Source organism: Macaca nemestrina, chromosome 8 (genome assembly GCF_043159975.1).
Source record: "Macaca nemestrina isolate mMacNem1 chromosome 8, mMacNem.hap1, whole genome shotgun sequence".
In the NCBI taxonomy this organism is placed as follows: domain Eukaryota; kingdom Metazoa; phylum Chordata; class Mammalia; order Primates; family Cercopithecidae; genus Macaca; species Macaca nemestrina.
The window spans coordinates 12,761,646-13,249,232 of record NC_092132.1 but is presented as its reverse complement, the minus strand read 5'-3'; the positions used below and the strand labels follow the sequence as shown (position 1 = coordinate 13,249,232).

At 43.3% G+C, this 487,587-nt stretch overlaps 2 protein-coding genes and 2 long non-coding RNA genes across 5 annotated transcripts; 2 read left to right on the top strand and 2 right to left on the bottom strand.

The window, feature by feature from the left end:
• Nucleotides 1-597: 597 nt before the first annotated feature.
• On the bottom strand, nucleotides 598-44,999 carry LOC105492820 (HHLA1 neighbor of OC90). Its single transcript, XM_011760079.2, has 17 exons — nucleotides 44,944-44,999; nucleotides 39,090-39,189; nucleotides 38,011-38,070; nucleotides 33,997-34,056; nucleotides 32,823-32,903; nucleotides 29,651-29,734; nucleotides 29,464-29,547; nucleotides 23,453-23,536; nucleotides 21,774-21,830; nucleotides 21,582-21,668; nucleotides 19,297-19,545; nucleotides 16,561-16,806; nucleotides 15,307-15,375; nucleotides 14,865-14,939; nucleotides 10,167-10,320; nucleotides 4,741-4,823; nucleotides 598-3,132 (listed from the first exon to the last, which is right to left on the bottom strand). The coding sequence occupies exons 2-17, from the start codon at nucleotides 39,166-39,168 to the stop codon at nucleotides 3,089-3,091; spliced, it is 1,596 nt and encodes a 531-aa protein (XP_011758381.2). The 5' UTR covers nucleotides 39,169-39,189; nucleotides 44,944-44,999; the 3' UTR covers nucleotides 598-3,088.
• On the top strand, nucleotides 41,057-52,563 carry LOC105492823 (uncharacterized). 2 transcript variants are annotated; one of them, XR_011606729.1, is made up of 4 exons: nucleotides 41,057-41,096; nucleotides 43,837-43,937; nucleotides 44,437-44,550; nucleotides 52,478-52,563. It is a non-coding gene; the product is annotated as an uncharacterized lncRNA (long non-coding RNA). The 2 variants fall into 2 exon arrangements; XR_003020709.2 differs by having other exon boundaries at nucleotides 52,481-52,551.
• Nucleotides 52,564-55,361: 2,798 nt separating this feature from the next.
• On the bottom strand, nucleotides 55,362-419,169 carry LOC105492824 (potassium voltage-gated channel subfamily Q member 3). Its single transcript, XM_011760082.3, has 15 exons — nucleotides 418,359-419,169; nucleotides 119,599-119,689; nucleotides 117,766-117,892; nucleotides 113,993-114,165; nucleotides 109,256-109,411; nucleotides 108,039-108,149; nucleotides 106,365-106,460; nucleotides 104,137-104,231; nucleotides 97,317-97,343; nucleotides 75,778-75,980; nucleotides 74,700-74,802; nucleotides 72,475-72,606; nucleotides 69,098-69,196; nucleotides 66,664-66,748; nucleotides 55,362-64,448 (listed from the first exon to the last, which is right to left on the bottom strand). The coding sequence occupies exons 1-15, from the start codon at nucleotides 418,742-418,744 to the stop codon at nucleotides 63,714-63,716; spliced, it is 2,619 nt and encodes an 872-aa protein (XP_011758384.2). The 5' UTR covers nucleotides 418,745-419,169; the 3' UTR covers nucleotides 55,362-63,713.
• A 14,095-nt stretch (nucleotides 419,170-433,264) lies between these two features.
• On the top strand, nucleotides 433,265-435,812 carry LOC105492825 (uncharacterized). The gene is made up of 3 exons (XR_011606447.1): nucleotides 433,265-433,730; nucleotides 434,919-435,151; nucleotides 435,518-435,812. It is a non-coding gene; the product is annotated as an uncharacterized lncRNA (long non-coding RNA).
• Nucleotides 435,813-487,587: the final 51,775 nt, after the last annotated feature.

Genomic DNA, 487,587 nt, shown 5'->3' with positions numbered 1-487,587 from the left:
TCTACTCAACAGATACCAGTAGCACTCCCTACCTTGTTGTGACAACCAAAAGTGTCTCCAGACATTGCCAAGTGTACCCTGGGGGCCAAATTACACCTGATTGAAAACCACTGGCCTTCAATATCCCTGGAACCTTGGCTTTTACCATTCTGTTGGTGGAATAAGATGAGAGTGAAGTTTTCACAAGAACCCAGACATAAGAGGAAAAAGTCTGTTCTAAATGAGAGTTTAAAATTTTAGATTTCATTATGATAGCACCTAAATGTCTCCTTCACACAAACCCACAGCACTAGTGCACCTGTGCAGAAATAGGGAGCCACACAAACAAACACACACACACACACACACACACACACACACACACACACACACACACTTAGAGCCATGCACTGGGGCCAAGAAACAAACACAATCTTTCTCCTCTCTCTCCCTCCTCCTCCCCGTTTCCCTCTCCTCTTTCCCTTCCCTTCCTTCCTTTCCCTCTCCCTCATCTTCTCCCTCTCCCTCCCTCCTTCTCTCTGTCCCTCTTTTTCTTTCTCTTGATAACTTAGCTGGTCTTCTGGGCATGAATGAAATAAACAGAAATGCGCCTGCACCTTTGCTACCTGGAAGAATGCAGTTTAATGACGTTACGCATGTAACTGCACAATCTCCTTCATCAGAGCAGATACAGTCACTGTCCCATCTCTTTCACCTCATCTGTTAACCACTGGTGGCCACATATGCACAAATTAGTAGGAGCTCCAGATCAGTAGCACCCCCTGAGGCTTTCTTATTGCCCTAGCTATCCCCTAAATCAGGACACATTCAGCTCAGAAGGGGTCAAACCTCCTATGAACTCCAGGAGACCAGTTGGACTCCAGGCAGTGGTCAGCCACTCCTGGGCCCTGTTTTCCTCCTGCCATTGCTGCTGTTGTGGCTGATGGTGTGACTGTAGAAAACTGGCCCCAGGGAGTCCTCCGAGCCTTTGTTCTTGATGCTAGGTGAGATCCCTGCATAAGCCTCAGAGGTATTCCACATTTGAGCTTCTTAAAGTTTATAGTCATGCTCAGTTATTATTCCCAAAGTATGGGGTAACTGGGTCCACATGGGTTTCCCCACAAGTGAATAGCCCCAGTCTTGGGCCCAAGCCATCCATCCATTCTTCACCTTCCTTGAGGATAAGTTACTTTTTGGGGAACCTTGAGGACCCTTCCCTGTCAAAGTCCTTAATTAATATCCATGCAAGGGTTCAATCAAGTTAACCCATACTCAGTGAGTTTGCTTGGTTTCTATTCAGGTGGAAGTCCCTTTGCCTCTCAGAAAATTTGCTGTATCCTCTTCATCTTTGCAAAAGTCATGACGACATATATTTGTGAGCCTGACATTTGCATAACTTGGAGAGTCTTTCAAGTGTTCTGGAGAATAAAAAGAAATCTTTCTGCGTATGATTAGAAAGAGAAATGTCTAGCTGCTCCTCTCTCCAATGTCCAAGTTCTACCTCCCCAGGTACCCTGTGGTTCACAGGAGTGCCAGGGCACTCAGGGGTCTTCCAATGGGGGAAACTGTTTTCTACTTAGATGAACAGAAAGTGACTTTCCTCACCCAAGGGCAGCCATGGATCACAAAAGGGTAAAAAAACTGATGGCCCAACAGAGTCCTAAGGCAAGAGAGTGGAGAAGGAGCACTAAGCACATCAGGAGAAAAGTTGTCCCTGGTAATGAGGAATAATGAGTCTGTGCGGGGCCACTAGAGAGAGCACACGTGCTTTACATGGAGACTCAGCATAGACAGGGATACCGGAGCAACCGCAAACCTGAACATAGTGAAAAAGGAACCTGATGCAATGAAGGTGCCACCTCAGTATGTGGGGATGCAGAAGAAAGTTGACTCCACAGATAAGCTCAAACCCTGCACCTTTCAAAGGAAGGCCTGGTCCTTGACCAGCTCCTGGGGAATCCCCTTTGGACCCTTGGAATATCATGCCTGATGAGTGTCTCTTGTACCTGAGGCTTTGTGCCATGACAGATAGTTTATGTTAACAATGTGATTTATGGCGGGGCCTTAGGTCATGCAGTACCAGCTTGACCTCTAGAAGGACTGGAGACTGAATAACTAAGTTTAGCCATGCAGGCCAGGAAGGCACTCCATACGTACTCCATACCCCCACATATCCCCTGGACACCAAAACTCGGATGAGCTTTCCTGGCTGACAATACTCCATATGTGTTGTTAAACATTGTTGCTGGGAGGATTAGATGCTGACTGTGCAACCCCACTGAAAGCTTGTGCCTGGGCTCTCTTGGAATCTCTCTAGAGGTGCCTCTCACCTTTGCTGCTTTTCATCTGCATTCTTTTGCTGTAATAAATGCTAAACGTGCATATAACAGTTTTCCCGACCTCTGAGTTCTACTCGTGAATCATTGAACCTGAGGGTGCCCATGGGGACCTCTGAATCCAGTGGGTCACACAGAAGAGGAATCAAGACAAGAGGTCAATGAAAAGAACTCTCTAAACCTCCTCCTAATGATGAAGTTTTCATTATTGCCCACTTAAGGGGGCTTGGAAGATTATATAGTTCCCATACTATGGCAGATCTGATTGGTTGTACATGTTTTAGTTAACTGTATAGAAACAGTATATGTGAATCTCTCTACAGTATGAATTCAATTTTAATTTATGCTTTTGTTGTCTTTCAAAAGTCTCAAGTTTAAGTCACCTCAGGTATTATGTCAGAGTCTCCGTGACTGAACTGGTTCAGGCTAGGGTGCCCACACATCCCCAGTTTTTAAATTGTCAGGGTTGCCTCAAGCATTGTAGGAGTTTCTTGAGCATGAACACTAGATTTCCATGACTTTGAAGCAGGCAGGGAGTCCGGCGTTACTGTATTAATTGTGAGGCCTCTAACAAGAAACCTTCTGCCTTCAATGTTTTGCACATATTCACAGGAGGGGGAAAATGCTACTTCCAAGAATAACCACTTTCAATTAATTGATGATCTAGTGGGAGCCTGGGTGAATTCTTCAAATGTAGCCCACTTGGGAGAAGAGCCAGGGTGATAGTGTATTCCCTGAAGTCATTGTTATGCCCTAGTGTTATTTTCAAGGTCTCACACAGACTTGCAGATATTCTCAAGGCATTTTTGCTTTAAGGCTGAAAAAAAAAGCAGAAGAAGAAGGAACTCAAGGTACTGAGACATAAACACTGTAGAGACATAAATTAAACCCTGTCGGCACCAACAACGGTCTAGGCTCTTCTGGAGAGCAAGTGTGGGGCAGGGCACTGGACAGGGGTCACTAGGGGTGAGCCTCAGAGGGTGGAAAGGACCCGAGCAAGACCCCATTGCTAGTTAGCAGCAAAGTCTAGTGCGGAGCAGCCCCTATTTCTCCATTCACTGCCCAGTGCTCTTTCCCAAAACCCAGCTGTATCTAACGCATCTCTACAGCTTGTTCGAGGCTAATTTAAACTCCTTAATAAGTTGTTCAGTAAATGTAATATGTTGTGTGCACAGAGACTTTAATGTGGCAAGGACAAAAGAACTATTGAATTATGTGTTTGCAAGATGTCCTATTTCCTCTCCTTATACCAGATAAAGGGATTTCTGTCTTTGATTTCTGACCAACCCCCATCTCCATTCCTAATGCCTGTATTTTTTCTTTTTTTTTTTTTTTTTGTCATGTAATGCAGGATGACGGTGATGATAGAAAGAGAAGACAGGAAAGGTGAGATGGTGGACTTGCATAAGAAACAAGGACCCTGTGTTTGAGAAAGAAAAAAATAATGGAGGCAGAAGGAAAGCAAAATAAGCAGAAGAGGTAAATGGAAACACAGAGAAGAGCCAGAAAGCCTAATTTTAGGAGAGCTACTGAGTGATAAGTTGAAAAATGAAATAAAAAGAGAAGTTTTAAGATGATGGCTTGTGAGAAGTGAGAAATAGTGGAGGGCAGAAAGAATAAGAAGGGTTTCTAAGAAGTGTTGACATGGATCCCAGGTATCCCAGCTGGTATTCTTCAGGACACAAATGGAAATATTGGGTTGTTACATACACTGTTTTGTTTGCTTGTTCAAATGTAAAGCATTGCCAAGACTGAGCCCTATGAGCACCCGGCTTATATCTGGGTTATAGTAAGAAGGGATTTTCCACACAGTTTAATGTAATGCCATGATATTTAGAAGACCAGAGTCCCTTGAGGTAGTTCAGGTAGATGGCATGATAAAATGGCCAAACTATTGGTTTTGGGACTTTGTTTGCAGAGGTGAGAGAAAAAAACAAAGCTGATACCTGGAATATCTGGGAATAAATGAAGCCTTGAAGCTACCAGGGACAAGAAGAGAGGTACCATAATGAAACATACATTCTAGTACTTCACAGTGCCTTCTTTTGCATGAATTATTTGTATGCATTTTTCCTTCGGTCAATAATTTCAGAATTTGTATGGGGGCTGTCCTTTGTTTTATTTTTATTTGTCTTTTTAGCTTATGTAGGAGCTCTGTGGCTAAGAGATTTGCCCGAATTTACACAGAGAGCAACAATGCTTGGTCAGGCTGACTCCTGCTGTGTTTTTCCCTTGACCTTATTGCAAACATCACACTGTTAGCTGAGAAAGAATAAGAAAAATCCTAGATGCTCTTTGCCCAAATTAATGAGGTCTAGATGAGCTACAGCATTTCGAGGACATCTGGGAATCACTTGGAGTTACGGGACCCTTTTGTGTAATGCATTCACTGCAAAATTACAACCTAGTCAAGCTGTGTACTTACTGTGCGAGTGGGACACCCTTTTCACCCTCTGACAGATATATGTTGCATTCTTCAGAAACCAGGAATAGTTTTCAAGACAGTATCTAAAGATTTAAATCAGAGCAAGGAGCAATGACTATCCTGTGATGGCTATTAGAAGACAACCAGAGTTTTAAAGGTAAGCACGTAACCATGAACTATATGGCCAATTATTCACAGAAGGAACCTTGCCCATCTTTAAAGGGTGTCAGAGGAGAGATAGGAAAGAAGGCTGGGTAGGAAGAAGGTCAGACTTTGGGGCCAGCAAGACTTATTTTTAGCCCTAGCCCCACTACGTACTAGGATGCATGACTTCAGGGTGATAACTTAATTCTCTGGACTTAATTTTCTCATATATGAATGAAAGGCAATGATAGAACTTATACTCGCAGGTTATATGAGGATAAGATAACATATGTAAAGTTCCTGAACAGTACCCAGCATACAAGAGGTGCTCAATACATGGTGACACTTGTCTGTTTGTTTACTTATTTATTTTAGTGGGAGATGAAGAGAGAGAGAGTGGAGTGCTGCTATCATTACTAGTGCAGTAAACACTTTGCAAAATAACATTCTGTTCTTGGTCAGGGGCGGCAGGAGCTGCATCAAAGGGCTGTGGTGAAAAGATCACTCACCCAATTAATAGCAAGAAGAGTTTTCAGTGCAGGCTGTGCCAACTAGCTCATTGTATGACTCTGGGAATTCACTTCTCTTTCAATCTCTCACCTGATATGTGAGGAGGTTGGGCTAAACATTCTCTAATTTCTCTTCCGTCTCTATCATTCTGTGATTCTAGCACACCCTAGAGACTTGTGCAACTGATTGCTCAAGTCAAGCTTGTGGCAGAGATTTTCCAAGGCCTATCACCCCCAATTTATAGGAAAGTGCAAAGCTGAGGCAACTGAGGCACAGAGATTAAATGACTTCCCCAAGGGCTTTCTGGTGGTAGTGTTGGATTTTAACCCAGGTAACTCACTTTCTGCCAGAACACACTGCCATTCTGGTAGGCAATAAGATCAATATTTGAGTCAGGACCCTGCCAGGAACACAGGACTTAGTGGTTCTATAGAGGGACTTTAATATGGTGAATCAGTGATAAGGGGCTGAAAGAACCAATAGGGGAAGGTGTGGTAACCCCGCATTAGCAGCCACAGGGAGTTGCTAGGCCTGAAGGGACGGACGGAGAAAGTATTGTGGCCAAAGCACAGAGGGCAATGGCCTCTGGTGGCAGCTGGGACCATAGAGCTGAGGCTGTCATGAGGACTCCTTGTGGAAACCGGAACCACAGAGGAGATAGAGCCACTCCTGGAAATATTGCCCAAAGCAGAAAGGCAGGGGGAGAAATTCCCTGGTTTCTCCCTTCTACTGCCCTCCAACCTCCTCTCAGTATCTTCTACGAGATGAATTCACAGGAATTCACAGGCAACGTGTTCTGGGAAAGGTAGTTTGCACAAGTCAGTCCCCTTTCATTAAAGAGCCAACTAGAGAAAGGGCAGGAAATGGAACCAAGTGTGAAGAGGTGAGTGATGAACACATCCAGGATGCTTTTTGTGAGCCTACAACCTGTACTCTTATGGAGACCTTTCAAAAGTTTCAGAGACAGGATGTCAAGGTTGGCCAACTCAACAGCTGACATGGCCACTAGATATCTGGTTAGCACAGTTACAACACGTCAAGTGTGCTAGCAATGGGATTCCCACTTGGCTGTGGGAGTGGACAAGACAGCAAGCGCAACAGTGCCTTAATCAGCAACCACCGAGCTCAGCATTCCAGGTACCGTGCAGGAACAATTTGATACATTATTTCATTTCATTTCATTTTGTTCTCACAACACTGTCAATATAAGTAATAATGCTGCTACTCTTTTATATGAATGGTGCTCCTGGAGTTGTGCAACATGTGGCCTAGAATGTAGGCAGGACTATACCCATTTTGCAGATGAACAAACTGAGGTTCAGAGATTGAATGACTAGCTCAAGACCACATAGCTTGTAAGTGGCAGAGACTAAATTTAAACCCAGGCCTGCCTGGCTTCAAGCCCTGCCCTCTCTATAGCACACTAAGCTACCTACTAGCTTTGGGGGCCCTGGTTCTGTGGTCGAATACTATTCCTTCTTAGCTAGTGTAACAATCTGCGAGTCATACTTTCTAAAAACAGCAACAAAACTTCTTAGAAAGCTTCTGTGATAGAAGATATCAAGCAACTTTGGGACATGATCTGCTTCAGAAGTTCATATTGCTACATGGACAACATCATCCAAACTAAGGTGCTCTGTGAAACTGCCAAGTGTGAGACCAGGATTTAAGTTGCAGCAACCACAGAAACATGACCCACACCTTCATGAGCCAAAAAGCTGCCATTCTGTGCCTGAATTCACTCTGAGAGGGTACACGGCTCTCAGGATGAATGGGACTCTTGCCTGTATGATCAGGAGAGAAACTATTTAAACACAACATGTCCCATCCCCAAGTTTTCTGGCAGAGGCATCACCTACAAGTGGTAAACGAGCAATAGATAAATGCCCATGGTTATTACTTTACAGGGGATGGAGTCAAAGTCCTGTTCATAACAAGAATATATATTCCTCACATGGACTGGAGAAGGCATTTCCTTGTGGAAAAGGCTAGATGGTTAGAAGAAAATCAGTTGTTAAGATGGCCTATTTTGTTCAGCTTCTGTTCTTCAGGGCAGACGTAAGCAGCAACGCCATGGTTAGGATGGGCTGAAACTAGTGCTGAAGCACCCATTATCACACCAGCCCCTTGGAGGTATGTCTATCTAAATTCCTAGCATACCAGAGCTGCTGTGCGCACTGTGGAGTCTGCAGCAGCCTGAATAGAGGAGGAGCCATGGACACCTGAGCGGGGCCCGAGGTAGCAAAGTTTGTAAGTCACCAGGGACTGTGGCTTTGTTATCCTCCAAGGAGTGTGCCCCAAGAATGGTTCTGGGGACCCTAAATAAGAAAGATTTCAAGAGATGACCCTGGGAGGGAGATGATGTGAAGAGAATGGGAGTTTAGAGTATCTCAGTTTAAAAATGGACAGGATTTACAGGGCTGGACTTCAAGAATTCTGTTTTCTTTACTCTGAACAAGAAGAGAGTAGAAAGCTTGGAGAAGGGACAGATGGAGCTCTAGAGTGAAAGTCAAAGAGACCATATAATAGGTGACCCAGGTGCTTAAAAGGCAAGGTAGTCCTGAATAGGGACATGCCAGAGACTTGGTCTCCTATCTTTGCTGCAGCTACATTGAACATCTCAGTGGTCCTTAGATGCTCCAGGCTGCCCGTCACTCCATCTTTGCAGGTGCTATTTCTTTTGCCTGGGAAACTCCTATTCCTCCATAAAACCCTATTAATTATTTCTCCTGGGATCCCATAGCATGTTATTCAAGCCTGCTACAGCACTTGGCAGCTGCTTTGAAATTTGTCTTTTTACATTGCCAACTTTCCCACCAGTGTTTTTTTGTTTTTTAATCACAGAGCCTATGTTCAACAAACATACTAAGTAATGCCACCTCCCCTACTCTAGTATTCTTGGCCTATATTCAGTGTATGAGTTTATGGAAAAATTTACTCTTCAGTGAAAATACACAGAAAAGAAGGGACAAGCCCAAGCAAACAGGTGCTTCATTGCTCTAAATTTAAACTCAAACTTCTCTCTGAAAATGTATGCCTTTTTCATTTATTCATTCAGCCATTATTTGCAATATGAATGTTTTCAAATGTGATATTTTCCAACGGGATATGATTAACAGGTTTTTGCCTGGTTACGTGACTTGGTTCTATTACCTGTAATACTGTATTTTGATTTGTGTTTATGACCATTTCTTCCTTCCAACTATGAAAGCCTCAGTTTCTGAGGCTATTTCTGATTCATCTCTAGATCCCATGGCTTAGCACAGAGCATCACAGATATACAGCAGAGACTCAATACACGTTGTTGGTTAAGTTAGTGAGTAAAAGATATCCTAAAGTGGGCTTATCCTAGACAATACAGAAAGTATTGTTGTGCAAGTTTTTTTAAGAATAAACCTGTGCTTTGGGCCTGTGGGTCTTGCTTATTGCCCTCTGTGAGTGGAGGAAATGTTCGTACTGACTGGGGGATCAAAGATTGCAACTGGAAAGGGGTGATGGAAAATGGCTGCCCACCTGGGCTTGAGACTCAGAGGCAGAAATTTTAAAAGCTAATGGATCTTGAGAGTAGTCTTTGAAAATAACATTAAAGACATGAGAGATTGGTACCCAGACCACTGGAGCAGGAGTATTCATCTAGGTAATTTAGTTCTGGGTTTATAGCCAAGAATAAATCCCAGAAGAAAGAACAGTATGTCAGCATTGTACGACAGAAAATGTCCATGCCTAGACCTTCTTAATATAAAACAGGGTCTGCATTTTAGTTTAACTTTTCCAACTTATTTTGCTGGTGGGTGATTGGTAGGGATTTATGAAAGAACTGGAATTTAGATAGACATATCTTCTAATTATTCTCTCCTAGCAAATCTCACCAGGCTGAGGGCATTTGGATTAAAGAACCACTCAAGATCCTCTGCATAATTCCACTTGACATGACACAAGTCAACTTAACTCAACACAACACAACTCAATATAGCTTAATTAATCTAAACTCAACACAGCTCAACTCATCTTAACTCATTACAACTCAGCTCAACTCATCTCATCACAGCTCAACTCATCACAACTCAAGTCAACTCAACTTAATACAACTCAAGTCATCCCAACTCAACACAACTCAGCTCATCTCAACTCATTACAACTCAACTCAACTCATCTCAACACAATTCGTCTCATCACAACTCAATTCAACTCAACTCATCACAACTGCAATAATCTCAACTCATCACAGCTCAAGTCATCTCAGTTCAACACAGCTCAACTCATCTCAACTCATCACAACTCTAATTCAACTCAACTCATCACAACTGCAGTAATCTCAACTCATCACAGCTCAAGTCATCTCAATTCAACACAGCTCAACTCATCTCAACTCATCACAACTCTAATTCAACTCAACTCATCACAACTGCAGTAATCTCAACTCATCACAGCTCAAGTCATCTCAATTCAACACAGCTCAACTCATCTCAACTCATCACAACTCTAATTCAACTCAACTCAACTCAACTTCAATTCAACTAAACTCAGTTATACTTACTGTGTCAGGCACTGCACTTGGTTCTGGGGACCAGCTATGAATGAGATTCCATCACGAATCTCAAGGATGTGACTGTCTAGTAAAGGACTCCCTGGAGAGTCCCTTTCCTTGAGGTACCCCCTGCCACCTGTCTGTGGATTGCTTATTGCCTGACTGCCTTGTGGCCTGCAGAAAAGCCACACAAAATAAAAACTATAAACATTGGACCTGAAAAGAAGCCACTAGGCCAGGTTACCTTATGTCCTCTGTCCTGGGACTCCTCTGGCCCATGCAGAGGCATTGCTGGAAGAAGTGGCACAGCTCCATCAGGCATGGATTGAGCCTCTGAATAGCCAGGGTGAGAGGAGCGGCAGCCATGGCTCCCACCTTGAAGAGCGGCTGAGGACACCCTAGAAGATGCAATCTCAGACCAATCAAATCAGTAAGAGTTTAGCAAGCATCTTCTCTTTGTTAAGCTCTGCACCAGGTGAGTATAGTCTTGTCCTGATCTCAGGTAGCTCTGAGACAGTCAGGTAAACATAGCATTCCTCACCATTACCCAATAAAGCTACTGTGAGAGTTTTAAGAGACAGGTGGAAAGAAGGTGGTGATCAAGTTCCTGGAGGAAAACAGAGATAGTTTCACTGAAAAGCAAATATTAAACAGAGATCTAAGATGTTGAACAGAAATGCATCAGGTGGAGGACATTTCTGATGTCAGGGACAGAGCATACAATGACTCTGCATGATGTAAGGGGATGACTTGCTGAGGGGGATTGGAGAAAACTTTGAGTATGGGGGTATGAAGTATGTATATGCATGTGTGTGCACAGGGTACATGTGTGTGCATGTGTGTGTATATGTGCATGCATGTGAGAACATATGGATATGTGTTTGCCTGTGTGTGAGCATGTGTGTGCATGTGCATGTGTATATGAGTGTAAGAAGGAAAGAAGGAAGGGCAGGTTGAAAGATGAGACTGGCATGCTGGGTCACTGGAGAGTCAGGCTCTGAGTTTGTGAGTTCTCTGTTTCCATCAAGTGATAGTTAATTATGTTTCCGTGAACCAGATTTTTCAGTGTTGTTTAATTTTTAGTTTTTAGGAGAAGGAAGGCCAAAGATAAAAGAAGGAGAGAAGAAATTAGTTTTAATAAAAATTCCAACTCATTGGGATCTACTGAGGCTCAGAAAGCTATCTATAGGTACACCTACATTTCTTTACTGGAAAATAGGAAGACCCATCCCTATCGCATAGGATGACTGGAAGGATTAAATGAGACAATTTATTTAAAGTATATTGCATATTGCAAAGTTGTTGGCATGAAACAAACAATAAATAATAGCAATTATTATTATTATTATTTATTAAAACAGTATTGAGCTCCACTGCAAGCTAAGCACTAGTGACAGCCACTAGAGCTACCACAATGAATAAGAAGAAAAAGGGCCTTCCTCTCACAGAGCTTACTTTCTAGGGACTAGAAGGTTATATTACAACATTACTAATAACCTTCCAACAAAGGTTCACTAATCACTATCAGGAAAAATTATCTAAAACCTGGAAATAAACAAAAAGGATTACTGACTATTCTTTTAATGCAGTTTTGGTTATTGTCTAGCAGACTCTCTGGGGACTGTCTGGGTAAAAAGAATTGTGCACCATTAATTGACTTTCTATTGAATGGGTGATTTTACAACTATCAAGAGGTAGATGTTAACTGATAGCAATATAAATAATTCTTGTCTAAGAGCAATGCTAATTATTTCTGTCCATAGCAATGTAAATGAATTTTGTCTGGTAGAGGTGCAATTGATTTTTGTCCAGTAAAAAAAAAAAGAGTTTATTGCTGTGGGATATCAATTCATTTGAGAATTCCTTTGACTGACTACATAAATCTTTTTCCCTCAAATTTCGCATTGAACCAATATTCACATCTTTCTGGATTCCTCATTATTTAATGAGTTCGATAATATCTTTCACATGTTGACATGTGCTCATTTAATATTATTCTGTCGTGTTTGAACATTTTTCAAAATTATAATTTATCAGTAATTACTTATTTTTATTTTTTGTTTCTTGTAGAGATTTCTTGCTACGTTGCCCAGGCTGGTCTGAAACTCCTGGGCTCAAGTAATTTTCCCACCTCAGCCTCCCAAAGTGCTGGTATTACAGGTGTGAGCCACCACATCTGGCCAGTAATATATTTATTTAAGTGAAGAAGGGGCTCATAATGTTAGCAGACGACTTTTTAAAAAGGTAGAAAGAAAATACTTTATTCTGAGTTAACTAGAACATAAACCCTCCAGAACATTGATCAATTTGATCAATGTGCCCCGACTTTTTCTCTATCAGTTATTGAGCAGTTGCTACGTATCAGACACTCTCCTAAGATCTTTGCATACATTATTTTATCTAATTCTCATAAATCTTGTAAAGTAGACATCAGAAGTATACAGAAGAGGACACAGAGGGTCTGAATAATTCTGCAGTTGTATCAGTTATGCAACAGAGAGTAACTCCAGCAAGGTCTGACTCTGAAGCCTGTGCTCATAACCATCACACTTCACTGCTTGAACATAATTAACATTCCCAAGGCTTGATTTCCATGCCCCTTGCCCCGTCCCATCCCATCCGTCCTTCTCTAACTCAGGAAATGATACTTGGGATATCCACTTAGTTGCTCAAACTTGGGCATGATTTTTGGTTCCCTCCTGTGCTCACTCCACCATCCTCTTGGGTTCTATCTCCTAAATATCATCCAAGTCTCCCTATCCACACAGTCACCTCCACTTTCCAGTCACCATCATCACTGGCCATCATTAGCACAACAGTCACCTCACAAGTTTCCCTGCTCCTAACCTCTCCCGTTCCTCCCCATTCTGCAGTCAGAGAAACCTTTCTGCAACACAAATCTGATCACATTACTCTACTTGCCTCAGAATTCTACACTCCCTGACTTGGTGACAAAGCCCTGTTAATCTTACTCTTTGATACCTCTCTAGCCTCATTCCACACTACCCTCACCTTCAGCACCTTCAGCATCAGTCCTTTTAAGGTATAGTGCCTTTGCTTGAGCTATGCCTTTGCTTAGAAGGCACCTTGTTCAGATGCCACATTCCCAATCAATAAACTCTTGAACCATCCCCTCACCTGAAGGTAATCTCTTCCTCTCTGGATATACATAGTTTCTACTTCTCTTAAGAATCTAGCCACTTTTTTTCTCAATTGCAACTTTTTTCTTTTCTTCACATGTGGTATATCTTGGGAAAGGTGACACAGAGGTGTGGAATAAGCACAAGCTTTGAAATTAGATCTGGGGTCACGTGTAGTCTCCTTTTATATGTAGAACTCACCATAATTCCTTAATGAGATATTGCCTCTCCTGCAGAATTATTGTGAAGAGAAAGTAAAAATAGGCCTCGCATAGTGCCTAGCAGTACAGTAGGAGCTCAATAAATATTTATTAAATGGATGAATGAGTGGATGCCAAATATTCTGTGGCATGATTTTTTTTTTGGATGAACAGAATAAGTTACTGAGAAATGCCAGAATCCCTTTAATTTACAATTGTATTTTTCACTACATAGGTAGATAGATAGATGACAGATGGATAGGCAAATATCTCTGATATAGAAGTTAAGAAATAATGATAACTAGATAGAAAGATAAATAGGTATGGATGGATAGGCGGGTTGATGAAAGGATGGATGGATAGATAGCTTGGATAAATATCTATTAGATAGATGACAGAGGAGTGGGTAGATTAATAGATAGATAGATATGGTAAATAACTATTAGGTAAGTAGATAGAGCTAACAAGAGAGACAGATAGATATACCTATACAGATAGCTATAGACACATGGATATAGATACAGATATAGATATAGATATGGAAACAGACACCAATATAGATATAGATATATATATAGTCATCCTGTTTTCTAAAACTCGGTCTCACAACTGCCTCCATCTGCACCACTGTGTTTCTTTAGAACTCCTGGGAGAAAAGGGATATAATTTCCTTAGTAGCACAATCACATCTTTGTGTCTGAAAGGTTCATTCACTATTCATTGCAGGCTGAGAGTAAGGCTGGGGCAGATCTAAGGTGACATGAAAAAGGAGAGGGGGCAGGGTCCAGCAGTTTAATAATGCCCTGTTGACATATGACTGGATGGTCCAGGAGCTGGTGTACAAAGGTATTCAGGAGTGGGAGGAGCCTGAGGACTCAAGCAGCTTTGAAGCACTCACTTTGTATCCATTTCTTTCTTATGGAAACTGGCTCAACAGAAAAGAGGAGAGTGAGATGTCCAAAAGCTGGAAAAATGCATCAAAAACCACAGTAACTCAAGTCCTCAGCCTCTGTCAGGAGTTCTGGAAGCAGAGCTACAGACCCAGGAAATGGTCTTTCTCTAGATCCATGAGAATTAACTGTGCAGGGATGGAAAGGGTAGGGTATCCCTTAACACAGAACAACAGGACATCCCACCCAGCAAATGAAGTTGCATTTTGGAGTCATCTTTTTTATTCCTTCCTCCTTCACTGCTGTCAACCCTGCTCATTCCAAGAGCAGCTTCTGTTTGCAAAGTGCCCAGCATGCTGCCCAATAAACAGTCACTCGATAAAAGTTGATTGAATTAAGTTCTACAGAGCTCTTTACTTCCAAACCACTTCCACAAACATTATCTTACTTAATACAAAACCCTGTGGGAAGGAAAAAAGAAACAGGCATTTTTAGTGCCCACAAAAATTGCAATTATTCTTGCTTTACAGTTGAGGGAACTGAATCCTGGAAGTTGAGTACTGGAGGCCACCTCACCAGTAAATGGCTGAGCTAAGATTTGAATCCCAGGAGTCTGATTCTAAATTTACCAAACAAACCTCTCTTTATTCTACTACAAGACCTTGTTCAAAATAAACACAAGCAATAGTAATAACTGGGCACTGGTACTCACTTGAAACTTGATGGGGTCTTGGGACCAGGACTGGCTCTTCCCCAGGGGTGAATGGCCACTCTGCAGAAAGATCACCTGCAAAGGGCAAGAATGGCCTTCCAGAAGTCAGAATGGAATTACCATGGGTGATACACACAGCAAGAAATTTATAACATCTTAAAGATAAATCATTCTTGAAATTTATAGGGAAATGATAGCCAAAAAAGGGGAAGTGATTTATGCAAGACCACACACGGCAATTTAGCAGCATGGCAAGGCTTATAAACTAGTTCTCCTGACTCTTTTCCTGCAGGAAACAACAAAGCACAATAACTTGCTTAGATTGCTTACTGGTACTCCATCCCACCACGCCCTTGTCACCAAGCTTCCCGCCCCTCCCATCCCCTGCCCCCCGAACCCCCACTTCTGTATAGAGTTTCTCTTTCCCGCTGTGCATTCTCACCTGTTTGTGGATCTCTGGGGGCTGTTGCCTTGGTTGGACTCGGAGTCTGTGTACCATGGGTGAATGCTCCTGGAAGGAGATGAGAGAGAGGTAAGCCTGCATCTCTTCTAGGGGGCCCTGAGGGAGAAGAGGACCAGGGCCACCAATCCTGCCCTATCCAACCAATGTCGGTTAAGCCAGGTACCAGGTAGGGCTTTAAGAAGCAGAGAGGAGTAAGAAATAGAACCCACAATGGAGTGTGAAAAAGGAAATGGAAAATTTCATCATGGCTGTGATACAGCATGATGGGTACCATTGGAAACCAGCTAACATTGGTAAGGTATGGTGACACGGAACGGGAGAGCGATGGTGTTGTACAGGAAGTGTCCAATGTGGGTGCTCCTGGGCAAAGAAAAAATGAGTTGCTTCTCATTCATTTGAGTCTTAGTGTACACCTTGCTCCATCCCACTCCAGATAAATTGCCTGTCATTTTCATGAGAGAGTATGGGCTCAGTTCAACAATTTTCATATCATGTTCATGAAGCCTTAGTTTAAGGGTCACTTCAGGACTTGATCCTTGCTGTTAAGATTCTGGCCTCTGGCAAAACCAGCAATACAGTCTCCTTGTAGGAGACGAGTGAGAGAGAAGCTCCAGCAGGCAAGTTCCCTCATATGGCTAAGTGGAAGGAAAGAGGTGAGGCTGAGAAACAGCCGAGGCACAGGTGATGGACACCCAGTTCAGCTGGGGCAGGTGACATCTACTCTGAGTCAAGCAGCACAGCAGGTCTGGAGGAGAGTGGGCTTTGCAGGCACAACAAAGAGGATATATAAAGACCAGGAGACGTGGGCAGTTAGCAGTGCGCTGTGGCTGGAGTCCAGAGCAGGAAGGTGGAGGGGTAAGGGGAGGCTGAGCAGCAGGCAGGGCACATGCCTGGAATTTCAGGCCCGGGTCCATGCATTGTAGTTGTCATACTGCTTGTTAATGGACAATGAAACAGGGAAAAAGAGAAGAAATCGGGGAGTGGGATTACATAACAGAGAGAGGAACTGGGGAATGAAAGAAGGAACTTTCACTCATCTACAGATGGGAACAAAGAGGTAGGGCAAAGGAAAGGAGAAGGAAGAGTTTGCTTCATGATCATTAATTATATTGCTTATGTTTTCTTAGTTTTCTGTATGTGTGTTATATTCCAAAAATTGAGAAAGGTTATCAAAACAGACAATGCTAACTTTAATTTAAAACAGGAGAGGTAGAAGTGGGCACCCTGTCTTACCTGAGGTAGGGCTGTCCTGGGGTGGGCTGCCAGTTGTGGCCATTATCCCAGCAGGAGGCGCCAAAAGGCTCGTAGTGTCCATGGCTTCCTCGGCCCCTGCAGTAGTCGGTGGGGGAGCACGAGTTTCCCAGGGAGACCCTCCAGGTTTTTTCTCACCGATGATCTGAGCCCAGGGCACGGACGATATGGAAGCCCATGTCTGTCTGTCAATGGTCACCCACTGAGTTCTGGCCACCCTCCTGGTAGCTGCACATTCAAAGTGATAGTAACAGGGTACTGACATGCTTGACCACTTTGATTCAGATATGAAATTGTCGAGACATTGAAACCTTATCAAAGGGCAAATGCAATGTGCACCTGTAATATAGATAATCCAGGGGCTTAAACTTTACTCTGAACTGAAATAAATGGACCTAAATAAGCATTGTTTTCCTAAGCACCAATGAACACACACACACACACACACACACACACACACACCCCTCTGAATCTCTAGGAACTCCAGCCATGTGTGTTTGGGGGTCAGTTAGCTGTCTCTCAAATTGATTTAATACATTTCTAATCATGTGACATAGTGAAAAGATTGCGGGGTCTGAGGTGAGGAGATCCAAACAGATTAGTCATGCCTCTGTCTCCTCCATAGTGTGAACTTTGGGGCAAATTGCTTAACTCCTTTTAGCCTCCTCATGAAAATGAGAATACCAGTATTAATAATAATACCTGCCCTCCAACATCACAGGATTGTTATTAGTTAAGACAAATCCTTGGCTCGTGCCTGGAATTTCAGCACTTTGGGAGGCAGAAGCAGGCAGATCACTTGAGGTCAGGAGTCTGAGACCAATCTGGCAAACATGGTGAAACCCCAGCTCTAGTAAAAATACAAAAAAGTAACTGTGCATCGTAGCAGGTGCCTGTAATCCCAGCTACTTGGAGGCTAAGGCTGGAGAATCGCTTGAACCTGGAAAGCGGAGGTTGCAGTGAGCAGAGATTGAGCCCCTGCACTCCAACCTGGGCAACAGAGCAAGAGTCTATCTCAAAAGAAGGAAAGACGGAAAGAAGGAAAGGAGAAAGAAAGAAAGAAAGAAAGAAAGAAAGAAAGAAAGAAAGAAAGAAAGAAAGAAAGAAAGAAAGAAAGAAAGAAAGAAAGAAAGAAAGAAAGAAAGAGAAGAAAAGAGAGAGAGAGAAAGAAAGAAAAGGAAGAAAAGAAGGAAGGAAGGAAGGAAGGAAGGAAGGAAGGAAGGAAGGAAGGAAGGAAGGAAGGAAGGAAGGATCTTCCCTCATTGGCCTTTTAAAAAATTGTTGGATGTTCTTACCTGTTTATTAACATAGTAGAAATTAAAGTCAGTTTTTTCAAGTTTTACAAAACTGAATTCTATTGAAGGATTTTACGTTTATAACTTAAGTTGAGGACAGTTGCTTTCTTTAAAATACTCAGATTTCTCAACCAGAACATGGTGTATTTCTTCATTTATTTAAATACTCCTTTATTACTCTCATTAAAATCTCGTAGTTTTCTTTGTATAAAACCAGCACCTCTCCTTGTAGGATTATAGGTAGGCATTTTATGATTTTTTTTGTGATTAGAAATCACAAGTTTTTGTCATATTATCCTGGAAACTTTTCTGATTTTGTATAATTGTCATGATGCCAGCTATTGTGCTAATTTTCTGCAGTAAATGTGTTTTTCTATTTAATGGAGTTGATTTCTTTTCCTCTACACCACCCAGTCATCCTTGTTTCCTAGCCTGCTGACACCTATCAATTCTTGTCTCTTGGGGAAGCCTGTGTCTCCTCTAGGCCGGGGTAGGAGCCCTCTCTGTGCTCTCTGTGTACAATAGTTCTTTGTAGGCTGGATCATGACTATTGGTTCACTTGCCTGGGCTCTCTCCTAGGTCTGAGAGCTCAGGAAAGAGAGAGAACATTTGTAGAGCTGTGTTTTTAACAGCTAGCCTAGTGTCTGGACGGAAATGTGTTTTGATGAGTAAATAAATGAATGAATTCTGATAACTGAATGAATGAATTCTGATGACAATATTGTCTCAGTGGGTCCATTGTTGGATCCCACTGAGAAAATATTGACTCTTAATGAGCTACCTCCATTTTATATTATTTCCAAATAGGAAAAATAAGATAACCACGCCTTTTGTGTCTTTAGTGATGACACTGCTGATCATGTACTCAAGATGCTGGGGAGGCAGGAGCCTCCTGCAGGCCATTGGCGGCAGCTTTCCCACTGGTGTCAAGTCATTAACGTATTTTTGGCATCATTATCGAACCAGTTACAGACTGAACTAACCATGCCATAAAATATTGACTTCACTTCACCATTTCATGTGAATTTCGTGAGCGATATTGCTAAATGCTTTGCTGAAATATGAATACTTTTACCACAATGCACTGTGATAATATAAGACAATAGCATTGAAGGAGGCTGGGTGAAGGGTACCGGGGAACTCTGTATATTATTTTTGCAACTCTTTGTGAGTCTTAAACTATTTCAGAATAAAAAGTCATCAAAATACATATTAGAAGTACATTATGGCAATGGCATTTTCTGCCTTTGCTTGATCTTGTAGAACCCATACTGGCTCATATAGATCTGTTACTTAAGTAAGCTGAAGTGTAACTTCATTGATGGAGAAGGGATTGAGGTAAGGATTTTGCCTATATATGCGAGCCTAAAGGGAACAGGAGCCAGACACAGCAAGGGGAGGAAAGGGTGAGAATGTGTCTTACCCAAGGCTGGGAGAGTATGGGAGGCACTGACCCATGTGGCCGTGGCCCTGGCAGGAAGCTCAGGAGGCCTGTCTGTGCTCAGGGTCTCCCCTCTTTCTGAAGGAGCAGCTGTCTTTATCCAGGGAGAGGTTCTCAGAGCAGATGCCCAGGGTGTGCTCTGGGCCCAGCGTCGGGGGCTTGTACTTGGCAGTGTTTTCTGGCTTTTGGTTGTGGGCTTTGAAGTCCTGGCAGTTCCCCTGGTAGCTGCACCTTCAGGGAGGCAGTCAATGGTAACTTTAACATGCTTGACACTTTGGACATAAAAAAATGGAAAGGTCATTGGACAGCAAATATACTGAATGTGGAGATTCAAACCTTTCTCTGAACAGCATCAAATAAAACCAAAAGAAGTATTTCTCCTTGAATTCAAATTAAGATAAACTATCAATTTGTAAAAAAATCTGTGATGAATCACACTGAACAGAATGCAAAGCTCTCAAGCTTAAAAGTATCAGGCATTTGCTATGTTTCCTAAACAGATCCTGATCCCTGTCAGAGCCTTTCTTCCACCTCCAGCCCTCAGCCACTCCAGCATTCTGGTACATGTCCCTGGAAGAGGAATTAGTCTCCTTTGTATGCCTTATGGACACAACTAAAAGCCAAAAGTGAAATTTGGGGGAATCAGAAGCTTCCAGACAGAAACAGCTTGAAAAATAGGCTCCCACAGCGTTAGCAGGAGAGCTTAATTCAGAGCGAAATCTACCCAGCATCCTTGGTTGCTCCATGAAGGAAAGAAGGAAGTGGGATCAGGTATTAGTTTCACCTTATATCTTCCCTAGGGAAGGCTCAAGTGGTGGCAGCAGTGGATATGAGGATGACAGGCTCCTATTAGCCCATAGGGTCCCTTCCTCTGGGAAGACAAAGACTGGCCTATAGTCTGGTGGGCAGAGCCTGTGTTGGATTTTGGCCTCCACCTCCCCTGAATGCATGTAGAATGAGAATTGTCTAATTACAGGAGTGGCCTTGCAGTCTCATTTCCTCTCTCTGCCCTACTTCTGGGCCCATTAACACCCTGCGTGCAACACCAGCCTGAGCCTTGCTCCCAGATCAACCAGACATGGGGCTAAGTACATCCAGCCAAACTATCACCCAGCCAGGGTACTTGCTTTCAGGCACGTCAGCTTTAGCATCAGCTTGTAAATATGTTCTCTCTTCCTAGGCATTTGTTCTTGTTGAAGGAGCACAAAGTGGGAGAATTAATTGAGACTGGTGTGTGTGTGGGAGAGAGGGGTGGGGGTTGGGAATGTCACAGAAAGACTCTCCAAATAAAGGAGATGGACTCAACTCTAAGATCTGTACTGAGAATGGGGCAGGTGAAGTCATTCTACCAACTGCCCATTTCATCTTCTTATCAAGTAGTATTGTCCCACACAAATTGAGATTCCTTCTACACCATAATCAAAAGAAGCCCTACAATAAATATAAAGCAAAGTGTCCCCTGAAGTGGAGCTGCAGATTTACTGTATCCTTCATTGCACTTCAAGAGAAAGTGATGAAGAGCCTACTATGTGCGAGGCACCAAGGGGAAGGCAGGCTGTGAGGCTGAAGGAAACTACTTCTTCTACCTTCCAGTTCCATTAATTGAGACACACATAGAAACGTCAACTGTGTCGCAACCCGGAATAACATAGAGTCCAAATGACATGCAAGTGCTGTGTTATGGGACGGTAGAAGATAAAGACTGACTTTGATTGGGGGATATTTTAAAAAGAGGAGGTAGTATCTAAGCTGCAATTAACAGGCAAATAGGGTTCTGAAATATGGAAAAGTAGGGAAGAAGTTTCAGAAGGAGACAACAGCATGACCATTTTGGCACAGAGGGGCATGAAGGTGGGTCATGGTTGGGTAGGGACTGGATATTACAGAGTGACCAGGTCCCCAGCACAGAGTCACAAATTCAAATGTCTACAAAAACCAAGTAGTTAATATGCGAAAAAACGTGCAAGGCAATAGGGGGCAGAGAGGACTATGGAAAAGAGGGAAAAGGTGCCCTTCCTAGTGTGGGAATGAGGGTGGCAGCTACTCAGTTCCAGTTCCTTATTGCCATGTGTTGGGGGGAGGATCTAGAATTGCCAGACCTGTTGCAAGAGAATCCAGAAATTCATTTTTTTTTAAATGGCGAAGTTCTCTGATTTTTAACAGTGTAGCTAAACACAACACCTGAGGGCAGCTTTCAGTTGCTAGTGTGCCAGGTGGGACCCTGGTCTGGAGAGTCTATGGGAGGAGTTTGGGAGGTTGGTACTCACCCAGCACACCAGACATGACGCTGGTAAATGTGTAATTGATAATGGGGTATTTTTCCTCCATCTCCCAGAAGTCAGAAAGATTCCTTCCTGCAAAAATTACACCAACAGCATCAGATCTTGGGTTTCATCTGTTGGACAGTTTTGTCTATTTCTCAGCCCAGAGAGCTTGTCAAAGAATGTCTAGTGGTTTACCTGACTTTCCTGTCATCACACAGATGAAGATGCAATCTGATGCATTGCTTTGACTCACTGTAAGACAAACCAGTACACAATAAGACTTAGCAATGGGTTTGAAGCTGTAAATCTTTGATTGAAATGAAAATTAAGCTAAAAGTACCTAACTTAGGATAATACAGGAAAATAAGGCTGACTCTTTACTCTTAAGGCAGTCCTGATTTTCCGATTTCTTTATTTTATTTGGCTGGGTTTGGGGGATGTTGTAGTGGCTAAGGGCAGAGCCTCTGAGGTCAGCTTCCACAGTTACAACATCAGCTCTGCCACTTACTAGCTATGCAAACAAGAATGAACTGCTTGACCTCTTCAGGACTCAGTTTACCCCTTTATAAAATGGTGAAAATTCAAATCCCACAATCCCTTATTTGTAATTCCCAAATCCCCAAATCTCTGTAAGGCAGCATGTTTTGTGTGAGTTTGGTATCAAAACTTGAAAAATACGAGGCTATGATAGTCTTTATCGATCCTACTTAGTGTGAAGGGCTGAACATTTTGCCAAATTACCATTAACGTGTTTGATTATACTGGGCTTCTCTGGATGCTGTTGGAGAGGTTACATCAGGTATGGTGTGGTCACACCATTAGATCTTCAAAAGCCTGAAAACTTCTGAATTCCTAAATATACTTTTCTCTGACGATGCTGCCTAAAGAACTGTGGACATGGGGTTGCATGTCTCTCATAGGATTACAGGAAAATCCAAGGAGATAATGGGAGTGAAGCACTAGGTATGGTGCCCAGCAGATAGAAGAGCATGGTAGCTAGAGTAATCATTATTGTTATTATTAATGTATTACTATTATTATATACATTAGCATAGTAACGTAAGAGCACAGGCTAAGAGCCAGACCTCTTGGTTTAGAATTCTGCTTCTGCAGAGTGACTTTGAGCAATCTACTTAACCCCTCTGTGACAGTTTCCTCACCTGTCAAATAGGGATAAATATAGTAGCTGCCCCAAAAGGTTGTAGTGAGGATCCAATGCAAGAATACATGGAAAGCCCTTAGAATATTATCTGACACCTAATGGTAGCTGTTACTATTTCTCTTTCTCCCTTCCTCCTGCTTTTAAAACAGTAGCTGCTCCACAGTGCATCACACCATCTTTCTGCTGAGACCAATTGTTGGACTGTTGAATGATCCTTGCTTTTCAAAGTGGGTCCCTAAGGAAATGTGATTTTCCTGGGGGGTTACATGAAACCACCTTATAAATGAGGCGTATGTTTCTTAACTGTACTCTAAACATGGGCTTAGGCTCCATGTAGATTTAAATCTGAATTCTGGCACCAAATTTGAGTAAAATATTCAACCTCTCTGGATCTCAGTTTTGTCCTCCTTAAAATGGGGGTATATTGACCCATCAGAAGATGTTTTCTTGAGTCTGCCTACATTCCTTTAACTTTTGAGCTTTGGATTCTTCCTCCAATTTTATGGATCCCAAAAATATGAAGACTTAAATATTGGTGTATTTATTGGTGTGGAAACTGGACCACACTGATTATCTAAATAAAGATTACATGAAGGTTTCTGCCAGCCTAACCTATGGCAGGGGTTGGAGTGAGGAACATACTATGCTTGATTATCTACCACAACAGATGCTAAACCTCAGAATTACCAAAGTGTTTGCAAGACGAACACACCTGAGAGGATGGAGGTTGACTTAAAAATCTCTGTGAGGTAGCTGGTGGAATTTCCAATGATATCTACCAGTAGAGCTGTAAAATCTGCAAGACAAATTTAGGAGGTTTAAATTTCTGCTTCAGAGACAAAAGGAGAAAAGTATACTGTATGTGGATTTTTCAGAGTAGATTTTACAAGTTTGATTTAGTTTAGTGTATTGAGGAATATCAACAATGGTATAGAGAAATACTACTAATTCTAAAACAGGAAAAGTCTTGATTTCAGGCCAGAGGTAAACTTTGGATCCACTGTTAAAATCCTCTTTCTTCTTTTATCATTCTCTCTCCCAACCCCTTCTCTACTAACATCTAAGAGCTAAGAAGGACCACATTGTTGAATAATGGTCTTTCTGGGGGGGTTTCCCCATTGTTTTACCTAATCATTTTTAGAATACCAACTCCATCTGATAGGAAGAGCCCCTCAGACAAGTAAGGTAAATTTACAGACTTGGGAGTTGGAAAATGAAAGTGCAATGTGAAATTTACTGGTGGATTATAAAGTATGAACAATAGAGACAAGACACTTTATAAAATTATCACCAGGAATCTTTCCTTCTGCCCCCTTTTAAAGGGGACTCATGGTGGTGGTGGTGGTGGGGAGTGGTGTCTGAGATAATTATTTCAGCATTTCAGGTTATGGAATCGTTGTGAACTTTCTTTCTCAGCTGAGTTTGAACAGGGCCGTTGCCTGACATGGTGGGCACCATTGACTGTGAAAATTCCTAATATTCTTCTAGTCAAACAGTTGCCATCTCCTTCTTTGTTCATTTATGGCTTTCCACGATCCAACACATTCTTGACTTCTAAACAAGGCGAATGTGTTTGAGGAGCCCCAGTCATTTTCTAGAGAGGAAGCTTCTTGGGTCCAATGGATGATTTCCCATCATACTGTGTAAATGCTCCTTTCACTTATTGATGGGATCATGTGTTTGGGCAGGAGCAAGCTAACTTGAAAATACAGAACCACGAGAGGTAGGAAACTGTTATGTGACAATTAGTGGAATGTGTAGCCAAGACCAACAGATGATGGGCACTACTATGTAAGAACCAAAGCCATGAGGTGCTCTTACTACATCTGTACAGGCACATTTTAACCTCCTGGAGGGAGAACACCTATGCAGTATGTAGTATACCTATGCACGTATAGACACCTATATATGCAGAAGGTAAGCAAACATGGGCACCCTCTTTCTCTGTCTTTTTTTTTTTTTTTTTTTTTTGAAACTGAGTCTCGCTGTGTCGCCCAGGCTGCAGTGCAGTGGTACAATCTTGGCTTACTGCAAGCTCCACCTCCCAGGTTCACGCCATTCTCCTACCTCAGCCTCCCAAGTAGCTGGGACTACAGGGGTCCCCCACCACACCCGGCTAATTTTTAAATATTTTTAGTAGAGACAGGGTTTCACCGTGTTAGCCAGGATGGTCTTGATCTCCTGACCTTGTGATCCACCTGCCTTGGACTCCTTCTCTGGCTCTTTAGACCAGTCTGTTCTTAGTCAATTGTGGAAACTGAGGAAGGGTATTATCTCTTAGTCATTCCATATATTTTCTTCCTGCTTCTAAAAATTCTCCTTTGTTTATTACTCCATTTATGTAATAAATATTCACTGGGCATTAGCAGTGTGTCATACACTTACTAGGTACTGGAGAGTTGTGTAAGACATACAGAAGAAGCTGAGGTTAGTGGGGAAGAAAGATTCATAAACAGACCAATAAAATGCAACTTGGAAGTCATTATTAATCTTGCATAGAAGCTATGAGCAGGGCTTTGAAGCCACACACAAAACATGGAGTCCAGGTTTTGCCCAAGGCTCAGAGACATGATGTAACTTGTCCAAAGTTTCAGAGTACGTGGCAGAGCTTGGATTTCAGCTGAGGTCTGCCTTGGGCTGAAGCTTCCATTATTCCCAGTATTCTTACCACCACTCATGAAACCTCTTGCTCAATGCATTTTGTCAATTCTCCCTTTATAACTGTTTTCACAATCTGTTTTTTAGGCTTGGGAGAAAGCCAGTTATTATTAACTCAAAGATATTCTTTGCATTTATGAAAGTTTGAATTATCTAATTTACTAGCAATGATCAAAATGAATGATTCATGACTACCTTCATACATAAATAGAAGGTAGAATTAAGAAAACCTTTTTACCTATCCTTTTGGTAATGATTTAAGACTGTCTCTTAATACTCACTGTAGGCAAATGTGAGTGGAAAAACATAGGCATTCAAACATTATTGGTAAGACTGTAAACGTATGCAAGACTTTTAGAAGACATTTTAGCAATTCAGATCATTATAATATTGTTTCCCTGTCAGCCAACAATTCTATTTTGAGGGCTTTATTCTGCAGAGGTAATTGGGCAAGTATTCTAAGTGATTTTACACAGGTGTTCATCACAGCCTTGTTTATAATTGCAAAAATATGAGGAATTAGCCAAGTTTCCAACAAGAGGAGACAAATTAAATAAATCATGGTACATTCTGTCAATGAATACTAAGAATTCATGTGAAGGATGAGGCATACTTGCATTCACTGGAATGAAATGGATTTTTTAAGACATATGGGTTAGTTTGAGAGTGGATTATAAAATTGCATGAAAAAAATGAAAGATACTGATGGTTGTCTTTCAATATCGATTCTCCCACCTTCCTTTAGTAAGAGAGTATCAAATTTTAGTTGGGAACATGGTGGTTTAACACAATGACTATAATTTCAAGCTTGCTTTGTGGGTGAGTGTAGTCATGAGATTAAATTCTGGGCAATAGGATGTAAGAGAAATGTGAATGGTTTCCAGGCTGTGAATTCATAGTACCTGTGCATGCCTTGTGGGATGGTTTGGATCTGTGTCCTTGCCCAAATCTCATGTCAAATTGTAATCCACAATGTTGGAGGTGAGGTGTGGTGGGAGGTGATTGGATCGTGGGGGCAGACTTCTCATGAATGGGTTAGCACCATGCCCTTGGTGCTGTTCTCATGATAGTGAGTTAGTTATTGCGAGATCTGGTTGTTTAAAACTCCTTTTCCCGCTTTCTCCCTTGCTCCTGCTCTAGTCATGTAAGATCTGCCTGCTTCTCCTTCCCTTCTGCCATGATTGTAAGTTTCCTGAGGCCTCCCCAGAAGCTGAGCAGAAGCAGTCATGCTTCCTGTACAGCCTGCAGAACCATGAGCCGATTAGACCTCTTCTCTTTATAAATTACTCAGTCTCCAGTATTTCTTTGTAGCAATGGAAGAATGGACTAATACACCTTCCAAATCCTTTTTCCCCTTCCTTGTAGTTGGACTGTGGATGTGCAGGCAGCCTACCTTAGGCTATGAGAACACAGATCCATATGTAAGGCAAAGCAACAAGCTAGAAGGAGCCTGGGTCCCAAAACCATCAAACCATTAGAGCAGCCCTGGCATGTCTACATGCCCAGATTATCACACATGAAAGCAATTAACTTCTACCTTCTTTAAACTGGACTATTTTGGAGTCATTTGTTATAGTAGCCCACCCTGTATTCTAAATAATACAGAGAATGGGTTCCTATATGTAGAGCAGGATGTCTCCACAAATGAGTAGATATTAGTTGGGGTACATAGGTAGGTAGGTAGGTTAGATAAGTAGCTTAGATGACAGGTTGGATAGATAAGTGGGTTATATAGGTAGTATAGACAGCCTTATATAACATTCATCAGCATGTTAATAGTGACTACCAGTGGATGGTGGGATATCAGTTATTTCTGGTTTCTTAGTTTACCTGTCCATGTTGCATAGCATCTTGATATCACAATGCATTATTTTTAAAATCAAGAAAATTTAAGCAAGTTTCATTTAGGAAGAAAAAAAGGAAAATATGCAAATATACCCTCAAAGGAGGGCTATAGGTCAGAGTTGAAAACATTAAAAAGAAAATGATCCAGATCTAAAGATCATCCAAAAAGACATCATCCCCAAAGGCGCTGAGCAACAGCAAGTTGTTGGCCTAAGTGTACAGCCTCTCATGGTAGCGCTGTGACTTCTTGTCAAACCTTGCGAAAGTTGCTGTGACCTACCAGAGGAACAGCATGCAATTTTATCAGTAGATACTGATCCATGGATTATTCTTTTCATATAATTATTACAAGTGTGTGGAAATATGATTTGACTCATGAAATAAAATTATAAACTTTCTCCAGGCAGATGTAACTTTTAAAATCTTATTTGTATCTTTCACACAATCAGGGTAGGGACACACTCAGCACAGACTTCTACCCTCAGCAGGGGTTAATGAAATGGTGAGAAAGGTGTGATTATGAAGAATTTTTTTCCTCGCAAATGTATTTGTTGATGAGATTCACAGGGTAAATTACGTAAGATAATAGACATTAAGTACTCAGTGTAGGGTCTGGCATATAGTACTCATTAAATATTAGTAATTCTTTCCTTTAATATTTTCACAATATTTGTTTTAGAAATTCTACTCTGTGGGGGAAATAATCTGAAACAGGGAAGAGTTTATGCACAAAGCTGTCCAATGCAAAATTATTTATATTAAGAAAAACCTAGATCTACTCAAAAGTCTAAGAACAGCGTAGTGGCTAAGAGAATGCTTGCATTCACTGGTTACATAGCCATTACAAATGTTTATGAAGAGCTTGTAATATGGTGGAAAATATTAATATTAGACCAAGTGGGGAAAAATACAAGAGGCTTTGGTTACCTTTAGTGCGTGCTTCCCTTACAATCTAGTCTTCAACAAGCAGCCAGAAGGAGCCTTTCAAAATGTCACATCATGTCTCTTCCCTGTGCAGACAATCACAATGGCTTCCTTCTTATTCCGAGTAAAAACTAGAATCCTCACAGTAGACCTTAAACTTTTATATGATCTGCAACACCCTCCCCATTTTGCCCTCACCAATCGGAGCTAATTTCCTACAACTCTGTCCTGGCTAACCGGCTCCACCTATGCTGGCTTCTCTGGTCCTCCTCATGCTGCTGCTTAGGCATTTGTCTGGAACACTGTACCCAGGAATAACCACAGGGCTGGCCCCTCACATCCTGAAGATCACCCCTCAACCCTCACCTCATTTGGAGGAGACTTTCCTGACCACCCTACACACAGTAATATCCCCCACCGTGACTTTTCCCTCCAGCTTTCCCCTGCTTCATGGTCCCCATGGTCAGGCTGTCAGCCCACATACCATGTACTTGCAGTGCATTTATTTACTCTCTGCTCCCCGCTAGGAATCTATGTGCCATGGGAGCAGGAGGTGTGTTCACTTTGCTCTGTGTGCTTTACCCACACCTAGAAGGGTGCATGGCTCATAGTGCACGCTCAGACAGAATTACTGAATGGGTGAATTAGTGGTGCAAAAATTGTCACTTTTATTTTTCAGTGTTCTCTAAAATAAGGAACTTGTAATACTTTAAAGTTTTATTTATAAAACTAGCACATGAATATACTCTCCTTGGGAAAAAAAGTTCAGATAATCTAAGGCTCTTTTAACCAACATTCTTCCACTCTAAAACACACTCCAATCTTCTTTTCAGAGGGAATCACCTATCTGGTGCCCCCATATGTGTTCTTATCAATAACACTGTGCTCTTCATATTTTTGGGTAACTTTCTTTTTCTAATTAAAAATCTCTTGGAAGTTTTTCCATGCACAGGCCAAATTTGAGCACTCTCTCTCATTTGTGTATTATCTGTGGCTGTTTTCCAAAGTTTAATTAGACTTTGGAGACTTAATGGAGACGATTTAAGCATTTTCCCTCATGATGGATATTTAGGTTGTTCCTCAATTTTGCAATTAAAACAGTGCTTCATGAACATTTTCCTCCTGTCCCTTTTGTGCACACAACTGTTTTTCACTGGGATAATGAATGTGCACATGGTTAAAGGTAGTGGATAGGAACATATTTTCCTATCTTACATTGAGGAAAAATAGAAACTTATCTAAAAGGACACAAGCAAAATTGGAAAAGCTGCAAACCTCATGGTTAGCTGTACCCACCTGATAAGTCATTGGTCCGATTGTTTAAACAGTAGCAATACCTTGTGGGGAATTTGGCGGGGTCCACCGTCTTCAGGTTAGAAACTGTGAAGAGAAAGGATTCAACAGAGATCCTGACACACAGACCGGCCCTGCAACACATCTCCACCACTACCACCACCATCAAGAAGAGCTAGGCAGCACTCACTGTTGTAAACAGCTACAGAAAACTTGTGGAAGGCGAAGGAACTGTAGGAAGTGACACTCAGCAAGGAGAAGAACTTCTTGCTATCTGCCAAAACATACCAGATAAAGAGACAGACAGATGGCTACTAAGGTAACAATGAGTAAATGATACAAATAGGTAAACAGTCCCTAGAAATTAACAATACAAATAAAGAAAGCAATGATGAAAATAAATAAACAAAAAAGTAACAGAAATAAAAAATAATAAAGTAAAACTAAACCAAAAAACTGAAGAGTATGTATCATTTGTCTATATTTCCTGATCCATCCCAAGCTGTGGCAACTCTCTAAGTAAGATTCCAAGGTGTATTAGGCTCCTGAGGCTGCTGTAACAAATTATGACAAACTCAGTGGCCTAAAACAGCAGAAATTTGTTCTCTCACAGTTCTGGGGGCTAGAAGTCTGAAACTCAGTAGGGCACACTCCCTTCAAGGGCTCTAAAGGAGAATCTGTTCTTGCCTCTCTCAGCTCTGGCGGCTGCCTGTGTCCCTTGGCTTGTGGCCACATCTCTCTCTGTTCTATCGTCACATGATCTTTTCTTCTGTGTGTGTCTCCTTTGCCTCTTTCTCGTAAGGGCCCTTGTGGTGGCATCTGGCACAACACAGATAATCCTGCACAATGGCCTCATCTCAAAATCTGTAACTCAATCAATCAATATGTTATCATATCAGGTGATATTCACTCTTTTGACATATAAGGAAGTATTCACAGATTCTGGTAATTACAAAGTGGATATCTTTGGCCATTTTCAGTCTACTACACAGAGAAAGGGAATTTTTTTTAAACCAGGAATACTAACATAAACAATCAGGTTTAGGAATACATGCATGAGCATCTTGTCTACTCTCCATCAGTGCCTGTTTTTGGTTTGTATCTGGAAGACAGTGCAGCAGAGGGAGATCTTTCCAGACCATGGTCTGAGAATCACCCACCTGCATCAATTTACAAGGTGCACCTATTAAAAGGGCACATTCCTGGCTGTGACTCAGGTCTACTAAATCAGATGGTGAAGAAAGGGGAAAGATGGGTATTCCCAGGGTTCTGAATTTTAACAAAGTTGTCAGGTGAATTTTTTTTTTTTTTTTTTTTTTTTTGAGAGCAGGCTGGAATGCAATCATGCAGTCACAGCTCACTGCAGCCTCGACCTCTCAGGCTCCAGTGATCCTCCCACCTCAGCCTCCCAAACTGCTGGGCTTATAGGCATGACCCACTGTGCCCGGCCTCAGGTGATTTCCACCACCCACTGTGATGGTGGATGGAATGGCAGAATCATTAAACTTTGGTGCACGCAAATCACCAGCGGTGCCCATTCTCCCCCTCGGCTCTCTGGCTATTGCCGTCTGGAGACCCTAATGTGGTACACTGGGTGAGAACCAGACTCTGTGTTTAATCAGCTCCTTAGAAGAATGGGGTATACACCAAAATGTGAATACTCCAGTACTCAGTTTTTTTAAGAATCACAAATAGCACTTGGTAAAAATGTATGTTTTGGGTCCCATCCAAGATCAGCTGGATCAGAATCTCTAGAGCAGGAACCTGGGGAGATGAATATTTAATAAGTATGTCAGGTCCTTCTTATTGTGCAACAAGTTTCGAGAACTTTGGCCTACATCACAAACCTGGATTAAACATGTCTGAATTCCAATTCTATATGGCAATGGGCTTGCTTCAATGTCTGCATCTAGAAAATGGGAGTGAGAGTACCACCCCATGGAGGTTATACAAGGATTAAATTAGTCACTGGAAGAGTTTTGAGCTCCTGGAGGGTACCAGTTACGGCATTCGAGTCTCTGCAAAATTTCGCAGAGCCCAGGGCAGGGCCTTGCAGAGGAAAGGACAGGATTAACAGTTCAGGGCTGGAAGGGCTAAATATTTTGCAGCCCATCCCTCCATCTGATGATTCAGTCTCTCCACAGCACCCTCTGCACGTAGACTACTGCCTTCTTATCGTGCACCTCCCAAGGCAGCCCTATCCACGGCAACTCTCATGAGAGCAAATTGGAGGCAGGAGCTATATCCCTGTGATTTACAGTAACAGGCATTGGGACAGGGAAGGATAATAATGTTTATGGGTAAATGTGTAAGTGAACAAGTGTAGAGCCAGCTGGCACAGTTGTGCAGTGTGTGTATTGCACAATCCTAGGGAATGCCATTTACATAGACCTCAATGCTGAATTGGCATTCTCCATCCCCCTTATTCTAAATTACATGTATCGTTACTTATTTGTTATGTTTATTGTTTGTTTTTGGTTACCCCTTCACCCAACAGAATGGAAGCTCCCCCAGGCCAGAGATTTTTGTTTTTTGTTTACTGCCTTATCCGCCAATACTTAGAATAGTGCCTGACATGTGATAGGTGTTCTATGAACATTGACTGAAGAATGTGAGAATAAATAGTGAAGGCAGTGAGGAGCGTACACTAGGGATCGTTCAGGCTTTGCTGTCATTCACTAAGTATGTGTTACATACAAATCATTTTGCTAGACGCTAAAGAACACAGAAAAAAGATTACAATAATATCGTAATCATAATATGATCTTAAAAAAAGAAATCCAGAATCATATTAACTTAATCAATGAGTAATTATTATTAGTTTATGGCAACAGAGTTACAATTACAAACATACGATGTCTGGAATGCAATTTACTCTCAAAATTCTCGTAAACCTTCTACGTCATTCTGAGTTAGGTGGGACAATGAATTCTGCATTCTGTTTCCGTTTTTGTTTTTTGAGACAAAGTCTCACTCTTTCTCTCAGGGTGGAATGCAGTGTCATGATCACAGCTCACTGCAGCCTCAACCTTCTGGGCTCCAGCAATCCTCCCACCTCAGCCTCCTGAGTAGCTGGGACCACAGGCATGCACTGATGCACGCAGCTAATTTTTGTATTTTTTTGTGGAGACGGGGTTTTGCCATGTTGCCTAGGCTGGTCTTAAACTCCTGAGCTCAAGCAGCTTCCCAAAGTGCTAGGATTACAGGCCTGGGCCACTGAGTTCAGCCTATTCTCCACTCTGAACACCGAGAAACTTGAGACACAGAAGTGAAGTGTCTTGTCGAGGCAACAGAAAGGTTCAGAAAAGACACTGGTACAATAAAAAACATAGACCTGGATTGTGTTTTAAAAAAATGATTACCTTTTAATGCTCTACTCAACATCCCATTCACAAGCTCCGTCAGGTTAAGTGCGGACAGATCGATTGACCTTGCAGGCAGCTCTGAAAGAGATTCAGAGATAACGTCACTGGCAGGCTTTTCTCGGCAAGAGAAAAAGTTCCTCATTTCCAAACTTCAGGTAGATATTCAACTTCTTTGCACATGTGCTGAACACAAACCAAGTGTCAGGCACAAGGGGTTCCAAGTCAAGAGGAGGGTCCCGACCTTAGGAGGTGACAGTCAACAGAGTGACAAATATAGATAAGAGAAATCCCAATGAAGCACAGGAAACATTAACTTTTAGTGACGATTGCATCTCTGCATTTGGAGAGACTCAGGACTCATATAAAACGTATCTCAAGTGTAATGGGAAGCCCAAGGGCATCGCAGGAGTTCTCAGCAGCTCTTTGAAAATAAGTACCCCGTGTAAAAGTGGGGTCCACACAACCTGGCTGAGCATTGACATCACCTGGAAATATATATATTTTAAATTACACAATTCCAGTACCTGGGCTCCATCCTCAGAAATTCAGAATTAATAGGTCCAGGATATGACCCAGGATGGAGGGAGAAATCTCCCAGGTGTGGCAGGAGTGGCAGCGTGCAGGGAGTGGAGTTAAAATTCCCGCTTCCTCTCGCTATTCCTTAATGATTTGGAAACTGGCCAGGCTCACGCCTGTAATCCCAGCACTTTGAGAGGCCAAGGTGGGTGGATCACGTGAGATCAGGAATTTGAGACCAGCCTGGCCAATATGGTGAAACCCCGTATCTACTAAAAATATAAAAATTAGCTGGGTGTGGTGGCGGGTGCCTGTAATCCCAGCTGCTTGGGAGGCTGAGGCAGGAGAATTGCTTGAGCCTGGGAGGTGGAGGTTGCAGTGAGCCAAGATTGTGCCATTGCACTCCAGCCTGGGCAACAAGGGTGAAACTCCATCTAAAAGAAAAAAGATTTGGAAATAACAGCTGACAAGATGGAAACAGTTGTTGATGCTCCTATTTATTCAAACGTTGCCTTCTTCAACTTTTACTTAATGATCAGATAATGATTAGAGAGATGACGTTCTCTCCACTGTGGGAAACAACAGAGGTCCAGAGAAGTGGAGGAATTGCTCTGCAGCCCAGACAACCCAAGGGATTTTGGGGAGCGGCACTCACCTGTTGTAGCAAGAAACGCCACCCCTTTCTCCTTCCTCTCTTCTCCTCTAAGGCCAGACACTGGGAAGGAAACAGTCTTCATGAGAAAAATGCGAGTGGTCCAGTTCCTACCCCCAGGAACGGAAGAAGTCTTGGAAGCTTCTTTGGCATCTGCTCTCCGTGCGAGAGTCACTGGCAGACACTGAGGAAAGGCAGATCCCAGACTCCTCTGTATGGCCCTGATACAGATTCTAACCTCTCTGGGATGGGTGTGGCCTAGAAATCCACGTTTTAATAAATAAGCTTGGTGATTCTGATACAGGGGTCTTATTTACCCCACTCCTTAACCGAGTAGGGAAACTGAGGCCCAGAGAGGAGAAAAACCTTGAGCAGTGGTAATAAAGGGTTCAGAACCTACTTCCTAGAACTGTGGAGCAATGGCCAAAATATTAGGCCTCTTGACTACTTAGCAAATTTCATGCGGCCAAAGGAGAAAATGTCAAAGAAAAATATGAAATTTCAAAGGCATTCATTCATTCAATCTTCATTGGTTCATTCAACAAATATTCACTGAGGGCCAAGCAATATGCTAGGCAATATGAAATGGTAAAGGGGAATGAACCCAGTCTCCAGCTCCATGGGGCTTCCTGTGTGTGATTTGGTCAGGGAGGAGGAAACTCACATGTTGTGACAAGAGAGGAATGTCAACACAGTGTGGGAGCACCAGGGCACTAGCCTTGTGTCGAGGATGGAGAAGGCCTTGAAGTGACATTAAGCAGAGACCAGAAGGATCAGTAGTTTTGGACCACATGCTATAGAATTACACTGCACTTGTGACTATGACTGTTGCAGTGGTCATTTTTCATGTTATATCTGGATGGAGAAGGTGCCCTACTTTACAATTTATTTTATTAAATTAAATGCAACACTGAAGCGACACGTCTTGTCAGGGTCACGGAGAGGTTCAGAAAAGAAGCTGACACACAAAAAGCTAGTATCACATGTAACATGAAAAATGACCACTGCAACAGTAGGTACCAACAGGATGGAGAAGGTGCTTTATTTTACATTTTCATTTTACAGATGGAAAGCAACAAGCCACAGAGTCTGAAAAGTGTGCTCTGTGTTACAAGATTCAGGGCTGATGTAGTTACCCATTACACCGAGGAATGTCCCATCTTTTTCCTTCTTAACATCTTTATTTCCAGACACCAAAATAAAAGTTTTCATGAATCAAATAGGAACCTGAAAGTACAGCCTCAAACACTTCATAACATCCTCAGAATTCATCTTGTCCAACACTTTGAAGAATGGATAAACTGAAATCCCCAAACTTGATTTCATATACTTAAATCCCATATTGGGCTAGTGGCTAAGATAAAATCAGAAAAGAGCAATCTCAACTCTTTGTCCACGTTCTTCTCGCTCGCTTTTCTTTTACTTTTTAATTTAATTTAAATTAATTTTAATTTTATTGAAAAACACAACATGAAATCTACTCTATTAAATTTTTCTTTTTTTTTTTTTGAGTTGGAGTCTTACTCTGTCGCACAGGCTGGAGTGCAGTGGTGTGATCTCACTGCAACCTCCGCCTCCTGGGGTCAAGCAATTCTCCTGCCTCAGCCTCCTGAGTAGCTGGGATTACAGGCCCATGCCACCATGCCCGGCTAATATTTGTATTTTTAGTAGAGATGGGGTTTCACCATGTTGGTCAGGCTGGTCTCAAACTCCTGACCTCATGATCCACCCGCCTCGGCCTCCCAAAGTGCTGGGATTACAGGCGTGAGCCACCACGCCCAGCCCAATTAACAGATTTTTAACTGCACAATATGGTATTGTTACCGATCGTCACTATGCTGTACAGCAGATCTTTAGAACTTACTCATCTTGCGTAACTGAAATTTCATACTCTTTGGACAGTAAACTTCCCATTTCCCTCTCCTAATCCCCTGGTGACCCACTTTCTACTCTCTGCTTCTGTGAGTTTGACTATTTTAGATACCTCATGAAAGTGGTATCACGCAGTGTTTGTCCTTCTGTGACTGGTTCATTTCACTTAGCATACTATCCTCCAGGTTCACTCATGTTATTGCATATGGCAGTGTTTTCTTATTTAAGACCAAATAATATTGCATTGTATGTATATACCGCATTTCCTTTTTTTGTTTATCCGTCAGTGGCCATTTAAGTTGCTGTCTTCTGCTTTTCGGATACCATGTTGAAACTGAGTCAAGTCAACTGTTGCCTGCTTAAGCCAATTTGTCCTTTTACCAATTGTCAAGCTTTCTGGTTAAATAACAGAGCTTCTGGGGTTAGAGGTAGGTGGGGACTCTGACCCCCCTTCCCCATAATAGGGCTACTGGAGGCAAGGGGCGTATGTCACAATGAAAGGAAGTCTGAGACAGATATAATTAAGCAGGGCAAATGCTGCCAACTAGTCAGCTCTCTAGCTTGGGTGAGGCCACTTCAACCCCTCAGGCACCTGCGTGGCACTTTACCTAAGCAGTCTACTCTTCACCAGCTGCTGTAAGATCTGCGGGAGGCACCAATCAACCTTGCTTGTGACCTGCCAAGGCAACAGAGTCCTCCATGCAAGTGAGGGGCCAGGATTATGTCAGTTCTGGGTCTCCAGGCAGCAGAGATGCCCCAGGCTACGAGGCTGGCAGGATTCCTATACCTTTCCAGCCAGAATGGGGGGCCCTGTGTCATCTTCCTCACTGAGCACCATTTTTTTTTTTTTTTTTAGCACCATTGCTTTCACCAAGGAAAGAGTATTTCTACCACTCCTTTTTTAAATTACAAATCCTCGAGTGGATTTTGATAACAATATTTGAAGTCTGAACTAAACACCAGTGGAGCACAGATTTTTGAATAGGATGTAATACAGAGCATTTTTCAAATAAGTACCCTGACAGATTACAAAGAGGTATTTTTCTATTTTTGGATAAAAAGACCACCATAATAGTATCTTTAAAATAGAAGTTTCCTAGCACTTTTTGTACTTCTTCATGCTTAGTATTTTATCACCTTTTATCCTTCGTGATTACCTGTGGGGCAAGAATTGTAGTTCCCATTTAAGGAGGAGAAAATTAGAGGCTCAAATAGGAAAAATATTTATGGAAAGTTATCCTACTTATACACAATAAATTGGTACAATTGGTGCTATCAGGAAAGGGAAGCTGTCAGCTGGGGGAGCATTTAACTTTATACACTTTTGTACCTTTTGCTGTTTGAACTGCGTGAATGTACTAATTAAAAATAAATGAGAATATAAAAATAGTGCAGGCCTGGTGGCTCACACCTGTAATCCCAGCACTTTGGAAGTCTAAGGTGAGTGGATCCCTTGAGCTCAGGCGTTAGAGACCTGCCTGGGTAATATGGTGAAACCCTGTCTCCACCAAAAGTACAAAATACTATCCAGATGTGGTGGTACATGCCTGAGGTCCTAGCTATCAGGAGGCTGAGGTGGGAGAATCTCTTGAGTCTGGCGGGTGGAAGTTGCAGTCAGTTGAGATTGTGCCACCTCACTCCCATCTGGGTGATAGTAAGACCCCATCTCAAAAAAATAAATGAATAAAAATAAAAAGTAACATAATTTCCACCAAAACCATACCAAAAATTGTCCTGCTTGTTTACTAAAATTTAGAAACAGAAACCTGTTTTCCCTGACTCCTCTTGTCCTTCCTGTTGCAATGTATTCACCATTGTACTGCAAAGTCAATTTCATAGCATCAAAAAGGAAAGCCAAAGAAAGATGAAATTATTACAAAGGCAATTATGGCAAGTAAAAATACCTTCCATTATAAAATCTTCTATCACCAATGTAATGCCACAGTCTTTGTGGATTTATTAAGATCACAAGGATTCAATGAACCATAAAGAAATGAGCAGCTCAAAGGAACCATTGTTGTGACTATTAGAGTGTTAGATGTGGATACAATCGCTTTCTTATCAGTAGAGAAAGTAAGGCTTGGGGAAGTCAAGGAATTTGTCCAAGAACAGTGAGCTGAAAAGGAGCCCTTATTACCCACTTACCTGTTGTAGGTAAAAAGGTCATTCCCTTCTCTTTCTTGGCTTCTCCTTTGATACCAGACACTAAAGTAAAAAAGGTTTAATCAGAGTAATTATAACCAAGACATAATACCAGAGATAATTTGATTCAACATACCCATTTTACAGATGAGAGAATTATGATCTGGGATTGTGAAGTGACATTTAGTCCCACATCTAGTTTATTCATTCATTTAACCATTTAGTCATCAAATATTTGTTGACCAACTACTGATGATGGATCATGCTATTGAGTGCCGAGTATTTGCTAGGCATTGTGTGTGCTGGAAAGGCAGACACATAGGAAAACAACATTGAATACCTTGAAGAGAATGGTAAGGGTATGTAACAGGGGGCTGATCTAGTCCCAGGAATCTGGAAGCCTTCCCTGAGAGGGGACATTGAGCTGAGCTCTGAAGAATGAATTGCATTTGAGTAGGATTTAACTGGGGAAATATTTGATGTATAGAGAACAGCACAAGCCCAGTGTCTGAGGTAGGCATGAGTATTACTTTAAAGAATTGAAAGAAGGCCAACAGTGATGGGGGCATAAAGAATGAAACAGGTGAAGGTGGTAGGAAGCAGGGATGGTGAGGGAGGCAGGGTCGTGCAGAACCTGAAAAGGACCTGGTACACTACACAGAGAGAAGTAGGAAGCCCGTGAATAATTTGGGGCAGGGGGAGAGAAAAGAGGGAGGAACTTGGAAGATGACATCACAAGATTTATGAAAAGATCACTCAGGCTGATTGGTGGTGAATGGGTCATGGAGAGACAAGAGGAGAAGCTGGTTTGGAAAGCTGTCTCATGGTCCAGGTAAAGGAAAATAATGCTTTGGACAAAGGTCGCAACAGTGGAGGTGAAGAGAATTCTGTTGCATAGATGGGAATCAAATGCAAAAAGTCAAGGGAAAAACAGAAATGGGGAAGTTATTCTTGCCATTTTGAACAAATAATGCATTTAGGATTCTGGGCAGAAATGTTGGCTACTGAGGTTCTCTAAAGCACAGTGGATACTCAAACTTATTATACAACACAGACACTTCCAGAACTCCAGCCAGACCCACCTGTGTTCCAAAGGGACAAGACACACGCCAGGCCCACGCACAGCCTCACTGGAGGACCACGTGACAGGAAGCCCAGCATGCCTGTGATACTCTGACCCACCTGGAATGAAGCAAGCAAGCACTTGGAGGAAACTGGCTAGATTACTAAGCACATTGATGCAGACCTTCCCTTGAGAACAGTGCCTGAGGAATCATTAAAATCACAATCTGAAAAAGGCTTTGTACTAGGTTAGGAGAGGTTAGGAAGCTAAGGTAACAAATTAACTCAACAATTTAATGGGCTTAACAACAAAAGTTGATTTCTTGTTTGCAGTATGTATTCACTGCATTTTGGTGGGGAACTCTGCTCCACACAGTCTCTCAGGGACTCCAGTTAATGGTGCTTCACTATCCTGTAGTTCTCCATGTGGCAACTGTAGCCTCCTTAGACTTTGATTCACTGTGGCACTGGAAGGGAGAGAGCTGTGGGATTATGCACCAACTCTTAAGTGCTTTGGCGGGAAGCAACACATTTGCTTTTGCTTGCAGCCCATACCAAAATTACTTACATGACCCTGTATGACTGCAGGAAATCTGGGAATATAGAGGGAGATGCATACATATGCAGGGAGCATTAATGTTTCTTCCATGGGTTTTTTGGCTGTTGAGATGGGAAATATCCTTCAAATACAGCATCACTTCCTCTCATAAATAGGAAAATATATCATCATAGGAGTATATGAGTGTTCACAATCTCTTTCCTTCTCTGCAGCACTCTGTGCCAGCCATTCTCATTTTGCATTTGCCATGCAAAATCATCATGATAGTTACAGCTGCAAAGCTGAGACTAAATTGAATAACGGCTAACATTTATTGAGCACTTCCTGCGTGCCAGATGCCACACAAAACACTGTCTGATTCATACTTGATAACGGCACAGTCTTTCTGTGTAGGTATTAATGTAATGACAACTTAAATACAGGCTGCACAGATATGATTTGAAAAGAGGAGAAATTTACCATTGATAGAGGGATGGATTTTTCTGGAAGGTGAATTGCGAGGGAAGAAAAGTCAAGAGAATCTGTGCTTGGGTTGGAGAAAAATGTTGCCGGAAGGGAGCATCCTCAGGGCAAATTGCATGTTGAGAAGTTCTGCTGTCCATTAGGAATGGGAAGCCCCTGTGGAATTTTCTTAAAAGATCCCAGAAACAGTTAAATAGTTTTTAAATTATTGAAAGATATGTGACTGGCATTTGTTCTAGGTGCCACCCCACACAGAGACAGGTCTTACAAGGAAGCAAGAAGGTGGGGCTTTCTTGGAGTTCGCCTATTCTCATAAGTCTGTTTACTCTCTGAATATCAAGTTTCCTTATCTGCAAAACAGTTAAGAGAACTCTCACAGGGTCTTTGTGAGGATTTAAGATAACGAATCCAGAGCATTTTGCCCAGTGCCTGGCACATTGTTATGCTCACAACACATACCAGGCATCAAGCTCAGGCTGGAGACACAGGGACAGAGTAGACACTGCTACTTCCCTTGGGCTGTTTAGTAACTTAGAAGATGTAGACATGTGCTCAGCTAATTCACACTCAAGGCTGGCTGTGCTAAATTCTCCACTGAGAGAGAGAGAGAGAGAGAGAGAGACAAGGAGAGAGACAGCGAGCACCTGGTGAAGCCAGGACTTAGTGTTCTCTCTAGCAAAGGGTGACGGGGGTGGAGGTGGGCAGGCAATTCCTGCTAAAGGAAGATTCCTTCCTCTGGCACCTCAACGACTGTGCAAACATTATCTTCCCTTTTGAGTTTCATGTGTAGAATGGACAGAGTCATAGCTACGTTGAAGGTATTTTTGTGAAGATTAAATGAGGCAATGAAATATGCTTACTACAATCTCTGGAATATGGTAGATATTAGGAATCTTAATTTCTTTCTCATTATCTTATCATTCTCTTTTTTCTCCTCTTTCTCCCCTTCTTCTTCTGTATCTATTTCAGGACTCAGCATCATACCAGAGGAATATGGAATTAAAAGGTAAAACCTTATAGTAGAAAAACCATTATCTACATTTATATAATAGCTACACATTTCCCTCTTTTTGACTCCTGCTTCATTATGTTAACCACCCTCTTCCATCTACTAAGAGTAAACATTCTAAGAGTTATTTATTTTTATTTCTTTGAGACAGAGTTTTGCTCTTGTTGCCCAGGCTAGAGTGCAATGGTACAATCTTGGCTCACTGCAACCTCAGCCTCCCGGGTTCAAGCGGTTCTTGTGCCTTAACCTCCCGAGTAGCTGGGATTACAGGCATGCGCCACCTTGCCTGGCTAATTTTTGTATTATTAGTAGAGACAGGGTTTCTCCATGTTGGTCAGGCTGGTCTCAAACTCCTGACCTCAGATGACCCGCCCGCCTCAGCCTCCCAAAATGCTGGGTTTACAGGCATGAGCCACCGCGCCCAGCCAACATGCTAAGATTTATTACTCAAAGACTACAATTCCTACTGATATTGTTCTTGGAGAAAAACGCATTTTTACTTCTCCCTGGTTTTTTAATTCTTTGTCATTGGCCAAGTCAACTATATGTTTGGATTAAGGTTGTCAGATTTAACAAGTACAAAACATAGGACACCCAGTTAAATTTGAATTTCTGATAGCAATGAATAATATCTTAGTGTATCTCATGCAATATTTGGAACATCCATAGTTTGGATAATTGGAGAGTTTTATAAAGGAACACTTCAGACTGGCTAGGCTTCAACTGACAGTAAAACTGAGACTATCTGGCCTTATGCTCCCCTTTGCAAGTCGGGGCCACTCTGGGACTGTCTAGGACAGGGAGGCAGCCTGGGTTTAAGGTCAGACAGACTTTACTTAAATCTCGAGTTGGCCATTGTGATCTGGGCTAACTTACTTAACCTTCACTCAGTCAAAAAGCATTTGTGGAGCTCATGGCATAGTTGTTAGAAGCACAGACCCTGGCGTTGGAGGACTGCTTAGGTTTACTTCCTGGCTCTGCTGTGCAACTTACTAAACCCCTCTGTGCCTCACCCAAGACTGTCCTGAGGATTAAAATATGGTACATTGATAGACTGCAGTGGACAGCGTCTGGCATGGAGCAAGTGCTATATAAATGTTTAATAAATAAAGTGATAGAATTAAAGTATGGCAAAAACCTCAATTACTTCTGCACCAACATAATATAGTGATAATAATAAAAATAAGAAAAGATGTTGGTACTCCAATAGTAAGCAAGACAGACGATATTCTTCATATGATAGAGTGAGTCCTCAAAGTTATATCTTTAAAAGACTGAATTAGATATCCAAAACTTTACCATAAAATTAAGTTGTCATTATTTCACTACATTTCTCATGATTATTATTGGATAATTATTTATAAATCTCTGTTTCTTCCATGACCCTTAAAGAAGAGCAAGTCACGTGATGACAGGACCACAATAATTATATATTGAAGGGGATCAAAATATGCCAGTCAAAATATACTATCCCCTGATAAGTGGCTTTGGTCACGTGGATTATTTTGAGTGGAAGGCCACTGAGAATCAACAGAGGCAGAAAGAAGCCTTCTTGGAGCGTCTCCTACCTGACTATGTACAGACACTTCTGAGAAATTCTCTCTCCCGGGGAGAGTTTTATGGCCATGAAGAAGATGGAAAGTGGGTGCTGAGTGGGCACACAAACCTCACAAAAATAAGCCTTAGCTTCCATTGGTTTCCCCATATATTTCCTTCCCACATTATACTGCCTCTAGAAGCTCAAAACTCTTTTCCTTTGTCTTGTCACTTCTCCACAAATTTCTCACCTTTTTGTTAAAGTGATGTATAAGTCCCCAAGTCTGATGGCCCTTTTAGGATTTGTTTGTTTGTTTGTTTGTTTTTGAGATGAAGTCTCACTCTGTCGCCCAGGCTGCAGTACAGTGGCGTGATCTCGGCTCACTGCAACCTCCGCCTCCTGGGTTCAAGCAATTTTCTGTCTCAGCCTCCTGAGTAGCTGGGATTACAGGTGCCCATCACCACGCCAGGCTAATTTTTGTATTTTTAGTAGAGGCGGGGTTTCACCATCTTGGCCAGGCTGGTCTTGAACTCCTGACCTCATGATCTACCCTCCTCAGCCTCCCAAAGTGCTGGGATTGCAGGTGTGAGCCACCGTGCCCGGCTCCCTTTAGGGTTTTCATTTCATTTTGTAAGGACTCCTATAAGCATATGAAAAAACCATTTTTCTCCTGTAGTCTATCTTTTGTTAGTTTAATTTGCAGGACCTCAGAAACTGAACCTAAGAGAGTAGAGGAAACAGGAGTTTCCTCCCCTAGAGTACAATGTATTGATCCTCCCATTTTGAGCACAATCTGTTATTTCAACTTCTCAAGCATCCCATGAGACAGGCGTTGATCTTTGAGTTACAGAAGATAAAGGCCCAGGGTTCTGAGGTGTAGCCCCGGCTCCCAGTCACATGATTTCTAAGCAGGAGAACTGGGATTTGAACCATGGTCTCTCAGATACTAAAGTATCTTTTCCACAGTGTTCTGTTTTACTCTCCTGCTTTCAAAATACCAACTTGGAGTGCCAGTAAAAAGTCTGATATTGAACACAAACAGAATGGCCATTTCAAAGCATTTTGGGAAGTGGAAGGGTTAGAAATCCAGTCACACTCCCGGGAGAAGGGCTGAGAAGTGTTGCTGTGACTGATGGGCCAAGAATCCACCCAAGAGTCTTGTGAAATTAATTTGCAATATGTCTGTGTGTTTTATCACAGCAGCCCTGAAGCCGGGAGTGTGGATGGTGAAGGCAAATGCTCTAGAGTCTTAATTAAACATTGTGTTACCTCCAATCAACAAGAGTCCCAAATCAACCAAGGTTAGTTCAGCTTGATGAGTAAAGCTGCCTTTCTCACTGATCTCTGCAGTCAAAAGGTGCCGGATCAGATATAGCGTCATTACGGTGTGCTGTGGAGAGGTGGAAATACACACTGGAGTGTCAGCGGGTGTGGGCTAGCCACAGTGAGTGACACATGTTCTGAGGTATTACGACGGTCCATTCAGCCAGTAACCTTCCATGTAGATATCAGCTCCCCCTTCTTGAAGAGAAACCAGGAGCCTAGGGATTCTAGACAGTTCGCCCAAGGTCATAAAGCTGGCAGGGGCAGCCCTGGACTTCAAACTTAGGTAGTTTGGCTCCATGAGCTGTGAGAGAAGACCAAAAAGTGCGGTGCTGGCTTTTAAAAAACATCTAATGACAGAAAAGTGAAGATCCTAATATTTGTTGACCATCTGATGTGCTAGGAGTTTTACATATGGTAACCCATTGGTCCTTCCAGCAACCCTACTAATGACTTGTTGTAATTCTTATTTTATAGTTTCAGGAAACCAAGGCTCAGACAAACATAAGGCCCAAAGGAATGCATCTGGGAGAGCCAGGATTGGAAGTCCAGTCTGTTTGCTGCCAAAATCCATTGCTGGTTGAACACTGAGTAAGAAAGTATAACTGTTTAGCTGTTGCCTCACTGCCAGTCATTTTTTAGCGTACTCTTTCATCCTCATTCCAATGCTTTGGATTAAAGATTATGTTTCTTTTATCATAGATGTGAGGAGAAACCATCCTTCCAGCTGGTGACTGCCTTAAGATTCTAATCAATAGCTTAAAATGAACAACGGCAAGAAATAGACTGTGATCAAGTGATCAAGGGATGGAGTCTTAGCTAAATGCAATGTAGATATTGGATGATAGAAACTGCTCTCATATCTTTCAGTATCCAGGAACCCGGAGTTCAGGATTATAGCAGATGAATTCTTTAGCTGGCTTCTTGCTTTGAAGAGGAGGAGGAACCAAAAGAGTTTTAAAATACCTACCGTATACTACTTACCTATCTTCTGAGAAGGATAAATTGACTTCAAAGAACTTAAATAACTAGAAAGATTAACAGCTAGGTCAGAGCCATGGGGTTTATATGAGTTCTTAGTGAAAGATACAGTGGGTGGGGGTGGAGAAAGGCTTGATAACATTGCTTTAAATCCCCTTGGGAAAAAAATGGAATAATAATCCTACCAAAAACTCGGGGTGGTGAAAGAAGATCAACTCCAAGGGAGAAAAATGCCCATGCAATGAACTGAATAGCATCCGTGAGCAGAATGACAATGCACTGATTCAGCATGGGATGGGAAAACCTTTCTGACAGTAATTACGTGTATTGAAGGAGAGAACAGGAGTCCCTAGGTGATGAGTTCTCTCTTCCTGTTGCAAAGGTTTGTGGGCCAAGCATCACCTGGCCTGCAGGCCCGCCGGAGTCTTCTGAAGAAAGGGCTGGGGGCTGTAGTTGATTTTAGCAGGTGCCTACAGCGGGGTACTTGTTTTTATACAGCCTGCAACCTCAGGATGGTTTTATATTTTTTAAATGATTGAAAAAATCAAAGAAGAATGGTATTTCATGACATGCAAAAATTGTATGAAATTCAAATTTCAGTGTCCACAAATAAAATGTTATTGGAGCATTGCCACACTCATTTATTTATGTATTGTCTGTGGCTGCATTTGGGCTACAATGGCAGAACTGAGTAGTTGTGACAGAGACCATATGGCCCACAAAGCTAGAATATTTACTACTATCTGGCCCTTTCCAGAAAAAGTGCCAACTCCTGGCCTAGAAGAACTTGACCCCTTCTATTCCTAGGGCCAGAGTTCAAGACTGATGATTTTTATCTAGACGACTGGAGTTGCCATTCGCTTGTCACCTTGTTACCACTCTTGCTTCCCTAAATAAGTCTCCATTATATCAGGCATAGTAATCTTTGAAAAACCTTATTAAGGTATAATTCACCCATTTTAAGTGTAAAATTCAACATAAATTTAGTGCAACCATCACTGCATTCTAATTTGAGACCATTTCTGTTACCCCAGAAAGATTCTTCTTGCCCATTTATGGTTAATCCCCATTCCCTCCACCCCCACCAGGCCCAGGAAACCACTAATCTACTTTCAATCTCTATATGCTTTTATTTTCTGAACACTTCATTTCACTGAAATCATGCAATACATAGTCAGAGAAATATTTTTAAAACATGAATCAAGATCATGTCACTACGTTGCCTAAAATCCTTCTACAGCTTTCATCAGCACCTAGAATAAAATCTCAATTCTTTACCCTGGCCACAAAGACTCTTGCAATTGCCCCCTCCCTAAGTCTCTACCCATATCACATGCGGCCTTTTCCCTTGTTTACAGCCACAGCGACTTTGCACTGGCCGCTCCTTCTCATTGGAAGGCTTTTCCCCAGGCTTCTTAACGACTCGCTCCTTCCTATTCTTCAGTTATTCTTTCTACTTAAACAAAATCAAAGTCCTCTTGACTTTACATCCCCTACAGCTCCTCCTTCATTTCTCTCTTTCCCTTCACGGCAAAACTCCTCAACGAGTTGTCTCTACTTGATGTCCCAGAGCACCTCCATCTCCTCTCTCTCAAGCCCATTCCCATCAGGCATGACACCAGCATCCCCTCCAGTGCAGCTCTTGTCAAGGCCATGCTGATTCCTACATGGCTAACTCCACTTCTCACTGGGCACAGCAGCACTTGATGCCATTAGCCAATCACTCCCTCCTTGAACCCCTCTCAGCACGTGGCTTCCCCACACCACAGTCTCCTGTTTTCCCTCCTGTTTCATTGGCTGCTCCTGCTCAGCCTCCTTTGCTCATTCCTTGTCTCCTTGGCCTCTCGATGTTGTAGGGCTCACTCCTTGATTATCTTCTCTTTTCTCTCTATACTAGTTCACTTGGGGATCTCATTCTGTCTCATGGTTTTAAATGTTTCCTACAAGTTGTTGAATAGATAGATAGATAAAGTCAGTCATTACTTAATGGTGGAGATACGTTCTGAGAAATGTGTCATTAGGCAATTTCGTCATGCAAACAGCAATAGAGTGTGCTCACACAAACCTAGATGGTATAGCCTACTACACACCTAGGCTATACAGTGTAGCCTATTGATCCTAGGCTACAAACCTGTATAGGACATTACTATACTGAATATTGTACACAATTGTAATGCAGTGGTAAGCATTTGTGTATCTAAACATAGAACAGGCACATGAAAATACAGTATAAAAGATGAAAAATGGAACACCTGTGTAGAAGAACACTTCGTCATGAAAGGAACTTACAGGACTAGAAGTTGCTCTGGGTGTCAGTGAGTGAGCAGTGAGTGAATGTGAAGGCCTAGGAAAGCACTGCATAGTACTGAAGACTTTATAAACACTGTACATTTAGGCTACGCTGAATTTATTGAGAATATTAACCTTACTGTAAATAGTAACCTTAGCTGACAGTAGTTTTTTTCCTTTATAAACAAAAGATTTTTAAACCTTTCGACTCTTTTGTAATACCTTAGCTTAAAACACAAACATTGTACGACAAAAACTTTCTTTATATCCTTATTTTATAATCTTTTTCCTGTTTTTAATTTTTCTTTTTTACTTTTCTTTTCTACTTTTTAAACTTTTCTGTTAAAAACTAGGACACAAACACACACATTAGCCTAGGTTGATGCAAGTTCAGGATCGTCCCTATCACTGTCTTTCACCTCCCCACCTTGTCTTGCTGGAAGGTCTTCAGGGACAATCACATACATGGAGCTGTCACCTCCTATGAAAACAATGCCTTTGTCTAGAATACCTCCTGAAAGACTGATCTGAGACTTTATAGTATTTTTTTTTTTTTTTTGAGATGGAGTCTCGCTCCGTCACCCAGGCTGGAGTGCAGTGGCGTGATCTCGGCTCACTGCAACTGCTGCCTCCCAGGTTCAAGCAATTCTCCTGTCTCAGCCTCCCAAGTAGCTGAGTGGCACCTGCCACCACGCCTGGCTAATTTTTTGTATTTTTAGTAGAGACAGGGTTTCACCTTGTTGGTTAGGCTGGTCTCGAACTCCCGACCCCAGGTGATCCACATGCCTCGGCTTCCCAAATTGCTGGGATTACAGGCATGAGCCACAGTGCCCGGTCAGTAAATTTTTTTTTCATAAGTAGAAGGAGTACACTGTAAAGTAAGTATTGTATAATAAATACGTAAACCAGTATTTATTATCATCAATTATTATGTATTGTACATAATTGCATGTGCTATATTTGTATCCAACTGGTAGTGCAGTAGGCTTGTTTATGCCAGAATCACCATAAATAGATGAGTAATGCATTGTACTGTGACACTGGGATGGCTACAATATCACTAGGTGATAGGAATTTTTCAGCTCCAGTATAATCTTAGGGGGCCGTCGTCCATTGTTGACTGATCCATCATCATGCAGTGCATGACTGCATAAATATGAGTATGGATATAGATATAGACAGAGATATCTTCAGCGCTGAACAGTCTCCTTAACTCCATACTGAAATACCTGCTGGATATTTCCATCAAATATTTCATATGCATTTGAAATTTAACACATAAAAAACAAACTCATGTTCTGCTTGCAAAACCTGACTCTTCCCCAGTCTACCCTATCTCCATGATACCTTCCCTCATTAAGGTACTCAAAAAACTTTGCAATAATCCTATTCTTGTTCTCCTTTCATATCTCACATTCACTCCATCAGTAAATTCTGTCATCTCTGCTCTTAAAAATGTATCCAGATTTCAAACATTTCTCACTTCCTCCGCTACTCTCACTTGGGTCCAATCCTCTCTTGACTCTCATTGAACCGATTATTGCAAATGCAGTGTTGCTCCTAACTAATCTCTTGGCCTCTGCTCTTGCCCCTTCCAGTGTATTCTCAATACAGCAGCCAGAGAAACTCTTTTTAACATAAATCAGATCTTGCTATCTCTCTACTCGAAGCCTTGCAATGACTTCCCTCTTGATTCAGAGTAAAAACAAATAACCTCATATGGCCCATGAGGGCCTTCATGACCTGACCCCTGATACTTCTCAAATCACCTCTCTCATTGTTCTTCCTTCTGCTAACTCCCTTGCCCTGCACTGGCCTGAGGCAGACCTGCCCAGAACCAGAAGATAAACTGCTGGGAATATTTTCATATCTGATGTGGGGATAGGACATGGGACAATTGGATTTTTCCCAAGGGAGACACCTTAAATGTCTTCAGTGAGGAGAAGTCACTGGGTCCTGGGTCAACGGGATGCCCACTCTCATTGTTGGAAGCTGAAATTATTAGAAACAAGAACAAGTTCCCAGAGTATCTGGGATGTAAGGCTATGAATGGGTTTTTGCTGAATTTGTGCAGATGGAAAGAAATTTTTGGGCTTTTTCTCTGTTATACAGTCACCTGAGGCTTGAAGTGGGTAAGTTTTATTGGACAGAAATATGCAGTTGCAGAGTGGATTTACTTACCATAACTGCAAAGTTGTCCATAGGCCTTTGTGATGCTAGACATGGACTTTGCAGCCAGATGGTGGTGTTCTAGAAGAGCAGTGGTTGTCTACCCTGATTCTCAGAGGCTACAGGCAATGTTTCCACAATGAATTGTGTCTGTGAATGTCATTTCCAGCTTGCCCAGGGTAAGCCATCTTTGTCCTTTGATTTACAGAGTAAATTGTGGCAACCTGGATGGGTTTTTGTTTATTTTTGTGTATGTCTGGTTTTCAAGTAGGCTTATGTGCCAGATGCTGATGGTATCCTGCCCTGTGTCCTTCCTCCCTACTTCGGAGTTCGCCTGCAGTTCACAGATAATTCTCAGCATGCTGGCAGCTCTCCACCTTCACTGGCAATGCTTCTGTTTCTCTATCTGAGACTTTTCTCCCCCTGTTTCATCTCTCCACTCTCTGAGTTGTGTTTTCTGGGAATGCTTTCTGAATAAACCACCTACACTCAACACCTCATCTCTATTTTTGTAGACGCCCAAATTAGGGCAGCTTGGTGTGTGGGCATGGGATGGAGTCAAAAGCTGTCACTCACTGAACATTTTCTGTGGGTTAGATCCTTTGCTAAGTACTCTACCGACATCATTCCATATAATGACCTTTCAAGATAGGTATAATTCTCCCCATTTTACAATTGCTTACCATAAAAGGGTTAAGTAACCCTCTCAAGGTTCTTTTTCTCTCATGAAAAAACATTCCTTCCCACTGTACTGACAGTAGAGAGAGGCAAACTTAAATAAGCTTTACTAATTTCCTCTCCCATCAACTCACAGTGTTTTTGATTCACCTATTCTTTCTTCAGCCCACATGGTCTGGGAAGTGGTTTCTCCAAAGGAAGTAACCTGAGACTCAGGGGTAGGTGGTCCTGGTTAAGTTCAAATTGTGACTCTTTCCCTTCTTAGTGTCTGACCTTGAGCAGATTTCTTTATGTTTCTGAGCCTCAATTTCCCCGTGTATAAAATGGGAATTACGATGACTTAAAATTGTAGTGATTGAATAACACTTTAATTAGGTTGGGCATGGTGGCTCACGCCTGTAATCCCAACACTTTGGAATGCCAAGGCAGGCGGATCACTTTGAGACCAGCCTGGCCAACACGGTGAGACCCTGTCTCTACTAAAAATACAAAAATTAGCCTGGAGTGGTGGTGTGCACCTGTAATCCCAGCTACTTGGGAGGCTGAGGCAGGAAAATTGTTTGAACCCAGGAGGTGGAGGTTGTAGTGAGCCAAGATTGCACCACTGCACCACAGCCTGGGTAACAGTATGAGACTCTGTCTCAAAAAGTAAATTAAAATAACACTTTAAAAGACTTTGATTAAACCTGTGTAGTGGCTGGTACCAAGGAGGTGTTCAATTCCCATCGTGTTGTCTTTGCAGCTATGGGTTTTAGTTTGTATTTGATTATTTTCTTCCTCTTGGTCTTTATGCCATCAATTATCTATTTTCTTTCTTTTGTCTTTATTCTTTCCCTCTCAACACTTCTTTTCTCACATTTTATAAATATACTGAAGCCTCCCCTATCATTTCCTCCTGCAACCGATAACAAACTCTCCTTACTTGTCATTGTTTTCATCAACACTTGGACCCTCATTTTTCCTGCAGCTCTTTGCCTTTCTTTTAAAAGAGCTCCTCAACTTTACCTATATTACATAAATTCAGCGGCCTCTTTCCCATCCATATCCTGCCTTACCTCAACATCTTGGTATTACTCTATATGATGGCCACCCCCTCTCATTTCTCCCCTTTTAATTCCATGACCCTCTTCTCGTCATTTCTATCTACATTGATCATGGTTTCTGGGCCGCTCTTTACATTTTCCGCTTCCTCTGCATAGCTTTCAAGGTAGATCTTTCCCAAAGTTCATGCTTTTTCAAGCTTTGCTTTTTTATCACAGAGCTCCTTGGGTGGTGAGCTCACTCGTGCCATGATTTCATCCTAGTTACTTTTCTGTTTTCTAAAGCTATGCAGCAGGCTTCCTTCCTCCCTGGCTTTCTGTTGGGTTCAGACAACAGTAGGTACCAGTAGAGGATCAGAAGAGGGAAAGAGAGTGAGGTTGCAGTCTTTATTCCCTTAGCTCCCTCCCTGCTGGTTCACTACCAGATTGCCCAAGGTCATAGTCCCTATCACATGGCTCCATCTGGGTTCTGGCCTTTGCAGGGCAGTTGCTAGCTTTGCAGGACTGTACCATGCCAATCTGATTTAACTAAACTATCACCAAATCTTTGTAAGCAAACCCTTTATTAAAATCTCCTCCACTTGCCTGTGTATGACTTTCTTATTTTTCCACTTGGATCTTAAATGAGACAACCACACATTATATAACCCCTGGAGAAGCATGCAGGAAAGGAACTTGAGTGAGAAAACTTAGGTAAATTAAATGAATATAAACATATTTATTCCCTGCTTAGCAAGCAAGGACTTTTATTCAAAATAAAAGATTCTAATGGATTAGTAGCTAAGAATAAAGGCTCTGGAGTCAGACTTCCTGGTCTGAATCCTGGCTGTGCTATTTACTAGCTATGTGACCCTGGACAAGTGACTAAATTCTCTATACTTCAGTGTCCCTATCTATAAAGTGGGGATGATAATAGTTCTGAGTGCCAAGATTTATTGTGAAGACTAAATGAGATGATTCATAGGGAATACTAAATAAAATGTCTGGCACATGTACGTGCTCAGTAAATCTTAGCTATTATTCTTATGTCTAACAGAATTGAGTTTGGGAGAGGCTGATAAAGGCTAGGTCCAGAGATTAAGCAATCACCCTTATTAGCTGGAGGGAGGTTTCTGAGTTCTAATATATGCTTCATTAGTCCCTAAAGACAATACCAAGTTCATGCTAACTTTGAGAATGCCCTAGTTACCTAGTGTGACAGACAGGTTTTAAGATGGTCTCAATTATATCTTGTGTAGTAACACCCTCCCCTTGAGCACAGGCAAATCTGTGAATTGCTGCTAATCAATAAAATATGGCAAAGGTAATGGGTTGTTAGTTTTATGATATGTTACATAAGATTGCAACTTTCATCTTGCCAGCAGGCTCTCCCTTGCTCATTTTGATGAAGCAAGCGCTATATTGTGAACTGACCTATGGAGAAGGCTATGTGACAAGGAACTGAGAGCAATCTTTGCCCAACAGCCAGCAAAAAAACTGATGTCCTCAGTCTAACAGCCCTCAAAGAGCTGAATTGTTCCTATTGTGAGACAAGAAGTGGATTCTTCCCCAGTTGAGCCTCAGGTAAGACCACAGCTCCAGCTAACACCTTGATTGAATTTGTAAGACCCTAAAGCAGAGGACCCAGTTAAGTTGTTCTTAGATTCCTGGTCAGCAGAGACTATGAGATAATAAATTTGTATTGTTTTTAGTCACTAAGTTTGTGGCAATATTTGTGTAGCAATAGATAACACACCTAAAATGTAGCTGCATTTACTCATTGTTTCATTCTTTAGCACTTACAGTCACCATGATAGTTTCTGAGGACAAAGATTAGTAAGACTCAGTGTCTATCCTCAGACAACTCACAGAATAGTGGTGGTAGTCATGGAAGTAATGAAGATAGACACTGAAATCACTGAGAAAATCATGAAAATACAAATACTATAGTGGATGTCTGTACAGGATACAGTCAAGGCAAAGGGAAGAATGGTTTGTTCTACCTGGAGGATGAAAGACTCAGGAAGGACTTTCGTGAGGAAATGATGTCTTAGCAAGTCTTGTGAGTGAGTGTTTCATTGGCAAAAGAAACAATGTGACCGAGATATAGCAAGCATTATAAAACTGGGTGTGTCTGGGGAGTTGCAGGCCTTCCTTTATGGAGTAGAACACAGAGCATATGTATCGTGGAGGGTGCACTGGTGAATAGGTAAGGAACATGACACTTAGCTGGACAGGTAAGAGTGAGCATGAAAGTGGCTGATCGTTGAGGACTGTGTGTGCTAAAGAAAAAAATTTTAAAAGTTAAATGTTAGGTGATGTCGAAGAGCCCTGAAATGTATAAACAGTAAAAGGACATGATTGGATTTCTGTTTCTTCAAGATGACTGTGTCACAAACACTGTAGAGGATGAAGTGGAAGGAAAGAGACCAGAGTCAAACAGACCATTATAGACCAGGAAGGGAGAAAGTGTGGCAAAAAGAGGACCCTCCTTGGAAAGAGTCACAAGGTAGAAATCATGGGCTGTGCAGGTGAAGAAGGTGGGTAATCGAGGTTGATGCTGAAGCCCGTGGATTGGGTGGCTATGTTGACTGGTGCTGCAAGTCCCCGAAATGGGACCATGGGAGGCAGTGGGATTGTAGGGAGTGGAAGCAGGAGGGTAGGGCATGAGACTTTGTGGTGATGGCATTAGTTACCAATAAAAAAGACAGTATGATTCTTTCTTCTAATGAGAGGAACTGAGACTAGGCAGCTGGGAGAATCTTGTCAGTCTCTAGATATAAGAGAAGTAGTTTCTTTGAAAGGAAAACTTCAAAATTGAATTCTGAGACCCATGATCAGGATGGGAGGCAGAAGTCAGAAGAGAGGGTGCAGTTTCAGACCGTGGATCTGGGAAGAGATTTCCTCACTGCAGCGTGATCTGCTTAAGGACAGAAAGTTCCAAAGAGCCCTAATATACCTTCAAGGCCTCATCTGCCTGGATAAGTCTCGTTCTTGCTTTCTGCATTCCAAGTACACTGCCTTCTTACTATACCTGGAATGCTCCCTGTTTACCCAGGTCATAAAGCCCACTGAGTTGCTTGCCAGAGGCATTGGAGACCATAAGAACAAGAATGTAAAAATGCAACTTTGCTTTGAACAGAACTTCTAAACTAAGCCTGTCTCATGCCTCTTTGCACATCCTCTTCCCAGTGTCTGGCAGGCCTGTCTTCTCCACTTCCTTCTTCATTTTTGGCTTTGTGAAGTCATCCTTAAATATTCCATTCATACCTCATGCCCTGCACGAAGAATTTTCTACACCTCTAATATGAGCCAGTATCATGCTTTGTTTCCACAGAATGCTTGATTATCTCATTCATCATGCTTCTCACAGAACTGAAACGATCTTAAGGCCAATACCACATTAAATTGTGAAATACTGCATCTCCGATGCTTGGTATATGGTAGATATCCAATTAATATTACTGAAATACATGTTTCTTGAAGTGAACTGAATAGAATAAAGAAAACAACAATTGTAATCAATATCCAAATGTTTAAGGAGAGAGAGTTGGCAAACTGGCCTATGAAGGGATTATACCCACCAATGGTCCAATTGATAATAGAGAAAAGGACATGTTCTTGTTTGCTGCATTTGAAATGTGTACCACTAGTAGATAACTCTTGCCAACACTTTATGCTATTAAACTGCTGCCACATATATATTTGTAACTCCAGTGACTCCCAGGGGGATTTCTGGTTCCCTTATTTTATTCCCTGGGCAACAACTACACTTGGGTTAGACGTAGTCATCACTCAGTACTAACAAGGAAATCTATAGGATTAATCATTGTATTCTTGTAGTGAGCAAAGCTATATATTCAACACATTTCCTCATGCTGGGCATTCATGAAGACTACATTTCCCAGCCTCCCTTGCAGATTGTCCCATACCATGTGACTGAGTTTAAGCAATGAGTTTGTGAGTGGGAATGATGAGTCACTTTGAGTCCAAGGCAGGAAGATGTAGGTATGGTTTTTCTAGATCCTCTCCTCCTGGCACTGTGGCTGGAAGTGAAGGACTCCAGCTCTTCAGCAGCCCAAATCCTTGCGTCACTCTTTGAAATTCAGACAATGTACACTGGACTGTGATTTGAGCAAGAAATAAATATTTGTTGCGTTAGGCCACTGATATTTAGAGCTTTTCTGTTAGCAACAGTCAGTGTTATTTATGATAAATAATACAACCTCATAAAAGTTGTTTTGAAGCAAATAACATTCCTCCACATAATCACTGAAATGTCTATTTATTAATAAGTGGTGCAGTATTTATTTAAGATAGAACATAAAAAATCAGGTAAGAATTATTTGCATAATATATATGGAAATCAACCTATTAAAGTTGTTCAAATATTGGACAGAGCCAGAATATAAATTACACATACAGTTTAAAAATTACAGGAAATCATATTATAAAGAGCACTAAAGGCCACTTGTGGAATAGTTGTGTTCCCCTGTAAGCCAGAATGTGAAGAAAGCCTACTCGTAGCACAGAGACAAACCCAGGGAGCAAGGCACCAGAATTCTATGCCATAAAAAGGGGTTAAAAAATACAATCCAAAATCAAATACAATGGATTCATGTCACTGGGAACCACAATTTGTTCTTCAAAGACTGGTGTTTTCCATCACTGCTACATTAGAAAAAGGAGGAAAAAAAATAGCCATATCCTATCTGAAGCAAGGCAGAGATCATTTTTCTCTTTAAAACAAGGAAGGACTAACAAATCTGATGAAGTCCACCTGTCTTTCTAAGATGATTTTTCAGGATGGGACAGAGCTGACCTCCCCTCTCTGACAGCGAATCTCTGATCCTTGGCAAAATGGCTGCCCCAAATCTTGCAGCGCGGCCACCACCTGGACTCTTAACCCTCAGGGGAACTGTGGGAGTGGGAACTGCCGCCTCCTTGGAAAAGGATTCAGAGGGGTATAGAAGGGCCCAATTACCAGATCAGGCTGGCTTCCATGGGAAACCTTGATCTTTTAATACTGAGAAAGAGAGACACAACTGTTCTGAGCTTTTGGCCTCCCAGAGAATGCTCTTAAAGACTCACCTGTTTCTGCAGAATTTCAGAGCTCAGAAATAAAGGTACAGTCTAGAGACAAAAGACCAGAGTCAGGAGAGATGTGGAGATATTTGAACTTGTTTGGTTAAAAACAATGACAGGAGCTCCTTGGGGGCAGAGAACAAGGGGCGCTTGTGGATGATCTGCAGCCACACCAAGCCCCGAGAGCCAATGGATGCCAATGTGAACCAGGTGAATAATTTATGCGGTATTATTTTCTGCCACTGACAGCTGGATTGTGAAGCCACTCAAAGGACCTGCTGAACAGCCAAGAGGAACAGCTGACCCAGGCATCACTCTACTCTCCAGGGAACTCATGGGTCTGTGATCATTTTACTGTAAAGCTGAGTGGACGTAGAAGGCCGAAGCATTGTGGAGGAGCTAGGGCCTGATTTGAGAGGAAGCAGCGGGAAGGAGAAGGAGCTTTCCAGGTACACGGGCTTTGGTTAAATATGCAGCTCTACTTCTTACCATGTGTGACCTTTGATAAGGTCTTTTCTTCAGTTTCCTCATCTATAAGATGGAGACAGTAACATCTCCCTCATGGGGTTCCGATGAGGATTGCATGAACTTGAGAGAGAGCTATCATGTCACAGGCAACTCATAAGGAGCGCTTAGGATAGGTTTCTCTCCCTTTCCCTGACCTCACTTTTGTGGGCAGAGGAAGAGAAGGGAACATTAAAATAAAATATGCTCTCTTTTTTTTTTATTACTCTTAGGTATCAAATTGCAGTCCATTTGATAAGTCTAAGAGGAATTACAAATACATTCCTGAGCACTGAGCTGGGCTTCTGACTACCTAATTGTAAGCCATTCTCAGGTTATTTGTATATACAGCCCATTATTGGCTGTGTCAGAAAATATCATTATTTCCCTTGAAGCTTATTTTAAGCCCATAACAGTGCTATCTGGAGGATGAAGGCTTAGGTAGAATGACAAACTTTAAAATTACTGGGCAAACTATGGTTGTCCTAGAACTTGACCATCCTTCTTTCTGAATATTTCTTAGGAGCTTTCACTTCAGCCTGACTCAGGAGAACTGAAACATCTTACCACAGGGATTCACAAGGACTGCTGGGGAGCCCTGCCAAATTCTGGCAGATTTATCCCGAGAACAATGTAAGTGGAAAGTAACAATGAAGATGCTCATTTGAGTCAACAGAGGCCTGTTTACTTCCTAAAATAATCTCCTAGTTACATAACCATGTCCTAAGTTGAGTCCTGTTTGTTTCTTTGTAGCTTTTGGTGAAGGCCCTAGAGTATCTGCTTGTGGCCTGACAACATGGGGATTCCCTGGGACAAGGTAAGAGGACCCAAGCTGTGTTCAAATGAGACCCAGAGATCGCAGTGCAAAGGGACACCTTTGGTAAAACTGGCCACTTTGGGTCATATAGATCCCAAAAGAAATCATGCCCGACCTCCTAACATCAAAACCATAGGGATTTATCAAGGAGAAACCCTGTTTAATTGGTCTATAAATGAGGATACAACCTAAGGCATGACTGGAGCTGAATGAGTCCAAGTGATGGGCTAAAAAGGTAAACCAGTCCAAACATGGCAGGACCAAGAAGGAACAAGGTAGGAGAGGGCAGAGGGGTGGAGGGCAGAGAGGTGGAGGGTAGGAATGCCTGCATGGCAGTGGGATTGTTCTTCTTCATTCCCTATCTCAACCGCACCCTGCATCAGTGGTTTTTGCTAGGCCTTTTGAAGACAGCAGGAATCTGGGAGAAGGAACATCATCATCTTTCACAGCATGGAAACATCAATCTTATTCCAGAGAAGGGAAGAAGTCCCCAAAGGCATGTCTGGTTTAACAGTTTCTCAAGTGGGCCAGGAAGTTCTTATTCATGTTCTGGGCTCAATAGTGATGCTTTGATTTCACTTGCTATTTTACTTTTAGTTTTGTCTCTAACATCTGGAGTGAGGATCAGAAGACCGGAGTTCCAGATTTATTCTGTGACTCAATCACTTCTTCAATCACTGAGGGATGTGGTGTGATGTTCTTTGCTCTGAGCTTCTGCTTCTTGATCTAAAAAGACAGGTGGTTGTTCTGGGTGATCAAAAGCTCTTCTTGCTCTGTGTATCTTCGAATCCATGAAATTACATCTCCTTGCATCTATGATAACACATCAAAATACGAATCACAATTTTCTTACAGGGTTGCTGAGGTTAAAGCTGTGAAAGCCTGGGAACAAATCTCCCCAGGGAGGGTTTAAGCAAGCATTAACTCTTTATTCTGCAAGCTCCCCCATTCATTGCTAGGGTGTTGCCTGATAGCCACCATGCACAGTTGACTTTCCTTGGGAAATCATGAGTCTTTTATTCTTGCTATTTGACTTTATCTCCTACACATCATCCAGATGGCGCAACCTCTGGTACTATACATCCAATGGAATTGCCACAACTCAGCCACTGAGATCCAACATTCCTGCCTCTCTTCATTCCAATATTCCTTCTCTTCCTTATTGTGGTAGACAAGAGTAAGCATTTTTATTTGCAGAGATGTACTTACTTAAAAAGCAATCGGAAAAGCATTTGATTTAATAATTAGGATTGTATCTCCACCATTCATTTTTCTGAAAAAAAAATTTTTTGGTGTAAATTTAAAGTTCATAAGTAACACCAAAGACTGAGACAATGAAGTCCATGCATACTGTAAAAAAATAACATAAATAACAGTCCCTAGTATGCATCAGTCATTGTACTAGGGGCTTTGTGTGTACATTGATTGTCTCATTTGAAAATCAAAACATGGCAGAAGAGTCAAATGCTTTTGAATGTGCTGAAACTCAAATTTTCTTCAAGGTCATCTCTGTATGCTTCCTGTCTCTTCTACACTGCCATTATTGGCTTCTAAAACCACTAAAGCTAGGCAGATAGCCTGGTCCTAACACGTTCTAAACTGGGCATTGGTGAGGGGCTGCCTGCCGACTTGTTTAGGGGTCAGTTGGCACAGTTTGGGATGGTATAATATCAGCAACAATAGCATTGGGTTAATTTGAATATAAACAACTTAGACTTAAAAAGTTCATCCTGAAAAACAAGCCTTCAAGGACAAGTGAGGACATGAAGCAAATTCCTAAGGATGCCTGGGGTTCAGGAAGCAAAGAAGAATCTTTGGTTATTCATGAAAACCAAATACCAGCTATGTGGCATTTTCTGGGGAAGCACAGGGGTTGGGGAATCCTGGGGTGTGTTTGGCAGCACTGTCCAAAGTACAGTTGACTTCTTAGGCTGCTGAACAAACTTCTTCTCTTGCCCCAGGAGAATTTGATCTGCAGGTTCCCACAAGTAGAGTAACATCTTTCTCTTGAAATAGGTGCTGTGTCATAGTCTGTATCATAAACTTCTCTTGGTCAACATGATGAAATGAAAGTAGCTCAGCTCCTTGCCTGATCTCAATCTTAGTAGGGCTTAGGAGAGAAGAAGAAAGCTGGTTTCTCCAACAATCTTCCTCAGATTCCCTAGAATCCCCCTTTTTTGCACAGCGTCTCTGGAGCTACGAAATTCAAAGCATTGAATCCGAACTCGAAGTCCCCATTCAACCCACTCAGTCTTGATTGGGCCGATTGGATCATTGCCATTTTGATGTAGAATCTTTGCTCTCATTTTCATGTTCAATTTCCTATGGTTTCCAAGCTAGGAAGCTTTTCTGTCTGTATAGAGTTGTTTGCAGGGATGAAATCAGGTATTTTATTTTCCTGGTAGACGTAGTTTGAAGGGACCTCTGATACTTGAGACCTCTAGATTACTAGCATTTTGATGGCAGAAACTGTGGTTTTCTTATCTCTGAATTTCCAGTGCACTGCACAGTTCTGGGCATATATTGGTGCTTAATAAATCTTGTTAAATGAATAAACAAATGACTTTTTCTTTATTATACTCCCATTACAGTAGCATGGAATTATGAGACCGATTTTGTCAAATTATGAGTAGGTCGGGTTATATTAGGTTTTTCTACAGGAAATTATTCTTTCAAATTAGTGTCTAGGAATTACCTTGCACAAAATAGACACAGGATGCATAATTGTTGATTAATTAGTTCATCTTAACCTATACACCTTGGGGTTATCTAGTTATGTTTTCGTGAAAACTAGGGCTTTGTAATATCAGTGTCATGTCTAATAAGCTTAAACTCCCAGTTCTAAAAACAAAGTTATTCAATAGCACTTTCTCAATTTGATGTGTTTTTCTTTTCCTGTAATAATTTTTTTCCTTAAACTTTTGATATTTGCTTTTGTGCTGATATTTGATAGTCAAAACTCACTTGATCTCCAGTACTTTTCTCAGCCCAATAGGATCATGTTTCACCTAACATTTGTGAAGCTGATTTATCTCATTCATTTTGATCTTGCTAAAACGTGACATTTACAATTTTTCATGTCCCACTGTGACCCAAAAAGACCAAATACATACATAAGATCATAATTTTACCTGATCATATCATTCCTAGTTTTGATGATGGAATTATTTTGTTAACATTTCATGGAGTTCTGCTGAAATGACTGCAATTTCTTGGGCAAGTTTCAGAACGACTAGCATATCTGTGGTCATGTAATCCTGGGTCATGTTATTAACCAGTTCCATTGGATCATCATGCTGTTCCTTTGTCTGACAAAAGGATCTTTGTGAAAGCACACACAGTTTCTTCCCATCACTCACATTCAATTCCAGACCCTGAATTTCTGCTTGCTCACTGTGAGCCATGTTGCTGAGATTGTCGATGCATAGGCAACTTGAGCAGGTTTGGTTTGCCTTTCTGGAATGTATTTTTTGGGGAACAAAAGGAGAATATCAAAGCAGAGTTATTCCAGAAGATCATTTTTCTCTTTTCCTTTTCGTTTTCTTAAATGGGGAAAAAACAGTTCTTAAGGTTCTTATTATTTATTCATTCATAAAACACGTATTTTGTCTATGTCTATATTGATAAAGACAACTTACTAGATGTTAGACTATCAATACTTCCCTACTACTGATCAGTACAAACCCAATCTCTGCTCTCCTGGTCTTATGTTTAGGAAATAATACAAGCTCCAATTCTTTCTAGGTTATTAAAAGAACCTAAGGTAGTTCCTCCAATTTTGGATCAATGGTAAATACTTTAAGCTAGAACTCCATTGAGTTGCTGGAAAGTGCATCTATTCGTAAAATACTTAAGATAGCAAGTTCTTCAAGAATATTAGTAAGTTAAAAATTAATTGGTGCATATGTGGAGTGTGACTCACTCTCCTTTTTTGTTGGTTTCCAGTAACTCGGGTACATAAAGAAGAACTTTATGTACATAGTAACATGTTGGACGTTAGGCAGGTGATCATCTCAAGTGAAAGATTCCAGGAAGATCAGGATTCAACAATCACGCCCTCAGGAAGGGGCATAGGGTTTCTTAGGCTGTAATCCCCAGTGGCACTTTCAGGCATATTGAAGGAGTGGGGGAAAGGCCCAAATCACCCATGCCCTTTGTCCTTCAGATTGCCAGCACGTCAAATGGAAACCCATAGGGGACAGGCTTCATGTCTGATGCATTGAGAATTCTGGTGTATTTTCTATCTCAGACTTCAAGGTCTACACCCATCGATGTGTGGGGTTCTCAATGAAAAACAGCCTTCTGCCACTCACAATGTCTGCCCTTGTCCTGGGACTTAGGGCTTTGGCTGTAAGTTCCTAAAGTCAGGGGTCAAGCTCTAATCACTACTGTATTCTGAGCTTTTTGTACAGTACCTGTTGACATGTGAGTTGAAAGGAACCTATCTCTGAGGAAGGGACTCCTCTCTCCAACATAGTGCCGGACTCTTGTATTAGGAAGTGATGAAACCATCAACCAAATGTCTGCCATAGCTACTGTGGCTCTTGACAAGACTGTGAGGGAGAATAGCAGTGTCAGCTGAATACAGACATTTGTTTAGGTCATCTGAATTATCTTGATTGTCACCATGGCAACTATCCACAACCAGTGTCTAGGTGTGTGAGAAGACTGATACAATAATACTGTGGTGTGGTCATTTAGCTAATTCATTCTAAGCCTAACAGAAACCTTTTCCATCAAAGTTTTTCAGAGCATAACAACATCTCATAAGAGGCCAGAGGATGGCTTGTGCTTAATATCACACCTGTAGAGTAGGGCAGTGCTTCCCAGGCTGTCTGCTTACATTTTAGCTTGTCTTGTGATTACATGTGGTTTTAGTACTTTCATTTTAAAAATCTGGGTTGGTTCCATACATTTGGAAAAGTAAAATTGGATGGTTCTGGAAATGTTGCCTGGTTGCACATCAGTAAATGTAGCTTGCTTGTATTATTTTTTTTCTAGATCTAAAATGCAATGCATCAAGCAAGCATGTTTAGCAATAAAAGTGGGAATCCCCCTCCTGCTGGATAAACTGAGTGCTTTCCACACGACACAAAGTCATATATCTTGACACAATCTCTAGGATGCATTATATAAATGGAAGAGTGGTGTGGTGAGGGGAAATAAGGGCAGGGAGAGAGTGAGCAGACCTGACTTCTGAGTCCTGGTTCTCTATGGGACAACTGAGTGAATCTGGGTGTGTCACTTTACCTCAGCCTAAGAGTCTTCATTTATAAAATGGACTAGATAATTTCTGTGTGCCTTCTAGACTTTAATTTCTATTTTAGATGGATATTTTGTACTTCAGTATCATAGGAAGAAATGGGAGTTGAAACTTCATTTTAAAGGCACTGAACTTAGCTCCTGTCCAGAAGGGCACTTCACTTCTGATAAATTCCATTGTCCTCGGCTACCTAAATTGGAAACTGTTTTAACTGTGTGTGTGTGTGTTTCTCCCTGCTAATTCGTAACTCATCAGAAATGCTACTCTTGGGATTACCACCACTTTTTACAGATAAGGAAACTGATGCATGATACTAAATAACATCAGACCAAGTGAGGTCTTTTTGAGAGCTTTAAAAAGGTTTTGCCACTTTTCTCTTCAATATTTGTTTAAATTCTTTGTTTTAGAGACACAATGACTATCTCATTCCTTTCCTAATGTTAGCTCAGTAGGCAGCCCCACTGATACGCCACGCGGTTTTGTTGAGAAAATTATTTTCTGCTTTCAAAAACAGCTGATTGCTGGAGTGTTTTACACAAGAGGGCAGTGATCCTAGAAATAACTTAAACTACTTTCTCTGCTTACCAAACCAAAACCCAAACCAGCCAACCAAACAGACAAATAGCATGGCTCATCAGTAATTTCTCCCTGTACCGGTTCAATCGTGATTAAAAGTTAAGAACAGCAGATAAATGTGTATCCTAGAAGAGATTAGCGGAACCATTTATATAGTGTAAGGTCATGCAAACCATGCTGAAAAGGAAGCACTTTGTTGTGGTGACATGGGGAGGAAGAGGCTGTGGGAAGCCCCTGCCTGGGTGGGGCCACCACACACACGCATGCATTTGATGCAGCCATTGGTGTCCCCGTCGGTAAGCGCTGGGTGTGAGAGTAAGTGAACTATACAAAGTCTGTCTACATTACAAGTGGGGTCAGCCAGTGACCTCTTTCAAATGGGCTTGTTGGAAGGGGTCCATACTGAATCAGAAATCCCATCCCCTGTGGATGACAGAGGCATGGATCCGCTGGGCGTGAAGGGGTCCGTGTCTGTGTCCGTCTCACCCTCGGCGAGATACCGCTTCTCCCTCATCCAGCTCGACCCCCCATTGGGCCCAAACACATAATCATCTCTGTCCTGGGAGATGCTGAAGCCACTTGGAGACCTCTCCAGCTCCTCGTGGTTGACCGACATCAGGGACAGAGGTGTGTCGCTGTCCCGCGTGATGCTACGTCTCTGCTGGGGGGAGATTCGGTCAGAATAGGGGCCCTGCAGGTCAGCCTGGGAGTGGCAGCTCACTCGGGAGTCGAGAAGAGTCAGGATAGGAAGAACCGTGGGCCTCTCTGCATACGTTGTTGCCGAGGAAGGAGGAGCTGCCTGAACCTTTCCAGTACTGGGTCCCCCTCGGGGCAGGTTCACAGGGTCATGTGCAAAAAACCCATAGGGGCTGACTTTGTCAATGGGCACCTGGTGGAAGCTGTAGGGCGGTTCCGGGGGGCCTGTCTCAGAATAGTTGCAGATGATGGTTTTCAAATCAGAATACCTGTTGTCCTCTTTCTTCTCTGCCTCAGCTGGCGAGGAAGTGCCCTTGGTTGGGTAATACTCCGTGACCTGCACCTGCAACCGTTCCATATGTTGCATGTGCATATCCACGAGGAAGTCCAGCTTCTTCCCCATGTCCTGAACCTGGAAAATCAAAGGATCTGTGAGTTACCACTTTCTCTGAGGGTGGGGATCATTGCTGTTGGTTGGGAGGAAATATTCTTTTTTTTTTTTTTTTTTTAAGGTGGAGTCTCAGTCTGTTGCCCAGGCTGGAGTGCAGCGGCGCAATCTTGGCTCACTGCAACCTCCATATCCTGGGTTCACGCAATTTTCTGCCTCAGCCTCCCAAGAAGCTGGGATTACAGGCGCCCGCCACCATGCCAGGCTAATTATTGTATTATTGGTAGAGATGGGGTTTCACCATCTTGGCTAGGCTGGTCTTGAACTGACCTTGTGATCCACCCGCCTCGGGCTCCCAAAGTGCTGGGATTACAGGCATGAGCCACTGTGCCTGGCCGGGAGGAAATATTCTAATACTGTATTTACTTTTCAGAAGGGAACAGAATTCTTGCAACTCTTAATAAGAAGAGCAGCTAATAATTTATTTTGTGCCTCCTACTTGCAAGCCTTGCATACCATGTATTAGTGCTAATCTAGAGAAAACCTAGGCAAGGGCTTTCTAGGAAGCAAAGGCGGAAAGCAGAGAGATGCTTCGAAGTGTTACAGGCCTGCTGTGTCCCTTAGAGGAGGAAGTGGCCTTCCTAACGTTGCCTGGGTCAAGGAGCGAGAGTTCTCAATTTATGAACATTTCCTTAGACAGAAGCATGTGGATTGTTAGTCTATGTTTCTCCTACATGGTGATTTAAGCTGTAAAAATACAAGGGCAGTGGTTAGTAAGAACTGAGCGTCTCAGAACTGAAGACCCTACCCAGCGGCTTGCTCTTGCCTGCCTAAATTGTGAATGACTATACATGAGTGTATGTGCATAGATGTGTGATGTTCTTGCTTTGACAATTCACGACTCACCAGGAAACGCTGTCGTCAGGTGTGTCATCCCATTTTACAGGTAAGGATACGAGCACCGTGATCGGCAGATGCTAGGATGGCATCTGAGTCTCAAGAATAACTGACCCTTTTAGAAAAGTTACGATTTGACTCTGTCTTATGCGCTTTATTGACTCACGTGAATTTTACGACAGTCCTCCAAGATGGATACTATTATTATCTCTATTTCACAGGCAAGAGAACAGAGACACAGAGAAATCATGTACAGCGGAAATTATAAATTTTTAAATGAAAACAAAATTATTGACTTAACAAAAAGGAATAATTCAGATTTGCTCCTACCTCTCCTGCACGGGTCCCATTTAGGATTTTGAATAAAACAAAAGGATTAATCTCATCCTTGAAAACCTGGCAGTACCATTTATCTAATGTAGAGTTAGGCAGATGATGCTAGATTATGAGTTCTTTGCTATGAAAGCAAGAGTGAGCTGCATGGTGCTGTGAGTGAGCGGGTTTCTCGTTCCACCTTGAACGGATCTCACCTGTAGCCTGCCCTCCTCCTGGCCTCTTCAAACAGACCACCACTGGCCCGGACATTGAGAAAAGGGGGACACACAACATGCAGGGGCAGGTCACTAACATTTCCTAAGGGGTCACCATGAAATGCATGATAACTGTAGCTATCATCAAGTGTTCACTGTGTGCCCGCTAATATTATGGGTAATTTTCATGTATCAACTCAATCCTCACAGCAACCTAATAGGGTATTATAATCCCCATACTACAGATGAGGAAAACTGAAGCTCAGAACAATTAATTAACTTGCATGCGATCACTCAGTAAATGCTGAATCAATGATTTAATTTCCACATCTTTTTTGAATGGTAGGTAGTACTACTCAAGTGTCTTATTTCCCTTTGGAAAACAATGGTGGAGACCGGGCACAGTGGCTCATACCTGTAATCCCAGCACTTTGGGAGGCCGAGGCGGGCAGATTACCTGAGGTCAGGAGTTTAAGACCAGCCTGGCCAACATGGCGAAACCCCATCTCTACTAAAAATAACAAAAATTAGCGGGGCATGGTGGCGGGCACCTGTAATCTCAACTCCTCAGCAGGCTGAGGCAGGAGAATCGCTTGAACCCGGGAGACAAAGGTTGCAGTGAGTCAAGATCATGCCATTGCACTCCAGCCTGGGCAACAGAGTGAAACTTCATTAAAAAAAAAAAGAGAGAGAAAGAAAGAAAAAGAAAGAAAGAAAGAAGGAAGGAGGGAAGGAAGGAAGGAAGGAAAGAAAGGGTATTTGAAAATAAATTTTACAGATCTGGTTTTTGGTGAGATGAAGAAAACACTCACCTGTCTTTCAACTTTTACAAACTTCCCCATCATGCTTTGGTCTTCAATTTCTGATGTGGATGGTCTGGCTACATATGGTTCATTCCTAAGAAGAAGCGAACACTTCTGTAAGATCATTATACCTATTTTTGCTATGCAACGTCATTTTGGCTAGGCAGCCCATGGCCAACAGAGCCATTGCTCCCACCCTCACACTTGTGTGGCATAAGAGCACCATTCAACTCTGGAGGCATATGTGAGTCGGAAAGTCAGAGTTTTTCTGCATTCAACACTGGTATCTCATGTTTACCTCTGCTGTAGGAAAATTTGAAGCTAAATATCAAGCTGCTATTAAGGAGGCTTTGCTTTGTGTTAAAGATGATAAAGCACCTAACAGTACCTAGAGTATCTAGTTCCTTTAAATTAAATTCCTTAGCCTTTCAGTCTTAGATTTGAGATCTGAGACTTTCACTCTGACTGTGTGTGTGCAGGTGGAGATGGAGTCATCTAATGCCTGAAATTACTTACAGTGAGTATAAATATTTCATCTGGCCAATTTTAATAAGAATGAAAAATCTCAAATCTTGAACATGATGCAAAAGATGACACTGGCGAGGAATGGAATTGAAATATGTGCTGAATTTGATTTTTGGTTATCCACAGTATCTGACTAAATTCTGGTTAGTTTCTACATTTTTATGTTTTTTACAGATCAGAACTTTCAGAGAGTCTAGCTATTTGCCAGAAACCATTTATGCTAGGCACTTTCTCAATAGTTGATTTATCTCTCTCATAGGTTACTAAATCCTGCTTAGTAGGATAGTCTTTGGCTGAGCAGCCTTAAATTTTAAAAAGATGTCAAAAACTGGTGGCCCCTGTGCTAAATCCAGCTGGCTAGTGTTTTCTTTGGCCTGCACGGGGTTCTAAAACATGTAAGCTGGCTGGGCGCGGTGGCTCATGCCTGTAATCCCAGCACTTTGGGAGGCCGAGGTGGGCGGATCACGAGGTCAAGAGATCGAGACCATCCTGGTTAACACAGTGAAATCCTGTCTCTACTAAAAAATACAAAAAATTAGCCGGGTGTGGTGGCAGGCACCTGTAGTCCCAACTACTCGGGAGGCTGAGGCAGGAGAATGGCATGAACCTGGGAGGCGGAGCTTGCAATGAGCAGAGATCCCGCCATTGCACTCCAGCCTGGGCGACAGAGTCTCACAAAAACAAACCAAACAAACAAAACACACACACACACACGTAAACCATCTCAAAAATTGAGAATTTCACGTAAAAGCTGGATATTCTGTTTTCTGGAAACAGAGGACCCGCATTCCTAAAAGAAGGTAGGGCCCTCATTCCTAAAAGGAGGTAGGACCCTCATTCCGTTAAGAATGGAGGGCCTTCATTCCTACCTCCTTTAGATGGGGCATGTGTCCTCCAGGTGCCCACAGTCCCATCACTCCCTATTCTATCCCCAGGGCTGAGGTTAAATATTAAATGCTTTCTATCATCATGTTGATGCTCTTGATTCTTTTTTTTTTTTTTTTTAGAGACAGAGTCTCACTGTGTCACCAGTCTGGAGTGCAGTGGTGTGATCTCAGCTCACTGCAACCTCCGACTCCCTGGTTCAAGCGATTCTCCTCCCTCAGCTTCCTGAGTAGCTGAGATTACAGGCACGTGCCACCACACCCAGCTAATTTTTGTAGTTTTAGTAGAGACGGGTTTCACTATGTTGGCCAGGCTGGTCTCGATCTCCTGGCCTCGAGATTCACCTGCCTTGGCCTCCCAAAGTTCTGGGATTACAGGTGCAAGCCACCACGCCCGGCCTCTTGGTTCTTTCATAAGTGGAAGGTTCATAATATTTCTTAAGCCTAACTCCCTCACTCATTGTGTTACCTGCCTTGAAGACGTTTGGGAATAAAGAGAAATAAATTTAGGCAGTGGATTTTCTAAAGAAAATCTTATTCAAAATTTTAAAGCTTTGGAAGGAGGAGAGCTGCTCTGTTAAGGGACAAGGCTCTCTGTGTTACAATGTTGTCAGGGGGCTGATATCTGAGTGACTTCTCTGGCTTTGTCCTGGGAGGGGTATCGATCAACTCAAAGATAATTATGCAGGATGGAGAATGCTGTGGGTTCTGCTAATGCGAAGTTTTCTTCCTGTTTCAATAAAGTTCATAAGTCTCCTCTTGTTTTGTAACAGGGAAACTGGTGGGGCTATTTTCATTTTCAAAAGTCGTAGGAAGAAATATCACCCACATGGTCTGGGAAGAGGAGTGAGAAGATTTTTGTACAGAAACCTTTCAAATGGCCACCAACTGAAACAAGCTTCAAACTCTTTCTTCATTTTACTTAGCAGAGTGACAACTGCACCTACAGAAAGGACCCCAGCTGAGGTTTGGGGGTGGGGATGCTCTACAAACTTTGCACCCCTGGCCCATCAGTCCATGTCCACTGGCCCCACCTGGGAGACTGCTGGGATGGGAAGGTGAACGCTGACCCTTTCTGCGACTTCTTGTGTTTTGGCGTGGAGGGAGGTCCAGGAGTGAAAATCATATCTATTCTGAAAGAAACAAACAGAGCGGGGATTAAATTACACAGAGCTTTGTTTTGACAGTAAACCAAATCATTCTATTCTCTCTGGAATGAGATATGGGTTTGGAATACATAAGAGAAGAGAAGAGGAGAGGAAGAGAGAGTGCATACTAGCCACAGAGAGAAAGAAAGAGTCAGAGAGAACCTATAACTTTGGTATATTCTTCTTCTTGTTTTTGATCTGGTGATACTGAAAGGATCTTTCTATCCCAGGGGAGAGGGAGGCAGACAAACCGCTGAGAGAGGTGAGGGCTGCATCTTGTTATATTTTTTTTTATAAGAAATGTCATAGGTGGGCTGCAAACCTGTCTTGTCTTCCAGTTCTTTTATCCCTTCCAAAAACATCTAGTTATGGAGTTTTACAGACAAAGCCTAGGCTACATATTCAGCTGCACACATCACTGCTGCTCTGTGGGCATCTCTGGCCAGTAGAAAGATAGATCCAACACCAGCTTCCACTTCTGCTTTTATTTCTGCATGAGGCACCAGCTCCTTTTTAAAAACCTTCTATTTTAGGTTTGGGGGTACAGGTAAAGGTTTGTTACATAGGTAAACATGTGTCATGGGGATTGTCTTTTCTGCTCCTCTCCCTCCTACCACCCTACCCCCTCGAGAAGACCCCAGCATCTGTTGTTTCCTTCTTTGTGTTCATAAGTTCTTATCATTTAGCTACCACCTATCAGTGAGAACATGCAGTATATGGTTTTCTGTTCCTGCGTTAGTTTGCTAAGGATAATAGCCTCCAGCTCCAACCATGTTCCTGCAAAAGATAGGATTTTGTTCTTTTTTAATGGCTGCATAGTATTCTGAGAGTCATCGGTTCCTTCTCTATGCCTGGACCAACAGGAAAGAAATGTTGCCTATCACGCTGTCGGTTGGGACAAGGGCTGGAAGGAAAGCAGGCTTGAAGGCTTATCACAGGTCCAGGACCATTAAGACCGTGAACCCTGAAATAGCCATGGCTCCTTCTGTCTCCTCCCTGGAAACCCAGCTGCTTCTCCACTGATGGCACTTCCTTTCTCTCTTGCCCCGTAAGGTCAGCACGACTGGAGATATGCAATCAGAGATCCAGATGTTCACCCTCCAGCCACAAACACTAGAAACACATTTGCTTAATAAGTAGCAAAAACTATGACACTGTCATAGTCCACTCTATGCTTATTTAAATTGACTGGTAGTTTTGGAGTGTGGCATGCCTTAGACATCATGCTTCATCCTTGTCTCTCAGAGAGCCATAGTTGCATAAATAACAGCATGTTAGGCTCAGAATTTGTTCACACATCTATTCATTCAGCAGGTAGTGAGGACTGACTCTGTGCCTGCCACTATGCTAGGAAGCCCAGCCTGGCCAGCACGGTGAAACCCCCTATCTACTAAAAATAAAAAATCAGGGGGTGTGGTGCCATGTGCCTCTAGTCCCAGCTACTCAGGAAGCTGAGTCAGGAGAATCTCTTGAACCCGGGAGACAGAGGTTGGAGTGAGCTGAGATCGTGCCACTGCACTCCAGCCTGGGTGACAGAGTGAGACTCCGTCTCAAAAAAAAAAAAAAAAAAAAAAAAAAAGGCCATGGAGAAGCACACCTCCAACGTGACAGCATCATTAACTTCCAACCCAGTCGGTGTGACGTTCCTGTTCTCTAGCAGGACACTCCAGTGGGACAACATCACTTGGACAGGGAAGCTGAGGCCCAGAGAGGATATGTGTCCGTTGGAAATATCACACAGTCAGAGTGAACTGCAATAGGAGTTTGGTTTCCTGACTGTTACTCCATGACTCTTGACATCACAACTGCCCGTTTTTAAAAAATGTGCAGTTTTACAACTTATTAAAGATTTGATACATTTTAAAAGTAAAAAAAAAAAAGTCACATATGGAGTCATCATCTCAGTACAGCTACTGCAATCTCTCAGGGGAAGTCCTACTCCTTTTCTCCAGGCCGCAATATGGGAAAGTGTGTGCATGTCCTGTGTATTTCTGAATAAGCATATGTGTGCATGTGTTTAGAATCATACCTATATATTAGTAAACATCATCACAAGGTCTAGGCAGAGTCTATTTATTCTGTGACATATTATATATGATATATAAACATACATATGCAGCTATAAATATATACATATGCATATGTATGTGTACACACATGTCTGCATGTATTACTGGTAATTATATCATGCATATATATCCACAAATCAAATAATTAAAAAATCTCATTATATACTTTTTCTAAATATTATTTTATGGTTGCATAACTTTTTTTTTTTTTGAGATGCAGTCTCACTCTGTCGCCCAGGCTGGAGTGCAGTGGCGCAATCTTGGCTCACTGCAACCTCCGCCTCCCAGGTTCAAGCGATTCTTCTGCCTCAGCCTCCCGAGTAGCTGAGATTACAGGCATGCTCCACCACGCCTGGATTCTTTTTGTATTTTTAGTAGAGAGGGGGTTTCCCCATGTTGGTCAGAATGGTCTGGAACTCTTGACTTCAACGGATTCACCTGCCTCGGCCTCCCAAAGTGCTGGGATTATAGGCATGAGCCACTGCACCCAACCAATGGCTGCATAACATTTTAATGAGAGCAGGTACCATTCTCTCCTTACCCATTGTTTTATAATTAAGGAAATATGGTGCGTTAGAATAGAGACTTTCTAATCAGTTGGAGCTAGTTTGATTCCCAGCTCTGCTCCCTGCTACCTGGATAGGTCCTCTGTCCTATCAGCTTCAGTTTCCACATTGGAAAAATGGCACTCTAATGCAATGCCTTGTGTTTTCATAAGGGAGTATAAACATGCAGGTGGAATACTGAGGAGTTCCATAAAAATGATGGCAATTATTAGTTGGGCATTGATGCTGTTTCCTTAGTTTTCACTATTATAAGTAATACCCGATGAACATTTTTTAACATGGTAAAGAATTATATTTAGAATTAGGCAGCCGAATTCGGTTTAGATGATCCCGTTTTGTTGGCAACACCGAAAACATCACAGTCAGAAGCCATTTAAACGTGTGTCTTCTCCTCTCTGACAGGCCTGATCAGGGTGCTGACCTTGGCCATGGCAATGTCATACAGCTTTTTCACAGTCTGTCCAATCTGGTGCTTTGTTGGCCTGGACATCCACAAGGCTTCGTGGATATTTTTCTTCTTAAAATATCTCCCTGCATTTCGAATTATTTCTGAATACCTTTCACCTTAAATTCTAAGGGTCATATGGCTTTGAGGGGAGCGCAGTCCCTCCAGATGTGACTGTCTCACCTCGTCTGAAGGTACTTTATCCTGGAAAGCATGTCGAGATGCCCGGCAGAATACTGCTCAATCACATCCTTCACGTCGTAAGGCCTCAAAGTCTCCTTGAATTTTTTTTTATAGAGACGGAATTGTAGAATTCTGCAAGGCAAAGTAGAGGCATTTGTGCGTCACGGGTGGAGAGTGCAGGGAGCTATACCACAAGGCTAGCAAAATCCAAGGCAGGGGGAGAAAAGAACCAAAGAGAAAACAGCTTGCTGGAAGAACTTCCAATGTTTGGTTCTGATTCTACCCCTTGGAACACACAGAGTTAGTACATCTCCATCAGGATTATTCCCTTCAATTATTTGAAGAATAAGCAAATCATGGTATTAATAAGAGCTAACATTTATTGAGCATTCATTGTATGCCAGACCATGAGCTTAATGCTTTATGAACAATCCTGATAACAGATCCATTTATAGGAGATGTGATTGTGATTCAGAGCTTCAGCATCATCCCAGGGCCATACAGCTGATGAGGGCTGAGCTGGTCCTCAAACCCAGATGGGGTGCTGACGAGGCTGGTGCTCTGAATCACTGTCACACTGCTTTCTATTTGAGCACAGCTGATGTATCTCATCCTCAAGAGCCTCTTGAATTATTTTGCTTGGGAGCTCCTAGAAAAGAAAAGCTGGTTTCTGTTCCCTGAGTTTTTTCAGGTTCCTTATAAAGTGGGGCGCCCAGAACTGGTAGATGAAATCAAAGCCTCACGTCCATCCTTTATTGGTTCCTCCCTGGAAAGCAATCAAGTCACCCCTGATGGGTAGTGTTCCTTGGGAGCCACATCGTGAAGTTAACTCCTGCTGATCACAGAGTTTATTCAAACCCCTAATCACAGGTCAGTGTCAGGAGGTCACAGCCCTTCCCAGGCCCTTCTATCTGGTGCTTGCGCAAGTCATTTTAACGGTGCATTCAAAGTTCATTTTGTTTGCCATAGCTCATGGCTTTAGCCTCTAAACATTATTTATGGTATATTGATTATGGTACTACCTAATTTGCTTGCCATCCTTCCCATCTTTGTGCCATTTTATAAGCCTTCTCTTTACATCGTTCCATACAGGTGAGAATCTATAAACTAAGGCTCACAGGTCAACTCTGGCTCACTGCCTGATTTTGATAGTAAGGTTTGACTGGAACTCAGCCACACCCACTCCTTTATGCACTGTCTTTGGCTGCTTTTGTGCTACAATGACAGAGCTGAACACTCGTAGCAGAGACCTATGGACCATGAAGCCTAAAACATTTACTATCTGACCCTTTCCAGAAAAGTCTGATGACCTCTGAATGAAGGCATCAGTGAAAATGCTAAAAGAAGAGCAGAAGAGGGCACAGACCAGACTATGCAGTGTCCCAGCAGAGATCGCCCTCCAGGTCAACACAGGTTCATTAACTGGCTTTCTCTGAATAAAGGCTTTCAGCCAGTGAGGAATCTAGATAGCTGTGTTTTCATACAACCGCATTTCTGTCATATCCTACATAAAGGTGTCAGGAAAATCCACGTCCAAGGCTTTGCTGAGGTCTACACATTGTAACACGACTGTGATTCCCTAGCTATTGGAATGAGAATCTTGCTGAAAAGACCATGATGAGTTGGAGAAGTCACCTTAGTTTCTAGAATTCACTGCTACCTTTATGAGGTGCTTACATGCTGATAAAGTTTAAGTAGTAGCATGCTTTTTTCATTTTCTTGCAGAATTTTAAAGCAAAACAGAAATAGCTAGAATGGATCATGGTCTCTGCTGATACAGACAAAAAAACTATAATTTATTATCTTGTTAAAAATGCGAACTAATTAAAAAGAACTATATGGATGAAGTTAAGCAGAAGAAAAAACATTTTGAGCAAGAAGCCTCTACAGGAAGAAAACCCTCCACCCTGACGCCCTTTAAAATACATGGTGGTTACCGCCAGAGCAGAACAGAGGAGGTGGAAATACTGTCGGGAGGGCTGTGGGGCGTGTGTATAACAAGGCAGGCACCCAAGAGTCACCCAACATGATTCGCTCATGTCCGGATCGTTTTTCCTGGGGCAGCATACAGTACTTACTTACTTCTAGGACCTGAGTCAGGGTTAGTGGAGGGGCTTATTTTCCCCCTTCCCAAAGTGCAAGAGAATTTTATAAGCCCCATCCTGTAGGAGTTGAGCTGGAGCTGGGGAGGCACACGGGCACCGGTGGGGCCGAGGGGGCATTACCTGACGGCTCGGATGGCGGCCTTCAGGGTAGGGATCATGTCTTCAATGGGGAAGTCATTCCCATAGCCCCTGTCTTCTGCTGTGGGGTCGCCTGTCCCGGCATCTGGGAGGAAGACACGCATTTCAACGGCAGGCCACAGCCCTGGAAAAGGCTTGGGGACCCCATTGTTTGGTCAAAGCCTTCCACGCCTCTGGATGTGTCCATCCCCAGAGTCTTTGTTTCCACGTTGTGAGACCCCACAGTACTCTCAAGCTGTGATGCTGCTCAGCCTTTCTTGGCACCCTCATTCTATTATCCAGAAGTCCAAGCCAGAAGTGTGTGCAGCTCATGACTGGTGGTGGAGGACAAGGCTAGCAGGGAGGAGAAGTGAGCTCTGCAGTGCCAGAGTGGCCCCCAGAGCCAGAAGCCAGCGAGGGACACAGAAGCCAGCAAAGGACACACACTGTGCAGGCCTTGGAGCCAGACAGGCCTCAGCTGGGGCTTTTGCTCTGTCAGTCTCTATCCTGGTGACCTTGGGGAGGTCACTGTCTGAGCCACACACACCTCAGAGGTCTTGGAGAGAACTGAATGATGCAATGAGGACTGAGGGCCTGGGTGGGCTCAGACACTGAGGACACAGGCTTTTCTGCCTGTCCTCCCTTTGCATAAGTAAAAGAGGCACATGAGGCCATGGCTCCTACAGCCTCCAGAGGGCGCTCTTCTGCCACCTCTTCCTATGCCCTGGTCTCTAGATCGCTTGGCACATGGCACCACCCCATCCTTCAAGTTGACTTCCATAACAATTCAATCACGGGGCGGGATGGGTGGGGGACACCCTTAGAAACTAAGGAGACAGGCTTCCAGGCTCCTAACTTGGGAGCCTCCAGCCCTAGACTCCTGGGAATACATCACAATGCCTCCGCCCAAGGGACAGGAGGAGTAAGGGAAGCAAGAAGATGGCTTGGCGAGGGAAGGGAGAGAGTTACCTTGTGGACTCGAAGGTTCTTAAGTGGGGAGAGGGAGAGGTGAGGAAGGAAGTGGGCTTGGGGGAGGGAGAAGTGGAGGAGACAGGGAGGGACATAAAAAGGCATTCATTACCTTCAGAACTCTGCCAGAAAGCGTAGGCTTTCATGCGGAAGGCCGTGCGGAAACGCTCTTTATTGTTTAAGCCAACAGGCTTTGGTTCTTTAGAAGGACTTTCTTCTATGGCATCTACATTCAGAGGGGTAAATAGCTTTCCTTTAGTATTGCTACCACGAGGATTAGAAAGGCGAACCCGATCCAAGAGACCCAGCTTTTGGCTACAAAATAAGCAAAAGTGAACAATTTTCCTCCTTCAGTGCAGGCTCTTACAATTTCCCATCCCTCCATAAAGACTCATACATGCTCCTCCAAGGAGGAATGGGGACCGTGCATTTCACAGTGCTGAATCTGACTCAGCAGCTTGGAATCGGACAGGGCGTGGTTCAGATCCTAGCTCCACAGCTTGCTAGCCTTATACCCTGGGCGAGTTTTGTTTTAACTTCTCTGCATGTCAATTTTCTCATATGCTTAAATGCTGCTTACATGAGATGCAGGCTATAAATTGCCAACTCATCCTAGTATGCTGCAGAGATTCGTCTTTCCCCATGCCCATTTCCTGTATCAATAACTTCCGGCCTCTCCTGTGTATCATCCCATGGTGCCCGGATAGTGATTTACACAGACAAATCCTTATCAAAGTGTTCCTCCTTGAAAAGAACCTGACAACACAAATGACATAAAGCAGCACTCTTAATTTGGTGTCCACAAACAGACTCTTATGGATAGAATCTGGCAGTCCATGAGTTTGGATGGGGAAAAATACATTTTTAGTTTATAACTTCTAACTAAAATTTAGCATCTCTTTCCATTATGAATGTGGGCAACAAACTCCAGTAATATCCTAAATGCCTGTGACTGTCCACAACAAAAATCACAGATAATTTTATATCCTGTTATTTCAAGGTATTGTTTATGCTCATGATGGCTTCAAGATTATGGTGGTATTCAATCTGCCACCAGGTTCATCACAAAAATGCACATATATGACTACATCTCAAAATTTTAAAGATTTTGGTAATGCTTTATCCATATAATCAGCTTCTTTTGTAAGTGTATATTGTATTTTGTTTATAGATTCAAAATTATTCTGAGAAGGGGTCCATGGCCTTCACGATACTGCTAGAAGAGTTCCTGGTACAAAGAAAATGGTTAATAATGCCAATATAAAATTGCCCTGGTGCAAAAATCCAGCTGCACCTTGACTTAAGCCCAAGTCCACCCTTCCCATTGGGCTGACCTGGGGTAGATCTATGACCTTTTTGAGCCTCAGTTACCTCATCTGTAAAGTAGGGATAAGCATTCTCTGCTTTATCTGGTTGCTATGAGATGATGTTTGTCCAGGATTTGGCATAGAGTATGACACACAGCGGGTGCTCTATACATGTTAATTTCTTCCATTTCTCGGTTTTTGCCCCCTTACCCTAGTGAGCACAAAGGATAAAGCCTTTTTTGTGGTACCTTCCAAAGAGCGCCACATTGTGTGTTTTCGCCCAGTGGTATACTCAATGCAACAGCTTCTGCTCCCTTACCCCACACAGAGCTTGGCACACAGGAGGCACTCACTTGTGTACTTGTGAAATAAATGAGACAGTGAATGAATATGGGTGATCCAATCAGTTCTGCATGGGTTTGTGATAATTTTGTGTTTTCTAAAGAGCATGTCTGGTTAGGATAGTCATGTGCCCCTGCCAGAAGCTGCTGCTACCTTTGAAGCTGGGTACAGTGTGGAGGTCATGGTGTTGTGGCTGCTGGAAGAGGAGTGAACACTCCTCCTGCCACACAGTCACCCTGTGCTTTCTGAACACCAGGTCCTCGTCTGTCATGGGGGCCTAACAACAGCTGCTTCATAGAGGGTTAGGGAGTATTACACGTGATAATTTATGTAACATTTCTTGCCTACAGTCCGGCATACAGAAGGCATTAAGAAATCTCTGAAAAAACAAACCAGTGAATGAATGAATGAGTATATGAATGAGCAGTGAGCAGTTGTTATTCCTGACTTCCTCTGGATCTGTTCTCTCTCACCCAGCACTGTTCCAGAAGTTTGATTGAGGAACTCCATTAATAACCAGCCCAGGATAAATTTAGAAAAACGCCAATGCTCAGCCAGCTCCATCTTCCTTGAACTGAAGTCAACATTTTTTGGAATTGCTTTCCTGGCTGCTACTAGATAAATGACTAATAGGACAGAGAATATATCAGAACTCGTGGGCTAAAAATAGTGAACGAAGCAGGAACTGAGCTGAACACACATTGAAGTCTTTCTGGCACTGCACTGTATGGAGACAGTACATTTCCATGCCTGCCTGCTCCACTGAACTATGTAGTGCTAGCTAGGCAAAGACTCTGCCTGGCTATCTTTGAACACGGTACATTTCCCTGCTCAGAACATCCGAATATTCAGTACAGCAACTAAGATCATGGGCAAAACCAGCCTGGTGGAAGCATTCTGACAAACCGTGTGACCTAGGACACATCACTTATGCTTTCTGGTCTCCAACTTCCTCATGGGCAAAATGATGACCATAAGCCCATGCTTTTCATAGATGTTTAAAGGTTAAATGAGGTAATGCATGTCCAGTGCTCAGCCAACTGAGATTCAGGAAGCGCTCAATAGATATTAGCTGTCATTATTAACTCGGTAAGTAATCCTTTTCCCACAGAGGCAGTAGAAGGCTGACGATGTGTGTGAAAAGGATGGATACAATTCCCTGGGCCATAAATAAAGGTTTTGTTGTTGTTGTTGTTTAAATGAACTGCAATGAGTTTGAGAGATTTATATATTATTTTACAGTACTTCTTAATGCTAGTCTAAAAAGTTCAACATTGTCATTGCACTCTACTTCCGTAGGAGACAAATATATGGGGAGCTTAATTCCAGATAAACTAAGCAAGACAAAATTAATAGCAGCCACTTTTTCCTGAATTGAAGTTTCAGTATAATTGTTGAATATAAGGAAGATAATCAGAGGATTTTCTTGGTTCTCCCTGTGCTGGGATTTAGGATTTGCTTGTTAGGCATTTAAATGCTTCACTGCAACCTCAAACAGTCTGGATTGCTTTGGCCATGTTCACTTAAAACCCCATTGGTCACAGATGACAGTTCAGACGGTGTTAGGAATCCAGATGCATGGAACAAAGTCAGAAGTCTTGGCTCAGAATCACTCACAGCCATTGCACCTAAGAGGCTTATGGAATTCTTCCTCCAGCAAAGTGGATGATCAGCTTACTTCTTAATTGTGTTGCCTGAAATCCAAGACCCCAAAGGATAATCAAATGCAAGGCAAAGTTCACCGCTGAAACTCAAAACCCATCTCTGTTCTACATTGTATGGATTTCCAGTGCATAATTAAGGTGTTGTTCTAGGAGGGCACTGAAGATCTTGCAAGAAAAGCCTTCCCCAGAGCTGACATCAGATTTTCTTCAAAAGCTAGGGCTCTTGACATGATAAGTGCAGGCAAACAACTTCCAAATACAAATTGTAAAAACTGCAAATAGATGGACTGGGCATGGCAAAGTAAAATCAAGGTTGTTCTACCCTGGACAATGCGGCTCTTGTCCTGGGCTCCTCCTTCAGGTATCAGCACAGGGAACTCCAGCCATGTTCAACTCCGTGTAGTTTCTTCACATTCTGTGTTTTGCATGTGCTGTGAACTCGACCTGGGAAAACCTTCATCCCCTTTTTTCATCTAAATGACTCTTATTTTTATCTAAAACATGGTCCAAGCCTCAGCCCCACATCTGGACTTTCAGTGCAGTGGCTACTGGGATCCATTAGACATCCATTCTCCGTGCCCCTAGTCCACTTCAGGCTTTTCTCATCCATGGCACTCGGCCACTGCAGGGAAACATTTGACTCAATAGGGACTCCCCTACTACATCAGTGGTTCTCAACTGGGGGTGATTTTGATCCCCCTGCCAGGGCACATTTGGCCATGCCTGGAGATACTTGGTGATACAATAATGAGAAGTACTATTGCCATCTAGTGGTGAGAAGCCAGAGATGCTGTTAAACATCCTGCAATGCACGGGAAATTCCCAAAAAAGAATTATCTGTAGCAAATATCAATAGTGCTGAGGTTGAAAAACTGAAAGGTAAGCTTTTGGACCAGAAACTACCATGTTCAACTTGTATATACAGGATCTAGCACAGTGTCTGGCATGTTGCCAGCACTAAAAGTATTATTACAATGTTGAATGAATGAAGGAAGTAATAAAACATTCAATCTTCTGATTAACAAAATGCATCTAACCTCAGCTGAGAGAGGGACTGCTGTATAGTGGAAAGAGAGTGGACTTTAGAGTAAGAGAACTGAGTTCAAATCTCTACTTGTGGTTTATATTTCACTTAGGAAAGTCATTAACTCAGATTCAATTTCATCTATGAAACGAAGCTAATATTTATTCATTCAACAAAAATGTGTTCCACACTTTGTAAATCCCAGGCTCAAGGTAACTTGTTGAACATACATTGGTGATTAAAACCAACGTGGTTTTCAGTCTCTAGTGAGCTTATGATAAAGTCAAGAAGTCATATAATAAGTAAACAGACACATTCATTGCTAGAAATCTGACAAGGAGACCAAGAGAATGCAGTAATGAAGAGCAACGGGAGGTTGACAGGTAGGGTGGCTCGGGAAGGCATCTTGAGTGGATAGGAAGATGAATTAGGAAACCAATTTCAGGATTATTAATCAAGGATTAAGATGATGATGGTCCAGACACAGAAGCTGAGATCTGAAGGGTCAGAAGCTGGATTTCAAAGAAAGGAGGCAAGAACTCTCTAGGCAGAAGAACTGCATGTGGGTGCAAGGGGCATGAGGACTGGACTGCGGCACCAAAGGGAGGGCATGTGGCCAAAATATTCTAAGTGAGAGGCAGAGTGGCACCAGATGAGATCAGAGTTCAGATAAGTCAGAGACTTAAGAAACAAAATAAAATTTAAACAGAAATAGAAAATAGGAGTTTCCTTTGTGTTCTAAATGTACCCGGGTCCTACAAAGATGTTTGAGGATAAAGTATATGAAGTTTGCATTTTAAAAAACACATACCTGTCCATTGCGGCATTATTAACAACAGTCAAAAGGTGGAAGTAACCCAAATGTTGTCCATCAGTGGATAAGTAGATACAAAAAATTAATGGACATACAACGGGATACCATTTGGTATTAAAATGGAAAGAAATCCTGACACATGTTGCAACATGAATAAACTTTGAGGACATTATGCTAAGTGAAATAAGCCCTTCATGAAAAGACAAATACTATGTGATTCCACTTATATGGGATATCAAGTGTGGTCAAGCTCATACAAACAGAAAGTAGAATGGTGGTTTCCAGGGCCTGGGGGCATGCAAAAGGGGAGCATTGTTTAATAGGAACAAAGTTTTAGTTCTGCAAAGTAAAATGTTCTGGAGATTGGTTTCATAACAATGTGAATATACCAAATACTATAGACCTGTACTTTTTTTTTTTTTAAACAAGGTCTCACTCTGTCATCCAGACTGGAATGCAGTGGTGCCATCTTGCTGACTACAACCTCTGCCTCCCGGGTTCAAGCGATTCTCCTGCCTCAGCCTCCTGAGTTGCTGGGATTACAGGTGCCCGCCACCATGCCCGGCTAATTTTTGTATTTTTAGTAGAAACAGGGTTTTGTCATGTTGGCCAGACTGAGTGCCCAGCACAGAACAGCCAATCCCACTTATAGAAGTCAAGGCCTTCTCTCCTTCATTCTTTCATCCTCTCATCTTTTCATGTGGAAAGGATGAGGACTAACAAAAGATCTGCAGTCCCCTTTAAGAGTACTTTTAGAATGCTTCCTAGCATCATGGTGTGCCCTGAGAGAGACAGAGAAAGCAGACAGGTAATAAACACCTGTCACCTACCACATGCCAAACTTTTGAGGCTTTGGTGTCCTATTTTTCTCTCCAAGAAAAGATTATAAATGAAAGTTTCTGTCTGTACTTATTTCTTAAGATATTTTATTCGTTAAAATAAAATGGGAAATGCTAATTGGAGATGAGATGATAATGAACATGAAGTGGCCAAAAGGGGTCTGGAACTTGACGGACCTTCCTTAAATGGCATAAACATTGAAGAAGATGATGGTAATTTCCCTTTCTTTCTTTCTTCCTCTTTCTTTCTTCTTTCTCCCTTTCCTTCCCTTCCCTTCCCTTCCCTTTCCTTCCCTTCCCTTCCCTCACCTCCTCTCACCTCCCCTCACCTCCCCTCCCCTTCCCTTCCCCTCCCCTCCATTCTCTTCTCCTCCTTCTCCTTCTTCTTCCTCCTTCTTCTCTCTCTCTCTCTCTCTCTCTCTCTCTCTCTCTCTCTCTCTCTCCTCTCTCTCTCTCCTTTCTTTCTTTCTTTCTACAGAGCCTTGCTCTGTCACCCAGACTGGAGTGCGGTGGCACAATCTTGGCTCACTGCAACCTCTGCCTCCCAGGTTCAAGCGATTCTACTGCCTCAGCCTCCCGAGTAGCTGGGATTACAGGCACCCACCACTACCCCCGGCTACTTTTTCATATTTTAGTACAGACGGGGTTTCACCGTGTTGCCAAGGCTGGCAATTTCTTTACAGCTTTCACACTGTTCATGGTAGAGCTGGGAGAACCAAATAACTCCTATCCTTTGTGTGATGGTTAATTTTATGTGTCAACTTTACTGAACCAAGGGATCCTCAGATAGCTGATAAAACATTATTTCTGTATGTATCTGTGAGGGTGGAAGAGATTAGCAGTTGAATCAGTAGACTGAGAAAAGATCAGCCTTCACCAATGTGGATGGACATCATCGAATCCTTTGAGGGCCCAAATAGATCAAAAGGAGGGAAAGGGTGAATTCACTCTCTTTGTTTGAGCTGAGACATTCATATTCTCTTGCCCTTAGAGATTGGAGGTCCTGGTTCTCAGGTCTTTGAACTCCAAGACTTATACCATTGGAGCTCATGGTTCTCAGACCTTTGGACTTGGACCGAATTACAACTGCTGGCTTTCCTGGTTCTCCAGCTTACAGACAGCAGATTGTGAGATTTCTCAACCTCTATAATTATGTGAGCCAATTCCCATAATAAATCTTCTGTTATACACCTCGATATATTCCATTGGTTCTGTTTACTGGAGAATTCTGACCATACACTTTATTTCTCTACAGAGGAATTTATTATTTTGTGGCTAGAAATAAAGATTCGCTGTTCATTTAGGTTTTCTGTGCATTTTTCTTGGGGGACAGGTGTGTTTCTTAGCTGATCTAATCAATTGACATTTCTAGAGATTTCTCATATAGAATTGATAGATGCAGGAGGCAGATAAGGAGGAAGGTCCCAGGGAATCTTCAACTGGCCTGTGCACTGGGAGGACGGGGTGGGGCCACAAGAAGTTCCTGCCGCTTGCAGTGGGGAGGAGCCTGACCTCTCCTGTTCCTGAGTGGTGACTTGGGATTCTATCTGTGAGATGGGGGCCTGTTAACAGGAACCCTTCTCACTTTGCTGTGTGGTTTTTCCTTTTGCCCAATAAGTTCCATAACCCCTCACCCTTCAAAGTGTCTGCATGCCTAATCTTTCCTGGCCATGTGACAAGAACCCGGTTTCTTCCTACAACATTTTTTTGGTACCCAGAACATGGAATCTGAGGAAGGGAGGGTGAAATGGGGACCCAAAACCTTTAACTTTTGCTTCTGAGCCTTTTGGTCCTATGGCCTTCATCTTCTTTGTTTCAGGACAGTAATGACACCTATTTTTCCTTTTACAATACAGTACTGGAGATGGTCCACACTTACCCCAAGGGCCACAGACACACGCGCACAGGACAGTTGGACCAGGCAGCTGCCTACCCCTACTTCCCTACCAGCCGGAGTGCATGGCTGTGGTGTGTGCCTCATGCGTGTGCAGTGTCCAATGACCATGCAGGGTAAGGATGAGTCATAGCTGCTGCCTGGGCCCCAAGCAACTGGCTGGCATTCCCCACCACGTGTCCACAGAGTCCCCACCTACCCCAGCTAGAGACTCCAGCTCTCTCCCACAATAGTTAAGCTTATCTCCCTGGTGCAGACACCATTTGCCATAAGAATAAGAGGTTCTTCCCGCAGTCATCCTTTTCTCTTCTCCACCCTGTCAGCAGTTAACACAGCCCTGCATTTAACCTCCTTTTCTCTACCCTGTCAGCAGATGACTTTAAAACAAGGGTTTGTTTTTTGTTTTTTGTTTTTTTTTCCTTTTGGAAGACATTTTGTTGGGCTGGAAATGATTGGGATCACTGTATTTTTGGCAGAGTTTTAATTGTGAGAAAGGATTTGTGAGGTTAGTCTTAAGCTGTAGCCAATCTGGTGTGCTTTGCACATCTTTCTGTATGGCTGGTAGCAAACTTTGCTGCAGGCCTCAACCTTGATTTACATCCTTAAGGGCGTGGCCTGTAACCTTGTGGCAAGGCTTTGTTCAGCCTTTGGGCGGCCTGGATTCAATCCTGGCCTAGGGAATGAGTCCTTTCTGGTATGATATGTGAACGTTTGCTGTTCGTTGATTCCCTTACCCTCTATGAACCACCTTGGATTTTCCTTTCTCTGAGCCTTTAGTAAAGTTTGAAAGTCAGAAATATTGGCTGTTTGGCATGGCTAAAGTTGGCTAATAAGGGAGTTAAAATGATTTTCTTAAGGAGTGCTCACCTTAATTAAAAGTGGATTATCCAAGTTATAGTTACATTTACAAGGACTTTGTTTTCCTTTTTTTTGACCTTGTTTTGCTGCAAAAAGGGTTTTTTTTCGGTTGACTAAAATATTTTTCTCCATTTTGCCTTGCCACTTTTAATGCACACATGAGAGGGGAGAGACCTCTGTTTTCCTCATAATTAAAAGTAATTAAAAGTACCTGGAGGCCAATAATCCAAATAGGAGATTGGCAAACAAAAGATCTTATGGGGACTGGGTTTTCTTCTGTCTGTCTGTACAGTTATATATATGTTGTGTGTGTGAGATGTCTATAAAAAGAGCTTTAATTAATTGGCCTAAAGGAAGATAAGTGCTTGGATCAAATATTTTTTAAAGGGAAGATAAAAACTGTGGTACCTTTCATTTCATGTGACTTTAATCTTTGAAAAATAAAAACAGCCCTAATAATTATTGGTAAAAAGCAGATGTTATCAAAATATAACTAGGTGGACTAAATTATGCAGGTCAGATACTAGGTTGGCTAAATATTTTAAGGTTATCGGCTGCATTTTTGGCATTTGAGAATTTTTTAATTTGCTGGCTTCACAACTGGTAAGGGCTGGGGACATATGGAACTAACCACACCCTTAATTATGCTGGGAGGCATCAAACCTTGGCTGCACCTAGCACATAATCAAAACAACTTACTAGGTTTTACATTAAAAATTGTTAAAAGTTACCATTATGACATGTAATTGAGACTACTGGAAATAGATTTATGTGCAAGGTGTGTAAGAACAGTAAAATGTGTTTTTAAGAAAAGGTTATAAAAAGGTATAAAAACATACATTCTCACTTAAGGTTAAAGAATTGTTTTAAATTAGATATGACAAAGCTAAAAGTTTAAACACGTGGTGGAGGGATTGTAAAAATTAATCTTGCAAAAATTCCGTGTGTGAATATATTGATTAAATACAAAAGGGTATTATATGGTTTTTCTGTAAATTGAGCATTAAAATAAAAGCACAACGAGGTATTCTTAAGGCAGTAATCTTCTCTTTAGCAAAATTTGTAAAGGGTTATAAAAGGATTTTGCTTTTTTAAAATTTCTGAGTCATCATTTTGGCAAAATAAATAATTTGTGGTAGTATGTAATTCTATTTCATAATGTAAACTGTTTTAAGCCTCTAACATATTTAACAGGTTTGCCCAAATCAAACTTCAGTTTCAAAACTGTGTTTCCTGATATCTGGATTTTCGGATGCTTCAGAGGTCCTCTGGAGTATCCAGAAAAGAGAAGTAAACAGGATTATTTGACATGTTTATGTACATGGGATTGCTACAATGGTATTCAATCTTCTTTAGGCTATATTTTGGCGAATAATACCAATATATGTTCCAAAATTGTATGGGATTTCTAAAATCTTAATGTCTAAGTACATGCTATCATAATTAAGATTATGTTAAGTTACTGGATACCATGAAATAACCAAACTTCTTTGTCAATTGTGTTTCTAACTCTAACTACCCTGGACATTTTGACAATTGTTGCCTTGTTTTAACCTCTTTCAAAAGACGGTTTATAATAAGCTACAGAACTTTGACAGTTGCTCTCAAATACAGGTTTCTGATAACTTTGGAGATTGTGCCATTGGAATAAAGAAAAAACGTACAGGACTCATGAAGAGCTAAAAATGTTCACGAATATCAAGCAAAACAAGAGCTAACTGAATGAACTCACAGAAAACCAAAGCAATCTTTTTTACTTTTGCTTGGAATATTGCTGGTTCTTGTTTTCTTTTTCAGAGTCAAGGAAACTTATTTTGAACTATTTACAGCCTTTACCTATTGAGTAAGGTATACTCTGTGAATGAAATTTGGAGCATGTTTCTTTCTCTCTGTCTGCTTGTCCTAGAATTTGGAAACTAGTTGTGACTATTCTTTACTCATGGCAATACAGTTGTTTGCATCAGTGCAATAAGAATCCATTTTCTTTTGCAACAGGACACAATTGTAGAAACTGGTTGTTTTACCAAGGCTTTGACTGGAAAAGCATTCTTCCTTTTAAGGAGTCAAGCTTGACTTGCAGAGCCAATAAAAACCCCTTCGAAAAACCTGGCCTTATACCCTTGTCTACACAGTCCCTGTACAGGGTTCCTGACCTGTGGTCAGTAAAAAATGTCACTTTCTAACAGGCCCAGGATCTCCAAGTTTATCTTGGGACCTTAAGAGGAGAGGATCACCCAACTCACAGGTATTTGAGGATACAAACCCATGACTGGGCTCTGCTTTAAAAGGTCTTATCTGAGATTCCTTGTGGGACAGAGTTCCATCAAAGCCAGTCTAAAAGGCCTATGTAGAGATAATTATTCTTGCTGCACTTTATGCAAATAATCAGGCCAAGTATAAGACTAAAATCTATTTTGCAAACAACGTCATCCTATCATGATTTTTTTTTTTTAACAAAAATGAGTATTGGAGAGAGAGGAATTATGTTTCAAAACCTATCATAAGTTTGTCATTAAATTCTAAACTCATTCGTTGTTTTTTAAGTTTTTGCCTACATTTTAGACTAACCCTGATTGTTGCTGTGAACTAACCAGAAATCTCTGGGTGCAGCTCAGAAGAAACAAGAGGGATGGGTAATGTGAAAATCTGGATCAATATTCTAGTTCTGAGCCATTATCTTGCAAATCCTGCCAGACGATGGGAATAAATAGAGTGCCCCTAACCCAGAGGTTTTCTTTTTGGGAAAGTAAGACCAAGAGAGATAACCAAAGCCAAGCACCATGCATCCAAAGATATCCTTTTCTCTCCCTGGGTGTGTCATAAGACATCCTTTTCTCTCCCTTGTTAGAGAAGGACTTAATTCCACAGCTTCACTTTAGTATTCAGCTCATGATAAGGAGTCCATGCAGTCCCCCCAAGACACATTTTTGTTCCAAACTCAATTCCAAGCTTTGGGTCAAAGCCCTAGGAAAGAAAACTGGATCTGAGGGATCCAGAGGGAGATAATAATAGCAGTTAAAAGACACAGCACAGTTAAGCGTGACTGATTCCTGCTGAGTAAGCCAAGCTTCCCGTTTCATGGATAAAAACACCCTCTTACATCACACTAGTATTCATGGCATAAATGATGTCTAGGTAATTCAAGGCTATTGACAGCAGGGGAGAGAGGACATATGTGGGTAAGAGTAGATACTCCTACCCTGCAGACCCCCCCATTAACATGGGTGAAAGCCTCTTTAACACCCATGGGTGGCACCTGCCATAGTCACCAGGACTCAGGGATAGAAGGAGGAAGGAGAGAAAGAGGAATGCCTCATTTTTCCTCCCTCATGTACCCTAGGTATTTGCTAGAAAGAGAAAGGAGCCAGGGACACCTGTTCCCCTCTTTGTAGTTGAGTAGCCATTCATCTCTGTACCCCTTTCAAATGCATCCTGAACCTCTGGGATGCCTTTGAAAAAAAAAGCCTTTTTTTTCCTCCCTTTTTCCTCCTCTGTGCTCTCTTCAATGATAGGTCATTGTGTCTCTATGTTATGGGAGACTCCTTTCAGGTGGAGCCTCCAAACTGGGAAAAGTTAATTTCCCAAACCTTAAACTGGTTGGGTTAGGACTGGGCTCAGGGGAAGGGAACCCAGAAGCCATCAAAAAGGTAAAAGTTTGTTTGTTTTTTTTATCCAATCGGGCTTTTTGCCCCCTTCTCCCCATGCAAACTGGTAAAAGTCCTTGGGATTTTTGAGCTGTCCTTACCACACCCTCTTATTTCATATTTCTACATGTTTTCTAATAACTCAGTTTGTCCCTTCTTCAGGCCATCAAACTCCAGTCATGCAACTGGAGCTTTGGGCAATGGCCCCTTCTGGTGGGAACCCTTGGATAGGCCTCTGAGGGTGATTTGACGGCCATTTTCCCAAAACAGCACCCCTGTTAACAGGAAGCAGTTAAGATCTGTCTTCATCCTTATCCTCATCCTTATTCTAATGGCAGTTAGATGTACTTCTTTAGAGTAGCGAATGATAGATGCAGGAGGTGATAAGGTCCCTGGAGAATTCCCAACCAGCCTGTGCACTGGGATGATGGGGTGGGGCTGCAGGAAGTTTGTGCAACTTGCAGGGAGGAGGAGCCTGGCCTCTCCTGTTCCTGGGTGGTGACTTGGGATTCCAACTGAGAGATGGAAACCTGTGAACAGGAACCCCGCTCACTTTGCTGTGTTGCTTTTTCTTTTTTCCTTTTCACTCAATAAATTTTGTAACCTCTCACTCTTCAAAGTGCCTGCATGCCTAATCTTTCCTGGTCATGTGACAAGAACTCGTTTTTTTCCTACAACAGAATCAGGTGACTGGAGAGAAGATCACAGGCCTAGGCCCCCAAAGCTTGAAGGATGAAAGAATAAAAGATGGAAGGAATAAAATTAGGACCTTAATTCTTTCTTCAGCTCAGTGTAAATCTACTTAGCGCTTGAGAGGCCAGAAGAAAGGTCTTCAGTGGATTCTTCCCTGTTCTCTTCTTTCTGGTAGAGCTTAGAGTTTCCTGTCTTTGTGCCTGTTTCTCCTGCCCCTGTGTCTCTAACATCTCCCTACCAGCACTCCCGACACTACATTGTTCTTTTCGGCTGACACATCTGCTCCCCCCATCAGATTGTGAGGGCCTTTCCCATTAGAATAGGAGTTACAATTCCCCGAGAATCTTCAGGGCTGACAAAAAGCAGAGCTCTTAATACTCAGTGTTTAGGTTAGGGAAGGCAGAGGATAGAATGAAGGAAGGATGGATGGAAGCAAGGAGAAAAGTGTTGCAAAGCCAGGATTCAAATCTAGGTTGATCTGACTCCTAAACTAGCTCTACAGCATATGGAAATAACCCCAGGCCAAGAAAACCTGGAAATATGGGTGCAAATCAGGATAACAATGATAATAAAAGCAAATCTTTAAATAATACTTACCATGGGCCAGGATCTATTCTAAGCACACAATCCTTACCACAGCCCTAGGAGATAGGTACCCTTATTATAACCATCATATAGATGAAGAAACTGAAGCACAGTGAGGTTTGTAATGTGCCCAGAATCACATAGCCAACATTATTAAAAGTAATCTGTAACTTGCAGTGTCTAACGTGGCAAAACAGCATGGTTCCAATTCTACTACTATGGCTGGAAACTCATAGAACAAAGGACCAGAGGTAGCTTGGAAATCACCTAGCTCAATCTCTGACTTCTAGAGATAAGGGACCTTGGGCCCAGGTGGCAGGTGATTCCCAAAAGGCTGGCTATCCTGGGGAAGGGGAAGGACAGATAAGGCAAGGGGGAAGCAGGATTGTGATTAGACTGACCACTCGATTGGAAGGAACAGCATCATGATTTTGAAATAACTCTGATGTGTTAATTGGGTTATCTCAGTTAAACAGGAATGCAAAATTAGTTCTGCTGAACTCAAGGGCCTGTTTGGTTCCTTCTAACCCAGTGAGTCTGCGGATCTATGAGGATGATTCCAGGACATTTGCAACTGGTACTCCAATGATACTGATGTGAATGTGGAGAGCGACATATTATTTTCTTCTGGTCTCGTAAGAAATGTTTTCTCAATTTACCTAAATCTCTTGTCTGAATAACACACCGGTTGATCAGCACTGATCTCTAGTGAGCATTTACTACAGGCTGAGCTGTCTTCAAGGTATGATAGGTGTGATTGAGCCAGCCCATGTGGTCAGCATTATTATGATCTCCACTTCACAGATAAGAACATGGAGACACAGAGAGGTTGCATAAGTTGCCAAGAGCACACAGCTAATTACAAGGGAAGCCAGGTTTTGAAGTCTAGTAGTCTAACTCTGGACTGTGTCCTCAGTCCCTACGGCTATGACTACCTCCTAATTCTACTGCCTGGTTATTTTTAGTCCCTAGTTAAAAAGAAGAAATGACCATAGATCTGGAGGGATCCAGGCAGACACAGGTTCAAATCCCAGCCCCTGTGTGAACTGTTTCACCTTGCTAATCCCTAGTATCTCCATTGGTGTAGGGGGATAATAAAATCCAAATCTCTCATAAATATCTATCTCAAAGTCATGTATCCTGGATCTGCTAAGACAGGTTCCCACCATGTGCAACCTACCACACTTGTTTTTGGCAAACATAGAGGGTTAAAGTGTGCCGCCCCGCACAAACACGCTCTGTTGCTAACCCAATACTTGGGAACGTGACCTTATTTGGAAATAGGGTCTTTGCTGATGTAATCAAGTAAAGATGAGGGCATGCTGAATTAGGGTGGGCCTTTAATCCAATGACTGTTGCCTTTATAAGATAAATGAGAGGGAGATTTGGGACACAGACACACTCAGAGGGAAGAAAGCCATGTAAAGTGGGAGGCAGAGATTGGAGGAATGGGTCTAAAAGCCCAAGGATCACCATGAAGTACCTGAAACTAGGAAGAAGCAAGAAAGGACCCTGGTCTAGAGCCTTTGGAGGGAGCATGGGCAGGCCTCTAGCTTCCAGAACTGTGAAAGAATACATTTCTGTTGTTCTAAGTTAACCCATTTTGTGGCAATTTGTTATGGCTGCTGTAGAAATCTAATAGCAAATGACGGCTTGGTGAATGTACTAAGTGAAAAGTTCTGCTTTTAGACTGATGAAGCCAAGTCAGGGAGCTGAGGCATATTCTTGGGTGCTAAGGGATACCATGCTCATAGGTAGAGAGAAGGCCACATGAACCATATGGGGGACCATCTTTTCCCTGTTTTTGAAGTCATAAAAATGGAATGTCTATACTCTCAAAAGAATTGGGAAGAAGCTGATAGCTCTACTAGCTTCTCTCCATGGAAGGAGGTGAAGTATCCAACTGGGTTATGGTGTGTGCAATAGCCATTCGCCCATGTTCTTTGATTGGGAGAGTTCTGTATTAAATGTCAGTGTTCAGATATGATCTTTCTCTCTATAGCTCTCAGTGCCCAGTGGCTGACTGGGAGAGTATCTGCTCTGTCCCTGTGCTGTTTCCAAGGACACACTTGGTGAGAAATGTTGCCCCTAGAGCCAATCTTGCTTTATCCAGAAAATGTAACCTGTGTTTTATTTTATTTTATTTTATTTTATTTGTTTCACTTTAAGTTCTGGGATACATGTGCAGAACATGCAGGTTTGTTCCATAGGTATACATGTGCCATGGTGGTTTGCTGCACCTATCAACCCACCATCTACGTTTTAAGCCCCACATGCATTAGGTATTTGTCCTAATGCTCTTCTGCCCCTTGCCCCCCATCCACCAACAGGCCCCAGTGTGTGACGTTCCCCTCCCTGTGTCCATGTGTTTTCATTGTTCACCTCCCACTTATGAGTGAGAACATGTGGTCTTTGATAACCTATGTTTTAATACTTTGACTTCTAGGTATATTTCTTAATTGATTCACAATTCAGAGGGGAAGGGGTATTATGCATGGCCCCCCACACCCCACTATCCCAAGAGGAAAATTGAGACTAAGCCTTCAGGACCTATCTGGGATCCCTCTGAGGTTAAAAAAAATTGGTCCAAATCTTACCTCTGCATTTCAGTTACTCTGCATTCTGGGATAATGTTGCAGGGTCTGGATAGCAGGAGAAAATACTAATAGCTATGGCATTGTGTTCAAGCCTTTTGTTTTGCTCTGGTTAACAATTTCCTCATCAGTAAAATTAGGGGATTGGATTGATTGAGCTCTAAATTCATGTTTACCTTCAGTAGTCATTGATTCTGGAGCATGGAAGGTGTTTGATTGCCAACATTGTTCATGACTCTGTGAGATAAATTTCATGTGGCTGATGTCACAGGGAGAAGGCAAAGTGTCAATTATAGCATCTAACTAAATGCTCTTTCACACCACAGATGACCCTGGCTCTGTACCTTTTCTTGCCTCTATAGCCTCCTCCTGTGGCAGGGACCTCAGCTATGTGGGCCAATAAAGGGTAGAAGAGAACAAAACGAGCTAAAGGGACACCTTCTGTGACTGACTAGATAACTGTTCCCAATAACTGGAAGGAGGAGCACAGTGGTAAGAACCATGAACTACAGAGCTAGACCAACTGGAGCCAAGTCTTGCTCTTGCTACTTTCTAGCTTTGTGACCTTCTGCAAGTCACTTATCTATCTGACCTCAGTTTCTCAATTATAAAATGGGGATTAAAAATAGTACCTATCTCTTAGGGTGGTTATGCAGATGAGATGTGCTTACAACTATGCCAGGGAATCAGTCAGCATTCTTTGTAAGTTACTGTTGGATTATTTGATCCAAAGAATGATTCTCTACTAAATTTGACCACTCTGTAATGGGAAAGACATAATCATCACATAGAGAGAAAGATGGTACCTGGGACAGATTTATTTTCCCTCTGCAAATATGAATACAGAGGAGAAGATTCCTGAAGGCTGCTGTTCAGACTGAATTGGTAGAAAATACAGAGTGAACCACTCGGCTCAGGCAAGCAATTGCTGTCAACACAGTTATCTATTTTGAGAATCTAAAAAATGCTAGTTTCTATCAAAAAGATGTCTATAATTATCAGCACTGTTGCATGTCTACTGAATAGTTATTACTGCTGTTCAAAATGATGGACCTAACACAAAATGCCAGTCTTAATATGGTTAACTGTTCATGTTTTTTAATGCAATATTATTATTAGGAACTTGAAAACTTACAGGTAGAATTTATGCCTGTAATGAACAATTATTGTGTTTTGTCTGCTTGATGTTTCATCGCTCATTCTTTGAGAAAAAAGTGCCCTATTCTTTTCGAGAACTAGTATCCCACTTCAGTCATGTGACTCTAATGGGGGCTGCTAAGCATAGTATCTTATACCAGCACCCACCCACTCTAACAGGTGGAAATCTGGTCCAGAGCTTAGACAGTAGCAGCTTTTACTCTTCAAGGGGTAGAGGTTGTCCAGGGTGTGAATATATGACCCAAACTGGGTCAATCTGAGTGCTTCTCTGCGATTTTAATAACTGGTGTTGGGTGAAGGGCAGATGGACAGAGGACAGAGGAAATATATGTGATTTTGGAACTGTTAGTATCCACTGCTTCACTGATATGGAGAAAGTCGGCTGAGAGAGTAAAATTGTCACAAAAAGAGAAACAGAGATAAGAGATGAAGAGAGAAAATCCTGGGGTCCCATTCCTTGTTTCTTAGGGGTTCCCACCCTCTCTGATGGCTGGCTATGTGAACCAATACACCTCCCTCAGTTTAAGTTGGGTGAAACACTATGACACTTGTAGAATAATGAGTCCATCCATCCATCCATCCATTCATCCATCCATCTATCCATTCATCCATTCACTGTCTCACAAAGTTAATATCTACTAAAAGCCAACCATGTGTCAGGCTCTGTTCCAGGCACTGTGTCAGGTGTAGGAGACAATGCAGTGAATAAAACAGACAGAGCTTAGCCCCTGGGAGGCAACTGACTAAATATATATAGCAGGCAATCATCATAGGATCATGGGGATAGAGGCAGGGGCATGGGCAGAGGGTCAGGAAAAATCTCTCTTGGGAGGTGACGTTAGGTAGGCTCCCAAAAAAAGTGAAGGAGAGGGCTATATAAGATGTGAGATAAGACCTTCTGGCCGAGGGAAGACAAGGGTTGAGATCATGCGTCCATTGTATTAGCCGAGCTCAATCTGCACACATGGATAACAAGGGCATGACAGCCACCTGTGCTGCAGGCAGAGTCCAGCTGATGCAGAGGAAGGCTCATGGACTCCCCGTGCATCTGCAAGGCCCATCTTCTACGTTCGACTTAGATGTAAGTTACGTAAATGCTTGAGATCAGTTTCCTTATAAGTAAAATAGAGGTACAATTCATCCTTGAATTAGGTCATCTTTTATAGTCACTCAGCAAATACTTGTGGGGTACATCTTACATTTCAGGCAGAGTATTAGCCTTGTGGAGCTCATGGTCTAGAGAGGAAGAGATGATTTAACAGGTGTATATATATAAATCTGTATCATATTTATGTCATATATAAAGTAAGAACTTGATTATATTTGCGTAGATATATAACTTTTAAATCAGTTTATTTGTATAGATATATAATAACTTTTAAATCAGATATATAATAACTTTTAAATCAAGCCCATAGTTGCTTATAAAGCTGTCACTTATGAGGGCTGTGTTGACTGTTTTGATTTATGAGGACTTGTTTGAGGAATAAAAGCTCAGTTGAATTCTTACAATGAGTGGGAGATTGGCTTTGATAATTTTATGCTTCCTTCTCAGGATCTCTGATTCTGAGGTTAATCAAAAGGAAGACAGCCAACTTCTACTGTGGGCTTACTAGGGACCCAATGTTATAAAGTATATATGCTTTATTAGGGAAGTTCTGAGTCCTACCTCAGGGCATCATGTGTTGGGCATCTAAACTAGGTGAGAAGGGATGGGAGGGTGTCAGCTGCCTTCACTTTCATGAGAATCAAATAAGATGACATATGTAAAATGCTTTGCATAAAATTATCAAAGCCAACCCCCCAGTCATTGTAAGAATTCAGCTGGGCTTATGTTCTACAAACAAGTCCACGTAAATCAAAACATTCAAGGCAGCCCTTATAAAGTCATAGCTTTACAACTAAATATGGACTTGAGCTCTTTCCAATAACCTAACTGGAAAGTCATTTTTCTTATCCCCAGTATAGCACCAGCATGTTAAATTACAGAGAATATAATCCTTTCATCAGGCTGACAAATAAACAAGGGTATGGGCTACCTATGCTAGAAGGAGGCAATAAGGTGAATTCCAAATCTGACTCTATTTAGAAATATCAATAAAGGGGCTGGGCACGGTGGCTCATGCCTGTAATCCCAGCACTATGGAAGGCCAAGATGCGCGGATCACCTGAGGTCAGGAGTTCAAGACTAGCTTGGCCAACATGGTGAAACCCGGTCTCTACTAAAAAAAAAAAAATACAAAAATTAGCCAGGTGTCGTGGTGCTCACCTGTAATCCCAGCTACTTGGGAGGCTGAGACAGGAGAATCACTTGAACCCAAGAGGAAGAGGTTTCAGTGAGCTGAGATTGTGCCACTGTACTCCAGCCTGGGCAACAGAGCGAGACTTTATCTCAAAAAAAAAAATAAAAGAAAATAAAAGAAAAAGAAAAATATGAATAAAGGAAGGCTGGAACACCAGGTAGCTGTCAGCCTGTTGAAGAAGCTATTGTAAGGTGGAAAATGCACACAAGCAAGTGTGACTCTAATGTACACGTACATTCCTGACATTCTGTAGTCACCTGGTTCCCTGCCTCCTGGGTAAAGGAATTGATTCCTCTGTTGACAATTCTTGCATCCCATTTCCAGATCTCATTTCCACCTCTAGGCTGTGCAGCTATAATCACACCTGGCATCTCACCTGCTAACGCATCAGCCAACCTGACTCTGTCCCAACCCTGGATGAAGGAGACTGAGTGACTTACATAATGATTTTGCTCTTCTTCTCTGAGGAGGGTGAGCCACCAAACACCCAGCAACTCTGACTCGGAGAAATCATGGGATAGATTTTCCCTCTGTGCTCCTAGCAGAGTGGGGACTTCTTGAAAGGGACATGAACAAGTTGATGACAAGATATCAGAAGCCCCTCTTCTAGAGAGGCATCCCCAAGAAAGCCTCAAAATGCATCTATCTGAGTCCTAATTAAACCGGAAGTGCTGAATCCAGGGCACTGTGATATTTGCATGCATATTTCAATGAATTTTGTTCATGTCTGTATAGAAAAGGCCCTAAAGGTAGATTTAATAATTCACTTGCAGTGTCAAAATCTGCACGATTTAAAACCCTGTTGGTCATGAAAGAAGGAAAGCAAAGAACACCCTGTTGGGAATCTTGAGACCTTGATCATCTACTCCTGGTGCTTATGGGCTGTGTGATGTGGGATGAGCCTGTCCTCTCCAGGGACCTTGGTTTCCATAGAAATATCTGCAGAGATCTCTGTGGTGTCCTTTCACTCTGTCTCTAGGAGCCATGAGCTGCTGCAGATTCTCTAGTGAATGTCCCAACACCATTACTGTCATTCACCTAACCCTCCTTTACAAACTGCTCAAAGGCCCTTACAGTGCAAAGTGGGTCCAGGCAAGAACCACATAGTCCATTTGAAAACACACGCAAAGGAAACAGAACTGACACCATCAGTAATTGCCTCTTCCAAGTGGGATTTTGTGTGGATGGGGCTTCATGGAAACACTTGGGAGGATTTAACTTGGCCTCCCAAAGGCCATTGTTCTCAAGTGGCTCCCCTATAAGGTAGTCCAGGGTCCTCTCACCTCCTCTGGCCAGATTCTGTCAGCACTAGAAGGAGAGCGTTTGGACTTAGTGTCCAGGAGATTGATTGTGAGGATTCACAAGTGATTTGTCAATAATAATAGTTTAAAAATGGCTTCTACGTGTCATATAGGCATATAGATAGATGTGGTTTACCGAGAAACCTCCACAGTCATGAGGATCATGAATTACAGTCTTGATTCACTTACCATCTGTGAGCCCAGGAAGCAGACGAAGTGATATATCATGCAAATAACATGATCTTAATATTCGGACCTGACTTTGAATTTTGGTCTTGCCACTCAATCTCAATCCAACCTCTCTGAGCCACAGTCTCCTCATCCACAAAGGACGATATTAGGGCCTATCTTACGTTGTGGTTGTGAAGACCAAATGAGATAACATATGCAGAACTCCTGACACAGAACCCAGACCCTCAATAAGAGGCTACGGCCATGATTCCTATTAAGTTGCCCTCAGATCAACCAGAAGGAAACCAGGCAGAGGACTATGGTGGTCAGCAACCATGTGACCCCAAAAACTCCATCTTGGGACCAGCATGACCACCCATGGGGCCCTACACCATATGGAGCAGGATGCTCTGTCTTGACACAAAGATGGGAAGAAGGGAATTCATAATCAGAAACTTACCTGGATGCTGCCTCCAGCTGTTCTTTCCTGGAAAGAGGAGAGGGAGAAAAAATAAAGCATAAATTACGTGAAACAGCTGTATTCTTCCTTGAAAGATTGCTGCAAAGCTTCCCTCTGAAGATGATGGAGCAGAGTTGAGCTCTAGGACAGGATGGTCAGTGTGGAGGGAACCAACGAAGGAGGTAGGTTTACCCAGCCAGACCCCAGCCCATGTTACTCCCATTGGCTCTGAGGTTTTCAGGGCTCTTTTCAGCCACTCATTCATTCATTTATTCATCCAGAAAATGGTTGCTGAGCACTTACTCTGCCCCAGCTCTCATGTTGAGCTCGGAAAATTTGTTTGGTAGTGGGGACAGATCAAGAAACCAGGAATGTCATAATGTAGCAGTCACACACCCAACATAACTCTATCACCACCGGTGTCATCATAGCAAACACTGTCTTAACTCAATTAATCCTCATAACAACCCTATGAAGTACTATTATCATCCCATTTCCCTGAGGAGAAAATTGAGGCACAGAGGGGTTAAATGAATTGCTCAAGGGCTCACAGTTAGGAGACAGCAAAGTCAGGATCCAAACCCATGTGATCTGGCTCTGGAGCCCTCACTCCTAGCTGGGAGGTGCACCAGCCTTGCTTTACACATATTTGTGACTCCAAGCCTTTTCTCAGGCTCTCCTTCTGCCTGGAACTCCCTTCTTCTTTTCCCTGCCTGGAACAGTCCTACTCATCCTTTATGTCCACCCGGAGGGGCCCTCCTGAAGGTTCTTATTCAATTGTCCAAGGTCTAGACAGAGAAAATCCCCTCACAAATGGAATGGTACTCTGTCGTTATCACGTGGATCACATCACACTAGAATTACATGTAGTCTGTTTTTTGTCTTTGTTTTTCTTGTCTAAAATATGAGACCTCTGCAGCCCAGCACATGAGAGTGCTCATTAATGTTGAAAGAGTGACTGGCCTAACATGGGGATCCACAGGTGGGAGGCATGGAGACAGAACAAGAGAATCATGGCAGAGAAGTAAAAGGGCCAGTTGGAGAGTTAAGAATTTCTGCTTTGAGGGTCAGCTCAGCATCTGGTTACAGTGTGGCCTTGGGCTGGTCACACATTCTCTGGGCCCATTTCCCCAAGAGCACAACAAAGTGATGAGTTAGTTGATCACAAAGCAGGTGGATACAGAAAGCTGTGACTTTCTAGGATGTTCTAGGTCTCTGAGGCCAGGAGAAGTAGGAAAGATAGTAAGGGGAAGGAAAGGGCAAGGGGGCAGCTGAAGGGCATATTGGAAGAAAAGGTATGATACGGAGAAAGTTTAAAGGATTACACTGTCCATTCCTCTTTCACTCTCCACGATGAGTATTTCATGCTTCCTGCTCTACCATCAGACTTCTCTCACTTCTACACCTTCCTCCCAGCTGATGACCTTGACTGCCCTCTCACTGAGATCTACCCATGGTCTCACCATCTGGCCACCCACTGGACTTCTGTTTTGTGCCAGTGGATGAAGGGCCCATGCTCTTAAAGAAGGCCCATACTCCACAGACCAGGCCATCTCTGCTTCTCTCACCTCTAGTCTTTCCCCTCCCCCCATACGCACATTTATCCTTCTCTGCTAGACCCTTTCCATCAAAGAAAAAATTTTTGGCCTCACACCCACTCCAGCTGTCACCTACAATCACTGTCTCCACTTGCTCATTTCTTCATCACCCTTTAGTTTGTGTCATCTGGCTTCTGTGTCCAGTGCTCCACTGAGATTGATCCAGCCAAAGCCCCAGCAAACTCCAAGTCACAACATCCCATGAGCACATCCCTATCTTATCTTCACTACTCTTATGATAGGATAGGACCAGAGCAGTTGACCTGTCCAGTTAACCATTAGATCCCCAATACCAAATAGAGTTCACATAAGGGATGATCAATAAATATATGCTAAATGAATGGAATAAATGAATAAAAGGGTTTTAACAACATTCCAGAGTGTTCTAGATCATGGTTGCTAACAGTGGTTTCCCAGGGCAGTAATTCAGGGGCTTCCTTTTCCCTTCAGCATTAATACTCCCTTGCAGCCCAGATTCAATCAGCACAGACTGAACACTTGCTATGGGCTAGGGACTAAGACAACTACTCTCACACATTTTATTCAGTTTGACCATCCAAACAACAATCTTCAAGAATGGGTCTTATTATCAAAATGACCCTTGTATCATTTCATCATCATTTTATCCAGTTTTCTCCCTAAATAATATTTTCTTCCCAGAGATACAAAGCAAAATAAAAACATAGGTTTTGGCACAAGACCTGGGTTCCAATCTTTGTTCCATCATTTATCAGCTGAGTGACATTAAGGAAGCTAATTAATCTCATTGACTCTCTCATTCTTTACCTATAAAAGCGGGGTTATGAAAAATGGTTACCCCTTCTACGTATCTTCCAGGACATCCTAAAGCTTAAATAAGATAGTATGTATGAAAGCAGATCCAATGTTATTTGGCCATAGGAAATGACTAGTGCATATAGTCCCCTTTCTCCATTTCTAAGCACTCCAATAATCTTGACCCTGGTCATAAAAGGAACAAGTCCTGGTTACACAATGAACTACCTGTTCTTGCTCAAGTGTTTTCTACATCGTGGGCAAAGTCTTCTCATCTCCATTTCAGTTCTCATAGCTAACAATTCCAGGGCTGTGCTGTCCAATAGAGTAGTCATTAGTCACAGAGGGTTATTTACAATAAAATTTAAAAATCTCTTCCTCAATTGCACTGGTAATCGTCAAATTCTCACTAGCCAACGAGGCTAGTGGCTACCATATTGAACAGTGCAGCTGTAGAAAATGAAAAATCAGACATAATTCCACTCTCCCTACCAGGAATAAAACAGTGCACGTGTTCTGTTGATAAAAAGCAATGTCTGATTTTTAACAGCTTCCCTCATCCCTGCTTGTATATAAGAATGTATCATCTGCCATCACTCCTACCCCAGCATCTTCCTTAAGTCCGTTCAGTCTCCACTGGTCAGCAGATCAGAAGACGTGGGTTTTCCCTTAGTTATGCCCAATATGATATGTGGCCTGAACTTCTTGGGGGTTCCTGAACTTCTGGGGGCCCTCAGGTTCTTCTCATAGAAAATTGGGTTTGGGCTTGAAACTCTTTGAAGTTCTTTGCAATTCCAAAGCAACGAGTTTATAATTATAATTTGTATAAAAAAATAAGAATGGACCACCACCATCCATCACTGCTAGCCCCCAAAACATAGATACTTGCAAATTAACAAAGAACTACACTAAGCTGAAAATTGTGATATGGCATCATGTTGCAGATGGGCTACGCTACTTCATCCTTCCAAACCTTTGGCAGGAATCTAAAATGGTGCAGCCACTATGGAAGACAGTCTGGCAGTTCCTCAGAAAGTTAAACATAGACTTACCAATCCTACTCCTAGGCATATACCCAAGAGAGTTGAAAACATATGTCCACAGAACGTGTATGTGAATGTTCATAGTAGCATTATTCACAAAAGCCAAAAAGTGGGAACAACCAAAATTTCCAACACCTGATGAATCATTAAACACAATGTGGTATATATAATCAAATATTATTTGGCTATAAAAAGGAGTAAGGTTCTGACAGACACTACAACACAAATGAAACGTGAAAACATTATGCAAAGTGAAAGAAACTATGCATAAAAGAAAGACATTATATGATTTCATTCAACTATGAAAGGTTCAGGATAGGTGAAATAAAGACAGAAAGTAGATAGTGATTGCAGGGTCTGGGGTGAAGAGGGAACCAGGAGTATCTGCTCATTGGGACAGAATTTCTTCCTAGGATAATAAAATTGTTTTAGAACTAGATAGTGGTGATTGATACCCCAATTTGTGAATATACTCAAAACCACCGAACTGTTCACTTTAAAAGGGTACCTTTTATGGTATGTAAAATCCTCTTAAGGGTTGTGAAATGTATCTCAAGAAAGTTGTTATTAAAGCAAGCATAAACAAAAGACAAGAAAACCTTTTGGAGGTAGGTGAGAAAACACCAGTGTGTTGTCAGCTACTTCTTTGCCATTAACATATGGAGTGGGTTGGAATTCAGGGACATTCTTTTCCCAAGGGACTGCCTTGCTTCAGAATGGTTGCTAAATGAATTTCTCTAGGGATATTATACTTTTGTCCTTGGAAAAAGAAAGAAAGAAATGTACTCTCTTAGTTTAAAAACCATTCTCATATCACAGCAGCTGTCTGCAGCACAATGTAGTCCTCCAAGTCTCTGACAGCTAGGACAATGCCTTATTTATAATACATCAACCCAAAAGAATGGGCCCATTGCCAACACTTTGGGATGCATACCAAATGGAAATTGTCTTGGTTCTGCATCCAAAGTGTTCTTGTTTGAGTTCAAGGTCACTGTGGTCTCTTACGGGGAAGTCATCTGCCCATTCTAAGAAGACTCTGCTTTATGCTATCCCAAATCCTCAATGATTATAACAAGGATAGCATTGTAGAATCAAATGGAAACACGTAAGTCACTGTCTGAGCAAGTAAGTCTAGTTACAAGTAAGTATACCCAAACTTTCCCAGTCTTTTATTGAAGACTTGCTTCCTCTGACCTCTCTAACTCTCCCACAAGTCATGGGTCCCTTTTGCCTGTTCTCTTTCAGGTCCTCCTTCTACTCTGCCTTCTAACTGCTTTTACCTTGATCTAGGCCCGCATTTCCTCTTACTCTGAACCCTGCAATATTTGCTAGCTGATCTCCTTGCTTTGACTTGAGTCCATAGATCCATCCTCTACACTCTTTGCTATCATATTCCTGAAAAATGGATCTACTGATGTCATTCTCTGGCTCATCTAGTTTCTCATTGCCTTCAGGATCAAAGTTAGATTCTTCGGCAAGTCACCCGTGACCTTCCATGGTTGTCCCAGTGAATAACACATACAAGGGATCAAAAATATTAGTGGACCGAGTGCCCTGAGTGCCTTGAATAGAAAGTGGCACCTGCCACTAGAACCTTTTCAGGAGTGAAAGCAAGATAGGAGGCGCATGGGGGTGGTGATCAGGGGCCCAATATTTTAGGGTCCTGGAGGTGATGGTCAGGTTTTGGACTTTCTTTACTTTGTCATGGTCACTGACTGGAAGGTTTTATGCAGGAAAATGAGTTGCAATTCTCTTCTATTTCCATAATCTGGAGATGGGAGTAGAAAGATTAATTGAGGATAATGAATGTGTGTGTGTGTGTGTATGTGTGTGTGTATGTGTGCGTCTGCAGATGAGCTGTGGCTGGGCACAGAGGGAGCCCCCTATCTAGTAGTATTGGGTTATATGAGGGTTCACTGAACCTGTAGACACAATGACAGAAACTTGCTTTGAGGCAGGTTCCAGCCCCAACTATGAGGCTAACTGTCCATCTATGTTTCTTTCCAAGTCAAGGGTTCTAGGAGTCCAGCACACTATGCATACACTTAACAATCTGAACTCAGGCCCCCAGTATCAAAAACAAAAAAAAAGCAGTCTGTTCTAGAAGCTCAAGTGGTGAAAAGACCATGGGCTTTGAAGGCCTCCAGATGTAGTTGACACTGGTTCAGTGTCAGAGCCTGACTCTGCTAGCTTCTCTGAAAGTAGCCTGGGAGTACAAACCATTCAGCCTGGCTCCAGGTGTGGACTCTGGGCCACCGGCTCGGCCCCACCCCAGGGGCTCCTGTTTAGGATGTTTTTACCATCACATCTCCATCAGAATTGCTGAAAGTGGAGGCCAGATCTACCTTTGCACAATACCCCCATTGAGTCTGATGCACCTTAAATCTTCTGACTTATCTCATAGGGTAACTGTGAGGATTAAATGAAAATTGAAGTCTAATGCTTAGAGCATAGTGGACATCCAATGCATATTAATTTCCCTCTCCGTTTTCCATAACCATGGAAAAAGGTTATTGTTTTTCTCTGAGATCTTTAGTTCAATCTCCCACCTCTGAGAACACGAAACAGCATCTCTGGGTGACCAGAGGACTCTTCCTGCTGTCCTCTTCCGCATTTCCTTTCCTGGAGTCCAGAGTAGTCTGTGGGTGCAGGCCATGCCCAGGTTGGAGGAGCATCCAATATTTCAGAGTGGCTCATTGTGTGGGCTGCCCACTTCCTCAACCCACTGATTCTGCTCACACATTGATTGGACCTTTCCTTATCAGCCACTCCATGCTGGCTAGCTGGGAAGCCCTGACTGCACAGAGGAATCACCTGGGGAGCACCAAATATACTGATACTGGGGCCCCAGCCCTGGGATTCTGACTTAATTAGCTTGAGAAGTGGCATAGGAATTAGATTATTTTATCTTTCTTTCTTTCTTTCTTTCTTTCTTTCTTTTATTTTATTTTTTTTTGAGAAAGGGTCTCACTCTCACTCTGTCACCAAGGCTGGAGTGCTGTGGCACAATCTCTGGTCACAGAAACCTCCATCACCTGGGTTCAAGCAATTCTCCTGCCTCAGCCTCCTGAGTAGCTGGGATTACAGGCACACACCACCATGCCTAGCTAATTTTTGCATTTTTAGTAGAAACAGGATTTCACCATGTTGGCCAGGCTGGTATCGAACTCCTGACCTCAGGTGATCCACCCTCCTCGGCCTCCCAAAGTGCTGGGATTATGGGCGTGAGCCACCACGCCCAGCCAGAACTGTTTAAGCTCCCAGATAATTCTAGTGTGCAGCCCAAACTGGGGACCACTGCCCTGAAGAGTGTTCTCCAGGGAACCGTGAGGCCACAGACACAAATACAGACCGCAGGAGAGATGGCTGGTCATGCCCTGAGCATTCAGGTGAGTCCCCACTTGCCTGAAGAAAGGAAAAGAGACGACTGATTCATAAAACCTCCATGTCGCCACCAGGTCAATCCTGTTGGGGTTGGTAGCATAATACCTCCAGGCAGCCTGAGGGGCAGAAAAGAGGGGCAACAATGAGTGGGCACCTCCTGAAACTTTCGCACAGAATCCCACACCATCAGAACAACGTTTAAGCCCTGGACTCCTAAGAATTTGAATGTGCATTGAGTCAACATGCAGAAAAACCGAGATTTTTGGCTTTTTGAAGCTACTTTGGGAAGAAAAACTTCCTGACCATCTGGGAGCTATAATTGGTGTTGTGGTGAGTGGGGGAATGGAGAGATGAACTGGAGTAGAGGGAGAGGAGTGGTAGGCACAAAATCCCTGAAAGGAACAAGTAGCAAAGGCCGGTGTGATGGCTCATGCCTGTAATCCCAGCATTTTGGGAGACCAAGGTGGAAGGATCGCTTGAGGCCAAGAGTTGGAGACCAGCCTGGACAACATAATGAAACTTCATCTCTACAAAAAAAAAAAAACAAAAACAAAACAAAGCTGGGCATGGTGGTACGTGCCTGCAGTTCCAGCTACCTGGGAGGCTGAGGTGGGAGGATAAATTGAGCCCAGGAGGTCGAGGCTGCAGTGAGCCATGATCGCACCACTGCACTCCAACCTGAGTTGTAGAGTAAAAGACTCTGTCTCAAAAAAAAGTAAACAATAAAATATTTAAAAATAAAGAGAAACAAGTACCACTCTTTCCAGAAGGTTCTCTGAGACTTCTCAGTCAAACAGATAGGAGAAAAGAGTCTTTTGTACCATTTCTGGGTGCAAGAGAGAGCCTAGGAGATGTTTTGACACAAATATCCTAGAATCTCTAGGATTCTCTGATGGTTTGGGGTGTGGGGAGTTAATGGGACAGGCTCTTGGAAACTGGGACTGGCCTAAGAACCATAATATGCAGGATGACATCACGCACCATCTTGAATCAGGCACACAGAACCACACAGACACTCGCTATGACTGGAGAAAGCTCACGAGTGGGTGGCCATGCCCTCGCAAGCAGACAGCTGTTGATAGGACACTCTGCTTTCCTATTCACTGTGCCCTCATCTCCAATAACCCATTAAAACAAAGCAGGAACTCCCTCTGAAATAAAACAGGGAACACTTCTGCCTCTCTCATCACCTCTCACTGCTCCCTGCAACCCCCAGCCCATGTGAGGCTAGTGATGGAGACAGAAGGCTGGCAGTTGCATGTCCAACATCCTCTGGTCCATGGTTGTCTACTGGGCAGCACAAATGGGAAAAGTGGTTTAATATTTTGCACATGTAATGCATCTCTTTCTCTCTTAGCTTATGGGATCTCTGTTTGGCAGATATGACAGAGACTGTTCTCCTTGTAGCTGATTGCCTAAGCACCTGGACATTAGGCTGACTCTTCCCTGTGGGTCCCTAGGTCAAATCTGAGGGGAAGTAGAAGGAGAAGAAAGCCTAGTACAGCCCCAGGTCCACACCAAATTCTCATCTCCAGCACACCATCAGTAAAAGAGCTGAGGCCAGGTGCCACAACTCATACCTATAATCCCAGAACTCTGGGAGGCCGAAGCAAGAGGATGGCTTGAATGCAGGAGTTTGAGACAAGCCTGGGCAACATAGTAAGACCTCATCTCTACAAAAAATAAATTTAAAAAATTAATCAGGTCTAGTGGTGCACATGGTGGTGCACGTGGTGGTGCATGCCTGTAGTCCCAACTACTCAGGAGGCTGAGGTGGGAGGATTGCTTGAGCCTGGGAGATGGAGACTGCAGTGAGTTATGATCGCACCACTACACGTCCGCCTGGACAAGAGGGTCTCAAAAAAGCTCAAAACACCACCATATCAAAAAAAAGCTGACAGGTTGATCCTTGAGTTCTGTGTCTACTTCTTGCTTGGCTTAGAAACTGAATGAGTGACAGGATTGTCACCTTCAGTACACAGAGGAACAAGTGAAATAGACACCCATGGAAATGCCCATAGCCATCCACAAGTAAGCATGTGCAAGCAGGCCTGCTCCTGCCTGGGCACATTAATACACACACACACAGAGACACATAAGACACACAGACACACATGAAATCCTGGGTCCTGTCCCAGTTCATGAGTATGTCCCCTCCACATGTGCACACATGCACACACACACACACACACATATGTGCAGATGCATGGATCTTAATCCCATTCCAGTTCATTCCCAGGCAGACAGACCTGAATGAGCTCAGCAGCTGGCTTCCTCCTTTTCTCAAAGTGCTTCTGACGGTGTTGCTCCTGCACCTTGAGGGCCAGCCCAGACCCCAGGATGCCCTGGAGGGAGAGGCAGGCAGGAAGTCAGCCCCCAGCTAGACTCTCCCAGCATTCCCGCTCCATTGCCAGGGTAATGGGGACTGTAGGGCTGAACTGTACTCCAAGTCCCTGCGGTGACAACATTGTACAAAGAGGGAAGGGAGAAAGAGCCCTTCCTTCTCTTGAAGAGACTAGGGAGCTTGGTTAAGTGAAATGAGCCTTGAAGTCAGGAAGACCCGGGTTCCAATTCCGACACTGCCACTTTCTGGGTGTGAGGGCCTGGGCAAGCCCCTTAGCCCTGTTGCATCATGGTTTTTTTTTTTTTTTTTTTTTTCCCTACAGGGATGTGGGATAATAATACCTAATGCATGATTTTGTTAAGAAAAAAGTGAGATAATCTGTATAAACTGCCAGTAAGGGGTACTGCACAAAATAGATGCCCAGTAATGTTAACTGAGTTTTAAAAATATTTTAGCTGCTTGAACTCTCACTTCATACTTTGACTATAGCCAGAACTTCCCAGAATTGGGACCTGTTTTGATTTTCAGGTCAGACTTGCTAGTGGATTAAGTGGCCAGAAACACACTCTTTTCAAGCTGAAAGAGAACTTGAAGATCTTGTAACATTCCTATGGTCCTGACTTATCAATGAGAAAACTGAGATTCAGGAAGGTCATTTGCTCAAGGTCAAATAGCTTAGAAAAAAAAAAAAATCAGACAAGGTAGGGCTGTGAATAGAGAAAGAACATTGCCAATGCAAGAATGGAAGATGAAGTGGGTGGCAGGGAGATTGTTACTTAAAAGTTTTTTCAAGCTTCGTGATTAAGAGCCAGGGTTTAGAACCAGTGGACTTGGGATTCCTGGCTCTACAACCCAATAGCCTTGTGACTGTAGAAAATGTACTAACCTAATTAAGTCTCAGGTTTTGTTTTTGAAAAATTGAGATTAAAAACAGCACCCAACCCATAATGTTGCCATGAAGATTAAATGAAATAATGTGAGTAAAGCATTTGGCATGATTCAGGCACATAGTGTGTTCAACAAATGCAATCTGTTTTCATTATTATTACATATCTGGACACCAGGCTTTGGGGAAGTTACTCTATCATATATAGGTCAAGGCTTATTCTTGAGAGAAATGTATTTTTTACATAAGTCAGTAAGTAACAGGACAAGAAAAGGGAGCTCACATAAATGAAGGCCCTGTTCTGTGCAAGGCACTGGGAATGCATGAATGAAAAATATAATCCCAGAACCCAAGGAGTTCACAGTCCTCTGGGGGAGTCAGATCTGGAAATGTGTAATCCTAGCATAAGGCCAGAAACTCCTTTACATAAATATTCCCAGGGTTACGCCCAGAGCGACTAACTCAGCCTAAAGAAGGCAGCATTGAAAGAGGAGTTGATGTTTGAAGAAATTTTTGGCAAAGGAAAGCAGCAGGGCCCATGACAGAAAAGCAGGATCATCATGCTTAAGGGAATGGCTAGGGAGTTAGTAGGGTATGAGAGGATAGAAGATGAGACTGGAAAGCTGAGCTGGGGCCAGGTGGTAAGGGGTCCTGCACGTCACATTGGGGATGTCATATATCAAAGGTACTTACTGCTGGAAGGGCAAAAAAGGAGACGCCAATTAAGGAAAAGGTGGCAGCAATCAGACGGCCTTCCCATGTTTTGGGTGTCTTGTCTCCATAGCCAATGGTGGCCAGTGTGATCTGAAGAGGGAAGAGTTCAGACATGGAGTACCCCATGGAGAGAAATTTCAGGAAAATGTCAACTGAGCTCTACCTGTAAGCCTCTCTATCAGCTTGGGCAATGCTCCCATTTATAACAAGGTTCCCTCAGGAGAAAAGACACCAAGTACCTAGTAACTTATAAGGATGCCTTGAAACTTGTTGATAAGTTAAGGGTTTCCTACCTTAGTCAATCAGTCAACAAATATTTCAATAATTACAAATGCATATGTACACGAGCATTCATGTGTGTGTATATTTGCGAATTTGTGATTTTATTTATAGCCATGTTTGTGAATATATGTGTGCTTGTGAGTATATGTGTATGTATTGTATATACATGTATGCATGTCTAATGTCTGTGTATGTGTCTATTCTGGTGTGTTTAGTATATTCCTGTGTGTGTTTACATGTTTATGTTATCAGTATACGTGTACTTATGCGTGTGTATCTGCATGTGAAAGGCAGGATTATCAGAGCAGTTGACAGTGTGGCCTCCAGATCCTAACTGTCTGACTTCAAATCCCAGGTTAGCCACTTACTGGCTGAAAGACCGTAAAGTTACTTAACTTCTTTATGCCTCAGTTTCCCTATCTTTAAAAAGAGCTAATGATAGAAGTTGTTTGAGTTTATAGTAGGTTAGTGAAAGTAAAGCACCCAGAGACATGCTCTGGAGCAAAGCAAGCCTTCAGTGAATGCCAGCTTAAGTACTGTGTGTCCTTGTGGGTGTACGGTTGTGCACACACAGGTCTGTGTGAGCACACATGTGTATCTGTCACTGGGTTTGTTTGCACAAGCATGGCTTGGCTGAAAATAGCCTATGACTGGTAAGACTAGGTCCCTAAACGACCATGCAACCAGGCTGTTCCAGGCCCCGGCTTCTTATAAATGCTAGAGAAAAGTCAATTCCAAGTGCACGCCCTGAAGGAGGGTCTCCTGTCAGCAGGTTCCAAGCTGAAACAAGTCTAGCTCTTACTTCTGACTGCAGAATGCAGCTGCCTGGCTGAACATGCTCACGTGATGCCCTCCACCTCTCTCTGACTCTGATGGTCAATCCCACAGAGTTGGCCTCCAAGGTAGTGACTCACCAGGCCCCACCACAGGGCATCTGCATAGGTCTCAAACTCCTCTTTCATCTCCTCTCCTTGTGCATCCACTTCTGGGACATCTTTCTCAACCAGGTAGACAAGAAATGAAGAAAGGATGAGTGTCAGGAAACCGATGTACCAGGCGGTGATGAGTTCCTGAAAGAATCAGCAGTGGACATGAAAATTGGTCACTGGGGAGTCATTGAGTGGATGCTGGAGCCAGACACACCAGAGTTAGAGTCCAAGTTCACCAGCTCTGTGACTGTGGCCAAATCACTCACCTTCTCTGATCTTCATCTTCCATCACTGTAAAATGGGATCAGTAACATGGTAGTTATTTCATCACTAATTAACAGAACAAGTGTATGGCTCCAAGAGGAGAGGAAGATTTCTAGCTAAGGGCCACTTCAATATCACACCTCAAGAGGCTTCAGAGGAAGGCAAGACGGCAGGAGGAAGTGGCTGCTGCTTCTGATATAAGGCTCAGGACTCAGGATACTCGGGTCTATGCAGGACTGTGTGGAGCCAGGAGAAAGCTCAGTATAACCAGGAAAGCAGCAGCAAGCCAGAGGCAGCACTGCATAGTGGACAGGGCTGTGGACAGAGACCCAGCCCTGACACCAGTTTATGGTGTGGCCATGGGCAGATTCTCCTCTTCTCCTAAATGTTAGTATCCTCATTTTTTACATGGAGGGACAGAGCCACAGATTTCCTGAAATCGTCATGTGTACCACTGCTGAAATGCAGCTTTACATTAAATATTGATTTAGAGCCTATGCAAAAGAAGCAAAAGAAGGCATACAGCCTGTAATTTCATGGATATTGTCACATGATAGACTAGGACATATGACTAAGTAAACAAGAGTAAGGTGATTTAATGAAAAGTGCTAAGTAATAGTCAGGATGGTATGGACGGAAACTTCAATGAAGTTTCAAAACCCCTAATGGAGACAAGACCTAATGCTCCTTCCAGCTCCAACTTTCTCTCTTTCTCTCATTCTATTCCAGTTTCAAGGTTTATCATAGTAGGTTGGGCAGGAAGAAAGGCAAGGTTATGGGTAAACACAATATGGAGATTTAAGACTGTCTGTCATTCTTGCTGAGTCATCTCAGAGAACAAAGTTGTTCACATTGGTATCTTTCCTATATCTGACCATCTGCAGTCAGTCAACTGGCCCTTCTGGGCCAGTAGAATCTTCCTGACAGGGTTGCTTCCTGCCTCCCTGCAGGACTTGGCTCACATGGGTCCTGCAGTCTGAATAGTCCTCCCACAATGGGACCAACCAAAGAGCATGGAGTCATCTTCAGACTCATGTCACCTCCACTGTGAAATTTTTCTAATGTTTGTTTCCCCAATGAAAGATAGAGTTCAGCTGTGGTTCCTTTATTCCCTCCCCATTTTCTAAACATACTTCTCCAAGCCTCCAACATTTTATTATGCTCACTTGCTATTATGCTCTGGCCTTGCCCACAGCATCACACACATGTTGTACTGGTATGAGTTTGTTCTATAGCAGAGGGGTTTGCTTAGATGATACAGGCAACCCAGCCAGCCATTCCCTTTGGTGAGCGAGGTTCTGTGCTGCAGGGAATTTGAGAACAGAAAGGTGCACGGACTAGTCCTTCCCCAGTGATTGCCTGAGCGTAAGCCTCTTGCTTGTGGAGTGTGGTCCTACTGCTTATATGTTTTTTCATACCCTCTGGCCCCCAAATGCAAGTCAGAAGTTTCATCTGGCACTTAGGCAAAGAAATAGTTGTCTGTTTCTGTGTGCACATAAAAACTGACTGTTCTAGATTAATAAGGGATGGTATAACAGTCACCAAAAAGGAGTGAAAGTGGGTCCTAATTCTGTACTTTATAGTCATTTACTTTGCAGTTATTTCAAATAATTCTGACTTTATACAATTTTTGCCAGCAGCTCTGTGGCAGAACCTGTGACTGTTCCCCAACAGGTAGCTCCTGAACCTGCTGAGGCTCCCCTGCAGTCAAGTTGAGGCTAAGGTACTGGGGTTCAGCCAATATGGGAAAGTGATGAGAGTGAATCCCTCCTTGTCCTTTAAATCCATTCTGCAGGATTCTCCAGGTTCCTCTCCCCTGCTTTGGTGACTCAAGTCCTCATATTCAAGACGGATGGGGCCCACCCAGCACACATCAGATACAGTGAGAGCCAGGAGATGTCTAGGTTTTTGTGCTGGGTGGTGGGAGCTCTAGGGCTCATTTATTTTGGGAGGAGAACCTGACCTATCCTCTAGTGAACGCATTAACTTTGAAAGTTTAACCCTGTGCAACAGAGCCTCCCACACTTCATCTTTGAGTGCCCAGAAGACCCAGCCATTGAACCCGGCCCAGAGTACAATGAAGAGATGAATGAAGAAATGAATTGATAAATGTCCATTTGCCGGTACTATTGGTGATTCCCTTGGGGAAGAGCTTCCTCCCCGCTCTGGTAGCACAGGCTTTCAGGAGGACTCACAACATGTACTTTGGAGTCTAACAAGAGCCTGTAAATCTAAGTTTGCAGAGAACTCTGCTCCAGAGCCTTTCCCCACTCCTGGGAAAGAGTATCTGCCTCACTGGGGTCTGGCTACAGTGCAAGACCATATTTACTGAGGAATTACATCACATACTTCCAATGGTCTCTGGTAATTACATGGCAAAAGCCAGCAGGCACTGGGGATCTGTTATAATCTGGAGGAACACAGCACAAGGGCCTAAACCAGCAATTTTTAGCACCAGTGTTGACCAGAACTGTGAATCAACTCAGCTCCATGGATACGGGTTATGGCTGAACCCATAGGGGTTTTATTAATGTGTCCTTTGATAAAAGATAAAATAGAAGGTCAGGAGGAAGAAAAGGGCCTGTAAAGGATGCTCTGACCTCAATGATTCTGCAGCCAGAAGCAGCACAGACGAAAAATAAAACACAGATGGCAAGAAATTACATTCTAAGCTGAAAGATTCCCAGGTATTTTATACTTTCACTCCATTTTATGTCTATACTTGTATGTATGGTATGTGGGGAACAGCATATTCAGAATAATAAACATTACTATTAATGAGCACCTATGACTTACCAGGCATTTAAATGCACCTTTTCTCGCATGAGCACCCAGGAGGATTCACATTTTTACCACTGAGGAAGCTCATGAAAATAGAATGACATCTTTAAGGCTTTCTGGCTGGAAGGTGGCAGAGCTGAATTTTGAGCCAAGTTGCCGTCTGACTCCCAAGCTCATATTCTACTCTGAGATGCGATCTCATAGGAAACCACTACCCCTTCAACGTTATCTAGGCGCATCCTTGAGACAGAAGAACCAGGAGTTGTGTGGGTATGTTTTGGAGGTGTCCAGCTACAGGTGGCATGGTCATGTTAACATGCATAAGGAAAACTCTAAGCTCCTTAATGTTAAACTGCCCAGGGCTTACTGCCTCAGGTCCAGCTCCCCAGAAACAGAACGCGAGAAAGGGATTTCAGTGTTAGTGACACATTTGCATGTAATCATTGAGGAAATGGTCACAGGGCTCCTATTAAAAGGGACCTAGGTGGGACAACAACAGCATCTATTATGCCTGCCATGGTGGGTGCAAAAAGATACTCTCTTGGGAAGCAAGGTAAACTTGGCTTTGTACCCCCAAAGAACATCCATCCCAGGGATTTCTCCTTCTGATTTCTCCTCTCGGGTTTTTTTTTCTGCCTGAGCTGAGACACAGGGGTTTTTCTTCATTCCTCCAGAATCCAGTTAAAGCAGCTAGATTAAAACAAAGTGCTACCAAAGACCTGGGCTAAGAATAGGAAAGAAACACAGGCAGTACCATGAATCCAAATGAACTGGATTCTGGCTGCTTGGGTTCCACACCTGCTCAACCACATGGGGCTCTGGAAAAGAAATGGACTGAGTTCCACCCCTCCTGGATTCTGATCTACTTGGGAGAGGTGAGCACCACCATAGCCAGCAGGAAACCACTGGACACAGACCCTAGAAGTGGACTGCTATGGTTTGTGTCCCACTGTGTGACCTTGAGCAGGTACTTCCTCTTTCTGTGTTTTCTTCCTTATCAGTGTAATGGGGTGGCAATAGTGCCTGATTCATGAGGTGAGTTAGTCCTTGTCAAGCACTAAGTTGTAGGCACTGTGCTTTGGGCTTTATATAATGCTTGCAACTGGACAATCTCTATGAGCTGGGTACCTTCTCAGTGCTCGTCACGTATCAATTCATTTCATCTTCATCTAACCCTGTGAGGTCAGTGCACTATTATTCTAACTTTATAAATGCAGGAACCGAGGCACAAAAAATTCTCAACGTCACAGAGGCAGAGTTCAGATTCAAACCAGCCTGTGTGATTCCCAAGCCTTTTTCTCCCGCTGCATGTGGCCTTGAATGAGCTCATTCCATCCTCTCAAAACTCTGAAGGAATAGGCATTATCATCCCTATTTTAAAAGTGAGAAAACTGAGGGCCAAAGAGGGCTGAGCAAGTTGGCCAAAGTCATTTGCATATGGTGGAGCCGATACTTAAGCTCAGCTCCACCTGTTCCTGCTCCCTGCACCACACCTGCTCATGCCCCCACCCCAGCCCCGTCGCTTCCTGTTCCTCCTCCTCCTCTTGCTCTTTGTCGTTATCATCAAGGGTGGCAGAATGACTGCCTTCTGGGGACACTGTAAAGGAAGGGATGCCATGGAAGGGCACAGGTGGGTGGGAAGCCCATGTGGTCTTGTAGCTTCTCCACCACACTTACTTTGCTGTGGGCACAGATGGCCGAGCCCAGAAGCTTCCAGGTGCCGCCTCTCCGGTCCATCCGCAGCATGCGCAGGATCTGCAGGAAGCGCAGGCTTCGCAGGGAGGTGGCCAGAACATTGCCTTGGTTTCCCACAGCAACCACTGGCACAGAGGCAATCAGCACAAAGATGTCTGGGAGAGAGGACAGACAGAGTGGGAGGGAAGAGGGAAAGGAAGGTCAAGCGAAAGCACTGGCATCATCATAGGTGTTGTTTGCTGGCAGATCAGCAAGTGCCAAGCAGTGGGACAATCTGAGCATTGCTGTTGAATCTTGCCACCAACCACACATGGTAAGTGAGATTATTCCCTCGTGACTGATGAGGAAGCTGAAGCTCTGAGCCTGAGTGCCTTTCCAAGGCCACCTGGCCAGAAGTAGTTGGGTTGGGATTGGAAATAGGCCTACCGCACTTTAATGCTGGCTGCAGAGCAGCAATTCACCAAGGCCCCCCGCAGTGTGGTCCTTGAGATTCACTCTGGGGCCCCCAGAGGAGATCTGCAACTGCTCAGTCTATGGAGGTGAAGCCTGACACTCAGACACTGTTTCCATTTGTGTTTCTCCTAAAAGCATCACCTGAGGTAGGAACTTGGGTTCAAGTAACTTACTGGAAGATGATCTTAGGAAGTAGAAGTGATGGCAGAAAGAGAGAGAATGTAAAAAAACACAGACACACACACAATGTAAGGGGGTGTTATCAAGGTCACTGTTGAGTCCTTTGAGTTGTAGACAGACTTCCCAAGATTATCCATCTGAAAAACGGAAGGCTGGGACATCTGTTTCTTGCCTCCTGCTGGTTGAGGGTCATCCATAGCATTGTCAACGCCCCCACACATGTGAGCTACACTGGCCCAGTGATTTCCCTAAGCTTGAGAGAAGGCCTTGGGGTAGGTTGTGGAAAGAAGATAGGCTCAGCCATGACGTGGGATGCTGGTAACAGGAGATGGCATGAAAATGTCCACTACAGACATTTCAGAGATGGAACAAGGGGACGAGACACTTGAGATGGTTAAGTAGGCTCTTGACATCAAATCATCTAGTATGGAAGAGGGAGGAACTGATCTCTTTTCTATTTCCTTGTTGTAGTCAATTCCCATATCAATTATCACCCTACTTTCCTGCAGACAGTTACCAAGTAAAAAGGACCACATGGCCAAGTAAATTTGGGGAAAAACTCCATTAAGTTGGTTTAAAAAAATTATTAGTGTTATTTATTTTCAGTGTCATTACTTTTTTTTATTTAAACATAATAATTGTACATATTTATGGGGTTTGCAGGGCTTCACAGAGTCTTTAATCTGCAGATACACACTGTGGTTCTCAATTTTACAAGTGAAGTATAGTCTTTCCCAAAATATTTTGACCACAGAACTACTTTTTTGCAAGGGCTCCAAGGGTTCCAGGAAATACACTTAAAGAAATATTTGTCCACTGGGAAAAGTCCAAGCTCTGCAAAGCCTTCTGTGATCTGGCTCCTGGGAATCTGCCAGAAGCCTTTGTAGTTCATTGAGCACATATCTCCATATCTTCGTGTGTTCTGGTCTCTCAGCTTGGAATAACCTCCTCAACTCATATCAAGTCACATTTGCCAAAAAGCTGGTCTTTCCTACCTTGTTAAAGTGTCCCCCAGGTGTACCTGACCTTTGGAAAAACCTAGGGGTCAAACCTCTGGATACTGATACATCTGCATCATTTGCCAGGCTTCTCAGATTATCTGTGCAAAACTATCCATCTATAATGCTTGTAGAGAAAACAAAAGAACGCCAAGATGTGTAGTAAACACTATGGTCTAAGACGCTCCATGAGGCATTTCTGAACCATTTTTACTCAAAATGGCAGGGTCTGAGACTGCCTTGAGTACGAAGGCCATCATGTTCATGGGTGTGATAACCATACTCTTCTCTAAAACAGAGAAAGACAACATTTCCCATAGGGCCACATTATGGAAGAAGTGGATGTGAGTACACTGGAAAACATGGCAACACTAAGCAAGGACCGTGTGATACTGAGGCCCAGCCTCATCTCCCCAGGGAGGGTGGAGGGAGACCTGGAGCTCTGTGACTGCAACTGATCTTAAAATAGTGGATATTGCCCCATGGGGGATGCACCTGTCCTGCAGGGGTCTGGGCTCCATCTGTTGGGATGTTCTCAAACTGGGAAGGAGTCCTTTTGAATGTGGGCACAGTCCATCATAAAGCTACCACCCACACACTCAGAACTTCTGGTCAGCCTTGGATCGGTCACGCCAAAGAAGAAAAATAAGCCTGCTTAATTGTATTGCACTTGCAAAAAACTTGGAAGGAGGAAAAGGAGAGAGGAAAGAAAGAAAAGTGGGGATTAGATACTGAAAGAGGGCAAAGGAAGAGAGAAGAAATATGAAAAAATCATCAAAAAGTCCTCCAACATTGCACACACACACACACACTCACTCACATACCTCCCATACATTCAAAATGCTGAGAAAAACCCCCAAACCTCATAAGTCCAACCTTAGCAGTAGATGGGAATAGGGCAGAGACTTCAGCTTGGAGTAGGCAAGACAATGCAACTCTAGGCTGCATGGAGAGAAGCCTGGCACCTGGGACAAAGGATATGGTCCAGCTCTTCTCTGAACTGGCTGTCCATCCCCGAATGACTGTGTTCAGTCTTGGGAATGAGTTTTCAAAAGTAAAGTGAAGAATGAGTAGCATGCTCAGAGCAGAGGGAGTACGATGCTGAGAATGCATGATGTAAGGTAAGTGGAAGCCACTGATAACATTGTTTCTTGGTAAAAGAAGACCTTCTGGAGTGGAGAGGAGGAATAAAATGTCTAGACTCAAATACCTGAAGAGTGTCAGAGGAGTTAAAATAAGATAAATGCCTGGGTAAGTGGTGAGCACCTTGTGACTAGGGGCACGCAAGCAGAGCCCAGGTGACCACTTAACTGCTGCTGCTGGGGACTGGAGCATCAGACACAATGGTAAGTTGGACTAAATGCCTTTGGAGGTCCTTTCAGCCCTGACACTATGATCCTGTAATTCTAACCTTCCCATGGATTTGAAGCTCCAAGATTCCTATCCATCACTCAAGGAGATTTTGTCCTGTGAATCCACAGATTTTAGTCCACACTGAACTAGTAGGCTGGGGAGAGCGTCCACCTTCTCTACTATCAAACTGCCTGCACACAAATGGAAGGATTCCAGTGACACCTCTCAAAGCAACCATTGGATTAAGAAGCAAGACCACACCTGGGTGTTAGGACAGAATCCGCTCTTTCCTGCATGACTGAAAAATGACTCAGCTCTGTGATCCTCTGTTTCTATTTCTGTACAATGGACATAACGTGATGCTGTAGAAGTAGATTCTCAGCCAGCCATGGTGTCACGCCTACAGCTTCCATCCCAACCCGTCTGGAAATCTGTGGAGAACTTTGATTGTCACAGCGACTGGGGGTGCTACTAGTCCAGGGACTGTAACCGGCTTGCTGCTCCACAACCCAATTGCCAAGAGTGACACCCTCCACCGCCAATTAAGAATCCCTGCCCTGTGCAGTCCTTATGAGGACCAGTCACAGAAGGAGGAATCTGACGACCCGGAAGGTTGACACTGTCCCTTCTTATCTAGGCAGTGTCAGGGGCTGGGCTGGCCTCCACAGTGCCACGTGATTTCCCAGAATAGCTGCTTAAACTTTTCTCGGAGAAACAATGCCCCAAAAGAAGAGAACTGAGGAGGCTGGGAGGCTCAGGGTCAGGACTTACCCAACATGCACAGGGGCTTCCTGGCAAACTTCAGTCGGCCCCGCCAGCCTTTGTATCGGCAGCAACACCCAGCAGCCCAGATCCTCAAAGCAAACTCAGCTCCAAAGATGAAAATAGCAAATGTCTCCTGCATGAAAGAGCATATGGAGAGGCACTGATTAACCAGGACCCACTTGTCGGAAGCTAGTGATTTCTATTCGGAAGTTCTGAAGAACTCCATTTCTGTGTTGTTGCTGGTTGTCTGGTTGGCATGGATGGCTGGGGATGGGGGCGGGGAAGGTGAATGGGGAGAACAGGTCCATCACCGCCATTCAGTTCAGAGGCCTCCCGTCTTCATTGTTATGTGCTAACTGTCCTTAATGCTGCTAAACCTGGCACAGTGATTGCTTGTTCTTTTTTCTATGTTTTTCTTCCAACAGATCATTTTAAAAGTCCCTTTAATGAATGAAAAGCCCCCAAGAAGTGCAGTCGGGTTGAAAAGAGAGATACCAGCGAACACAATCTATTAATTCCACCCAGCGCCTGTACCCTGGCGTTGCTAATTGTGGCTAATGGTTATTAAGCCTGGCCCCTGGGCCAGACAGCCCCCAAAGTGTTTGACAATATTATTCTCATCTTACATTTTGAGAAACCAGGGCACAGAGTAGTTAAACAAGTTTTTCAAGGCTATGAAGTGGAGAAGAAGGGATCTCAGGCTCAAGTAACTAGGCAGCAGCGCCCAGGAGCTTAAGCACTCTCCAGGACACAGGGTCTCCCTTTCCTTCTGCAACTCCCTTGATAATCAGACACCAACACCTCTGCCTCTCTCTCTTTTGTGACCTCCCTGGGCCCCCTAAGGCACTGCTGCTTGACAACAATCCTCGGAGCCTAGTTCCTGGAGTTGGGTGCTTTCCAAGGAATTCCACACTGAGGTCTCAGCTCTGGGTTATGCCTTTGCAAACCCCTGCTCTCAGAAGGAAGTGCTGACTCTGGTGCCTTGCTGGCTTGCCCAGTGTGAGAAGAAGTCTCCACTATTTTAAAAGCTCTAACTAGGGGCCACACGCCTGCCCTGTGTGCAGGATGGAGCCTCACCCCATGCAGTCGGCATTGCCCTGAAGAGGCAGAGCTGACTCCGAGTCATGCAAGGGTGTGGTCATTCAAGGGGCCAGTTGACCAGTGCTGTCCGGTGGCTACAGAAGCAGCAAACCCTTGCTAGAGCCTGCTCTCAACAAGGCACTGAGGCTGGGCCCAGCCTATGTCTGCATTTGCTGCTCACCTGACCTTATATATTTTGGGCAAGGACTTGAGCAAACAGAGTCAGGGGTACATTAGCTGACTTGCCCAAGAATTCTAACCCTACTCTGTTTCCATCACACCACCTAATGGAGGACAGAGAGTGAAAACAAATGGGGGCCCCAGGAGGGGAGATTTAGAGGTTTTAGGTATAAATGGAATTCTGCACCTGGCCTTGAAGAGAATGAGAGATCCTTGGAGTTTAGATTGTGGGATACCAGGAAAAAAAAGCAGAGACAGGTTTTAGAATGAAACATGCCTTTGTGTTAACTTTTAGAGGATTGGGAGGCTGTATTTTATAATTTAATAACATGCACTGGTTTTTGCTTTGACTTTATTTCCCATTCTCACTAATGTGGAATAGCAAATATTTACCAGGAATGCCATTCTTCACTCCACATGTGCCCATGGTGGAGTGCCCAAAGGGAGGCTTTGCTTTTCCTTGGGCCTGGACTTGACTGGAAGCTGCAACCAGTCAGGGAGGAGTGTACCCAAGGGCAACCTCCTTTTCATCACTGTGGAAGCCCAACCAGAAGCATTTACCCCAGAATGCAATCTTACCAGTAACAGAAGCCAGTCTCCCGAGACAGTCTCATACTCCTTGAACGTGGTCAGGACAGCCAGAATCAAGCACCCAAGGACAATCAGGAACCTAGAGGGAAAGAAAGAAAGAGACTAAGGAACCTTTGAGTCATGCTTGCTTTGAGGCTAAGATGGGGAAAGGTGTCTTCCAGGATGAAGCTGACATGTGCTTTATATGCTATCCCATTCAATCTTCATAACAAACCTGCAAGGCAGGCAGAAACAATCATCCCAGTTAGACAAAACAAGGTGAGGGAAGTTGACCAATGCGCATACTTTTACTTAACCAGCTAGTTAGTAGAATCAGCTAGTTATAATTTAAACCAGATCATCTCGTTCCAAACTGGAGGACATTGCTGAAATTCCAAAAGTCAAGACAACTTTTCAGAAGTCAATAAGAATATGAATTAATTTATAATGTGTTCTACACACATAGGACTGATTTAAAAATATACGAAAATGTTTTCTTAGAATGAAGAAAACACACATTTATTCCAAAGATTGAAAAATTCAGCAAAGGCTTCTGTCACCAAGTATGAATATTGTTCATATTTACAGTCAATTGATACAAAAGGAAAGAATCTCTTTCAATTTGGGATCTTTGGAATTGTTTTTGAAATGCTAGAAAGAAGAGGAACTACTACACTGAAGGATTCAGAATGCTGGTCCTTTAAAATTCACGGAGAGGTCACCTGGTTCATGCCCAGGCTCAGGCAGGAGCGAACTACAATTCTTTAAGAACGTTATCTTTATGAACTCTGTGAGAGGTGTGCGTGTGTGTGTGTGTGTGTGTGTGTGTGTGTGTGTGTGTGTGACAGAGAGAGAGAGAGAGAGAGAGAGAGAGTACATGTTTCATTGTTTCACCAAGGAAAATGGTTCTCCCTCTTGGTGGAGAGTCTTTGGCTTAGTTGTCAGTACCAGGTTCCCTGGATGTCCAATAGGGAATTTACAAGCTAGGGTTTATGGGTGAAGCCTGGTACTACATACTCTAAGCTCTCCTACTCCAGGTACTCTGGTTTTCTGCTCTACTTACGTTCTACCCATGCTTTTTTGACTTTTGTTCATTCATTCATTCAATATTTAAACGGCAGACACTGAGCATACAGAGCCGGAATTCAATGATGAATAAGCTGGATCTGTCCTCATGAGCTCACAGTTCAGATACACAGAAAGTTGTCTCATGGTGTGACCATAAGGACCATGATGTAAGGAGGATGGAAATGTCTCCTTCTGACCTTGGCTGGGACCAAGTTCTGCCTCTGACCCTTAGTGATCCTGATCATATTTTCTGATAAATAAACCTATTGATCTTCAGACCTGAATCTTTGTGTCTCCAATCATGCCCAGGAACCCAAACAAGATCCCCAACTCCTTCCTGTGTTTGGCCATTTTATGTGAAATTCGACTTTGACCCATGTTTGATATCTGCCTCCCCTAAGCCCCAAATCTTCACAGTTGATGATGATGATGGTGGAGGTGGTGGTGGTGGTGGTGGTGGTGGTGGTGATGATGTTGCTAATGGTGGTGCTGATGATGGTAACAACATCAGTAACTGTTACTACAACCTGCAAAGTTAGATATGACCATTCCTGTTTTAGAGATGAAGAAATTCATCACAAAGAATCACTACCATTAGGGTAACTATGCTGTCAGTAAAATGACCACCACAAAGCTTGGAGTCCAAAGACATGGGCTTAAAAGGAAGCTCTGGTGCTTTTTATGTGATTTTGAGCAGCTCATTGACTTGGCAGATCCCAGTCATTGGGGAATGAGAATAATGAATCTGCCTAGAGCTCACCATACCACGATTCTGAGGACTTCAGGAAATAATTGATGTGGGATATTTTTAAGTCAATTGTTGAGGATCATGGTGCTCTCATAGAAACATGCTCATCATTGGCCAGTCAGGGGGCAGGGAACTTAATCACTCTCAGAAGATTCTGCAAGTCTACATTATGATTCACTCAAGACCTTACTTTATTCATTCATAGGCTCTGTAAAGAAGACCTTGCTCACAATAATTTTCTTTCTCTTATGACCTGTGTGTTCTTAGACAAAATACAAAACATTTCTGAATCATGGTTTCCTTCTGTGTAAAATGAATCCAATTAAATGTCCATATCCTCCATTATTCAATGATGTAATCCATGTCAGGTGCCTGGAAAAGTTAGCCTTCAGTAAGACTTAACCATCATTTTATTGCAATTTAATACCAATTTATTTGGTGCTTCTTTTGTCGCAGACATAGTACTGGTTTTAAGGATACAAACATGAATAAAACCTATTCCTCATTATGCAAGCACTCCTTAATTCAATGTGGAAAACAGGACAAATAATTACTGGAGAATGTGGTTGAGGTTATGACCCAAGTGTTCACATGCTTTGGGAGCATCGTGGAGGGGCTGTAACCAAGAGGTCGGAAGGAAATTCAAAGCTATGCTGCAGTTGACCATATGTCCAAGTTTATCCAGGACATTCCCTATTTTATGTGTTGACCTGGAGTCTGGACCCCTAGGCCTCATGAACAACATGTATGTGTGCAGGAGGTACAAAAGTTCATGGACAAAGAACCAGGTTTGATTTTTCTTAACAAGGAATGTGGGTCTTTTGTGATCTAGCCTTGCCCTCCTCACAGACTTGTCATCTCCTGCTGCTTCCCCACACCCAGACTGGTCATAGGAATGAGAGAACTTCCTCAAATTATCTGAGCCCATGTGCCTTCTGTCTTGGTGGTCCTCTTCCCTGCCCACTTTTGCCATATCTCCATCATTAACCTGCTAATGTCTTGGCAGCGCCAGTCATGCCTTGCCTCTAGAGCCTTCCCTGACCCCAGCAGCTCTCCACAGGCTCCCTTGTGTGATCTCATCCCTGGGATCCCAGAGCACCCTGATTCACTTCTACTCCAGCAGGGACCACAAGCCGCTATCATCATGTAACTAACTGTTTGAGTACATCATGTGCTAAATAAAACATACTGTCTCCACACCTGAAAATAGACTCCTTTAAGGGAAGGAACTGCCTTTGCCTGGGGAAATTTATTGATCCAATTGAGGTAAAAGTTGCAACCCTAAAAACATGAGACTGCTAAACCACTTAGCAATAAAAATTAACCAAAAATGGCTGGGCACAGTGGCTCATGCCTGTAATCCCAGCACTTTGGGAGGCTGAAGCAGATGGATTGCCTGAGGTCGGGAGTTTGAGACCAGCCTAACCACCATGGAGAAACCCCATCTCTACTAAAAATACAAAATTAGCCAGGTGTGGTGGTGCATGCCCATATCCCAGCTACTCGGGTGGCTGAGGCAGGAGAATCGCTTGAACCTGGGAGGCAGAGGTTGTGGTGAGCCGAGATCATGCCACTGCACTCCAGCCTGGGCAACGAGAGCAAAAACTCCATCTCGAAAAAAAAATTATCTAAAAATTAGAGATGGGGATTGGTGTTGAGGGCCAAAAATGACAAAAAAAAAAAAAAAAAAAAAAAAAAAAAGAAAAGAAAGAGAGAGAGAGAGAGAGAGAGAGAGAAGAGGATATGGTCTAGTCACATGCTGAAGGATTTTTTAAAATTTTAAGTTCTTGGTCCAACAATGCAAGTCATCAACCACAGCCTCGTAAATGAGTTTGTTTTTAGTTGGCATCAATCCTGGTGCTTGAATCCATGGCTGGATCAGTGCATGGGGAAAGGAGACAGGTGGTGTCCCACAGCTGAATTAATTTGGCAGGAAAAGGAGTCCTTAGCTGGACTCTGAGATTTTACACAGCTCCTTGTACTTCGGAGACATCTATCTGTCTGTCTGTCTGCCTATCTATCTGTCTGCCTATCTATCTATCTATCTATCTATCTATCTATCTATCTATCTATCTATCTATCTATTGTGAAAGATTCAAGTTATGTGTATGGTGGGCATGCCCTAAAGTAATCTCCAATGAGTCAGGCAGTTGCATAATTGTCTTTTCTGAGTGCAAGAAGAACCTGTGACTTGCTTCTAACAATAGAATATGCCAAAAGAGATAGGATGTCACTACTTTGTGTACTTTAAAAAAAAAAAATATGGCAAAGGCAACTGGATAGTCATGCCTGTGATTATGTTACATTATATGAGACTCTGGGGCTAGAGATTCTCCTGCTGCTCTTGATGTGAGCTGCTGTTTTGAAAGGCCAGTGGGAGCTATATGGCAAGGAACTGTGGGGTTCTAGGACTTGAGAGCATCCCCTGGCTGATGACCAGCATGAAAGTGGGACCTGTTCTGGAACTGCAAGGATCAACAATCATGGGATACTGGGGAGTCCCCTCACAAGCTCCAGAGAAGAACACACCCCAGAAAACTCCATGACTGCTACTTCATGAGAAGCTCAGCAGAAGACCCAGTTAAGCCATGCCCAGACTCTTCATGAACCTGAGATTAAAAAATTGTGTGTTGTTGTAAGCCACCAAGTTAGAGGCAATTTTTAATGCAGCAATAGAAAACGAATACCGTGTGGAATGGGAATCTGCACTGAGTGCATCTCACTTTTATACAGCAGGGTAACCCAAAGGAGGTCTGGGCTGCAGGTGTGCATCTGCTCTATTAGACTCTACTCCTGGAGGGCAGAGACTATGTCTTGTTCCTCTCTGTATCTCAGTGAACAGCTCAAACCTGACACTTATTAAGAACCAATATATGTTTAGAGAATGAATACAAACAATTTCAGCAATTAGCAATGGCCTTGGTTGTTGAAATTAAAGGCAAGGGACATAAGGTGAACTTGGAGAGACAGGCTGGGAGCATGATATGAAATATTTTGTAGATCAAATGAATAGTTTGAGCTTTATTCTGCAGAAGATAATCTTTTTAAAAATACATGGTCACACTCTGTCACCCAGGTGGGAAGCCAGTGGCGTGATCATAGCTCACTATAACCTCTAACTCCTGAGCTCAAGTGATCCTCCCATCTCAGCCTCCCAAGTAGCTGGGACAGGTGTGCACCACCACCCATGGTTAATTTTGTTTTTATAGAGATGGGATCTCCTTATGCTTCCCAGGCTGGTCTTGAAAGTCTAGCCTCAAAAGATCCTCCTTCTTTAACTTCTTAAAGCACAGGCACCAGAGACATGAGCTTCTGTGCCCAGTCTAGAAGATCTATCTACCTATCTATCCACACACATACATATATGTGTATCTCTCTCTCTCTCTATATATATATATGGAATATATGGATGGATATATATATACAGATAGATAGATATATGTAGAAAGATGGATATGTGTGTGTGTATATATATACACATATATGTGTGTGTATATGAGCTGACCAGAGAGGAGGAGGGTGCGCTGGAGAGATGACAAGGGTCCCATGAGAGAGCATCCTTCTGTGGTCTTGGCAGGAGTCGTGACTAATGGGATATAAAGATCGAGCAAGAGGAGCACTCGTAAGGTCTTGGGGTGGGAAGAAAGAGGACAATGTGCTGTTCGCAGACATCAAAAAGCTTTGCAGTGGGGCCAGCATCACCGTGAAGATAAGAAGCTACTTGCGGTCCTGCTGCACTTGAGGTCCAAGTGGAAATCTCCATCCGGCTGATGGAAATCTAAACTTAAGGCTTAGGGGAAAGGTCGGGGCTGAATATCTAACTCTCTTTCAGCTCTCGTAGTCTGATTTTAGAGCAAGGAGAAGGGATAATTCCTCCTTCGCCAACCACCAAAATGCAGTTTCAGCCGAGTTCCCATCCGCAGGGAGCCTGCGGAGCCACGCTTTGGCCAGGAGGGGGCAGCAGAGGCCGGGCGTAGCCTCTCGCTTCTCACGCATCACCAGCAACTTCAGGAACCCTCTTTCTAAGACAGGAGGACAATCATTAATCTATACAGCTAAAAGCATCAAGGAAACCCTCCTTAACCTGAGAAGAGGAAGCACTCCTTAGTTTCTTGCATATTTCAATTTACCCTTAACATACGAACTTGATTTCAGACGGAGACCACATTATCAGTCCCACTGATGGACAAGGACGTGGCGCTGAACGTGGGGCTAGAGATGCTCCTGGGGGTCTTGACGTGAGAGCCGCCCCCAGCTGCTTTCTTCCTGGTTTTCTGCTTCTCTTCCTGTTTTGGTTTCCTGTCTCTCCACTCTCACCAATTATTCCTGTTCTTCCTTTTCTTCTGTCCTTTGTCACTTCAGTTTCCTTCTCTATAGTCTGGTGGGTTTTGTTGTTGTTGTTGTTTTGTTTTGTTTTTTGTTTTTGAGACGGAATCTCGCTTTGTCACCCAGGCTGGAGTGCAGTGACGCAATCTCCGCTCACTGCAACCTCTGCCTTCCCGGTTCAAGCGATTCTTCTGCCTCAGTCTATCAAAGAGCTTGGATTACAGGCATGCACCACCACACCCAGCTAATTTTTTTGTATTTTTAGTAAAGTCGAGGTTTCACCATTGTGGTCAGGCTGGTCTCGAACTCCTGACCACGGGTGATCCACCCAACTCGGCCTTGGAAAGTGCTGGGATTACAGGCGTGAGCCACAGCACCTGGTCTTTCTCTATAGTCTTGACTGTTTCCTTTCCTCTGCTCTTCTCTTACCGCCCTGGCATTCCTGAGTTATTTTCCTCTCCTTCTCTTGCATCCTTTCCTCCACTGCTTCTCTCCTCTCTTGTTCCTCCTTCCTCTGTGCCTTGCCCACCACTTCTGTCTCCCTTCTACACCCTGCAGGAGTGAGCAAGGGTTTGTGGCCAGGAGTCTTGGGGAGAGCCAATAGCAGCCTTCTGTCTGAAGCATCCAGGCTGTCTTTGCAAACGATGCCAGTCAAGGTCAACAGTCGTGAATATGCCCTTAAATCAGTTTCCATCGCCTCCATGCTTCCACCCTCAGTATTCTTTCCTCACCCTTGGCCATCTTCCATCCAAGCCCAGGTTGGGAAGGGCAAAAGGGAACTGACACAAGGAAGCCTGCTTTGTAGCTGCAGGTGGCTCTAAAGCGTCAAATGCGGGGGCCTCGGGACAGGAACTAGTGCGTGCTGTCCAAGCCCACTGGACACCTAACCTCTGTCAGGCAGCAGGCCAGGAGGGCTTTTGCAGATGCAGATGTGAGGGATGACCACAGCGGTACCAGGAAATCCCTGCCGCCTCTTCTCAGTCATATCTGGCATCCATTTATAGGCTCCAAAGCTGAGCCTGCTGGAAGTAAGAGGCAAGGTTTCCAGCCAAACATCCCCTCACAGGCTTCATTCACAGTGAGACAAACACGGTGAAAACATTGATGCAGGAATTTTTTCATGCATCATTTTCTCTTTTACTCCTGAGAGCAACACTGTGAGGAAGGGGATTATCATTTTATTTGTATCCCCATTTTACAGATGGGGAACTGAGCCTCCAAGCTCAGGCAGGAGGGACACAAAGGGAGTGAGGAGTCAGATACTGTGCTGAGACCAATGGGGCCTTGGAAGAGAATCTGCAGAGAATGAGGTGTGGTCAGAGCCAGAGGGAGAGCAGGGAAGGCAGCCTGGCCTGCTGCTCTCAGTTCAGCTGGGATAAGTCAATGTCTTCCCTTCTCTTCCTCTGGAGTCTGAGATTTGGCAGAAAAACTATTAGTAACATTCCAGACAGCTCCCAGAAACCCCTGCTGGCTCCTGCTCTAATTACAGCTGTTCATGGACAGCTTTCAGAGCATCTGTAGCCCTCAAAATGTCCTAGAAGGTAGCACTAGACTCCCTTTCTTAGAATCCTTGTCTGTCTGCCATTGAATAGCAATGTGCAGAGACATTTTTCCTAGCTAGATGAAGGCAGAATTGAATTGTCTAAAAGAGAGGCATTACTACATCATAGTTAGCTGCACCTGTCCTAACCCTTGGCAACCATTATTGATCTTTGATCTTAAGCAGGAGACATAATCTTAAAAGGCAGTGACAGACCTCAGACTGCATGAGGATCCCACTGACCCTCAATTGAAAAGCCTCAGGTGTAAAGCACCCACTGTGCGCCAGGGGTTTCTTTATTTTCTATGAGTCAGCCCCAAAAAGGATGTTTGGGTCATCTCCTAATGAGAACTGTTCCACCCACTAAGAACTGGGTTGACAAATCATTTTTATCTTGAAAACCCACTAGGATGGATTGGTTAAGGCTGCCAGGAATGGGTGTTGAAAAGAATCCAGATTGCAGCCAAGTTAACTGGGGGGAAATGCCATTATTGATTCGTGATGTCTGTCACAGGTGTAGGAAAAGACCAACCATTTGCCATTCCCTTGGAACCCAGACATGAGAACATAAGACAGAGCTAAAATTGTTTTCTAAATCTTCCTCTTCCTGATTTGACTCATGCCAAGCTCTTCCAAAAATTTGATTAGCTGGAAATTTCAGGAAACCTTAAGAAGGACCTATTACTCTTTCATCTAACAGAAAGGAAATTTCTACATCAGAGTTCTGAGTGATTTGCTTATGGCTACAAAATAGCTCCCTGCAGAGCTAGAAAGAGAATTCTGGTCTCCCAACTCTCAGCCTGCTGCATCCTCCACTGTGCCACTTTCTACTTTATCTCTGGTAAATCAAAGAGTGAATCTTTATGGACATTTGTGCTATTCTTTTACCTGATTACAACCTGCCCCCTTCTGCCGAACCCCACCAACATCAGGGCAGAAGGCTGAATGACCAGGGTCATTCAGGGAATTAAAACCGATGTGTTCACCTTCTCTTTCGAGAGTTGGCCACTGTTTTTCTTCATTTAACATTGATACTTTTTCTCTCTCCAAATATTTCTTGTGCTTATTTACCTATGAAGTGTTAGGCACTATAAACCGTGCTGTCAAATGTCAGAATTTTATACAACACATAAAAAAGTGCAAGGAATAATTTTGAAGTCATTTAAAACGATTCCATCTCTTAATACTATCTTAAAAGTTGCAAAACTCACAACTACTTAATAGAAGAGCACGGGAGGCAAATAAACACCCGTGTTGTGAGGCTGCGTTTCAGGGTCAACAAATTGACACAGCTGAGCCAGGCAATGGCAGATATTCACATGTCCCCTTAGGGGGCCTTCAGTGCTACTTAGCCCTCTGAGCTGGAAAGAGGCAGCAAGAGCTGTCGGTGAGGAGAAGAGAGCACAGGAGAGGGTACTGGAAGATTGTGCCCTTCACCATGTACTCATCTGTACATGCCTTCCAGTACCATTTTTCTAAGCGAGGATACTAATTATGCCAAATCCCTGTCTAAATACAGCTGTGGACTCCTCATATCCATTAAAGGGTAAAGTTCCAACTCTTTAGAAAGGTAAACCAGGTTCTTCCAAACCAGATCATGTCATGAAAGAGGATAAATAGCATGATTCAACTATATGCTGTCTATGAGAGATTCACTTTAGATCCAAAGACACAAATAGGTTGACAGTGAAAAGATAGAAAATGCTTTTCCTCGCAAACAGGAGCCAAAATAGAGCTGGGGTGGCTATAGTAATATTAGACTTTAAAATGGACTTGAAGACAAAAATTGTTACAAGATACAAAAGAGGACATTATCTATTGATGAAAGGGTCAATCCATTAAGAAGACATTACAATATAAACATGTGCATACCTAATATGCACCTAATAGATCTCCAAAATATATCAGTTTTCTTTCCTAAGCTTACTTCTTCATTCTTTCTCCCTCCAGTCACATCAGACTTAAATTTCATCAAAATGTGGCAGGCCTTTCAAAATTCAGTTCTTCTCCATCATATGTTTCCTCTCCCTCATCCAAATGACTCCTCCTTTCTACTTTTTAAGGCTCAGCTCAAATGTCACCTCCTCTATTAATTCATTTATTCAATGAAATATTTACTGACCATTCATTGTGTTCCAAGAGTTAGGAATAGACAGTCCATTGTCCCCTAGGAGCTAATTGTTCATCCTCTCTTGTTCACCAGTCAACATTAGAAAAATCCTTTTGTGCATTCCCGTAGGATTTTATTCTTATCCCCTCACAGAATCCACCCATTCCTTGACATGCACTTACCATTCTGGACCCTGGGCATTCAATGATGAACAGAGCACATCACATTGTGCTTGCACCCGTGCCACTGTGTTCTCTTGTAGGCCAATCTGGGGAAGCAGAGATGCTACAATTTTCCTCTTGGGATCACAGTGCCCAACCCAAAGGATTGACTGAAGAAACTACACATTTCAGATCTATTTCCAGTTCTGCTGTTTACTCACTAGGAGCCTGGAGAAGTTCTTTCCTCTCCTCAGATTTCAGTGCCTACATCTGTGAAATGAAGGAATTAAAGCAGATGGTCCCCAAGGTCTGTCAGGTCTATTATCATGGGTTCAGCCTTTCAGCCAATAACCCTGGTGGGAGGGTCTGGAAAGGCTTTCGAAGATAAATAGACTTGAGTTCAGACCTCAGCTGTGCCACTTAGCACCTAAGGGATTGTTTCCTCATCTGTAAATAGGGATGAAAATAGCTCCTAATTCAGGGATGTTGTGAAAATAAATGCTCGCAGACTACATAGTGCTGTGCTTGGCACAGCACACAGGGCTAATACGTGTTAGCTACTGCTAGAATGAATTTTAGTTTAGATGGTCAGGCCAATAACTGTGTCCCACCATGGTTCGTGGAATTTTTTTTTTTTTTTTTTTTTTTTTTTTTTTTTTTGCCATTTTATGAGACCTGGGATTCCTTTATGTAGAATGAGGAAATCAACTAAAGATTTGTAGAACCCCTAGCCAGATGATGTCTCAGTTCCCTCACACACTGTTCCTTGCCCCATCGATTCCAGTCTGAGTAACCATTTGTCTATTTCTGAAGATCTCCTTTTTGTCAGTATTCCCAGATTCATCCAACCTGCTCTACGCATGCCATATTTGGGTGGGTGGGGGTTGCAGTGGAGGCTTCTGCCTAGGATAGGGTTCTCAGCCTTCACCAGGCCAAGCAGCTCTGTTCCATGCCTATGTCCTCCTCCACACTAACACTGTCATCAGCTAAAATATACAACAGCCCCATTAACACTGCCTCCAACACCTTCTCTCTATCCCAGTTCTCATTTGACACTTGCATATAAAAGCAATGCTAGTCAAGCTCTGGCAAGTCACATTCCTTTCTCCCTGTAGGCTAGAGACAAGCCATTAGCTAGGAACTTCCAAGTCCACATGATCCTCTGGCCACACTGAGTAGGCAGGCATAGTGGGAATCTGGGCCAAGCAAGAAGAGAGAAACAGTCTATCTCCAGATGTTTTCCCTTTTTTCTCCAGGACAAACCATGTTTCTGATATATCCTGGGATGCTAAGGTCAATCTGGTGACATTTAATTTGTCATTTGTGGCATGCCTTCTATGTATCAGGCATGCTAGGGACTGAAATATTTGCCTTCTCTTGTGGACTGAGGTCTCATCACTAGCAAAGCATTTTATTAAACATCCAAAAGTTTCACGCCAGGGTAATAGGTACTACAAAGTGATGTGAGGTTACACTTTAGGCATCTTCACGTTGCAAGTACCTGTCATGTTTCCCGCAAAAGCTGGTGCCAAAAAGGAAAAGAATAAATATTTCAGAGTCTATTTGTGGCAAGTACACCCTAAAATGGTTCTCAGTGATCTTTGCCTTCTGCTCATCACATTCTTAGGTAATTCCCTCTGCTTAAAGTTGGCTGGGACCTGTGCCTTGTTTCCAGTTAATAGACTACAATAAAGGGTGTCAATTCTGTGATCAGGTTACAAACAATTTCAACTTCTGTCTTGTAAGTCGACTGTCTCTCTTGCTGGCTTTGAAGCTGCTGTGCTAGAGAAGCCCAGGTAGTATAGAGCCAAATGTGGCCCCTGGTCAACAACTGCAAAATAAAGCTTGGAAGAGAATCCTTCCTCAGTTGAGCCTTCGGATGAGCCCCCAGCACTGGCCAACACTAACTGTAGCCTTTGTGAGTGACTCTGAACAGTAGACCCAGGTAAGCTATGATTGGACTCCTGATCCACAGAAAGTGTGAGATAATAATGTGTGTTGTGTTCAGCTAAGTTTTATGGCAGGAATAGATAACTAATACCAGTTTGTCAGGATCTGAACCTTAGCTCAGCACTTAGCAACATTATGATCTTTGGCAGGTTTAATTTTCCAAAGCTCAATTTTCTATCTATAAAACAGGAGTAACAGCCGAGCACAGTGGCTCATGCCTGTAATCCCAGCACTTTGGGAGGCTGAGGTGGGTGGATCAAGAGGTCAAGAGTTCGAGACCACCCTGGCCAATACAGTGAAACCTCATCTCTATTATAAATATAAAAATTAGCTGGGCACGGTGGCGGGTGCCTGTAATCCCAGCTACTAGGGAGGCTGAGGCAGGAGAATAGCTTGGATCCAGGAGGCAGAGATTGCAGTGAGCCGAGATCGTGCCACTGCACTCCAGCTTGAGCGACAAAACTGGACTTCATGTCAAAAACGAAAACAAAAACAAAACCAAAACCAAAACAAAATCAAGGTATCTCTGTTATCTTAATATTCCTGATTTCAGTCTTCTTAGTTAAGAGATTGTACAGGACAGCAAAAACCTTTATAACCAAAGGCACTACCCTAATGGAGTCTCTATGCAAACATCCTTGACAATATCACAGCAACCTATACCCTGGGCACATCATGGCTTTGCAGGTCAGTCTCTGCCTCACCATCAGATACACCATTCAGTAGTACAACATGAACCACTTGCAAAGCAAAAAGGCAAAGTTTACAAAAGATGCAGGCTTTCACAAACTTGATAGAAATGATGATGGAAAGCTGTTTTAAATACAGCAGGGCCATTGACAAGTGATAATCTTGCAAGAAAAAAAAAATCAATTGATACTTTAAAGGATTAAAAACTTTATCCAATCCTACCCCTAAATGTTGCGAAAATAAAATGTAAAGTCACACTGTAATATATAATTTGGCATTAAGAACATATCCCTCAATTAATACCTGATTAAGTCTTTGTTCATTCTAAAAATTAGAGCACAGTTGCAATTATAACCTAAATTTTTGTTAAGTGTGAGACACAATAAAAACATTTTTGTGTTTTAATAGTTTTTTAAAGACAAAGTACTAATATGGCATTTTTGTCTTTCCTCTTGGTATGAAGTATCGGTTCTCATTTTCAATAGGCTCCTCTTAAGTAGGTTTTTATTGATTCCTATTAACTGTGGAATAAAAAGTTTCCTCTAAATCTACCTCGTGGGATAATCAAATGGATTAAAAGAGTATCATTTAAAGTGTAAATGTGGGTGAGGTGTGGTGGCTCATGCTCGTAATCCCAGCACTTTGGGAGGCCTGTGTGAGTGGATGACCTGAGGTCAGGAGTTTGACACCAGCCTGGCCAATATGATGAAACACTGTCTCTACTAAAAATACAAAAATTAGCCAGGTGTGGTGGCAGGCACCTGTAATCTCAGCTACTCGGGAGGCTGAGGTAGGAGAATCACTTGAACCTGGGAAGCTGAGGTTGGAGTAAGCCGAGATCATGCCATTGCACTCCAGCCTGAGTGACAGAGCAAGACTCCATCTCCAAAAAAAAAAAAGTATAAATGTGTAAAAGTGCCTAAAAATTCTAGTACACAGTGGGCACTTATCAAATGCTACTTTTTTTACCTTGTTCCTTCTTATCATATAATCATAGAAAATACTCCAAAATTGACCTAATACATGTAGGAACAAAAATAAACTGTCTTTAAAAACTTCCATATTCTGGAAATGGGGAAAGAAAATCACACGTATAAATAACACAGACAAATCTATATCTATTTCTAGGTCCATATGCATGTTTATATCTATATCATATCCCTATCCATCTATAAATCCACAAATGTATAAGATAGAGGTAGGTTTTGACCACCTAACCCAGGTGTTAGCAAACTATGGCATTCTGCTCACTTTTGTAAATAAATTTTTATTATGCCACTGCATTTGTTTAATTATTGTCTATGGTTGCTTTTGTGATGGAGCAGAAGACCTGAGTAGTCGCAACAGAGATGGTCTGGCCTATAAAGCTTATAATATTTACTGCTTTACTCATTAAGAACGAGTTTGCCAACTCCTGATCTAAACTATGAGACAACGGCAATTTAATTCACAGAGCACCACCTGAGGACATGTTACATGTCTAATATTGTACAGAAAAAAAATTTTAAACTTAAATATAGGGGACCTAATCTTCAAAACTCCCCTGCTGAGTTAGATAATGGAGCATTTAAAATGATTAGAGGAATAAAATTGGGGAATATACAGGTTTTATGGAGGCCTCTGAAATTAATATAAATTATGAATAAAATTAGCTTAGGGCCTGCAGTTTAAGCTTCTTTAGTACTGTGATAAATCTGCCTCTGGAAACATCTATTTAAGTTTCATGATATGTTATCATGCGTTTCTTCCTGACTGCCTCGTCTTCTCCTTAGTGGTTTTTAACTAAGTCAACAACCTTGTTTGAACTCACTGTTGCTGCCCCAGGTCCATGTTTATGGATAGGGTGTCTTAATCCTTTTTCGGTTGCTATAACAGAATATCACAGACTGAGATATTTTATAAACAATAGAATTTTATCTAAGAAGCCCATGAGCATGATGTGAGCATTTGGCGAGAGCCTTCTTGTCAGGTCATAACATGGCAGAAGGCCCCACATGGGTAGAGAGCAGGTGAGCAAGAGAGCAAGAGGGGGCCAAACTCACTTTTATAAGAAACCCACTCTTGCAATAACAAACACACACCCCTAAGATAATGGCATTGACATATTTATGAAGGCAGAGCCCCCCGACCTCATCACCTCGTAAAGGGCCCACATTTCTCAACACTGTTGCATTGGGAATTACATCTCCAAAACAAGAACTTCGGGGGACACATTCACTTCATATTGTGCCACCCTTTACTGGCCAAATTCATGTCCTTTTCACATGCAAATTCCATTCATTCTATTTCAACAGCCCTCAAAGTCTTTAACTCTTTCTAGTATCAACTCAGAAATCCAAAGTCTGGAGTCTCATTTAAATCAGACACGGGCGAGTGAGGCTCACGGCACAGTTCATCCTGAGGCAAATACCTCCCCAGTTGTGAGTCTGTGGAATCAAACTAGTTTTCTGTTTCCAAAATTCAGTGGTGGGACAGGCACAAGATACATACTCCCATTCCGAAAAGAAAAAACAGGTAAGAAGAAAAAAGTTAAAGGCCTCAAAGAAGTCTAAAACTCAACAGCACAGACATTAAACATTAAGATAAGACTCCGGAATAATCTCTCACTCCATATGCCACCTCCCGGACACACTGGAGTAGAGGACGGACCCTCCAGGCCATGGTCCCCGTGTCTTTGCTGTACTCAATCCATCCAGCAGCTCTCACAGGTTACAGCCTCATGCCTGCTAGAGTTGCATGCGGGTGGTCCTATAGTTCTGGGGTCTCAGGGGCTGCCTACTCTCGTGACTTCAGTGGGCACTGCCCTAGCGAGGTCTCTCTGTAACTCTGCGCCTGTGACAAGTCTCTGCCCGGGCCCCCAGGCGATTTGCAATATCCCTTGAAATCTAGGTGGAGGTCCCTATGCCCCCATAGCTCTTGCATTCTTCATGTCTGCAGAATTAGCACCACGTTTAAGTTTCATGGCACGATATCATCTATTTCTTCGTGTTTCATGGTACTGTTATCATGTATTTCTTTGTGAATACTGCCAAAGTTCATGGTTTGCACATTCTGAAGCAGTGCGTTGAGCCACAACTTGTTGACCCAATTGGGTCATGGCTGGGGTGGCTGAGGGGTGCTGTGCTGGAATTTGGGGAGCAGAGACCTAAGGCAGGGAATAGCAAATGCTGAGGCACCTCTCTGGAAGCCTCTCTGGAAAAGAGAGGCACACAGGCACCTCTCTGGAAATCTTGCCCTCAAAGTCCTAGAATTTGAAGATCTGAAATGCCTTTCAGTTCATTTTCCCATGGTTTTGATGAACAGAACTAGGCCTCCTTCTATCTATATTAATATCTTTATCAAACTGTGGCTTGATCACACCTTTGATATTTTCTCCTGAACATGCTTTTTTGTTCTTTACATGGCCATACTGGGAGCTTCCCACATCTTTCAATTCTACTTCTTTTTAAATTATAAATTCCTTTATAATTTAACTCATTTCTTTTTTTCTCTCATTTTATTGCAAGAAGGCCAAAAGAAGCCATGCAGCGCCTTGAGTGCTTTGCTGCTTAACTGTTTCTTCTGCCAGATATCCTAGTTCATGACTCTTAGTTTCTGCCTTCCCTGAAGTCCTAGGGCATGGACACGATTTAGCCAAGTTCTTTGTCACTTTATAACGAGGACTGCCTTTACTCTAGTTGCCAATACTTTGTTCCTCATTTTCACGTGGCTTTTACCACTTATATTACAATCTCAGCTCACTGCAACCTCTGCCTCCCGGGTTCAAGCAATTCTCTGGATACAGGCTTTTTCTAGCCTGCTCTTCCAAATTCTTGCAGCCTTTGCCCATTATCTAGTTGCAAAGCTGCTTCCACATTTTCAGGTATTTGCTATAGCAACAGCCCCACCTCTCAGTACTAATTTTCTGTCTCTGTTTTGTCAGAATACCACAGACTGGGTAATTTATTTTAAAAAAATTGTTTCTCAGAGTTCTGGAGGCTGGGAAGTCCAATACCAAGGTGCTGGCCTCCTGTGAGGGTCTTTTTGCTGGATCATCTCTTCCCAAGGTGAGAGGAAGACAGAGAGAGCAAGAGAGGGGCAAACTCATTTTTATAACAAACCTGCTCTCATGAGAACGAACCCCTCCTGAGATAAGAGCATTAATCCATTCGTGAGGGCTCTGCCTCTCGAAGGTTCCACCACTCAACACTGTTGCACTGGGGAGTAAGTTTCCATCACATGCACTTTAGGAGACACATTTAAACCACAGCATGATACGAACTGTGTGTTACTTTAGGCTTTGAGGCAAACTTCCCTATGACCTGACCAAGCATCATGGGGAGCTCCTGTCAGGGAAGACCCTGGGTCCCTGAACTGGACCCATCAGGGTTTCAAACCCAATCTCAGCACAGGACTTCTGGTTCCTCATCTCTAAAGTGAGAATAAAGTGTCTACCTCATAAGAGGATTCAATAAAATAATGGATATAAAATCTTTACTGGCAGGCAGTAGTGACTCAGTAAATAGTACTTTCTCTCCAATTTGCTGACCGAGGCATGCTCCCTTGCAAATTATTTATCATTTGAAACATAAATTTGGGAGTCAGACAGGGAATGAGTTTGAATTTTGACTGCATTATTTATTGCTGCGTGACTTTGAGTAAGTAACTTAACCTCTCTGGTTCTCCAATCCCTTGTGTTTATTATGGGGAGAATCATTCAAACTCAAAGAGTTGCTGTGAGAACTAAATATGCCTCCATTTCTCCATCTGTAAAATAGGGATAATAAAATGTTTAGTCTAGTGCTTGATAGATTTCAGGGATTATTATTATTAACGATTGTTATTTTTATTATCACATAACATGGTGCCTGGGGAATCTGTAAATTCTTAACAACTGAAAGCAACTGTCACTATTACAATTCATTTGGATTTCGTCCAACATATATCTTTAGGGACCTCTATCAAGAGACACTATATTTCATTGTCTTTCAGATACCATCAATTGTAACACACACAATAATTGTACAAACTACTAAGAAAAGAAAACTGACAATTAACTTATGACAGCCATTGATTGTGTCTCACATCCTCATTTTAGAGATGTCAAAGTGGGAAAAATGTGCATCTTAGAGCAGATGAAACACAAGTAGGAAAATGTTCTTTATAATCAAGTCCTTGAGGACAAACCTTGTAAACAGGACAGTGTTAAGAAGTGAGCCATGCTGGAGGCAGATCCTACATCTTCAACACCAGCATGGCAGGTGCACGAAGGCAGGGTTTATTTGGCCTAAGCCTTTCTATTTTTTCATATTCTTCCCCTTCCCACACCAGAGCTGTGCACTATCCCTGCATAGCCTCTGGCACACCTGATCCACTAGCAAATGGTGTCCATTTTTCCTTTGAAATAACATCTCACATCTGGTCTACCGCTCTCTGCATCTATGACTAAGGCTGGGAAAGACTCATCTTTCCCCAGCCTCATTCTGGTCACCCATCCTCTGCCTAACTTCTAGCCTTGCCTGGGCATCAGGGCAATTGTTCTGCTCCTTGTCTCCTCTCTCTCCTCCTAACCCACCATCTCCTCACCCCCACCCTTTATACACATAGAGCTACTCGGCATTTGGGCAACCTGATTTATTAGAAAGTGAAGGGTCTTCTTAGGAGTCAGGTAGATCTGGGTTTAACTTCTGAATCACATTTCTATCCATGTGCACTTGGTCACATTGCCTCACCTCTGGAAACTGCACTTTGTTTATGAAACGAGGCTAATAAAATGACACTGTAGATATTTACATACCAGAGCACTGCTATTCCAGAGAAAATGAAAAGCCAGCATCAGTAAAAGTTGGTTAATTCAGACCCTCTCATCGTCCTCCATGCCTGAAATGCAAACCACCCCCTCTGTTTTCTTCTTTAATTTTCGCCATGGTGATAAGATTATGTCCTCTTACAGAGCATCCTGACAAGCATAGCACAGCCCTTCTCTAATGCCCATCCGGGAAAGCTGATCCTGGAAGCTTGGACGATATGCAAAAAAGCCTGAGCTTCATTTCCAGGTGGCTCACTCTCATCAGTCTCATCAGACTCACTCTCATTTTATTGACTTTTTCCTAATTTCTTCAAGAGTCTGTCATAGGACACATTGTATCTGAGAGCTGGATAGGGTTGTGTGGTACTTGCTCTCCAACAAGATAAGAAGGTAAACCTTGAACTATCAGAAGAGAGAAGCACCAAGAGAGAAGCTTACTTCTCTTCATTGTAGAAATCTGCATGATCTTCTAAGGTGGGAGAAACAAAGGTGTTATTAAAAATCCATAAACCTCAAATCAAAGTCCAGTCAGCTTTGTAAACAAAACATTATTTGCCTGCACTATGGATGGTATTTGTTGAGGTCTGAATCCTTCCTTCCATGGACACCCACTTTGCCATGAAAATGATGCCAAACATCAGGAGGATGTTTAATTTAACAAACACTTATAGAGCACCTACTATGGGCATTTACAAAGCACTATCTGTGTACAAGGTACTAAACTAAAAGCAGTACAGACTTGGGGAAACAGCGTGAGCTTCAGAACCAGATGCTGTCTTTGATCCCAGCCTCTTATCCTCAAGTTTTTGTGACTCAGGCTAAGGTATTTAACTTAATAAGGTAATTGATCTTAGCCCTAGCCTCCTTATTTGTAACTTGGTGACAGCAGTGTCCACTTTGTGAGACTATAGTAGAAATTGGTGATAAAGGATGCAAAGTCTCTGGAAGACCCTCTGGTAGGCGGAGATATTCAATAGGTGGGTTCAATGACAGTCTTGCTGTGACTGCAGGTATTGGGCACAGCACCCTGCTTCTGGGAAGGCCAGGGCAGGAAATATCTAGAGTGGCTGTATTAATAGATGTGCAAGGCAGAGCATCTCCTCTCTCTCTAGCAGAAGTCCCTCAGCTGCTCTTCCCTGGGCCTGGGGAGAGAAGACTTTGGTATGTGAGGGTGGAAGGTGAGAAGGGGGTATGAGGAATGGAGAACAGGTAGCATGGCTCCCCTCTACCTCTCACACTTTCCAGGAGAAGAGGACATATCTATAATAGGCTTATAGTAGATGCCAGCATTTTCTCATCAGTCCTGCCCCATGTCTTTCCAGCCATAAGGATGTCTCAAAATGGCTTGAGGCTTCTAGTCCAGAGCCTAGGATCTAGAGCACCTACTCTGGGTCATCCCTGTCCTTCCACCCTATATCACCCTATATCAGTTAGACAGCCTCCCAGCTCTCTAATTCTGCCCCGCCAGGCTTTTCTTCTGAATTTCCCACTGCAAGTCCAAACTGTTCTAATTTCTGATTGGTTCCTGGTCACTTGGCATGTCTACTGACAGTCACCTTGGTCCTATGCATTTCTAGTCCTCTGGGTTTAAAAGACTCAATTCACAAAAGACAATCTAAAGCAAACAGTGGAAATCAAAATAAAAGAACCATTATATTGAACTCAAAACCTAATAAATCAACTATTTTCATCCGTCCCCTTTCCAAACCAAGGACACAGTCATATACAATGTTTACAAAGTTGCACTGTCACAATGTGGTAGTCCACATTTTATTATTAAAGCACATCTAGAAGTTTGTCAGTTTCTTCTAGATTTTAAATTTATTGGCATATATTTGCTCATAGTAACCACTAATGATCCTTTGAATTTCTGCAGTACCGGTTGTTATGTCTCTTTTTCATTTCTGATTTTATTTATTTGAATCTTCTCTCTCTTTTTCCTAGTCTGGTTAAGGTTTTTCATTTTGTTTAACTTTTCAAAAAACCAACTTTTTCTTTCATTGATCTTTTGTATTATTTTTTCATTTCGATTTCATTTATTTCTGCTCTGATTCTTATTTCTTTTCTTCTGCTAATTTTGGGCTTGGTTTGCTCTTGCTTTTCTAGTTCTTTAAGATGCATTTTTAGATTGTTTATTATTAAAGCATAAAGTCTTCCACTTAGCTATAAAATATTCAAAACAATCATGTTTAATGAAAGAGCAACATTCTATGACATCAGTGCTCTAAAATATGTACAGCCATTGTCCTACTGCTAGATATTTGGGTTTAGATTCTTCCAATTGTATGTTATTATAAATAATACTATGAGAAATGCCACTGTGCATACAGTTTTTCTTTAAGACCAACTCTTCATAATAAGTCTTTGGTATTTCTGGGCTTTGAACATCTGTAGGGATTTTTGCTCCATTCTGCCACATGGCTTGACTAAAGAGTGACGTGATTTTACGCTATCTCTAGGGTAAGGTATGAGGACCTATTTTCATCCCAATTTCACCAGCATTGGCAATTACTATTTGCTAGTTGTATTGTTACTTTAATAGGTACAAAACGGCACCTGGAATTTGGATTTTAATAGGGAATAAAGCCTTGTGCCAAAGGACTAAGCCACTTCTTATAAAACCCCCAACTGAGGAAGAGAGGTTCTAGGAAAAATGGAAACTAGAATTCTCAGCAGCTCCAAAATTACCTCAAGTAGGCATTTACCTTCTCCACCTACACAGCAGTCAAATCAGACTTCAGCCTTTTCAACCACTTTCAGGCTGAAGGCAGTGGGTAAATTGCCAATGAGTAATTGGCATATTACTTACATTTCTTACCATGCCCTGGAGACTTTTCTCACTCAGATATAAAAATTGGTCCTCTCAGACTCAAACTGAAAGGTGTAAACATCTCAGACTTTTTTTTTTACCCCATTAGCACCTTCCTACAAATGGCCCCACTGTTTCTTTTGAGAGCCAAACACATAGACACAAAGTCAGATCTGAGTCCTGCGATGTTTCCCACCAGCATGACACAAACATGGATTATTCTAGACTTTTTTCTTTTCCTTTTGGAACTCTCATTAGAATGGAAACATTTAGTGGCTTCAAGTTTCCAAAATGAGAAAGATTAAAAAAAAAAAAGAAGAACGTGCATCACACCAGCATTAGCATGGCAGAGACAGCTTCTGTTTGCCCAGCTGTGCTTCTAGAGACAATAGCCATGATGGCTGATTGTTGTAGCAATTTCCTTCCCTCCCTGGGCTCCATGTTCATCTCTAAATGCTCCTGGATTTTATATTTACTTACTCAGTCCTTTGTTCAACACATGTTTACTGAGCAATTACTCTGTACCAAACCCTGTGTCAAGGTACAGAGGTGACCCAAGAATCAGTTCTGCCCTTAAGATATGCATGGCCTTATAAGGAAACCAATTATACCAATTAATTTAATCAGCCTTAAGGTAGGCATGGCACATGCTACTCTGCTGGGACAAAGGGCGGTCAACAGTACCCTACTAAGCTCTTGGTGGTGACCAGCTATTGGCTGAAATTTAAAAAACATGCACAGCATTTTGTGGCTTTGAGACCCCTAAGTTAAGGCTAGTCACTTCACCTTGGGGAAAAAAATGCAAAAAGGGTATTCACTAGCTGCTGGTGTTGTGAGAGCCACACCTGCTTCGGTTCTGTTGGCCCTACCGTTCCCAAGTCCTAGGACCAGTATTAAACTTTGTGAAATGAGACACAATATTAATCTGGGAGAGCCCTGAGAAAGCAAGAACAGGCTGCACATGTTTTGATATGTAGAAAAAGAGGGGTAGTAAGGGAAAGGAATATCAGGGTCAGAAAATATGATTTTAAGTTTTTGCCACCAAATTCCTGGGTGATACTGGACTAGGTTGACTCTGAGCCTCAATTTCCTCACCTGCAAAATGGGTCTCATCAATAGACTTCTAATGGGTCTAATCAATAGACTTCTTAGAGCAATTGTAAGAGGTTGGGTGGGAGAATCAAGTGAGAGCATACACAGAAAATTCTAGTACCATACTTGGCACATAGGAGGCCTTCAGCTCAGGCTCATTCCATACCTCTCCCTCCTAAAACACCTCCTGGATCTAGAGCAGGTTTGTAACTTGTATTTGCATCAGGGTCTAGGAGCGGGTAGCAGGGAGCATTTTGGGCTTCGGGCTATTGCAAAGGAGGCAGACAAGCTAGTATGGCTCAGCACAGGCCCCAGGGGCTCAATTATCTGGGAATAGAGATCAACAGGAAGCAGACAGGCCCTTTCTCACAGACTGTTTATCTGCATGGGAAGAGAGACAGGTCACTTGTGGGTATTTGAGCTTCCAGACACACTGAGAGCAATTCTAACAGGGCACATCTTCTCTGAGGATAATGGGTGGTCAGACTTCCCATTCACTGGCCTCTGCCCTCCCTGAAAGGTGCCCTCCTCATTCTCTAAACCTGTTCTCCTCCTCTGTGCCCTTCCTTTGTTTCTCTTCAGCAGCTTGTCAGGGCACTTGGGGAAGATGGTTGGTGCCAGCCAAACACAGACTGAATGGTGTCTTGCCCTCCTTAGTCAAAAAGAGCTGGGTGTGGAAAAAATGTTTGTGTTTCAACGGAAAATTTTGCCTGCTCTGGGTTATCAGGTTCTAGGCCTGTTCATTGTCACTGAGCCATTTTTTTGTACAATATAGGTAATTCTCACACACACACACACACACACACATATTGATGGTCCCCTACTTACATAGTTTGACTTTGAATTTTTTTACTTTATAATTATGTGAAAGTGATATGCATTCAGTAGAAGCCATACTTCAGTATTCAACAAATTGCATAAAATATTCACCATTTTATTAAAAAGTAGGCTGTGTGTTAGATGATTTTACCCATCTGTAGGCTGATGGAAGTGTTCTGAGCATGCTTAAGATAGGCTAGGCTAAGCTATGATGTTCAGTAGTTTAGGTGTATTAAATGCATTGTCGACTCACAATATTTTCAATTTATGATGGGTTTACTGGGACATCACCCTGTCATAATTCAATCAGCCTCTGTGTATGTGTGTGTGTATGTGTGTATATGTGTGTGTGTGTAAATTGTCTTCTATCTGTATAAGAATCATGACTGTATCTTTTCTAGAAAAATTTATTTTAACAAGGATATTCTTCCAGGATGTAATGATGACCTAGATTCCCTGGGTATCACAGTGTCCCAGAACCCTGGTCTGCAAAGCTAGCTGTGAATTAAAATAACCTGTGCACCTTAAGAAACCAAACACCAATGTCTATCTTTATCCCACAGGTCTTCTAATGTACTAGCTCTGGGTGGGGCCCATGCTGGTCTGGTTTTTAAACTTCCTTATGTGATAGTCATGTGCAGTCAGGGTTAAAAGCCACTCTCCAGAAGGAAGAAATCACCAGCTGTCATCATGGGCTCTGGAGTCTGACTGTGTGGATGTGAGTCCTGTCTCTAGCTGGTCACCTGGTAAAGGAACACATGAGCCTGCAGTGAGTGCCTGCCATGGGCAAGACTGTCTCCCTGCAGTCAGAAAGAATGGGGTTTGAATCATGGTTCTGATACTTTGAGGAGCAGTGGGCAAGTTACTTGATAGCTATATACTTACTATTTTCTTGACATTTTTACACTGTGTAACAAATTACCACAAACATGGCAGTTAAAACAACACACAGTTATCATCTCACAGAATCTATGGGTCAACTGACTGCCACAGCTTATCTAGGTCTTCTATTGAAGGCCACAGAGTGTTGGCCAGGACTGGGTTCTCATCAGAGGTTCGACTGGGGAAGAACCTACTTCAAAGTTCACTCAGGTTGTAGGCAGATTTCATTTTATTTCCTATGACCGTAGAGATGCATGGCAGGTTGCTTCTTCAAAGCCAGAAAAGGAGAGAGAAAAACTCTAGCAAGATGGTGCTGTGCTTTGATGTTATATCAAGAGAGATCATGGAGGCCACCTTAAACTCTGTCCACCACAGTATTGCCATCTGGAAAGTTAATATCTACATCATGGGGTGGTTTTAAAAATTCAACAAGATAGTTCATTAAAATGGGTTGGCACATAATCACTCAATGGATGTTATTAGTAAAGTCCTGCACAGAAGCCACTTTTACATACCTTCCCATAGCAGAGAGCATTGGGTCTTCCTCTGGGCCCCCATAGCACTCCGCACAGGCCTGCTTGTCTTCTATCACAGCATATCTTCCATGTACTCCTTGAGCCTACTGGGCCCTCACTGAAATCTTGCCATTTGGCCAGGTTTGATCAAAGATTTGATCAAAATGCAAGTCATGCATCGTTTTTTGTAATCCTCGCAGTAAACTATTGATATACAATTATTGCCATTTCTAAGACGGACAAAAATAGACTCCAATACATGTGAGAAAAAATTGTGCTTCAGTAGAAAACTGCACATTGGTCAGATGACACCCTTCCAGGTGACCTGACTCAAGTCTTTTATTGTCTTTGAGCTATTTTACAACTCTGTAAATTATAAACAACTGATAGCAATGCAAAAATAATTATCGCCTTTAGATATGGGAATTCTGTCCTGTCTAGTAAAGTTTCAATTGACTTTCCTCCCTCCTCCTGTGAAGAATCACAATTGCCTCCATTTGCCTGTTTAGTTCAATACTCTGATCTATAAATGTGTCACTTTTTCAGATAACCTTTTGAGTCCTTTATAAGATCTGCCTGGTTCCCTCACTGACTGATGAGTTAAAGAAAATCTTTAATGTGCATTCATTTTGTATACATATGAGAGTCATAAGTCTATTTTTTTATTAAAAAAAGTCTTTTGGCTGGGCACAGTGGCTCACGCCTGTAATCCCAGCACTTTGGGAGGCCAAGGCAGGTGGATCACGAGGTTAGGCGTTTGAGACCAGCCTGGTCAACATAGTGACATCCCGTCTCTACTAAAAATACAAAAAATTAGCCGGGTGTGGTGGCTGACACCTGTAATCCCAGCAACTCGGGAGGCTGAGGCAGGAGAATTGCTTGAACCTGAGAGGCAGGGGTTGCAGTGAGCCGAGATCATGCCACTGCACTCCAGCCTGAGCAAGTGCTAGACTCCATCTCAAAAAAACCAAAAACCAAAACAAAAACCTTTTAACAAGGTTACATATATTTCCCAAGCCACGGCTAATAATTGGTAGAGATGGCCTTCACCTCTCACCTCTCAACCCTGACCCCCTGGGCTTAGCTACATCAGGATTCACATTTTTTACTACTTGCTGTAGTGCTAAACACAGAGCAGGTGCCCATTGATGCATTATTTGCATCTTTGCTCAGCTGAGTCTGATTATATTTGATTCATCGCACACAGAACATGGGCTCACACACTCACTTTTTCAGTTCAAGAGTTTACCTAATTCCTGCAATTCCTGTAGCTTCAGACAAAAGGCCCTCACCACTGGCTTCAGCACCAAAAACCTTTACAAATCCTTTCCTTAAAGGAGCGGGCACCTGTCTTCCCATAAATTCCACTCAATTGTCCTTTTCTCTCCTCTGGAAGCATATGCAATACCACCTTTCTTCCATGAAAAGCTCTTCAAGCATTGGGAGGCAGCTCTTCAGTTTTTCTCTTTTCTTTTTCAGAATCACGTTCCTTAAACCTGGTCTTCTAGGACCGACTTTCAAGCATCTTTACCATCCCAATCATTCTCTTCGGGACATGTCCCACTCTCCCTGTGTATTGAATAAGTGATCTTTAACTCTACTCAAAGGCTCATCAGGTCCATGTCAAGCAGAAGGCCTTCCCCATCTGTGTGTTCAGCCAGGTTCATTTAAGAAGGGGAATCCTGGCTGAAGACTAAGGCGTCCTGCCATGTTTCAGTCATTCAGCTGCTATGTGCTTCCTCCCACAGACTACATCCTCCTCACCTCACTCTGCTTCACTTCCACTGCTGTCACCATCCCCCTAGCCTGTGACTTTGGCTTTTCCCCATATAGGACTCCCTTCAGGCCTCAGCCATCCTTGGGATGCCCTTCTGCAAACACAGACCTGTAGGCAGCTGCCACTGCACTTCTTGGCACTACCCACAGAGCAGGAGTGCTTATTTCTGTCACACCAGGAACCTATGTGTGCAGCCTCTGTATTCACTGGAGTTCGGGACACCTGCATGATACTGTTGACTTTTCAAAGTGAACTTATGGAAAACTAAAACCAAGACTTCTTCTTCTTCTTTTTTTTTTTTTTTTTACATTATTTTGAAACCATGGATCATTTATCAATGGTGTCTAATGGACTTCTTCCTGGACCTAAGCACAGGCCTTCACATTGATCTTCATTCAATTTCTTCTTCTTAGACCCAGCCCATAACGCCAGCCACTGTAATTATTTTGGAAACTCAGTTCTGCCACCAGAGCTTAATTGTTCCTTCCAGCTTTGTCATCTGACAGTTTGATAGTCCCACCAGTGGCACCAGGGGCTCCATTTCACTGACCAAGGTGCCACTCTCCTTCTGCAATTTCTAATTGCTTCCCCTTTCTTCACTTCCCAAACTGCCTGGGGGGAAGAAGGATTCTGGTTTAGACTTCCCACTCCCTCTGCCCCAGAGTTGGTCTCCTTCAAGGAGCTTTCCCAGTTTGGCAGGACGGGCCATTTCATTTTTCTGTGTCCAAGAATAGCTGCTGACAACTTCCCAGGGTCAGGACAGAAGACCTGTAGGTGAGGGTAACCCAATCCGTTACCCTCACCTACTGCAGAGTGCACGTCATCCCCTCTCACGCTGAGCTGGTGGCAGAGCTCACCCTTGTTCTGTTCCTCCCTTGCTCAAAGGCCACAGGCTCAGAGGATGCAGAGAGAGAGAGAGCTTTCTGAGAGGGCCCATCTAAAAGCCATCCATCACTTCAGTAAGGTATTGCAAGCTCTGGTTTGAAAACCATCGCAGCCACAGTAACAAAGACCCCAGATCCACTTATCAAGGTCCCCTTGACCTCATGGGGCTCTAATGGGGACTGAGTCAATCAATGCTTCTCAAGACTAAGTTATGAAACTGCATGAGAAATTTGTCATGAGTGCAGCATTTCAAATGGGATTTTTTTTCTCTCTCTCTATAGAGGTGAGGACACTAAGTTTTCTCCTTGAAATGAGGACAAGAAAAAACCATGGAAAATACACAGAATGACTCAGAATGTACCTAGCTAAGGCATCGTAGGTCCCTGTGTTCATCTTCACTATAAAGATAAATAAAGTTCTAGAGTAAGGAGGCAGTAAAAAGACCTAAGACTTGGGTTAGGAGACCTGAGTTCTAGTCCCGGCTGTGCCCCCAAATCACCTCAGTACTGTCGGAAAAGGCACTTCACCTCTCTGAGCTACAGTTCCGTCCTAGTAACCTAATTTCCATAGGTCTTTCCTAGTTCTAATTCTGAGATACAGACCACAATTTATGCAATCGATGGGTTCCTGAAAACAAGCAGGTAAATGTTTCCTCCTGCAACTGAAGATGATTTTAAATGAACCAAGCCAATATTTCTCTCTCTCTCTCTCTCCTTTCTTTCCTTCTTTCCTTCTTCTCAACTTCCTTCCCTTCTTTCCTTCCTTCTGTTAGGAGCAGAATTCTTTATTCAAAATAAATCTTAGGTACAAGTCCAATACTGTCGTATAATAGAAAAGAAGGTTGGTGGCATTATGGGGTGGGGTGGTGAGGGGCAACCCTGCCTGTTTATTTACCCTTGACATCCTGTCCTCCCTCCCCTCCCCTCTCATCTCCCTTCTCCATATGCACACATACAATTGGTACCATTTGCAAAACACAGAATTAGGAGAATTCCTTTTTCAAAGCATCCTCATCTTGATGAGTACACTACCTGAGAAAGCAAAAGTGACACTGCCACATGGCAAAGCACATTTATGTCATTCCTTCATTAACTCTCCTCTACAAATCTGCCAGGCTGGGAAATCACCCCCATGCCACAGGTGAGGAGACTTAGGCGGATTAGAGTGGGATATGTCTGTTTTGATCACTGCTGTGCGTGGCACCCGGGGCATTGTCTGGAGTTCAGTAGGTGCTCCAGGAATTGTTTTTGAATGAATGGTAGGACTTCTGGACCCTCCTCAATCAACTCCCGCCAGGACTGGGGCTCCAAACCCTTTGACTTCTGCCCATCCACAGATGCTGGACTGCTTTCTGGGACATGTGATCACCTCCAAATGTCACTTTGTAAATTTGGATTGTCAGTCGGGCTTCTATGAAGTGGAGTGCACCTGTCCTTCCCCCTGGCTGGAGAAGGCAGATGGAGCCATGCGCTCAGGCAGCTTGTAGCTGTAGCACCATCACCCACACCTGAGTCTCAATTCAGCCAATCCATAGCTGTGGGACCTTAGGCCAGTCACTTAATCTTTCTGAAGCTTAATTCCATCACCTGAAAAATGGGATTAATAACAATATTTATCTCATACAATGTTTATGTGGGTGCCCTGAGATTATGTATGGGAAAGAAATACGGAGTTAATTCTAAGTGTATGGAAGAGAGAAAAATATTTAAAGTCAAAATTAACTATAGCTATTTATGTTGCAGTGAACAACCACAGGGACAACAGCAACATAGTATGTAAGGGCAGTGCCATAATTCACAGTAGAAGATGCATCTCTGTTCTGTTTTCTTCTCTCCATAAAGATGATTAAGGAGAAAAAGAGAAAGAAATGTGTTCTAAAGCCTTGGGCAGTTCTGTTTTGCCCTGAAAGACTGTAGCAGGTGCTGTCCATGCTCTGCCCCATTTCTCTCCTCAAGGATCTTTTACTGCTTCCCAGGCTTCTGCCTCTGAGGAGCCTGTAACAGCTGCTGTTTGTTGAAGGAAGTAGCCCATGAATTACTGGAACTGCTTTCTCTGTGGTCACCAGCAGAGAGCAGATGTGCCTGCCAGGTGGGAGTCGGGCTTAGCCTATGACTGATAGGTGAGGGTGCTGGTAAAGGCCAGGCTTCCCTGCCCTGGGTGGGTAACTCATATTCCAGAGTTCCCCTGTGGGAGGAGGCTGAAGCTACCTTCCATTGGGTGGGACTTTGCTAAAGTTGTCCCTCTGTCTGTGCCTCTCTCCTTCTCTTCTCTGCTCCCTCTTGCTCAGGACACCTCATCTTATAGTCCAGCTTTTGGGAATTCAACGTAAGATAAAGGGGAGACTTGGACCTAAGAGTCTATGATTATCAGTAAATATATTCCCATGTTGTTTGGCCCTTTATTCTCTGTAAAGCCTTTCCATCTTTCCTTTCAACGTGGGAATGTAAAACAGCAATGATGACAACAGCAACAGCAACTATGACAACAACAACAGCAACAAAACACAACTCTGAAGTAGCCCAAACCTCAGTGAAATGTGCTACATGCCCAAGTGTTTTGAGTGCGTGATATTCTGAGGGACATCAGAGAGAAAGTGCTGTGCACCAGGGCTGTGATGCCACAGGCACTAACAAGGACATAATGATGACTCCTTTCCGGGATAGGAAGGCATAACCTGCAGGGTTTCACAGCCAGGAAACAGCAGGCAAACGTGATCCCTCCCCAGCCCTGTCTTTGGGCAGACTGGATGGGAGGGACGCAGCCTCCCACTAGTGGCACAATGCACTGGAACCAATTCCACTTGGATCCCAAAGGCGGAGTACTTCAATTGACACCTGGGTTTCGAAATTTTGATTGCATAGACCCCAGCCTAGGAGACAAGTACACAAATCATTCTTAACACACATAGGAAAAGTGAAAAATGCCACAAAAAGGGGTGCAGAGAGTTGGAGCTGCTTCACAGAGGGAGGGTGCACACACTATCATTTGGTTATTTACATGTTAGGAAGCACTTATTAGCTCATAGTCCTCTCTGACGACACAAAGAGGACAGAGTGGGCACCTGTTAGAGTCATGTTACTCAGAGCTTGCATATGTTCAACGGGCAAGAAGTGGTATGCTGGAGCCAATTCCTAAGAACTCCTGTGAGCCAACTCTTAAGAGTCTCTGGAATTTTGCAAGGCTGGTAAACTGTTATTAAACAACAAATTATATATATTTACAAGAAAATAAATTATTTTGAAAACAAAGGCAATAAATGCTCAAAACTCATCAGCACCTAATGATTTTTCATTTCATTATTATCTGCGACCTTACAATTATATCTTTTGCATCTGTATCTTGGAATTATTATACAATGGCGCACCTCTCTGCCCAGCTCTATGTTAAGTGAGGTCAGATTGGCAAGTTGAAATTTACCATGGTGGCAGTATTTACACCAGATAAATTGGCAAACATGACAGGTGATTGTTAAACATTCATCAGCACACCACGGGAGAAGAGTCCAGACAGATGGCAAAGGAAGAAAATCAAACTACTTCATTCATTCATTCAACATTTTATTGATTACTTACTATGTGCAATTTACATTTAGTCACCACTTCTTCATGGCTAGCCAACAAAGCTGATTCACAGAATCTCTACCTCATTGGGATAAAGGCCCATATAAAACACTGGGAGTTGGCTGGGCACGGTGGCTCACACCTGTAATCCCAGCACTTTGGGAGGCCGAGGCGGGCAGATCACGAGGTCAGGAGATTGAGACCATCCGGCTAATACGGTGAAACCCCGTCTCTACTAAAAATACAAAAAATTAGCCGGGTGTGGTGGCGGGTGCCTGTAGTCCCAGCTACTTGGGAGGCTGAGGCAGGAGAATGGTGTGAACCTGGTAGGCGGAGCTTGTGCCATTGCACTCCAGCCTGGGCGACAGAACGAGACTCCGTCTCAAAAAACAAAACAAAATAAACAAACAAAAAAACCACTGGGAGTCTGCACTATTGAGTATCTTTCAATAAGTGCATTTTGATGACTTTCCAGCTCATGTGCAGCGGCTCCAACTAATAGCTAACAAAGCTGCCAAGGAGGGGTCTGGCCAGCCTACTTCAATAAATAGATAAGGATCATTTAAAAGCAGCCCATTAAGTGTTTGCATGCAAATGGCCCTGCCAGGCTCCTTGAAAAACAGTTTGTTCTCCTAAGGAGGTTAAATATTTTCAGTCTTGTTTATGTTATTAATTTGCTTAGCCAAGTGTGTGGTTGTGGGTGTATTTTTAACAGAGGATGGAAAAACCTTGCAAAATGAGCTTTATCCCTGAAACATAAATGAAGGAGGCTTTGTGAATTCTATACAAATAACCATGGACCTTGCCTGTACCCCACAAAGGAAAAAAAGCTCTGCTTCATTCATGTCAGGTAGCCCTGGCATAGATGCGACCCACAGGGGAGGGCATGAAGTAGAAAAATAATAACCCCGCATGTGCTGCACCCCTAGCACCTAGGGCACTACCTAGCACAGGTGTAGCCCACAGGATCGATGGGGCATAAAACAGAAACATAAATGGACAGAGCCATGCTACATCCCAAGCACCCAGAATGGCATCTGGCACATGTGGGCACACAGTACGTTTTCGTTGAATGAATAAATGAATGAGTGAATGCTCCTATGCTATAATTCTAACCACAGATTTGACCAAAAAGGATCTTCTAATAACAATAGACAGAAAACAGTCATAGAATAAAAGAAGGGAGGGATGGAGATTTATAAAGAGAATAAGGCTTTTTTTAATATCACATCTCATTTAACCCCCACAAATACCTGGAAGGTTTTATTATCACCATTTTACAGGTGAGAAAAACTAGAAGTAAGCAGTCCACTCAGCATTTACACAGATAGGAAGTGCAGAGGGAAGTCAAAATCTGGTATGTTTGGATTCAAAATCCAAGCTCATACTTTGTACTATGCAATGGTAGCCAATATTCCTGGAAATAGTCAATTTAAAAGGAAAAATCTTTTCTCTGCTTCCAAAAAAGCTATGATGAGTTTCCCTTACTGGGGAAGATAGAAAATTGAAAACAAAAAATTCATAGCAGAAACACATGGAGGCCCAGTCTCCCTCACTTCTCTTCTCTCCTTGGCCACAGAGGAATGGAGGGATGACTGTGCATGCTTTGTTATTGTTTTTCACTATTTTCTACAACAATGGCCTTTGGCTAGGCTCAGGGCTAAACTCTACTCACAGCATCTCCGTCCCACAAAACTCTCTGTGAGGTGAACACTATGGCCTCTGTGGTGAGGATGAGAAAGTTCAGAAAAGAGAAGTGATTTGGCTAAGGTCAATAACAGCAAATGGAACATCTCAGAATCTGGTTTATCTGTTTCTCAAGTGCTTTTCCACTAACAGTTTTCTGGAACTCCAGTGTGCATTGGAATCCTTGGGGACTTTGATGAGTGCAGATTTTGATTCAGCAGGTCTCGGGTGGGGCCTGGCAAGCTCCTGGGTGATGCCAAGGCTGAGTCTCAGTCCACCCTTGATGAGCAAGTCCCTGCACACGCTGCCTCATTCATGCCCAGTGAGCTATAAGCAACTCTTAACTCATCTCCTTGTGTGGAGCCAGTTCTCAGTTCTTCTTGCTTTGATGAAGGTCCAGTTAACCAACTACACTGGTGACTTGCTAGACCCAGGTAGGCCCTCGCTATCCCCACCGGACCTTGGCTAGCTACCTTCTTCTCTACCCCCTCTCTGTCCCTGGGACATCATACTGTTTACCCTGGAGCCCCAAACTTCCCTGCTGTTCTCTCTCAGTCTGGCTTAAACAATAATACCTAAAAATGGTCTTTGCACCTGCAATCCTGCCTCCTTGAATCATTTTTTTTCAAAAAATAATCACTTTGAACTATTTAAATATAAACATAATGATGTCACTCTAGTTTTTACACTCTTTCAAGAAAGGACAAGCCACTAACCCTCTTGCCCTGCCTCAAATCCTCTTTAAGCAGAGCTTTTTTGTTGTTGTTTGTTTTTATCTGCTGTGGATATTGTGGTGCAACACAAACTTTAAAAGAAAATATTTTACTACTAAAGAAAAGTAATAATCCATCTGATCAATATACTTCATTTCTTCCATTTTACAGATGAGGAAAATGTGTTCCAGAGAGGTCATATCTCATTCCTGAGGTTGCCCAGAAAGATAACTGTGGAGTGAGCATGAATCCCCAAAACCCTGATCATATATATTTTTTTATTCTGATTCTCTCTCCATTGCACCATGCTTCTCATAAACAACATTCTTTCTATTTGTTCATCTATGTCTTCCCTAAGTTCCATTAGGTGGGTTCATTTATTGGTTGAGAGCAAAGCAGTCATGTCTCCATGCCCCCTCCAAACCTACCCCCTCTAATTCCAAGTATAAAGAAAGGCATGCAGGCTGGGTGAGTTCTTATAAGCAGTCTGCTGCAGACTAGACTGACTACTTGGCCATGAGATCCCAAGCGTCAGGGCAACTAGGGATAAATAAGGAAAACTGACCACAGCCACCTCTGCCCCTCCCAAAATGGAAGGAATACTCTTTAAGGCATCATGGCCAACCTTAAGCTGATTCTTCAGACATGATAAAATGAATGCAGAAGCTGACCAAAATTAGTATATTGAGCCTTGAGCTGATGGACTTTTTCCCAAATAATTATTCTTTTTAAAAATATGGCCAGGAGTGGTAGCTCACATCTGTAATCCCAGCACTTTGGGAGGCCAAGGCAGGCGGATCACCTGAGATCAGGAGTTCGAGGCCAGCCTGGCCAACACGGTGAAATGCTGTCTCTACTAAAAATACAAAAATTAGCTGGGCATGGTGATGGATGCCTGTAATTCCAGCTACTCAGGAGGCTGAGGCAGGAGAATTGTTTGAACCTGGGGGCAGAGGTTGCAGTGAGCCAAGATGGCACCACTGCTTTCCAGCCTGAGTGACAGAGACATAATTATGTATTATGTACATAATACATAAATAAAATAAAAAATTAAAAAATAAATAAAAATAATATCAATGGCATAAAACTTTTTCTTTTTTTTTTACTTTTTAAAAATTATACTTTAAGTTCTAGGGTACATATGCACAATGTTCAGGTTTGTTACATAGGTATACATGTGCCATGTTGATGTGCTGCACCCATTAACTCGTCATTTACATTAGGTATTTCTCCTAATGCTATCCCTCCCCTTGTCCCCCACCCCATGACAGGCCTCAGGGTGTGATGTTCCCCACCCTGTGTCCAAGTGTTCTCATTGTTCAATTCCCACCAATGAGTGAGAACATGTAGTGTTTGGTTTTCTGTCCTTGTGATAGTTTGCTCAGAATGATGGTTTATAGCTGCATCCATGTCCCTGCAAAGGACATGAACTCATCCTTTTTATGGCTGCACAGTATTCCATGGTGTCTGTGTGCCACATTTTCTTAATCCAGTCTATCATTGATGGACATTTGGGTTGGTTCCAAGTCTTTGCTATTGTGAATAGTGCCACAATAAACATATGTGTGCATATGTCTTTATAGTAGCATGATTTATAATCCCTTGAGTATATCCCAGTAATGGGATCACTAGGTCAAATGGTATTTCTAGTTCTAGATCCTTGAGGAATTGCCACACTATCTTCCACAATGGTTGAACTAGTTTACAGTCCCACCAACAGTGTAAAAGTGTTCCTATTTCTCCACATCCTCTCCAGCACCTGTTGTTTCCTGACTTTTTAGTGATCGCCATTCTAACTGGTGTGAGATGGTATCTCATTGTGGTTTTGACTTGCATTTCTCTGCTGACCTGTGATGATGAGCATTTTTTCATGTGTCTGTTGGCTGCATAAATGTCTTCTTTTGAGAAGTGTCTGTTCATATCCTTTGCCCACTTTTTGGTGGGGTTGTTTGTTTTTTTCTTGTAAATTTGTTTAAGTTCTTGTATTGGTACCAAAACAGATATATAGACCAATGAAACAGAACAGAGGCCTCAGAAATAACACCACACATCTACAACCATCTGATCTTTGACAAACCTGACAAAAACAAGAAATGGGGGAAGGATCCCTTATTTAATAAATGGTGCTGGGAAAACTGTCTGCCATATGCAGAAAGCTGAAACTGGATCTCTTCCTTACACTTTATACACAAATTAATTCAAGATAGATTAAAGACGTAAATGTTAGACCTAAAACCATAAAAATCCTAGAAGAAAACCTAGGCAATACCATTCAGGACATAGGCATGGACAGGGACTTCATGACTAAAACACCAAAAGCAATGGCAACAAAAGCCAAAATAGACAAATGGGATCTAATTAAACTAAAGAACTTTTGCACCGCAAAAGAAACTATCATCAGAGTGAACAGGCAACTGATAGAATGGGAGAAAAGTTTGCAATCTATCCATCTGATACAGGACTAATATCCAGAATCTACAAATAACTCATCTTCATTTTATGATGAGGTGAATCCATCCCTAAATCAGAAAATCAACTGAAAAAAAAAAAGCTTCTCTTTATCAAGTTCATGTGAGCAAACAATGATACCTAAAATTGGTATCTAACATCCACCCATTGATCTGAAAACCATTCAGGACAGTGGTTAGAAAACATATTCACAGTAGGTTAATAAATATTCCTTGAGTGAGTGCATATATAGTAAGAAGCCTGCTGTTCTCAGAGAAAATAATGGATACTTGGCATATAATTCGTTGCTAAGTTGAATGGTTTAGTTGGATTCTGAGAAGAGTGAGTTTAGGGTAGGCTTAAGGCAAGGGAAGGTATTCTAAGTGGACTTTGGGTTGGTGGAAAAGATAACATTCCATGAAGATTCTAAGAGAAGCCAATTCAGAGTCAGGGAGACATGTCTATTTGTGCTGGGTACACTAAAAAGGACACCAGGCTGGAAGCGAAAGCCAAGAACCAGAAGTAGATGAGCTTAAAATCAAAACTGCACATTCCAGTGTCTAGTGCAGTCAGTCACAGGAAGATGAAGGACAATGAGTTTCATAGTGTGGGACACACGTGGGTGGGATGCAAGGGCACATTTAGTAGTGCTTACATAGTTATGTGCTTAATGTGAATTTGAAGAAAGCACAACTTCACACATCAGATACATGACTTCACAGATAGTATTACTTACGTAACGAGAAAAATATTAAATCAATGCCAGCTTGGATGTGACAAAATCCAGGGGAGCAAGAATGACTGAAAATTAACAAACAATTTGGCTAAAGCTATAATGTATCCATGATCATTACTGGTTGTCCCAGCAAAGGCTACACTGTGGATGGAAGTGCTTTTTAAAATTCATTTATTCATTTGCAAATGTGTAAGTTCATACATTCCGCAAAACTAATGAAGTGAGATAGTACACAGAATAATGACTAACTTCTCCTCATGAAAGGAAGGAAAGAGGGAAGGAGAGAAGAAAGGATGGGAAAGATAAGGGAGGGTGGAGGGAGGATTTTTAAGGACCTGCTAAGAATATAATAATGTACTAGGTCTGGGGACTCAGACAAGAATGAAGCACACTCCTCCTCCTCAAGGGGCTTGCTGTCCAGCAGGGAGGCAGACAGCTGAGCAAATCACTGCAATCCCACCTGACAGGAGTCACAGGTATAAAAATACGCGCAAAAACTTGTGGGAACCAGTCAGAGCAGGGGTAGCTTGGGAGAGGTGCTGGTATTTGAGTTTAGCACATTTTTCCAGGAGGGGCTATCAATCTGTATTAGTTGTAATTAAGATCTTTAAGGAGCTACAGTGCATGGATCCTAAAATATGGCACTATTGGAAAAGCACGAATGCAAGCTATTACTATTGTTTACTGCAATGAATGGCATTAAACTGCATGAGATGACCAGTAAAATTTATTTAAAAACATATATTTTCGAACTCTCCCTTAAAGGGTCATACAATATGCGTGGAGTATGGTTGGATTAATCTGAAATTTTTATAAACTCTAGGAGATTCTGATGCTGTAGACAGGTACACATAGAGAGATTAAATTAGACATGTCAGGGATCTTACTGAATTTGGATTTCTTAGTAGGGGGCACAATACCTGTCATATGGGAAGTGTTGAAATAAATGTTTGGTAAACATCAACAAATAATAAATTATTAAAAATCCAATAACAAATCTAACCACCAGAATCATATTTTTGAGACAGAATTTCGCTCTTTTGCTCAGGTTATACTGCAGTGATGTGATCATAGCTCACTGCAACCTCAAACTCATGGCCTCAAGCAATCCTCCTGCCTCAGCCTCTCAAGTAATTGAGACTACAGGCACACACCATCATGCCAGGCTTTTTTTTTTTTTTTTTTTTTTTTGCTTTTGGAAAGATGGGGTGTTGCTATGTTGTCAGAGCTGCTCTTGAACTCCTGACCTCAAATTATTCTCCCGCCTCAGCCTCACAAAGTGTTGGGAATTCTAGATGTGAGCCTCTGCACCTGGTCAATATTTTGTTTTCAAATAAATTTAATTTATTGATTTAAAATTTATACTTGCATCCTTCCAGAAAGTGATGGAGCTAGCCTGTAATTAAAAATATAAACAGGATTAATTGCTTTTTAAAATTTAATTTTATTAATTGATTAACAGGCTCATTCCAATGGGTGCCTCCTGGTGGTGGAGGCACTGAGTGTCTATATGTACTTGAAAGTAAGAAACTATCCTTAAGAACATTCTTCCTTGTTACTACCTAATTCTCACTGGTTACTCTACTGATTGGTCTCCACTGGTGAGATCTGACTCATAAGTTTATCCATCAGCAGGAACATAACGTACTCTCAAGAACCAAACCCAAGGCATGCTTTCACATTTTGCAATACTCTCTATTCCTGAAAAGCGTTAAAATTAGATTTATTATGGCTCATTAAGTTAAAGGGAACAGGATAATTCTCTTTCTAAGCAGCTGAAAAATAAGCCAATTTTTCTAGTCCATATTCATCTCAAATACCTTGATTTTGTTACCTTTTTTAGAGCTCTCAGCAATGCCCTAACTTTCCATTCTGCTCATTGGAATCTGTTGTACTAGCATCAGATACATGATGGTTATTCAACTAATTGGAAGAAGGGAAAATGGGAGATGGGGCAGGGAAAGTGTCAGGTCTTGTTACTGAGTGTATACTGTGTTCCAAGCATTACACTAGGCACCAGTAGAATGATTAACAGAGCAGACATGGTCCCTTCCTTCCCTGTGCTTACAATGTACAGAATGATGCTACATTAATCAATCATTTATAGTAAAGAATGAGACAGAATAGACCCACCAGTTTGTCCTCTGTTTGTAAATCAGGAAGAAATTTGGAAGTGATTTCCAGCAGGACTTGCCCCAGTAGGAAAAACTGCACTCTGTTGGCAGAAGCAACAGTAAAGAATATTGTGCCTAAATGAAAAGGGCTTTTAAAAAATATCTTCACAGTTCTAATAGGGATGAGATGAGACCAATACAAAAGTAGCTAGGGTTGAGTTCCTGCTCAAAGGTAGAGGGCACAGAGTTCTTAGCCAGAGTTCAAAGTATTCAAGGAAAAATCAGGTAATTCACCTGGAAAGATCACTGGAATCATTTTTTAGGGAGTGAGAAGGAGATTGTGGCTGGGAGGCAGTATAGAGCTTGAAGTTCTTCTAAAAACTCATAAAAAGCAACTGGGATCAAATGCAAATTCAGATACATCAGAAGACAGGATGGGTGAGTACATGGGATTCTGAACCAAGAACTGGGATGATATTAAAGATCTTTATCCTACTTATATATGCTACCAAGAGGGTGACAATGATGTGCTGCAGCCCGCTAATACCATCTTGCAAAAGCTAACTACGGGCACCTCTTCCAAATCCATTTTCACTCACTTCACATGGGTAGCTTGAAATGGGTTATCTTGGGAGTATTTACACCACAGAAAGTGGCAAATGCTGTGAATCAGGACTTTGCTTTAAGAGAAGTTATACAACATTTACCAGCAGGTCACTACTTATAGAGCCCAGGCTAACAGCCTCCAGGACCTGCACACAACCAGAAATTTAGAGCTGGATCTGTATCCAGGTAGCATTGGTTGCCTTGGAAACAATGCATTTCTCCTCAACTGATATAAGCAAGGAGATTCAAGTGTCAGAGAGGGGCATGGAACAAATGAGCTTGAAGCCTACTCCCTACTTTGAGATTCTGCATTCTTATTCTAAAAATATTTATGGAGGATTTTGGCTGGGTGCAGTGGCTCAAACCTGTAATTCCAGCACTTTGGGAGGCCAAGGCAGGCGGATCATGAGGTCAGGAGATACAGACCATCCTAGCTAACATGGTGAAACCCCATCTCTACTAAAAATACAAAAAAATTAGCCAGGCATGGTGGTGGGTGTCTGTAGTCTCAGCTACTTGGGAGGCTGAGGCAGGAGAATGGTGCGAACCTGGGAGGCAGAGCTTGCGGTGAGCTGAGATCGCACCACCGCAGTCCAGCCTGGGAGACAGAGCAAGACTCCATCTCAAAAAGAAAAAGAAAAAGAAAAAAATCACGGAGAATTTTAAGATCATTTCATGGTGATAACATACACATGAGAATTAAATACCACACTGTATAATGTTTCTATCCCCTGCTGATGGAAAAAGCTGTGTATGTATGTGTATGCATGTGTGTGTGTGTGTGTGTGCTTGCGCATGTAGGGGAGTGGAGGCAGGTAAAGGGATTCAAGGTTTTGTGGTATATCTGAAATAAACTAAGGAATTGACAAGTAGCCAAAGTCCAAATTGTTATAATTTCCAAGAAATACAGAACCAGAATGACATAATATTACACGCCAGGCATGGTGTTCTTAAAAATAAATCTGAGTTGTAGCTACTAAGGACTATGCTATTTTGCAGAAGTATAAAGAAAGGCAGGTTGAGGCTAGCATGTGGTCACCCCAGGAAGACAGCAGGGTATCAAGTGTCAATGAGCTCCTGGAGCTGAAGTCTGTGACTAAGCAGAAGAAATGGGTCTTCTTGTGGATCCTGCCAAAACGAAATCAATGAACATGGCCGGCTGGGGTGGATATCACTGTGTCCACATTTTGGCAATACTCTCTGAGGGATAAAAATAAGAAATGACATTCGTATAAAGGTTTAGAAATTTCACATCCATTATCCTGTTGAATCATCCCAGCATTTTTGGAGAAAAATATCATTGACTTCATTTTTCAGAAGGCAAAACTGGATCTCAGAGAGCTTAAGTCACTTGTCATAGTCACCGAGAAGGAAGTGGCACATATAAGACAATATGTAATTAAGTACTTAAAACATATCTCACTCATTTTTTCTTTTTCTTTTTAGATGGAGTCTCGCTGTGTTGCCAGGCTGGAGTGCTGTGGCACGATCTCCGCTCACTGCAACCTCTGACTCCCTGGTTCAAGTGATTCTCCTGGCTCAGCCTCCTGGGTAGCTGGGACTACTGGCATGCGCCCCCATGCCCAGCTAATTTTTGTATTTTTAGTAGAGATAGGGTTTCACCATGTTGGCCAGGATGGTCTCAATCTCCCAATCTCATGATCTGCCCACCTCAGCCTCCCAAAGTGCCAAGATTACAGGCATGAACCACCATGCCCAGCCCCACTGGTGTCTTTATAAGAGGAAATTTGAAAACACAAAGAGGCAATGGGGTGTGTGTGCAGAGAGGAAAGGGCGTGAAGACACAGTGAAAAACCGGATGTCTGCAAGTCTAAAAGGAAGGCCTCTGGGAACCCAACACCTTGCTGACACACTGATCATGGACTTCCAGCCCCCAGAATTGTGGAAAAATAAATTTCTGCAGTTTAAGCCACTCAGTTTGTGTTATTTTGTGATGACAGCCCTAGCAAGCTAATACAGGGGACCTCTTTGGCCCTTTGTAGAAACCTGATTGAAGGTGATAACACTGGAGGTGCCGGAGGCAAATGACACTCTCCCAGGGCTCCAAGGAGAAATCCATAGTCCATCTCAGTTCCTCATTTGTTCTATTCTTGCACTTCCAGTGATCACACCAGTTATACGAGTTCAGTATGACTGCAGAGGGAACCAAATGGCAATTAGAACCACAAGAGGTAGTCTTTCACACAGAGCACCTATTGTGTGCTAGAATGTCTTCATATCTGAGTTCTGTGAAGTTGGTGCTATTATACCAGTTTTTTTTTTCAGATAATGCTCAGGCTCAAAGGAGTAAAGAAACACACTCAAGTTCAAACAGAAGTTAAAAAAAAAAAAAACACAATAAATCCAACATGATTGTGTTGTTTAGTTCCTTCAACAGTAAATAACTTGCTTTTAATGAAAAGTCCTTCGCTCATGCAAAATGATGTTGATAAAACCAAAGCCACTGCAATTAGTCAGATGGTGCTCATATTAATTTGTCAATAGATTCAAGACCCAAACAGTTTTACATCTGGGTAAACTTTCTTGATTTACAGAAATAAGTCCATATGATTTCCCAAATAGTGGGCCTTTTTTCTCTTCAAGAATCCAAAATATTCAGGCATCAAAGTGACAAATGAATAATTGTATTAAGCAGTATGGACAGAAAGGCACTGTATTACATTGAATAACTCACTGACTTATCCATCCATCTATCCATTCACTGAGTTATTAAGAGAGAGAGAGTGTGTGTGTCCCTTCTATGTGTCTGGTTTAGAATTAGACACTGGCAATACATAATTACAAAGAAACAATCCACAGTCCTGCTTCCAAGGAGCTCAAAATCTGGTACCTACTTCAGAGAACTGTTGAGACTTTTAGATTAATTACTACATGGAAATACTTAGAAAAATGCCCAGAACATAGTGAACACTCAAAAAATATAGTTTTAATTTTTATTGCTATCTGATATATAATCAGACAAGAAAACATGTTTTCAGTCCCCCGTAGTAAAGGTTCAGTATGTTCTCTGGGGAGGGTGCTGGGAAGAAGTTCCTATCCCAGTCTGGGGGTGCCTGAAACTCTTCCTCCAGCAGTAGCCCCTCAGCTGACTCTTGAAAAATGAAAAGAGGCAAGCAAAGGACAAAGGAGTTCTACGAGATAGAGCCAAGAAGATGAAAGCCAGAGCTTAAAGAGCTTTATACATTGTTTTAAGGAGCTGAGCATTTATCTTGCAGATAAGAGGGAACCATTGAAAGGTTTGACATAGGGAGAGAGGGAACAATCAGGATCACATTTGTGTATCATAAAAATCTTTCTGGAGGCCAGGCGCAGCGGCTCACACCTGTAATCCCAGTACTTTGGGAGGCCAAGGTGGGTGGATCACAAGGTCAGGAGATCGAGACCATCCTGGCTAACATGGTGAAACTCCATCTTCTACTAAAAATACAAAAAAAAATTAATAATAACAATAATTAGCCGGGCGTGGTGGCGGGCGCCTGTAGTCCCAGCTACTCAGGAGGCTGAGGCAGGAGAATGGCATGATCCCGGGAGGCGGAGCTTGCAGTGAGCGGAGATGGTGCCACCGCACTCCAGCCTGGGTGACAGAGCGAGACTCTGTCTCAAAAAAAAAAAAAAAAAAAAAAAAGACAAAACCAAAAATCTTTCTGGATATGAGGTAAAGAAAGCCATGAAAGGTGCTACCAGTGCAGTTTTTCCCAGGAGAATGTTGATGACTCAACCAAGCCAGTGGCAACGGACAGCAAGAGGCGGTGGGCAATTCAAAATATACTGAGGACTTCAAGTCAACTTGACTTCACAACTCCAGTAAGGAAAAGGGAGAGTCGGAGGATGGCATGGCTAGCAGGTGCCCTTCTCTGAGTTTTGGCACATAAGAAGGTTTGGAAGAAAGTTGATGAAATTCATTTTGAAGGCTGTGTTCCAGGTGTCTGTGGGGAGGCTTCTAGGTGGTGATGTCTAATCAACAAACACAGGCTGGAACTCCTAAAGGACTATTATCTGGAGCTAGAAATTTGGAGTCATAAGTCAAAAGCAGGGCAATTAAACCACAAGAGTCAAGCAGGGGACTGGAGACAAGCAGAGGGCAGTGATGGGACACCCCAGGGCCTTCCAAGAGGCATGTTCTTGTCAATAAATACACTAAGCAAGGGAGCAACTACAGCATCCCCACCAAGGGTGGAACACAACAGGTGGAGAGAAGCCCTAGGCTGAATGCGTCAGGATTCTAATGACATGCCACAATCTCCTATCAGGAGACTTGGTGGAAGGGAGCTGGCAAATATATCAATTCACACAATTGGCATCTTTTACAGCACACTTCTGGTGCAGAAGAGCTGCTAGCTTTCAGAAGGAAGGGCAGGATGGGGTCTGATCACTCACCTTTTCAAGTCTACTCTTAGGACCTTCTGTCTGGGAAGCCAGCTTTGTCAATAACTGTTTTTCTCTGCCTCAGGGCCATGTTGGATCTACCTCAACAGTTTTCAGATGACAGCACCAAACAACCCTCCCAGCTTCTCCCAAAGGCTGCCTCCAATTTGGATGCTGATTGCATCCAAATTGGCTCCTTTCCATGTCTCCTAGTAGGAAGTGACCCTGGAAGCTGCAAAGTCCTCATTTGCAAACTGACAGTGACTTTTTCAGTTTCCCAGGCCAAGATGAAAAAGGCTCTTTATCTTCCAAGATAAAGCCCCTCCACCCACTAGAGCAAAGAGAAATCACACCCACACCCAGTTGACATTCATTTTCCATTTTCCCAGCCTGTCGCTGCTGAGAAAGAGACAGCTGCTGCCGCCACCACAGGCAGAGAGAGAGAGAGAGAGAGAGAGAGAGAAACTCTTTAACCTCGTGCCATATTAAGTCACAGAAATTTTCTTGCAATGTGTCTCCCTGTCATTTACTCAGGAAGGTCCCTGTGACATAATTTTGAAAGATTTTATAGACAGCACAAAAACAAGAGTGTTATCCCAAACCTCAATCAACTAAGCAATGTAAAGACGTAATTCCTGAAACTCTTGCCCACACTAGTTTTTGGAAAGAAAGCACTACATTTCACTGGTTGTTTCCAAACGAATTTTGCGTGTGTGTATAACACTTTGCTGTGGCCATCTCCAGAACATTAGGTTGTCTCCCATAGTGTCAATCCCTTCTCCCTTCTAGAACTACATCCACTTCTTACCAACAACCCTTACTTAGGCTCAATTGTGTCCCCCTCAAAAAAATAAATGTTGAAGTCCTAATCCACAGTACTTCAGAATGTGACCTTGTTTGGAAACAGGGTCTTACCAGAAGTAATTGAGTTAAAATGAGGTTATGATGGGCCCTAATCTGATATGACTGGTGTCCTTATGAAAAGGGAACATTTGGACACAGAGACAGACATGCACAGAGGGAAGACTGTGTGAAGACACTCAGAGAAGATGGCCATGTGACCAGAATGATGCATCCACAAGCCAAGCAATGCCGAGGATTGCCAGAAAACAGCAGAAGCTGGGAAGGGCCAAGAAAGGATTCTCTCCTAGCACAGTCAGAGAAAGCATGACCCTGCCAATACCTTGATTTCAGACTTCTGTCTTCCAGGGCTGTGATATAATAACTGTCTGCTGTTTTAAGCCACTCAGTTTGTGGTGAGTTGTTATAGCATCCCTGAGAAATGAATACACTCATATAGGTGGGTTTCTTCACCGATGCCTTTCTAGCTTTTCCTTCGATTTGCGATGTTTTCTCTGTTAAGGACTGAATTGTATTTGCCCAAAAATTTACACATTGAAGCCTGAAATCCTCAATGTGACTGTATTTTAATATAGGGATTTGAGGGCAGTTATTAGGGTTAAATAAAGACACAACGGTGATCCTCTAATCTGACAAGATTAGTATTCTCATAGAAAGAGAAACACACACCAGAGATTGCTTTTTCTCTACACACAGAAAAAAGGGCATATGAGAATACAACAAGAAAGTGGCCATTTACAAACCAGGAAGAGAGGCCTCATCAGAAAGCAAATGTGTGCTTTGATTTCCAGACTATGAGAAAATAAATTTATGTTGTTTAAGCCACTCAGCCTATGATATTTTGTTATGGTAACCAAAACTAACTGATACACATGCCAATCCTCTGCCATTTTCCAAGCTACATTCATGCTTCGCATGATGGCTCTAAGTCACAATGCTCATTAGGTCTTTCCTCGAATCCTTAGCAAGAGTGACATCAGACCCTAATAGTTGCACAACAGTTCTAATTTTGAGTATTCTTAGAAATGTGCATTGATTGACCCCCACAACATTCCAGGCATTGTGCTTAACACTTTAGATATTCTGTTCCTTATACCTCCCTACTGGAATAGTGACTATCATCCCAGTAATTTCCAGAAGAGTTAATGGAGCATCAGAAACTAAGTAATTGGTCACCCACCAAGGGAATGGAGACACCTGGATTTAAGTCCTAGACAAATGACTCCTCTGAATATGCTCATTCCCCTGTATCACAGGAGCATCTACTCTTGCTCTTGTCCAAGTTTATAGTTTTGGTTCTGCAAATATGATCAAGGTACTTCAACTTCAAGCATTACTGTAGCACCAGAGCTTCTTAATCTTTAATGCGCACATAGATAACCAAGAGGTCTTGTTAAATGGCAGACTCTGATTAAGTAGGTCTAGAGGGAGGTGCCTGATAAGCTCCCAATGGTGCTGATGCTGTAGGTCGTTGGACCATTCCTTGAGTGGTGAGGATTTACACACAGGACTCAATGGTTGATAATTTTATGCTTTCTTTTCTAATTGTCATGTGACTGAATTCTTTATCACACACATTCAGAATCTACTATGCTCCTAGCTCTGTGCTAAGTAATGTGGACAAAAAGAAGAATTAAGAACTTAATTTTAAATTCCTTAAAAGCATTGGCTGTTTTTCTTTGAACAACTAACACAGTGGGCACATAGTAAGCACCTGGTCAACATGACTGTACATCCTCAATGTCTAAAACAGAGCATTCAAATAACAAAATCAGATTGAGATGTATCCTGTGACAGATATTCTTAGTCAACCACTATGACTCATTCTCCCTTTTCTTCCTTACTAATGAAGACCAATTTCATCAAAAACAGCCCCAAACACTCACTCCCCAGCTTCCCTTGTGGACTGGGATTGGGGTGGTCGTGTGACTTTGTTTTGGTCAATGAAATGTGCTGGGAAGTCTTTTGGCTTTTCCTCATAAAAAAGTCCCTATACCTTTCTTCTTCTTTCTTGTACACGGATGGATTTAATGCATGTAGATGCAGTGTTTTTTGTGATGACGAGGCAACTAAGGTGACAGTAAAGCTAAGATAATCATTTAGATATTGTCTCTGGCATTGCTAAGCTGCTGAACAAATATCAGCAGCTGCCTGCTTCAAATATCTTGCTATTTGAGAAAAATAAAATTCTCTCCTTTAGCCAATCTTGTTGGTGACCTATACATGCAGGTCAAAGTGATTTTAACCATTAGTAACCTTTCCTAATTAGGACATTTCCGTTATGGCACCAACTGAGGTAAGAGTCGTCTAGTCAAAAGTTGGAAGCAAAACTATGTTAGGCATGAAAAACATGTTTTCAAAATTAATTCCAGCCAAACAGCAACCAGAAGCATATTCCATGACTTGATCCAGATTCTGTTAGAGGTAAATCTTCTTTTCTGTTTTTATTTTCCCTTGCTATCTAATCCAAATTCTATAGGTCCATTCCATAAAATTATTTCAACTCAAGTGCTGGTATGAAAAATGCTAAATCTCAAGTTGACCTAATAGTTGCCAGCTTAACCTTGATATTCCGCCACAGTGTGTGGGAAGCCTAGTGCTTTTAGGATGCATTTTGGGTTATCTTTGAGCTGCAACCTCAACATTAGCATTGACTCATGGCTAATACATCACCAGGACAGCCTACTCTAAAAGCATCAATGGAAGTTTGGTTTCCTCCTTAGACTTTCAATGCTGATGAGAAGAAAAAGCAGAGACCTACATCCTGCTTTCTTCCATTCATCTCACACACAAATACATCACTTTTCTTCACTGCGTACAACAGACATCAGCCTAAACGGGTCCGTCATTTCACTTTGTTTCAGTTAGAGGACATAGAAAAAAGTTTGCTTTCATTAATATTTTACAGAAACCTTATATAATGGAATCAATCACATCTTAATGTTAACTTTAAATTCTGAAGGTGGAGAAGTGGGCAAAAAAAAAAAAAAAAAAAAAAAAAATTCAAAGCTCTTTGGGTATTTCAGCTGAAGCAATAAAGGAAAACGTCTAATTTGACCTGTGGGGAAAATGACAAAGTAAATAAATCAAGTGAACACATAATTTATTGTCCAAACCAGACTACTTTGAACAGTGAAAGGAGGAGCTATTAATAATTATGCTGGGGCAGTAGACGTAAACTAGAACATACCAGGACAAGCCGGGACATGTGGCCATCCTATAAATAAAGGTTATGTCTGTAGTTTTTTCCCAACGGAGCCTACATAGCTCAACAGTGCACAGAAGAAATGACTCTACTCTGTATTTGCAGATAGGAAATCACACAAACGCCCCTCTGCCTTTGTACAGCCCCTTGTGTTCCTTATGGAACCTCATATCAGGTCTCACTTAGTCTTTGCTCTGTAAGGTGGGTGTTCAGATCCTCTTTAGGTAAGCAAGAGCAAAAACTGTGCATAATTCTCTCCATGAAAAGTGTTTTTTCTTTGGCAGGTGAAAGGCCAAGCAGTTCTTCCAAAGGATTCTTTCCAAATTTGGGAAATTGTTTCAGGGAAAGCCTGCACAGAGTTCTGGAAAGTCAATCCTATGATGTGGCTACGTTCTGCAGGTGGCTGGAGGCAGGGGGCAGAGAGGAAAGAAGAGTCAACCTGAAAAATCTCAAAACAGAAGAAAAGCAAAGCTTATGAAACACACACTATATACTGGACACTGTGGCAGACATCCATGTATTCTATTTAACTTGATTTTGACAACAAACACACGAGGTAAGTATTCACAGTCCCATTTTTCAGATTGAGAAACTATGGCTTGGACCAATTAAGTGATTTGCCTCTGGTTAGGCAGCTAGTAAGTGGCAGACACAAAGGGATGTTGTCCAGTCCCAGAGCTTGTGCTCTTGTCACCACATCAGGTTGCCTGACTTGGATAACTGGGAGTTTCTGGACTACACACTCCTCTTCATCACCACAGCTGCCCTGGCCCAGCCCCCATCCAGTATTCCCTGGGCCGCTGCAGGTGCTTCATTGCCTTGCTGCATACAATCCAGAATGTAAATCACATTTAGTAGTGATGGCTGCCCAACCTTGTGAATACATTCAAAATCATTGATTTATATACGTTAAAATGGTGAATTTTGTGGTATGTGAATTATAGGTAAAAAATTAAAAAGATGCTTGGCAGCCAACAAAATAACAAATCATAAAAGTTTTTAAAATGTGAGTCAGATCCCAGCATTCTCCTTAACCCTCTCTGGTGGCTTCACATCACAGTGCATCCAGAAAAACACATACCCTTCTGGGTGTCCTAGGAAGCCCTAAGTGATTTAAGAAACTTCCTGGCTGGACACAGTGGCTCACACCTGCAATCCCAGCACTTTGGGAGGCCAAGGCGGGTGGATCACCTGAGGTCAGGAGTTCAAGACTAGCCTGACTAACATGGTGAAACCTCATCTCTATTACAAATACAAAAATTAGCTGGGCATGGTGGCAGGTGCCTGTAATCCCAACTACTTGGGAGGCTGAGGCAAGAGAATCGCTTGAACCTGGGAGAGAGGTTGCAGTGAAATGAGATCACACCACCGCACTCCAGCCTGGGTGACAGAGTGAGACTCCATCTCAAAAAAAAAAAAAAAAAGGAATTTCCTGTCCAGCCATTAGTTGACCACCAAGCTAACTGGAGACAGACTTATGTGGCCACACATGAAAAATAATACAGACATTACAGAATTAATTCAGGAAATTTACTAAAGCCAGTCACTTGCCTCCTTGACTAGCCTTCTCTCCTTTGCTCAGTCTGTGCCAGTCATTCCATGAACACACCATATAACCTCCCAGGTCGGGATCTGCCTTTACTCCACACTGTGTCTGAAATACTCTGCTGACTTCTGGAGGGCTGACTCCTTCGCATCATTTAGATCTCAGCCACAATATCATTTTCTTAGAAAGGCCTTCCCTGACCAATTAGAATAAGTTAGCACCTTTCTAAGCGGCTTTCAGTAACATCAAGTCATTTCTTGCTAGCACTTAGCCCCGTCTGAAATCATCTGACACATGACTTGGCATGTGCTCTTGGTGGGAGTGGGCTTCATGCTGGGCTTCTTCACAGCTCAGTCTCTAAGACCCAGCACATGCCCTAGCAGGAAACAGTTGATGAATGGGCTTCTTCTCTGGATAAATACATCATAAAAACCTGCTTCTCCTCCACACAGCCGCCTATACCAGCATGGCAGTGGGACTGGGCAAAACTAGAAAGAGTGGAGAACTGTCTATTCCACTCTTGTTAATTCCACCACTACTGGAAATAGTTTTCTGAGCCCAGTTACGGGATCCAAATTGCAAAAGGCAAACGTTTTTCTTTTGGAAAATATTTAAATCTTCCAGGGAGTGAACATTTTAAAAACCCTTTCCTAGGGACAACTGTTTTCCAACAACTGCAGCAAGCACAACCTCCATCAGGTTATTCCATCCAAACACACAAATCAAACAACAAATCTTTGAAGCTTGCAGGGATTCAAATGTCTTCTTTTCTAAGTTAAAACAAAAGGCAAAGGAGGTAGTGTTTACAATGAAAAGACAGAGGCCTAATTGAGAATGGCTAAGATTAATGCTAGTAATTAAAACAACTATATATATATACACATATATATATATATATGGACACTGTCAATGAATGTCTGCCATGTGCCAAGTCTCATGCTGGGAAGTTCACCTAAGTTATCTCTTTATAAACCCATGGTGGCAGGCAGAATTCTAAGGTGAACCCCAAGATTCCCTGTCCCTGCATAATTCCAAGGATTATAGTTATGATGGATTTCACTCCAGTGATTGTGTTTCCTTAGATGGCACAGTTGGCTTTGAATAAGAAGATTAACTGGGTGGGTCTGACTTTATCACAAGAGCCCTTTAAATCTGAGTCTAGAGGTCAGAGACAGAGGAGTAAGAAATTTAAAATAAAAGATTTGACACAAGTGAAGCTGTCCATTGCTAGCTCTGAAGATGAAGGGGACCATTGGTCAGGGCATGAGGGTAACCTCTAACAGCTGAGAATGGCCCCTGGCTGACAGCCAGCAAGGAAACAGAGACCTCAGTCCTACAACCACAAGGAACTGAATTCTGCCAACAACCTGAATGAACTTGGAAGAGGATCCCGATATTGAGGTGAGAACGCAGCCTAGCTAACACCTTGATTGCAGGCTTATGGGACTCTGCACAGAGAATCTAGCAATGTTATGCCCAGATTTTTGACCTAGAGAGCATGAGCTAACAATTGGGTCCTTTTTAAGCCACAAGTTTATGGTAATTAGTTATGCTGATGGAAAACTAATTCAACCACAATAACCTTACAAAGTAAATTCAGTCTGATGACACATGGAGACTGGATAAGAGTAATGATGATGATGATGGTAGCTATGATGATGATGATAATCATGATGATGATGATGATGATGATGGTACAACTGACATCTACTCTCTGTGTTCCAGGCATTGTGCTCTGTGCTGTGCATATATTATATCAGTTGATTCTCACACCAACATTTATAAGACAGGAACTAGTATTTTCATCTTTATTTGCAGCTGAAGACATTTAGGAACAGATACCTTAATTATGTCACTGGCCCAAGGTTACAACATAGCCAAGACTCTAACTCAGAGTCCATCTGGCCCTAGTTTTGTGCACTTAGCCAGTGCACAGCACCAACTTGGTGCTGGCTCACGCGTGGCAAAAGGCAAGGGCTTCACAGAAAAGGAAGAAACTCAGGCTGGCAGCACCCACGAGTGCAGTCCAGGATATTGCAGCAGTGTAAACAGAGGCCACGAAGTTTAAGGCTGGATGAAAGGTGTGGGAAATTGAAAGTTGGGTGGTTTGTTGGAATTTGCACTTTAATAGTATTTCTTGATTACAAATTATAGAAACTCAAAGGAAAACCACCTAAAATATAAAAGAAATTTGTCTTTAAAATAAAAACAAGAACAAAACAAAACTACAGCATCTCATGGTATTACTGAGCTGAGTCTAAGGTATTACTAGAACCAAGTTTAAATGGAAAGAGCAGGAGCACCATCATCTCGGACAAAAATCACCACTTTAAGATGCAGCTCCCTCTCTAACCTCATGCATTTCAAGGAAATCACTTCTCTTCTAACAACAAGCAGTGAGAAAGAGCAGACAGTAAAACACAGATAAAACAGCTCTGGTACAGAAGGAGGAGGAAAGTCTCTTGGGTAACCACCAAACGTCACACTTATACAATGGGCCCCAGTAAAACAGTGGGTCCCAATAAGAACATTCCTTTCCCTTTCGGTGCACTAAGATAGGGAAGCTAAGGACAGACTCGGGGTAGGGGGGTATGCCGGCAGCTGCAGGAAGATGTATGGGAACAGACACAAACACTCTCCCTCCCAGATAAGCAAGACAAAGAGACACAGACTAAAAGTTGGCCTATGTGGTCTTGAAATGGGGTGAGAGCTGAGAAAAAACTGCTCTATACAGATAGCACACCTGATTTGAACTGAACCATCAGGCCCTAGGAGGGTAAGGTATCCCCTCCTCATGAGCGCCTGAACCCTTAAATACCCTTAGTCTGTAAGAGAGCAGGTTCCTGACCTAACTTGCCCAGAAGCCTCTCTCTGGTTTATTCTTTAAAATAAACTTGTCTTTGACTGTAGATCCGCTTTTTGTGTTTCTTTCTTCCTTCTTCAACTCTTACACAAACACTATCTCTCTCCTTTTTGCTCCTTTCTGTGCAACATTCTCATTCTTCTATCATTTCTATTTTTCTCTCTCCTTATCCTACTCCTCTCCTCCTTGTTGCCTGGCTTCTTTGGGTAACATTATTGCCAATAACTTCCCAAATATGTCATCCTCTAAGCATGATGAATGATGGGGTCTCTGAGGCTCACGAGTAAATTCTCAGTGAAAGAAACTGTTTTCCTAGCTTGGGTTAGGGGTCCACCCCCAGCCCAATGCTGTGTACACGAAGTCATATGGTCCTAACCTAGACACTCAGACTGCAACCGTATTAATGAGGGAGAGAAGAAAAAAATTGCTAATAGAAGGATAATGGGAAGGCTACCCTGTAAGTGTAAACAACTGTGACACAGAGCAAGAGAAGGCCCTGGAGGTAAAGACAGAGCCAAGGTCATGAAATACTTTATGGGCCAGCTTACTTAATAACTCATTAATTGGTGGACCCAAAGTCTTGGCAGAATCTTATTCAGACATTGACATACTACCAAGAAAGTCCTGGACCCCTTAATTCATACAATTTGTAGGATCAGACACTCCTCCGTAATTAAGCCCAACCCTGAAATGAAGACAGGCTTTGGAAATGCTGGAGGAACCAAAGCTGCAAATTCCAACACATGCCCTACTCCAGTCCTCCCTCCTGTTTAATTGGATTCAATGGGCTGATAGCTCCTGCAAATATATCCTGCTCCTGTATGGCAAATTGCTAAATCCAAGAAGATGTAATCAACCACGTTCTAACACATGAATAAATAAAAGCTGAGTAAGAGATTGAGGAAATTTAACACCTCTGTAAGTACCACTAAGGTTATTGCTTGGAGAATTAAAGTGCATTTCATGAGAGCCACTGATTTAGGAAGGTGGTGGTGTAGAGGAAGACAAAATGAAACTCAAAGTAATTTGAGAAGGGAGGAGACTAGAAGAAGGTTGTTAGTACTCCAGGAAGCCTTGTATATTAATGTTGAAACTAACCAACTGTAAAATCTGGAAGATCACACCCATGCTGCAATTTGCTAATGCCATGTGTAACCCTTGCAATGATTTCCAGTGAAATGGGACATTTCAGACACACTTGCCTGATGGAACCAGACCCCATCTATGACCAATTTTAGAGAGATCGTAGAAAACTCTCAGTTAAAGATAACACAGCAATTCCTGGATTTGACTCTTAGCTCTACCCCATGATAGTCGAGTGATCTTGCACAAGTCATTTCAGCTCTCTGAGCCCCAGTTCCTATGTTGGGAGAAAAATCCCTGAGTAGTTGTGAATATTTAAAGGTCTGATGACAACCTCTGACACAAAGTAGATAATCAAATGTATGTCAGCTTTGCTATCTTCCATTTCACTTTCAATCATGGCCTTGGAGGCACCCGAACAGGATTTAAATCTTGATTCTGCTACCTATTTTATTACCCTGGAAATGCTCTAGGTCTAAAGGAAACTTTGCAGCTTGCATCTAATGCATCATTTCCAGATGGGTTGGGAAACACTGCAGGAACACTGTCTTCACTACCAACTCCTCATGTCACCAAATTTTGACACACAGCTTGGGAGGATGGCATATCCATAGGCCCATGTCATGATTCTTTTTTTTTTTTCTTTTTTTTTTGAGACGGAGTTTTGCTCCTGTTGCCCAGGCTGGAGTGCAATGGCATGATCTCGGCACTGCAATCTCTGCCTCCAGGGTACAAGCGAGTCTCCTGCCTTAGCTTCCCGAGTAGCTGGGATTACAGGCATGCGCCACCATGCCCAGCTAATTTTGTATTTTTAGTAGAGACTGGATTTCTCCATGTTGGTCAGGGTGGTCTGGAACTCCTGACCTCGTGATCCACTTGCCTTGGTCTCCCAAAGTGCTGGGATTACAGGCGTGAGCCACCGCACCCGGCCCATGCCATGATTCTTAATTCCAGCTACCTCTATCATCTGCCATGCTCACCTCCCCTGTGTAATTATCCTAGAAAATAAAGCGGAATTTACTCCTGGAAGGCAACCAATACCTATCTTGATGCCAGAGACATCACAAGAAGCCAACAGGGCATTAGTAAGTCAGAGTGAGCCTGGCACCACCTCCCCATGAGGGCAGAGATATTTGTCACTTTTGTTCACTGTTGTATCCCAAGCACCTAACTTTGTGCCTGGCACCTAGTTGGCTCTCAGTAAATATTTATTGAACAAATGAAAGAATAAGTGAACTAGTCAATGAGTCTATTATGCACCTGGCATTGTATAAGGGATTTTACATATGTTAACTCCTATAATTCTCAGAACAACCCAATGAGTTAGCTACATTTTTTTTTTTCTTTTTGAGACAGAGTCTTGTTCTCTCACCCAGGCTGGAGTGCAGTGACTTGATCTCGGTTCACGGCAGCCTCTGCCTCCCAGGTTCCAGTGATTCTCCTGCCTCAGCCTCCTGGGTAGCTGGGATTACAGGCACATGCCACCATGCCCAGTTAATTTTTGTATTTTTAGTAGAGATGGGGTTTCACTATGTTGCCCAGGCTGGTCTCGAACTCCTGACCCCAGGTGATCTGCCTGCCTATCTCAGCCTCCCAAAGTGCTGGGATTACAGGTGTGAGCCACTGTGCCCAGCCTAGCTAGCTAGCTACAATTCTTATAACCATTTTACAGATGAGAAAACAGCCTTAGAGATGTTAAATAAGTTGCCCAAGGTCACATAGCTGGAAAATTGTCAGAGCTCCTTCCATTGTTTTCATGTTTTTGAGTACAGTGTAAAATTCTTGATACCTTATAAAGGTGTTACGCAATGGAATTATTTAAAATAATTTTGCTATAGTTATTATTTATTTATTTATTATTTTTTGAGACAGAATTTCGCTGTTGTTGCCCCGGCTGGAGTGCAGTGATGCGATCTTAGCTCATTGCAACCTCTGTCTCCCGGGTTCTCCTGTAGTTATTATTATCTATTGCCTCTTTTTGTCCTTAGAAAAACACTGAGTGGGCTAGGCACGGTGGCTCATACCTGTAATCCCAGCACTTTGGGAGGCCGAGGTGGGCAGATCACTTGAGGCCAGGAGTTCAAGAACAGCCTAGTCAACATGGCGAAACCTCGTTTCCGCTAAAAGTACAAAAATTAGCTGGGTGTGCTGGCGGGCATCTGTAATCCAGCTACTCAGGAGGCCGAGGTAGGAGAATCGCTTGAACTGGGGAGGCAGAGGTTGCAGTGAGCTGACATGGCGCCACTGCACTCCAGCCTGGGCGACAAGAGCGAGACTACATCTGAAAAAAAAAAACAAAAAACAAAACAAAACAAAAAAACCCACCACTGAGTGGTAGAAGGGTAAAAGATTATTCTTATTTTTTGCAGAAGTGAAATTGGAAGTGGAATACTTACTGAAGACTGTATCAAGCATTATACCGTCAAGGGCATCTGGGTAGATCAAGGATATTTTAATTTGCTTAGGAACTTATTCCTCTCTGTACAACCACTTAACAGCAACGAAATTTTCTTCTCAGGCAGGAAGTAAATTCAGCTCATTCTTTTGGGTTGCATTAGTGGGAAAGTAATACCTATTTGAGTCATGTCGAATGGCAAGTACCTCGTGTGTGGGTAAGTGAGAGCTACTGACCTGTGAGGTGGTTAATGCATCTGCTTGCTGGTGTCTAATAGCTTTTTACTATTCAATCAACAGACACGTATTGAACACCTACTGTCCACAGGACACTGTGCAGGGAATTATGGAGGTGCGGTGGGTAGAAGGCAACTCTGTGTAGGAATTGGAGGGGTGCTCATCCATGAACCACTTGTGATGTGCTGGCAATCTTCATACCTTGCCTCATCTGATCATTAAAACAGCTTCAAAAGATTGACACTATTTATTCTTAGAGGTGTCAAAGGACCTGCCCAGGGTCACACAACTGGTAAGCAGCAGAGTTGCACTTTGAGCCTAGAGCTCTCTGATTCCAGAGCTGAAGTTCAACATCTATACTATCCCACTTCTATCATTTAGTTTTAAAATATTCTATATCCTCTTCTGGATTATGTAAGTGATAGGAACCTAAATTCATAGATACACTAAAAATATAAATTCCATTACTGTTTCATTCACTGCTGTATATCCAGTACCTAGGACAATGCCGGGCACATAGTAGGTACCAAATGAATATTTATTGAATGAATGAATAATTGAATTACCTTTTAATCTGAATCCCCAGGGCTTATCATGATACCTGACATTGCATTTCTAAGGAACAGAACAATGTTTATGTTCATTTATAGGCACTTTGCCTAAATCATGTGGAGTAAACTTCATTTTGCTAGTTTTTTAGATAAGCACATAAATCTCCAAGAGAATAAGGAGGTAGCTCTGGGTTAAATGAATTTTAGACAGAAAGGCTACCTCTGTTCACTTCTGTTCTACCATGATATTTTACCCAAAGAAACAGTGGCAATCTTCAAATGTTTTTGAGGAGGAATAAGACGATAAAATCAGCATTGCAGAAGGAACCCTAGCAGCAGTGGACAAAAGGCTTCAGAATGGGAAGACAGCAGACAGGAGAAAGAGAACTATCTGATTAATATCCCAGCTCAATTCTGGTAAGTGCCTATGAGATTTAGCTCTAATAATGGTAAGTCCATTCTACAGATGAGCAACTGGAGGCTTATGAAGTTTCAATAATTTGCCCAAACTTACAAAACTAGGAAGTGGCAGAGTTAGGATTTGGACTCCCACATGTGAGATCTGATGAGTCTCTAGTCTCACTACTGAAAACTCTCAAACAAGGAAAGAAAATGTGAGGTGGAATTATGCCCAATGCTTCCTGGAGGAGGCGACGGGTGACTCTGGTTTGGAAAGCAGAGCAGGTGACAAAGAGGGAATTCTAGACAGAGAAACTGCCAAGGTTTGTGGTCAAAAAAGGAAGCATATGTAGGGTCCAAAGGGGCTTCAGTCTGTTGGGAGCAGAGTAAAAAATAGAAAATTATAAGTTAATCCTTTTCTTACACCTGTATGGAGATTATATTGGAATCCTCACCATGTAAGACAAGAGTGCCTCATGGAAATAGCAATGGCTTTGATGTCAGAGACTTGACCTCAGATCCCGATTTCCAACTTAACAGCTGTGTGTCTTTGGATAAATGACTTAATCTCCCCAACCTCAATTTTGTAGCAAGGTTAAGTATGTAATGGCTTGATGTACACAGTAAGTACTCCACAATTGTTCACTTCCCTTTATCCCTTCCTTTCACTGATGGACATGAAGATAGAAATGCCTAGCAATTACCCTTACATTCAGATTCTAAGCTTTTAGAATAATATATTGACTTCATGCTCTAGGTATTATCATTCTTGGACTGTGCATGTGTGCCCATCCGTTACTGAAAATCAGAGGAAGATCAATGGCAACAAGCATTCACTGAGCCTTCAGATGCCAAGTGCTCAGGAAGGCTACTGCGTAGCAGAGAAGGTAGGTGTCCTAGATGTCACTGTGCAGATTCAACCACTGATGAGGGACTGAGGCTCTTGGTCCTCCTACACCCCCTGGAATCTCAGAACTGGTCAGGGTCAGAGATCAGATAGTTCAGAGTTCTGAAACTTTATGATGATTTATCCTCCATATTTATTCACCACCTGAGCCAACAATGACTATCTTTTATGAACTTGAATTATAGTTTGACATATTTTTATATTTACTTTTAAAAGAAAACTTTGTATCACTTGCTATAAATAGAAGGAAATTATAAAAATTAGTACAAAGAAAAAAAGAGAATAAAAAGAGTCTAGGTCTTTCTCTTTTTTTAAGAAAGTAAAAGACAGCCAGAGAGAGAAAGGAAGGGAGGGAGAGAAGGAAAGCGAAAAGAAGGAAGGAGGGAAGGAAAATGGAAAGGAGGAGGGAGTAAAGGCAACTAGTAGACGATAGAGAGGTGTTAAAAAATATTCTGTCCCTAAAATAAGATTTTCTGTTTTTAACCAGAAAGATCAAAAGAATGAAAAGGCAAAAACCTTCGCACTGCGTGATTCAGTGTTATACAGCGTCCTGCTTCTCCACTTACTTTCTAAAAACGTCTCATGAACAAAATCTGTGTTTGGGAAAATGCAGACCCAGAACCACATTTTGCACATGGGAGAGTGAGGTCAGGTCTGAGGATCTCCAATTCAAGTCCAGCTGCACAGAAATGAGCTGACGTCCTCTCTGCTCCCTTTCCAAGTAAGTACAGAAGCCTAAGGGATACTTCTCTCATTTCTGCCTGTGTCATCCTATAATTATTTATTGGTAGCTCTGGAGCCTTGAGGTAAAAGTCTTTTCATTATTTATAGAAGCACAGTTTTTATTATAAAAGTAACATAACCACAGCACCTCACTTACCAATAAAAAAAAAAGATGAAAAAACTGCCCACGATTCCACTGCTCTGGCTGATTGGTATATTTTCAGTCAGCATTTCTTTTCTGCATCTGTTTACATAAATGCAATCACAATATACATACTATTTTTTTTTTAGCATCTTGAATGGTCTTGTCCAATCTCCTGATATAATTTGTACCTGTTCATAGCAAAAGCCTTGGAAAAGAACTGAGTTTCTTCCATGATGACTTTCCTGTCTGTCCCTCAGTTCCATACTTGCTCCCCTGGCAGTTGTAAGGGTTCTCAGAGAGGGTATATGTGAAATATTTGGAAGGATCTGACTTGTACCCACCTTTCGCACATCATCCCCTGCAGTTTCTTGCTATTTGTAGGCCTGTTGTTCAGTGTCATTATTCTGCAAAACTCCTATCTACTTGTCAAAGCCCTATTCAGATTTGCTCTCTTACAGGAAACCTTCCCTTCTTCCTGAAATGCTCTCCTATATTATGCCTGAAGCCTATCCGTGCATCTCATGTGTTTAGTACATGGACTCTAAATACACAAGTGTGTTACAAATATATTTATTGGTTAAAAAATTACAGATGAAGTTAAAACTTCTGAATGTTTTAACCACCCTTCTCCATGCCCACGAAGAAAATAACTTAGCCGCTTCCACTACTCATCTTCCAAGTTAACCACCAAGTTGACATAGATTTATAATGTCTGTCATGCAACTGTGTCATACTCAACATATCATTGTCCCATTCAGTGTATGTCTCAGAAACCTAAGCATATTAGAACATACAGATTAACTAATTTTTTTGAACTACTGCTTGCCACAATTTATTTAGCTACTTCTCAACATATATGCTGCTACATCCTTGTACATGCTTTCCTAGGCAATTTTCATTTGTTTGCTTATCCACTAGTTAGACCGTGAGTTCTTTGGGGATAGGATCTACATCTTATTTATCTCAGCAGTCCTTTAATTTAGCAGAGCGCCTGTTACACACAAAATGCCCAATAAGTAGTTGGTGAATAAATATTCACCAACTTATTAAGTAAATAAATGAATTAGGAGAAAATCAAGGGACTCCTCCAGAATCTAGACACAGAAACGAGAAGGCTTTCCTGATCTTTCTTCCCAAAACATTGACCTTGAAGATTCGGAACATGGTTAGTTTTCCACATGGGGCATGGCCAGGGGCCCTCAGTTATTTGAGAAGAGCACAGCTGCTTACAGTAAACAGACTGCCTGTCCCATTTACCAATTCTTGTGCAAGTGCCCAGAGCCCTTCAGGCACAGGCAAAGGGGATTTAAATAAACCTAGGAAATAAATAAATAATTGCCTCGAAATAGCCAAATGGGATATTTCCAATAAACCATTTCTCTACAGGAGAGAAGGAACATGAGGGGAAAAATGCCCAAAGCAGCAAATTTGTGAAGAAGCTATAAAGTTAACAGAAATAGGAGGTTTGCAGAGAAATATGCTGCTTTAGCATCCCATCTTCAGGGTATTGCTGGAGTTTTCATTTCTTCTATGAGGCAGTCATGAAGTTGGAAATATAAACAACACTTTAAATCATTATTTAGCAAGTGGGGAGCAATTTCTTTGCTTAGGCAAGCCTGATTGCTGCCATGATAATGTCCCTTGTTCATTTGTTCTCTGTCTCCAAGAAGCTGAAGATATTTGATAGATTGTTACAGTCTGTGCCTTTACCATGGCACACCATTACATCAGATTATTTAACGGAGGGTTCCATTTCAGGGTTGAGACAGCACTTCCTGCCTTTATTTGTGCTCTCTCTTCAACTCCATCTTTCCTAACTCACTCTACTGATTTCTCCACTCAGCTCAGCATTATGTCCTCCAGAAAGTCCTCAGCACCATGGAGAAGTATACTGTAGGGGCTACCAGCACCATGCACTGCATGTGTGAGACTGTCAGCTACACAACACTCACTTTTGGAATTCAAAAAATAGTGAGAATAGTGGCAGCTACATGATAAAGTTCATGTAAAGATTAGATGTTTATAAAGTACTTGCCAATAGCCACTGTCCAAGAAATTATAGTTATAGTAATAATAATTATTATACTTTTCATCACCTGATATTCTCTCTATCAAAGACAAGCTGGGGTCTCTCGTCTCTATACCCACAGCATCCTGTGACTGCCTCACTGTGACTTTTTTATATTGCCTTGTTGTCATCTACATACCTGCATCTCTCCCTAGCTATGCTCTTCCAGAGGGCCTACTTTCTCCATGAACTCCAATGAAATTCTGACCTTTATTAATGTCTATGCATTTTCTCTTCTCTATTTTATTTTATCTGCACAATGAAGCTAGAGATTAAACTTGGGTAACTTTTTAACTTTCTTTGGATGTAAGAGAAAATGAAGTTCAAAGAGGCAGAGTGACTTCATCAGGGTCCCCCAGGTTTGATGAAGTCCAAGCCCTGATTGAATCTCTCTATACCATAAAATAACCTTGTTATCATCCCTTAACACACTGGCCATCTTAACTCCTTGTTTGCTAAAAGGGCAAGAGAAACCCTATTAAAGACTGAGAATATCTCCTGGTGCAGTGGCTCACGCCTGTCATCCCAACACTTTGAGAGTTCGTGGTGGGCGGATCATATGAGGCCAGGAGTTTGAGACCAGCCTGGCCAGCTGACCAAGATGATGAAACCCTGTCTTTACTAAAAACATAAAAAAAATTAGCCAGGCTTGGTGGCGGGAGCCTGTAATCCCAGCTACTCGGGAGGCTGAGGCAGGAGAATCGCTTGAACCCGGAAGGTGGAGGATGCAGTGAGCCGAGATTGCGCCACTGCACTCCAGCCTGGGCAACAAGAGCAAAACTCCCTCTCAAAAAAAAAAAAAAAAAAGAAAGAAAAAAAAAGACAGAGAATATTTCATTCAGCCTGATTGGAACAAAAAGGGAGAAATGAGGTTAGCAGTAACAAACACTTACGTATCACTGACCAGGTGCCAAGCACTGTTTTAAGCACTTGACAAATGTTAGCTCACTTAATCCTAATCAAAGTCCCAGGAGTGAGCACTATTATTATCCCTACAGTATAGAGGTGGAAACAGAGACAGTAAACACTTTACCAAAGTTTACACTGCCAGGAAGTGGGAGAGCTGGGATTCAAACCCAGGTGTCTGGCTCCACAGCTTGTTCTATTAACGGCCATTAACATTACAACTCCATGAAAGGTACATATCAAAAATATGTATCTGCATGTAAGAGAAACACTTCCTATCTCTCTCTTGGGTTTCTGAGAATTACAGCTACTATTCTGGGAAAGGGTACTGATGAAATTTTAGTAATTAGATACTTTTCTTCTTTTCATCAGAAAAGAATTCAGAATCCATATTAGTGGCTTCCAAAAGCTGATCCATGGACCTTTTTTAGTCTATAAGTTTCCATATATATCATTAATATATATAGTATTCTCTTTCCAAGTAAGTATAGGAATAAGCATATAAATATCCTATTAAAGTTAGTTCACCACCACCACATGTCCAGTTGAAAATGAAAAGTGACTAGAGCTCTGCTTCCTTTGTATCAGCTTCTAGGGAAAGCTCAAGACCCTCTCTGGCCCACTCTGAGTTTCCCAATTTAACACAATGGGCAAAACAAAGTGAGAGCTCAAATTCTAACAAGATTTGTTAATCTATTTCATTTAATAGCAGCACTCCAACATCCTTTACTTGTCTTTCCACTCCCATATGCTCAGTCCATGTGGTTCACCTGGGGCTGCACCTCTTCCACTCCCAGCAGAACTGGGCACAGGCCCCCGCCCCAGCCTATCAGCAGATTACTTCTACTCCCTGCCGCGGTGATTGGCTGAAGAACAAGACCCAGCCGAATTAGTTTGTTCAGAGGCAATAAAGAGACAGATGTTTGCTGAGACTGTTGGGAAAGAGGTATTTGTCTTCACTGGAATGGCTTATGGCTAGGCCACAATCCCGGGTGTGCTGGTAGCTGTCTTGCCTCCAGGGGAAGAGTCTGACAGAGAATGGAGCCTACATGGAGAAAAACAGAGCCAAAGGACAAGGAGACAAACAGATTCCTGACATCACTGGAGCCTCTGGACTCAACCTGGCTGGAAGGGTATTCAGCAATTCTTTAATGAAGAAAAACAGAAAGGCCGACCCCATGGAATATCTTCTTTAAATGGGACATGTAGTTAGCCCTAAGTTAACGAACTAGGAAATAGTGTGTGGTTATTATTTTATAGTGTGGGGGCATAATGTATTTTAAATATTTCATGAAGTCTTAAGTTTCTGGGTCAGGCTAAAACAAGGCTAAAGCTATCTTAAAATATAGAGTCGAATTTTGCGGGGCTCATGGCCTAGTTGTATAGCACATGAACAGATTATACAAACAATGTCTCAGGAGACTTCTGGCACATCTGTGGACCATTTCTCTATTTCCAAGTGGATTGGGTGGACCTCGGATTGAGACACTCGTGTCTCACAGGATGCATGGGCTCCTCCTCCAGCTCACTGGGCACTCTGGACAGGCTCCAACCGGGCAAAACGTAATGGCTGCCTTGAAGGTACTTAAAGAGGGTGATCTCAAGCTCTCCCCTATCCACTATCTACCAAAATTTTGACAGAAGGAAACTTTATTGAGGAAGGATTTTGTGAAGTGCAGTTCATCAACTCTCCCAGGTAGTCGAAGATGGACCTCCTAGACCAGATAAGATCATTAGAAAGACATGCATTTGTGGCTGGGCACCACGGCTCATGCCTATCATACCAGCACTTTGCGAGGTCGAGGTGGGCAAGCAGATCAATTATTTGAGCTCAGGAGTTTGATACCAGCCTGGGCAACATGGTGAAACCCTGTCTCTACCAAAAATACAAAAAATTAGCCGGTGTGGTGGTGCGCATACGTGGTCCCAGCTACTCAGTAGGTTGAGATCGTTTGAGCCTGGTAGGTGGAGGGGACAGTGAGTCGTGAGTGTACCACTGCACTCCAGCCTGGATGGCAGAGTGACACTCCGTCAAAAAAAAAAAAAAAAAAAAAAAAAAAGCATGCTTTTCTATTGCCTCCAAAAAAGCTGCCTTCATGGAACTCCAAGGAGGGGAGCAGCATACACTGAAGATCCGGATTAGGAAAAGCTGCAAAAAGATCCGTTCGCTGTGAGGATGACCCCTTTGAAGATGCTGTGGAAGATATGACGCGTCCTGATATCATTTTAGAAGAGAACTCCTGGGAAAGCTTCTTAATGGTGATGGATTTCCTGAGCAATGGGATGCTTTGTTTTTGTGGTCTCTTCCAGACATGAAACTTTGTGTTTCTGATGAGTTCCTGTTGTTGTGTTGCCAGCTTAGGCAGAGAGCTTGGCTGAGCAACCTGCAGAGAAAGTGTGTTGGTCGTGGGCGGCTCACTCCTGCTCCATTTAGGTTTCCATTTTAGCTTTCCTTGCGGGCTTGGCTCCCACCATTAATGTTATGTATCACTATAGGCTACTCAAGTCCTTTCTGGAACAAGGCCTCCTATAAAACAGCTCGGTAAGAGAATGCTCAGAAACATAGTTATACAGAGACAGCTGGGCCCTGTGGGCCAGTGACAAGCAAACAGCCCTCTTGCAGAATTTTATTTCTATCTGGACCTTTACATGCCCCACTGTGATCTGTAGGGTTATCATCACAATATCTAACACAAGTGGGAAGGACAGATGAAAGTATTCTTCTGTTAAGAAGTCCATGAGTCCTTTCTCATCTTCTGGATCCTTCTTAGACAATTCTGTAGAATCTTTGTGATGGTGTGGATCTCAGAGTGAGTTTGTCCTTGTTTTTCTCCAGATGGGGAGGATCATGGCCACTATGTATGATTTCAGTTGGCATCATCTGCTGTTTCTATCACGAAGCCTCTGGGGATGCCCTTCAGCACACTCTTATTGGACAGGCCTAGTGGTCCTCTATCCATCGTAGCATATAGACATTCAGAGAGTGACACTACTCTGGGTAAAACACTGCCCTCCTTCTCACTTTTGCCTTCATCCCTAGCTGTTAAGAGGTCAGCCAATCCATTTCAACCACCCTCATCAGTAGAACATTTCCACCATTTCTGGAAAAGCATCATTCCACTTCTTCAGAGAGGGATTTTACAAAAGCACTTCTGCATCCCTTTTCAAAATTTACCAACCTATCCATTCAAACATGGGCATATATTTATGGAAGGCTTTGTGTGTGTCAGGAACTGTGTAAGGTAGATTAAAAACCCCACTTACTCCCCAGGAGTTTGACTTACAGCAGAAAATGAGGTTCATTTCCAAAAGGCAAGGACAGAAAGACTCGGAGATTAGATGTGGGCACTACTCCTGGCTCTACGTCTAACTATCAACTGTAGGCAGGTCACACTTTCTTGGTTTCAGGACCTATATAAAATGAGGGTAATAATGATTCCTTCACTGAGTTAGGATAAACTAACATTACTAATCACCTACTATGTACCAAGTACTGGTATGTAGATACTGATGTTTTCCCCCTATTACAAAAGAAGAAACCGAGACACAGAGGAGATAGGCCCAAAGTCATGACACCAATAAATGTGAGCTCAAGGATTTGCACTTAGGCTATGTGACTCCAGAAACGATCTACTCTCCTGCAGCTCCTGGAACACAGTGTCCCTCAAGTACATGTGTTTGCATTTTCCCTCTGCTTCATTTTTCTCTGCTTTATACGTTTATTCTCTTCCCCTCTCCTCTCCTCAGTGTGCTTAGAGAAAAGGTCTATGAAAGACACACTGCATGTTTCTAACCATTCAGTTTTCTCTTGGATCCCTCTTCACCAGTACTAATAGCATATAGCACTCAGAGAACACAACCATGATTGATTTTACAGTGACCTGGAAATTTCCTCCATCTATTCCTGGTCTTGGGGCAGAACCTCACAAAAATTTACTATAGAAGATAAGCTTCTCCTCTACTCTGAAAGCCCCTGGAAAATCCCATACGCTTCATCTGTGACTCACATTCTAAAGTTCAAGTGCATAAATAGCCCAGGTGGAGAAAGCAGATGGGAACTATTATCTATTAAGAAGATGTAGGAGGTGGGTTTTGGAAGGCCAAAGCACTTGAATCTTTAGGACCCTGCTACTAAGTGTGGCTCAGTGATCAACATCACCTGGGAACTTGTTAAAAATTCAGACTCTCAGGACTTACCCTAGACCAACTGATTGGGAATCTGCATTTAAAACTGACTCATGTGCCCATGGAAGTGTGAGGACTGCTGCTCTAGGAAGAGGTAGAAGGATGTGTGAAATGAGCAGGAAAGTGCATGTTCTCCCTATGAACTGGTGATAGACAGTAGATGTGCTCCACTTTACACAAATGAGTGACTGGTGAGTAAATAGTACAGAAATTACAGGGAACTTTAAGAAACATTAACGGCCGGGCGCGGTGGCTCAAGCCTGTAATCCCAGCACTTTGGGAGGCCGAGACGGGTGGATCACGAGGTCAGGAGATCGAGACCATCCTGGCTAACACCGTGAAACCCCGTCTCTACTAAAAATACAAAAAAAAAAAACTAGCCGGGCGAGGTGGCGGGCGCCTGTAGTCCCAGCTACTCCGGAGGCTGAGGCAGGAGAATGGCATAAACCCGGGAGGCGGAGCTTGCAGTGAGCTGAGATCCGGCCACTGTACTCCAGCCCGGGCTACAGAGCAAGACTCCGTCTCAAAAAAAAAAAAAAAAAAGAAACATTAACAATTTAAAAACACTGCTTGAATAGACAAATTAAAAACATAGGCAATGCATAAAGTGAAGTATATCAACCCGCACCCTGAGGATGCTACTACCATGATCATGAAACTGTTGGATATATTAATAAGCTTGTCATATGATATTTTGATTATATGTGTTTGTCTCTTCAAGATTGTGGATCTCCTTGAGGTAAAAGAATGTATATTATTTCTCTTTGCATTCCTAAAGGCTGATAATAAATGTTTTAATAATGCATGAGGCCATGTGTGGTGGCTCATGCTTGTAATCCCAGCACTTTGAGGGGCCAAGGAAGGATTACTTGAGGTCAGGAGTTTGAGACCAGCCTGGCCAACATAGTGAAACCCCATCTCTACTAAAAATACAAAAATTAGCTGGGTGTGGTGGCATGTACATGTAGTCTCGGCTATTCAGGAGGCTGAGGCAGGAGAATCACTTGAAATGGGGAGGCAGAGGTTGCAATGGGTGGAGATTGCACCATTGCACTCCAGCCTGGGTGACAATGAGACTTTTTCAAAATAATAATAATAATTACTACAAAAGACTGGTTCAGCAGTGAAGTAAGGATCTCCTAAAGTCCTCTCTTCCATAATTGCAACAGAAAGCATAATAAACTTTTTCAGATCTATAAAAGTTAACCACAAGTTGGAACGAGCTGACTGTTTAAAAAAAATTGGCTGAATTGGTAAGAAAAATGAGCTTGGTTGCATTTTAATTTGCTTAATCCTATTCCTCCAATGCCCCCTCTCCCCCCATCTCATGAGAGCCTTAAAAACCAATGGCTCCAAAAATCACAGTGAAAACAAGCAGCCCATAAGTTTCTGGAGGAGACAGAATGGACCTCCTCCAAAGCCCAGTTCCTAGGTAGCTGTCATCAGTTGGTCTGGTCTGTCTGGTGATTCCCTGAAAAAATTCTACTTGCAGGACTTGCATATATTTGACCTGACTCAGAACTTTCCCAAAGAGGGTAGACTTTTCCCCCAGAGAAGTTTGTTGAAAACAAGCAGTGACAATTGTTAAACACTGCAGGAGCCTGAGCTAGCAATATGAGTTGGGGAAAATAAGAAGTTAAGCTTAAAAGGAAAATCTGTGCTACAGGGATATTCCTACATATTCCTGGGAACCTAGAAGACCAAGCGCATATCTTGTCTAGGGCTGGGCACATGCCCAGAGATAAGTGCATACCCAATAAAAACCTGAGAAAGCCCTAAGCTCTCACCTTTAGATGATTTTAAGACTCTAAGTAAGATGTGAAGACAAAGGTGAGTTATAAACTAGCTGCCTGAGCATTAAAGTTATGCTTTGTTATGCAAACAGAGACCCTTATCAATGACTGAAAGACTTATTGGTCCCAAGAATTTAAGACAATTCCTGTCCAATAATTAACTGATCATTAAATTAACTGAACAGAGACTTAAGTGGGCACAAATGAAAGGAATACAGACATTACAGTATTAATTCAGAAAACTCATTTAAAAATTACATCAACAACGAACCCTGGGGGATCTAATTTCTAAAGCTGACACATTTTATTTAATATGTCCAGTTTCAAAAACAATGAGCCATGCAAAGAACAAAATGTATTACCTATACCCAAGAAAAACAAACCAAAAAAACAGTCAATAGAAAATTGTCAAAAAAAGGAAATTTTCTGTGAGAAAGCCCAGATGTAGAACTTTCTAGTCAAAGATTTTATACCTACTATCTTACATACGTACAAAACACTAAAGGAAACCACATACAAGAACTAAAGAAAATATGAAAACAATGTCTTACCAAATAGGTTATACTGACAAAGATAGAATCTATATGTAAAAAAAATAAAAAATAAAGTGAAATGAAAAATTCATGAGAAGTCAACATTATGCTTGAGCTGGAAGAAGAAAAATAAGTCAACTTGAAGACAAGTCAATTGAGATTATTCAAATTGAGGAATAAAAAGAAAAAAGAATAAAAAAAATGAATAGAGCCCTAGAGACCTGAGAGACACCATTGGTGTAGTAACATATGCATATGGAAGTTCCAGAGGGAGAGGAGCGAGAGGAAGGGTCAAAAGTATTTGAAGAAATATGGCTGAAAACTTCCAAAATTTGATGAAAAATATTCATCTAAACACCCAAGAAAGTCAATGAAATCCAAGTAGATAAACTTAGTGAATCAGAGCTAGATACCACATAATAAAACTCTCAATAGGCAGAAACTGAGAATTTTGAAAGCAGCAAGAGAGAAACAACTCATCATACATAAGTGGTCCTCAATAAGATTAACAGTTGATTACTTATCAGAAACCAAGGAGGCCAGAAGAGCATAAGATGACATACTTAAAGTGCTGAAAGAAAAATACTGTAAACCAAGAATTCTACATTTAGGAAAACGATTCTTCAAAAATGAAAGAGAAATTAGGGCACTTCCAGATTTAAAAACAAAACAAACAAATGAACAAAAAATTTGTTGCTTGCAGACCTTCACTACAAGAAATATTGAAAGGAGTCTTTTAGGATGAAAGGAAAGGACATTAGACAGTACATCAAATCCACATAAGGAAATAATGACATCAGTGAAGGTAACTACATAGTTTACATATACAAGACATTAGAAATGTATTGTTTGTTTGTAGCTCTTTTTTTCTATCTGATTTAAAAGATAACCCATGAAGAAATAATTATAAATGTTTGTGAGCATGCAATGTATAAAGATATACTTTTTATGACAATGGTAGCACAAAGAAGAGAAGAGGGAATGGAGCTATATAGCAGTAAAATTTTTTTGTAAACTATTAAAATGAAATTGATATTAATCTGAATTAGATTATGATAAATTAAAAGAATTAATTTTAATCCCCAGAAAATAACTTTAAAAAGTAATTTTTAAAAAGGAGAATTAAAGCAGTACACTAGACAATCTATTTAATACAAAAATAGACAGTAATGAAAGAATAAAGGACCAACAAAGACATTAGACATATAGAAAACAAAAAGCAAAAAGACAGATGTAAGCTTTGTAATATCAGTTATTACATTAAATATAAATTGATTAAATACTCCAATCAAAAAGAAGAATTTAGAAAAATAAGAGACACAGTTTAGGCTGGGCGCAGTGGCTCATGCCTGTAATACCAGCACTTTGGGAGACTGAGGTGGGCAGATCACGAAGTCAGGAGATCGAGATCATCCTGTCCAACATCGTGAAATCCCGTCTCTACTAAAAAAATTACAAAAATTAGCTGGGTGTGGTGGCACACGCCTGTAGTCCCAGCTACTCAGGAGGCTGAGGCAGGAGAATCGCTTAAACCCGAGAGGTGGAGGTTGCAGTGAGCCAAGAGCATGCCACTGCCCTCCAGCCTGACAATAGAGTGAGACTCCGTCAAAAAGAAAAAAAAAAAAAGAGTGAGAGAGAGACACAGTTTAGATTTAAAAACATAAAAAGATTAAATATAAACTGTAGGAAAAGATGTACCATCGAAATAGTAACCAATGGAGAGCTCGAGTGGCCATAATAATATCAAACAAAATAGACTTAAATACACAAATTGTTACACCAAAGGGCATTTTATAATAATAAGAGTCAATCCATTAGAAAGACATAAAAATTATAAACATGTATGCAAGTGATAACAGACCCCAAAATACGTGAAGTAAAAATCAAATTCAAGGGAGAAATACACAATTTAAAAAGAATCAGTGGAGATTTCAATATCCCATATTTAATAATGAATAGAATTACTAGGCAGAGATCAATAATGAAACAAAAGACTTATACAACAGTATAGACTAGACATAACAGACAACTGTAGAATAATCCACCCAACAACAGCAGAATGCACATTCTTCTCAAGTGCACATGAAACATTTCCCATAATATACCACATGTTGGACAATAAAACAGATTTCAAAAAGTTAAAATAATTGAAATAATACAATATATGTTCTCTAATCACAATGTAATAAATTAGTAATCAAAATAAGAAATTTGAGAAATTCATAAATATATGAAAAATAATAATAATACACTCATAAATAATCAAGGGGTCAGAAATAAAAATCACAAGGGAAATTAGAAAATACTCTGACATGAATGAAAACAAAAACACAACATATCAAAATTTATGAGATACAGCAGAACAAGTGCTTAGAGAAAAATTTACAGTTGTAAATGTCTATATTCACAAAAGAAGAAGTATCTCAAATAAGTTACCTAATCTTCCACCTTAAGAATCTGGATAAAGAATAGCAAATGAACTCTAAAGTAGGCAGAAGAAAGAAAAATAATAATGACTAGAGCAGAAATAAATGAAATAGTGAACAGAAAAACAACAGAGAAATCAATAAAACCATAAACCATAAATTTATTCTTTGAAAAGATAAACAAAATTCACAAGCCCTTGGCTAGAGTGACAAAGAAAAACGAGGAGATGACTCAAGTTACTAAAATTTGGAACGAAATAGAGAACGTTACTAGTGATCTTAAAGAAATAAAGAGAATTATAAGAAGATGCTGTGAATAATTGTATGTCAAAACTCAGATGACCTAGACGAAATGGACAAGTTTCTAGGAAGACACAAAGTATTAAAACTGAGTTAAAAAGAAGCAGAAAATTTGAATGACTTTAGCAAATAAAGCTATTGAATTAGTAACAGTAAAACATCCTTGCCCCATGAAAAAGGGTATCATCAAATGTCTTCGCTGGTGATTTTTTTTTTTTGTCTTTTTTTTTTTTTTTTTCCTTTTTGTGGAGAACGGGGTCTCGCTATATTACCCAGGCAGGTCTCGAACTCCTGGGCTCAAGCTATCCTCCCGCCTCTGCCTCCCTGAGAGCTGGGATTACAGGCGTGAGCCACCGCGCCCGGCCTACGCTGGTGATTTCTACCGAACATTAAAAGAAGAATCAATACTAATACTTCAAAAATTATTCTCCACACCAGGAAAAAGAATGTTTCCCAACTCATTTTATGAGGCTAGTATTACTCTAATAACAAAACCAGATAAAAACGTCAAAATACAAAAAACTACAGACCAATATCCATTATGAATATAGATACAAAATGCCTTAATAAAATACTAGCAAACTAAATTCAGTAACAAATAAAAAAGTATATACAACGTGACCAACTGAGATTTATCCTAATTGTTCTCTACAGAACTTATCCCAATACAGCATACTATGTATTTATTATTTGTTTTTTTAATTACCTATATCCTCACTGGAATGTAAGCGCCTCAAGAAGAAAGTTTTTTTCTACTCTGTTCATGACTGTGTTCCCAACTCACAGAACAAAGTTTGACACATAGAACCTTGTTTAGTAAACAATTGTCAGGTGAATGGATAAGGAATATTCATATTCCTCGTGGGTAGGAATGACATAGCCCTTCTAGCCCCAAAGCTTAGATAGAAGAGAAAATGAATAATGAATAGAATTATTAGGCAGAGATTGATAATGAAACAAAAGACTTACACAACAGCATAAGTCTAATTTCCCTTGTGATTTTTATTTCTGACCCCTTGATGATTATACAGGAGTCCTGTAATGCAAAGTCAGTTCTACAAAATTAGTCAATGGAATACATCACGTTAGTATAATAAGAAACATAAAACTCCCTCTTGAGTATTTCAATAAATAGAAAAAGCACTGACAAAACATATCACTTTTCATGAGAAAAATACTCAACAAATTAGAAATAGAAGGAAACTTCTTCAATCTGATAAAAGATATCTATTAAAAACCTACAGCTAACATGGTACTTGGTAGTAAAAGACTGAATGCTTTGCCCCACAAAATCAGGAACAAACAAAGCAAGGATGTCTGCTCTCACATTTCTATTCAACTTTGGACTAGAAGTTCTACTCCAGACAATTAGGCAAGAAAAATACATAAAAGGCATCTGAACTACAAAAGAAGCATTAAACTATTTCTGTTTGCAACTGACATGATCTTTTATACAGATAATCTCAAAGAAGTCACTAAAAAACTACCAGAACTAATAAAACAGTTTAGTAAAGTTACAAGATATAAGGTCAATATTCAAAAATAAACTATACTTCTATATGCTAGCAAGAAACATTCTGAAAAAATTAAATTAAGAATACAATTACATGTACAGAAGCAATAAAAAAATCCCCACAGGAATAAATTTAGTAAAAGAAGTACAAGTACAACTACAAAACATTGTTGACACTAACTTTTAAAAAGTTAAATAAATATTAAGACATCCTGTGTGCATAGACTAGAAGATTTAGTACTGTTAAGATGAAATTACTTCCCAAATTGATCTACAGAGTCAACATAATCAAATTCCTAGCTGTAGAATTTACAAAAATTGAAAACCATGATCAACTGGCTTCAATTTGATCTGTATCCTCAGTTTTCTGCCCAAACTACACAGATGGGTTTCAAATATAATGAGAAGGTTGTAGAAAATTCATGATAATGTTTTCTGTATTTTCTCTTCTATATAAGCTTTGGGGCTAGAAGGGCTATGTCATTCCTACCCACAAGGAATATGAATATACTTTATTCTTTCACCTGATAATTATTTACTAAACAAGGTTCTATGTGTCAAACTTTGTTCTATGAGTTGGGAACACAGTCATGAACAGAGTAGAAAAAAAAATCTTTCTTCTTGAGGAGCTTATATTCCAGTGGGGATATATAAGTAATTAAAAATATAATAAATATATAGTATGCTGTATTGGGATAAGTTCTGTAGAGAACAATTAGGCTAGATAAGAAGAAGAGGAAGAGAGTGTCTGGCAGATGGTGAAGACATTGGGAGTGGGTGGCTGGGGAAGGCATTAGCTGAAAAATTGCAATTCAAGGTGGTATTTTCTTGCTCTCCAATCTACTCCCATCCTTGTCAATACAGCAGCTAAAATTAAGTGTTATCTGCTTGGAACCGCCACAGTTTTCATTTATCAATTTCTGCTTTGATCCATCCAACACTGTCCATCCGTCCAGCCATTATCCATCCATTTAATTATTAGTCCATCTAATCCTCAGTCTATCCAAATATCCATCCAACCATCCATCTAAACATCCATCCATCCATCTATTCATCCAACCATCCATCCATCCAACCGTCATTTGTCCATCCATCCATCCATCCATCCATCCAATCATATTTCATCCTCTTACTCATTCTTTTATTACTGAGATATAATTCATATAAAATAAAATTCCCTCTATTAAAGTGTAAAATACAGTGGCTCACAAAGTTGAGCAACTATCACCACTATGTATTTTCAGAGCATTTTCATCACTCCAGAAAGAAACCCCATACCAATTCACTATGCTCAATAGCCCAATTTAAGTCCCTACAAAGAAGGCCAGAGAAAGCAAAGAAACCGGGACTAGGAATATGCAGGCAGTTCAGCCCTGTATCTGGCATTGAGAAAAGTAGGGCATTGGGTGGGATATCCTGAAACCAGGATCTGTTTGGATGTATTGGTTTCCTCTATGAAGACTGAGTTGCCTTCTTTTTGTTTTTTAATTGTCATGCTTCCTGGTGCAGCTGCCTTTCCATGTGCCTGCCTCTCTACCCCAGTCAAGGCTGCCTGCCTCAGCCAGTGGGGCTCTGCACTGCTAAATGAGCTTGCAGGATTCCACTCAGCTGTCCCATTCTCACTGTGCCAATGTGGCCTGAGTCTCTCATGCATCTTTTGTTCTCTGACTGGCTCACTTCCTCATCCTCAGCTCTGGGGAGCTTCCCAAATGGTGGGGAATGTTTTGAAGCTTGGAATAGAAAGGCAATATGCAGTCTTCCCTCGGCTGGCTGCAGGAAAGAGGCAGGTGGCAGAATGTGTGGGTGGCAAGCTCAGTGGGGACCAAGCTGGCAGGAGCAGACGTGACTGAGAGGACAAGGAAGAGCAATAGCAGAGACAGTCTGTGACAGGGAGCTTTGAATTTTCTGCCCGCACTGTGCATCTCCACGTTTCCAGCCTTCACTTGCACAAACCCTGGATGCTGATGCCAACACCCTGCTTGGGAATGAGGCTTCTCTGTGGGTTTGCATCTAGGCTATAGAATAAAATTATTCTCTGTAGTAACAGGGCTGGAGCTAGAGTGAGGTAAATGAGACACTCACTTTGGGCACAAAGTCTAAGAGGGTACTTGTGCACAAATGGTCATAGCAGCATTAGTCATAATAGTCCCAAAGTGGACAAAACCCAAACATCCATCAATGGATGAATGGATAAACAAAAGTGGTATGTCCATATGATGAATTCTTATTTGGCAATTAAAAAGAATAAAGTACTGATACATGCTACAATGTGGATGAAACTTGACAGCATTATGGTAAGTGAAAGAGGTGGGACACAAATGGACACTATCATCATATTGTACCATATGATATGATAGTGTCTATATAAATGTCTGTAATAGGCAAATCTACGGAGACCAAAAGTAGATTAGCAGTCACTTTTGGATTCCACTAATTCAGGGGATGGAGGAGTGATACACAAAGGGTATGAAGTTTCTTTCTGGGGTCATACAATGTCTAAATTTGACTTTAGTTATGGTTAAACAACTCTGTGAAGATAATTTTTAAAACATTGAATTGTACACTTTAAACGGGTGAACTATGAGGTATGAGAATTATATCTCAATAAAGATGTAAAAAAGAAATTTAAAGGGCTGCCAAAGATCTCAGCAATCATGGTAAATAATATTTTAATGCAATAAAGTCTCGACGAAGGTGACAGGAAGGGCTTTAATAAGCAAGAAACCTCTGAGCTGAGTGGTTCAGGATGACAAGGTTAGGGAAAAGTCATCACAGTTAGTGGAAATAGTGTGTATAAAGGTAAAGAGGCAAGAAGGGGTAGGCCTCAGTGAAGGGGTAGAATTTCTTACAGCAGTTTTTTTGTTTGTTTTTGTTTTTGTTTTTAACATGATATGCTCTTGAGGATGGAGACATGAACTAAGGAGGATGGGATCAAAAATCAGAAAGCACTTTGGGTCCCCTATGACACCATGACACTGTCACACCCATCTTGGACAGACATAAGAGAAAAAGAAACATCTGTCTGTTTTGTTAGTTGGGTTTTCTGTTTTATATGTTGAAAACTAAGTCTAACTGAAACACCAGCACTCACCATTTACTGAGTTCTTACTATGTGACACTGATCTGCTAAATCCTTTAGATGAATTGACTCATCAGTGAGTCTATGAGTGGGTACAGCCATTGTCCTCATTTCAGTCAGGGGACCTGAAGCTCTGAGGAATTCAGCAACGGTCCCAGAATCCATGGTTACTAGGAGGTGGATCTGGAATTTAATCTCCGTCTATCTGACCCCAAAGCCAAAACTCCCACCACTGCTCTGTAACTGTCTCCCACTGAGTGCAATTAAGCTGGCGTCACACACTCTTTCCTGTTGACTGGTGCTGGCCTCACTGTAGTTTAGATGGTAACCTCATGTCTGATTGCAGAAGACCACTCATCCTGGATGCTCCAGCTCTTACAGCTCTGTCCCTGGCATCTGCCTGGTAACCTATCCACTCCTAGGCAGTGATCTCAGACTCTATGTGTGTTCTCTGAGCCCCCTATTAAGGGCTGACTTCCTGGAACCTGAATCCCATCTCTGGGCCTGGGGCCCTGATTCCCCTCGACAGGCTTATCCGATGCTGATGGCTCCACCCTACAGCCCCATTACTGTCCATTTCCCTGAAGTGTGGGCAAGCACTGTCCCAAGGACACTGGTCCATCAGGCTACTGCTAAGGCTGCCTCCTGAGGCTGGTGCTGGATGAGCTGGTCCATTACTCAAAATGGCCAGAAGCAGATGAAGCCAGAGTCCACCTAAGCAGACTCTAAAATTTAAATCCACCATAAGGTTCAAAGAAAAACTTGTGGACCAAAGTCAAAAGAGGTAAGTGACTGCAGAAACAAAGAATGATGTGGGAAGCAAAATCAAAAAGAAGTAAAACAACCCAGAACTTTTGCAGTGGGGATATAGAGGCTCCTTCTTCATGAGTGGCTCAAGTTAGAACAGCAGCCTCAGTGCTTGGCCAGTCTGTGGGAACATCTATGACTTCATCTTGGGCTCCCAGTGTTGATCCTTCACTCTGTCTCACTCCTTGGACACAGCGCATTCTTATTTGACTGAAGATCTCCAGCTCTTCAGGTTACCCTGAGCCACCTCTTGTCTCACCCTGTGACCCCAGCCTCTTTACTTCACCCGGTTCTCCTTATGTAACCTGAGAGCTTACTATGTGTTAAGCACAAAGTCCAGCACCTTCACAGTAGGTAATGTAGCCCTCACTAGGATCCAACAGGGTAAATACAATCATCCCAGCCTTGGACACTGAGATATAGTTCGGTGACTTGCTCAAGTTGACCCAGCTAGCAAATAGTGGAATTGGGATTCACATTCAGGTTTGCCTACCTCTAAAACCTATGCTTTTGATCATTAGGGTGTACGTGCTCTTTCATTTTCGTCTTCAGATCTCCCCCAGGCCAGCCACTGCATGACACATTTAGTTCCTGCCCACAGTTACTTGGCCACAGGTTGTTCAAAGCCTGGGCTGGAATGGTAATTGTTCACTATTGAGCTGTGCAGAATAGAGACAGAGCCCCACTTCACCAGCCCCCAGCTATCAGGAGGGGCCACGTATTGGGGTCATCTCCCCAAACCCTCCTGGCCATTTCTGGTTGTGAAAATACCTAGAGCTCCCCAAGGCTATTGTGCAGTGAGTGCAGTGGGCGGGCATGAGATGGGCCTATTGGGAGAATCAACAGGAAGAAATAAAACTTTCAGACAGAGAGTGGCTTCCAGGCAGGGGTTCCTACTTGAATTCCGTATCAGAATCTTCTGTAGGACTTCACAAAACACTACATGTGCCAGGAGTCCCACCATAGACATTCAGATGCCATGCAGGTCTGGGCAGGAGAGCATTTAAGTGAATGGACAGCAGATCCCATTTGTCTGGCTTTAAATTTGTGCTCTACCTCTGTCTAGCAAAATGGCCTCGGGTAAGTTATCTCACTTCTCTGTGTGCAGGTTCTTCATCTATATTTGAGGATAATAACTTACAGGGTTTTGTGAGGGTTAAAGAAACTTAGAAAATAACCTGACCCTAAGTAAGCATGTAAAGGTGAGTTGTTATAATTACTTATTAGCTCTAGCTGTAAAATTCTTCATAAGTTAGTTGAGAACTATGGCAAAAGGAAAAAGCAGGCATAGTAGAAAAACCCAGGCTTGGGCTTAGACAGACCTGTGAATTGTGTGACCTTGGGCAAGCCACTTAACCTCTCTAAGCCACAACTGTTCCACCTGTAAAATGGGAATAGCTAACATGCAGGGCTGTAAAAATGACTGGTGGTAATAAAGGTATAGGTACTGGCATAGCGCCCAGCACATAATAGGTGTTCAACCATCACAGGTAATATTGTTAAGGCATTCTAGAACAGAAGCTTAGCTAATTTCAACTGGGTCTGGTGGTTTTAAAATTTGAGTAACCATTTATCCTCTTTGCCTAGATGAAATAGGTCCTCTGCATTTCCAAGCAGGGAATTCATATTTACTTGTAATGGCAAGGCCATCCACCACCAACCAGTATGCTTAGAACTTCAGGTAGGAAGTGTTAATGGTGCAACTTTAATTCCTTGGCAAAGAGGCTACCCATCACTTCCAGGTTTTCTCAGCACACTAAATTGCAAGGGAAGGAAAAACCACGGCGTTATTCACAGAACTCACTGCTTCTACAGGGTTTGTTTCCTGATGTTTCTAGCTGTTCCTCCTAAGCCCTAGACAATGTCTGGGACACGGAGACAGTTGCTATGGAGATGGGGGCTTTTCCCACAGGAGCAGCCAATAATAACCAAGAGCTTATGTGTCACACATTCTGCATCAGTATGGCAGATTTTAGCAGTGAAACACGTAAATCGTTCAAATTGACGTCATAGCACATCATGGCTGGTCCCTGCGTCTACCGCTCACATAGAACTTAGCTCATCCAGCTTTAAATGGCCTCATGTGTCAATTTGTCTTAAATGCCCCCTCCCTTTTTTCCTCCCTAGAACAAAGGAACGAATGAAACACCCACATACACACTTTTTGTCAGTGTGTTTTTCTCTCCATCCTCTGTCTTCATTTAAATGGTAAGCTCCTTGAACTTGGGGAATTCATCTTTCACTTTCCTCACTTTCCTACAGTCCCCTGGTGGCAGGCCAGAGAGAGTAGAGAGAGTTAGGCAGCCTTCAGCCATCACATAGCAACTGTGGACTACTGCCAGGCAATTCATCTCCCAGAGCCATGGATTTCTTGTGTAAAAGGGGAGTTAAATGTAGTACCTCCCAAAGTGTAGTTAGGAATGAATGATACCATTTATGTAAAGTGCCTTTCCGTTAGTAAAACGTCATTCAATGCTGTCTCAAAATCATTATTTACAGAGTCAAAGCATTTGTTGATTGACTTGATTGGTGGACAGATTTCTCAGGACGTGTTATTTGCAGAGGCAGAACAGAAAAGTTATCAAACAATGCAAATGATGGAAGACTAATAGTCCCTTGGTCACCTCAGGGGATTGAGGGAGATGTAGGTAGGGGACAAAAACCAGCATCTCTTCCAAGCTAGGAGCCAAGAGCACATCTTTTCAAGTAATATGTCACAAGTCACTTTGTAAATGAGATATTATAGTCTCTGTTTTGCAGATGGGAAAATGGGAAAAGGCTAGACTGTAAGCTCATCACAGCCTGTTTTTTATACTTTTTGGACACTCATACTGCTAATCCCAGCCTGCCTTGCATAGGTGTGGCCAAAAGGATGAGAGGGAATGTGCTCCGTTTGGATCCAGTGCATCAAACCTGCTACACATACCTCCCCACACTCTTTCCCCTTCAGACAGAAATCAGAGGGTCCCAGAGGCCGAGAGTAGGGTTTCTCAAACCAGAGCTGCATCAGAATCTCTGGATGGCATGTGAAAGCCCAGGTTGCTGGAACCCACTCCAGACTTTCTGATTCAGCAGGTCTGGAGTGAAGCTGAAGAATCTTCCTGTCTAGCAAGCTTCCCAGGTGATGCTGTTGGTCCAGGATCACAGTTGGGAAACTTCTGTTCTAGGGCATGGCAGAGTCACAAGATGAAAAGTACCTGGGTCCCTGAATCACCATACAGTATAAAGCCTCCAACTAAGTTTAGTATCTAAAAATTTTTATTACATATCAGAAATTTCAAGATTTATTTGTTATAACTGCTAGCAGGACTCCAGAAAAGGAAGGTCAAAGAAAACATTTTCTCCACGTGAAAATGGGTGGCTTTGTAGAAAAGGCTCTGAAGGGAAGTAAGGTACCCTGGGTTTCATAACCAGACCTCATCACCTTAAATCCTTCAGTAAGCACCAACACGATTTCCATTGACTGCAGTCATAATACCAAGTGCCACCTTCAAATCCCACTAAACATAAAAAAGTGGCTATAATTCATTACTAGAAAAACTGGCAAAAAAAAAAATTGCCCACTTAACCAAGGTCCCTAATTATGCTAAACCTTCAACACTCGAATTCAGGCATAATTCTTCCTCCTGATTCCCACTGCCATTATCTTGACTCTAGAGTAAACATTGTGACTGAAAGGTATTGCCCACTTCCTCTGTGCCAGGCACTATTTAAGGTCTTTGCGTGTATCCTGGCACTTAATCCTAACACGTATTTCCTGGAGGTGTTGCAATGGTTTCTGCTGACAGCTTGCAGATTAATCTTCTCAAACCAACACTTTGAACATGTCACTCTCCTAATCAAAACCTCAGGGCCTCTTTATGGCCTACAGTGCAAAGTCTAAACTACTCAGCATGATCTTAAATTCTCTCCAAAATCTCATACATAACTACTTGTCACTCTTAAACTCTTATTACAATCTGCGTCACTGACTCCCAAATATTAACGGAAGGCTGCTGAAAGGCAGATTCCCAGGCACCACTCAAATCTCCTTAATGAAAATATTTGGTGATAGCCCAGGAATCTGCATTTTTAATAGACTATTCTAGAACATTTAACACACAGCAAAAATAACCAGAAAATACAGAGATCTTCCATATATCCCTGTCCCCAAACATGCATAGCCTCCCCCACTCTCAACATCCTCAACTAGCAAGGCACAATTGTTACAACTGATGAACCTACAGTGACACATCATTATCATTCAGAATCTACAGTTCTGAATCTATAGAATCTATAGTTCAGAATCTAGGGTTCACTCCTGCTGTTATGCATTCCATGGGCTTCGGCAAATGCATAATGACGTGGATCCACCATAACAGTACCATCCAGAGTAAATATATTGATCTAAAAATCCTACGTCTCCTGCCTATTCATCCCTCCCTGCTCCCTCCCCACCAGCTAGCGAAGCTCTTTTTAGTGTCTCCATAGTTCTGTCTCTTCTAGAATGTCATATAGTTGGAGTCGTATACTGTGTAGCTTTTTCAGATTGGCTTCTTTCACTTAGTAATATGTATTTAAATTACCTCCATGTCATTTAATGGTGTGATAGCTCTTTTTTGTTTGTTTGTTTGAGATGAAGTCTCACTCAGTTGGTCACCCAGTGGCATGATCTTGGCTCACTGCAACCTCTGCCTCCCGGGTTCAAGAGATTCTTCTGCCTCAGCCTCCCGAGTAACTGGGATTATAAGCGTGCAGCATCACACTCAGCTAATTTTTGTAATTTTAGTAGAGACGGGGTGTCACTATATTGGCCAGGCTGGTCTCAAGCTCCTGACCTCAAGTAATCTGCTTGCCTCGGCTTCCCAAAGTGCTGGGATTACAGGTATGAGACACTGCGCCGGCCAGCTCATTTCTTTTTAGTGTTAATTAGTAGTACATTGTCTGAGTATGCCAACATTTATTTATCCACTCATCTACTGAAGAACATCTTGGTTGCTTCCAATTTTTAACTATTATAAATAAAGCTGCTATAAACATCCATGTGCAGGTTTTTGTGTGAACATCAGTATTCAGCTTCCTTGGGTAAATACTGAGGAGCACAATTGCTGGATCATATGCTAAGAATATGTTATGTTTTGTAAGAAACTGTCAAACTGTCTTCCACAGTGACTGTACCATTTTGCATTCCCACTAGTGAGAAATGAGAGTTCCTGTTGCTCCATAGCCATGCTATATTTGACGTTGTCAGTGTTCTGGATTATAGCCATTCTAATAAGTGTGTAGTGCCATTTTATTTCTGTTTTAATTTGGATTTCCCTGATGCAATGTATGCATATATTATCATGTGGAACATCTTTTCATATACTTATTTGACATCTGTATATCTTCTTTGGTGAGGTGTCTAATAAGGTGTTTGGTCCATTTTTTGAATGAATTGTTTGTTTTCTTTATATATTTGGACAACAGCTTTTTATCTAATGTGTCTTTTGCAAATCAGTCTGTGCTTGTCTTTTCATTCTCTTGACAGTGTCTTTCTCAGAGAAGAAATTTTTCACTTTAATGAAGTCCAGCTTATCAATTCTTTTTCATGGGTAATGCCTTTGGTGTTACATTAAAAAATCATTACCATACCCAAAGTCATCTAGATTTTCTCCTCTGTTTCCTCCTATAGTTTTGTGTTTCACATTTAGGTCTGTGATCCATTTTTAGGTAATTTTTGTGAAGAGCGTAAAGTCTGTGTCTAGATTTTTTTTTGCATGTGGATCTCTGGTTGTTTCAGCACCATTTGTTGAAAAGACTATCTTTTCTCCCTTGTATTGCCTTTTCTAGAATCTGCATTTTTAACCAGTTGTCTCAGTAATTTTGGTGTATGTAGTCTAAAGACCCACATATTGAAAGACACGGTCTTTTACAAATCAAGTTGTTGTCACTCATGAGCGTTGAAACAACCGAGCCCCCTCTTGCCAATTAGACTTCACATCAGAGAGAAATTACCTTATAGTTTAAACCACTGTGACGACAGCTAGCATTGTCTTAACTAAGGAACAAATCTTGTCTTCCCCTCTAGACTGTGGGCCTCTAAAGACAAAGGCCCAGTCTCAGTAGCCCTTATATATTTCTCACCTCCTCCTGACCTACCCTCTTTCTATGACAACCAGACTTTGTTCAAGAGCTGGTAGACAGCAGGGGCTCATAAGTATTTGTTGAAATAAAATTTCTGTCTTTTTGCATTCAGTCAACAGCCAGATGGTTGGGGGTAGGGCAAAAGGATGCAGATCCAAATCCAGACATATCTATATTACTAGAAAATTTGCAGTTTGATCACCAGCTCCAAAGTGATTAATTGTTGAGTAGTTTTCAAGTGGCCCATTTTCTATGGGAACGGCTTTCTCTAACCTTCCCGCTTTCTTATTAAACACCTGCAGCTTCCCTAGGATTTCTAAGCTTTATGATTTTCCTGAAAAAAAAAAATTAAGCAGACTTTATTATTCAGCTTTGCCAAAGTAATCAAAGAATAGTTTAACTTGATGCTCTGATTAAAGCTTTGGCAATGGGCGTTGACATGACCAGATTGAAAATGGTGGTGGGGAAAAGGCTGTTTTCTAAAAATACCAAATTAAGAATTCTCCAGTTTCCAACTACATGAAAGAGAATCTCCATATTCAGGAAGTCCTAGCCACAGGCATTTTATTACAGAAATGGGTACCTTTTGTTTTCCTAACATGCTCATCGGAGGCTTCAAAGAGCAGTGTGTAACAGAAGGCAAAACCTGCACCATCTCCCTCCTTTTATCTCTTACTCTGGGCAGGACTTTGATGCTCTTTGTGCTTCAGTACCTTCATATGTAAAATAAGCAGTCTGGATTCAGTGACTGCTAACTACAGCCTATGGGCCAAATCTAGTGTGCTTCTGGCTTTTATAAATAAAGTTTTATTGGAAGACATATGCATTCCTTTAAGTATTATCTATGGTTGCTTTTTCTGTTCTCTACCAAGTCAGAGTTGAGTAGTAGCAAGTGAGGTCCACCAAGTCTGAAATATCTACTATACGTATTTTTACAGAAATATTTGCCAGTATGGTTGTGTTACAGAAGAATATTTTTATAGAATATTTCTTTACAGAAATAATTTGCCAGCCCCTGGACCGCACCATTTTGATTGTAAAAATTTAAAAGAAAGTTCACTCGTTCATTTATTCATTCATACTGAATTTGTGTATTTGGGATGGGGCCCAGGGATATTTATTTTAACAAGTTCCACATGAGATTCGTCTGCAGTCTGCACATTAACATTTTAGAAGTGCCAGTCCAGTCAATTGTGTTGCAGTAATTCATGAGTCTCTTAGTGACTAAGAAAAGATAAGGAGGAGTGGTATGATTCCACATTTCAGCAAGCATGTATTGTGCCCTGATGATGTGGAAGGCTAACTCTTCTAGGCACTTCAGATACAGAAAGGACAACCTGAACAACCCCACTGCTGTCATGGAGCTCATGGTATTTCCATGAACCCCTTGGGAGTCTGGGCATCCCAAGGCCTCAAGCAAGAGCCATTGCTCCAGGACTTGGGCCAGTGCCTGACACAGGGTGGGCAAGGGTCACACTTTGTCATTTACATTATCTCTAACCACAGCCTGAAACCCACATCATTGTGAAGTGGCTGACCAGAGGGTTAAATGGCCATGGGCCAAAATGAAAGCTGCCATGTATTACATTGGTCAGTGCCAAGAAAAAGATGGGCTCTTTCTATGAACTGCTTTGTCATGTTTTATTTATTTATTTAATTTTCAAAAACACCTCTTGAACTCTGCAGCCCAGCTTGTTTCCATAGTAGCCTTGGCTGTCAGGCATTTCACTTCTAGTAACTTCCCTTAATCTACACTGTCCACTGAGACCTCCCTGCCCTTCACCTTTCCTTTTATTATTATACTAATTAATGTTGTTGTTTTACCAGTTTGTGGCCTTCTCAAATCTATTTGGGAAAGTAAAACTTGAAAAGGAATATAATAAATGTACTGTAGTGATGACAGTGAAAGTATTCTGTAAATATTAACACCACCACCGTCTCTCCACCCTCCATAGCTCTCCACCCTCAGGAAGCTGATTGCCTTTCCTTTTCTGGATGTGGAAAGAAGACTGAGTGATTCACTGCACCGTAGTGAGTCAAAGATGAAACATGCAACTCCAGCCCTATGACGTCTGCTGTCAGCAGGCTGGAGATTGGAATGGGCATGGTCTTCATTATCATCTTGACCTGGTTGATCCTTTTGTAAACCCTGTTGGATGGTAGTTCTTCTCATTTAGTATCTAAAGAAACTGACCTGACAGAAGGCTCAGTTCCTGGCCTGAATGGAAGCAGAACTGAGACATTTTGACTCTTCTGCCTAGAAAGTGGCTACAGACATGCCTTGTACATGTACACTTTGTTTCCTCTCTCTCACTATGTCTGGGTAACTACTTTGGACATCATGCTTAACCTCTCTGAGCCTCAGTTTTTAAATCTGTAAAATGGAGAGAATAACATGCAAAATGCCCAGTGCAGTATCTGGCATGAAATGGATTCACAGTAATGTGACAGTTCTCAGACCTTCCCTACCCTGCCATTGGCAGTGTTCATTGGGAGCTGCTGGGACTCCAAAGGCATGGCTGTCTATGGAGGTAAGGCTGGAATCTGAGCTGTGATCAAAGAATTCACAATTGGTTCATGGGTCTACATGGCCAAAGCTACCATTTCTGTAGTTGCTCTCTAGCTAGAAGAGTCAGAATGCCTGGGTTTTGCTTCAGTTCAGGCCAGGAACTGAGCCCTCTGGCAGGTTAGTTTCTGTATTAGTCTATTTTCATGCTGCTGATAAAGACATACCTGAGACTGGGAAGCAAAACAGGTTTAATGGACTTACAGTTCCATATGGCTGGAGAGGCTTCACGATCATGGTGGAAGGCAAGGTGGAGCAAATCATATCTTACACGGATGGGGGCAGGCAAAGAAAGAGAGCTTGTGCAGGGGAACTCCTCTTTTGAAAGCCATCAGATCTCATGAGACTTATTCACTATCAAGGGAAGAGCACAGAAATCCCCATCCCCATAATTCAATTACCTTCCACTGGGTCCCTCCCAGGACCTTCCACTGGATCCCTCCCACATGGGAATTGTGGGAGTTAAAATTCAAGATGAGATTTGGGTGGGGACACAGCCAAACCATATATTCCACCCCCGCCCCTTCTAAATCTCAGGTCCTCACATTTCAAAACCAATCATGCCTTCCCAACAGTCCCCCAAAATCTTAATTCATTTTAGCATTAACTCAAAAGTCCACAGTCCAAAGTCTCATCTGAGGCAAGGCAGGTCCCTTCCACCTATAAGCCCGTAAAATCAAAAGCAATTTCCAGGCCCACGGTGCAAGCTGTAGGTGGATCTACCATTCTGGGGTCTGGAGGATGGCAACCTTCTTCTCACAGCTCCACTAGGTAGTGCCCCAGTAGGAACTCTGTGTGGGGAATCTGACCCCATATTTTCCTTCTGGAGTGCCCTAGCAGAGGTTATCCATGAGATCCCCACCCCTGCAGCAAACTTCTGCCTGGACATTCAGGTATTTCCATACATCCTCTGAAATTTAAGTGGAGGTTTACAAACCTCAATTCTTGACATCTGTGCACCCACAGGCTCAATATCATGTGTAAGCTGCCAAGGCATGAGGTTTGCATCCTCTGAAGCCATGGCCTAAGCTGTACCTTGGCCCCTATTAGTCATGGCTGGAGTGGCTGGAACGCAGGGCACCAAGTCCCTAGGCTGTACACAGCACAGGGACCCTGGGTCCCCCTCACAAAACCATTTTTTCTTCCTAGGCCTCTGGGCCTGTGATGGGAGAGGCTGATATGAAGATCTCCGACATGCAATGGAGACATTTTCCCCATTGTCTTGGGGATCAAAATTTGGCTCCTTGTTGCTTATGCAAATTTCTACAGTGGTCTTGAATTTCTCCTCAGAAAATGGGATTTTCTTTTCTAACGTATTGTCAGGGTACAAATTTTCCAAACTTTTATGCTCTGCTTCCCTTATAAAACTGAATGCCTTTAACAGCACCCAGTTCACCTCTTGAATGCTTTGCTGCTTACAAATTCCTTCTGCCAGATACTCTAAATCATCTCTCAAGTTTAAAGTTCCACAAATCTCTAGGGGTAAAATGCTGCAAGTTTCCTTGCTAAAACATAACAAAAATCACCTTTGCTCCAGTTCCCAACAAGTTCCTCAACTCCATCTGAGACCACCTCAACCTGCATTTCATTGTCCATATCATTTTCAGCATTTTGGTCAAAGTCATTCAACAAGTCTCTAGGCAGTTCCTATCTTTCCCACATTTTTCTCCTCTTCTTCTGAGCCCTCCAAACTGTTCCAATCTCTTCCTGTTGCTCAGTTCCAAAGTTGCTTCCAATTTTCAGGTATCTTTTCAGCAGCACCCCACCAGTAAACTGGTATCAATTTACTGTATTAGCCCATTTTCATGTTGCTGATAAAGACATACCCGAGACTGGGAAGAAAAAGAGATTTAATGGACTTACAGTTCCACATGGCTGGGGAGACCTCACAATCACGGTGGAAGGCAAGGAGGAGCAAGTCAGGTCTTACATGGATGGTGGCAGGCAAAGAGAGAGAGCTTGTGCAGGGGAATTCCTCTTTTTTAAACCTTCAGATCTTGTGAGACTCATTCACCATCACAGAGCAGCACAAGAAAGACCTGTCCCCATGATACAATTACCTCCCACTGGGTCCCTCACGTGACACGTGGGAATTGTGGGATTTATAATTCAAGATGAGATTTGGGTGGGGACACAGCCAAACCATATCAGTTTCTTTATATGCTAAATGAGAATATGTACTCTTTAACAGGGTTCACAAAAGCATCAACTAACCTGCCACCCCTTTCTACAGAATATAGTGCTCCCCTCCTTGAGTCTCTTACCCATGTTATATTTATTTCATTCATTAAACAGTGATTGCGTCTGATGTGACACACACCAGGCTAGGCTCTAGACATACCTGTCTTCAAGGAACATGACCTTCAGTGGCAGAGATATGTCAACACATAAATAAGTGCAAATTGTGAAGTTCTCAGTGGGGTGCCAGGAAGTGGGCAGCTATTAATATTTCTCTAAGAGGTGACTTCAAGCTGGGAACTGAAGGATGAGAAGGAGCCAACCTTATGGAGTGTGGGGAGTCTGAGGGGTTTCCTGCACAGGAGCCCTGAGGCCCAGAACAGAGCACAGGACTAGTCAAAGAAAGCAAAGAGGTCCAATCAGCTTGGGCGAAGTGGGAGAGGGAAGAGCAGGAGGTCACCCACCCCATGCAGGAGGTCATCTACCAAAGCAAGGTGGTGGGTTTAATTGGTAGTGAAAAAGTGGGAGGGGGCTGGGGAGATGTCACTAGAGGGTTTTAAGTAAAGTCAGGACATGATTTTCATTTTAATAGGACCCTTTTGGAATGGTATTTGTTGAGGGCAGAGTAAGTATCTAACTTTTGTTTACCTCCCCAGACAATGCACGATGGCCAACGGCTAGTGGTCACTCAATAAATATCTAGGAAATGAGGGAACTAATAAAAAGAAAAAAGGATATATAGAAAAATGTGGAAAAATGTTAAGTTACAACACATTATAAATGTGAATGAATAATTGCTATTATTTAAAGATTATTTACATGCCCTTTCAAATCAAATAGAAGCAAACTCGATGAATTTATTGCATGATCCCTTGAAGAGAAAAAGAAAGCTGTAAAGTGACCTGGAAAGGAGTCCAAGCACAATCCAGTCACCATTAGCAACAGTAAAACCCCAGCCTTTGGAGGCTGGAAGGACTATGAGGGTCATTTACCCCACCCTAGAGGCCCAGCACGCACCTCATGGGATCATGCGATTTTTATGAGCACCAGTGCAACCTTTCTTTTTTTGAGACAGAGTCTCACTCTGTCACCCAGGCTGGAGTGCAGTGGTGTGATCTCAGCTCACTGCAAGCTCCGCCTCCGGGGTTCACACCGTTCTCCTGCCTCAGCCTCCCAAGTAGCTGGGACTACTGGCACCCAACACCACACCCAGCTAATTTTTGTACTTTTAGTACAGATGGAGTTTCACCGTGTTAGCCAGGATGGTCTGGATCTCCTGACCTCGTGATCCACCTACCTCGGCCTCCCAAAGTGCTGAGATTACAGGCATGAGCCACCGCACCAGCCAGTGCAACCTTCTGTATGTGCACTCATTCCCACCGGCCTGGAGCCCTCTGTGGAATCACCTGCTGAACCTAAGCAATTAAACTAAAATACTCCTAGTACAAACTATGATTTATTGACCACTTACTAGGAATCACTATACATCAAGCACTTGCACCCAGGACCTTGGGTCTTTGCACCTCATCTGATTTGCACAATAGCCTCAGTGACTGATGGGGACCACAGAATAGGCCTTTGATTCTAGGACTGCTTTTTTGGCAAAGGAGCCAAACTATACAATAACTCAATTTTTATTTTTATAAAAATGAAAATAATCTTAGCAGCTATATTTATTGTACCCCCAACCCAGGTTAGAAATGGTTCTTGACACTTTACGTGGTTTATCTCAAGGCTCGCGCCCACTCCAGGAGTTGGACACCCTTTGTGGGTTTTACAGAAGAGGAAATGGAGGTGCTGAGGTGTAAGTAATGCAGGAGAATTGCAGAAAGAGGAGTGACAGGGGAGCTGTCAGCAAAACCACAGAAACATCCAGGGCAGCCTCTGTTCTTAACCAGGGAACTTGCTGTCACCTGGCTTCCCCTGCCCAGCCCCTGCAATGGGCTCTGAGGCTTTCTGCTTAGACATTCAGTGGTGGGAGCTCATTACCTGCCCCCACCCCCAACAAGGCAGTCCATTCCAATGCCAGGCAGCGATGGGTATATAAAATTACTTCCTCATGTTGACTCACAATGTGTCTCCTCTCACTTCCCTGATGTATTTTTATCCTACTCTGTTCTGCGGCTGCACCTGCATTGTTTTGAAATATCATAACAATCCTCTATGGTCAGCACCATCCACCCCAAGACTGAATTCCGTGAAGAGTACGTGCCTCAGGAAGAACCAGGCAGAAGCAGACTGCAGTCTCCACCCCACCAATCAGAGCAGGTCGACTGTGGGAAATCACTCGACCCCTTAGAGTCCATGTCCTGATCTGTACAATGGGATAATGCCAGTAACAATAACACCTATTTCAGAGCAATGCTGTGAGGCCAAGATGTCATAACGAATATGGAATGCTGAAACAGATTAATACATGCTCCTTCAACTTTCTCATCTTCTTAGCACAGAATGAGCCCACCATATCAAAGTGACAAAAATTATGATTGAAGAAACTTGCAATAAAACTGGCTTAAAGATGGCAAAAACAGAATAAACAATAATTTTAAAAAAAGGAAAAAGAAACTTGATTAAAACTTATTATGTACTAGACTATATACTTACCACTTTTGTGTTTTCTGTTCTAAGTGTACAACTTACAAGGTAGATGCCATCAGCATCATTTCACAAATTAAAACAAAACAAATAAAACTGGGACTCAGAGATGTCAAACAACCTGCTCAAAGTCACACAGCTTTTAAGCAGCGCATTCAAACTCAGGACTCCTGACCCAAATCCAGTCCTCTTTCCACTTCCAGTCTTCTCTTTCCTCCAACATCTGGCCAAGCCGAGGTTATTATCAGTGTCTGCTCAGCCCTGGGATAGGCACAGATCATGCTGAGCATCACAGTGTGGAGGAGCTACACATTCAAGTTTGCAGAGTAAATCCTAAAAAGCCTTAGAGAAGGAACTGCGAGGATGCCAAATCAATCTGAAGGAGGCCTCAGTAGACAAGGAGGCATGGGAAAGACCGGCTGGGGAGACAGATTTTTGAGCGTCTTTTCACAAAATCTAAAAATTACTAACCTTCTACATGTCAAAAGATATTTTTTTGTCAACACACGCAAGAACACCCTGCTAAGAAGCCCAAATGAGCAGATGGATGAGTTCGCAGACTCGCAGATGCTGGAGTTGGAAAAGTCCCTGCTGGCAGTCCCCAAAGGACGGCCCAGAAACCCCACCCTGCCCTAGCCCTTCACCGGGCTGAGTTCAATACCTTTCAGAGAGCCTTCAGGCTTCTGGCCTTGGACTGAATCTTGCTCTCTAGAAACCAGGTTGTTGGAAGGTTTCTTCTTCTTTTTATAATGACACCCCGGTCTCTGCTTCCTGCTTCTACCCCCCTCTCCTCAGCTTCTCTCTGCGTTCCATTTGGCATTGCACAAGCATCTCACCTTCACCCCCACAGGACAGAAGGGATCATCCTTCTGTGATAGGCAGGAATTCAAGGCTACAGAGCTGGGATTCAAACAAGTCAGGAGGACACAATTACACCAAAATCTGTCTGTCTTCAAAGACCATGAGATTTTCACGGTATCACATTGCCGCTAACTAGAGAATCCCCATTTTGTACTCTGGAAATTTACAACCCAGAGATGTCATGTAAATTGGTTTCACATAGGATGGTAAGACCGAAGACAAAATTAGCATACAAAAGCAGAGGCATAAATCTCAATATCATTCCTAATTTGGGCTGCATTTTGGACTGTGCTTCCTGTGGCCAAAGGAAAAAAAAGGAAGAAAAATGAAAAGAAAGAAACAAGAGTAATCACTCAATCAGTATTGTTCTCAAGGAAACATCTACCAGTGCTGCGTCGACACACGTTTCCTGGTACTCCTGCCTGAAAGAGCAGCTTCCTGTGGGCTAGTGAGTCTTAGGCAGTAAGACCAACTTTCAACATTCCCATGACAGTTTCTTTTAATGTAAGCGGAAAGGGACCCTTGAGTCAGACCTTCTGAACACAGTTCAATGGGACTAAAAGTCCGTAAGTAGAACTCTGGGGTGCTCCCATCTAAGTTAGTGATAAGAGCAGGATCCACCTTCTTGCTACTCCAAGTATGGCCTGAAGAGCAGCAGCATCGGCATCCCTGGAGGTGTGGCTAGACATGCACAACTGCAGACCTCCTGCGCTAGGAATGAGAACTTGCATTTTAGTGAGACCAACAGAAGGTTCCTATGCACATTCAGCTTTAAGAAGCACTGCACTAGGGCAGCTGCTCTAATTAGCCCCTCCTTAAGAATTGGGGTGTTCACTAAAAATATAAATTCCAGCCTCCCCAAAACCTAGATCCCTGGTCCTTAACCTTGACTGCACATTAGTATCAGTAGAGGGGCTTTATAAAAAAAAGTGCTGATCCGTCGGGGGCAGTGACTGACGCTTGTAATCCCAGCTACTCGGGAGGCTGAGGCAGGCAGATCACTTGAGGTCAGGAGTTCAAGACCAGCCTGGCCAACATGGTGAAACCCCGTCTGTACTAGAAATACAAAAAAAAAAAAAATCAGCTGGGCGTGGTGGCCTATGCCTGTAAACCCAACTACTCGGGAGGCTGAGGCAGGAGAATTGCTTGAACCCAGAAGGTGGAGCTTGCAGTGAGCCAAGATTGTGCCACTGCACTCCAGCCTGGGTGACAGAGCCAGACTCCACCTAAAAAAAAAAAAAAAATTGCAGATGCTTAGACTCTAACTGCCAGTGATTCTGATTTATTAAATATTTCGTTTGGGGTGTGAGTTAGGCATCAGGATTCTAAAAGTCTCCTAGGTGATTTCACTGTGCAGCATGGTTGAGAAGCCCTGGACCAGAGAATCATCGTTATGTGTAGCTCTGCTAAACACCACATGGTAAGATGTCAGTGGACACTATTGTGGTGAGATTTAGTTTAGGGTCAGTTAGATCTGGGTTCCTACTCCATACGAATTCAATGAGAATCTGTGGACGTGAAGACCAAGATTTTGAATGTTTCTAAAGCTCGGCAGTGGACTCTATTTGCAGGTTGAGGATCACTCGTCAAAGCATATTGCATAGTACCTGGCACATAGTAGGTGACTTATGAATGGTATATATTTTTTCTTACAAGACATGATCACACATAAAATCAACTCATTCACTCAGCTAGCATGCTCCTCATTCATTCTCTGAAGCCCATAGGAATTAACTACCAAGGTTGGAATTCCATCTGAGAAGGGTTGGTGCAGCTTAGTGGGGCTGGAGGTTCTTTCAGTGGCCCTCACATCACAATCCAACCCTAACCGTCAGCCAGGCCTGTTTTCCACTACAACCATGAGTTTCCAGAGTGTCCACAGGAAGTTCACTAGACCTGTGGAAGTTTATTACAGCCTCTTAGACCAGAACAATTATGGAATAACCATCTACACACCAACAATACAACATACTTTGGGGAAATAAGAAATCCCAAGGGCCAACATTCTTGGACTTCAGACACCTGAATTCTAGTGAATTCTCGGGCATTCAGTGGCTGTGGGCCCTCAGAACAGTCACACTCTTTCTCTAGACTTACGGTCCTTGTGACAGTTAATTTTCTGTATAGATTTGGCTGGGCCATGGTGCCCAGATGTGTGGCCAAATGTTATTATAGGTATTTCAGTGAGGGTGTTTATGGGTGAGATTTATATTTAAATCAATGGACTCTGAGTATAGCAGATTTCCCTCCATAATGTGGGTGGGTTTCATCCAATCAGTTGAAGGTTTGAATAGCACAAAAGACTGACCTCCTCTGAGCAAAATAGAATTTCACAGCAGACGGTGTTCAGGTTTGAACTACTATATCCCCTCTTCTCTGAGTCTCCACTTGCCAATCTCCATAACTGCACAAGCCAATTCCTTAAAACAAATATCTCTCTACATATTCACACAACACACACACACACACACACACACACGCACAGAGTGTTGATTCTGTTTCTGTTTCTCTCGAGAACTCTAATAGTATCCTCAACTACAAAATGTGTGTGTATGTGTGTGTGTGTCTGTGTATTATAGGACATTGACTTAGATGAACATTTCCAAAGTGTGATTCATAGAATGATCATAGGGGATTTTTAAAAGAAAAAAAACTGATCATGCATAAGAGAAAGGACCAGAATAAATAAAGTTAAACGAAATTCAATGTAGGACTTTTCAGAGCCCTTAAACCTTTGTTCATGTAAACTGTGTCTCTGAATAGTATCTACAACATAACCTAAACTTACTTGATTTATACAACCCTTTTGTTGTATGAATATTCAAGACTTCTTAAAGTGGGGTTTATAGATCCTCTTCCCCCAAGGAGTGTGTGGATAAAATTCAGGAGTCAATCAAAAAATTTTAGCAGGAAATTGTGTATTTTTGCTGTCCTCTAATTTAAGTACCAATAAACTCCAGTCTATGGGTCAATCCATCCCCACTACCTGCTTTTATAAATAAAATTGTATTGTTTATTTGGAACACAGTCACACCCTTTCACTTATATTTTGTCTGTGACTGTTTCTTGCTGTGATTGCTGAACTGAGTAGGTGTAACAAAGACTAAGTTCCTCAAACATGAAAAGTCAAAAACAATTTACCAACTCGCTATTTACAGTGTGATACTGTGATTTATATTAAGAAATATATACTTTGTGTTTGTCCCTGGTTATTGGTAGAGTTCCTAACACCCTTGTAATGTTATGAATAATAGGGTTTATAGGAGCATCTTTTGCTCTAATCTTTGGTCTTAGACTCCAGTTCCTGACACAGAGATCTCAATCTCTTAGAAGTTCCTGGGTGGTAGAAGTGTCTTTTGTTTTAATGAGGTGACTCTTGGTGAGTTCCTGGATGGGAGCTGATCGCCAAAAAGGAAAAGCCAAGATTAGAGCTCGGAGCTTTTTTCTCTCCCGCCCCCATCCTCTGGGAAGGGGCAGTGGCTGGAGACTGACTTAGGAATTAATTGTGCCAACATGATGAAGCCTCCATAGTAATCCCTGACCTACTAGATTCAGAGAACTTCTGGGTTGGTGAACACATCGATGTGCCAGGAGGATGGTGTAACCCAACTCCATAGGAACAGAAGCTGCCCTTGAGGGCCCTCCAAACTTCACCCTATATACTATGTATGTCTTCACCTACTTGTTTATTTGTATCTTTAAAAATATCCTTTGTAATAAATTGGCACTAGTAAGTGAACTGTTTTCCTGGGTTCTGTGAGTCACTCTAGCAATTATTGAAACAAGTGGGTTGTGGAAATCTCTGATTTGTAGCCAAGTCAGACAGAAGTTGTAGGTAACCTGGTGTCCAAAGTGGGGTGCTGTCTTGTGGTTCGGAACCTTTAACCTGTGGGGATCTGATGCTCTCTCTAGGTAGATACCATCAGAATTGAGTTACACTGCAGGACGGCCAGCTATTGTCAGAGAATTGGTCAGTGTGGGAAACAAACAAACAAAAAACACATCTGGTCACAGACGTATTGAGTGCTAAGAGTATAATAGGAGGAGGCTGGGCGTGGTGGCTCACATCTGTAATCCCAGCACTTTGGGAGGCCGAGGTGGGCAGATTGCCTGAGGTCAGGAGTTCGAGACCAGTCTGGTCAACATAGTGAAACCCTGTCTCTACTAAAATTACAAAAAATTTAGCTGGGTGTGGTGGCGTGCACCTGTAATCCCAGCTACTCAGGAGGCTGAGGCAGGGGAATTGCTTGAACCAGGGAGATGGAGGTTGCAGTGAGCCAAGATTGTGCCACTGCATTCAAGCCCAGGTGACAGAGTGAGACTCCATCTCAAAAAAAAAAAAAAATAGTAGGAGGAAAATCGTTTTCTCCCTAAACATACACTCCCTAAACATACAGAAATCATTTGTTGACCCCTGCTTTAATTAAACTTCATCGTTTCCTTCAGTTATGAATGTAGGGAAACCATAGTAGTATTAATAGTGTCTTTGACTTTGTCACCAAAAGAAATCACAGATATTTTAATACCACATTATAACTGTGGCAGATATTTTGAAATAACGTTTTATACTCTTCACCATGTTGCAATTATGGTAGTCATTAGGTCTGTTGCTGGATTTTGTTATTTAATGTGTTAATAATGCACATATATTACTTTGCATTAAAAAAATTTAAGCTGTATTTCAGCATAATCAGCTTCCTTTGTAATCCTATGAATTATATTTTATGCATTTAAAAACGTTTTTTCTAAGAATTCATAGACCGACTATCAAAAAGGTTTTATTGCACAGTCAATAGACAAGAATGCTGGTCTAAGAGACTGGTTTCCTGAAATCTCTCTTGGGAAATGGTGACTATTTTGAGTATTTCTCCACTTCCCCAAGGCCTGGAGAGAGAGATGAAAGAAGTACTGAATCTGAAATAGGACCTATAACTGGCAATTTCAATTAGGATGGAAGGCAAGCATTGTTCTCATGAAATCAGATTAGGACCATGACCTCATTGTCCCTCACAGAATTCTGGGCAGTCATTGGGAATGCAATTTCACAGTTGAGGAAATGAGCCACCCAGGGTTCTTGATTCTTGGTCATTTGTGGTCAACATGCACTCTGGCCACACCACAACAGAGGCAGTCTTCAAGTTTGGATTTCTCCGTAAGTAAGAGGTATCAGGACCGTTTGCTAATTTTCTCTCTCTACTTTTCAATAACTAGGAGGAAAAGAAATGCATACAAGTCCGGGCAGACATGAGACTCTTCTATCTGAGCCTGGTTTCCACAACTTCAAAGTGCAGATGCTATTATCTGCTCTATTGATGATACACATCAACATATACACATGCACACGCACACATGTATATATGCATACACATGATTGTATATGTATACATATATGCACATATAACATGCATGTAAACACAAACACACATATGATCATATCTGCATATCTATCTGCAGATTTCAACACATACTTACGCACACATATATGCATATATATGCATACATATATGTGTGTGTATATGTGTGTGTGTGTATATATGTATATCCAAACTCTCTCTCTCTCTCTCTCTATGTGTATATATATATATGGTAGTTTTGAGCTTCTCAAGGGAGATCCTGGGTCTGAGAAGCTTTGACAAATTCCATAAGGAATTAGCAATTAGGATACGAGTATTGATGGATAGTCAATTATTTATTCAGCATAATTTACTGAGAACTCAACTTATGACAGACCCTCTTCCAAGTGCTGGCGATAACAGGAGTGAACAAGAAAAACCAAGTCTTGGGTTAATGGAACTTACAGTTTTTTGGAGCGGAAAGACACGTAATGAACAATAAGCAAATACTCAAGATAATTTCAGAGAGAAAAATTCAATAAAGAAGATGTCCCAGGCTGCCATGATTGAAGGGGGTGGGCTACTTTAACTTGGGTGGTTCTATTTGTCCATTCTTGCACTGCTATAAAAAATATCCAAGGTATGGTAACTTATAAGAAAAGAGATTTAATTAGCTGATGGTTCTGCAAGCTGTACAAGCATGGTGCTGGCATCTGCTCAGCTTCTGGGGGGCCTTAGGGAGCTTTCACTCATGGCAGAAATTGAAGCAGCAGGAGCAGGCATCTCACGTGGCAGGAGCGAGAGAGAGAGAGAGAGAGTGGGTGCGGAGATGTGCCTCATTTCACAACAGCCGGATCTCTTGAGAACTCACTCACTATAGTGGGAACAGCAACAAGCCGTGATGGATCTGCCTCCATGACCCAAATACCACCCATCAGATCCCCCCTCCAACAATGGAGATTACATCTTGGCATGAGATTTAGAGGGGACATCCAAACTCTATCAGTGGTCACAGAAGACCTTCTGGTGGAGATGACATTTAAGCTGAGAGATGAGGGACAAAGGAGCCAGCCATGAGAAGATATGCAGAAAGTGTATTCCAGGCAGAGGGAGCAGCTGGTGCAAAAATCAGAAGGTGGATATGAGTTAATCATGTTCAAGGCGAATGTGATTTCATTCCTCTTTTTGTTTGCGATGTAGTTGCATTTGTCATGTAGTTGGCAGAGAATGTGGTAGGAACTGAGCACAGAGAGCTATGCCGGGGCTTGTTCCAGGGTTAAGTGTCACACAGTTTGGAACACGGGAGAAAGAAGTGATGCAATTCCTTTATTTTCTGAAAAAGCTTGGATTCCAGGAAGACCAGAACAAAGCAATCATCAGGGTTATTGTTCAGCATGGGGTGGGAAGAGAAAGCTGAGGGTGAGGAGTTCTCATTTATTAGGCACCACCTGTCTTCAGTGGCAGGCAGATGTGACTTCATTTAATAGTCCACATCAGCCCTGTGGACAAGATATCATTAACTCTCCTGGACAAATTTGGAAACAGAGATTGAGGCTGAGCACCTTGTTTGGCATTATACGACTAATACTATGTGCCCTTCCTTTAGGAAAGCTCTGTCTCCTGAAAATACAGTTAAGTGGGAACTTACAGGCATGCGGTGGCACTCCCCAAAAGGTGCTCTGGCACCTCAAAAGCACCTGCCCTTCCTCTTTTGCTACCTTATTCCAAGAAGGCAGCACTGAACTCCATAGAAAATTATATATACACACAAATACACACACATATATATTATATATATACTCGGAATATATATATACATACACATGGAGTATGTACATATGGAATACATATATACATGGAATATGCATATATATGGAATACGTGTGTGTGTGTGTGTGTGTGTGTATATGAAATGAATATGGACCTGTTTCATTCCATCTCCATCTCCATCCTAGTACAAGTTTCCACATGGACAACTATAACAACCTCTGACCTAGCCCCTCCACATTCACTCAACTCCTGACTGCATGCCCACTGGCACCCCCACACCCCAGCCGCCACCATGTTTACTGCAGCCTGGGAGAACTTTACAAAGTGAGGTTCACGTAGACCTTCAGATGCTCAAAACCCTGCAGTGGCTTTCCACTGCCTATGGGGTGGAGCCCCAGTTCCTGTCAAAGATCAAGGTGCTCCCTGAGCACTTCTCTTACCTCTCCTCTCACTACTCTCACTGATGGTCTTACAACTCTGGAAACTTCAACACGACCTCTCTTCCTTGGGTCTTCACACACATTCTTCCCTCTGTATCAATCACCTTCCTCATATTCTTCATCTGTCTCACTCCAACTCCTCTTTCATGCGGTGGCTTCAATGTACTTGCACCATGATTTTGCTAACCATACTGGCCCATCACATATGCTCCCAAAGCATCCTATACCCAAAGCACCCTGTAAGACTCAACAGGGATCCCTGCTTTATCTGCACCATGAGATTAAGAACTGGTTTTATCTTCCAGGCTCTAGCAGGGTTTCAAAACACTATCTGCCTGAGTGAATTACACTGTGACTTCCTGAATAGTATGGCATGAGATGATCCTCTGAAAGTTTCTCTTCCAGTCTTGTATCCTATTCTCAAGTAGGTTAAAAAGAGCCATGTCTTTCTCCTGAATTTTAACAGGTGAGAAATTTCAGTCCAACCTTCCTTTGCTTGGCTAACGAATCACAGGGGGAGAGTAGGCCACCACATTGTTCCCAGTCCCATCTGTCCCCCTCGTTACGTTTTGGAGGATTGAACACAATTTTGATTTTCGCATACTCTCCAGCACGTCCCAGGTTCCTTCTTTGTCTCTTCTTCCTTCCCTCAGTGCTTATCCCCCCTTGCTCTGCTCCCACCCTCTGCAAACATCTTTTTCTGTTTGCATTTTCCCTCCTGCTCCTCCATGAGAAGGATCCCATTTCTAAGACTCATGCTTTGCCAGGGCTGCTTGGCATAGGGCTGCCTTCTCCCCAAGATGCCTGCCAGACCAGCTTAGGCACCAAGGCAGGTGCCACCAGCCCTCCCTTTTCCTCGGCATCAGTTGTCAAGAGCTCTGCTTCCATGAAGCTTCCAAAATAGAATTGTGCTCTGACCTCCACTTAGCAGGGTTGCCCTCCTGATGGGGAAACCTGCACGTTACATGCCACAAGCCTGGCCCAATGACCACTAGGGTGCTCAGAGGCCACAGGGTCCCAACAAAGTGTTGTGAGAAAAAAACTGGCAGGAGGGAGCCAGGATACGAGAGAGTGAAGGAAGGAGCTCAGTGAGGGAGCCGAGAGAAGCCTGCGCAGAGAGGAGAAAGGAAGATAGTGGCTGGGAGGGAATCACAGATGGGAAACAAAACATACAGAGGGAATGAGGCAGAAAGGATAAGAGGATCTCTCTCTCTCTCTCTCTCTCTCTCTCTCTCTCGTGTGTGTGTGTGTTTGGTAGAAGATATCCATAGAAATTCTTATTGAGTATCTGCTCCATTGCTCCTAAATATCTCATCAGGACTTTCCTGAGCTGTCATTATTATTAGTTCCCATTTTCCAGAGGAGTATATGGAGGCTCAGAGAGGCAAAAAATAAAATAAAATAAAATAAAAACAAAAACATTTATCTTTGGTTCTCCAGCACACAGTCCAGTATCAGGGCATAAAGTAGACTCTGTTCAGACAGTGCTGCATGAAAAAGGAATACATTAATAAACTCAGCATGTATTATTACAAATCCTCTCCTTTTACCATTATATTTTCCTGCATTTCTCTTAACAGGAAACACATTCAAAGGAAAGACCAGCATACTCAAGTGAACAAATGTGATGTATTTGTTTCCGTATGTTCTGCATTTCACTGGCAGAGATTCCAGTGCTGGGTGGAAGGTCCTCTTCCTGTTCTCATTTGCATCATTAGCAATGGAGGTCAGCATGGCCAGCAGACTGCTGCCTCCATGAACATCTTAGTAGATTCCTGATCTCCCTTGTCATCAGTACCCTATGCCAGGTTAGACAATGGGAAAAGGTATCAGTGACACATCATGTGGGATTTGAACATGCTCTGAAAATACGGAGAAGATACACATGTAGAAGATAATTATTTTTGCTGTTACACACTTAGTTCTATGCTGGGCATTTCTGACATCATCTTTTATAAACTGGTTCCTTGTAGCAGTAGGAAAACATGGTCAGAAGGATTACAAGCCTATTAAGATCAGGATTGGAACCTCAATCTTTTTATTTCTATTCATTCAATTCAAACAAATATTTGTCAGGCTTCTACTTTTGTGTCAGATAGACTCTGTGTTTGGCACTAGGTATATAGATGAAACTCCTATCTTTAGAAGTCTAGAGTCAGGTGAGGAACTGTACATCAAACAAGGGCAAACAAAGAAGTACAAGTTGAGTTACAGGCTATGAAGGAAAGAAATGAGATGCTACAAGGAGATCCATTCTGCTGTTGATAATAGGGCTCCAGAGTGTCTTTCTAAGGAAGTGACCCTGGGGCATGAGGAGGCAGATTCCAGATGAAGAGGAGCAAATGGTCATTCCTGGTCCAGTGGCCAGGGGTAAATATATCTTGTGTTGTAAGTTATACCTCAGAAAGAAGAAACTCAAGAAAACACCAGATTAATTTTGATTCAATAAAGACCATTTGTTAAAACCCACTTTGTGTCAGTATCTCTCTCAGGTAACATAGCTAGGAAGTGCCAAGGTGTTATTTAAATTAAGATCTGTTTGTGAAACTCTATAGATACTTTTTTACCTACTCTTTGGACATGAGTGTCCCATGGAGAGGAGGAAAGGGGAGCAATTGTCAGCCTGCAATTACTTGCATTACCAGTCCAAAACAAGTCTGAAACATAGCAGCCTGCATATGGAGAATTTTCTAGAGAGATTTTATAAATATCTTTCCAAGGAAAAGAAGTTCAGGTCATATTTACTAGCCTTAGGATTAGACACTTAAAATTAGACACCTAGGGTGGTTTAGATTTTTCCTCACCAAAACTCATGTCAAAATTTAATTGCCAATGTGACAATGTCAGGAGCTGGTGCATTTAAGGGATGATTAGGTCATTAACATGGATGAATGTCTTTCTCATAAGACTAAATTAGTTCTGGCAGGAATGAATTAATTCCCATGAGGGTGAGCATGCCTCTCCTATTTTGCTCTCTTTGCATGTACTTGCTTGCTCTTCAACTTTTCTGCCATGCTATTAAGTAGCATGAGTGCTTCACCAGATGCAGCTCCCTCATCTTAGACTTCCCAGCCTCTAGGACTGTGAGTCAAAATAAACCTCATTTCTGTATAAATTATTCAGTCATAGGTATTTTTTTGGTAGCAACATAAAATGTACTGAGGCAGAAAATTGGTACTGATGAATGGGATGACACCTGAAGATATGGAAGTGGCTTTGGAACTGGGTAATGGGTCAGGGCTGAACAAATTTGGAAATAGCAGGCTGGAAAAAAGCCTGTATTGCCATGAATGGAGTATTAAGGGTGATTCTGGTGACAGCTCAGAAGATAAGAAGATTACAGAAAGTCTGGATCTTTTTAGAGGTTGGTTAAGTGGTCATGACTAGAAAGCTGATAGAAATATGGAGAGTAAAGGCCATTTTTATGAGATATCAGATGGAAAATGAGGAATATCTTACTGGGAACTTGTTGTATAGCCACAAAGGACTTGGATGCACTGTGTCCATGCCCTAGGGATTTGTAGAAGCCCAAACTTAGGAGCAATGGAATAGCATATCTGGCAGAAGAACTTTTTAATAGCAAAGTGCTCAGGCTGATTGATGTATGGTTACTTGTAACTGTTTACAGTGAGCTGCTAGAAAACAGAGAAGCAGAGTGAAAAGATTTGAAAAATCCACAGCCTGGCCACGTGGTAGAGAATGAAGAGCATCTTCAGAAGGAAATCCAGGGTGTGGCCCAGAGACTGTTTACCAAGAAGATTAATATGGTTAGAAGGGAGCTAGGTAATACTTGTCAAAACTATGGGAGAAAGACACCAAGGCATTTCAGAGATCAACGTTATTCCTCCCATCATATACCCAGAAGCCTAAGAGGGAAGAATGGTTTTCTGGGATTGACCCAGGGTGTCCCCAGCTGGCTCACTGCCCAGGCTACCTAGGGACTCTGCCCCTCAAATTCCAGCACAGTGCCCCTTGGCCATTCCAGTCATAGTTCCAGTGGCCCCAGGTGTGGCTCTTCCTATCCTGCTGGAATGCAGATTGCAGACCTTGGTGGTGCCCATGTGGTGCTAATTCTGCAGGTGTGCAGAATGTAAGAGTTATGGAAGCATGGCTTTCTCTACCTAGATTTCAAGGGATGTTACAGAAAGCCTGTGAACCCAGGCAAAAATTTGCTTCATGGGTGGAGTCATAAAGAGCCTCCACTGGTTACACTCAATGGAAATGTAAGGTTGGGGCCACTGTCAGAGCCCCAGAATACAGCCACGAGCAGCCTGTAACACCTGCCTAAGAAAGCCACAGACACCAGGATATAACTCTACCCAGAGAGAGCAGCCACATGGACTGCACCCAGCAAAGCTGTAGGGGAGGAGTCACCTGAGGCCTTGGGAGCCCAGTCCCATTCCAGTGTGCTCAGGAGGCAACACATAGAGTGAAAGATTATTTGAGGCCTTTAAGATTTAACGTCCTCCCCTCTGTGTTTCAGACTTGCTTTGGGCTGGTAACTCATTTCTTCCTCCCTATCTGTTCCTTTGGAGGGAGAATGTTTGCCGTATGCCTGTTCTGTCATTGTATTTTAGAAGTAGACAACTTGTTTTTAATTTTACAGGCTCACAGGAAGCTGTGAAGGCACTTGCCTTGAGTCGACGAGACTTTGGACTTTAGACTTTTGAGTTGGTGCTAGAATGAGTTAAGACTTTTGAGGCTGCTGGGATAGATGACTTTTGCATGGGAGAAGGACATGAATTTTAGGGGTCCAAGGGAGGACTGCTATGGTTTAGATGTAATTTGTCACTGTCGAAACTTACACTGAAATTTAATTGCCACTGTGGCAACATTGGGAGGTAGTTCTTTTAAGAGGTGATTAGGTCATTAAGATGGATTAATGTCTTTTTCATAAGACTGGATTAGTTTTCACAGGAATGGATTAGTGAGAGCGGGTTGTTATAAGGAGAGGTTACCTCTCCCATTTTGCTCCCTTTACATTAGCTTGCTCATCCTTCCACTTTTCCACCAACTGATGAAGCAGCACTAGGCCCTTGTCAGATATAGTTGCCCAATCTTGAACTTGCCAGCCTCCAGAATTACAAGCCAAAATAAACCTCTTTTCTTTGTAAATTATCCAGTCTCAGGTACTCTGTTATAGAAGCATAAGACTAACTAAGGCAGATGTTTTGATTAAAAAATACTTTAGATACAGTAACCTGATCTTTCTCCTCTAATTTGGTAATGGAAACATTGCACCATATTATTAAAGATTTTATATAATTGTTTTACATTGCCATGTAGCAGTTCAAAGACTGGCTGAAAGTGATCACATACCCAAATGAGATGACTTCAAGGGGCAGTGTAATTTAAATGTAGGAATATAAAAGGGTTGGGTATAAAACCAGAGAGAGTGATTAAAACTGAAGCCAAGCTGAATATGAGGCCCAACTAAAGACATTCAAGCTCAATTTCTTTTAAATTTGACAATCCAGAAATTTTACTCATAGGTATGGACTCTCCAAATTGAAAACAGGTATTTAAACAAACCTAGTACACAAATATTCACAAAAGCACTATTGGCAATAGCCAAAAGTTGAAAACAACCCAAATATCCGTGAGTGGATGAATTGATATACAAAATGTTGTCTCTCCAGGTAATGGAATATTACTCAGTTATTACAAGGAATGCACTACTGATATTTTATTCCTTGCTACAATGTGGATGAACCTTGAAATCATTATGCTAAGTGACAAGCAAGACATAAAATATGTCTGGTTCATATGTGTGATTTTATCTATATGAAATATCCAGAATAGATAGACAGAAAGTTGATTAGGGATTACCAGGGACTTGGGAAAAATGAGATGGGCAATAACTGCTTAATAGGTACAGGGCTTCTATTTGGGGTGTCAGAAATATTTTGGAACTAGACAGAGGTGATGGTTGCACAACATTATGCATGTAGTGCCACCGAAATGTAAACTTTAAAATGGTTAATTTTATGTTGTTAAAAAAACTCACTTTAAAAAAATTGACAAAGTCATATTTCTGGCTTTGGTCCTGGGCTGCCACCTTGTGAGCTCTAGAAACCATGATTTTGTTCACTATTTCCTTCTTCTTGTACACATAAGTTACTTTTTGCTTTCCACATTATAAACATGGCTGCAATGAACATCTTTATGCATGGCATCTTTCCATATTTTGTGTTATTCCTTTAGGATAGATTCTTGAAGGCAGCATTCTCAGTGTAAAATACACGGATATGTTTATGGTTTTTAATACATATTGTAAAGTCATTCCCTAATAAAATTGGATTAACTTAGCCTCTCACAAACACTACATGAGAGGTCTTAATCACTTCATTCTCATCAGCATTCCTATGTTACTCTTTATAAATTGCTTGTATGGTATAGGACACTATGAGGCATCTCATAATTTTGCCTTTGATGATGCAAAAGTCATTTCTCAATATTGGCTTCCCTTAGGAACTTCTCCCTTATAAACATGAGATGCTCTGCTGCTTTTGGACTACCTGTTCTTCACTACATAAGTCACCCTTATCACATTTGCCCATGCTATGCCAGCTGTTTAAAATGCCCCTCCTTCCCCTCCTCTGAGCTACAAATTCATCAAGGCTGATACTGTCATATTTCCCTATAGCTTTCTGACTCTCTGGTATTGTATTGTTGCCACATCTCTACTCCCAAAGCCCTTTGTCTCTACCTCTTTCATAGGGCAGCGCATCGTATGGGTGTTTTTTTTTTTTTCTTTCTTTCTTACGTGTCTGTTTTGTTCTCTGGATTTTGAGATCCTTCAATACAGAACTAATATTTACAAAACTAAAAGCTGAACTGGCCCTACTAGCATTGTCCCTGACCCACTCTTCCACTGGACTCATCTGTCTACCGATGTGTCCAGGACATCTCAACAGCATGGCAACATGGTCTGAATACTCAAGAGCCATTCATAGTGCGGGAAGAGTGGTATTATTTATACTATCAGATGGCAAGGCCTTGTCAATGCAACATGATTACACTACTTGTGATACAAGTGAAAAGGTAGGAGTTCCAAGTGGCAGAACTATGGTCGGTGTTCAAGAAATTGAAGTGGATTTCAAAGTGATTCTGCAAGCAAAACTGTAAACTGAGCTGCAAAGACATTGAATATAAGAGGCAGGTTAAAAAATGCATCACTAAGATATGTTCTCAATTCAAGGTTATGTGGAAAGTACATAGCTGGGTCCTCATTCAACAAGAATACCCCTCAAAAAGGCTGGAGGGATAGAAAGAAGCTTTGAGCATCATTTTATGGCATGCCAATTTAAAATGCATAGATTTTAATGGTTAGCACTTCTCATATATCATTTATATGATCAATAATTTCAGTATGAAGTTTCCTATGGCTGCTGTAACAAATTACCCAAAGTTGGTGACCTAAAATCAGTATCCTTGTGCTGAAAAGAGTTGCCAGCAGAGTCAGCTCCCTATGGAAGCTCTAGGGGAGAATCCTTCCTTGTCTCTTCCAGCTTCTGGTAGCTGCTGGCATTCTTTGGTTTGTGGTTGTATCATTCCAATCTCTGCATGGTTTTCTCATTGCCTTTTTCTCCTCTGTGTGTCAAATTCCTCAATGTCTCTCACCTACAAGGATACGTATGATTATATTCAGAGCCCACCAGGATAATCTGAGATAATCCTCCCATCTTAAGATCCTTAACTAGGGTAACATTCATAGGTTCCATGGGTAAAGAGATGGATTTTTTGTGGGGGGGAGGGGAAAGGAGGGGATTATTCATTCTATTACAAATATATAAATGAAAATATTCTGTTTGCTGTAAAGCTCCAAGGTAAGTAATGCATTTATGTTGTTTTTCTGTCTCTTTTTTATATTACAGACTTCCCAAAGGCCAGAATGTGACCTTCTGAGTCTCTTATCCAATCTGTGACTGCATCCTTGGCAGCAAGAAGAAAAAAATCCCAACATCCCCAAATAGAGCTAAGTCCCAGCGACACAATTCTACTCGCGGTCTCTTTTGTAGACTCTTCCCTACATTTTCAGAAGGAGCTTCAATCTCCATATCTGTAGAAAAATGGTTTTGGGTACAGCAGACTTTAATTCATTCAGCTGATATCCACTAATGTAGAGGCCAAGACAAAAGCTCATCCATGAAAATTATCTCATGTCCTTTCATATCAAATCTGAAATCCTAATAAAGAGCACAACATTCACAATAAATACTTCTGACATGGAAAGCCTGCCCACTACTTTGATTAGTCACTAAAAGAGTTAAATTAATATCTCATATCTAGCATTCCTTGAGGTCTAGCCAAAGACTAAAATCTAGTAGACAATGGAGGAGATGCAAGAATGGTTGGTGAGGGAGCTGTACTAATCCTGACACAAAATTATGTTGGCTTGAACTAAGGGATGGCATTGGATGTAGAGAAGTAAAGACATCAGGAAATATTTGAAGATAAACACAAGAGGGCTTGGCAGATGTGGAGGGTGAGAAATAGGTTTCGTGGATGTTTTAAGTTTCTGGTAGGAAAGGATGGAAGTGCCACCGCGCTGAGTTAGAAAACACTGGAACAGGATGAGATTTTTGAGGAAAGATGAAGTTACCTAAATAGCAGTAACAATAAGGCAAGTGGATATTCAGGCAGGGAGCAGACACTACTGTGAGAAATCAGTACCTGGAAGAATATTGGAGTCCTGCAGATGGATGAGATTTCCTAGGCACAGTGTTCTGTCTGGAAGGGACAGGCACCTCTCAGATGATAGGGAACCAACAGAGAGGAAGAAAACCAGGAGATACAGTGCCGTGGAAGTTAAAAGAAGAAGAGATTTCAAGAAGTGCTGAATACTGTTGAGGTATCAAATACAATTGCAACTGGAAACTGTCCACTGGATTTAATGCCATGAATTGAGGATCTCAGAAAAAATCATTTTGGTAAAATAAGCCAGACTAGGGTGGGAGGAAAGGGAGATAGCAAATTGAGACAATAGTTTTGGGGATTCACAGAATCCAGTAATGCAGATAAAGCACTCAGCACAGTGTTAACATCTAGTAGCTGAACAATAAATGTTAATTTTCTTGCCTTCCTCATCTTGAACACCAATTGACTTTCTCTTTTGGATACTGACAGAGATGAACGCAAATGTTTCTTTTCATGACTTTGCAAAAGTACCAACAAAAGTGATTTTCTATCACCAAGATATAGCCTGCTGATGTGAAATATACCCAAGGCTGCCTATTATTGTTTTTATTCTCCAGGACATTGTCAATGGCAAATAATGTAAATCTATATTATCATGAAGACAATTTATTAATTGTATATCTAAAAGTGCATTAATTTTTATGCATCTGCTAGAGTTTTTGGACATATTTCTGAACCACATGCAACCACACTTAGCTCAGACAATTATATCCCCAATGTTTATCCATTATTGTACCCAAGATTCATGTTATCTGTTTTACTTATTATAAAATCCGTATGAGATTTCACTTAGGAAAAATCAGGGCTTTTACTATTCACACATAACCAGATGCAGAGAAGCTTTTGAGACCCCAGAGCCAAGGCCCCCAAATTGTTGGGGTGATCCACTCATTTATGCCATCTATAACTGCATATTAGGAACCAGATGAGACCATTATGGGACAAAATAACTTTAAAAACAGCAACATTAAGCCTTAGAATATAAAATGTAAAAAGATTACTTGGCCTCCATAAGTTGCAGACAAAAGAAGAGAAATAACAAAGGAAATATCCTGCAGACTGACAGAGAGCAGGAGCTCTCCATAAACAGATTTTTAATAACTTCCATCTCCTAAACAGCCTACCCCACCCTTGTCCTATCTGAATGCCAGAAATTGTTCATTGCCCACACATTTAAGAGTTTTAATCTCTTTTTCACATATTGAGTTATAATTCCCAAATGACAGGCTTCACTGACCTGTTACTACTTGAAGTGATACATGCTGAAATAATCAAATACATAAAAGGCAGAAAAAGCTTGAGTCTCACTGGCATGAAGAGCTCTTTGCAGATGGCTGGACCTCAAGTGTCTTGATTTCCCCACTCTCTATAGTAGGATATTAATAATTGATAACAGTGGTTGAATGCTTACCTATGCATCAAAAAGTATTACTGAGATTTCTATGCACCATCTATGTAATTCTCATCCAATCTTAGGAGTAAGAGGTAAGTATTATTCATCCCCATTGTGCAAATGAGGAAAAAGAGGTTCAGAGAGACCAAATCACATGGTAATAATTTGAAGAGCTAGAATCCAAACCCATGGAATCTGACCACAGAGATTAAGCTATTGACCACATTACAAATGTTTGTGGGTGGATACACGGAAGGAAGGAGCTAATAAGTAGAGATATGGTTGAATAAATGCATGGATGGAGAGACAGCAGGATGGACTAACAGAGGAATGAATGAGTGGATGGAGAGTTGGACACATGGATATTCATCTGTCTTAGGTGCAGTAAAAAACAAACTGCCAAGGGCACTAGTGTGGTATTATGATATATACTTGATTTTCATCCATGGTTCCTGGCTCCTAACTCCCACAGTCCTTCTTATAATATTGGGGCACTTTAGGCCTCAGGAAACAGAATCTCCCTCTGACCTTCTTCATGTCCTTCTTTCACCTGCCCAGTGCCAGGCTCTAATCTGATTATGGATCAAAATACCCTAATCCAGAGAGAGTCCTGCCCCATACCCTAGAGGAAGGAATGCTACACAGAGAGACCAAGAAAAGTTTGAACAGACAAGTCTTGCTGGTGTAGATTATGTGCTTTTTGTCCAATCACATTTCCACAGGGTTGTCAATCATGCCTATGTAATGAAGCCTCCATAGAAAATGCAAGAGAACTGTGTTCGGGGAGCTTGCAGACATCTGATCATGTGAAGATTTCTGGAGGGTGGTGGTAAATCCAGGGAGGACATGGAAGCTCCACACCCCTTCCCCTAGACCTGACCTTATGCATCTCTTCATCTGCATCCTTTGTAATATCCTTTATAATAAACTGTAAATGTGTTTCCCAGAGTTCTGTGAGCTATTCTACTAAATTAATCAAACTCAAAGAGGGGGTCATGGGAACCCCAACTGGCAACTACTTGTTCAGAAGTTCTAGATGTCTGAACTTGAGACTAGTGTCTGACAGGAGGCAGTTTGAGTACTGAGCCCCCAAACTATGGGACCTGACACTATCTCCAGGTAGATGGTGTCAGAATTGATTTGGGGGACACTCAGATGGTGTCTGCTACCTGGTATACAGGGAAAAATCCCCATACCTTTGGTCTCAGATGTCTTCTTCTGTGTTAGTGATTGTTGTGCTGTCAGAGCAGAGGAAAAACACTGTTTCAGAGAGAGTTTTACCCTACACGACTAGCAATGATGATTGAAAGCTGACTCTTGTTCTTTAATCCAGTTTCACGTGAGAATGAGTCATCTGTCCCTGCATGCTATGCTTCTTATTATGTGGTGCTGTCAGACTGTAGGGGAGGCAGGTCTTCAGACTGAGATGCAGAGGATGAGAGGGAAGGCATTGGGTGGGGAGGCATGTCATATCTCTTCGGGCCTTGATTATTGAAGAGTCAGGCATAACATGTGAGATGGTGTCCAGAAACTGGGTGATAAGTTGTTATCTGGAGGTGGCAGCAAGCAAATCACACAGGCAAGGGTCTTGCTCGTGTATCTTGGGATTGAACCAGGGAGTCCTGAAAAGGACTAGAACTCTCCTCCATCAACCACGTTACTGAAATTAGATTCCTCATAGGCTCTGAGATTACGCCTCTAATGTTCTCTCTCGGGGTTCACTAAGGTTTTCTTTTTGAGATGGAGTCTTGCTCTGTCACTCAGGCTGGAGTGCAGTGGTGCAATCTCGGCTCACTGTGAACTCCGCCTCCCGGGTTCACACCATTCTCCTGCCTCAGCCTCCCAAGTAGCTGGGACTACAGACGCCCGTCAACATGCCCGGCTAATTTTTTTTTTGTATTTTTAGTAGAGACGGGGTTTCACTGTGTTAGCCAGGATGGTCTCAATCTCCTGACCTCGTGATTCACCCGCCTAAGCCTCCCAAAGTGCTGGGATTACAGGCGTGAGTCACCGCACTCAGCCCACTAAGATATTTTTGAAAGACAGTGTTTACCCTAGTGATGTTGGAATGAATCAGAGGCAGGGAACTTGGGGCGCTGCAGACATTGTTATGAGGAGCAGGACTTCCCCTGGGACCACCTTAAGGAGAAAAGGAGAATCAAAGAGAGAAAGAAAATCAAAGAGAGAAAGGCTAGAGTAAGGAAGAACAGAATCAAGCCTTCTTGGTCCTATAGGTCCTCTTCAGTGGGAAATTCTCGTTCTGGGGCTGAACTTGGGAGATTTTGAGATTTACTTTCTTCACCCAGGGACATATCTTTCACAAGTTCTTGTGGAATGTTTGGTGAGATACTCTGTATTTTGTAAGCTGCAGATGTGTAGACTTAAGGCTGACCACATTGCATCAAGCTGGTCACACTGGCAGCTGCTCACCCACAGTGATGCCCATCCCTCAATCTATAGGAGGATAGATCAGATCAACTGCTAGCAAAAAGAATACCTATCATGTTGAGCAACTATTCTGGGCACTTGGCATATGCAGAACATTGAAACTGGATCCTTCCCTTACACCTCACACAAAAATTAACTCAAGATAGATTAAAGACTTAAATGTAAAACCCAAAACTATAAAAACCCTAGAAGAAAATCTAGGAAATGCCATTCAGGACATAGGCACAGGCAAAGATTTCATGATAAAAACATCAAAAGTAATTGCAGCAAAACCAAAAATTGACAAATGGGATCTAACTAAACTAAAGAGCTTCTGCACAGCAAAAGAAACTATCATCAGAGTGAACAGACAACCTACTGAATAGGAGACAATTTTTGCAATCTGTCCATCTGACAAAGGTCTAATATACAGAATCTACAAGGAACTTAAATAAATTTACAAGAAAATAAAACAACCCCATTAAAAAGTGGGCAAAGGACATAAACAGACACTTCTCAAAAAAGGATATTTATGTGGCCAAGAAACATGAAAAAAAGCTCACCATCACTGACCATTAGAGAAATGCAAATCAAACCACAATGAGATACCATATCACACCAGTCAGAATGGTGATGATTAAAAAGTCAAGAAAGCTGGCGAGGTTGTGGAGAAATGGAAATGCTTTTACACTTTTGGTGGGAATGTTAATTAGTTCAATCACTGTGGAAGACAGTGTGGCAATTCCTCAAAGACCTAGAATCAGAAATACCATTTGATCCAATCCCATTACTGGGCATATACCCAAATGAATATAAATAATTCTATTATAAAGATACATGGATGTGCGTGTTCATTGCAGCACTATTCACAGCAGCAAAGATGTGAAATAAACCCAAATGCCCAGCAATGATAGACTGGATAAAGAAAATGTGTATACACCATGGAATACGATGCAGCCATAAAAAGGAACTAGACCATGTCCTTTGCAGGGACATGGATGGAGCTGGAAGCCATTATCCTTAGTAAACTAATGCAGGAATAGAAAACCAATCACTGCACGTTCTCACTTACAAGTGGGAGCTGAACAGTGAGAACACACGGACACAGGGAGGGGAACAACACACACTGGGGCCTATTGTTGGGGGTGGGAAGGGAGAGCATCAGGATAAATAGTTAACGCCATGATGGGTTGATAGATACAGCAAACCACCATGGCACACATGTAGCTATGTAACAAACCTACATGTTGTGCACATGAATCCCAGAACATGAAATTAAATAAAATTTAAAAAAATAAAGTTATTGGGTACTTGGATTGTGGCTAGTCATCTGAGGAAATCAATTTTAAATTTTATTTGCCTACTTTAATTTGTTCCAATTTGAATGCCACATGTGGCTATGGCCACTGGGTACCATATTGGGCGGTGCAGCACAGAATACTTCCATCATCACAGAAAATTCTCTCGGATAGTGCTGCCTTAGGGCGGCTTTTCAAGGAGGTCCTGTAAACCCTGTTTTGACTGAAGAAGAAACTAAAGCTGAGATGTCAAATCATTTGCCCAGCATGACCAAAAAAAAGTGTGGGTGGCAAAGCCAGGATTTGAACTTTGGTCTTTCTGACTCCAAAGTCTCTTTTTATTTCATGACCTATTCCATCTACAACTCTGATTTCACGGACAGTGTGCTAATCAATAATTTGCCTTGTTCAAGAAGGTTTAATGTGGCTTTTCCTAGAGCCTTTCCCACTACAGCACAAATAAAAACCAACCCTATGTCATAAATGTACTCTAAATTATTTTAAATGTATATATAAATATGAGTGAATCAGTAATGATGGTACAGTTTACACTACAATAAGACGTAACGCTCTCTGTGGCTGAATGTGATGAAAGGTCATTTCTGCCTCGCTCACATGACCAGTCCACTGTGAATCTGGGCAGGGCTCTGCTGGAGGAGGCCACATCAACTCTCCTTTTGCAGCTACCCAGATTCCCCAGCTCTTAAAGCTGCTAACCAGAACTCATGTATCAGTTCCATTCCCATTCATTAGCCAAAGGTCACAGTGCACCTTAAAGGGGAGGAAATAAGTGGTGAAAGCACTGATGACTTCTACAAGAAACTCATTGTCTTGGCACGTGTCACTTTCTTTTAAAAGTGTGTTCTAAATTACATGAAATCTTTCTTTGGTTGTTCAGATTCTGAAATCACAAATATTGATGCTTTTGTTCCCTTAAGAGGCTTTGTCGGGCACCCAGACTGCAGAATGTTCTGGCCTTTGTGTTAGAGAAGAGGAGGATGAAACAGTGTGTTTCCTGTCTATAGGGGGTTGCTGGCTAGTAGGGGACACATGAAGAAATCAACCATCCCAGTTTGTCTCAGAAACAAACAAAAAAAATTACTCACTTTTAATTTAATTAAAATTATTTTCAAGTGGAAATACATTCATATGACACAGAGTTTAACAGGGTCTAGAGCAGTCTGTCTCTTATTCTGCTATTTAGATAACTGTTCACATTCCCATAGGCAACCACGATTTGTAGTTTCTTACATATTCTTCCAGACATACTTTAAGCAGATACAAGAAAATATGCACATTTTCCCCCAAAAATTTTCTCACACTAATGCTACTGGATTACACACTCTCCTACATTTGGCTTTCTTCACTTAAAAACCTAATGTGGAGGTGTTTTCAGAGCATTTGTATTCATATGGAAGCTGGATCTTTCAGCAATTCTGACAAACACCCAGGGTTGAGACGCAAGGGGGATGTTTGCTATTTTATCTGTGTATCCCCTGTGCGTGGCAACATTAGTGGCAAATTCTCAAGGACCGGACCAAGGGAACAAATGAATAAATGAATAAAGTGAGAGAAGGGAAAATGAATCTCAAAAGGCGATAAGAATGGAAAAGGGGGAAGGAAGGACCCGATTAATATTTAATCCTTTGGAGGCATCTTGCTCCAAATTAAATGAAATGCCCTGGTTTTGGAAAATATCACACAATTAGGGAGGTGCCAGTCTGCTTCAGCCTGTAGATCCCATTGCCTCTTCCATAATCAGATACACAACTTTTCTGAGGTCTCAACCAAGCGGTATTTTCCTGCTCTTCTGAAAAATGAAGCAATTTAAATTCTGTTTATAAGGTCACAGACTTGCGCTCAATGCCAGGCAAGGATAGAAATGGTTTCCTGCTGGCAGAAAACACGTTGGCTTCTAAAGAGGCCATGTGCTTGTCTTCTCTGCTGTTTTAGAACTCCCTGGACATCCTTCTATTTCAGCACCTCTGGTGGGGGATTGACAGTATCTATTTATGTGTCTGATTCCCTGACTAGAGGAAGTCCCTGACTGAGGACAAGGATTAAGTCTCATTCATCTTTGTCTCCAATAACATGCCTGCAACACAGCTAACACAGTCAATAAACTGAGGCCTACTGCAATGACAGGTAAATTGAAAGAATGTGTCTATTAAGGGAAAGAAAGGACAAGACAAGATAAGAATGGACCATGGATCATTCTGTCATGGGAGGTGACACCATTTTTTTTTGCATTTTCTCTCCTGCCAGGGAAAGCCCTTTGCTGCTATTTCACGTGCAGAATGTTGGACGTGTTGGCTTCCCATATGACAGGAGTGCCCTGCACAGAGACAAGAATACATGAACTTGTTTCACGGTTTCTATTTTTGTTTCTGGTAGGAAGGGCTATTTCTGTTTCAACTCTGAGGGGCTGCTGAAGAAAGGTACATTGCAGTTCTCGTTGGCTGTCAGAATGTAGCACATTTTAAAAACCAGAACCTACTGAGAGGTGCCCCAAAAGCCTTTCAGGGGTTTAAGATGGCAGCGGGAAGTCCAGAACTCTGGGACACATCAGTGTGTGGCACCAGGACTCTGTACAAGTAGCATCAGAGGCAAGGTGGGTCTCATGCCTCAGCAGGTGGGAATAGCTATGTTTTCCAAAACTACCTGAGCAAGTTAGCCCCACCCAACATGCACTAAAATAGAACCTTTGGGTTTTAACTCAATAAACGATGTTTTAAATTGTATCTCAGGTTCTGGCCACATAAAGGGACTCCACCTGCCCAACTCTGGCAGGTTAATTCTTCTCCATGACCCCTTGTGGGCTCATCTGTAGAGGATCAGTACTACCGATCACAGGGCATGATGTGCGAATTAGGGAAGATGATGAATGAGCAGTTTGTCATGCAGAAAGCAATTATGAGGGTTCACTAGCATCAAGATGCTGATAATTATTATTATTAACTTGATGCCATAACAAGGGATTAAGCCAGCCAATGAAGAAAGAGAACATCATCAGTTTAGTCATTTTCCAGGTACCTTCTGCTGGCTAGTTTCCACCGAATCCCAAGCCCATCACCCAATCTTTAAGCATACCCCACCATTCATCATTCTTCGCTTGCCGTAGGCCTTTTATTTTCTGTTCTGTGGCAGGTAAACACAGATTTCCTTCTCAAGAACCAGCGAATGTGCTCTATTTCTGATGCATAACTTCTCCACACTTTCAGATTCTCCACACCTCACTCCGGCTCACCCATTCAACTGTACACCCATCTCATCATATTCCACTCCTATCAGATCAGCACCCGCCTGTTGCTATGAAATGAACCGTGCCCACCGTGCCCACCCTCCCTGCCTGTCATACCTTCTTTGCTATTTACCTAGACATCCACCTGGTCAACAAGGTTCCACTCAATCCCATTTCCTCATGGAGTCTTTCCTGATTGTTGCAGTCCTTACCGTGCACTTTACTCTGAAATCGTAAAAAAATAACAAGTTCATAATTAAACAACTAATTAAAGAAGTATTTACTGACCACCTACTAAGTGACAACAAGGGTGAACTGAGAATGATGGTGACTAAACAGGAATACTGAACCAAGGTCTTGCTGGGTGATCAATGGGATCAGGAAGGTAAGGAAGATGAAGGAACCTAAGATGATCCCCCAGTTTCTCGCCTGAGAACTGGGTGGGGTGCTGCCACTCACTGAGATGGGGATATAGAAATGGGATCAGACTGGTGGGACGGGGATGTGAGGTGGCTGCAAGTGGGACACACTGAGTCTGAGACTGCTGTGATGCACTCAGGGAGAGGTGTCCAACAGAAAGTTGGCTCTGCGAATTTTGTAGTCCTGAAACTCAAGAGCTCTCTGTCTAATGAAGGAAGCCCACAAATAAGCCCAGAAATTATAATTGCAAGTAGTAAATACTACACACAAAGTGGAAACAACCGAAAGAGCCCAAAGGAAGGACAAATCCCTGGGGCTATTGGGAAGCTTCTAAAGGAGGTGGCACTTGAGTGGGGCTGGAAGACTGGTCCAGGTTTAACATGTGAATGGGGTAGAAAGGACGTGCCCAGATGAAGCAGCGGCATGTGCAAATGTACCGAGTGGGGATGAGGATGGGCTAGTCCAGAAGTGGCAAGTGGGTCACAGTGTGAAGAGTAGAGGACGTGAAGGAATTCATGGCAATAAAGCTGGAGCAGATGAAAGATCTGCCAGTAATGACCTCTGGACCACATCTAACCCATAGATATGCTTTACTTGATCTTCAAAGTAGTTTAAGATACTAGATATTTTACACCAAATCCAGATTTCCCTCTTCTATTGAAAGAAAAAGGAGGGCCAGAGCTTTCATTTTCATGGTGACAACGGTCAGGCAGAGCAGTAGCTGCTGCCATTGAACAGTCAGGTCTTTCTTATTGGCCACAACTCTCAAAACAGCACTTTACTCTTGATATTATCCACCTCGCCCCCATTGGCATTAGAAGTTTGAGCCATTACTAGAAGTGGAAGACAATGCCAAGGAGTCTGGACTTATTTCCAAGGGCAACGCAGGCCTGCTGAGGGCAAGGATGGTCAGGGTGGACAACATAATGAAGGCATGTGGACAAGGTCATTTCTTTTGAGTTCCTTCTCCTGAAAGGGTTGACCCCACACTAGGCCTGAATAGATGCCATCAGAATGTTCTCTGCTCTTTAAAGTCAGTTTCCTGGCACTCGATTTTTCTGTTTCTCCTGCCCTGTTAACAATGCTGTATCCTAGGTGTTGAGTCACAATGACTCTACCCAATTTTATTAGGAAATCCACCCACCCCAAGACCTCTCAGCATGGTGGTCCTTTGGCCCACAGGTGCTTTGGATGTCTAGAGATGTATGTGTCTGTCCAGGAGGCAGCTGACTGTTTTATAAGCTGCTCAGGAGAACCTATTGAATTGTATCACAATCGTCAGGCACGTCTGATCCACCGCCCTCCTGGAGAGTGTGCTGGGAAATGCATGACTGCTGAAGGAAGAAAGACTCAAGTCAAAGTGTAGCAGGCTTAAAATACTCCCAACCAGAGCTATTGATCATGCAAGAACAAGAGAGGGAAGGAGCCCAAGAGGGAGGTGGGCTGGCCCAAATTTTCTCTCAGCAGAGATCTTGCTGATCTATAGAATTTAAACCTATAAAGGCAATGAAGGAGATCTGCATCAGCAGGCCCATGCTACAGCATTAGTATTTAGGTGCTTATGGAACCCATTAAAACAATGATAAAGCACTCATTTGCAAACCTTTTTCTTTGTACCTACTATGTGTCTCCCACAGTGACTCAGCTCCTGTCCTCAAAGACCTCATGGTCTATTTAAAACTGAATACAACTAAACGAATCACTACAACACATGTGAAAAGTGCATCCACTACATATTTACCAAATGTTACGACATTCACAACTGTGGTTGGGCATTATGGAGGCTTCACGGAGAAAGGGAGACTTTGGCTGAATTTTGAAGGATGAGTAGGAATTTGGCCAAGAGACTGAGAAGAAGGATGTCTAGGCAGAGAGAGCACTTGTGATCAGATAAAGAAAATGTGATATATATATATATATATATATATATATATAGTGCATGTGTGTGTATATATACTGTGTATATATACACACACTTTTATGGGAGGCTATATATATACACACCTATATATACACACACCTATATATATATACACATACCACACATATATATGTATATATCACATATACATGCCACACATATGTGTATATATGTATATATCAGCCTCCCATAAAATATTGCATATTTTGTATATAGATATACACATATATATACATATATACACACAGAAAATATTTTATGTGTATATATATACACACATACATACATACACACATATAATATTTTACATAATATATGTAACATTCTTTTTATGGCTGAGTAATATGCAGCCATAAACACACACACACCATAAAACATTACTCAGCCATAAAAAGAATGAAATCCTGCTGTTTGCAGCAACATGGATGGAACTGGAGGCCTTTATCTTAAGTGAAATAACTTAAAAACAGAAAGTCAAATACTGCATATTCTCTCTTATGAATGGGAAATAAACAACGTGTACACATGGACACAGAGAATGGAATAATAGACAGTGGAGACTCCAAAAGATGGGAGGGTGGAAGGGAGGTGAAGAATGAGAAATCACCTATTGGGTACAATGTACACTACTGGGGTGATGGTTACATAAAAGTCTAGAATTCACTGCTACATAATACATCCATGTAATGAAACTGTACTTATACACCCTAAATCTACAGAAATGCTTAAAAATGAAATAAAATAAAACGTGGGTATAGCCGAAAAAAAAAAAAAAATGAAGCTGCGCACATTTGAGGCCAGTGAGAACTGGGTCCTTGTTCTGGCTCCACCAACAACGATTGTAATTGGTGTCCATGGGCATCTTAACTTCACCAGGGCTCAGTTTTCTCATGTCTGAAATGCATATAGTAAGAGCAGCCCTATAGAGTTATTTAGAGCAACATTGTCCAATAGAGTAACCCTAACCACTTGTGGCTACTAAAGTATAAATTAATTAAAGTTAAGTAAAATTTTAAGATCCAGTTCCTTATTCACAATATTCACAGTAAAAATGTTCAGTGGCCACATGTCCCAAGTAAGACCATATTGGACAGTGCAGCTTATAAAATATTTGCATCATTGCAGAGAGTTCCATTGCACAGTACTGATTTAGAGGATGAGACTTTTGGATGTAAAAGTCACCTTGCATATTGTTTAGTATATAAACAATGTTTAATAGCATAATTAGACCTATTATTAATTATAATAATTATAATTTGTAAGGGTCTAGAGTCACCATTCTCAAAGTGTGAAATGAATGAAGGAAAGAAGGATACACAAATAAGGAAGAATTAATATCAATTGGGAAATGAGGCAATGAGGGAGTAATGGAAGGAAAGGAGGAAGGAAGGGAGAAAAGCAGGCAGGCCAATAAGTGTGCTGGTTCTTCTGCATTTGTTCCCCAGAGCTATTTCTTTCTTTCCTGCTCTGCTCAGTGCCTGGGAGGCTGATCTCTGCAGACCACTTCATCTAAGCTCCCTGTCTGTCTGGCTTCTGATAGAGTTTGGTTAATGAAAGTGAGAAATAAAACAGTCACCAATTTGCAAAATAAAGTATGACCTGCAAAAGGGATAAACTGATCCAGCCATGACATGTAACACAAATTAGCTCAAAACATTTTTAAATACCAGCTCATGCAGTCCCACATGTTCCCAGCTAATACTACAAATTGATGTAACCATAATTCTGTATGAACGTATATGCTCCACAGATAAGATCACTGATTGTCCCAGAAAATTGTCTCATTCATAAATTCTGACCAGTCCCTGTCCAGACCATGCATATTAAAACCATCTTATGACTAACCTTAGCCCCACAGTCTTACAAATACCTTCCCTAACTCTCCTTTTTCGAGACATTCTTGAGATTTTGTTGCAGGACTACTCTTCCTTGCTTATCCTATTGAATAAATCCAGCTTGGTAAAATCACCAGTGTTCCCTGGTGGTGGTTGCTTCAACAGGAGGCAATCATAGGAGCAAGGAGAGCAGGAAGCAGGGTGAGGCATTGATTTCCACTCCTCACTCTGTTTCAGTACTGACTCTGGCTGCAGCTGTACCTGCCTAACTCCCAACTGCAGTTTCTGCTTTGGGGCCCCTCTTTTACGAGCTCCAACAACATATCTTCCTCTTCTTGTCCCTTCAACTTGGGGGCAGTAATAGAGTTTGAAATTGCTAGCTTCTGGCTGCTTCAATATTCCTCATTTGTTCCCTTATCCTTGCCGATTTTCTACACAACTTCCCTTCATTAAAGAGCTTTTTATGTTTTTTTCTTTGTTTGTTTTGTTTTGTTTTGTTTTATGTGTGGGCAAATTGAGTTTCTGAATGACAGATAGTGCAATTTATTATTTATTGTCAAGCAGTGTGCTAAGCTCCCTTCCCTGGGTATCTTCTTAGACACATGCATGATAGGCACTCAACCCCAATTTACAGATGTAGAAACCTGATTCATTGGGTTAAGCAACTCATCGAAGGCCACATCAATCAATGTTTAGTGTGGGAACATAGACCTCTCAAATTCAGATATCTGTGTGTTTTCTACTACTCTGGACTGAATTCAAATGGTGGGCGTTTGAAAAATGGTTCTCTCCTTCTCTCAAATGAATGTTCTGTTAGCTCCTGGAGGTTGTTCTCAGTGTTTATGTTTTTGTTTTCTTCTCCCTCTCCCAATCCTGGTAACATTCTGACTTTGCATTAAGCTTTTACAACCTCCCCTCAGGAACTAACGTATCTTCTTTACTCCCTTTAAGAAAAAATTGGCCAAAAATATCATCCACTGTCCTTGCAGATCTCTGATCATCTATCTCTGGCTTCAGCCTTGGAAGATATCAATGTCCTGAAACCCAGCGTCACAGAGACCAGATGATGACTTTTAAGGAGGGTGGGGTGCCACCCTGGAAACCTCAAATGGATTTTTCCTATCCAATTCACAAATCCATTTCCCAGCAGTGTGTCAATAGGTGTAGCACAGCTAAATTGCATCAGTATATGCACATCTAAATTTATACAAAAAGGACAACACTACAGGAAGCAGGCAAGCTAGCAAGAGTCAGTAAGAATTGGAAGTTAGTGTTAAGGATAGCAAAATCTTCCTCGATGGATGTAGCCGTAAACTTAGAAAGATCAATATTTAGGGGAGAATCTCTTGAGTAAGAGCCCTTAATTATGCAAACACACAAATCATTTCTGGGGCAAAAGTAATGGAATATTCCCTGGCTTAACAAAGGCAGACTCTTGACAGTATCTTTTTACATATTAAGTTGAGAGGTGCTAGAGGAATCCGCATAAGGAGTTTATGGCGATTCTAGATGGGAACAGACAAAGACAGAATACAAAGTGACTCAGAAGCTGTGGGAGTCTTGGCTAGTGACATTAATTTAATACCTGGGCCACAGAGTTCAGGGGTGAAAGCTGATCCCATCATTACTTATAGCTGAAGCTGATTTGGCCACCTAGCCATGGAATTCTTTACCAATAAATGACTGAGCATATAAAACTGAAATTAAAGAGATGAAATCTTGGAGCCCGAGTTTGTGATACCTTGGAAGCAAGTGTTAGAATTTGAGCCAAAAGTAGCTTCAGTGCAGAGGAAATAAGCAGCCACTGAACTGTGCAGGACCTGTGTTCAACAGTGACACCATGTGGCAGTGAGAAGTTACAGCAAGAGTGGACTTAAGTACACTTTCCAATTTTCTTCACAGGAGCATTAAAAGCAAGGCTGGCTCATGTTTTGCACTACATAAGCCCCTTAAGTTTGTGGCTGATTCAAGAGGGAGCTACTGGTCACCCCAATGATAAGTCATAAACTGGAAAAGTAGAAGTGAAGTAAGCTACAGCAATTACATTGAGAAACGTGGGGCTTAGTTCTTGAGTTATAACTTACTGTGCGTGACTCAGGCTGAATCACTTCATTTCTCTTGGCTTTATCATTTCATCTTTAAAAAGAGCCTTTCTAGATCCAAGATTTCTCAGAGGACCATGAGCTCCATAACAATAGAGACAAAGTTTTGTTCACTGCAGTAACCCCAGAGTCCAGTGGACTGCACAAAGTACTCACTCATAAGTGTTTAATTGAATCAGATTAATGATCTCAGAAATGAACTATTCCCCAACAAGCTTAGCCTTGAGGCAAATGCAAAAGAAAAATCAAATTTGGGCCAGGATATTGGTCACTAAAGGAGTCACAGTAGTGCTGAGTTCATGGAAGACGGATGATAAATGTTCATCCCATTCATATCAGAAGATTAGAAAGGTATATGACTCGGGGAGTCACACAGCTCCCCACACTTCCATAGGGTTCTCTTTATGTTCTCTAGTGACAGAAATGTGTCCACCAGCTTCTTTTCCTTTTGGGCCAGCTGTCTCTTCCTCTGGTCCCCGGAGGACGGCAACCTTGCCTCCTATCCCAGAAACAAGCACTAAAGTTTCCTGTGGCTTCTCTGAGAGTTTTCAGTGTCAGGCCCAGCAGGGAGCTGCAGGCAGGGAGAAAGAACCAAAAGGTAAATTGTATCTCATATCTCACGGGGCTCACAGCAGAAGCCTTTCCAGGTTTGAGGTTGAATAAAAACAGAGTTGGGCTATGAGGTTCCACCTGACTTTGAGTCTAGGTCCTTCTCATCCTCCATGGGCTCCTGGGTCTGTCTGCCAGCTTTCTTTTCTATCAGTAGCTCCAACTGCAACCCTGCCCTCCTGAAGGCTGAACAGGTGAGAAAGAGAGCAGATAAAGAGGCCAGGCAGAATCTACAGTGACAAGTACCATCACAGAGGGATGGATGGAGGGCAGGGGGAGCCCAGATAAGAAGATAATAAACTCAGCCTGTAGGGGAAAGGCTTGACAAGTGACCGGTATCTGGAGGCAAAGAAGCATTAAGGAGCCAAGAAGGCATACCAGTGGGAAGTACAACAGCAAAAAGAAAAGTCATGCTCTCAAAGTTATTTATTATGCTTCACGTGAGGGGCATACGTAAGAGAAACCAGACACTGTGATTCAATGACTGCATATGTTGTTTTTCTAATTGTTATTATCAAGGGGAGCAATAATAACCACAAGGGGTAAGATTTGTCAAGTGCTGACACTGGGGCAGGCGCTGTGATTGACCTGGTTTATTTGCTCATGTAATTCTCACAATAACCCCATGACGGAAGAATGTTATCATCCCCACTTTACAAATGGAGATACTGAGGCTCAGAGGGGTTAAGTAAACTGCCTGAACTCCCACAGCTAGAAGGTGCCAGAACTAGAATTCCAGACCAAGTCTGTCTGACTCCAGAGTCTAAATTGTTGCTATTTGTGATGGTTAATACTGATCGTCAGTTTCACTGGATTGAAGGATGAAAATTATTGTTCCTGGGTGTGTCTGTGAGGGTGTTGCCAAAGGAGATTAACATTTGAGTCAGTGGACTGGGAAAGGCAGACCCACCCGCAGTCTGAGTGGGCACAGTCTAGTCATTTGCCAGCTGGGCTAGAATAAAAGAAAGCAGAAGAGCATGAAAAGACTAGACTGGTTTAGTCTTCTGACCCATATCTTTCTCCCATGCTGGATGCTTCCTGTCCTTGAACATCAGACGCCAAGTTCTTCGGCTTTGGGGCTTGGACTGGCTTTGTGTGAGTCAATACTCCTTAATATATATACTCCTTAATAATGTCCCCTTTATATTTACATCTATCCTATTAGTTCTGTCCCTCTAGAGAACCTTAATACACTATTATTATCTCCTGCTGTGCATTAATTCATTCATTCCACAAATATTTATTAAGCACCTACTGCATGCCAGGTGCTATTCTGTGCCTTATTATGCGATTTATTGACATTTGAGTTAAAGGCAAATTTCCAGGGGCACGGCTACTGTATGGAGCATTATGCACACTGGAAGATATATGTGAGCTAATGAATGGTTCGACTGCCTTTCAGGACCAGCACCCCAAACACACTGAACTACATCCATGAGTGTGCCCCAGAAAGTGAGGCACCTTCCAGCACCACTGACAAGCAAGCTACAATACCAAATAGCAAGGACCACACAGAAGAAATCCCCTCACCACGTGCCAGCTAAAAGAATGAACTAGTAACTGCATGACAAGGATGTTGCAAACACAGAACTGAGTTGAAGAAGCCAACAAAAACTGAACAAATCCACATACCTTTAATCACAAAATCTTACAAACTGGTCCCCTCTGTGAGTTTGAATCCCAGCTGTCCCAGAGAGAACTCTTAGCTGTGAAACACTAAACTTGGAAGGGCCCTAGACACCTTTGAGACTTTCCCAAATATCAGTTGGTCAGATACCCCGTCACCGTCTTTGCTTTGTTTAGGCACGACCTGTACTATTAATTACTCTAGGTATTGTTTTAAATCAACTTTCTTTTCCACTTCAATTCAATTACAGCATAAGAGAAGGAGACTTTATATCATGACCTTTAATAGGAAAGCCAGACCCTCTCATATAAATAGGTTACCATATGAATAGATCTACTGGCCCCAGAATGTGACTTAGTTCAAAGCAATTTAATAAATCTCCGTTTACCCCATATTCAAGGGAGGACACTGACCAGCTGAGTGGGAATGAGCCCTGCTCAGATCCCTGGGTGGATCCTGCTTTACTGGGACTAGCCGTGCAGACCCAGGAGACGCTTTCACTGCTGTTTTACTGCTTGGTAGCTGCCCATTGTATTTATTAGCCACTGGTCTATGTGAATAACTGTGCAACCTCAGGCCCATCTCCATTTAACATAAAGATCCCCCAGCTCCCCTTTCCATTGCAGGTTTCTCTCTCTCTCTCTCTGAGTATGAATCTATTGACCACGGCTTCTTAAGACTCCACTCACTCCAATCTCCATGAGAAGTGCAGGAGGGTGGGGCAAAACACTCCACCGGGAGGACTCCACACGAGGAGAGGTGGGGTGGACAGCAGAGGACGAGCTCCACTGCCTGGGCTGGACTTCCACTTCCGTGACTGACCGAGATGATGCTGCCCTCCCTGTAAAATGAGCCATCAAAGAGCACAGGTGCTTCTCAATGTGGGACTGGGCACCACAGGGGGCACCACAGGTGACTGGAGGCCTTCACAACTGAACATCCTAAATATGTTTAAGTCAAACTCATCACTTCACCCCTAGAACATCTGGAATCCTAAAACTGGTATGTGAGCTGAGTGGTCTCTGTTTTTAAAAAGGTTAAAAGTGAATTTGCCAAACTGTATCTGAACAAATCTTGGAATGGATTCCTTGAAAAATTCTGTGTCGTTTATTAAAGTTTTAGGTTTGAGGGAAAACATAGGTGATCACTGGGAAGCAGCAACTGTTCACTGTGAACAAATGGTATCAGAGTAACCTCATGACTCTTTTTTTTTTTTTTTTTTTTTTTTTTTTAGATGGAGTCTAACTCTGTCACCAGGCTGAAGTTCAGTGGCACGATCTTGGCTCACTGCAACCTCTGCCTCCTGGGTTCAAGTGATTGTCCTGTCACAGCCTCCCCAGTAGCTGGGATTACAGGCAAGCACCGCCACACCCAGCTAATTTTTTTATTAGAGATGGAGTTTCACCATGTTGGCCAGGATGGTCTCAATCTCCTGACCTCATGATCCTCCCACCTCGCCTTATGACTATTTTTAACAAGACAAGCCTGGTTGATTAAAGTGATTTGTTTATTCCGCAAACCTGTATTGAACAGCTACAACAGGTCAGAGAGTTTGTTGGTTGGTCCACATAAGCCATTTCATATCATTTGCTTTGGTAGCGCATGATAGCAAAAATATACCACCAAATCATTTAGAAACTGAGAAAAGAGACTGCCCCCTGGTTACTAATTTACTGTAAAAGTAAGCAAACAGAATTGGAGGACAGATGTGTAAACCGTCCTTAAGGAACAGAAAAGTTAAAATGATTTCTTTCTAGCAGCCCCTGTCCTGTGTCCTTCCACTTCTCATTAAAATGCCACCAAGGACACACACACAGAAAGAAGTCAAAATTTCCTAACTCATAAACACCCTGAAAACCAAAAGCGATAAGCCAATTATTGCCAGAATTAGGAAGAAATTTCCATTGACTATATTTGAAGAATTCACATATGTGAAGTGCTTACAGCAGTGTCTGGCACACAGAAATGCCAATTGTTAATTATTATTAACTTTGACTTTAACATTAACTTAAAGTCAAAGGAACTGAACTGAGGAAAAAGATCGGTGACCTCTGCAGACACTGTCCTGTGAAAGAGAGGCCCTACCAGGCTGAGAGGTGCTGAGCAGATGTAGTTGAGCTGAATAATGTCCCCCAAATTTGTCTACTCAGATCCTCAGAATGTGACCTTATTTGGAAAGAGAGTCTTTTTAGATGTAATTAAAGAGGAATTATACTGGAATTGGGTAGGAACTAAATCCGCTGACTGATACCGTTATAAACAGAAGAGGAGAGGAGACACAGACACCCGGAAGAAGTCCGTGTGAAGATGGGGGCAGAGACGGAGTGATGCATCTACACGTCAGGGAATGCTGAAAACTGCTGGCAGCCACCAGCAGCGAGGAAAAGTCAGGAGAGGACTTTTCCTGAGAGCCTTCAGAAGGAGTGTGACTCTGCTGACACTTTGATCTCAGACTTCTTGTCTCCAGAGCCGTGAGAGAACAAATTTCTATTGTTTTAAGTCACTCAGGTTGTGGTGCTTTGTTATGGCAGGAGAGGTATTTGTTCCTGTACTCCACTGGCAGAGGACCAGCCTTCACTGGTAAAATGTGCCATATTTCTGCTTTTTGGTGCTGCTTTATGAATCAGCAGATACTGTTTTCAGTCATTTCCAATCTTTTCAGCTCCAGGGAAATGTCAAAACAGAGAAGAGCGATGACAGACTATGTCTGGGGAATACGGCCACCACAGGCAGAACCTTGTCTTGGGGGTGAAGACAGAAACAACATGGGGAGCTTCATGTGCAGGGGCTTGAGGTCTTTCATGTGCTCCACCACTGGATCAACAGAAGAATGGTGATCTGGTTTGGCTCTGTGCCCCCACCCAAGTATTATCTAGAATTGTAATCCCCATAATTCCCATGTGTCAAGGGACAGACCTGGTAGGAGGTGATTGGATCACAGGGACGGATTCCCCCGTGTTGTTCTTGTGATAGTGAGTGAGTTCTCATGAGTTCTGATGGTTTTGTAAATGTTTGACAGTTCCTCCTTCGCACTCTCGCTCTCTCTTGCCTGCTGCCATATAAGACGTGCTGGCTTCCCCTTCTGCCATGATTGTATGTTTCCTGAGGTCTCTCCAGCCATGTGGAACTGTGAGTCAATTAAACTCCTTTTCTTTGTAAATTACCTAGTCTCAGGTAGTTCTTTATAGCAGTGTGAGAATGAACTAATACAAATGGACTTCTTAGAAATGGAAGCTCCCACCACCATTCATCAAAATTGCACAAAACAATTGTCTGTGAGGCCCTGGGTCCTGAGCTCAGCATTGTGCACATCAACCTTCCAGCTGTACTTTTGAGAGAAAGCTGTGTCTATTAAGGTGGCAGTGAGCAAGGCCAACAGCAATCCACATAACCCTGCCTGTTGGCAAATGCTGGCCTAGAAAGACACTCCCTGTTCACAGAAAAATTAAGAGGAGAAAATAATGAACACAGAGCCTATGGAAAGAATATTGTGGTATGAGTGGAACAGAACATTATCTTGAAGTCTTAAAGAGAATACCTATGAAAAGATTGTCCTACAGAAGCCTGAAGAATAGCTTAGAAAAACAGAAAAGGCATTTGTTTTGCAACAGGATAGAGAACCTGGTCTCTGTGAAACAGGAATAAAGAGTTACATGAAGACAATTTGCAAGGAAAGGAGAACTGGGTATGATAAAAGGCAAATATCTACATTTAAAAAATGGATGCAAGTTTTTTTTAAAGTTAATATATGGATTGTGGAAGGATATTTTAGAAGACTAACCCACAATGACTTAAATAGAAAATTTTCAGGAATGCTACAAGGGTTTAGAGTCAGCAAACCACTTAATTATTTGTATCAATAAGGCATTTGATCAAAGTCATTATGTATTCTTGAAAAAATCTAGTAAACTGAAAATGGCAGGTTATATTGTTGACATGAGGAAATATCTTACTTGTGAGCTATGAGATGGGATCCAATTAATGTCATTGACAAGATCAGGACCTATATTATCATTACAGTAATTTAGTATTATCCTTTTGAAAAATATAGTCAGAATAATTAGAACCAGAAATAAGAGTTCTGGCTTTTGCAAAAGCAAAGAAAAATATATCATTGTTTTCAATAATATGACTGTCTACCTCCAGTAACAGAGGTAACATTTACTGAATCATCAACAGGCCCAGGCATTGGTTAACACTTAATAAGTTCCCAGCCGAATCTCCACAGTAACCTTATGAGATAGGTGCTATGATTAAACATTTAATGAACAGCTAAGGATAGTTAAGAACAGACAGGATAATTTTGCTCAGGATAATATAATAGTAAGTAGAGAGTCAGGTATGTTGGCTTTAAGATCCATTTCTGAATGGGTGCTTCCAAGCAAATCAATTGAAAATTGAACAAAACAAACAGCAACTCAACCAAGCCAAACTAATCATTATAACTAGTAAGACAAGGTTGTGAAGTGGCTGGGTATAAAAATAAATATTTCCAATGCAAAGCATTTCCTACATATAAACACTTAGGAAAGAGAAAATTTTTAAAAATTCAATTTATATTAACAAACCAACAACAACAATAACTTCAGCAACCATATGATGAGGGAATAAAAGTCCTGACATTAAGTCATGAGGTCTAGAGGAAGACAGACAAAGGAAAACTATGCTTCAAGAAAAAAAGACTAACTGTAAAGATTTTGAGAATGTCCCAGTTAGTTTTAGGCTTCATATAATTCCTAACAAAACCCAAAGATTTTAGTGGAGACATGGGGAAACTGATTCTAAAATACAACTGAATATATCAAAAGTTCAGAAAAACAGAGTAATAAGAGGGGCCTAGACCTAAAATAAAATGGCAGCTATTAAGTATCTTTAATAACAAGAACAGTAAGCTCAAAAATTGTTATCTACGTAACAGGAATTATTGAGTAAAGGCAATAAAGTAGAATACATGGACACAGATCCTACAAATATAAAATTTAGTTTATGGTGAAGGTAGCAGCACTAATGGGTGAAGGAATAAGAATGATCCAATAAATGTTTTCCAATATAATTGGCAAAAGTAGGCATTTTCTCTAATTCAAATACCAAAATAATACTAAGAGTCCTAATAGAGGTTATGACGTTTGAGAGAAGCCTTAAAATATGAGCAGGATTATATCAGATGAACTAGCAAGGTAACATTCACAATAGGCAGAAAAAAATATGCAATGCATGGTGTGACAGAAAAAAACAACAACCATATTCAGACATTTGCAAGAAATTGGTTAGATGGTATGACAAGGAATGGCAAGAAAGACCATAAAGATAAATTGGACTTAGTTATGAAGTTTAGATTCTATCCCACAAAGGATGGAGAACCAACCGCTGAATAATTTTAAGCAGATGAGTAGCATGTTCTGGTTAGTGTTTTAGGAAGATCAGTTAGCTGGCAGTGTGGAAGAGAGGTGGGAGAAATGAGAAATTGAATATATTTAGGAGGCTGATATAATGGAATTATGCAACAGGGCAAGGAGAATGTGGGGAAGATGAGGGCAAGGAATGGAGTTGAGAGCTGCTTAGGTAGTAGAACCAAGAAGACTAATGGCAACCTGGTAAAAGTGGGGTGTGAGAAAAAAGGTGAGGGTGAGGTGTGAGAAGAGGTCAGTGTGATAGTGAAGAGGAGGGGAAAGTCTTGATTTCTAGGCAGTAGGGTCACTGCTGGAGATGAATTCGGGGAGCAGAGGCGATAATGGTTAGGATATGTTTTATGGGTCACGTAGCTGAAGGAGCTGAGCTATGACCTTGGCTTGGGGAAGGGAGGAGTGTAAAAGCTCATACTCCCAGGGTTTGATTTGTCCAATGACTACTTTAAAAGAAAAGTTTAAGTGTTGTTCCCTAACTCATTTTCCTTCAGGTTGAGATACAGGGTCTCTTCTATAAGCAGTTTCTTCCAATTGAAAGATAACTTATTTCCCATGACATCCCAGTTTCTGTTTGTTTTTCCTTCTACAAGGGCAATTCACATTCTTTATTTTCCTTGTCTGAAATGTTTCTAATAAATTAGCTAACTTATCCCTGAAGTCATATCCTTCGCTTTAATAAGAATAAAATGAGGCCACTCTATGTATTATTAAACTTCATTTCAGGCTGAAATTGAATTCTAAACTAGCCATAGTTCCTCTCATGTATCACAAGTTATTGCCCTATGAGTCATGCTTCTGAATGGTTTTCAATCTTTTGGAGGCAGTAGGGAAACTGTCTTAAAATAGCCTGAATGCAGCGCAATGAATATTTTTGAGAAGCCTATAATTTTGGAAACTTTTATAGAAACATTTTTACTAACAACCCTGGAAAAGGGAATCTGTGGTAGGCTTTTAACGTGTGAGTTACTGTTTGTTTCTATGCTTATTTTCTTTTCCTGAATTAGAGGTATTTTAAAAACACCACATTTATCCCCAGATAAGCTATTGTGATTAAATGGGACCCTTTTATCCAAACCCTAAGATCTCAGTGGTGCACTGTGGCATAAGCTCTCTTGGCATCATTCTGTCCTGAAGGATTACATTTAAATGTTCAACTTGCCTCTTCTCCACTGAAGAGTTCCTGTCTTCTCCCCTTCTGAGTCACTCTGTCACAAATTACTCACACCTCACAGAGTGAGGTGTTAGGAAGAATAAAGTCCCTAAAGCCAGATAGACCTGGTTAGAACACTGGCTCTGCCAGTTCCTTAGTTTTGAGACTTGGGGCAAGATGCTGAGGTACCCAGGGTTCTGATTTCTCATTAGTGAAGCAGGAAACACAGGAGTTCCTTCAGCACTGGCTACTGTGAGGCTTGGTGTGTGATCCTGGAGAAGTACTAGTACAGCGTCCAGCCCAGAGTGATTGTGAAATTCTGCACACATGTGCATGGGCTCATTGCGCCCAGGATTAAGTGCTGCTGCAGACCAGCTGTGCAGAAATGGGTGCGTCATTCACCCTCTCTGAAGAGGTCACCAGTTGTTTTCCTCAGTTCAGTTCATTCGACTTCAAATTAATAATAATTAACAATTGGCCGTTCTATGAGCCAGACACTGCTGTAAGCACTTCGCATATGTGAATTCTTCAAATACAGTCAATGAAAATTTCTTCCTAATTCTGGCAATCTTTGGCTTATCACTTTTGGTTTTCAGCATGTTTGTGAGTTAGGAAATTTTGACTTTTTCCCATGTCCTTGGTGGTATTTTAATGAGAAACAGAAGGACACTGGACAGGGGCTGCTAGAAAGAAATTGTGTTAACCTTTCTGTTCCTTAAGGACAATGTACACATCTGTCCTCCAATTCTGTTTGCTTACTTTTACAATAAATTAGTAACCAGAGGGCAATCTTTTTTCAGTTCCCAAATTATTTAGTGGTGTCTTTTTGCTATCATGCCCTACCAAAGCAATTGATATGAAATGGTTTATGCGGAGCACCCAGCAAACTCTCTGACCTATTATAACTGTTTAATAAAGGTTTGTGGAATAAACAAATCACTTTAATCTACCAGGTTTGTCTTGTTAAAAACAGTCGTAAAGTGACTCTATAAACCATTTGTTTATAGTGAACCTCTGCTACTTCCCAGTGGTCACCTATATATTTCTTAAAACATGCCTAAAACCCATCACTTTAATAAAGCATGCAGAATTTTTCAAGGAATCCATTCCAAGATTTATTTGGATATAATTTTGCAAATTTGTTTTTAACTCTTTTTAAAAACAGAGACCACTAGCCTACATACCACTTTTAGGATTCCAGATGTTCTAGGGGGTAGAGTGATGAGTTTGACTTAAACATATTTAAGATGTTCAGCTGTGAAGGCCTCCATTCACCTGTGGTTCCACCTGTGGTGCCCAGTCCCACTTTGAGAAGCATCTGTGCTCTTTGACGGCTCATTTTACAGGGAGGGCAGCATCATCTCGGTCAGTCACGGAAGTGGAAGTCCAGCCCAGGCAATGGGGCTCGTCCTCTGCTGCCCACCCCACCTCTCCTCGTGTAGGTCACCCTTTCCGGGTCCTCCCTCTGGTGACGCTGGTGGCTCACTCTGCCCCACACTCCTGCACTACTCATGGAGATTGGAGTGAGAGGAGTCTTAAGAAGCTGTGGTCAATAGATTCATACTCAGAGAGAGAGAGAGAGAGAAACCTGCAATGGAAAGGGGAGCTGGGGGATATTTATGTTAAATGGAGATGGGCCTGAGGTTGCACAGTTATTCACATAGACCAGTGGCTAATAAATACAATGGGCAGCTACCAAGTAGTAAAACAGCAGTGAAAGCATCTCCTGGGTCTGCACGGCTAGTCCCAGTAAAGCAGGATCCACCCAGGGATCTGAGCAGGGCTCATTCCCACTCAGCTGGTCAGTGTCCTCCCTTGAATATGGGGTACACAGAGATTTATTAAATCTCCTTGAACTAAGTCACATTCTGGGGCCAGTAGATCTATTCATATGGTAACCTATTTATATGAGAGGGTCTGGCTTTCCTATTAAAGGTCATGATATAAAGTCTCCTTCTCTTACACTGTAATTGGATTGAAGTGGAAAAGAAAGTTGATTTAAAACAACACCTAGAGTAATTAATAGTACAGGTCGTGCCTAAACAAAGCAAAGACGGTGACGGGGTATCTGACCAACTGACATTTGGGAAAGTCTCAAAGGTGTCTAGGGTCCTTCCAAGTTTAGCGTTTCAAAGCTCAGAGTTCTCTCTGGGACAGCTGGGATTCAAACTCACAGAGGGGACCAGTTTGTAAGATTTTGTGATTAAAGGGATATGGATTTGTTCTGTCTTTGTTGGCTTCTTCAACTCAGTTCTGTGTTGGCAAAATCCTTGTCATGCAGTTACTAGTTCATTCTTTTAGCTGGCATGTGGTGAGGAGATTTCTTCTGTGTGGTCCTTGCTATTTGGTGTTGTAGCTTGCTTGTCAGTGGTGCTGGAAGGTGCCTCACTTTCTGGGGCACACTCATGGATGTAGTTCAGTGTGTTTGTGGTGCTGGTCCTGAAAAGGAGTTGCCATCATATCAAAATGCTAAAAGGAAGGGAATAGATGTGATGTGTTTACTTACTGAACATTCTGCTGAGTGCCAACTCTATGGGAAACACTGTGTTAGGCTCTATGGGAGCATCAGTTGGCCCCGAATTCATTTTCCTCAGAAATTTTTACCTCTAAAGATGTCTAGATTCCCATGACCTTGGAGAACTACCTTGAATTGGCTAGAGATCAACTGGGATGTCAGTGCAGAAAGCTGCCCAACGTTGGAGACCTGAAAAGTACTGAATACTGAAGACTAAGGAGGAAGATTTCAGGAAGACTGTACTATACAGAGCAGGGTAGAACTATGACCCCAAAAATGTGGGCTCCAGAGAATTTAAAATGTGACATAAAGCTAGGCAATCCAGAACTTGGGAAAAGTAAATGAAAGGGCATGTCTGGGGGAAAGGAGGGCATGTTAAGGGAGTGATAGCATTTCTCCATGGATCCCAGCGTTAGGAATTACACAAACAACAATCACTTCTGTGCATCAAATTGCACAGAAAAAATATTTTGGGGGCAAACTGAGGCTCAGAGAGATTGAGTAGCTTGTTTAAGCTCAGATCACTCATCTGACCCAATGGGAATTTGACCCTAGTTTTGTCTAACTTTTTTTTTTTTTTTTTTTTTTTTTTTTTGAGACGGAGTCTCACGCTGTTGCCCAGGCTGGAGTGCAGTGGCGCGATCTCGGCTCACTGCAAGCTCCGCCTCCTGGGTTCACGCCATTCTCCTGCCTCAGCCTCCCGAGTAGCTAGGACTACAGGCGCCCGCCACCGTGCCCAGCCAATTCTTTGCATTTTTAGTAGAGACAGGGTTTCACTGTGGTCTCGATCTCCTGACCTTGTGATCCGCCCGCCTCGGCCTCCCAAAGTGCTGGGATTACAGGCTTGAGCCACCGCGCCCGGCCTTGTCTAATTTTTTATATTCCCACAGTGATGCCTATTTGTCAACAGGCTCACTTCACCCTCTATAGGACTCTCCGAAGGCAAGGACTGTGGGCTTATTCTTCTTGTCTTCCAGCACTGGCAGGCTCAATACTTATTTGTTAAGTGAAGTGAAATAATAAATCAACACGCAGGCGCCTTTTGAATAAGCCTGGGATCAGAACAGAGACCAAAGGCAGATTTCTCAATTATCTGAGACAGGCTACCCAAGACTCTGCAGACCCCGAGGTTGGGCTGACCCTGCTCTTTTGGCCCCGGGAATAAAAGAGTCATCGAGCTGCCACGACGAAGCAGCAGCACTGCCAGATGATGTGATGGATGACGGCCACAAGTCCCTCTGGACTCTGGCATGCTCCCCCGCCCATCTATAATCCTTGGATCACTGACGCAGCATGATGTAATGGGCTTTCCATCGCTCTAATAGTCTGGCCTGTCAGTGTGGATTTATCTCAACATGTACAGGGACATGGGGCCTGAAGCCTATTCAGGATTATATGATGGAAGAGCTTTAACAAAATGAAGAGTCTACTATGGCAGACCTCAATCTAACCTTCTCAGCTCCCCAGATGAACCCCCTCCCAGTCCCCACAGCACCTATGGTGGCTATCCTTGGACAAACTTAGCTCCCTTCTTGAACTACATGGTGAATGAATGAATGAAATAAAAAATGAATAAACGCTAGATATGAATTCCAATAAACCCACAGATTTTATTTCCAATGAATAGATGGTACACACGTCTGTCAATTTTGAAAGTAGGTCTTTGGAAAACTGACATGTGGTTGGATTTGTACAGTTCCCAGTTTCCAGAGGATTTTCATGTATTTTAACTGGTAATTAAGACTGTGGGCTCTGGAGGCCAAATGTGAAGAGTAGAATATCAGGCTTATAATTTACCAGATATGTGACCTTGCACAAGCTACTAAGCTCTCAGGCCTCAGTTTATCCATCTGTGAAATGGGGTTGATGCAAGAAATAACAGAGATAACACAGATAAACAGCATGAGCTTCACCTCCTTATCTGAATTCTGGCCTTCTATGGTGATGGTCTTTCTTGCCTGTTTTGCCAATGAAGCAGCTGAAGCTCGGGGATTATGTTATTTGCCAAAGGTCACAGTGTCACGAAAACCCAGGACAGCTAGCTCACCACAGTCCATCAGCCAGAGCCACTTCCAACCTGAAATGTTCCCCAATTCTTTGTGATTCAGGTAATTCTCCCTGACCCTATTACCCCATTCAATTCTGAGGGCTATAAACAGCTCCCACTCTACTCAGAGGAGAAGCTGGAACTTGATCTCCTGGAAGGAAATCTAATACATACTGACAGCCCCACTTGCTCAGAGCCAGAGCCCCTGAAATTACGTTTAACACCAAGCAGAAAAGGGAAGGAAGGGCAGGCTTAATGAATCCAAGGCTGCTGTTATTTATAACAGAAGAGAAAACAAATGAATGCTGGTGTCTGATCACATTTGCCACTTATCGGCACCTCCATCCACACCTGCAGAAGCCCTCTATTCACATGCAACAGTGAGAACATCCTTTTCACCCCCAATCCTGAGGGTTTTTCAGCTCTAGCTGCCCACTGGAATCACCTGGGTGCCTTTAAAAAACACATAAGTAAGCAGAGGTGCATGAAAACTATCCATAGAGAGTTCATATTCAAATGGTCTAAGACAGGAGCTGGTCTTCATTGCTTTTTGAAAGCTCCCAGGTGATTTGAATGCACAGCCCAGGCTGGAACCACAGTTGTAGGTTGTGGTTATTGAATAGTTGGTTGGTTTGGGACATAGAGTCATTCCACGTTGTAGAAATTCCATTTCAGATGGAGTTAGTCACAGAAATTCCTGATGTCCAATCACAAGGTGTTGTTTCCCAAACCAATCCCTCACGCCCTCCCAGTTCCTGCCAGGTTCTTAGTACCCACTAAAATCTGGATGAAGCCCTCCATTTTGCCTGCATAAAACCTGGCCTTGGCCCAGCCACCTCACCCTGCTAAAGCGAGGCCATGACACCACCATATTGTAGAAGCCCTTGGTTATCACGAACACTATTTTCTCCTCCAACCTCCAACCTGACACAGAATACATACCTGAAAAACACGCTTCCTCCCTCTGCTTCCCTCCTTGAGGTCCTGGACTCCCTGTGCATGTGCCACCATGGGCCTCCTGCTTCTGTTTGCTCTCCCTTTCCACTCAGACACACAAGGATGCTTCTCAGAAGTAGCCAAGCATACGGGGTCATTTCCTGGTTGGACTCTTAAGTCATACGGGATAAAATGCGAACTTCTCAGCAAAGCACTTCACATTCTCACCTAGTGTCCTAACCATATTTTTCTGGGGTTACTCCGTGAGATTTACACCCTAGCCAAACTCATCTATGTTGCGTTTCCAGACCACACCATTCACTACCATACCCCTGTGCTTTGGCCAGGCTGTTCTTTTCACCAAAGGTGCCACCCACTGGACCAGTGCACCTGGTGAAATCTGACTTGTTCTTTAAGATCTCTGACACCTCAGGGCCCACCTCCCCACCTGTGCCAGCCGGGCCCTGGGCTGAGTCTCTTCCAGCAGTACTGTTCACAGTCCTCCCTACTGCCCAATGGAAGAGGAGGTGCTATTTTTATGTCCACATGAGAAGTGGTTTTTTAAAGTACATTTTCTTGACAATGGCTTGGATGTGGCCTGAGGACAAGGTGTGGCAGGAGAGGGAGAGCTGAGAGAAGAAGTGAAAGAAGAAGGGCGGAGAGAGATGAGATGGTTAAGTCATATGATGAGTACTGGGGGCAAGGGGCTAACAAAGAAACTTTAGCTAGCAATTCTTCGTGGTGTATTCACCGAATAACAGATAGGCCAATTGACCAGTTTGAATTGCTTGCTGTTTAGTGCTTGCTTTGCTTCTCTCATCTCTGCTAATTGCCTAAACTCTCAGCAAAGGTGACTCTACATGCAAATGCCCCAAGAGAGCCATTTGGAAAGAAATCAATGCAAGGGGCTTGGAGGACATCTCTGTTGGCTCAGAGCAGAGTGATGAACAGGAACAGCAGGTGAGGCAGAACTGAGATGCAGAATTTACTGGGGCAGGAAACTCAGAGCCCAGTGACATGGAGAAGCCCATCTCCTCTCCACCCTACACCTCCTGAGCTGTAAGGACATGGGCAGAATTGAAAAATAGCCTGCTGGTATTCCCAGCAAGTGTGCATATGTGGAATAGAGGGAGGTAGGTCCTACCTTTTATTTAAATCTCAAAGATGGAGTGACCCCAACAGGTACTTGGCTGATCTGCCAGAGCATGAGTACCACACAGGCCAGGCTTTCAGACAGGCGAAACTGGGCAGGCAGACAAACGTGCCTCTATATTCACTTGCTCAGCTCAAATATGTTTGCATGGGAATCTTGGGGCAGAAAGCTTTGTCCTCGTCCCTCAGATGTTGGCTCAAGACTACACAGGCTTCTAAGCCTCCAAATAACCAAGCAAAAACAATCAAGTCATGAAGGCCTTTGAACACAGTTGGCGATGACCCATCTGAGAATAGAGAGCTCCAAAATAATTACATTTCCCCATGCAGCCCACAGAAAACTGCCGAGTGCACCACTTCCAAGCTTATTGGGTTGGTGCTGAGTCGAGCACTTTGGACCCTTTGTTTCAGAGAGCAGTGATTATGTTTGCAAGGCACCAAGTACTCCCAGCAGTGCTCCAGCTGGACACGCTTCCCTGCCCATCATAGATCAGGGAGGCTTCCTCCACCCTGAGGAAGCAGGGAAGGCAGTTCACATTTTTAGGAGACCCTATACTAAGCACTGAGGCACACACTCTTTATTAACAGCTCAGTGCCCTCTGTCTTCTTCCTCCAAGGCCAAATCTTGATTATGATCACTTAAAGATGAGCAGAGGATGAGGAAGAGAGCTCCTGACCTCAGGATAGGACACTTTGGCCCCACTGGTCCAATTCAAGGGGCTTGTAGGCCAGATCCAACCAATCCAGCCTGCCACCTGCATTTGTAAAGTTTTACTGGAAGATGGCCATGCCATTCATTTACAGATTTTCTGTGGCTGAATTCATGCCATAATGGCAGCACTGTGTAGCTGTGATACAGGTTGTACATGGCCCACAAAGCCCAAAATATTTACTTATTCTTTGGTCACTTACATAAAAAGTTTACTGACCTTTGACATGATTTGACATGTCCAAAATTGTATTGTTTTCCCCCAAAACCTGCTCCTCGCTTGTTTTAGAAAATGCCAGTAGGGTAACCAAAACAGCATGGTACTGGTACCAAAACAGAGATATAGACCCATGGAACAGAACAGAGTCCTCAGAAATAAAACCACACATCTACAGCCATCTGATCTTTGACAAACCTCAGAAAAACAAGAAATGGGGGAAGAATTCCCTATTTAATAAATGGTGCTGGGAAAATTGGCTAGCCATAAGTAGAAAGCTGAAACTGGATCTTTTCCTTACTCCTTATACGAAAATTAATTCAAGATGGATTAGAGACTTAAATGTTAGACCTAAAGCCATAAAAACCCTAGAAGAAAACCTAGGTAATACCATTCAGGACATAGGCATGGGCAAGGACTTCATGTCTAAAACACCAAAAGCAACGGCAACAAAAGCCAAAATTGACAAATGGGATCTAATTAAACTAAAGAGCTTCTGCACAGCAAAAGAAACTACCATCAGAGTGAATAGACAACCTACAGAATGGGAGAAAATTTTTGCAATCTACTCATCTGACAAAGGGCTAATATCCAGAACCTACAAAGAACTCAAACAAATTTACAAGAAAAAAACAAACAACCCCATCGAAAAGTGGGCAAAGGATATGAACAGACAGTTCTCAAAAGAAGACATTCATACAGCCAACAGACACATGAAAAAATGCTCATCATCACTGGCCAGAGAAATGCAAATCAAAACCACAATGAGATACCATCTCACACCAGTTAGAATGGCAATCATTAAAAAGTCAGGAAACAACAGGTGCTGGAGAGGATATGGAGAAATAGGAACACTTTTACACTGTTGGTGGGACTGTAAACTAGTTCAACCATTATGGAAAACAGTATGGCGATTCCTCAAGGATCTAGAACTAGATGTACCATATGACCCAGCCATCCCATTACTGGGTATATACCCAAAGGATTATAAATCATGCTGCTACAAATATACATGCACACGTATGTTTATTGCGGCACTATTCACAATAGCAAAGACTTGGAATCAACCCAAATGTCCATCAGTGACAGACTGGATTAAGAAAATATGGCACATATACACCATGGAATACTATGCAGCCATAAAAAAGGATGAGTTTGTGTCCTTTGTAGGGACATGGATGCAGCTGGAAACCATCATTCTCAGCAAACTATTGCAAGAACAGAAAACCAAACACCGCATGTTCTCACTCACAGGTGGGAACTGAAAAATGAGATCACTTGGACTCAGGAAGGGGAACATCACACACCGGAGCCTAACATGGGGAGGGGGGAGTGGGGAGGGATTGCATTGGGAGTTATACCTGATGTAAATGACGAGTTGATGGGTGCTGATGAGTTGATGGGTGCAGCACGCCAACATGGCACAGGTATACATATGTAACAAACCTGCACGTTGTGCACATGTACCCTAGAACTTAAAGTAAAATTAAAAAAAAAAAAAAAGAAAAGAAAATGCCTGTAGGTGCTAGCCAAGTTGCTGTTGCACGATTGGGCTTATTGCTGGTTTCCATCATCTCTCTGACTTCCCATTTCTATTAAGTCACCATGTCAACTGATTCTGTACCGAAATCTGTATTTCTACTATCTGCCACCTTTTGTCATTCCCCTGCTGTAGTCGAGTTGAGTTCTGTCCCCATTCTCAGGCAAGTCATCAGGACAACTGTGGGTCTTGGTCCTGTGTACCTCAATTCCACTGCTCCTCTCCTGCAGAAGTAGTCTTTAAAAAAACATATCTGATTTTGTCATTTCCTCCTTATGATACTTAATATGCTTTCATCACCTACAAAAGGAAGCACGCGTTCTGACCTTGGCAATCAAGACCTTCCGGTCTGACCCCTGACAATCTCTTCAGCCTCCTCTCCCATGGTTACTTCTACATCAACAGTGTATGGTTCAGAAATTCCATACTGCTTATGGTTTCTCTGAAGCCATCATACTGTTTCATCCCTCCATATCTTAGTTCTTCATGCTGTTCCCTCAGTCTGTAATTCCCTCTGGATAATTTCAATCTGAAATATCCTTCAAGCCATTCAATACCATGTTCAAACATCAGCTAAATCCCAGGAAGCCTTCCCTGATGTCCTGTCCCATCAGCATGGTCAGTTCACCTATTCTCCTCCTTTAGCTTACACATGCTTTAGTTTTTGTGCCTTTACTTCATTCTAATGTCCTTCCTTGGATCCTCTCTTCTCAGCAAAACTACAGAATTATTGAGACCAGGGACCCTATTTACATGCCTCTGTATCCCTAATCTCTAAGCACAACTTCTAAAAATCAGTAGATATTTGTTAATTTAATTAAGTGAAGAAATGTGTGAATAAACAAATGGGTAAATGCAGAGACAGTCATTATCCCCACGTTGCCATCTAAGAAAACTCTTTCCACTCTCACCCTTTCTTTGCCCCAGTAACTTGTCTCTGAAAAAGAACCTGAAGAAAAGGGGAGTGGACACAGCTTAATATGAAGACTAAGGGTAATGATGAAGCAGAATTTCGCTTTCCATTAATCAACCATTTGTTGAGCACATACTATGTGCCAAACATTGTACCAAATTATTTACATATAATTATCTGAAACCATCGCATAGGGAGGGGTAAGGACAATGAGTAGATCAGCCCCATTTTTACAGGATAAGGCTAGATAGTGACCTCCCAGGGTCTCCCAGTGGGCCAGTGATGGCTCCAAAGGTGGGACCCAGCTCTACTGGCTCCAGAGCCCAGCAGCTGCCATCATAATGTGCTGCCTTCCTGAGCTTTCCTGCCACTCAGTTCCACTGAGTTCCACTTGTTATTTAATTTTGTGTGAAGCAAAGTTAGAGGCTCACCAGCCTGAAAAAAAAAACAGAATAATTTTGTATTCGCTGTCCTAGTTTTTTTTTTTTTTTTTTTTTTTTAAGAAAAAATAAATCAGGGCAGCGTGTTCCCTGGCCTCATTCCCACTGTTTCTAGGATTGCCACACAACACAGCTCGGAAGGAGCCCTGGAGTGGGCAGAGCTGACGCCCACATGGTGACAGGCTGGCTTTCTCGAGCCTTGTCCTGGGGTCCTGGAGGTGCGGATGGGGAAAGACAGTTAGTCAGTCAATAAAAGGAAAGAAAACCACCTAATCATGAGAGCTGAAGATGGATTTCATAAAACATTGGACTCCCAGGATGCAGGAGAGAGAAGTGTGTTGGGGGTCAAGAGAGCTGCGTTCTGTCCAGGGTCCTATATAGGCTTGGGGCATTGGTCAAGATCTTTCCATTTCTGAGCCTCTGATCACACCTGAGAAAAGAGATGACTGGCTGGTGTTGTGGGCTGAACTGTGTCTCCCTCAAATTAATACGTTGAAGTCCTAACCCCCAGGACCTCAGAATGTGGCTGTATCTGGAGATAGGGTTTCTAAAGACCCTATCATTAAGGGTTTCTAAAGACCCAACTCATTAAGTTAAAATGAGTTCATTAGGGTGACCTGCTCCAATATGACTGGTGGCCTTATAAGAATATATTTGAACACAGACATAAACAGAGGAAAGAAAATGTGAAGACACAGGGAGAAGACAGCCATCTACAAGACAAGAACAGAGGCCCCAGAAAAACCACCCTGTTGATACCTTGATCTGGGACTTCCAGCCTTCAGAACTGCGGGAAAATACATTTCCATTGTTGAAATCACCCGGTCTGTAGTACTTTGTTTTGACAGCCCTAGTGAACTAATGCAGCTGGATGCATCAGACATCCACCTTCTGCTCCAAGCTATGGCACCCAAGTGGATGTGTCTAATTCTGGGATCTCAACTGGAGAGAACAGGATCATGAGAGGCCAAAAAAGGTAGTCAAATACAGAACTGAAACTATTTAGGTCTGAGAAGAGAAAACTCTGAAAGGAAAACCTTTCCTTCATATGTCCCATGTAAAAGGGACAACATTTGTTGGGCTTTGTGGGAGGCAAGTGGCCATCCTCAGTGGCAGTAGCAGAGAGACATATTGTCTCAGCATGAGGCTGGGATGTGCATTACTTTGAACTTCCCGTCTTTGGGGGCATTGAAGCCAAAACCCAAAGACAATGTGGTGAAGGTGATGCTGAGAGCTCCAGCTGTGTCATGGTGGAAGGAGGAAGTGGAATGAGTGCAGAAGGTGGCGTGACATACGAAATCACTTCACAAAATCTTCTCAATAAGTAGACAGGCTGCCAAATAAAGGCATAGGATTCCTGTGCCTGGCGGTCATCGGGCAGGGTTCCAAGGCTACCACTAGCAGGTGGAGATTCTGACTCTTGGCCACGGCCTGGAACTTCATCCATCAGACAAATCTTTTGAGTGTCCATTGCGTGTTAGGCACAGTGCAAGAGAAGAAAAGATCCAGTCCCTGCCCCCAGGCAGTTAATACTCACAGCTATGGTTTGAATGTGTCTCCACCAAAGTTCATATTGAAATTTAAGCCCTAATGCAACAGTATTAAGGGGTGATTGAGTCAGGAAGGTTCCACCCTCATGAATGGGATTAATACCGTGATTAAAGAGCTCAAGGCTGAAGGGAACTACCTCGTGATCTCTTCCCTCCCCACTGCAAGGTAAGGACACAGTGCTCCTTCTCTCCAGAGGACTCAACAACAAGGCACCACCTTGAAAGAAGAGCGAAGCCTTCATAAGGCACCAGTCCTACCCATGACTTGTCGTGGGCTTCCAGCCTCTAGAACCGTGAGAAATAAAGTTACGTTCTTTATAAATAACCCAGTCCCAGGTATTTTGTTATAGTAGCACAAAGGAACTGAGATACCCATTCATTTATTCATTTATTTACTCATTTGCCTTATCAAAGAGCCTTCCTCGACCATCTCACCTAAAATAGCAACTCTTAGTCCTCTTTCCCTGTTTTATTTCCCACCCTAACACCTACAGCCTCTGGCCATATTCTATATTTACTGCTCATGTGTTAATCTCCTTCACTGAAATAGAAGTACCAAGACAAAGGAAGCTTGACTGTTTTATTCATTGCTATACCCTAGAGCCTAGAAAGTCAATGAATAGTTGATTCTGTCTATGTGCAAGGCATGGAGGCAGGTGCTGAAAAATCAGAGGTGAATTTGACACATTTGGTCCTTGTTTTACGGCCTTTAACACACGCAGGATCTCATGTGTGAGAAGAAACATGCCAACCAAAGAAAACTGAGAAAACAGAAAGAGGTAATAGGTACTGAGGGAAGCACTCTAAGATCAGGCACTCTAAGACCTTTTTTGCCTTATTTCTTTGAATTCCCATAGTGTCTCTATGAAGTTAGGTGCTATTCTTATCCCTATTATACAGATGAAGAAACCAAGGCTCAGAGAGATCAAGTCACCTGCCTCAAACCACATGGTAACAGGGTTTGATCCCAGATCTGTAGGTATCAAGAGTATGGCCCTTGAGTCTGGGTACCCAGGGACCCTGTCCTGGCTCTGGTTTTTGGGGTTCCACTAGGACCCTCATTCAGCTGTGCCCATCTGCACAGGGGAAGGAATCTGCAAGACCAAGGGGATATGCCTACCTGGAGCCCATGTGCCCCCTGCTGTCCCACAACTGAGCAGCCAGGACCATGCAATTCGCTGCCTGACACCCCAAGCACCTGCTGGACTCCATGGGCCTCATCCTGTTCTCTGCTCCTAGAAAAACCCAGGCCCTGCATGAGCACGAGGAGGCCTAAGGAGAAATTTGGGGGGCTGGTTTATGGGGGATGAAAGGAGCTTACATGTATGGGCTGGGGGTCCACAGCAGGCATAGGCATGAAGCCCCCCATGGTGTGGGAAGGGAAGGGGCAACCTGGGGTACAGAGGGCCCATCTGTACTTGTACTACAGCTCCCCACTCATAGAAATTAGGGGCAGCCTTCTGTGTGGGATTTTATTCTCCAGACTCTATTCCACAACCACCATGTCCCCTCTACCCCAGAGAAAGCGTGGGAGCATGGGCGATGAGTAGGATACCTGTTATCTGCAGTCACGCAGGATGGCTGGGCTGTGCCTTGTTCACCTGAACCAGAGAGGGAAGGTACTGAATCCAGATGGCTTGGAGGAGGAGCCCACAGGATCAAGGCAAACACCCAGGAATGGGAAAGTGACATAAGGCACGGGCTTCCCATCAGCTGGCCCTCAGGACTCATTGCCTGCACACTCTCCTACACACCTCACCCCACTCAGTCTAACCAGGCTCCCTGTTGCAGGGGACAACAAGAGCCCCAGTGTCATAGTCATGCTGCCTAAGAGTGGGGATAGAGAGGCAAATCGACGGATGCTATATAAGGGAGAACCAAATCCTTCACCTTCAGCAGGCCAGGCCAGCCTCATCATTAGAGAGACAAGACAGTGAGGTGGCTACAGGTGTGTGCTCAGGGAATGATCCCGAGTTCCACCTGACACTGACTCTGGACAGCTGGGTGAACATGCCCAAGTTACTTGAACTTGTGCAAGTGATTTAAAGTCTCCTGCACCCCAATTTCCTTATCTGTAGGACAGAGAAAATTATACTCTCCACCTCACGTCTTGCGGTGACAACTAGAGTTAATATATCCAAATCTACAATAAGTATATAGAACAGTGCCTGGTACAGAGTAAATGTTCAATAAATACCTTTTTTTTTTTTGAGACGAAGTCTCGCTCTGTCGCCCAGGCTGGAGGGCAGTGGCCGGATCTCGGCTCACTGCAAGCTCCGCCTCCCGGGTTCACGCCATTCTCCTGCCTCAGCCTCCAGAGTAGCTGGGACTACAGGCGCCCGCCACCTCGCCCGGCTAGTTTTATGTATTTTTTAGTAGAGACGGGGTTTCACCGGGTTAGCCAGGATGGTCTCAATCTCCTGACCTCGTGATCTGCCCGTCTCGGCCTCCCAAAGTGCTGGGATTACAGGCTTGAGCCACCGCGCCCCGGCCAATAAATACCATTTTTTACAATACTCTATCTTTTCTCTTCCCCTCAACTCAAGCACCTCCTTCGTCTTTGGGTATTGTAGTTTCTGGTTCCTAAAAGTATCCACTCTATCACTCTTTCTCATTTTTACCTGCTCCTTCCTAGGCCACATCCTCTCTCCTGAATTACTGCAACACTTCCTAAGGAGTCCCATGCCTCACACTGTATCTCCCCAAAGTATTCTCAGGCCCAAGCCACAAAGACCTCCTGATAATATGAATCTGCTGTCACATCCCTACCCGCCCATTCAGTTCCAGAGCTCTTTATTATCATGTTCAGCAGGTATGTGCTGAGTGCTTACTAAGTGCCAGGCATTCTCTGAACACTGGAGAAAGAGGATTGAGCAGCAGTAAACAAGAACATTGCCTTTACGGAAGGAACTTCTCATCGGGGGAGGCAGACAACACCCAAATAAGAAAGCAGCAGGTAACGCCCGGAGATCTGCATAGCATGAAAATAGGGCAACAGGCAGGACCTTTGCAAGCCCTAAGACGTCTCCATGTAAATGAGAAAACGAGAAAACAGCGTGCCTTCCTCCTGGCTAAGGCACCCCCATGTGCTGTTCAGCCCCCACTCACCTCCTCCACCAGCCCCACCATGTGCTGCAACCCAGGTAACGAGGCGCCGTAACAGAAAACACTGAAATGCCTAGAATCCTCCAGTGCTGAATTTGCAGCTCCAACCGAGTCCTGGACGGATTTCTAATTCCGTATATATAGCAAAACGTCTGCTAGTAGAAAAGAATACTGGATTCTGAGATTCTGTTGAAATAAACTTGTTGCCATCAAGGATGACACATGTCTTTCTGGAATTCAGAGGCCATGCACACCTTCTCAGCTCCCATCACAACATACGACAGTGGCCGGTGTAGTTCTGGTCCTTCCCGCATCCCAAGGCACCCCCAGATAGCTCTAACCATGCCAAGCCTCTGCAAGAAAACCTTCCATGGCATTGTATTACCAACAGGCTGGCACTCGGTCCCTCCCAGATCTGCTCTCGTTATCTCCCTAGAGTTGCCACAGTGTTCCCCAAACTCTAGAGGACAAACAAAGCAGCTTGATTGTCCAGGCCTGAAAAGACAGGGAACCGCTCTCATCCTCAGGACTACCCCACGTGGCTGTGCAACGTGTGCCCTTGCAACTCATGAATTAGGCCCCCTGGAGTTGTTCAGTGCACACTCTGTGCAGCTGTGTATGGTAGACCTGGGTAGTTAGCTGAATGGTGGCCCCCAAAATATAGGTCTACACCCTGGAGCCTGGGAATGAGATCTTATTTGGAAAAGGGTCTTTGCAGATATGTAAAAGTTATGGATCTTCAGATGAAGAGATCATCTGGATTATCCGAGTGCGCCTTAAATCCAATGACAAGCATCCTTACAAGAGACATCCAGAGCATAGGTACACAGAGGCAGAGGCAAGGTGAAGATGGAGTGGAGACTGGAGTGATATGGCCACAAGCCCAGGAATGCTGAGGCAGGCACAAGAACCCGAAAGAGGCAAGGAATGGATTGTCCCATAGAGCTCCCAGAGTGGGCAAGACCCTGCTGGATTTGGGACTTCTGGTCTCCAGAACTGTGAGAAAATAAATTTCTGTTGCTTTCAGACATGAGATTTGTGGTACTTTGTTACGGCCATCTCAGGGAACGAATAATGCCTGCACCAGGTCTCAGTTTAAATGCCATTTGCTCGAGGGATCTAACTCCCTCCTGCAGCTGTGCTGAGTGCTCGCACTGGGGGCTCTCAGGCATAGCACCTTCCTCTCAACATCCAGCCCCTTTTGCCATTTGGGGGACTCTAGTCTGTGACTTTGTCCTCCACTCCTGGGCTTGTCTCAGAAGTGACAGATGGATATGTCAGCAAACACTCACCTGTGTCCTCCAAACACAAGGGATTCTTTTTCAAAATCTTGAGACCCCAAAGGCAAAACATTAGGAGCTGGGAAGTAAGTGAGAGTTCCCTAGTCCCTGATTTTCTGCAGTGTGTGGACACTTTATAAGGCTTATATAAGATGATGGTGATACACACTTGCAGCTGGAGGAAGATGCAGCAGCTGTCAGGCCACCTCAGCCCCGGTGGTTTTCCCAGGCCACACTGGGCAGTCTGACAGTTGCCGTGTCTCAGAATTGACAGCCCCAGGAGTCAGTGGCAGCTGCCGGGTCTGATGGACACATCTTTCCTGCCTTACATCTTGTCCATGATCAGCATGTCATAGTGATAAAGGCAGTGTCCACTGGGGTGGCTTCTGTTAAGCCACAAACCTGAATGTTCCCATTTGTCTGATTTTTCCTGGTTTCCAGTCCCCTTGGGTGGCTGGATGCTGTGTCCACCAGGGGAATAGGAGAAGCACTATTGCTAACACTCATGGAGCACCTTCTAGGAACCGGGCACTTTCCTGTGCCCTTCACCAGGAGAACTGCAACTAACCTCAGGACAACCCGGCGGTAACTGTTATCTCTCTACACTGCAGATGAGGAATTTGAAAGTCTAGTGTTTCCCAAAGTCACAGAGCTCGTAGTAAAGGCCCTGAGATTCAACCTCAGGCTCTCTGCTTGCAAAACTCATGCTCTTAACTTAGAAAGCCAGAGTTAGCCTCAGTCAGGGTCTCAGCCTCCAGGAGGATCACCCTTGACGGCTGACTTAGTCTCACCTGCAGGGGCCCCAGCTGAGACTCAGGGGTGCCCCCCAATAAGGCCACCCTTGGGGCCTCTGGTTTGGAAGAAACATCATCCAGTGGTTAACATCTGGTCTCCTACTCTAGCGAACAGACTCAGGAAAGTCATAGCCTGGGCAGCTGTGGCTGCTGCTTCCTCCCCTCCCTGTCCCCTTCCCCTCTCCTCTTCCAATTTTTCTCCTCTTCCTTCTCCTCCTGCTCCTTCTTCTCTCAAAAAATATCTATTGAGCATGCACCGTACTGAAGGACCTGTGTCCACTGGGAATTTAGCATTGTAAAGGAGACACAGCATAGTATAATGGCATATAAACAAGTAAACAGCAAAAATGAAATAAATATTATACCCATTGCTGCTGCAGGAGAGGAAGAGATTTCCTTGATGGACTACTTTGTTTATGGCACTGAGAATCTGTCTCACAAAGTCTGAAGATGAAGAGTGACTGGAGAACTCTGAAGCAGTCCAGAAGTCTCAAGAGATCTGAGTAATTAGGGCATGCTGGTCAGAAGTTCTGTGGTAGGCAGTGGTTGGCAGTCTCTAAGATGCTCTGATCATGCCTGCTTCCTGATAGTCACACCCCTGTGCAATCCCCTCCCCTTGAATGTGGTCTGGATTTAGTGACTTGCTTCTAATGCATAGAGTAGGACAGGGTGATGGGATGTCACTTCTGATTAGGATATAAAAACACTTTGATGTCCTTCTTGGGAGCCTCCTTGCATGCTTTCTCTCACTCTTGCTTGGATCACTAGCCAGCAGGGAAGACAGCTGCCTTGTCATGAGGCAGCCCATGGAGAGGTGCCTGTGGGGAGGGACCACAGCCTACTAAAAACCATGAGTGAGCCTGGAAGCAGACCATTCCTCCCCACTCTAACTCTCAGATGAGACTACAGCCCCAGCAATGGCTTGGGAGAAACACATAAGAGACTTTGAGCCAGAGGCACCCAGATAAGCCATGATCACATGAGACGCTGGCCAGAAATGCATTAGGCATTCTCCTGCAGAAGGCACCCGCTCCACAGTAGGACAGCTCTGACATGCAAACTCTGCCAGCTCTAACCCTGAGCATTAGTTCTATTTGCCAGGAACACACAGTGATGATTAATCAATTCCTTTGTCATATGATAGTCTTTCAGGTGTGGGAAGTTGGTATCCTAACAGTGGGTTCCCCTATTCTTAGTTTTCTTCACTCCTGGCCACACTTTTCCAACTGGTTCTCAAATGCTTCTCTGTCCTTGTGTTTTTCCCCAACACAATATCCCAATTACGTTCCCAAAATGTGAAGCCAATTGAACTGTCTTGTTTCTGGCTAGCAAAGCTTTGCTCAAGATGTGCCCTCCACCTGGAATTCCCTTCCTCTTTCTTGTCTGGCCCCACTTAACACTACTGTTCCAAGAATCCTTTCTGAAGCCTGCCCCCTCAGCCTAGCTGGACACCTCCCTGGTGCAGACCCTGTCCTTCCTGCTGCACTCACCTCTCTTCATTGCATCACTGTGCCATCATGATGTGTTCGTGGGTTTGCTCCTATAACTGTGAGCACCTTGAGTGCTGGGAAGGACCCATGGTTCATCTTTGAATCCACAACACTTGTTCATAGTGAGAGGATGGGTGGATTGATTGGATTGATGGATGGATGGTGGATGGATGGATGGATGGATGGACGGATGGATGGGTGATGAACAAAGGAACAGAGGGGCATCCTCCTTAGTAGACAGGGTTCCATTGTCATTCATCCTCAGTACTATCTTTCTGGGTGTGTGCACTTTGTAAGGAAGCTTCTGTGACCTTCAAGATAAAGCCTGGACAATTTCTCATGGCCTAAAGCAGAGCAAGCCTTACCAACCCCTCTAAGCCCTGCAGGTACAAGTGTCATGACTTCAGTGGTAAGAAATTTCAGAGAGCGAGCGAGCAAGCAAAGAGAAAACAAGAGAGAAAATGAGCCTAGGTTAAAATATTTAAAACATTTCCATACTTCCTGACCTTATAAATATTTCATTAGTAAGATGCTGTCCCACATAAATGCAAACTCAGAGGAAAGGGTCTTATGAAAGCTAGAAGTCAGCATTTTAAGGAAGCCGATTTCCTTTTATAAACATAATACCCTCTCACTATAATGTGGAAAACAGAAATACAAAGAAGAAAGAAAAATTGATGTATTACTCAAAGTCCCATCACCCAAAACCAACGATTTTTAGTATTTTATAAATTTTTGACCTATGGATTTTGTATATTTGGGGTGGTTGCATGGTACTACATATTCTCTTGTGTGCCTGGATTTTCTTTTTTTCCCCTAAACATAGTAACATAAACTTTGTCCTATATTACTGTGAACTCTTTATGAAACTAGTTTTTTTTTTTTGTTTTATTTTTTTGAGACGGAGTCTTGCTCTGTCACCAAGGCTGGAGTGCAGTGGTATGATTTCGGCTCACTGCAGCCTCCGGTTCCCGGGTTCAAGTGATTCTCTTGCCTCAGGCTTTGGAGTAGCTGGGATTACAAATGCACATCACCATGCCCAGCTAATTTCTGTATTTTAGTAGCGACAGGGTGCACCATTTTGGCCAGGCTGGTCTCAAACCCCTGACCTCAAGTGACCCACCCGACTCAGCCTCCCAAAGCATGTGAGCCATGAAACAAGTTTTAACAAGACTACATATTATTCCATCCAGGGCATGTACCACCTTGGAAGTCATCAAGGCCTCTATGACACAGTGGCAGAAACAGGTGCAGTTGATTTAAATCTTCCCATATTGTTGGGCATTGAGGTTGCTTCCAATTTTCTTACTATCAGAAAAACGTCAAAGTTGTGGCCAGGTGTGGTGACTCACGCCTGTAATCTCAGCACTTTGGGAGGTGGAGTCAGGCAGATCACTTGAGGTCAGGAGTTCGAGACCAGCCTGATTAACATGGTAAAACCTTGTGTCTACTAAAAATACAAAAATTAGCCAGGTGTATTGGCACACACCTGTAAACCCAGCTACGTCGGGGGCTGAGGCAGGAGAATCACCTGGACCCAGGAAGACTCTGTCTCAAAAAATAAAAATAGAAAACAGAAAAATGTCACAGTTAACTCACTTGTCTAACTTCAAATTCTTTCCTTAAGTAAACTCCTCAGAAATACAAACAATTGGCAAAGAAGTCAACCTTTCTATGGCTTTTTATACCTGTTTTCAATTGCTTTCTAAAAGGACTGTACCTAAATGATCTCCCCACAGTGGAATTTGAGTGCTTGTCTCCCATGCCATCCCCACCTGGGGGCCATATCATAACACTTATAGATGGGAATACCTCAGAGATAACTGGTCCTGGCAAGGAAGCAGGTGAAACCCAAAACTCATTGATCCATTCACGAGAGTTTCTTGTAGGGAAATTTCCCTCCTTGATCTTCAGCCCAGACAAGACCCTCTTCCCTGGATATGGAGGCTGTTTAATGGCCCCTCCTCTTGAATCCCACTGCCACCGCCTGACTGCAGACCCCATCCTTTCTGGCTTGGGTCATACAACAGCCCCCACACTTCTGACTTCCATCTGTCCCATTCATTTTATTCCCCATCTTTCAGCCAAAGTGGTCTTTCTAAAATCAAAAATCTAAAACCAAGCCATCGTAGACATTTTTCTCCTTCCTTCTTCCCTCCCTCCCTCCCTCCCTCCCTCCCTTCCTTCCTTCCTTTTCTCTCTCTCTCTCTTTCTTTCTTTCTTTTCCTTCCTTTCTTTGTTTTTTTCTTTTTTCTTTTTTTCTTTTTTGACAGAGTCTCACTGTGTTGCCGGGCTGGAGTGCAGTGGCATGATCTCAGCTCACTGCAGCCTCTGCCTCCCGGGTTCACGTGATTTTCCTGCCTCAGCCTCCCGAGTAGCTGGTACTATAGATGTGTGCCACCATGCCCAGCTAATTTTTGTATTTTTAGTAGAGATGGGGCTTCACCATGGTGGCCAGGCTGGTCTCAATCTCTTGTCCTCGTGATCTGCCCACCTTGGCCTCCCAAAGTGCTGGGATTATAGGTGTGAGCCACCGCGCCCAGCCCATCTTAGACATTTTTCAATGGCTGCCCATTATCTTGCACCCCAGGCTTTCCATGATGGTCCCCAACTTCTCTCCAGTCTCACTGTCTACTCTGCAACTCTCCCCCCTCACTTTGTAATAAGTATTTACTAGGTGCTTGCAACAGGCCAAAGAATATGATAACCAGCCTAGCTACTGGCCCTGGGGGTCCTTGGTCTGACAGAGGAATTAGAGGGCGACGGTACGGGGTGACGGAGCTCAGCAAAGGTTGAGGGGGGGAAGGTTGGGGATGTCAGGTCTCTTTTCTTTTCATTTGAAGCTTTCATTCCTTACAACTGAAAAAAGGCACTTTCAAAAGAGAATCCAAATTCAAAATCAGAGAAACCATCCAAGAGTTTTGTGAAACCATCTAAGAGTTAGTGATTTTCAGAAAAGCCTGTATCAGGCTATGGGGTGTGCTGTCGGGGAAAGGGGTGGAAGAAGCAAGGTTGGGGAAAAGAATCTACTTCCTCCTTGTTCTGTGTCACCTCTTTTTGTAGGTTCCTTTTTCCTCCTCTCCACTAGTGCTTCCATTTATTCACCTGAAGGACTCCTGCACCTGCCTGTGACGTCTAACATGATAAACACCAGGAGGCCCTTGTGCTGGAGCCTTGTCTTCCTTCCCTCTGCAGCTCCAAGAGACTAATTTGTAGAGAAGAGGCTCCTTCTCCAGCAGAACTCGAGTGTAGAAGGGAGCTGAGCTGGCTTCAGCAGCAGTGGGAACGTAAGGCTCTGTGTTCTCACCATCACAGTCCCACACCTGAGCTGCCGTCCTGTTTTCTTGCCTCTCCCACCTGACTGTGCATAGGGCAGGGTCTAGGACTGGGCACTTTGGGACCTACCCCAACCAATGCCAGCAGGGTTTCCAAAGGCAAGTCACAGGGGCCTCCCCTGCACCGTCACCATGGCCCCCAGCTGTGCCTCTACCTCCACATCTGTGGAACCCTCATGGGTCAGTGGGCCACACACCACCTAACACCTTCCAAGTCAGAGCTCCACTTTCAAATGGTGGCTCTATCCCACATCCAAACACAAGGCCCACTGTAGTGACTCACTCTCTTAGGGTTTCTGTGGCCCCTTCTGTAGAAAGTACCCGCATGGTGCAGGAGGCAGGGTTGGAGGATAATATTCATGGAGCTCCAGACAAAGAATAGGTGACCATAAACGGTAAAAGGCACAGCAGTGTTATAAGGCCCATGAGATGAATAACGGATATCTGAAGCCAGGGAGCCTGCCTTTGGGATCCACGTGCCTAAACATTGCACCAACCACCTCCTCTCTGTCTAGCCAAGTTCCCCTGCCCCTTGCAGTGTCATATAATTCTTCCCAGCAGTAGTTTATAGTGCTCACTCCCTCTCCCTCCTCATAATTATTCTCTGTGTTGGGTACCCATCATCTTATAATGCCCCAGTGCCTACTAAATTTTTTTGGATCAGAGACATCCAACACAACACATAGCTCCCTCACTCTAAAATGATCATAGGCACAGGCAATAATTCACAGGCCCTCTTATAGGATTGTTCAGGTTGTGCATTGCATAAGGGTACCTGGCCAATGGGCCTCTACAGGAATCTAGAATCCAGCCCACATTCCATTCAGAAGCCCTGAATCCTAGAGAGGAAAGCCAGGAGGAAGAAGTCCATTTTGGTAACAGGTCTGCCCAGAGAGGAGGTCCTTTGTGCATTTTTTCCTTCTAAACGTGTTGGGTGCCACCTTTGTCTAATTTGTATAAAGGTCCCTAATTGCCTAAAGTTGGCCATGACACTTACATATAGTTCCAGAGGAGTGGATGCCCCAGAAACCTGTCCATGGAACATCCTGGGGTATAATGGTTTCTTAAGTCGAGAACTGTAAGGCTGAGCATGGTGGGTCATTCTTGTAATCCCAGCACTTGGGGAGTCCAAGACAGGAGGATCACATTGCTTGAGCCCAGATATTTGAGACCAGCCTGAGCAATAAAGTGAGCGCAATAAACCCAGTCTCTACAAAAATTTTAAAAGTTAGCCAGGCATGGTAGTGTGTGCCTGTAGTCCCAGTTACTTGGGGACTGAGGCGGGAGAACTGCTTGAGCCCATGAGGTTGAGGTTGCAATAAGCCATGATTGTGATCATATCACTGTACTCCAGCCTGAGCGACAGCAAGACTCCATCAAAAACAAACCAACAAACAAAAACAACAAGAACAACAAAAACAACTTTAGAGTCAGCACCCACCATTTGAATATATGAATGAAGAAGGGCTGGTACCAACAGGTCACATGTTGAGTAACAGTTTGGGACTCAGGACACATTTCTATAGGCATGGCATTCACAGGTATAAAATACTCCTCAGACCCCCCCAAACCTGCTGACCTTGCAGTCTGGAAATCACCATGCAAACACCATTGCTACAGGAAAATGCATTTGCCCTCAATGTGAAGATAAAAATCAATGTGCCTAGGCCCATGCCTGGCATATAATACATACTCAATGCATATTGCCCCAACCTTTTGTGGGTTGATTCTGTGCCATAAGACTGAACTTTGAAGTCTGGCAGTATAGAAATGAGCTTTGCAAACCACTTGCCAAGAGAGGAACATCATAAATGCACATGATATTCTTATCATCTAAATATTTTTCCAAATCAATTCAACATAGCAAAGACAGGAACCATCTTGGGGCTACATAGGGATGGGCTGGGTAAGAGGGAAAATTTAGGGGCAAATCTCAGATGGTCGAAGGTTTAGAGAAACAAATGGTTTCTACAATTTCCTTTCTTTTCGGATTTACTGAGCACCTTCAGTGTGCTGGGCAGAGTATACTGGGGAACACTTTGTAGATATCATCCATTTTAATTCTCACAATGACCCTGGGAGACTATTAGCATGCCTAGGAGGACCCTGGAGGTGAGCAGGTTTAGGCATGGCCCAAGGTCACACATTAATGTATAAAGGCAGAACTGAAATTAAACACCCAGGTCTGACTTCCCAGTGGTCCTCCTGCATACGGGAGTGGCTGGGAGCCCAGACCCAGGAGTCCAGCCATTGGGATTTAAATCTCAGCTTTACCATTTCCTGCCTGTGTGAGCTTGGACAAGCTCCATGTCCTCTTTGAGGGATAATAAAATGGGGGTGATTGTGGTACTGACCTCAGAGGGTCACAGGATAAGTAATTATTAGTATATGATAACACTTAGAAGAGTGCCTGACACATATGTGCTGTTCATTTCAATATCATCGCTGTTGTTTTGATCATGGCTCTTTGGAAGCTGGTGGTTTGACAGTGGTGTTCAGAAGGAAGCGGAGGGTGTGAGAACACTCAGTAGCGTCACCCTCGAATGGTGCCCGCCAGTCCAGAATTCCCATCTGTGCTCTCAGGAACACACCGGTTGTTTGTTAGCAAATGCCCTTTCTTGTTGAGGGGATATTGACACAGAAAAAATTGAACTGCTTCTGGCAGAAAACAGTCAGGCAGGAAACTGGTCTTCCCAGTAAGCAATGGTTCAGAAAGAAGCGATGTTGAGACCTCATGGATATGTGAACTCCACGACCTCCATCACCTCCTCAATGAGCCTTCTCTTAATGGGGCTTGTATAACGTGGGTCAAGGGAGAGGGAGAGCAGCTAGCTTGGTCAAATGAAACCTCAGGAGAAACCAGTGTTGAGAATGAGGAGAGACCACAAGGCAAAATCATTAAAGAAGCTGCATGCATACCTAAAACTTCCTCTTCCCGCATTACAAAAGTTCTTGGTATAAGATGGCATGGGAATTGGAATTGAGGGTCCTGGGCTCCAGTTCCTGTTCTACCATTAATCGGGCAGCTGTGTGGCCTCAGGTCAGTCTATTCCCCTCTCTGGGCCTGAGGCACTTCCTCTGAACAAAGTGAGGGCTGGGACACAGCCAGGAGCAAGGCCCTTCCAAATAAGAAGTACTGAGTTTTGTTAAAAATAAGAATCTACATAGTATATCATTTTTAACTTCTTCTGCTCATTCATCCGTTTACTCATTTATTCATTCATTCCACCAACTCGAACTGGGCAATCTAAAGGACCCCCTCACCCTTCAAAAATCTAAATTATGCAAGTTTGTCCTCTGCAAATTCCAAATGCCTAGGAATGCAATGAGTTCGCTCAGGCACCCCTGCATCCCCAAGACTTCCTGCTGGGTGGAGTCTCTGTATTGCTCTTTACCAGCAGGTACCATGGTCAGCCCAAATCTATGAGGACATTCAGCAACACAAAGGCCTTCTCTGTAAAGAAATTTACTCTTCTGAGTGCGGGCCACAAACATATTTTTAAAAAAAGCTCATCAAAAAGTTAGATAAGGAGTTTCATCCATGCAGCTGAAGTCATCACTGGTCATTAGAGAAATGCAAATCAAAACCACAATGAGATACCATCTCATGCCAGTTAGAATGGTGATTATTAAAAAGTCAGGAAACAACAGATGCTGGCGAGGCTATGGAGACATAGGAATGCTTTTACACAGTTGGTAGGAGTGTAAATTAGTTCAACCATTATGGAAGACAGTGTGGTGATTCCTCAAGGATCTAGAACCAGAAATACTATTTGACCCAGCAATCTCATTACTGGTTATATGCCCAAAGGATTATAAATCATTCTACTATAAGGATGCATGCACATACATGTTTATTACAGGACTATTTACAATAGCAAAGACTTGGAACCAACCTAAATGCCCATCAATAATAGAATGGATAAAGAAAATGTGGCACATATACACCATGGAATACTATGCAGTCATAAAAAAGAATGAGTTCATGTCCTTTGCAGGGACATGGATGAGGTTGGAAATCCATCATTCTCAGCAAACTAACACAAGAACAGAAAACCAAACACCACATGTTCTCACTCATAAGTGGGAGGTGAACAATTAAAACACAAGGACACAGGGAGGGGAACATCACACACCAGGGCCTATTGGGGGGTGCTGGGAGGTGGAGGCAAGGGGAGGATGCATTAGGACAAATAGCGAATGCAAGCGGGGCTTAACACCTAAATGACAGGTTGATAGGTACAGAAAATCACCATGGCACATGTATCCCAGAACTTAAAGTAAAATAAACTAAAATAAAAAGAAATTCACTCTTCTTAAAGAGCAGCCTAGATCTTAAGTAGTAAAAGTTAGTTTCCTTCATTGCACCTATATTGAGCACGTACTGAGAGTTAGGAACTGAGCTGGATCCCTCAAGGAGTTCTCAGATATAGTTGTCACTAGCTACATATGATCATTCATCTAAATTCAAATGAATTGCAGCTAAATCACATTTAAAGTTTGGTTCCTCAGTCACAGTAAAGACATTTCAAGCGCTCAGTAGTCACATGTGGTTAGTGGCTACAGTATTGGATAGTAGAGATACGGAGTATTTCCATCATCAAAGAAACTTCTACTGGACAGTTCTGGTCTAGCAGGAGCAAAGAGAGGAACAGAAAACTATGCCAGCCAGGAGCCAAAGCGTCAAACACTGAGGAGGAGGTCTCCTCTTGAGTTCAGCATCAGTGCGTGACTACCCCCCAGGCAGGAGTCATTCACAAACCTCAGTGGAAGAAGCATCTACTGGAGAACTGTCATGCTGAATGTGTTTCAACCTTAAAGTTAGATAAGGAGTTTCATCCGTGCACCTGAAGGCACGTTCTCCCCGTCTCAAGAGGTTCCAGTCAAATGTCTCCTCTTTCTGGACCTTCTCCTCTTCACTTCTGAGCTCTTCATCTTGCTCACTCCTGCCACCCCCATGGACAGTCTACCTTGCATCACAATCATATACATGTAGGTCTTATGGCCCTTCCATCTGTGAGTGCCTTCTCTTCCCTTAGTTCCTAGCAGTGCACTTTGATAACTGAATGAATGAATGAGTCAGTGAATAATTAGATAAACAAAGAAATAATGAAAATATGCACAACTGTCCATGCCACTGTGGGCTTAATCCAGACCTGGTTTTTCTGTCATAAACCTATCTAATCCCTGTTGAACTTGAAGAGGCTAAGGTTCTATGTCAGCTACCAGCTTACTATCTCTCTAATCTTAGAAACCTGTGGAAAAAGAGACATTCAGAGCATATCCACCTCTAATCAACCTGACAAATGCCTATACAAAACTCTCAGGCAACCATGCAGTTTTTACCAGGCAAAAATAACTCTCATGAGTCATTGTATTTTCTCTAATAAAGGGGATAATTTTGCATGCACAGAAACATCCCCATTTGTCCATACAGCTCTTTCTTCCCATTCCTCCTCTTTTCAGACTTGGAGAAGTGTTCTTTCTGCTTGATAAGCAAAACTCTCTCCATGTGTCCTGGGCAGTAACTGCTTAGTTCCACTGCGTATTGATCCATCAATCATTGCCCCATCCCCTGCCCAATCTCATGTTCACTGTTGCTTATGGTCAGTTTTCTGTAAATTCGGATGGAGGACAATGATCCTTTACCATCTTTCTAACACTCCCTAAACTCACTTGATTGCCTCTAGCTCAAACCCAAACCATGACCCTCTCTCTTTCTTTCACCATCATATCTCCTTTAAAAGGCACCATGCCTTCACCTCCCCCTCCCTCTGAAATCCAACTCTGTCCCCAGCCATGGATTTCTTTCTTTCTCATTACCCAAACCACCATCAAATTTCCCAAATTCTCACCTTCTCAGGTGTGGTGCCAGAGTAGAAAGGGCCATAAGTGAGGTAAAGGTGGCCAACAGGCAGCCCATGGGCAAAATTTGGCCTATGGATGTGTTTTGTTGAGTTGACAAGGTATGATAGAAATGGAAATAGTTAACAGAAAAATCCAGATTCCCCCTCTTGTGAAAAATAAGATCTGATAAATTATCCCTACTCAGCATCAGCTAGCAGAAGCAGTAGCTGCTCTCTTCAGAAAAACTACTTTGTCCTTTGCAAGGACATGGATGAAGCTGAAAGCCATGATTCTCAGCAAACTAACACAAGAACAGAAAACCGAACACCACATGTTCTCACTCATAAGTGGGAGTTGAACAATGAAAACACAAGGACACAGGGAGGGGAACATCACACACCAGGGCCTATTGGGGGGTGCTGGGAGGTGGAGGCAAGGGGAGGATGCATTAGGACAAACAGCTAATGCAAGCGGGGCTTAACACCTAGATGACGGGTTGATAGGTACAGAAAACCACCGTGGCACATGTATACCTATGTAACAAACCTGGACGTTCTGCACATGGCAGACAAGTAGTTTGCCAGTTTCCTGCAAGCCTCACTGCTTCCTATTGTCTTGCCCTAGTCATGCCTTTCTTTTGAAATACTTGTAACTGCTGAACTACAAAGTTTCAAACTTATAATATTTTACAATAAATGTGTTTCAGCAGTTCTGAAGTATGTATAGTCATAAACATCTAAACATCACTGAATAAATTGGGCATAGATTATGTGTAGTTCTTCATCATGAGATATGGCTTGTATTCTCCCCCATCACCTACAGCACCATAAACACATTTTCTTACACATGTGGTCTTTGTTTTTACAGGCGTGTCAAAGAAAGCACAGGGTCACTTCTTCAAGGCTCATGTGCTGGGCACTGTGAACTTTCCTGCAAGCTGATGCCTCTGTCCAAGTGCACTGAGGCCACAGCACACAGCGCTTCAATCCAACCCTGCTCTAACACCGAACATAGCGTAAGGACTGTTGGGACCGCGCACCTCTTCATTCTTGAAGCATCTCCTACCCTCATGGTGAATCACAGTGTTCAATGGATTTGTTTACTCCCTCCATTTCATTCATGCACTCACCACGTCACTTATTCCTTCTTTATTACAATTTTATTAAGAGTACACTGTGTTCCAGACCCCGTGCCAGGCACAGGGAAGACACAACTTCGTTTATACCCTTCCCATGGTGTCTACATGACACTGCCTGTATGATATTTATCTGTGTTCATATCTTGCACAAGAGTTTGAAACTAGTGCCCAAGCCTAATCTTTCTGTGTCCCAAGCATCAAGCTGGGGAAATACCCCAGGAAGGCTCCATAGGTACTTATGAAAATTGAATTTGACCTGTGTACCCAAAGCTGGCAGAGGCTGGAGAAGATGGAATCTTGCTAAACTCACAGGAGTCAAACCCAAGGCTCCAGCTGTCTCATCAAAGGCCATCTGGACTGAGGCATCATGGTCAGTTCAGCAAGGCAGAAGGAGGGCCACTGTCAAGGTGCTGCTGGTGGCTTCTTTAAGGACCTTCCAATGAGAGGTTTGTTTTCCAGGTACTCCTACCACCCAAGACATACTCACTCCCTGATTTCACAAGCTGAAGGTGGCATGCTTGTGGGGACCTCCACCTGGTGTCCTGGGTGGCTTTGCTTGTGGCTCTTCCAGTTTCTACAGTGTGCAGTCTTCAGTTCCATATTTTCTTTACCACCCTGAAATGAAAGGCATATCTGCGCCAAATCTGCTCAATGAAGAAGACAGGAAATGAAATGAGATTTGAAGCCAAGTTACTACTCCTTTTTCCAATTTGAAGACTGTGGCTGAACAGATGAAAGATATTCAGATAAGTGGCACATGTTCTCTGTGTTTAAATAGAGCTTGTTGCTGGGAAATAATTGGCCTCTGCATGCAGGTGCCTTTAGTGAGAAATCCAGGCTTCTTTGGAGGCATGATCTGAGTAAGTGCACAAGCATATTACGGGAGATATCTAAGGAGGAAAAGGGATTCTCCCATAATACACTGTGATCTAATCTGATTATATCCAGGTTGCAAGGAAATCTCCACAACTTACAGAGTATTATAGGGTCAGTACTCTATTCTCTAGTAATATAAATGTATAAACAGCCCTTGCATTTATTACACATTTAACATCTTTCCAGTAATTTTATAAATGCATCATATTCAAAGATACTGCCAAATCTAAATCTGTGCATGTGTCTACTGGGAGGCTATCTACCAGGTGCCATTTGAGGGAACTGCATGCCTTCCTTCCCCTTTGCCTCCACTTATTAGACCTGAATAAGACAGACGTTTAGTGAGTTTGTTCTAAGTGCTGAGCACTGTTCTGAGCACTTGCCATGTATTAACTCTGAGTCCTCAAGAAAAACCTATGAAGTGGTGTAATTATGATCTCCACTGTGCAGATGAGGAAACTGAGGCCTGGAGGAGTAAAGAAACATGGCCACACACTCATCACAGCGGAATCAGAATTTGTATCTTCAGCGCCTAGGCAAAGAAAATATGGCAAGTAGCTTTGTTTATATTCCTGGGAGAGATCACAACACAGGCTACAGGTTCAGGGTATACAAAGCTGGTGGGGACAGTTGGGTGAAGGAAACAGGTAAGGTTGAGGCCAGTGCAGAAGGAGTAACAGAGACAGGAGAGGAACCAGTGAGTGGAGTTACCTGGAGAGGAGGGGGCTGGGCGTTTTGAGTGGGGCAACTTACCAGCAGCAGTTCCCAGAAGCTTGGGAGAAGGGGGAGAGAAGGTGTCAAAAGACAAAGGATGTGAAGCAACTGGAAGGAGAGGACAAAGAGCTGAGATAGAGTGACCAGTCTCTCAAGGTCAGCCTTGCCAGCAACATTCAGCTCCATGTGATCAACGGTACGGTTTCACTAGAGCACGCCCCCATGGGATGGGCTGAATCAGGGGCACAGATGGGTGGCCCTAACTTGCTGAGGGATTTCTAGTGAATCCTTGCTCCTCTGGGGCCCTCAGGACACTAGAATTTATGACTCTGATGAAATTTAGAATAACATTCATTCGCAGGTCAGAAATTAAGATTGGTGGTCTGGTTAAGTCACAGAGTAGCTACATTCATCACTTCCTTCTCTCATTTATCAAATGGAACCACCCACACTCATCCTGCCTTCCTTAGATCTGCCTTAGGATTAAAAAGTGCAAGGAAGGTGAAATACATTTGGAACATTGAAAAGAGTACATAAAACTGAGGCAATGTGATGGTCCAGGAATGTACTTGAGCAACCAGTAGGTAGTGAGAGACAACTCCGTGCAAGGCCGACATGAGGCACTGGCGATGCAGTGAATAAGATGAGCTTCAACCATGATACTAACACCAGATCAGGAACACAGCCACCACACAAATAATTCCTCGAGTACAGTTGTAATAAACACTATGAAAGAACACTCCCATATACAGTGAGAGCACATACTTTGGAAGAAGGCAACATCTGGTTTGAATACTGTCTTGATACTTTCCAACTGGGGAATGTTTTTCTGCCCATTGTTTAAACCACTCTCAGTCTTATTACCCCTATCTCTGAAATGCAAGTCTTGGAGGGTGGTGGGGAATAAGTTGATTATCACAGAGCTGTGCATATAAGAGCTCAGTAAATAGTACTTATATGTCATGTAGAAGACTACGACTACATTGACAATGATGATGAGATAATGATGATGATGACTGATAATGATGATGATAATGATGAAATGGTGATGATGGTGCGAAGGATGGAATGGTGGTGATGATGATGATGACTTAATGGTGATAATGTGATGACGATGATGGTGATGATGATGGAATGGTGATAATGTGATGAGTATGATGATGGGATGGTGATGATGCCAATGATGATGATTGTGATGATGATGAAGAAAAGGTCATGATAGTGATGGTGATGATGGAATGGTCATAATAGTGATGATAAGATGACGACGATGATGATGGTGATACTAATGGTATGGTGACAATGATGGTGATTGAGGATGCTGATGGCAGTGATGCTATGTCAGGGCATGACCATCACTTTTCCCTTTCTTCTCTTCCCAGAGGGCCCATATGGGCTACTCTACAAGTGAGTCTGGAACTTGAAGCCACATGTGGGTACCCTGCTTGGGCTGTCAGGTTCCAAAAAAGGCATATTGGCATTTCCATTTCCACACTGGTTTTCTCTGACTACATTTCTTCTGCCTCTGCTCATGCAAGTGCCACTTCACTCTGAGAAAATACCAGCCTCTTCGAGGTGAGCTGGAGCCTAGAGGCAGAGGCGGGAGCATTTCCAAAGGTCGGGATGACTCAGCAGTCCTCTGAAAAGCCTCTGGTGATAGGGAGGTGATGTTGTCAGAACAAGGAAATACTAGAGCCCTCTGCACCACTCTCCATCACAGCTAAAAGCTTGCCTTGCCATTTCTTCACTCCCTTCTGCAAGTCTAATGAGGGAATCTAGATGCTTACTATATTTGAGCTACAACGAATGTTTCAACTCTGGAGCAAACTCCTTCATGTATACCTGGACAAATCTACCAGGAGGCCCAGGCTGGAAGGTAAACTAGTACCTCAAAAGCCACAGGGTCTCCTACCAGACTTGTTTAACCTGTAGGACAGAGCCTGGGAGGGGAGAACAGGAAGTCTCACCTCACATCTGTTCCCTCCAGTGTGCACTCCTCAGAGGACTTGCTGATGGTAGAGCTGCCCCAAATACAAAACGGTTACTTTGTGAGGAAGGGAAGCTGGCAACGCTTCTGGAGACACTGGGGAGGGGGATCTAGTACAGACTAGGCTGCAGTGAAGGGCAGCAGATCAGGGCCCTGATCTGGTTTTGACTGCGTTGAACGGAACTCCCTCTAGGTGAAGATGCTGGCAGTTTTGCCATCACCCTCTACTGTCTTGTGTGGGCTGATTCATGCAGGTAGGATACCTGCCTGGCCCCTGTAGATGTCTGAGTCTGTACCCCTGGGCTGGACATTTTTAAGGATACCTTCTGCCCCTGGAGTCCGTGGTTCTCAGAAATAAGTTATGGTAAACAAACCATCCAAGAATGAATAGCCATTGATTCTAATCCTGACTTTGCCGATGGAATTCCTGCCAAGTCCCGGGCCCTCTCTTTACTCATCAAGTATTTCAATGGCCTGGAAAGTACCCATTCCTACCTTTCCAGGCATTATGATGCGATGGCAATGATGACAGTGATGATGACGGTGATTTTCCTATAACACTGCATTTGCCCACTTTGCTCTCTGCTAATGCTCCCATTCTTGGAATACAACAGTGAACAACACGGTTGTGTTCTTTTACCTTGTGGAATTATTTGCTAGTGGGAGAGGGAGTAAAAAAGGTATATATAAACACTTAAGCCAATACACAATGGCAAATGGTGACAAATGCTGTGAGGTGAAAGGACAGGTCCCTCAAAGCAAAGTGCGGCAGCAACCTAACTTACACAACTCATCAAAGAAGATCTTGTTTTAAATAACCACTCTTTAAACTGAGATATAAAATATTAGTTAAAAGTTATCCAGGTAAAAAGAGGAAAACCCACTATTCCAGAGAAGGCAAACAGACCTTGAGGATGCTCCAAGGCAGGGAAGAGTTGGACACTTCTCCGAGCCTCTGTTGCATTTCCTACATTGTAATTTATAATTGAAATTCTTCATTATGACGACTGTGATCTGCTCCTACAAGTTAATTCTAAGTCCCACCCTAGGAGAAGTGAATTACTATTTGCAGCTGCTAATGAAAAAAAAAAAAATGCTGCCAGGATTGTAAGCCAGGGTATGAACTGCCCTAATTTGGAATCAGCACTTTCAGAGGTGGTAACTTAGCCCTTAAAATACCTCTGTGTAAATTTGCAACAGACGGTTTGCTGGACTTGGATAAAGGCTGTTAAAGATCATTTTTCATGGGTGAAAGAAATAGTATTTACATTTGAATCTGGCAAGCCCTGTAACTGTTTCCCTGCTGCCTGGGAAATCCAGTGGGGCACTGTCCAACAGAACTTTCTGTGATGGGAGAAGCATCCCACATCTGTGCACCACTATGGTGTCACTGGCCACCTCAGGCTGTAGAACACTTGTAATGTGCATAAACTAGTATTTTAATTGTATTCCATTTAAGTTAGTTCAAATGCAAGCGGCAGCATGTGGCTAGTGGCTACCATATTCCATAGGTGCAGGGGCGGGTGGATCCACCTTCTCTCCTCTTCACAGAGGGCTCTGTCATCTGATTGAACTCGAACCAGGCAGTCCTGCTTCAAAAGACCATTGTGTTCACCTGAAAGTGACTCTTTCTTGCTTTTCTAGGCTAGTAAATAGCTTGTAACACTATTCATTCATTTGCCTTACTTTTCACATGTGTGGTAGTGAACTTCCACATTTTGGCAGAATTTAATCCTAAACTTGCTTTCACTGTAACATACCATATGCCCACAAGAGTCTGGGGAGGAAACAGATAGTCTCCCACCTATACCCTCAGGGCCCACCTATCATGAGCTCTAGAAGCTATTAATATTCATCAAAATAATCTGACTCTTTCAGGAAAGCCAAATTGAACTGAGTCTGTTTCCAACACCCTTGGTTTGCTCACCTGTGAAAGCAAGAGGCTGAGCTAGATGGTCCCCGAGAGCCCTTCCAAACTTCCACCCTGGGAGCTTGTCATAGTAATGCAGATTGTCAGAGCTGGAGGAGACTCATCCAGGTCCCTGATGCTTAGGGAGGTGAAGTGGCCTACCCAAGGTCACACAGCAAGTCACCGACTCAGGCAGCATGTGTGGCTAAGTTGCCTGGTTTCTATTCCACTTTAATGGGGAGATTGTGAAGACGGGTTTACTTTATATCAAACTAGTATCTAACAAGTGACTTCCAAATGGAATGGAACAACCCACAAAATCAGAAGCACAGATGAGAGATGTGCTGTATTTTTCCTTACTTTACAGATGACAGGTGGGAAGAACAGAAAGAGAAGAGAGAAAGAAGTCTGCCGTACTTGGTGACTCATCCCTGACGAAGTGGACTTCCCTGTCCCTTCAATCTGGGCTTGTCATATGACTTGCTTTTGACTAATAAAATATTATAAGATGTTAGCAGATGTGATGCAAGCAGGGGCTTGGGATATGCATACACATTTGGGTTTCCCCTCTTATACTTCTACCAAGCCCTGAAAGAACGTGCCCTAATTACTCCACATATGGAACAGATCCAGCCCAGGCGACGTGCAGAGCAGACCTGCAGGTGGAAGCAAAGCCATCCAGCCAAGCCCAGCCTTGTTTAAGCAGGTATATTCTTCCTGAAAGCATGTGAGCAGGCCCAGCCAGGATCAGTAGAACCACCCAAGCCAAACTGCAGATCTATGAGAATAAAAGGTTGTTTTGAGCCACTGACAATTGGGGACAGCTTGTTACACAGCATTTTTGTGACAACAGTTGACTGATGTACTCAGCGGTGAAATGACATGCTGAAGTAGTAAGAGCGTAGCTGGAATTCTTACTCTGCATGAAGCAAGATCATGCTTCATGGATGGGGAAACATGTAATGAATCATTTAAATGGAGCCTCCTTTGAGAGTGAAAAGGAGCAGTGAACATTACTTTGGACCTGTGACATGATACTGAAGTGTAAGGTGCCTCCCCACTCCCAGATGACACACTCAGTGAGGCGAATACAAACATTGTTGGCAGTCTGGATACGTCTTGCAGATACTGAAGAGCTCGGAACATGTAATATCTGCATAGGCTGACACACAGACCCAATCACCCCATTGTAAGCAAGTTCCCTCCAAGGAAAATGTCAGGGTTTCAGATTCCCAGTGGGGAGGGGCTAGGGGCTTTGACCCTCGTGATGCTGGCTGCACTTTGCTCTACCTCGCCCTGGCTGGTGCCAGTGCCAAATGTTTCAGCCTCCCTTTCTTCTCGTCCTCCTAACATCCCAGGGACAGAAGGGTTTACAGACAAGATTCTGAAGTCCACTGAGGCCAAGCTACCTGTTGTAATCACCTGGCCAATGAGCACCCAGATGGCACTGATTCCAAAGGAGGGGCCACTGCATCTGCTCATCCCAGTGAGGATGGGCACCACAACATCCTACCAAGGATCCTGCCAACCAGCCAGCGGGGCTCTTTCCTGGGAGCACCTCAGAGTGCACCAGAGAGGAAAGAAGGGACTGCATTTTCCATCTCCTTCTCCTTGTTCTTCCCTTCCTGAGAAACAGTCTAGGGCATCTAGGGTGGTCACTCAGCATTCCTCACGCATGTGAGTCTTAGACAAACACTGCCTGGTCTTGGTTTAGGTGGGCGTGGAGGAAATGTTACCAAGCCCTCACCCAAGTGCCCACGCAATTCTACCCGCCTTCTCTTCTGGAATTCTAAGTCCTATTTTTTTTTTATTAGAACTTAAAATTGAAAACTCAAGACAGAGGATTTTTTTTTTTTAAACAAAGCAATTTATTTGTGTGGCTAATGATAGGAAGCTCAGGGGTTGGCCTCAAACTCCAGGTAGGGACATTTCATCCACCTGACCTACTCACACCCCACCACTAATAACTAGGGGCCTGGCCTCCCTCACCACCCCTTCCCTTCCCCACACCTCCACTCTCACACATTTCTGCTTCCCCCACAGTGACAGATCCCATTAATACAACTTGGATATCTGCCAAGCACTGAGCATTCTTTAGGTTACAGTAACATAAATGATCCCATTTATGTCCAATCCTCAATCCCCAAGGCTAGGATAGATTGTTCCCATTGTTCAGATGAGGAAAGTGAGACTCACAGACATAAACTGTCAGAGATCATAGAGCTTACCCAGTGTTAGATCCAGGGCTGAACTGGTTTGTATGTGATCCCAAAGTCCATTCCCCTTCTTCCTTCTTAAATTTACTCAATCAAAAGCTACATCCCTGGGGATACTGTGGTGAACAAATCAAAATGGAAAGCAATCTCCCCCACCCATGCCCCGCCCCAACTCTCTAATTCTACCAAAGCCAGCCTCACTCAGAGACTGATGGGCCCATCCCTTAGTGAGCCCAATGAAGCCCACCACGGAGGGGACTCACCACCAGAGACCCCAGAATCCTTCAAATATAGGCGTTCCCTCCTCCTTGGTGGCTATGGGGCTGGAAGTAGGCCCTCCCAATGGATGACCATGAGGGTCATCTGCTACAGCTCAGGCTGCACAACTCAGCGCACATGTGAGGGAGCTTTGCCCTTCTCACAGGTGGCACTGTGACAACTTGGAAGCAGGTGACTTTCCTTGGGCTGTGACTTGAGAAGCATCCCGTCCACTGAACCAGAGTCAGGCTCCTCAACCCTTGCCTAAGTTTCCCTTCTTGCCCTGAGAGGCACTGGCTATAGGGGTAAGAAAATCACTTTGGGTTCCAACAGATGTGGATTTAAATTCTGGACCTGCCAGCTGGCAGTGGGCAAATCGCTTCTGCTCTCTAAGACTCCATTTCTTCAGTTCCATCTAGGATGACTTCAAATGACTCCCACCCCACCCTTCTCAGCAGGGAAGGAAGTCAGTAGTCTTAAAGTCAGCATTATGGCTCACACATGTGCAGAGCATACCATTTGCAAGCCATGTTTTTGGTTCATTTTATGAATTAACTCAATTAATCCTAATAAAAATCCCATGCATTGTGAGGGTGGCACTGTTTTCAACCCACGTTTAGACAAGGAGGCTCAGAGAGATTATGTAACTTACCCAAAGTTACAGAGAAGAAAGCAACTGATCCAGGCTTTATATCCTAGCAGTGCTATAAGGCAGTGGTTCTCACCAGGGGCAGGGTGTTAGGAGCAGACATGGGGACAAAGAGATGATCTTGACACCCCCGCCAGGAGCACTGAGCAATGCCTGGAAACAGTTTTGGTTGTCACAGGTGGGTGGGGTGCTGCGATCGTCTAGTAGACTAGGATGCTGCTAAACATTCTACAATGCACAGGACCAAGACTCCTACAACAAAGACTCACCTGGCCAGAAATGTCAACAATGCTAATGCTGGAAAACTCTGGTGAGTTCAAGAACACAGGGTAGGACTCGCTTAGGAAAGTCATTGCCCGGGGCTGCTGTGAGGGCTAAGTCAGATGTTGCCTGTGGGCACCCTGGCACCATAATGCTTTCAGGGAAGTGTTCCTTAGCTCTGGGGGTGACAGATCAGACCACAAGGTGGCGCAAGTTAAGTGATAGCAACAGTCATGCCAAAGGGCTCATGCTTTTTCTTTGATTTTATTTTTCATTTTTATGGAGATTACGCTATTTTAACACTGTTATGGCAAAAATACTCAGTGACTCATGTATCATGATTTTCATAGGTGATTTCATGAGTTTTTGACAGCTGATGGTGGTTCCTATAGTTAGGGTTATTTTCTGTCTTTGGGACAGTATGGGGAAAGGGGGTTGGTGCTCATTGCACGCTGCCCTGACCCCAGTTCCACACTGGGCATCACGTCCCAGGAAGGCTGGTTTGGATTCATGGAAGGCATGCCATGAGAGTGAAGCACACAAAGTAGGATTTTAATCCCAGCACTTTGGGAGGTCGAGGCGAGTGGATCACGAACGAGGTCAGTAGTTTGAGACCAGTCTGTCCAACATGGCGAAATCCCGTCTCTATTAAAAATACAAAAAATGAGCCAGGCATGGTGGTGGGCGCCTGTAATCCTAGCTACTTGGGAGGCTGAGGCAGGAGAATCGCTTGAACCCGGGAGGCAGAGGTTGAAGTGAGCTGAGATCACGTCGCTGTATTCCAGCCTTGGCTACAAGAGTGAAACTCCACACGCCCCCGGCCCCAGCTCTCCAGCAAAAAAGTAGGATTTTAATTGGAAGACCTGGGAGGAGGCAGAAGGTGGAAAGAAGAGAAGGGAGAGGAAGGGAAGGAAGGGGAAGGGAGGGGAATTTCAGGCAGAAGGACTATCAAAAAAAAATAAATAAATAACAATTGACAACAAAGGTCAACCATTGGGCACATGGAAAGGGTCAAAAGTGGGAAGGTAAACAAATGTCTGTTCAAACTTTGGCTCTTTCACTGAAGAGGGGCTTTGTGCAAACCTGCTAATCACTTATGGTCTCATTTTCTCATCTGTAATTTGATTTAACGATACTTGCTTTCAAAAACTTTGGGTTTTTCTTTGGAAGGCTGGGGCAGGTGGATCACGAGTTCAGGAGTTTGAAACCAGCCTGACCAACATAGTGAAACCCTGTCTCTGCTAAAAATACAAAAATTAGCTGGATGTGGTGGCATACGGCTGTAATCTCAGCTACTTGAGAGGCCGAGGCAGGAGAATCGCTTGAGCCTGGGAGGTGGAGGTTGCAGTGAGCCGAGATCATGCCACTGCACTCCAGCCTAGGTGACAGAGCGAGACTCTGTCTGAAAACAAACAAACGAACAAACAAAAACTTTGGATTTTTGTAGCAACAAGATGAGGTCATAGGCAAGAGAGAACACTGTAAGCTCTAAAACGGCTGCAGATGGTGGTTACTGGAGCCTTGTTTGTGGTCATGAGTGTGTGTTCCCTATTTGTCTACTAAAAGGGGAAAGAAGCCCTGAGCCAGTTACTGCGGGGAATGCACAGAGCAGGAATATAGCACCTGGCTCAGGGCTTTAACCAAACAGGAGCTTGAATTGTGAACCTTCTGTGAAATGTAGGAGCTTGTCTGATTTCCCTCCTGGTGCCCACCTTGTGCTGACCACTCACAGAACCCTCATATGTTTGAAGAAAAGCTAAGACAGAGATCTGCAGGAGAGGCAGCAGGCTGCTGTGTGCTCTCATGGGATGGAATTCACCATTAGTGAATCATTTGTTATTTTCAGGGTCTCCACCCCCATAGGTAGACTCACATTAACTAAACTGATACATACATACACCAGCATGCTGATTACTATATAGTGAGAACAACTGCCAAGGATACCAGACAATACTTCCATAGTCCAGTTTATCCCTGCAGATCACCTGTAATTAGAAATCGGCTTGCTAAGAAAGGAATCAAAACAGGGGGCATTAGTTACATTATCTGAGTGTTTCATGGCACTGAACTTCTAGCCAGCCTGACATTTCCATCTCCATTTCAAGGATACAGAGCCACTAAAACCAGGCAGGTCATATTCTGGGGTCAGCACACCCTCTCGCCTGAACAATGCACAGAGGATCTTTCCTGCCTGCTTCTCAGACTCCCCATATCCATACTTTCATGGTGGGCCAATGCTACTTCTGATGGGCAAATTATTGCCTCCAAGATGTTCCTACCTTCCATGAGATGACAGCTTGGTCTTGCTCTGGACTGAGAGCCATTCTGCCATACAGATCTTGGATCTCCTCCTATGGAGGCTGAATTCCTGGCCAGTCTCTTATTTCCTGTACTGCTGGGCTTGTAGAGTCAGTGGGGCACCCCCAATACTCCCTGTTAGCCTCTGCTCTTTATAGTCCTCGGTATACAGCCACGGGGCCTGGAGATGGGTTTGAGGGACATGGGTTCAACATCCCAGCAGCCTTCCTAGATCATCACCCTGGCATTGTCTCTGCGACTGCCCCAAGGATATAGCCCCAGAAAGCAGTCAGCAACAGGGCCAGCTCTATAACAGTCCTCATATCAGCAAACAACCTCTAGGAAAAGAAAGAAATGCTCCTTGTTCTTAATGCTAGTTGACTAAGAGCTGATCTATTTATGAAAATGTCACAAAGCACCTCTGGACCAGACTGAGGTCAGGAATTAGGATGCTTTCCTTTACCTTAATGCAGAGCTGTAGGCTCAATGTGCATAAGTTACTGCTATAAAAACACCTCAAGGCTATTTGTTAATCAGTGGTGAGCAAGGATTACACATCTAGTAGGGCCTAAGATGCCCTAAGATGCTGTTCAGGGTCTCTGTGCCTCCTCTCCACCCCACCACCATCACAGCCACCCTGATGGCTAAAGAAGTCCTCCAGTCCAAGAGAAGTTGTCCCTCCAGTTATTTGTCAGGGCCCCTGACCCAGGCTGAGCCAATCAGAATAGTTCACTCTCTGTCACAGTGATTGGTCCAGGGATTGACAAGCAACCCTGAGTCTGCCAATCAGTACCCTTTCCTGGAAATTGATGACAGTTGAAGAGGAAGAGCCCAAAACAATCAGAAGGTGAGATTCAGGCTGGTAGCAATCATGTTTACATGCCCTCAGGGAAGCTGGTCTGAAAAAATAAAGCTGGCAAGCAAAGAGAAACAGGGATGAGAAAGGGAATGCTGGTGGGATCTGAGTGTTCCTCTGGTTTCTCCTGAACCTGCCCATCACATGATTTGCTGACATGAGCCCATATAGTCCCTTTGTGCTTAGTCTTGTGCAAACACAGACTTTATCACTGTTGACCACGGAGTCTAGGCTCACTGGGCCTCTGAGATATATTCACCCACCAGAGTCCCTCAACTACCTGATCCTGAATTTGCCTTCAGAAATTCCAAAGATTGCATGGATTCTCCAATGGTCCTTTTACTCGGGAAGAGTCAAATAACAAAAGGCAAACATCATCTTGATGCCAAGAAGTCAGGTAAACATGGCTTTGAAGGCAGGCTCAGCTGAGTGTGGATGCAGTCCATGAAGGTGATAAGTCAGATAAGCACACTCCTTCCTCAGTTTTCTCATCTATAAAAATGGTGACAATCGCAGGGCCACTGGTGGATCTCCTGAGACTCTCAGCACGGAGCCAGGCACTGAGTGGAGGCTCCATGAATATTAGTTCCTTGTTATTCAGAAAGCAGCAGAAGCCATGCCACTGCTCGCAGGCTGCTCACCTTCAGCCATCACGGAAGAAATGTAAGTGTTCATTCAAAGCCAAGTTTCTACAAGAAAAATGTGCTGGGAAGAGAGCTGGACTGGAGCAGGACGGGAGGGATTGATTGAAAGGATGAGACGGCAGCAGTGTGACAGCTCTGATGCCCACTACTGTACGAAGCAGGAATGATGTTTTTAGGACCACACACTCGAGTATCTTCTTACTTTGGGGCCCTGGGCCCTCCGGATATGAGAGCTGTCAGGTAGACCTCAAGCCTCCATAGAGGGACTGGATGTGTGTCCACTCTGCAGACTCATCTTTCCCCTCAGGAATGACACACACTCTAGTCTTGAAAACAGTATCAGGAAACTCTTGGGCTCAGGAGGAAGCCCCATTTCCTGATGTATAATTATCGGCAACGAAGCTCATATCTACAAGACCCCATCTAACTGTTGTGCTATTTCTTAATTGCTTTACAACCCAGAGGGAAAGGGACTGTGATTAATGCCCTTCTCAAAAACTCCAGCACCTGACACTTAGTGAATGCTAAATAAATATTCATGGAGTTGATTTTGTTGAGTGATGGCCCAGGAATGGGATGGTCTATCTGGAAAGTAGTGAGATCCCCATCAAAGAGATAAAAAACAGAGAGTGATGACTACATGACAGAAATGCTACAGAGGCAATTTCAATATGAGTTGTGAATTGGATTAGATGTCTTTTAAAATATGTGCCAGACTTGAGGTTTTACAGTCGTGTGGCTCAGGAGAGACTGTAGTAAATCTAAAACTATTTTATTAAGAACAACAACAACAACAACAAACTAAAGGCCTTGAAATTCTGGAAGTTGAGTCACTTGCCCAGGGAGGACCAAAAACATCTTGAAGATGACCATCCCTTTCTAAATGAGCCAGAGAATACCACGTTACTCACCCGGTCAGACCGTGTGACATTAGATTCATTTGACATAAGACAAAAATAATGTCCCTATCTTAGCGTGGGCTTTCCCAAAAGCAGAACCTGAGAAAAGGGCTGGGAGTGGTTCCTTTGGAAGGTAAGTCAAGGAAGCAAGAGTGAAGAAGTGAGCCGGTAGAGGAAGACAGGCAGAGAGGTGCGTCAATGTGAGGGTGTGCTGTGGAGAACAGGGGCTCAATTCTCCTGAGACCACATGAGATGCTAAGAAATCTTCCATAATTGTCTGCACGAAAGGCAAAAGACTGGCACATTTATCCATGTCTCCTCTCAGACAATGATTGTGCTGGCACCAGGGTCGCCCACTGCCCTGTGCTTGTGGAATGAGTTTGCCTGCACACAGTCATGTGAGGTCAGTCTGCAAATCTGAGCTGCCCCAGCCAGTCCCAGCCAAAAGGAGATGCGGGATGACTGCAGGAGACATGGGCACCACAGGCAGCTGCATCCCTAAACTCATCACTCCATGCCATCCAGAGCTCCAGTCACAGCCCCGTGTGCCAGTTTCCGAGCTGCTGCTTCTGTGATCTTCCTAAGACTGTCTTCCTTGCTCAAAACCCACAGGACTACAAGACAAGCCTAAAACCCTTCTCCATGGGACCCCCAACTCCATTGGCCCATCACAACCTTTGGCTGCTCCTCCTCCAATCAGAACCCTCCCCTTGCACCCCAGTGAGTCACCTGCCATTCCTTACTCATGTCCTTCCCTAAAGGCCTTTGTGCTCTGGCGCGAAGAGCTCTGTCTGGAACACCATTTAGTTTCATTCCCATCCATCAAACTCCATCCCGTCCTCGACAGCCAAGCTGAAACATTTCTTCCAGGGAATTTGCTCCCTTGTGAGTATACTTACTGAGCTGCATTGTAATTTGTCTAAGCGTTGGTGTCCTTGCAAAAAAGGAGCTTCTTTAAGGTCAGGGATAAAGTTCTCATCTAACTTCAGGGCCATCCATAAAGGAGATATTCAGTGAAAGTTGGCTGAGTAAATGAATGGATGACTCCAGAAAACTCCTCCCTTCAAGGCCTCAGCTTCTTCCACTTTAGAATGAAGAAAGGGGAGGAGCTGAATTACAGTTTCCTGCAGCATTTTCTGAGAAGTCCTAACACTGCCAGATGCCTCTAAAGAACATATTCTGAGGCCTAATTGGTTTGGGAGATGCCTTAGACCCCCTCTGGAAGTCACTGTGGCTCTACAGAGAATTCCTTTAGTCTCTGTTTAAGTCAGCAATGCCCAGATCCATTCAGCCACAGAATATCTAGAGGAAGCAGTCTACCAAAGAAGGCTAATTGGGTAATGTTAGCTGAGACATGACTTTGGCTCCTTCCAACTCAAGAATTCTATAATCATCATCAAACTCTGATGAAGCTGAACACTACAAATATATGTGTTAGATTCAGAAAAAAATAATATCCCAGAGCTCTCCAAAGGCGAGGAGGCAGGAAGCTTGCCACCATGACTGGGGTTGTTCAAAAAGAATGGATGATCCCCACCAAGTGCTGGGGACATCCACGTGAAATTCAAATATGGACAATATCGGGGGTCTTCATTTGGGGTCCACAGACACGCTTGTGAGGGGGGTAGGAACCCCTGGGATTACATATGGATGTGTGTGGATGTACACTGTTGCTGGATAAGGACTCAATACTTTCAATGCATTCTCAAAAGGGACTGTGAGTCTGTAATGGCCAGGGATCCCTGCCCTACATAAGGGTTCAGAAGGGTAGTGCATAAGAAACACAGCCCAACCCCATCAGCTCGAGGATGAGGGATGACAATGAGTCTTGGAACCATCCCTCTCCCTTACTGGAATTCTGCCTCCAATACTCTCACTAAAGAATTATCTGCATTAACACTCATTATGCTTATTGCCTCTTCACCTTGGTCCCATACTTGACCTCTCCCATACCCTCATTTCCTTATCTGTCTATTGGGAACAGCACGGTATAATTAGGAGGGTCAAATACAATGATGAAGCATCACATAACTTGACAGTTTAGCGGTAGCGGGATACCCAACCAAATTACCTGCCATTTTAAGAACAGGAAAATTCTTATTCAGTTTAAATCTAAGAGGGAGAAATGTTTCATGTTTGATTTGGATCAGGGGTGTCTTGCTGTAGTCTACATTTTATATCTAAACATTTTCCAATTTCCCAGCATTGTTGGCGCATGGGTTGGCCTGAGGCTCCTTGCTCCTTCTCTCTCATAGGCTTACCATTCCTGAAACCCTAACAGGGTGCTCACTGTGTCCTGCTGGGTGCTGCAGGGAAGGGGTCTGTTTCCTCTCAGACTCCTCTGCTTGGGTCAAGCCATCAGGGACACCTTTGCTGCACCATGTTACGATGCCCCGTGGATATGGCTAGATTTCTGCATCAGAAAGAGGGCTGGCTACCAACTGAATCTGCTTACACACTCCAGAAAGACAGTCCTTGGGGCAAATCCAGCTGTGGATTGTGCGACAAGGTGAAAGTTCAGTTAGTGCTTCCTAATTGTGTCATTGGTTATTAGAGAAATTAGTAATGATGACATTAGCACAACAAATAATTTGATGGAGTTTACTAAGCACCTTTGTATTCATTCAGTTAATTTTTTCCAGGCATACCCAGGTCAAGGCATTTGCCCGGCAGGTGAATAAGACCCCTTTCCCAGAAAGCTCAGGCCCATGCACTGCCACATCTGCCAGCTTTTCTCCTGGCTCCCACCCACTACTTCCTGCTAGTGTCTCCGCAGCTTCTGACTTCATCTGCATTTCCATGCCTGCACTGGCCCCTTGGATCTGATACAGATTTAGTTTCTCAGGTTTGAACCTGGGCACCCCGCTTCCCCTGATGCCACCTACTCTTGACCTCTGGTTCTCACTTCTCCTGGTTACAACTATCCAATATGGCCTCAGATTTTAGGACTCTACAGCACAGCTAGGTCAATGACCAAGCTCCCTTGCTTTGGGGTATCAACCATAAATGACAACTCTTGCTACAGCCTGCAAGTCTCTAGAGGTCCAACCCCTCAGTGCCTCCCTGTCTCTCCTCCCCATTGTTTATGTTGGTCCCACTGGGCTGGCTTCCCGGCTGTTCCTGAAGTCAGCCAAGCAACTCTGTCTAGATATCTGCAGAGCCCCTTCTTCTATGCCCCCTTTACCCTGTCTCTCATCCCTCTTTATTTTCCTTCCTCGCACTTATCTGCACTCGACCTAAGAGATTTGGCTTGTTTGTTGATGATCCATCTCCTCTCACCAGAATGTGAGCCTCATGGGGGCTGAGGCTTCATTTTCTAATCTGCTATTGCCCAGCACAGAAACAGAGCCAGGCACATAGGAGGGGTTCAGGAACCTCTGGTGGAATGAGGGAACGAATGCACTTTCAACCTCCCAGAGGCTCTTGAAGGAGATGCCAGCTCCAGCCCGCCCTTGATCTGAGCCCCTCCTGGCAGAGACCTCAGACTCACGACAAGAGCTGCTAGCTGTGCTTCCAGGCCCCTCTGACAACTCTGGTCCCTCCTCTTTCCTCCTGTCTCCCTTGGACATCAGCTCATTTACTTCCTCTTCGTAATGTTCACGGTCCATACCTCTCTTGTGTATTCCTCGATTTTCTCCTTTCCTGTCTGTTTTGATCTTCAGAATGTAAGTGTCATGAAGGTATAAACTTGGTCTCTTTTGGATACTTGGGGTCCAGGACAGTGCTTGGCACACAGCAGTTGTTTATAAAAATGGAGGAAAGAAGACAGGGAGGGACCGTGATCTGGCTTCAGCATCACTGCCCAGGCCCTTCAGGGCCATGCTTCCACCGGGCTACTGCTTGGCTCCTCATTATGGCCTCAGTCCAGAATGCCACTTTTTGAGTGCTCTTATCTCTCTGGTTTCCATTCCATCCTCTCATCTAATAACCAAAGCAAGCTTCCCAAATTCCAGCCTGTTTCACAGATAAGGGGGCTGAGGTACATATCAATGAAGTTACTGACCTAAGGCAACAGTGAACAAGCTGGTATGCTAGACTCCAAAGGTCAGACCCCTGACCACACTCCAGTAGCGTCTCTGAAGCCAAGTAGTTTGTTTATAAGTGGAGCTGCACAGAGAACACGGCATGCAAAGAACAATTCTGACTCATCTGATGCTTCTGCGGCATGAACCTCCTCAGCTCCTCTCACTCCAAGGTTCCCTCAGCAAAACTCTCCCCCGATGGCCATACCCGGTAGCTCCAAGACAGAGGTCTTTTATGTCTACCATGCTCTTTTATGTACTGACCTTTGAAGATTAATAGAATATTTCTATCATCTGAATTTCTCAGAGTGAGGACTTGTGGTTCATTGTTGTTTTAATCACGCCTTAGAATAGCAACCTCGTTTATCAGGCTGCGAAATTACCGTTTGTGAGAAACTTTCCTAATAAAGTAAAAGGATCTAAACAGAACACTCAAAAGGAAAAGAAAAATAAAATGAAAAGGTTAACAAAATATATCTGTAAAAGGGTCAACATTAATAGCAACCAAAGAAGGAAAATGAAATAAACTTCCTTTCTTACCAATACATTTAGAAAAATCAAAAGAAAAGGAAAACAAAATTCTTAATTATTGATTAAGAAAGAATACACCAGTAACTATACTTTGGAAATTAACCCAGATATTTTTAGACCCTTAAACTTTCCATTCATATGTGTAAAACCAAGTCAAAGCTACACGCCAAACAAAGGCCTTCAGTATTATTTATAATGAAGTAATAGTGGAAAACAATAATTTCTTTAATCTACATCTAGGGGAAGGAATATTATAAAGCCATTAACATTACATTAACACAATTATGTTAGCAAATATGAAATAATAACATAGTAAAATGCTTATGTTTTGTGTAATTGTGAAATGAGTACTATTTTGAATTACAGGATGTAACTTGAACAAAGAGAAAAACATGTAAGAGAGCTCCTAAAATGTTAATAGTGCTTTATATTCTGCATGTGGCTTGGATGATTTTCTTTAGCAATCTTTTTTCTGTTACTTGTTTTATAATATTTCAAAAGAGACCAGTATTAATTTCACCCTGGCAAACATAATTTTAAAAATCTCAAAATGTAACCTTTTTACATCTTAGTTTAGATCTACCAGAAGATTCCAAACATGGAGTGCTATTTTCTAAGAACATCATATTTTTACCTCTGGAAATTCTTTAATTCTTACTACTTATCCATATTCAAATCGTGCCTTAAGGACCTGCCAAAATGCCACATTGCCAAGTCATTTGCAAACATCTACTGAGCATCAACCTTCCAGTTCTAGCAGAAACTGTGAGGAATAAACAAAAACCGTGCCCTTGAGATGTTCAGGTCAGTTGGGGGCAATTGGTGCTTAAATAAACAAACAAGAAATGAGGACATGCTGGGACAAATGTTCCAGCAGGGGTTTTTGTGCTTGCTCCTCAGTAAGCCTCAGCTGAACAGGAAGTCACCAAGGTACTTTGACACCAGAAAGTGGAACATTTGAGCCAGGCTATGAAGGGGACACGGGATTAACCAGGCAAACAGCGGGGAGCATGAGAAAGCAGAAATCAAATGAGTGCAAAGACAAGTAGGCTTGAAGGGCATGTGGTCTTCAGAGGCAGGGAAAAGTCACAGCTGGTAAGAAAGCAGATGCATTTGGCTGGGAAATGACAAGAGGCCAGAGGATTTGTGACCATGTGAATAAGTCTTGTAACGGGGCTAGGGGCGGGGGTTTGTAAACAGGAAGCAACGCAACGTACATCTGAGTTCTTAAGGCTAGAGGGAAGGAGAGACAAGAGGTAGGAAGTCCCATCAGGTGAAGATTTGAAAAGTGAAGGGGGAGTTACCAAAGCCTGAACCAAGGCGACATCCCAGAGGGATGCCTGGCACCTAGTAGACTCAATAGGTACTACCAACAAGACAGACAAAGTCACAGGAAGGGGGCTAAGACACCAGATTCAGAAGCAAGCGATTCATTCAATCAAACCAGCCACTTGCAGGAGAGCTAACAAGATGTGTAGAGCATCTCTGATTACTAAGTTCTAATTTCTGAAGATGTAACACTAGTTCAGAAGGATATTGGTAGATAAAACGCAAAACCACAAAAGAGAGTCATTTGGAAAATGAGTTTGGAAATGGCTAGATTATGATGCTAGACTTCTCAGAGCCTCTAATAAGTTAAATAAATTATCCAAAAGATGGATAAGTGTTTCCCAAAGGCCATTGAACACTTACTTCCGTAATGTATTAAGGCTCCTTAGAATGCACTTTGGAAAATGCTACCAGGCCAGGTGGTGTGGTAAAGTAGGAAAGGGAGAGGGTGTCAAAAGTGGGTCTTATACAGATACATTAATGTATTCACATAAAGAAGATCCAAGAGCATCTGTAAGGAAACACATCAAGGAAGGTTCATACATGTGGGCAGCCCCTGTGTTCCTCAAGTCCACATCTCCAAAGGCACTGGCCCAAGAGATGATCTGATTCTGCAGCACACTGTCACCATCCACCCTGGATGCCATCTTTTAGCCCACAGACTTAGCCTTGGGCCTGACAGTGGCTCCCGCGTGCTCACCTCATTCAGTCTTATTTTCATGAACCAAGTTCCATCGGAACTTCTGCATCGCACAGCTCCTGCTTCTTCTGCTTGTCTTACTGTCTTTCTCTCATATTTTGGAGTGTCAGCTTTGTGCCAGGAACTGGTGAATTTTAAGCCAGGCTGTTCTACTTTATCCCTAACTGATCCTGTATTTGAAACTACAATCTCTCAACAAATCTAAACTCAGATGCAATTATCTGTCTTTTTTTAAAAAGTTCATGTGTACCATTGAAGTTTGTGATCTGCTCTTGGCTAGCGGCAGCATAATTTACTTCTTCATTTGTGACCCTGATATTTGCAGGAAAATATTGTCCCCAAATGCCATTAGTTTCAACTCCTCAATCTATCTTCCCTGACACTTAGTCAATGATTCCCTGGCTCTAATTCATCACATCGAACATAATGCAAAAATTGCATTAAAATATTTCAGGGCAGGTAGAATACAGATTAGGACACAGGATGTGGTTAGCATTGTGAAAGGCAGCATTGGAGAAGATATAATTTGAAACATTTAAACTGTGAATTACTTTAGGTGGGGGTAGGGAGTGGAGACCACCCCAATCTAGGGCTCCAAGTGTTGGCAATACATCTACATAACAAATAGCTCACTGCTCTGGGCTGATGATCCCACATTATGTAGAACTGCCTTAGCCTTTTCCATTGAATCTGCCTTTCACTGTGAAAATGTTCCCCGTCATGCCAGGGGAGGTCACTTCTCTTTATCATCTTAAGGTTCAGTAAATAAAATGGTGAGAGCCTAGGCTGGAGGGAGTGTTACTGCTGTTTTTTTGTACATTCCAGAAGGCAAGATACAGGTGTGTCTGGCTCACAATTACAGGCTCAGGACCTAGGACAGTTCCTAACATATAGTAAGCAATTTTATGTAGTATTTAACAAATGGGTTTAGTAGATGGATGGATGGATGATGAATGGACGGGAGGCTGGTTGGATGGATGGATGGGTGGATGGATGGGTGGGTCAGTAGGTACTTATGCCAATACTATTACTTCTACTACTAATCATATACTAACAAACATTGACAAATTTCCTAAGTATTTCTGGGGTATATTTAATTTAACCCTTTCAACAACATTGTGAAGGAGGTACTATTATTACCTTTCTCCTTTTACAGACAAACTAAGCAGGCAGTGCTAACTTTGTCAGAATCATAGTGCTAAGAAGTGGCTGTCTCCTATTGTCCACCTTCATCTGGTGACATAGAATAGCAACAGGAAAGCGAAAAAGGCCACTCCAGCAGCCAAGATACCGGTTTTTGTTTTACATTTTGCTTGTGCTGTTGTTTGTTCAATTTCACACCATTTAGTATTCATTCCTTTTTACACCCAGAGTCAAGCATGAAGACTAGCACACGGAGCATAATAAATCATGCTGAACAAATTAATGAGCAAAGGTTAAATCTACTTTACACTGTGCTCTGCGCTAGGTGCAAAGGAACTAACATTATTGGGTGCCAACTTTGTGTTAGATGCCTCCAACTTGTGTTAGAGGCATTGTGTTAGATGTCTTATGCGGGTGAACTAATTTAATTCTTACAATAAACCCAGGCATTTTTCCTACATTTTACCCATAAGGAAAGACGAGTGTGGGTGCCTATGTATGTTTTTTCTATCATACCATCTGCTTCCAGTTGCCTCACAATGTAGCACCTTGGCTGGAGGGGATGAGGACTGAGGATGTGAACTCCCTGGGTTTTCAGCCTGGCTCTGACATTTTGCAGTTGTGTGCAACCTTAGACAAAATAGTTCACCTCTATGTGCCTCCGTTTCCTCAGCTGTAAAATAGAAGTAATGATAATAATTGTACATGCCTCAAAGTTTGTTGTCAAGTTAAAGAAATGAATGCTGATAATAAATGTAAACAGAATCTGGAAGAAAATAAGTATTTGATGTGTGACTCTACTTGTATAGTTTAAAAAGTATGACTATGGCTGGGCGCAGTGGCTCACACCTGTAATCCTAGCATTTTGGGAGGCTGAGACAGGAGCATTGCTTGAGGCTAGGAGTTTGAGACTAGCCTAGGCAACATGGCGAAACCCTGTCTCTACCAAAAATTGAAAAATTTGCTGGGTGTGGTAGCGCATGCCTGTAAGTCCCAGCTACTAGGGAGGCTGAGGAGGGAGGATGGTTTGAGCCCAGGAGGTGGAGGTTGAAATGAGCCAAAATGGCACCACTGCACTCCAGCCTGGTTGACAGAGCCAGACCCTATAAAATACTACTATATTTATATTGAGATAAACTATATAGATGAATATAGACAGAATTGACATCTTTATCTTGTTGAGGCTTCCTAAGAGCCCGTTAGTCTCTCCCATTTGTTTAAGGCTCTTGTTGTTTACCTTCAGAGTATTTTTAAGTTCTCTTCATATAGCTCTTGCACATTTTAAGTTAAGTTTATCCTTAGGTATTTTATATTTTATATTATATGGTAAACAGTTTTACCATCATTATGGTAAATTATATATCGATTTCTATATATGACTTTTTTGCCTTGCCCCTTATTGGGTCTCTCTTAGTACTACATTTTATTTTATTGAAGTTTTAATTTTATTTAGTTTTAATTTATTTTATAAAGTTTAATTATGTTATCTGAAAATAGCAATAATTTTACCTCTTCTTTCCTAATCTTTATGCTTCCAATTCCTTTCTCTTGCATAATAACATTGGCTAGTATCTCCAGTTCAATGTTAAATAATAGTGTTGATGGTAGATGCTCTTACCTTTCAACTTCCTTTCTTACTTGAATTCCCCTCCTTTTTACTCTGAGTTCTTCAATTGTTTTCTCAGTAAGCATGATGCTGGCTTTTGAATTAAGGTAAATATATTTTACCAAGTAAAATTAAGTATCAATTATAATTTAACTAAGAAAATCTTCAAGAAATATATATTGAATTTTGCCAAACACCTTTTCAGTATCTACCAAGATGATCATATGCTTGTTCTCTTTATATCAATTTATTAAGGTGAAAAATGTTATAGATCTAATGTTACATAGCAGAACAAATTCCATTTGATCATGGAATATTCTTTTAATGTATTGCTGGACTCTCTTGCTAATATTTTATTTAGAATGTTTGCTTAATTTAATAACTGAGATTGGACTGTAGTTTTCTATTTTGGGGACCTCTTCATTGAGTTTTGGGATCAATATTATAATTACTTCATTAAACTTTGGAAGTTTTTCTTATTTTTCTATCTGAGCTGCACATCTTAAAAAATGAGCAAGAATTAGCCAGAGGAGGAGGCTGGAGGATAAAAGAAGGAGACATTACATTAAAGGCACAAATGAAAGAAACAGACATCAGTATGTGCAGAGAACTCTGCTGCTGAGGCTGCTTCACACAAGGCCCGAGCCCTTCTCCTTTCCCTCAATCCCTAATGTCTGTTTGGAGGTAGCTGTATACAATTGTTTTCTCTTGCATATTGATCCACAGTGATTTCCCACATCAGTAATTTTTTTTTCTTCTTCAACAAGATTATGAGACCTTCTGTTTATCCCAGAGAAGAAGTTCTTGGATTAAACTCCAGCAGCACATGGGTGTATAAAAGAGCTAGGCCATGGCATCTCACTAATAAATTAAGTCATTCACACTCATTAAGTCATTCAGTCAATTATTCTTCCAACATTATTTAAACCTGAGGGCAAGATCTGGAAAAACAAGAGATGGGCTTTGCTTTCAAGATCTTAGAGTCCAGCATAAAAGAATAATACTAGTACTGTTGTAATCTGCACGACAAATTAAGTTACTAGGGGGACTTTGCTTTTTCAATACAAAACAGTTTTCCCTACAAATTTTTCTTAAACCTCTAGTGCCTGCCACCAAAATCTCAAAGATATAATCAGACAATAACAAGCACTCCTGGGATAAGCTGGAGGCAACAGCACTTGCTGAGTTTCACAAGTCCTTCTGGTAGACCTAGTGCTGTGGGTCAGCTTGTACTTTCTGCTAATACCTTTCTCCCAGATCAATTCTCAGAATTAAATATGCTCATGAGTCACTGTGCCCCATCCAGAATGACATGGCTCCCAGGGATCTCTACTCCTCCCAGACATATTCGAGAATCAGAACTCCCAGAGAATTAGAGAATATGGCTGGGCACAGAGTAGGTGATTATTAAAAACTTACTTACTAATATTTTGACATTTAGCTATTTAAATCCTGCACCATCATGGTGCAGGAATATACTGCACCATCTAGAAAGGGAAACAATACTACTTTCTTCAAGGAGGTATCACAAGGCAACAGCACCTCCTTTCACAGGAGATATGTGAGAACTAAGTACAGTAAGTTCTCAGTTCTTGGAAACCAAGACTTTTTCTGAAATGACATATAACAAAATCATTTTCCTTATAAATATCATAGTAAAACAACATTATTCATTTTTTGAGGGCTGGCTGTCTATTGTTTTTCCAAGAACTTATTGAGGGTGTTAAGCGAGGACTTACTATACTAGGAGTGACAGAATCAACATGAATTGAGGACTTCCTCTGTGTACACACTGTGTGTGCTACATAATGTCTCATGTCTTTTTCACAACAATCTTATTTGGTATCAATAATATAACCAGTCATGCACAGTGGCCCACTCTGTAATCCCAGCACTTTAGGAAGCTGAGGCAGGAGGATCACTTGAGCCCAGGAGTTTGAGACCAGCCTGGGAAACACAGGAAGACCCTGTCTCAACAAAAACAAAAATAAATAGCTGGGTGTGGTGGCACATGCTTGTAGTCTCAGCTACTCAGGAGGCTGAAGTAGGAGGATCACTCGGACCCAGGGGGTCAAGGCTGTGATGTCACTGTGCCACTTCACTCCAGACTGAGTGACTGAGAGAGATCCTGTCTCAAAAAAAAAAAAAAAAAAGAAAAGAAAAGAAAAATATTTTTTAAAGAAATGTTAAAAAATAAAAAATAGCACTACCTACTTTTTACTATAAATGTTTTAGTTTATGCTAGTTTTAGAGTAACTAAACTTGAGAAGATAGTACAGGGAGCTCTCATATATCCACAACCAGTTTCCCTATTGTTGACATCTTACATTACCATGGTACATTTGTACAGCGATATTAACGAGAGTCACATTTTTTCAGATTTCACTGAAGAACATTTTTCCTTTACCGGCCCTTTTTTTCTGATCCAGGATCCCATTCAGGATTCCATAAGATGTTTAGTTATGTTCATTAGGCTTCTCTAGACTATGACAGTTTTTTTAACTTTTCTTGTTTTTGATGACCCTGACAGTTTTGAGAGATACTAGTCAGGTATTTTGTAGAACGTCTCTCAGTTTGGGTTTGTACAGTGTTCTTTCTTCTCATGATTAGACTGGGTTATGGGTTTTGGGGAGGTAAAGTGACATCTCATGACATCGTATCAAGAGTACATACTATTAATGTGACTGGCACTGCTGATGATGACCTTGTTCACCTGGCTGAGGTTGTGTTTGTCAGGTTTCTCTACTATAAAGCTACTTTTATTACTCCTTCTTTACATACTGTACTAATTAGCAGAAAATCACAACATGAAGCTCATACTTAAGGGGTGAGGAGTTACGTTCTACTTCCTTGAGAGGGAGTTTCTCCATAAATTGTTTGAAATTCTTCTGCACTGCAGATTTGTCTAGAAGCAACGATACCCCAACAGCAATGAGCATACCCACCCCATTGTTCAATAAAAGAAACCAGGGTTCCTTAGAATAATGTCTGATTTTAGGGCTGGGTTAGGGACTATAAAAATGAGGCTGGAGTATCTCATGGTACTAGAAAGTAAGGAGGTACTCAAACACCACACACACACACACACACACACACACACAATCACAATGGGGTGTTGTCAAAGAGACACAGGAGCCAACAGAAATAGTTCCCAATGATGAGGAACTGTGGTTCAGCAAGATTCAGTAACTTGTCCATGAGCACACAGCACATGGAGGTAGAGCCAGGACTTCAACCCAGGTTCTGATCCTGGAAACAAGTTCTTAGAAGCATCGTCCACACACCTGGCATTATAAGCTCCTTGAGATAATGTGTTCAGAGTGTTTAGGAAGACATGGAGTATGACAAGGCTTGCAATAAATATCTGCTATTAAATTATAACCAGTACTATCTCTCCCCACTCACAGTGAGGCTCTTTATCCGCGCTTTCCTCACTCCAGGCCTTTCCCATGCTTCTGTGTTCCCTCTACTGACAATGCCCTTTCGCTCGTTCTCTCTTGCTGGGATCCCACTCATCTTTTAAGACTTGGTGGAAACCTCTGCCGTCTCCTAGCCTGGCTGACTCTGCCACTGTGACTCTCAGCACTCTATCTAGGCACCTCCTCTGCCTATTCATGTTTTTCAACGGCTGTTACCTCCAGTTTATCAAGCTCAAAGAGGGCAGGGACAATGATCACACACAGGAAGCACTCAATAAATATCCACTGAATGCTTGCATGAATAAACAAGCGAATTTGTATTTGTGATCCCCTTGGTGCCCAGTACAATGTTTGAGCAACAGCAGGTGCTCAATGCATGCCTGCTAAATGAGTGGATGAATGAATGAATGAATGAGCAATTGAACCTTCTTGCAGAAAGCTGACCCCATAGCAGGAACAGGTGTGATTATGGGTATACTGTAATGTCCTCCCGATGCTTTGATGCTTGCCTGGGGGTGAGTCCTCAGCACCGCTGGCCAACTGATGTGGGGAGACGGGCAGCATCTGTGAGCTGCCAGCCTGCTCCTTCTGGCAGGCTCTCTGTTTGTGCCATTAGAGCCCTGTATCTTCTTCATGGCCTCAAACAGCTCCAATCAACTGGGAAGAGGAGACCAAGACGTTCAAGCCAAATTCATCTGCAGAGCAAAGGGGGAACTCGTTACACAGTTGGTGTGGGTGGGAACTACGCGCTCCAGGCTGAGCAGATCCTGGGGAGCAGAGCCCATGGCCAGGAATGCCCTTCTTACTGGTACTATTGGAAATAATAATTTGTTAATAAAAAATATTAACAATGATTGGTTAATAACCAGAGGCAGTACTCCTCAAATGCTAAACAATGTGCGAGGCTCTGTGCAAAGTGCTTCTCATGCCTGACCTGGCTTACTACTTGCCAGCACCCAGTGAAGTCAGTCATCATCTCCATTTTACAGATCAGGAAACTGAGGCATAGAAAGTTACATTGTCCAAGAGCAAGCAATTTGCAAAGCAGGGGTCAGAACTCCTAAGTCTAAGCCCTTAAACCACTACTCTAGGGTTCTGTGAACTCCCCATTTTGCAAATCCTTGGGAACATCTCCTGTTTCCTGTATACCCTCTCTGATCACTCCCAGATGCATTCATTGTTGACTCCCAGCCACAAAAAGATTGGTGTGGACACAAACCTTCTCACAACTTTGCCTTATCTACCCTCTCCTCCATCTTCAGTCTGACTCTCCTTGAGGTCAGGAACTGAGGTTTCTTATCTCCCTCAGTGGTACGTGGGGCCCTTAGTAAGCACATTTGTTGATTGGTTGTTTCACGGGGCTCTGGTAGTTTGCTGGGCCTATTTGTTCCTCTGGAGTCTTTAGCCACCGTGTGGCAGTACAATATGATCTACTGGAAATGATACTGAATCCCAAAGCAGGTACTTAATAATTGCTCTAATTGGGACTAAGAGTCTGCCTACTGCAGTTGTCAACTTTATACATGGGCAGTCAGGGAAGACTTCTGAAAGGAGGAGATGTCTGACCTGAGTCATCAAGGATGAGATGAAAATGACTGGCAAGTAAATAAATATAACCTATGGCTACCTTCAATATGCTGAGCCCCACAGGACAGCAGGATTTGGGAAAGAAATCCCTCTCTGAGATCTTCCTCTGTTATAAGTAGGGACAAGTATCTTCCTAGAGGCAGGGAAGGTGGTCCTTGTCTTTGTGCCAAGCTAGGACAACCAGGCAAAAACCAACACCCCTCTCCATGAAAAAGATAAAGCTTTATCCCTTTAAGACCCAAGAAGCACATGCTGCCTGCTCCCAAGCACTGGCTCCAGCGTGAACAGTCAGTAATTCCAAAGTAAATAGCACAGGAGGCCTCATGCTTCTTCAATCTCCCTCCGCACACGGCAAACTTATTATGCCACTGCCCTTTGGTGAGCACCTTCCTTAGGCTGTGGCCTATGATTGAATCTTGAGAGCTACTCCACAGGGGATTTGTAGCCATTTCAGATACTGTTTTGCACAGGGTAGGTACAAAGTCTCCGTCAAGCCCTGCAGTAAAGAACAGCCAGTCTTCCAGGACCATTTAGTCCCAGGCTTTGCCCATCGCTGCTAGCTCCTGTCCCAGCCCTGTCCTTCCCCGTGCTGTCTCCTTGCTCCTCTTGCAGCCCCATCTCCAGCAGGGGAACATCCGCAGCCCTTTAAAGGCTTCCTCTGGGCTTCTAACATCACCGTTCTGTTTCTTGGTGGTTCTGTCCCAAAATTCTGAGTTCCCTTTCTTGTTACCCCACCAAGTCAGCTCCATAGGTCTTTTCTTTCCAAAGCTGCAGCTTCATGGATGGCTCCAAAATCAGACTGTCTCTGACACTGCCTTACTTCTGATAATCACCAGCTAAATGTCCTTGGGCAATTTCCTCCACCTCTCCAAACCTCAAGCTTCTCATCTGTAAAATGGAAGCCTTATTAGTACTACTCCTCCGGGGCTGTTCTGAGATGAGAATGAAGACATAAAAGTACTCAGAGGCCGGGCGCAGTGGCTCATGCCTGTAATCCCAGCACTTTGGGAGGCCGAGGCCGGTGGATCACTTGAGGTCAGGAGTTCAAGACCAGCCTGACCAACACGGTGAAACCCCACCTCTACTAAAAATACAAGAAGTTAGCCAGGAGTAGTGGCATGCACCTGTAATCCCAACTACTCAGGAGGCTGAGACAGGAGAATCGCTTGAACCCAGGAGGCGGCAGTTGCAGTGAACCAAGCTCGTGCCATTGCACTTCAACCTGGGCCACAGAGTGAGACTTTGTCTGAAAAAAAGAAAAGAAAAGAAAAAAAAAAAACGCTTAAAGCAGAGCCCAGCAGGGTAGGCCTCAGGGAAGCATCCGTCACTCTCCTGAGCATTAGCTCATGGGCCGGTTGTGAATATTAGAGGCAGAAAGGCATGCAAACTGCAGAGCTCAGCTCCTGGGGGGAAGTGCTCTGGGAACGTTAGCATGATTAGTAAGGAGCAGGTAGAGGAAAGAAAGAACCAAAGAAAGAACAGAAACATGACCAGAGATAATAGAATCTCACAGAATTGCCATTGGCTCAGTCTCTGGTTGAGATTCTGATTCGCTAATGGACCACCAGGCCCATCCCATCTCCCTGTGCTTTCCCGGCTCCATGCAGGCCTTTTTCACCAGGGGGCTCCTCTTAAGGCAAGTCATACTAGCACTCAGGGCCTCCAGCATCAGAAATGGGCGTGGAAAAGTCAGCCACCTGTAGCCTGAACACACAGAGAGGGAGGCCAGAGAGAGTGCCCTGGAGACCTACACCTGGGGTAAGTCACTTAACCTCTCTGGGTCTCCATTTATTTATTAATATCACTGGGCAATAATAAAACACCTAACACGCAGACCCATTGTGAAAATTACGTGAGGAGATGGGCCTTAAAAAGCTACCAGATACTAATATGACATACTAAGAATCATATAATAATAAGATGCCAGGAATGACATTTGTCAAGTGCTTTCTCTCTGCCAGGTCAAGATCTAAGGGCTTGACACGTACTTGTTTGTCTAATTCTCACCTACCTACATTTAGCTACTTCTATATACTATCTCCATTTGACTCAGAGGAAACTGAGGCACAGAGGGATTAAGTCAATGCCCACTGTCACCTAGCTAACCAGTGTCAGAACAAAGTGAAAGTCCAGAGCCCCCAAGACCCAAAGTCAAGTCTGCCTCTGCTTGCTGACTGCATGGAAAGAAATGAACAAGTCTTTGTTCTTCTCTCCCACTGGACAAAGCTTAGAACCTGACAGATATAGGTGCCCAGTCAGCTCTGCTGAATGACTATAAGGAGACAGCTGCCCTGAAGATGAGTCCTCCATGCCCAGCTCCCCAAGTTGGTTCCACCCAAGGATAAGCCCATCACTCCTGCACACTTTTTCCAGAGCCCCTGTAGGCCACAGCAACCTCGTCAGTGGAGAGTCACATTGCCAGATCAGCATCCACCACCCTCCCTGAGGTGGGTAACAGCATCTGAGCCTGCCCCCACCCCGAGGGTGCATGTTCTCCCGGGTGCCATCAGAGACCACCCCACACGGCAGCCAGGGGGAGGACCAAAGCCCAGCGCAGCTCTCATGGACCAGAGCCTCAAACACCCTCCTACCCTCCTGCCACAGAGGCCACTTGTCACAGGAGAAAATTGCAAGGGCCCAGCAGTCAGACAGACCTGGACTGGAACACTGACCACGACCCAACTTGCTCCATGTTGTCAGGGAAGCCACTTGACCTCTCCGACCCTGTTCCCTCCCTTATAAAATGCAAAACCTACCAGCCCCTTTCTCATGGTGATGTTGTAAAGACAAGATAAAGGACAAATGCCAGCTCCAGCACCAGGCACCTCAGGAAATGGTGACTCACTTCTAGAACAGAGAGCAGAGAAACTTTATGGAGGAATGGCTTGCCTGAGGCTTCCCCTTAGGTCACTATCCTCCTCCACTCCCCGACCCACTTCTATCCTACCTCCTGCTGCAAGGGCCTTGGCCCAATACTGCCCCCTGCTGGCACTTGTGGCAAACACCCTTCCTGGAAAGCTAACTTTTTAAAAAAACTTTTATTTCAGGTTCACAGGTACATGCGCAGGTTTGTTACATAAGTAAACTCGTGTCACGGGAGTTTGTTGTACAGATTATTTCATCACCCAGGTACTAAGTTTGGTAGCCAATATTAATTTTGTCTGCTCTTTTCTCTCCTCCCAGCCTCCACCCTCAAGTAGGCCCCAGGGTTTGTTGTTCCCCTCTGTGCAACCATGTTTACTCATCATTTAGCTCCAACTTCTAACTCAGAAAATGTGGTATCTGGTTTTCCATTGCTGGGTTAGTTTGCTGAGGACAATGGCCTCCAGCTCCATCCGTCTTCCTGCGAATGACATGATCTCATTCTTTTTTATGGCTGCATAGTATTCCATCATGTATATGTACCACATTTTCTTTATCCAATCTGTCATTGATGGGCATTTAGGTTGATATCATGTCTTTGCTATTGTGAATAGGGCTGTAGTGAACATTCACACGCACGTGTCTTTGTGGCAGAATGATTTCTATTCCTCTGGGTATATACCCAGTAATGGGATTGCTGGGTCAAATGGTAGTTCCATTTTTAACTCTTTGAGCAGAAAGCTAACCCTCAATCTAGTGTTTTTCAAACTTAAATTTTATAAGAAACCCCAAAGAACTTTCACTTATGTGGATCATATTCACCAACGTTCACTACATTACAAACTAAAACTAAGATATTTTAAACAAGTTTTTATTCATTTAAATATAAAAATATTAAACCCATTTCCTGTTTGCATAAATAACATATATTTATGAAAAAATCACTACATTTTCCAAAACAGGTAATTACTACTGAAAAAAATGGCACCGTTTTGCCTTTTGGGAAATCTCTCAAATGTCTGATTTAATAGGAGACAGCTGAGCTCGCATCTCTGCTTCAGCATTCAGTCTGTCTTGATCTCACTCATCCTCTAGCCGCTGAGAAACTCCACTGTACACCCCTGAGAGAATGCGACTGAAAAGGGCACATGAAATCTTAGTATTAGAAAAATAGGTTTGACTTCTCAGACTTCCTGAAAGGGTCTCAGAGGCCCTGGGGTACGGAGAAAGGGCAAACCACACTTTAAGAATAGCTGCTTTAAGTGGTTCTGTTCCCTGCTGATCTGTTCCCTAGAGCATTGCCTCCCTCTCCTAGGCTCTCCCTGCAAGAATGCACAGAAACAATTCCCACCGCGTGTCTTTGCCGGGTTACCCTCTCTCTCCAATGCCATCTCAGCCTCTTCTCCTGGCCCACTCCTTTTCACCTCTGGAAATTCACAACAGGTATCACTTTCCTTAGAAATTCTCCTCGACTCCTGTCACCCCCATGAGAGGTAAATGCTCACCTATGTTCACCTTACGCTCTCTGCACATGTCATTCGTCATCCTAGCATTCGCCACTCTGGAGTCAATTATTCAGCTTAGAAATCTGGGTCTCATTTACTGACTCTGAGCTTCTTGAGGGCAGGGGGTATTTTATTCACTATGATGAGTCAGCACGGAGCCCAGGTGTATCTCTTGCAGGCCCTCATGGAACATGCATGTGGATATGTTTTTCTCTAACAACTTGCCTAGCATGCCAAATTTATTTTCTCTCTACTTAACTTCATCTGTCCAAATTCCCATTTCCAGTCATTACCCTAATTCTTCAATTCTAAGAGGCATGCTTTTTTCTCCCCACATTATTATATTTCTAAAATCAGAATGTCTTAAATTGATGTGTACGTTTAACATTTCTGATATTTCTTTTCTTGAAAAGTTGTAGTTAAATTGACGGCCTATCTTCCAATCAGCAGCATTTTACATTATAATGAGTATAATTACTCTGTTCCAAATATGGTGCTGGCAATCCACAATTGTGCATTTAACTAAGTGCTTCCGTACAGCCCTCACATTGTTCTCCCAATAACTCACCCAGCCCTGGGCACACAGAGCAATGGTTTCATTAATTGGGAGTTTTTTGGCAGGGAGAAAGGAATGGAAGAATTTCAGGCAACGAAGCCTACATGCTGAGAACTGAGAGAGAGAAAGTGTCATCCAGCCTCAAGCGATTTGAGCTAGAAAATACATTGCTTTTGTGCATATGAGTGTCCAGACACTTAAGAGGTGGATCCCAATCCCTTTGTTTTTTGACACCTGCAATTTGTAACTTACATTTGCATATCTTTTGCCACTTGGCCAGTTGTTTTGCTATCTATTAGTGTATTTGATCTTTCCAGCCATCCTATGTGAAAATCAGAGCAGGAATCGTTCTCTTCATTTCATTGAAATTTCATTGAAATTAGAGGCCCAGAGAGATAAGTGACACTGACTTAAATCAGAACAGGAATGGGATCCCCAAAGAGCAGAGCACTAGTCCTGTGCTAATCCCCTCTACCATGCAACTGCCATCCACTCCAAATAATTGGAAGGATCAGGTAAAAGGAAAGAATGAGGAAGAGACTGAGCTATGAAAATAAGGACAGAGTGAAGGAAAGAGAGGAAAAGGGAATTGTGATGGTTAATTTAATGTGACAGCTTGATTGGGCTAAGGGATGCCCAGACAGTTGGTAAAACATAATTTCTGGGTGTGTCTGTGAGGATGTTTCCAGAAGAGATTACCACTTGAATCAGCAGACTTCCCTCACCAACATGGGTAAGTACCATCCAATTCACTGAGGGCCCAAGTAGAACAAAAAGGCAGAGGAAGGGCAAATTTGCTCTCTCTTCTTTGGCTGGGGCATCCCTCTTCTGCTTTTGGCTCTGGACACTCCTGGTTCTCAGGCTTCCAGAGTTGGGTTGGAGCTAAACCACTGGCTTCCCTGGGTCTCCAGCTTGCAAATAGCAGATCAAGAGACTTCTCAGCCTCTAGGATCACATGAGCCAATCTCTCATAATAAATACCTTTCTAGATAACTCTGTATATCCTCTTGGTCCTGTCCCTCCCTGCCTACTACAGGGACTGAAGGTTAGAGAGCAGGAACAAAGGAACATGAGAGGTAAGGGAGGGGCAGGAGGATGAGACTGGGTGAGGAAATCTGCAGGCTTCCCACCCCATCACAGAACTTGTCGCACTCTACTGAAACTGCTGGTTTGCTTCTTTCTAGCTGTGGCTGAGACTATAAAACCTATAGGGATGGTTTGTGTGTCCTGTTTATGATTCTCAGCCGTCTCCAGGGCTAAGTACAGTGATAGGTAAATAGTAGGTGCTTGATAAATATTAGTGGAATTATCTTCAAATATGGTAGTCCTTGAAGCCAGAGTAGTATTGAGCCAATAACTTTACTCTCTCTGATTCAGTTTTCTCATCCATAAAAAGGGATAACAAGGTCTTTCTTAGAAGATTATGTCAATAATTAACTGAATTCACTCTGTCAAAAGTGTTTGGAACTCAAGAAACACTGGCATTGTTAGACTCCAGCCCATAGGGTACCAATGTCCCTGCCACAAATAGGGCCCATCCTTGGAAACAGAGTAATCAACACATTCGATGGACTTGGAAGAAGGTTCTACAAGGACAGATTATTTTATTTGAAAAATGATACTTTTTTAAAAAAAAAAAAAGTGGAAGACACCAGTTATAAAAGTAATACAAACACATTTTTTAAAAGTCAGACAATATGGCTGGGCATGGTGGCTCACACCTGTAATCCCAGCACTTCTGGAGGCCAAAGTGGGTGCATCATCTGAGGCTTGGAGTTTGAGATGAGCCTGGGCAACATGGTGAAACCTCGTCTCTACTAAAAATACAAAAATTAGCCAAGCAAGGTGGCGCATGCCTGTAATCCCAGTTACTGGGAGGCTGAGGCACGAGAATCACTTGAACTTGGGAAGCAGAGGTTGCAGTGAGGCGAGATCATGCCACTGCACTCCAGCCTGGGTGACAGAGCGAGACTCTGTCTTTAAAAAAGCAAGAAAGACAATACTAAAAACATGAAAAAGGAAGTAAATATAATTTATACCCCAATCCTATGGTAACAATCATATTGCTATAGCAATTATCATGTTGGTATCATTTTTTCCAGGACACTTCCATACATTGCCTTAAATAATAGAACTATACTATATACTAAGATAGATACTCCTGCCTTGCCACTTCCAAACCATTCTCTTCCAGTTTGTTCACTAATAGAATATTTTTGTTTGTTTTCAGGATGGAGGGACCATGTGCTTTAAATGAGGTCCCTTCTATTCCCAAAATATCGATCTTGACTAGGCCAGGGGAAATCTCACTCATTCCACTCTTATTGCCAGTGATTGATTTGTGAGTAGAATAGGCATGTGGTCAATTCTGGGCAATAAGACACAGGGGAGTTGGGTGGAGGCAGTAAAACACTTCTAGGTTTGCAAAAGAGACTTCCAATAAGAAATACTTTTTCCTGTTTCCAAACATAATTGCAGAAGGATGTGATATTCAGAAGAGTAGCAGACATCTTTTAAATATGAGAGGAACTCACAGTTGACTTCAGGAGAATCACTTAGAAGCCAATGGGAACCATAAAGTCATTGAACAGTTGAGTTAACCAAGCCAGGACTTCTTGTTCTGTAGGATGATGAACACCCCTCATACAGAAGTCTCCTGCATTTTGGTTGGCTGTTACTTGCAGCCCAAAGCATTCTAACCATATAGTTACTATTTATAACTGGGTTTATGTGTTCGCTTTTTACCTTCTCTACACATCAATGAACAGAATCATAATAATTAATGTCTATGAAAGACTCCCTATTTGCAAGTACTTTATTAGGCACATTATATGGATTGTCTCATTTTTAATCCTCATGAAAAATTTCTGTAGTCAAAATGATTAGCTCTATTTTTTTTTCAGATGAGGAAGAAATCAAAGATTTACAAAGAGCAAATGATATAGCAACAATATGGAGGGGCAGGAATGTGACTCATGTTGTTCAGTTCAGGGTCTAAGTTTCTTCTCCACAATCACAGCCCTTAGGACTCCCCTCATCATTTACAATAGCTCCAAGCACCCCATTTTCTGTACATAACATGCACAGCTACCTTCCTACTGATGCCCACATCCCACAAGGTGAGGTCTTTTTCCCTCTTCCCTTCCCAAACCCTTGCCAGTTGGTCCGAAGTGTTTGGCATCTTTTAATTATCCTGATTCCTAAATATGCAAAACAATAATATTCCCCAATTGCCTTCTGCTGTAATTTCATGTAACAGGTCCCCTCAAATAGAACGTCCTTAATTTTAATTGCATATTATGTTCCCTTTCTGAGGGCAGACAGCTATTTATTCATCTAGCTAATTGTTCAGGAGACAAAGACATGGAACATATCTTACCAAATTAAGTGTTTGCTAGTCGCTATTACTACTGGGGCTATAATACATACCCCTGATTTACTTTCTAGAAGCTCCTGAGGAAATCTTGGCATCTTTTTATTTTTTTTACATTTATTTTTTGGCTTAGCCTACCTATGATTATATGAAGGCCAACAAATCCTGGGGTTGCATTATTAGTGGTGATGATAATAGTAATTACCACAATGTATATATATACAACCATATGTTTTATTCAGTGAAAGAAGAAACACGGTAAAAATGGTTTTTATTGAATAGCTATTGTATGCCAAGCACTGGCCTGGGTATGAGAAAATATTAGCCCATTCCCTCATTTTTGTTCAAGAACTTCTTAAGAGACTCTCTATAAGCCTCGTGTTTACTGATGAGAATTGAAGGGTACAGAAGTGAAACCACTTGTCTGCACCAGGCACACAGTTGGGCATCAGAAGAGATGGGTTTTGAGCCCAGGCCAGTGTAAGACCAAAGTGTAGGCTCTTGTGGGGCTACCACGGAGCACACAGCCCCTTCCAACCTCACTAATTACACATGAGGAAGTGGCAAGCATCTCAATGGCTACTTTATAGATATGGTCACCTGTATAGATAGGAAGTGATTTTCCCAACCTTATTGGATCAAGCTATTCATCAGAAGCCAGATGAAGAAGGTGCTAATTCTCATACAAAATAGCCCCCAAGACTAAGAAGCCTGCCTTGCCCACTTCCAGAAAGGGTGGGGCTGTGTTGCCACCTGCACGTCTGGATTTCCCTCTCCATCTCCCACCTCCCACCCTTCACACCCACACACCCACACACCCACAGCTGCAGGAATTTCAGCCACATTCACCAGACTTACCTTCTGTTTTTTCCCACCCCACCTCCCTCCCGGGGAGTCAGTCCCACAGCTGAGTGAGAGAAAATGCCCAAAGAAAAACCATCAGTTCATTTAATTAATATTCACGGAACAGCCTGCCTGTATTAGGTGGGTATTGTGCATGCAGAGATGTGATAAACACAGCTCTGCAGACCTCCCAGCCCCAGAGAAAGTCCCAGCTCATCATGACCCTCTGGCCAAGGGAGATTGGGTAGGAACTAATATACCTTATTTCTACAAAAAAAGAAATGAAAGTAAAAAAACAAAAACAAAAACAAACAAAACAAAACCAAAAAAAAAAAAAACCTTTCAAAGAGGAGAAGGGCACGATCTGAATAGAGGCTCCAGGAACAAAGAAGGGAGGATACAGCAAAGGGAAAACGGGCAGTCAGAGCTACCAAGAAACCTATTAACCAGAAAGTAATTACTGAGTGCCACTAGGTACTAAGGACATTGCATACATATGCTCGATCCACCACAAGGTTGGTCCATTATCCATAATTTTAGACTGGGAAATTGAATCTCAGAGAGGTTAAGCCACTGTCTTTAGACTGCACAGCTGAATAGTGGCAGTGTTAACATTCAAGCCCAGATTGGTCTGATACCAAAACTCATTCCCTGTGTGACACAGTCATCAACACCAGCCCAAATTGGCATTCGTGAAAGCTCCACAGCTGAGATGCCACACTCAGACAAATGTGCCAGACACATCCATACACTCACCAAGTTTCGTGGTTTTGGATCCATTAATAGCAGAGATTTCCACTAAGAAATCACAGCCCTTCCCAAAGAAGAACTGTAGGGAATTCTAGGGCTTCTGGGATTCTAGGGAATTCTAGGGCTTCTGTAGGGAACTCTGGAACTGTTATGCTAGAAAGACAAGGAGAAGACTTTCCCAGAGAGAAAAATTCCCCATTAAGGTAACTCTCCTACCAGCCTACAACTAGAGCCGATTTATTCAACAAATACTTATTGAGCACCTACTATTGCCAGGCACTGTTCTAGGTGCTTAAGATAATCAGTGAACAAAACAAGTGTTGACCTTGCGGTGCTGACATTCTAGAGATGGATGCAGAAGGAACAAAACACCCCCAACCCCCAGTTGCAAAGCCCAGCAGCTCAAATGCACCCAGAGAGGCCTTCCCTTTACTTTAGCTTAGCCCCCTCCCACAACCTTGTACACCAGGGGATCAGTAAGGCCTGGGCAGACTTTGTCTCAGGTCAAACTGAGCCTCCTGGCAGGACTAAAGAGGAAACATCTTGAACATGTGGGTAGACCCCTTCTGGGCTGGTGAGCCAAATCCCATCTCACCAGGAGCCTGGAGGCCTGCCTCGTCATGGCATCTGTCCACTGAACTAACCAGGCAGAGAGCTTGGTTAGTTCACATTAAATGGCAAGCAATGCAGGACTGCCTCCCAGGGCAGGCTGGCCAGAAGGCATACTGCAATACAGTTTTAAGTCTTTACAGTTCTTTTTTCTTTAATAACACCTTTATTGAAAAATAATTTGCATGCTGATATGGTCTGAATATTTGTCCCTTCCAAATCTTATGTTGAAATGTGATCCCCAGTGTTGGAAGTGGGGTCTGGTAGAAGGTATTTGGGTCATGCGGGCAGATGCCTCATGAATGGCTTGGCGCTGTCTTCGTAGTAATGAGTGAGTTCTCATTCTATCAGTTCATGTGAGAGCTTGTGTTTAAAATAACTGGTATCCTGCCCCTTCTCTCTTGCTCCATCTCTCACCATGCGACATGCCTGTTCCCCCTCCCACTTCCGCATGAGTAAAAGCTTCCTGAGGCTACACCAGAAGCCAAGCAGATGCTGGAGCCATGCTTGTACAGCCTGCAGAATCATGAGTCAAATGAACTTCTTGTCATTATAAATTACCCAGTCTTAGGTATTCATTTATAGCAATGCAAAACAGAATAAGACATATACTGTAAAATTTTTACAGGATTTTTAACCAACTCACTGGGAGGGTCAGGCATTTTGAAGTGAAGTGTGGAGAGAAGTGGCCAGTCCCAGGAGAAAGAGATGGCTTTAGTCTCAAGAGAGTCAGTGCAAGCTTAGGCACTGAGCTCCTTGTGAATTGGGGAAGGGAATAGCAGAAGGGTGTCGGGGCATTACCATCCTTGGATGGGTAATAATATGGAAGAGCCAGGTAAAGAATCTAAGGAGCCTGCACCCAGATCCTGGTTCTGCCGCTTCTCAGCTCTGTTCATCTGGCTAAGTTATTGACCTTCTGTCAACCTCAGCATTACCATCTGTATAATGGAGCTAAGGCAAGTACCTGCCTCAGGGAGCTGTTGGGAGGATTCAATGAGATAGTCTCTACAGTGTCAGACTTGGCTCCAGGCTCACAGCATCATCATGGGAAGTACCTAATTCTTCCTAAAACTCTCTCATTCTAAATAGAAAAAACTCCAACACCTTGTCTTTCAAGAGTGCACAGCTGAAAATGCCCCACACCCAAACCATCCCTTTGCCTGCTTTCCCCATGAATCCAGCAATTCTGCTTTGAAGACCAAGTGCTCAGCCACCCCAGTGAAGATCCAAGATAAGGGGAATATAAGGCACAGGTTACAGAGGAATGCCTCCGGCTCCTCCCAAGGCCACATAGCATGCAGGGCCTGAGAAATCGTAGATGTTTTCTCATGAAAAATGGCTTGTGCAGTGCGTTTTTCTTGCAGAGTGTAGGATCGTCATGGTGACAGGGCCAGGGCAGGGAGGGAGGTGGAGGCACTGCAAGCCTGCAGGGATCTGGGGCCAGGGTAGGCTGGGTTAGCAGCAGAGGTTAGAGAAAGCCTTAGGCTGCAAAAGGGGCCATAAGGCAAAGAGAAGAAGGCAGTAACTACAGGTTGGCCCATTCACTTGACACTGAGATGGTTTGGAGTCTCCACCTTCATATACTCAACAGACCTAGGCTGAACCGCAGTGCCATATAACATCAGCTGAGTCTAAACACTGGAGGGATGGACGGGACTGTGCTTGTTCATCTCTACAGCCCTCAGCAGCTGAAGCAGTGCCTGGTGCACATACATGCAGAGGATGCAGACCTCGTGGATGAGAATCAGGATAGGGAGGTAGGAAGGTTTTCCTGTTGGCAAAGGAACCTATCTGTAGATGATGTTTTTCCTGTTTCCAAACAAAGATCAGATCAGCCTGTGAGCATCGCCGAGCAAGGAACCAAACTGTGCCTCTAAAACATCCTGGCTGTGTAACTTTGGCAAGGCAGGTAACCTCCCTGGGTCTCAGTTTCTCCTCTGAAAAATCAGGAATAAATGAGTGAATAGAGGAAAAGCACCTAGAGTTTCTGAGTTAAGTCTTAGCTACAATTTGCTGTAACGTACTTTGTCAGGCCTAACTAAGGAGAATGGGAGTCAGTGCTGGAACACCAGTTTGTTTCCTGATGAACTCCTATGCATCCTTCAAACCTCAAATCAGAGTTCACCTTCTACAAGAAGGCTTCTCTGCCCCAAGACCTGCCCTCCGACTCAGTGAGTCTTTGCTAGGTCTGTTTCCCCAGCCTTGCCCACCCCACAACACTGCATCTTGCGTTCTTATCTGTTCCCTTGTCCTTGTAAGCTGCTATAGCTCTTATTTCTGTGTCTGCATCTCCTAGTATTGTGTCTGGTAGGGACTGAGCACCAACATGTTTCAAAAGATGAATAAATGAAAGGACGAATGAGTGATTTTCTCACAAGAAGAACAGATAAGAAGGAAATAAACATCTTGAAGTAATGTCATGGCAATTTTTCAAATTCCAGGACGGAGACAGGCTCCTACAAGCACACAAACAGAAATAAAGAGGTCATGTACAATGGAAGATAAAAGAATCAGAGGGCCCTAAAGACTTCTCGGTACAGTGCATTAAATCTCAGAAGGCAGCTGAACATCCAAGCAAGGACTTAATGGGGAAAGGTTGCAACCCAAGAATTCTACACCCGTCGGCTCGTCATTCATGTGTAACGGCAACTCGGAGACATAAGCATATAGTTATTTGAGAATCACGGGTTCAAGGAGTTTTTTAATATTTAAAAGTAACTGCCAGGAAAAGTAAGAGCAGGACTCATAACTTTCTAATCAATAGAACTAGTATATTAAAGTCAGACAGTCTCGGTTTCAGTGTCAATTCTGCTACTCTACGCCTAGTGCCAAGTTATTTAATCTCTTGCTGCCTCACTTTCCCATCTGTAAAATGGAAACACTGACAGTACCTCTCTCACAGGATTTTGTGAGAATCAAACAGGATAATCCATATGCAATGCTTTTCCCAGTGACCAGGACATAGCAGGTTGCAGTAGACGCTGTGATGCCAACAGATCTTCCCTCTGGAACAAAAGATGACCCTCACCAGGGTGCCAGAGTTCTCTACAAGAAACACCTCAGCAACCAGCTCTTAGAGGACTACGTTGGCTGAAATAAAACTCCTCACCCAAGATCATGCCTCTTTCCAGATGTGGTCCACAGCCAATGACTCACCAACACACAAGTAAATAGGCAGCCTCCTTTCCCCAACTTGAAACAATTCCGAGAGATCTTTCCAGCTTCAGAGATCGCATGAAGTCAGTTGAGGCCTTTGCAGGGACTGCAACACAGCTCAACTCTTCCCTCAGTTCAGTGCTGCTTCCTTTCCTTCCCTTCTACAGGTGCCAATGTCAAAGGCACTTCCTTACCAATAGCATGCATGCCATTGTCCAACTCAGAGTGTGCTTTCTGGGGAGCCTAACATGCCAGCAAAGAGACTGCAGTGGTCCGAATGTGTCCCTCAGAGTTTATGTGATGGAAACTCAATCCCCACTGCAGCAATGTAGAGAGGTGAGGCCCAATCCAAGGCCATTAGGTCATGATGGCTGTGTCCTCAAGAATGGACTAATGTTATCCAGGCAGTGGGTTAGTCATCTTGAGAGTGGGCTTGTTATGAAAGTGAGCTCTACCCCTTCTGCTCTCTCACACTCTCCTTCCCTGCTCTTCCCCTTCCTCGCTTCCTTCTACCACGAGATGATGCAGTAAGAAGATCCTCACCTTGAAGAGCAGAATTCTGGCTGCCAGAGGTTGGTAGGAGAGGTGGAAGGGGCGATGGGGAGAAATTTGTGTATGAGTACAAAGTTACAGTTAGAAGGAGTAAGTTCTGGTGATCTATTGCACAGAGTGACTATGGTTAGCAATATTGTATGGTATATTTCAAAACAGCTAGAAGAGAAGATTTTGAATGTTCTCACCTCAAAGAAATGATAAATGTATGAGGTGATGGATATGCTAAATACCCTGATTTTACTTTTACACAATCCATACATGATGCAAAACATCACACTGTACCCCATAAATATGTACAATTATTAGGTGCCAATAATAAAAGAAGACCTTTAGCAGATGTGGACCCCTCAACCTTGAACTTCTCAGTCTCCACACTGAAAGAAATGAGTTTCTTTTCTGTATTAATTACCCAGTCTCAAGTACTCTGTCATAGCAATACAAAATAAAGACAGAGACCAGCACAGAGTCCTTGACACAGAACTGTCACTTAAAAGCAACAAGCCACTATGAGGCAAAGTGAATACATTATACCTCTTCACCTAGAATGGGCAGCCATTTGTTTTAACAGGAACAGATACACATTTTGAGAGTGGTTCTCCCTGTCTTTGGGACCTCATAGCACCTTTACCTCAGAAAATGCAGAATGCTTAGTTGAGCAGCACTGAATCCCACATAATTTCATGTCAGACCAGGGAATCTGCCTTATGGCACAAGGAGGTGTGGCAGTGAGCCCCTAGCAAAAAAAAAAAAAAATATATATATATATATATGTGTATATATATATATGTGTGTGTGTGTGTATATATATATATATATACACACACACACACACATATATATATACATATATATATGAGAAAGGAAGTATGATGAACAGGAAGCATAAAACAAAACAAGATGGTAATGATGATGGATAATCAAGCATATAAGTTAAAATTTGTTTAAATCTCCTTAAAACACTCTAACAAGGCAAAAAAAAAAAATCAAGTCTAACAATTCTGTATCTAGTAGAAACACATTTAAAACAAAGTACTGAAGAAAAAGTAAAAAATAAATTAAAGGGCCTTGGCATGAGGGGATGGTGCAGGGAAGAGATCAGACTTGCAGGGATTGCTTATGTGGTTTGAAAAATCCTTTAGGAGAGTTTGATACACGTTCCTAAAAAAGCATACTCTTCTGACTGGAGGAAAAATGACATTTCATGTCAGAATTTAAGGGTGATATTCAAAGCTGTCCTTAGAGGAAAATGTATAGCCTTGCATGCTGTCAATATTAAAGGTAGGCTAGATTAAAATAAATAGAGTAAGGTTTCAATGGAATATTTTTTACTCTTAAAAAACAGCTTAATAAAATTAAAAATATAAAAATCCAACTTACAAGGGATGTGAAGGACCTCTTCAAGGAGAACTACAAACCACTGCTCAACGAAATAAAAGAGGACACAAACAAATGGAAGAACATTCCATGCTCACGGATAGGAAGAATCAGTATCGTGAAAATGACCATATTGGCCAAGGTAATTTTATTCCATCCACATCAAGCTACCAATGACTTTCTTCACAGAATTGGAAAAAACTACTTTAAAGTTCATATGGAACCAAAAAAGAACCCGCATTGCCAAGACAATCCTAAGCAAAAAGAACAAAGCTGGAGGCATCACACTACCTGACTTCAAACTATAAAGGCTACAGTAACCAAAACAGCATATACTGGTAACAAAACACAGATATAGACCAATGGAACAGAACAGAGCCCTCAGAAATAATAACACACATCTACAGCCATCTGATCTTTGACAAACCTGACAAAAATAAGAAATGGGGAAAGGATCCCCTATTTAATAAATGGTGCCAGGAAAACTGGCTAGCCATATGTAGAAAGCTGAAACTGGATCACTTCCTTACACCTTACACAAAAATTAATTCAAGATGGATTAAAGACTGAAATGTTAGACCTAAAGCCATAAAAACCCTAGAAGAAAACCTAGGCAATACCATTCAGGACATAGGCATGGGCAAGGACTTCATGTCTAAAACACCAAAAGCAATGGCGACAAAAGCCAAAATTGACAAATGAGATCTAATTAAACTAAAGCATTTCTGCACAGCAAAGGAAACTACCATCAGAGTGAACAGGCAACCTAGAGAATGGGAGAAAATTTTTGCAATCTACTCATCCGACAAACGGCTAATATCCAGAATCTACAAAGAACTCAAGCAAATTTACAAGAAATAAACAACCCCATCAAAAAGTGGGCTAAGGATATGAAGAGACACTTCTCAAAAGAAGACATTTATGCAGCTAACAGACACATGAAAAAATGCTCATCATCACTGGCCATCAGAGAAATGCCAATCAAAACCACAATGAAATAGCATCTCACACCAGTTAGAATGGCGATCATTAAAAAGTCAGGAAACAACACGTGCTAGAGAGGATGTGGAGAAACAGGAACACTTTTACACTGTTGGCGGGATTGTAAACTAGTTCAACCATTGTAGAAGACAGTGTGGCAATTCCTCAAGGATCTAGAACTAGAAGTACCATATGACCCAGCTATCCCATTACTGGGTATACACCCAAAGGATTATAAATCATGCTGCTATAAAGACACATGCACACGTATGTTTACTGCGGCACTATTCACAATAGCAAAGACTTGGCACCAACCCAAATGTTCATCAATGATAGACTGGATTAAGAAAATGTGGCACATATACACCATGGAATACTATGCAGCCATAAAAAAGGATGAGTTCATGTGCTTTGCAGCGACATGGATGAAGCTGGAAACCGTCATTCTCAGCAAACTTTCACAAGGACAGAAAACCAAACATCGCATGTTCTCACTCATAGGTGGGAAATGAACAATGAGAACACTTGGACACAGGAAGTGGAATATGACACACCAGGGATCGGGGGAGGGGGAGGGAAAGCATTAGGAGATATATCTAATGTAAACAACGAGTTAATGGGTGCAGCACACCAACATGGCACATTATACATATGTAACAAACCTGCACGTTGTGCACATGTACCCCAGAACTTAAAGTATAATAAAATAATAATAATAAAAATACATATATATAAAAACATAAATTAAGAGTAAAATTGAAATGTAAATCAGAGCCAGCTAAACATACACAAATAAAATTTTCTTAGGAAGCATATATAATCACAGATATACATCCATTTTTAAATCTCAACAATATTAATTATAACTAGTTATGTGTAGTTATCTTTGAAGCAGTTGGTGAAATAGATGGTTTTAAAGGTAAATATAAATTACCAAAGTGAGTTCAAAAAAAATTCTTGAGGTATATCATACAAAATTAATCATTCTTTTAAACTATCACCATTAAGTAAGATATTTCCTATTGGTTTCAAATAATTCTTACCATATGTTAAAGATGTTTATTTCTATGCTATTGATTTTAAAAATTGGAAACAGGTATCAAACTGGATCAACTGCCAACTGGTCATCTATTAGGTGCTCATATAATTTTTTTCTTTCATTTATTAATGTGATGACTCCTACTAGAAACTCTTCTAATGTTGGACTATCTTTTATTTTCCTGGAATGGTTTATGAATCATTCCTCGGACTCTAAGGAAAAATAGAAATTCTCTAAATCCATTTTGGGTAGCATTACATCATGTCAAAAACTAACAAAAATATGATTTAAAAAACAAAGAATATCCTCACTGCAAAGAAATGACAAATGTTTGCATTGATGGATATGCTAATTACCCCAATTTGATCATTACAGAATGTATATGTGTATTGAAACATCACACTGTACCCCACAAAATATGTACAATTATTATATCTCAATTAAAATTTGAGAAACCAGAAAGGACATTCTCTCAAATACTCACAGAAGCCAAAATCCTAAGTAAAATCTCAGTAGGAGAGTTTAGAGCATATTAAAAGAAAACAATTCATCATGTCCAAATAGGATAGCATAATTCAAGAAGTCTGAAAATAGGGCTCATGCCAGGAACATAACAGATAGCCCATCATTAGAAAAGTTTCCAATGGGAGTCATTACATCAGTAAATCAAAGGAAAAATTTATAAAATCACCTTAATAGATAACCAACTGGTAATTAATCAAGTTTGATGTTTGTTCCCAATTTTTAAAAATCAGTAGCACAGAAAGATACTTTCTTAATATGGTAAGAATTATTTGAAACCAATAGAAAACATCTTAATTAATGGTGAAAACCTAGAGCTAGTTTCACTAAGACAATAAAGGAAAGGCTTTACGAAGCAGAAACTCTAAGACTAAATCACAAAGTAGAAGACTGATAGAGGTGATTTTATACATAAAAATGTGAATTTCTTTGAAGAAAAAAAAACAATGAACTTCAAAGAAAAGTGACAATTTGGGAAACCCACTTGCAATATATCTGATATCAAAAGATTATTGTCCTCAGTAAATAAAGATCTCTTAGAAGATCTTGGCAGTTATAAAAGAAGAAATAGGCTCGGCACAGTGGATCAGGCCTGCAATCCCAGCACTTTGGGAGGCCAAAGCAAGAGGATCTCTTGAGTCCAGGAGTCTGAAACCAGCCTGGGAAGTATAGTGAGACCCCACCTCTACACAAAAAAAATTTTTTAATTAGCCACTTGAACCTGGGAGGTTGAGTTTACAGTGAGCCATGATCGCCTCACTGTACTCCAGCCTGGGTGACAGAGCAAGACCCTGTGTGGTGGTGGAGGAAGAGGAGGAGGAGGAGGAGAAGAAGGAGGAGAAGGAGGAGGAGGGGGAGGAGAAGGAGAAGGAGAAGGAGGAGAAGGAGAAGGAGGAGAAGGAACATAAAGGGTTAAACAAGGAACATTTTCAAATTCACTGAAAATAAATCAATTAAAAATTAAAATCAAAATGTGATATGACCTTTTTTCCATCAAATGAGTCCATATTTTTAAAAATGATCATGCAAAAGATTCTGGAAAAGAAGCATGGTCGTTGTTTGCTCATTGAAATTTAAATGGACTCAAATTTGTTTTAAAGCAATTTGGTAATAAGTTTAACAATATGTATAAATATTCACCCCTTGACCTATTGACTCCACTTCTAGGAATACATTCTGAAGAACTAAACTGAAAAGCACAGGAAAACTTCAGAACACAGAGTGCCATTATTCTAGTTAAAAAGTAAAAATAATGTACAAGTTCAACAATAGAGTACTGATTAAAAACTTTCTACCTTTGATGGAATACCAGATAACTATTAAACATCATCATTTAGAAAAAAAAAATTAGAAAACAGTTGAGGGCTATACCTAAGAGAATAAATCATGTTGCCAATAGCATGTATAGCATAACTTAGATTTGTATATATACAAAAAGAAAAAAAAAGATGGGAGAGGGTAAAGTTTCATTCATTTATTAATTTCTTATTTATTTCAAAAAATACTGATTAAACATCTACTAAATGTCAGGCCTGGTTCCAAGCATTTCCAAATAAAATAGACAAAATGCCTCTCTTCATAAAATGCATTAACGGAGTTATTTCTGGAAGGTAGGATTAATAATGGTTTTCACAGTTTTCATTGAGATTCTATACTTCTACCCAAGTGTCTTACATGAATCGTGATTTTAATCATCATGCAGTAGTTCTGATTCCATTCTATAATTTGGAGTATAGTAGGAAACTTAAATACCAAACACATACATGGATAAAGCAGATTCTTAAAAAATGTTCTGGGAAAATTTGGTATCAACTGGAAAGAAAATCAAACACATTTGGCCTCTACCTCACACCATATACAAAAATTAATTCCAGTTTGATAGTAGACTTCAATATAAAAAAATGAAACTTCAAGAAAAAAATGGAGAAATCTTCATGAATTCTTTCATAAAGGACATAACTAATCAATCTCACTGCATTAAAATTAAGAACCTTTGTTCAGGCCAGGTGTGGTGGTTCACACCTGTAATCCCAGCACTTTGGGAAGCTGAGGTGGGTGGATTATCTGAGGTCAGGAGTTTGAAGCCAGCCTGGCCAACATGGTGAAACCCCGTCTCTACTAAAAATACAAAAATCAGCTGGGCATGGTGGCACATGCCTGTAACCCCAGCTACTTGGGAGGCTGAGGCAGGAGAATTGCTTGAACCCAGGAGACAGAAGTTGCAGCGAGCTGAGATCTGGTCACTGCACTCCAGCCTGGGCGACAGAGTGAGACTCCGTCTCAAAAAAAAAATAAAAAATAAAAAATAAAAAAATAAAATAAACAAAAATAAACAAACCAAAAAAACCTTTGTTCATAAGACAAAACAATAACAACAAAAACATTAATAGAGAGAAACACCACAGAGAGAGAAAAAGTATTTGCTGCACATATAACTAACAAAGGGTTTGTATCCAGAATCTGTAAGGCAAACACAGGCAACCTAATGGAAAAAGTGATGTTGAGACTAGAGTACTCACTTCATGAAAGAGGTTATCCACATGGCTTTTAACCAAATGAAAAGTGAGCAACCCCAGAGGCCACTGGGGAAACGCAAATTAAAGCCACAACAAGACGCTGCCACATACCCATCAGAATGGCTGAAATGAAAACCATTAACAACACGAAAGACGGCTGAGATGTGGAGTAGAGAGAACTCTCACATGCTATTGCTATGAGTATAAAATGCTACAACCTCTCAGGAAAACACCTAGACATTATGTTCTGTATTTGAAGATTAAAGTACCCTTTACCCAGCAATTGTGCACCTAGGTATAAACCTTTCAAGCACATCCGCATGTATGCTCCAAAAAGCACATACAAAAACACTCATAACAGCTTTATTTGTAATAATAAAATGTAAGAAATTACCTAAATATCCATCGACTGTCATTGATAGTATGGTTATACAATGGAATTCTACACAGCAATGAAAAGGAGCTAGAGCGACACGCAACAACATGGATACAACTCACAAACATGACAGTGGAAAAACCTAGACACAAAGAACACCTTCTAGATATGGTTCTAGTTATATAAAACCAAAAAATAGGCAAAGAAAAAGTATAGTATTTAGGAATGAATACTTAGGTAATGAAAGCATAAAATAAGGTAGGAAAGTGATGAGCATAAAAGTCAGAATAGAGATTGCTTTGTGGGGAGAGTCTGGGCTTGAGTAGAAAGGGACAGGGCAGCAGCTCCCAAGTATTGGCAATGGTCTTGCTCCTGGTGGTGACACAGTTGTTCTCTTTACGATAATTCAGCTGTACATTGTGTTATGCTTTCTGAGTTATAATACACCATAAAAATGATATTAAAGCAAACCAGCAAAAACATTAATGCCTGGGCCCCACTCCAGATCAGTGAAATCAGAAGCTTTGAGAGCAGGGCGTGGCGTGGACGTTTTGTAAACATTCCCAAGGAGATTCTCAAGCACCTCCAGGGCTGAGAAGCCTTGGAACCTGCACAAGAGCAAGCTCAGGTTCACCAGTCTCCAGCACTTCTCTCTGAGCCTCCATTTCCTCTTCTGTTAAATGAGTGCAATAACAGTACTGACCTGATGAGGTTCTAAGAATTGTAAGTGCCAACACTATGAAGGGTTTAGAGTATTTACCAGCACATTTTAAGTACCCAATCAGCATTAGACTGGTATCTTTATAATAATAAAGTAGCAATATATCTCATTTCTTAAATAAGACAATGGAAGGGGTCAACACAATTCCAAACATTTAGCAAACACTTTCAAAATATTATTACTATTAAATATTTGGTTTCCACAATCTCAGCATGAACTAGGATGCTCCTCAGCTCTGGAAAGCCTCTTTCCTTTGGGCTTGGGAAAGAAATGCAGTTTCAGAAAACAGTCCAGTGTCATTCAGTCTATCAGAATAAGTGGATATTACCACTTGGAATACCCCCACTAGTTTTCAGTTCTGTAAATTCTCCAGAGACAAGGCCCAGGTCCTTCTTTTCTTGATTCTGCTGATAGTACCTAGAGCATACCTTGTAAGTGCTAATGGGCACAGCGCTATTTTGAGCCAAGACTCATTGGTTTGGTAGGTCAGAAACTGCCCATGAAGATGATGGTATCAGAAGACCAGAGCTTAAAAATTCATTCCACCCTTTACTAGCTGGATGAACTTGGCCAAGGCGTGACCTCTGCAAGCCTCAATTGCCCACATCTGTAAAATGGAGAGGAAGAAGCTCTCGCTTCTTCGAGATGTTTTGGTGAGGCAACGCGGAGAAAACAGATACAAAAACTCCGAACACACAGTATGTGCCCAGCTAACAAATGCTTTACGCCTCCACACCCAGCAGGTGGCCAGGTAATGGCACTGACAAAACAAATTCTGCAGGCTGAACTGGATTTTGGGAGCCTATTGAGCTGAAACAAACATCACCAAACTACTCTGCAAGGCTACACTTGGATACACAGTGCTCAATGAGGGAAAAGAGAGTAGGAAAAATCCTTTCCCATTGGTCTACAGCTATCAGAAGAGAGAAAACATCTTCCTCCTCCCAACAGCAGGACACTCAAAAATAGCTACCCCATTTCTCTTCTTTCTAACCCCCTCAGGACGTAGTCTCAACCAAATGCCAGCCAGCCTTCTGCACCACATTCCACGTGGGGAGCAGCATCTGCTTGCGATACAGATGCCCATGGCGCCTGGGCAGCCGCTGTCTTAGAAACTGCCTCCTGCACTGACAGAGGGTGGGTATGGACATGGTGTGTTTTCCTGAGCCACAGAAGGGAAAATAATAACCCATCCTAAAGCCTCACCGAATATACACTCTGACACTGACAAATGAACAGCAAGGTGTCTGTGTCTGCACACCACACCTGTGGGGGTGTGTGCTCATTTTTATGTGCACGCATCCTGCTGTCATAAACCATCATGGACTTTAATTGCCCAGCAGTACCAAGCCTGAGCCTTTAATGCCTACAGCATCCGGCTTCCCCCCTGGAGAAACATACCTGGTTATGACGTAATTCCTGTGACCTACATTGAGTCACTTTCTTGTCAAAGAGGACAGTGGCTCTTCAGCTCTGGGGTCAATTTTATTCACTTTTCTCCAATAGAAATCCTTTGGAACTCATCTTTTGTTCCTGTCTTGGATTAAAAGTTTCCAGAGGAGAATTTACCATTTGTGTTTTAAAACAGAGGTGCTCTGCTGGCCCCCAAGCCCTGCCCCAGCCCAGTACTCTCTGATTTCAACTATTGTCACACACCCTCTTCCTAACTCTTCCCCGGCCACACCAGCATCCTTGCTGTTCCTCAAAAAGATCAGGCCCATTTCCACCCCAGGGTCTTTGCACCGGTCCTTACCTAGATGTTCTTATTCCCCGTATCTGCATGGCTCACTCCTCTATCTCTCTCAACTCTATATTCAAACATCACCTTTCCATGATGCCTACACTGATTCTCTGTTTAAAACGGCAACACTCTTAACCTGGGCAACACAGCAAGACCCTGCTTCTGAAAATATATATTTTTTTTAATTAGCTGGGCATGGTGGCATGCATCTGTAATCTCAGCTACTCAGGAGGCTGAGGCGGGAGGATCACTTGGGTGGAGGCTGTCGTGAGCCATGATTGTGCCACTGCACTCCAGCCTGGGGGACGAAGCAGACCCTGTCTCAAAAAAAGAAAAAAAAAAACCCAAGAAACAAAAACAAAAGACAAAAAACTGAAACACTCTCCCCCTTATCAGCTCTTATCTTATTGTATTTTACCGCACAGCACTTTTCATCTTACAACCTAAGATAAAGTTTAAACCTCTTTTTTTTTTTTTCATAGTTCTTTATTGTCTGGGTCTGGCGCAGACTCTAGAATAAAAATCAGAGGATGCTAACAATTTTCCAGTTGTGTTCAACTTCTTGGACCCCAGCATGGGGCACACAGTAGGTACTTTAAAAATATTCCTGAATTGTTACTGCTCTCCCACCCTTCCCCGACAGAAGCCTTCTGTTGTGAAGAAGTCAATGGCTTCATAGGCAGAGCTCTGTTCAGATGCCACCTCAAGGGAGAAACCACTCTATCTAAATAGCCATCCACTCTACCTCCCAACTCCCCTGCATCACTTTACTTTCTTCCTAGTCCTTATCACCACCTGACATTATATAATGAAAACAGAGCACAGTGTTGTATTTGTTGGTGTTCATGGCTCTATCCTAATCATCTAGAAAAGGGGTTGGCAAACTTTTCATAGAAAAAGGCTAGAGAGAAAATATTTTTGGCTTCACATGCCCTGATGTCTTTGTTTCAACTACTCAACTCTGCCCTTGGAGCACAAAAGCTGCCATTTGACAACATGTAAACAAAGAGTATGGCTGGGTTCCAAAATAAAACTTTATTTACACAAACAGGTGGTAAGTCAAGGTTGGCCTACAGGACACAGTTCGCCAACTCCTGATCTAGAATAATGCCTGGTGCATAGTAGGTGTTTAATAAATATTAGCTGAATGAATGGGCTGAATGATTTAACAACTGAATTTATCAATTTACTGCATGTCAGGCACTTGATGAAGTGATCTTTCAATCATGTCACTTCATCCTCAGAACACCTATTACGCTAAGGACTGTTATTCCTCATTTAGAGATGAAAGGACAGAGGATAAAGGAGTCTCTGACATTCCTGGACTATCACCATGAGAGAGGATTAAAATTCAGGTCTTTCAGCCCCTGCTCATTCCACTACAGAACATGGACTTCCCAGCCTTGTTGCATGCTCCATGAAAATGCAAAGTCATACTGAAGATGAGAACTAGAATTCCTTACCACCCACTGTGTACAGATTCCTTCACTCACCTGCCAGCCAGGGTTTGCCAGCTACCTACTGTGTGCCCTTGCTGTGCTCAGTGTGATAAAGCTCTAGTCAGACTCAGGCTCTACAAGACAACAGAGCTACGGAAACAGCCAAATATCAACCATGTGCCAGGCACCAGGCTGCCAGCATTAGAAACCTGACTCTGACTCAGGGCCTGTCTTCAGGAGGAAAGGCAAGAAGTGCAAGTATTCTCAGGGCCTTCTATGTGCCAAGCACTGTGCAACATATTTCCTTGCCATGCAAGTCAATGACAGGTGTCCACAGAAATGCAAAGGTCGGGGGAGCTCTGAGGACAGAGCATGGATTTCCTCCTTGGGACTTAGGAAAGGCTGAGTTAAAGGGCATGGTTAAGCCATGTGTTTTTGGGAATCAGAAATGGGACCATTTCCCATTCCAAGAACTTACTAGCTACGCAGAACCTGGGAACATGACTCAGTTTCCCTATGTCATAGAAAACGGTGATAAGAGTGTGACCTCCCACCCCCCCAATTTTTCTTTGAAAAACTAAATGGACTAACATATATGTAATAAGTGATTGCTTGATCCAGTGTAGGGACTAAAAGTGTGGCCATAATTATCACCCTGGTCACCCTTGAAGGATCTGAGAGAACTTCAGAGTGAAACCTTTGATATTTAGAGATCTGTGAGTGAAAGTGGTACCCTACTCTACTTAATACACTGGTTACTATCAGTGATGACAATGGTGCGATGGGGGGGGGCGGTGGTGATGGGAGATGTTCGGGACTTCCCAGATCATGAGGTTCCTGTTTGTTAAATAGCCTGAAGTCAGACAGGACCCCAGATTGGATCGTTTGCTTATTGAACCAGCACCCAGCACTGGAGCAGGCATTCTGTCTGTTGCCAAAAGCCAATGAGTGCACCTTGGCCAGAGCTGCCTGGATATCCTCAGAAGATGAACTGTGCTTCTGCCCAGAGACACAATTTAAGTCAAGACCAATGGTCAACTCCAGCTGCATCGGCTGTGGAAACTGAGCTGGGCCTGCTGGTAATGGGGCCTGCCTCCCTGACAACCAACCCTGCCTCTGTCAGTCAGCGCAAGCCTCACGCATTTAGAGCACACAGATGGGAGTGTAGTGCTAATAGGTGCTTCATTACTATTCCCTCCCAGCCCTGCTGGCTTTTAAAATTTTAATGTAATTTAATTTTTAACTTAATTTTTTAATCGACAAATAATAATTGTATGTATTCGTGAAGTACATAGTGATGTTTCGATAAGTATAATGTATAGTAATCAGATCAGGGTAATGAGAATATCCATCATCTCAAACATTTATGATTTCTTTGTGTTGGGAACATTCAATATCCCCCTTCCTGCAATTTGAAATTACATCACATTGTTAACTGTGGCCATCCTACAGGGGTACAGAACACTAGAACTTATTCCTCCTGTTTTTCCCAGAACTCTCCAATCACGCCATGCTCTAATAGAAGTATCAGGGGTTCTAACACGATAGCAAAGAGATGCCTTAGAATCTGGTTTGACATAATGCAGTTCAAGTGAAAGTGGTACCCTACCCGACTTAATACACCAGTTACTATCAACAATCGCCTTTTCAAAACTCAACCAAACACCTTAGCTCAGGGCAATTCAAAACACAAACCCAGGAAAGTGATGAGACTTTCAGTCACAGAGTAACATGTTGTGTTTATCCAGCATCTCCCGCTAAGGAGATTTCTCATTTACCAAGCATTCTGGAGCTTCTACAGTGACGTGCCTGGAGCTTTCTAAGTTTTTCCTTATTTATTCCTTTTGAAACCTCCTTACAGGCCTTGGGCTCATCCCCATTTGGCTGAAGCCAAAGCTCAGTGAGCTCAAGGGACTTACCCAGTGGCACCTCCTAGGGGAATGTCGCATCTCACCAAAGAGGAGGAGTGGACAGAACCCATGGGGACGCAAACTGGTCCAAAGCATTTAGTAGAGGCTCTTGCTTTCCAGATGCTAGGTCCCGGCTGCGGTCACAGCCAGACCTGATTTCAGTCCCAGCTCTGCCAATCTGATCTGGAAGGATTTTAGTTACTATTACCTATTACTCTAATTCCAATTTCCTCATCCACTAGATGGAGCTAACGCCAGTCTCTGTGCCTAGCACTGTAGTGAGGATTAGAGGAGATGGCGCAGGAGAGGCCCTCAGCACACTGTTGTCAAAACCTTCACTTCCGAACCAGGCAGTGGGCTCGGTGCTCCACGTATGTTTCTCATTTAGTCTCCAAAATGGCCCACTCTTTGCCCTATTGAACAGAGCAGATAACACACACTTGGGTCTCCCATCCAGTTTCCATGGAAATCAATTCTCTAACCACTGCGTACACTGACACTCTGCAACTCAGAACTGATCTTTGCAGAAGCAGAATTTACATGAGAAAAACTTTCACTTATACTGCAAAGAAAAAACAAAACAAAACAAAACCCGACCTCCTCAGAGCCATGAACTTAGTAAAAGAAAAAACAAAAAAAACAAAAAACCCAGAGCCTGACACAGCAGTAACTTCATGTATTATATTATCCAAAGGGAGACACTTCTTCCTTTTACTTCCAAATTTGGTCTCAGATTTGTCTAGTCTTGCCGCCTGTTAGTTCAAAAATCTAGATACCAAAACCCAGGAAAAATATCAGAGTTGAGGACAGTTGTAGTGGGTAAGATTATAAGACAGCCCCCAAGATTTCTGGCTTCTGTATACCCACACCGTTTTCTCCCAGTGAGTTAATCAAACACAAATCCAGGGACTGCTGTGAACGGATTCTGCTATCGTCATTAAGATCCCAAATCAGCTGACAACAGATACAGAGAGTATCTCGGTGGGCCTGAGCTAATCACCTGAGCTCATTAAGAGCAGAGAATGTTCTCTGAAGAGGTCAGAGAGAAATGTGTTCGCTAGTGAAGCGGTCCTAAGTAGTTGGAGGCATCTTGCCAGAGGTGACCAGAATTGAAAGAAAAGCAATTAAAGGGGATGTGATAAAAATTGTGTGTGTGTGAGAGAGAGAGAGAGATTGAAGAGAGTCAGGGAGAGCCTCTCTACGTGGTGCCATTTATTCCCCCAAGTGTTTTTTATTATTACTGCATTTTTCATTAAACAAACACCCATTGCTTAAGACACACATCAAATCCAGTTGGTCTAGTTGGGTGGTGGCTTAATGGGCTAACATCTCATTTTACCAAATCACTACTTGAAACTTCATTTCTCAGTCTGAGTGGCTGAGTCAGGTCCACTGCGCCCAGAGGACTGCTGTCTGACATGACCTACATCCCCATCTGACCCTGCCTCAGTGCCCTCTTTCAAGGTACAGTGAGCTGGGAAACATGGTTATAGTCACCTTTGCAGTCGGGTGGAAAGATGGCAAGGCATGAGAGCAAAGTACTAGATTCCATTTAGGCCTCCTTCTCCCTGCCAGGGTAACCTGGACAAGTTGTTCAGCCTCGCTGGAACCTCTTCTGTGATGAGGGAATCAGAATAAGACTATCTGCGTTGCATAGGGTTGGGATAGGAATCATGTAAAATCTCCTATAGGGAAGTGCTGGGTACAAAGTAGATGCTCATGAAATGCTGTTCTTCTGGTCATGATCCTTAGGGAAGTAGGATATGTTTTACAGAGACCATCAGCTATGAATTTAAACAGGTTTTCAGTACACTGTGCTCAGTAAGGGATTACTGGTGGAGATTTAAGGAACTTCCGTGGCTTACGGACTATCTGGTTTGAAAAGTCCTTTCCCTTCATTAATAATAATAATAAAGACTAAAAAGAATTCCCAGAGAAGCTAAGGATCTTGTTCAAGGGTGCACAGAAAGATTAAAAGTTGTTATCTCACTTCAAGTTCAGGAATTTGTTTTCTCCATCTTCAGCTAAATGCCAACTATCTATCCATCCGTCTGTCTTTCTGTATATCCATCTATATAAAATCCTAGGAAATTTTTAAGGAAAAGTATATCTAATATAAAATATCTAATTTATAAAATATTAACTCCCTGTCTCCCTGTGCAAAAGCATACACGTTTCTTTGTGTCTTCGGGCGGTTACACAAGGGTAGCAAGGGAAACCAGTGGTTTCAGAGGCAAACATTGAGAATTACAACTCTAGAGAAACAGCAAATTCCATCCACAACAATTTTTTTAAATCATCACGTTTTTAGAGAAACCTTTTTTTTTTTGTCAAAAGTAAACACAACTCCCAAAATGTAGTCTATCTTCACTCTCTACAGGCAGTTTCTGCTGAACTAAAAGATTAGCAATAGGCTTCAGATCTCTCCCCCTCTTCAACTAGTTGGTTAATTGTTACTTTCCTTTTTACTGTGTGATATAGTCTCTTCAAATTTTTGAGCCTCTTGATTTTGCTTTTGCATTTTATATATTTTATATATTTTTTGAAAATGCTTTATAGAATCAAATAGAATAGAAAGAAATCAACTTACACTGGCTTTTATTTTTAAGTGGCATTTTCTTAAATGATTTGCTTATTATTCACATTTTGTATAAATTATGTACTTTTATCTGCCACATAAAAATCTCAAATGTCAAAATCTCATTTGGGGTGCCCGAAGAACTCAACATTTCATTAAAGGTTACTTGCATAAGACTTTGCCCCTATTAAAATGCTATTTTAATTTTGCTAGAGATATATAAATAGTATAAATCAGTACAGGTTAAGTGGCTGGAAACAGAAAGACAGGCAGAAATTGGATGATGCTTACAGTGCAAAGGTGGGGGATATAGGAGAGGGGAGCATGAGAGTAAGGAACAGAGGGAATGGGCAGATGAGCCTGAAGCAAAGGGAGAGAAGGAAGCCAGCAAATAAATTAGGCAGCATGTTGATGGATTGAATGGGCTTTCCCAGAACCCCAGGTGATACTGGCATCTGCCCAAAGGGAAGGGAAGCTGAACTTCAGACCGCCTCCCTGAGACAGCCTAAGTTACAGGCTGCAATGGTGAGCCCTGGCATCACATGACCTCTGACCACAGAGTGAAGCCACCACGCCTGCACGTACCTAAGACAAATTCAGTGCAGCCATATGTCAAGTGCCTTTGAGACAGGGCATTGTAAAAGTTCACCAATGAAATAGGAAGGCTTCTCCAGACCTTCATCCAAATCATGGGAGATATCCACAGAGATGCCAGAATGCACATCAGTGACAGAATATGCAGATACGATTTACAAATTTATTCAGAAGATACGTCTCTATAGGCAGTAGAATCAACTTGTTTTGCAGGTTCTTATTAACAATGTTGCAATAAAAAACTATTTTAATGAGTTACAGAAATCGCTCTCACCTCTCTAAGCCCAGAGAGCAGCCTGAGCCTCAGCGTCTGGGGAGTATTTTTCCCTTCCAGTGCATTTGATCATTTTTGCAGCTCTCACAGAAAGCAGTTATATTAGACGACAAGCAACCAGCTGCCTGTCCCTCAGGAAGACACTTCTCCCATGCACCCAGTGTCTCTTGGTTTCCCGTCTTCTACTTCCTCTTATCCCATCCCTGGCCATCCTGATGTTTGGGAGTCATTTTGTATCTCAGGCCCACAGAGATAGAAGGGGGAAAAAGCGCCCTCCATCCCTGGGGGAAAATAAACCCTGTGACTTATATATAACTCCTTACACTGTCCAAAATTCCAAGCACCAAGAACTCACTCCTCCTGGATTGGAAGGACTTAATGGACACCTCCCATTAGAATGAATCATTCTAACAGTTCCATAGAATAAGTATCGCAATACACGCTCACACATATGTCTGTGTTCCTACTTGAAGGTGAGATACTTGAAGAGAACGGAAATTCTACACATCTCAAAGTCCCAGGTGGCCACACCTTTACTACCTGTTTGGCTTCAGATAAACACTCTCTAGGCCTCAGTTTCTCCTTCTGTAAAACAGAAACAGTAGGCACTTGTACCTCGGAGGACTGTTGTGACTGGGCATCGGAGGAGTTCGGAAAGGCTTCTGAGTCTACTCAGCTCTGTGAATAAGATAATTGGATGATCTTTACATCAGGTTTCCTGGCTCCCAACCCTGGACAACAACCTACTGGGTGCCCATGCCATGGAAGGGGTAGGTGCAGGAGAACCTAACCTGGCCACTAGGGAAGGCTTCCTGGAAACTAGGACACCTAAGCAGACCTGAGCAGTGAGTTGGAATTGTCAGGTGAAGAGCTGCATGTTCAGGGCAACAGACAAACACATATGTGCTATTCACTCATTCCATTCATGTGTTAACAAATGTATTCAGCGTCTGTGTGCCTCTTGTCTGGAATCTGCCTCTTTTGTGAAATGAGAAGACTGAGCTAAAAATGAGCACAAATCCCATCCACTTCTAACATTACCTGACACAGAGCTGGGTTCACAGCTCATTTAACCACGATCTGATTTGCAGGCATTGAGTGGAACCCCAGAGCCGGCTTTTCACACACCCTTGTGCTCAAGTATGCGTTTCATACAATAACCTAAATGAAAGTGACATCTGATCAACTTTGAACAACTGACTCTCAACAGCACGGCTGTGAGTGGTTCAAGCTGTGGGACGAAGCTTGTCTATGGTCCATCAGCAAGAGCAAGGAGCCAGCTCCCAGGCGCTGGTGATGCCACCACGGGTTCCTGCACACACAACGGCCCTCACACCAGCTCTGGCCGGGCTTCCAAGGAAGTCCACGCAGGTACAGGAAAGCAGCAGATGTGCTCTCTGAAAGGATCTTCTCTCCTGTGTCATTTCTGTAAGAAAAACAATCGTAGAACCTCATCCCAGTGGGGAGGGAACAGTGGGAAACAGCATATAAAGAATCAGAATGATGAGGCCCTCCAGTGGTCTGGGGCTGTGCGTTTATATCCAGCGCCTTGCTATGCCTGAGCACAATGACATGAACCCTAATCCCTTTCCCTCCCTTCCTGCTTACACTGTCTCACTTGCCCTTTCGCCACAACCTTGAAAGGCAAGTAGCATTGTTGGTCGCACATCTGCCCAGAGGGAGCCTGTCCAGGCCCCTGACACGATCTCAGCATTCTGTTAATTCCCCCAGCCTTTGCAGAGGCCAGAGCCAGCATTCAGGATGATCAAGTTGGGAAACCCAGACTCAGTTTCACAAAACAAGAGCAGGAAGATCCAGGTTAGAGTGAAATCCAGGAGAGTAGCTGGGCAATCCCCACCAGGCGGCAAATCTACATATGAACCCCTGCCTCAGAAACTGCTAGAAGCCAGGGCTGCATCCATGAACAAGGAGCCAGCCACATGGAGACTCCTCCCAGCTGATAGGCTTTCAAGGAGAACACACAGAGAAGGCTTGATTTCACAAGATGGTTGAATCTTATGAAATCCACTCCACTGTGGATTTCACCCACTTCCACTCCACTGTCCCAGGTCCCTTTTATCCCCATGAATATGGATCCTGCAAACGCCAATATTCGGGAAGAATAGAACACTTTTTTCTTTCTCTCTTTTTTTTTTTTTTTTTTTTTTTTGAGATGGAGTCTTGGTCTTGCTGTGTTGCCAGGCTGGAGTGCAGTGGCATGATCTCGGCTCACTGCAGCCTCCAAATCCCTGGTTCAAGCAATTCTCCTGCCTCAGACTCCCAAGTACCTGGAATGACAGGTACGTGCCACCACGTCCAGCTAACTTTTGTATTTTTAGTAGAGATGGGATTTCACCATGTTGGCCAGGATGGTCTCAATCTCCTGACCTCGTGATCCGCCCGCCTCGGCCTCCCAAAGTGCAGGGATTACAGGCGTGAGCCACCACGCTTGGCCAAATAGAACACTTTTAATTGCAACAATATGTCTGCAATTGAAAAGCTATGAAATAATCTCTTTTTGACATACCACCCTCTGCTCTGCCCACCCTCTGCTCTGCCCACCCTCCTCCTAGTCAGTGCTGATGCAAAACGAAATGCTTGAGGCTTACACCAAATGCTGCAGTGCTTCTACCAGCACTGCCCTGACATGGGGAGGGACAGTGGCTAACGAGATTTGGCCAGTAGAACCTGAGAAAGGGGCTGGGAGAACCTAGAGTTTGGAACTACTGGGACACTGAACACTTCTGAGTGAGTGGGCTGGTACAGTCGGCCTGGCAGTTGCTAGAGCCAAAGCAAATCCCTGGGGAAGGAGGCTGTGCCTGGGTTTTCTCCTTGCAGGCCTGGGGGCAACGGTGTGCATGTGCCTTTGGTGTCATAATTAGTCCAGGGCCACGGGCTTTGGAATGTTAATTCTGGAGATATCATGCTACCTAGAGCTGTCCCTTGCCCAGAGAGCATGTCCATGTGTGTGGGGACTGTGAGGGGCCACAGTGCTTCCATCTTGCTCTTATTTCTATCTATGGCCTGTTGAGTGCCAATTTCCTTCTTGGCTTAATGAGAAGGAGCCCAGCTTGAGAACTGGCCCCCACTGACCAGCCCCTTCTCACACTGCATCGTGTCTGGTGGCAAACAACTTGCTTGGCTTCTGGTGAGCAATTAGTCTAAATCATTCTCCCAGTTCTCTTTCTTATACAAGACAAATCACAACTAAATAGAAACCTTCAGCACATGTTAATTCAGAGTAGCACTAAAAACTGTTATTACGGGGTGAGGTCTTTCATGTATCTCCTGACAGAGCCTAAAATGACCAAATAGGTTGTTTATAAATGCCTTCCTTGGCGCATTTAAAGGCCTTGCATGCTGTTTCTAAATGGTTTCTAATAGGTGGAGCACAGGGAACTTGTGAGGCAGTAAGACTATTCTGTAGGATACTATAATGGTGGACACATGACATTATTCATTTGGCAAAACCCAGAGAATTGTACAATGTAAAGACAGAATTATAATAGAAACTATGAACTTTAGTAAATAATAATGTATCGGCCCAGAGTGGTGGTTCACATCTATAATCCCAGCAGTTTGGGAGGCCGAGGTGGGCAGATCACAAGGTCAGGAGATTGAGACCATCCTTGCCAACACGGTGAAACCCCGTCTCTACTAAAATACAAAAAATTAGCTGGGCGTGGCAGTGCATGCCTGTAGTCCCAGCTACTCCAGAGGCTGAGGCGGGGGAATCGCTTGAACCCAGGAGGCAGAGATTGCAGGGAGCCAAGACAGTGCCACTACATTCACTCCAGCCTGGCGACAGGGCGAGGCACTGTCTCAAAAAAAAAAAAAAAAAAAAAAAAAGTATCATTATTGGCGTATCAATTGTAACAAATGCACCATACTAATGCAGAAAGTTAATAATCAGGGAAATTGTCTGTGGAGGGGTTAAGGAGGCATACAGAAACCCTCTGTACTCTCTGCTCAATTCTTCTGGGAAACCTAAAAATGCACCAAAAAAGTCTATTAATAATTTTTTTAAATCCCAAGGCAAGAAAACACCCAAATGAGCACTTGTCTCAAAAGAAAGCCATGACCCTGGGCCCTCCTGTGGATCCCTGGGTGCCCCTAAGACCCGAGCTGGTCCCATGGCTGCTTTGGGCCATTCCCAGCACCTGTGGATGGAGACAATCCCTCAGCAGCCCAAGCCTTCTATGCACAGACCTGCAGCCCATTCCCACTCTCCAGGGAGCAGGCTACTCCAAATGTCACGTCTGGCACACTCGAGGAGCAACAATGGCTTTGGGTTCGTTAATTAGCAATTGGGGTGTTAAGCAGTGTGCAGACCCAGGCTGCAGGTGTGAACTTTGCTTCCTCTCCATGCCTCAAAAATGCCACCCTATAAGGAACACACCAAACTGGGAAGATGGTGAACTGAAAACTTCAAGGAAGAAAAGTATCATAGTTCCATTTCCACCAGCCATCATCTATGAATCCTTCAAATCTTGGTTCAGTGTCATCTCCCCACGAGCTTCCTCTGGCACACACAGCCCTGGGCCTCTGATTTGCTCCTGCTGGGTTCCCAGGGCACCCAGCCTTACCCTGCTGGAGATACCTCTTCCCCTATCTGTCTTCGTCGCTAGTCTGGTGGATCCTGCAGAGAACAGGGACTTTATTTTATTCATCCTTGGGAAACCTCAGGAAACATCCTGTAGCCTGCCTTGTTTTTAGCTACTAAGGCCTCACCAAGGGGCCAGAGCCATGAGGCGGGTACAACACCGCCCTCTCTCCAGGGCTGATCCTGAATCACTTCTCCCTGAATCTCTTCTCCCTGAATCTCTTCTGAGGACCAAACCCCATTCTGTACACCTCCACAGATTAGCCCTTGCCTGAAATAACATGTCTCAGACTTGCCCACTTCCCCTTCTCTTGCATTAAATTCAGAGCAAACGGGAGGAAGAAATGGGGTAGAAATGTTTTGATTACGAAAGAAGGAAGTGGGACAAAGGGATGCTCTGTAGAGTCATGCTTCTAGATAGAAAGAAGTGTCGCCTACCAAAATCTCCAGGGAAGATGCGCTTCTGTCATTTGAGAAAGCTGCCTGATGTCTCAGACGCCCCTCTCCCTTTTCCCCAGGTTAAGAACTTGGTTGGTCCTCTGATGTGTCAGTTAGGCTAGGTACAGCCCCCAGTCACTTAATCAAACATTAAGTATTTCCTGTAAGGCTAATTTATAGAGGTGATTAAAGTCCCATATCAATTGATTTTAGGTATGGGAGAGTATCCTAGATAATCAGGGTGGATCTAATTCAATCAACTGAAAGGCCCTAAAAGCAAAACTAAAGCTTCCCTGATAAAAGTGAAATCCTGACTTTGGACAGTGGCTTCAGTCCCTGAAGACAATTCCAGTCTTCCCTTCCTGAAAGCTTCCCCTAAGGGTTTCAGATTTGCCTAGCCAGCCCCCACAATGACAGAGCAAACTCCTTGCAATACATCCCTTTATAGATCTCCTACTGGGTCTGCTTCTCTGGTGGTACCTCGGCTCATACAAGAGCTACAACTCTTAAGTAGTCACTGTAGTTCCACCAGCAGACACTCAGGAGGACGAGACAAGGAGGGGACTTAATAGTCATCAAACACTTTATATAAAGAGCAGGCAATTCACATATGATAAGCATTTATCTTAATCTTCACAGTAACTCCATTGTCCTGATTTTTCAGATGAGGGAAAGGGAAAACTCTCAAGTGACCCACCTATGACCACAATTCAGAGACAAAGCAAGGGTCTTGCTGTGTTGAGTGCACATCTGCAGGAGCAGGAAGCCTAGATTTCCCAGCACAAAGGGTCCGGGCAAAGTGTCAGGGGGTGCAGGAAGGGGTGAAAGCACAACAGCAACAGATGACGCATGCTCTTGGTTCATTTTCTCCTCCTCAAAAGTTTGCCACTGAGCTGCCACTGGGCAAGATTTCAAGAAGCAGCCAGAGAGGAGAGATTAGCTCCTCTTGATGATGCATGAGAATGCCTGAGAAGGTGACAGGTCCCACTATAAGCCATCAGCCCTCATGTTGCAAGGGCGGGTATGGGGGAAGCAGAGTTTTTCCACAGCATAAAATTGCCGGTTCCACAAAAAACAGCTCCTGGATTTCCCAAGTCAAGGTCCTCAGCTCACTCTTCCTCCAGCACCCAGCCACCCGGTGGCAGTGAACAATACAGACTGCTCCCAAAGACTCCTTCTTGGATTTGGTTTCAGGGTGAGAGAAGTGCTAGGGTTCATTTCCCTAATATCTCCAAGGTAAACGTCAAGACAAGGTTGACAGGTTGACTCCACTCCATCAAAGAACTCTGATAAAGCACCCACTCAGTGTCAGGGGCTGTGCTGGGGAACAAGGTGGGGTGCAAAGGTGAATGGTGGGGGGTACCCGCCTTCCAGGAGTTTATAACTTAGCATGCAGACTAACTCTATGTTCAAAAACTACTCTCGCTGGGTCAAGGCCAGATCAGTTCTCTGGCAGAGTACAATCATTTCTTCATTCCATCAACATTTCTTAATGCAGTAAACACTGCAGATTTGGTGTTGGAGTGCTTTCACCACACAGCAGGGATGTGACATTGCAACAAAGACAGAGGAGAAGACCAGAAAGGCACCCTAGAGGAGGTGGTCCTGAAATGAACAGCTCCTGCCCTGGGCTATAGAAGCTTCTGAAAACTCTACTTCCGAACAGCCTCCAGGTCAGAAAAGGCAACCCTGAACTAAGCAGTCAGCCGCAGAGAACAACAAACCAGGCAGAAATGTCCCAGGTGGGTGGCAGTGTGTGTGTGGGTGACTTAAATTTTCTGTGCAACAGCTTCATTTTTTGCGAACTGGGAGTAATTATGCCAACTTTTCAGATTTCATAAGGCCATGGTGAGGATTAAACCTGATAGAAAGAAGGGTGTCGTTTCAAAATATTTAACCCCAGGTATTGCCTGGATACTGATAAGTCAGAGCAGATGTTGGGCTTGCGTGGGGTGGGGGTGGGGGTGCCAGCTGTTAACACTTTCTTTGCTGGATCGAGTGGGGCTCGGAATGGCAGTATTAGAAGGTGGGAAGGAGGGGACTCGGAAGCATGAGCTGTAGCTACGTCCAGTCTCACATAGGAGAACGACATTTCACAACTGCTGAGCTTGTCCACTGAATATCAGCCTTGCTCCTAATGCTCCCACAAGGAGAAAAGTGCTGATGAGTTTTATATAGACATGAAGATTTTGTTCTGCCTTCTTTGTCAGTCTTATGTCCTCCACAACTCCATTCCTGGGCCCGATTCACTCAACACACATGCACACACACAGACACACACACAGGCGTACACTCACACACAGAAAGACAGGCACACACACAGACACACACACACCCCACAGGCATACACGTGCACACAGACGCACATGCACACACACAGATACACACACAGAAAGACACAGGCATGCACTCTGCACATAGACACATATGCAGAGACAAACATGGACACGAACACACATGTTACCAGCAATACTAAACCACCATGCTTTCTGAATTCTATGACACCATTAAGCATATGAAACACCATCAGTTTAACAATAAGTCAGTGGATGTGGTAGGGAGGTAGCAGAAACTACAATAAATATACAATTTAATCGACTCCAACTATAAGAGTCAACCCTGTTTTAGGAATTAGGCCAAGGGCTCTCAACTTCAGTGGGCCTAAGGTTCTAAAAAGAAAGATATGTACAACGGGAGAAAGGGGACAAGACAATTTCATGTGGTGGGAAGATCACTTAATGACATATTAAGGACAAAGGTAAAGTGAAGAAGTGGAGGGGGGAGTGACATTTCTTTCCCCTTTTATGAACCAAGCCAGGCTCTGTGCTCCAAGGCTGGGCACCTTTGCTTCCTACACTGACTGTCAAAACAAACTGAAAATGCCTCTGTGCCCAGGCCTTTACCAGAAAACATTCCTGCACAGACAGGCAGGTGCTGCCGAGGAAGAGAGAGAAGAGGAGGAAGTGGTGAGTTGGGCAGGAGGGCAGGGACCCTTCCCAGTTTCACCCCAGGAGCAGCCACAGCAAAGAGCCCTCCTTCAGGCCAGCGGAGACAACAGAGGCACCTGCCTCACATGGACCTGCGATCTTATTTATTTGGCCTTCCAGTGGCAGCAGACGGCCTTTCCAAAAACTCAGGCTCTGGGAACATCTCTAGTGGACAGAGAGAGCAGAATCCCAAAACAAAGCAGAGTGATTTTTCTCTCCACCCTGGAAAGTAGGGGCTCACAGCCAGATTAAACTGGATTTAGCCAGGTTACACTGGCCTCTGAACCTACGAACCGGGTGGTACTTCAGACGGGCTTCACTTCAGTCCCAGGATCAAAGCAGCACACTATTTTCAGTCCCAAGCCGTCCCCATTTTCTGTCCTCCTTGACCTTCTCTGCTGCTGTTCCTTCTCCCTGGGACACCCTTCCTCCCTCACAGCGGTCAAGGCACAGTGAAACTGTTGGCTTGTTCCCTTGTCTTTCACCATCACTACAGTATTTGGCTAGAGGTTCTCAAATGTCCACTGTCCTCAACCACCTTAAAAGTTTGTAAAAATACATCTTCCTGGTGCCGCCTCCAGAGAGTCTAGCTGGGCAGGTCTGCAGCAGAGTGCAAAGCCTGTATCTTTCACATGCTCTCCAGGTCGCTGATGCTCAAGCAGCCCCCAGACCACATCCTGGGGAACTCTGAGCTAACAAAGAGGGCAGGGACTCTGTCTGGTTCATCCATCACATGATGGGGTGGAGACTTCAATAAGTAGATGCGGGATGACTGGCGAAGGTAAGTCACTGGGTGGGTAGCTCAGGAAATGAGTGAGCGCATAAATTAATCTAGTTTATTACTAGTTTATTGCTGACTCATTCAGTCAGTCACCCACCCACCTACCACCTAATTAATTATGCTACATATCCAATGACTGTAAAAAGTACTGTGCAGACTATAAATGCTGGGTAACATCACTTTTAAAAAAAAATAGCTGTGGACTATATATACAACATGGAATCGTTTTCCCAAAATTCTCCCTGGAAAGCTTTGGCATATATTCCATGGAGATACTTTCAAGAATCCAGCAATGTCTTCAGTCTGTTTGCCAAGTACTGCTGTGGAGAGTTCGCGGCTTCTGCCTCTACTACGTGGAGTGAGCTTCTGGGTGTACGGGAGTCCCTTCTGTGCCCACTCTGGTCTTCCAGGCATCCCCCTAACCTTCAGTCCAGCTAGTGTTTGACTCTACCTGGCGCTTGGCCCTGGGGATACAGGGATAAATTAAACATGGGCCCTGCTACGCTAGGCAGACTTGTAAGATCTCCTCCCCTGGTGTGCACGCCCTGTACAGTGCGCTCCCATGAGAGTGAGCAAGACTTGTGAATATGATGGGATGGCATTCCAGCAACTATTTTACCTTATGTGGCCAAAAGGATTTTGCAAATGTAGTTAAGTTCCCAGTCAACTTTGAGTTCATCAAGAAGGGGATTATCCTGGGTGGGCCTGACCAGATTTAGTGAGCCATAAAGGAGGTCAGAGAGTCAAAGTGTGGGGGGGCATGTTGCCATGTAACCGAGAGGGCTATGCCTAGCTAGGCAGCTAGGAGCTGGGAGCCAACCCTGGATGACAGCCAGTAAGAGAACAGGGCCTTGGTCTTACAACTACAAGGAACTGAATTCTGCCAACAACCAGTGAGCTGGGAAGAGGACCCTGAGCCTCAGATGATACGCAGCCCTGCCTGACACCTTCATTTCTGCCACATGAGACTCTGAGTGGAGAACACAGCCACACCACGTCAGGACTTCTGACCAACAGAACCTGTAAGATAATAAATGCATGTTTTACTTTGCTAAATTTGTGGTAATTTGCTATATAGCAGTAAAATCTCATAGTCCTTTCCCCAAAGAAGCTCACAGACACCTAGGGGTGACAAATACAAGCTAGTAATTACTATGCTATACTGTTTTCAAGACTACAGCAATTCACAGCTTTAGTCATTTTCAAAATTGAGCCCAATTTGCCTTCAGAAAGTTTTTCCTATTCATCTCTAATTCCATCTATGCATTCATTTAATTTACAAACTTATGTTGAGCTCTTATTTTGTGCCTGACACTGTGCTAGACCCTGAGGACCGAAGGTGACACAGATACAGCTCCTGATCCTCTGACCTTGGACCAAAATGTCACTCCCAAACCTGGCACAACCCCAAGATCCAGCTTAAGTGCCACCTCCCTGACCTAACTTCCTAGATCTCCTGTCAAAACAAATAGCTTGTCCTCAGAATTCCCACAGCAAATTTCATGGTACTCTGCCTAACACGTCTTGGTCCCACTGTACGTTTCAACTGTGTGTGCATCTCACCGGACTGTGACCTCCTTGGGGACAGAGGACATCCCTCATCATCTACCTTCACAACCTAATGTCTGACAGGTAGAAGATGCTCTGAAAATACTGGTTGAATATTGAACACCTCCTCTAACTTATGCCTGGATTTCCTGGCCAGCTAGCCCTGGGCTCTCCCTATTTCCCTATTTTAGAGTCAGTGCATACTGAAATGGAGGAGAAATTCATCAGGGGAGACACTGAGGCAGTTGAATATGTAGCCCCCTTCTAAGACTGGCCTTGCTTGATGCCCAGAATTAACCAAATGTCTTGGAATAATAATCCTTGGTCATGATTATAGGGGTCCTTTGCTTATGCAGAAGGTCAATTTCAGAAGCATTACTCATACATTGAATTTTTGCCCGTCAAATCTTATTTTTTAAATGATAGGTTTAGTCGGGCATGGTGGTGCACACCTGTAGTCCCAGCTACTCAGGAGGATGAGGCGAGAGGATCGCTTGAGCCCAGGAGGTTGAAGCTGCAGTGAGCTGTGATGGTACCACTGCACTGTAGCCTGGGTGACAGAGTGAGAACCTGTCTCAAAAAATATAATAAAACATAAAATAATTAAGTGATGGGATTGCTGTTTACTTAAGAAATGACTATAATGAGCCTTTATTTTAAAGTGAGGACTCAAAATTGTTTTGATAACACCACTAATTTGAAAAGCATATAAGGTAGGCTAAAATAACTAGAGAACATAAGAGTAAAACTGAAGATTTTCCTAAAGGGAGAGGTAAATTAATGGGAAAGAGGAAGAAGATAGGCCAAGACTCTGGAACAAGGTAATCCCTGAGCTTCTTGAAAACCAGGACAAAGAGGGAAAGATGTTGGACATTTTAGCTGTTGCTGCCAGATGGAAAGAAGCAAACCTGTCCACCTGGGGAGAGAACCCTGTCCTTGGAGCTCAATTATGAATGGCTCATGAGTGAGATCCATGAGAAAACGCATTGCATGCAAAGTATTTTTCCCAGTGCCTGGCACACAGTAAGCGCCCAGTGACTGCCAGTTAGCAGCAGCTGTAGCAGCGGCCACCTTTCCCTTTCCCAGAGGTCTTTAAAAGGAGAATTGGATGGCATCCAATGTTATCTTTCACTACAGCTCTGCAGAAACTAACAGTCATATTTTTCTAACAGGAATTTAGGATATGCTGAGTTCCCCCAATGTCAAGGTCATGTTATTACACCATAACTCTGGAGAGAGATTTTTGGAGACCGCTTGGCTAATTTATAGATAGTGTGACAGATGGCAAAGTGGGACTCTGTTGCTTCTGTTTCGGCCAGGGCCTCATACAGCAGCCACCACCTGTCCCCTGAGGCCAGAGCAGCACATCTCCGACCTCGCCGTACACACAAAGCACCTGAGCATCTTGCTCCAGCATTTTCTGACTCATTAAGTCTGGGGTGGGCCTTAAAAGTCCCCTTTCTATAAAGCTGTAGGTGATGCTGTTGCCACAGAGGGATGGCCAGTTCCAGAAGCAGGTGCTGGGACCACTAACCAGGTCTGCACGGAGCAGGCTGCTGAAAACCGGTTGTGAGAACCGAGATGTAAACATGCACAAAGGTTCCACCTGAGGAGGTGAGCACGACAGGGAGTGCTCTTTTAAGAGAAATTGTTTGGCACCTTGTGAATTCAATGTCCCCTGAGGGAGGTGAGAGGGGCTTCAAGCATTGTTGCCTAAGACCTAGTAAGAAGAGCTTTAAGAGACCACCTGGAGAGTGTACTGTCCCCAGACCTTGGGGACGCAACAGTAAGTAGTGCAGTGGGCTTGATTACAGGAGACACCGACGTGGGATTGGGGACATAGGAATGTCAGTCTAGAGATGCAATACGGCCTCTGCCAGCTGGAAAGGCTCTCTCAACAGAAAGAGAAGGAGGTGGCCCTGGGTGTGGCAGCTTAAGCAGCAGCCCTGGAGAGGCACTGCAAGGGTAGAAACACAGAAGCAAGACAGGTGTTGGTGAGGGAGGCTTCCAGGAACCCAGGAAAGACCTATGAGAGGAATCAGCAGCTCTGAATATCTGCTAGGGCTAGAGAAAAACAAACTGGCATATCAGGGACACACACACACACACACACACACACACACACACACACACACACACAAAACACACAAGGCCTCCTCCTGTCCCCAGCTCCCCCATTTTCCATGCTCCCACCCAAAGGAACTAGAAGCTGGTCTGGGCCTGTTGCTGCCTACAATGAGATCATTCCTGGACTCAAACAACTGAGGGACTTTTCATTCTCTAAGCACAAGGACAAGCTGTGGGTTGCCGAGGTTTCTTTGACCGTGGAGGGATGGAGCCCAGCTCCCAAGCTCGGGTTGAAATGGGCAACGTGGAGATGGTATGGAGCTGCTGCTGGTGCCCCAGGCATCCTTCCTGTTCAATGAACCGCTTCCACCACCCTTTTGAGTACCAATTCGGCACCAGCTGGCCTTTTCTGGGGTTAGGCAACTGGGATTTGAACTTTAGCTCCACCCCTTACTTATGGTGCTATGTAGAAGGTTCACTCCATGGTCCCGCAGAGAGGAGTGAGAATGAAGCAAGCCCACGGCCTGGCGCTTGGCACCTCACAGGGCATGCGGCAGGGCTCAGCCAATAGTCCCTTGCTGATTCCGGAAAAACAATTTGATTCGCGCTTTAAAATGGTGCTTCTCCAACATGAAAGAGCTTGAGAATCACCAAGGGCAGTGATTAAAAATGCAAACTTTGTAGCTCCCCCTACCCGCCAGCCCCAAGAAATTCTAATTCATCCGTTTCTATGGGGCTTAGGAACCTGCTTTGCATCTCCCCTTCCAGGTGATTCTGACTCAGGTGATCCACAAAGCACACCTCTTGAGGAAAAGATGTTCAGGATGGCTCTTAGAAGGGGAGGAAGCAGAGTGTGTACTGTTCTACTCCAAAGGAATACTGAGCCACCTCCAATCAGGATTCAGCCCGGACCTCAGGGCTCTGAAAATGTTTTCAACAGGAAACAGAAATTCTTTTGCAAGTGCCACTGGCCACCTGAGCTGTCTGAAGGTAAAAAAAAGTGTGCACATTTGTACATCCCACATATGAGCCCTCAGCCTAAGCAACGATAGTATCACGGGGAAGAAACCCAGCAAGCTCCCAGAGACAGCAGAGAGGCATGATGATGGTCCTGTGGGGATTCTGGCACTGAAGGCAGGACAGCGAGGCCACCTCCCCTGCCCTTGGAGAGCGGGAAGAGGACAGCCCATCATTGTCCATCAGCACTTCTGGGGCCACATACAATGGCTATGAATTGACCCCAACTGTGAAACAGGATCTTGCTGAGGTCCCAAACAAACCTAGCACTTAGTTCTGTTGACCTGGATCACTTTAAAGCAAAGTGATAAAGCAAATGACCGGGGAGGCAGCCTCGATGTCCCATCCACCACCTCCCAGAACATCGGCTTTGTGACCTCCTCCCTCCACTGACACCTCACTGTAGAGTACACACTAGGCTCTCAAGAGGCATTTCCTGCATAAGTCAAAGGATGAATGGATGAATTTGTGAATAAATGAGTGAATGAATGAATGCACAAACTTATCTCCCATTTTCCAAGTTTCCTTTCTTCAACCCAGTCTATATCACGCAACCAAAGTGTTCTTGCCATGCTACAAATGATCTTAAGTTCCCCTTCTACCCATCACCTTCAGTGGCTCCCACTGGATCACGTGCAAACCTCCAGCTATGTCAGGACTTCCACAATCCAGCTCCTACCTATACTTCCTTCATTTATTTGCAGCTTTCTGAAAACACTGTTTCTTTGTGTTACTCAAAATCCTCTTTCACCTACGTTATTTCAAGTCACCCTTCAAACTTCAGTTTAAGCATCACCTCCTCCAGGAAGCCTTCCCTGACTGCCTAAGGCTGGGTTAAGTAGTGTTTCGGTTAGCAGTTAATTATTAATTCAGCAGAAGGTTATTAAATACCTATTCTATGTAGTACACACACCACTTTGAGTTTCCATACCGTTCTATACAGATCTCCATTTATCTCTATTCCCCATGCCTATACAGGCCAGAATCCAGGAGGAATGAAATGATTGTGAAATGAATAAATAAGTGGATCCTATAATTCCCAGGAGACCTGTGTGCTGCAATGGTTAAAAAACGTTGTCAGACGTTGTCAAGGACACGGCAGGATGGAAAATACCCGCTTTCTTCCAGAACAGAGCAAAGCTTTTGTCACATATGGCACAGGCAGCAGATTCACCGCATCCATTTTCAGAAGCCGAGGTTCCTGCCCGTCTCCTCCAAGAAGCAGGGCTTCCTCAGCATGTCTGTGTCACGCTGTCTGCAGGAGCACGTGACTGGGGAATCCCATCTGTTCTCACCCGCACGCCCACCCATGACAAATGAATTCATCTGCAGTGTTTGCCAGGAGCTGCTTCGGGAGCAAAGGAGACTGGTGATGAATTATTCATACTGAGGAGACGCCCGCCCCAGTTTTCCAGAGCGGGTGCAGCCTGGAGAAGCACCCCTCTCAGTTGCAGGGCTCAGGTCCCAGGACACAAAATAATAATTAATAGTAACAGGCACATCTACCACGTATTGACTTCCTACAATACACGCTGTTGTGAGCTTAACCTATATTACTTAATTTCATTTTCACAACAGCCCCTCGAGGTTTCATCATCCCCATTTTCAGCATCACAGAAGGGGAAGGTCACTAGCCCCTGGTCCCATGGGTTCCCCTGATCTCCAGAAGATGTGCTTACCCCAGCAGAAGGGCAGAGCGTCAGGAGGAATCGGGGATGCCCAGGGAAGCCCAGGGAGGGATCCCCTCCGGCAGAGCTGAGAGATGCCTGGCCTCCCCTCACCCCCACTAGATTTAACATTCAGAGCAGCATGTGGATCGGGCAGGATGACTTGCTTGGAGCCCTCGCCAGCCCAAGCCATGTCAAATGCAGCTGCTATTTCCAGCAGCTTCTCTACCAGAGAAGCCCTGTCACATCTGATATGGCTGAATCCATGATTTTGGAGGATGAATGTGCAGTCAGCAATGGCTAAACAACAAATACTAGAAGAGTCGCTGGGAGCTGGGGAGGAAGGGAAAGGGGGAGACCCCTTAGAAGCTTAACCTTTGATACAATTATCCAACTTCAACCCCAAGGACTGACGGTGGGAAAGGTGGAGGGACAGGTGGCATGATCCTTTTAGGAGAAACAAAAGTGGGAGAATAGCAAAAGAACAGACAGAGGGAGCAAACGAACACTGCACGCCTCATTTCACAAGGAATTTGGAGTCACCTACAAGATCAAATACATGGCAGCAAAACTGAAATATGTAACTAAGAAATCAGAGGAGTGATAAATAATGAAAGAGGAACAGTGTGTCCGGCAGAAGTAGGGATGGAAAGTGGGCTGAGTTAGGGCTCCGAGTCCCAAACCACCTCCCGGAGAGGGGCTGCCGTCAGCTGTGTCGGAGGCATTTGGCAGTTATCGTGTTACTCAGGTGTTCTCTGGCCTGATTGCATCAGCTCACCAGAGCAAGGGAAATTAAAGGCCATCAAAGCTAGCACAGGTGCAGAAAACGATGGCTTACTCTCCTGGGCTTACTCTCAGCCTCCCTCTGAACCATCTACTGCCTCAACCTCCACCCCAGGCTACTTCCCTCTTTCATTTCCACTCCCGCAGCCTGCGTTTCCTCGCAGGTCTGCTCCTCAGCCTGATGTCTTTGCCAGCCTGAGTGTAGCAGGCATAAAGATTCAGGAACCTCCACTCCAGTCAGCTCCAGTGCAATGACACCAGAGGAGTGTCACCACCAGGCTGGACAGAGAGGTGTCCCTTGCCCTGGCATTTCCTCTAACATGGTGCTTAGAATATCACCACCACCACCACCCCATGAGTCTGGGAGCTCTGACTGCAGGAGCCAAGGCACCCACCTCTGGATTTCCAGGGCCCAACCCCTAGCTGCTGAACCAAACAGCAGTGACATTCAGCCTTGTGACTCATGTCTCTGCAGTGACAGTGCCCAGGGGCCCGGGCTGCTCTGCAGACCACAGGCTCAGATGGGATTCCATCTCTGTCTGTTCTCTGACGACGAATGTCTCCAGAGCAGCTCCGGGCTCTGGTGCTGTCCATGGTCTGGACAGTTCTTTTATTGGCCATCAAAGGGAGAGAAATCATCAAAACTGTGCATTCTCAATGGGACAAAAAAAAAAAAGCTACTTAGGGAGCAAAAGCTACCTTAGCTATTGTAATGATTTTTGGCCCTTCCACAGGCCACAGCACATATGCAGTCTATCTGAGGCATGAAAATTTCATGGGATTAGGAAGAAAAGGTCTAAAAAGGCTCACCACAGCAGTAATTATGAACAAAATACTAAGAAACACTGGTCCATACAACTCATGTGCATGAGAGCCCAGCTGGTAGGCACCTCCCAGCTATGCCTTCATTTCTCCGAAGAATAACCAGAGGTTCAGGGAGGTCATATGACTCACCCCAGGCCACAGTGGTGGCCCTGAAATCGGCCTCAGACCTGGTGCTAGAGGTTCTACCAGAAGACACCTTCCATGTGTGGGATGTTTGTCTTGAGGCACTCACGTTTGTTGTTTTTATTTCGATGTTTGTAAGCAAAAAATTTTCCTTTTCTAAAAATGAAATTAAGTTCTATAAATATTCATTGCTAAGATGGTATTTCTCTCAACACCATCTCTTTAAAATTCCAAACTGGACTTCCTCTTTGGAGTTCAAAAACTTGTCTTCTCTTTGGATTTCCAAATTTACCAGAGCTTAATAATTCATAAATTCAGCAGGGCATGGTGGCTCATACCTGTAATCCTAGCACTTTGGGAGGCTGAGGCAGGTGGATCACCTGAGGTCGGGAGCTTGAGACCAGCCTGGCCAACATGGTGAAACCTCATCTCTATTAAAAATTAGCTGGGTGTGGTGGCAGGCACCCATAATCCCAGCTACTCTGGAGGTTGAGGCAGGAGAATCATTTGAACCTGGGAGGCAGACGCTGCAGTGAGCTGAGATCATACAACTGCACTCCAGCCTGGGTGATAGAGTGAGACTCCATCTCAAAAAAAAAAAAAAAAAAAATCATACATTTACTCAAGAGGTGCATACATCGAGTAGGTACTAGGCATGAGGCACTGAAGCCACAGAGAGGAATTAGACACAAAACCTGCCTTCAAGGGGTTTCCAGTCTACAGGGAGGTGGTGCCCAGGGCTGGGCCCACTCTGAGAAAAGGTGAGCTCGGAAGGCTGCAGGGTGCAGAGAGGAAGTCTGGGTAAGTGCAGTAGGCTTTGCAAAGGGAATCCCTCTGAACTGAAACTGAAAGGCAGGGCAGGTGTTCCCCGTTGGAGCAGATAGAGAGAGAATCTAAACAGAAGGGCTAATATGTGCAAGGGGACATGTCTGAGGGAGCTTGAAGGGTGGAGGAGCTAACAGTTCTCCAGGGAGAATTTATGTCCAAGTAGCCACCACCATTATTGGGTCCTCCTTCTTCTGACCAAAGAAACTGAGCAGAACAAATCTAATCCTCGTTTAACCTGACAGTCTGTACAAGTGTGATCCCATACACTCATGGAAACATCGAAAGTGGGCAACATCCCATAGATAGACTGTTTATAAAGGTGAGGAAAGGTTCAGGGAAATCAACAAGGGAAGCTGAAGCCCCTGGGATTGACAGTAACAGAGAACTGTTACCATCTCTCCAACTAAGGAGGCCAGGGGAGACACCCGTTGTCAGAAACCAGGAAAACTGCTGGCTCTTGGAGGAGCTGTGGCCCACAGCAGCCCAACAGGGAGGGGACCAAGTCGTCTCCTCCAGACTCTGACCCACCCATCTCCTGCTGGTTCCTCCTATTGTCTGCATCCAATCAGAACTCAGAGGCAAGGAGGCCACTGGTGAAATTTACAAGTTGAGTCTCCCATGGGTGGAGAATAGATTTGGAGGGGCAAACAGAAAATACCCACACATGGACAGCCATGGGAGACATCTCCTTATTTTTGGAAACCTACTCTGCATATGATCTCTGTTCTGGTGACACACACACTCCATGTGCTGGGACTTGACCACTTAGCAACAAGATGGTCGTGTGACTCAGACCAGGGCAAAACCCATCCATCCATCCATTCATTCATTCATTCCAGGCATGGCACTGAATAAGACGGATATGTCCGTGAACAAAACAGACTTCCTTCCTAATGGAGTCCAAGCCACCGGAGTGCTCCCGTAATATATGCCAAGCCAGTCATTCCGAACCTAGCTCTGGAACCTCTGTGGACAACAACAGGAAAGAGATGCTCTCTTTCTGTTGGCCTTGGAGTTGAGAGGATACAGGTCTGGAGACCCATAAGCCAGCCAGAGGGCAGCAGAGTGAGGATGGCTCCACCCAAGGTCCGTGGTGCAAAAGCACTCCTGGCTCTAGTTGAGGGGAATATTTCTCCACCGAGCCACACCCCTCTCATCTTCCAGAGATTTCCTGGGACCACCAGGATCGGATCGGGAACACGACACTTAGCACGCTGGCACTGTGATTGGGAATAAGAAGGCAGTGCTGGGTTTTTTCTGAGTAAGAACACATTACCCACACTGAGTGACCCACAGGAAAACGAGGAGGAAACAATTACTTTGAAGCCTGAGGATAAGACAAATATAAGCTCAGATCATAGGCTTTCTGAAGAGGAGTGGCGCTAACCGGCAGCCAGCAAGAAGGGATCTGTGACAGAGTTGAGGAAACGTCCCTGGCTCTGTGTGGGTTTAATGAGACATGCTCACGGGAGGCTGGCAGGAGAGCAGAAAAAAGCAGGCGAGGCAGGGAGGAGCTCCGGGTCTCAACCCGACTCTGCCTCTAATGGGCTCTGTGACTAGCGGTAAGTCATTTATTCCCCACTCAGGTTTCACCCTCCTCAACTGCTAAATTTAAAAAGCAGATGGCTGGGCACGGTGGTTCACACCTGTAATCCCAGCATTTTGAGAGGCCAAGGCAGACGGATCACTTGAGACCAGGAGTTCAAGACCTGCCTAGACAACATGATGAAACGCCATCTCTACTAAAAATACAAAAATTAGCCACGTGTGGTGGTGTGTGCCTGTAGTCCCAGCTACTTGGGAGGCTGAGGCCAGAGAATCACGTGAACCGGAGAAGCAGAAGTTGCAGTGAGCTGAGACCATGCCACCGGACTCCAGCTTGGGCAACAGAATGAGACTACGTCTCAAAAAATAAAATAAAAGAAATTTAAAAACATAAAAATAAAAAGTAGATAGTTGTAAGTGGTGTTGGGGTATGGGCACAGAGAAAGGTGAGGAAAAGCAGCAGGCAGCATTGTGGTTAGACTTCTGTGCAAGTCCTAATTCAATCTTTTAAAGCCATGTGACATAAGCAAGTCAATTTCTAAGCCTCAGTTTTCTCATCTGTAAAATGGGCATTACAGCACCTACCATAAGATAAACAACGATGTAAGTGATGTCCAGCACATGGGAGAAGCACGAGAAAAGCGAGGCAATATCACTGAGAAGGGGTCCATCTAAAAAGGTCAATACGACGCCTTCCAGTCCAAAAGCCTAATACTTTGGGAGCTAAGGAACGGCAGCACTCTTTGAAGAAGGTGGAAATTCCTTCCACTCCCAGGCTCGCTACTGAACAACAGGGTTCTCTCACCTTGGCCTAAACGCAGCACCTTTCATCCTCTCAATTTTCAGCTGTGAAAACCTTGAAAACTATTAGACCATTTGTCTGGATTTCTGGATTTGCAGGTCACAGGCATCGTTGAACATAGAGCCACATTAGTAAAACGCAATAATGAGTGGATTTTTTTTTCATTTAAATGCTGCTTTTTAAGATCATTATCGGCCGGGTGCGTCAGCTCATGCCTGTGATCCCAGCACTTTGGGAGGCCGAGGCAGGCGGATCACGAAGTCAGGAGATGGAGACCATCCTGGCTAACACGGTGAAACCCCATCTCTACTAAAAAAGAAATACAAAAAATTAGCTGGGTCTGGTGGCGGGCGCCTGTAGTTCCAGCTACTCAGGAGGCTGAGGCAAGAGAATGGCATGAACCCAGGAGGCGGAGCTTGCAGTGCGCAGAGATTGTGCGCCACTGCACTCCAGCCTGGGCGACTGAGCGAGACTCCGTCTCAGAAAAAAGAGCATTATCTCTCTCTGTCTTACCATTGTTTTGTTTGTTTGTTTTTTTGAGACGGAGTCTCGCTCTGTCGCCCGGGCTGGAGTGCAGTGGCCGGATCTCAGCTCACTGCAAGCTCCGCCTCCCGGGTTCACGCCATTCTCCGGCCTCAGCCTCCCGAGTAGCTGGGACTACAGGCGCCCGCCACCACGTCCGGCTAGTTTTTTGTATTTTTCAGTAGAGACGGCGTTTCACCGTGTTAGCCAGGATGCTCTCCATCTTCTGACCTCGTGATCCGCCCGTCTCGGCCTCCCAAAGTGCTGTGATTACAGGCTTTAGCCACCGCACCTGGCCTGTCTTACCATTGTTAATACACTGATGGAAAATTCACAGAAGTCCAGTGCCTGAGTCCTGATTCCTGAGACTGGAGACTTTCTTAGCCTTAAAATACTTTCCAAGAAGACCATCATGGGGGCCAGAGAAAAGGCAATGGACAGCCACACCCATCTCTACCACTGAAGCTGCCTGTGCTCTCAGAGAGCACTCTCTGTAGATCAGAAAGATGAGGACTGTTTTCCCTGTAGCCAGTAGATACAGGGGCTATTCTACGTGTTGCACCTCAAAACAAATCTATGATGGTCAATATTATTAGTCCATTTTAGAGATGAGAAAACTGAGGCTCAAAAATCCTGAAGTGACTTGCCAAGGCAACACAGATATACAGCATCAGTAACAACACCTGATAAGGCCTGTATTTGAGCCCAGTACTAGCTTACCGGAAAACCTGCATTCTTCCAAACATGTCAACATGTCGTCTCTTCAAAGGATAAAACAAGCAGCACTCCACGTTGGAATACATGGGTAATGTCTCAGTCAGTTTGGGGTGCTATAACAAAGTACCATAGAGTGAGTAGCTTATAAACAACAGAAATTTATTTCTCACAGTTCTGGATACTGGAAGTCCAAGATCAGGGTGCCAGCATGGCTGGGTTCTGGTCAGGGCCCTCTTCTGGGGTGCAGACTGACACCTTCTCCTTGTGGTCTCATATGGTGGGCAGAACATGGGAGAGCACTCTGGGGTCTCTTGTACAAGAGGGCACTAATCCCATTCATGAAGATTCTCCCCCATGACCTAATCACCTCCCCAAAGCCCCACCTCCTATTACTATCACACTTGGAGTTAGGACTTCAATATATGAATTTTGGAGGGATGCATTCAGTCCATAACAGGTCGCCCACCCAAGGGAATGACTATTTGGGTGGGTAAGTCCTGATGTGCCTTAGAAAACATCGCTGCAGTGTCATGGACACAGATGATGAGGGTCCCTCCGCCTTCTGGGCTGCCACAGCTAGAAGACCAGCCCAGCGGCATCTGCAGCTTGCCCTTTTCCCTTGAGCCAGAAGCATCCAGCACCAGGACTTGATGTCTCCTCGGCTGACACCCGGAAGTGTGTGGGCTGTGTTCTTTATTCAAAAGACAGAAATGAACCAGATCCCAGGCAGCACGTAAGGGAGGTCACTGTGGTCAGAACAGACTCACGGAGAGAAGAATCCTCTGGAAAAGCATTAAGTGTTTATTTAACTGCTTTATGCCTCAGTGAATAACTAATTTGTTCCAAACCCCAGTGTTCTTGAGATGTGTTGATAAACGATGTTGCAAAAGCATCATGTTTCTCTGCTTTCCATGTGTTTTGCATTCACGGAGTCCGTGAGGAGAGTCTGTGTCTCTAACGGGGGCTGTAGATGCTGGGAAGCACTGCACAGAGGGCCCCTGAGTTTCTCTCATCAACCTCGGTCACTCCAACTCCCAGACTAGCACACAGTAGAGATGCAGAGATGAAAAAAAAAAAAAAAAAAAAGTTGGTGGGTTGACATGAAATACAATTAAATTTTAATCCCCAAAGTAAACATGATTTGAAAGGTAAACAGTAAGGCATGACTGGCATATACCAGGAGGAGTTCGAGCAGCGGATGTCAGGCAAAGGTGAACGTTTAAAAGGTTCATACAGTCAACCTTTAAACATTAGGAGGGCTTTGCTGTGTTTTCTAAATGTTCTGATTAGATATAAGCGTATGTGCAGATATAATACAGTCATGTGTCCCAATTATCTCTACATATGAATAACATATTTTAATATATTTGACAACTAAATATATTCATACATGTGAGGGGCACACAGAAGCTCTCGGGAAAATGGCCGCAGTCAGGGCCCAAGAAAACTTCTAGGAAAATGATATTCCAACAGTTCATCATAAACCGTTCGACAAGAAGTCTCAAGAAGCCAACGCTGGCAAATGGGAAAGGCTCCCTGATAACTACCAGGTGATCAAAGGAACGCGAGACACAAGGTGCAGGCAGGAAACATTTTTACAAGTTCTTCAACTCTACAGGAAGAGCGCAGAGGAGCAGAGGAAAGACAGGTTATGACCAAAATGATGCTGCCTGACCTAGGGTGTGTGGGGAACAAAATGAGGGATTCACTTGGGGCAGATGGTGGGTGGTCACGGATGGCAGGAGAAAGTGGGGTTTTTTGCTGCTGTTGTTGTTTGTTTGTTTGTTTTTACCTCAGCTGGTGGTTCTGTCTTCAGCAAATACAATGTTTTCCAAAGGAAAATGAGGAACAAACCTCCGTAAGCAGGAACAAGTTGGAACATATGAAAGATCCTACCAGGATTCGAGACACTGGCCTAGATGAACCCTCCACCGGGATCTGGCTGCAGAATCACACAGGAAATTTATCTTTTAACACAGATCATGGGAGAGAGGTCTGGATCCTGAAGATGGGTAAAGGCAGACTTCGTTTCCTAAAGGGAGCCAGGATGGGCCAGGTTCAAATCCTCATACTAGTTCCAGCGTTACAGCCTTTCTGTCTCCCTTCCTCTTCCGGTGGGATCATGAGGCCTCTAGTGCTGGGCCTGTACCATCAGTGTTAAAAAGAGAAAAAGGTTATACCCGCCATTCAGAGCTACAGCCTTTCTACCCAGATGCCTGGTCAGTGCCTCCACCATCCCACACCAACAAGGACTGCCTTCCAACAATGGATTTCACCTCCAAACTGGCTCTTTCCAGGATCGCCCTTCTCAGGAAATGACACCACAATCTAATGCAATTGCTCCAGTCAGAGACCCACGAGCCATCCCTGACTCTTCCCTTCTCTTTATCTGCACATTGACTTCCAGAATAAATCCTGAAACCTCTGTCTTCCCTTCACTTCCATGCCTAGAACTCAAGTCTAGCCACCACCACCTTCCACTGCATCACTCCAGTGATCGCTGACCTGGTTCCCCACTAAGACTCAGCAGAGCTGCCAGAGGGACAGCCTCAAAGCATATGTTTTGCATTATATTTAAATCTAAACTCTCTATCCTGCAGGTGTGCCTCTGCAAACCCACCTGCTACTGTTCTCCCCACTGTGCATGACATTCTAGCTCCTCTGGCCTTCCTTTAGTTCCTGGAACACGCAAGCTTTCCCACCTCAGGATCTCAGGACACGTGATCCTCCAAGAACTAAGTTCTCTTCCACCAGCTGCATCCGCCCCCAGCACTGGGCCTGACTGGCTCCCCTTCCGGCAGCTGTATCTCAGGGACGCCTCCTCCCACCACTCTCCGTATCACTAAGCACTTCATTTCCAAATCCTAATGCATAATTATTTGTCCATTTACTTGTCTGTCTGCCTCCGCAACTAGAGAGTCAGCTGCCTGGGAGAGGAAATGATGGATCCGTAAGCTTAGGCCTGAAGAAATCCTCAGGATAGATAGTGGAGGGAGAGAGGGGAGAGAATTTCAGGTACAAGAAATTGCATGAGTGAAAGCACAGCCGTGGAACAGCATCCATAGAGAGGAGCAGGTCCTGGAGGAGGGCGGGAAGGAGATGGGGTTGGAGATATAGGCAGAGGAACCAGGAGACCTCAGATGGCCAGACTGGGAGCTCCTTCTCAAGACCCACACTTGTTAAGATGCCAGTCCAGGGAGAAGCCAGAATTATTTGTTTGATGTGTCTGACAAAAGGGATATTACCGTGTAATTACCATCCTCCCCCGACTACCCCTCTGCCACCTGTTCAGAGGAGAGTAATACAGTGTGTATGTCATCTGGAGGACACAGCAGCTTCCAAGACAGGTCACTATTACCAGTAAGGACCAAAGGGAACCATTTCTGAGAAAGGACAATAAAGTTGCCCACCAAAAAGGCATTGGTGTTCCAGGACTTTAACCCAATCCCATTGAGTTGGGTCCACATTCCAGCAACCTCTCTTCCCTCTGGACCCACAGAGTAGGCAGAGCTGAGCTTCCTCCACAAAATGGCAATACTTACTCCTGAACATCCATCATCTGACAAGGCAGGAAGGGGCAATGGTTAAGAGTCTGGACTCAAGCCAGGCTCCTGGTTTGGTCACTCTATGGCCATAAGAGATGGCCATGAAACAGTTACCTAACCTCCCCATGGGGCCAAGTCTTCGCCTGTAGCATGAGGTCACTAACAGCTTCTATCTCACAGAGCTATTGTGAAGATCCAATGAGCAAATTGCTACCAAAGGAAGGCACATTTATCCCCACTGTGCAGCGGGGTAAACTGGGGTCCAAAGAGGTGAGTAATTCAGCCGAGGTCACACAGCTCTAAGTGGCAGAACCGGTGCAGTCCCATCTCAGAGCTCCAAGCTCCTGACCTCTGAGCCACAGCGACCTGCTCAGCTTTCAGATGGAGCCTCACCCGGACGGCCCCACCATCCAGCATGGAGACCCCAGCACACAAGCAGCTCTGAAGGTGGTTCCAGGACACTGAGTAAAGCGTATTGTACTTCAGCTCAGTTAAGTATAACCACATCCTGAGCACAGCCAAAACTAGGTCAAAAAAAATATTTCTGGGATTTAAAAAAAAAAAAAAAAGCTGCAGGACTATCTTAAACGTTTCTCCCATCATTTGCAGCCGAATGATCTCAAATGAAGGGCTTCATACTCTTCTTCTTCCCCCTCCATGTCACATCACTGTGGCTAACTGGAATGAACTGGTTCTGACTGGCAGCCCACACACCCCCCACATAGCTGGCTTTCTCCAGGCACAGCAAAGTGAGCTAGGGACAGAATCAGCTGCTACCTCTGAGGGGCGCAGACACACTGTTGTTCTGCCTCTGTCATCCATTCCACAGAATGGATGTGCCCCCCACCCCACCCCTTCCTCCCTCTGTCCCGCTGCCCTCCAGCCCCTACCCCTCTCCAAATGTCACAACTGCTTGACAATTCCAGTCTACACAGCCCCAAAAACTCTAACCTCTACCTTTAGTCACTCTGTTTTCCCATTTTGTAATCCCACCCCACAACCCTCTCATTTTACAGATGAGGAAACTGAGGCCCAGACAGCAAAATAGATTGTCTCAAGTCCCACAGTCCATTGGTGGTAGACCAGGGCAACAGCCCAGGGCTCCGAAGACTCAGACTGGTCATCTTCCTGCCTCACCAGGAGGAGGTCCTAGGGATGCTTGGGTGTATTGATTTCCTGGGGTTCTCTTAACAAATTTACACAGACTTGGTGGTTTCAAACCACAGAAATTTATGTGTCGCAGGTCTGGAGGCAGAAGTCTGCCATCAAGAACTCGTCAGGGTAGCACTCCCTCCGAAGGCTCTAGAGGAGAGCCCTTTCTTGCTTCTTCCAGTTTCTGGTGACTTCAGGTGTTCCTGGGCTTGTGGCTACATAATTCTAACTTCCGGCCCAGTCTTCACATCATCTTCTCCTCCTCTCTCTCTGTGTCTCACCAAGGACAAGGACACTGTCACTGTATTTAGAGCCCACCAGGTACATCCAAGATGATCTTATCTTGCAATCCTTAATTATATCTGCAAGGAGCCTTTTACCAAATAAGTTCATATTCACAGGTTCCAGTGTTCAGGACACCAGTATGTTTTGGTTGGTCATCAATCAACCCACTATAATGAGTATCTTATTGGGGATTCCCAGTGCCTTTGGAAATCAGGAATTTATGAGGACCATGGTGGGTAAAGACTTTCAGATCAAAGTTACATCTGCACACACAGTGGAGCTCATGGATCTGCAGCGATGACCTGCCCCCAACTGGACACCAATACATATAGTCACAGGAGAGTCACTGGGATACAGAATGCCTGAATAAAGAGAAGAGCTGCTATTTATAGAAGCCATAGTGGGTAACAGGCATGGTGCTAAATCATTATACACATTGCCTTTCATCCTTACAGACTCTCTGTAATGTAAGTAGTAAGTAAACTCTATCAATTACTAGTTGGGTGCCTTGGGACAAGCAAATTCTCTAAGCCTCAATTTCCTCACCTTAAAAGGGTAACAATACTATCTGCATTGAGAGGATCTTGTGAGATAAAGCAGAAAATGTATGGGAAATGCCTAGCACAGTGGCACACACAGACACATACAGTACAAACTGATATCATCATTACTCCTCTCTTTATTCAGTGTCACTATCTGGTTTTTTAAAATCAATGTTATATCTCCTTTCATAACAGCCATGACCCCAAAACCTTCTTAAGGGGTGTAAACAGTAGTTATATACTTGGAGTGTTACTTTACACGCACGCAGGAAGTTTGTTGTTCAAAGGAACTCCTGGGGGACTCCTGCTGTAAGGCTTAAGATCCTCCGGCAGCATGAATATGAATCTGCCAAGGTATCTACTCTACTCATTTGTATTCCTGGTCATGTTCTAATTATTTAAGTGGGGCACAACTCCTGTCAGCTCAATGAATCTGTGTTTTCCAGCTTTGGCTGTATTCAGTCCCACTGACTGGTTACCTCATTCTCTGATTCTAAGACAAAGCCTGAATTAATTTAGAATATTTTGGCTCTCCCAACCGCTACAACGTGACAGTACAAAGGGAAATTGAGAAGAAAATGAATTCTACTATTAAACAAGGCCCAGGTGCAAAGAAATACAAATGCAGATACACACGGAGAAGAACCATTTGCTCACATTTGATTCCACAAGCTTTCAGCAGAAGCCTGCATGGCAGGTGGGAAAGATCACAGGCTTTGGAGTCCAGAAGCCATGGGTTCGAATTTCAGCTCCCCCTGTCCCAGCTGTGGTGTAAGGCCTAAAGTTAAGGATCAGTATGGCGGGCTGCCTTGGCATCTGGTGAAACTGGCAGGGCCTCAGATGGCCTAACTGAAAGTTCCCCTCCCTCCTCCGCTCCCATGGGTTAAGATCCCTTAGACAAACAACCCTACCAATCATGATACCAGCCATAGTTCCTGCTTATCCCTAAATAGCGTGTTTCAGTTCCCCCTCCAACCCACAAAGTTGTTAAAATAAGCCAATCAGATCCTCTTGTGGGACCCAGGGGGCACCCCCGCCAGTAAGCCTGCCTCCCACAGCCTGGCTTGCTCACTCTGATCCCACATGCAATCCTCATGGGGACCAGCATGGCACGCAGTGTCTTCCCCCTGGGGCTGTGAGTATATGTGAAGAATAAACTATCAATCTCACCCGTCCAGTGTCAGGTGTCATAGGTGCAGCCAATCCCATATCCCACAACCCTAGGGCGAAATCCTTCCCTCACCAATGGAATGATTAAAGCACCAGCTGGTGTGCTGTATGAACTTCGCCATTCTCTGAGCAATGGTTTTATCAATTTCTCCAAGAAAGAATAAAAACTTCCTTGCCAAGAACCAAAACACAAAATCCTATAGTCTAACTACAGGTACTCCCTGGCCCCCCAAAATAAACATTAAAGCAAGGAAATAAATAACCCTTGAGAGTGGATAGATGATACACTCCCTTCCACTCCCTCACTTTCAAGCATAAACAACACTTAGATTCCTGAGAAGGGATAGGCTAGATCCCTTCTAACTCTTAACATCATTTGTGTTATTATTATTAACCAGTGGACAGTGGGGCACAGATTAAGACTATAAAGCTATCTACATAGGAAACACAAACACACATCAGAGAGTGGTACTTGGTGCAGGAAGAGCAAAAAGGATGCATCTCACATGCACAATCTAAATGATGGTTGCTGCCCCCCAAGCACTGTCTTAAGAAGGGTCCAGCAGCAGCAGGTCATGATTGATTAGTGATGCCTATGATTGATTTGTGATGTCTGCCATGGGCAGGCAGGTGGGCCAAGACAGTAGGCTGATGGCAGAGGTACCCTTCTGCCTCCACGGGAGTAAGGGTACCAGTCTTGCACACAGAGCCCTAGAGTTCTAGCCAGTCTCCTTCTAGGCACCTCAGTTTCTGTAAAATGAGAGAAATGAACTGATGAACATCTCTGTGATCTTACCCTCCTCTTTCTTGCCTGGTCTCCTTTAACCTAAGGAGTCACATCGTGGTGAGGGGCCTGGATGGGGTCACTGACCTCAGGAAGGAGAGAGAAGAAACCATACAGACCACGCTTTTGGCTAACTGTTTTTTTTTCCTGCCTGATAAACTCTTAAAATCCTACCAGGTCTGACCCCAAAGAAAGTCTCAGAAGCAAAGGAATTGCTATCAGCTGCATTTGCACTCTGCAACAGCAATTTCAGATGTAAAAATAACAGCCTTTGTTGCAGCAAGGCCTGGGATCTGGGCAACAAAACCAAGGAAACCAAGGCCTGTGCTGGGGCTCTGTGTCAGCTTTCTCCAGAATTACCCGGTGAGGGGGAGCTGCCCAGCTCTGCCACAGGCAAGAGGAAGACCAGGGAGCAAAGCCACAACCTCTTCTCCAAGGAGCAACTGAAACAGCAGCTGAGCACAGGAAGAGAAAATGGCCCAGGTTGGTGTCTCTTCATAAAGAGGCCCAGATCTCTTTTCAATAAAATGGCGTTTAATCGCTTTAAAGATTTTATTAAAAATTCCCCATGGACCAATTATCAGCAATGCTTCCTAGCCACGATCTGTCTAGCAATCATACCCAAGTCTTATGCCTCTGCCTGCAGATGCTCCCCAGCCTGCTGTCTCTCCTTGTCTTTGCCAGTGCATCAGTCTCTGTGTCTCTGACTCTGATTAGGCATATGTCCCCATCTCAGGCCTTGTCCCTCTGCAATTCCATCTCTCTCTACTTCTTGGTCTCTGCACCTCTGCTTTCTCCATGCCTATCTCCCTCTTTGAAACTGTCCTCCTCTTCTTCTCCATATGGCTCACTCTTGTCTCTCTCTTTGTGCCATTCTCCTACCACCCCCTCCTCTTTAAGATCTTCTTTCTTTTTCTCTAGGCAGAGTCCTGCTGTCTAGGCATTCTTCTTATTCTTTCTGCCTTAAAGAAGTCTTCACCAACATGAAATGCCTGCTGCAGCCAGACAAAAATTCCTTGGAAGCACACCCTCTCAACCACTTTTACATAAGGCAACTTATTTGCAAAACATTATTACGATAATTAACAAAAACAGTTTAAAATGGCAATCAGCCTCTGGTCCCTGGAAGCAGCACATAGAAATTAGTCAGTATTCTCTCCTTGCCCCTAGACCCCAGGAGAAAATGCACACACACACACGCACAAGAGAGAGAGAGACAGAGAGAGGGAACCTTCTACCGTTCACTACAAATGGTGAACACTTAAAATGCTACCAAATTTGTGATTTCTTTTATTACGTCTTAAAAATAGAAGATACAGCAAGCTATACCTATGTTAAACTGTATATGTACATTTACATTTTATAAAACTATTTAGCATATGCCTCGCCAGGAGCACTACTTAAATGCAGTTTAGAGCATTTTTTCCATTGGCACAAAATTATATTCACTCAGTTACATAAGCAGATACTAAGCATCCATTGTTGGGGGGAGGTTGACAGATGAAAAAGAGACCATCCTTCCTCTAAACGTACTTAAACACAGAAGGAGGAAACTAACATCCAAACAGAACATCACGTATAATAAAGGTAGTAATAGAAGGGACACCTGAGGGATGTAAGCAGGAACGACACAACGACTTCCAAGCGTAGTTCCTGAAGGATGGGTTAGCCACTCCAGACCATCAAATAGGGGAAGTCATTGGCATTTGGATCAATGCCAAACTTTGAATTAATGCTTTATATTTTTCAAAACATTATTTGAAAATACGTTCCCCAGCATCCATCTGTTTTGATCCTCACAAGCACAGTGCCAGGCATGTTGTAGGCACCTGATGCAAGTTTGTCAACCACTAATGAAGGAGTGGATGACCTGGTCATCTCTGGGTGAGCAGGCATCTTGTCTTCTTATCATTTCAGGCTCAGCAGCTAGCCCATGGGTGGTTCCAAGCAGACCTCCCATACGTATGCACTGAATGAATCTCTGGGTGAGGCAGGAACTGGAGGCATCAGTAGCTCCATATGACAGATGATAAAACTAAGACAGAAAGGATAATCCCTTGGCCACAGTCATCTAGCTCATTAGGAAAGCTGTTGAAAACAGAAGAGCATTCATCTACTCCAAGATTCCATCCATCCACTACATGCATTATTCTCTTAAGTATTTCTAGATCCATCTCTAAGTTTTGCCTCACGGTCATGTCAAGAAATAGAAGAAAAAGCTCTAAGAATGAGAGTTTTCTGGCCAGCGTGGTGGCTCATGCCTGTAATCCCAGTACTTTGGGAAGTCGAGGTGGGCGGATCACCTGAGGTAAGGAGTTTGAGACCAGCCTGCCCAACATGGTGAAACCCTGTCTCTACTAAAAATATAAAACATTAGCCAGGCGTGGTGGCAGGCACCTGTAATCCCAGCTACTCGGGAGATTGAGGCAGGAGAATCCCTTGAACCCGGGAGGCGGAGGTTGCAGTGAGCTGAGATAGTGCCACTGCACTCCAGCCTGGGCGACAAGAGGGAAACTCCTTCTCAATATAAATAAATAAATAAATAAATAAATAAATAAATAAATAAATAAATAGAATGAGAGTTTTCCAATCACCTTACCTAGAGTTCTTCTGCTCATGCCTTAGACCATTTCTAGAATCAAATGCTCCAATTCATTCATTCATTCAACAAGTGGTTTCTCATTCACAGACATCTACTTCCAGGCACACCCTGGGCCAAGAACTGGGCAGAGAGGGCTAGGGGTTGCCCTTTCCCTGAGCAGCTGACTGTCATTCAGAAACCATCTCAACCAGAGAGGCCTCTTGGTTCTTTCATTAGCTGTCTCTTCACAGAAATCATGTTCAGTGTGCACTTTAGATTTAGATTTCCACCCAGATCTTCCTGTATAAGCATCAAGTGAAGTTAGTCTAACAAAGACTAGTCTCGTTCCCATCCAAGACCAAGTAAATCATAATCTCTAAGGTGAAGAAAAGATAAAAATTGGGTATTAGAAATTTTAAAAGGGCCCAAGCAATTCTCACTAGCAGGCCCTTCAGGAGTCACCAAACCAAGCATTTCTGTATCATCTTCTCAATAATGTGGTAGACAAAGGTCACTGAGTCAGGAGCCAAAGGTCCCTGTGCCAGCCCTGGGTGTCCCACCAACCTGCCACATGATGTTGAGCAGGTCACTTCCTTCCCCTGAGCTCCGTTTTCTCCTATATGAAATCAGGTGTTGAGCTAATGGATCCACCAGTAGGGCCTTCCCAACTGTCCTAGACCATGAGTCTATGCACGTTCTGACCCATTTTTAAACCACTCCTTTCCTGAAGAGAACTCCTGCAGCAGTGAGGAAATCAATCATCACCAGGAGTTCCTCCCCATGCAGACAGACAATGAGTCTGTTTCAGAAACAGAAAGTGTTTGCTCAGCACAGTGTACCTCTCCCTACGGGACAGAAACAGGAAGATATTTCCATTTAAACTCTCAAAACCTAATAAATGAACACATCTCAGTCGTGGTTCCATTTGTCCTTCCTCCACACCTTCCAACATGTTTGTCCCTGATGTCTCTTTGGGACGTCAGTAAAAGGGGGCTCAGTAGAGACCCTCAGTATTGCTGTTCCTCAAGCATCCATATCCTTCTCTGGATGCCAACCTGGGGGTTCACTCACTCATTCCAATTTCCCCTTCTCCCAAGAATACGCTGGACAGTGGTAATCTCCTGGTAATCCCCTGGCTTTGTGCCTGAGAACAGCTCCTCATCTTCCATCTTTGATTGCACTAGGCTCCAGAACCTTCCCCAAGCAGTGCCAAGCCCAGCTCATTCTAGCCTTCTGGAGGCCTCTTGCATCCCTTGAAACCCCAAACACCACGCATCAGGACCCACGAACCCTACGCTCCCTAGGAGAGTTGTGTCCTTGTCACTGATGTGGACCATTCCCATGTGTCACTAGCCTGGGAGAGGATCTCCCTTCCTCCTGCTGCTACTCACATCAGAATCACATTGTCCCATAGGATCCGGAGGTACTGGGGACAGTAAGAGTGAGTCTTTCAGTTCCAGGCTTTGATCTTGCTACAATGTTCCAGTAAAACGCCCATCCAGATTCCACCTCCTCAGAGTCAGGGGACACACAGGTGTCCTTGGCCAGCCTCAGAGTCAGGGGACACACAGGTATCCCTGGCCAGCTCTGGTCTCTAGGGAGGTCAGTGATGTCCCTGCATCTCCTGGGCCAGCTCTTCTCAGAGCTCAGAGCTCAGCAGGAGTCTATCCAGAAAGGCAGGGCCAACCTCCTCTGTCTCACTGACCCATGGAGCCTGGCTCACCTGAGAGAGAACCCCATGTAAACATATGTATGGGTTGAACTGTGGTTGGTGTGGTCCTTACCAGGTGGCTCCAGGGCCCCCAGGCTGGGAGAAGAGGGAAATAAACAGTGCTTTCAGGGCACATCTGGGGATGCTTCATTGTCATGGCCTTATTGAAAATGTTTTCATTCCTGCTGAGACCTAGACAAGCACCTGCCTGGGTAGTATCGCAACTTACACGGAGATCCCAGAGGGAAGCACATTGAGGCCAGCCCTGTGCTCCCCACCTATGCACCCTTTCCATCCACGATCTTTGACTGGGTCCGGGGGCCTGGATTCACACCTCATTGATTTTTCCCTTACTAACTGCAGCCTTGTGCAAGTGTCGCCACAGCTCTAGGCATCAATATTGTCTTCTCCAAAGCGATTTAAATCACATCTCCCTCAGAGGGTTGTTATGAGGGATCATTGAGCACCATAGGTAAAACACTTTCTGATTTCGTTTAAGTGAACTTGATTCATGTCCAAAGTTTTCCTGTTAATTTTCCATTGACCCAAAACAGAAATTCACATCACCAGGGGACCACTTCATATATGTCATCACATCAGCAGCACCTGGGATGGGATGGGGCACTTGACAGGCCCTCGGTGCATATTTGTAGAGTGAATTGGAATCGAATTAATCAGGATCAGGGAAATAATCCACGGCAACTCAACTTTCCAGTGGTAGAGATGCAACCAGCTAAGACATCTAGGGCCTAAGGCAGAAAATGAACATGGCAAAAACATCCTGAGACATAACAAAACTACGATTTGTCAAAATATTGGACGTTGTTTTCAAGCCCTGAGTTTAAACCAATCAAAAGTTTATTAAATACATTAAAATTGGACAATCTGGGTTGAAGGACATGCACAATTTTCTGTATTCCAGTATAATAGCTTCACTAGCCTCCTAACTCATCTCCTTCCTTGAGAGGCTTGCCTTTCCATTCCAAACTCGACTCTACAGGCACAGTGACCCTTCTAGTGCAAAGCCAGTTCTCTCACTCCACTGCTGAAACATTCCCCACTCTGTTAACAGGACTTAGGACTCCATTCATCATCTAGGTCCTGCCTACTTCTTCCCCCTCACATCCTATCTCTGTTGTCCACTCCGGACACACTGCACTTACCAAGAAATACTGCAATCCTTCACTTAAAAATGCCTGTCATCTTTACTAGACTAAAAGCTCCATGAGGGCAAGAATTAGTAGGATGTCTTGCTTGTGCCAGGCACAGGTCAAGAGCTCAAGGAGTATTTGGTGAACAAATGTCCCATTTTGCGCTAAGAATAACTTGCCACCACTTGAAGAGAACACACAAACAGGTATGGCAACTACATAAGGCCAAATTCTGGGTTAGATAAAATCACAAATGGTCTTTCCTACATGGTAGATGAAGAAGCCCCATTTTGAGTTATCATAATTACTGACCTGTTCAATGCCCAAAGAAATTGGGGTCAAAGAATCTTACTGTACTGGAGGAGAATTGGAGGAGGCCTCCTGAATTCTCCAGGAGGTTACCTCATATTTTATTGTGAGTGTCTGGATTGGAAATGTCCTAGAAGTCAACCCCACTCATATGGATCATTAGCTCCTCCCAGTTCCCAATTCAATGAAAAGCCACCACTAGCTATTCTGTTCATGAAAAACAACCCCTGACTGACGTGTGAGTTTGTTCTGACCCAGCAGAGGACTGGGAATAGCCAGATGCTTCTCCATTTCCTTTTGTATCTGCTTTCTTTTCAATCCAACAAAAACATGTTCATCTCTGACCACAGACACAGCATTCTCATTTCTGAAAATCACCACGGAGAAATCAAGGCCAAGGCCAACCCACGTGGGAGTGCTGGACGCTGCCCTTGTAGAAGTTCAAGGGAGCTTATGAGAGTGTACTGAATTGATGATTGCTTTATTTTTGTCAGTATAGACTTAAAAAATAAAGTAATAGGCTGGGTGCGGTGGCTCACACCTGTAATCCCAGCACTTTGGGAGGCCAAGGCAGGCAGATAACCTGAGGTCAGGAGTTCGAGACCAGCCTGGCCAACATGGCAAAAACCCATCTTTACCAAAAGTACCAAAATTAGCTGGATGTGGTGGTGCGCACCTGTAATTCCAGCTACTCAGGAGACTGAGACAGGAGAATCGCTTGAACCCAGGAGGTGGAGGTTGCAGTGAGCCAAGATCATGCCACTGCACTCCAGCCTGAGTGACAGAGCAAGACTCCGTCTCAAAACTAAGTAAATAAATAAAATAAAAAATGATAATAAACGAATATTTCCATGATATTTTTAAGTTGCTAATTTGTGGTCAGTCTTTCCATCATCCATCTCCTGCTCTGTTTTTCTCTGTAGGTTTTATCACTGCTTAACATACTATTAACACTGTCTTACATTTTATATCTATCACCTGCCCGCCACCCCTAACTAGAATGTACAATCTATGAATGAAGAGTTTATTTTTTCTGTTTTGCTCACAAATCTATTCCAAGCACCTAGAACAGTGGCTGGCACATAGTAGATGCTGGAAAAATACTTTCTGAATGAATGAGTCAGTTCATGTGGTCAACCTTCTAAGGCAGGTATTTTTATCTCCATTACATAAAAGAGAAAATGAAGGCTTAGAGAAGTTAAACTATTTTGGGAGATGATGCCCCAAACTCAAACTTTTTAAGCAAAATCAAAATGATGTGAATGCAGGAAACTTCAGAGCCATCTCAGATAAGGCCAGAAGCTAATAGGACACTCGAAAGCAATACTTAGACATGGACAAGGAAGAATCATGCAGTCAGTATCAAATGTTGTCCACTATGGATGGCAAGTGCCGAAAGAGGTGAGAGAAAAATGGATTTGTGAGAGCCATGGAAACCAGAGAAGGCCCCAGAAAGGAGGTGATCCCGGAACAGGCTGCCTCTTAAAGGCTAGGTAGGAGTCAGTATTACTTAGAATCAATGTGAACCTCTGCAAATTTTTCCAAGTCTGAACAGTTTCTGGCCCCGAAGTTCAGCTCTCTTAAACCTATAGCCTACCATGGAAAGGATTCATTCATCCTATACGCATTTACTGAGCAGCCACCTAGGTCAGGGGTGCTGCCTCAGTGCTGAGCATGCAAGGATGAACCAGCACAGGCCTGGGTGGGGGACAGCAGCCCCTATGCTGACAGTTAAGAAAGGATGTGAGAAGTTCGAGGAGCATACCCAGGACGTCCTGGACCCAATGCTTCCACTGATCATTATTCTCTTTGCTTTATTTGATGTGATTATTTAATTTGTCAGTGTATTCACATTTATAAACACAATAGATGCTCAAATATTCTGTGGGACAAAACAGTGAATAAAGGAATGGTACACGAACAAGTCTGGGGTCCTTCCAGTAACTGAAGCTCAGAGCCACCGTGCCAGCTGACTTTGATCCTCACCAGTTCAGCCAGAGGCAGGGAAGGCTCTCCTTATAGCTAAGGAACTCTCTGAGCTAAAAGCTCAGAGAGCTTAAGGAATCACTCAGCAAGCACGGGAATAAGGATATTGGCCTCCATCTGTGTGATCTTAACCTCTGTAGGCTGCCTTTGGTGCATTTAATCTTCAAAGCACCTTTGGGGGATGTGTTTGTTATCTCTGCTTTATTGATAAAGGAACCGAGAGTAATTAGCCCAAAATCAAACTGCATCCAAACCTAGACCGAGTAGTGAACAGGAGCTCAAGGAAGTAGCAAGTGAGCAAGCATAGACCATTTTTTCTTCTTTTCCAAATTAAAATTTATATTTATATTTATTTTATTTTATTAAGATGAGGTCGTACTATGTTGCCCTGGCTGGTCTCAAACTCCAGAGCTCAAACAATCCTCCCAAAGTGCTGGGATTACAGGTGTAAGCCACCATTTTTTCAAGAACCTCAGGACAGAAGACTCTCAGCCTTTATTCATCCCCCTAATCTTGTTCTCATCACTTGGCATTGCAGCCAGGTCTGTATTGCCCCGCCAGCTTCCACGCTCCTGCCCCAGCTCTGCCAGGGTTGGCCCCTGAAAGATAGGCAGTGCCCAAATGTATTAAATGGCTTTTTAAAAACATCTCATAATGATTATATATTTTTCCATGAAATTTCCTTGCCTTCATTCCAGAAAAAGCATTAATTATGGTCTATAATCAAGATTTTCATGTAATAAGCACTCTGTTGACATAATGCCAGATAAAACCACCTTTTTTTGAGTTAATGTAGTTTCTTAGATAGTTTTTAATTAACTTTAATGTGGAGAAGGGAATTATCAATAAAATTGTAAATACTTAGGTTTGGAAATGAACCTTAATTTTCACATTACCACACTGAAACACTATAAGTGAGTTACATACATAACCTGTTACATCACAGAAGATGCTATAAAATATTTTAACTTGACATATAAATCACCATCACTAATAAACATTTTCAATATTTCTTAAGCAGTATCTAGATGCATGCAGAATACCTTAAGTTCTTTGTAATTTTAATGCTTGTATGTTATGAGAAAAACTGAAAACAGCAGTATGTTGTTCAACTTTGTTTAAATCTCTCTTCAAATGATACCATACCTTACCTTATAATGAATGAAAACGTAGCTTCTGTAGACACTAACTAGTTTGGGGATTATTTGTACGGGAATCTTCTTCAAGCCAGGCAAATATTTTTGTTTCTTTGTTTCAATGTCCCTATATTTTATTGGAATTTCATTTTTGTTGTGTATTTCACATGAAGTTGTGAGTTTGTTTCTCCAAACTTTTTAAAAGACTCATCTTTAATCCTTAAGTAGTAAAATAGCCAGACTTAAATAATTTTTTAAATTGTGCTGGGGGATCAGGAAGCCACAGGGAAAACCCTTGGTAGTGGTTAGTTCTCCCTGGGCTCAGCCCTCAGAAGGCAGGGCTGGAAGGGACCCTTTGGGGGTCACATATTTCCACCCACTTACTCCAGGTAGCCCAGGTGTCTCCTGTCTTTGGCCTGCTGTCCTTCAAGCCAGGCTTTTCAGGAGTTGGACAAATCTTTTGTGCCAGTTTGCTTCTCTTAAGAGTGGGGTGGTGTAGGGGACAGGCCCTAGGTTTTGGTTCTGGCATCCACTCATGGCTGGTCTCTGTGCCTCAGTTTCCCAACGTATGAGATGGGGACAGCGGTTCCTCTTCTGCCTCCTTTACATGGAATATTGAATGTGCCTGTTCTTTGAAAAGCTAAGTGTCTATTTCTAACATTTAATGTATTAATTTAGTTGACACATAGAAATTTAATACTCTGCATAGGTGTTCATTTAGAAATATTTCTAATTAGAAATACAAATATTTCTAATTAGAAAATAGAAATATTTCTAATTTGCCATACTCATTTGGTAAAACCATTTATTCTTTGATATCACTGTTTCTGACACCTCTACACACTCTAATTCCTCAACTCGGTTTTCCAGAGCATACTGTATTCTCATGCACCATATTCTCATACATCTAGGTTGCTTGGGAGAGATACATCTTTTGAAGCCATCCGTGATGCTGCCACTGAAAACTTTATCCCAGGCCCCAAATACCCATCCATCTTTGAGGATCCTTACCCTATAACCACTAACTCTACTGAGGTTCTTCTTTCATAGATCTTTAAAATAATTGTTCACGGCAGTTTAACTTGCATTTGTGAGAACACTGCCCCAGGAAAAATGATTAAATCCATTAAGCAGCTTTGTGTGTGTGCGTGAAGCCAATTCCATTGAGTGACTGCTGCAAGTGTCTAAAACTAGCACTGACTATGTTTATATCACAGGCAAATGTGCCCCTTCCTCAAATAGGAACCTGTTGTCACAAAATAAAACAATTGAGACGGTGCTGCATAATAAAAATTTCGTAAGGACTCAATTATAAGGTGACTCTTCTTATGAGAAATACATTTAGGAAAAACTGCTTTCTATTATAAGGTGATTCTTCTTATGAGAAATACATTCAGAAAAATTTGCTTTCTATTCAAGTCTGTATTAGATAAGACTAGAATTCCTGCCTCTTACAGGTCCTCAGATACACTGAAGTCTCCTTCTGACATTTGAACCAAGCTTTCTCAATCCTTGGAGCTCCTGGGCTGCTTCCAAATGCAGTAGAAAACAGTGGCAGGATTTAAGGTCTCTGCCCCGATCCCACCCTGCCCATTCCTTCTTCCATCTGAGGAACTGAGGGACTCCACTGGGCCCTCTGTTATTTTCCTGAGGAAGAGTCCTGCCTGATTTCTCTGTGGTCTGTGATGACCAACAGGAGATGTGCTCAGAATCCAGAGGCCCTGGCCAGGCTCCTTACCCAAGGGAACCCCTGCAACATGTGGGTGCGGCTGCTTGGTGATGGACCAGTAGCATCTCTAAGAGTGATGATGGATGGCGGTCAGCTGCTAGGACAGCCCTGGCATGGGTGGTCTGGTCATTCTCTGTAGCGCTCATGGAGAAAAACTAACACTGGGGAAAGAGACAGTGAGACTGAGCTCAGGTCAATGAAAGGAAATGTGGTTAGCATAAGACTCTAAGGATAGCTGCCTTGCCTTGTTCCCTATCACTAAGAAGGTTCATGAACAGTCTAGACTACAACTCTTGGGACTCTTGAAGAAAGAAGATTCAAGCATTACGTGTGGATTTCTATGAAATGACCTTGAGATCCATTCCAGAGAGATGTAACATTTTGTTTAACCATTTCCAGCCTGGCTGAACATTCTATCTAGTGGCAGCCTTCAGCCACAGTGTGATGGAGGCCAAAAGCAGCTTCTCTTTGTATCTTATTTTGTGAAGAGATCCTATAACCCTGGATGACCCAAATACCCATCCCACCCAAGCCATCTCCCCAGTCCCCCATACTTCCTACCAAGCTTTATGCTGAGCCAATTTTTTCAGCTGTGTTTAGATTTCCCACATCCCTAACCCATTCTGGCAAAGTCAAGATTTACCCCTGCTGAGTAACATGCCTTCTGGACTGAGCGGCAAACTCATCAGGATAAACTAGACTCCAGAAATTCAATTCATCCCAGCAAACCTTTTTGAAGTCTAATGAACAATTATAAATCTAAGTTTCTGTGCCCATTTTAAAGATGGAGGGCTTAGAGAGATGAAGAGCCCAAGTCTCCCAGCAGTTAGGCAGCGGGACTGGGACTTGATGGCAAACCCCCTGACTTCCCAGCAGGACTTCTCACTGAGAAAGAAGGTGCCTCCATTAAAGCCAAGGATATTCATGTCTTAATCCCCACAATCTGTGCTATGCTAGTTTACATGGCAAAGGGGAGTCAAGGTCGCGGATGGAACAAAGCATGGTAATCAGCTGGCCCTAAAGAGATGATCCCAGATTACCTAGGTGGGTCCAACATAGTCACAAGGTTCCTTTCCAGCAGAGGAGGGGGCAGAGGGGAGTCTGAGTGAGAGAGAGATTGTGCTGCTGGCCTTCATGATGGTGGAAGGAGCCGTGAGCTGAGGAATGCGGACAGCCTCAAAAGCTGGAAAAAGCGGGGTAACAGGTTCTCTCCAGAGTCCAGAACGGACACAGCCCTGCTGACACCTTGTTTTACCCCATTGAGACCTATTTTGGACTTCTGACCTTCAGACCTATAAAACAATAAATTTACACTGCTTTAAGCTGCTAAATTTGTGGTAATTTGTTGCACAGAAGTAGGAAACCACAGTCATCCTTCAATATCCATAGAGGATTGGTTGTGGGACCTCCTGAGCATATCACAATCCCAGATGCTGAATCCTTAATACAAAGTGGTATACTATTTGCGCAGAACCTGCAAACATCCTTCCGTATACTTTAAATCATGTCTAGATTACTATGATACCTGATACAATGCAAATGCTATGTCAGTAGTCATTATACTGAATTGTTTCTTTTTAATTTGTATCATGTTTTATTGCTGTATTGTTCATTTTTATTTTTCTGAATGTTTTCCATCTGCCATTGGTTTGAACCCTTGGATGCCAACAGTCATCTCTGTGGCTCTCTCCTTTACTCATTCCAGTCTCTGCTCAAAGTCATCTTAACAGAGAGAAGCTGTCAGCAGCACAGGTGAAGTGCTTCCCTGCGCCTGCACAGTCTTTCCACCCTTTTCCCTGCTGTCCTTCAGGGCGCTGGCCAGGTCCTGCAGTATTAGGCACCCCTCATTTCCTGGCCTGTGTTTGTCTTCCCACACTAGAATGCAGCCCTGAGGGGCGTCCTTGAGTCCTCCCTCCCCTCTGTGTCAAAGCCCAGAGCCTGGCCCTGCACAGGGTCATGTGCCCTGAAGAGTGAACACATGAATGTGTTGGTCACCGCCCCATTGTGCTGCACAGTTCTCCATGTCAGTCCTGGGAAACTGAGGCTTGGAGGGGTTACATGACCCTTTCCCCATGCCAGGAAGACAAAGAAGCAGGAGGAGAAAACATACTAACTTTGGACAGCCTCAATCTGGATTCAAAGTCCACCTCTGCTCCTTACCAACTGTGCACACACAGGAGTGGGGTGACTAACCCCTTGAAATCACTTTCTTCCTGCGACACAGACAGATGCCACTCTGCCACCCTCACAGAATGTTAAAGCGGGCCAAAGCCTGTAAAATATATAGCCCAGCCCTATCAAGTCCTATTCAAAAGTGACACTGTATTTATCAGGGACCATGAGTGGCCTTCTGCTCAAAGGGGTATGGCATTGCCATCAAGAAATCAGAACTCTGCTTCTCACCTGTTAAGGTTTAGGGCCTGCCAGATACCCGACCTGCACTTACCTCTCCATTCTGATCACAGTAACTGTGGAGTGGATTTGATTAGCCCTATTTTATGGACCAGACAACTGAGGCTCCAAGAGGAGAAGTTACTTACCTGCCCCACATGCCACAGTCAAGACTGGCAGCAATGGTGGGGCCCAGTACCCTCTTTCCCACACTCAACACTTGAAGACCTCAGAAGTAGCTTCATGCCATGTCTTTGCTATTGTGAATAGTGTTGAAATGAACATACGTGTGCATGTGTCTTTATAATAGAATGATTAATACTCCTTTGGGTATATCTCCAGTAATGGGATTGCTGGGTTGAATGGCATTTCTGTCTTTAGGCCTTTGAGGAATTGCCATACTGCCTTCCACAAGGGCTAAACTAACTTAAACTCACACCAGCAGTGTATAAGCATTCCTTTTTCTCTGCAATCTCATCAGCATCTGTCGTTTTTTGACTTTTTATTTATAGCCACTCTGGAATCAACCTAAATGCCCATCAATGATAGACTGAATAAAGAAAATGTGGCACATATACACCATGAAATACTATGGAGCTATGAAAAAGAATGAGATCATGTCCTTTTCAGTGACATGGATGGAGCTGGAGGCCATTATCCGTAGCAAACTAACAAAGGAACAGAAAACCAAATACTGCATGTTCTCACTTATAAGTGAGAGCTAAATGATGAGAACATATGGGCACACAGAGGCAAAAGGCACACACTGGGGTCTTTCAGACAGTGGAGGTGGGGAGGAGGGAGAGAATTGGGAAAAATAACTAATGGGTACTAGGCTTAATAACTGCTTGATGAAATAATTTGTACAACAAACCCCCATGACACAAGTTACCTATGTAACAAACCTGTGCTTGTACCCCTCAACTTAAAATAAAAGTTTTAAAAAAGAAAGTAAACCGGATTCTTCCTCCATATATCTCAGTTTCAGCATCTGTGAAGCCCACTCTGAGCTGTCCCAGGAGGCTAAATCCCTTTACGCACTAGGCACCTCTCCTCTGGAGAACTTAGCAAGGGGGTAATTTGACGTTTATTTTTGTAATTCCTTGATCAACGTCTGTCTCCCCCACCAAGCTACAAACTCCGTGGAGCCGCAGAACCATTTGGTGTGGGTTCCCCACTGGTTTCCCTGGTGCCTAGCACAGAGCCCGGCAACGAGTAAGGGCTAAACTGTATTTTCAGAATGCACCAATGGCTGCAAAGATGGACTCTAAATGCCAATGGCAAACTTCTCAAACTCTAGCTACCAACAAAGTGGGCCAGATTTTCTCCTAGTTCCCCATACAAGCTACCTGGGGGAGCCGCATGAGCTCCTATCCAGGGCTTGGTCTTCAACTGACCTATGAAGTCAAAGCATTCTCTCTCCCAGAAGAAATATCCAGGGCAGAAAAACCACTCCCACAGTGCTGAAAGCATTTCCCTTTGAACATTTTCCTGCTTCTTATTTTATTCATAACCAGGCAACCTGAAGCTTTAACAGGATACATGTTTTTTCTCTCTTCTAGATTTAGAGAAAAAAATGTTTGAGATATTTTTAACTGAGAACACCCAGCCCCTTCTCCCTATGCAACACCCTCTCCCCAAATCTGTGCTCAGACACCCTAACTCAGCCCCAGAGACAGGCTCCCGAGGCTGAAGCAGCTCAGGCCATAAATCTTCATCTGCGGCTGGTAATCTACATGGAGAGAAATGACAAATGCTCTATTTAGCCCTATTTCCAAGGAAATTAGAATTACAAATTGGAGCTATTGCTAAGGCCCCGCTTGAGCATAACCTTTGGAAATAAAGGTAGGGAGGGGGTGGGGGAGGACTGGCATTTGACTAGCCCATTTTTTTGTCAGGTTAGCTTTTGCAGAAATCCACCTCCACCATGGGAATCACCCCCCCTCCCCATCCCTTCCACCCCCAGCACTACCAATTAGAGCTGGTGGCCCAGGAGTATTCGCTCTGGCTTTGTTCACCGCTAAAGGCACCACCAAACCAGGTAAGCAATCACTTTCAGGGAAAGTACAGAAAATTGCTTCTTTAATTGGGTAGTTTCTAGGGCTAAGAATAATTTACTTGAAAACCAGCATTAATGAGAATCAAAAGGTTTTAAAAGGGGCCCTGGATGGAGATGTCCACGTGTCAGAGACGAGTGAGAGCCAGAGTTCTCAAAAGACACATGGAGAAAAGGGCTTTGTTAAAAATCCATCATCCCCCACTACCCACACTCCTACCTCACCCCTCCAAACACACCCCTCCCCAGCACAGATACACAAGCCTGATTTGGATGTTTATTTTGAAAAGCATCATCTCATCTCCAAACCACTGAGAACTACTGGGGAAGATGTTTTTTGTTGCATTTTCTTTCGTTTTCTCAATTTTGCAGCAAGTAGTGAAATATAAGCAAACCACAGATTTCTATGGGGTGGGTTCCAGGAGCCCTGAGCTCAGGTCTGGCTCCTGTACTCATCATGACCCTGGTGAGGTCACCCAGCCCTCTGACACTCTTTCCCCCACCTATTTGTCTTATATTCTCTACAACTACTTTCACACAGCTAAGGGCCAAAGAGGTACAGAGAGGTTCAGAAATTTGCCCACAGTGACACAGCTGGCAAGTTCTGGAGCTGGGATTTGAACCCAGCAGTCTGGCTCCAGGGTCCACCTCTGGCAATACACAGAGGATGCTACCACTCCATCAACCCCTATTTCCCAGGGGGTGTGAGTGCTCAGAGGACATGGGTAGGGTGCTGAGCCCATTTCTCTCCATGTGATTTAGCTCATGCCCCTCTGATCCTTTTGCACCTGTCTCCTATGTGCTCCGTCCCACCCTCCTCACCCAGCCACCAACTGGTTCCTGGCATTAAGCTCTGTTTCTGCACTTTGAGTTCTGAATCTGTGCCTTCGTGCACTGGGGTCATGTGTCCTGTCCCGTGTGAAGAGTCTACACCGAATATGGGAGAATCATGGATTTTATTCCAAATAGTGAGGCACAAACTCATAATAAAAAGACAGCATGGTGTGAAGGACAGGGGCTGGTGCTTTGCAGCCCATCATCTGGGACTGAACTTAGGAAAGTCATGTAACTTTTCTGTGCCTCCACTTCCTTCTTGTAAAAATAAAGGAATAAATAATCAAGCCCACTTCATAGAGTTGTGCAAACTGAGCATGTTAAAATAAGCATAGCTCTACAGAATGCTACGGGGAATGTGGTATGAGACAAATGCATGGTGCGACACAGCTGACCACAGGTCAGGGCTGCCCCGTGGGCTGATCTGCAGGATGGCAGATTGCAGAGAGCGTGGGAGTTGGTGGCACTGGACTTGGACTGAATCAGACATGGGACTCTGTCGCATCACTTAGCATCTCCAAGCCTGTTCCTTTTATATAAAATAAAGAGAATAATAGGCCGGGTGCTGTGGCTCACGCTTGTAATCCCAGCACTTTGGAAGGCCGAGGCGGGCAGATCACCAGGTCAGGAGATCGAGACTGCCCTGGCTAACACGGTGAAAACCCATCTCTACTAAAAATACAAAAAATTAGCCGGGCATGGTGACGGGCGCCTGTAGTCCCACCTACTCCTACTCGGGAGGCTGAGGCAGGAGAATGGCATGAACCCGGGAGGCGGAGCTTGCAGTGAGCTGAGATTGTGCCACTGCACTCCAGCCTCGGTGACAGAGCGAGACTCTGTCTCAAACAAACAAAATAAAAAAGAGAAAAATAATTCCTGCTCACTTCACCTGGTTATGAGGATTCGACAAAGCAGAGTGCTTTGTAAATTACAAAGTAACCTAGAAACATTGAGTTTTATTCCTAGAACAAAATTAGTTGGTGAGAAAGTATAAGGAGACTTGGATTTCAGGGTAGTAATATGGGCTAAAGCCCTCAGGGTGTTTCCAGGTAACATGCTCTGCACCCGATCAATATTACCTTGTAATTCTCACAATTCTATGCCTGTTTTATAGACACAAAAACCTAAGGCTCAGAAAAACAAAAGGACCAACTGGTGTCATGAGAAGCAGTGGAGTGACATTTGGAGCCAAGTCCCAAATGCTATTAATTGTGGCATTACATCGTCACATTCCTGTCACTGTCACTTCGTGGGGAAGCAAAGAGCTGGCCTTTCAGAAAGGAAGAGGGTCAGGCCCCAGATCAGGAGGAGGAGAGGCAGCTGTGAGCAAAGGCGAGGAGGAGCAACGTGCCTGGGAAAGGCAAGGCAGGTCTCCATGGCCCAGGAGAGCACAGCCACATGGCTTACCTCTCTCCCTCCTCCAGACTCTGTGTTCACTGTGGGCAGAGACACATTAGCTTTCATTTATTTCTCCCATGCACCTGGCCCCATCCCCAACATAAATATTTTTAAGGGAAATCAAGTGAATGAATGAATGATATTACTCAACTGAGGCACTATGATCAAGTGAAGAAGAAATAAGAAAATGGCTCTAATAGGCAGTAAGGCCATGAAGACATCTTCCCCAATCCTCCAAATCTAATTAATTTTCCCTCCTTTGGGTGCCCTTAGTTCTTCTGTGATTGGCCCCACCCACCCCCCAAAAAACACACAAAAAAATCATTATTATTAATATCATTTATCGAGCTCTTACTATGTGTCAGGCATTTCCCATACAGAATCCTATTCAAATCTCACAACTATCCCATTTTACAGATGAGAAAACCAAGACTCACCAAGGTTACAGAACTGGGCTAGGTCATATGGTTAATAAATGCTTGGTTTCAACCCAAGTCTCTGTTTCTGAGGCCAGAATTCAGCTATTTCTCTACATCCCTGTCCGTCTATCTATTAAACACTTTATAATTTTCCAAGCAAGAAGTCCATCTGACACACCCATATGTCCGGGATACCTTGCACAATGCTGGACACAGAGTAGTGTACTCCATGGGCATTTGCAGAGCTGAACTGTATTTAATCATCTGTGTCTATTCAAAGGCTGAGGTCCTTAAGGGATGGGAACCCAGAAGGGATAAGCTGGGCTACTGTTTGCCTCTCCAAGCAGAAAAAGCACCAGATGACCTTCTGGTACATGTTTATTGCTAACGGCCCTGCAGCGGCTTCCACAACACGCCTCAGCCTGGATCCACCAACCTTAAGCTCCTCTCAAGACAATGCTTTCATGGTGGCCAACAAGATTAGGGCCCAATTAATAACTAATTTTGGAAAGACTGTGCAAAACAGCTTGGCAAACTGCATCATGCCACACATTAGCTTGACCTGAGAGCACCCTGCCTGGAAACAGACAGATCGAAAGGGCTGCAAACAGGAGCTTGGGAGACCCAGGCTCTGTTCTCCTCGGCTACTGGGAATCTGTGTGTCCTTAAGCAAACTCCTTCCTTCCCTGAGTTCAGGTTCTTCATCCTTTAAGCTGGAACGCAGAGCTAGACTGGGAAGGCCTCTTCCAGGTCCAAAATTGTACAGCTCCAGGATACAATTAAAGCCAAGCAAGGCAACCAGGATGAGCCTATGTGTCAGCCAAAATTCCCAGGCAACGCATAATTACTGGCACTTAACCAACTCATAGTTAACTCCAGGTAATTTCCAGAGGATTTATTACGACTCTGAATGCTGTTTTGTGAGGGAAGCAATGTATATTTAATATTGACAGCACAGGAGGCGAGTGCCCTTTCTGCAAGCCCATAAATTATCCCAGGCGACAGGAGGACAAAACCACCAAAGGCTTGTTACAAGCAGGCTGCCTCCCAAACAGAAATCAGGTTTAATAGAACGCAATAAAAAAGATGTAGGAGGAGATGAATTTAAAGCCAGAAGCATGTGAGTGGTGTGTGAGACAGCGTGTATGTGTGTATGTGAATGGCCTCGGAAAATCAGACTCTAGAAGTCAGAGAGGAATGCCCAATTCATCTCATTACCATTAGGGTGGCTTCCTGTTCAATCCAACAACAAACATTTCCTGAGCCCCTTCTGGGAACCCAGGGTGAGTCACATCAGACTTGGCCCCCAAATAAGCTGTGCATGTGGCTCTTTCCCTCTCCCCTGGGACTTTGAGTCCATCTTAGGATGCTGTTTTCACATCCCCAAAATGAGAATCCAAAAACTTACATCATGGTGTGTTCTGCAGGCTTCATAAGGTAATGAATGCAAGAACAAGATTTTTAACAAGTGGTGGTAAGACAGCTAGAAATAACCCTAAAGCAGGGCAGAATGGGCAGACAAGGGTCAAGATAAAGGTACCAAAGAAAACCACAGGCAGATGGTAGAAGTTTCTGGGACACAGATAGGGAGAAGACACTGCAAGAAAGAAGAAAAGAAAGAAGGTGGGGAAGAGGTGGTGGAGGGGTACCTGTGCATGGACCACACAGTGATTGGCTGTGTATGAGGAAAAAGACTGAAAAAAACAAGAGAAAGAAGAGTAATAGAGATTAAAGAAAAAGATGGAGCAGAGTAGCAGGTGAGCTGGGTCACAGGAGAGACAGAAGAAGAAAAGAGGACGTAAACCATAAGGGAGACAAGATAGAACAGGAAATCAATAAAAGTGCCTAAAGTTGATTCATCAAGAGACAGCGCCATGAGCGCATGATTTTGAGATGCAGGAGAACCACCAAGAGTTCTAAGGACAGAAAGAAAGAGACTGCCTCTGGGGAGGGGGCTCTGGCTTTTCATTTTTAAGCTGCCTTCCTATATGACTTTGGGCTTGAATATACGTATGTATTCCTCCAATAGACATAAAAATAATTGAAAACAGTTTTAAGAGATGGAAATGGAAGTTAACACGGAATAAGTACTACCTGCTGGGCATCACCCTCAGCAACTTATAAATACCATCTCACATTTGTCATCCCAACCACACCGCAGCATAACCAAATCCCCTTTTCATTTTCCTTTAACTGCACTTACTTTGTGGGGGCTGTCGTGAGGATTGAAAGAGCACAGGTAAGCAGCTACAAATGTGCCTGGAAAATGCAAATGCTCAATAAATGTTCCTTCCTAATGTCAAAGAATTTGACAAGCACTCCTCCTTTTTCCTGAGAGCTATTCTGCCCCGTTTTGTAGCAGCTGTCATGCCATCTCATGACCCTTACACCCAAAGACACAGGTTGGGAATAAGGGTTCTGCAGTGGGCACCCGAACCCAGCTGAGTCAATGGGTCCCTAACTTAGGAAGGCAATTCCTTGTTTCATGGTAAAGCCCCACCCCTCACGCAGGCCAGCTCTTGATCTCCTTTGGGGTCCATGAGCAAGCAAACTCCCTGGGACGCCTGAGCTGGTTTAAGATAGGCTTCTGCTACCAGCCTCCCAAAGTGTCAAGGGAGTTCAAAAGCAAACATCATGTAGGCGTAGGTCTCTCCAGGGGTTTCCCAGAACAAGAAGCTGAGCTCTAAGGGGGAAGGAGAAATATGAAAAAAAAAAAAAAAAAAAAAAAAAAAAAAAAAAAAAAAAAAAGAGGAAGAGGAAGAAAATAAAGAAAAAAATAAAAAGGAGGAGGTGGAAGGACGTGCTTGCAGTGAATTCTGCATTTTGGTTGTTGCTATTTTATAGCTAAGGAAAAACTAAGCAAAGCAATCTCTGGTCACAGCTAGCAAACTATTCTTTGCGTTTCTATCTTTCCAACCCACGATCCGTGCCATTTGGATTTCATGGTCTAAAAATACCTCCCAAACTTCCAAGTATGTTGGCATGGGCTGATGGACTCAAATTTTTAATCCATTTGTAAATGTTTTCACACAGTTCTTTTTTCCCCCTCAAATTCTATTTCTTGCTGAATCACTTCCATCATTCAGTTTGGCATTTATTTGAGCCGGAAGGAAATCATCTTGAACACAAATGTCAGCACTGGCCCTGAAGGCTCCTGAGAGAGAAAAAAGGGCCAGCACGGGTTAGAGAGTGGTGAGGTTGCCATGGTACAGCAGGAAGAGCACCAGCTTTGGTGTAGACTATTCTGGCTGCATCTGGCTGTGTGACCCTGAGCAAAATATTGGACCTCTCTGAGCAGGTTCTTCAGCTAAGATGTGGGGATAATGAAATTCAGTTTAACAGTGTTTGTAGCCATTCAGTGGGTCAGAGTACCATGTGTACTTCCTAGCACAAGGCAGGAGCTTAGTAAATGGCCTCATTCTGAATTTTAGGTGCCATCTTGAAATGTGTCTTGTAAAGACCATGTGTATGCCTGCCTCCCCATCCCTTCTCCAGCCAATGGCAGAGTCACTCTTGCAAAACACAAATCTGATCATGTCACTCCCTACTGTGAAACCCAGTGGCCACAGGATCAGATTACAATGTTCAGAGTGGTCTGCAGTGAACATTGTACAGTGGTCAAGTTCCCATCCCCCCTCCATACCTGCCTCTTCAACTGCCTGCCCTCCAGCCTCCCAGCAGGATGCTCCTACTCTACCCCTCATGGTTCTGATTTCCAGTTCAGGTCCTCCACCTCAGCCACTCCCTTTTCCCACCTCTCTAGACCCCCACAGGAAAATACATCTCTGATAGTACTCCCTCTGGAGCCCTCAGATTCGCCCCACACACCACTGGCCCTGCCTAGGTCACTTGCTCACTCCCGTACCTGTCGTCATGGTCAAGCGAGGCCAGCTGATCTCAAACAATGAAGTGAAGATTAGGAAGGAATTAAGTCACCAAAGTAAAATCATGGACTGGTTGGTGGGAGAGCTGGGGGCTACATGTGACAGGCAAGGATCAAGGGTCAAGGCCAATTTCCATGGATGAGCAAGGGACAGTTAAGAACCACTGAGGCCTTAAAGTTTACAAACTGAGAAATTAAGGTACAAGATGGGCCCATAGCAAACCCAAGTTGATGCCAGGCCATCACCCAGGGTCCAGCCCCCAACTCTAGCCCTCTTCCCACTGTGTCCAGAGTTGGTTCCTTCCAGTGGGTTCATGGTCTCGCTGACTTCAAGAATGAAGCCACAGACCTCTGCAGTGTTAGCAGCTCTTAAAGGTGGCACGGACCCAAAGAGTGAGCAGCAACAAGATTTACTGTGAAGAGCAAAAGCACAAATCTTATACAACATGGAAGGTAATCCAAGTGGATTGCTGCTGCTGGCTGGGGTGGCCAGCTTTTATTCCCTTATTTGTCCCCACCCACATCTTGCTGATTGGTCCATTTTACAGAGTGCTGATTGGCCTATTTTACAAACCTCTAGCTAGCCACAGAATGCTGATTGGTGCATTTTTCCAGAGCACTGATTGGCACATTTTACAAACCTCTAGCTGGCCACAGAGCGCTGACTGGTGCATTTTACAATCCTAACTACAGAGTGCTGACTGGTGCATTTTACAATCCTAACTACAGAGTGCTGACTGGTGCATTTTACAATCCTCTTGTAAGACAGAAAAGTTCTCCAAGTCCCCACTCGACCCAGGAAGTCCAGCTGGCTTCACCTCTCACCACTGTATTGTCAACACCTTCCCCCTCCCAGAGGAAAACAGCTTCATGATTAAATCAATTTTGCAATCAGCAGTTCCAGCCACAGGTTCCATAGCAGGATGTGAGGAATGGTTTCTGAAGATGAAGTCGAAGGGCTACAGGGCACTGAGGGGCTGGCATCGCACCATCTCCCACAGGCAGGCCCACCAGAGTCAGACCCAATGCAGGCGAATGCCCTCTGAGCCAAAGAGGAAGCAGGAGCTCACATCCTAGGGCAGCTTCAGCACTCCAGCTTTCCCTCCTTTCCTCATCATCGCCACCCTCCCCTCTCTGCCCTTCAGTGGACGATTGGGGCAAGAGAAGAGGGTGAGAGAAAAGAAAAGCAGAACTGAAAAAGGGCATCAAAGAATGGGTTGATTGGAAAGTTCTTTCCAGAGAAGGATGGAATGTCTAGAAATAATCTCTGTGATGCCCTTTGTTCTGAGGCTTTCTGAAGAGCTTTTACTCATTGCTCAAGATCAGGAATATGGTTTGGCTCTGTGTCCCCACCCAAATCTCACCTCAAATGGTAATAATCCCCATGTTTCATGGGAGGGACCCGGCGGGAGGTAACTGAATCATGGGGGTGGGTTTTTCCTGTGCTGTCCTTGTGATAGTGAATAAGCCTCATGAGATCTGACAGTTTTATAAAGGGGAGCTCCCCTGCACATGCTCTCTTGCCTGCTGCCATGTAAAACGCGACTTTGCTTCTCCTTTGCCTTCTGCCATGATTGTGAGGCCTCCCCAGCCACGTGGAATTGTGAGTTCATTAAACCTTTTTCCTTTATAAACTACCCAGTCTGAGGTATGTCTTTATTATCAATGTGAGAACAAACTAACACATTCGGGCTCAAGAAGCATCTCCTTTGGGAACACTTTCTTAATGCACTGCCCGTCCTGAGCAGACATTATCCTGTCCCTCCTCTATGCCCACTGGCCTGGGACATGCTGCACATTCTATCAGTGTGACTGTCCCCACAGCTTGCATTTTCCGGAATAGGAAATCAGTAGGTGCTCACTAAATGTTGAATGAATTGGCTAAGGATGCAGATGTACAAAGTACAGTGAAGAAGAAGATTTAGTCATGCGATAAACAGAAATGTAGGTGCAGGAAGGAAGAAAGGTGTCTATTCACACAGGACTCCAATGCTGGAGCAGCGAAGAATGAGCTCCGCAGACAGTCACAGTACACATCTATCAATGGATAATTGTTGCAAATATTCAACCACAACATTTTCTCCATTTAACTGATGAGGTGAGATCTGATGTCTCCAGGCCTTAAAATAGGGCAGGAGCAGTGGGAAAGTGGGGAGAGAGGACAAGCTAGGATGTTTGGATGTTCGGCCAGCCTGTAGTTTCAAGAGGGCTCAACTGGGACAGGTCAACAGGAAAACAGGACACTTTCAAATGAAGTTCTTTTTTTTTTTTTTTTTGCAGAACTGAACACCCTGGAGTTGAAGGGCACCTTTAAAGTCACTGGGTCCAAACACCCACAGTGGCACGTGGTTTCTCACACTGCAGCCAAGGGTTGGGTTTTTCATTTGTTTGTTACTGTGCTAAAATAGACACAACATAAATTTTATCATTTTAACCATTTTTAAGTACGCAATTCAGTGGCATTAACCACATTCACATCCTCCTGCAACCATCACCTCTATCCACCTCCCAAACATTTTCATCCCCCCAAAATGAAACACTGTTTCCATCAAGCAATAGCTCCACCTTCCCTGCTTCCTCCAGCCCCTGGCAACCACCGCCCTACTCTCTGTTTCTATGAATTAAACTCCTCTAGGTGCCTCTTTTAAGTGGAGCCATGCAGTATTTTTCCTTTTGTGTCTGGCTTATTTCACTTAGCCTCATGTCCTCAGGGTTCATCCATGTTGTAGCAAGTGTCAGAAATTCTTTCATTTTAAGTCTGAACAGTATTCCATGCACATGCTGTTTTATCACCTCCACTGGAACCTTCCAGCAAAGATGAGACACTACCCGCTTTCCAAGACTGCTGTCCCCCTGCAGTCAAGTATGACTGGTACCAAATTATTGGGTTCAGCAGCTGAGCATCTTGCTAATACTCCTTCCACTGGCCAGGGGAATCACAGAAGGGTCCATTCCTCACCCACAGAACAGGACTAGGGATATCTGAGGGTAAGGCTCACAGTCCTATTCACTCTCTGCCTCCAAGCTGGGCATGTTCCAATCTGTCAAGCATGATAGAGGATTCAGGTCATTTTCAGGCCACCTTGCTCACCCTGCTCCAGATACATTCCAGTGAGTCTGGGTTACTCAGTCAGTCAACAAACACACACTACAGTCTGGCCCCAAGCTGGGAGCTGGGGACACTACAGTGAACTTGACATGATGTTTGCCTGCCTAGAGCTCTCAGTTTAATGAAGGGAGACACATCAGTAAATAAACATGTAACTTACAGATTATGATAATTATAGCTCATGACAGGCTGCTTGGAAGGATATAAAAACGAAGACTGACTTAGGGTGAAAGTGGTCAAGGAAGCCCCTCCTGGAACCTAAAGAAGCCACTTCATGGGAGTTTAGGGTGCGGTCTCTCGGGTAGAGCAAAGGCCCCCAGGGGAGGCAGGACCTTGGATGGTCTAGGAAGGGCCATGGTGATCTGGAGAGCAGAATGCTGGGGAATGGCCGGTTCAGCCAAGGGAAGAGAGGTGGGCAAGGACTGGATCATGTGGGGCCTGTTGGCCTTGGTGAAGACAGCAGGTTCTATTCGAAGGTCAACAGACAGCCCCTTGAAGGGCTTTGAGTCATGGAAGGCGTCATCTAGCTCACTCTGGAAAAAGACAACTCTGGCTGCCGGTTGGAGAATGGATGGGTCAGAGCAGAAGACAGAAGAAAAGTCAGGACATTGCAGGAGATGAGATCTGAGAGGTCTGGCTGCCTGGAATTCTTATGCTGGATCCCTCAAGCCCAGTGGCACAGACTGTGTGTATCCTCGGCTGTTCTTACAGTAGAGCCTGGTGCCTAATACCAAGGGACCTGCACTGGCCTACAGGCTCCTTCTAGGTGGGTGATGTCCCTGACTGCAGGCTCAGAGGCCAGCTGGCTCCCTCCTCTTCCCCTTCAAACCCACCAACTCCCTTCCTGTGAGCTGGCCCATGATCAGTCAATTCCCATTGATCTGTTTTTTTGTCATCGCCGAGCACAAACATTAACCGACTTAAAACCTGGAGTAGATTCCGCACACAACAGACTCTTGCTAAATTATCCTAAATGGCAAGGATGGTTGTGAGGAAACAGCAGTGGGGCTGACCTGGCCCAACCAGAGGACGAAAGCTTCTCCCCAGGCTGCCAAGCAACCACCTGCCAGGAGCGTCTCTGTGCAATCCCCACGGAAGCCAGTGGCATTCAGGCTTCCGAGAGCAGCTTCCAATGCCAGTGTTCGCATCTGGGGTTTGGTTTGGAACTCAGCTCGGACACTGCAAGGCCAAAGGGATTAGTCAACAGTGCTTGTTAAACACAGACCTCATGCCTAACACCATGCCTGGCACCGTCGATTAAAAGAAAACATTTCACGCGTGGCTCTTGCTTGCAGGAGAACCGCCATCTGGCTGGGATGCTCATGGCAGACCCTGCCAAGGCACAGCCTAATGCGAGATGAATCTGAGTGTCAGCTCGACTGCAGCTCAGGGAGAAGGGGCCAGAAAAGGACCAGGAGAGAAAGCATGGGCCTGTCCTCAGGTTCATCTGGGTTCCATCCTAGCTTCACAGCCTAACAGCTGTGTGCCCCTGGGCAAGTAACCCAGAGTCTCTGTTCCTCCACTCTCTCATGTCCACAATAGGTCATGGTGATCAAAATTATGTACAATGTGCCCGGAGTGTTATATTAATAACAGTAGCTTCATTTCTACAAGATGTGCTATGTGTCCACACTGTACCAAGTGCTTTACATAAATAAACTCATTTTATTCTCCTATATTCTTTTTTATTTTATTCTCCTTTATTCTCTATAAGGAAGGGAAATATGAGTACCTCCATTTTACAGATGAAGAAATGGAGACCCAGAGGAATGAAAGAACTGCCCAAAGTAATCCAGCTAGGAAGGGGTCATCTCAGTGCCTGATACTCCCACTGTCCTTTCACCCCACTGACCACCGTGGAGCAGCAGATGAAATGGGCTTGAGGAGCCAGAGAAACTCAGACATAATTAGATGCATTAAAATGGTGATGTACACCCATGTTCCTGGAAGTATGACTCATAATAGCCAAAAGGTGGAAGTGAAGGCACCCAAGTGTCCCTTCATGAGCGAATGACATATACACATACAATGTAATATTATACAACCACTAAAAGGACGGAAATTTTGACACATGATACAATAGGGATGAAGCATAAGGACATTATGCTAAGCCAGTCACAAAATGACAAATACTCTATGATTCCATTCGTAAGAGGTACTTAGAGGTGTTAAAATCACAGAGATAGGCTAACACAGTGAAACCCCGTTTCTACTAAAAAATACAAAAAACTAGCCGGGCGAGGTGGCGGGCGCCTGTAGTCCCAGCTACTCAGGAGGCTGAGGCAGGAGAATGGTGTGAACCCAGGAGGCGGAGCTTGCAGTGAGCTGAGATCCGGCCACTGCACTCCAGCCTGGGCGACACAGCGAGACTCTGTCTCACAAAAAAAAAAAAAAAAAAAAAAAAAATTCACAGAGATAGAAAGTAGAATGTGGTTGCCAGAGACTGGGGAGAGGGGAAAGTAGGGAGTTACTGTGTAGTGAGTACAAAGTTTTAGTTTACAAGATGAAAAAAAACATTCTGTGCCACTGAACTATACACATAAAAATGGCTAAAATGGTAATTTTTTTTGTGAGACAGAGTCTCACTCTGTTGCCCACGTTGGAATGCAGTGGCATGATCTCAGTTCACTGCAACCTCCACCCCTTGGGTTCAAGTGATTCTGCTGCCTCAGCCTCCCGAGTAGATGGGATTACAGGTGTGTGCCACCATGTCTGGCTAATATTTGTATATTTAGTAGAGATGGAGTTTCACCATGTTGGCCAGGCTAGTCTCAAACTCTTGACCTCACATGACTCTCGCATCTCGGCCTCCCAAAGTGCTGGGATTACAGGCATAAGCCACTGCACCTGGCCATTAAAATGGTAAAGTTTGTGTTATATATATTTTACTACAATTAGAACACACTGATATGGACATAAGAGGCCTAGGCTTCTTCTTGGGTGCCCCAGTATTACTCCCTGTACCTCCATTTAGATTTATTAGTTTCTTCAGATGGCATTTTTTGAGCTTGGTACCTACTCACAGCTAGAATCCTAGAGGCCTGGATTCATCACCACTGTCATCACCATTGCTGTCCTAGCAGATACTTACACTCTCATTTGTGCCCAGCACTTGTCCACATGTTCCATCTGCACTAACTCATGTAATCTTCACCCGCACCCTTAGAGGTGGATACTATGTTTTTTGTTTTTTTTTTTTTTGAGATGGAGTCTTGCTCTGTCGCCCAGGCTGGAGTGCAGTGGTGCGATCCCAGATCACTGCAAGCTCCGCCTCCTGGGTTCATGCCATTCTCCTGCCTCAGCCTCCTGAGTAACTGCGACTACAGGCACCCACCACCATGCTTGGCTAAGTTTTTTTGTATTGTTAGTAGAGATGGGGTTTCACCGTGTTAGCCAGAATGGTCTCAATCTCCTGACCTCGTGATCCGCCCGCCTCGGCCTCCCAAAGTGCTAGGATTACAGGTGTGAGCCACCGCACCCGGTCGGTGGATACTATTAATATTCCCATTTTATAGATGAGGAAACTGAGATCCAGAGAAGTGAAGTCACTCGCCTGAGGTCACACCACTGAGATTCAGACTCCCCATAGTCTGGCTATAGACTCTCAGCTCCAAAGAGCCTCTGTCACCTGAAACACAAGCCACATTTTCATCCACATTCTCTCTACCCATCCCCAATCCAACCAAAGTGGCCAGACTTCTGTACCAACAAGTCGTGCAGCCTGGGGAGGGGTCTGAGTCACTGCAATATTCCTGGAACAAGCCCACTGCTTCTGCTATTTCCAAAGTCAGCATTTCCCACTGCTATTTTTTTTTCCAGCTGAAAGCAACAAGGTCCCCAGCTTAACATGTTTCATACAGTGACACTAATTAATGTTCCAAACACCAGGGCTTGGGGATTGAGGGTATGTGTGTGTGTGCAGTTTGTGTTTAGGTAATATATTTTCCCCAACTTTTGAAACGATGTATGTTGGTATTTTACCTGAGCCAAACTGTTTATAATTCAAAAAGCAGTGTTAGCTCTCTTTCTTTTTTTTTTTTTTTTTTTTTTTTTTTTTTGAGACAGAGTCTCGCTCTGTTGCCCAGGCTGGAGTGCAGTGGCACGATGTCAGTGGCTCACTGCAAAACTCTGCCTCCCGGGTTCATGCCATTCTCCTGCCTCAGCCTCCCGAGTAGCTGGGACAACAGGCACATGCCACCATGCCCAGCTAATTTTTTTGTATTTTCAGTAGAGACGGGGTTTCACCGTGTTAGCCAGGATGGTCTCAATCTCCTGACCTCGTGATCTGCCTGCCTCGGCCTCCCAAAGTGCTGGGATTACAGGCGTGAGCCACTGCGCCCAGCCAGCTTTCTTAAAGTCATGAAAAACTACTGTGAACTGCACACTAACCCCACAAGTGCAATCCATTCTGCAGCCTCCTACATATGTATTTTTGCTTCAACCAACCGTGTGAACGCTGGAAATCTGAAGCCAGAGGCCTTAGGCAGTCACGGCCTTTAGAACAAGAAGTTTTACAAATCACAGAAGGGAGTGGTCCTCAAACAAGGGTGCCAACACCCCAATCAGACCCTTTGGAAAGACTAGATCTGATTTATCACAACAGGGGAACTCTAACCGTGCTGTGGGCAGGAGCCCAGGGTGCTGAACATCCTGCAGAGTGTGTGACGTTCCTGCCCCATTAAGAAACAGTCCCATCCATAATAGCTTCTCCACTGAGAAATCCTAAAAATTGTCCATATAGTCTTTCAGGGAAGAAATATACAGAGACGCCGAGGTTTTTTGCCTAAGGTAACACAGTAATTCCTCAGTTAAGGAAGGTCACATCCCTCCAGCTTAATCTCGTTTCACCCTCTCACCACTCAGCTATCCAACCCCTCCCAGTTCATATAAAGGGTCCCTGGATGCAGCCACTGGGAAATGATCACACTTTAGTGACCTGCTGCATTTTCTCAACTCCAAGCCTTTGTCAGTGACTCCCTTCTGCCTTCACCCCTAACCCACACTCTGACACTATTCCATCCTTCCATGCCTGGATCAAAGGCTGCCTCCTCCAGAAAGCCAGCCAGAGCTCTATCCCAGAACCCCTCCCAGCAGTCCATCTGTATTTTGACTTTCAGCCTGTGTACCCATCTGCCTTTGTACTATAGTTGTTTATTAGCATTACCCTTACCATCAATAGTACTATGCCAGCTGCTTAACTACCATTCTGCTATCCTATGGTCACAGGGGGCTGGTGGGGCAAGACATATTATCCTATTTTACCAGTGAAGAATTTGAGCTTAGGAAGGTTAGCAACTTTCTGGAGGCGGCACAGGGGGCAAAACAGGGATTTTCTCCCACATCTGACAACAGAGCCCACACTGTCATGACAAGGCCACCCTACCTCCCTCCGTGGTCATAAGCATGTCCACCTCCTGTCCAGATAATGAGGTCTTTGAAGGTAGAAGCCTTGCCACTTCCATCCCCATCCACTTTATGGCAAACCCTCCATAAATCATGTCAGAGTCCAGGCATCCTGACTCCTGGTCCAGGACTTGCCACCTGGTCTAGGAACTTTTCATCCTACAAGCCACCCTTGGCCCAACATGACCTCCCTCAAGGTACATGGTGAGTCAGGAGTAGGGCCAAACAGTGAGAAGTTCCCTAAGGTTCCTTCCTCCCAACAACCAACAGCAGTTCACTACAGGAGCTTCAGTCAGACAAAATGAATACCTTCCCATTATATCTTTCTGGCTCAGCAGGCCGCTTTAGCATCGCAGTGGGCCAGGCCCACGAAGGCATCCAAGCTTCCAGAACCGGAGGACTTCTACATGTGCCATGGCTACACGCACAAAACCCGCCAATCAACTTTTTAAAATAGACTTTATTTTTTAGAATAGTTTTCTTTTTATTTCCTTTTCATTCTTTTTGAGATAGAATCACTCTGATGCCCAGGCTGGAGTGCAGTGGGGCAATCACGGCTCACCGCAAGCTCTGCCTCCCTGATTCAAGTGATTCTCCTGCCTCAGCCTCCCAAGTAGCTGGGACTACAGGCGTGCACCAAAACACTCAGTGAATTTCTGTTTTTTTTTTTTTTTTGAGACAGGAGTCTCGCTCTGTTGCCCAGGCTGGAGTGCAGTGGCTGGATCTCAGCTCACTGCAAGCTCCGCCTCCCGGGTTCACGCCATTCTCCTGCCTCAGCCTCCCGAGTAGCTGGGACTACAGGCGCCCGCCACCTCGCCCGGCTAGTTTTTTGTAGTTTTTAGTAGAGACGGGGTTTCACCGTGTTAGCCAGGATGGTCTCGATCTCCTGACCTCATGATCCGCCCGTCTCGGCCTCCCAAAGTGCTGGGATTACAGGCTTGAGCCACCGTGCCCGGCCCAAATTTCTGTATTTTTAGTAGAGACAGGGTTTCACCATGTTGGCCGAGCTGGTCTCGAACTCCTGATCTCAAGTGATCCTCCTGCCTTAGCCTCCCAAAGTGCTGGGATTACAGGCATGAGCCACTGTGCCCGGCCATGAATAGTTTTCAATTTAGAGAACTTCTGATACTACAGTACAGAGTTCCCATACAACCTGCAGCCAGTTTTCCCCATTATTAACATCTTACATTAGTACGATACATTTGTTACAACTAATACATCAATCCTAATGCATTTTTATTAACTAAACTCTGCACTTCATTCAGATTCCCTTAGTTTTTACTTAATACCGTCTTTTTTCCCAGGATCCCATCTAGGATACCAATATTTCATTTAGCTGTCACATTTCCACAGGCATCTCTTGGCTGTGATAGTTTCTCAGTCTTTCCTTGTTTTAGGTGACCTTGATAGTTTTGAAGAGTACTGGTCAGGTATTTTGAGGAACGTTCCTTGGTTGCAATTCGTATGATTTTTCACCCATGATTACGCTGGGGTAATGGGATTTGTAGGGGGAAGACCACAGCAAAATGCCATTTTCATCACATCATGTCAAGGGTACATACTATCAACATGATTAACCATGGTTGATGTTAACCTGGATCATCTGGTGTCTTACTCCATTTAGAGTACTATAAAGGAATACCTAAGGCTGGGTAATTTATAAAGACAGATTTATTTGGCTTATGGTTCTGCAGGCATGGTGTCAGCATCTGCATCCAGTGAGGATCTCCAGTTGCTTCCACTCATGGTAGAAAGGGAAGGGGAGCTGGCATGTGCAGAGATCACAGGATAAGAGAGGAAGCAAAGCAGAGGAAAGGTGTCAGGCTCTTTTTAACAACCAGCTCTCATGGGAACTAATAAGAATGAGAACTTACTTATTCCCCAACACACAGGGAGGGCATTCATCTATTCATGAGGGATCTAACCCCATGACCCAAATACTTCCCATTAGGCCCCTACTTTCAACACTGGGCATCAAATTTCAACTTGTAGTTTGAGGGTACAAATATCCAACTATAACACCTGGCTTGAGGTCGCGTTTTACAGGTTCCTACGTTATAAAGTCTTCTTTTTCTTTTTCTTTTGTTTAACTCCCTTTCCATACCCTTTGGAAGGAATTCACTGATGCAGCCCTCACTAGGCTCCCTCTCCTTGAGGGTAGAATGTCTACATAAATTACCTGGAATTCTTCTTACAGGAGATTTCTCTCTTCTTCTCATATTTATTCACTAATTTATTTGTTATATATCAGTATGGGCTTGTGGATATTTATTTTATAGTTTTCTTACACTCCAGTACTACTTTATTTTGTGTCTCAAATTGTCCCACATTGGCCAGTAGGTGCTTTTTCAGTTGGCTTCTTTGCCCCTTTGACATACTCCCATCAATATGGGATTTTTTTTAAGCACTTCCTTACTTTCTGGCACTATAAGACGCTCTTGGCTCACCTTGTATATATTTCCCGCCCCATCCTAGAATCAGCCATTTATTCAGGGATCCCTGTATCCTTTTTGTGCAGAATGGTTTTAGAAACCAAGGTCTGGGTGCCAGGTGTGCTCACTGCAACCAGGATTTGACTTTCTAGGCTCACTGAGCTGACAGCGCAAGGATATTTATGTGTGTATATAGCCCATGCATACACACATATTTATAAATATTTCTATTCATAACCATCTGAGTTTGTATTAAGTTAAACATGAGTTTACATGCATATCTCCAACTGAAATCCATACTACATGGATATTCTAGACTCCATTTACTTTTCTGTAAACTTTCACTTCAGTGGTGAGAAACCTAGCTCCCACCACTGCCGTATTTTGCTTAACCGTTAAATTCCAGTATACAAGTATAACAATATCAGAATCATTGACCCATACCCCATGGGAAACAACAGAACTTATGTACTATGCCTTTTGTTTTTAGTCTTAGAAACTCCACTCATTGCCAAAGTTGCTTAGGCCAGCACCTTCTCTCCCCATCACCTTCAATGAGGTTGTTTCATTTATTTGTAACATAGCTAGCTTCTCTTGTCACCATCTGCATTCCTCCCTGGGATTTCGTGACCTCCTAAATAATTTTTTAAATTTACAAACACAAGGCTCACTTTTTGTGCCATGAAGGTCTGTGGGTTTTGACAAATGCACTAAGTCATGTGTCCACCATTATGGCATCACACAGAATAATTTCACCACCCTAAAATATCATCTGTGCTTCATCTATTCTACCCTCCTTCCCTACCTTCTAGCCCCTGACAACTACTGATCTTTTTCCTGTCTCTAAAGTTTTGCTTTCTCTACAATGTCATATAATTGAAATCATGCAGTATGTAGTCTTTTCACTTAGCACTGAAGCTTTTGTCACTTAGCAATATGCATTTAAGATTCATTCATGTATTTCATGACTTCATATCTCATTTCCTTTTACCACCAAATACAATAGTTTATTGTATGGATGTGCAATGGTTTGTTTATCCATTCACCTATTGAGAGACTACTTGGTTGCACTGTTCTTAGCAATTATGAATAAAGCTATTAGAAACATTTGCATGAAGGTTTTTGTGTGGATATAAGATTTCAAATGAGTTGGGTAAATAAGAGCACAAATGCTGGACACTATTGGTAACAATGTATTTAGGTTTGTAAGCGGTGGCTCACGCCTGTAATCCCAGCACTTTTGGAGGTCGAGGCAGGCAGATCACATGAGGTCAGGAGTTTGAGACCAGCCTGGCCAACATGGTGAAATCCTGTCTCCACTAAAAAATACAAAAATTAGCCGGGCATGGTGGTGGGCACCTGTAACCCAAGCTACTCAGGAGGCTGAGGCAGGAGAATGGCTTGAACCCAGGAGGTGGAGGTTGCAGTGAGCCGAGATTGCACCACTGCACTCCAGCCTGGGTGACAAGAGCAAGACTCTATCTCAAAAAAAAACCAAACCAAAACAAAACAAACAAACAAAAAAAAACAAAGAAAGAAAAAGAAAAGAAACTACCCACTGCCTTCCAGGTGCTTGTACCATTTTTCCACTCCCATCAGCAATGAATCACAGTTCCTGTTGCCCTACATCCTTGTCAACATTTGACATTGTCCTTGCTTTGGATTTTAGCCACCCCCATTCAAATAGGTGTGTAGTGATATCTCAATGTTGTTTTAATTTACAATTCCCTAACAAAATTATATTCAGCATCATTTCATCTGCTTATCTGCCATCTATATATCTTCTTTAATGAGATGTCTGTTCAAATATTTTGTCTATTTTTAATTGAATTGTTTTCCTTAGTGTTGAATTTTGAGAGTTCTTTGTATGTTTGCTACAAGGTCTTTATCAGATAGGTATGTGGCAAATATTTCTCCCAGTCAGTGACTTGTCTTTTCATTATCTTAACCATGTCTTTTACCCATTAAACTTTCACAACTACTCTTCTGTGGTGAGAAAAATCGAGGATCAAAATGATAGCTTTTTATAGCACCATTTTAGTCTTGACTAATACTAGCAAGTGTAAACTAAAAATCAACGAGTTACTACAGGGCCTTATAAATATACTAAAACCACTGAATTGTACATTTATTTATTTATTTTATTTTATTTTATTTTTTGAGATGGAGTCTTGCTTTGTTGCCCAGGCTGGAGTGCAGTGGCACAATCTCGGCTCACTGAAATCTCCGCCTCCTGGGTTCAGGTGATTCTCATGCCTCAGCCACTCGAACAGCTGGGATTACAGGTGCTCACCACCATGCCAGGCTAATTTTTGTATATTCAGTAGAGAGGGTTTCACCATGTTGGCCAGGCTGGTCTTGAACTCCTGACCTCAAGTGATCCACCCACCTTGGCCTCCCAAAGCACTGAAATTACAGACGTGAGCCACCGCACCCAGCCGTGAACTGTACACTTTTAAATGGTGAGTTTTTATGATATATGAATTATATTTCAATTTTTACAAATGACAAGAAAATCAACAGTCAGTGAGTGGCAGTGCTGGGATATGAACTTTTGACTGCATCACAGCTACGGTATTCAGAACATCTGAAGCCAATTCCAGCCCTGCCCCTGAAAAACTCTGAGAAAGTCAGATACTTTTTCTGAGGCTCTTTGTTCCCATTGATAAAACAGGGGTCGATTATACACATTTGACAGTGTTATCACAAGGATCAAACGCAACAAAGTTTTTAATGATTAACCTGATACCCTGGACACAGGTCAATAAAGAATAGAAAGAATGATTACCATTGTTATTACTACTGTTGATATCCCAAAATGGAAGAGTATTCTCCCTCTCCCCACCTACCATTTTCCCTTTCCCTCCTTCCCTCTTTCTCTTTTCCTCCACACACACACACACACACACACACACACAGATACATATACAGTATATGCCTCACTCAAGACACACATACACACACAACGTTAGCATTCAGGGAAGACACAAAACATAACAACCTTTAGCTTTTATCAGATTTTCACTTCAAAATAGCCCTGTTTTGGAAGATGACAATTTGGCCCACAACATATTCACATCTATGAAAGAACCCAGATTAATTTAGTGGGATTAAAAGGACTAGTCTGTGTGGCTTCAATTGGCAAATTCATTTACAATATTTATTGAGCTCTTTTGTGACAGAAAAATAAAATCAAGTAACAAGAAGTATTTGGAGTAAGTGTAGTTCAAGAGCACAAGAGGAGAGGAAAAACCTAGAGGAAGAAAAGAACCCAGGCATGAAGTCTACAAGGCTGTCACTCTAGTTGAGCCACAAATGGTATCCACAGCCCTGACAGCCAAAGAAAACAAGAAAAACACAAGCATCCTGCAGAATTCATTTTCTACAAGATGAAAACATGATTTACTCAGTAAAGAAATCTGCTAGTTTCCCACTCAAGTGAACCTAAAACTCTCTAGATCTCTTTTTCCCTACTCTTCAAGTAAGCAGAGTGTGTGATTGGGTTTAGACGTCTAATATGATTGCAAAAACTCAGTCCTGGCCTATCTGGAGGCGATGTGGTCTAGGTGAGTGTATTTCGTGGCATACCTGCTTCCTCAGGTGACTTGGGCCAGGCAGCAAATCTTTTCTTCTACACTTCTTTTTTATTTTCAATGTAATTTCCTCCCTCTTATGAAAATGGCACATCAGAACTAACACATTATCATGCTCTAGGGCATAACCTTAGGGTAGGAGTTACGAGACCATATTGACTTCAGTATGACTTTTATTCAGTGACATCATTTTTTCTCTTTTTCTTTGAGATGGAGTTTTCCTCTGACGCCCAGGCTGGAGTGCAATGGCACGGTCTCGGCTGACCGCAACCTCCGCCTCCCAGGTTCAAGAGATTCACGCCTGTAATCCCAGCACTTTGGGAGGCTGAGGTGGGTGGACCACCTGAGGTCAGGAGTTCAAGACTAGCCTGGCCAACATGGTGAAACCCTGTTTCTACTAAAAATACAAAAATTAGCCGGGTGTGGTGGCGGGCGCCTGTAATCCCAGCTACTCAGGAGACTGAGGCAGGAGAATCGCTTGACATCATTTTTATATTAGCAGAATTGGAAAAGAATAGGGATGGAATGACCATTTATCTGATACCTACTATAAGCCCATAAGTCTGTACTACAGCCACTTCATTTAATCCTTACCATGGGCACAGACAAGTTCACGTTACAGACGGGCACACAGGCCTGGGCTGGTTAAATGGTTTACTCAAGGTTACTGGTTAAACAATGATACAGCCAGACTTCAAAGCCAGTACTTACATCCATGTCTGCTTATCAGTGAAGCCACACACTCCTTGGAGACTGGCATTGTGTCCATTCATGCAAAAAGACTTCGTATCCAGAGTGTCATGTGTTGTATCAGGCTCTGGAACGCAGAGAACGGATGCTTGCATGTATGGAACGTGCCACTAGAAAGCAAGTCTTCATTCGCTTTACACGGCTCAAGGCTCACCCAGCTCAGGTTTTATGATTCCACTTTCCTTTCTATCACTTTCAGCAACTTTCCTTCAGCGTGATAAAAAATCCGACCTTGGATTCTTCATGGTCAAGGCCGTACATTAGAAAATGAAGGAGGAAGTGGTCTCCATCCTGCACACACGATGAAATCTACTTGATGGAAATCTTCCCTGATCTATTTAAACAGTGTTGACAACTTCACCTGATCTCCAAGTGGACTCAGTATCTGCATATATTAGAGTCAGTGTCACACCATTATGCAATTATTTCCTCATCTATTTGACCATTAGACCCTCAAGAGCAGAAACTGATTTATTCACCCCTCTTTCTCCTATTCCTAGCCTAAGGTCTGGCATCTGCTAGGCCTGAAATCAATGGCCTCTGAGTGATCAGTCAGCATGTCTTGAGTTTGATCAGTGTATGTATACAAAACCTAAAGGATTACATGTTTTCCAAGAAATGTTTTCCCAGCCAAACAAGATATGTTCAAGTCATGGCACAAAAAGAGGAATTTAAAAAAGAAATCTCAACATTTCCTTTCGTGTTCCAGAACTGTGAAGAGGAACGTTAACGACTTCCCCAGGAAACCAGAACTCCAGCAAAGGGCGGAAGTCACAGAACCTCGTTTATAACCAAGATCCTGTCATTTTCTCCACAAAAGATGTGTTTGTAAGAGCAACTGGCATATCTAATTTAATCTTGTTTTGAAAATGCTAATGTTTCTCACATTATAAATTAGTAAGATTCTTCATTCTTTGAAAGCATCACAAAAGTCACTCAGAATTATGTCAGCAGGATTGAAGTTGTCCATGTTTATTTAAAATAACTCTCTTGAGAGTTCTAGATCAGCTTGAGCAACACAGTGAGACCTCGTCTCTACAAAAAAATAATTTTAAAAAAACAGCGGGCATAGGCCAGATGTGGTAGCTCATGCCTGTAATCCCAGCACTTTGGGAGGCCGAGGCAGGCGGATCATGAGGTCAGGAGATCAAGACCATCCTGGCTAACATGGTGAAATCCCATCTCTACTAAAAATACAAAAAAAAATTAGCTAGATGTAGTGGCAGGCGCCTGTAGTCCCAGCTACTCAGGAGGCTGAGGCAGGAGAATCGCACAAGCCCAGGAGGCAGAGCTTGCAGTGAGCCGAGATCGCACCACTGCACTCCAGCCTGAGAGACAGAGCGTAACTCCATCTCAAAAAAAAAAAAAAAAAAAAAATAGCGGGCATAGTGGCACATGCCTGTGGTCCCAGCTACTTGGGAGACTAAGGCGGGAGGACTGCTTTGAGCCCAGGAGGTCAAAGCTGTGGTGGGCCATGATTGCACCACTGGACTCCAGCGTGGGAGACAGAGGGAGACCCTGTCTAAAAAATGAATAAATACATGAAATAAAACAAATAAATGACATAAATAAATAAAAGAAAAGAACTCGCCTGTTTTATTTGGTGAGAATTACGAATATGTGACCATACCATAATATTAACAAGGAGAAAGCTCCTTTCCCCAAAGGATAATGCATGCAGTGACCAGGTTTTGCGGTGCTTCTGAGAACACTATAATTCCAGCACATAGTAAGAGCTTAGAAAGGTCAGCTGTCATTAGATACCAGGCATTGAATTTACATATTTATAAATACTTTTAATTCATTTTTTTCCTGAATGACAACCCTAACTGAAAAATTAATGAGGGGGAAAAAACACTAGAGAATCATCACAACCCTTAGGCTTCAAGACTGCCTTTACTAAAGAATCACTGAGAAAACAGAGCCACATATTGTGAGGTTTAAGTCACAGTATTTTATTTACTTACGAACCAGAGGACGACTACCAGTTGTCACTGGAGCCCTTCCCATACCTCCTCAGGACTCACTCTCAGCCCCTGCCAAAAGTAGCCTAAACGTTGCAGGTTTGTCTAAGAAATTTCTCTGCCCCCAGGAGCAACTCATAAAAACAGTCATGGCTGGAGTTCAAGGACCATTCCAGGCTGTTCTAGATCGCAATCCAGGGTCCCTAGGAAGACTGAGCTTCAGTTGTCCTCATGGTAACCTGCTTAATGACACAGGCTTATAATCCACTTCTTTCCTGTCTTATTTCACTTACTTTCCCCGATTTTACTAAATTCTCCAATTTTTCTTGGAATCACCTCCTAAATCATGCATTCTCAGTAGGGATGCTACTGCATTCCAGGAGGTAAAATTGGTTCTGGGAGGATAGAGTGAAAAAAAATCTTACTATTTTTATACTTTACATAGCAAACCCATATAAACACACAGTTTACAAAGACATACACATTGTTATCAGTAATATTAACATTTCATGGGTGGGGGCAATTGGGGAAAAAGTCTCTAAAGACTCCTCAAAGGGGAGATAATGAAAACAAGATAGAGCAACTATGTGGTAAACAAACCACGTGCCCTGAGCCCCCTGTCTCAGTGTCGGCTTCTGGCGAAACACAAACCAAGACAGAATGCCAGCACTCATCCCCGTGCTCTGTTGGTCAAGGTCCGGTCCTCCGTTGCTTCACTTAACCCTTTAAATAACCTGGAAGGCAGGGAAAATTAGGTCCATATTTCAGATGAGCAAACTGAGGCCACTAGAAGTAAAATGAGTTACAGAGACTACAGAGCAAATCAGCAGAAGACTCAAGGTGACAGCTTGGGTTTCCTGGTGGCTGAGCAGGTGTTTCCTGGGTTCTCAGCCACACCTTAGAACCATATAGAGTGCCCAGCCCATGGCACAGAGAAATAACACTACAAATAAATGTAAGTGGCTGTTACTAATAAAAATAAGTCAGGTCTCCACGAATGGAAAAAACAATAGTGTTACCCCACAGGTGACTTTCTCAACCACCCAGTGGAAAAACATTAGTTGTCATTAACATGGAGGTTCTGAATGCCACAACTCAAGGTTGAGCTCAATGGAGTTCAGAGACTATTTTATAGGACTCTTGGTAGAGAACTAGATGGGAGGCACAGGAAGGACAGAAAAAGGGGGATCTTAGCTCTGGGATTTCCGCAGAAAGAGAAGCCCTCCTTGGCAAGAGTCCATGTAGGGATGCCTGATCCCTCAGCCCAACCTATGTTTACTCCTCCTTCTGTTCATTTATAAACAAACACCTCACCTCACATGGATCAATAAGAAAATGTGGTCCTGAGTGGTAACTCATCTTGCCCTTGAAAGAAAACATTCTGAACAAATATCCCTAGCTTTTCTGAGATGAAGTGAAAGACCCCATCAAGCAAAACTACACTTCAGACAGGACTGGACTTAGATCCTAAGGCAGCTGTGAACCCAGAGGAAACAAGACTCCTCTGATGGCACACTGCTGTTGGAGGCACGTGGGGAGGCCAGTGTGGCTGAACGGATGCCGGCCTTGCACGAAGACCTGGTTTGGGTCCTCCCCTTAGCAGCACCACCTTAGGCAAGTTTTAAATGGCCCTGGGCCTCCGTTTCCTCTTCTCAAAGTTCCCTTCCAGCTCCAACAGCCTCTGATTTTTCTAAGCTGTCAAGTGCCTCTCTCTGTGCCGGGACCATAAATCCCATAAATTGCTGCAAAGTAACTGCTGATTAGTGTGATTAGCCTTGCTGATTATTAAGTACTGCTGGTTTCATTTTTCAGACTGGCATTACCAGGGGGAGAAGCATCCATAGCTGATACATAAGACAGTTTATATGGAGTGAGATGAAGCAGAAGCTGGGACTGGAGGGACAGGCAGAAGGAGAGAGATGAAGAGTCTGATTGGGCTAAGCGATTTTCCATTAGGACACAAGGCCTGGGCTAGATGAGTATATTATCCTAGCCCAGGACTTTCAAGTCTTGTTGGATAAGATTTCACTCCATCTCTGCAAGAAGATACTATCAAGGTAGAAATAAACTTAAACTGCTGTAATGAGTTTACAAAGAACCTAAGGGGTCAAAGACAAAGAAGTTCTTTGCATAGCCTGCCTGCCCGCCTTTGGGTAGGACACCAGCTTAGGAGAACCAGGTTTGGAGATTTGCAAGCAGGCACCTGCTGTAGTTGTTTAAGCAGGTTACCCTGACATTGAACAGATGGCAGTGTTGCCCAAGAGGTGATATTGCCCAAAAGGTGATATTATAAACTGTGAAATGATGTAAAAGCATTAGTTGTTACTAATATGCTGGTTTTAAAGGGCTCAACCCAACTGTTACACTCTTGCAGAGTGCAGATGATTTTACATGACTCTTAAAAAGGAGTGCATGGAGAGGAGAAGAGGTTCCAGCCCCGAGGTCTGAATTCAGTATAGAGAGAAGCCCACCTCAGAAGGAAGCCAGCCAAAGCCCACGTATGGATACCCCATGAGCCAGCTGCTTAAGTTCTCACTCTTACTTAGTCATACCCTACATGCAGGAAGCAGTCTTGTTCTTGAGCTTTAACCCAATTCATTCCCTAGAGAAAACACTTCAAACAACGCTTCTATCCCTTCTGTGGCAGAATGAAAAGTCCCATCCAACAAGACTACAATGTGGATGGGATTTGATGTGCATCCTGTGACATCTGCAAAATCAGAGGGGGCCTCAAAACTTCCCATTGACTTCAATTTTCTTATCTCCAAACCTACGACTCTCTTTGTCCCTCCAAGGGGTGATCACCTTGGGGAAGCTAACATCCCTATAGACACAGGTGCTGAGGTATACGGTTAATAGAGACCCAATAAAAACAAGCAGTGATGATCAGGTGATGCAACATAGATAGAAATGTGGCAAATTTGTGCACGGGCAGAAGCTTGAACCCAATATAGACAAGGTCCTAATTATGGGACCCACCTGATCCTTCCACAGCTTTAGGAAAATACAACCTCAGGATGCGGGCACTCACGCTCTCTCACACATTGTGACTCTTACACCAATTATATGCAGCAGGTATTGCGATGCCCATTTTGTAGACTGTATGGTAAGTCCACATCACATAGTTAATGCTGCTCTCCTGAAAGCTCACCCAGTGTACTCTGACAAACCCAGAGCTGTCTTGGGCTACCCAAAACCAGAATTACAGAGCATGGCATCTGAAAAGGGTTTTTATTCAGTCCACATTTGAAGACCTTTTCCTTGACTCCCTTGACACTGTCCCACTTGTTAAAAGATGAAACAAATCTTGTTTGCTTTCTGTGAAGACCTCCAGACCCAGACCAAAGAGAAAAAAGGAGCAAAGACCCTGATTGGTGGGAAAATACCATAGGATCACGCTTGACTTATGAAACTTAAACATTTATGGAATTTTTAAAAATGAATATAAACTTGAAAGTGGGAGCTTCCAAATAATGCAAGAATAATTTAGCATTAAATTGAAGAAAATTTGCATTCTGTTCTCCAAGCAGGAGAAGGAGACCAGGCATCACTTGGACAAACAGTAGTATCTTCATCTCATCCTCGGCTGCTTAAACCTCCCTTGAAGAAGTCTCCATTGATACAACACAGTAAGGTCACTGATGTTTCCTTTTCCTGCTCTCCTGAGGTTCCTCATTTGCATTCTATTACTGCATTCACTAGATGCTTTAAATTTAGTCATTTCCAGTCTCTCTCTCCATAGAGAAAGAACTATGGCTCATCTCCCTCAACAGCCTGGCACAAGGTTTGGCAAGAAAGTCTATACACAGAATCCATGAATCCAAGAAAGCCCATGCAGCTCAGCCAACAGTTCTCAGCCTGGCTTCATGCTGGAATCACCTGAGGGCAATGCCTGTCATCTGGACTCATATATGTGCTTTGCGTGTTTGCGTGTGTTGAGTCTTATTCTTTTTAAACTATTTGTAACTTTTTTATTTCTAAAAGATTTTTTAAAGTTAAAGGAATAATATAATAACATACATATATATTCTCTTTACCTGAATTTACCAATTGTTAATATGTTTGCCACATTTTCTTTTTCTCTTTCTCATTCTGGGTGTGTGTATTGTGTGTGTGCATGCACACACACACTCATATCGTCTGTCTGTGTGCTGAACCATTTGAAAGTAAGTTGCAAACATCATGACTTGTCACCATTAGCTATTGCACCACGCATCTCTTCAAAATACAGAACATCCACTTATATAACCACAATAAAATGATCAAACTCAATATATTCAATTTTGATACAATAATGTTATCTAACATGGAGGCCATGTTCAACTTTTCTTAATTATCCTTATATAATATCCTCTGTTATTTATTTTTTTCAATTGGAACCCATCAAGAATCAAGCACTGCATTTGGCTGTTCTGTCTCTTTAGCCTCCTTTAACTAAGAGAGTTTTCCTCATCTTCATTTGTTTGTTTGTTTGTTTGTCCATGACATGAAGCCTTTGGAAGAGACCATGCCAGATATCCAGCAGGATGCCCCGCAATTTGAATTAGCCTATTATTTCTTTATGATTAGATTCAGATCATTTTAGGCACCACTGCAGGTATGTTGTACATTTCCACTGAATTATACCAGAAGGATGGGTTAGTTTGTCTCATTATACACAAGTTTGACTACTTTTGTTCAGGTGGAGTCTGCCAGATTTCTCTCTTATGGTACCTTTTTGCTTGGGTGATTCACATGCATGCCAAGGTTTGAGAGGCCTGGCTACTCAAAGGGTGGTCAGCAGAGTAGCAGCGTTGGTTTCCCCTGGGAATTTGTCAGAAATGCAGCTAGCTGTCAAACTCCTGACCCAGGAGGGAAGAGTTCTGGTCTCCCTTTGTTACTCTTCTATTGAGTAGACCAAGACATGGTGAAAGAAGCACCAGACAAGGGTGAGGACTCAGGTGTGACCCCAGCTGTGCCACTTCAGTAGCTTTAAGAGCCTGGGCAGATCACCTAACTTCTCTTATTCATTTGTAAAAGAGAGCCACTGCTCACCCTCCAGGTCAATACGGATGGCCACCTGAGATGATCAAGGGAAGTGTGCATGGATTTCATGAGGGTTGCAAGAAGGCAGCAGATTAGATATGATCAAGAAGAGAAGCAAAAGAGAGAAAGTATTTACTAAATGCCAATGATGACATGTCTAGGTGTTTTATATCCATCATCTCAAATTTCACAACAATGCAGAATAATGGAACAACCTCTATGGCTTACCACATACAAAAATCACCTCAAGGTGGATTAAAGACTTAAAAGTAAGATCTGAAACTATAAAAATCCTTGAAGAGAATAGAGGAAACACTTTAGGACCCTGGTCTAGGCAAATATTTTATGCCCGAGACCTCAAAAGCACAGGCAACAAAACAAAAAATAGGCAAATGGGACTATTTTAAACTAAGAAGCTTCTATGTAGCAAATGAAACAATCAACAGAGTGAAGAGACGACCCCTTAAATGGAAGAAAAAATTGAAAACTATTCATCGACAAGGGACTGATATCTAGAATATACAGGAAACTCAGCAGTTAAAAAAACAAATAATCCCATTACAAAGTGGGCAAAGGATATGAATATATATTTCTTAAAAGAAGACATATATATGGTCAAAAGATATATAAAAAGATGTTCAATATCACTAATTATCAGGAAAATGGAAATCAAAACCACAATGAGATATCATCTTATGCCAGTTAGAATGGTCATTATTAAAAAGACAAAAAATAACAGATGCTGATGGGGATTCCGAGTAAAGGAACTCTTACATACTGTTGGTGGGAATGTAAACTAGTATAGCCACTATGGAAAGCAATATGGAGATTTCTCAAAAAACTAAAAATAGAACTATCGTACCATCCAGCAATCCCACTACTGGGTATTTATCCAAAGGAAAAGAAATCAATGTTTCGAAGAAATACCTGCACTCTCATGTATACTGCAGCAGTATTCCCAATAATAAAGTAAGGAATCAACCTAAGGATCAATCAATGGATGAACAGATAAGGAAAATATGGTGTATGTACACAATGGAATACTAGTCAGCCATGAGAAAATGAAATCATGTCATTTGCAGCAACTTGGATGGAACTGGAAGTCATTATGTTAAATGAAATAACCCACGCACGTAAAGACAAATATCATGTGTTCTTACCCATATGTGGAGCTAAAAATGTTGATCTCATGGAGTAGAGAATAAAATGATAGATACCAGAGGCTGGAAGGATGAGTGTGCAGGAGTAGGGGAAAAGGAGAGGTTAGTTAATGGGTACAAACATACAGTCAGAGGGAATAAGTTCTAATGTTTAATATCAGAGAAGGGTGACTATAGTTAACAACAATGTATTGTATAATTCAAAACAGCTAAGAGAGAGGACTGGAAATGTTCCCAACACATAGAAATGATAAATACTCCAGGTGACAGACCCCCAGACACCTTGACTTGATTGTTACACAGTCTACGCATGCAATGAAATAGCACATGTACCTCATAAATATGTACAAATATTATCCATCAATTTAAAAATTTTTACAACAGCCTTGGGAGGTAGGCATTATTATCTTCATATGAGAAATAAAGAAATGGAAATTCAGGAAGGTTGAGCAAATTATTCCAGGTTACACAGAAGAAACAGCAGAGTTAAATTCAACCAACGTTTGACTTCAAAGATCATGCTCTTACTGCTGAATAAAGAATGACAACTTATCAAAATCCTTGCTTCTCAAAATGAGAAGGAAATTGGCAATACTGAGGAAGGAAACGCAAAGACAGATCAGTGGGACGAAAAAAAGGTGAGGATTGATTGAGAATGGTTAAGAAGACCAACATCAAGTGGTAGATGAGAAAGAATAAAATACATGGAAGCTGAAAAGGAGAATGAACTAAATAGAGTCAGGGAAATGGAAGTGCCAAGATAGTTGAAATCAGCATTGTCTAGAGAAAAACTGATGTTACTTCAGTAATGAATTGTAGTTTATAGGCATGGCTAAGATACTGCTGGAGGGATTCATTCTGCTCTGGCTGGGAGGTTGACAGATGACCAAATTCTGATACTTCTGCTAATATTAATAAGGTTGTCATAGAGTATATGATCCATTAGGCAGAGATTGTTTTGTTTCCTTTTGTTTTGTTTGTTTGTTTCTATATCCCTAATATGTAGAAGAGTGCCTGGTACAGAGAAAGTGTTAAGAAATATCTGGCCAGGCGCGGTGGCTCAAGCCTGTAATCCCAGCACTTTGGGAGGCCGAGACGGGCGGATCACGAGGTCAGGAGATCGAGACCATCCTGGCGAACACCGTGAAACCCCGTCTCTACTAAAAACTACAAAAAACTAGCCGGGCGAGGTGGCGGGCGCCTGTAGTCCCAGCTACTCGGGAGGCTGAGGCAGGAGAATGGCGTAAACCTGGGAGGCGGAGCTTGCAGTGAGCTGAGATCCTGCCACAGCACTCCAGCCTGGGCCACAGAGTGAGACTCCGTCTCAAAAAAAAAAAAGAAATATCTATTAACTGATTAACATTAACAACACAAATATCTAATACTGGGTGTTTCTTCCATGTAAAGTGCTCTTAGCTCCACAAAAGCCTATAACTTACTGATAACACTTCTCAGATGAAGAAACTGAAGCCCAAAGATACAGCAACTTGCCCAAGACCATACCAGCTAAAATAAGATGCAAGCACGTTTGGAAGCCCAAATTTTTTACCTCCAAATTGGGAAGACTCTGCATTACTGACAGCATTAAGTGGGCATTCAGTGTCTCCTCCATCATGAAGACAATAGATCTTCTTGTCAACATGCTAAGTCCACTAGGCAGGCCCTTTATGTTCCAGAGCAGCTGCTGGCTCCATGTGTCTCACTACCCAGTCTTGCCTGCCAGATGTCCCTGGAGCCAGCATACCTCAGAATGCAATCAGTGGGTATTTCTTGTGATCATTTTCCCTTGGTTTGTCAACAGGAGAGTGATTGATCACAGCTGGCTGTGGCAAGATGGTCAGGGCAGCAGGATGCCTATCCAGTGCCAAATGAGATGAATGCCAAGATGAAGCCAGCATCTTTTCACTAACAGGCAAGGAAGGGGGAGTCCCTGGACAGCTCAGGACAGTCACAGTGTCAGGTATGTATGACTTTTAAGGATATCCCTATTCAGAATTAACTAATGTATACTGAGTGCCTAGTGTTGGGCTAACTGCATTCATATACACTATTCTTTGAGCCTAAAAACCACCCTGTGATAGGGTAGTGTAATCATCCTCAATTTACAGGTCATCCCCAACTTGACTCCTGCAAAGTTGCAGAGACATAAAGCAGTCCAGATGTGAACTCCAAATCCAGCATGTTTTTCATAAAATCAGAATCTCTTTCAGCCATAAGGTTAAAAATACCAGAGAAGTGATCACCCTCACTCAAGTTAAAGCATGGTCTCCAATCTTGTTTTCTCTCCCCATAGTCCATTTTTGGACTTCTAAGAACTATTCTCATAATTAAAGTCCTGTAATGCTGGCTTTGACTACTTACTGTTATTGTGATAATAGTAAACCTATAGAAGTAAAGTCTTGATTAACCAGAATCCTTAGAGAATTCTTGCATGCATCCATTCAGCAAATGCTTACTTAGTATCTACCATGCACTCTGCAGCCTGCTGGGGAGTGGTAAGGCTACAGGAAAGTAAGCAGCTCTCACTCTCGAGTAGCTCTCAGCTCAACATGGCAGACAAGCAGAGTCAATCAAATGCAAGGTACAAAATTCTATGCCTGGGGAAGCTGGGCCAAGGTGAAGTGGAGTCACCAGGTGAAAGTAGGGGATGGGCATTTGATATGGTTTGTCTCTGTGTCCCCATCCAAAACTCATCTCAAATTGTAATCCCCACGTTTCGGGATTGGCCTCATGGTAGGTGACTGAATCATGGGGGTGGACTTCCCCCTTGCTCTTCTCATGATAGAATTCTCCCAAGATCCAGTTGTTTGATAAGTGTGTGACTCTTCCCCTTCACTCTTGCTTTCTCTCCTGGCACCACGTAGGACATGCCTGCTTCCCCTTCTGCCATGATTGTAAGTTTCCTGAGGCTTCCCCAGCCATGCAGAACTGTGAGTCAATTAAACCTCTTCCCTTTATAAATTACCCAGGCTCAGGTATTTCTTTATAGCAGGGTGAAAATGGACTAATACAGGAAATTGGTACCTGGAGTTTGGGGCACTGCTACAAAGATACTTGAAAATATGGAAGAGACTTTGGAATTGCGTAATAGGCAGAGGTTGGAACAGTCTGGAGGGCTCAGAAGAAGATCGGAAATTGTGGGAAGTTTTGGAACTTCCCAGTGACTTACTGAATGTTTTGACCAAAATGCTGACAGTGATATGGACAATTAAGTCCAGGCTGAAGTGGTCTCAGATGGAGACAAGGAACTTACTGGGAACTGGGGTAAAGGTCACTCATGGTATGCTTTAGCAGAGACTGGTAGCATTTTGCCCCTGCCCAGATCTGTGGAACTTTGAACTTCAGAGGATGATTTAGGGTATCTGGTGGAAGAAATTTCTAAGCAGCAAAGCATTCAAGAGTTAACCTGGCTTATTCTGAAAACATTCAGTTATGTGCATTCACAAAGGGATGGTTTGAAAATGGAACTTATATTTAAAAGGAAAGCAGAGCATAAGGATTTAGAAAATTTGCAGCCTGACCATGTGGTCGAAAAGAAAAATCCATTTTCTGCGGAGAATTCAAGCCAGCTGCAGAAATATGCATAAGTAATGAGGATTTGAATGTTAATAGCCAAGACAACAGGGAAAATGTCTCCAGGGTATGTCAGAGAATTTTGTGGCAGCCCCTCCCATCACAGGCCTGGAGGCCTAAGGGGGAAAAATGGTTTCCTGGGCCGGGCCCAAGGCCCCACTGCTCTGTGAAGCTGCTGGACTTGGTGCCCTGTCTCCCAGCCGCTCCAGCTCCAGCCATGGCTAAAAGGGAACAAGGTACAGCTCAGCCCATTGCTTCAGAGTGTGCAAGCCCCGAGCCTTGGTGGCTTCTGTGTGGTGTTGGGCCTGTGGGTGCACAGAAGACAACAGTTAAGCTTTGGGAACCTCCACCTAGATTTCAGATGAGGTATGGAAACACCTGGATGTCCAGGCAGGAGTCTGCTGCAAGAGCTCTCATAGAGAACCTCTGTGAGGGCAGTGCAAGAGGAAATGTGAGGTTGGAACCCCCCCACAGAGTCCCCACTGGGACGCTGCCTAGTGGGGCTGTGAGAAGAGAACCACCGTCCTCCAGACCCCAGAATGGTAGATCCACAGACAGCTTGCACTGTGTGCCTGGAAAAGCTACAGATACTGAATGCCAGCCCATGGAAACAGCCACAGGAGCTGAAACCTGTAGAGCCACAAGGGTGGAGCTGCCCAAGGCCATGAAAGCCCAATCCTTGCATTAGGGTGGCCTTGATGGAGACATGGAATCAAAGGACATTATTTTGGAGTGTTTTTAATGAATGCCCTGCTGAGTTACAGACTTACATGTGGCCTGTGGCCCATTTGTTTTGGCCAATTTCTCCCATTTGCAATGGGAACATTTACCCAATGCCTATACTCCCATTGTATCTTGGAAGTAACTAACTTGTTTTTTACTTTACAGGTTAATTGGCAGAAGCAACTTGCTTGTCTCAGACTTTGGACTTGGACTTTTGAGTTAACGCTGGACTGAGTTAAGACCTTGGGGCACTGTTGGGAAGGCATGAAATATGAAAAGGACATGAGATATGGGAGGAAGCAGGGGCAGAATGATATGTTTTCACTCTGTGTCCCCACCCAACTCTCTTCTCAAATTGTAAGACTCACATGTTGTGGGAGTGGTCTGGTGGGAGGTGACTGAATCATGTGGGTGGATTTTCCCCTTGCTCTTCTCCTGATAGAATTCTCAGGAGATTTGGTTGTTTGATAAGTGTGTGGCTCTTCCCCTTTGTTCTGTTTCTCCTGCCACCATGTAAGATGTGCCTGGCTTCCTCTTCCCCTTTGCCTTCCGCCATGATTGTAAGTTTCCTGAGACCACTCCCCACACCTCCACCAGCCATGCAGAACTGTGAATCAATTAAACTTATTTCCTTTATATATTACTCAGTCTCAGGTATTTCTTTATAGCACTGTGAAAACAGACTAATACAGCATTTGAGGCAAAAGAAGCAAGGTAAGGGTTTGATTGATTTCCATATTTCCTGTATTCTACCTTTAGGAAGGAGAAAATAATAATCTCATCTCATGGACCTGGTTCATTTTAATAAAAAAAAAAAAAAGCATCTACTAAATTGTAGGTCCATGGTAAGCCCAATTTCCTGGACCCATTGCACCATTAGCCACAGCCCAGAACAAGATAATAGATGCTTGAAAACACAAATTTCAATTCAAAATCCTGAATCATCAAGGAAAGCTTCGGTTATGTTCACTTGACTGGACTGCCTCCTAAGCTGCAGGAAGAATGTACTGTGCATATACTAAGTAAGCATGCTTCGATATTAGGAGCTCAATGGCAATTCAACACAGGTTTTCCTGTGTGGCTCCCAATTTATCAGAATCCGCAATCCCACCACCACCCCAGTTCATCCTCCATTTTCTTAACACTGGGCTCCCGGGTTCTGACCAGCCCCCAACTTGATTCTAAACTCCCATTTCTAGCAATTTGCCAACTGAGAGCTAGCAAGGGGAGGCTAAGGCATTACTCACAGCCCTGCATTAACAATGAAGAAAGGGGCACTCAGTGACACTCAGCAAAATACCCAGGGTCGCACAATTGTTGGAAGAGGGTCAGAACTGGAATCTGGGCTCAGAAACAGAGTGAACCCACTGCATTCAAATGTGAGCTCCAGAAACCTTAGCTGTGTAATCGTGGACAAGTGATTTTCTCTCTTGAGGTTTTCACATATTTATACAATGGAGATAATAATTTCCACCTAATAGTACTGTGTGAGAATTAAATAAACAGTACATTTGCATATTTGCATATATATGCATTTGCATATATAGTTCCTAGCTAGGTAACTGACTTCCCTCTCACAAAGTCTTAAATTTTCCTGGATCCTTTTTGGGAAACCAGCTCCAGGTTTTGGCATTATCAAATCTGCTTCCAGGTGATGGAATGATTCTAGAAAAAAGTAAAATTGAGGCTCAGTCAGTAACGGCTTTAGCTATTCCCTTCCCCAGACTGGGCAAGGCAGGGCTGGAGGTGCTGGCTGGGAAAGGTGGGAAGAGAAGAAAGACGGAGCCCACATGCTTCCATAGGACCCCCCGGTTTTTCAGTCAGTACGTACTGAACACGATGTACATGTGAAAGGACATATGAATCCTTGTATGACTGTGTGCACTCAACAAACTTCTTGTGCCTTTTTTAACTATCACATATTTCAGTATTCACTTCAATTTAACTAAACATATTGCTAGAGACAGAGAGATGAATGTATTTTAATCCTTTTTTGTGCCACCTAAAAAGAGCAAATGAAAGAGGAACAATTGTTAAGCCGTCTCTCCAGCCAGGTCCCGACCAACACCTGCAAATAGACACACACACACTCACTCACACACACACACACACACACACACTCACACACTCATACAAACACCAAATTCCACGTTTCTGGGAAAACGCCCTACTCCCACCCCACCCTTCCTGCTGGTTCCTTAGTTTCCGGGAAGGCACCCTCTCCGGGCTTGGTAACCTCCTTGAAGAAACCTGTTGCTAAGTCTGAGGTCCTGTGTGGACGCCCCCACCTGGTGGCCGAACCTGGAAAAACGTTTCCAACCAAGGAAGACTGGCAGGTAATGTAACTAACTCCAAGGCTCCTGAGCCCTTCCGACCACAGCAGTCATGGGTGAACTGGAGGAGAACAGAGAGGAAAATCCACTGCTAAACGCTTGAAGGATGGAGGGGGAGGCGGGTGTTGCCAAGGTCATAGGCAATTCCCTGCCAAAACCCTGGTACAGTACAGCTTCCTAGAAGCAGCCATCAGGATGACTAAACCAGAGCCAGGAGGCAGAGCTTGATGGCTGGACGTGCCCTGCAAGCTCCGAGATGGGTGCTGACAGCACAGATTTCCAATCTTGAGTGAGGAGCACCCCCGCCATCCTCTCCCCCCTCCCAAATACGGGTGGATTTTCCATCCCCAGTGGCAGGTGCAGAGGGAGTTCCTTCTTCCTTCTGGCCATGCATTTACATCCGGACTAGCAAGGAGATTCTTTCTAGGAGAACAGTGCCTGGGTGCAAACCTCCAGGCCAAGCCCCTCACATTCCCTGTGCTCTAGCCCAGCCAAAGCAGGAGAAGTGGCAGCAACTGAGGCTGAGGGAATATCAGATCCCAAATCAAGGAGATGTTTCAGTCAAAAGAGTCTCCGGCCCCCTCACCTCCTGGCTCTGTGAAGCCCCAGCCCCTCAGCCTAGGCTTAGACACACACATTCCCATTCACTTCCCTAAAAGGAATCCTAAGACATGCATTTTGGCCAGTCCCAGCTCCCAGTCAGAGCAGCACCAGGTTCTTCTTTGTACCAGTACCCAGCGATCAGAAGGGTGGCACAAGCAAGCAACAGACAGACAGACACACACACACACTCCCCACTATGGGTGGTGCGCACCCCTCCCATCCCCAACTAAACTCAGTGGCGACCCCAACAGAAGGGATCCACCCGAAACAGAAACACAGCGGCTCATGGGAGGACCCGCTTTATCCTCTTCAACCCTCACATTAATTGGAAAAACCCACATAATTATTTTAAGCTTCCAAACCAACACACCGAGAAGATGTCATAAATGCGCACCCGCGCGCGCACACATCCGCCCAAATCAGCAGGGGAACCACGCTTCGTTTTTTAAGCCCCCGGTGTGGAACACCCGGAGAGCGGCTCACAGACACACACACACACACACACACACACACACACACACACACACACACACACACACACACGGAAACGCGCGCTGAAGACAGGCTGGTCTCCCATTCAGCGGGAAAGCATCCGTGGGTTTTAAACCCCAGAGACTTTTCAGCTCCAGCCCCGACCCCGAGCCCCTACGCGCGCCGCCGCCGAGGGCGCCCCGAGCGGCCGGGTACTCACACCAGCGCGTGGTAGAGCAGCGCCCAGCCCCGTGGTCTCTCCAGGGCGTCGTAGATCAAAGTTTGGATGCGCCGGTACTTGGCGTTGTTCCTCTTGACGGGGCGGGTCAGCGGGGTCTTGGCCAGAAGCCCGATGCCCTGCGGGGTCCTCCGCTGCCCCTCGTCGCGGCCGCCGCCCTCCAGCAGCAGGGTCCCGTCTTTGTCGGCTCCGGCCCCGAGCGCCAAGGTGACTTGCTCCACGTCGCCGGGCGCCAGTCCCACTTTCCGCTCCTCGTCGCCGGCCGCCGCCGCGTCCCCCCCGGCTGGGTTAGCGGCCCCGCCGCCTCCGCCGCCCCCGTCGCCTCCGCCGCCAGCCGCCCCCGCCGCCCTGCGCGCCTTGAGCCCCATCTGCCTCGCCCCCGCCGGCCGCTTCGCCTTCTCCGCTGCTGCTCTGGGAAGAAGGGGCGCTCGGGGTGCGTGAACGAGGCGGCGGCGGCGGCTGCAAGCCCGGGAACTCCAATGCCATGATCCGCGCGCCCCTCCCCACCCACCCCCCCCAAAAGCAGGCAAAGGCGGACCCCCTGGGGGGCAGGGGAGGCCTGGCAGGGGGTCAGGGGGTCACATTCCGCGCAGGTCAGCCGCGGGACCCCGAGGGTCGCGGTTCGGGGGCTGCGGGGAGGCTGGGAGGGCGCGCGAGGCTGGCGCGGAAGCGCTAGGGCGCGCGGCAGCGGGAGCCTGGAACCGGCGCTCCGGGGCGGCGGCGGCGGCGGCGGCACCCAGGCCGGCAAGCCCGAGACAGCATCGCAGTTTATTTACAAGCCCGGTGCCAGCCGCCCTCCCGCCCGCCCGCCACACGCGCCGCCGCCGCCGCCTCCTCCCTCCTCCGCGCTCCCACCCGCGCCCCTCCCCGCCCGCTCCAGCCTCAGCTTCGCAGTAGCAGCAGCAGCAGCGAGCGCGCCGCGGGCCGAGCGCACGCCGCCTCCCTCTCTCCCTCCCTCCTTCACCGGGGTGGGGCCCCATTGTCCCGCCCCGTCGCGGCGGGAGGCCTGGGCGGCGGCGCCCCGCCTCTTCCCACCGACCCCCACCCCTGATTGTCTGGGGACCCCGGATCTCCTGGGCTGCCGCCGTTCCCGTTACAGCCAGGCAGTGCGCTAGGCGGCCGCAGAGCCCGGCTCCTCGAGCTTGCGTGGGCGTTGGGGCTTCCCCTGGATGGGGCGTGCCGGGGGCCAGCGGGGGAAAGAAGAGGGAGGGAGGAGGGACGGGGGGTTGTCTCCCACCGAACACTGGCTCTGTGCTTGCAGCTTTATGAATTTCCCTCACCCCTACCCCTGATCCTCGGCTTCAGAGGTAAAATCCAAGTTGTTGGGTTGGCCAAGGCCGAGCGCACCGCGAACGCACCGGCTCTGGGGTGGCGAAGCTGGTGACTCCCTCTTCCCTCTGGTTCGTGGTTCATGGTGGATATCGTGGCCCTCTCCTCCCCAAGCCTTTGAATAGCACCTTCACTAGCCTGGGTGGGCAGAGGACTGAAGAAATGCAGTCAGAATCTTTGGTTCCTGCTTTGCTCCCGACTTGCACCCAAGCCAGTCATTCCCTCTCTTGTCTAAATTTCAATTCATTCAACCAGTCTCTAACCCCTCATGAGCTTCCCTGGCAAAGGGTAGTGATCTCTGTCCTGAAGATATGAGGTCTGTGCACTCCTAAGACCTGCGTCCTAGCCGGTGGAAGACAATGAAAAGACAAATTTTAACTGTAGAATTTCCAGTATTGGTAAATACTATGTGGTAACAAAATAGAGTGCTGCGCTATAGTCACTGGGGGAGTCTCTCTAAACTGGCCGGTCGTGGAAGGCCTCATTGTGGAGGTGACGCTTCGAGGTGAGACCCTAATGACAAGCTGGGAGCAACTATGTAAATGTGCAGAGAGCCCTCGAAACAGCAGAACAGCAGGTGCAGAGGGGAAGGGTGGCTTGAGCTTAGTAAGAGTAGAGGAAAGTGAGGCCACAGGCAGAGGCTAGACCTTGTAAGACACTGACAAAGGACAGGAGCATCCTGCACTTCTTCCATGACCACTGCCATCGGAGAAGCCTCCATTCCTGCTGCCCCGTGGCACCTGGGGCCTCCTTTCCTTCCCACTCTCACACCTCATGTCTGTCAGCTGGGGTGAGAGACATGGGGTGAGGGGAGAGCCTGTGAACAAGGCCAACGATCTATCCCTAGAGTATAAGAAAAGAGGAATCAGGCCTGCAAGAACACCAGCTCTGGATTTGCCTGGAGAAGTTAGCCAAGGAGAGCATAGGAGACAGGGAAGGGAAGAAGGAAGGGAAGAGAGTAGGAATGTGTGGGCTGAGGCAGGGGAGGGGTCAGAGAACCATCACCCTATAGTATGACTGTCAAAGGGGAGAATCTCAGAAGGGGTCTCCAAATCAAGAAGGGGGGAGTTTCCAGAGGAAGTTAAACTATAAGAATGAAATAATTAGAACAGTGTGGGATCGATACAAAAATAAACTCTCAGTGTAACAGAATTGTTTGTCCAGAAACAGACTGTAGTAGGGGAACTTAATATTAAACGGGAAGAGTTGTGACAAGAACCCCAGGGGAAAATGCTGTTCACTGGTTGATGGGTTTTGTGAGGATTATAGTTGAAATAGCACATGGAAACGTGGCAGGGCACAGTGGGACCCCTGTAGGTCTATGAGTAGATTAATGCTCAGTAGTGAGTTGGAGGAAGTAACCAGTCCAGCAGGCTCTGGAAAGGAGAAAAGCCCAAGGAAAGGGAATTACTTGGATTAGAATATCTCCAAATGGGAGCTGGGCACCACAAAGCCTTCTCCTGCCCACGTGTTAGCCCTGCCATGCCCAAAACACCAAACTCACGTGTATTCTTCCGGTCCTACTCCCATCCCAACTAACCAGGAAACAGTCTTCCCCTTTATCTCAGAGCACCTATTCCAAAGTTGCTGTTCTCCCTCAGTCTCTTCCTGTTTTGTTCATTCATTACATTTATCACTGCCAAAAATGATCGTATTTACATTCTGTTTACTTGTGTACTGTTACCTTACTAAACAAGAGCAGGGACTAAGCATCATGGTTTTGAATCCTGGAAGTGTGTCTGTGATATCACAGGTTCTCAATCTGTGTTGACAGCATGAATAAATGATGAATAAATGAATGAAGAGTGTAAAGCTCCCAGCACAATGCCTGGCACACAAGCATTCGATGTATGCTTGTGGGTGAGATTTTGGTTTGGTTTCGTTTTACCATTGTGAGAGTCATCGTACTTAGGAGTCTTGCTGTCCTTTATGCTCCTTGTGACTTTAAAAACATTTTGACAGTATTTCAAATAAAAAGGCTCACTAGATAAACATAAAAAGAAGACAAGTCAAGGAATGTGGAAAGAAGATGTGAGAATTTATTATTGCATACTTAATCAAAAGTTCAGATTCCCAGAATGACAGTTTGGATCCTCAGGTACATGAAGAGACTTCTATTTTAATGGGAGCTTCAGACTGTCAAATATTACAATTTAAGATAAGGTGCAGGGGCTATTTTCATGCCTCCCATAAAAGATGAGGTTAAGTCAATAACAAATTCATAACTGAGCCAATTAAACTCAATGACAGGGAAACTGTCAGGTAGTTGAGTCTAGGAAATGGAGTTGCTTCGATAGTTTTATAATCCAATGGCGAGCAGTGTTTAGGTTTCTAATAGGGGCTTTGGAAATGTCGTGAAAAGCAGGGTGTGCACTGAGTGTCATTTGAGGAACTGCATAATCACAGCGTTCCACAGCACAGGTTTCAGCTGAAGGAAATCAAACATCCTATATCCCATTGGAAGGAAACTTATCGGAGGCCTAAAGTCCCTGAAAGCCTCAGGTTCCAGCTGAACATGGCACCAAAGCAAAGAATTAGCAACACACTATCAACAAGGACAACAATGAGGCATTCCTCTCCTGGCTTTGAGCCCCAGCTCAAAGTGTAACATTGAAAACCCAGCCACCTGCTTCCCCTCCTCCATGCCTTAGCTTTCATTTTTGCTTTTCTCTTTAGCTGGTCTTCATCTCAGTGCATAGGCGAGATATCCAGGTAAACCCTCTCTCCCTTGCAGGTGAGGTACTTCCTGGGAATGAGTAAAAAGAGAGAGACAAAAGGTCTTTCTCTGAGCCTGCATTTCTGCCTCTGTAAACCCAGGGTTGTTAGTATCTCGTGATGAGGTGATATTCCAGTGATGGTTGTTGTGACTGTCATTGAATGAGTAGGACAGAGTCTCAGGTTCACAGGCATATGCAAATGGTGGTCCTGCCTGCCCCTCTCACTCTCTTCCCTAAACACATTAAATAATTGCTTTAGGCTAATTTTAAATTTACTTTTATTATTTGTTCCACAAGAAATGCAAAGTAGTTGTTAGGAAATTATGAAATGTAAATCAGCCAGAAGGCAACAGTAATCATCTTGTTACCCAGAAATACCCTCTGTGAATATTCTGATCATGACTACTGCCAACAGGACTGCAGCATGCCTGACCTGCAAGCAATGGATGCTCAGCCCCCAGTGGGGCACCTTTCCTAGGGGACCAGTCAGCCACCTGGTGGCAGGTTGATTACATTGGACCTTCCAAACATGGGTGGGGGTGGACATGTACCATTACTGGAATAGACACGTATCCTGGATACAGAATTGCCCCTCCAGTCCTCAGTGCTTCTGCCAACAACCCCATCCATGCACTTAGGAATGCTTCATTCGCCATCAAACAATTCCACATGAAACTACTTCGGATGAAATAATTTGTCCCCTAAATGCTTACTCTGGACCTGGATATAAATCTACCTCTTAGAGGAACCAGTGAGACAGGTCTTTGTAGCCAAAAAGAGCACTCTTTGTTTATTTGGAGAAGACAGGACAAGCTCTACTTCTGGGTGTAGGAACAACCCAGGCCAAAAGGAAATATGTTTGGGAACAATGGATCCCATTACTACCCTGTATGCATTTTTTATTCTTGAAAATCCAATTTCAGCAAATCCTCAAATTTGCTGCCCTCTTCCCTTCCTCCAGGTCTTCCTTTTGTCTTCCCCTTTCCTAGATGTCGTATCACTGTACGCTAGGACAGAGGAACTCTTTTTCCCTTACAGGGAGAAGCCTTCCTGGGAACGAACAAGAGGAAGCTAAGGAACACCCTTGTGCATGTCACTCAGCAGAGGAGGGCAGAATAGAGTTCAGCATTTAGATCATCCTGGCTCTGTGACTTTGCGCTTAGTGACCTCAAACAAGTTGCCAGATTTATTTCTAGCCTGCTTCCTCAGCTGTACAATGGGACAATGTTTATTATCCTCCTGCCTCAGACTTCGTCTATCATTCCTCCCAGGATCCATGTTGAGGTAGGGCTTTGCAGCCTGTGATGTACTGTGCGCATTGACTACATTACTGGAAGGCATCTGACACAGCATCATGGAAGGCCCTCAAGTCAGGCATGATGGGGAATGAATGAGCTCCGAGCCAAATGACGCTCACCTTCTCTCCAGATGGCAATGATTAAGGGGCTTAACTTAGATTGTTCTCAGTTGGAAAAGTGTTTCTTTTCCTGCCTCACATTTGCAATTTTTACATTAACCTTTAAATTAATTTTGTATGTTTCTTAATGTCACTTTTGTATTTTTCTTTTAAATAATTACATTGGGTAAAATATTCCATTTGTCTACTTAATGAATTCATTCATTCCTCCTTCCAGTGAGCATTCACCGATTGCCTGTTTTATGTGTTGCTCTACATCTATGAGAAACAGAAGAAAAAAATTAATTCTATATTTACTTGCAAAGATGAGCTAATAAAATGCAAAACAATTTACTCATCTTTCTATGGTCATTGCTGTCAGTGACCTGGATCGTGGTAGATGCTTATTATCATAGTAACATTTATTGTGTGCTTACTGTACACTTGGCACTGGGCTGAGTGCTATATATAGATTATCTCATTTAATCCTCACAACAAAGTTATGAAATAGGCATTATGGCTATTGCTTTTCCTATCAACCATGATGAAAATTATACTTAGGTTAAGTACTGCACCCAAGTTTACATGACTAAGAAATGACAGCCCCAGGATTCAAGCTCAGGTGATCTAACTCTGGAATCTATACATTTAACCACTACGATATATTATTTCCTGAGAACGCTATTCCAGGTGGCAGGTTCCGTGTAGGCAAAGGCTTAGAGGCAAGACAGAGAGGGGAGTTTCCAGGGAAAATGGTTGTGATGGTTGGAGACAAGCATGGATGGAGCAGAGGCCACATAGGGAAGGCTTTCATACATATACCAGGCTTATGGACTTGGGGGTCGTGAGTTACTTTAAGCATAAACTGACCTAATCCCAGGTGGTTCCAACAAAGGGCTTTCTGACAACTCTCTGGAGGACAGGTTGGAAGTGAGAGAAATCAATTCAATCAGAGCAATTACAAGGCAGAGCCCAGCTGAGAGGTGTTGAGGCAGATCTTGGTGAGGAGGGGCTGGCTGCAAGAGGTATTTAGAAAAGAATGTTGCCAATAATTGGCACCTAAAAAGACAGGGCTGGGTCATGGGTCACTTTGCATTTTAGAGGCAGAAACAACCTCCCCACAATGTTGCAGCCTCTCGCCATCCTGACTGTGAGCTCCCTGCTAGGCTGAGCATCCTCTTTTGGCTCCAGTAATTGGCTCCCTGGGCAGCCTGTTCCTTTCTCTTCACCAAATGACACTTCTTCTCTTTGGGTCCTGATTGTTAAAACACCCAGTTTGCCCATGTCATTTACATATCCCAATTATCCATTGCCATTTTTCCACTAATGAGCCCATGTGCCTGCGTTTAAGGGCGTCTGACCCAAAGTCCACTTGCTCAAGGGGGCCGAAGGCAGCAGGCACAGATGCTATTCATAGTGCCTTCAGGCAAAAAGGGCTGGGGCCGTTTTTCTTACCTCCCTCTATTAGGACTGGACTGACTCTCTAGACAGCAGACCTTTATGCCTCATTACCCCACCCCACAGACACCACGATGCTCGGTGTACCTTGGTTACAAGAAGAAAAGCACCATGCCAACTGGAGAAGCACTCTGTGTTCCTCCTGCAATCATAAAGGGCCCATTGTGCCCTGAGGCAGAGGCGCAGATCCTATTAAAGCCAAGGCCTTCTTAATCTCCATCTCAGAATTCTTTGCAGAGGGGAAGCTGATGTTTGTGTGCTAAGCCACTGGCCAGGAGATGATGCCGAATAGGGAGAGTTCAGGCTTTTGAGACTGCCTGCCCTGGGTAGGAATCCTGTCCCTGAAAAATGCTAAGTGTTTGACCCTGCACAGGTTTAATAATCAGACTTAGTCTCACCTGAAAAGTAGGAATAATAATAATCACCTTGAAAAGGTGTGTCAGGATTGAGAGAGTTAACATCCGTCAAACTTTAGCACGAAGAGGCATTCAATTCATATTCATTGATATAATGTGAATGGTACCATATTCATTCTTACCATTACATCCAGATGAGAAGAGAACTTTCAGGTATGAAGCCCAATGTTGCTCTACCTTCTGTGACAGTGACCCACATTTTATATCACAATGTAGTCCACATAATAGAATACACATACAACTAACTGAAATGACATTTTCTATTCCATATGTTATAAAATGCTGACTGCAAGCTATAATCGTTTGATAGCACTGCCATAACAAAATCCCACAGACCAAGTGGCTGAAACAATAGGATTTTACTTTCTCAGGGCTCTGGAGGCGGAAGTCCGAGATCAAGGTGCAGGTAGGGTTAGTTTCCCCTGAGGCCTCTCTCCTTGGCTTGCAGATGGCCAACTTCATACTGCATCCCCACATGGTGTTTCCTCTGTGTACATGCCCCCTCATGCCACCTCGTGTGTCCAAATGTCTTCTTATAAGGACACCAGTCAGATGGGATTAGTTCCCACCCTAATGGCCTCATTTTAACTCGGTTGCCTCTGTAAAGGCCCTATCTACAAACGTGGTCACATTCTGAGGTCCTGGGTGTTAGGGCTTCCATGTATGAATTTTGGGGGGCCGCAATTCAGCCCATCACATGAACGCATCACAGTGACTTCACATTTTACTGAGGGTCATCAATCTGGCCTATAAAATGTTAATCCAGTTCAGTCTTCAGCCAAGCTATTTGATTTCTGCCTGAATATCTCCATCATATGGGGTCTCATTGCCTCCCAAGAAATCCCATTGTTGAATAACCAATATACTCACCAATTGCCAAGTGTATGTTCTATGGCCAGACCCATGCTGAGCATCTTCTTTACCTCATTTAGTTGTCACAACTGCCCTTCGAAGTTGGTGTTACACAAATATACATTCAAGAATGTGTGTGGCCGGGCGCAGTGGCTCACACCTGTAACCCCAGCACTTTGGGAGGCCGAGGCAGGTGATTGCCTGAACTCAAGAGTTTGAGACCAGCCTGGGCAACATGGCGAAACCCCATCCCTACTAAAATACAAAAAATTAGCCAGGCGTGGTGGCACGTGCCAGCTGAGAGAGGCTGCCTGTAATCTGAACCTCTTGGGAGGCTGAGGCAGGAGAATCACTTGAACCCAGGAGGCGGAGGTTGCAGTGAGCCAAGAGCGCACCATTGCACTCCAGCCTGGACGACAAAGCAAGACTCCGTCTCCAAAAAAAAAAAAAAAAAAAAGAATGTGTGTGGATTGCCCAGAGTCAGAGAACAATATCTCAACAGAGATTCAAACTCAGATTTTTCTCCAAAGCCCAAAAGATGGTGTCTGCATTATTGGAAAGTCCTTCATGTTGAGATAAAAGTCTCCCCAAGTAATGTGAATATCAAAAAGACGATAAAATTCAGTTGTTTCATAGGAGGCCTGTGATTCCATAAAGTTTTGGTGTTTGAAGACCTAGGTTTCCATTTCAGCCTTAACACTTTCTAAGTGGCCTTGGGGAAGTGATGTCAGTTCTCTTGTACTTGGTTTCCTTCTCTGGAAATGGAGAAGGAACTAAATATAAATAACATTTACCTCTTATGCCTGTGGTGAGTTTCACAGCTGACTGTAGAGACCCAAAGCACTGAGGGTCTGTATCTCAATCTGTCTCTATCTCAATCTCTGTCTCTGTCTCAGTCTACTGAGGTTATTGCTGCATCCCAGCTAGTTCCTTGGGCTGTATTCTCATTGCTGCCTAACCAATTATTAATCTCACTGAACTTCATTTTCTATTATGATGATTATCCTTGTATTATGTATTATCTGCATAATAATGACTTTCTCAGAAGATTATTGAAAGATGAGATAATTTAATCCATGTATGACATTGCATTATTTAGAATTGTCTCGACTTTTCTTTTGATGCTCCAAATTGATCAGGAAAAAACAGTGAAAAAAATATCTTTTCTTCCTCAGAGGAAGAACAGATAAGTCTCTTTGATCCTGAGTTAAGGCTCCTTTTTAAACAGGTTTTAATTTTAAAATTTTCTGAGACCTTCCTAAACAGGCTTTATGAATGCAAGTCCCAGCCACAGTTTACAAACCTCCAGTCTGCAGGGACCAGGCAGGAACTTAAGTCACCACACTTATGTAAGGTGCTATGCGCAGAACCTACCACAAGAGGGAGAAATTCATAAATGGTAACGGTGAGTATGATTGCCATGATGATGAAAAAGAGGAAGAGGAAGAACAAAAAGAATTAAGAGAAAGAGGAAGATGCTCTTAGGCCCTAATTCTGGAGAATCAGAATCTCTCAGACTGTTCCCCTTCATCTAGACCCCTGTTCTAGGCCAGGATCCCTGTGCTATGATTTTGGACTTCTCATCCTGGTCTCAAACTTTATGGGCAATACCCCAAGTGGTTCTCAACCTATACTGGAAATCCTCATTCCATAAAGTGTTTTGCTATGAATAATTTGTGGCAAAAATAAAAATAAAACAATAAATTAAAACAATCCATTAAAATATCATTATCATTTATTGTCTGCATGTGCAAACTACAGCTGTCATCTTTTTCCTCAAGTTCTTTGAGTAAATAAATTCTCAGGATAAATATTCCATCATTTTCTATTCTCCCAAAACATAGTTTTGAAAACCCAAAGGGCTACATGTGCCCTATTTAAGAAACATGTACCACCACCAACTGTTAGTAACCAGCACTCATTAAACACACCAGATATTTGACATGAAAGATCAAATATCTCCATGAAAACCTCCACGCTTTTGGTATATTATGTCAGAAAACCAAGCATCAATGTGAGTTCATTTCCAAATGTAACTTTTGGATGGCCAGCCATATTTTCCCTCACTTTTAGAAAAGGGGTAAATGGACCCAACAGGGTATTTGTATGTAAAAGTTGTTCTTGTGTGTGTACCCAGTGCCTCCATGCCCAGAATGTGGCGTGTTTTTTTTTTTTCATTTGTGTGTTTGTTTTTGCATCTCTTAGCACAACCTGATGTGGTCTGAAAATCAGGAGAATGATTACTCTGCAGCAAATATGCACTGTCCTGCATCCATGGGAGGATTATGCTTCCCACTGACGTGGCTGGTTCCCATAACTTGCTCTTGCTGGTGGAATATGGACAGAAGCGAAAATGTGCCACCTCCAAGCACAGGCATTCAGAGGCATCACATGCTCGTGCTGCTTCTCTGGGAGGCCTGACCTCCACTAAGAGAAGAACATGCCCCAGGGAACTGCTGCCCCTTCCAGCCTGGACCCCAGAATGAGACAGGGGGAGCAGAGCTACCTCACTGTCCCACAGACCTGTGAGCAGAATCAGTGCCTATGGTGGAAAGCTATTGAAATTTTCACCGTTTTTTTGTGGGGTTTTTTTTTTTTTTTTTTTTTTTTTGTATAAGGAAAAATCAGAAATTGGCAAAAGAGATTATTTGGAGTTCCATCAGGGGAGGGCCAAGATCCCTCTGCGAATCATTGATTCTACAGGAATCTGCACCTTTGACTGTCTTCCTATAGAATCTATTTAAAACTCTGTGAGGATAAAAGTTAACTTACAGAAAACTGATAGCAATGCCAATGAGTTTTGTCCAGTCAAGATGCAACTGATTCGTGCCATGCAGAAAAGATAACTCCAAATGTTATATGTTACAGCCTTTTGAATGTTAATCTGTTTTGTATCTTTTAGCAAATTTATTTCAGCATTTCCAGTTGTCTACGTATCTCTCTGTTCTACAAAAATCTCCTTTGAAGTGGTCTTAGCATACTACTGATTTGCTCATTACTTGATGAGTTGGATAAAAATCTTTAACATGTATTCATTTTACATACACATGAGAGGTATGTTTTTAACTTACAAAATAAATGTTAGCAACTGTTATGAAGCAGAGGCTAACATATGCGGGTTCTAGCCTGGTCTCAGTCATCATTGACTGAGCAACTAAGAGAAGCTTTCAATGTCTTTATCTGTAAAGTGAGGTTTGGGGACAGAGAGTTTCTTTGTTCAGTTTTAAAGGTCTTGTGGAGTAGGGAGAGTATTATGAACCCATTCTACAGATGGAAATGCCGAGAGTTAGAGAGGTTTAAGATTTTCTTAAAGCCACAGAATACCTCTGCCTGCCACATTAGTTCAACATCGCTGGACTGCACAGCAAATGGGCCTCGGGCTGCACAGATGAAAACCTTTCAAGAGCTCATGCTCAGGTTCTTGCTTAAAGAAAAGAACAGTGTGTGGAGTCTCACAGACCAAACTTACAACTTGGCGTCACTAATTAGTAACTGTTTAACCTTGGGCAAATTGCTGAATATCTCCAAACCTCAGTTTTATGATACATACTATGGGGCTAAAAACTTGTACTTTATAATGTGGCAGTAAAATGACAAAAGAAACGTATAGTGGCCAATACAGTACCTGGCTCAGAGCGGGAGTGCTATAAATGCCAGCTTGCCTTCCATCTCTTTCAGCAGTGTCAGAAGAATTCCTGCTTCAGAGTTAACCCAGCACAAAGTTCAAGGCTCTGCTACTTTCTAGCTGTGACTATGAGCAGGTTCGACGGCGCCTGTGCCTTGTTCTATCCTATGTAAAACGGAGATAGTACCGGTCTGAAAATATCCACAAGGCAATATCCAGGACTGCTGAATGCAGGGGCCACAATGGAGGAGCTAAATCCATTGTTTTTAAATCACTAATTAATGATTTTTTAAAAGTCAGGCAGAGTTAAGATCAGAGAGAGGAACAACAAGGATCTTTGTTTGAAATTTTGAACAGAAACTGCCTTAAAACCCAGACTAACGTCAACAGCCTATAGAGTTGGGGAGCCCAATCTCAGCTGAAGGAAGCAGAGTTACATGATAAAAGAATTCCTGCTTAATCAAAAATTGTGTGAACCCTAATTTCTGAAAATGTTGATGAGGGGTATTATGTATTTATATGCAATTCTGAAAGACTTATATCCATCTTAATGGCTGGAAATGTCCTTCAAATTTTCCATCCGCCCTGGAATAGGTCTAATGTGATAACAAACAGGAAATTGACTGGGCTAAGGGACATGCAGTTCTGTTTTGTACCATAAAATATATGAGGCTGCTGACATTGCATATTAATTAGCTGATCCTTTCCTTTCCAAATTAAGAGCTCAGTTTTGTATTACTTGCAAGGATGTAAAACTTGGCTCTGTGGTTTTGGATGCATGGAGATCTCATTCACTAAATATTTTTGGAGCACTTAGTAGTTTCTAGGATCTTCCAGGCTTGGCAAGGAATGAGGTAAGACATAACTTAAACCATGGAAAATCTCTTACCATCTAGGAAGATGATGGGGGAAGGATAAGACAAGAGTAAAAGTGATAGCAGTAAATCATTCCAGAAACATCTAGGCCTTTCCAAAGCATCCAGTATGTTTTATCTTGTATTCATTGGGAATCTTGTGAGCTTCATGTTTTTCTCTCTGTTTTGGCCAGAAGGCTAAGGGCTGATTTTCCCTGCTTTCATATATATATATATGTTTTAAAACTCTTATTATTCATTCATTTAATAAATAGTTATTGCACAACTACTATATGCCAGGCCCTCTACTAGATGCTGGAAATACAGCAATAAACAAAACAGGCAAACATTATTGCACTTAGAAAGCTTATAATCACGGCTGAGCTCAGCAGCCAATACCTGTAATCCTAGCACTTTGGGAGGCCAAGAGGGAAAGAGCACCTGAGCGCAGGAGTTTGAGGCTGCACTGAGCTGTGACTGCGCTGCTGCACACTACCCTGGGTGACAGAGACACCCCCAAAAACAGATAGAGGGAGGGAGAAAAGAAAGCTTATATTTAAGTAAGGAAGATCAACAATAAACACAACATGGAAGTAAATATAGGGTTAAGATTTTACTTGGGCCGGGCACAGTGGTTTGCACCTGTAATCTCAGCACTTTGGGAGGCCAAGGCAGGTGGATCACCTGAGGTCAGGAGTTCGAGACCAGCCTGGCCAACATGGCGAAACCGCGTCTCAACTAAAAATACAAAAATTAGCCAGGCGTGGTGATGCATGCCTGTAATCCCAGCTACTCAGGAGGCTGAGGCAGGAGAAGCACTTGAACCCGGGAGGCGGAGGTTGCAGTGAGCAGCTGAGATTGCACCAGTTCACTCCACCCTGGGTGACAGAGTGAGACTCTGAAAAAAAAAAAAAAAAAAGATTTTACTTGATGTTCCAGTTATAGCCATGTAACCAACCTCCCCAATCTTACTCGTTCAAAGAAAAACATCCTTCTCTGGGTTAGCAATTCTGAGAGGGCACCGGGGAATGATCTGCTGTTTGATGTTTGGGCCTTAGCTGGGAAGACTGCCAGTGACTCCAATGGATGGGGCTGGATCAGGAGGGGCAGGAGGATCCACTTCCAACACGACACAGCTTCACTGGGAATGGTTGGATACTGGGCTCAGCTGGGACTGCGAGCCAGAAAGCCTACATGATGTAACCTCTCCAGTATGGTCATGTAAAGATGGTGGGACTTCTTATGTAGAGGCCAAGTGTCCAGTGATTTAGGCAGAGGCTGTACAGCCTTTGAGGAACTAGCCTCAAAAGTCACCTCGTGTCACTTACAATGTATGCCATTGGTCGAAGGAGTCAAAACTCACTGAGATTCAGGAAGATGGAAAACAGACTCAATGGAAAAGTTTCAAATTATTTGTGAGTTGATTTTATAACTGGCACATGCCTTTAGGGTGAATTCCCATGATCATGGAGAAGGGCTTCATATTTAGAGTCAATCCCACCAGGAGTTGAAGAGCGGGTCAGGCATGTGCTTTTATTTAGCAAGCATCATTGTGTGCTGATGGTGGGCCTATCACTGCGCCAGGTGCTGGGGTTTCCACAGTGAGGTAGACACAGTTTCTTTCCCCTTGGATCAGGAAAGGGAAGTGGCTAAACACCCAATCATAAATGTGCTGTTTGAGAAATATGGTGGCAGGGAACACACAGGGGACGATGGAACCACATGGAAGGAAATATTAGTTGAGTGAATTTGGGAAAATTATTTAGCATCTCTCTGTGATTAGCATATTTACTTGTATAACAAGGCTAGTAAGACCTGCCTTATAAGGTTGGTTTAGGGATGAGAAGAGACAAGTAATCTAAAGCGGCTCCCGGTCAATCGCTTCTCATCGTCCTATTGAGGTCTGTGCAAGCCACTTCTCACTATCTCAGCTTTTCCTCATTTGCTTGTTTGTTTGTTTACTTGCTTATTATCTGAACTCACCAAACTAGAATATAAAATATACATAGTCTGTTATTCAGGCTACTGTATAGAAAATAAACTCATCTCTGTCTAGAAAGCCCTTCCCTTCAGATATTGTGTGGCCAACTCTTTCACCCTTTACAAAAAAGCACTAAATATGCTGCCTAGTCCTTCTACTTAAAATTGCATCCTAGAACCCTTTCTATAATCGCTGCCTTCCCATTCTGTTCTGTTTTTCCATTTCAAATATCACTTAAAACCTCTAACATACTCTACATAAGCTTTAGACTTATTTGTTTATCCTCTTGCCCTGCTGAATGTAAATTGCATTAGGGCAGGGATCTTAGTTTTTACTGATGCATCACAAGTGCCTGTAACCATACCCGTCTCACAATGGAACAAATGAATCCACTGGGAAGGAGCAGGACATTGAGTCAGAAGGGTGGGCAGGAGTCCTTTGTAAGCCGGATAAACTGTTTGGATTTTTTTTCCAAAATAAGATAAACAATGTAGACTTTTATGAGAAGGTATGACATGAACTAAATGACGTTTTTATATTATTCTGGCTGCTGTATAGAAAATGGAATAGAAGAAGTCAAGATTGGACAGGAGATGAGTTAGGAGAGAGGGTGGTGGCTTGGATCAAGGTGGTGGTCCTGGAGACGAAGAGAAATGAGCGGCTTTCAGATGCGTTTTTACATGGAAGGAAGAACTGAACAGACACGCTGATGGGCTGAACAAGAGGGTGAGTAAGAGAAGGAAAGCGAGGCTAACTCATAGGTTTTTGGTTTCAGTAACCTGCCATGATATGTCATTTACTGATATGAGTCAAGACTAAGGAAGAAGCAGAAAGTCTGCGTGTGTGTGTGTGTGTGTTGCTGTGTGTGCACGTAGTGTGGTGCGTGTGTGTGCAGTGATGTGTATGTGTATTGTGTGTGTTGTGTGTATTGTGTTATGTGTGTGTAGTGTGGTTGTATGTGTGTGTTTTGTGAGTGCAGTATTGGATGTGTGTGCAGTGAGGTGTGTATATGTGTATATGTGTGTAGTGTGGGATATGTGTGTGCAGTGGTGTGTATGTGTAGTGTGTGTGTGTTTTGCCTATTGTTTTTTGTATGTGCGGTGTGGTTTTGTGGGTGTTTTGTGTGTGTGCATGCAGTATTGGGTGTGTGTGCACTGAGATGTGTGTGTATGTGTGTAGTGTGGGATGTGTGTGTGCAGTGGTGTGTATGTGTAGTGTGTTGTGTGTTTTTGTGTGTGGGGTTTGGTTGTGTGTTTTGTGTGTGTGCAGTGAGGTGTGTGTGTAGTGTGTATGTGTATAGTGTGGGGTGTGTGTGTAGTTGTGTGTGTGTGTAGTGTGTGTGTGGTGTGTGTGTAGTGTGGGGGGTGTGCGCAGTGGTGTGTGTGTAGGGGTTTGGTTGTGTGTTTTGTGTGTGTGCAGTGAGGTGTGTGTGTAGTGTGTATGTGTATAGTGTGGGGTGTGTGTGTAGTTGTGTGTGTGTGTAGTGTGTGTGTGGTGTGTGTGTAGTGTGGGGGGTGTGCGCAGTGGTGTGTGTGTAGTGTGGGAGCGTGTTTACAGTGAAGTGTGTGTGTGGTGTGTGTGTAGTGTGGGATGTGTGTGTGCAGTTTGTGTGTTTGTGGTATAGTTGTGTGTGTGACCTGTGTGTAGTGTGGGATGTGTATGTGCAGTGTGTGTGGGGGGTATGGTAGTATGGGTGTGGGGTGTGTGTGCAGTGATGTCTGTGAGTTGTGTGTGTGTGTGTAGTATGGGGTGTGTGTGCAGTAGTGTGTGTATGGGTGGTGTCGCATGTCAGTGAGTGTAGTGCGCTGGGTATGTATGTATGATACTGGCCGCTGGGGGTGGGGCAGTTAGATTTTTTCTTGACTTTGTTCATCATGAGATGAGTATTAAACTGACGAAGTATTCTGCATCTAGAATCCAGCCTAAGGAGATAGTCAGAGGTGCTCACCAAGATTCAAAGAGGTTCTTCATTGCCTTACCATATTTGTAAGCCAAAATCTGGAAGCTAGCACAGGGTCCAGGCTTATGAGAACGGCGCAGTCGATCCCAGATCTTCCATATGACAGGGAGCTGGCCATCCTTCGAAGTGCTGCTTACTAAGATGATAATGACACTGGAAAATTCTCTTTAAATAAACAAATGGCTGGGTAAGTGCTTACTGCATAGTATATTCATGTTAGTAGAGAAATATCTACAAAATACACTCATGGTAAACTCTATAAATCATGAAAATGTAAAACTGCAAGAAATCTCAAGGCCATCGTTTCAAAATGCATGCTATAGTTAAGCAAAATAAAAAATCAGGGAAGACTGAAAGGCTGGAAAGGTCCTTGTTTAAGCTGTGACATTTGATCCTATTCGTGGGAAAAGAGCTGAACTGAGAAGGACCCATGTCCTAGCCCCTGGTTTTGTTGCTGTTGCTTTGCTGGGTGACCTTGGGGACACCATTGAACGCCTCTTGGCTCGGCTTTTTCACGGTTAAATGAGACAGTTGGTAATTCTTTGTTTTTCAGAGTTTCCATGGTCTGGATGCCACCGGCTTTTCCTTATAGCAGGGAGTTTTTCGACTGCCCAGAGTGGTGGAGTTCATCTCTCCCAGCCCACTCATAATTCGGCTTGTGTGCAGAAGGTAGAAGCCCTTCCCGAGGGCACACAACGCTTCTGTAAACAGCAGTGTATAGACTTCAGCAGAAGCAGCAGAAGCAAACAGAGGAGGTGAAAATGACCACTCGAAAAAACACTGATGACAGAAAAAACAAAATCGATTAGCCTTTATCTTTAAAAAAAATCAACTATGACTTCAATTGATTTCTTTTTTTTTTTTTTTTTTTGAGACGGAGTCTCGCTCTGTCGCCCAGGCTGGAGTGCAGTGGCCGAATCTCGGCTCACTGCAAGCTCCGCCTCCCGGGTTCCCGCCATTCTCCTGCCTCAGCCTCCCGAGTAGCTGGGACTACAGGCGCCCGCCACCTCGCCCGGCTAGTTTTTTGTATTTTTTAGTGGAGATGGGGTTTCACCATGTTAGCCCATGTTGGGATGGTCTCGATCTCCCGACCTCGTGATCCGCCCGTCTCGGCCTCCCAAAGTGCTGGGATTACAGGCTTGAGCCACCGCGCCCGGCCGACTTCAATTGATTTCAAATAAAACTATTTCTATCTTTACGAGATACGTTAGATCATTGAAAGTCATGCTTACAGAAAATATTAGTGTCTCTGAAGAAAACGCTAGGCTTCTGCAAAAGTTTTGCCTCTCACTTCTAGTCATGTCCCCACTGCTAGTCCATTCTCTGAAAAGTGTGCCCAAAGCAATTTTCTTTTCTTTTTTCTTTTTCTTTTCTTTTTCTTTTTTCTTTTCTTTTCTTTTCTTTTTTTTTTTTTTTCTTTTTTTTGAGATGGAGTCTTGCTCTGTTGCCCAGGCTGGAGGGCAGTGGTTCAATCTTGGCTCACTGCAACCTCCGACTCCCAAGTTCAAGCAGTTCTCTGCCTCAGCCTCCCGAGTAGCTGGGATTACAGGCACCTGCCGCCATGCCCAGCTAATTTTTGTATTTTTAGTAGAGACAGGGTTTCACCATCTTGGCCAGGCTGGTCTTGAACGCCTAACCTTGTGATCCACCCGCCTCAGCCTCCCAACGTGCTGGGATTACAGGCATGAGCCACCATGACCGTACCCAAAGCAATTTTCTAAAAATGAAAATGTCATTCTGTCACACACACACACTCACACACACCCCCGCCACCTGAAACATCTGCACTGGAAATGGCTCAACAGGTACCACTTTCTATGAGAGAAAGACTAGGTCCCCTGACCTGACTCCACCCACCTCCTCCAGTTTCCTTTGCTATTCCCCTCCCTCCCCTGCTGGCCCAAGCCTGTTCGCTCTTAAATATGCCCAGCTGTTTCTAAACCTTCTGGTCTTAGCTGATGCTCTCCTTTTGTCCTTGATCAGCTCTCCTCACCTGGCTCACCAGGAAAACACCTACTCATCTTTCCGGACTCAGCTGAGCATCCTCTCCTCCGTGAAGACCTTTTCTGACCTTTGCTGCTTTTGTCCTTTGTAACTGATTATATGGGGCTCCACACAGGCTGCTATCTTACCCAATGGAACATTTCTTTGCATTTATTTCTTTACTTGCTTAGCCCCTGCCCCTTATAGGCTAAAAACTCACTGAAAACAAGAAATATGTGATTTCATCTTGGTATCCCCAGTACCTAGGATGACACTGCCATTCATTTATTTGATAAAAATTCCTTAAGTGGCTGCTAAGTTCCCTGCATTGCAGCAGGCAGCATAGATAGCAGAAACTGCACTGTTTGTCCAGTTCCCTTTATTCCGTGGTGGTAGATTTTTAAATCTGGGTACATGGACACCCAACTAAAGGTTGCATTTGGCACCCCTCTTGCAATTTTGTGGTCGTACGAACAAGTTCAAGCTAATGGGATGTGAGTGTAAGTGATGTGTGCATCTTCTAGGTCTTGATCTTAAAGGGGAAGGGAGCCCTTCCTTTTCTTTACCCGTTTTCTGAGTATGCCTGTGACAGTGGGAGTGGGAGCAGCCCTTTTGGATCATGAGAGAGAAGCTACAAGTTGAGAGCGGCAGAACAAATTAAAAGTAGACTAACTTCCCTTCATCATCAAGCCTTCACACCATCCCTGAACTGTGTCTAAACTTACATGAGAAAGAAGAATTAATGGACAGTTGATTCAAACCAATGCATTTGGGGCCTGTTTCTTAAAGCAGCCTACCCTGTACCTGGCTCATATAAATGGTGTCTCAAGCAGACACGATCTTTTTACTGGTGGAGCTTGTTTAGCATATACACTGAACACATGGCTAATGAAATGAATGAGTGAGTAAACAGTTCAAGGTCTAACCAGAACCAGCTAGAAAAAATACATGAGTCATTTGTCACAACAGGCAGATAGCATCGTATCCTATGAGGTTGAAATTATTTGGAGCCTGTGCTTCAGACAGTGGGTTTAGGCATTGCAGCTTCACAACTCTATCTGCCTCGCCCTCTGCGCAAAGAGCCACTGTGGCCCTTTAATTCTCCCTCCACGCGTTGTCCTTATTCTGTTTCCTCCTAGCCTCTCCCAAAGCTGTAGCTCTAATTTGGATCCTCGTTACCTATTACCTAACCCCTGGCACTAGTTAGTGAGCTGGCCTCTCCACCCTCCTGTCCTCCCCCAGAGCTGTTGCCATGGCAATCTCCCCCTGGCACACTGCTGATCAAAACCTTCCAGGGCTCCCCACTGCCTTCAGGTAACAGCCCAACCTCCTTAAATTATCTCCAGGCGTTGGCCCACCCCCTTCCCTGCCTTAACTCCCACACGCTGTCCTCACCTACATGGTTTCCCGTCCCACAACACACTTGCCATTCCCTTTCTAGATCCTTATTTTCAAGCTGATCCCTTTCCCTGGAATAACTTCTTTGTCCAGTTTCACTCCCACCTCTGCCTGTTAAAATCCTACCCTTCTTTCGAACTCCAACAAAATGCTGCTTCTTTATGAGGCTTTTTTATGTTTTAGAGTCAAAAGGAATCTATCTTCTCTCTGGACATTCCTAGACTTCTTCATTCCCAATATAACATTTATCACACTAGGATTAGGATTAAGTGCAGGGTGAGTAGAGTGGAAGATAATATCAGTACTGTTATTAACAATAACCACAAGCATAGTAATAATTAACAAGGTCTAATCATTCACTGAGTGCTTGCTACATGTCAGGTCCTATCCTAAGAGCTTTTTTTTTTTTTTTTTTGGATGGAGACTCTGTCTCACCAGACTGGAGTGCAGTGACACGATCTCGGCTCACTGCAACCTCTGCCTCCCGGGTTCAAGTGATTCTCCTGCCTCAGCCTCCTGAGTAGCTGGAACTACAGGCACGCACCACCACATTCAGCTAATTTTTGTATTTTTAGTAGAGACAAGGTTTCACCATGTTGGCCAGGATGGTCTTGATCTCTTGACCTTGTGATCTGCCCCCCTTGGCCTCCCGAAGTGCTGGTGCCCAGAGCTTTAACTGCATTAAAGCATCCAGAGACCCTGATAATCCTGTAGGTAGCTCCATTTTAGAGCTAAGGTGGTCATAGGCACAGAGAGGTTAAGCAACCTACCCAGGGTCACACTTTTGGGATTTTGAATCTTGACCTGACAATTTACTAAACACATTAACTTAGGTGAATGATTTCACCTCCTTAAGTCCCTAGTGTCTTCATCTCTGAATGGTTTTGTTGAGACAATGATATGATACGCAGTATGGGAAGTCTCTTAAGCCAGCTCCATGTACATAGCAGGTACTCAACTCATGATATCTCCTCGTCTGCAGGGCTGTGTCTTATAGCATGACTTCTCGTTTCTCTCTAGGTGACAGGTGTCTACAAAATGTTTGTTTATGCTGAAAATTATGTTTTGTGTTGGATACCAAATTCCAGTCATAGTCTGCCCAATACCTCCCAGTACAAATAAGGTAGCATAGTGGTTACAGCACGGAGTGCTGAGTGTCCACTAACCATTTCTGTTTTACTACTATGTTAGTAACAACAATAATACATTTTAACTCAAAAGAGTGATTCACAAGCTTCTCTTGCTGCTAGGTATGACCAGAACCGCAGTTCTGGCCAATGGTATGTAGGCAGAGCTAATGGGGGCAAGAGCTTCTCCTTTCCCTTCTTTCCTTCTTGCCACCTGGGACGAGGGATGTGAAGGTGAATCTTCAGGGACCATGCAGAGGGGGCAACACACTGGAGATGGCAGCTGAGCGAGAAGATCAAAGGAGCCTGGTTCCTGACAGCTGACATCAAGATTGACACATGAGAAATGAGTAACTTCTGATTTGTTTAAGCCACTGTATTTGAACCTTGGTTACAGCCACCAAACTGATACTCCAGCTAGAACTGTTGTGAGAGCCTAGGTGAACATAATTGCCTGCTTGCTGGCTGAGTGAAGTTGGGAAAGGCACATAAGATCCCAATGCCTCAATTCCCTCTTTTTTTTTTTTTTTTTTTTTTTTTTTGACGGAGTTTTGCTCTTGTCGCCCAGTCTGGAGTGCAATGGTGCAGTCTCGGCTCACTTTAACTTCCACCTCCCGGGTTCAAGCGATTCTCCTGCCTCAGCCTCTGGAGTAGCTGGAATTATGGCGCCCACCACCATGCCCAGCTAATTTTCATATTTTTAGTAGAGACGGGGTTTCACCATGTTGGTCAGGCTGGTCTTGAACTCCCGACCTCAGGTGATCTACACGCCTTGGCCTCCCAAAGTGCTTGGATTACAGGCACGAACCACGGCACCTGGCCAATCCCCTCATCTTTAAGATGAGATAGCATGACACCTATGTGGCAGAATTGATGTGAAGATAAATGAGATAATGCATGTAAATTGCTTAGCACAATGTTTGGCACACATTAAGAGCCCAATAAATGTTAGTGATTATTGCTATTACAATTGAGCTAAAATTGCAGCTTTCCAGAGACCTGCCCCCTTTTCTAGCTAGGGTGCTGATTCTACTCCTGGAATAGCTGGTGCAATGATCTCATCCTCTCATGTTTATAGAATTCATGGCACAAATATGCTTCTCTTCAGTCCCTCCTACCAATGTCATCCTTGCTCTCCCTCCCTTGGCCTTGTGCAGAAGCATGGAATGGTTTATCTCAGTAGCAGAAGGAAAGCAGAAAGCGAAGTCACACCACTGTCACCATGACACATTTCTGAAATGGCTGGTGGATCTGCAGGATGTATGCTTTGCTCAACAGAGGAGCCAGGGGAGAAAACACATTTTTACTGAGCACCTCCCACAGCCTGGAACTCTCATGGGCACTATGCATCTCACATAATCCTCACTTCTCCCCTCTGTGTGGTCATTGGCACAGTTGCACAGACACTAAACTGAAGCTGAAAGGTATGAAATAATTGGCCCAAGGTCACATAGCTGGACAATGAGGGGATGCCCATCCTTAGATGGTAAGCTGGTCTGAATGAAGTCAGAGATCTCCCAACATTCCAAGGGTCATAATTAAGCTTCTAGGGTGAAATCAAGGAATGTTAACAGATATCTTTAATCTCTTCCACAGATCCAGATGGCAAGGAATGTTAAGAGATCTCTGACTTCAATCAGATCAGCTTTCCATGTGAGAATGAGAGAATACCAGTGTACACAATTGATTTATTTGAGCTTTGGGGAAAGTCTCCTTATGAAAAATATGTCTTTCCTTTGCTACCTGCATTTTAGCAATGAAGCTCCAGGAGATTCCACTGCCACTGGGGCTCCCAATTCAAAGCGCCACAGGGAGACAGGGACCCATAGAATCATCCAGTTTTCTCGCAAAGCTGCTGCCTTTCTAAGCGGCACACAGTCTATGCTCCTCAGGCTATATTTTGCTCTTGAGTTATATTTGAGTTTAAGTAAGAGAGTCTCCAAATTTTAGATATGGATATTTTCTTAAATAAATAAATAAGAGTGTTCCTACAAATTATGCATCTGTACTTGGGGCCTATGAAAATGGTCCTAGCGCCTCCATGGTTTGCAAGTCCAGGGGAGGGTCTTAGGCCTGCAGCAGGTGACAATAGGAGGATGCTGGGGCTCAAAGAGTTCACGAAGAAAAGCAAGCCACTGTCCTCATGGCCCTTCATTCCACCTTAGCAGCTTAATTATGATTTGTTTCCATATACTGGATTCTTCTTAAGACTACATCTCGGACAAAAACAGGGCTTCTGCTAGTAGAACTAAGAAGCAAAAAAGTGTCAAAACCGTTGGCATATCAGAAAAATTCCTGATTGATAGAGGATTTCAAAAATCCTTGGACCTAAGTCCTGCTCTCACATTGTGAGTTCTTGTGCAAATTTCCTTACCTCTCAAAGCCTCCATTTCCCCAGCTGCAAAATGGGAAAACCAAGTATCAATTTGGAGGATTGTTCTGAATATTGAGATAAGAGTTGGTGGTGGTTGTTATTTCACTTTCAGAAATCCGTGAGCTGACCGAAGTTCTCACCCTCTTTCATGGCAGGATGCACTTTGAAGGAAGACAACCACAACAACTCATAGATTACACAGTAAAGATGCATTTAAGCCAGCATCTCTCAGAATATTTCCCTAATAAAAAAAGTACTTGGTCATAATGTAGACTTCTGAGTTCCATTCAGAACGATTAAGTCAAAACTTCAGAATGAACATTCCAGCTAATTCTTATGCATGTTAAAATATTAAAATTTTTAACGTAGGTGATAATAGCTAAATGGCTAAAATTAAAAAGACTGATACCACCAAATGTTGGCAAGGAAGTAGGGCAATTGAAATTATTATACATATCTGGCAGTTTAAAATGATATAATGACTTTGGAAAACTGTTCAGAAATATCTACTAAAGTGTAATATATTAGTGATTTATTATTAATAATATGTTATTTTTATGAACTAGCAATTCCACTCCTAGGTACATACTGAAGAGAAGTGATTGCACATGTCCACAAAAAGACATAGACAAACATGCTCATGGAAGCTTTATTTATAACTCCAAACTGCAACTAACCCAAATTCTCATCAACAAGCAAATGGATAAATAAATTGAGGTGTGTTTGTATCATCAAGAAATAATTGCTAGGTTTTAGAAAAGGGCCAGAGATCCCTGGATGTCCTCTTATCGTCTGGCAATACTAGGTGCTGTCTAGAGCACTCTCAAGATTATCTGAGTATAGAGAGTGTATGCTTTTCTTTCTATTGCCTAAACCACTTTAAGTTACAGAAAACTGATAGCAGTGCCAATATTTCCTGTTCATAGCAATGAAAAGGATTCCTGTCCACAGCAAAGCAAACAAATTCTGTCTGGTAAAGAATATAAATCTCAGTAATTCAAATACATTCTTACTGAAACCTGTTTTTAGTGTTCTACTGATTCCTTTATTAATGAATCTGTTGAATAAAATCGTTGATACATGGTCAATTTATATTTGCCTAAGAGTCAAGTTTTTAACTTAGGAAAATTATGATTGAGATGTATACTTGAGAAATACACAGATCTTATGGTGATTACAAGAAGCTAAACACACACCAAAAATACATGCTGTATAGTTCTATTTATATGAAGACCAAAAATGAGTAAAACCAATGTATGGTTTTGGAGATCCAAACAGTGGTTACCTCTGCTGGGTGGGTGAGTTTGATGACTGGGAAAGAGCCCCAGGGAAGATTCTGAAGGGATGAAAATATTCTACATCTTGGCGTTGGCAGTGGTCACATGGGGGCATGTATCTACAAAAAACATCAGCAGGCTGTACATTTAAGCTATGTACACTTTTCTCTATGAAAGTCATACCTTGAGTTTTTGAAAAATCAAACTGAAACAAAAACATTAATGGATGATACTTAATTCTTTCAGCAATGGTGTTATCCTCTCAGCAAAAGATGGTACTTTATCTTCTTAGCAATGGTGTCACGTTGCTGTAACTAAATTGCCCGCAGCACTTTGAAGCCCCGGAGCTGGGTGCAGTGGGAGGAGAGGAAGACTGATGGCCCCTCTGGTCCCTTCCTCACAGGGCTGCTGCTGAAAACAGTCTCCCTGACCCGAGTCTCCGAAGCTATGGCCAGTAACACACCCTGTCACTCTAACAACCTCATTAAAGTGGCTGAGGGCAGAAATAACCCAGGTCTAGACAGCTGGAAGCAGACAGATGCTCCTCATTTTAAAGCTCAGCAAAATGTATTTTAAAGAAGCCCTAAAAAGCTTTATAAGGAAAGTCTGTCAAAAACCATCGCAAGCATCCATCTCTAAAATAGCCCTATCAGCAACATCTTTTATACAAAATCAAATCAAAATGGAATCTTTGCCTAGAAAGGAAATTTCAAGTCTTCCGAGTCCTTCTCATTTGCAGGCATCCATCCTTGACGTCCTCCGAAGCATCCACACTAGGGGTCATTCTGCCTTTACTACTGAAAAGAAAGCTCATTACTTCTCTCTGTGTGTAACTAGAAAGTACTGAGGATCTACTTGGTTTCACCTCATTTCATCCTCACAAGCTGGTGAAGTAGATACAATTATCATTGCCATTTCACAGAAGGGCAAACTGAGGTTTAGTGAGATTAACTAACTTGCCCAAGACCACACAGCTGGTGAGGGGGAGAGCCAGGGTTCCAGTTCAGCTCCGACCACATGACCCCTCTGACCAATTCCCCTTCCAAGGCAAGCCAATCCCACCCTTGGGAAGCTCTGATATTTACAAAATTGTCCTTGTAATAAAGACGATCTGCCTTTTAATACTTTCACCCCTTCAGCATCTACTAAGTTATTATGTAACCCTTGGAACCGTACAGAGCATCTATTCTTTTCTTACATCTGAGAAACTTTCACCTATTTGAAAATACTCCCTATTTCCCCCTGAGTCTTCTCTTTTCCACACAAAATATGGATAACACTTTACTTTCCAGTGACCAACTATCTGGATTTTCAAGGGATGGAGGGAATTCTTAGGGAGAGGGACTTCCAGTGCTAAAACAGGGACAGTTGCGCAAACCAGAAGAGTTGATCACCCTACTTTTTTTTTTTTCTAATGGTGTTACCTGATGCATAGATTGTTTTCATTTTGTTTTATAAGGCCTGTTCTGCATGATGACTATATAATTCAAAACTCTTACTGCAATTGCAGAAACTACCTCAACTGGCTTAAGAAGGGGAATTTCTGGGTTAATGGAACAAAAACTCCAGGAGCTGCAGGTACAGATGTGTGCAGAGATGGGTGCCACCTCTTGTCTTTTATTTTCATTTGCACCACCTCTCCAGTTTGCCTGAGGAAAACCCGTCTCCACCAAACCCTAGGCCCAACTCTCATAAACTCATTTATTTCATAGCCAGCTCTTCCATCACACTGTGAATCCCTTTTTTTTTTTTTCTTTTTGAGACAGTTTTGTTCTTGTTGCCAGGCTGAAGTGCAAGTGCAATGGCATGATCTCAACTCACTGCAACCGCTGCCTCCCAGGTCCAAGAGATTCTCCTGCCTCAGCCTCCCGAGTAGCTAGGGTTACAGGCGCATGCCACCATGCCTGGCTAATTTCGATTTTTTAGTAGAGATGGGGTTTCTCCATGTTGGTCAGACTGGTCTTGAACTCCCACCCTCAGGTGATCTGCCTGCCTCAGCCTCCCAAAGTGCTGGGATTACAGGCATGAGCCACTGCACCTGACCTTGTCTTCATTTTCTAAACACATTTGACCTCACCCTTTACAGAGTACTTGACATTTGTTGAATGAGTTAAGACTGTCTTACTTGGGGCAGAGACTGTTCATAACCCCCCAATATGCATATCTTCCCTTTTTCTCAGCTACAGAACCTCAATTTTATTCACTGTGGCAATGCACCCAACTAACAAGCAACACTTCTCAGCTTCCCATGCAACTAGATGAAACCATGAGACTAACTTTGGGCCAAGGAGATTTAGGCAAAAGCGTTACGGGGAAAGCGGTTTCAAGGAGCCGACCCAGTGGGGAGGAGCACTGTTTTGTCCTTTACAGATGCTTTGGCAGCCTGCTCAGAATGGGGACTTGATGCTGAACTTGCACAGACTTCTTCCTTTATGACCCACCTTGAGGTTGGAAATCATTCAGTGATGATGGCAGATTAGATAAGCAGTTGGCTCCCAGAAGAAAGTGTGAAGCTTTCATTATAGCCTGGATTGCCTCCTCCTGACATCTTTTATGTGTGAGAGAAGTGAGCTATCCTATTTAAAACAGTGTTATATGGGGTTTTCCTGTTGTATGTGTTATGTATAGTCGATTTACTTTTAATTTATGATCAACTGTCTCTTTGAATAAAGAAAGGTGTGTGTGTATAACTGACTAATCGGTGAAAATTAGATAAACCTTCCTGTTAACCAGCTTTAAAAATGAAGCTTCCAAATCCCAGCACTTGGGGAGGCCGAAGCAGGCAGACCACGAGGTCAGGAGAGCAAGACCATCCTGGCTAACTCGGTGAAACCTCATCTCTACTAAAAAGACAAAAAAAATTAGATGAGTGTGGTGGCAGGCACCTGTAGTCCCAGCTACTTGGGAGGCTGAGGCAGGAGAATGGCATGAACCTGGGAGATGGAGCTTGCAGTGAGCCGAGATCACACCACTGCACTCCAGCCTGGGTGACAGAGTGAGACTCTATCTCAAAAAAAAAAAAAAAAGAAGAAGAAGCTTCCTAGTTCGCCTCCTATAACTACAACTCTTTCAGTTTCCTATTTTTAAAATTGAGTCATAAAGGATTAACATATCTTTACAATTAAGACACCAAAACAAAATCTGAGTGGGTATTCATAATGTATCCTCTCACTTAAAAGTGCTAGAAAACTTTGTTGGTGGGAAATGGGTGACCGGTGAACCAGGGAAGGTTAATGACAGACCTGACTCATTGTGACACAGAGAAATCGTCAGTTCCTTTAGTACAAAGTCTCTTTATTTCCAAAGCAAGGCTTGTACTTCCTGGTTTGGGCTGAGGCAAAAACTGACTGTATTACTCAGGGTTCTCTAGAGAGACAGAATAGGATAGATGTATATATAAGGGGGAGTTTTTTAAGGACTATTGACTCACACAATCACAAGGTAAGGTCCCACAATAGGCTGTCCTCAAGCTGAGGAGCAACGAAGCCAGTCTGAGTCCAAAAACCTCAAAAGTAGCGAAGCCAACAGTGCAGCCTTCAGTCTGTGGTAGAAGGTCGGGAATCCCAAAGTGGAAGAACTTGGAGTCTGATGTTCATGGGCAAGAAGCAGCCAGCCTGGGAGAAAGGTGTAGGTCAGAAGAGCAAGCCAGTCTCATCTTTCCGTGTTATTTGGCCTGCATTTATTCTGGCCACGCTGGCAGCTGATTAGATTGTGCCCACCCAGATTGAGAGTGGGTCTGCCTTTCCCAGTCCACTGACTCAGATGTTAATCTACTGTTAATCTACTTTGGCAAAACCCTCACAGACACCCCAGGAACAACAGTTTGCATCCTTCAATCCAATCAAGTTGAGACTCAATATTAACCATCACACTGACCCTGCTTATTAGCCTGAAGGTAATGAACGAGGCAGACTTTGAGAAAAACTCACATCTTGAGAGGTACCCTTGCAAGAGCTTCAAGTAAAGTCTTTATATTAATACTATGTCCTTGTAAGAGGAGACTCTTTCTCTTTTAAGGGAAAAGAGGCTTCCTTGTCAGCCAGAGGGGTTTAGGAGAATTTGAGATTTTAAGATTCTCAAGTTTCTCTATCCAAATATCCTTATCCTAGGTCTCATAGTCCCACTCTTTACCTATCATGGCCCAGTCTTTAATGTAAGAGACCTGTCAAGATTATATATAGTTTCCTTTGAAACTATCTTTTTAAACAATCAGATCCTAGGCTTTGTTTTCAGCAAAGTCTGCCCTGTGACAGTAGGAGATGAAATTATCCTTTAAAACTGTCATGGAGACTTTGTCCATTTATGCTGCCATAAAGAAATACTTAAGGCTAGGTCATTTATACAGAAAAGAGGCTTATTTGGCTCATGGTTCTGCAGGCTGTACAAGCAGCATAGTGTTAGCATCTGCATAGCCTCTGGTGAGGGCCTCATACTGCTTCTACTCACCGTGGAAGGGGAAGGGGAGCCACCATACAGAGATCACATGATAACAAGGAGGCAAGAGAGAGGATGAGGTGCCAGCCTCCACCAGTTCTTGCAAGAACTAAGAGTCAGTGAGAACCCACTCACTCCTGGGAGAATGGCACCAAGTCATTCATAATGGATACATCCCCATGATACAAACACCTCCCAACAGGCCCCACCTCCAACGTTGGGTACCAAATTTCAACATGAGATTTGGAGGGTCAAATAGCCAAACTATAGCAGAGACCAATCTGACTTTCATAGAAACTTTAAGTTGACAATTAACACCTCTGATCTTTTTATTTTTTCATTTTTAAAGGCTTAAGTGCCATCAAAAGTGGTCACTCCATACCACACTCTTCATAATTACCATTATTCAGTATGTGAATAATGATAATTATGAAGCCCATAATATGAAGCCCAATTATGAAACCCTTTATACTAGCCCATTTTTATGCTGCTGTAAAGACATACCTGAGACTGGAAAATTTGTAAAGAAAAAGAGGTTTAATGGACTCACAGTACCACATAGCTAGGGAGGCCTCACAATCATGGTGGAAGGCAAAGGGCACATCTTACATGGCAGCAGGCAAGAGAGAATGAGAACCAAGTAAAAGGGGAAACCCTTCATAAAATCATCATATTTCATGAGACTTATTCACTACCATGAGAATAGTATGGGGAAAACCACCACCATGATTCAATTATTTCCCACTGGGTCCTTCTCACAACATGTGGGAATTATGGGAACTACAATCCAAGACGAGATTTGGGTGGGGACACAGTCAAACCATATCATTCCACCCTTGTTAGCTCCCAAATCTCATGTCCTCACATTTGAAAACCAAACATGTCTTCCCATCATTCCCTAAAAGTCTTAACTAATTTCAGCATTAACTGAAAGTTCAAAGTCTCATCTAAGACAAGGTAAGTCCCTTCCACCTATGAGCCTGTAAAATGAAAAGTGAATAGGTTACTTCCTAGATACAATGGTGGTACAGGCATTGGGTAAATATACTCATTCCAGAGGGGAGAATTTGGCCAAAATGAAAGAACTACAGGCCCTATGCAAGTTCGAAATCTAGCAGGGCAGTAAAATCTTAAAGCTCTGAAATGCTCTCCTTTGACTCCATGTCTCACATCCAGGTCATGCTGATGCAAGAGGTGGGTTCCCATGGTCTTGGGCAGCTCCACCCCTGTGGCATTGCAGGATACAGCCTCCCTCTTGGCTGCTTCCACAGACTGGCATTGAGTGTCTGTGGCTTTTCTAGGTGCAAGGTGCAAGGTGCAAGCTGTTGGTGGATTTACCATTCTGGAGTCTGGAGGACTCTTCTCACAGCTCCACTAGACAGTGCCCCAGTGGAGACTCTGTATGGGGGCTCCAATTCCACATTTCCCTTCTGCACTGCACTAGCAGAGGTTCCCCATTAGGGCTCTGCTGCCCCTACAGCAGACCTCTGCCTGGACATGCAGGCACGTCCGTACATCCTCTGAAATCTACGTAGAGGTTGCCAAACCTCAATTCTTGACTTCTGTGCACCTGCAGGCTAAATATCACATGAAAGCTGCCAAGGCTTGGGGCTTGCACCCTCTGAAGCCATGGTCACAGCTGTACCTTGGCCCCTTTTAGCCATGGCTAGAACAGCTGGGATGCAGGGTGCTAAGTCCCTAGGGTGCACACAGAAAAGGGGCCTGGGCCTGGCCAATGAAACCTCTTTTTCCTCCTAGGCTTCCAGGCCTGTAATGGGAGGAGCCTCAGCAAAGGTCTCTGAGGTGCACTGGAGACATTTTCCCCATTGTCTTGGTGACTAACATTTGGTTCTTCATTACTTATGCAAATTTCTGCAGCTGGCTTAAATTTCCTTCAGAAAATGAGTTTTTCTTTTCTATTGCATCATAATGTTGCAAATTTTCCTAACTTTTATGCTCTGTTTCCCTTTTGAAACTGAATGCTTTTAACAGCACCCAAGTCACCTCTTGAATGCTTTGCTGCTTAGAAATTTCTTCTGCCAGATATTCCAAATCATCTCCCTCAAGTTCAAAGTTCCACAAATCTCTAGGGCAGGGGCAAAATGCCTCCAATCTCTTTGCTAAAATGTAGCAAGAGTTGCCTTTACTCCAGTTCTCAACAAGTTCCTCATCTCCATCTGAGACCACCTCAGCCTGGATTTCATGGTCCATATTATTATCAGCATTTTGATCAAAGCCATTCAACAAATTTCTGGGAAGTTCCAAACTCCCACATCTTCCTGTCTTCTGAGCCCTCTGAACTGTTCCAACCTCTGCCTGTTACCCAGTTCCAAAGTCACTTCCACGTTTTTGGGGATCTTTACAGCAGCACCCCCCTCTACTGGTACCAATTTACTGTATTAGTCTGTTCTCATGCTGCTAATAAAGACGGACCAAACGCTGAGTAATTTTTAAAGAAAAGAGATGCAATGGACTTACAGTTCCACATGACTAAGGAGGTCTCACAGTCATGGCAGAAGATGAAGGAAGAGCAAAGGGATGTCTTACATGGAAGCAGGCAAGAGTGAATGAAAGCCAAGGGAAAGGGGAAACCCCTTATAAAATCATCACTTCTCGTGAGACTTGCTCACTACCATGAGAACAGTATGGGGGAAACCACCTCCATGGTCCCACCAGGTCCATCCCACAACACATAGGAGTTATGGAAGTTACAATTCAAGATGAGATTTGGGCAAGGATGTGGCCAAACCATATCACTGGTCAAATGCAGCTGCCATTTGATCTCCCAAGTTTTGCATTCCACTGGCACTTCATTCCAATTAAATGTAAGTGAAACTTTAGTAATGGTGATTACGGTGAAAGGTTATTACTGCACTTACCATAAGCAACAGAGTTTGTCTTGCCTTCAGACTCATGGGAAATTTACCTCCAATACTTTATCTGGAAGGTCTGTTTTCTTATATCACTTCTTAAACCAATTATCGTAGCATGGGTTCCCTTAAAAGTAAAGACGGAGACCAAGCTTAATTGAATGGGTGTAATTTGAGGAGAGCAAGAGAGAGGCAGGAAAGAAAAGAAAGTAAATGCCAGCTGACCTTAGCTTCTCAAGAAAATACAGTTGGTGACTTGGTCATGAGGGATTTCTCTGGGGAGGTTGTATGGAATCACTGCATCAAGCGGGAGAAGAACAAACGATATATACATATTTGTAGACTTCTCATCTTATCTCTCACTTCTTCTCATCTCATGCTTCTGGTCAAAATTATCCCATAGGGGTATTAACACATTAACACACTTAAGCATTTACTTTTTATTGACTTCCATAGGCATCTACCAGGGAAACCATACTCAGGATGGGTCTGGTTGGCTCAGGCCAGGGTGGTGGAACAGCTTTAGTTTCCTCTAGAATAGGCCTGGTTAAAATTAGGTTGATAGAAGGCAGTGTTATGACATGAGACTGTGGCCACAGGGGATTTACAACCAGGAATGGCATGAGCAAGGAGCCCCCTGGAGAGACCCAGGGGGCCTCAAGTATTGCATAAACAGGGCTAGTATACCTGTGTGCTAGCTGGTCTCCATTTGCCCCTTCCACATTTATGCATTTCATTTTTTTACTCTGGTTTGTACCTTTAGAGGCTGGCCCTAAGGACTTCCTTACCCTATCTGCTTTTCCCTGTCTCTTCTGGTTGGATTCAGCCAATGGGAGACACTAGGAAGAGATCAGAAAATAGAGTAAAGAGTGGTCGAAAATTGTTTCTCCCACTCTCTCCCTGACTGATGCTGTGATTCCAGCAGTGGTTGCATCCTTCTGTGACTAAGTCCCTGTTGGAAATCACTTTCCCCATGATTCCACTAACACTGGTTCCTCTCCACGCCCTTACAGGTGAAGGGTTACCACTAGGCTTACTGTCAGTGGTACTGGGTTCTTCGACATCTTTCGATGGTACCCTTCACCCAGCGCTGGCCTCTGTTAATGGACTCTTCCTTAAATTTTCTTCAAAATCCTAGCTCAGTGCTTTCTAGTTTCAACTGGGACACTAAGCCTACATTTTCTTTGTTTATCTCATTCTGTTGTTTTATGAATTATTGTTTGGCTTTATTTTAAAATAATATTCCTGTTTAGGTATCCTAGCAATTATGACACATTTCCTTCTCCTCTATATCTAATGCTTTCTTACAGGTTGGGATCTTTGTCTCACTTCTGCATGCTGTGCTCATTTTTCCCGTGTATTTATTTCTTCTGTACTATATTTGCTTAGTCATTGTGTCATTTCTTTCCATCTGTCTCCTGCCTGAACAGTTCTGTACAGATGTTCTATTTGCTCTGATACTTTGGGGCTGATTTATTGATCCTTCTCTCGCTGTATATGACTCCAGTTAACCTTCCCTTTCAGGTACAGTATGAGTGAGGAAAGGATGTTAGATTGTCTCTCCATTTTTCAAAACTAGAGAGAATAGCTGAGATGCACATGTATGTATATATGCATATACACACCTCTGCACACCCACCCATACACATAAACACACACACTATGGAAAGATTCACTGAGTTGCTAGCTCGTTTTTACTAATATATCTGAAGTTTCTCTCTCTCTGATATTTTGTTGTTTGCTCCACCTGGTTAGGGCACATATTCTAAGCCTTTAAAGAGGTGCTCTTGGGGTTTGATAGTTTTCTCCAAGTCACTGATGCAGAAGCACTTGCAAATTCATCAACTCCATGTTTTGACAAGAACTCCTCCAGCTATTCTTATTAGTTGGCTGGGGTGTTAGTTTCCTCATGCTACTGGAACAAATTACTACACATTTAGTTGCTTAAAACAACACAAATTTATTATCTTACAGTTCTGGAAGTCAGAAGTCTAAAACTATAGGGCTGCATTTCTTCTGGAGGCTCTAGGGGAGTGCACTAGGTTGGGTAGCATCCTCCCACCTGGGAAAAAATGCATGTCCATCCAGATCCAAAATATATGGCCTTATATGGGAACAGGTTCTTTGCAGATATAATTAATTAAATTAAGATGAGGTCATATTGAGTCATATTGGTTTTGAGTGGGACCTAAATCCAATGACCGATGTCCTTGTAAAAGGAGAGCAGATACACAGACACAGACAGAGAAGATGGTTATGAGAAGATGGAGGTAGAAATTGGACTGATGCAGCTGCAAGCCCAGGAATGCCAGGGATTTCCACCAAGCACCAGAAGCTGGGAAGAGGCAAAGAAGAACCCTTCTTCAGACCCTTTGAAGGGAGCACTGCCCTAATGACATCCTTGATTTTGGGCTTCCAGGGCTCCCAAATTGGGAGAGAATAAATTACTGTGTTAAACCACTCTGTTGTTGTTGTTGTTGTTTCTGAGATGGAGACTCACTCTGTCACCCAGGCTGGAGTGCAGTGGTGTGATCTTGGTTCACTGCAGCCTTTACCTCCTGGGTTCAAGCAGTTCTCCCACCTCAGCCTCCCGAGTAGCTGGGACTACAGGTGCACACCACCATGCGTGGCTAATTTTTGTATTTTTAATAGGATGGGGTTTCACCATGTTGACCAGGCTGGTCTTGAACTCTTGACCTGCCTTGGCCTCTCAAAGTGCTGGGATTTCAGGCATGAGCCACCACACCCAGTGCACTTTATGATACTTTGTTATGACAGTCCTAAGAAACAAATATAGTGAAAATCAATTTATTTGCCTTTTTCAGCTCTTAGAGGCTTCTTGGCCCCACATCACTCCAATCTGTCTTTCCATTGTCACATCTTCTCTCTTACTCTGACCCACCTGGCATCCTCTTATAAGGACCTGGTGATTAGATTGGGTCCATCTAGGCAATACAGAATAATATTCTTATCTCAAGGTTATTGACATAATCAAATCTTCAAGGTCTTTTTTTGTCATATAATCTGACATATTCACAGCCTTCTGGGATCTGGACACGAACATCTTTTGGGCATTGGATTGGATAGAAATTATTCTTTTTACCAAAGCTGGACTGGCTCCTTAAAGTGTGTGATATGCCAATGTTCTATAATACACTAGATAACAAGAACAAAAACATAAATTCCCTGGCATTATAATAAGGAATGTGTGAGAAGTCTCACAGAAGTGAGGGTTTTATAACAGACTTACTATGTAAGACCTGATAACATACCACCTGACTACATATCCCGAGAGGACTCAGAGGATACTTTCTTCATTAAGGAAGGGGTGCCATGGTGAGCAAGAGAGTGAAATCTCTTGTAAGCTCAGTAGTAACCTCCCTCTAAAAGACATGGTTGAGAGTTAAAGATATTGTCATGGACCTGGGTTTACTAACATCAATGGGAATGACGGGATTCCTGAAGCACTGACCCAGTGGCAGCATTTAACCTCTAGAAAAAAGGTGAACTTAATTACTCCATGGCCAGGGCTGATAACCAAAGTGCTTTCACCCACAGTAATCCCTGGCTCTGTCTAAGAGATCATGGTGATCTTATGAGCAAGACAGATGTACTACTTCCTATTTATAATCATAAATGGCACCCTGTAAGTACTGCTTATTATTTATGATAATAAATAATTGAGAGCTGGCAAGCAGAAGGCCGATTTTAGCCACCTCAAAGGAAATCTGAGGTTCCCATCAAATTTCCAAACTTAGACAGTTAGTTACAGATAAACAGTATAATTGATTGTAGGGGAAGCCAGACTCTTTAAGAAAAGACCGTGAAAAGTCAGCACAAGTAGATACAATTAATATTTCTCAAATCTTTTCTCAGAGGGTCCAAAGGCCATTAAGCAGAGTAAATGTCCACCAGGGAAAGAGAAATACTCAGATCTTTTGAATGTTGTTGCATACAGAACCTGAGTAGGCACTGATAGTACTTTGAATCTCTATGTTACTACAGTCAAAATATCACTATGGCTCACCCTGTTCGGGTGAGTGTGCGTGAAAGAGAGATTTCAAGGGTAGCACTGGCTCAGGTTCATCTCACTACGGGTTCAGGGGGTCCAGAGGACCATAGAGGGTCTACCATCCATAGTGGGTCCACTATGATCATTTCCCCAGCCTGTGACATCTTAACAGTGATGTATATCCTTGGTAGTTGGAAGACACGCACTTTACTTTCTTGATCCAAGAAGAAAGAATCATTACAGTAGGACGGGCCAAGAATATTGGGGTGTTTCTTTCCTGTTTAGCAATCAAACAAATCCAGACACCCTTACTTATTTATCTCAGCCTTTACAAATCTATTTTCTGCATGCATTGCAGGAGTATGCTGACTAATAATTATTTTGAGAGGACTAGGCAAATATTGAAGATATACTTATTCAACAGCCATTCCAACCCCTTGTCTCTTGCCTTGAACTTCTGTAGAATCTAGAATGTGAAAAGCTCACATTTTCAGCAAGCAGGCGATGTCATATGATCCAGCTCTGACCAGTGAGATGTAGCTAGAAGATCCTGAGTAAAACATTGCTTCCTGAAGAAAGCCACACATGCCCTCTGCTGTTCTCCCTTCTTCCTGCCTGGAATGCAGATGTGGTACTAGAGAGTCAGCAGACATTGTAAGCCTATGATAAGGAAAGCCACATATTAAAGATGGCAGAACAGCTAGAGGGAAGGAACCTGGTCTCTCGATGACATCTTTGAGTCATTGTACCTACTCCTGGACTTTTTGCATAAGTCACTATGGTAGGATTAGCTATTACTCACAGCTTAACACCTTAACACAATCCTAACAGAAACAGTAGGATTGTCTGTATTCCTTCCAAATTCCCCCCTTTCAAGCCTCAAGGTGGTGCCCTCTTGCCTACCAAGTAGGGAAAAGCTTACTGAGTGAGCAAATCCATATTTTGTTCTATAATCATAACCATGTTCAAGATATTTAAAATGTTGCTCATTCCTTGGCTTCGTTTTTCTCCTTGCTTTAATTATCAGGAGGAAGATTGAGTGCTTATATAGTCAAGGAGAAAGTAGGACTGAAACTGAGCACTTGCTTTTTTTCACATAGAATATATGCTAAATTCATCAGCAGAGAGTGAGTTTGGGGAAATGTTTATTTAATAATCATCTAATCTTGAATATGCCACATAATCCTCTGAATCTGTTTCCTCTCTTGTAAATTAGGGAGAAAATATTGATGCCCACTATACCAGCTTATAAGGAGACTAAATTGAAACAGGAAAGGTGTAAGAGAAGGCCGTGGAATCTGCAGGATTCCTGACAAACATTTTAGCCAGAGTGGCCTCGCTTCCTCGGGGGCTACGTCTCTGAAGGTCACGGAACGCCTCATTTCTCTCTCTAGTGACAACCTGCGCAGCACAGAACAGGAGTTGTTTTGGAGGCTTGATGAATGAATCAATTAATGATTAAATGGATGACTGAATAAATGAACTGTGGTGGAAAGAAAGAAAACAGAAGATGACGCCACCAAATTAAGCATATGCCATGCTGGTTCCATGGCTTCCTGCACAGAAACGGGTTTTCACATCCTTGAAAGCCTGGGGCTCACCCTTCTCAGAATCACTTTTCTTTAAAAATGACTGCTAAAAGAAATAATTGTGAAAGCAGGAGCTTTATGTTTAGCATAAAAAGGACTCTCACTAAGAATGACTCAAGCCTCACAGTCACTCTCAGCCAAGACCTGCAGGGAAAGGCCCATTTTATGACAGAGGGAGTGAGGGGAAGGCAGGGGAACGGGAGGCAGGGGAACCCCAGGAAGGCTGAACTGGAGAAGGAAGCAGGTTTGTTGGTTCCTTGTGTGGCTCCTTTAGCCCTGTAGAGATTAATGGAGAGCAATTCAAGGTCTAAGCTAGTCTCAAAACAGAGTTCACAGGACAGGAAGTGGAAGCCCTTCTCTGCCTCTAACTGGATGTGAATACGGGCATAAGCGCGTACCTGCGTGCCTGCGTGCTGAGTGTGTGCCTGTGCAGATGAACAGATGGCATGGAGCACCATGAGCACCTCACCAGGCTGGACAGGACCTGGGGAATAAATGTGATCACAGTTGTCTTTTACTGAGCACTTACTCTGCAACCGGCCTCCTACATTATCTCACTAACCTTCCAGGCGGCCAGCACAGGAAGTTTGATCATCTTCGTGTGCAGGCAAACGAGTGGATGCCCTGAGGTTCCCAGCTTCTTTATTATTATTATTATTAGACTTTAAGTTCTAGGGTACATGTGCACAACAAGCAGGTTTGTTAAGACCAGATTAAGAAAATGTGGCACATATACACCATGGAATACTATGCAGCCATAAAAAAGGATGAGTTTATGTCCTTTGTAGGGACATGGATGCAGCTGGAAATCATCATTTCAGCAAACTATTGCAATAATAGAAAACCAAACACCGCATGTTCTCACTCATAGGTTCCCAGCTTCTTAAAGGCTACGGAGAAAGTGTGTTACAAACCTAGGATTCAGACCTAGTAGAGAAATCCGGAGCATGTAGATAGAAAGAAAGGGTCTTCTGGGAAGGGGAAGGGACTCACGTTTTTAGAGTGCCGGTTGTGTGTGATCACTGTGGTCAGCGTTTCTTATTAGTGGGCTTATATTTATAGCAGCCCTGGTGGATCAGTATTATTGGCCCAGCTTCAGAAGCAAGACACGAGCCTGGAGATATCAAGTATACTGCCCAAAGTCGAAAAGATGGTAAATGACAGAACCGGATTTGAGCCCAGCTTGATTTCAAAGTTGTGTTCTCACCCCTTAGGCAAAGGTGCTAGGCTTGGGTTCAGGATGAGACCCCTACCTTCCTTGAGGAAAGAGGACAATTTCTTCAGTATCAGAGTTACTTTTCTCTCAGGAGAGCTAGGAACACTTAATTCGATACTGGGAGCAGTACTAGGATAAAATCAAACCCTCCATCCCTCGATAGGTGCAGTGGAGACCAACCTATTACTCCGGGGACAGTGTCAGGAGCCCATGGCCTTTTTGCGCTTCACACTCCATGGTGAAGAAGGGACGGCATACCAAGCCAGAAGTGTGCCCCGTTTCAGACAGGATGAATTCTACCTGCCTCAAGGCTTGGGTGTGCAGATGGAGTCTGCATTTGGGAACAAGGTCCCTATTCCACCAAGGATTTGGAGAGGTGACTCAGCAGCAGACTGCTGTGGCAGGCAAAGTCAAGGCAGTCAACCCTGCCTCTGAGGCTGGAGTGCTGTGTGACCTCAGACAATTTCCTTCCCCTCCCTGGACCTCAGCACCTTTTAATTTGCCTATCAGTCTCTGAGTTGCTTCGGCTCTGACAATCTAGGACTTCCAAGAATAACACATCTGGTCATGAGGAATAAATCAGTGTAAAGGGAAATTCAGTTGTTTAGCAAGAGTGAAGAAGAGCCTACAATATTTACGGCTGTGGGGAGAGTTCTGCTCCAGCTAGTGTAGTATGGGTCTCAACTTGGAGCAGCTCTGGATTTTACAGAGATTATAATCTGATGATTTATGAGTAAAATCCCCCTTGCAGAGTAGCTCTGGTTGCCTGAGTGTGAATTACAGAAAACAGGGAATCCAAGTCCTTTTAGAGAGGGTGTGCCCTCCCTGATGTGTCCCAGGCCTGCTTTCTCCTTTGTCTTGGCTCCCAGTGACAACACATTTGAGTTTGTATCTGCAAACGAGACTCTTGATTTGTCTTGCAGAACGCTAGTCCAGCCTCCATTTCCTCCTATCCCTCCCTGGCCGCTGCAAGCCGAGGGGGAAGCTGTAATTTGTGGGCTGCCCTTTCATTGCAGTGTGAGTAACAAAAATGCCTTAATCCTCCCTCGTCCTGCAGGGCTGTGCCCAGCAGCCAGGCCCCCAGAGGAGACGAAGGCCAACGTGAACGGGATTCTCTCCCATGCATTATTCACACCAGTGCTTCCCTTTCTATTTTTAATGTTCAGTGTGTAGCGGTTCCCTCTGCCAGCTATTTTTAGCATTGTTGCTGCCAGCTGACAGCAGAGACAAAGGCACCGAGGCACCTTGAGAATGACAAATGGCGATTTCAATGATGAAAATAGAACAGCTAATTTTCTTCCAGGAAAGAAAAGGAAGAAAACGTCTATAGTTGCAAAGTTGCTTGGGCTTGAATTGAATTTCTAATTTGGAACATATACACTGCCACGCACATAAAGGATTTCCTTTCATACACACAGGCTCACGTGCTCATCATTTTCCCAGATCAAATACACTCTTTTTTGTGAAGCTTTATCTGATGCTCCCCTCTGCTCCTAATAAGCCCTCCTCTCCTCTCTCTACATATAGCATCTCCATTATTGTGATCCTCACCTGGTATTGTAAATGTTTGCTTCCCTGCAGGCTGTGAACTCCTTGCATGCAGGGACTTATTGTTAAATCTCCATTGTCTAGTATTGGGAAAACCAAGCAGCCCCTACCATCTAGAAACCAACTGGGCACTCACAGCTAGGCATATCATTCCCCTGTTGGACATAAACAATCTCAATGAATACCAGAATCAGACAAGGTTACTCTGAGATCATGAGAAAGTGAGACAAAACAAGAACACTTCATAATTTTGTCTGAGCACAGACAAAAACAAGGTAGCTGTGCCAACCACAAAATATCATATATCTTCTTTCTTGCCTAAAATGAATGACTGCTACTTCTTAATCAATCAGTTACATCTTTATCCTTTCCAGTCTGCGTTTCCTATAGACAAGATTTATTGAGATATTCCATAATACAGTTACCCCACTTTCTGACAGCAGCCAACCTAGAGAAAATCTCTGCTTCTTTATACCCACTCCCAAGTCTCCAGCAAACATCTGAATCCCATAATAGGTTGTTTCTAGCACCCTGTTACTGAGTGGCCTGAAAACTTTCACGAAGCTACAAAAAGGGGAATTCTGTAGGTCAGAGGAAGAGTGGAAGGAAGGAAATAAAAATTTGCATGGTAGTATCTTCCCTTTGATCTTCTACTCATAACTAAGGGAGCTATGTACTAGCCACACCTCCATTTGTGTAATTTTATACAAATGGGATATTAGTGAAAACATGAATAAGAACATTTCGAGATTTCATAAGGAGGTCTTCAGTAACAGATTTCTTTTAGGCCTGGTGATTTTTACATTATTGCTTTTTCCATTACGTTCACATAATAGTTCAGAGATTTACTTGTACCTGCCTTAAGCCACCTTTTGCCACTAGGTTAACAAATTCTTCATTACAATAATCTCTTATCAGCCTGCAATTTCTAGGGCCCTGTAACCTTTGGAGTTGTCATATTTCTGCTTCTTAATGGTTACCTTGGGCTGCTGGCTTCTGTTCCTTCATTCCCCTGATAGAAATAGTCTGGTACTTCCAAAGATGGATCCATAGCAAAATCCTCTGTTGTTCAACCCCTAGTGCTTTTATCCTCTCATTTTTCTCTCGCATAAGCCCCTTCTGTGCCTACTATATTCTGGCCCTAAATGGGGGTGGAAAGCATGAGAGCCACCTTAAGACGGGCTGATGTGTGAAAGATGATTATAATTGCCTTCAGTGGGCCCATAAGATGAAAACCTAGGAATTCCAGAGAGACACAGTCCAGCTCAATATTGGGAGAAATTTCAATATTAGGAAAAATAACTCAAAGATATAATGGACTGCTGTATGAACTAGTGAGCTGCCCAATACGGGGAGTATACAAGCAGAAGCCAGAACTGGCAGGAATGTTTTAGAACACCAACATGGGGTGTGTGAGTCTGGAGGTGGAGTGTCAACAGAAAGGAAGTGTTGTTACAGTAATTGCAGAGTCTCTGAATCCATGGGCTTCGTCCTCCTCCACCTTTCTTACAAATACATATTGTTAAATGTACTATAAATGCTGTTGTGATTCATAAGATAAAATTTCACTTAAAACGATCATTGAGTTTGTAGTAGCACAATGTCTCAACCAATGAATACTAAAAACCAAACTAATGTTATGCAGGAGTTTGTGAAATTTTCTGATCCTGAAAGGTGACTTCTCATTCTTGAAATAGTCTCATTCCCACAAGGTGGGAGAAATCAGATGACATTTACATTCTTCCCTGCTGTGGTTTGAATGTTTGTGTCCTGCCTCAAATTTATGTGCTGAAAACTCACTCCCAAGGTGATGTTGCTAAAAGGCAAGGCCTTTGGGAGGTGATAAGGTGGTGAGTGTGGAGTCCTCATGAATAGAATTAGTGCCCTTATGAAAGAGGCCCCAGACACTGGCTCACGCCTGTAATCCCAGCACTTTGGGAGGCCAAGGCAGGCCGATCACAAGGTCAGGAGATCAAAACCTTCCTGGCTAATACGGTGAAACCCCGTTTCTACTAAAAATACAAAAATTAGCTGGGCATGGTGGCGGGCGCCTGTAGTCCCAGCTACTCAGGAGGCTGAGACAGGAGAATGGTGTGAACTCGGGAGGCGGAGCTTGCAGTGAGCCGAGTTTGCGCCACTGCACTCCAGTCTGGGCAACAGAGTGAGACTCCATCTCAAAAAAAAGAGGCCCCAGAGAGGTGCCTTGCCCTTCTGCCAATTGTGGATACAGTGAGGAGACATTATTTATGAACCAGAAAACAGGCAGTCAGCAGACACGAAATGTACCGGTGCCTGGATTTTGGACTTCCCACCCTCCAGAGCTGTGAGAAATACATGTCTATTGTTTATAAGTCACCCAGTATACAGTATTTTGTTAGAAACTCGTGCAGGCTAAGATACTTGTAGACCAGTTCTTGGATTCTAAGCATTCACCTTTAACATAACATTATTTCACCAAACAAAGAAAAGACATAAACAAGCTATTAGCAACAATAAGATTTGTGTGTGTGATTTAGTTTGTCACTAAGTGATGCATTATTTAACAAATATATAAGGGTCATACCCATTAAGAAAGAGGAAATTGTATTTAGTAATTCAGTTGTCCACATAACTGTCACTGACATTTATTTAAGACTTTTTTCTTAAAAATCCATTTGCATAGGCCACTCAAGTGTCACATGGCCCTGAACTTTAGATGTCATCTAAGGTGAAGCATGCATCATGTCAGGCAGTCTTCAGGAAGAGAAAATAAAATCCTTATGGAGACAGGTGGTTGGTCATTCTTGAATTCTACTCAGGAGCTGAATGAAACAGGGAGCAGTTCAAACCTGCATCAGAAGCTATTCAAATTGGCCCCTAAGTAGGACTTTCTGAGAGCAAGTGTTGTCACATTTGACAGCTCTCGCTGGATAGGCTGAAGTCCCTTCCAAAATATGGGCATTGGCATTCATCATCATGTTTGTGCAACTTGTTTTAGAGAATATGTTTACCTTCTTGCCTAGGAGGTCAAATGGCGTCTAGAGAAAGAAGAATAAGCTCAATGAAGCCGATTTTTAAAGAGTATATTTAAGGAAGAAATGATATAACTTGCATCTTAAGGTGGTGGAAACATCCTTGGGTCACAAGACAGGTGATCTATGTCCTGGTTCAGTTAATCTATATCAGAGTTTGAGTCCCGGCCTCAGTTTACCATGAGACTGAACCATATCACCTTTGGTGAGATACAGTGAGACCAGATGCAAGTCCAGAGAGAAAAATGGAAAAGAGTTTCACAGTTTTGTTATACTCACAGCTCCTTGGGGAAGACACAGGATGGCACACAGGGCCGCTGGAGAAGTCAGTGTTGGGCATGAGGCAGAGGGAGAAAGGGAACTGTGGGGAATCACCTTTATTTGGTTTCTGGGGGAAGGAAATGGGTGAGGCAGGGTAAGCCAGTTTAGAATTGGAAAATTTGAATAATTTCAGCAGGGTCAAGGCCATCAGTGTTTTCCCTGGTTGTCTGGTACCTAGCCCCAGGGAGATTAGGGTGGGTGTATAGTGGCTGCATTATGAGAGGCCGATGAGGGAGATGATTGGGGGAGTCGACTTAATTAGCTGCTTAGGAAGGGGAACTGACGGCCTCTTAGCCAGGGTCTCAAAAGTGAGTCAGACAGCACTTAGACAATATTACATGGACCTTGACCCTTTCTGGCCTGGTTTCCTCATTTTTTCCACATAGGAAGAAGGAACAGAAGGTCTTTAAATTTTCTTCAACTCTGAAGTTATTCACTTTGGTAAAAGTGCCTTCTGAAATTATTTGTTACATCTCCCAGAAACCCATTGCTTTCCAGCTAGAATATGCTGAAATTCTAGTTTAATGTTAATAATAATTTTCAAGATATTGCCAGCATTGTCTTGGATGCAAAACATGCCATAGAATGAATATGCAATGCAAATTTAATTTTTAATGCAGCCCTAGTAGGCGAATGAAGCCCTGGTAGATGAATTATCCACCTCAGCATTGTTCTCGCATAAAGTACAGATTGCAGTTCCAAAAGGCATGCCCTAGACTTGCCTGTATTCGCCTAACTTTATCTCCAAGGATTCTCTCTCCCCATGTAATCTTCTTGGGGATAATGAATCTCATTGTCTATTCATTCATTCATTCATTCATTCAATTATTCAACCATTCAACACACATTTATTGACTCAAAATTTCTAATTATCAGGTATTGTGTAAGCACTGAAGATGCAAAACTAAAGAAGGCATTGGCCACCTCCTCAAGGATTTCCATGTCTAGGTCAGGGAGCTATTCGCCTCAGCAGACATGTTAGGGAAAGTGCAAGAGGAGTGAAACTCAATGTGACGATGTCACAATTTCCAATCTGGCCTAAAAAAATGACCACACAAATTTCTCTGTAAATAGAATGCGGGGAAAATGGCCCAGCCTTCTAAATAAAATAAAATAAAATAAAGTGAAAGCAGTGACATGTGACTTCCTCTTTGTGGGCCTTCTTTTCTTTATTGCTTCAGTGTCTCTTTACAAAACCCCATGGGCAAATTGTGTTTAGATGTGCTTTTCCTGAGGGTAATCTATTCTCTGAACTTTCCCTCATTTCCTCCAACCACCCAGTATTTTGCCAAACCCATATTTAATCAGCAAAGACATGTTATGTGAACAGCAACTTAATTAAACTAGAATTTAAGACTTAAATCATTATCCTTGTCTTCATCACCTGATCATTTATTTTAAAAGTTTTGTAAATGTATTTTTTAAATTATGAAGTGTATGTTTGTGTGTGCATACACTCACTGCAACAAATGAAAGAATAGATTACAAAGATTTATAAAGGCAAAGATAATCATCTTCCATGTTTCTCATTTTCATCCTATCTCCCTGAAGTAACCAATGTTATTAGCACATTTTTATCATAATTCACACAAGTATATAAAAGCATATATAATCAGGTTTTGTCTTTATTTTTTAGCAAATTAGAATCATATACCCATTACTCTGCAACTTCCTTTTTTTCACTTTAAAATATATCCTGAAAATCTCTACAAGTCCACTGAAGATACCTATCTGCTTATTTTCTTCATGCATATGCACATAAAACACACACACCAACAGCAACAAATACGCACACATTAAATTAATTAAGGCTATATTTGGCTGCATGTAATAGACAAGATAGCTAAATAAACAAGATTAAAGTTTATTCTCTCTCATTTACTCAGTGGTGAACTATCCAGGCTTGGTGTGGCGAATCCATAACCAGGGAGCCACGCTTCTTTTGTCTTGCTGCCTCACCATTCTTTGTATGCTGCCTCATGGTCCAATACAGTTGCCCAAACTCTGGCCATTATGTCTATCTTCCAACAGAAAAAAAGAACGGTAAAAAAGGGCACATTCTTCTTTCTTAAAAGATGAGCATACAACTCCTCTGCTTACATCTCATTGACCAGCATTTAGTCACCTAGCACAAGGAAGGCTGGGAAATGTCTTTTCCTGGGCAGCCATGTGCCAGCTAAAAAGTCGTTTGTTTCATTACAAAAAAAAAAAAAAACTAAGATAGAAACTGGGAGCCACTCCTGAGTGTGTGTGTGTGTGTGTGTGTGTGTGTGTGTGTGTGTGTGTGTGTGTGATCTTATATAAATGGAATCATATGAGCAAGAACATGAATAAGGAACATCTGGAGCTTGCATGAGGAGGTTCTCAGCAATAGATTTCTTTTGAGTATGGTGGTGTTTAGACCAGTGTTTTCCTACTACATTGTGTTATTAATCCAAGGACTTTCTTGTACCTACATTTAGCCTCCTTTGTCTACTGGGTTAATAAATTCTTCATTGTAATCATGTCACATAAACCCGTAATTCCTGAGTCTCAGTCAGCTTTGGGATTTCCATGTCTGTACAGGGTCATAAGCATGAACCTGTGAGTTAGAACATTGGAGTTAATGTCAGCCCTTCCAGTGACAAGTTCTGGGCTTCTGGATGAACCATCTCCTTGCTGGGCTCCAGCTGCCTCCTTTGTACTGTGAGGAACTCTAGTGCCTCTTTCAGAAAAAGTAAAAAGAGTACATTCTTTGGAGTCAGAGCCTCATGGGTTCAAACCTTGCCTACACCATTGATGATATTCCCCAAGCAAGTGGTTTAACTGAAGTTTCTTCATCTGTATGACTAGTAGAATAGTAACTACCTCATAAAACAATTATGAGAATTAAAAGCTACATCCTGTTACCTATTTAACACAACGTCTGATACATTGTTGATGCTCAATAAATATGAGTTCTCATCACCTTGATTGTTTTATCTTTCTAAACAATTATTAAGGCAATCTAAATTCTGATTCTCCCAAAGTGTCTGGACTCTTAATGACAATAATAGCAACAACAATAAGACCAAGAGTTAGCATTTGTTAAGTAGTATGTTCGGTAATACTATCAGAAGAGTTTGCTTATTTTTGAATCAGACAGTGTATTCGATTTAGAATTAAAATGTACGAAGTCAAAGTGTTCTAGGTACTATGAACAGGTTGCTAAGATACTTCAGAGGAATATCAGAAGGCAGTGATCATCTTGTGACCACAAAAGTGGGGGCACATCATTAATGCTCAATACACATGATTTCCAGGAATAGACTTGGGGTTGATCCATGTGAAGTGGAGGGTCCTGCTGAGATTGAAGCTTTCCCTTGTTTTTGACAAGACCCCTTCTCCTGTTCATAACATAGTGAGAAAAACCATATATGAAGGGGATACATGGAAACCAGAGGCTTGGTGGACTCCCGGGGAGGAGTTTCAGATAGTCTTGTACAGCAGACAAAGAGGGAAACAAGGGGAATGAACTCAGGTTTCTCCAAATGTGAATTTGGCTGAGTTTGTGTGCTAGAGATTCTGGTGTCCCACAATTCAGGAGAATCTATCATGAACTTGGGTCATAGTCAGTGTAAATAAACACAATGTGGAACATTCCTTCTGCCTTTCTGATACTATCAGCATAGAAAAGAAGCGCTAGAGTCGGTGGATGTGTGAACAGCAACATACACTGAGCATGTGCTGTATACAAAGTGCTATGGTAGGCAACTGATGAGAATGATGTCATTAATCCTCATTGTAACCCTATGAGATGGATACTTTCACTTTAGAAATGTAGAAAATGAGACTCAAAGAACTAAGGAGGCAACAAGAACAATTTATGAACTGGGCAGAGACAACCAATTAAAATAATGTTAAGATCAAAGACAGCCTCAGCTCAACCAGAAGAAAGATGGTTTGGACAAATCAGTAGAGGAAAGGGAATCAGACATCGCTGGGAAGGACTTTCCCTATGGGGGATTTAGGGTTTTGTTTACACTCGACTTTTGTTTTCCTCTGCCACCACTCCTGTGTGTTTTCTTTCCCATTGGTTTTCATAGTTGCTACTTCAACAGTTTCATGGCCCAGATTCATGGCCAGGTACATAAACTTCACACACTGTCTCTGTGCCTGGAGCTTCCCTTCTCCGTGTCGTGATGGCAAGGTTTCCACCTGGTTGCCCCACAAGCATAGCATGCTCACAGGAAACTCACCTTCCACCCCATCTTCTCCTCCTTGTTTCCAGGTTCACTGTCTGCCCAATCTCCCAAGTGAATGAGGAGCCATCCTTGGCTCCTACTCTCCCCCTCCTGTTAGCTGCCACTTCAGTCATCTGATGCTATGGTTTCTATGGACACTTTCTGTGCCCTCTGCCGCCTCTTCATCCCTCCAGTATTATTCCTGCTCAGGTTCATATTCTACCACTTGGACTTCCACAACAGTTTTCTTTTGCCTCTCTGTATCCAGGGAGAGGATATTTAATGAGCAGTCCTTTGACTTTGGCAAATGCATTTTCTACCTGAGAAAATCGTGGTTTCCCAAGAAGCAGATGCTAACACAAAGATTCATGTGCAGATGATGTTTGTGGACATGTTTCCAGGAGAACCTGGGAAGGGAGCAGGGGAAGCTCTGCTTGGAAAGAAGCCAAGTAGGGGTACAATTTCAGGCCAGGTCTCCAGTCAAATCCTGCAGGAAACTCTGGAGTTGGGATCAACTCAAGTGAAAAAATTGAGCTTTTGTATTCGTGCATCAGTCAGTCCTTGGCTAAGGACCACCGCAGGGAGACCAAACTCAGAGTTACTTCCTGCTCACTGCAGGTGGCTTCAGTAGCCTAAGGGCAGAGAACTTCAGGTACTGGCTGAAGGCAGAAAAAGTACAACACACCCAGAAATCAGGTAGGGGCTCTGGGAAGCAGGACAGGGAATCTCAGGGGATCTGTCTGGAGCACCAAAAGGTCTGCCGTAGAAATTTTCCAGTTTTAAAGATAGGAGAGAACTAACATTTTTTGAGTACATTCCGTATTCACAACCACTCTGCAAGTGGACATCATTTTCCTCATATTATTTGAATGGGACAAAAATAATATCATCTTAACTAGCTTCTCCAGAATTTTTCAAATGGAAGAAATATTCCTTAGTAAGGTTATCTAAGGACTTGGGTGTCCAAAGAACAAAGAGATTAAGTCACTTTGAATAGAAAATAAGCCAAATGCACTTACTTACTCATGAGAAGGGGAAGAGAAATAAGGGAAGAATGGGGAGTGAGTTGAGCAAGTGGCGAAGGATAGGGAACAGCACAGGGTGGTGTTGCCAGAGTAATCCCCAGTGATGGGATGACCAAAAGGACACGAGAAAGTAAAATGTCAGACTTGCTAATGGCCAACGAAGTGCCTGGCGACACAGACAAAGCCAGGGACAAAGCCAGCAGAAAACTATATTTTACCCAAGGCCAACTGCGGCTCAAAATTACTAACAACCCTTTCTTATGAGTGATTGCTAGTTTGTTGTAAGTGACTTCCCCAGCCCTCTCTATTTCTCTCACTCCTAAACAAAGAGAGGAGTTACCAAACAAAACTTTCAGTTACCAAACTGCTCCAGTTTAACGGCAGCCCCCAGTCTAGAGCCAATCCTTGCTTCTTCTTCATCCCTCTCCATTCCTCCTTACAATCCTTCAGCACAAGCCCAAACCCTAAGAAAAAGAACTTCCCTCTCCAGCCTGAAGAAATGCCCCCAGGTTTCTCTGGTGTGTGGTCTCCCTTGCTGCAGCAAGTTAATAAGGCCAACTTTGATAGTTTCAGGTACATTTTTGATGGTCTGTATCTACAGGTTCTTTGCTAGATTTTCACACCTAATACATTTTGTTTGGTTGGTTGGTTGGTTGGTTTTGTTGTTTTGTTTTGAGTCAGGGTCTCGCTCTGTCGCCCAGGCTGGAGTGCAGTGCTGTGATCACAACTCACCGAAGCCTTGACTTCCATGGCTCAAGCGATCCTCCTGCCCCAGCACCCTGAGTAGCTGGAACAGCAGATGTACACCACTATGCCCAGCTAATTTATTTATTTATTTATTATTATTATTTGTAGAGATGGGGTCTCTCTTTGTTGCTCAGGCTGGTCTGAAACTCCTGGACTCAAGCTATCCTCCAACACTGCCTCTCAGTATTGGGATTATAGGCATGAGCCACCACACAGGTGTATTAACCCAGGGCTAATACATGGTTTTAAGCTGCCATGCGACACAGTAACTGATGCTTCCTCCCTCTTTGTAACTCCCTAAACCTTTGAGTGAGAGGTTTGTAGGGGGTTGAGTTTCACCCCAGGATCAACATAGCATGGTATAGAAGAAGACAGAGTAAGGATCCCAGTGATCACGGTAACAAGGGAATTTAAACTATTCAAACTATTGTGTGGGTTTCTGCTTTCCATGGACCATGTGATTGTGATGGGGTGGGGATCAAACCAATCCTATGGGAGGAGATCCTGCTGCTTATCTTCTGACACTTATTGTCTTCTGCCTCCTTTTAGCATCTCCCCTGAGTTTATTGAACCCATGGCCAACCAGCTAGAGGTTATATTTTCAATCGTCCCATGAATCTAAATATGTCCATAGCCTTGGTCTGTCCAAGGGGATAGAAGCACAAGAAATCTGCCTAAGTTTCAGGTCAAGTCTTTAAGACGGAAGCTCGTGGCCTTCATTACCTCTTTTTTCTTCTGTCCCACAGGCTGCAGCATGCAACTGGTGCTGGTGAGTCAGCTTCGACCAGGGGGACAAAAGCAACAACCTGAAGGATATGGAGGATCCAAACAGAAGGGTTTGGGGTCCTCTCCATCCTGGCAGAGCATCCTCACCTGCCCATTCATCACCTGCTATCCACCTTCCTCAGTGCATTTCGTGTGTAAGAAAGGGAGAAATTAACTTAAAAAAAAAAAGTTTCTGAGTTTGTTTATTTCTTTCTCAGAGTATCTTAGCTTATGCTCTATTCAACAAATCTCGATCTCAAAGGATTTGGAGACCCGAGCTCATAATTAGGCTGTGTTACAGGCCCAGAGAAGCTAGATAATTTGTGCAAAATCAGGTAACTAATGTGACTGAACCCCCAGGCAGGCACCCGTGTCCCCTTTCTGTTTCTGAATAGTCTCCAGGAGTCATGCTCTCCCTCAGATTCTCATATTCTCTCTCTCTCTCCCTCCCTCCCTCCCCCTCTGTCTCTCTCCCTCTCTCTCCCTCTCTCTCCCTCTCTCATACAGAGGCATTTGGACTTCTTTTCCATCCCCACATCCTCCACCAAAAGCATCAGCCCCAGAATTCAGACATCTCCATGATGTTTTCATGCAGACTCCTCAACTCAGAGTGTGGCTTGTGAAAGCAGCTCTGTGGGGATCACCCTGGCTTCGCTGGAAATACCAGGATCACTGAGATGGCAGGTTCCACTGAGATATTACATTCAGTCGCCTATAAAAACGTCACTCTTAAAAAAGAAGTAGAAAATGTCTCACTTTCAAGTCATAGACCTAGTTTTAAAATAGAAGAAAGATTAAAAAAAAAAAAAGGCAAAGAAGCTCCAACCCCCACAATGGAGCTCTGCACCTCTGTGAATGTGTGTGACCAAGGCGTTGTCTCTGGGGCAGGATGAGGACACTTAAAGAAATGTCTCACAATAGGGAAGTTAAGTGGAAAACACAGGCTTCAATGGTTTAACAATCCCCTTTTATGGCATTTGGAGCTGGGCACTGACAAAGCACTCCATCCCTCTTAAGCTAGTGGACAAAGAGCCACACTTGTCCCCACTTCCAACCTTCCTCTAGCACCATGAAGAACGAGATCTCTGGTGACTGTATCTGATTGTTTTCTCTAGGAGGATGCTACAGACCAAACGATCACTTGCATCAGTTTGAAGTTACGCAGCTTCTATGTTCTATGGTCATTTCCCCCAGGACAGAGGAGAGTGTTATACGGGGTTATTATGAAAACACTTTATTTGGGTGGTAGGATTGGGATCCTGTTTTCAAGAAGTGAGCTCCTGCAAGAATGAGGCACCAAGCTGTGCAGACCCATCTTTGACATTTCATCCTCACATCCTCTTACAGGGTGGCCTGACAGGGTAGGCAGAGCTCGAGCTTGCATCTTATAACGCCAGGGCTTAATTCTAAGCTCCTGCTAACGAACTCAGTAACCATAGATAAATCAGTTGACCTCCTTAGCCTCTGCTTACATGTCAGTAAATGAGTATAATATAGTCCAAGGTTGTCAAGAGAATCAGAAGCAACACTAGTCATAGCCGACATTTACAAAGTGCTGCCTATTTGCCAGGCACAATCCTATTATTTACAGGAAATCTTTCCTTTCTTACTCACAGCAAATCTAGAAGGTGGTGTCATCATTTTCTGTGGTATAGATGAAGAAGCAGAGCTTCCAAGGGGTGCAGAAGAAGCTGAAGTGCAGGAAGATTAAGTAATTTCCTAGTGGCCCGCTTAGTCCATGTAGCCCTGGCACTCTGCCTCAGGAATCTACATTTTTGCCCCCTACACTCTAGTCACCTGCCTTGCTGATGTCTGTCCTGTGTCTGCCACATTGTCCTTGAGTCTCTGTACAGACCAGATGTTGTTTCCTTCATTAGACACAGGAGGACACTGACACCCAGAGCAGCCTGCCAGGCTCACCCAGTGATAAGTGGCCAATAAGAATCAGTGCCCAGATATTTCCAAAACACTTTTCTGTCTATTATTTCTTTTGCCAAAGCCCCACAAGGCAGGTACTGTTATCTCCAACTTAGATAAAACACTTGGAATACAGAGAGGCCAAATGACTTCCCCAAGGTCTCACAGCCAAGTGGCAGCAAAGCCGCAATGCGACTCCCAGTCCCCTGACCCTGTCCTAGGACATGGAAGGAAGCACAGGGTATGTCCCAAAGGACAATGCTGTTGTCAGTAAAATTGCACACTGATGGAGAGGGTAGACAGGTGTTCCCCTTTATTGTTTCCTGGAAACACCACAAAACACTCCTTTTTGGTGCAGGGTAGTATATCTGGCTAAGCAAGAATTAAGTACTAGGGGTGGTATTACGTATGTGTGTGTGGAAGGGGGTGGTCATGCATGCCTTAGAGAGACAAGGGGCATGTGGAGTAGGGGAGGACATAATCACATAGAGGACCCTCAGGGAGAGAGAGAGAAAGACAGAGGGAGAAATCAGTCTCTCAATATGGGCTCAGAAAGGACCAGAAGACATCTACTTTTGTGTGTGTGTGTGTGTGTGTGTGTTTCATGATCAGAAGGAGGTGCACGGAGTTTATGCTCAAGTCTCATTAGATTTCTAAGCACCTACATAAAATTTATTCATTTCCCTGGAATGATACGTTTACTTATTTGCCTCCCCAACCACCCTATTATCTCTGTGATGACAGAGGCTCCGTTTATTTATCTTTGCAGTATTTATTCTCCTAGAGATATTTGCATTTAAAGGAAAGGAAACCCTCAAAGATGCATTAATTTCGAGAACAACCTCTAATAACATCAGTGTTTTGCTTCTTAAAACATACCTAAGGCTTCATCTATCATGTAGAGAGTTTGCCAAAATGTACCTAATAAGACTGAATGCCTGGGGGACATGAAAAGTTGGCCACTGGTGAGGCAAAAGAGCTATGGGCAGAGAAGTTAAGAAGTTCATTCTGAGAATAAGAGGAGGAGGCTTTAGCCTTCCATATGAGCATACTAACTACCCAGAAAATGCTTACACAGAACACATATTCTGCTTCCATACGTTTGGCCAAAACCACCTTGAATGTCAGCTGAATACTGATGTGAGAGAATGTAAATTGCCTGCCTGTGCTAGTCCTCCCAGTATCACCAAACTGGACATGCGTCCATCCAACCAGTGCAGCAGAGCCAAACGCTGGCATTGTGATTTACAGCAAGAGAAAGTGAGGCATTTATTGCAGGGCACCAAGCGAGGAGAATCAGGGAGTTCATGCTTAAGACCCAGACAACCCAATGGCTTACATGTAAGGGTTTTTATTTATTTTTATTTATTTTTATTTTTTAAGTTGGAGTCTCACTCTATTGCCCAGGCTGGAGTGTGGTGGCACGATTTTGGCTCCCTGCAAACTCCACCTCCCGGGTTCAAGTGATTCTCCTACCTCAGTCTCCCAAGTAGCTGGAATTACATGTGCATGCCACCACACTCAGCTAATTTTTGTATTTTTAGCAGAGACAAGGTTTTGCCATATTGGTCAGGCTGGTCTCAAACTCCTGACCTCAGGTGATCCACATGCCTCTGCCTCCCAAAGTGCTGGATTACAGGCATGAGCCATGGCATCCAGCCAGGATTTTTAAAGGCAGGGAGGCAAAGTCGTAAATTAATACATGGAGGCTATCCATTACTTTTACCTAAAAAGGTGGCATATCTCAAAGGGGATGGGGCCTGCAGGTTATAGGTGGATTAAAAGAATTTGATTTGTGTTTAGTTAAACTTTGCCTAAAAACTTTGGATCAGCAGAAAGGAATGTTTCTTTCACCCATTCCTTTGGGTGTGACTTCCTCCAGACCCCCACCAAGGAAGATATTTAGAACGAAGAATGAAATATTACAACAAAAAACTTAGTCATAGTGCAATTATCCGTTTTCCCTTATCTGAGGTCTACATGCCGGTGGATGGTATTTTCCTTTTAGTAGGGGTCTGGGTTTCTGAAAAGTAACTCAGGGACATATGTTATGATTTTATCTTCAGTTTCTATAGGAAACCAAGCATTTTGTGGCTCTAGTATCTTTGGCTATTGTTGTAAGCTACTATTACTTTCTGCTTTTCAGTTTGCTAATTTACTTCTCAAGGCTAGCTGTTCTTCTTCTTTCCAACTCCCTTTCACTCTTATTTCATCTCTGCACAATTTCAAACTCTTATTCCTGCGCACATAACCTCATTTCACAGCTTCTCTAAAAGTCAGAATGGTGCAACCCATTCTTCTTCCTGTCTACCCTCTCTCTTTGGTGACTTGGTCCATCTTAGTTATTTAATTACAATTTATGTGTGGATGATTCCAAGTTCGTATCTCTAGTCCTTAATGCTCCGATAAACTCCAGACTCATATATTTGACTGCCTGTGTCACGTTTCCACTAATGCCCATCTCACACCTAATATATCTGAAACTGAACTCCTCAAACTCCCCCGACAGTCTCTCCCTTGCAATAAAGAGCAGTTCTATTCCCTATATCCATAGGCCAAAATCGTAGAACTCATTCTTGGCTCCTCTCTCTCAAACCCCATATTTGATCTATCAGCAAATCATAATTGATGTCTTCCTACCACCTCCAATGCTATTCCCCTCGTCCAAGACATGGCCATCTCTCACCTGGATTACAGCAGTCCCTGTTCCCTGGCCTCCTTGCTTCCACTCTTTCTCCCTACAAGTCTACTCCCAACAGAGCAGCCAGAGGGATCCTGATAAAATGTAAGCTAAATCATGTCCCCTCTCTGCCTAACCCTCCATAGGTCTCCCATTGAACTCAGAGAAGCCACATCTTCACAGAGATGTCTATGGTCCTACCCAACCTAGTCCTCCTCCCCACCCCCCCCCCTTCCTGACGTCACTTCCTACCTCCTCGTGCTCACCTGGCTCCTGTTACCCTGACCTTCCAGCTACACTTCATACATGCATCAAGCATTCCCTGCTCAGGGTTTCTGCACCGCCGTTCTCTCTACCTGGCATGCTTTCTATTTTATCAGATATCTGCGTCTGGGTCACTACCAATCTCATCTTCTTAGTGAGGTCTTCTCTGGGAACCCTATCTAGATGCAAACCTTCCTGTTACTCTTCTCTGCTTTCATTTAGATCCATTTATATCATTTCCATTTATACCATAGTTTATTTGTGTCTTACATTCTTTTTTTTTTTTTTTTGAGACAGAGTCTTGCTCTGTTGCCCAGGATGGAATACAGTGGGACAATCTCAGCTCACTGCAACCTCCGCCTCCAGGGTTCAAATGATTCTCCTGACTCAGCCTCCTGAGTAGCTGGGATCACAGGCATGCACCACTACACCCAGCTACCTGGGCTTTCCAAAGTGTTGGGATTACAGTCGTGAGCCATGAGCCACCACACCTGGCCTATTACTTATATTCTTTATTATCTGTCTCTACCCTCCACCTTGCCACACTTAAAGCTCCCTGAGGACAGACAGATAATATTTCTTTCTCCTGCAATCTTTGGTGTGTCCTGGTGCTAAAATAGTGCTTTACATACCATAGCATTTCATAGATATTTGCCACAGCATTGAAAGGGCTGCTCTAAGGAAACGTGCCTTCCGAGTTTCCCACCCCACCCGTGTCATGGCAGGGTTAAGAACACACTCTGCCATCAGAAAGACCTAGGTTCAGACTCTAGCTCTAAGCGTTAATGACCTTGAGCCAAGGATTTAACCCCTGCAACTGAAAGTCTCATTGGTAAATTCATATTTCATCAGGGCTTGTGCAGACCAAGACACGAAACGTGGAAACAAGATGCCCCACGCAAGCCTGCATCATTCTGTGTATTCCACATAAACTATAGTGTGGGTGCTGCCTGAGAATCTGGGAGCATTTTTAAAGTCCCAAATATTCACAGACCTGGATACTTAGTCTCACCTCTGAAATTAGCTGTTAAGTGTGGAAGAAGCTAGCTTGCTGGTTTTGAAGCATGAGGTCTGAGATGTTACCTTATTATGTCAATCAACAGATAATTTTAGTAGACACATTAACAACATTTAAATAGAAATTTGGGGTAATTAATGGATAAATGAGAAATAGCAGGTGGAAAAAGTTTCTGTTTTCTATGCTTTCTTTTCCAAAACACCTTTAAAAATCCTTTTCAAAGATAATTCTCCTTAATATTTAATATCTCGTTTCCTCTTCACCCCATAAACATTTACGTTGATTTAATGTATATATTCAGTAAGTTATATTTACTAAAAAGCCTACCATATACAGGGTCATCATTGACCTCTCATTCACTTATTTACTCCACTTCATTTATTTATCGAACAAGTGTTTATTGAACACCTAATATGTACAAGACTCTGTGCTGGGCCCTTAAGCTAATGCACGAGTAAATAAAATATTTTACTTTCGTAAAATTTACAATTTAAGGAAGGACAGAGATTAAGACCTGCACACAAATATCAGTCATTTCATATTTTAAAAAGTTACAGACATGGAAAATGATAATTCAGAGAAGGAGATCAATTGCTTCCATGTGGATCATCCAGTTGTACTCAATCTTCTTTGAACTGCTTTGCACTTAATCCTCTCTGTGCCTTGGTTCCACGGAACAAGCAGGAAAAAGGCAGAGGTTAACAAATGGAAAGGCCTCAGGCTGCTCCTACTGTCCTGGCTCTTCTGCCTGCTCTTACTCAGATCCACCAACCTCCTATTTATTACATCTGGAGCCTTGTCCAGTTCCCATCTACATGGCCATCTGGTGGGACTGGCCACCTCCTCCATGGAGCTACCTTTCCCCAGTTTCTCCTGGTTCAATCCCTATCTCTTTCTCAGCCCTGTGGGTACTTCACTGAATCACCTTCTTATGATCACGCCTTTAGATAGGGGTCCGTTGGACCTTCTTTGCCTCTTAGAAGAGAGAAATTTCCAAGGTTCACAAAAATATTGCCTCATTCATATTGTATTTATTTTAGTAGCAGCAATAATATCAATAGTGTTTTTAATATGGTAACTATAATAAACTAGGGGAACTGAATGAGGTACAAATGATTTATGACAAAAAGACATAATATAAACTTAGCTGTCATTGCCTTATTAAGTTTGGGGATTATACATGAGAAAGGAATCTAAAGATGCTTGGTCAAGTGGGGAGAAAGATAGAGTTTATTGACTCAGATGTATTCCTCTGAGATACAGATTTTACCATCTTGCCAAGCTCTCCAGGAGATGGTGTGAATTTGTAATCCTGGAAGTGTGGATAAAACAATGCCTTATGCTGAGCAAAGTTGAAATGCTAGCATTCCCAGGGTAGGTGATGAAGGAAGGAATAAAAAGACTCACGGAAGTGAACATGCCAGAATTGACTTACTGTGTTCACATCAAGGAAGACCCATCAGATGACTCATGGGAAGGGTCAGAGGACAACCCTTTTACCAAAAACATAAGGAATACTCTATTGAGAGGGCACCAGCATCACAAAAACTGGTGAATCTCCTCGGTAGGCCAGGGATGATGTAGAAGAGGCTCTTAAAGAGTTTGGCTTGCATATAGCAATGGGGATGATAGAATCATAAAACAATGAAGGTCAGGTGGCAGCACTGAACTGCCAGAACCTGGAAGTTGCAACTATCACAACTGTAAGGCAAGAGGACCCAACATACAGAGGATTATGGAGATGGTTCACAGACTATGGCATCCTTTGAGGCAAAGCACATAGAGGGGACATGGGTTATACTCAGATTATATGAGCAGAAGAAATCAAGAATGAATGATCACCAGAGTGGTAGCTGAAGATGAGAAGTTTTTCACACTAATTTCCCTCTTCTAAGTTTCCCTTAGGAACAGAAGCCCACCAGAATCATGGAAAGCAGAATCTTCCAATGTATTTGGAGAAGAAGATCCAAGCAGAGCAAGGGGTGAGCTGTGGCGTATATGTAAGTGTGCTTCCCAGATCCTCCTCCTAGGAAGAACTTTCTGCCAGCTGCAGTAAGTGCCTTCAGGGTTTGACTCTGCTGCTCCAGTCAGGTTGAAGACTTTCCTAGGGCAGCTAGTGACTGCGGGGGGGGGATGGGAATAATCTTACCCTTACTAGTCTCCCTTGCTTTTACTTGATGTTTCTCTTAGCAAGTACTCCCTCTTATTAAACCCTCCTTGCATTCTCTTAAATTGAGAGTGCTTTCACTCTGATTGATACCATAACCACCAAGACTGGTACACCTATGGAGACACCCATAAATACATGATTTGGGGGAGGCACATTTTAAGATTCTGCTTCATGTGTCAGGTCAGTGCAAAAGCCAGTAAAACCCAGATTACCAATATAAAAACACAGGTCTGGAATATATATTCCACTCTGAGTTTTCCAGAAGATTTTTTTGTGTGTGTGTTCTCATCAGCTCATACATGATGCAATTTATTCTTCATTCCAAGTAACTGATTGCCTGTCTTCAATGTCACCCACTGACTGGCCACCATCAGTCGGCCTAGACTCAATCTCTTTTCAACACTGCAGATCTTACCAGGCTGAAGAAAGCATTTGTTCTCTAGGGGCTTCCAAAAATATTGACAGATTTTGGAAGGGATTCAACACTAATTTTGGGGACTTTCTATTTTTCTTTTCCATGGTGACAGCTTTCCTGACAGCATGAGGCTAAGCATTTCTGCTATTTAAATGGTAATTTTTAAAAGATGATGATGATCTCATCTCTGTAGCTTTGTCTGGATAGGCACGAGTAGCAGAAACATCTCATATGCCAGACTGCATAATGAGGTTTTGAGAGGATGATGGTGCATTGGATTGCTAACATGACTGTGGTCTTGGGGTCGGGTTCCTTCTGTGTATCCATGGCATCTGAGTTATTGCATATGGGGCACCTGTGCTTCTAAAAATGGAACAGCTGGCATTTTCTTTTCCAGCTGGTCATTGGAAGCTCCTCTCTGTGGGGATTATCTTTGTGGCAGATACCTTCTTCTCAAGGTACGCTAGACGTGCCATTCCTCAAATGTGTCCCTTACTGTACTATCTCCAGGTCTTTGCAGTTCCCTCCACCTGGAATGCCTGCTCCCTCATTTTCCTATGTCCAACTTTACTCATTGTGGGACTACCATTGACTCCATAAAGTCTTTCTCCAATCTCTCATGTTGAATTTAGCATTTTTCTTATCTGAACATCCATAACATTATTATTCTATGATATCTTAGAAATAATACAGGGTAACATTTCAGTTTTCAAAGCATTTTACACATACATTATTTAATCCTCACAACTTATGACATTATCCCCTTAGTTCGCTTCAAGGTTTGTGTGTTATGCCAGTCATTGGTATTGTTCATCCAACAGTCCCAGTTCTCCTGACACCTAATAATGTTATACCTTCCTACCCCTGTGAGTTTAGGTGCAGCCACAAGACTTGCTTTGGCCAAGAAAACAGAACAGGTATGTCATTTCTGGGCTACAGCTTTAAGAGCCAGGGTGAAATTTGCATCACTTTCTTTTTCTCCTATCAGAATGACTAATGATGTTAGAGATTGTGGCTGCTCTGACAGCCTGGATTTTTCTGCTAGGTGCTAGGGATACAGATAGGTAAGAATGGTTCCAGCCAGAAGTGCTTGCGGCTTAGCACAGAATTACTGGCACTAGTGTTAGCACATTACTAGTGCTGGTGCATGGGTTACTCTGATAAAATTAAATATTCATATATTGGAAATATTTTCAAAATAATGTAGGCGTATGGAAAAAAAATACTGAACTTGCCTGGAAAGATTTATGAAAACATTTACATTTGAACTGATACTTGAAGGATGAATACATATTAGCCAGGCCAAATTGTTTCAGACCAAAGACCATAAGGAAGGTACACCAGGAGAAAAACTTGCAAGGACAGAAGAGATAGACTGAATGAATAATTCCATAGAGATTATGATGAAGGCCAACACCCTGGTGTATTCATAAACACTCATCTTTATTATTATATGACAATGCAGTAGGCACTGAGTAAATGATTGATGTTTGTGTCTCTCTTCCCATGTCAAGCTCTATACTGTGTGTGTGATTTTTTTTTGGGGGGGGGGGGTTTCTTTTTGACGTCAGGATAGAGGATGATTTCACATTCTCTGTCTAAATTTTGTGTACGTGACCTGGCTTTCTTTTCTCCAATGCCTGACTCTTGCTTTGGAAAAGACATGGCTTTGTTAGTAAATGCCCTGATTCAAAATTATCAGTGATTCTCCATCCACTACCTTCAGGAGAAAGTTCAAACTCCTGGGAAGGCATTCAAGGTCATTTGCAATCTGTCTGCAAGCTATCTCTCCAGGATCAATTGTTCTCTGTTTATGTTCATACGGAACCATGTGTCCTGAACTTTCAACTCTCTGAGCCTTCATCTGTCATTTCATCCACCTTGAAGGCCCTTTCACTCCTTTTCTCCCAAGCAAATTCACACCCATCTTTCAAGATCTGACTTAAACATCACCTCCTAGAGGAAGTCGAATTCTTTCCTGATTCTGTTTCTCCCACAGAGCAAATATCTTTCCTCTCTGTTGCTTTCTCCCTTTTTTAAGAGGGATTTTTTTCCCCTTTGGTTTTTGGCAGTTTTAATATGATGTGCTTAAAGGTAACTTTCTTTTTATTTATTCAGCTTAGGATTTGTAGAGACTTCTACATCTTTAGCTTGATGTCTTTAGTCAGATTCAGAAAATTTCCAACTATTATCTCTTTAAATATAGCTTCTGCCCTATTCTTGACCTTTTGTCTTTATAGGGCTCCTTTACCCTCTCTTCTTTATTTACCTGTATGTTCTCTGTTCCCATTTCATTCTAGATATTTTTCAACTCCAAAACTCTCCTCTCAGCTTGGTTTAATCTACTGTTAAAGTAATCCATTGAGTTTTAAATTTCAGTTACTGCACTTTTCAGCTCTAAAATTTTAATTTTTTGATATTTCTGATTCACTGCCAAAATTCCCAATCCTTTATCTCCCAGAATATATAGTGTACATTTATTTTAAAGTCTGAAGTTGATAACTGTATTATTCACATCATCTATGGGTCTACTTCCATTACCTGTTCTGTTTTCAATTTATATCAGCTTGTCTCCTTGTGGGCTTGGTTTTTTATTGATTGACTTGCACTGTATTTTAAAAACTAGGCAAAGTGAATAATAGACATTGCTTGACTATAGTTCCTGATACAGAGGGATTATATCAGATGAGACCTATGATTGTTCCATTTTTCTGCCTAGGATAACTTTCTAGAGTACAGAAGAGGAAGATGAAGCCCAAATACAGCAGAGTGGTTCTGGTGAGCTGAAGAGACAGAGATCAGAGCCAGGAGGTGCTGAAGAGACTGGAGTTTGTGGGTCAGCATGTCAGAGAGATAGGAGGGAGCTACACCGATAAAGAGCTCCAGAGATATGCATACAGTCCACTTATGTCTTTGACCAAATACTAATCTGTGCATGCAAAGAATGAGACCCTACTGAGCATGGCAGAGAAGCTGTGAGCTGAATGGAGATTCTGGACGCCACACAATGCTGGGGACATAGGAGTTCAAATCAGCCAGAGAAATCTTGGGGAACCACCAGGTTACTCAGTTGAAAACCCCAAAGCCCTTTTTGAATTGAAGTGTCTATTAAAGTTATTTTATGCTTATCTCACCATTGTATGCTTGGGGTTGGAAGGGAATTAATTTGCTCATGGGCCTTCAGTTTGAGAAGAACCATATTTAAAAAAGCAAACCCAGCCGGGCGCAGTGGCTCATACCTGTAATCCCAGCACTTTGGGAGGTGGAGCCAGGCGGATCAGCCGAGGTCAGGAGTTCGAGAGCAGCATGACCAACATGGAGAAACTCCATCTCTACTAAAAATACAAAATTAGCCGGGTGTGGTGGCGCATGCCTGTAATCCCAGCTACTTGGGAGTCTGAGGCAGGAAAATCACTTGAACCTGGGAGGCGGAGATTGCAATGAGCTGAGATCGTGCCATTGTACTCCAGCCAGAGCAATAAGAGCAACTCCATTATCAAAAAATAGCAAACCCAATGAGTCCAATTAATCTCATCTGTACCCAGAACTAATTTAGATGATGAGATCCTGAACTTCAAGCTAGAACTAAAATAGCATGGAATCTTGGGGGTCTTGGGAAGGGATGGCTGCATTTTGCATGTGAAGAAATTATTACAAGAAGATGGAGGGAGGTAAAGATGACCACAAATCCACAAATCCTTTGACACTCCTCCCATTGAGAAGTGGAATCTATACCCCTTCTCCTTGACCCCTGAGATCAGCTTTTAGGTAAACAAGTACATGCAGGACCTATCTTATGTCTGTCTTGGGAATCTTGGGTTCAAGCAGGCCCTTCTCTGCTTGGCAATTTCCCTACCATAGAATCCTCCTCAGTGGTTTTTTCTATAGTAATACAGGGACAGGCCTGGAAATGTGGCCAAGGAGAATTCTCATTAAGAAATAAGTTTCTGGCCAGGCACTGTGGTTCACACCTATAATATCAACACTTTGGAAGGCAGAGGTGGTAAGGTCACTTGAGGCCAGGAGTTCGAGACCAGCCTGGTCAACATGGTGAACTCTGTCTCTACTAAAAATACAAAAATTAGCTAGACGTGGTGGTGTGCACCTGTAATCCCAGCTACTCAGGAGGCTGAGGTAGGAGAATCATTTGAACTTGGGAGGTGGAAGTTGCAGTGAGTCGAAGGTAGCAGTGAGCCAAGATTGCGCCACTGCACTTGAGCCTGGGCAACAGAGACTCTGTCTCAAAAAAATATAATAAATAAGAGAGAAGTTTCTCTTGACATGATGAACATCTTTGAGCAGAAGACATTTTTACATGATTCTGATTATTTCCTGAGGTTATATGATCAGACTCAGAACTTTGAGGTCATAGGACATAAACATTTAAAATTCTTGCTATACCTTAAAAACGTCTTTCCAAAAATGTTCCAGTCTACATCACAGTAATAGTTCTGAGAAGCTCAGATATGATAGATCTTGAAGGGGAAACCAAAGGCACGTGGGGTTTTCCCTGTCCATAGAGAATGACATAATCTCCTGGTGTCTCTGCCAAAAGCAATTCTCTGTTGGGTGGACTGTGAAGCGTGACTGCTTTTTAAGCCAACAAAAGGCTGTCTAAAAATGGGATTTTACACACTTTTTTTTCAAGTGAGTGGGAGCCAGTTGGCTGTAGATTTGAGCTTAGAGGAAAGTTTGAACTGAACTACAATTTTTTTTTAAATGGGAGATTCACTTGGGGATTTTCGTTTTACATATAAAACCTTCTGCAATAGAATTGGAATGCATTTAGCACTCAGAGATGATTTCTAAACCAGGTTCAAATCCTGACTTGTTGGCTGGATGGTCTTGAATGTTGAACTTCACCTCTATAACTGAGTTTCCCTCACTGTACAATGAGGCTAATAACAATCACCTCTAAGTGTTGCTGAAGTATTAGAAAGAGTATCTTCTGCCCAATCCTCTGCCCTGAATACCAGGCTCTGTCTGCCTACACAACATCTCTCCTTGGAAACTAAAATTTAGCATGCCCAAGACTGAACTCCCCACCTCCCACTGCCCCAGACGATGATTCCAGATCTCTGCAAACATTGATTCACTTTGCAGTTTCTCAAGCACTTCAGTGTCACCCTTGATTCCTTCCTTTCTCTCAAAAAAATCACAAATCTGCAAATCCTGATGTGTCTCTCTTCAAAACGTATCCAGAATCCAATCACTTCTCCCAACATTCTCTGCCACCCCTCAATCCAAGCCAGCAGCATGTCTGGATTGCTGCCACTCCTTCTAACAGGTCCCTGACTTTTTCCCTTGCCCTGATAGAGCAGCTAGAGCGGACCCTTGGAAACAAAGTCTTCCACATTGCTCCCAACCCTTTAGTGTATCAATGTTCTCTCCTATAGACCACCACTGGGAATAAAAGCAAAGTACTGACCATGCTCTGCCAGGCCATACAATTTGGCTCCACCAATTTTCTGACTACATCTATCTAATTAACTTGCCTCCCATCTCCAGCCATGTGGCCACCTGGTCACACTTCTGAGGAACTTGGCTCATGCCCACCACAGGGCCTTTGCTCTTATTCCTTAAGCTACTTGGAATCCCCTTCCCCAAGAAGCCCATTCTGGCTCTGACAACTCACTGAGTGCTCTGCTCAAATGCCTCCTTCTATAAGAAACCCTCCCTAACCATATTTATCATTGCAGCCCCCATGAGACTCCCTGTCCCTCTCTCACTTATTGTTTCTTTATACCTCATACACCATGTTGTTGGCTTATTTGTTTACTACCTATCTCCTGATTACAATGTAGACTCCATGGCCAGGTGAGGTGGCTCACGTCTGTAATCCCAGCACTTTGGGAGGCCAAGACAGGTGGATTACAAGGTCAAGAGATCAAGACCATCCTGGCCAACATGGTGAAATCCTGTCTCTACTAAAAATACAAAAATTAACTGGGCATGGTGGCATGTGCCTGTAGTCCCAGCTACTCAGGAGGCTGAGGCAGGAGAATCACTTGAACCCGGGATGAAGAGGTGGCAGTGAGCCGAGCCAAGATTGCACCACTGCACTTGTCTGGCGACAAAGCGAGACTCCATCTCAAAAAAAAAAAAAAAAAAAAAAAAAGAATGTAGACTCCACAAGAAGAAAAACCTTTGTCCGTTTTGGTTATTGCTGTTTTCTCAGCCTGGAACATAACAAGTGCTCTATCAATATTTGCTTGAACAATATGAAAAGTATATTGTAGATGTTCAACAAGTAATAGTTATTATCAGTTTTACAGTATTATATTAGCCTCACTTAACCACATATGTCACGAAAACGATGTGCTGGTGAGCTTAACTTTTGGGTTTATTTTGAATTAAATTACTGTTGGTGAAAATTTTCAATTTTAAATCGTATTTTTTAAAATAACGCTTCCCTAAAAAGTAAATAGATTAAGAAGACTCTTCTTGCTTATTCAACACCCGAAGCTCATGGAATGGCCTTCATCAGGTTGAATGAAAAAACAAAGACACCAGTAAGCCCCAGCTCTGCCTCTCTCCTCTCTCATCCTCCTAGCAAAATCCTGTGATGGGATGGGATACTGGCGATGACAGGCCAAGTGAGTCCTACTCACTCACTCTTCTAAGAAGTATAATTTCTTTCCTTAGGTACAGGCAGGACCTGGGACTCTTCCTACCTGCTCTGATAGCTGAGCTCCTCTTTAGCTGTCCGCATGCTGCAGCCTGTGCACTGTGGAGGTGTGTGGGCCAGGTTTAAACCCTGCTTCCTCTGCCTATTTGCTGTGTGTGGTCCAACATCAGTGACTCAAGTTCTCTGCCCAATTTGTTTATCTGTAAAACGGGAACTTTGAGACCTCCTGGAATTCCTTGCAGGTCAAAGGTGAGGTCTGAATACTGCTGGCTCTATGCCAAATGCATAGCTGGCCCTCAGGAGGTCATTGGTCACTTTTCCCTCTCAGAGGGGCTCACAGGCACCTGGGCCACCTCAACGCCATACTTGTCCTGGCGCTGCCAAGGTTCTGACCAGTGGAGACGTGTCTAATGATCACTATTCCATGGGAAGCAAGAAAGGGCTCCTTTCATCTCTGCAAATCCTCTGTCTCCCAGAGCAGGCCCATCTGGGAAAGGACTGTGCCCTGAATCTAAACTTTGGGACATGGATTTTGATGGTTCCTTGAGGGATACAAGTGGGTGTGAAGAACAGATGATGAAACTGTTCACCGACCCAGATGCGTAGACCCAACTCCAGGTCTGCTGCACAGACCCAGAACCACCCCAGATTTTGCTCAGGAGGATTTACCATATGGGAATAAGAAGAGCAGGAAATTTTACCTCATGGCTTGAGTGAAATGAAAGAGGAAGCAGCCACCCTTATTCATGCTTTTAAGACGTAGTTATCTTGTTCACCATTAAAATGTATCTCAATGAACGACTTACTCAGGTGGATTGGATTAGCCATTTGGTAAGGTGCAAGCAAGGTGACACTATTTTAGGAGGTTTCTCGTTGGATCTTTCACATTAAGACCTATGTGCCATGCTGGGCACGGTGGCTCTCGCCTGTAATCCCAGCACTTTGGGAGGCCGAGACGGGTGGATCACAAGGTCAGGAGATCAAGACCATCCTGGCTAACACAGTGAAACCCCGTCTCTACTAAAAATACAAAAATTAGCCGGGCATGGTGATGGGTGCCTGTAGTCCCAGCTACATGGGAGGCTGAGGCAGGAGAATGGCATGAACCCAGGAGGCAGAGCTTGCAGTGAGTGGAGATCGGGCCACTGCACTCCAGCCTGGGTGACAGAGCAAGACTCCATCTCAAAAAAAAAAAAAAAAAAAAAAGACCTATGTGCCAACTTTTAGGTGTAAATTTTTGGATCAGTAGGAGTCAAGTTTTATTTCTCCCCATTCAGATATGTGCTTCACTCAGCACCATTTATTGAAAATGAAAACAAAAAAAGTATCATTTCCCTACTGCTTTCTAGTCTCTTGTTTATTATAGATTGAGCATTCACATTGGATCATTCTGTTTCCGAACTTTATTCAGTTCCTACATCACACTGTTTAAATTACATATCATGCATTTTTCTTCACTATCTTTACAATAACTGAGTAGTAGTCACCACCACAATCACCACCACCACCACCATTACCACCACCATCGTCATCATAATTAGCATCATTATCCTCTTGAGAGCTAAGAGGTACTGAGTGCTTACTGTGTGCCAATAGTTATATGCACACTCAGTCCTCACATCAACTTCTGAGACTGATATTATTATAAACTTCATTTTGAAGAAGAGAAAACTGAGGCTCCATGGTGGTAGGTAGCATTCCCAAGATCATGTAGCTAGCGAGTGGCTGCACAAAGTTCTGGCCCAGGTTTGTGAGAGCCCAGTCCATAAGGGCTTTCTACTTTATCCTAGTGGCTCACTCAGCTGTAATCCTCCCATCAAATATGTACCCCATCTTTGATAGAGAGATGTCTAAATATCTTTAGATAAGGATATTTCCAGGCCATGGGACAGATAGACGCTGGCTTGGGTTTGCTCTATTTTGTAAACAACTGGATTAGTAAATTTCATCTCAATGGGGTTATTAACCCTTGTGAAATGTTTAAACATCTGAGGGTGGCTATTTTGGGCATCACTGAAGTTTATGCTGCGGAGGAAATTCACAATGCAGGCAATGCCAACCACAGGTTGGGCTGTCTGAAGTCTTACTTGAAGGAAGTTCCTCTTGGGGGCTCCCCTTTTTCCTGCCACACCACCAGCTCCTCTCTTGTTGGAGTAGGGGTCCCTGGCAGGTAAGACCCAGCATTGAAGGCAGGGGTAGTGTTTCCACAGGGCCAGGGAGTGACTTTGCCCTTGTCCCACTGGCACCCCTCACAGCTGATCTATCTAGGTGCTTGGAGATGCCATGTGCTCTGTGTAAAAGTGCAAGCCAGGGACAGAACAGTGCCAGCCCAGAACAGCAGGCTCTGGAAGACTTGGACCCTGAGTTTTGGGGGTGCTGAAGGTACCGGGGATAGTGCAACCCAGGAGAACACAGTGATTGGGAGGACACTGGTGGGCAAGGAGGACTTTGCCTTTTCTGACCCTGGGATTCTGTTGATGGCTACTACAAACCTGCTGATATTTCTGCTGAGCACCCATTCTTGTCTGAAGTCAGCAGTCCAGGGGGTGCTAACTGCATTCAGGTAACACTTCAGATGGCAATTTAATGCCCAGCCAGTGCTGACGAGGCACTGTTAATTTGGGGACACTTCAACACCACTTAACTGTGCCAGCTTAGCAACCTGGCTAATTAATTAAAAGAAAGGAGTAAAGGATTTATTTAAAGAGACATTGAAATAAAAACGAGAGTCACTGCAAATATTTTGATGAAAAAAGGGAGTTTGTGATTCTATATATGTCAATGAAAGTAAAGCTATACTCTTGTTGATGTACATATATTGAATTTCATGCTTTTTAATATAAATCAGTATAGTATAAAAGAAACATATACAGTGGGAAGCACATGGGTTTGAAATAAGACAGATCTGAGTTTAATCCAGGCCCTTCTTACTAAAACAACGAAACACCATTCATTTAATCTCAATGAAACCCAACCGTCTCACCTGTAAAATGGGGATAATATTCCCAACATTGCAGGGCCATTTTGGAGATTGGAGATGGCTGTATATGATGTGCTTAGCATCGTGTTGGACCACAATAGGCTCCTTAAACATGCTTTATACATGAGAGTCCAATACAAGAACTTTACAGACATTGCAAAGCATTCTTGGAATAGATTCTGTGCACCAAGATTTCTTTGGTCATAAAACCTCCTCATTATATTCCTGTATGTAGAATCAGCTGAATGGGTGTGGAGGGGATTCCTGGGTTTAGCTGAAGGGATGCCACCCAGTGCAGGCTCATTTGTGTGTTCTACACTCAGTAGAGGGGCAGCAAAGCTGTTCCACAGAAGTCAGGCCTTTGGTTCCAGAATGCTCAGCCTTTGCAAGTTTTTGAGTAGGGTAGTGACATGAAGGACAGAAACTTCGAGGTAAGTGGGCAAAATCACACATATTGCCTACTAGGGGGCCAGGCTTGGAAACACTCATGGTTAATACATGCCCTGTTCTCAGAAGAGATGGGGAGATAAAGAATCAGAATAATTCAGAAGTTTCCTCAAGTAAATGTTACAGAGGTAAAAACCTAGACCACAAAATCTTAATGAAAAAGAGGATATGAAATATCAAAAGTTTTGGGGTTAAGATATGTGGG

What these genes read in the sequence shown, in the direction of transcription:
- LOC105492820 (XM_011760079.2), bottom strand. Translation starts at nt 39,168, where the DNA reads ATGCTGGGCTTCCTGTCACGTGGTCCTCCAGTGAGGCTGTGCGTGGGC. An exon ending in TCGGACCAATGACTTATCAG is followed by an intron (nt 23,537 to 29,463) that starts GTGGGTACAGCT and finishes TTTGTCTTGCAG; the next exon opens with ATTTTACAGCTCTACTGGTA. An exon ending in AAGGGTGTCCCACTCGCACA is followed by an intron (nt 3,133 to 4,740) that starts GTAAGTACACAG and finishes TTTTTTTTTCAG; the next exon opens with CCTTAAAGCAAAAATGCCTT.
- LOC105492824 (XM_011760082.3), bottom strand. Translation starts at nt 418,744, where the DNA reads ATGGGGCTCAAGGCGCGCAGGGCGGCGGGGGCGGCTGGCGGCGGAGGC. An exon ending in GAAGCCCCTGTGCATGTTGG is followed by an intron (nt 114,166 to 117,765) that starts GTAAGTCCTGAC and finishes CCTCTCTCCCAG; the next exon opens with ACATCTTTGTGCTGATTGCC. An exon ending in CCATCTGTGCCCACAGCAAA is followed by an intron (nt 109,412 to 113,992) that starts GTAAGTGTGGTG and finishes TGATTCTTTCAG; the next exon opens with GAACTCATCACCGCCTGGTA.